We start from the raw sequence: 576,716 nt of genomic DNA, 5'->3' as shown, positions 1-576,716 counted from the left end.
CTTCTGTTCACTTAACGTGCACTCACTAAGCATCTAATGGGTGGTGAGACCTGGTACACACAGTAAACAAGGCATCACTTTTTCCTGGATGTTGCTTACAGTCTTAGTAGGGGATACAGACATGTAAACAATAAAAATGAAATGAGATACTGTAGACACACAAAGGAGGGACAGATAAGCAGACTGGAGAGGTTTGGGGAAGGTTTCTGGGTGGAAGTCACACCTGAGCTGGATAAAGAGGAAGATGTCTGGGAACAGGGCCTTGGTGGAGATGGAGGTGGAGAAGGGGCTGAGCAGGAGTGCTCCAGGGAGGGCCTGGAGGCATGAGGGCCAGCGTTCTTCTGAGAGGCCACAGAGCTCCCTGTGGTTTGAGCGTGGACTGTGACACACAGGTATCCTGCATTCAGTCACTTTCCGTCCGCCACACCGCCATCACCCCAGTGCAGGCCACTGTCATCTCTCACTTGGCCCACCGCAGCAGCCCTCTCCGGGACTCCCTGCCTCTACTCCGTACCTTATCAATACCGAGGAGGCGGAAAGCAGCCTCTGGCAGGCGAGAGCTGGTCTGACGCTCCCAGCCGGGCCGTGGTGCTGTTCTGCCCACCGTGAACACGTCATCGAGCCACAGCGTCAGGCAAGGCCACGCTGGAGCAGGACAGAGGGAAGGCAAAACAAGACCCACTCTGTCATCATGTCTAAGCAGAGACAACGACTCGGATGACATCCAGACCACAAGGATGACCAACGAGCAGTCCGGCCGGCGCTGTGGGTTACTGCTGCCGCTTTGCCAAGTTGTCGTTTAGCTTCGCTCGGTTCCTCCCTCGTTCAGGACCAGCAGTCGCGGTCTCCCCCTGCCTCCTGACAGCACCTAACCTGGAGCAAACCCCCGTTCTTAGAGTCTTTTCCAGACTCACACGACACCAGCCCGAAGGCTGTCGTCTCTAACAGCCTGTAACTGAGACGCTTCCATAGTTCCCTTGATGTGTGTTCACCCTCATGGCAAGGAGTCAGTAACCACAGTTGTTTAACCACTGGGATGTTCCTGGTGGTCTTCTGGAGGACACTGACGATACATAAATACACAGATACAATAATGTTTCCCTATAAAAACTTTGTAATGGCTTCCCATGGCTCTTAAGAGTCAAAATTAAACTTTTCCCCAACACCCCCATCATTTCACTCTGCTTGCCTCTCGAGACCTCGTTCATCTCCACAAGTGCTGTTTGAGGTCCACAGTGAACTGGAAGTATTTCTCGGCACAGGTACATTTCACACAGCTGGGTGAAGAAGGGATCAGAGCAAGGAGGAGAGCGGCTACATGTCTCTTTTAGCCTAGAAACAACTGGGTGGGGACTGGGGAAGGAGAAGGTTAAAACCTAAGGTCCAGCATCATGCTGAGTGAGATAAGCCGGACAAATACTGCATATCACTTACATGTAGAATCTAGAAAAGCTAGCCCTGGCTGGTGTAGCTCAGTGGATTGAGCACGGGCCTGTGAAGCAGGGGGTTGCCGGTTCAATGCCCACTCAGGGCACATGCCTGGGTTGCAGGCCAGGTCCCCAGTGGGGGACACATGAGAGGCCACCACATATTGATGTTTCTCTCCCTCTCTTTGTCCTTCCCTCCCCCCCTCGAAAAATAAATAAAATATTAAAAAAATAAATAAGCTGAAACTCAGAGAAACTGTAGAGGTGGTGGTTGGGGGGCGGGGAAGTGAGGGGATAGTGGTCCAAGGATACCTACTTCCATTTGTAAGAACAAGTTCTGGGAATCTGAGGTATAGCATGGTGGTTATAGCTAATAATACTGTGTTATATACTTGAAAGTTGCTAAAGGAAAGTAGATCTTAAGTGTTCTCAGCATTAAAAAAAAATAGTAATTATGTGGCCCAACGAAGGTGTTGGCTGACGCCCTGGTGGTCATCATTCTGCAATACCCACACGTGTGATGCCAGCACTCGGGGCACCTTAAACTTCTGCAATGTTACATGCCAACCATAGCTCCGTAAAACTGGGAGAAAGACCAAAAATGTTATACCCAGATTCCTGGTTTGGGCAACAGAGGCTGATCCCTGGGGGAGGGATCACAACAGAGGTATCAGCCAGGGTTCTAGAAAAGGCCGTCACTCGGCAGGGCTGGAGGGCGGCTTGTTTGCTAAAGAGGACTGCTTCCAAATTATCCTCGGGAGGGGGCCTCCGCAGTTTCTGGGAAGGGCTGTAGGAATTCTCAGTTGCCTTTGGCCTATGGGCTGGTGCCTGTCGCTGAAGGAAATTGAGTAATGTACCTATTTCATGTTCCAGTTTATTTATATGTTTAGGGAGACATATTTCAGTGGAGTCAGTAATGTGTTTCTTATGGCCTTCTGGGCTTAAATAAAACGATGATTAGAGTGATTCGGGGTTCATCAAGTAGTGCAGAAACAGCTGCCATCTGCCATTGCTCTCGCTGGTAACTCATTTACTTCTTATAATGGGTTTCCACGTCTATGAATCAGGTTAGAGTGTGTGGCTCATGCTCAGAGGAGCCAATAAATGACTGGCTTTTGTGTTAGAACTCTCCCAAGAAAATTATTCAGTATTCATTGCGTGTAGGGTTTAAAGAGAAACTAAATTTATTTTGATTCCCACACCCTTCGCTCTAGGACATGTTATGATGTTCCCATCACAGAGACTTGGTGGCATTGACTAATTGTGTGTTTTGCATATTTATAAACGCTTGGCTATTTGTGAATGGAGCCATCGCAGGGGTGAAATTGGCACTTTATTCACATCATGGCCATTTCTGCGAGGCTCTCTAACTCATGTCAGAGGAGTTGACATTTGAACTCACGTATTGAAAGCACAGGCGATCGATGGTCTTCTCAGCGAGCCCTAAGGAGACACGAGAGAGGCTGGGACACAATTTATCAGACTGGTTCTCTAGAGCCGTGCTGTCCAGCTTTGTGAGACTTAATTTAAGTTTAATAAAATAAAAAAATCCCGGTCCCCGACCACACCGACCGTGCTGCAGAGCGCCCGGCACATCCGTCCTTGCAGGGAGCTCTGCCAGATGGCACTGCTCTGGACTGCCTTTCTGGGTTCCCTAAATTGATAGAACTTGGTGTCATTAACTGACGGGCTGGAGAGGCTGAGGAGGCTAAGTCATGCCTGGTCGTGTTTCAGACCCTGAGTATATCCAGAATTTGATCATTCTTCCTCCCCATGACCTTTGCTGTCAACTCCCCCGGACTTACTGCAGTGCCTTCTGATTCCTCTTCCAGACGGCATCCTGGGTTCCCATCGTTCCTTCTCTGCGGAACAGCCAGAGTGACCCTGCTCAGGGCTTTCCGTGGCTTTGTGCCTCACTCAGGGTCAAAGCCAGCACCCTACCGATGACCTCCAGGGCCGTGTATGTCCGACTCCCCGCCACCCTGCCCACAGCCCCTGGGTCTTCTCTGCTGCAGCCGCACTGGCCTCCAGCTATGCTCCCCACCCCTTCCCTTACTAGCTGTTCTCTGAAAGTCTCTTCTGCCAGATACCTGTACGTCTGGTTTCTTCACCTCCTCCAGGTCTTTGCTCAACAGCCTTCCTTGGCGACCCTATAATCTCAGTCCCCCTAGACAACATTCCATACTTCCTTCCCCGCTTTGCTGCCACTTGACACTGGCCACATACCACCTGTGGTACTTGTTAGTATTGTTATCTCCGCGCCCTCCACTGGAAGGGAAGCTCTGCCGGGCAGGTTTGGTCTGTTTTGTTCACTGTGATGCCCCAGTGCTTACAGTAGTGCCTGGCACATAGTAGGTGTTTAATAAGTATTGAATGAGTGAATGCATTTTGCGATTCAGGTGCCCACTGGATGGATGGAAATGAGTGGGAAGGCACGGGCCTCAGAATGAGTGAGACTCTTTCTCATTCTAGATGAGAAACTTCAGGCAAGGTGCTTAATTTCGTTAACCTTGTTTCCTCACCTGTAAAATGAAAATTATAGTATCTGGGTGGAAGGATTGTCATTAGGGTTAATTAGGGTGTTCCTAGCACACGATCAGGAGTTACGAAATTTGGCCCAGGACCCTTCTTCGTCTACTGGCATCTCTGTTTAAACCATGCTGGCTGCCTTTCCCCGTGCATTTTATTTGTGCTGTGCTTTTATTTGAAAAATAAAAAGAATATATACAATGTTTTGGAAATCTTATAGCTGAGTTTAGCTGTGAGATTTCAGAGCTCATCTTTACAGTGGTTTTTAGATGTGAAAGCCAGCGTTTAGGGTTGATACTCTATACAGGAATGGCTTGCAGAAATTCAAATGGAAACCAGACTCAGTCGGGCCGTGTAGCATGTGGTGTCATAAGCCTGCTGAACTCAGGGGGAGCCTGCCCTGTAGTGGATGGGCTCGTATTCACGTTACAAGAGGGAATTTAGTTCAGCCGAATAGTATGGTCTACACGGCTGTCATGTTGAGTCGATGCTGTTTTGAATTTTATTGTTTTTATAGTTACATAAGAGCCCTGTGCTTATAGAGTGTGTATCTGGCTTTATGTCTGTATGTGTTTCGGAGTGTAGCTGAGTCCCACCAGGAAAATAGAAAGCCCCGTAAACACTGGAAGCAAAGACAACTTAACACAGGGCAGTGGTTACCCAGGGCTGCGATTGCTGAGACCCAGATGGCATGGCAGTGCCCGCTGCAGATTGCCCTCTGCGGGAAGCCCCCCACCCCTGGGCTGCAGGGACAGAGGTGGTGGTTTCAGAGTCAGGACTTGATGCCACCAGGTGGGAGCTCAGATGACAAAGGTCCTGTCTGGGGGCCTGGAGCTTTATAGGAGATGCCACTGTTTCCAGAGAAGCATCCCTGTGCCGACAGGGATGGGAAAAATACTTGGGCTTTTCCCTTCCCTCTGCCCTTCACGTCTTCAGGAATGCGTCCCGTTGGCTGAATCTGGCAGAAGCCAGCTGACCTGGGAGACTGGGAAATGCAGCTGCAGGGATCAGCCCTCCTGCACCGCGTGTGCAGACACAGACACACACACACACAGAGGCCATGTGCACAGAAAATAACTGGGAAGACACACAAAGAGACATTAGCAGGGTTTTTCTTTAGTAGTTTTCTGGGTAATTTTTGTTTTTCTTTTCACTTGCCTGTGTTTTCCAATTTTCTACAATGGACTTGGAATAAAAATAAAGAAGAATGAAAGGAGGAGGGGCAGGTGGGAGGGAGGGGAACCCCTAGTGGACCGGCCAGGGCTGAAGAGTGAGGAACAGAGGTGTCCAGCACAGGTGGGCACCTGACACGTCTTCGCTGCCCTGTCCTCCCTTTCCTGGTCAAGAAGCTGTGGCCACCATCTCCTCGTGAGGCCCTAGCACCTGTGCCCTCAGAGGCACGTCTGGCCCTTTCTCGCAGTGTCCCTCGCAGAGAAAGCTCTGGTCCTGGACACTCCTGAGTCTGCAAGCCTATGGGCCGTCCTTCCAGTCTTCTGGGTCCACAGCCAGGTGGAGAGGAGGCGGCGAGAGCTCAGTTGGTTGGCCTGGCTCAGCGGGTTCCACTTTCATTAGACACAAACTAGGAAAAAACCTCAACCTGCGTAAAGATTTCTATTTAGAGCTGGGAAACTAGGCCATTTCTGAAATCAGTGACCCACATTTATGTTATAGAAATTTAAGATGAAATATTGTTAGGGCTGCATGTGCACATGGAAACTTCATCAAAACGCAGGGTGAAGGAGAAAGGGAGGGAGGGAGGCAACTCGAAAGAGTCCGTGTTTGAAATCTTTTTTAACCTAGCTAACAGTATACAATAGTGGAAGTAAAATGAGTGTCCCAGCTATGTACTTGTTTTCCTGGAAGAGCAGTGTTTGCTAACTGGTGGATTGTTCAGCAGGGGAAACATCCATTTCCACTCTGAGGTCCGTTGGGAAAACGACAGCTTCCCCACCACCCGCAAAGAACAAGTCGGGTGTCTCAGACTGACCAGCAGCCGTGCGCTCTCTGTTATGGACTTCTGAGAAACTGCTTGATCTCATCGATCCAGCACTTCATACTGGACCCTGCGGAACATCTAAGGTCGATGGGCTTTGGGGGCTCGAGTGCCCATGCATCTTGATGGTGGGGGCAAGTGGTTGCTCGGAGGAAGAACAAATGACAGCTATCCACAGTGCTGCTTATTTTCCATAGCTGCATCATTGTGGGGGACTTGGAGGGTCAGGGCCAACATTTGGATGGTGACAACTAGATGGAAAAAACACAGGCCTGTGATCATTTTATCCCAGGCTGTTGGATTGCTATTTCTGTTGTCACTCTCAGTCCTCATCAGTCCTTCCCTGGAACTGTCCTGTTTCACGTGTCCTGGCCAGTGGGAGTAAGTGCCTCCTTTGTTCACCAGGAAACGGAGTCTGGGGTCATCCCCATGGAAACAGCTTCGTGGAAGCTAGTTTGGGGAAGGTCTAAGAGTGTGACCCACTTCAGTGCCCTGGAAGTGTGTTTCTTGATGAGGGTAGGTGGGCTGGGGCCGTTGTCAGCCCCTCAGGGTTTGGTGGTTTTCCCAAGCCTCACAAAATTACGCTGTTAATGAATGGAAGCCATTTCCATTTTGTTCCCGGCAGTTCTGAGTGCTTGTCAACGGAGCACATTGCTCCTCCTCCAGGCATGTCCCTGACTCTACATTTTTATCAAGTTCCATCCTGTCTGTCTGTCTGATTTCTTCTGCAGCTCTCTCCCTGCTCAGAAATGTTGGCAGTGTTTCTGCTGTATCCTGTTGCTCTCCATGCAAACGCTTGTTCGGAAGCCTTGGTGGAGAGTCCCCATCTCTGCGTACCTCCACTGAGTCCAGCCTGCCCGGGTGATTTTTGTTCTGTTAACACTCATTTCACTTCTCTCAGTAAGCCACCCTGCTGCTTTAAAAATGAGAGAAACTGAGGCTCAGGGAGGTCAAACAACCGTGCTTGTTTCCCCCACAATGAGAAGTTGGATTCAGCTTGGGCCTGAAGCCCACGCCTACAGAGTGGACCTCAGGCCTGCCTCCCGCCCTGCTCATTGCCCCTGTTTCCTCCCTGTGCTCCCTACAGCATCTGCTTTCAGTGGGCTGTATTTTCCCAGCCAGTATCTTTTGTCCTTGTTCATTTTCTATTCCGTGATTTTCCTTGATGGCGGAGTACTGCCTCTTCAAAATACAAATCTGATCACATTTCCCCTTAGCATAAAATCATTCGTGCTTCCCTGCTGTTTTCCAGGCAGAATGCAAGCATGGACTCCTAGGCCATATCTGGACTTGACCCTGCATCATTGCGTTCCCTACTCCACACCCTGCCCCCCAGCTCCGGCCAAGGCAGCAATGCCTCTGAGGTTCAGAGGTTTACCTTTTGAAGTTCTAGTTGTCCACGGTCAGCTATGGTTTCAAAATATTCAGTGGGACATTCCAGAAGTAAAAACAATCCCTAAATTTTAAGTAGAGGCTGTTCTGATTAGCGTGATGAAATCTCACGAGGCTCAGGATGCGAATCTTCCCTTTGTCCATGGTCTCCTTGCTGTAGGTGCTGCCCGTTGACAGCCACATTGTAACTGTCTTGGTTACCAGATCCCCTGTCCCGGCATTGCAGTGCCTGTGTTCACGTGATTCTTATTTCACCTAATACTGGCCACGCACGTACACAAGGGCAGCGCGATGCTGGCAACTCAGATATGCCAAAGACAAGCTGTAAAGTGCTCCTTACCTGTCTTCAGAAGGCCAATAATAGCCTAAAGCACGTCCTATGTCATTTCATTCACGTTGTCTCGTCATGTAGGCATTTCGTCATCTCCCATCATCACAAGGAAAAGGGTGAATACAGTCCAGTCAGACAGAAACCATGGTCACGTTACTTTCATCAGTATTACAGTGTATTGTTATACTTGTTTTATTATTGTGGATCTCTTACCGAATTTGTAAGTTAAACTTTATTATAGTTCCATGTGCATGTAGAGGGAAAAACAGTGTATACAGGGTTTAGTACTGTTTGCAGTTTCAGGCATCCACTCTGGGTCTTAGAATTTATCCTCTGAGGATAGAGGGGACCAGTATTTGTGCGTGTGTGCTTTGACAATAAAAGAAAGGAAGGAAAGAAGAGAGAAGAAGTGAGAAAAGGAGGGAGGGAAAAAAGAAAAGAACACAAGCATTGAGATACCTCGACATTTGATCTGAAAACCAGGATGGCTACTTCATGGCTACTGGGCAGGAAGCTTCCACAGTGTGGGGACCCTGGACAAAGGGAGAGTTCACGTTCCAGGCCACGTGAGATTTCATCACACTACTCAGAGTGGCTTCAATTTAAAACTTGTGAATTGGTTATTTCTGGAATTACCCATTTAATATTTGTTGACCACAGTTAACTGAGAGCAAAACCAGGGATAAGTGAGGCGGGGGGCGGGGGTTTACTACTGTAACATAGAATTTACAGCCTTAACCCTCTTCTTTTTACTGAGAAGTAGATGCTAACACTCAAGGGGGAGCTCTTTGCTGCAAACTACACTGGAGGAGTTCTGGAGGTCAGACCAGACCTAAGCAGCTAAGGCAGGGAGTTTGGCTTTGGCCCAGAAAGAGTTCAGTCTTAGCTGGAAAGCCAGTTCTGGGTGGGCGCACGAGCCTTGTGGTCAGCAGGCAGGGTCAAAGACAGTACCTCTGGATTATGAACGACACCTTGAAACAAGACTTTCCAGCCAGGGTTCGGAAAGGGCTGTGTCAGGGGCCCTGTCCCGGCCCCAGCTCTGTGCTCTGCCCTGGAAAACCACCTGCTTACCTGCCCTTGTTCACTTCCCAGGCCTGATGAATACGTTCCTGGGCGATGAACTTGCAGCGGGACGGTGACAAGGCTGAGTTTCCAAGAACAAGCCAAACACGGGTCTGGCTGGACAGGTGCCATCGAAGGAGCTGGAGATGGTCACTCTGAACAGAAGACTCAAGGGCCTGAGGTAACCATCTTCAAATCAAATTATCTCTAATTCACATAGTGAGACACCGTGTAAGTAACTGTGGAAGGAGCCCACGACACACTGTGAGGGAAGCAAGTTCTCAGTATGCTTAGTGAGTTCTCATACTCTGTGCAGAAGTGTTAACAAACCTAGATATAGGAGTATGCCGTGTGTGTGTCCACATATATGTATATATACACATATTAAATACATGCTTTCAGAGGAGGGGTAGTTTTATAAACTCAGTTTTTCAGTTTACAAAAATGTATTTGCTTTCATCTTTACCTCCAAACTCAAAACAGGAGTTCCGTTTCTGTAAGGGTGAAAAACCTGCGAACTCGCCGCCACGGGCACTCAGTCGTTGCTGGCCTGAACTTGGATCTGTTGGGGAAAACGTCAGTTAATGGAAGGTTCTCACCCTGACACTGACACTCTATGAAGTGGCCTGAGGGACCAGAGGGACGGCTGTGTGTCTAGTCAAGGAGTCACTCTGCTGGCTCTGTCCCGGGCCTCCTGGCGCCGTGCTGGGGATGAGAACACCCCAGTCCACGTGGACCTGGGGATGGGGCCTGCCCCTGCTTGGCGGTCTGCCCAGCAAATTATTGAATCTGAGGTCTGGAGCTGTTGAGTACCCTCAAATTCATAGCCAGTCACTCTGAAGTGAGGGTGACATCTGAATTGAAAGCAGTCTTGCAGAAAACTTTGTTCTTAACCTGTGGGGGCCTCACTGACTCTAGCTGGTTAGGGTGAGGGTGGCATTGCGGCACACTCGGGCTTGGGGGCAGGACAGCACAGGGGTCTGCATGCACTTCGGAGTGTAAGTATGGCCAAGCTGTTCACAACCCCGTCGGTACTGTGTGTGTTTGGCTGGTTACTCCTGACCCTCGACAAACGGTGAGCTTTCTAACTTGCACCAGTGTCTGGTGGCATTGCTTTCTTACTGCAGCTTTAGTTTAAATTTCTCCATTTCCCAAAGAGGTTGAACATTTTCTCATGTACTTATTGGTCATTTAGTTCCTTATAAAGTGCCTGTTTATCTGTTTTGCTCAATTTTTTTCTGTTGAAATCAATAGAATCAACTCTGTTGTCTTTTTTCTTACTAATTACGTGCACGTGAGAGCCCTGGCTGGTGTAGCTCAGTGGATTGAGCGCAGGCCTGCAAACCACACTAATTATGTGTGTGTGATACTAGTTTCTGTCTCCACTTTCCACTCTCATTTTGATGTCCTGTGAAGGATTCTCATATACTGGTGTTTACTGATCTTTTTCTTTGTGTCTGGTGTTTTCTAGGTCTTGTATGAGAATTAAATTCTTACCCTAAGAGTCTTGAAAATCTTCTTCTGTATCACATTCTTAATTTACAATTTGGATGTTCAAATATAGGTGTTCAGTCTACCTGGAATTTATTTTTGTGGGTGATGGGAGGGAAGGGCCCCACTTCATTCGTTTCTGCCTAAACAACCAGTCGCCCCAGCACCGGTCGTTGACTGGTTCTCCTCGGCTGCCGAAGGCTGACACTGCTGTCAGTCACTTCTCCGAGCTCGGGAAGCTTGCTTTCTGGCCTCCATTCTGTCTCGTTGGCCCGCTGGTCCAATTCCGTGCGGCAGTGCCCGCCCTGTTCTTTCTGGCACCTGCAAAGACACACCACTCCGCCTCACTCTGATGCGTTGGGTATTCTTGGCCCTTTGCGGTTTCATATATAAACGTATAGCAATCAGCTTAGCAAGTTCTATTAAAATAAAAACTGTTGGTGTTTTGATGATAATTTTATTAAATCTAAAGGTTAATTTGGGGATAGTTGACCATTATATGCCATTAACTCTCTCAATCCATCTATGTGGCATGCCCCTCCATCTATTTAGGTATTCTCAAATAGCCCTCTAAAGGTCTTACACAATTTTAATTAGATTTGTTCTTACATATACTGTCTATATATTGGTATATATTATAAATTGTATACTGTTCTAAATTATACCTTTTAAAAATTTCAATTATAGTTGACCATGTTATATTAGTTTCAGCTGTACAACATAGTCAGTGGATCATGTGGTAAATGTATGTTTAACTTTATAAAATAGTGGCAAAACTTCTTCCAGAGTTTCCATACCATTTTGCATTCCTGCTAGCGATGTACGAGAGCTGCAATAGCTCCACATCCTTGTCAGCACTTGATATTGCCAGTCAGTTTTAGTTTAGCCATTGTAGTGGGTATATAGTGTTTCTGCAGTGTATTTTCAATTTCAGTTATTATATTTTTAATTTCTAGGTATTCTATTTTTTTCTCCAAATCTGATTAGTCATTTTTGTTTTTTTTTAATTTTATTTATTTATCTTTAGAGAGGAAGGGAAGGAGAGAAGGAGAGAAATACCAATGTGTGGTTGCCTATCGTGAGTCCCCTGCTGGGAACTGGCCTGCAACCCAGGCATGTGCCCTGACTGGGAATCGAACCGTGATCATGTGGTTCGCAGGCTCGAGCTCAATCCACTGAGCTACACCAGCCAGGGCTGATTAGTCATTTTTAGACAGGTGTAATAATTTTTAGATATGCTCTCCTTCACTTTTTAGAAATATGTTAAACTTACTTTATATTCCATGTCTGATTATCCTAGCATCTACCATGTGTCAGTCTGCTATTGGCTCTGGGTCCTGATTTTTCATTGTTGATTGCGAGCTCATGTTACTGGAACTTTATCTTTATCTTTTATGCTCTGAGGCCTGAGTTGAGGATGACTTCCCTCAGATATGGAAGACATTGCTTGCTCTCAGGTGGCTGGGGAATTACCAACCCAGAACTGTTTGAAGCAAAATCTCACCTTGAGGCTTTTCAAATTAACCAGGTAGTTTGGATTCAGCCTGCGAACCTCTATGGGTGATTTGTGATTACGAACTCTGCTGTGAGGTCGTTTCCCTTTACTCATCAAACAGGTTTCAGACAAGTCATTTCCTCGTAGTCCTTGGAGGGGTGAGTTTATTCCTGGATCACTCTCACAGTGAGGAATAGCTTTTAGGGTCCCGGCTTTTTGTTGGGGTCTCCAATTACACAATCCACTTTGAGAGGGCCTTGGGCTTTGCTCTGCCAACCGGAAAGACAGAAAGAAAATGAAATTGGGCAGACAGGGAAACCTGTCAGCTATAAACACTATCTTAAATGAAAGTCACATCAAAGTAAGAGGTGTAAAGGCACCCCAAGTGAGGAAAAACAACGGCAGAGGAGTAGGAACAAAACAATCATAGCTTTACCTGAAGACATGTAGTGAGTTGACTCTAAGGCCTTACACATCCCTTCCTGTGTTAAGATTCACACATCATTTTCTCATTCTAGAAATGTCCTCGAGTTTTGCGGCATGCTGGGAGAGGTCACTTAGTAAAGCATTTAATTTCTCTTCTTCTTCTTCTTCAAAAAAAACCCCATCTCATCCAGCCTGTGGTGGAAATATTATGGCAAAAATGAGCACACTCTAATTCTGCTGTGAGGAGACATCTGGGAGTGCCAGCTATTGGCCCGCCCCGCCGGCTGGCCGAGATGAGGGTTCTTTTACGGTAACGGTGTGCCACAAGCACGCTGTGTCTCTTTCTTGCTTGCCGCCCTATGAACTGGTTAGGCTACCTTATTAGAAGCAGAATCGCAGGGTCAAATGTATGCTGCTTTTAATATTGGAGTGGTATTATCTAATTTTTATTCAGTTACTCTCTCAGTAGCAGAGAGCGGAAGTTCTTTTTCATCCATACTGTAGTCAACATTGGATATAATTTTTAAAAAGTTTTAGTCTTTTGTAGTCTTGTAACAGTTCTTATAAGTTAGGTTTAACTCTCATCTATTAAGTATACAATGAAATTCAATGTCCAGACCTCCAGTGGGCCAGTTTTTCTCCTTTCAGATGTTTGGGTAGAGGTCTAGGTGTATTTGATTTCATGACAATGAGGACAGTGGCTGGGTCATGGAGGAGTCCCTTTGCCATCCTCTGGATTCCTGATGACTCTCCTGGAGAGGGTGGTTGTCCTGCCTGCTCTCTGAGTATCTTACTGACATCTGCTGGAGGTGGGGTCTGGTTCTGTCCCTACTCCCATTGGTTCTGTCCCTACTCCCATTGGTTCTGTCCCTACTCCCATTGGCTAGGCCCTGCCTAGGTTCTTATTGGCCCGGGAGATCTTGAGTCACACCACACATTCCAGTTGGCCAATGGCTTGGGCCAGTCCCTCCGAAACCTTTGCCTGCTGAGTCAAGACTCTTTTACTCCCTGCCTCTCACTGCAAAGCCAGGGTGAGCATTCTGGCTGCTCTCTCACTGGAGAAGATCCTCAAAGTGTCCCAACCAAAGGCAGATACATTGCCCAGCCTAGCCCATAGTAGGAGCCCAATGGCTTCACATCCTTGCCGGCCCTTGAGATTGCCAGTCATTTTAGGTTGAGACATCATTTTTCCCCTCTCTTTCTGAGGTAGGCAGCCGCACGTCTGGTCAGATGCTCTCACAAACCCAACATGCTGGAACAGTGGGTTAAAGAGGAAGAGGAGATGGTGCTCAGGGTTAACCACTCCTCCCTTTCTGATAGACATCCACCTCCAGACATTCTTCTGTGAATGTGTATTTATTTTAGTGTTGGGGTAGGGGGAACCTTCCTTCTCCTGTTTTCATGTTTCCAAGTGGTAGGACCTCCATTACAGTAACTCTCTAGCCTTTGTCTAATGTCTCACTCCTTTGAAGACTGAAGAAGAATCTGGGGCCTGGAGAAGAATCCGTCCTAAGCTGGGCCTGGGAAGCTCAGCATCGCGCTTTCCTGAGGTCTGTAGTGGGCTCCCATTCTGCCTTGGGGCTCCCTGCTGTGAGTTTTGTGAGGACAGGATCTGGTTCTGTTGAGGGAGCCTGTGTCTGTCCTATGTCACCTGTGATCCAGTAGGCAGGACAGGGGTTTGGGGTGTTCCACATTGGGAAGCCCTCAGTATTTCTTTCTTCCTCTCTCTTTTGTGTATTGTTGAAACCCAGGTGGATTGATCATTAAGTTGTTTTCCTCTTTCAGAACACAGACTTTATAAACATTCCTTTTAAAAAAGCATTTTATTTATTTATCTTTATAGAGACGGAAAGGGAGGGAGAAAGAGAGGGAGAGAAACATTGATGTGAGAAAGAGAAACCTTGATCAGCTGCCTCTTCTACACCCACCTCGGGGGACCCGGCTGGCAACCCAGGCGTGTGCCCTGACTGGAAATCAACCAGTGAGCTTGCAGTTTTGGGGATGACGCCCAACCCACCCAGCCACACCAGTCAGGGCTGTAAACGTTAAGTGTTTCTATCCTGCTTCTCTGGTGTACTCACTAGAGTAAATTATTAGAATGGAATCACTGGGTCAACTGGATGCTGATTTTACATTTGAAGAGGTACTACCTGGTTTCCTTTGGTTACTCTGTCCCCAGCAGAGTGTGGGTGTTCCTTTTCTTCCAACACTGGCTATAATTAACTTAAAACAATCTTTGCTCATCTGCCAGCTGAAATATTGTTTTAATTTCCATTTATTTTATTACTAGTGGGCTTGAAAATCTTTTCCCATTTGTTTTCCTTCTTTAATTGGCTTGTGCATGTTCTTTGCGAAATTTTCCATGAGGGTGATTTTTTTCCCTCTGCTTGGATTTGTAAGAGTTATTTTTGTGTTAGGGCATCTCGGTCCTTTGTTGATGGCAGATTAGAATAGTGGCTGAGAGCCTGACTTTTCCAGGTGCGACTTTAGCTTAAGTTCCTAAACTCCCTTGTCACTCCTTCTTCTCTAAATTAGTTCATATTTCGCAGGGATGAAATAGCACTCTTTTCCTCTCACGTGCCCCAAGGATGAGTGGATCCTATACCCTTCCTTCCAAGGATGACTGGGAGAGGCGGGATTGGTAGCAGCCAAGAGAATTGGATGTCTTTACATAATAGTGACATACCCAGAGGGGGCAGGGGTCACAAAGAGAAGAACCCAGCAGCATTTGGAGGGGCAGATGTAGAAGATTGGGGGCAGCTGTTGCGCTCTGTGGAGTGTGGGGAAGATGGATGAGCTAAACTTTTTTTTTGAAGGAAGTCTTCCTGGGTGTTGTCATCTTTCCTTTATAGACTCTGATCCCCCAGACTGTTCATTAAATACAGTTCTTTTTTTGCGCTTAGATTCAGGACTGTGTTTCTTTAGTACCTGCCTCTGTGTGACACGGGATTTAAAGAGAGCAAGAAGACTTACTTGGCCAGGGATTAACTGAGAAGGGGTATGTGAGGTGCATTTTTCAAAGAATTGTCCTAATCTGTTACTAGTCTCTGTACTAAATTTATGGCTTTTTTCCATAAAGGAAAACTTGTTTTAACTCTACACAGTTTAAAATAAAGCCTCCTGGGCTGTGTCAGGATGATGTATTTGTTTACAGGTAGCAGAAGACATGGTGCAGACAGGCTTAAGCTGTGTCAACTGTATCGGCTCAGACAGAAGGAAGTCGAGCAGTGGGGTGGGCCTCAGGTCAGGGGCACCGATCTTTCCATCTTTCTGCACCACCTTTCAGAGTATCAGTGACATATTTCTCGTGTCGTTATAGGACACTTGCCAGTAACAGTCAGGGCGTCATTCCCTGCCTCTTGTCTAAATTGAGTGGGGAAAGAGAAAGCAGGGCTTGCTTGGTGGTTCTTCCCAGAGTGAAGGAAGTTTTCCCCAATGACTCCCATCAGACATTTCACCATTATCTCAGAAGGTGTCAGCACGCTATTTCTGAAGCCATCGTTGGCAAAAAGGAGAGGTTTGGGGCACTTGGCTTAGGTCTGGGGTTCTCAAAGTGAGGTAGACCAGTAATATCAGCCCTTCTTTGAAGATTCTCAGGGTTCATTCCAAATGCAGTACATCAGCAACTCTCTGATTTAATAAACCTCCAGCTGGCTCTGATGCCCCCTCAAGCCTGAGACCCACTGGCTCAGGGCACCACAGCAGCTGAGCTGGTTTGTGTCCCCTGAACCACAAGGTCTGGTTAGGGAGGCATGACCTCCTGAACAAAGGTGAGGTGCTGCGAGGGAGGAAGGGAGAGGGACCCGAAACATCCATGACATGAGAAACCCAAAGCCCAGATGACCCTTTAAACCTAACTTTTCAAGTTGAAAAATTAATGCATGTGCGTAGTCCAGTTCTCTAGTGTGGAAAGGTATAGGTGACATATGACGCTCGTGACTTGATGCTTGCTTTTTCATTCACTCTGTCGGGGGCATTGTTTTATATCAGCACCCATAAGTCTCTTTCATGCTTTCCAAAAGCTGTGTATTATTCCATTCCATGAAAGTTCCATAGTTAACTCTTAGTCTCCTACCCGTGGACTTTTAAAGTGTTTCTAACCTTCTGCAAAGGATATCTATGTCTACATAGATACTTGCATGAGAGCAGATATGTGCAAGTGGAGTTTTTTACTTTAAAGGGAAATCCTTTTTAAATTTTGATAGATATTTGCAAATTGCCCAGCACGGGAGGGGTACTGATGTATACTCCTGCCGCAGTGTGGGACCCTATCCTACGAGTGCGACCTGTTACCGCACTTCCAGGTGTTTGCTTATATGATAAGCAAAAATACCGTTATTTGAACCTGCATCTTTTTATTTACATTTAAATTGGCATTTACTTATTTATGAGGAAGGCTAGATTACTTCTTCATGTTTTCTTATGTCTAAAATGCATTTTTAGATCTTTTTTCAAGGTCCTAGCCACATAGACATTCATATTTATGTGCTTTCCTACAAGGTTTCTGGCTTCAATGTCAGGCAAAGAAAGGTCTTCTCAACTTCAAGATTTTAAAGTGGTGTTCTAATAGAAAAGAGATTAAATAAAGCATCTCCGGAATGATAAAAGTCACTGTTATTCCACTTGCAAAAATGTGGCATGCTCAGAACCTTGGAGGAATGCATGCCTTGCACACGCGTGTCTTTTTTCCACCCAGGTGCGCGGTTAAAGCGGTTGTGGACCCTTTCGCTGAACAATGATTCTAATCGTGTCAAGTCTGAGCTTCTGGTGGAGACCCGCGCTCCGTGTCTGTAGCATGATATTTATAGTTCCAGGCCCTGGAGCGCTGATGGAACATCCCCACAGGGCGCCCCCCTCTCTCTGCTGTTGTTTGAGTCCCATTCCTAGGCCTTGTTGATCCTCTGGAGGTGGCTGTGAAATACCAGCCCCTCTGGGTCTTGTTAAAATACTTTATCAACGCCTATCTTTCTCGGCAGGGGTGACCTTTAACTCAGCCCTGCTGTCACTACCTGACTTGGATAACCTCCAAAGGAAGGTTGCCATGGCGATCTGCCTTCAGCTCAACCAAGTCTGGCTTCTGTATCTTATTAAGTGTTCCCTAAAAAGGAAATCACCCAGAGACACAGAAGATGAGGGTCATTCACATGAAGCTATAATGTTCTCTTGCCCCCTCCCTGACTGTCAGTCTTTCCTCCTCCACCGTGAGTACAGTCATTACCCCTCTTCCCCTTTCTCAGTTGCAACTGTCTTGGTAAATGCTTAAATTTTAGGGGGTGTTGGGGTCAGGGATGATTGTGGCAAACGTCAGTTTGCCTTTCAAAAGATATTTTTGCAGCTCAGATCTGGCACCACTGGCAAATGTCAGAAGTAGATGCATAATGAGGTCCTGTTAGAGACACTGATTGGTGTCTTTTTTCTTTTTCTGTTTTTGTGTCTTCCACTGTTTTTTCTTTTTTCTTTTTATTGTGGCATCTCCCCACTTTTCCTGGGGACGGTGTTTTCAAGAGACTCTGTTTTCATTAAATCTGAGGAGGTAATCTCCTGTAAACTACAAGCTCGGTGCTCCCTGTTCAGGAGGGGAGCCGGAACGCACGGTCGCTGTGGGGGACTTTCAGGAGGTTGTTTTGGATCCTCCCCATGGTAGGAAGAAGGGGAGAAGGCAAAAGATACCTGGCACTCAGAGTCTGCAGGAGGGCGGATCAGCCCTCCATCCTTGGCTGACAGTGCGGCGAAACGGATGACTGGGCTCCAGGGGGAATAAGGGTCAGTCACTCTCGGAAAGGGCAGCTGCTGCCGTCAGTCCTGAGTGCCTCTGCTTTTAGGAGCAGGTGCCGGGCAGGAGAGAGCGGGCTCGCGGTGTGGGGTTGAGGGTCCTTGCCTCTTTCCAGAAGGTCTGCCCCACTGTGTTAGTTTGCTAGGGATGCCCCGGCAAAACACTGCCGATCATGTGTCTTAAACAGCGGGCATTTATTCCTCACAGTTCCAGAAGTTAGACATCTGAGGTCCAGGTGTCCACAGGGTTGGTTCTTGTGAGGTCATTCTTCTTGGCTTGTGGACGGCCTTCTCCTCCGTGTCTTCTCATGGTCTCCCTTCCATGTGTCTCTGTGTCCTAATCTGCTCTTCTTATAAGGACACCAGTCATATTGGATTAGGGCCCATGCCAGTGGTCCTATTTTAACTTAATCACATCTTTTAAGACCCTGTCTCCGAATAGTCACATTCAGAGGTCTGTCCTGGGGCTTAGGACTTCGACATAGGAATTTTGGTGGCACACAGCTCAGCCCAGAATAGCTACCTGCTCCTGACCAGCCCAGTTTTCGAGGCCACACTTGCCCCATGCTGCCTTTGGGGGGTACAGCTAAAATATCCTTTTCCAGAAGCACATCTCAGAAGGAGACAAATGAGAACAGTGCCTCAAAACTTATTTTGTACTAGATGTCAGATGTTCTGATGGAATGCCAATGAAATTTGATGTTTAAATAATATAGTAGTCTCCTGGTAAAAAATACTGTTCCAACAAAATAATCAAAGTTGTAGGTTAGATTGCTTATTATATTTTCTTACAGCTCTCTGTTCTCAGCAGGGCTTGAATTAATACAGTGCCCATAGAATTATTAGTTATTGTTCATCTATTCCTGATGGTGGAAACTCTCAAGTGAGAACCACAGCTGGTTTTTTTCACCCTGTATCCTGGCCACCTTGCATAAGGCCTGGTGCATACTTCACACAGTGAATACTTGAATTTTTATGCATGTTTATTCCCCCTCTGTTAGAAAATGCATGACTGCTGTATCAGATGCTTTTCTGGTCAGTGTACAATCCCTGTTCGCATCTAGAAAACCCACTCACAGGTGCTGACGGGGATCCTGTACGAGAGAGAAATGCCCACCTCCTCCAGCAGCCTTTTTGCCAGAGTTCAACACTGGTTCTTCTCCACATCTTCTAAGGGACTAACATAAACATTGATCTGTTAGGAAAACTTCACCAAGGCTTGAGGGAATTACTTTAAAGGAAACAAAGCCTTAAAACTGGCCCTGGAATTTTACTTCCTTCAAATGTATCACCCCTGAGGTCTCATTTGGCTGTAGCCTCTGTCCCGCCCCCCTCCACCATAGCAGTCTTTTGTGGAGCCCCCAGCTTGTCCCTGAGTTATGAGGCCTGTGATTCCACAGCTGAGTGGGTCTGGTGTTCTCATCCCCTCACCCCTGCTCCCACCTCAGGTCTAGAGCCTCCAGCCTCCCCCTGGCCAGGTTGGATCTAGCAGAAATTAGCTAGTGCCCAAATAATCTTTGAAGAGGTATCCCCCCAGCTACTATGAAGACTGCCAATTACATTATCAAACCTGGAGACCCACATCCCTGTGGGAACATTTGCATCTAGGTTGTTTGTCAGGCTCAGCATGTCCCAATTCAGGACACTTGCATGGGGACTTGTGTCTGCACCCTCTAAAAGAGCCACCACCACAGTGGTCTTTCCCAGCACCAGAGAGGGCCTGAGGCAAAGAAAGGCTGCAGCTTCTGGCCCAAAGCCATTAGAAATTCATGCTCCAGGCTTTGGCTTCTAGCCATCTGAGTCTTAGAAACATTGGGGTTCAGAGTCTGAGGTCCTTGTTTTGCACATCTCTTTACCCATAAACTAGGGCCCTGCTGACACTCTAGGACATTAAGGGGCAGTGATTTGGCCCAGAAGACTCAGCTTATAGTAAGGGGCAGTAAGAGTACCACCGAGGATTTGCTGGCACAGCGACAGCGCGATCTTGGGCCGCAGGTGCTTACCTGGGTGACCCAGAGTATGTTCCACTCATAGGCACAGTGGACTGGGGAGGAAGAGAGGGTCCCAGAGTCAGCCCCAGGTGGTCACAACTCTTCCCACACCCTCCTTTCCCTCCACAAGCCCAGGACAGAATCAGGGCCCACCGGATCAGGTCATAAAGACAGGAGCTCCCTGGGGACAGAGACAGGGAGGCCCATGTCCCTCGGAGGAAGAGGCGAGGGAGTCTTGGAGAAGCCTCCCCCAGGCTTACCTGCTCAGGAAGAGTAATGAGGAAATGGGTTGGGTGAGGCTAGTGGTCGTGAAGTTGGAATTAGCTGAATTCTCTGCATCATTTGCGCTCCCCATGTGCCAGACACCATGGTAAGAATTTTTATGAAGGTCTTTGTCCCATTCTTATAGGCCCCTGCAAATCCACAAATAGCTAAGTGGGAGCTTCCAAGAGACCTAGATACACTGCCAGGTTGAGTCATGGCAAGAATTTGAACCCAGATGGCCTGACTCTAAAACTGGCACCCTCCACAACTCTGGCCCACAGAGTCACCCCCTCTCCCACAGTGGGCAGGACAAGAGTGCATGAACTGTGCACCAGGCCACGCGCGAAGTGGTCAGGATACAGGGTGAAGCAAGCGGTTGTGGTTTTGGCCCAGATAGAGAGCATGCATCACCGGATGGAACTCCCTGTCCCGTGTGGGGTTGGAAAGTGCACACCTGGAAGGTGAAGAGAGAGAAGTATAAAAGGCTTTGTTGTAGTAGCAGCTGTGACCTGGGGGACCTCAGGAGTCTCAGGGCACCCAACCTGAGCACGTGGTATATGTTGTGTCGGATGAAGGAAGGTGCCAGCTGCAGGGATTCCAGCTTCCTGAGGACCTCCACAGGCAAATGGCCAGGGACTCTGGGGAAGACTGGCCCTATCTGCATGGGCGACATTCTTTCCAAAAATACCCAGCTGCCTTCCAGCTCACACCCTGTCTTCATGTCATGTCCCCACCATGACCATGGGCAAGCTGCCTTGTCTCCATCCCGTTTAAGCTTGGATCCCCTTCCGAACAAGGTGGGAAACAAAGCACACCCCGGGCTGCTGTGGTGCGGTCCCCTGAAGGGCAGCGTCATGTTTTGAAAACATGTTAACTGTTTCCAATAACTCCAGTCTTTGCCTCCCCTCCTCCATCTTGATGATCACATTATGTCACATAAACAAAATCTGTGGAGTCCAGCAGGCAGCTGCACTCCAGGAAAGGCAAGACCCTATGTAGTGATGGTATTAATGAAGACCTCCAGGGCAGAACCTTGAAGCTGGGTGGCCATCCTCAGCCCCACCTTGAGGCCCAGAAGAGCAGAATCATTCCTGGACCTTCCAGCAGGCCTAGAAGTGGTGGCGAGGTGGCCCGAAGGATATCGAGGAGAGGAGTGAAGGGGGTGTTGGCGGGTGCTTGAGATGACAGTTGATATCAAGGAGCAGATGGTCCCCTTGCGCCCATGCCATGGCAGCACATAAACCCCCCGGATTTAGGCACGGTCTCCGGGAGGTGAGGAAATACTGAGTTGTCTGAGTCAGAGATTCCCCCAGCCCTGCGGAGTAATGGCTCAAAATAGAAATAAACTCAACTAACGAAGGGCAAGGCGAGTTTTAATATTTGCACACCAAATGGGGGACAGTGTTTCATGTCTACAGCACATGTTACAAGATTTAAAGGTCCTTTCTTCATGTGATAGAACTTCAGGCTTGTTTACAGACTGGATGTGGAAGAAAGCAGAAGGGGCCTGTCCTGAATTAGCAAGTAGGAAGGCACAAGCTTCCATGGGTAGGGGCAGAATAGAGGTGGGGAGGGGGCATCTGGCAGGGGGATGCTGCTTGGCCTCTTTGTCCCAGGATGAGGAGGCAGGGATCAGTGTCTCAGCATAAGGTAAATTACCCAGGACACGGGCTCTATGGAGACTTTTTCTGCAGAAGCAAGAGATGGCTTCCAGCCGGGGGAGTTAGTCCGTCTTTCTGGGTCTGAGGTCAAGCTCCGCTCATCACCTGCTTCTCACTGTCTTTTTACCTGAACAGCTAGTGCCCATGAAACTCACTTCCACTGGTGCCTGCGGGGCCCACCACTGGCAAATAACCGCTCGGTGAAGAAGTCTGTGGGGCGTGCTCTGTGATAGCGGGACCCGAAATAAATTGTGCAAGCCTCACAGTGGGTGTCAAAATGAAGACAGTGCAGGGACAAAAAAAGAAAGAAAAAGAATCTTCATGATTTTCCAGCAAAGTCCCTGACCTGCCTTTTCAAAGAATCTACATTTTATTCTTTAGAATGAACACCGAAGAACTAAAACCACCTCCTGTTAATTTCCATATACCTTTGCTCCCATCCTGACATGACAGATGCAACAGCTTCCATGCCCTTCTCTAAATCAGGCCACAGACAAGGCGTGGTCCCCTGCCACACACTGCCTGGCCTGCTCCAAGGAAAAGGCTGCTCCTGGCCAAAGGGCTGCAGTAGTGCTTTCCCTTGGAAACGATTTAGGCCGGGGCTCCCTAGAACTCCACCTTCTGAGGTCATTTGGGCTGGTATAGTACGTATAATGGGTGCAATTATGAAAACAGCTCTTGTTAACAATAAGCCTGGCCGCTTTCTGCCACAGTTCTGCAGGCAGCAGAGGGATGTATCCGAGATGCCAGGTCCGCTGGGACCCTTACAGGTAGAAGGTGAAAAAGGAGTCCAAAACCGCAGCTTTCCAGTGGTAGCACGTGGGTCCTTCCATTCTTTTGAGTCTTCAGAGTTTGTCCTTTAGAAGGGCACAAGCCTCCTGGTCTCCCTTCAGACGGAGGGGTTCTGTTCGCCAGTTTCACCTGGGGGAGAAAAGGTGTACGTTGCTGAGATTGGTTGGAAAACCACGTGACTGAGACAGCTCAGAGTGGATCATAAAGCACAAACCTTCACTCCATAAGGAAGGATGGGCCATGTGGGGTTGTTAGCAAACTTTGGCCTTTGATCAGGAGGCTGGGTGTCTTGGCCTAAGTCTCATAATGTGTTGAGGAACTTAGTGCTATCCAGGTGGAAATGATGTCATGGAGGTATTTGCAGGCTTCTGCCCCGTACTGCTTTGACGAAGTGTCACGATTACAGAGTAATTGCTTTTCTCGTCGGCCCTGGTTTGAGTAACTAGTACTTTACACAGGCTTGGTTGTCCCACTGAGAGATGCAGCAGCTTGGATGGCTGTTCATGGCAGAGTAGCCAAGCTACCATTTCCTGTTTGATCTCAGTGTAGGCTTTGGGGCAGGAGCACCTCTGTTCTTGGTCTGCCATTCACTAGCTCTGTGACCTTGGCAACTTACTTTTTGAACTTTGTCCTCTCCCTCTGGAAAGTGGGGAGGACAGAGCCTACCCCCTGAAGTTCTCGTGACAGCGGAGCCAGAAAACTCACACGTAATGTGGAACATAATGCCCGGCACAGAGCAGGGTCTCACTGCGTCATTCCTGCCGTCATCACCATCATTAGCTCGGAAGCAGATGGACTGATGGGTCAGTGACAGAGCAGTGTTGGAGCCGCATGTGAGCTCGTTGGGACATTCAAGGTTGAGCTCCAAGTTCCTCCCTCTGGGTCTCCTGATGACAAATGGTCCTTGGAGATTTTACCGATGGGGCACAAACAAGATAACTCCATTAGGCAGCTTTTAGGAGAGCATCTTCTTAAACTCTCCCTCACAGCCTGGTCTTGGGGAATTGAAGCAGACGCAGCTCTGCCTAATGCTGTGGACTTTGTGAAATCTGGCCCATTCTAAAAGCCAAATGCTTAGTGGATTTCCTTAGGGGAAATGGCACAAAATAACAGAGCATGGCTTGAAAGAAGGAAAAAAGGCATTTTGTTCTTTCAAGAAGAATGTTGAACAGTCCAAACACCCCCATAACTAATTCATTACTTTATACCAACCAGACATCTTTTAAATTAGGCAGAATACAAATGAATCTTGTTTTGTGCCATTAATTTCAACGGTTTTTCACAATATTCGAATCACTGGCTTTTCTTGTCCTTTGGAGGCTGACCAAATCAGGCTGCATCTACTTGCATTAAAAACCATTCATGGGGCCCAGCCAGCCCCATCTTGCAGATGGAACACCATATGTTTTGGCGCAGTACCCCATATGGAACAGTGATGTGCAGTCCAAGAATAGAATGTACCATTTCTCTACATCTGCATTTCCGGTCACCTCTAACCCACAAGCATTTTCCATTCTGGACAGCGGTAGACAAAATCATCTGGAAGAGATTCAGAAAAGATCCTGAGATTCTGAAGGAATGGTATTTGTTTCCTCTGGCCCCTTCCAGACTCAAGACCTCGAGTGCAATCAGTTCCAGGAGTTCAGTGTATCCATACATGGCACTTGGAGGTATTCCATTTTCACTTTTCCAGGAATGCGTTAGGCCCTTTAACTTGAAAATATAACGTTGGCTTTTTGTTAAGGTCAGCAGGCTTTACAAATAATGAGTTAAGGGGTTCTACTCCATTCAAAACCATTTAAATTGAATTTGATGCTTCTTGGCAGGAACCTCAGCATGGAAAAGCAGAAGTACTGTGGCTCGTGAGAGACTAATAAATATGGTATCTGCAACTAGAATAAACTTTGAGTGTTTGGAGAGACTTGATGGGAGGGATTAATCAAAGATAAGTAAGAGGGAACTGTTCATTTCCCTGTTTACCCAGGTCAGGTAGGGAGTTTGGTCTTTTCCCTGCTGTTGACTGGCTCTCTGACCTTGATCAGATGCTAGGACGATGTTCTTTACCTATAATTAAGGGGCTTAGGTAGAACTGGGATGGCAAATGGATTTCATCTCTCATGCCATCCTGCACTGATGGGTGTTGGTTGGGCTGGGCTTAGCGGGCAGGGTGGTGAGCCCAGGATCTGAGCAAGAGTGTACACACACTTATTTGATTCAGACTTGAACATCTCTTTGAGGTTCCCCCCAGCAGTGGTATTGTGTAACTGTGATTCAGTCTGTTCAACAATTAACCTTAAGAAGCCTGAGCACCGTTTGGAAACCTCTTGGTGCCTGAAGAAGGGCACTTCAGCTTCCAAACCATTCTCTTAACACCAGGAGAGACTCTGTACAGACTCCTGTGTCCATCTGCCCATTGCTGTGAAGTTTTACTTCCTGGCTAGGGAACAGATCTAGCAACAGACCATTTGATGTCATGGAAACACAGATACAGCTCATCTAGAATTCTTATTTTAATGAAATTGCAAACCAGAAGCAAGGGGCAAATAATAGAATTTCATCTTCTTTCACATTGCCCATCTTCTTGCAGTTCTTTAAGTTGCAGTCATAATCATGGCCCTTGAGTTACTGGATGTCTTATTTTCTAGGTCCTTAGAGATTGACCTCTAAGAAATCCAGGGCTCTGGAATTGCAGGACCCTATAGGATGTGCTCTCACGCAAGCCGCCTGGACCATTACCTGTAACAGTGTATTAAAACAGGACTTTCTGCCTCTTATTTAGCTGAGATGTCGAAGGCCACGAACAAAACAAAAGCAGAGAAGCAAGCTCACATTCTAAAGCCAGGAGCTGGACATCCATGCGTGACTTGCCAAGGAGGTGGGCCTAAAAACCTAAGTGTCCAGACTTTATTTATACCCCTTAGCCCATCACCTGGCTCAGGGGTGTAAAATCATTGACGATGGCCAATGGGTAGAGTAGATATTCTGGTGGAGAGTTGTTGATATGCGTGTGACCTGCTCCATACCCAGTCCACACACTGTAGGGGGGAGGAGGCAGAAGAAGTGGAGAAGCCGTCTGGAGGACCACCTGGAAAGCTGTTCTCCTCTGGAACCAGGGCCACAGTGGCCTGTGGCCTGAAATATGTCTGAGTTAGAAATGAAGGCACCAGAGCCGGGGAGACCAGGGCTGCTGGGGACAGTGTTGTGAATTTCCCATGCGTCAAATGGACATGAGGAGGAGACATGACCTGGGGATTGCTTCAACGGGCGATAAGTAGATTTCTTAGCTTCAGAGTATTTTTGTAGTTGGCAGCCGTGGCTATCTGAAGAAGCTCGGTAGAGTAGGACCGTTGAGTATAGAAAGGGGCTTTGCTTTCTCATCATCCAGAACACAGAGTCACCTACCGACAGGGTCCTCAACACCTCAAAGACCTGTACTGCGACTGGTCCCGAGGGCCTTCTGGGTGGACGTGGTAGCACAGTGCGGCTCGGTCGTGGACTTTGTTTCTTTTTAACTTAGAAGAGGAATAATGTCTTCTAATGTTCCGAGAGCTTATTTAAAGGCTTGTTTACAGCTGGAAGAGAGCGCACTTTGTTCTCTTTATAGAGAGTCACAGAAGACTTGATACACAGGAAGACAATGTAATGTAGCTGTTTTTTCCTCAGAGAATGTGGCAGAATAAAGGGAGACTTGGGGTGCGGGGGGCACGAGGATGGTTTTCAAAGTTGCAGCCTGGACTAGGCTTGTACGGGGTTCTTTTGTTTCGTGGAGGAATGAGCTGCTGGTTGTGCTTCCCAGAGGGTTTGTCTTCTGATCCCCACTGTGTTGTATATAAGATTACTGGGGCTCAGTTGATCAACACTGCTTTTAAATGGATTCTGGGTACATCTGGCCCACCATATATAGATGTATATGCGAACATTTGACATTATTCAGTCCCCTGGTGTAGAACTGAGGCCCATCTGAGGTAAGCTCTGGTGGCAGCTGCCTAATGTCGTGTACAGGGGCCACGGGCTAGAGTCACAGAGCCAGGCACCCTCCGCCCTGCCATCCAGGCCGGCGTCCTGCCGCGAGCACATGCAGGAGGAAATGTTTGGTTTGAGTCTCGCCTCTGATTTAGTGTTTCCTTGGAAAACCTCATTGCAATTCTATAATGGAAGTCACATTGTTCTTAAAATTCACTCCCAGGATTGGCAAGGACAATGCCTGAATCAAAAGCAGGCCGGGCTCCTCTTTGTGCTCCAGCCCTTGAGAAACCCTGGACTCCACATTGTGCATGCTGTTTTTAAATAGACTGAGTTCAAAGTCACCATCTGGTATAGGCAGGAGTGTAGCTTGTGTCTCCAGTCGGGAGTGACTCAGGCAGAAACTCCTTTGGCATCTGCATGTCAGGGGTGAGCGTATAAGCACCAGTGAAACACTATCACTTAAACTATGTCTCGATTCTACCTTGCTTCCGCTAACATCTTTTCATCAGTCTTAATGATTGTCGTGTCAACTTATTGTGCTGAGTATTTTTGAAAAGGGACTACTTTGTAGGATGGAATTTTCCTCTGTCTTCAGAGAGGTATGATTCAGGGTAGATCCCGTTATTAGTTTTTCTCCCCCTTTCTTTTTTAAAATTTAACTTAATTTTATTGTTGTGCAAATCCCCCCTTTCTTTTTAGTTGAGGAAGGAGAATGTGAGGCACCCCACAATTTCCTTTGCTGCATTTATTCCTGCCATTCATCCCTTCCTCTGATAAGTGGGGGGAGTGCTCTGATTGAGGCCCTCGTCACATGTCTTTTATACCTGTGGACAGGGTAATGGGGGTATGCCCTCGTTCAGGATATGGGAAACTGAGTCACCTGGAGATCATGGTAACCTCGGTGGGATCCTGACTGATGCACCCATAGGTGCTGAGACCCTGCACCTCATATCCAAGAAAGGTCCTCTTCTCGCCAGGGCAGAAGAGAGAGTACAGGGTCCTGCTGACCCACCTCAGTGGAGCTGCCGCTTGTCCTTCTCAGCTCCTCTTCTCTGTCCAGGTTGACTCCCATTAGAGAGTTCAAGAAAGTTCTGTTGTCCCTAAGAAAGACCAGAAGGAATCTGAGCCACGTCCGAATGGCCTGTGCCATTGACAGCAATCCTGAGTGTTTCCTGAAAGACTGCTTTGCAGAGCAGTAGACCTTCAGAAGCCACCCAGGCCTTCTGAAGAAGAGCCTGGGAAGTCGGGCGGACGCCTGCTGGGACTCCCCCTCCGTGTACCAGCTTGGAAATGAGCAATGCCAAATTGAAAGTGGGCAGTCCCCAGACAAGTGGGTATCTGTTGAGGCTGGCAGAGGACACGTGGACAGTCAGCATCTGGGCCGTCTGGGGTAGAATACCACTGGAGAAGGGGAGACAGCTGCAGGGAAATGTCATAAAATAAGGACACCCAAACTCGCTGTCCCTAGGCGGGGCAAAAATTTGTTCCTGGCAAGTGTCTGGAGATACAGCACCGGAGGGACAATACGGGTTATAAAAGTTACATCCTAAACATTGTCTGAATCAGGAGAGTGTTGTGGAGAGAGCATGGGCTCAGAAATGAGATTAATTATCACTTGTTGGTTTTATGTCCTTGGACAAATTACCTAAGAAGTCTGAATGCCATTTATTTGTGTAGGAAATGTGAATAATGGAGATAAAGCTGCTCGTATAATGCATGGGGAATTGCAGCTCTCGGTGTGTGTGTGACGCTGAATGAGCAACTGGAGGCAGGCACACACGCAGAGGGAGCCCTCTCCTTACCCTGCAGTTGCTGGGTAACTCCTCATGGGGGCTGTGTGCTTTGTGCGTGACCTCCATCCCGTGGCCCAGGACCTGGAGGGTCACCAGACTTTGGGATTGTGGGAGGGTGGGGGCCGGAGTATCCTAGCCCTCGTTCGTTCGCCCTTGTGGTCCACGCGTCCACAGAGGAGGGGAGAGCTGCCTTCACAGCACACGGACTCAGTCCCTCGGGCTTGGTTCACAGCTCCGCTCCCCTCAGTAATAAAGGTTGTCAAAGAATGGACAAGTTGGGGAGGAAGGAGCCAATGTGCGTGAGTTGGAGAACCAGCAGCAAGGAGAGCACTCATTTATGGAAGGAATGCAAATGCCCCTCTTCTCTGCTTGGTTGGTTTCACTTCTCGTTTCCTGGGTGCCCTCTGCCAGAGGACAGTTACACATTTTTCTAGCAGCCTGCAGTTTGGCTGTCCCCATGTCATCCCCAAACACTGGGGCAAGTGGCCCGGCGTGTGCAGAGGGAAATGTTTAGTCCCAGTTTCCCACCAAGTGGAAAAGGTGGCAGCCACATCTACAGGGCCTGAGGCTGCAACGCTGGAGCCTGCCAGTCAGACAGTAATGAGCATTTCTGCTCAATGGACCTGAGGGTGTGGGGAGGGGCTGTCTGCCGAAATGCAGGGGGAAAAGCACCCATGGGACCCAGCTGGATCACTTGCTGGCAAGGTTAATGCAGTCCCCAGGGCCTTGGGGTCTGCTGATCAAGGTGAAGGTTGGACCTTCCTGTGCCACTTTGGGACCTGAGGACCAGGGTTCAAATCTTCCCTTAGTCACTTCCTAGTTCTGAAACATTTGGCAAGTTAATCTCCTTCCTGTGCTTTCCTCATCTGTGAAATGGGAACAATAATAGCATATGCCTCAAAGGGGTGTTTGTAAGGATTAAATAAATTAGCCTGCATAAACCACTTAGTGCTCAATGCACGTTATCTGCTCTTTCCTGGTCCTCTGCTGTGCCCTCCATTCCCGACCTCCCTCACGCTCTTCACCTGCCACACAGGTACTGTTCCAGGTGATCCTCTGCATTGACAGCCCTGGCCGACTGTCCTGAGATGCCTCTCCTTTATCCTGTGCTTCTCGATGCTCCCACAATTGAACTTGCAACCTGCATCACGTGAGCTACACAGAACATCTGCTCTGGGTCCAGGATGCACAGCAAGAGAGAGGAAAGCCAACCCCCTTTCCAGGCTCAGCTACCACAGAAACACCAATAAGATGAGTCTGGTGGCCTGCCCAGTGATCCAGGTGCCCCTAAAGTCTTCCCGCCCCTGGCGTTTTCTTGGTAGTTCTGGGAGCAGTGGTGATATGCTAAATATTTAACAACTCAGATGGGCCTTGAGGAGTTAGGATGGACCCTGGCTACGTACAGCACTGGAGCACAGGGCACTGGAGTGCTCGGGGCAGTGGCTCTTGACCAGTTGGCAAGAAAGTATTTTAACAACTGATGTTGCTGCACAGATGTGTTCTGGGTCTTGCGTGGCAGGCTGTGTATCATCTGGTGCCCATCCCAGAGCTCTTGCCTGGAGATGCTCGTGAGGACAAGAAGCGGCCACAGTTACTGCTACAGCAAGTAACATTCTCGCCAGCCCTGGACTTTGAAATGGGAAAGCATGAGCTTGGCTTTCCTTGAACACAGCAGCTGACCCCAGTGGTCTTTGCAACACCCAGCTTCCATTAGGCTGTGATTATTCTGATGAGCCAGTCATCCCTTCAGACACTGTCCAGCAGCTCCACTGTGACAACCTCATTTTAGAAATGAAGGCTCTGTGAACTACATTGAAGGGACGTTTTGTGGAGCCAGCGCCTCGCCATGGCTCCCCACAGTGTTTGGCACTGGAGTCTGGGCCTGCCCTGCTCGGGTCCATGGGGACCAGAGGGCAGATTCCCCACTGCTTGGCTGTCATCTCCTCATTTTCAATGGCATTGCCAAGGATTGGATGCTCACAGCTGGTGCTGGGTCAGTTCTGGAGGAGCCGCTCCAGTATTTGAACATGTTGTCATGGCTGGAGCATTTGTGTCTTTCTTGACACAGCTCTCAGAACGTTTAGGGAGGCCCATTTCCTACCCCTGTTTCTAGGGGGAGGTGGGATGGCAGAGGAAATGGTGAGGGAGACTGAGAAACACCCCAAGGGACCTCTAGTGTCCTTGTTGGTTGGTTCTGTTGGTTTGGGGCAAAGACACCTGGGGTACTTCTCAACAAACGGGGTGATCTGGGGCTGGATGGCTCTATTCACTGCATGTGGGAACTTGCCCGCTACCTGGACTGCTGGGTAGTCCGTGGTTGTGGATGGCCACCCTCGAGAACAAAGCCCCTAGTTTTTGCTTCCCGGAGGGGTGATGTAGAGGGCTCCCTATCCTCCTCCTCCCACTTATTATCTCCCACATTGCCCAGGTCAGAGCTTGGGTACCCGAGAGGAGCTGCAGTTCTCTGAGATTACCCTGCTCTTGGTGGATGCCCAGGGAAAGAGCCCCGGAGAGGGAAAGCAAAAAGATAGGATGAAGATGGGAAGGGTGATGCCGCCCAGCAGCGCTGGTGGGAGGTGGGTGCGGGCTGTCGGTGTTGATGGGGTGCTGTAAAGGGCATTGGGGAGGCAGCACGCATGTCTGAGTCTCATGTGACCAGCATCACTCATCCCTGTCCCTGGTTTGTCCATCCTGGACGGCGAGCCTTAATTAGGCATGAAGAGATTTATCAAACAGCAACCCTTGGAACTGTTGGTCTCTTTGCCATCTGGGCAGATGGCTCCCTACCCCATGACAGCAGCAGCAGGAATGATTTATGAGGTCCCACAGCTCCACCTCATGGGCCTTGTGAAACCTGGATGGCTTTTGTCCTCCCCCCAAGGGGGTGTGATTTTGCCTGTGTTCTTGGGCACAAGAACTGGGGTTCACAATGAGGTTTGTCTGACTGTGAAGGTGATGCCCAGACCTGCGGCAGCTAGGACTGTGCTTAGTTAGGATCAGTGTTTAGTTTACAATGACAAGCCCACAAGGATTCACAGAAAAAGCCTTGGTGTAGTGGGTAGGAAGACCTGGATGCAACCTCTGCCGATCTCTGTGCCTTCACGTCATTTTTGCCTTGGTTTTATGACCTGTACCATGAGGATAATGATTCCTGCACCTGCCCAACTCATCTGATCTTTGGAGTTTCTTGTGACATTATGGATGCAAGATGGCTTCATTAATTATAAAACCTGAGACAGGCATTAAGGATTTAACCCAACAAACATTTATTGAGCAACTGCTGTGCACTCCGCACCACTCCTGGTGCTGTGTTGGACACAGATGAACAAAACACAGTCCCTTGCCCTTGGCGAGCTTACGATCTAGGAACAGTCATAAGACAAGTGCACAGTAACTATAATACAAGGCAGACTATGATAAGTGCCATGAAAAAGGTACAAATAAAGTGCTATGGTGGTTCAGCCGCGGGGAGATCCCAGTGGTTGGTAGATCAGGGATGGCTGCATGGAAGATGTGGTTTCCGCACGGGCCTTGAAGGAAACAGAAGAGAGCATTCCAGGTGGTAAGAACATTCCAGAAGATGAGAACAGCGAGACCAAAGGCACAGAGACAGGCAAACCAGGCACCTCCTTCAGGCCTGACAACCGGTGCAGGGTGCAAAGGGGGAATGGGGCCTATGTCTGTAATGTCACCATGAAGACGTGTACGTTATTTTGTGGGATGGGAACTTTTAGAAGTGTGGGCACGGCTGGAGAGAAAAACCGCTCTGCATGCTCAGGATGGACTGGAGAAGGTGCAAGCATGCCCAGAGGAAACCTAGGAGATGAGACTGCTGCCGAAATGGCCCACGTGGCAAGGAGGCCAGGCTAGTGCTGGTGGGGAGGAGCAGCAAGGAAACACATGGAGAAGAGTCGAAGATGCCTTGAGGGTCTCAGAACTGGGTGGTGGAGGGGATCACGGGTTTTGTAATAGAAAAAGGGGGGATCGTGGAGGAAGGAGAGGCAGAGATGATCAACCTGGCTTCGGATGTATGAGTTTATGGCACTGCCAGAGTAGGTGGGGCGAATGTCCAACAAGGAATGTGCGACCCAAGCCTGGAACCCGGGAGAGGGGCTGGGCTGCAGGGAAGGGTGGACCCAAAGGAAGGTGCCGGGTTGCTGACGGAGAGTGGAGGGAGGGTGGAAGGGGGATGTCTGTGTTGTGGGTGAGGAGGAGAGGCAGCAGTCATGGTCAGATCTCTGTTGGCTCCTTTTTAGGTTAATTAAGGCGAGGGCATCAATAAATAAATCATAAATACATAAATAAAGAAATACATAAATAAGCGACAAAGCAGCATTGGGAAGGGGAAAGAAAAAACACACCAGAACGTGGCAGCCTGGAAACCAAGGGGACAGGGAGTGTCCAGGTGGGGTCTCTGTAGAGCCGAGTGACGCAGAGAGCTTGCTGGTGAGAAAGGGCCTTTGGACGTGGCCCTGCGGGGGTGCCAGGGGCATGGAGGCCGAGTGGGCTCAGGAGGGAGGACCATGGCAGCCTGGAGATGCCTTCCTAGGGAAGGGGCCGTGGAAGAATGAGTGTGTGTTAGTGGGCAGAGAAGACGGAGGCCAGAGAGGAGTGGCTGAGGGTGTCAGGGAAAGTCACTGGCCTGAGGGTGGAGGTTGCTCCCTCTGAAATGGGAGAAAAGTAGATGAAAGAAGGGCGGGGGAGATCAAGAGATTTTTGAGGAGAGACCTCATTTCAGCGGGCTCCATTTCGTTAGTGAAGGAAGAGGCAGATAGTGGGGGTCATTTGGGGGTTTGAGGAGAAAGTCTGAGCGGCTTTAGAGTGGGTGATATCAGGGCAGCTGGGGATTGAGTGAGGGCCCACAGCGGGTGACTGAAAGGGCCCAGGGCGGCTGTGCCCACTGTCATGACAAGACAGCAGATCAGGGTATGAGGTACAGGGGACAGACAGGCCAGGACTTCTTGCCCCCCACCTCCCTCAGGCTAGCTGGCTAATGCTGGAGCCTGCAGTGGAATCTCCCTCAAACTGAGCGGCAAAGAGGCAGAGAAGGAAGGGTCACCTCCTGTGTGTACCCAGATGCAGAAGGTCAAGGAGAGAGGGGAAACCAAGTCCCCGGGTGCACCCATCATCCCACGGCCAAAGCTTTGTGGCAGCGCAGGACCTGTGAGTTGGGGGATGGTGACGGGTAGGTCATCCGAGGTCCCCAGCCTCTCTTCGGAGGGAACCTGGAGGCAGGATGCAAGGGCTTTTCCACTCAACTGTTCTCAGTGTCAGTTTAAGGAACCAGGTTGGGCCAGAAAGAAAACCATGCTTCTAACGAGTTCTGGCCTTTAAAGTCCCCGGGAGGGGTGCTGGCAGGTAGGTGGAGCTCCGGGCCAACTGCAGGACCTGACATCAGGGCTCACCATTGGGATGTTCTAGAATCCAAGACCTTGGCTCCTCCATGGAGGCCCTGCTGCAGTCCTGCTCACTCCCCTCAGCTCTGCAAGCTTCAGAAGTTAAATGTCTCCCGGGGCCTCTGAGATCCTCGAGATGAAAGGCCCTGAAGAAGTGTAAAATATGGTACTAATTATTTCCACTTCTCATGACGAGCCCAAACCACTCAGTTCCCACAGAGGCTGTTAGGGCTGGTGCTTTCTTCAATATTCATTTTATCCTGCAAATCCCAAATCTTAGGCGTTGAACATCCACAGGAACAACAAGGAAAGGAACACAGAGATGCAGAATCGTAATCACGGTTTGGAGCTGGAGTGTCCTCGCGTGGGGTTCGGGCTTCTTAGTATCCTCCGCTGGCTTCCCGTCAGCCATTACTTAGGGGTGGTTGTCCTGTGCCCAATTGCCACTGATGAATTGCATCCGGTCTCGTATGCTGGGGAGCAGACCTTGATTATTTTTCTTAACTCCCTTCACCTTCAAGACAATGGGTTTTTACTTATCTTTCAAATGTGTTTTAAAACACCATTATTTATCAGACAAGAAAATACATCTAACCAAGCCGGCTAATGCTTGTCTCTACATGACCTGTGATTCCAGCCCCTAAGTTACTGGCATGGAGCCCAGGTTTTCCCTGGGGACATTGTGGCCAGTATTTGGATACCACCTTTGGCTTTGGGTTTAAAGAAAGTCTTAACTATTTATCTCAAAAAAGAGAAAACAGATTTTGCAAAATTCTACAATCATTGCCTCTGGCAGGGAAGGGGGTGGAGGGGACACTGGGACCTCTCCTGCAGAGCCGAAAGCCTCAGTGTTGGAGCTCGGTGCTGGCTAGTGTGACCCTCAGGATCGGAGAGTGACGGGAAGTGACGCTGGCGCGGTAGTCTGGCTGCAGGGCCCCGTGGTGTGCACACTGCGGAAAGCAGACAGTACTTGCCGACAGACGGAGCTAAGCGCTTCACATTCTTTAGGCCTCACACTCTGGGGCTCTGGAGGCACCCGGAAAGGCGATCATATGTATTTTTGAAAGGATGACATTTGTCTTTGCAGTGCCCTTTCAAGATTTTGCTGTGGCTTCCCTGGTGGCGGAAGGGGACAGTACAGCCCCTCATGTCTCATTCTAACAGGGCAGGAAGGAGGCTAACTCTGAGGATGACATCTCAGGGTCCCTTCCTCCTTAGCGGATTCAAGTTGCTTTAGAGAACATCCATTACAACCCTCGTTTGGACCCTTTTCTGTCTTATTCCGGAGGTGGAGTGCTGAATCTTAACAGAAGGTCACAGTTTTTCAAAAACACAATTTGCGGCACCCAACTCTTTAGTGTCATCTGCCTGCTCCGTCCTGGGTTCCTGGTGGTTCTTGCCAAACCAGAATACGACCTTCCATTGTGTCTTCTGCAGCCGTCTGTCTGTAGTGGTGGAGGCCTGTCTGGAACAGGCGGGTCACCCGTGGGTCGTCCCTTGAGCATCTGAACTCTGCGTGCGTGGGAAGGCCTTCAGACTCGGACGTGGCCTCTGCTGCTGTTGTCCTTGTGCTCCTTTGCCAGCGGAATGCTCCAACCTGCCTTTCCTCTGTGAACAGCTCCATTTTAGACGTCAGTCAGATTGTCTCCTCTGGGTCTCGGCTCACCCAGAACCCACATTTCTGAGGCTCGAGGCAGCCGCCAACAGGTGGCTCTCCATTCGTCCACGAGCTCAGAGATCCCTCCAGTCCAGGAGGCAGTTTGTTATCCAAAGTCATGGGACTGGCTTCTTTTCACGTCGAGTCCTTCTGCCCCCAGAGATGGGCCGAGTCTGAATTCTGGTGGGTTCTCCACACCTTCTTCCTGTGGCTTATCTGCCTAATGCTAGATGAACACCACACAGTTATAAATACTCAGGTCAATATATATATGCAGATATAGATATATATATTCTGGTCACTGTTTTACACTTTAACAAAGAAAACCACTAGCCTGCTTGTTCTATAGTTTGTGCCACCCGACTCCCATCTGCCTGTGGTATAGCTGGCAGGAAATGTGAGCCACTGAGTCCCGCAGGGTGCCCACTTACGTGGCCCCGTCACACTGGCCAACAGTCAGTTTCAAAGCCCCCTGCTCATGCAGGCTCTTGAGGGCCTTGAACTCCAAGGGCATGGTGTGGGGGCTGGCCTGGGAGGTGTAACCATACTTGAGGCTGTCGTAGTAGTGGTACTTGACGGGGTTCTGGTTCTGATCCAGCGGAAAGGGCCAGAAGCCGTAGAGGTAGATCTGGTTGCAGAACCGTGTGGCCAGGGTGTACATCAAGAGGCCGGTGGTGGGTCTTTTGATGTGGACTTTGTTGGTCAGCCAGTATCTGAAAAAAGAAGAAAGTGACCAGAGAAACAAAAAGAGGAAACGTGAGTTTGTGAATTGTCCTTTCAAGGAGGGGGAATAGTGCGCCCTGCTGCCCCAGGGGTTGTAGAGACCAGTCACGCGACCGTTTCCTGGTTCCCTGCACAGAGGAACGACACCCACCACTCATTTAGAGACGGAGCCAAGGCCCTTGTGCTTTCACATGTGTGATTTCATGGAAACAAGACGAGCCTCTTCGTAGACACTAGTGCAGAAATGAGTCTCTGAGATGAAAAGTGGCTTGCCCAAGGTCACCTAGGTGACCCCAAGCTGGCAACGTATAGAACCAGGACTCCCCTCCCGGCTTTCTGACTCCAACTCCATGTTCTTTCCCCTTCATAACGAGGCCCAAACAGATATGGGGCAGCTGGGGGAGTGTGGCTGGTCTAATGGACTGTCCAGGACTATCCCATGTCATCACCTGCTGATACATAGGAGGCGCTGGCCAGGGCGTGGGGGCCAGGATGTTTGACGCTGAGGTTGGGGCATCCTTAGAAAAGGAGTCCTTCCTTAGACCACCTCAGTACTCTTTACACTCAGTGACGCTACGTTGAGCTTGGGAGGACCCTGGGATGGGGGTAACGGCAAGGTGAGTGCATGGAGGAGAATGATCCCAGAAGGGCAGTAGCTGCTGTTAGGATTCTTCCACACATCCTGGCCAAGTGCTCATCCCCCCTGGCTCAGCCACCTCTAGTAACAGGACCTCAGCACCCCCTGAGCAGATCCATTGCACTTTCAGCTCCAACTCAGTGGTTATCAACCTAGGCTGCACGCTGGAATCACCTGCAGCTTTAAGAAAACTAGTGACTGGGTCCGACCTCCAGGTGTAGCCTAAACACGAATTTTTACCCCCCCCCTCCCCCGGTGATTCAAATATTCAGCCAAGCCTGTGAACCCTTGCTCTAACTGGAAGGTGGTTGTGCCAAAGGAACTGAAGAATGACACATATTCAGACAAAAGGAGGAAAAATAGTAAGCACATGGAATAGTTGTAGAGTTTTAAGGATGATTGGGCCTGGAGAGTTGTCTAGCCCAGTTGCCTGGCAGGGGATATAACTGAGTGAGCTGGGAGGTGGGACATATGTACGGAAAACTAACACGTGAACTCAGTGTTGCTAAGACAGTAAGGAGTGGTGGGGACTGTGGCCTCTAAAGCGGTAGGCAGTTTTACTGTTGTTGAGTGTGGTGGTGACAGATTTTCTTCTTTTCATCAAGAGTATCAAAAATCTGGATTTTTAAATGTAAATTCTCCAAGTGTTTAAATGTTGGCAACTAATTTACAAAAATTCTAAAAATACCACCTGTGGCCTCATTGGGTGGGTCAAACAGACCATGTCTGTGGGTTATCTGTGGGTCTCCTGGATTGAATTTGTCCTCTTTCAGACAACAGAGGAAACCATGTGAGTCCAGGGTGACTTGCCTGAGAAGACTCAGACTTCTCATGCAGCTGGCTAGATAGAACTCAGCCGACATGCAGCTCCTCCACGCCTGCCTCCTGGATCTTTTCCACCCTGTGTGCTTCTGGGAGAGTTGGGGCTGGGAGAGCCAGCTACAGCTGCTGTTGACACCATCAGGGACATGCAGCCAACTGGCAGTGTCTCTGCATAACTGTATCTCACTGACCACTCCCTGAACCAGGTCAAGCCCTAGCACTGGCCACATGCCCTTTTAGGGATTTGTGGTTTGTTTATTTTCTGATAGTATGGACTTAACAGGGCAAGGCTTTCAGAAATAAATTTCTTTGCAGGCTATTAATGCTATGCCCAGAGGTGGGGAGGGAGGGAAGAATTTAACCTGTGGTGAAACATCTAAGGAGCTCATGGCTGGGTCTGGTTACACAGACCTGTGATGCGCTCTCTCCGTGGACGTGCCTCTCCTTCACGTGTCCCCTCAGTGAACTCTCTTTCTCTCTCTCTTTTATCCCTTCCTGAACTAAGCACGCATGGCACATCACATCTTCTTGGAAATGTTTCCTTTGCTCTATCGTCATGTCTCTAGCTCAAATTGACTTTATCATTTCCACATTACTATCAAGAGCTTTGTTTCTGCTTCTCCCAATGTGCTTACCATCCTGGGCTGACAATCCACTACTGTGTGGGTTGGTCTCCTGTGCAAAACTGTACTCTGATGTCCTCAAGAGCAGGGGCCACACCTTTTGCTCCTGTGTAGGGGGTTCAAAGGCATCGGGCTCAGTGCCTGCTGCAGCCAAGGCCCTCTGGCAGACAGAGTAGTGCTCAGCAAATACTCCACGTGGTCTCCTGTCTCTCTCAGAATTCCTTGTCTTTGGGCTGGGGTCACGTGACCAGTTCTGACCTGTAGGCTTTGACTGCAATTATGTTTCTTCTGGGCTCATGTTGCTCAAGATCAGGTCCTCACTTTCTCTTCTCCTGCCTTGGAGAACTTCAGAGCCTCCTGTAAAGATGCTGTCAGTTTAAGATGGACAAATCCTGGATCCCTGAGTCACTGGTTGGAAGAGAGACCCTTCCAACACACAGTACTTTGCAGAAACAAGAAATGAACTTCTGCCATGATGAACCGTAAGGGTTCCAGAGTTTGGTATTGTAACCCAGCCTCACCTTGAGTATCCTGACTTCTTTTGCACCCAGCAAATGTTCAACTCCAGTAAAATTGAAAAATGGGGAGAAGAAGAAAAGGAGAAAGGAGGATGTGAGCAGTGCACGCAGCTTTGTAACTGTGGCCGGCTGGGACAGGAATAGAAATGCCCAGCCTCTCAGATCTGTGCCAGGCTTTTCACTCCGAATCACTCACTGGGAAAGGTGTTAACATTAAATGAGGCTCTGGGATGAATTGAGAACTCAGCAGGGCTCCACCTATTTCCTGTTCTGCATCCACAGGTAAACAAGAACTCCTGAGAGACATCTGACAGGGACACAGGGTGCTGTTTAATGAGCAGCTTGTAAGAGAGGCTGGCCAAGTTCTGCAGGAACAAAACACTCTTGATTCCCTTTATATCTTCTCAGTTGCTCCGGCCAATTTAGTGACTGCGCACTTGGCTGACTTGTAGACTGTTTCTTTCCTTAGGATAACAGCTGGGTGTTAAAACACTAACTAATTAATGCCCTCCCAAATGCGGTTAGCTGGGTGCATCTGGGACATCATATTGACAGTGCACCTTTAATGGCCCAGGCTTGAGATTTTAATTAGAAGGCGAAGTAATCTCAAAGAAGGCAGTAATTGTTTTTCAAATTGGTTACCCCAGTTGCCAAAACTGTTAAGCACTGTATTTTATGAGCATGGACAGCAATAAATGAGGCTTGACAAAGCATCTCGAAAGCACATTCGTCCTTCTCCCTGGATGCCTGGGCTTGATGTGTGGCGAGAATGGGGGCTACCAGTGTTGGAAAAAGAGACCACAAGGGCTTTCTCCAAGAAGCTAAAAGCACTTCGTGGGATGTAGCTCATTTCATCCTTCAGGAGCAGGAGTGCCTCGTAGGCGGTTGCTGAGGGACACTTGCTGCTATTTTGTGCACAGTCAGCAGTGAGGCCTGGAACGGAACACTTTGGCTCCCGGTCTCCTGTCACTCACGTTGTCATCCTTGGGCCTGTTGCTGTCCTGTCCTCGGAAGCACTGTTTAAGACTCTGCTGTCTTGAGGAACAGGTCCGGACAAGGCTGCCCAGTTTTGCAGTAATGGTAAGAATTTGGGGCTAGAGTGCAGAGCTGCTCGAGCCTGGGGATGCTTGAAGCTGATTCCTTGTGCCCAGGTTTCCATCTTTAACCCAGTAAGTCAGCTAGCCTCCAGTCTGACCGTGCCACCAAAAACCTTCCAGTGACTCCTGGAATCCACGGGATAACAGCCAGTGGCCTCAGCCAGGATTGTGAACCCTGAGACCTCGGCCTGAAATCCCTCCCACCACCTGATAAGCACAGTCGCATTGCCATGAGGGACTCCTTGGCTTCTTCCAGTACCCCATCACCTCCCAGGGCTCCTGACTGGCAGCCCCCTCTTAGGGTCTCAGCTGCAATGTCAATTCCCGCAGGAACTCTTCCCAGACCTACCCAGAGGGTTTCCTGTTCCTGTCATGCTACCCTGTAATTACTTGTGAACTTGTCTTTCTCCCCCTTTATAATTTAGAATTCTGGGAGCAAGTGGATGGGCTTCTGCATGAACCCCAGATCCTAGCATAGCACGTGCACAAAGAACATACATAAAGTGGGTGCAGCTTCACAAGTCTTAATGAAGCAATGAAAGAAAACGAGTGAGCAGAGGCTAGAGGCTCCCTCCGAGGGCACAGGCAGGGCGAGGGAAGGAGACCACGGTAGTTTTGTGTGGGAGGCCGACCCACACAGCCCCGGCCTCACTCTTCTAGGCAGCCGTCGGGTCTGCACGTGTGAAAGGCAGGCTAACGGCATTGTAGACGGCATGTTGCCAGGAGAAAAGGAAAAACACGATGCTGGTTACTTGAGGGGTTCCCCCTGCTACAGAGTGGGACCCCCAGAGAGTCAAGAGACTGTACAGGCCCAGCCAGACCGTTTCTTGGTGGAGGGGGCGTGGGGGAGCTTAAACCTTTTGGCTAGATTATGAGATTTAAACTAATGCCAGTCCCAACTGAAAAATTACATTCACCCTCATCTGTAATGAAAGGAATCTAATTTCAAACAATCAGATGCTGTTTTCTACTGGATTGGCAAAGATAATACACCATGTTGGCGAGGTTACAGAAAAATAAGCATTTTTAATAATCCTAGGTATAACTTGGCAGTGTCTTTAAAATTAATAATGCATGTATCTGCCTCTCTTGTTAGCAGTGACACTTCTAAAAAGCAAGCCTTTTACAAAACTATGTGTGCAGGTGTCAGTGAAAGACGATCACTGTAGTACTGGTTATATTAGCAAAAGATGAAGACACCCACTGTGTCCCCCACCACCCATGGCTGTGCTTACGTTAACTGTGGCGCAGGCTTGGTGGAAGGCTAGGAAGCTGAGAAGTAAAGCAAGGTGGCATCTGTCAATGTGGAATAATTTCCAGAATTTAGCACGATGTGGGTGTTGCTTAAAACATGCTGCCTTATGTGTGAAGGGGGCTTTTTTTCTGGAAGGACACACAGAAAGCAGTTTAATAAGGCTGCCTCTGTGGAGGAGGCCTTTTCACTTTAAGTCCTCTTACACTATTTGGATTTTTACTATGTGCATTGCTGTTACAAAATTAGACGTAATCTGCCCTGGCTGGTGTAGCTCAGTGGATTGAGCTCAGGCCTGCGAACCACACGATCGCGGTTCGATTCCCAGTCAGGGCACATGCCTGGGTTGCAGGCCAGTTCCCCGCAGGGGACTCACGAGAGGCAACCATACATTGATATTTCCCTCCTTCTCTCCTTCCCTTCCCCTCTAAAGATAAATAAATAAAATCTTTAAAAAAATTAGACATAATCTATTAAAAATGACCAAATGCCATGAGCCAGCTGTGCCTGAGTTTCTTCATCACGAATACCCCTATGGAACACATGTCCACAGTCGGTGTCCGCTGGGGAAGACTGGCATCCAGCTCCTGTGACTGGTGCACGGGGCATGCTCTCTGCACTGCAATGGGCACATCTGGTTGGGGACACCCCCAGCCCTCGCTGGTCTCCCCGTAGTCTCTGGGCTGTGCCTGATCTGTCACTGCCCACTGGTCCTCATTCCTGCTCCCCACTGAGAAGTAGCATGGCCTGCTTCCCTGACACGCTGCTCCAGCCCTGGCAGGGATGCCCACTGGATCAGTGCCATCCCAGAGTCTCGGCTCAGCACTCCTGGTCCCTAATTAAGCACCAATTCGCAGGCCAGTTCTGCACCAGGCCTGTGGGCTGGGCAGATGAATGGGTCTGCTTTCCTGCCCTCTTTGTGGGTCACAGCCTTCCCCATCGTTATAATTGAATTAGAGCCATTCACTACCAGCTGCTGCCCAGTTTCCCACTCCCCAGAGCCATACTCATTGCCTGGTGTCCTCCCCCTCAGTCGCTCACCTCCCTCGCCAATAGCCAGCCAGGCGCTGTGCCAGTTCGCAGGCCGGCAGAGCTGGAAGTCCCTGGGAAGAGCTGCTCAGGCCGGGGCAGGGGTGGTAGGAGTTGCAGGGCAAGCCTTCTGCTCAGGGTCTCTGGACCAGGCTGCCCACTCTGCAATGCCCAGGCCCATGAACTATCTCAGGTGGGCAAGAATCTTGAGAATACTTGGTGCTTAGGGACTCTCGTAGCACAGGGGCATTGAATCCAAGACTCTGAGTGGGAAAGCGGCTAGCTAGCTCCAATGCTGTCTTGAATTCAACCTCCAGTACCTCATAGTGTGACCTTATTTGGGGATAAGGGTTCTTTTCAGAAGTCACTGAGTTAAAAGGAGGTCATTAAGATGGCCCCTAATCCAGTGTGCCTCACCCTTAAAGTCAGGGGAAATTTGGAGAATACACGCACATGGAGGGAATGCCATAGGAACATGAAGAGTGGCCACTGTCAGGCCGCAGACAGAGGCCTGAAAGAGTCTTCCCTGAGAGCCCTCAGAAGGAACCAGCCCTGCCGACACCTTGATGTGGGCCTTCGAGCCACCAGAACCGTGAGATAACAGATTTCTGTTGTCTGAGCCATCCAGCCAGTGGTACTTAGTCACAGCTTCCCAATACGTATTCCTGCTTGCATGCTGGCCTCCTTATGGTTTACTCTCAGCACTGCTCTCCAGGTGGGCACTACCAGTTGGTCGAAGTTGCCATGGCAGATGAAACCCACTTGCCACCCATCTCGTTTCTCAGGAGGGGAGGCTCAGAAAGGCCAGCTGGCTTGCAGAGGTCACACAGCTAGCAAGTGGGGCAGCTGAAATGGACATTAACCCGGGAAAGGAGTATTGCCTACCAAGCATGGCACCCGCCCCAATCTTAACAGCCCCCATTCCAAGAGAGGGGCAGCTCACCCGCGGACGGCGTGCAGCAGACGCAGAGAGGGGTATGCAGTGCGCACATTGACGCGGTGCTTCAGGATGAGCTCGTTCACCCACTCAACGCGCTCCTTGCCACCCCTGGCCATGAAGGCGGGGATCCACAGGATGCTTCCATTGAGGCTGTGCAGCCGCTGGAGCAGCTTCTCCCGCCACGTGGCGTTGACCAAGTCCTCAAAGGCACGCTGGATGACAGAAGGGTTCATGGTCACCAGGTCTGTCTTCAGCCCCACATCCCGGGCGTACTCTTGCACCGGGGCCAGGTTGCACCTTCCCGAGAAGAAAGCAACATGGTTCTTTTGGGAAAGCTGAGGCACCTCTGCTTATATTTCACTTTATCCACCCTTTGCCCGCTAAAACAAAGACCCGCGGCAGCCTCCTGCACTCACCGGCTCCCCTGTCATCGCTTTTCCTGCCACATTTACTTACTAGGCTCTTAGCGTGTGCGTAGAACTTGACTGCACCCTGAGGATGTCAAATACCTGTTTCTGGAGTTCAGTATCCAGTAGAGGAGGAAAGAAGCAAGTACGCCATCCCTCAGCCCACAAGATGACTGTGTGATTGGTAGGTGTGACCTAGTCACAGTAGGTGCCTGAGGGAGGGCTCTGAAGGGACACTCCCAGCTTCCGAATTCAGCTCTGATTCTGTCTGTGTGATTCTGGGCAACCTGCTCAACCTCTCTGTGCTTCCTGAGAGCTCTCTCATGGTGAAGGAATACCCACAGCAGTTTCTGTAGCTGTGGTGGAGATCACAGCAGCACGCCTCCCAGGCCCCAGAGGAGTCACTGTGCACCCCGGTCCTTACGACACTGCCGGGCCACAGTAAGGACTCAGTAACTACTGCTAGTTATTGTAACGATCGTCGTCATAATTGTGGGGGGAGGAGGAACATCAGATGGTCTTCCTGGAGGTGGTGACCCTCGAGGGAATCTGGAAGGGTGGATGCACAGCAGTCCACCAGTGGGAAAGGCACACTAAGACAGTGTTTCTCCACCTTGCCAGGCGGAAGAGTCACCTCGGTCACTTGTTAAAGACACAGGTTACCCAGGTTCATCACCTGGAGATCCAGATTCCACAGGTGAGCCTAGGAATTCATATTTATTTCCCCAAGCTCTTTAGGTAAGTCTTACAGCCAGGCAGTTTAGCAAACACTCTAGTATATGGCATTTTCGGTGTAAGATTTGTGTGCAAAGGCACAGAGGTGGGAAATAGTGTGGATATTTAGGGGAAGGTAAGTAATTTCGTGTGACTGGAGCCTATTGCATGGAGAAGATAGGGCAGGAGAGGCAAGAAGGATGAGATACTGCAGGACCTGTGTGTCAGTGACTTGGTTCTGATGGTGACAGGGAGCCACTGAAGTTTCTTGAGCAAGAGTGTGACACGGACCGATTTTCATTTTATGCAACAGTTAAGCAATGATAAGATGAAGTTGTATTTATTGGAGGGGACAGAATTTGGTATCGGAAGGCAAGGCTGCAAGTGAGAGAGGCAGCTCACGCCCAAGGCCCAGCACTGGCCAGATCTAGCCAGGCAACCACTTCTGAATTTCTCTACCTCAGTGTCCTCACTGCAAAAGCCAGGACACAATCAAACATTCCCGACAGGGTTGTTGGGAGAACTAAGCGTGGTAATAAATGCCATGTGGAAGGGCATTTGTTTATGGGATTCTCCCTATGAAAGGGTGTGTGTGTGCATGTGCACAATGGAATTTTCATCCCCAAATATCTGGGAATTGACTGCACACATATACCCTAAGTTAGTCTCCTAAACCTGGCATTACAGCTCATGGGGACCCTGTGGGGACCAGCAGCACCTTCGGCAACCTGTGTGTGGTGCAGCCGTGACCTCCGTGATCCACGAAGCTGCCTTTCCTCAAGCTGGTTTCTCCGCCTCAACCTTTTCTCTCTGTTGCCCGCCGCACCCCACCCTCACCCCTTCTGTGGCTCCCAATCAGACTAACCTGTCACATTTCCTTTCTTTTTTTCTCGTCCTCCTTCAATCTTTATACTGGAGGGCTTTGAGAGGTGGGGGCTGAGCCATTATAAAGGCCTAGAGCAAATGATAAAAGAACCTGGCAAAAGATAAGAAACCGAAGCAGGTTCGGCTGCCAGGCTGCGGTGGCTTTTCCAGCCCAGTGGGTGCAGAAGTGAGCACGCTGTCCTATCCCACATTCTGAGGTTCACGGAGCTTGAGAATGAGCCTGCTTCCCAGAGCCCCAGGACGAGGCTCTCTTTGCCCAGGGACAATCCCAACAGAAATGTGAGATGCGTGTCCAATTCTGCCAGGGCCAGGACAATGTTAGGTGAAACTCGAGGCTCTGTGTGCCCTACTTTTGACCAGGGGACAGGAAGACCTTGTTTCCCAGTCTGTCCGGATTAGGGTCGGGTGTCAGAGCTCTGGGTAACTATCTCCAGGTGAGTCCCAGGTGACTGAAAAGTGAGAGGTGATATTTTAATGAGAATAATGGTCAAGTACAAAACTCAAGTTCCTTTGTTGCTCTCTCACTTCCCAGATTTTGACTTTAGGATATAAAATTACTGGTAGAATATAATCTTCTCCAGTGCTTGAAAGAGTTTTGCAAACTTGTACCAACCAGGAGATTTTCTTACTAATCTTTTGTATCAGGTTCTATCCAGGGGTCAGTAAATTTTCTCTGTAAAGGGTCAGATAATAAATATTTTAGGCTTTGCAGGCTATATGCACTTTCTGTTGCGATAGTTCAACCCTTCCTAACTGTACAATACTACATTATAGTAAGAAAGCAGCCATTGAGGATATGAAAATGAATGGGTGTGGCTGTGTGCCAGTGAAACTTTATCGATAAAAATAGGTTGTGGGCCACGGACCACTTACCGCTGCGCTTTCCAACCTTAACTGCGTAACAGAATTACTGGCTCCCTGGGCCACATGCCCCCCACCCTCTAGATCAATGTAATTGGTCTGGGGTGCAGTCTGGACATTGGGAGTTTTAAAAGTTTCCCGTGTGATTTAACATGTAGTCAAGGTTCAGACCAGAGGCATCGATATCTTTTTCTATTTTACATGCATTTATTCCATTCTACTCACACTGCACACTTGTTACACAACCTACAAGATCGAGGCTAACCCAACTAGTGTGTCTTGTTTCAACCTCTTGGGACACCTGGTGACATTCAGCTTCAGTGTGCCTGCTGCTCTTGGCCCAGAGTCGCTGCTGTGGGTACCTTATGACAAAGCTGTGTGTGTCGATCTCCCGCCCGCAGCCGCTGTTCAGCAAGACCCCCGAGTTGCCCACGATGGCACATGTCCGGAAGTGCTTGTTCTTCAGCGGGGATGTTCTGGGGAGGAGCTCGTAGAGGTTTTGGGACACGTTCATTGTGCTGTCTCGGTCGAAGATGTAGTGAATGATGTCCCCGGGCTTCAGAGTTCCCTTGAGGACAGAAATGTCCTTTTCAGCATCCAAGAACTTTAAGATTTGTTTCCTGTAAGAACCAAACATACACAAGGATAAGTCTCCCTGGTACAAAGCGGCCCTTTGCCAACCCAGCTTTTCCTGTCCCTCGTCACCCTGCAGGGCAGCTGGAGCCCAGCTCACAGACGGAGCTGAGAGGTCAGATGCTCTCAGAGGTTCCAGGCAGGAACTGTCAGAAATCGCCTAGCGGCAGTCATGGTGGCGGCCACTCTGGCTGCCCTGGTTATGCCCACTTCCCGTGAGGAGTGCAAGCTGCCACGGCAGATGACTGCGTTCGGACTCGAGTGAGCTGGCCACAGAGGGCGGCCCGCGTTCTGGCTCTCCCAGGACGGCCTGGTTTCCGCAGTTCCCAGGAAACCCTCCATCTCAGGGAGACCCAGTGGAGGTCACACTGCTCCCCTTCCTTGAGCAGGATGCAGAGCCCTCCTCTGGCCGCGAGTCCTGAACTGGGAGCAGAAAGGAATGACAAATGTCCCTCATTCCTCAGGGGCCTATTTTCTTCCCTGGAAGCCTTCTGTGGCCTAGGGGCCTCCCAGGGGGTGAATGTGAATGTGGGTACCGTGAGGTATGTCAATCACTCTTCCTTTGAGAGACTTAGTCCTCAGCTGGTCTGTTTTGTGGGGTGTGATTTCCCCACCCCCGAACTGCTGTCTAGTTGGAGGTTTGTAAGCAGTGATGCCTCTCCAGTCCTGCAGAGTGTGGTTGCTTTGTGTTGTTTCAAAGCAAAGGTGATCAAAAGTCAGCTTTGTAGGCTCTTGGGTGACTTTGCTTTAGGGGGAAAGTTCTGGAATCATCTACCATAGGATGTAGTTGTAAAAAGGCTGGGTGTCTTAGAAGAAGAACCAGAGAGATTTACTCAAACCATGTAGGCCTGGTCCCCAGGAATCAGAGGTTTTCTTTTCTAAACCACCAAAAATATCATTAGAAATGATTCAAGTCATAGAAAGAAATTCGGTACCCAGGTCAGCTGGAATGAATTTCATTCCCCGCAGTGAGCTCTCATCTAGAACGGATACAACGATGCCTTTTCAGGTACAGAGTCTGCTTTATCCCAGAGCCCCAGAGGAACAGGATCTTCACATGCTTTGCAAATGAGAGAATTTGCAGGATGGGCGCCCCGTTGTACAGATGGTTCCACTGCTGCCCCAGGGCGCCTGTGGGATCTGAGACGTTCGCAGCCTGTGGTGCCTCCCAGTGGGATGCTCAGGTCTCAGCACACTTTCTAGAGCTCCACAGGTGATTTAACGTGTCCAGGTTGGGGCACCCCTGCTGTAGCCAAGCGGCAGCTAGATCGCTCGGCAGGCACCAGTCTCTCCTTCCTTCTGTACGTCTCTCCTTATCAGTGACCTGGATCTCTTGCTATCACGCTGGGGAAGCTCTCTTGCTGAGTGAGTCGTATCTCTTGATAGAAGACAGAGGCACTATTTTAACTTACTGTGCTTTACTAAGTATTATACAACTTGACAAACTAATATAGTTTGGGAAATGCTAAAAATCTTTGATTTATCCCAATGCACTCAAAAGCAAAGGGAGCCTCTAGATAGCCTATAAATAAACACCTGTGTGAGTAGACGGATTTCTAACTAAGTGTAAGGAGTTACTATCAATTATTACACCATTCCAAATATCTCACTGAATCTTCTATTACAAATAATTTCAGTGATTAAATGTAGCTGAAGGGAGTTCTGGTCCCCCGTGGGTGAAGGCACGTTGTTCCTGCTGAGGCAGACCCCCGCGAGGGCCACACTCTGGTCTTCTCCAGAAGGGGCAGGGGTTCCGTCTCTGCCCGGGTGGCAGGAGGAAGAGCCAGTCACTCACAGCTGGTGGAGTGGGCTACACAGTGGGCTCCCCAGATCTTTGTCCACCTCCTCACCCCTGGAACCTGTGATGTGGCTTTAGTTGGGGAAAAACATCTTCGCAGATGTTACTAAAAATTAAGGTTCTTGGGATTACCCGGATGGACCCTAAATCCAGTGGCAAGTGTCCTTATAGGAGAGGGGAGGAGAAAACCACGTGATCACGGAGGCAGAGGTCAGAGTGATGTGGTCACAAGATACAGACAGACTACAGACTGGAGCTAGCAGGGCAGGGGAGACTCTCTTGGAGCCTTCGGAATGCCGGCCCCCCCGAACCGAGAGGGGGTAAAGGTCGTTGTTGTAAGCCACCGGGTTGGTGGGAATTGGTTTGGGCCATCCTGAGAAACTAGGAGGTGTTCTCACTGGTTCCCCGGCGCTGCTGATCCAAGGGTCAGTGTGCAGGCCTGCAGCTGTTAGAGCAGCATGATGAGGGTGCAGAGTCCATCCAGGGGGCTCAGGAGAGGTGCTCAGGGAGGGGTGGCAGATGGTGGTGACAGGAGTCAGCTTCTTCGCACTGTCTCAGCCGCCAGGTCTCAGATCTCCCTCTCTGTCCCTGACACTCCTGCGTCTCCCAAAACTAAGCCTTGAGAATGAGGGTGTGGGAGCATGTCGGTTTTGACAGTGCGTGTACCTGGAGGGGACACTCGCTGCTCTGTGTGGTGATACTTTTGGCAGCTCTGGGCAAGGTTGACCACTGTGCTCCCGCCCCTTGTTCTCTGCTCCCCCTCCCCCCCCGCCGCCCCGATGGTTAGGGCCTGAGCAGGTCACTGCCATAGTCAAGGCTTTCCCTCTCTAGTCCTGGCCACCCCACCAACTCCTCGCCCCGTTCCTTCCCTCCTGCTCTGCCTGCTGGTAGCACGGCACACAGGGATATGCTGCTCGGCATGTCTGGCAAACGCCTAATCATCCTTTAAAACCCACCGCTCCCTTCCTGCCCAGCCCTTTGGGTTCTCTTACAAAATGAGGTACTCTCTCCTCAGGTGAGCTTTGTATCTGCCTGTTTATAAGAGACAATTCTGCCTATCGTGTACACCACATCATACAGTCCTCTCTTTGCTTATACTGTCTCCCCACTAAGTGCCTGATTCATGTCAGCACTCCGGGCCCCCCAGCTGATGCCTGGAAATGAGTGGTTGGATTACACTGGCCGGTCTTTGCTCGGGCGGTGGCAGCTACATCGGAGGCAAGGAGCCACAGTGTGGAAGCTGGAATTCCTACACGGCAGGTTCCCACTCCCACCACCCAGCGACTGCAGAGCTCAGCCTTTGCCATCAGGTGTTGTGCCAGCTCCCAGGCCAGCCAGTCCAGCTATGGCTTCTCATTTCCGTGTTGTTGGGAAGGCAGCCTGCTCCAGCCGCAGGACTGTGTGTGAGTGTGTGTCGGGCGGGGAGCTCTCCAAAGACTCTGCAAGTAGGAGAGGGCTGGCGCCTCAGGAAAGGGTGCTGGTGCCAGGCAGTCCTAAGCAAGAAACGCCTCCTTCCCTGGATCTCCTTCCCTGGATCTCCTTCCCTAGTCCCCTGGGAGAAGCCCCCTGTGGCCTCCACCCCCCAGGCTCTCGCTGCTGCTGACCTGAGAGCCCCACTCCTTCCAGCCCCATGACCTCAGCTCTTGCCACCGCCCCCCTCCCCACACACACACCAGCTGAGCGGCCACACGCACACCCTGGGCGGCAGGGCCTGCCTAGGGTTTTTATTTTCGATTGACCGTTTACAGACAAAACCTGCCTCAGTGGGAGGTAAACATTTTATTTCTATCCTGCCTTCTTTGGATGATAGAGTGGCAGTTTATGGGCTTGTGCTGAAGAAGGGCAAGCCTGTCTCTCATCCTAGAGGTAATTACCACTACCTGATCCTCAGAGACAGCGTCTGGTTGTGCCTCCACTTGGCTGAGGCCGGCTGGATGTTGTGTTTAATGCTCTCATTACTTCTGTCAACAACAGCTGGTGATGAGGAGCCATTTATTACAACTTCAGCTCTGGAAGGGGAAAAAACACAGGAAGAGGGTAAACATGATCGGTTAGCATGCCAATGACAAGCCTAATAGTTTTGTTTTTGCTGGGGCTTGGATGTAAACTTTGGAAGAGCAAGATTGCAGTTATTACCTGAGAAGGGAAGGAGGCCTATTTATCTTCTAGAATGCACAAACTTTCTCCCTAAGGCGTAACCTACGTACATTCTTGGAAGCGGGAAGGGGGTGATAAACTGCCTTTCTCCCACCCCACTCCCAGTGCAGCCCAGCTGCCGTGGTCAGAATAGTAATACTTCTCCAAGTTAATTTCGCAAAACTCCAAATGGCAGTTGCATTAGCAGCCCGGTATCATGATGGTTAGCAGACTTAATGGAGAGGAAACACAGACTTGTATCCCCCCCGATCCTACCACTCCATCCTTCGTAACTAACTGAGAGGCCACTTCAAACATCCACCTGGTTCGAGGTATTGATGCTGCATCTCTCCCACTAGACTGTAAGCAGGGGGGCTCCCTCACATAGCAGGTGCTCAATAAAAGTGTTTGCTGGATTCAAATTTGAACTCTTTCCGGGGGGGGGGGGGTGGATAAGGAGCCGGCTGGCTCTATACACACGGGGCAAATCACAGTTCTGGGTACGTACCACCTTTCCACCCAACTCGGGAACCCCGGGCATTCCAGGCCCTGCCTCAGTTCAGAGGCTCAGAATCTGTGCTAGTAGGTTTCTAAGAAACTAGGTTACAATTACATCTCTAAAGGCAGGAGCCGCCTGCCTCCGCCAGCAGCATGCAGATGCATGTGGGTCATGCCAGACGCTTCTTTGTCTGTGCTGACAGCGGGTTCTCCCAACCCCAGTGAGAACTGGGTTTGCAATGCCCAGTTCTGGAGCTTTAAAGAATCCCAGCCAGGCGTCTCTGACCTTTGCATTTACCTTGGAACAGCCAATTCAAAAAAGATGACAGCTTTTTAATGGGGTCTACAACCAATGCTCTATTTTGCTTGGTGCAGGTAGAGAAGAAATTCACTTGCGGAGGCACATTGTGCACGTCCTCCCCGTTTTTCAGATAGAGTAGCTCTCGCAGAGGATGAAGAGTTTTTGACTCCTTGCTAACATGCAGGCTGAGGGAAGCCTGTGGGAGGCACAGAGGACCTGACCTTTGGAAGTTTTGCTGCTTTCATGACAGGAAGCAGAAGGTGCAGTGGTAAGATTTCACAAGCTGTGTGACTGGGAACATCACTTTACCTCCCTAAGCCTCCGTGGTTCCGTTTCTAGGAAAAACGCATAGAAGCAGAAGATACCCAGTGCTAAGGTTCTAGAGTTGTGCATGGACCGGCAATCACCGGTACCTGTCACCGGCTGCCATCCCATGAGGCTCCAGTGGGCGCTGCTCGTGGCTGCGTTTCTGTGGTAGCGCTGCTTCTGGGAAAGGCCGCAGGTAGGAACGGTGACCCTCGGGGTCACTGGTTTAGCGGCTGCACCCAAGACCCCAAGTTTCAGCCCAGCTGCGTCGGTGGGCACGTGTGATAGAAATGCTGTGATATTTGTAATGAGGGGATGTCCTCCTAAGGGGTGAGTTGATATTCTCATCAGAAACCGGTGACGGGGCCTCTTACGGCTTCATTTGGATTCAGTCTTGGGTGATGCTTGTTAGAAATGAACACATCAGGTGCCCCTGGGCGCGCTCAGCAGGAACGAGGTGCGGAGGTCTTCTAGTACGGGGACAGCACCAAGCTCGCAGGGGAGCCCGACTCAGAAGCCTGCAGAACGGGCTTGCAGGCTTCTCTGGGACACAGGCGATGAGGGGAGGGAAAGAAAGAGAAACCTTGGCACAGACAGCAGTCAAATTCCGTTTCTTTGTCTACTTCCTAGAGAAACGTGGACAGGACCCTGCCTAACCATCCACGGATTTATTGAACTTAAACCCTGGCTCTGACGTTGTCTTGCTAGGGTTCCTGGGAAAGTCTCTTTGGACCCCTGTCATCTTATCTGTAAAGCCAAGGGATGAATTTGGGGTGTCCAACCTTGTGGCATCTCTGTGCCACAGTGGAAGAAGAGTTATTTTGGGCAATACATTAAATACACTGCAACATGTAATCACAAAAAAAAAATCTCATCATGTTTCAAGTAACTACATTTTTGCATTGGGCTGCATTCACAGCCATCCCGGGTCTCAGGCTGGACACCCCTGGGGACCACCTCTATTCATGGGTTGTTTGTGCTCTGTGTTGCACAGACTCGGCTGGATGAGTGAGTTGAGACAGTCCTCCTCAATGAACGCGCCCTCCTGCCCCTAGCAGCCTGTCCACCCCAAGGACACTGGAGTCTCATGCCAGGCTTACGTTTCTCTGCCCCTCTCCTGATGCCGTGAGTACATCCACAGCGACAGGAGCGTGCATCAGCTGCGTGCCTCGAACACATCAGGCTGGGCTAGATCTGTGTAGTCACAAATTCTCATCCTTGAAACACCCCTCAAAAAAGACATATCATCATTCCAACTGAATGAGGAAACTGAGGCTTAGAGGGGTAAAATAACTTGTCCGAGGTCCCTGCTGACACACCCTGGGACTGAATGTGGGTCTGCCCGGCTCCCAAGAAGACTGCAGACTCTGTCCCCAACCCCAAGTGACCACGGAACATGGGAGATCCTGCTCCAGGGGCAGGATCTTCCCTTTCAAACAGAAGGCATCTTTCCCCAGTGGAAGAGGGTCACGTGGTATGTCTGCATTTCACCAGGCACAGCGTAAGCTTCACTGGTAACTTCCAGACAGTTAAGAGGTCCTTCTGGGATCCAGAAGCAATGGTTTCAGGGACAGAGAGGACAGTTTCCTGGGTCAGTCCTCTAGGGTCAGGAATGGCCATTCTGGGCAGGTGTCACAGGGTTTAGAGACCCCAAAACATTGGAAGGGCAAGTAATATACCTTCCTCTGAATAACTGGACCTCTCATTCCCAGACTGACCAAAATAGGATATTGAGAAAGTAAAGCAAGCTCTCCATTTTGAGTAGTGGCCATAGTTTGTGTCAAATAACTTGGCATTCTCTTTTTCCTTCCATTGCTCCTTAAGCTCGGGCTTCTAAGACTCCAGGTCAGAGCTACCGGGCAGTTGTCGCTGGAGAATGGGGACTCAGAGGCATGGTCCATGCACTGGCAGTGGCAAGCCTGCATCTGCTGGCTTACAATGCATCTGCTCGCTCCCCTGCATCAGGCTGTCCCCAGGCCAAGGACTGTCACGGGAGGGAACAGTCTCAGAACTTAGAAGATGCATTCAGGTATCAAGCTGACCTTGCTGAATCAACTCCCTAGTGTTTTTAAGAGTTCTCAGCAAAGTTTCTGAATGTTTTCTTTTCCATCTTAACATCCTGGACAAGTGATCTACAGTGAAACTGGGTGAAAGCCCTGATTCCACTCAGAGTCTCCATTGGCCAGCAAAAATGCAAATTATGAATGTGCTCTTTGGTGGCCCAAGTGCTTCAGAGTGGGGTGGACTCTTTTCCAGAAAGTGACTCTTAGCATCTGAGTTTTCCACTTCTGCAGCCTCCAGACCTTAGGCCATTTCATGGACTCTTTTATGGACAGTTCCCCCAACCCCCCAAAGTGATTAGGGCAATGCAAAGCCAAAGTGAAACAAAACAGATCTCTTTGCTAAGTAAGAAGGGCACTATCCAGCAAAGAGGGGAAGCAGATTAATAGCTGCCTCACAGCAAAAACAAATGAACACAAAATCTAATTTACAAACCTATTAGATTTGCTATGTAAGCTGTTCACAGCCGATCTGATTGTACCTCTGCCTCCAGAATTCCTGCAAGACAAAGGAAATGCATTATTTATAAACCCAGTTCTTCTTTGCAAAGCCCTCTTCCATCATCAGGAGATCCACAGTCAGCCTTGGAGAACTAGAGAGGGTGGATGAGGTCTCACTCCAGCCTCTCCAAGATGGGCAACATCTTGACTCAGCCACGAACACAAGCATCTTACAGGGAAGTAGACCTCCCAGGTCCTCCCCTGCCTCCCACGTGAATTTGTTTTCATTCACACCAAGGTTCCCACTTGTGACTTGCATTTGAGTCTTAGACAAAGTCCTGTGGGATTAATTCCCTCTGGTTAATCCCAGAGGATACTGTTCAGGATACTCAGCATGTTGCGGCATCTGCTCCCTGTGTTCTCTGGCTTCCACTCGTGTGAAGATGTTGTCCATCACATTTCCCCCAAACTTGAGACACGAGAAGTTCAACAAAATGTGATAACAATTTGGTTTTTGGTGGCAAGAGAAGTAATGTTAAGTGGGTTCACTTTGTGAGGAGCAGGAGATGGGTGACTAATGGAGTCCTGTGCTCATTCTTCTGGGGAATACGGTTTTGAGTAAAAGCATTCTCAGGTCCTTTCCAGCTCCACTGTCCCTTCAGTTCTGACAGGTTGCATTTGGACCCAGGCTGCTGGGCCGTGAAGTCCTCCCCTGGGCCAGGGGATGGATGGATCCATCCTACCCTGGTACCTTTGCTCACTTTGTGCCCTGTGTACTGGTTTTTAAAAAGTTGTATGTGAGACTAATTATTTTATGGTAAACTATTTTTCCTACTGATTATAGGATATGTGGTTTGAGAACGTATGGTTGTGGTTCTTCATACTTGTTTTTTTTTTTTAAGTTCTGCCTGGCCTCTCAGTTGAAGTATTGGTGTACTCCAAAGAAACAGTTACAGTCACGGGAAAGCTGTGTATTTTAAGGAGTAATGTGATTTAATGAGAACTCTCTGGGGGAGGTTAATGCCTGTTTCCACAGTGGTTTTGAGTCTGGATTTTTCTATCGGCCTTCTTTAGCCTTAGCATACTTGTAGGTACAATGTGTGTATGCTTGTACACACTTACACGTGTCTTGTCCTGACAGACTTAAATGTCTTCTGAACTATTTGGCAGCAGGCAGTATTCTCCCCTTTCACAGCCAGATGACCAGACAACAGAAAGGATGCTGTGACGTGCCTAGTGCCTCAAATTTCCCCACTCCCGGTCTAGTTCTTAATTATGCAGACTCATTGGTTCTTCCCACTGTAAATCAATATCTAGTATTTCTTTTTGTCCCTCCCATTTCCTCTTGGGACAGTGGAGCTCTTGACTTCTAACTCTGGCTCTGGCTCTGTAACCATAACCCACGCAGGTCAGACCCCAGGGGCTTTCCTGGGCAGGCTGCTGTCCACATATCACTGACCTCTGACGTCCCCTATGCCGACCCCAGCCCTCAAAATCAGCACCCCTTGCAGGGAGGGAAGACCTGCTAGGCCAGACATTAAGTCAAGCACAGTGATTAAGAGTATGCTAATCGCTAAAGACTAATGAAAGGTTAATGGAACAAGAACAGGCTCTCCAGAAATGCTGCACATAAGAATTGATACATGATTTCTATACATCATTATCAGTGAGAAACTCAGTAAGTGGTTTGGAGCCATTGATTTACAATCTGGAGGTGAATTTTAGGGGGTCAGTGGAGTGTTACCCTACTCTAGACAGCAAAGTAAATTTCAGGTGGATCCAACTGATGTTTCCCAAGTTTCAGTCATTTTCATATCCCCGTTACCCGTTTGCTGTATTTGTTAGTCACCCATACTGTTCTCTACATAAAGTTTAAAATGGGTTCATCTTGAAAAACTTAAACTAAGCAAAGCCATCTGTGAAAATAGAGGTTTGGTACCACGATTGTATATACTCATTTGCAAAAACCCACAAAATCATTAAACCACTAACACAAAAATATTTGTGTCAATGGAATACCCCAAATCATCTTACATTATTACCAAGGCTACTTATAGCACCCTCTGGGAAAGACTGAATTAAATAATATTTAAATGATAGAAAACATTTAATTAAAATTAATAATATATAATACATTGTATATTGTATATAATGTTAACTATTAAGCATATAGATTAACAATATAAAATATGTAAATAAAAATTTAAGTCATAGAAATTATAAATTAAAAATTAAAGAAGACAACTTATAAGAAATGGGTAAGAAAATGGAAGAGAAAATTTATCAGATCTTTGGTGAGCTATGAAGAATGTGAAGACTTTTTAACTTCAGAAGTATAAGAAGAAATTGCAATAGAAGACGTAGACAAATTTGACTTGATAAAGATTTAAAGCTCTGCTTATACACAGAAAAGCTCAGCAGACCCTGGTACTGACCAGGGTACTTTTATGAAATCTCAGATTTCTTTCATGAACTCTGAGCAGCCTCCACCGTATGGATGCTTCTGTCTGCAGTAGTGGGGCCAAGGCAGCAGGCCCCCAAAGGCGGCCAGCCACGCTCCTTGGGTGCACCTTTCAAACACAAACCAACCCACCTGGAGCCCATACCCTGCCATCTCTTGGACTGGGGTCTCGCACCCTGCCCTCCTCCCCTCAGAGCCAGGTACTAGGCAACTAGGGACAGCCCCGGTGCCTCAGAGCCCACTGAAATTATTCGGCCTCACCTTCCCTTCCCCTGTAAACCACAGGGAAGGCTCTTGACCACAGTTCCCCTCCCCACCTGCCTCCTGAGCAACCTGGTACAACATTACATGGGACTTTTCCTCCCAAGTCTTCCCTGCAGTTGGCACGCCGTGTTCCTGCGTATCATTTATGCCTGAACAAGACAAAGTTCTACTTCCCAGATATCCAGAGAATGGGGCAGGCTGTCATTCAAAGACTCTCAGACTGCAGATGTTTGGCTTGAAATGAATCACTTGAAATGGCAAGGGATTTTTTCCCTAATTAGCTTTTGCCTCCAGTGTTATTAAAATAAGCACCCAGCCCTTGTGATGGGAGAGTGCTGGTACCTGCTTGGTTGAGTGACAGAAGAGGATGATTAAGTGAGAAAAATTTGCTAAAGATAATTCGTTACATGCTGAAGTCACAGAAACATAGATGCCTAGATCATCCAAAGGAGAAAATACATGGGAAAGCACTTGGGGGAATTATAAAGAACTCTATAAAACAAGGTATAATAGTTGTAATAAGCACTGACCATTTGACCTGTGAAGGACTCCAGCCAGAGTAATGACAGAGACCGGCTACTGTCAAGCCCATGTTTTCGGACGTCAGTCTCCTTTCCACCCCTGACACAGCATTACCTCCAAGTACAGCATACCCAGGAAACGAAGGCAAAAAGTGGTGTGCCGAAACACACCAGCCATGGTCGGGTCTGCCTTGGGTAAAAGTGGTCAGTGAACTTGACAGCTGCATTTCTCTTTGGCCTCTTCATCCAAGCCTGGGGTTGTGCAGCTCTGTTAGAATCTCCTACCTTCTCGATTTCTCACTGGAAATTCGGGCTCTATAAATGAACTCTTGGGCACTGACAGCTTTAATTAAGAGTCTGGACTCAACTGAAACAGTTGATTAGTCTTCAGAGTAGGAGATTACACTAAAGCACAATTCGTGAATTTGTAGATGGTTCTTCCTTCATAGTTTTGGGAGAACATGAATGCTTTTTTTCAAGTTGTGTGTAAACCCCTGGAGTTCTCGCCTCTTGTCCGCAAGGAATATATTGTGGTCATACGGCCCCGTGGACCTGGGATAGGGAGACAAGCAGGGGAAGGGGCGGTGCATTCGGGGTCAGTCACGTGAACAGAACGAAGGTTTCCAGCAGGGGTCGGGTGGGGTTTTTTATTGTGATAAAATGTATAGAACACAGAACTTCCACTTTAGCCCCTGTACGTGTGCAGTTCAGTGGCACGAGCGTATGCACAGTATTGTGGAGCCATCACCACTGTTTATCTCCAGAAGACACCTGTCACCCCAAACGGAAACCCTGTCCTGATTGAACAACAACCTCCAGCCCCTCCCCACCCCAGCTGTCTGTCCTCTCTATCTTCACGAATTTGCCTAGTTTAGATATTTTGTGTACGTGGAGCCATGCCATATTTTTCCTCTGTGACTGGCTCCTTTTGCTCCATATGATGTTTCTGAGGTTCATCTGAGTGGCAGCAGGGGTCAGAGGGCTGGCTTTGGATGTAGCAGTTCTAAGGCAGCAGAACATCAGAGAGACAAGGAGGAGAGGCCGTGCTGGAATGCCGTGTCTGAAGCCTTGAGCACCAATGATTAAATCAGGGTCGCAGGTCCCACCAGCTCACCGGGGCTCGACAGGGGCTCTCCTGCCCAGAGCTTACTGAGTGGGAGCTTCCTGAAGTTGTTGCTGGAAAACTGAGCTTTGCAGTCCATCCGAGGAGTTGGTTGTACTTGGCCGAGAGCTCAGATGGGCAAGGGGTCCAGCCTGGGTTGACCCAGTGCAGGTCCTCACCACGTGGTTGGCAGTGGACGTGTCCCCTGCCGTCCATGCACAGCGGGAAGCATGGAGCCCCATGCTTGGACTGGCCAGTCTGCCATCCCAGTGGGTCTCTCTGATTCACTCTGAGCAGGAGGCAGCGGCATGCATTCTTGTTCATAGGCTTGGCAATTCATTTGTGTTCGGGCACTGTGAGACCACCCTCTACCACCTGGATGCCACCTGCGCTAGTGGAGAACTTCTTCCCAGCTTCCCAGTCATCCTGGTCTGAGGCATCTTTGGTCGACACCACTGGGTCGTCCTTGATGAAAGACACCCATTCGTCGGCTGGTTAGGAGTGATGCAGTAGGCGTCAGGGGACCCAAAGTTCCAGGTCGTTCTTTCCAGGCTGAAAACTAGAGGCTGCAGCGTCGATGCCATTCACCACCTTGTACGTGCAGGCAGCCTTGCCAGTCACGTCCCTCAGCAGCCCCAGGGCTCTGTGTCCTCTGGGATGTGAGTCCGCACACGTTTCCTTCAGGCGGCCAGACAGCAAGTATTTAGGCTTTGTGGACCAAGGGAAAAACAGAAGATCTTACGTAGTGCTGACAGTTAAGTGACAGGAGAGAAAACGAATTGACACAATTTTTTATTGATGAAATTGAAAATACAGTAATTAAATACACTTTTTGTAATAAGTATATCAATAAGAAGACTATAATTTGTCTTTGGGGGAAATGATTCTCCTTAATCGAGGGTCAAAGTTAATGTTCCTGTCACCATGAGAGAAAGGGCGCCTGATTCTTCCATGGGCCTTTCCTGGCTTCTCTGAAACTGTTACCGTCCCGTGTGTGAATTCACTGGCCTGTGCCACCAAGCCCTCTCTCTCTCGGACCCGCACTCAGCCCTGCCCTTACAGTGCTGGAGAGCGCTGTGTCGGGGGAGGCCCATGGAGAGCACACGCTCTGAGACAGAGTCCCTGGGTCCAGATTCTGGCTGCACTCGCCGCTCCCTGTGTGATCGCTGTCTACAACCTTTGGCTCTGGTTCCTCATCTATAATGTGTCACAGTATCTGTGTCAGTGGGCTGTTGTAAAGGTTGCAGGAGCTAATGAATGCAGAGGTTTAGACCCATGCATCCCGTATTGTAAAATACTTGATATCAATGTGATAGTTCTTTTGAGTTTTCTTCAACAGTTTAAAAATGTAAACTTATCTTGGCTTGAGGGCCACAGGGTAACAGGTAGCTGGTCAGAGTTGACCTGTGAGCCATACTTTGCTGCTGACCCCCTGGCCTGAGTGTTAGGAGAAAAACACCCCTCATCCTCCGTATAGGGCCCCTTTGCTATTCTTTTCCTTGAAGACATCCTGGTTGGGGCAGGCTTCTGCTCCCGGGAGCACAGCTCTCCTGAAGTCCCAGCTCCAACAGGGAGGACCATGGATCCCTGCCCTGTCGGCTTGTTACCGGTGTGAGTACCACCATGGCTCACCCTGAAAGCCGGCACTCGGCAGTCACCTCTATATTGCCAGTGGGCACTCAGTGTGACCACCCGAGTCATAGCAGCTTCAGCTTCTGAGGCAGCGAGTGATACTTCTAGTAATGGCGCTTGCACCAAAGTTAGATTCATTCCTAATGCCACCGCTGCCTGTAACCGGTTTATTTTCTCCAGTTCCACCCACTCGCCTAACTTCTTGTTCGTCAGGTCAGGCCTAATAGTGTAATCCTTGTTGCTTCACAGTCTCTGAGACACCTTTTCCTACACAGCAAGTCTTATCATTGTACCAATGCTCTTGAACTGCCTGGTTGCCGAAACAATGCTGGGCACAGAGCTCTGATGAGACCTCGTAGGTTCCAGCCTTGACAGTGGTGTTTCCATGGCAACTGGGCTTCCACGGGTGCTGTGGGTGCCAACAGGGAGGGCTAAGTCTGCAAGCTCCTGGGCGTCTCTTCTGCCCCTGAGCTGCCCTGACTGACTGACTGCTCAGCCCCTTTCTCTGCCATCCTCTCCTCCTTCATTCGATATATTAGCTTGATTTGATTTAGCCATTTGCTTTGATTTCAGCAAACTTGTGCTTATTAATCAGCTTCCATCAGAGTATGAAAAGGTGCCGGTTCACCCATGGTTCTTCCCTCTGCTCAACTTTGGAAGAGAGAGAGTGCAGGCCTTTGATTGGGTTCTGGCCAACTTTGCTGGCCTTTCTGGGAGAGTGCTTACAGGCGTCTGCACATCAAAGTGCAAGTAAACAAGTCCCTTGGATGCCAAGCTTTTCCTGCCACATTTATTCCTGATCCTCTCTCATCACGAAACTGTCACCTGTACCCAGGGGGGACCAAATAATTTATCATCCAAACCAGAGCAATTTCGGAGCAAACGGAGGCACTGGCCTGAGGATACAAAACTGGGATGTCAAAGTCATGGGGGACTTGTAGCCTTCCTGCCCACTGTCTTCTAAAGGAGACATATTTGGTGTACAAAGACTTCTAAGAATGCTGCCTCCCCTGTCTTGACCACTCAAAACCCCAGAAGCAAAGCAGTTAAAACCCAGAGGCGATAGATATTTGTGCTGTTAGAGCTGGAAATAGTGGAAGCTGTTGGTACAGAAGATTTCTGTCAGGTGTTCATGGCCACAGAGCCTTTTCTGAGCCCCCCACGCTGGGGTCTGGTCATTCCTGCAGCAGGGGGCAGCTATACCTCGCACCCGGCCTCACCACCGCCTCCCACCCCATCCCACGACAGGGCCAAGTCTAACCCTGGGTCCTATTCATGTCTATTGCCATGGGTGGGGGCATGTCTCCTGCACACCAAACATGCTTAAAGAGGCTTGTGCGTGAGTAGATGAGTCAGGCAAGCTGGAAGCGCCCACCTCAGAGCAGGGCCCAGTGTGAACAGAGGGCAGCAGCAGCCTCAGCGCCGCCACCACTGCCCACCCTGCCTCACCCGCCAGGCCTGCCCAGGCCCACTGGCTGTTCCCGCCCTAGAATGGTCTTCCTGCAGACATCTCCATGGCTTGCCGCCCCCTCCTTCAAACCTTGCTCAGATGCCACCTTCTCAGAGCGGCCTTCCCTCCCTAATCCCGTCTCCTTGTACCTTCTGGTCACTGTGTTCATGTATTAAGTCCACTGCCTGACTCAGCCACTGGAATTGAGCTCCAGGACGGAAGTGTTAAGTCTGCCTTGTGGATTGCTGCGCCTGGTGTTAAGCACCGGGCCTGGACATCGGGGGGTGTCAGGGAATGTTTGTCCGCAGAAGGGTCCTGCCTCCTCCTTTCCTTGGTGACAACAGAGGAGCCAGCTGTCCTCTGACCAAACTCAGAAGCTCCACCTGAGCTGTGAGTCGCATCCCTTCCTGCGTTTTGAGACTCATGTTCTAGCAGCTGCTGCTTCTCTCTTCCGAATATTCACAGTTTCCTTACAGCTGTGTGGTCATCCTGACTCTTATCCTGGACCTATTATACTTTCTGTGGAGCTCTGTCCTACACATTTTATACTGTTCATTTAAGCCTCACATAGCCCTCACAGGCAGCAATGGCTATCGATTTCTATGTGAGAAGAAACTGAGGCACAGAGAAGGTGAAAGGCTTGCCTAGGGCTTCACAGTGAGTAGGGACACCAGCCGACTGACTGGCTTAGGGGCCCAGCTCCTAATCCATCTGCCCTCTCACCGGCTCACTCCAACTAGCATGTACAACGTTTGCTTTTCTTATCTTAAATAAACTACCCAATCTTCCTTCCATATTTCTTTCCTTCAGCTACTTCTCTCTCTCTTCAAAGACCCATGTGCACTAACTGTCACTCTACGTTCTCCAAGTGCCATTCTAGTCTGGCTTATGTCCCATCGCTCTGTCACGGGAGCTCTCGGGTGAGTGCCTTGCAGTGGACATTTCTGCAGTGGAACACGTGGGGGGTTCCCTTGTATTCAAACCCCACCAGTGTTTGACAGCGGCAGCCACTTCTTCCTTCTTGGCTACGTTAACCCAGGGCTTCCTGGGCCTGACCACAGGGTGGCCCTGGCCAGACCTTCACCCTCTGCAGGAAGTATGCTGCTAGGTAGAGGTGTGACGAATGATTCCAAGAGGTGGGTTAGTCAGAGTCCTCGGGCATCTTTAATATTCCTTCTGGCTTGGAAGTTCTGTTATTTTAAGTCACCGCCTTTCAACACTTCAAATCCCTCTTTGAGTCCTACTGTTCCCCTGGCAGAGGGTGCCCCGAACTAAAGATCTCAGTTTATCTGCATATTCACGTCCAGAGAAGACGCAGATCATAGCCTGCGTGTAGCCAGATCTCCTGTGCCCGCAGGGTGCCTGCGCCCTGCCCTTCACCCGCCGCAAGGAAGAGCGTTCAGTACGCACAAAGGGAGGCACCAGGGAATTAAGAGGAAGCAAAGGTTACTCGACAAGTGGTTGTGACAGAGTTGGCGGGCCCACAGGGAAGATACTCATGTCAGGTTCCCTACTCGCACCACACCAGTAAGGATACAATGTGATCCAGCCGTTAAGAGCTACGCCCAGGAACAGTTTCATGTGATGAAAATCCATTCAATTCTTCTGCTTTAGTCCATTTGGGCTGCTAAAACAAGATATCATAGACTGGGTGGCTCATCGACACCAAAAACTCATTGCTCCCAGTTCTGGAGGCTGGGAGCCTGAACTCGGGGAGCCAGCGTGTGAAGCGGGTGGGACTTCCCCTCGTGCCCCCACTTGGCGGCAGGAAGAGGAGCTCCGTGGGGTCACTTCTGTGAGGGTGTCAACCCATCATAAGGGCTCCACCCTCATGACCCAGTTCCTTCCCCAAGGCCTCCTTCCACCGTCCCAGGGGGAGCCAGGCTCCCAGCGTGTGACTGTAGGGGACACAAACATGCAAACCATAGCACCTCAGTGGCCAGTCGACTTAGTCACTCGGTCTCCTGTGGAAGACACAGAGTTAACCCCGGACATCGTCTTACCTTTTTGATTGTAGTAGAAATATGTCACTGCAAAGCCGTAACCCAGAGCTTGACGGCCCTGAAAACTCCTCATTTCATTCACGTGGCACAATGTGGATAAATCTGTGGACTTTCAGGAAGGGCAGAATGCCCACCCACAACTCCTGTGTGCCGGGATTAGCTTCTGAACCTGCCGCACTGGGACTTGAAAGCCCTCAGCCTTAAGCCAGCCTTTCTAGTCTCTCTCTTGTGCATTTCTCGAGGGACCGAATTCAGACACAGTGCCCCCATTAATGCAGCCCTTCCCTGAGAAAAGCCCTGGAGGGCACCCAGGAAGGGGAAGCCTTTTAAGTTGCTTCTCTCCTGGGTGTTTGATGTATCTCCTCCCCACCCTGCCCAGTTCTGGATAAATGGCCACTCTCCCTGTCCAGAAGTGGGCAGCTGACTGGCCTGCAGGTGGGGGACTGGAGTTCTGGCTCCTGACGGTCTGTAGCTTTGCTGCCCTAGACCTCTCTAGGTCCTGGTGTCCTTCCCTTACAGCAGGGTTAGAGCCAGGAGCCCCGGACAGATGGGGGCGTCCGCTGTGGTGGTAGCTGAAGCAGTGGCTGCTGCCCTCTGAGGGCAGAGCAAACCATTGCTGCCTGTGGGTGCTGCCGGGACTCCTTGACCAGCTGTCCTCGGGGAGGTTGGGTTCATCAGTGCTGCCCATTGGGGAGAAATAGGGAGGGAGGGTGGAGGAAAAGAGAATGTGCTCCCCACGACCGAACCACGATTCCTGCCGCTTCGCTGAGGCGTTTGTTGAGCCGGGCCCTGAGCTGGCTTTGGTGTCACGGCGGGGATGGAGACAGGTCATCTCCACTGCGAAGCTGCTTAAAATCTGAATTTGGAGGTAGGAAGCCCTCACAGGGAAGGCAGACATCCCAGCAAAGGAACAGAATCACGAACGCCAACCCAGGCAACGGCGCTAAGAAGAAAACAGAAGGGGTAACAGCATTACAGACAGAGGGTGTGCTCAGGAGGGAGCGGGGGGCGGGGGCAGCGCTGTGTGGGAACCCTTCGCGAGGGGCCAGCCTCACAAAGGCTGTGGGAAGAGCAGCAGGCAGAGGAGTCCGGAGGAGCCGCAGGAGCAGTCCTGTTCAGCAGTCAGCAGGAGCAGAGGAGTCTGTACAGGCCGCAGTCCCAAAGGCGAGAAGATGGGTTAATGGGTCCCCAATCTTCCCTCATTTAAAATTCATGGCGTTCCTGGGCCCCCATCACCCCAGAAGACGATCTCTGAACCTTCATCCCTCCTCTTCCCTCCCCACCTGCTCAGTGGTCCCACTTTCACCCAAGACGGTGGTTCTGTCCTATAACCAACCTCTCCTCTCTCTTCCAGCTAAGTCTTTGGACCCTTCCTACAGGTCCTCCCCTGATCCCGCTTCTTCCAGAAGATGTCTTTCTGGTCCCCTGTCCTTTGTGAGGACTCCCTCTTTGGAGCTCTTGGGGTGCAAAGTGAAGGGGCTAGTGGTACCATCAGTATCACTAGCGCAACATTGTCATTTTTGTTCTTATTACACGGCAGGGCTCACACTGAGGACGGGGACCGCCACCAGGCTGATGTACCACACACGCCAGATGTATGTTGGAGATAAGGAATCTTTCCGATACCCGAAGGAAGAAGGCTTCTCAAATCCCCCAACTTAGCTGCGTTTGACGATAGACTTTCCATCTATTACTACACATACTAAAACACGGTGTACCGAGCACCACACCAACCCGTTGTAACAGAGCGCTTCTCCTGCTGGTGCCGAGGGGGGAATAACGATGCTGGGGAGTCTATCTTGCAAGTGGATCAAGAGGCTTCGTGAGTTGTGAAAAGGACGTTAGCCGTGCCCGGCCTGGAGCAGGCACTCAGTATGTTAGTTTGCCTTCCTCCTCTTTTAAATGCCCCTTTTTTTCTTTTCAATGTAGAGCAGGTGGTGGATGAAAATAGATCAGCACCTATTTACTGCCCTGCTCTAAAATTTCAGAGCAAGGAGTTTAGAGGCAAAGCAAAAGGATTAGCTATTTCTGGTGAATCTGGGCTCCTTTGAACAGGGAAACTCACGGAGGGTGGTGCCCAGTCGTGATGCTCAGAGGTGAACTAGAGGAGACCTGGCATTCATCTCACCCTCATTTCAAAGGCGGGGCAACTGAGCTTGTCTGTAAGGTCATGGGCCTGCTGGTGGCAGGTTCCCATGACAAGCCCTGATCTCTGAGCTCTGACTCCAGACCTGCTTCTCATCATTGCACAAGAGCTGCCTCCCCCACCAGACCGCAAGTTCCTCGGGCACTCTCTCTCTGCTGCCTTCATCTGTGCATGTCCCCCGCATCTAGGCGCGGGGCTTGTGAGCACCTGTGTCTGGTGAAGCAGATGTATTCGCTCACGTAGCTCTGCAGTGACCCCAGACACTCACGGTAACTGTCGCAGAAGCTGGGTTCCAGGGAGCTGCCCTGAGGCTTTACTGCTCGGGCACTGTGAGTGCCTGCCGAGGCTCCACCTGGTCAGAGGCAGGTGGACTTTTCCAGCAGGCCGGCCCCTGGCGGACAGTGTGTGCTGGTTGCGCTGAGATGCTGCATTCGAAAAAAACGGTTATTAAGCACTTGCCAGGGGCCATGTACTGGGTGTACGGCAATGAACAGGACAGGAATGGGTCCGTCCTTTATGATAAACCACCTTGTGTAAGATGAAAAAAGCTAGACCAAAAGTAAATACAGCAGCACCAAGTCCAGGCTGGCCCATCCTTTCCAGTGGCTACTTTCCCCCTGTTTCCAAGGCAGCAGATAGAAACAACGCTGCACAGTGGGGCTCTGATGAAGACTCCGAATCCGAAAGTCAGTGTATTTTACTTTATTTTATCTCAATTGATCTCAGCTGTCAGACGTTCCAGCTTCAAAAGGTAAGATTAAGTACCACCAAGCCAGCCAGACCAGCACTGATGTACAAGCCTCCTCGATGCCAGAGGACGGAGGCCCTTATTAATCTCCTTGTTATCAGCGTGATCTCAGCCTGCCAGGAGCCGGCCCAGCTGCCTCCCGATTCCAGTCCCCTGGCTTCTGTGTACCAGGCCCCCAAGCAGGTGTGGGACCATGAATCACCCTGCTAATAAACCTCACTTTGTCTGTGGGCTGGTCTTTCTGTGTGGAGGGGGGAGAGGGAGAATGGCTTCGTCTGTGAAAAAGGCGGGGCTCAAACCAGACAAGTATGTGGGAGCTCACATAACCCACCACATTTTCTCTCCTTTGGCCATGGAGAGAAATACAGTTGGCCCTTGAACCACACGGGTTTGAACTGTGTGGGGCCACTTATATGCAGATATTGTTTCAATACCGTAAACGTATTTTCTCTTCCGTATGATTTTCTTAATGACATCCTCTTTTCCCTTGCTTACGTTGCTGTAAGACTATAGTACATAATACACATAACATAGAAAATATATGCTGGCCAACTGCGTATGTCAACTGTAGGCTATCAGCAGTTAGGTTTGGGGGAGTCAGAAGTCATACAGGGACTTTCAGTTGTGCAGGGGCCTGGTGCCCATAACCCCCTAGTAGTCCAGGGGTCTACACTATAGAAATACCTGCAGAATCTAGGTGGCAGGGGCCTTTCTGAGTCCCTGGGAATTAACTCCTTTCTTCCTGCCCTCCCTCCTTCCCTGTCTTTGTTCTCCACGCCAGCACTTACTCTCTGCCAGGCACTGTGCAAGGAGCTGGAGGTGCAGCTCAGCTCAGGTCTGCAACGGTCCTGACCCTTGTCGGGCAGCCGTCTAGCAGGGAGAAGGGCACCAAGCAAGCACTGGGAAGTGAGGGGTGGTGCAGAGGAAGTGGAGAGTGCCGGGGGGCTGCCCAGTGGGTGCTGACCTGGTGTGTTGCTGGGATGGGGGAACCTCGGGGCCTAAATCATCCATCCTGGCCTCTTAGTCATGCACAGGATGGTTCGATTGGAGCGCACTTTGTGTACTGGGCACTTTCCCAGATACAGTGATAAATTAGATCTGGTCCTTTTTTTCTGGAAAAGATTAACTGGCGGCTTCTCTCTAGAAGTTTTGCAAGGAGTCGTCACGGCTTTGCTGCCATGGGGCGGGTAATGGCCGTGGGGCAGACGGCAGGCTGACATGTTGTCACTGCGTAGACCTCAGTCACTGCCCTGGTCTGCCTTCATGCACCTAGTACCTTTATTGCCTCACTATTACGTCTTCTTTAAATTGAGTCAGTTAAAAACGTAAATGAATTTATCGTAAAAGGAATCTCGATATCACTAACATAAATAGAATACCACTGCCCCTTGCCCTAAGTAGAAAGTAAAGGCAAAAATAAATATAATTACATCCTTGGCTTCCGGCCTGCGGAGGCCGCCTTTATCTGGAGGAGCAGATTGGTTCTAAAAGGGCCCCTCCACTTGCCTCCCGTCGCCCCTAGAGGCCTCCCCTCTCAGTTCCTCCATTTCTTCATAACCGAGAGTGGAGTTTGGAATTGGACTGCGGGCTGGGCAGGCCGCTGCAACCACTCAGGAGCCCCAGGAACTCGGGGGAGCTCTTTCTGGATGTGCCAGCTGCAGTGAGTAGTGAGGCCATTGCTTTATAAACGAGCACGAAGGAGTGCTTTGCTGCCCAGCGTCCCTGGAAATGTCTGTCTCGGGTTCCAGTCCTGAGGCCAGGGTGTTTCTTGCACAGACACACGGCAGCCTCCTTGAACTTTGATGCCTCGGTCAGGGTATCGCCTCGCCTCACCTCCTGCCTCGGGCCTCATTTGGGAGAAGAGCAGTTTAGTCCCAGGGCCGAATCCTGGCCCCTGGGAAACGGTGGCTAGACCTTCACAAAACTCAGTTCTTTTCTCTCTGTTTATTAAGAGGTTACTTTACCTGAGTCTCAATGTGCTTGTCCATAAAATGGGTTTTGTAGGGGCTTTATTAAAAAGGTGTGAAATAATATGTGAAAACCTCCTGGTATACACATTGGCATTCAGCAAGTGACTATAATAATAATAACTATGAATTTTTTGACATCCTTCTGAGGGTCACTGTAGGCTGACTCTGTGATGGGCGGCCGGGATCCAGTATCAGGAGGGCACATACAAATTACCTGGGCTCTTATGATGATGCGGATTCAGTTTTTTTAGGTCTGGGTTTGAGATGAGGCCTAAGTATTACATTTCTGCCAAAACTCCAGATGTCTATGCTGCTGGTCCAAGGGCTGCACTATGAGTGACAAGACTCTAGCAAGGACCGGAGGCCTCAGCATCACCTACAAACTGGTGATGCAGAGGCTCAGGCCGCACCCAGACCTGCTTGATCAGAACCTCGGGGTGGGCCCCTCGTGGTCTTAAGAACCTCAGATAATGCTGAGCCCCAGCTCTGGCCCACCCTGCCCCTGGAATCCACGACATATGTTCCCCCTGTTTTCTTATGGGAACCGAGTGGCATAAGCCTCAAAGGAAAGAGACAGGTGTAGCTCAGCATTTTCCAGCTGAGTAGGAGCCAAATCTTGGGATCAGCATTTTGGGACCCTCTTCTCTTTTTAGAGTCACCCTTGAACCCAGCACTAGGGGAGGCAGGTGGTAAGGAAAGGGGCAGTGAGGAACTTGGATCTTGGAGGGAGGGATGCTCTGGGCTGTCTGTGCCCTTGGCCACCAGCCTCCCTCCCCCATGCCTGTGGTCCCTGCCCCTCCATGCCTTCCATGCGTGCAGTTTAAGCTTTCTTTCATGTAACCTATGGGCCCCTCCACCAGATGTGGACAGGCCAGCAGGCCCAAAGCAGTAACAGAGCACCCACAAAAAGTATAGTGTGCATGTTCCACAGTCGTAACTCCCAGGTGTCGGCTCCTTGAGCCAGTTCCAGAAAGTGTGTCTAAATATACTTGTAACAAAAAATGGTTATTATTCGTCTAACTCTAGTTTGTGTCCTTTCCCCCTTTCCTCTCTCCACTCCCTCTCCACCATGCCTTTTTGCACTATTCTCTTTGTCGAATAGATGTTGTTTTGTTGAAACCAAAATTACACTCTTAGAGCAATGTGTCTTGAGCGAGGCACTCTTCATATTGACTAGGGCACAGTTGGGGCATTATCCAGAGTTTAAATAAAGTCAGTTGCCAAGCTTCTGGAAGCTCAGAGGTGCAGTGGGAGGAGCGCTGCGGCTTACAGGAGAAGAGCGCACACAAGTCACCCACCCTGTTGGTCTACCAACTCGCTTTCTCCAGGTACCTTGTGTCTCCCCCTTTCATTATTTAAGCAATGCTGGCGTGTACTGAGAAAGGTGTGAATGAATCCTGGCCATTGTCCCTCCGGGCACAGCCAGTCGTCGTCGTCTTCTTGAAACTGGAGATGGGGAAACCTTACAACAAGCACTCACAGCTCCCTGGGCTGTGTCCAAGTGAGGCTGCCCCCTCCCTTGCATTCACGGAGATGTTGTTCTCGAGGGCGATGGCCACCATGGTGTTTGGGAGGCTCCTCTGACCTGCCATGAGTCTTTCCCGTAGTTGCAGATGTTTCCAGCTTCCCTTTACAAACCCTCTGTGTGGTACAGAACACGAGACTGAGTGTGTGGCGGGCCCAGGGCAGCGGGAGGAACAGGAGCAGGCAGCCCAGTGACTTGAGTGTATAAAAGTAGCTAAGAGCAGTGTGAGCCGTGGCCTCAGGCAAACCAGGTGAAATCCGCACTCCTTGTTTCCTAGCCGTGTGATTTTAGCAAGTCCTGGAACCTCTCTGAGTCTGTGTTTCCTCGTCTGCAAATGGGCAAACAGGGTGGTGATGAGGGCTAAGCAGGTGACCCAGGTGGCCCTCAGCAGAACGGCAGGCACAGCATCAGCCCTGGGAAGTGGGGCTCACGGTGCTGGTTCTGGAGAAGTCTGCCTCCTCCCTGACCGCGTCCTTCCTTCTCTGCCAGGCTCTGCCAGGCCTGGACAGGCTGGTTGCACTAGTCCTTCCCTTCCCCCAGAAGAACATCCCTCCAGGCCTTCATTGTTTGTGTTGTCTCTCTCTCCCTTCAGTGTGTCTTTCTCCCCCTCTCTGCCAACGAGACGGTCACACAAACACTGTGCTCCAGTGCCATTCTGATGAGACTCGGTGGGGGCAGGAAGGGGGTGGAGGAGGAGAGAGAAGACGCAGTGGGGGTGTGGTGGGGACACTGTTCCACGACAAGGTGATCTGGAGCCAACAGCGCTCAGTTGTATCGCTCTTGCAGGGTTGCCATATTCCATCACAGCCCTGGCTGCGGTCCCCACAGCACGCAGTTCCCGTGGGTCTTCTTCAGTGTTGCTGCTTCCTGTCTCCCCCACAGGCCTTTGCGCTTCCTGGCTTCATCCTTTGGAAATCCGAGCATGCATGTTTTCCCCACTGATGTCATTTAGCGCATCATGTTTGAACAGTTCTTCTTGTTCTCTGGGCCCGGGTTCAAACCCTAGCACTGCAACTTCCTAGCTGTGTGACTTTGGCTGAATTACTTACTTGCTCTGGGTTATAACTTCCTCATCGGTAAAATGGAGATACTAACTCAGACCTCATGGGGTTGTAGGTAGAGGGCGGGCTTGGGATATCATCTGGCACACAGATGTGTGGTTTTTTCCTCCCCCCAGGCATGCAAAAAACCCCAACAAACTGTTGTAACACTCTGCTGACATCAGCCTCCACAGGGAAAAGATGTGTGAGGTCCTTTTCCACAGAAACTCAGAGCCAGACAATTCGATTTCAGGGGCTAGTAATATTTCCAGAAAATTGAGGTTGGGGAGTCATAGGTTAACCAACCTCCTCAGCAAAGGAAGATGGTCACAGATATTATCTATCTTCACCCTCTTTCAGGAAAGAAAGAGTATCAATACCCAGAAGAAGAAAAGAACATCATCTCAGAATACAGAATAGTTCTCAGGAGATGACAGTTGGCAGCTTGAAACTGACATAATTGCCACTGCCTGCATTGTGCTTTTTAATTTTCTTTCCTTTTCCTTTGGGATCACCCCCTATTGCAGATCAGCATTTGGGAGCCACTGACCTAAGGGTCATTTCTAAGAGGCTAGAAGAGGATGAGAAATTGTAGCCCTGAGCCTCAAAAAAGGGAGCAGGAAGCAGGGCTGAGCGCGTCTGTATTCTTTCAATAATAACAAAAAAAGTGCTCGGGGAAACTCTCTGACAGCAAGAGCTTCATTTTCACAGAGCAATTCCGGAACTCAAACATACCCACATAGCGAGGCAGGAGCTGAATTTCCGAGAGCAGCGAGGGAATCAAGATTCCCCATGGACGTGTGGGGCGGAGCTGCGCCCGCTGACCTGTAACACAGATGTATGTCTGGTCAGGCCCATGGCGCTCTCCCCAGCTGGAGTGGTCCCCTTCACCACGGTGAAGTCTGTGGCAGCTGACTGAGACAACGCTGGGACAAACAGGTCCCGTCAGGACACTAGGCAGCTTCCTAGCCTAGTGACGAATTGCAGGCGACTGGGGAGAATTTAAAACCATCCCAGCTGCCACCCAGGAGAGTGACTAATCCCAACACTTAAGGACAAGCCCCAGACCGGCCATCATTCAGACACGGGGGATGCTTTCCCTGGGCACAGATGGCATCTAATGTCTCACCCCGGGGCTTCCCCAGGGCTGATGGGCCTGCCTCCAGATGCACCACCACCCCTGCCTTGCTCATGTCCCGCCCCCCACCCCGCCCTGGTATTTTCACTGATCTTTCCATCTGTCTGTCTAACTCACTTCTGCTGAGACAGCTGAGAGAGACGAGGCTCCTCAGCTTCCACAGGGCTACGCAGCTACCACAGGTCTTGACCGATCCATCCTTGTCCCCTGGCTTGACTAGTGTTTGAAAATCAAAACACGGCTTACAGGTGCTTAATAAAGAAAACCTCTGAGCTGACACACACAGATCTGGCCCCGTGTTTCTTACTCCTTCGATGTTTTGAGCATACGACATCCAGCGTCCTTCCTGGGAGCAGCTCTTGCAAGGAGACACTTGGCCCCAAGTTAAGTCTGCTCTTAAGCCTCGTAAGGAAGCCAGTCAGCTGATGAAGATGGACAGAGTGGGCACTTGGTCTCCAGGTAGAAGGAGGGTGTGGCTGGGGACAGTGGCTGGACTAGAAAGGACTCCTGGAGAATGGAGAGCTGGACAGAATTGGGAGGCAGGCTCCACGTCTGCTCATTAACTGGACTGGCGGTGGGAGATACAGCACTGGGTCCTCCTCTTCCACAGACTAGAAAGGGCCTTTCATTTCCATTAGCGGGCTCCCCAGCATTCTGAGACAAGGAGCAATGCCCTTCACTGGGCTGTGCCCACCTTGTTGGAAAAGCAGTGGGCGCTCTGTGCAAGGGCAGGGCGTCTAGTTGTTGTTAGGATAGTCTTGACCTTTGGGGACAGAGGCTGAATGCTTTTTTTTTAAAAAGACTTTATTTTTAGAGGGGAAGAAGGGAAGGAGAAAGAGAGGGAGAGAAACATCAATGTGTGGTTGCCTCTAGCGTGCCCTTTACTGGGGTCCTGGCCTGCAACCCAAGTGTGTGCTCTGACCGGGATTCGAACTGGTGACCCTTTGGTTCGCAGGCCAGGACTCAGTCCGCTGAGCCACACCAGCCAGGGCTGAATGCTTATTTTTGTCATGTCCTAGATTAGAGTTCATTCAAAAAATATTTTATGGGCTTCATTTAATAAAGCATATACTTATCACCAGGGGCTGGGGATGAGGAATAATTAAAATATAACTGTTGAGTCCATTGCAACAGCTAAGGATATGCCCAAGAAGAGTGGCCACCTGAGGCCATCTAAGGAGGGTCTGAGGATGCTTGGCAAAGAGGGTGGTACCAGTCCTTAGCCTGATACGAGGAGTCAGGGGAGGGAAAGATGAGCAGGAGTGGGAGTCAGGAAAGGATGGTATGTGCGAGGAGATTGTTCCAGAAAGGAGGAAGACAACATGCAAAAGCACTGAGGCATGAAGGCACAGTGCATTGTGGGAAATGTGAGCAATGTAGAACCGCCGAAGTGCATTGTGGGAACTGTGAGCAATGTAGAATGGCTGGAGCCGAGGAAGATGAAGAGGGGGGCCGGGGCCAGGGCCAGGTTATGTCTTACCTTGTTCACGATGCTAAAAGCAGTGGGAGCCTTTATAAAATTCCACTCTCTCTGAAAAGTATTTATAATTTGCAGTTTACAATATCCCCAATTTGTAAAACCTAAACAATTTTAAAACCTAGCAACCCTGCTTTGTCACAAGAGAGAGACTCTGAGTGGTGAATTGGTTTCTAAGATGAATGTCTATTTACTATTTAAATTTGATGCTAGGAACCATTGGCAACAGGACTTGGAACAAGTGAGTAGAAAACCAGAGTCTTTTTCTTTCATATTTCATTCTCTAATCATGTTTATACTTGAGTGAAGTATCCACGGTTGAAAAGAAGAATAGACTTTAGAAAATAAAAAGTTGCATCATCTCTTGCAAATGCATACGCTCCTTAGAGAGTGTCTGGCTGCAACTGCTCAAAGAAAAGGTCATTTTCTTTCACATCTATCTGGGACTCATCCACTAAGGGGTGCACCTCACCTCACTCTCGGCTGATGGCAGTGGCTGCTGCTGGCTCGGGGATCTAGTCTCAGCTGGTAATCACAACTAGCCCCTTGTTACTTTCCTAGACAGGGCTCGATGTTTGGCTGGGGGGGGGCACCAGGATTCCTGGCCATGGTATGTATACTGGACGACATTGGTTCTGATAAGTTCGATGTCCCTTCAACAGGTTGGTGTGTAGGAGGGACCAGTGGTCAAGTATCTTTACTCTCACCCTCGGTCCAGACCCCCAGGTGCCTGGTCAGGTGGCATGTTGAAGTGGGGAGGTGCCTCCCGTTGCACCAGGTCTGCAATGGATGGGAGCTTTCCTGCCTGTGCGGCCTGACACACCTGTGAGCCTGCGCTGCTCATACCCACAGCAGGTGGGCGTGTCTGGAAGGGCAGGGGTAGTGCCAGTCTGTCGGCCATCACGCCGAACTTGACTGGGCCAGAGGGACACTTTGGGAAGGTGAGTCTGAGGCCCTCTCCAGTCCTCTTTATTCACCTTCCCTCTTTCTGCAGGGAAACTACTGAGGCACAGTCTGAGCCTCAGAAGCAAACTTCTGAGGCGTGCTCTCAGCTCTCAGAAAACTCTGGGCCTTTGGAGATGAACCCTGGAAAATGAACCCTTTAGGAAGGCTGGTTCTGAGATCTATTTCATAATACTACCACAGGGGGAAAAGGATTCAGAGGACAAGCCAGGCCAGCATGATGATCAACAACACGGCTTTGGCTTCTTCTATGGCTAAGGTTACTTGCTTTATCACTAGCAATTTACATAGCCTCTTTGAGCCTCAGTTTCCTCACTGATAACCCTAACGTAGCTATAGCACTTCACTTAGTGAGGTTGGTGAGGAATGAGTGAACTAGACTTAAGCAGTTAGCACAGTGCCTGGCATTCAGAGCTCAAAAAAGGGTCACTTTTGGTGTCACTGGTAGATGACCATTAAGAGGCCAGGAGGATGACACGTGCTAAATGGCCATAAGGCCTTTGAACTAGCTCTTGGCTCATAGCAAGTGCTCAATAGATCAATAAATGATAACCACCACCATCATCTTTATCTTCACTATTTTCTTGGTTGCTTTGTTATTACTAGTTATCTCCTCCTTAACCAGAGTTCCACAAACTCTTAACACGATTAGAGGGGATTGTCTGTAGACTTGGGTGTTGGGTACAGGCCTGTGCAGGCCTGTCCTGTCCTTAACCAGAGCGTGTTGCTTCTCAGGGTCGAATTTACCCTGATTGTAGAGAGAGAGGAGGTGTCCTCAGGGAGCTGGGAACTCCCTTCCCATCCTAAGGCTCCGGAGTCTCAGCCTCGCCCAAGGACAGTGCGTGCCCATCCCTGGGGAAGACACTCACCCAGCAGGTGTTAACTGAGTGCCTTCTGACAGCCAGGGTCTGGGGACACATGGGCAAGACAGTCACGCCCACACCCCGCTCTTGGAGGTTACTCTCAAAACGAAAGACCAAGGGACAACCAGGAGAAGACTTTAACTTACAACTTCGCCCCACTGACTCTGAAGCTGGGAGTGCCACACGTGTTAGTTAGCCAATCAGGGGCGGGTTTCCCAAAGCCGTGTCCAACCCCTGATGCGTCTGGGCGCTGTGCAGAAAGTTCATCTTTCTAAATTCCCTCTCTCTCGTTTGGCCCCAAGGAAGTATGTCCACAAGCAAGTGAGTTAGAAATGTAACATTTAAAATTCTTTTTTCTTTTGTTTTAATTGAAGTTGTTGGGGGTGACATCGGTTAATGAAATTATATAGACCTCAGGTGTGCGATTCTGCATCACGTCACCTGTACGCTGCACGGTCCCCATCCAAGTCCAGTCTCCTTCCGTCACCATTTACCCCCCCTTTACCCTCTCCCACTCCCCCCACCCCCTTCCCTCTGGTCGTCCCCATGCTGTCGTCTGTGTAGACATGGACATTTGAGAATCATCACTGAGGAAAGGACATGTGTGTCTCAGAAAAACCCCTGGGAAGAAAGCCCTGACCCTCACAGTGCCTGACGTGATTCCTAGGGCAGCGCAGGGCCTCTGAGGCCACCGCAGCAGAAGCCCCATTTTCTAAGAACGGGAACCAAGAGATTAAGGAAAAGTGTATCTCAGTTTTGTCCCTCCAGACAATACAGGTGTAATTCTTCTCTCCTCTTTCATTTCTCATGCCTTCATCCTTGAAAAATTGACTCCAGAAAGAGGTGCCTTCCTTCTTTTCTAGCAGAGCATAGGGTCCCGCTGCTCATTGTCTCCCGGAAACAGCTCTCCTTTTATACACTCGTTGCCGTCTCCCAGGAACCGACAGAGGCAGGTGCTCTGTAATCCTCCACGGCACAGGGTGCGGTCAAGTTGGGGGAGGGTGGGCAGGGCTGGTGCAGTGGCACCGTGGTCTTCAGTACAATGCGAGGTCTCCCGGAAAGGCATATGGTGCGGAAGGCAGAGCTGGCACCCCTCACTGTCACCCCTCACTGTCACTGTGCCAGGGCACTTGCCCCATGGAGCCCCCTCTGGCTGCTCGAAGTTGGGGCGGTTACAAGATTTAAATAAGTGGATAAAAGGGGCTGTTGGGGTTTCCTGTCCTCTGTCCCTCATCCTTCCTCCCCCAAACATGGCAGCTCCCAGGTATGCCTCCACTCCTCTGAGTTCAACTTGTGGGGGGCAGACTTGGGGTGCTGGGGGAGACGAGTGTCTCAGGTTGTGACTGGTCAAACCAGGGGTCAGCCTCAGGTCAGGGGCACCAGAATACAGGCCAAGGCCACAGAAGATAACACACTTGACTGGTTTGACGATTTTCCCCAGGCTCAGCCCAGGCAGGGATCTCCCAGTGAAAAGGGTCCCAGGGGGCACACCCGTGGCATACGAGCCCTGGGTTTGAAATATGTATGTAAGTGCCCTTCTTACCTAAGGTCTTGGGGTTCCTGCCTGGATGCCCTGTTGGAATAGCCTAATGTGGGGAGTGGGGTCTTCACAGTGCACTTGGCAGTAAAGCCCAGCGTTATGTGCAGAGCGATGTCCTGATTGCCTTTTAGAAATGACAAGTCCCTGGCACGTAGAAGGCATTTGGTAAAAGTTCAGTGAATGGATGACCAAGGGATGGCTGTATGAGCACGCAGCCCTTGAGATTTTATGTCAGAACAATGGGCAGCGGCTGGTCCCTCCCTTTCACAGTCAAGGTCAGCAAGTGGTCTGGGCCAGGCAGGGTGGGGGGCACGCCTAGAGGAAGGCCATTTCCAAGGGACCTCCGTCATCCGGAACTGGGCTAGCCCGTTTCCTTTCCTACCCACGTTTTTGAGTTGAACAGCTGCAGAAAGCTGTTCTCTATCTCCGTGTGGGAGCCGGTGGCACACCATGCATAAACAGTATTTGGGAAAGTTGGGGGAGCCCTCGGGGGACGTCGGGGATGACGAGGAGAAAGAAGCGGAGAAAAGGATTCTGGAAGTGTAGTAGAGTTCCCAGAAGGGATTCTGGGGTTGCACAGAGGGAAAGGAGGAAGCAGGATGTGGCACCTGCTCCAGGGGCAAGTCCTTAGGGCCTGGGCGTCTGAGCCCAGTATTGGCCTTTTCCCTTTCGAGGAAACTGTCAACATAGGAGCCTTCCACTCGCGCCGATATGATGAAATAACAAATCGGACAAAGGAGGGGCACACGCGGCGCGGGACTCCATAGGGCGCCTGGCTTGGCACCAGACCCCTGAAGGAAGGGACATTCTCTCTGCTCTGAAACCTCACCGCCTCCATGCCCAGGTTCAGGGAGCTCTCCTCCGGGCCACTCAGAGTCTTCTGTGCCTCCCCAACCAGCGCACTGTGGGTCGGAGGCTTTATGTGGCGAGGAAGCGAATAGGGGCCGGTCCCTGCGTGCGGGAGGCTGCCTGGTGAGGCGCAAGTGGCAGCCTCGGGGACCCATAGCGGGTGCGCCCTGCGCTGCAAGTGTGCGCTCCTGGAAGTCCCGCGCTGGGGCTCACGGCCCCGCCCCACCTCAGGAGAGATCCGGAAAAAAGCTAGGGCAAGACCGTGCGCCAGGGGGCCCCGAAGACCAGCGGGTAGCGGTATAGACTTTCCAGAAAGGTCTCCGTCTCTGTGCTGAGAGCGCACGGGAACTCGGGGGTGCCGGGGGCACCGCGGGGTTAGCTGAGCGTCCAAAGCCAGGTGAGGGCAGGGAGGTCTCAGCCGAGACTCGCGTACTCCACATCTAAGCAATTTCAGCGCTCCCCGGTCGTTGGAGAGGTGCGTGTGCCTGTCCGTATGTACTGGGGACACTCCCCTTCCCGGGAGCCAGTGCAGAGCCCCCGCCCTCCTCTTCGGCGGGGGATCCCCTCCCCCAGCATAGAGATCCCCGCGTCCCCTGCCCACTTTGCCAAGGCGAGAAAGCAGCCGAGCCGGAGACAAAGAAACTCCTGCCTCCTCCACTCTCGGCCCCTCCGCCCGCCCCAGACACTCCCCCGTGCCCTCCCTCGACCCTGGCGACGTCGCGCGCGTGGACTCTCTGGGGAAGGGGCGGACAGTGGCAGGGTGGGCTTGTCTGCTCCCTAATGCGGGCCAGCTGGAGGCTGCCCGTGCTCCCTGCCCGGGAACACCCCATGGCAGCCGCGCCCCCACCCGCAGCTCATCAAACAGTCCCGGGTCCACGGCACAGCCACCACCGACCAAGACGGTACTCCTACCTCTCCAGCAGAGCGATAGGGGGGCGCAGCGAACACAAAGCCAGTGGGGAGGGCGGAGAGTACCGGGGAGGGGGAGATCCCGCCAGGGCTTGGCATGGGCCCGGGCGCAGCTATTTACCCGATTTCTTCTTCGATCTCCGAGATGTCTGCGAAGATGAGGAAGACCACGAGCAGCGTGAGCGCAGCCAGCATCCAGCTCCGGAACTGCAGCTGCATGGTGGCTTCGCGCCCACCGGGACTCGTGCGGGCTGGAGCAGGGAGCGGGCTGGAGGGCGAAGCAGCAAGCTCCGGAGCCGCCGTGCGCTGTGCGCAGCGGGGCAGACACCCTGAGCTCCCCACGACTCCGGGCCAGCGGCAGCTGCGGCGGCGACAGCGGCAGACAGGGGCTGCTCAGGCGCTGTGAGCCCGCGCGCTCTCTCTCGTGGCTCCCGCCCGCCCCTCCTCTGCTCTCCTCTCTCCTCCCCTCCCCTCTCTTTCCCCGCCCTTCGTGGATCTCGGCGCGCAGTTTGACAGCTTTGCTCCTAGCTTCTGCTCGCCTCCTCCCACCCCAGTCAACTCCAATGTCCAGTCGCCCGCCTTGGGCTTCTCCCGCCGGCCGACCGTCTTTCAGATCCCGAGGGCGCTGGGACGTGGTTGGAGCCTGTTACTGCGCGCCTGGGGAGGCTGAGCTTAGGGCACTGCGTGCTGCCGACACCAAAATGAGCCCAGGGGAGAGCGCGCACCGCCTTCGTATCCCACCGGCTGGCAAACACCCTCCCTCCTCCCTCGCCCATCCTTTGTCCAGTGCCTCCGCTTTCTCGAAAAGTTTTCCCGACACAAAGACCAACACCTGGGGACAGCTCCCAGCGAGCAGCAAGGAGGCGGTTTCAGCCAGCCAGATGTTTCAGCAGTTGACGGATTAGGAGGGGAGGTGGGGGGAGGGGAGAGGGAGGAACAAATACCCAAGACAGGCCAACTTTGGTTGGGGTGTTGATTGCAGTTTGTGCGCCAGGCGCAGCGCCCTGAGAACCGACCCTCCCCTCAACTGGTCGGTCATCTTGTTCTCCACTGATAGACCTAGAGTGGGTTCTGAGGGGCTCCCTAAGGTGCCCGAGGCCACACAGGCATGGCCGGAACCCAGGGCATGTGTGCTGGTGGAGTAGCAGCCATGCCCACACAATGGCAGACTCTCCCCCGCCCCTCCTTAGCCCCTGGAGGACTGACTCTGGTCTGGGCTTCCCCTCTTTGTTGCTCTCTCCTCTGGAATCAGCTGTTCTCTCCTCCCATCCCAGTCCTGTCTGGATCTGAAGGGAAAATACGGCTCCCACAAGGAATATCACGCCCAACCTGGTTCCTAATATTTTGTACCACCCTTTAGCCTGGGGTGGGAAGGACCCCATTAGGTTTTACTGGAATTAATAATTACCCCCTTTTTTTCTTTCACTAACTATAACAATCCCGAAGTCAGGAAATGGAACTCTGCAGAAATGATCATCCTCTTTAATTGTGAAAGCGTTTCTGGGGTTTGAGAAGCTGTATGGGACGTCCTAACGGCCTGGAGAGGAGTCCTGAGAGAATGGGAAGGGCAGATTACCTGGGCCCCCAGGGCCACCCACCCATACAGAGCCAGGCCTCAGAGGACCTGGCAGTGGCTAAATCACTTCAGGGGAACCCTGGGAAGGTTAGAGGGGCACGAAAGCCTTTCCTGCCAAAGCCTGTGCCTAGAGTCCTTTTGCCTCTTGGTGTGTAGGAAGGACAGGCTGGAGGGAGGCCTCGCAGCAAGGGGGCTGCGGGACAGCCTGCAGGAGGCGTCCCCACCACCTAGCAGCACAGAGAGACAGGAAGGCTCTGAGCTTGGGGAGCAGATGTCTTTTCCCCAGAGGAGGGGTGTACGAGTTCCCTTGCTACCTTTTCATTTCTTTCCCAGCTCCTTGCAAAACTCAGGCATTATTACAGTGAGCTCCTCTAAATTACCACTTAGTATTCTTGCCAGGAGACTTTCTGATGTTGAGCGCAATGTTGGATATCACTCTTCCTGGCCCTTAGAGGTCGTAACAGACATCAAAACTGAATTTCCCGACAGCACCCAACATGGCCTAACGGTGCTGTCTCTGAGTTTCCTGAGACGGATGGGATATCTGAACAGGGAAAAGTAGGAAGAGGGTGGAGCTGTTAATGCTGCTCAGTGTTCCATTCATTCATTCATTCATTCACTCCATCACTCAATATTAATTGAGCACCTACTCTGAGCTAGGATCTCGGCTGGGGACAAGAGATACTGATAGGGAGAGACACACATTCCTCTGGTGGCTCATGGTTCAGGAGGAAGGTAGATGTGAAACTGTGTAATTATGGGATGGGATGTGAGCTGCGGTCCGGCTATGGTTTCCTGAGTAGCTTATAATTGATTACTAAGATCACCCAAGGGAGCAAGAAAGAGCTGGCTGGCCTCATTCTCTTCTGCTGTCTGCTTCTCTACCATGTACACTCTTCTTACCAGGAGCATCATGGGGAGGTTGTGGGGACCCCAGACTCACCCCAGGTCAGACAAACCTCAGTGCTACCAGCACTGCTGTAACGGAGTCTGTTTCCATTTTGTATTGGGCGACTCGTGTTATCATCCAGGCTCTGAGCCTTCCTCCTTTGGACCCATTTACGGAGAGTCATTGTGAGCAGCCAGGAAAAGTGGAGACTTATTCAGTGTTTCCCTTCTAGAGGAATCCAGACCCACGGAGCAACACCCCTCAATGCATCTGCTGGGAAGTAGAGCTAGCTGGGGAATGTAGAGGCTGTCTTTGCACCAAGTCACTGAGATGGGATTTTACTCAGGGTGTTCGGGAATCCCTGTGATAGCTGACCATGAAAACTCTCTGTAAGCACTGACGGTGTGAGTCACATGGGCCAGCCACTTTTACAGGGAACTCGGGTTCCACCTGGTCTCTGGGAAGAGGAAGCATGGTGGGACCAGCAGTGAGTATCATGTCTGTCGATGCGGGGTAAACGGCCGGTGGGGGGGACCCTACCCCTCCTTCTGACCCCTCTGTCTAAGCCAGTCCCTCTTCCTGCCTTGGTTTTTCTAAGTTCCAGGAAACGGGCACTCCCCGTGGTAGTCACTGCAGGCTAAGTCAGTGAGTGTTCGGGTTGACAAGGAGGAGTTGTGTAGGAGCGGCAGCAAATTAAAAGTCACTACCATCCGTTAGCATTTTAACTCAGTAGAGTGTGTAGGCTATTCAGGCGACTAATAAGGCCATGGGAAGTGCATGTTGATGAGGGATAGAGAAGCAGGAAACTGCAGAGGTCTGAAGGGGTTTCCTGGGGAGACACCCAGCCACCACAGCCCCTCTTAGCTCTGACACTGGCTAAGGCCGTGTTTCCCCTCCCAGCTGCCGGCCTCGTGTAAGGACTGCCGCCTGGAGCTGAGGTTCCTGGAAACTCCAAAGCTGTAACTGCGTGTCTGACTAACCCTCGACCTACCACCTCTGACACCCCAGATATGTGGACTTTTCGCCTGACCTGCTCTTGGGAGTAATGAAGAACCTTCTGCCAGTCCTTCCACAGAGGACTTTACCATTGTCTTCAATCGTAGATTTAGGCAACCGAGGCTCAAAAGAGGCCAAGTTGCCCCAGACGACACAGTTGGCAGAGAGGGAACTTGAGTTCAGGTGCCCTCCCCTGGCCTCAGCGACATCTACAACGCGGGGTGGCCAGTCCCGTCCAGCACACCGGCCAGTTCTGAGAGGGTTTGCAGCCAGGTACTGCCTTTGGTTCTGCCTGTCTCCTCGTAGTCCCAGCACGTCAGGGTTCAGGGAACGAATTTGCCCTTGCTCACTGCACACCCTTCCTCACTGCTGAGACCCTGGTCATCAGCCTCAGCTTCTGTCTTTCCCCAGGGACGAGAGTAGTCTTTGTGGCCAATCCAACCTAAAAACAAAAACAAGGTCAGCACTTCAGTAATAATTTTCTTGTCTAAAATTCTGACCTTGTGGTACCTAACACCCTTGAACTCACTCGGAAAGCAGTTTGGAACATTAACTACAGAGTGGTAATGGCCTTGCTTTTTCTGTGGAGGGGGAGCTGTGCACAGCTATGTGGGGTGTGTGGGTGTCAAGAAACAGAATCTCGTAGTTGGAATAGACTTATGAGCTATTGTGTTTCAGCACCTCCAGTCACTAAGAGGACCTGTGCTCTCTTCTGAAGTTCACCCTAAGTTTGGATGTTCTCACAAATGAAACATTCTTCCCTTCAGAATCAGAATCCTAGCAGTCACAATTCAAAGTAGTAAATGGGTGCATTTGCATTCCGTCCCTAGCTTTTGTAAATAGCAAAACTTTATATTAGCTAAAGAAAGAAAAAAGAAATATCCCCAGATGGATGCTGTAAATGTTCCTGGGATTAGCAGCAAGAGGTCTTGGGAGAGATGTGGGTACGCACTCAGTGGGGGGTTGGAGGTGACAGTGGAGAGGGCAGATGACTCAGTTTTTGTTGCTGGGACTTGTCCAGGAGACAACTTGTCCAAGAGTCACTAATCCTGACTCTTTAGTGAGGATTAAAGGTGGTTTGGAGCCCAAGCACAAAGTCAGGTACCAAATGGGGGAGATGAAGAAAAACACCTGTCCTTTCACGATTCCCATCAGTGGAATTGTCACTGTGACCTCCGGCTCAGATTTCTCTGAGTCAGCCTGCCCAGCTTTGCACAGAGTCCAGCACAACACGCCCTGCCCCTGCCGAGAGACATCTGAGGCCCCGGGCCTGCCAGTTGTTCCTGACTCTCAGTCTGGTTTGGATCGTGGCCCTCCACGTTCTCAGAGTGGGAAGGGAAGGGTGGAGAGAGTGCGTGCGGGTCCGTTCCCTCATTCAACAGTACCGCCTCAGCCGTCACGTGTCTGGAGCTGTGCTGGAGGGCAGGGGTGCCGCGTGGGTCCCAGGCGTGGTTCCTCCCCTGGCGGAGCTCAGATTCCTGTGGGGTTCTGTGGAAGGAAGCCCCTGGGACCGGGAGGCTTGCCGGCAGGAGTTTCAGTGCCGAGGGCGGAGGCCGGCTGGCTTGTCACCTAGTTCGGTTCAGATCTGGTTCTCCTGCACGCACACCTCTTCGCGTCCTGTCAATGGGATTGTGATCTCCCAGGGGTGGGGACCTTTCTTCCCTTCCCGTTTCATGTTACCTAGCAGGGTAGAAACCCAATCAATACTTCCTACCACACAACTGAAGGCAGCCTTTGGAGGAGGTGTGCATGGACACACACCAAGGTAGAGTGTTGTACCGTCTACACACAATGAATGAAATAACCTCAAGAGCATAGATAATAGCAAAAGGCAGAAAATAAAATTACGGATTGGTGAGGTGAGTGTGTACTGCCTTTGCCTTTAGTATAATCTATTTAATTGTAAGTTTATATACTTTAATTTTTAATAAGCGCTCCAAGTTCATGGGCAACACAGCTGTTTCTGGAGTTGAGTTTCAGATTGCTGTGTCTTTGTGTTTCTTAGCATTCTCCTCGGCTGCATTTATTTCACTGTTGTCACCCTAGGCAGGCAGTGTAGTGGTGTGTATTAAGCAGACCTTTTTGTTCTAATGCTTTGACATCTAGGCTTTGTTGGGCTTGGGAAGGACCCTTCTCCGGGCTGGGAAGTTTTTAGAGATAGTATGGGGTTTGCTGGGAATGTGCCTTTTCTGTACAAACCAACCAACGCAGAGCCCGTACCCCCAAATGCTTCCTTTATGAGCTCTCACACCCTGGGCCCTGGCCCCCTGCCCTGAGCACCCTAATGCCAGGTCCCAGACGTCTAGGGACAGCCCCAGTGCCCCGAGCCTGCGGAGCTTAGCCCTCCCAGCCAGTCCTGAGGCTGCTCGGCCTGCCGCACTTGTTCCTTCCCATGGGATCCACAGCAGTTTCTTGCCCATGCTTTCTCTCCACTCCCTCTGCCTCCTCCTGTGCTCCTGCATGGCAGGGGGTGCCCACGGCTCTTGGGGACCGTGAGGAACAAACTGTCTTTTCCATGGCAGCGTCTCCTGAACCGTTAGCCTCACCCCACCTGGATACTAATGATTCCTGCGCTCAAAATCATGGTCTAGAGCAGTGCTTCTCACACCGTTTGTGGTGCAGGGCCGCTGCTGACCAGTGGGCGTGTTGCCGCAGGGCTTACTGTGGTTCGTCCCACAGGCCACTCGCGTGGGAGGCACCCTGAAGCGAGGGGAGGCACTGATCACCCATGCAGATGTTGCAAAGGAGCAGTTTCTCGGTGCGCGTCTCTAGTTTCTGTGCTTATCTCAGCTTGGACCAGGAACACACTGTGCACCCAGCAGCATCGGTCCGTGGACCACACCTGGAGGAGTTCTGGCTTAGAGCTGGTTTTGAGGTCACTGTTCAGAACTTAGCTTTTGGTGTGATCTTCAGCCTAAGGCTTCTCGATATTGCATGGAGAACATAATCACGCTTAACTCACGCGTGTCAGTAAGAACGGATGAATGTGTCTCAAGTCCTTGGTAGAATGTGAGCATGAAGTAAGTGATCATTACATATTGACTGTTTTTTATTATTTAGGGTATGCCAAAGTAGAAAGGGTATAAATGAAATGCAAACAGCGATTATCTCTGGATGGTGGAATTGGGTTGCTCTTTATTTTCCTCCATACTTTTCTTCATTTTATAAATTTTCCTGCAATGATCATAAATTACTCTGTAATCAGAAGAAAACAGTCATTAAAATTTGTTGTGCCTATTTTCTCTGCGCTGAATTTTTTTTCTGCCAGAGTTTAATGTTCTTTCTCAATAACCCAATATAAACATACATATTTAGTAAAGAAAATTGGTTTTGCAAGCAATTTCCTATCTTTCTTTTGATAAGCATCTACCTAATATTCGTATTGCAATTCCTGATGAAGAAAAACAGTCAACGCCACTTTATCCCTCTGGTACTGGAAGCCCTGGAGGTGCTTCCCTCCCCTGGTTGTCTTACCTGATGTCTCCTGGTCATCACCTAACCTGGACTTCTCTGATTGCTCCAGGCCACAGCTGATCCCCAACTTCTGGAGCAAAGGGACAGTTTAGAGATCCAGGGAGAGGACGTGGTCCCCCCCCCCCCCCCCGCTGCCTCATCATCAAACCCCGCAGGACGTGGTTTTGTGCAGGCGGCGCTGCTGAGGAGCCCAGGATGCCGGAGGGTGACAGCAGCGTTAACATGAGGATCGTAACCAAGACATCCTTTCTTTCAGATCTCCGCAGATCGAGTCCTCAGCCAGGCCTTCTGGTCATCCCACTGTTCACAGCTCTCTCAGAGAAGAGTAATCCTCGCCTTGAATGCAGGTATGTGAGCACCACAGATTTTAAACTTCCTTCCTTCTATATTCCTTCCTTCCTTCCTTCTTTTTTTTTGTTTTTGGCAAGAGGAAACTTATTGAGATGGAAAAGTTTCCCCAGTTTTTTTTTAAAACAGAGATGTATAAAATTCACATCGTCTCAGTCTGTCCCAAACTCTACGAGGGCATTATCACTACTTCACATTCATTAGAGTTAGCATTTTTTTGGAATGACTATGTTAGCGACCTAGTAGTATTGCGTGTTTTTGTGTTACAGATATTCCCATGTATAGCTAAAGTTCCAAGTAAGTGTTTACCGACAGGAAGATACTTCTGACAATTCTAGATGACTATAGAGATTGGTAGCTGTGTACCTGACTTTTTGTCAGCATATTACTGGTAATAGCTGTGGTTTGTTAACTTCCAAGTCCTTGGTCAGTAACAGAACCCCCAGCTATTGCCTTGCTCCGATGGAATAAACACAGTCTGTTTTGCGGTTTCTGGAAATTCACTGAGATGACAAATGAGTGCTGGGTCGTTCTTTTGGTCTGAAAGCAGCTCAGTGAATTTTCCTGAGCAGCCCTGGGAGTGGGCTTGGCTTCCAGCCACCTGACATCCCTGGAAGGTGGATTGGGCACAAGATGGCAACACCTGTGAGCACTTAGGTTACTCACAAACTGAGTCAGAGAAGTGCCACATGATTGTCCCGATATAGCAGCACCCGGTCCCAGAGAGGTCAGGAAGGCCAGTTTGATTTTTTAGTTTTCTTTCAGAGGGAAAGAGCCAGGGCCTCAGATCTGGAAAGGCCCCCTAGTGTGGATTATCATAGGCCTTTAAGTGCCCATAAGATTTTCAGCCAGACTCTACACCTGTCCAGAGGGACCCACTGGCTCAAGTCCATAGTCTCAGCTGTGGGGAAAGGTTGTGAAGGAAGGGAGAACTTGGATGACCTTCTTTACCGTGATGTTCCCTTTCCCCTTGTTCTCTGTCAATGATTTGCATTTGGCTCATGGGGGATGAGTTTTGTACCATTTATTTTGCAAGTTTTTAAGGTATAAGAGACTTTGGCCTTTTACAAGGACCTCCCACATTCCCAATATTGCCATTCACCTTTTCCTCCTGGATCCGTAACTTCCTGGCTCTCACATATTCTATGAGCTTTTATTTTTCTGAGTGCAGCTCAGTACGAAAGACCATGTTCTCTTACCGTTCCAGGCTTAGTCAAGGGGACTGCGTCACCACCCCCCCCACTTCCTCACCTTGTGTTTGTTTGCACCTGGGAGGGACAGGTGCCCTTCCCACAGGGTGAGTCTGGGGGCTCGGGCCACAGCTGGTCTCTGGCGGAGATGCACCAACAAAGGGCAGAAACAAAAGCAAAACTGCATTCATTTAAAACTCCATTAGGAGCACCCACTGGGCGATGAAATCAGTGGAAAAGATGAAGTTGGCAGGAAAAGAACTTCTTTTTCTCCATTTCTAGAAAGGAATGGATCACAAATAGCGATGGGGAGGAAATCACTAAACAGCCCCCATTTTTTAAAAATAGAAAAATTTAAAAATCATATCCGACATTTTTGTTACCATTTTCAGCTCAAATGAACGTAACAGCTAAAACAGATAATTACCACCTCATTCTTTTTTCCCATATCTGGCAAAATACCAAGCCAGAAGCCAGGGGCACAGGGTGCAGCTGGGCATCGCGAGAGCCAGGTGCTTTGTGTGCAGTGGCAGTCGCCGTCTCGAGGTCACTCCAGCCATTTGGAAAGATAGGCTCTTAAGGATCACTAACATTGAGGGCTCATTACAATTTTTTAGCTAACAGCAAGCCATTATACAATTTTGCTTTCAGAAGCCAGCAGGGAGTGGTTAACCACTCAAAAGTCATCCACGTTCGCTGACAAAATACAATAAAAGAAGTATTTTCAGAGAATACGTGGATAGAAAGGACGGATTTTACTCTACTTTTATACAGCATGTGAATTTATGGGCCGTTCCACAAAAGGAGAAAAATTTTTTCTGTCGGTCATTTGATTCCTTTCATGTGGTCAATGCTAGATGTTTTCATTTGCAGTCATTCAGTAGGCTCCTCCAAGCCTTGGTTGTCCTGCTGTAATGGCAGAGGGGAGCCACCAGGCGGCACTGTGCCAGAAGGGGACTGAAAATTCAGTGGAATTGCTGGGCTAAGCCAGTGCCAGGTAAACACTGGACCTGGGAGGGTCACAGAGAAATGAGGAGCATGAGAACACCGAGAGGACGCCACTGCCCAGAGGACAGGAGTCCTGTATTTTGCTTATTGGCCTGCGTAGACTCACAGAATCTGGTTTCAAGTACCGCATAACAGGAATTGAGATAAAAAGTAGACATAATCTCTCTGGAAATTAGGATGTAAGGTGGACAAATCGAGGGGAGATGGTCGTGGGTAACCAAAAACTAGTTGGAAAATCTAAGTTACTTCTGAAGAGGGTCCTTTTGTAAATGTCCCTCCTAGTCTCGGTGAAGAAATTAAATTTGAGCCATTCTCCAGATAATTAATAATGGAAATTGGTGACAGATTGACTCCTTGCACTATTCGTGAAAATCAGTAATAGACATCTTGCAGTGTTGCTGATTTAGGCACAACCAAAGTAGATGTGAATTTCCAGCTGTTCAGATGAAAAAGTTAAAACATGGGAGATGTGCAGAGACCGAGAATCAGTCTTTCTCTTGCCAGTCCTCCCCTTCCCTCAAAGGCGGTATATAAAATAGCAAATCCCACGTCTCAGGGGAGAGAAGACGAGGGTCATATTAGTACAGCGTTTGTGTCCTCACAGCTCACATAGGTTAAATACCGTCCCCTGTGTGCCCAGGATGGTGCCCAGCACTCGCACACTTAAGAAACAGAAGGCGAGAGCTTCACAGAAGATCCTGATTCACCTACGGGGTGATGCTTGTAACGTGTCACACACATATAGCTGCAGCCAGCCCCTCATTAACGTAATGGATTCCTGTAGTCAGTCCTCCAGGGATGTGGAGTTGGAGATACTGAGATTCACGGCAAGTGAGAGTGTATTTATAAACGCATCTCTCGTTACTCCCCGGTTCTGAAAGCGAGAGAGCCCTGCTCCTTCAGCAGGTAAGGAGGCGGAGGGCGCTGTACCCAGCCACTGTCAGCATTTGTTCATTCTCTGGTGCTTTTCACACACTAAGGTTTGCTTCCAAGAAGAGAAAGCTTATTAATTTGGGGGCGCTTTTTTCATCGTGGAGTGCCTGCTGGTCTGTTTCATCTGACTTTTTTTCTGTAGTAAAGACTTACTCCTTTCAGGTCACCTGTAGGAGGCAGTTGGCTTTGCTCAGGGGTGCTTTTTCCCGCATTCAGAGGCAAAAACTGTTTTTCCCTCTCTAGGATAGATCACGGCACATAAACTCAGAGCTCAGGTTTGATTTGAGCCCCCTAAATATTTTCTTGGGCCAGCAAAGTGTTTCTGAGTCTGAAGGCCACAGACTGTCGGCTCTGAACCGGGCCCAGCACTCCCTGTCCTTTCACGTCTAGTCTGATTCGCACCCTTGGGACCTCTGCTGGGCGTCAGGGGCATGGGAGCACCGAGGCCACGTCGTTATGAGGAAAGAGAACCCCGATGTGTGTGCTTCCTGGGGAACGGGCGGGCACCTTCAGATTTACGACATCAGTGGTGCTTAGCAATAGCTGTCCTTTGGATAAACGCAGTTGGTTTTTTAAAAGAAAAAAGTAATACATATTTGGAAATTATTTAAAATTTTACTTAAAAACCTGCCACGCAACACAGCCACTATATCATTTTAGTTAAGCTTAATACTTTGTTCCTGGGTAAAAAATTTAAAACATACATACTAAGAAAGTGTACATACATGTTTATATCCTGGTTTTTCACAAAACATGACAACATGGAACTTTCTAAGTTGTTATGGCTGCATAACAGTCTATTTTAAACGTACTGCACAGTTAGCAAGACGTGGAGGCAAGCTGCATGGAGAGAAGGCTACAGGCTTTAGAGCAACAGACTTGTCTTCAAGCATCTGCTGCCACTTACCGCTGATGTGACTTGCGTGTCCCTGCGGTGCCTCAGTGTCTTACTGCTGAAATGAGGTCATATCAGCTGCCCCTTCCAGAGGTTTGAGATTTAAATGTGGAGAAGGACGTGAAGCCTTGGCACCCCACCCTGGTTGCCATTTCTGTTATGAGGAGAGAGTAGGTGCGGGGTCCTGAGCCCTCCTCCAGTTGTCCAGCCAGAACTCTCGTCTTCGCGTCGTGTCTCTCCAGGAGCCCCTGCCGCGGGTTTCAGGAGCTAACAGGATACTGTTTTCTGCCTTGACCTTTGCATTTCTGAGCAGCTCAGGCTCTTGTTAAACAAGTAATGATGTGAGCGAAGCTCCAGCTCTAGGGAATCAAGGGCCGGTTGGCCCCTAAAATGCTCCAGGAGAGGGTGCTGTTGGCACCGGGGCCTCTGGAGTCCAGTCTGTGACTGGAGAACCAGAGACACCAGTTCAGTTCACCTACTGTCAGCCCGACAGAAAACACTTACACAGTGCTTTCTTTTGGCCAGCTTCCTCTAAACGGGAATTGAGACTAGGTTCCCAGTCTTTATACAGAGGGAAGAGACAGACAGTAAAAATTTCAGCCAAGTTCGCCATGCGCTAAGCAATGAAGAGTGATGAGAAGTTGGGGTGAGCCATTTTACAAAGGCGTCTGGGAAGGCCTCTCTCGAAGCAGAGCCTGAAGCACAGGAAAGAGCGGCCCTGTGAAGATTTAGGACCGTAGGGTGGCCACCACCTCCATGGGCCCCAGACTGAGGGGTTTCCTGGGAAGCGGGCTTTTAGTGCTAAAACCGGGACGGTTTTAGGCTAATTGGGAAGGTTGGTCACCCCAGGAAAAGAGTCCCAGACACAGGAAACAGCAGGTACGAGGCTGGTATGAGGGAAAGAGCTTGGTGTGTTTCCGAACGTCCAGGAGGCTGATGCGATGGGCCTGTGGTAAAGCAGGGCAGGGAGGAGGGGCAAGTGCAGAGAGGAGGCGGGGCCAGGTCACACAAGCCTCTGGGGGAGTAGCCTCCAGGTGTTTGGGTGCAGGGAGGTGGGGAAGGGAGGGGGCAGGACCTGCAAAGACAGGGCTTTGCTGCCCAAGGGCGCGAGGCCTGTGAGCTGCCCCTGCTGCAGCAGGTGGGCGCAGAGCCACAGCAGCCACATCCTGGACGGCCCCGAGGGCCTGGCTGTGTTAAAGCTCTTCCTTCCCAGCCTCCGTGGCTGAGCCCCATCAGTGCACACGGGGGAGAATGCGGTTGGTTGTTCCATTAGCAGCAACAAGACAATTAATTTTCCTAGATCTGTGCAAGCCTTTGCCCAAGCTTTTCATAAGTGTGCTGTTGGGAAATAGCCTCAAGCAAGTGCCTGGGCTTCCTGCAGGCCCCTGACTGCACCAGGGCTTCTCTGAGGGCCACTCTCACACCTGCATGACTCGTCCTGGGCAAAGCGTGCAGGCTGCGGCTGTCTCCACACTCCTCTTTCTCCAGGGGAGGAAACTGGACCCAGGGAGGAGGTAGTGACTTGTCCAAAGAAATCCAGGGAGGCAGGGGCAGAGCTGGGAATGGACCCCCAAGGGCAACCCCTGGCTCAGCAGTGGTTCTTGACACTGAGCCAGGGCACTGCAGCACCTAACTGGCGCGGGTGGGCACTGCCCCTGCCAGCAGGTGTCACCTGGGCTGGGTTAATGGGAATGTGGCCTAAGGACAAGGGGAGCGAGGCTGTCTGATTTGTTCCTCTCAGGGCGAGACCACAGCAGGGGCACTGGGGGATATTCTGGGGCACTCCAGATTTATGGGGGGTGGTACATAAATGTATAGACTGTGGTCAGAGAGGAGTGAGAGCAGATGGTGAGGGGAAATGAAAACAAGGCTTTTGGACAGTGACCCACGGAACAGACAGTGTGCAGCTCCGAGGGGCCAGGGTCAGTGGTGCGGAACGTGAGTCCAGATATATGAAGGGCTGATATGAACAGAGAATGTACTTGGCATGATTTTTATTATTTTCTCCAGTCTTAATCATCTTATTGCTATGGTACTACTTTTCATATTTTTCCCCAATCGGTAGCACTGGGGTACCTCCATGCAGGGTGAGCTGCCTAGGCCTGTCTGGACTTGGCCTGTGATGTGAGTCATCCTTTACCAGGGAGAGTCCCAGCCCAAGCTGCACATTGTAAGGGCTCTGTCATTGTCATCCCCCCCTAACCCCCAGCCATCTTCATTCGAGTGGTCTGTGACAGAGCCCTGGGTAGCTGGGGACGCTGAGCAGGGTATTTCTTCCCATCCCGTTGACGTTGGGCTTCAGCGCGGGACTCGCGTTGGCCGGTGTACATGACCTCAGCCGCAGCTCTCAGTGTGCTTACGACGGCTTGTCTTTTGCACTCCAGTGGTCTGTCACAAGAAGAACACACCTTGGGTGGCCAGTGGCCTAAGAAGAAGGAAACGTACATGAGACGGCACCTGAGTGCCACCGGCCGTCTGGAGCGTCTGCGCCGCAGAGGCAGCTCCAGGCCGCCGAGCTCCAGTCGTCCCACTGACCCGTGAGTGAGGGGTAAGTGCTCGTTGTTCGAAGCCACCGAGTTTGGAAGTGTTTGCCACACGGCATTGTCATGGCAGAGTCTAACGAGGCCTCGTCCCTCAGAGATTCCGGTTGTATTGGCTGGAGCGGAGGTGCAGGCATTCGCGTTTGTTACAGTGCTGCCCAGGTGGTCGGAGCGTGCCTCCAGGGGTGGTAACTGCTGGTTTGGAATTGCCGTTCTACCCCGGAGTCAGGCGGTGGTGTCACTGCTTGAACTGGTATTTGTTAAAATTCGGCTCTGGAACTACCACAGCAGCATCCCTGGGGCATCTCGTGCTGAGAATGCAGATTTCTGGGCCCCACCCCAGACCTACTGAGTCAGACTCTAGAGTGGGCCCAGGACTGGGCATTTTTAACACCCCCTTGTCCCCTTGGACACTTTTCAGAGCACTCTGAAGTTTGGGGAAGGCTGATTTAGGAAGTCTCTCTTATTTCTCCACCCCTGCTGATAATGGAAACATTCTTACTAAAATTTTAAGCATTTCCGCTTGCCTCTATGAAGTCAGATGACTTTAGTCTTTTATGTCTCTACAGTGGAGGTCTAGGGGAGGAGAAACAGGCTCTGTTCTGATTTCGATGTGATGGAGGAGGTTGGGCTACATTATTTCTTCCAGCGTGAACACGCTATGATTTTAGACCATTGTGTTTGTCATCGTAATTTGTGCAGCTGTGGCCCGAGACAGCTCAGCCCTTAGCTGCCACGTACAGAAAGCTGCCTTAGCGCCTCAAGCGAGAAGACAAGACCCTTGTGCATCCTGCATCAGACATGAAGACCAGTTGACCAATTGGGGCTCAGACCCCTTGACCTTCAAGGCAGCTGATCCGTGAACCCTTGCAGAGGTCACTCTGGATTCTTGTGGCTCTCCGCTGGTTGGCTTTTCTTCTTCTTTTTTTTTAAACACTGGCCTCCATTTCTGCCCCACTTTGAACTCTTGGCTTTGCGGTCTGGCTCCAATGCTGAGGCTGATCCTTTGGACTTGAGGTCGAGAAGCTCAGCTTTTTCTTGCTGACTCTGACTTGGCTCAAACCTGCATGCCAGCAATGGTCAGTACCACCTGGGGAGCTTGAGACAACCTTGATTGAGGCCCCCTCCTCCCCAGTAATTCAACCAGATTCTCTGGGGTGGGACGGAGGCGGCAGGATCTTCAGATGCTCCCCAAGGTATTCCGAAGAGCATCTGTGCTTCAGAGAACCTTTCTCTGGCAGAAACCACCACTCTCCGGGGCCCCTGCCTCTGCCTCCATCCCCAATGCCATGGTTAAACCTCCGTCACCAGGGGGCTGCTTCTGCATGTGGTCATGCAGCAGAAGAGTCCTTTCAACGTCCGCCCCACCCTGGTAGGCACCTTTGCTACTCTCGGACAGAAGAGTTTGGAATATGCCACCAATCATCAGGTTGCAGGCAGCTGGCCAAGGAAAAACATGCTCAAATGGGCGAGACACAGACAGAGATCTGCAGGGCCATGCAAAATAGGACGCAGAGCCATTCCCTGTAATGAGTAACGAGCGGCAGGCGCTTCGTGGAGCAATACAGATGATAAATACTGTGTACTTAAAGTGAACTTTGAACAAATGCATAAGCAGAGATTGAGTGTTTTCTACGAATGGCAGTCAGCAAGGGCTTCCTACGCAGAAGTCAGCACAGACTGAAGTGGAACAAAAATAGAGGTGCAGACTCCGTGCAAATAAAGTAGCCGAACTAGAGAGTAAAAGCAATTTCACAACACCCGGCCGAATCAGATGGCAGGCAGGCTTCTAGTGATACTAGGGAAGGGGCGCGCTAGTTTCGTAGCAAGAAGAGGTTGGAAGTTCGGATTAGAATCTCATCGTGTGCTCTATGCACCATGGCCTCAACTGACTGTAGAACAAGTGGTGTATGATTTTTCATTCTGCAGGGTGGGCTCGTTGCTTTCAGTGGGTTCTTTCGTTGTCTTCTTGAACACCAGAATCCAGGAATTCCACCAGGTTCTGTTGCAGAAACCTGCCTGGACTGAGGGGTGAGGGTGTCCAGCCTGGGGCAGACTGAGGAGGGCACGCCCCTCAAAGGAGGGGCCCTCAGCATTCTTATTCATCCCTGAGTCTCCAGGCCTCGCTCTTCTAATTTCTCCAAACGCCGCACGTCATGTTAGCACGGCAGCCCCCAGATCCGAGATCCACACTGGCTGTGAGAAAGGGAGAATGAAAAGGCCGCGGGAGTGATGTGATTGGGGTGCTTTTCAGCAAGACAGGGAGCCAGAAGGATCTGGAAAGGGCAGCCGTTGTCCAGCTGCCGAAGTTGAGGGAGTCAGGTGCAGCCTTTCAGAGCAGCCTTGCCTGCTCTTCATTGAGAGGGAAGGCCAGATACGTCCTTCCGTCAGGCAAGGCCAGGCCGTCTCTGTAAGGCCTCCCACGGCCACTGGCCCATCAGTCCTGCCGGAGATGAGCCAGTGAGTACAGGATCCGATGCCCTTGTCTGCCAGGACGGGATATTTATTTGAGTTTTGGACAGCTCCAAACAGAATTTGCTTTTCTCAGTGATTTAAATAGACGTAATTTAGAAAGAAACATCAGGGCTGAAAGTCCAGGGCTGTGAACAGACTTAGTCTTTTAGCTTTCTTTCTTTCCCCACCCTTGGAGGAGGCATCTTTTATCTCCTCTGTTCTCTTCTGGGAAGAGCTTCTGGAAACTGGACAGAGGAGAGGGTTAAAGAAGTTCGCTAAGGAAGAAGTCACTACCGAAGAACAGGTTAAGAGGGAGGATGACTTGGGAGCAGAGCTGAGGCCGTGCCCCAACCCTGGCAAACCTCTCTAATAATAGCAGCAGTTAGGGGCAAGGTCTCTGGACTTTCTCAGAAAAGAGCAGATTAAAAGCAAACAAAGGGATAAAAAGCCCAAACCTTAAATAGCTAGAGAGCAGCCGGGTGGTGGTAGGAACAGCCCTTGCCAGGTCTGGTCTCTTGGGGCCTTTTTGTCCAAATCCCATTTCACACCAGATTTAGTGGGGAATTCTTCGGAAAGTCAAAATCTGCCTGGAACATCTTCCTTTGAAACGGCGTTAATGAGCTTGGCTGCTGCTTCAGGACCAGGCTGTGTCCGTAGGGTTGACGCCTACGCGGGAACCTAGTACCCGAATCTTCCCGTCCAGAGATCCAGTTTTATGATCGACTCCTTTTCTTTTTTATTCTTTTATCTGAGAAGAAAAGAATATTTAGACATTTAATTGGCATGTAACGAGATAACTACAACAAGTTAATTAGTTCTCAATTAAGTTGCATTTGCCACTTCCTGAACGTATCTCAGCAATTAGGGACATGTAATGAACTCGCAGTAGCTGCTTGCTCCCCGCAGCAAGCAGAAGGATGAGAACGTTCCTCCTGGTGTCTGAGGCCGCGTGCGCTGTGCTCTCGAAAGCTAGCCTCGGTGTACACACACAGCCTGTCTCAGGGCCGACGGACGGTATTAGTGGGTCAGTCCGTGGGACAATCAGCTGGACCAGTTCTGTGAAAGTAGACACCACAAGGCATGGAGTCGGTGTCTGGGAAAGAGTGCTAGCTTTTCAACCCAGGGGGCAAGGGTTCAGGTCTTGACTACTGCATTCTAGTCATGCGACCTTGGGCAAGTACCCCTCCCGTCTCTGAGCCCTGGTTCTCCCATTCCCATCCTAGGTATGACAAACAGGAGCTCACCAAGCTTGCTGGGTAGATTAAAAGGAGAGCAAGGCAAAGCCTCATAGGCCCTGTATATAATGTTTTTAGTTTGTAGATGTTTCTCTGCAGGCTCCGTGGTTTTGAAGGATTTCAGAAAAGAGGCTACCTGGCTAAGCGCTTGGGGGGTTAATTGTCATTGGAAGGGCTTACTGGAGTCCTAGTCAAATTTCAGTGTCATGTTAGTGGAGAAAGCTCCCTGAAAGCATTGTCGAAATATGACAGGGTGGCCAGGGAACGCTGGTGAACAAGGGTGCCTCTTCGCTGTGTCCCGGTGTTTGCCCGTGATAACGGGGTCCAGTGGGACTGAGGTCGGAACACTGATGGACTTCATCAGCCACGCGCAGGGGAACCAGGAGAGTGGACCCAGTTCTCTCTGGGGAGGAGACACCGGATGGGGAGATGAAGGGGGTGGGGCTCTGGGGCAGCCATTCACCCTGAAGCCACGAGAGGGCCTCCAGCTTGCTGGCTCTTCCCCTCTGTTGCCTTCAAGCCCCAGGCTCACCTGTCCTTCAGCGCCAGCGTGATTAAAAAGCCATGTTGAGGAATCATCAGAGGAGGGGAAAAATTTACAAACTAATTTGCATTTTAATGAATTTTTAATTGAACCGAAATCTGTTGTTTCTGTTTAAAGATGCAGTGCTGATTTTGTGGTCTGTGCTGCTGAGGGCCAAGTGGGAGCTTAATGTGATAAAAACAATGATAATGCTAAGCTTAATTAGGTTTGAAAACTCTCTTGGAAAGGCTCCGCGGAGTCTGGGAATGGCGAGCATTTGCTAGCAGTAGGCAAAGAAGGCGGATTTGATGGGTGGGTGCCTTCCTCCTAAATCCACCGCGACGTAGTAACCCAAGTCAGCCAGGCACCTATGCGGGGTCAGAACGCACCATCGGCTGTCCTCCTCTGCCGTCATAGTTTTGGATTTCTAGGTCCAGGTGCTAGACAAGCCCAGTCATTGGGAGGTGGACAGTGGCTTACATCAGGGGTCTTTGACTCTTTGATTTTGTGGACATTTCTGAGGGAATCCCATGCTCTGCGCTCAGAAACCGTCTCATTCTTTTTTGGCTCAAAGCAAGGTAGAGACTAGATACATAGATATGTTCTTCAATGTTGATTTGTAAGATACGCTTGTGTTACCAAGACTGCTTCACTGGCCAGTTCAGGATTCCCCGAGCCCCTCACGTGTGCTTCTGGTTCACGCGCATAACTGCATGCTTAGAGGTAGGGTGGGTGCTGACGGGAGGGCGCACGCCAGAGTTAACTCTGGCACTAGGTACTTCACAAGCCGTCTCCCTACGTCCTCATAGCAGTTCCACCAGGATCCTCATTCCAGGGTCATACGAATCTGGGGTCACAGAGTCAGCCTCTCGGGGAGGTGGGCTCAAACCCACCTGGTTGCAAAGTCTGAGCCCCCCTCACCACGTCACCAGGCTTCCTCAAGTCTGTACGGCAGGGGACAAAGGCATGGAACTAAAAAGCCACACTGACAGGGAGAGTTAAATGCTGTCATAGGTACAGAAACTAGGTAGTTTTGATTCGAGGAGGTGAGGGAGAGAGGGCATTCTGCATGGAGCGCGCAGGAGGGCGTGGACACTGCAGGGCGGTATTTGGGGAAAGGCAGTCAGGTTAGTTGGAGTGAGTCACAGTGGGTAGGTTTGCAAAGGGACTTTGAAAGACGACCATATTAATAGAAATCCCACTTACCGAGTCCTTTCCTGAGGGCTAGATATTCTGTGGACTTTATATTCATTATTTTGTGCCACCCTTTACTTACAATCACTTTTCAAAACAGGGGTAGTCCATCCCATTCACATAGAAGGATGGGACGGTTATCGGGGATTAAATGCCAGCATCAGGATTTGGACTGGGATTTGTCTGGCCCTTGAGGATGAACTTTTACCACTATTGGAGAAGAATATTAGGTTAAGATTGTGGAAGGTTTTGAAAGTCAGGTGTCTGGATTTTAACTTCTAGGCAGGTCTTTTCCAAATCTTGTTTTACGAGATACAGTCTTTAGATTTCAGCAGATGTTTCGATGGGTCAGGGAAGTCCATTTCTGAAGCCCAGTGCATTGAGAAGGCCCCCAAGCACTAGCAGAGGGGCTGGTTTGCAGCATTTTCCAAACTGATTTGGCTGTGTTTCCGTGCTCAGAAAATCATCTCTAGACAGACTCTGGCAGGCACTGGGGACCCACAGATGGTTTCCGACCAGTGTGCAGCAAACTCAGTCTGCTCTGTTTATGAAGGCATCTCAGGCAGTAGGTTCAAGGATGGACACAGTGATGTCAAGCCCAGACACAAGGAGACCAGTAAATTCTGCTGGATCCCCTCATTCATCCATATCCTAATGAAAAGCCTGGGCTCCAGTGACCCAGATGATGAGAGTGTCTTCAAAATCCTCATCCAATTAAAAAGCCATCCCGTCCGAGAGGGCAATCTTGAAAACCACGAAGAGCTTATACATACAAAGATTAGCAAAGACTGGACTTTAAAGACACCGAGTGTGTGGACAGACAGACTCCAGGCGGTGTCTGCTGCCCAGCCCGCCCCCTGTGTTGGCACCAGTTGTAAACCAGCAGGGTCCAGGGCGCAGGCTCCCACTGCCCCTGGGAGGTGCAGGCACCAGGCTCACCGAGGACACTCGCAGGCCGCGTCCCTCACAGGTCCCGTCTGCACCAAGGCCAGCCTGCTCCTCTAGAGATCGGAAAAGTGTATCCTGGGCACCACCCATTCCTCACCCACCATGGAATCACTTGCGAGAGCTTTGTCCCTAGTCTTGTCAACAGATACCTCCTTTTCTTGTTTCCTTTGGCAGAGGTGTGTGTGTGTGTGTGCGTGTTCGTGTTCGTTCTTTGTGTCAACCCTGGCAGTTGTTGGGCTCTGGACTCTCCCTCAAGGGACACTTCTAGTGACACAGTGTAGATGGTGGTTCAGCTAATGTTCAGTGAACACCTGCCGTGTGTGAGGCATTACACACCACGCGTTCCCACACTACCCTTTCTTGTCGTCATCACAGACCCTGCTGGCCTCTTTGGCTTGTGGGCAGGTTCTATCACAAACATCACATTTGACACATGTGCATATTTGAACCATTATTTCTGTGGTTCCTTGTAAAAGTCCTGCTGAAACAAACCACAGCAGTGTATAAGGGCACATGGTGGAGGGGACTAACTAACTGCCTTAGGACCAGACAGAATAGGGGAGATGCTCAACTCTGTGTCTTGATGGCTGTGTGACAGACAAGTTCCAGCCCTGTCTGAACTCCAGTTCCAACTATCGACCATGGGAATGTGGTCACTCTTCTGTTGTGGGTTCAAGGGTTGCAAGCGGATAAAGTGCTCAGTGGGGGGGTTAGTGCCGGACGTTTGCCGGGGGGTGGGGGGGGGAGGGGGGAACGACTTGGGGGTGAGTACAGCTGGCTGCTGCTGTTGGCGCAGATCCGTTTCCTGTTTCACTTGGCTTTTGCCCCCCAGCCAGGGCCCATCCGGGCAGGCGGTTGCCTTTGCCGACTTGTCCGGGTGCTCCACCTCCGTCCCTCTCTGATGCGTGTCTCCACTTCAGGGACTTCCATGAAAATTGCTCTGGTGTTGCCTCCTGAGAGAATCGTGTCAGTTCTATCAACTCAGGGAATCGCTGGGCTCCAAACTCCCCCTCGGGGGACACTTTAGTAATGTAAGGTAGATGAAGGTTCCGCTAATGTTTCCTGAACACCTGCCGTGTGTTAGGTATTATGCGCCGTGCGCTCCCACAAGTCATCTCGCTAATGTTACAGAAAATGACTACTACCATTTTGCGGAAGCATCAGTAACTCCAGGTAGCATTTATACATATTGTGCAATCCGAATACTGTGAAACTTCCTTCTTCCTTGTCCAGGGGCAATATTAAATGTATTTATCCATGAGTGTGGCTTGGGTGCAAACCCACCAGAATGAGGCGTTGGAGGATGGCACTTGGGGGCTTGAGGACAGGGGCTGTGTACCATCTAGAATAGAAATATTTTAACAGTTCAGTTTTTAATATTTTAACAGCTAAGGACTGACCTGGGGCAACCTGGGTGAATGCCAACCCAATCCCTTTCCCTAGTGGTTCAGATGCCGGAGAGATGGTGAAATGCGCCTTCATCTCAGAGTTTGGGATTTACCTTCTGCCTCTTCCTACTCTGGATAGCTTATCGAGAACCCAATGGCTGGAACTTCGTCATCAACCAGCCTGTCCTTCCCTAGTCCCACAAAATGGGGATGGCAAAAGTGTGTGTGTGCGTGCATGTGTGTGGGGGAAACAGTTTAATGGTTTTCTCTGTGCTTGTTGGTCTGCAAGGCTTCTCCCTCCTGGGCCCCCACCCAGCCCACCCCCAACAAGACTGTCAGCACACAAGGCCCTTCTCAGTCTCATTACCCACCTTCTCTGGCCTCACTGCCCTGTGTGTTCCTCCACCCACACCGTCTCCTCTGCCTGGCCAGTTGCTGCCCCTCCTTCAGGAACCAGCTCTAGGTCCCCTTTCTTTCTGAAGTGTCCCCACTGCCACGAGCCAGCATTAGACATGCCTGTGTTGTGCACTCGCAACACCTGTGTGATCTTCGTTAGAGTGTGTGCCCTATTGCATGACCTCGGTCTGGCTCCTCGACAACAGTGTGAGGTTGCTTGCTAGTTATTCGTCTCTGCATTGCCTCTGCCCAGCCCTTAATCGGTGCTCAGCATTTGTTGCAAGAATGCCAGGACTGAGCATAGAAAAGCCCATCCAGCAAGCCTTGCTGAGCCTCAGGTGAGGGGGTAAGTGGCCCTTGGAGATTCAGCCACAGCGCTTTCCTTTCTCCCTCCTCACTCATCCTCTGGCTGCTCCCACCTCTTTTGTGATTTAATTGGGATTTGGCGCTTCAGCCTGTAGGCTGGCCCCTTCAGAAACAGAGTCATCAGCACTGAAAGCTCTCCACATTGCCTCACACCCGCAGGGTGCCTGGCCTCTTCAGCCCCTAAGCACGCTGCCCAGGGCCCCTGATGTGGGTTGGATGGGTAGACAGAGCGGTTTAGAGAGGACCCTGCACCTGGCAGGGCATTATCTCGGTGGAGATGGAGCTTAGGAGATTCATGACAAGGGAGGGAAGTCACGGGGATTTCAGATGGCAGTTAGGGGCTCCGTGACCCAGAGGCTGGCAGTATTAAGGGAGCTAATGCTTTGATCGTGGGAGCTCAGCTGGTCTCTGTCAGCTGTGCTCCACATTGCGACGGGAGCTGGGCACCTTTTCCTTGTGCCAGACAATGAGATGCTGGCAGAGAGGCAGCAGGCACGTTGCTGCAGACAGCAAGCAGGGACAGTGGTGCCAAGATGAGGAGCAGCAGATGACTCCCTGGCAGCCCAGGAAGCTTCACCCGTGCGGCTAGCCTCACCGACTCCACAGGAAATCTGGAAGGAGCCGATGCTGGTTGGACACCACCCATGTGCTGGGTGCTTTGTCTCATTTTGATCTGCCCAGCAGCTCCGGCCTCTGCCCGTCAGCCCATCAGGCAGGAAATGCCCAGCGCCCTGGAGGACAAGTGCAGTGCCTCTGACAGAGGGACTGCTCAGTGCCGCGAGCTGTGTCCTGCACAGGGGCCCTTGGCCAAGTGGACAGACAGATGGGGGCTGAGATCCATGCACTCTGGTTGTCCAGCTGTGCCCACAGAGTGCCCTTTCTGATTGACAGAAGCCTCTTGGAGTCTGGCCACCGTCCCACTTCACAGCCAGAGTAAAGCTTAAACTTGGGTGGGTGGCAATTCTCCTTTAGCTGCTCTGCCTCCCCGTGTGATTCAGTCTCATTCTCAAACCCTAAGGAGACCCACTCTCAGGCTGGGGCAAACCAAAGAGAAAGTGGGGGAGAGTCAGTGCTGGCAGGAACGGGGCTCCACTGACCTAGGCCTCCCTACAGTCTTGGTTCTTCTAATCATGACTGTGACCTGACCATTTCTTTGTGGTCCCACTCAGCTGCGTATTTTTCAGTATAAACTTACTTGGGCTGCAGTTGAGTAGGGACACACACACACCCGTCTGTCTGTCTGTCTGTCTGTCTGTCTATAAACAGTCATCAGGGCTAATATACCTTCAATACCAGAGTTTTCCAGGGCATATGGCAGCCATCTTGGTTGGTTTGCTCACAGCTGATAAAGTTGGGGCTCAGAGGTAGCCCCTTCGTGGGACTGACGGACAGACACAGTTAAGTCGCGGTGAATGTGAACCAAATGCGGGTTTCGTTTCTGCCCCCTTACTGCCTTGGCCTGTGCCTCCACCTCCGCGCTCTCTAGCCCGTCCTATAGACCAGAGATTTTCCCCAGTGTGCCACAGGCTTTAAAACGTGTTACCAGGCTATTTACTCAGGGGCACTGGCCTCTTTTCTCTCAGAGTGTCAGATAAAAAAAAAAAAAAAAAAAAACGACAGCAGCCAACACAACGATAGCCATCCAGTGTGAGTGAGTCAGAATTATACATAATATTTGTCAGATCAGCAAAAAATGTATTTTTTGCTGTGTCACAGGATTTCAGTATTTAGTTTATATGTGCCATGAGGTAAAAAAAAAAAAAAAAGGTTGAAAATCCCTGCTCTAGACCCCTGGCAAATAAGCTTTTAGTCATCAGTTAGTTCATCATTTTTCTTTCCAAATTCCAAGCTTTTAGAGACTAAAATCCTAACTCCATTCAAAAGTGGTTCTCCAAATGTGGTCCCCAGACCAGCAGCACCAGTACCATCTGGGGGCGGGTAAAAAATTCGGACTCGTCGGGCTCTACGCCAGACCTGCCGGATCAGAATCCCCGGGGAGGGGCCCAGCAGTCAGTGTTGGAGCAAGCCCCAGGGGCCTCCTGATTCTTGCTGAAGTTTGAGACCCTCTCATCTCTCCTAAATCTCTTCGTTGTCTTCTACCAAATCGCTCCTGGTTCTCGTCAGGGACTGTTTATCCTTTTCCTCTCTAGTCCTGGGATGCCCACTCATGACAGCAGCATCTGGTCCTCTCCTCAACTTCCATCCTCCCATCTTCGTTCATTACCAGTTGGTCTGTGTTGGAGACATTATTGTGCCAAGCTGACCACATTTTCTTTGCAACTGGGTGTGGTCACGGAATTAAATTCTAGCTAATGATTTTAAGTAGAAGTTAAGAGGGAGGGAGCGACCTCTGACAAAGACAGAAAGCTTTGGTGAGCCCCTTTTTATCTTTTCACTTTTTCTTCTTCCCCCTGACTACTGGCTGGATTATGGATACAATGGCTGGAGCTCTAGTGGCCTTCTGGCACCCCTGAGGTAGCCTTGAGAGGGAGGCTATAGATGGCCAATCAGAAAAATAGAAAAGGCAAGGGCCCCGTGGAGCCACCATTGCAGCCCTGAAATCTGATGTCTGAACTGTACAGAAAAAAGAAAATCCCTGTGAGTAGAAGCCATGAAAATTAGGTTTCTGTTATAACAACTGAAAGCAATTTCTAACTTCAAATGCCTTCCAAATTCCTCTTTATTTACACATATCCAACCTGTTCTTTAAAGCCTGGTTTGCTTCACATCTTACTCATTTAACTGTGTGTGTGTAGCACATAGCCTAAATCTTTTTGCTTTTGGCCATTTCAGGTAAACTTTAGTTGCCCAAAATTAAGCCCCTGAGACCCCATCTCAAGGTCAGGGTTACAGATGGGTTTGGCTTGGTTCCCTCCCTCCAGTCAAAGCTGGGCACATAGTTCAGGGTGTGAGCTCAGGGACAGAGACTAAAAAGCACCGTGTCTCCCATGCACCCCAGATCCTCAAATGCTAAGTACGGGGCGTGCATTGCAGCCTCTTTCCTAGACTTTTAGATGCCAAGATTAGAATTTGATCACATATAATTTGGCCAGGCATCACAAGGCATTTCGCCTTTGTCTAATTTACCATTCATTATCAATGGCCATTCATGGAAATAACTACACTTTGCTGCTCAGAATAGCCGGCCCTGTCTTCGCTCCTGTCTCCACAGCCAGCCAGGGTCAGCCCTCTGCTCTCTGCCCACCGGCTCCTGGCACTGTCTCGTCTGAAAGGAAATTTTCCCGTCCCTGTGATGAGAGCAAAATGCGTGTCACCTCCTGCCTCCACATTTTCTGAGACATGAGTGTTGACCTGAAATAATGGTCCTCCTCCGATGATGGCCTGTCTCTGAATGGCTGGGTCCGTGGCTCCGTTGAAGCGATCGTACAAAGCACACCGAATGGAGGCTGTTCTGCAGATGGACTCCATCTGGCTATTTCACTTTCCTCAGTAAGTGATTTGCATCAGCCCATGCCTAACCCAGGAGGGTATGATGCAACCGCGTGTCCCAAAGACCCCACATAGGTTCCAGGGGCTGGTAGAAGCCACAGCTCAGGGACCTACGTTTCACTCCACTTGTTCTGGACTGGAACCCCCTCCCTCCTCATTCTACCCACTAGCTTCTCCTGAATCAGAAGACGGGTATAAGTTTTCTGGAGCGTTGGTTGGGGGACTAGAAGTACAAAAGCTATATTCAGAATAATTCCTCTGTGGGACTGGCACACAGCAGGAAGTCTCACGGCCCCCGCACCCTTGTCTGCACCACCACCTCCTGTCTCTCTAGCACCACACGGTGGTGGGTGCGCTCAGACTTGCAGGTGGTGAGAGATGATGAATTGATTGATGGAGTAAATTCACTCTCTGCATCTAGTCAGTGTAACCTAGCTAACTCCTCCCCTAGGGCTCACTCCTTCCCTGTACTGCGGCCTACCCAGAAGTGCACGAAGGGCTTCCAGTCCCTCCCAGCTTGAGGATGTCTCAGCCTCTGAGAACTGTCAGTTCCGACCTGTTCAATATTGTCTGGTTCGCGGGATTTCGCTGTTGCAGGCCATGGAGCAGAAATAAGTGCTGTAAGCTGAGCTGGCGGCCGCGCGGCTCCCTGCAGGGCCGGTCTTCACTCTGGTTCTCCTTATCGCTACGGCGGCCGGAGCCCGCTGGGAAAGAGGTGGTCAGAGTGAGTGTCCAGAAAGTCAAGGCCTAGTTTAAGCCGTGTGCCTAGAACAAATGTCCTCTAATGTAGTTTGAGGTCCCCTTAACAAAATGGCATTTATGGTTTCCAGGTTCAAAAATAAAGGGGGAAATCAAATCTCGAATGCTGTGTCTTACCAGTGAAGGATTTAACCGCCATGGTACAAACAGCTACCAAATGGACTTCTGATTTACGGCCGAGACGTGGTTTCATGGCGTTTTGAGTGTGACAGGACCTGAAGAAGGAGCCAAGGAAACTATTGGGGAAATAGTATTCTTGAGTTTGGTGTCCTCTGAACCGATGTTGTTGGCGGGTGAAGTAATATGTTTATGTCCTAATTCCTGGAACCTGTGATTGTTACCTTACATGCAAAAGGGACTCTGGCGACAATCGAGTTAAAGGTCCCGTGATGGGGAGATTATCTCGGGCCATCCGCGTGGGCCTGGTCCGATCACGAGTGGTGCACTGCGTCTGACCTCCCAGTGGAGGAGTTGTCAGGGAGGAAGGTTTATTTGGGGTCCGAGTGACTTGGTGTGGAACCCGGCAGCAGTTTATCAGGGAGCGCGAGGGCGTGGGCGAGGGGGCCGTTCCGTGTTACCGGTTGGCAGAGCCATGATGCATTCCAGTCACCTGAGCAAGCGAACCTCAGATTTGTTGGGGTGGTAGCCAAGGGTAGCTTCTTCCAAGGGAAAGGCTAGAGCACGGAAATGTGCTCCATAGAAAATGATCTTCCAGATTGGACCGTTTGGAACGGTTGTCAGTAAGGGTTTTCAGGGTGTCATTCTCAGTCTCCATAACTCGGCTCTCCTAGAGTGGCCCAGAGCACGGACTTCCAGGTGGGGGACAGCAGGTTCAAACCTTGGACGCACAGCTCTCCAGCTGTGCAATCTGAGGCTGGTTAACCCATGTCTCTAGGCAGTATTCTCATTTGTGAAACGGGTAATAAAACTGACGTCATGAGGTTATTTTGCAGATTAAAATACTGTATGTAAGTAGGTTAGTCTGTGGTCTGTCATATACTAATTACTCAATAAATGGTATCATTATTATTATTTATTCACCCATGGAAAGGCGGTGATAATCCTCTGCGTCGGCGGCTGTCAGCGCCGTGCTGTGCCGCACCAATGAGCTGCAGGGATTTTTAAAACATGCAGGATTTGCCTGTTTAGTCAGGGGCACTGCCCTCTTTTCCCTTAGACTGTCAAATAAAACAATGACAACAGCCAACACACCGATAGCCATCCAGTGTGAATGAATCAAAATTGTATCTGTTTCTCGTCAAGTCAGCAAAAAATTTATTTTTTGGTGTGCTGCAGAATCTTAGTAATGAGTTTATACGTGCCATGAGATGAAAAAGGTGAAGAACTGCCAGTCGACATGAATGCCACAGAAGCCAGGAGACATCCAGGAAGTACTTGCCATCCTTGATTAATGTATTAGTTAGGATTCTCCAGAGAGATTGAATCAACAGGAAACACAGATATTCATACCCATATCTACATCTAGGTATATGACTTATTATAAAGAATTGGTTCACGCAGTTACGGCAGCTGAGAAGTTGCAAGATTCGCAGTCAGTGAGCTGGAGACCCAGGAGCACTGACCTGCAGTTCCAGGCTGAGTGTGAAGGCCTCACAGTAATGAGTTGTAAATTCTACCAAGAAAGCCCACAGGCTCAAGAACCACGCAGAGCTAATTTTTCAGTTTGGGCCCAAGGACAGGAGAAGGCTGATGTCCCAGCTCGATCTGAAAAGCAGAGTTCTCTTTTTGCTCTGTTAGCCTTCAACTGATTGCACGAGGCCCACCCACGTCAAGGAGAGCGATCTGCTTTACTTGGTGTACTTATTCTAATGCTAATCTTGTCTAGAAACACCCTCACAGACACACCTAAAATAACGTTTGACCAAGTGTCTGGACGCCCTGTGGTCAGTCCAGGTGACACATAAAATTAACCTTCATAATTGGCTAACAGACAAAAATCAATGGGCGAATTCTTGGTACCATTTTACAGTTTGAACCAGACAGTTGAAGTGTGTGGTGTTTAATGCTCCCTTTTCATTGGTTCCCCCGTAGCGGGGGCACATGTTGGGTGAAGCCTTTGTTGGTCTGGACCCCGGAGTGACTATGATGAGCAGAATCCGCGGCTGACCTGCAGTGGACATGCAGCCACGTAGCAAGCAAGAGAGCCCTCAAGGCTTTCCGATGTACCAGCCTGACATTTAACAGCGTAAATTACTCCTCCAGCTAAGCAACTCCAAAGGGCATCCCAGATTCAACATGTTCACACGTCCAAAACAAAGTGCTCACCCCCTCCCTTCTCAAATGGGCCCTTTTCCAGTTTTGCCCATGTCAGTATGTGGCACCATCATCCTCCTGATTGTTAGAGCCACAGCTATGATCCTTTCTTGATTCTTCCCTATTCTCCCCACGTTCTTTCATCAGTAAGCTAATTCTGTTTCCAACATAGGGCCTGAGGTTTTTCGGTTCTCCCCATGCCAGTCCTATGGCCCGAATCCAGGCTGGGTTCAATGCAGCTGCCTCTTAGCTCACTCTCTGCTTAGACATCAGTTGCTCTACAAACCCATTTCTGCATAGCAGCTGGAGCCAACTTTTACAAACAGAAAGTGTATCTTGTCATTCTCTTGCTCAAAACCAAGTCGTTACTTCACTAACCCATTTTTTAATGAGCATTTATTAAGTGCAAGGCACTGTCCCTGTACACTGGGGATGCAGCGTTAGTTAAAACGAAGGCCCTCTCCTCAAGGGAACAAGTGATGAGCTCGGGAACAAATGTTCTCTGTAACAGAATCGGTGGACACAGATGCAGGTGGGCAGTCGATTCGCCGATGGGAAGAAGAGGGCGGCTCTGGGATAGCTGTCCTTTTCAGAGAAATGAAAAGCAAGGTCACTAGCTGAAAGGGAGGCAGAGGGAGGGGGTGTAGGTGGTTCCAGGTGATAAGAGAGGGTATGGAATGGTTGTCTTGGAAAAAGCAATGACAAACTGACCAAGGGACTAGAGTTGGCGGCGGTGCCGAAGGCCCCCTTGAGTTGTGGGCGTACCTTTTGTGTCCAGCAAGACTGCCTTTGTGTCCTCTCCGGGCACGTCCAGCTCTTCCGAGGCCAACGTGGCACCTTTAAGCAGGGTTGGCATTTTGTTGGGCAGCTGCAAAGGCGGGAGGAGGGGAAAGGCGTGGAGGATGTTTAAAAGAAAACGCCACTAGTGGTGGGCCACGGATTTAAGCTTAGAGCGAACAAGAGTAAGAGCTGAGGCAGTAGTGGGTAGTAAGAGGGCGGTGGGCTCAGGAGGTTGGAGGCCCTCACGGGACTAGGAACGGGCCGAACTGGAGTCCTAGACGGGGTAATGGTGGCAGCGGTGATAGGTAGTGACATTTGAAATACACCCCAGACTGTGATGTGTTTCCCAACTTTTTCTCCAAACGTCATCTCATCCCATCTGGCACTTAAGTCCTTAGTTCAGCCACAGCAGCCTCTTCTCCTCCTCAAACCTGCTCAGACCCACCTTTTGCTCCTCCTGTTTTCTCTGCCCGGAAAGCTCTTCCCCCGTGGTCCTGTGGCTGGCTGCAGCTCTTCCTTCAGGCCTTCCCAGATCTCCCATCTAAAACAGTAACGCATCGTACAGTCTCTGAATCGTATCAACTGCATGGTGCTGACGGAACCCCAAGTTACTCCCTTTGTTGGCTAATTGTTTGTTGTCAGTCGGCACCGCTCACCTAGAAGGTGAACTGCATCCAGGCAGGACCTATGGCTTGCTTGCTGCTGACTCTTCAGCACCTAGAACAGCTCCCACCGTGGGGGCGGGGCCTAAGGATGACTGGATTAAAAGACACGCATAAATGGGTTATTTGTGAACAAAGTTTCCCTTCATCAGTTTAAAAAGTGTTGATCTGCAGCTTTTCTCCCCAAGAAAGTGAAGTATTTTTGGTGAAATCACTTGGAAAACCTTTTCCAGTAGGAGCATAGTTCTCAACTGCAGAGACATTTGGCAGTGTCCAGTGACATATTTGTTGTCCTCTGTACTGTTGGCATCTAGTGGGTGGATGCCATGGATGCTGTTAGACAGCCTATAATGCGTAGGACAGCCCTGACCCCACCAGTGGGGAATTTTCTGGCTCGAATGTCAATAGCGTCAGGACTGAGAACCCTTGCTAGCGGCTGAAATGAATCACCCCGAGAGATTTGCTGACCGGACCAAACCCTGTGTGGAATTTGAATGTGACCCTGGGGTGCCCTGGAAGGCGCTGCTCTCCTGTGAGGTTGGAATTCCTCCCTGGGCCCTGACAGTGCCCTGTATCTCTCTGGCAAGGTCCAGTGAGGGACCACTGGACTGGCACCGTCACCGTCCGAGATAAATGGTGCAGAAAATGTGCCCACTTCTCCCAGGCAAGGGCACAGCCTGGAGGGCAGGCCTGCCTTTGTAACAGGTTGTCTGCCAACCAACCTGGCAGCCTTGAAATGAACAAACGCACAATTACGGGGCAGTGAAAGCCCACAGTGCCGGCCTTGATGGTCCCAGCATCGAGGGTTCCTCAACTCCCCAAACCCTTTCTATTCATCCCCAGAGACCCCATTTGCAAAACATTTATTCAAGGCTTAATTACTAATAAGTCCCCACAGGGAGCCTCTCTATTGAAAGGCTGCACAATAGCTTGGCTTGGTAATCAGTGCCTCATTCATGTGCTAATCACCGGAGACAAATGGGTGTGAGATGGGTGGGGAGCAGGCCCCGGGATCTCGGGGGAGACTCCCTCTCCCTCCCTTTCTGGCTCTTCTCTAATTAGGACCCTGTGCACGTGCCAATCAGCCTGGGATCTTTGGGACTTAGGGAGGGTCCCCTGTGGGATTTGTGCTCTCGTGTGGGCAGATGTACTGGGCTGTGTGGATCTCCTCTGGCCTGAGACTTCAGCCTTGCTTCTGAGCAGTGGGTCCTGACACCTGTTTTTAAACAGACTGGAGGCGAGTCCTGAGCTGACCCGCATCCCATCCTGGGACTGGGACTGGGACTGGGTGCCTCTCCGCGTACATTGTTCTACGTACGTTACCCTATCACACGTGTTGGACTTGGTTTTATAATTACTGTCCTGATGACAGAGAAGAGACAGCTGAGGTCAATTGACTTCTCCCAAGTTATACGAGTGGTAAGCAGAACTGGTCTCCGACTCACCCGTGAATTAAACATTTATCTTGTGCATGTGTGTCAGGTATTGGAAATACGGCCCAATGGGAAGGACAGACGGGGAAGCAGATAACACCGCACCGCACCTGGGGGCTCATAGGAGGCGTCCACTCCATTCCAAGTCCAATGTCCTTCTCCCTTGCATTGAGTGTCCTTCCCAGCTCCCCACTGGGGCGGGTACAAGACTCCTCATTGCCACGCTGGTTGTGCTAGGAAGCTGGGGTGGGTGTCGGTCGTCTGGAGACTGGGTAAGTGAACACAGAGGGCACCCATAGCAGCACAAGGAGCAGCAATTTAGAGACTACAGGTTAGCTGTAGCCATAGCAACATGGATGAACTTTTTAAAAAATTGCAATTAGTGAGAAAGGTGAGAAGCAGAATGAAAGATGGAACTCAGTAACGTGTATGAGCAAGTTCAAATACATGCATATAAAACAACACCATTTTGCAAGAGCACATACAAACAGAAGCATGTGAGCACATGTTCCTTAGGGAAAGGGGACCAGGAGTGGAGGGTTCAGTCAGGGTTCCAGCAGGAAGTAGATGGCACACCCACATTAAGAGAATTCAAGATAAAAAGAGAATTCAAGATAGGTGTGTTTTCAGAGGTGGTTCAGAAACCCGCAGTTAGGGAAGGTCGGCTGTTACTTCAGTCCATCCTGGAGACACTGGAGGAGGGAACTGTTGTGAGGGCCCTACATGGGACGGGTGAGGAAAGGGTTTCCAGAGGAGCCGCAGGGGCCTGCACCTGCCGAGGAACCCAGCGAGGCCTCCGTGACTCACTCTCCTCCCGCCCTCCTTCCCCGGGTGGGGCTTCCCGCTGGCCTACCCCACAGAGAGGGGGGGGGGAGCCGCTGGTGTCCTGCACCCAGGTCTGCCCGTTGGCCAGAAACACGAAGGAAGCAGGGTGGTTGGGGGAGCGAGTCTTCAGGGACAGATGGTAGCTACATGGCTAAGGGGCTCTGAGGAGAAAAGGAGCTAGTCAATGAAGCAAAGAAATATAAACGTGATGGGGGACTTCCAAAAAGAGGAAGCTTCTTATGTAGGAGGAATCCGGGGACCAACTGGATTTTGATAGCCTACATTGTGTGTGTGTGTATGCAGGTGACTGTGTTTCCTTCGTGTGCTCACATTTATGATACTAACAGGTCACGGGTTAGGACACAGTAAACCACCAGTGGTCTCTAACAATAGTGAGATTTTTGAAATGTAACCTTCGAATATGCAAGTTTTATTTTGACCTTTGAGAAGCAGTTAAATAGAGAGAGTTTCTGAATCAAACTTACACAGAATCCGTGCCGACCTGAACATCCCATAGGACCCTCATGTTTAAGGGCCGAGTTTAAAAATTGCTTTCTTTGAACAAATGCATAGCTCTCTGTGATTACCTAACCCAAGTCATCAATCTCCATAACGTGTCCCCTCTTCCGGCTCCTGCCTTTGATGAATCCAAATGCCTTCTAGTTTCTTTCATTACAGAGTATTAATGTTTAAAATACCATAGTCTATAAGAGTACAATTAAGTGGCCTCTGGAAAATTCCATTCCTTCCTCCATTTGAATGATGAATCTTCCAAGAATGACTTGACCATAGCGTGAGCAAAGGGTAGGCCTTTTTTTTCCTGCTTTGCCCCACATTTGCAAATTAAAAATGTCTCTTGTGCGCAACACGGAAGTTTGCTAAGAGAAACCTAGGCTTTGGAGTGAGGAGGGGCTCTGCTAGGGGCCCGCAACAATGGTGAGGAGGGAGAGGCTCAGAAAAATCAATAGATTAAAAAAGTCTAGCTTTGTAAAAGGCTAGAGTTGGCGCCAGATCAGTAAATGCTTCAGACAAACCAAATATACTGACTGAATATTCCATGAGAAGGAAAAGACCGTCCTGAGGCCTGGAGACCATTTCACACAGATCTCAGCAAGAGTGATAGGGGCCTCGTAAAGGGATGCCAGGTAGATTGGATGCCCCGAGCTGGGCTCTTCGGAGGTGAAGATGAGTAGGCTTAAGAGACAGAAATACTGGACGGGCGAGCAGCTCCATGGAAATGCCAGGACTTCTGAGGCCAGAACTGCAAGTCTGGGGCCCCAGCAAGAGTGGAAAAGCAGGTTTGGGAGACACCTGCTTCACTTTGAGTGAGCTGGATTTGGGGCTAGTTGTGAAAGGAAAGATTTTCCTTGCTCCCAGTTCTGTCCAGCTCGTTCATGGTTTCTGTGATTTCTGTTCTCTCTCCCCTCTCTCTCTCTCCCTCCCTCCCTCCCTCCCCCTCCCTTCTCTCTCCCTCCCCCTCTCTTCACCTTACACTTTGTGTCTTTCTATNGGTTTCTGTGATTTCTGTTCTCTCTCCCCTCTCCCTCCCTCCCTCCCTCCCTCCCCCTCCCTTCTCTCTCCCTTCTCTCTCCCTCCCCCTCTCTTCGCCTTACACTTTATGTCTTTCTATAGCAAGTTAGATCACAGGCTGACATTTGTGATTTTACCCAAAGTGGAGAGCCTCTGAAAGTTAGCTGGGGAGGAGGGGCACACCAGGACGAAATCTGAGACTTAGAACTCTGAGGCAACACAGAAGACAGGCTGGCAGGTGCCAGAGCCTGAAACAGGGCTAATGGATAATTTCTAGGCAGTTGACTTTCGTTGTTTCCAGCCCAGTTAATGGGCAGATTATTTTAGTCTGAATGAGTAAGAGACATTTTCTTACCCTTTAAAACTCAAGCTGATTTAAGTGAGGAGTCATTTCAAAGATCAGTTTTGAAATACTTGTTGGGGAAAAGCAGCTTGTGGGTGGAGGTGAGGGCGACGGGGTGGGGGGGGACAGCCTGGGTTTTGGTGGAACGTGCTTCTGCATGAGGAAACGGAGCAGTGAGCAGAGGGTGCGAGGTGCAGCTTCTGGGTTCCCGACGCCCAGGAGGTGGGGGCTCCTGAACCCACCTGTGCTTGTCCCTCTGCCGCCGTCCTGGGCACAGAGGAACACCCCCAAACAGCCACCCGATCCCCACAAATGTCTCCAAGTGGAAAGCAAAAAAACAGACAACTTCTAGCCTCCCCTTTACAGAGTGGAAAACCCTGTGCAGGAGGAGCAAAGGGGAAACCCAACCCCTCGGTCCGTGGGCACTGAGACCCCGGCCCCGCAGGCTTCGTGGCTGTTCTGAGCAGGACACGGGCCTGTCAGCAGTGTTCACTCACAGTGGTGGGGACAGTGTCTGGGTTTTAGCTGGTGAGTGCAGGGGTGACCTTTAACTAGGAGGCCTTGGTGCAGATAAGCTTGTTGTTAAAGTACGGAAATGCTTTTTTGGGAAATGGGAAATTGCTGCTGCTGCCTGAATGCCCTTGTGTTTCCTGGCTGCCCCACCCCTTCCCCCGGGCACCCTAGGCTTCTCCACGGTCCAGCAACTAAAGAGCCAGTGTCCTGGAACAGCAGGGGCCTCTAGGCTCCTCACCTAGAGAGAGTTTCTTGCTCAGTTGGCTCGCTGGACTGGCTGTACAGTGTTCTGAGTATCTTTCCATGTGTGGGAGTGCAGGTGCATCTCTGGGTGGCTTCGCTTTGTCCCGTGGTTCCCAGCCGGAAGGGAGCTCTCTTTGGAGCCCCATGGGGGTTTGACCCATGCTCAGCCCTCCCTTGCCTTTTCTTCCTAGGGCCTGTGCTTAGCCCTCATCTCCCACTGTCTACCCCCCACTGTTGATTAGGATCTTCCTTTGCATTTAATGGACCACCTTCTCCAAATATTGCCATCAGATACAGCTGCTATGTGCACATGCCTGTTGGGTGTTGTCACAACTGTCTAGGTGCCCTGGTTAGTACTGCCCCAGAGCACCTTCCTTTGCCAGTCCCCTAGAACCCTGGGCTTTGCTCTCCTGGTCAACCGCCCATCCAGGTCCTGCCTAAAATCACAGCATGCCCCAGCAGCTGGTGCCTCTGTGTGAGGACAGGTGCAGTGACGTGTAAGACCGTTGCAGGCATCTGCACATTGCCACTCAATGTGGGGGTGTGGCCCATTAAGTTCAAAACAATACTCAAGACTGTTGAAAACCTAAGAGGCAGAAGGTGAAGGCTAGGGCCTTGGTGGGGGCAGGCATAGGCTGCTCTGGGACTGGCGCTACTGCAGTAGGCTAGGTGACCTCAAGCAGTTTACTGAACCACGTAGAACCTCAGTTTCTTTGTCTGTTAAATAGAGAAAGGTATGTTACCTTCTCAGGGTTGAGATGAGCATCAAGTGAAATAACGCGAAGTACTAGGCAGGTAGGGATGGTTAGTGCTCAGAAGCTCTTACTGTGCTATTGGTTGTGTGGTGTTTCTCTTCTCTCCCTGTAGCATCTGGGCCTCTGTTCCGCGGACCCACTCGACTGAGTCTCTGGACTGACTGGGGGGCCCGTCTTTGCTCCCCAGCCCCCCACCTCTAATTCTGACTGGGGACTTGACTCAGACAGCCCTCTGACTCTTTCCTCTCTTGATCACCTCACCTGCCAGTCTCAAATTCCAGACCTCGAGCATCTTGTTGGCTGTGGCAGATACTGTGAGTGCCTACCCAGTACCAGTGGTTGGGAGGTGACAAGCATTAGGAACAGAAGCCACAGGTTAAGGGCAGTGGATTCTGGGGCAGTGATGGCACCTTGGACCTGCCTCCCCAGCCTCGTCGTTAGGGGGGAAATACCCCTTGATTTGGTTGGGTTCTGTAGCTGAATGATGAACTCTACCTGGTACTCGGTGAGAACTGTATATGGGCTCACTCATCGCAGAAACCTTTTTAGGACACAGTCTGCTTCCGGCTCAGGCCCAGCAGCCATGAAGTGGCCCCTGAAGTGACGCAGCTGCAGTGCAGCTCATCCACAGAGAGAGGCTTCGAGCATCATCACAGCCTCTCCTGAGCTCACTCTGCACCAGCTGTCAGTGATCGTGACGGAGGGGCTGGGTTAGACCCCTCTGATGTGGCCGGACAGATTCTGGCTCTGTTCTCCCTGCCCGCCGGGCTCTGGACGCAAGAGGAACAACTGTGTGGTGCCCGGAGGGCCCATCGAAACAGGATAGCGATGACCAGAGGAGCTCGGGGAGACCAGCGGGGAGGATCTTGGCTAGGAACAGAGGATAGCTTCCGTCCTGGCCTCCTGATGGCCTCCTGGTGGCCTTGTGTGATGCCTAGTTAGCACACAGCGTCTGCTCACTGTGTGTTATTCATTGTTTAAACTGGGGTAGAGGAGGAAGAAAGGCATTTGTACATGGGCGTGCTAACCAAAATGAATTGTACAAGAAAGTGAAAGTGTAAAATCCCTCCCAGGGAAGGGATCAGAAGCCTGATCCTTCTTCTCTTTCTGTCATCAATTTTTTGCTTATCTTTTCAGAAATAACCATGGGCATATCAGTTTAATCACATGGACTAGAAGAGGCCCCACAGCCAGCAATGCAAAAAATGGTGGCTCAAAATTAAAAACAAAAAAGGTTTAATTTCCTACTCATGCCACTCACCCATTATGGATTGCTCGGGGGACTCTGGTACCAAAAGTTGCCGATTACTGTGCCAGTGGAAAAGCGAGAACTAGGATGTCCTCTATGGGCCGGGAAATGCTCCAGCCTGCAGTGACATGCATCACTTCTGTCCGAAACTCATTGGCCAGAATGATTCACGTGGTCGCTCCCAGCTACAGCGGGGCCAGGAAGTCCAGCCAACCATGGGCTCAGGTAGGGGAGAGCCAGGATCGTGTGGTGAGTAACAGGACTGCTGTTACCTGGTTCCGCACTTGGTTTTTGGTTCGCACTTTGTGACTACGGCAGGTGTTGAGAACAGCGTCTGTCTCATCGGGAAGTGTTTCCTCATTATCCTTTTTACCCGTGTTATTTTACGTCTAACAATATACATCATAGATTTCACTGAGGGAGGCTTCTCATTTCGTGGCTGTCTCTCAAATGAGAGACCAGCGCTGTGGGGAATGGAGAGAAGGAAACTCAGTGGACGGAATGCAGAGGCCACACTGCAGACAAAGCCCAGGCCGGCCCAGGCCAGAAGGACGTGGGCATGGGGCTTTCTGGCAAAGTGCCCGCACCGTGCTGACAGCCTTCTGGGTCCACATAATGATGTGCGTTACTGGGCTGACTTGTGTTTTCTGCCTGGGAAAGGGCAGAAGTTGGCATGCGACCAAGGCCCTGGCTGCCTCTTGGATCAAGTTCCTCCAACCACAGAGGACGACCACACAGAGCCCTTTAAAAGGCATTTGCGATGATTTAATTAAATCTGACAGATATTTAAAAAACCACTAACTGGAGACCTCAGCCTTATTTCCCATCTATTTTTTTTCATGCCTCTAAAGGTTAACAGCAAGCTTAACTCCTCTCTTTGCCCCAGAACCCTGTCCTTAACAAGCATCCCAAAGGGAGTCCTTCCTCTCCCTTTGAATGAACGTACTTCATCGACTCTGCTGAGAGGGGGCAATATATGCAGGCAGCAAGCCCTCATTATCTGGGGGAGAGCTTGGGAGACCTCCCAGCATGGATGCAAACCTCTGAGGCTGCAGTGCATTCAGGCTGGCATTCAGCGGCCCAGACGCTGCCACTTCAGCCCCGAATGGCCCTTGTCATCAGAATAGGATGGACTCCAAGGGTTACACAAAGGTTCTGGAAACAGACTCCTGGAGCCACCAGCGATGGACGGGGTGGGAATGGCTTTGGGACGGAGCTGCCTCCAGGTTGGTTGGGCCATCTTTACCCCTGGAGGAAGAGGGCAGGGGTCAAATGAGCTAAGAACCAGACTATTTCTGCACTGGATTCAGCCTGCCTTCTACTTCCCACCCGAGTGGAATGTTACAAATAGGCTCATCTAAATAAGGAAAGGGGTGAACAGGGAATCAGCAACTTAATATGGACTTGAGCAGCATCCTATAGGATTATCTCCCCCGGTCCAAGGTTAATTTTGAATGGTCAGCATTTTACTGCACGTGACAGTTTTTCTTAGGGGCTTGGATCGCAGTCACTTGAATTGTAAGCAGCAGACCCAGGACTTGAACCAGGGTCTCTGACTCTTTGTGAGGTGTTTTGTCCCCCCTCCCCTCCGGTCAGTCTGCTCCTACTTCCCCAAGGCCTCCTCCAGACCTGGTGTGTTGTTTCCTGAGTCTGCGCCCCTGCTGTTCTCTCTGCCTGGTCGATTCTCCCCCCACCCACAGAAGCTCTGCCTGCTGCTGTGATGGCGCATCCCATGGCACACTTGAGGATTCGGGGCTTTTTCCTTTACTAGATCACGATATGCACGAAGGCAGGGTCTCTGCCTTCCGTGACCTAGAGCGTCAGCACTAGTCCAGGGCGTGGCCCAGTGTGGGCGATCAGCACACGTTTGTTAAGTGAATACTAAAACTGTAATAATGGAAAGGCAGGAGGGAGGCTCTGTAGAGAATAAGCGCATGACTTAGATGGTGAGAGGGAGAGTAACCTCCTGTGAGGTACGTATAAACTCGCTGTGTTATCGGGCATTTTTGGAGCACGTTCTGTACGTGCCGCTAGAATTCTAAAGGGAGGAGAAAGTGGCAGGCAGCTGCTGGTTCTTTCAGATGCCTTTCCCGTCACCATTGCAGAACAGGACAGCTGATGTCGGCAGGCTCCAGAGAAAAGCCACCACTGGGAGTTAAGCTCTCCCCGCAGCTGACCTTCCACTGTGTGCGTGGCTCGTGCCTTGAGAGATTTAACTTGGTGGGTGACCAAGACAGCCAGAATCTCACAAAATAGCCGTGGACATTTGCCTTAGTTCCTACACACAGACACACACATTCGTCTCCAGAACAGTTCTAGGGGCTGGGAAGGGCATGCTTTGTTATTGTTTTTGTTTCCGTTTTATGCGTGAGAAAACGTGCTTGGTGATGTTAAGCCACTTGCTGAAAGATACACAGCAAGAGGGATGGAGTCAAGGTGTGAACTTGAATCTCTCTGACTCCAGATCCATCTATCTACCAGGGACTGAGAGACAATGAAGAGAAATAGAGTCTTCACCCGAATGACAAGCTTCATATTCATGTGTAATTGCGCTCAGCTCTTTGGCCAGCAGACATCAGTGACCATGCTGGTACCGTATCTTCCTTTTGTACTGGGCGAGGGACTCTCATACAGGCTGTTCGGCTGCAGTGATTCTACTGAGGCACTGCAAGCCATTAACGAGACCAAAGATTATTTTAAGAGGTAGGAAGAAACCTTTTCCTTTTGAATTTTGTATCTTCTGCTATCGGAACAAGAGGTGGTTTCTCTACCCCACCTTCAAGGCCTCTGAAGCCCTTCCAGGCGGAGTCCCTGGGACACAGGCATGGGATTGCCAGGAGGGAGTGAGCACGGGCACTCACCTGTTTGCCCAGGGCCGCCGGGTGCAAATCACGCAGCTTCTCTGAGGCTTCTCTGCCACCTAAAGGATGGGGTGATGCCCTTACTTGGAAAATAAACCAAATAACATGCAACACGTCCAGCAGACAGGAGCGGCGCCTTCAGGTGCTCTATAGAATTAGCTATGAGTATTGGAAAGGTGGCAGAAAGAAGACAAATGCCCCACGTCACACCCTCATTCTGTAACCAGGTTCACACCCAGCATAAGAATTGGCTCTAGCTTTGATGGGGAAGAACTTACTGATGGACGAATAAGTCCTGGCTGACAGATGCAAGGCCTTTGGGGGGTTGAGAGCCCTTTTTCTTCTTTTCCTAAGGCCAAGTGAAAGCCGTGGCAACCCCTAGTTGGGGCTCCCACCGGTAAAGACGCTCCGAGAAGCACCTTGCTGGTAGCATCGGTGAGAGAGAGCTCAGCCACGCTCAGGCTTCCTGAAGGCGCCAGAGGCTCCGCATGGGTAAGGCGGTAGGTGGCTGTGCAAGCCCTTCGAGTGGATTAGCTGTGACACCAGAGCCGTGTGTGTGTCACTTTAATCACTGTTTTTGTTATAACAACTCTAATGGAAAATTGAAAGACTGAAATACATTGCTTCTCCTGCCGCGGCTCTATGAAACTGACCTCGTTTAACAAGCTGTTTTTCTGCCCTTGTCTATTTGCCTAAGTGTAGACAAACACACACATACCTGCGTATCTGCACATGTACGTTTTCACTTTCACTGACCTAGAAAGCATATTTTAAAGATTAGCATTAGCACATAGACCTCCATCTATGCCGCACACTCTTCCTGTCATTTTCATAAGTACAAGCTCTTCTGTTAAGATTGTATATCGTAGTTGGCTTAACTTCTTTTCTCATTTGGGGGACATGAGGTCATTTTCAGTATTTTGAGTCATAAACAAGACTGCCGAATATATACATGCGTGTAACCTTTTTAGAAACTACAGCCTTAGGCAGCTTCTCAGTGGTGAGGCTCCTGGGAAGGAGCCATGTGTAAAACGCTGGCAGTGACTCGGACAGATGAAAATTGAAATCCAGGACTGTCACCTTTGCCGTGTCACCTCACCTCCATGTCTGCATCTGATGGTGCCCCCGAAGCCAGCACACAAAGCAGTGGGACCCAACAATTAGCATTTGTGAGGTTATGAATCTGGGGGTCGGCTGGGGGTCCGCTGGTCTAGACTGGGCTCGGCTCGGCGACCCTGGCCCTCAGTGCAGGTCTGTGGGTTCCCTGCAGTTGCTCTCTTCCACTTAGCTCTCATCCTGTTCGTCTCATGGGGATGGTCCATGCACTAGAAAGTGAACCCCCCCACACAAGCAGTCCAAGTCTCTGGTCACACCATGGCTGCTGACATTTCACAGTTTTTAGCTTGTAAGACAGCTATGCTCCCTCCTGTTCCGGGTCCTGGACATCACCTGTGCTGTTTCTCTCTGACCCTCTAGGCCACGGTTTCTCAACCTGGAATCCTTTGACATTTTGGGCTGGAAAATTCTTTGCTGTGGAGGGTTGTCCTGTACACGGTAGAATATTTATCAGGATTCATAGCCTCTACCCATAAGATGCCCATAGCACACTCCCCACTCCAGACGTGACAATCAAAATGTCTCTAGACACTGCCAGTTGTCCCCTGGGGGCCAGAAGCATCTCCAGGTGGTAAGCACTGGTCTAGGCGATCCGGCTGGTAGCAGACCCCTTCCTCACAGCCTTCCGGGCGTGCAGGGTTTCCTGTTGCCCGGATCAGGTACAGAGATGCACTTTTCCAGCGCAGGGTTTACGTCCCTGCAAAGAGGTTTGGCGGGCCCACCCATCCAGTGATTTTGCTCTGATTGTAAATGCCTTGTGCTGTGACGACTCTGGCAGCGAACGTGGGAGAAGGACTGTGCACCGGAAGGGCGAGATTATTACCTGCACATCCGTGGAAGGTGAAGGGAAGCTGGTTGAACGGGTTCCTTTCCTCAGCGTGTCTTCTGCAGGGAGCTTCATAATAGAAGCCTCATACATGTCATGGAAATGGCATTCTCAGTGGCTTTTGTGTGGTGTAGAACAACAAAAACAGCTATTGAGTGCTGACCTCTGTAATTTGCATCTGGAAACTATACCGTGAATGTTAAGAAAAACATTTTATCTGCATGTTCTGGAGACCAGTGCTTTCTTAGAACGGATCAATAGCAGTAAAACTGTAGTGGCTATAAACATGAGGACAAATGGGAGTATTGCCACCAGTTATAACACTTGGGGAAAGTCAAAAGGCTGTTGACTCTGAAGTAGACACAAAAACCTTTCTTTCAACGAGCTGCTTTGCATGTCTTCTGTCTCTAATATATTGACTTAAGTCTTTCTTCGCACTTGAAAAATTTCACAGTTAATCAATTTTCAGTGAAGGGAAATTAGGAAGTCCAAATGAACAAAAAGGAACATGTCATAAAATAACGACTACAGGTAACTACCCTGTGTATCCTTTTAGACAACCCTTTGGTTTGTCTCCATCTCTAGACCCGTATCTGTATTCGTGTGTCTTTTTAAAAACAAATTGGGATCCTATTAATTATAAGGTCTTATACCTCACCCACTTACACACGACGTGCTGCTATAACCATCTTTCCTCATTAGAAACATAGAGCTTTATAATCTTTAAAATGGGGCATAGTATTCTATTGATTGAATGGAATATACTTGAGTTGATATGTGTATTTTGAATTTTNTTGCATGTCTTCTGTCTCTAATATATTGACTTAAGTCTTTCTTCGCACTTGAAAAATTTCACAGTTAATCAATTTTCAGTGAAGGGAAATTAGGAAGTCCAAATGAACAAAAAGGAACATGTCATAAAATAACGACTACAGGTAACTACCCTGTGTATCCTTTTAGACAACCCTTTGGTTTGTCTCCATCTCTAGACCCGTATCTGTATTCGTGTGTCTTTTTAAAAACAAATTGGGATCCTATTAATTATAAGGTCTTATACCTCGCCCACTTACACACGACATGCTGCTATAACCATCTTTCCTCATTAGAAACATAGAGCTTTATAATCTTTAAAATGGGGCATGTACACATCTGTTTGTACACATCCCTGTGCAGTTTTCTAATTATTTCCTTAGGACGCTGAAGTCGAATCTCTCTGTCTGTTCCCAGAGGGAGGCCTACTCCTTCTAAAGTAGGTTCTGAGTTCATGTCATGATGAAACTCAGTGAGGGTCAAGAAGGAAGGTTGTGAAAGTGGCCCAACACCCAGGAAGTTGGGAAAAACCTCTTTGCTCAGGGTGCCAGCAATAATGTACACTGTCTTTAAAAACCCTGTGCTCCAAATGGAGTCTTCACCCTGTCTTCAATTTGTCACCCATTGCATGAGTCTTCTGTCACTACAAAATGAATCACCACACACTCAGCTTAAAACAACACAACTTTATTATCTCACAGTTCCTGTGGGTCAAGAGTCTGGGCAGAGCTTAGCTGGATCCTCAGCTCAGTGTCTCATGAGGTGACAGTCAGGGTGTCAGGTGCACCCTATATATCGTTGGAGTTTGGGGTCTTCTTCCAAGCTTATGCAGGCCGTTCGCTGAACAGGGGCCATTAGCCCCTGTTACCTTTCAGTGAGCTGCAGGGTCCTCTCAGCTCCCAGTGGCCTCTCACAGCTCCTCGCCACTGGGTTCTGTAGGCGGGTCCTGGCATGGATGTCCACTTTCTCCCAGGCTGCAGCAGGAGGTCTCTGACGTCTTTCATCGCTCACCCCGGCTGCTTTTACGGGCTCTCCTGATTAGGTCAGGCCCACCTTTTAATCACTTCATCTGATTCGGGGTCTTAAACGCGTCTGTAAAAAATCCCTCTTACTGTATAACATAAGCATAGGAGTATGTCCCCTTATATCTACAGGTCCTGCCTGCCCTTAAGAGCAGGGGGTTGATTATACTGGGTGTGCATGCCAGGCGGTGGGGATCTCGAGGGTCATTTTAGAACTCTGTCTACCACATCCATAGTTTCCATAGTTGTCATCTCCTAAAAGACCATTGTTGATGTTTTGATTATGTTTTAAATGTTGTCACCCGTATGTTTAGGTATTTCTGTAAAAAATAGTTGTAATTATAGTACAGTCACCACGGAATCTTTTGTTCCCTTCATAATAATCTGTCAACGCATCACTGCAAATGTTGATGGGCAGCATTTGAAAATTTTGGTCGATAGTTGTTACACTGAGTGCTTGGGTCTCCCTTCGCCTGCAGTTCACACGCTGAGTTCCTAGCCCCCAGTGTGATGGCATTGGAAGACGGGTCAGTGGAAGGTGACTGGGCTTAGACGAGGTCGTGGGGGTGGAGCCCCGTGAAGGGACTGATGCCCTTGGAAGGAGACCAGACACCAGAGCTTCCCATTTCTCTCACAACTGAGGACAGAGGGAGGAAGTGCTTGTGTCCAAGCCAGGAAGAGGGTCCTCACTAGGAACGCAATCTGCCAGCACCTTTGTTTGTGTGTTTGTTTGCTTCCAGACTCTGAAAGAAATGAAAAAGGAATGGCCATTGTTTAAGCCCCCCAGTCTACGGTATTTCGTTAGAGCAGCCCAAGCTGACGAAGACCATGTTATGAATGGGATATTTCCCCGTCGTATTTTCTCACTGACCTATTGGCACAGCCCCGATTTTAAGTGTCCCACTCGTCCTTTGTTATCATCTCCCCATCATGGGTGTCAGGGAACAAATGGATAGTGGATTTCTCTTATTTTTCTATTGTTCTTATAAAAGAGGGCTGAAGTACCAGAACAGACGAAGGAGGACTTCTCCGAGACAGACTTCCCGTCTCTGATGAAATATTTATGACGACACGTTGCCTAGCAATGGTCACCAGCCCGGCCGGCACAGGCACGAGGGGAGCCGGAGGGGGCGTTCCCCCAGAAGACACAGCAGAGAGAGAAGCCGACTGGCCTAAGCAAATCGGCCTCCGCTTCGTGTTGGCTGGAATAGTGTAACAGCCAGGTGAGATGAGAACAGGAGGAAGACTTTAAGGAGATAAAAACAGACAGATTGTCAGGGAGCACTTATCTGTCATGTAGCAAAATGTTTCATTTCCTGTCACTGCCCACTGGCTTGCATCCTGACCACATCATCCTTGTCCCTGTCGGCTTGCTGGGTTCTGGCTGTCAAGCAGCGGGGCTCATTAAGCCAAATCAGGCCTCCTGGTGGAGGTCTTTGCATGAAGGACCCGTTATTTGCAGGTATGTTGGCGACCAGGCATTAGAACCTTCCGCAAAGAAAGAAGCTGGGATGGAAGTTCCATTTTAAAGGCAACGCGCTCGAGTATAATTCTGTTTGGGATTGGCGGCGGGGTTGTTCATAGACTCGACGCTTTCTCAGAAGTCATTTTTCTCTCCCCAGGAGTTCACATCAAATCACAGAATGCCAGGCTGGAAGGAACTGTGGAAGTCACTGTGGCAGAGCCCAGCTCCCGCTCTCTGGCTCGCTCCCTCTCTTTGTCCCTTTCTTCCTCCTCCTCTCTATTTTTAACCACCAATAACAGTGTCCCCTTTTCCCACAAACCCCATATTTTGAAACTAGAATCACCAAACCAAAGGGATGTAATTTCAGGGAAGAGCAAAGAAATGGAACGCCTCCGTAAAGGCAGGCAGCCTTAAGACAGGTCAAATGCACTGTTTCTGCTGGACATTGTGCACCATTGAAAGTAGCTCATTGTGGATGCTCAGGGACAAAGCAACCCAAATTGGAAATTGCTACTCTCATCTAGCCTCATTTTCCAGATGAGGAAACTTTCAGAACATTCAAATTCACATGAATTTCTAAGAGGACTCAGGAGTCCTAAGCAGGAAGCCTGGTCAGTGACGCTGGAGAGTGATCAGAGACCGTGACGGCAGACCGGAATCCTCTGCGGAGCCCCCCCCTCCCCCCCAAAAAAGAGAGAGAGATCGACTTCTGGACCCAGAAGCCCTGGTTTAGTTGGTCCGGCTGGAGCAGGCTGTGCCGTCCTCATGAGGCTGGAGAGAGGTCCCAAGTGCTGCTTCCAAGCGCTGAGAGTGCACGAACAGGGATCTCCTGTGGAAGAGCTCCACCTTCCCGCCTGCATCCTGTTCACTTTGCTCACAGAGGAAGAACCTCGGTTCAGACAAGGAGAGAGCCAGCGAGCAGCTGGGCTTCCAAAGGAAGGGAGAAAAGTCACGTGGCCTACGAAAGCCGCTCTGAAGCCTGGTGGAGAACTTGCGAGTGGTCTGTGGTTGAGCTCAGAAGCTTGCCCATGGCCACAACAGAGAAGCAAGGATTTAAATAAGTCTCCGGGCATTGGACGAGTTGAATGCCCTCCAGAAGTCCAGCTACTGCAAAGGGGGTCTTAGGGAACATGGGTCTTGCTAGATAACAAGCATGTAATGTAGTAGGAAACGGGGAGACTGGGCCAAACTGGAGGCTCGGCCCCCCCCAAAAGAGGGTGCTGTGCAGGAATGGAGGCTGGGGCTGGAAGGCGTCCTGACGTTTCAAGATAAGCCAGAAATACTTGGATGTAAAATGTCCTGACTTTTACATTTTGGCAGCACGTTCAAATGTTTCATCTGCACTTCTGGGGATGGTATCAGTTGGCAGCACTCAGCCCTCGAAGGGCAGCAGTTGGCAGTTTCGGGCCCACGGCATCGCTAAGATCTCCTGTCTAAGGATTCTGAACTGGGCGGGGCCCTGTGAGGGCTGACCATGACAAACCCCGGGGGGCTCAGCGTGGGTCGTGGCTGCCCTTTTCCAACCGAAAAGTTCGTTCTGTCTCTGCCCTCCTCTCTCCCAGCTTGCTCGCCCCTGAGCAGGCGGCTTAAGAGCTCAGCCTGAGCCTCAGGGTCCCCGCACCGTGAGACAGGGACGACAGCTGCACACTGTGAGCAAAGGCTCTGGATAAGCCTGAGTGGCACGCGTGGCCGTGACAGAGCTTCCTGGGGGTGAGGGAGCGCCCAGGGATCGATGCGGGGTCCTCTCCCCAGAGCTGGGGTCAGATGATGGTTTCGGCAGGTTAAACGGCTTGTCGCCGAATCTGAGTATAAAACTCGAATCCCCCATCCCCCCAGCTGGATTAGGCTTCTAAAAATACCTCCAAGGCAGGCACTCTACCTGATAGCTTGACAAGCTAACGGTCATCAATGCCAGGTTCCTTCCTGCTGCTCAGCCGGGAGGGGTTCGTCCCTGGTCAAAGTTTTTCTTTTTTTTTTTTCCTCTTGAAATCTGTCACCTTCCCTAAGTCAGCAGAGAGCTGATGAGCATTTTCTTTAATATGAATAAAAGTTCAGCCAGCCCATCTGCAATGCCAGTGATGTCCACCAGAGAACCTTCCTCTCCTGGTGGTCTGGGCCTTAACGGAGAGACCGCCCATACGTGGCAGCCTGTGATAGGATCTGTGAGAACGTTCTTTTCTAGCTTGTTGGGGTCAGCTGGGAGGTGAGCTCCCCAAAGGCTGAGGGGGTTCGTTTGTAAACCACTTCTGGGAAAAACTTGAGTAGGAGAATAAAGGAGACCCTTCAAGTTGACATTGTATGGTATTTAAGGAAAAGAAGCCTAATGAAATATTAAAATTGACTTTGGGTGAATTTTAGATGCTTTTTGCTTGTTTATGTTTGCCAAACAACCCTGAAACAGCTTGTACTACATTAGCACACACTGACCAACTTTTTAATAGTTGATATTAAACAGCATTCTTAGGTTTGTGTGAGAATTTGAGCTGAAATGCTAAGAGTTCTAAAATTACCTTAAGTGCTATTTTATTACACACTTAGGATAATATAACTGGGAACTTCGGATGGTAATGGATATTATGTACTTTATTTATTTTTATTGTTTTATTGCAACAGAGAACATTTAATAAGGAAAATTGGTTACCAAAACATTGACACAGAGGGAAGTGTAAACTAAGGAAGTTGGCAAGATTAGTGATCACAAGAAGCTGACACAGGTCCTAGGCCTGAAGCAGCCGAAGAGGAAGGTTGATTGCTGTCACGGGGGCTGGAGCGGAAGCAAGCACATCGATGTCCCTCTGTCCCTCTGTCCCTGCGTCCCTCTGTCCCTCCGTGAGCACGCAGAGGTGCTCCTCCCCGGTGCTGTTGCGAGGGCCCTGGAGGTACAGTCACTGTTCCCAGTACTGCACTGTAGCTTCAGGGAACACCCCTCCCGGCCCCCTGCTTGATGAATTCCACCGTTCACCTCTTTACCATTTCTCTTCTCTTCGTCTCGGTAGCACACACTAGTTGTAGGTTACAGAAAATTTCTCCACACCACCAGGAACAGCTCTGCAAATAGCTGAACAAACTCTCTAAAATATTTACCCATTTTGTGGAGTTTCATTTCTGAGAAACTGTCTTGAAGGAGTAATGTTACATATAGAAAATATTTAGGCATCAAGATGTTCATCACAACGTTATTTATAAAATTAGAAACAACATAAATCCTTAAAAACATTTTAAAGAATGTCTAAAGGAAAAATAGGAAATGATTTAAAATTTTTCAGTGAAGTGAAAAATACTTATGTTTTCATGTTAAAAGCTAAAAAACACACAAAAATGAGCCAGCAGACTCGCATATACAGTGTAATCGCACCTGGAGATCATCAGTGCCGTTTGCTACTAGAATTAAATACCGTGAGCGGGCCCTTACGAAAGGGCTGGAGCCATTACAGCATCTGATAAATGTTAGCTCTTAGTTTTTTAAATGCATGCAAAAGGGAATGTGTAAAAAGACAAAAGGGGGGGATTAGGCAGTAATTCTTTTATTTTGGCGGAGTTATGATTGACTTGCGGGAGGATTTTCACCTTGTCTGAATTTTGCAAGTACTTCCCAATGGTATTTCCTTCACTCTGAGGATCTGTATTCAACAAAAATAACACAGAGGTTATTTGTGTTTGGAGTCCCCACTACACCAACGCAGTGATGGAGGAGAGAAAATCTCCGGGCCCTCTTGCATGCCCGGGTGAGCCAGCTAGTGGGTTCAGGTGGTGAGGGGCACGAGGCTTAGACTGAGTACAGGTGAACAGACTGCTCCGAGAAGGTACTCGTGGGAGCATGCCGGCAGAGGGGCTGGAGAAGCAGACCTGCGTGGTCTTGCTGCCCCCGTCAGGAGAGGGGGCCCTGAGCAGGGTGGGACTCTGCTTCCGTAGGTAAGTACAAAGTCCATCAGTTCAGGGGCACCTGGTGCATTTTTATCTCAAGTGAGGCAATCAGCAAAAGGCCCCCGAGTGTGGCTCCCACCCGCTCCAGGCGCCCGATCTCACACCTGGGGAAGCGGCCCCTGCGGAGGCTCGGCCGGGCCTGGTGCACTTACTCAGGAAGGCGGGCTTTTGGGAAGGGACATCAGCTTAGTGTTCTGTGCGGGGCGGGTGGTGGTGCGAGCCTTCCTGCTGGGGCTTTTATCCTCCCAGTCCCTCTCTTTCCTGTCATGTTTCCATCCCTGAGTGCTTGTGTGCATAAACTACTTAACACTCCGGGAGGCTGGTGCGCAGTAAAAAGGATTCTGCTTTTACCATGTTCATGGGCATGTTCCATTAAATGATCTGTTCCCACTGGGTGATGGAAGGCCTCAAGGGTGAGCCTACTTGAAATCAGTTTCTGCCCCCGGCTTTCATGGCGCCAAGCAAAACCTCCGTGCTGGAGTCCAGCTGCTGCCTGATGGCCGAGGACGGAGGTCTCCTGGCTACACTCCCTTTTCTGCATCGGTTGTAAAAATGGGTACTGGGCTGGGCAACTGCCCGTGGCGGGAGGTCTCTGTGTTTGCTCCAGGGCTGCTGGAGGCGAGCTCAGCTGTCCGTCCACACTGCAGAGCTAGGAGCTAGGTCGGGTCGTTTGAACACAGGTAGAGTCTGTTTCTCACTTGCCCATCTTCATTGCCGTTTGGATTCGGGGCTGAGGAACTAATTTCCTGCCTTGTTGCACACAGAACCTGAAGGCAGCGTGACCTTCGATGACTGAGTTGATCTCTAAATAAGCGGAATAATCATTAAGATTTAAATTCAGGATTAAACACTTTCCATGGCTCCCAGTGTGGTGCACGCAGAAGCACAGGCTGCTTCCATTGCTGTCAGCCTTGAGGCAAAAATGGCGATCGGAGTCTCTGGAGGCTGAGCTCAGGCTGGCAAACACAGAACCTGTGCCTGGGCTTATAAAATCCTTGCTCCTCTTCTCATAAAATTCAGCTGCTCCGACAGTGTCCTTGTGCCAGTTAGCTCAGCGCAGGCTTGGCAAGGCCTGGAAAACTCAGGTCTCCACCTGGGGCACGTGCAGGGCTGGCTCCCGCCAGTTACGCCTCCTGCCGTTTGTTGTCCTGGTTTTAGCGCTGCTGCTGTTGTCTCGCTCTGGGCCCCCGGACCACTCACGCAGCCTTTCTGGGCCTTCTAAGGTGAGCAGTTGGATGGAAGGGAGGGTCTAGCTCGGACTTTGAGGACTCTGTTTTAGGCAGAAGCTTTAGAGGTTCCACTTTCTTCCTAATATTTGGGCTCGTACACCCTTCGAAGTCTCTCTCTATTTCCACAATTTCAAGTCTTTTCTTTTCAAGGTCAGTTTTACGATTTTTTTGATAACCCTTTTCCCCAATTTGTGTTTACCATAGAAAGGGAAGTCCCTTTGTCTTCTCAATCTACCGCGTTCCTCGAAGCCTTCCGTGCGCTGCTTTTGTAATTTAAATGAAAGATAAGAAAAGTCTTTCTTCCAATCTGTCCGCATACTTCATATTCCCTGTGATAATTTAAACAGACTTTTCAGTGTGTTGAGACGAAAGGTTTTTATAACCATGTTATTATGTTGTTAAGACAGACCATTGTAGGCGTTCTTCGCGCTGTAGAAGCTCAGAGGAAGCTATATGTGGGGCCTAGAACCAGGCAGGGCGCAGATCTCAGCCAGCCCTTGGCTCTGTGACGTGAGCTTTGCGTGAAAGCTTCTTGAGAGCAGGGATTTGCTGCCCCAATTCCCATGTAACAACCCTGTTCCCAGCACAAAGGAAGCCCACAGTGAGTAGTTGCTGAATGGATGAATAAGCAAATAATTTCATTTTCTGAATGTTTATGTCCCTGAAACTAAGAGTAGCACTGCCGATTGTCAGGTGGCTCTGCAACGTCGAGGTGACGTGCATAAGGCACCAGACGCGTGGTGAGCGCTACAGACACGGGGTGTGGTCCCGGCGCAGGGAGGGCTGCAGGTGGCCAGGAGCCGTCAGAGTGGGGCGTGAGGGCGTCCCCGGCAGGCTTTTCTGTGGCTCCTTGTGTGCTGTGTGCATCCAGTCATCCAGACAGCCCTGTCCACCCTCGCCCGTCTTCTAATTTACCTGCGCCTGTGGGCTCTCTGAGAAGGCCGGCAGGTGCAGCGCTGTTCTCTCGGCCTGTGCACAGCTCTCTCACCTCCCTGTCCTCCAGGCAGCACCTCCTGTCCCACTTCCCTCACCATTAGCGCTTGTGTTTCTGGGCACCGTTCAGTCTGCAAGGCAGCCCGAGGCTTGCCGCCTGCTGCCATCCGCAGCCCCTCCTCAGCATCCTTCGTGTGACGCACAGGGGTCGGCGTGCAGTCAGCTCCTGCCCACCCTCCCTTTTCCCGGTGCCTGTGTCGTCCCCGCAACTGGAGGCCGTGGACGCAATCACTTTTGTCCTAGCTGGTTTCCAACTGGCTCGGTAGCGCTGTTGTTTGCCATAACACACACGCGCACACACAGTTCTGCATCAGTGTGTGATTTGGATGTCTTTGATAAGGAGAGATTACTTGGTTTAACCTTTTTAATCTCTGTGATTTTCAACTTGTCAACACTCCAACTATTCTTTTGTTGATTATTTACCCTGTGTCTACACCTGTGCCAGGTATGGTGGGGACAATGCACACAGTAAAGGTTTTCATCTTTCACATTGAGAAGAGTAGTGTTTTTTCTGTTTGTGGGGTTTTTTTTTTTTTTTGGTTTGTTTGTCCGGGGGCATTTGGCAAATCAGAGATGGAATAATAGGCTGGTGTCAAACGATGTGTATTCACGAGGGACGTGGTGTGACTCAGGCTGTGAGGGCCTCTCGGATGCAGAGATAAGAGCAGGCTCATAGCTGGGGTCAGCTACGGGGCTTCAGAGGGTAGTAGCTTCTTTAACTAGGCCTTGAAGGAGATGGAAGATTTCCATAGTGGGCTGGGCAGGGGCTGGGGGGTGGTTCTAGACGGAGCACAGCTGCCTCAGGCTTCTTCCTCCCAGCACTGGGTGGGCGGGCTTCTCTTGTGTTGGAGTAATCCCCGTGCAAAGTGGGCGCAAAGGCGGGTTAGAGGGTCCCGTGGAGAAGACCCCACACAGGGCAGGTAGCTCAGTGGAAAAAATCCAGCACATGTTCAAGAGCAGAACTCTTAATTCTGAATAAAGGGAAACTTCCGAACTTGAGTCAAGTAAATCTAGCAGAAAACAAAAACAAAAATTACTCCTGTTTGTGAAACATTAAAAGAATTTCTACCTAGAAGAATCCATTTGTATGAACTCTTAAGAACACATATGCCCATTTACGGGTCGAATTGTCTAGTAGTTTATTCTAAAGTAATCACATCCACAGGATGTGTAATACGTTCGTGCTCATTGTACGAGTCTGTATTCATAAAAATCACTGGGAGTGTTCAATAATTAGAGGCTGGTTAAATAAAGTGTGGCGTAATTATGCGGTGGAATGCCGTGCAAAGACAGACATTACTTCTTGTCGTTTTTCAGGTTTAAGTTCTATTAGACTCCTGTGCACCTGACTGTAGCTCGGTCACTTTCTCAGAGTTCCATGTGGTCTCCATTGTTCTCTTTGGTGTAGCATCAGGCATGTGGTTTTTTAATGAAAAGGCTAGTCCCAGAAGACATCACGATGGCCCCTGTAGGGGCTGCGGAAGACCTGAGGCCCACTGCTGCCCACCAGGACCTGCTGGCTGAATAGGGTGATGAGGACACGTGCCTTGCAGCCCCCAGCCTGGTAACTGCTGGAGTGGATGATGAAGAACAGGGGTCCAGGAGCGCAAGGAGAGAGCCTGCTTTTGTCAGAGGTTGTAAGGAAGGCTTCGTGGAGGAAGAGGTACCTGTTCCGTGTCTTGATAATGAGCTAGGGTTTGACAGGGGGGCAGGAAAGGGTATCCAGAGGAGACAGAAGGGGGGCAACCAATGTTTGGGAACAGTGAGCGACACTGTCTGGCAGAATTGCTCTTGTGGGTAAGTATGGATGAATAAGACTTTATTGACCAGCCTGGGACCTTAACCATCACTGTTTTTACTAAAAGGGTTTTTTTTTAATACAATGCATTTCCAAGGGAAAAATCAATTCAGAAATCAGGGCTTTAAAAAAGCCTTTGAGTCTGTGAGCACAGTTTAAATCTGCCTGTATGTGGTAACAAGCTGGCTTTCTGCACCCCACTTGCTGTTAGGTTTCATTGGCTAATTTTTGAAGGTGGTGCGTCCTGATCGCTGATATTGGAGATTTGCTCGCAGAAGGAGCATCTCTCCCTGGATCGTACCTTTGGGGCGAATGGTTCCTTTATCAGCAACATGCCATTTTTATTTAGGGTTGATTGTGTGTTTAACAAGGCACTCAGCTGGAAACACGTCTCATCATTCTCACAGCCGATCACTGCTCCTGACGGGGACCAGTCCCCTCGTTCTGTGGCGTACAGGCCTGAGCAGGATTGACAGAGGGCAGGTGGGGTGGCCGTCAGTCAGGACTGCTGGGCGGGGGGAGCAGGGGGATTCCGAGTGTATCTGCAGGAACAGCTTTGGCCGCAGGCTAGTCGGGGCGTAAGAATGGGAGACATGGAGACATGGAAACACGCTGGACGGAATCCAGGGCCCTTTGGGAAACGCAGTATCTGGAATATGGCTTGTTCGCGGTGGGGACACATGAGGTGCTTTGTGCTCTTCCGGGCAGAAGGGGCCTTAGGAGGCGCGTAGAAGATGCGGAGAAGGAGCAGGCGTTCCTTGTCTCCAGCTGGTACCTGCCTGAAACGACCAGTGGGGGCCACAGGTGCTGCCGCCTTTCATAGCCGGTGGTCGCAGGCCTGCCCTGCGGGTCTCTGCCCTGGAACTTGTGTCTTTGACCACGTTGCCTGGGATGGGCCACCCCAAGGGCTTTTGGGGACCTGGTGAGGGGAGAGGGGCCCTACCATGGCAAGGTTGGTTAAAACAGGGGTGTTCCCTGCTCGCTCCCAGCTCCCTGAGCCCCAAACAGACATTCACTCGTGGCCACATGGAGTTGGATGTTACGGAGCTGTTGGCTGCAGAAAGCCAAGGTCGCCAGTGGCTGTGGGGGTGGGGCTCCTGGGGAGCCCGCCTGGCCTCTGAGCCGGGGGAAGCATCCCAGTTCACAGGCGTTGTGACCGCTCCCAAAGCTCAGAAGCGTGGCCGTCTCTGTGCTGGGCTCAGGCCCAGGTGAGAAAAGCAGGGGCCCCTCTGCCCACGCTGCCCACGCTGCCCACGCATGGGAGCCTGGGTGTACCTTAGAGTTCTTCATGCAGAGAAACCAGCCCAAGAGAAAATGGTTGTTTACATTTTACTTTAAAGGGGGCCAATCCCCCAGGTGTCAGGCGCCTCTTTGAGAAATCCCCCGAACATAGGGCCTGCAGAGCTCTTTCCACAGACATCCACCCCCGCCCATCTCTTCCACTCGTTTTCATCCCACAGCCACTCTGAGTAAGTCTCGCGATGAGAGAGCCCCTGTCCTCACTGCCCGGAGTCCCAGTGACAGCAGTAACTCAATGCCCTGAGCCTCATTTTTTATCATGGAGACATTTTAGCATAACTGTGATTGTAGGGTGATCATTTTTATATTCCTTTTTACTCTTAATGTGATCAGTATTAAAGTGATTTTAGAAGTCATAACTTTCAAAATGGTTCATTTTTCATGATAAATTTAGCATGTACTTATTACACAAAAATTAGGGAAAAGAGCAAAACTTGACAAAGAGCCCTGTGGCAAACACAGCCAACGCCTGCATTTTGCCCTGTTGTCCATTAGGTCCTTCGTGAGCACAGAGTATCAACAGCAGTGATTGAGTTTTGGATGCAACATCATCTCCTTTGCTTTTCAAGTTGACCTCGGAGATATTTGTTGACATCTTGCTCTCGTTACCACGTGGTCTTCACCAATGTGATGTTACGTGGCTCTGCAAGACCCCACAGCCTCCATGCTGGGCATCAGGTTGACCTTCTGTCCCTTCTCTAACCACAGTGAGTCTCTCCCGTACCTCGTTAGCATGGGTTCCAATACACTGTATAGGCGTTTTAATAATGATGGCGATGGGTTTCATTTGTTTGGTCCCCCAATTCTGAGGCGTCGGCTCTTTCTTCAGGAGATGGGGCAGCTGTGCTCTGAAGTACCAGCCTTCATCGGACAGCTGCTGAGTAGCGGTCCGGGTGAGTGCGGTGGGGGGTTTGGGCCTCCTTAAATCTCAGCGGAGGATTGTACTGAAGCGCTCGGGCCCTTGGGGATGGCACCTGCCAGGCCTTGCGCAAGTGCCCGGTGGAGACAGCTGCCTCTCGGCAAAGGACGGCACCTGGCTCACACGGTGCCCGGCACTGCTGACCAAGGACAGCGCTGGGCCTTCTTGGTCCTGAGTATCCTGTGCTGTGGACAGCTGACCTTCCCACACCCCCACCTCGAGGCTCATAAAGCCGGATGCATTTTCAGAATATTTGAAAACCTGTGATGAACACAGGGGTACATAAATAACAGAACAAAAGTCTGAATACTACGGACACATCCACCGTGCTGAATCTGTGTGGGTGCCCTGCCTTTAACATACTCACCCATTCTGCTCCTTTACAACCTGTGCTTTGTGCTTCGTAATCTCCTCGCCCTTTCCATCCAAATCAACCTGTTTGTCTCCGAAAGCCTCTGTGTGTAACTGAGAAAGGTCAGGATCTCGGGAGAGCTACCGCTTCTCGAACTGCAGACTAGGAGGGAAGGAATGATTTGAGAGGAGGCTGCTCTTTACTGTCAGTTACACTTGGCAAACAGAGATTCCCAAATTCTCCCATCATCCCAAATTCCTTAAAATAATGTCTCTTGTATGTTTCCTTCTACACTTCAACAGGTAGGTTACTTATAACTAAAAATCACACTGTGCTCATTTATTATCTTGCTTTTCCCTTATCTTGTCATTGTTAATCTTCCGTCATCTGCCACTTGACTCTGCAGACCACTGCTGCCCAGGATCTGGTCCCTGGACAGCAGCATCGGTGTGGCTCGGGGGGCCTGTCAGGGATGCAGGCCACGGGCCCTGCCCACATCTGGTGAGTCGGAGCCCTGGGGGGCAGTGCCTAGTCATCCGTGGTTCCTGCATCCTCAGGTGGTCCCGGTGAGCCCAGTTCGAGAGCCTCTGCTGTGGACTGTTGTTCTGAGCACCTCCAGTGTGGCAGACACACTCTAAACCCTGCGCCCCTGAGTGTGGCCTGTGGATGGGAGTATCGGTCCTCTCCCCACCCCACCCCCATCTCGGTAGGAACTGAGGCCCTCACCAGGCCGACTGAATCAGAATCTTCATTTTGAAAGTGTTAACCGAAAAACAAAAAGGCCAGAGCGAGAGGCAGAAAGTGTTTCAGACCCAAGGAAACAGATATTTGGGAAAAACTGACTCAGGCAGAAACCCAAATGGTGTTGGGGGCGAAGGCAGGGGCTTTGTGAGAAAGGGAAGGGGATAGTGGCGTACGCAGAAGGAAGAGATGTTTGTAGGTGGGAATAAGCTAAGCCATCCTTTTGCTGTACGTGGTGGCGGTACTTCTACAGAAGGTCGGCTCATCGGAAGACCCACGTTCCTGTTCGTATTTAAAGCCGTTGTTTGCAAAGCTCTTGCACAGGCCGGTCCAGAGGTCGTTTGGCCCCGTTGAAGCATTTCGAAGGTTTTAGGAGTAAGACGTTCAAGGCAGTTCCTCTGGGATGGCAACTCTGACTTCATTTGGAAGTGGCTCCATCAATACGATTTTTCAGGAGCGCAAAGTGAATCACCTCTGCCTGGTTGAAGCGCAGATTCTGATCGGGCAGGTTTGGCCCGAGGCCTGGGAGTGTGCATTGATGAGCGCCGGCTGACGCTCTTGGTCCACGGACCGCGCTTTGGCTAGTCCTAGGCATGTGCCAACATACTTTTAAAGAACATAATGAGCACTAAAAGTAGATACAGTGTTTTACACAAGCACCTTCTGTTAGGTACTAACAACAGCTCCCTTTTCCAGGGGAGAAGACGTGAGGCCGAACAAGCCGAAAGGACTTGCTCGGGGCTGCGCAGCTGGTCCTGCAGAAGCCGCCAGGCGGGGACGTGGCTCCCTCTGCTCTCTGTTCCGTGGCAGTGCGTGGCGCCTGCACCCAGGGCACCCTCAGAGGTGGGAACGAGGAAGCAGCCAGAGCCCGGCCCCCTGGCACCATCGTGTTCTCTGAGCCTGCTTAGCGCTGGTCTCTGTAGCTGTTGATTTTACTGGGCTGATCTTTACATTGGTGACGTGTTTAAACGATAGCAATAGAGGATGTCGCTGTGGGTGTCTACAGATACATCCAGTCCCAGCACGTCCCACGTCCCCTGTCATTCCCGCCAGAAGATGTTCTAGCGCTGTCTTTTGAGATTTGCTAATATTTTATCATGCAATTGCCATTTTAAGAAAAATAGTAATCTAAAACTATTAGCTGCCTTACAGGATTTGATTTCATCTCGAATGTGAAATTTTTCTGGAAGGTTCCATTTCCAGCTTCACACAGTGCTGCTAATTCGTTGTGTTCCATCCCCAAAGGGGTAACAAATATACCTGATACTGTTAATGTATCTAGTATCTTTTGATCAGAATTAACGGTTATATTTCTGTGTCCTAAAAAAGAAAGCATATCATTTTCTAAAGGGAGGGTGTGTGGTTTTAGCTGATGCTTGTTGTCTCATTTCGGAGTTAACTTCCCGTGCACGTGTCTGAAGGCTCGTCTGCGCTGGGACCTGGCTTTGAGTGGGGCCCAGAGCCGTGTACCCCGGACCCGTCGCGGCTGAGCGTGAGGCACAGGCAGTCATCAGAAACTTGTGTCGGTGCCCGTTCTGTGCAGCTGTCTCAGAGGACACTTATTCTCTGAAAGGAATGGGTCTCATTCTGTGCCTGTTACCGACGTGTCAGTCAGCCGCACACAGAGTCTGAAGCCGTTACCGAGGGAGGAGAAAGAGAAAGCCCCATTGCACTTTTAAATTACATTTCATGTTAACTGATCTCATTGCTCCCGAGTAAGATGAAATACAATATAATTTTAGCATATGTCTTGGCAACCTGTTTCTTTTCCATAGGGTGTGTTGGTGTTTGGGGATGATGGAATAGCGGAGAGGAGGAGAGACCCAACTTGCTTCATGCCATCAAAATCTCTGCCGGTATTTAGTGATAAATGTAAATAGATTGCCCCGCCACCCCCGAGGCAGGCTGGTGCATTTATGCAGACTGATGGATGAGGGGTTTCACAACACCGGCAATTCGCGGATCAAGCCGGAGGGAAGCGTTAGAGGATTCTGTCTGGCACGCTCAGCATCAGTAATGCACTGTTGCCGGGGAGAGAGGCAGGTACGTTCCTTCCTTGGAGCTCACTGCTCAGGGGCGGCAAATCCGCCCTCTGACAGCACCACAGGGAGTCACACACCACGGGGCTGCACAGAGTCCCGTGGTCTGTGCTTTACAAATAGGGTCCCTGGGACGCAGGGACGTGTATCCGGTGGTGATTCTATAAATGGGGATGTGCATGTCCCGAGAGCTGGTAATGAGCTCTCCCCTAGCGTTGTTCTGCCTAATTAACCACGCAGCTCAACTTGAGGTGTGCTGAGCAGGTCAGCAGCTTATCTGCCTTTGTACTTGAGTTTGGACACTTCCAGTTGTTCACACTGATTGTCACCAAATAAGCAAACCATACGCTAAAGACCTGGTTAAAGGAGGCTGGAGGACTGTCTCGTTGCTTTAACCTTGCCCCCCACCCCCAACTTCAACTGGATTCTGAGTCACTGGGGTAGGGATCGCATCTTAAGTCTTGTTGGTTTGGTTTGTACACCCCCATCTCAAGTGTACACGTGCGCGCGCACACACACACACACAGTACGTTGCCCATAGGAGGTGCTCAAAAGCAGTTGTTTGAACCTTGTTGGAGAGGTTTGGTTATGTCAGCATTTATTTGGCAACTCTCAATGGCTCCTCACATTCTACTCACTTCAGGCTCTGTTTGTTGTGGCTTCCCTAGTTCCTTCAAGGGTGAATTTGGATTGTCTGAGATTTTTCTTGTTTCTTGAGGTGGGTCTGTAATGCTACGAGTTTCCCTCTGGGACTGCTTTTGCTGTGTCCCATGGGATGTGTGGGTTGTTTTTCCTTTTCATTTGTCTCAGTGTATCTTCCGATTTCTTCTTGAATCTCAGTGTTAACTGGCTTGTTGTTTAGCAACACATCACTTAGCCTTGATGTGGTTGTGTTTTTCAGGGTTTTTCCTGTGATGCAGTTCTAGTTTCCCATATACCGAGCAAGTCGTGAGGACAGATACTCGGCCAAAGTCACAAGAAGTTCTTTATCTGGGCCCTGCCAACTGCCCCTGTGCCCCAGCCCCGGAATGAGTGTAGCTGGGGCACCGTGTTCTGAACATCGTAGATTAGCATTTCTTTATTTAAAATCACATTTCGTTGCGATGGTTAACTTTAAGCACCATTTTCACTGGGCCACAGGGCAGTCAGCTATTTGCTCAAACATCATTCTGGGCGTTTCTGTGAGGGTGTTTCCGGATGAGAGTGACATCTAAATTGGTAGGTGGCGCAAAGGCCCTTGCTCCCTGTTGAGTGTGGCCCCGTTTGGCCCACGGAAGGCCTGAACAGAGAAGGAACAGGCTCATCCCTCCCCCGTCATTGAGAGCGCCTCCTGCTGACCACCTTCAGACTTGACCCTTGTCTTTTTCCAGCCTCAGGACTCAATCGGAAACTGTGTCTCTTGCTGGCTCCTGAGCCTGCCAGCCTTCAGATGGGAACAATGCCCCCGTCTCTCTTTGGCCTGTAGCTTGCCCACTCACCCTGCAGATCGTAGGACTTGTCAGTATCCGAGACTGAGTCCACTCCTTATAATCAATCAACCAACCAATCTCTGTCTCTAGAATGCTAACATGTGCTTGATACTTGTCTAGTGCTCCCTCAAAGTTCCCCCATGTGTTTCCTTTGTTATTTTTCAATGCAGCTCTAGATGTGTTTCTTATTTCCACATCTCCTTGGTCGTTGTAATGGGTTTCTAGGAAGGAGGTGAAATACATACCCGAGCTCAAATCTGTCTCCATTCAGAGACCAGAAGTTCCCCGAGACGCCGCACTGTTGCTCCCTCTGTCTCTGTGCCCTTGCTCTCCCTGAGCCTCCCACCCTGTCCTCCCAAACCTGGGCACGGCGTCTTCTCCGCCTTCCGTCTTCACAGCCTGCACTTTGGGCCTCTGGAAAAACAAACAAGCCCCGTGTTTGTGCTTTTCCGTAGTCAAATGCCAGCTGTGTGTTCCCTCCAAGCCTGTCCCTTCCCTTTTTATCCTGCTCACTGACCCTGTAAATGGTGCTTGGTGCACAAGAGCCAGAACGGTCATTCGCTGAAAATGTGTTTTCTAGGTAAAAGTCTCTCACAGCTCTGAATCATGTCAAATTTATTTATTTATTTTTTAGAAAAGGCCCCCTGCAGCAAACCCTCTCGGCATCCACGCCCGGCCCACTGGGGCCTGATTGCACAGGCGTGCAGGGCTCTGGTGATGTGATTATGTGTGGCTGGAGAGTGGCCGGAACCACTGAGGGGCTCCTGGGAGTGGTTTTTTTTCTTTCTGGTTTCTGTGAAGATAACTTTCCCTCGAAATGACAAAAGTCCAGCTTCTGTATCTCTGTCCTGTTTGTTCAGTCTAAGCCGAATCCTTGCAGGAACCCAACGTAAGGGACGTCTGTTTGAAGCTGTGTTGTCTGCTGACACTCCCTGGGGCGCTTTGGAGTCCCTGCTAACCCAATGCAGCAGGGAGTTTTCCCGCCTGGAACCGGTCACTCCTGAGTAAATGCAGTGGTGCACGGTACACGGGAGTGACAGCCACCTGACCAGTGGCTCCGTGTTCCGTGTGAGGGCCCGACTGAGCTACTTCAGCTTGCACATTCCGTCGGCATAAACAGCACCTGCAAGTTTGAGCTTGCCGAACGGACCTCCACACGGATCCGGGACCTGCAGCCCCTTCCGCCCATGTTCAGACTGTAGTAACAAGCCCCGTTCCATTTCCAGATTAGAGCCCTTGCCTCTGTTTCGTGCCCCTTCAGAGACGCAGAGGGCCTTAGAGATTGCGAGGTCCTGGGGGGTTGGCAGGAGGGGGCTCATAGGCCCAGCGCACTGACGTCGAGTTGTGTGGTGGCCCACCCAGGAGTGACCCCAGGTGCACGGTGATGACAAGCTGCGTTGAGGAGTGAAATGCATGGAAGTCCAGAGCACGTGGTGTCCCCCCATCGCAGGCAGCGGAGCCGATGCACACTGCAGCTCAGACATGCCTCTCAGCCACCACCGTGTCTTGTGACAGGCTCCATGGAGGTGGGGCAGGGAGACCCAGTTTTCTACAGTCCAGGGGCTTCTGGCCTTGTTACCAGAAAGTGACCTTGTTACTCAGGGGCCCACGGAGGGAGTTAGAGTACTGGGGTTGCTGATAGAACTCGCTGTCACTCGTGAACTGAGTTGACCAGCTGAACCAACTCACTCTCCCTGTCCATTGGAAAGGGCCGTCTGGCCCCTGGCAGCAGAGGTCACAGGTTTGGCTCCAGTGAGATGTGTGGCAGTTGTCTGCGGTGGGCGCACATTCCCGCAGTGTCTGTGTCCCGCAGGGGCACTTTCCCAGCCCACGCTTGGTCTTTAGTCCCTGGGTAAAAGTATTCTCTGGGCTCGTACTGGGGTCTGGCGGGGTCTGTGCGGCTTCAGCAGTGAGTCCTTGTGCCCCATCTTCCCTCAAAGGCACCTGTGTTCCTTCAGACGGCACGCGGCGTATGCTCGAGATGCTGATGGACGCATGTGGTCAATACAAACCCGAGATTCCACGGACAGATCTGTGCGTGACCGTCCAGGGAGAGCAGGTCCCGGTGCCCTGTGCTCCGGAGGAAAGTGGCGTCCTTGGTGTTTCCTCTTTAGACATCATCGTGTCACGGGACCCTGTGTCTCCAGCAGAAGCAGACACAAAGACCAGGCTTTGTGACACCTTATAAAGAAAAACACCACAATGCGATTTATTTTTTCTGATTATAAAAGTAGTTTCATTTTTTATTGCTTCCTTGGGATCCATTCGTAGAAGTGAAATTACTGTTTCAAAGGTGACATTTTTTTATAGCTCATGACAAATATGTACAAATCATGTTCTAGAGGACTTTCACAAATTACATTGCCACCAATAGTTTATGAGAATATATGTCTGGCTGAATCCTCACAAATATTAAGTATTCCTCTTTTAAAAATCCTTCAGTGGTGAACCGTGAAGAATAGTATATCCCTGATATTATGCTTTTTAAAAAAAGATTTTATTTATTTATCTTTTGAGGGGAAGGGAAGGAGAGAGGGAGAGAAATATTAATGTATGGTTGTCTCTCATGCGTTCCCTGCTGGGAACTGGCCTGCAACCCAGGCATGTGCCCTGACTGGGCATCGAACTGCGATTGTGTGGTTCTCAGGCCCGTGCTCAATCCACTGAGCTACACCAGCCAGGGCCCTGATACTATACTTTTCATTTCGTAATACTGGCTCTGCTCTCGACCCCACTTGTTTATGTACTATTTACGTTTTTTACGGAGTGTTGGACAGTGTATTTTCCTCTTTCTGCTTCCACAGAGTTTTGGGTTTTCCGAAGTGGCTGTGCAATTCTGCATTCCCAACAGAAAAATGTGAAAGCTTTGATTACTTTACATGCTTGCCGGTGCTTATTTGTTTGTTTGGTTTTGTTTTTTAAATTACGTTGGACATTCTAAGATATGTATAGTGCTATCTCACTGTGGTTCTGATTTGCATTTCCCTAATGACTAGTGATGCTGAGTATGCTTTCGGGTGTTTACACACTGCCTATATTATCTTTGTTGAAGGGTGTTGAAATCGTTTGTTCATTTTATTGGGTTATTTGCTTGTTGTCTTGAGCATTCTGGATACAGATCCTTTTTGATACACACGCATTTCTCCCCATGTGTGCAATTTCATTCTCTCAGGGGCCTGCAGAGCAGACATTTTTAATGTTGCAAAAATATGACTATGTTTTTAATCAGTGGGTCATGCCTTTGGAGTGTGTCTGAGACCTTTGACACACACGACCGTGGTCATCCCATTTGTTTTTGCCTAGAAACTTCACAGTCGTGAGGTGTACATTGAACGCTATAAGTCATTTCTAGTCAAGTTTTAATTTGTGAGTGCAGTTTGAGATTTTTTTTTGCACATGGCTATCCACTTCTTCCAGAAACATTTGAAAACATTATCCTTTCTCTCTTTAGTTGCTTTTGTGTCTTTGTTTAAAAAAATCGTGACCCTATTTGTGTGGGTCTGTTTCTTGTTTCTTTGTTCTGATTCTTTGATTTAGGCATCTAACTTTCACCAATGCTACACCATCTTGATTATAAAGTAGTTTTGAAACCAGGTGGTGAGAGTCCTCTGGCTTTGCTCTTTCCTTTTCAAAATTGTTTTGACTATTCTAGGTGTTTTTTTTTTTGCCTCTCCACATAAAGCTTTATTTTAAAATATCTATAAAAACTCTGCTTGGATTTCAATAGGGATAGTATTGAATCTATGATCAGCTGGGGAGAACTTACATTTTAAACAGTATTGTTTCTTTAATCCATGAACATGGTGTATCTGTACTTACGTAGCTCTTCCCTGGTTTCTTTCATCAGTGCCGTGTGGCTTTCCAAACACAGACCCACAACGCTAGAGTCACTTCATGCATTTTTGTGTGACGCTTGCAACATTTCTTACCCCCAGTTCTTGTTGCTGGTGTGTGCACATGTGATTGGTTTTTGTTGGTCTTGTGCCCTGTGACTTTGCTAAGCTCACATGTTAGTTCCAGAAGCTTATTTGTAGATTCTTTAAAAATTCCTGTAGACAAGTATGTTACCTGTGAATAGAAGCAGTTATATTTCCTCCTCCTTTTTAAAAATAGATTTTATTGATTAGGCTATTACAGTTGTCCCATTTCCCCCCGCTTCACTCCCCTCCACCCCACACACTCCCTCCCATCCACCCACATTTCCCGCCTTTAGTTCATGTCCATGGGCCGTACATATAAGTTCTTTGGCTTCTACATTTTCTATACTGTCCTTACCCTCCCCCTGTCTATTTTCTACCTACCGTCTATGCTACTTATTCTCTGTACCTTTTCCCCCTCTCTCCCCCTCACACTCCCCTGTCGATAACCCTCCATGTGGTCTGTATTTCTGTTTCTGTTCCTGTTCTAGTTGTTTGCTTAGTTTGCTTTTGTTTTTCTTTTAGGTGTGGTTGTTAGTGATTGTGAATTTACTGTCATTTTACTCTTCATATTTTTTATCTTTTTCTTAGATAAGTCCCTTTAATATTTCATATAATAAGGGCTTGGTGATGATGACCTCTTTGAACTTGACCTTATCTGAGAAGCACTTTATTTACCCTTCTATTCTAAATGAAAGTTTTGCTTGTTAGAGCAATCTTGGCTGTAGGTCTTTGGATTTCATGACTTGGAATACTTCTTTCCAGCCCCTTCTTGCCCTGTAAGGTCTCTTTTGAGAAATCTGCTGACAGTCCAATGGGAACTCCTTTGTAAGTGACTGTCCCCTTATCTCTTGCTGCTTCTAGAATTCTCTCCTTCATTTGAATCTTGTCTGATGTAATTATGATGTGCCTTGGTGTGTTCCTTCTTGGGTCCAACTTCTTTGGGACTCTCTGACCTTCCTGGATTTCCTGGAAGTCTATTTCCTTTGCCAGACTGGGGAAGTTCTCCTTTATTATTTGTTCAAATACGTTTTCCACTCGTGGCTGTTTCTTTCCCCCTTCTGGTACCCCTATAATTCGGATGTTGGAACGATTAAATATGTCCTGGAGGTTCCTCGGCCTCTCCTCATTTTTTTGAATTCTTGTTTCTTCATTCTTTTCTGGTTGAATGTATATTTCTTTCTTCTGCTCTAAACTGTTGATTTGAGTCCCAGTTTCCTTCCCATCACTGTTGGTTCCCTATACATTTTCCTTTATTTCACTTAGCATAGCCTTCATTTTTCCATCTAACTTGTGACCAAATTCAACCAATTCTGTGAGCATCCTGATCACCAGTGCTTTGAATTGTGCATATGATAGGTTGGCTATTTTTTCGGCACTTAGTTTTTTCTGGAGCTTTGATCTGTTCTTTCATTCGGGCCATATTTCTGTCTCGGTGCACCTGTTGCATTGCAAGCCGGGGGAGCCCTAGGTGTTCACCAGGGCGGGGCGACCCACTTTGCTGCATTATGCTGCTGTATGTGAGGGAGGGGGCCAAGAGGGAACAGTGGCGCTCACTCTGCTCTCTGCCGCCTTCTAGTCACTTCCCCTGCTTCCCACAAGCAAATTGGCCCCTTCTGGTGCTGATTCCTGGGTGGGTGGGTTTGTGTGTGTTGAGTATGTTCTAGGACCCCATGGGTCTCTCCAACAAACTCGCCTGTGAGGCTGGGACTTGCTTCCGCTGCCTCAAGCCCCGCAGGTGTTTTCAATTGGTGGTTTGAGGCTTTATTTCCGCGGCCCCCCCCCCCCCCAATNCCTTCCATTCTAAATGAAAGCTTAGCTGGATAGAGAAATCTTGGATGTATTTGCATTTCATGACTTGCAATACTTCTTTCCAGCCCCTTCTTGCCTGGAAGGTCTCTTTTGAAACATCAGCTGACAGTCCAATGGGAACTCCTTTGTAAGTGACTGTCCCCTTATCTCTTGCTGCTTCTAGAATTCTCTCCTTCATTTGAATCTTGTCTGATGTAATTATGATGTGCCTTGGTGTGTTCCTTCTTGGGTCCAACTTCTTTGGGACTCTCTGACCTTCCTGGATTTCCTGGAAGTCTATTTCCTTTGCCAGACTGGGGAAGTTCTCCTTTATTATTTGTTCAAATACGTTTTCCACTCGTGGCTGTTTCTTTCCCCCTTCTGGTACCCCTATAATTCGGATGTTGGAACGATTAAATATGTCCTGGAGGTTCCTCGGCCTCTCCTCATTTTTTTGAATTCTTGTTTCTTCATTCTTTTCTGGTTGAATGTATATTTCTTTCTTCTGCTCTAAACTGTTGATTTGAGTCCCAGTTTCCTTCCCGTCACTGTTGGTTACCTATACATTTTCCTTTATTTCACTTAGCATAGCCTTCATTTTTCCATCTAACTTGTGACCAAATTCAACCAGTTCTGTGAGCATCCTGATCACCAGTGCTTTGAACTGTGCATATGATAGGTTGGCTATTTTCTTGGCACTTCATTTTGTTTTTTCTGGACCTTTGATCTGTTCTTTCATTCAGGCCATATTTCTGTCTCAGTGCACCTGTTGCATTGCAAGCCGGGGGAGCCCTAGGTGTTCACCAGGGCGGGGCGACCCACTTTGCTGCATTATGCTGCTGTATGTGAGGGAGGGGGCCAAGAGGGAACAGTGGCGCTCACTCTGCTCTCTGCCGCCTTCTAGTCACTTCCCCTGCTTCCCACAAGCAAATTGGCCCCTTCTGGTGCTGATTCCTGGGTGGGTGGGTTTGTGTGTGTTGAGTATGTTCTAGGACCCCATGGGTCTCTCCAACAAACTCGCCTGTGAGGCTGGGACTTGCTTCCGCTGCCTCAAGCCCCGTAGATGTTTTCAATTGGTGGTTTGAGGCTTTATTTCCGCCGCCGACCCCGCCCCCGCCCCGCACTGGGGCCCTGGGTTATGCAGTCCATCCCGCTCCCCAGGTGTAGCTCCTGGTTTATCTGCACGTGAACGTGGGACCACCCAGTCCGCAGTCCGTCACCTCATCTCCGTGAGTCCTCCCTGCCCGGCTGCCAGTCTCCGCCCCTCCTACAAGTCTGGGTGAGTGTGTCTCTTTAACTCCTTGGTTGTCAGACTTCTGTACAGTTCGATTTTCTGTCAGTTCTGGTGGTTTTTTGTTTTTAAATTATTGTCCTACTTTTGGTTGTGTGAGGAGGCACAGTGTGTCTACCTGTGCCTCCATCTTGGCCGGAAGTCACATTTCCTCCTTTCTGATTTATATTTGTTCCGTTTCTTTTTCTTGCTTTATTGTACTGGTGAGGAATTCCAGTACAGTGTTAGACAGGAGTGCTGAGAGTGGGTGTTATTTTTTATTCCCAGTCTTAGAAGAAAATATTAAAATGTTCTACTATTAAATATATTTGCCACAGGTAATAGAGTTGCAGCTTACTGGTTGTGTTGCATAATTAGGTTGTGTCTGACGGCTTAATTCTTGGTACCAGAAATCCTTATATACAAGTATAGGCATCTAATATTTTTAAAAAGTCACTGGAGCACAAAAAAGTCAGTAATTACTATTATTTTGTAAATCAACCAAAATTATACCTATTTTTTGTCAGACAGGAAAAAATGTATTTTTGGTGTGCCATAGAATTTAATTAGTTTGTGTGTGCCATGAGACAAACAAGGTTGAAAATCACTCTAATAGGATTTTGTGAGGTGTTACCATCAGGAGAAACTGAGTTAAGAATACACGGTGCATCTCTGTATTACTTCTTACAACCGCATGAGAACCTGTGATTATTTCAAAATAAATAGTATAGTTTAAGGGAAGGAAAAGGGCATGGAATTATGTCATACTTTTAGAAAGTTTTCCCTAAATTATTGTCGGCAATGAAAGGAAATTTAATGCTCTTTGGGAAATGGCTGGTTATAATAATTCACTTCTCAAGGTCTCTTGAGAACCTAGGTTTTTGTTTGGCGTTGTTTTAATGATACTCAGAATAAAAGTATTTGCGGCAGGTATGGGTTTGGGTGGTTCAGTAACACTCTTGCTGTTAGAAACGAATTGTCACCAAAGGCGATATAGAGGGTCTGTCTAGTGGAAAGTGTGACATCCTTCTTTAAGTCAGACAGCCCCGAGTGCCGATTCTGGCCTTACAGCGTAACCTAATGGCCCTGCACAAAGAGAAGCCTGCAGGGCATGGCGCCGGGAGTGAGTGCCTCCTTCTGCATGAAGTCTGGCACTGGCCTGCTCCGTCCTGGCCCTGCTCCCTGCTCCCAGCCTGAGAGAGCTGGACAGCCCGAGCAAGCTCATGTCTCAGCTGTGAATTGGATGTGTGACTCAAGATTAGTTTTAGAGTTCTCAGATTCATAATACTGGGCGTGGGTTTCTGTTTTAGCATTAGGTGTCTTATCCACAAGGATTATGTGATCCTCACCACAACCTTTTCAGGAACATCTTGTTTTATTTCCATTTCACAAATGAAAACATGGAGTGTCAAAAAGGCAACTTCCTGAGAACAGACAGGGAGAGGGTGACCTGTTGTCCCTGCTTGCCCAGAGGCAGACTGTCCAGGGCTGAAACTCGGCACAGTCCAGGCCATTTGGGATGAGCCTGTCGCTGCTCGTGGAGGCCCGTCTTCAATTCCGTGACTGCAGAGCCCGCCCTCTCTGCCCTGTGGCATCACGGCTTGGGTTCTGATAAACCCTGCAAGAGTTGTAACTATTAAGCAAGGGAGGCAAATCATATGTTTTCCAGAGGAATAGAGATGCTACCTAACAGAGTAGGAGAAAGTCGTAGGCAGAGAAACTATATTTATATTCTATACTCTTCAGCTTAAAAAATAATTGGTGAATAGGAAGAACGGCAGACAAGCAATTAAAGTTGAAATGTATTAAAATGAGAAACGAAGGGAGATGAGCCTGGCATTGAGGTCTATATGAAGTGTTTATGGGAGTTTTAATGAATAACGCGTGCTCCTTAGAAACAAATGCTAATAAAGTAGGTGTAGGAGGATGGTTTACAGTCGGATTTGAGACCCACAGACACAGAACATTAATGCAAAGATTGGCAGAGTTAATGGCCCCATGCACACGAGAACTGGCTTTCGCAGAACTGCAGTTTGCACAGGTTTAACCTCCCTGTCCCCGTAACCCTGCCTTTTGAATGAGTGTCCTTTGCTGAAAAGGTGTGCGCGTTCCTCAGAGGGCAGAGTAGCACACCAGGCAAACACAAAACCAGCAACAGCCTGGAGGATGCCAAAGCCAGTGACCATTGGAGCAGAGTAGGGTAGCAGATGTAGTGTTACCATGGCAACCAGTGGGCGGCTCCAGATGAAGTAGGGACTCAATTTGCAAGGACTGAGACCTGAGGGAGACTCTGACCCTGCCTTTTTCCAGAGCTCTGTGGCGCTGGAAATGCTGGGGGCAAAGGAGGGGATAAAGCAGGGGCTGTCACAGTTTTCTTTCCTCACTGCTGTCATGTTGTTGGTAAAAACAGTAAAATGATAAAAAAAACAAAACGTTAACCCTGGACAGGAAAGACCCTGGCAGCCATGAATTACTGAATTATCTTGCCTCTGGTGGGGGCGATAACCCTGCTCCCAGCTGAACTGGGGGCTCCTCCCACGACCTCCCTCCCTCTCTTTGCTTCCTGATTACTGTTGTTGGTGAAGGGCTGGCACTCTGGCCAGAAAGAGGTCACTTCCCTCTCCCCTCTCTGGCTTCCCTGTTCTGCCCCGAAACACAGGCACCAGGCCTGGGCCGTGCTTCAGGACCCCAACCCACCCAGTGGGGCTCACACACTCACCGGGGCCTCGGGCACCGCTGCCCCTCCCAGAGGCCGCCTGCAGGGGGTGCAAACGGTGACACGTGGCCTCCCAGTTATTCTCTGATCCCATTCCACTGCCTCCTTGCGCTGGGAGTTAATTTTTTTCCAGAAAAGCTCTAATTATCTTGTGAATAGCACAGTTATATTGCAGTGTGTTTTGTTGTGGTGGTGGTTTTATGTCCAAAGCCTTCACTTTTCAAATGTGAACAATGACAATTGTCCTTGATATTTAACTCTGCTTTGGCATTTCTTTGTTTATCAACGTATGGCAAACCTCCAAAAAATAGCGGCGGTCCCAGCCCCTCACAGCCTCCGAGAGGCCCGGGGTCTGCAGGCCGTGTGGGCAGAGCCCGGACCGGGAGCAGCGTGTTCTGCCTCCCATTTGTGCCTCTCCGCTGCCTCCGGAGCTGGGGTTTCCGACAGCAGCCCCGGAGCACAGGCGGGAGCCGCCAACACCTCTGTTAGCTCAGCCTGTAAAGCTCTAGTGTCTGCATTTGTGTTATAACACAGTGGGGGCCTAACGTGTGTATGTGTGTAACTTTAAATGTAGTAAATGTGTACGGAGGTCGTATCCTGTGATTTTTAAACAGCACGCAATTCCCCCATTTGGAGCGCGCAGTTCGGTGACCCAGTGGTGCACCCGCAACCTAGGTCAGCTTCAGAGCACCCCTGTGGTTGTGCAGCCGCCACCTCGCCGTGGTCTCACCCCCCCCATCCCTCCCCCCGGTCCCCGGGGGGCTCCCCTGTGCTTTTGTCTCTGTTGATCTTCCTCCTGTTGGTTTTACCTAAACGGGATCCTGCTCAAGTAGCCGTTTGTTTCTGGCTTCTTTCACTTGGCGTAAAGTTTTCAAGGCACATCCATGTTGCCATGGGTCCGTGCTTTCTTCCTTTTTGTGGCTGAATAGTATTCCACTGAGGATGGGCCAGATTTCACTACCCAGCCGTCGTTACTCTCGGGGTGAGCGAGCGCACCTTGTCAGAGACCCCCGAGCTGCATAACTCAGGTTCTGTGACAGGGTCCCGCAGAAGTAAGGCCTGCTTGAGTGAGTCTGGTCGGGGGATACCATGGGTGTCATAATTTAGTTTTAATTGGAACGTTTCACCTGAAACATACGTGGTGTGCTGAGTGTGATGGTGCTGTGTTACAGAATTCCATGCTGATGATTTTGTAATAAAAGATTTTGCAATGATAAGAGGCGTGATTTTTGTGGTGGGCCCGGTGTGCATGCACTATGCATCAGAGATGGTGTTCATGATACCACACGCAAGGNGGGTGAGCGAGCGCACCTTGTCAGAGACCCCCGAGCTGCATAACTCAGGTTCTGTGACAGGGTCCCGCAGAAGTAAGGCCTGCTTGAGTGAGTCTGGTCGGGGGATACCATGGGTGTCATAATTTAGTTTTAATTGGAACGTTTCACCTGAAACATATGTGGTGTGCTGAGTGTGATGGTGCTGTGTTACAGAATTCCATGCTGACGATTTTGTAATAAAAGATTTTGCAATGATAAGAGGCGTGATTTTTGTGGTGGGCCCGGTGTGCATGCACTATGCATCAGAGATGGTGTTCACGATAACACACGCAAGGCTCTCACCAACAGCACGTCATCAGTGCTGGCGCCGGGCTCTGGGAGTCATCCTCAGCGCCTGGGGCACCCTTCACCTTCCAGGACCTGGGAAGTGGGAGAGGGGCAGGGAACTGGGGGCAGAGGCTGCTTCGGAGTGTCCCAGAAGCCTTTCGTTGTAACAGCCGTGTGAGCACAGGTGGGCGTGCAGGCTGACATCTTCCTGGCAGATCTGCCGTGAGGGTTAGATGGGGCCAGGCACACGGGGCCTGGGGGTCTTGTTCAGAAACGCGTGACACCTTGCCACACGCAGCAAGCGCAGCGGTCAGCCTGGTCACCACCCAGCTCCCTGCCACCCACTTCAGGGTGGTCCCCTGGTACCTCAGGGGCCTGCCCGGCAGCAGGCAGAGTCGGCATGGTGATACTGACTGTGATCAGTCCCCCGTGCTGTGTCGTACATCATTGACTGCTCTGTGACGACCAGCTTGAAGGCGTTCTAATCTTGGCCACGGGAGGAATTAGATTGGATTCAGCCGATAGTTAATAAGGTAGAAAATAATGCTTCTCAGACCGGACTGAGAGGATTTAGTCTGAAGGAGAGAAAGAGGCGGGGGCAGACTGATGATGTTTGTGGCGTTTGGGATGACATGAAGAGAGGGCACTCGGTCGCCCCACGATGGTGGAGGAAGAGGCCGCAGCAGGTCCAGGCGGAATGTAATGGAAGCCTGACCCTTGCTGACAAAGGTTCATGAAGGCCTGGGGTGGGGGCGTTATTGGTGGATCCGGACCTGTCTTGTCCGGAAGCTCTGGCAGCATCCCTTTCGGTTATTTGAATGCAGCCACCTGCGTTCTGAAAGGAGAAGCAGGGACTGGAGGAGAGGTGGCAGAAGTCCCTGCCCAGTGGTGTGAGGGGGGTCACAGACCGCCAGAGTTGGGGGCACAGTGTCCCCTACTCTGCTCCCCCTGCTTCTGTAACATCCGCCGGCATGGGGCCGGGTACCCGGCTCCTCCGGGACTCCGGAGTGCTCAGAACCAGTAGGGACTTGGAGCCGTGGGTAGCAGAAACCCCGCCTCAGCCGGCTTCATCATGCAGGGCAGTTCTCGTCTCCCACAGTGGCACACGGACAGGCTCGGCCGGACTCTGCTGGGCTAGGATTGGCGTGGCCCAGCTGGGCAAGGCGAGGTGAGGCTCTGCTAGGCTAGTCCTGGCTAAGTGTGCTAGGCTAGGGTAGGAAGAGAAAACACGTGTGCAGTACTTACTGAAAAAGTCTGTGTGCGATGGGCCCGTGCTCTGCAGACCCAGGTGGGTCGGGTCTGCCCGACTGGCGTGCTCGTTCTTCGCTCTGCCATGGGCTCCTCCTCGGGACCACAAGCAGGGACACCTTGACCTTTTGTCTGAATGTCATTTGGCATCTTCCGAGGCTTATCCAGAGAGCTGACGGCAGACACGCTCAGGACCCACACGGATGGCCCTGCAGTCCACTGCCCAGCATGGGGTGCCCTCCCCACTCCCAGGGCCCTGGGTTCGTTCTCGTCTTTTGGTCCTTGACCTCCCTCCTCACACTCCCTCTGTCATCAGTTGAATTAGTAACCTCTTCTCCCCCCTCCATCAAACTCAGCTCCTGAATTATTTAGCAAAGCCCGCTTAGCTCAAAGGAGGCCCTTCATTCCTGTGTTTAATGGTTTTCATTCTACTAGGCAAGGAGTGTGGGAGCTGATTTCTTGATACGGGTTGGGGTTTTGGAAGAGTGTTTACTTCTTTGTGGCTTCTACCGGCTTGAGGCCCTGCTCCCCACATCGGCCCCAGGTGCTTCCCTCACCCCCCCCCCGTTCCACCGTCCACGCCTTTGGTCCCCCCACGTGGTGTTAACAGCACAGGTCGGGGCCCCAGATAGAAGCCGTGAGGCTCTGGGAGAGGCCCCCCCCGCAGCCATCACGCTTCTCATCCCCATCGATCCAGGAGACACAAATTTTAAAAACTCGGGTGTGTGATAATTGTATTTTTTTCTGTAAAAATCTCGTTTGTATTTTGAGTCCTTATTCTGTATGGTGGAAGAAATGCCTGTCACCTGGTGTGGGACTGCACACGGTCCCCAGGTGTGCATTCGCGTTCTGGGGGCTTCTCTGAAAGCATCATTCTTGATGTCACTTGGGCGTCTGCCGCGCTTCCTCCCCCGCATGGGTCTGTTGTCTGCTTGTGCAAGGGCCAGAGACAGCCTCCTGTCCGGAGGGCCCTCCCCCCGGGCCTCTCCCCTCGCCTCCTCAGCGGTGTGTGTGTGGGAGGCTGCCTTCCTGCTCCCACACTGTGAGGCCCTCTTCGCCCCCCGTGGTGCGCTGGGGAAGGACTTCACAGCCAGCTCTGTGGGGGGGGGGGGGTGCGGTGGAAGGGAGAGACGGGGAGGTTCTCATTTGTCGCCTCTGCCAGTCCCTGGGGTGTAAATGCTCCCACCAGGGCTGACTTCAGACGACTAATGAGCTAACAGTTAGCTCACAAAATGCCTCAGACACCTCCAGTCCACCCCAGCTGGCCAGCTCCACTTGCCGCGTCAGTGTGCACGAGGGGCTGCCTCCCAGCCACCGTCCCCAGCAGCTAAGACAGAATTCTTTTTGCCCTCACGTGTTCTAGAAGTGAATCTGGGGTTATTTCGCCTATGCAGGCTCAGTCCGGGGAGAGGGACGCAGGGCCGTTTTCTCAGCCCCCTGTCCCCAACACCTGTGCTCTCTGTGCTTGTCGGCTCCTCCCAATTTAAGGGACGTTTCTTCCAGTTGGCAGGGTGGCTTTGGGTTGGAGGCAGCGACTGGCATTACTCCACGCAGCCCTGGAGCACCAGGGATTTCCATCACCCCACGGCTTTTGAAATGGGCTCTCTGCTCGCTGGCGTTGCGTCGCTCCCCTGAAGAAACGAACCTGCCTGCCTGAGAGGAATGAAGGGCCAAGAGAGAAACGCAGATACAAAAAACAGAAAGAAGAAATCGTCTCTATTGCTAAAGCTTTGCTCTGCTGCATCAGTGTGGTAGCATTTCCCCAGGACTCAGAGGGAACAGGTCCGGGGAGGCCGGGGCAGCGCCTCAGTGCCCAGAGTCAGGCCAGTGTGAGCCCAGAGTCAGGCCAGTGTGGGGCCCCCCTCTGGCGCCTGCCTCCCCCACGCGGAGAGTGCGGCGCCATCCGAGATCAGGATGCACGGCCCTGCACCTTCCTGTTTAGAAGTCAGGAAGCACCGGGCTTTGCAAAGGCGCCAAAGGCCCCGTGTGCAGCACGTTTTAGCCGGCGCTCCTGGAGCCCCCGCAGCACCCTGCGGGGTCTGTGTCCATTCCTGCCTGCTCCTGGGCATGAAAGGCCCATGGACAGCGATGCCGTCCTCCCGCCCTTGTCACAGGGCTTGTGGCCGTGGTACTTTGCATCGTTCTGGCTCACTGTAGCCTTCTTGCCGGGAGTGCGTTTCTGGGGACGAGCCTAGCACTGGGCTTCGCTGGTGGCCAGGGAACGGCCCTGGACTTACTCTCCTGATGTCCTGGTCTTGTTACAGTTTTCCCTCTGTAGGAAACGACATGGAAAGTGGTATTTCCTCAACGCGTTCCCCCTTGACTGGAGGCTCACCCCACCTGGATCGATTATTTCCATTGGCTCCTCCTCTTGGGGGATTGGAACAGGGCGCTCCATGCGGGCTTTCCTTAGTTTTCAACCATAAATGTCCTCCGGTGCTCGCAGGACACGGTCCCCTTTAGAAACCTTGGGAGCCAGAGCAGGCTCGTTGGCTGCGGCGTGGGGACGAGGGGAAGCCACAGTTTGCCTCATCACCGAAGACAGACACTCGGCACACGTGCTTTCAATCCTGCGGAGAAGGAAGCGAGGGCGCTCCCCGGGCACAGGCCATTGGAGAGCGCGGGTTGGCTGTGAGCTCCGTGCCATTGGCGTGCACTCCTGGATGTGTGAGCACCAGCAACCGCAGCCCTGGGCTGGGCTGAGGCAAACCACGTGCTGGGGCTCCTCCAGCCTGCAAGTCAGTTCAAACGCAGGGCCAGACTCTGGGCATGGGACTCCGCACACAGGACCCTAGTACTAATTTTCTACGTCCTCAGCTGTGAGACAGCTGGAGGTCCAAATAGGAGGGTATGGTTCTCTGGATCCTGCCTCTGACCCCTGCCCCCCAGCCGACTCCCAGGCCTCTGAGGGTACGGAGCTATTTGTAGGACCAATGATACAAGTTCTTAGTTGTTCTGTAGCTGCCTTCTTCCCACCTTTACAAATATTTTAGCCCCTTCCTATTGCCTAGCCTGTGAGGCATCTATTCCCTAAACACCGGGAGAGCAGAGGAGCAGAAGGGAGGGTTTAAAAGCTTGGATCTTTTAGTGTCAAAATCCAAAGCCTTGAGGGATGGTGATTGGCCAGAAGCAATTTCTCTCCCCACCTCCCCCACTGAAGAAACATCCTTTGGGGTGGGGGAGGGAGAGGAGGACCAGAGTGGGTGAGGTGGGAGGCAAAGTCTGGTGTGGCTCTGAGAAGGTGGACATCTGTCAGTCATGCCAGGGTGGGGGTGGCTTACCGAGGGAACCCTGGGAGTTCGGAGGGTGATTCCTGAGTCTTCGTGTCCACTGTTCCGGGGGAGCCCAGGGAGTCGGCAGACTTTGTGGAAGCCCCTCAAGGCCAGCATGGTACGGGGATGGGGACGGAGAGATCAGAAATGGCTGCTTGGCACTTCTTGGGGCAGAAACATCCTGAAATAGTTCCATGGTCTGCTGGAGCCTCCACCAGGGTTAGACGGCAGCCTCAGGCTGCGGAAGTGGCCGAGCTGGAGCTCACTCAGGGGGCCCAGCCACAGAGCAGCGGCCTCACCGCCGGGTCCCTAAGTCACAGCAGAGGTTTGTCCGGTGGGAGAGAAGGGGTGGCGGCTGCAGTCTCTGGAGGAAACCAGACGAACACTTGCCCCGGGTGCAGTCTGGCCTTTCCACTGGGAACGTCTGCGGAGGCGAGGTCACACCTCCCAGCCTGCCTGTCTTCTGGAGGACAGGTGGGGTGCAGCCCTGCATTGTCCAGTTCAGCAGCCATTTGGGTTAAAGTTAATTAAAATGGAATTAGAAATTTAATTTCCCTGGTTGCAGTAGGCACGCTTTGAACACTCAAAAGCCACGTGGGGCTGGTGCCCAACCGATTGACCAGAGCGTGGTCCGTCCGCCCTGAGGTCAGCACTGTGGCCTTCGCCACCGTTCCTTCCTAGACAGCAACCGACCGCTGCCCACTTCCTCCCACACTCGTGCGCACACACAGGCCAACCCCGGAGCTCTGTCTCCGGCCCCTGAGCTGGCGCGTCCCTGGACACGGTGAGGCGTTATCAGTGGTGTTTCTTCCTTTCGGCCGACACGCCCCAGTGTCCACACCGCTGTCACCACCGCTGTCTCTGACCTGCTGGTACTGAGTGTGAGCAGGCCAGTGCTTCAGAGCCTCAGGGTGGCCGTCACCGGGGGAGGGGGCGGTGGGGGGTTCTGCTCCCAGGAGCCCTCTCCGAAGTCTGAGCCCCTTCCGGACGAGCACAGTCCAGCAGAGCCCGGAGAGGGTGTGAACGTGATGGCGTCTGTGGACGGTGCCATTGAACCTTCTCCGGAGCCGGCTGGAACAGAAAGTTTTCCGGGAAGGACGTAAGGGTTTTATTGATCCCCAGCATCCACCACTCCCCCTAAAAGCATCAGCAGAGGCATTCTTCCAACCAAGAGCAGAAAAGGGGAGGCCAGTGCCCTCTAGTGGAGACAGAAGTCACAGAAGTGCGGGGTGGGGCTCCAGCTCCCCACTTTCTTAGCAGGGACTTAGCACATCTCTTTCCTTTTCTGAAAAAAAAATGTGCGCCTGCTGTGTTGGCTGTCGGCATAAAGGTGAAACAGCTAGGACAGTGGCTGTCACAAAACTGGGCCTCAGTACCAGCTGCTATTTTTGTGTCCTGCTGCCCTCTGGGAGAATCTGCACTCCTAGGGTCGAGCAGGAGGGTCGGGAAAGGACAGCGGTGGCTCCCTGCCCGGCGGGTCGCAGGCCCCTGCCATCTGGGATACTGAGAAATTGCCCTGCTTAGTCTGGGCGAGCTGCCTCGCACCTCAGGCTGCACCTGGTTTACCCTGGGGGTGCTGGGGCCGTGGTTGCATGTGCTTGGAGGGGGTGCATTGCAGGGTGGTCCTCGGGGTCTGCTTTGAGAGTCTTTTGGAGAGGGAATTTCAGATCTCCTCCCAGAAGAGTTGAGCGTGTGGTAGGCTGAGGCAGTGGCAGCACAGGCCTGCCTAAAGGGAAGGGATGTGACCTCGACCCCCCTGTGCTGGCAGGACCCCTGGGGGCACAGCCCCCCCTGGGCTCTGAGTGCTCACGGCGAGTTCACCTCAACCCCCTGTAAAGGGGCCTCCATGGGCTGTTGACCTCACTCTTCCAGGGGAAGGGTGGCGCATTCTGAAGAACCAGCACTGGACAGATCCGAGGAAATCCACAGATAAGTCAGGCTGTGCTCCAGGTGTCCTGGGAGATGTAGGCTTTGGAAAGGGGTGGGAGGGAGCCGGACCAAGAGGTGGGGGAACCCACTGCAGCCAGAACTGGGCCCCAGTCTTCAGGATGTCCCCGAACCACAGGGAGTTTGGAAGGAGGGCTTTGCATTGTTGCCAGAGGAGGTGACGTTGATCACTCAGCCAGAAGAGGCCTGTGTTGAGGATGCTAGTCTGAGAGCTGGTGTCCCCACTCCAGAGTTCAGAGAAGACTGGTAGCCCCCTCAGGTCCTCCAGGTCCTGCCTGCCACTGTCCCCTCTGTCATAAGGGCTCCACTGTAGCCAGATGCACCAAGTAAGACTTGAGATAATGTCCACCACTTCTCCAGGGGCTCGGAAACCGTACGTGGCCCCCTGGGCCCATGCAGTCCAACCTGCTTGGAAATGAAACCACGGCGCCCCCAAGCAGGGGTTGGGGAGTGGTTCTGTCCCATATCCTTCCCCCTGCACCCAGATCAGGAACTGACTTCTGGAGTCCCCACAGAGACAGAAGGGGTGCGGCGGAAGGAGAAGCACTCAGGTCATTTCTCTGGGCTGTAGAAGACTCAGGAGAGATCACGGTTACCTGTCGAACAGCCTCAGGGACTCTGAAGTCGCACCTCAACGTGAGGAACACTCAGAGAGGCTGATCTGGACTAAGCTAATGGGGATGGAGAATACAAGACACTCTCGTTCTGGTTTTTCTCGTGTGGCCTTAGGGGAGAGATTGGGCCAGTTCTGGAACGTGTGTGTGTGGTGAGGGAGCCTCTGGGCGTCAGACCTTCCCCCCGGCAATGTGATCTACCTTTTTTGGCTTCTGGACAGGAAATCCACTTCATGCATTAAAAATACTGAATGTACTCTTACACATATAAGGTTACATCTTAAGTACTGTCAGGGCTAAAGAATTACGCAAGACATAGATATTGTCTGAAGAATGCGTCTCAGTAGAGGACTGTAACAGCCCTGACCAGTATGACTCAGTTGGTCAGGTGTCCTCCTGCGAAGCTAAAGGTCACCAGTTCCATTCCTGGTGAGGGCACAGGCCTGGGCTGTGGGCTCAGTCTGTAGTCGGGGAATGTACAGGAGGCAAGCGGTTGATGTCTCTTTCTCCCTTTCTTCCCCTTTCTCTAAAAATAAAGAAATAAAATGTTCAAAAAGTAGAGCTCTATAGCATATGGATCTAAATATGAATATGAGTGTACGTACTGGGACAGCAAAGGATGATGGGGTCTAGTGTCGAACGATCACTCCCGGTAAAAGGTGGGGCAGGCGGATCAGCAGCCTCCCCACCGACTCCCCACTGGGTGTTGGGCCTCTGCCCCTGCCTCCGGGGCCCCGGGGAGGGGCCAACCTGGCCTGAGAGATGCCTTCATGAGACCGCCTGGGGAGAACTGGGGTGGGGCAGACAGCCCAGGGAACCTGTATGTGAACCAGCTGTAGAGCCGTCGGCCAAAAGCTAAGCCTAGTGGGCTCCTCTTAGGGAGTGCCACGGTCCTCTGTGATGTTTGTGCTGGGTGTGGAAGGGCGGCGAGATTTCAATGGGGGTCCAGTGGGGTTGTGCCGGGGGTGTCGGTCAGCAGGGGTGGACACGGGAGCCCAGCCGAGGCCTGCATGTTGGTGGCGATGGGACAGGCAGTGACCAGGGATCTGAAGGGCGTCCTGTCACCTCAGGCCCCCCTGCCCCCGTCCCACCGCTGTATTGGGGCAGGTGTGGGGAAATGCCATTTCTGGATCATTCTGTGCGAACACGCAGACTCCAATAGGCATCACCAAATTTTCTTCTGGGGTGGCCGTACCGAGTTCATGTGGATGCCGGTCCTGACAGGAGGTGTTATAAAAAAAATTTCCCCGTCCTAATTGGCTAAAACAATCTGCAATTTTTTTGAAGATTTGTGTTTCCTTGATTGCCAGAAAGTTTATAGGACATTTGTTTTTACACATCTGTGAACTTCCCGTGTTCACTGCGTGTTCTATCAAACTTAGGGGGATGACCATGGGCTCCCAGGGCCGCTCTGGTCCTTCCCCTTTTTCTGGTGGATTTGTAGGGATTCTTGACACATTCTCAGAGTCACTCGTCGTTTGTGGATATTTCAAATAGTCTTCTCCTCTTTCGATTTCGTGCATGCTGTTTAGATTGCACAGACATTTTAATTTTGAAGTAGACTTGTCATTTTATTCATGGATTGTTGTACTTTGGATCTTTATAGAAAATCCTCAAACTGTGAGGTGAATGTGTTCTCCTGTTTTTCTTTTTATTTAGTTATTGATGATGGATTTACCCGAGGGAGAGAAAGAGAGATTTGTCGTCCCACACATCTGTGCGCTCACTGGTTGCTTCCTGTACGCGCCCCGACGGCACCAAACCCGCAACCCTGGTGCGTTGGAGCCACGCTTCAGCTAACTGCGCCGCCCGGCCAGGGCCTGTCTCGTTTTCGCTACATTTTTATAGTTTTTAAACACTTCTGGCTCTGAAACCACATGGGGTTTGAACGTTCATTGCTGAGAGGCAGCGAATCAAAGTCATTCTGAGATTGTCTCTCTAAACGGTTAGTGTAATAGTCCAGTGGTTTCCCAGTCATTTGAAATGCTCTCCTTAATATACTCTCAGTTTTACATCTGTCTGCATCTCTACATCTACATCTAGAGATACACACACCTGTATATACAATTCTACTACGGCTCTATATGTATAGATATAGGTATGTTCATGGATGCTGTTCTGAGCCTTTGATTTATTTATCTGGCCCCGTGCAAATGACTTACTTTTTTTTTTTTTTAAAGATTTTATTTATTTATTTATATTTAGAGGGGAAGGAGAGAGGGAGAGAAACATCAATGTACGGTTGNTGGGCCCATGCAGTCCAACCTGCTTGGAAATGAAACCACGGCGCCCCCAAGCAGGGGTTGGGGAGTGGTTCTGTCCCATGTCCTTCCCCCTGCACCCAGATCAGGAACTGACTTCTGGAGTCCCCACAGAGACAGAAGGGGTGCGGCGGAAGGAGAAGCACTCAGGTCATTTCTCTGGGCTGTAGAAGACTCAGGAGAGATCACGGTTACCTGTCGAACAGCCTCAGGGACTCTGAAGTCGCACCTCAACGTGAGGAACACTCAGAGAGGCTGATCTGGACTAAGCTAATGGGGATGGAGAATACAAGACACTCTCGTTCTGGTTTTTCTCGTGTGGCCTTAGGGGAGAGATTGGGCCAGTTCTGGAGCGTGTGTGTGTGGTGAGGGAGCCTCTGGGCGTCAGACCTTCTTCCCCCTGGCAATGTGATCTACCTTTTTTGGCTTCTGGACAGGAAATCCACTTCATGCATTAAAAATACTGAATGTACTCTTACACGTATAAGGTTATATCTTAAGTACTGTCAGGGCTAAAGAATTACGCAAGACATAGATATTGTCTGAAGAATGCGTCTCAGTAGAGGACTGTAACAGCCCTGACCAGTATGACTCAGTTGGTCGGGTGTCCTCCTGCGAAGCTAAAGGTCACCAGTTCCATTCCTGGTGAGGGCACAGGCCTGGGCTGTGGGCTCAGTCCGTAGTCGGGGAATGTACAGGAGGCAAGCAGTTGATGTCTCTTTCTCCCTTTCTTCCCCTTTCTCTAAAAATAAAGAAATAAAATGTTCAAAAAGTAGAGATCTATAGCATATGGATCTAAATATGAATATGAGTGTACGTGCTGGGACAGCAAAGGATGATGGGGTCTAGTGTTGAACGATCACTCCCGGTAAAAGGTGGGGCAGGCGGATCAGCAGCCTCCCCACCGACTCCCCACTGGGTGTTGGGCCTCTGCCCCTGCCTCCAGGGCCCCGGGGAGGGGCCAACCTGGCCTGAGAGATGCCTTCATGAGACCGCCTGGGGAGAACTGGGGGGGCAGACAGCCCATGGAACCTGTATGTGAACCAGCTGTAGAGCCGTTGGCCAAAAGCTAAGCCTAGTGGGCTCCTCTCAGGGAGTGCCACGGTCCTCTGCGATGTTTGTGCTGGGTGTGGAAGGGCGGTGAGATTTCAACGGGGGTCCAGTGGGGTTGTGCTGGGGGTGTCGGTCAGCAGGGGTGGACGCGGGAGCCCAGCCGAGGCCTGCATGTTGGTGGCGATGGGACAGGCAGTGACCAGGGATCTGAAGGGTGTCCCGTCCTGTCACGTCAGGCCCCCCTGCCCCCGTCCCACCGCTGTATTGGGGCAGGTGTGGGGAAATGCCATTTCTGGATCATTCTGTGCGAACACGCAGACTTCAATAGGCATCGCCAAATTTCCTTCTGGGGCGGCCGTACCGAGTTCATGTGGATGCTGGTGCCTGACAGGAGGTGTTATAAAAAAATTTCCCCCGTCCTAATCGGCTAAAACAATCTGCAGATTGTTTAGTAGAATTGTTTAGTAGAATCTGCAGATTTGTGTTTCCTTGATTGCCGGAAAGTTTATAGGACATTTGTTTTTACACATCTGTGAACTTCCCGTGTTCACTGCGTGTTCTATCAAACTTAGGGGGATGACGATGGTCTCCCAGGGCCGCTCTGGTCCTTCCCCTTTTTCTGGTGGATTTGTAGGGATTCTTGACACATTCTCAGAGTCACTCGTCGTTTGTGGATATTTCAAATAGTCTTCTCCTCTTTCGATTTCGTGCATGCTGTTTAGATTGCACAGACATTTTAATTTTGAAGTAGACTTGTCATTTTATTCATGGATTGTTGTACTTTGGATCTTTATAGAAAATCCTCAAACTGTGAGGTGAATGTGTTCTCCTGTTTTTCTTTTTATTTAGTTATTGATGATGGATTTACCCGAGGGAGAGAAAGAGAGATTTGTCGTCCCACACATCTGTGCGCTCACTGGTTGCTTCCTGTACGCGCCCCGACGGCACCAAACCCGCAACCCTGGTGCGTTGGAGCCACGCTCCAGCTAACTGCGCCGCCCGGCCAGGGCCTGTCTCGTTTTCGCTACATTTTTATAGTTTTTAAACACTTCTGGCTCTGAAACCACATGGGGTTTGAACGTTCATTGCTGAGAGGCAGCGAATCAAAGTCATTCTGAGATTGTCTCTCTAAACGGTTAGTGTAATAGTCCAGTGGTTTCCCAGTCATTTGAAATGCTCTCCTTAATATACTCTGTTTTACATCTGTCTGCATCTCTACATCTACATCTAGAGATACACACACCTGTATATACAATTCTACTACGGCTCTATATGTACAGATATAGGTATGTTCATGGATGCTGTTCTGAGCCTTTGATTTATTTATCTGGCCCCGTGCAAATGACTTACTTTTTTAAGGACAGCTTTATCAATGTGGCAATTTTGAGAACTCCTCACTTACTATTCCCTCTTATTTTTAGTCTCAGAATTACCATGACTTTTCTTGAACACTTGCACTGGAACTTCATAATGTTTGTGAATTTCCATAGAAACCCCTATTGATATTTTCTTGAGTTACTGAAATAATTTGGGAAGAAATCACATTTTTCAAGTATTTAATCATCTAATCTTGGACTACAGTGACACTTTATTTTTCAAGTTATTGCCTTTGTCTTTGACAATGGTTTCACATGTTTTCATTTTAAAAATTTCAATTACAGTTGACGTTTAATATTATATTCGTTTCAGGCGTGCAACGGAGTGCTTGGACATTTGTGTAACTGAGGACGTGGTCCTGCTGATACGCCTGGTCCCCAGCCTGCGCCATCCAGGGTTCCACAGTGTTACCGGCCGCGTCCCCTGTCTCACTGTCCGTCCCTGCGACTGTCCTGTAACCAGCAGCCGCCCTTCCGAACCCCTTCGCTTTCTTCAGAAACCTCCCCAAAGCCCCTTTCGTCTGGCAGTTTGCCTCCTTACCTGTGAGCGTGTTCGTTTTGTTCCTTTATTTCATTTTCTGGTGCCACATGTAAGCAGAATCATGCGGTATTTGCCGTTCTCTGTCTGACTTACCTCACTCAGCATAACGCCTTCCGGGCGCATTCGTGTTGTCGCAGATGGTAACACTCCATCGCGTTATGAAACGACCGTCCATTGTGTGTGCGCCGCATCTTCCTCGTCCGTCTGTCCATCTGTCCGTCGAACTTGGACTGCTGCCCTGTGCCAGCCGCCGTAAATGATGGTACAGTGAACATAGGGAGGGACGCATCTTTGGGAATTATTTTGGATTTCTTCAGGTACATCCCCGGATGTGGGGTCTCTGGTTCCGTCAGTTTTTCCCAGGAACCTGCACCGTTCCCGCCGTGGCTGCACCCACCTGCAACCCACCAGCCGCAGGCGATGGTTCCCCTCTTCCCGTCCTCACCAGCACGCGTCGGGTGTCGATTTACCGATAGTCATTCCGACAGGTGGGAGGTGGCATCTCCTGGTGGTTTGAATTCAGAATTCTCTGACTAGTGCGTGAGAGTCTTTTCGTATGTGTCTGTTGACCAGCTGCAGGTCCTCTTTGGACAAGTGTCTGCTCAGGTGCTCTGCTCACTTTTTTAATCAAATTGTGTGTGTGTGCAAAACTGTATGAGTTCTTCACAAGTTTTGGGTATTAGCCCTATCGGATATATCACTGGGGAATATATTTGCCCAATTCAGTCGGTGGTTCTTTGGTTTTATTGATGGTCTCACTTCACCCTTTATTAGTGTAGCTACACACAACTGCTGACGGCTCGGTTGGCAAGATGAGCCATTTGCAGCCGATGGTAGAATATATATGATTTTGTGTTTTTTGGAAAAAGAAAAAAACAGATGAGAATATTTCAAAAGATCACCGAATAGCCTACTAAGAAGTTGAGCATTAGAGGCATTTGGGTTGTCCTGGAGCTTTGGTCTGAAGAGATTAGGTAATTAAAGAGCTTGTTTTGGTCTAAGGGTACTATCTTTATGTGGCGTGAAATTCCCAAAGGTAACCTCAGGCTAGACACTGAGGCCTTTTTACGTGTGCTGTAGGCATTCACTGTGCCCGATTTGACTTGGGCAATAGCTTTGCGTGAAGATTCCTTTTACGTGCGTGACAATGTGGGGCGGTCCGTCCATTCCTCAGGTCGGTGCACGCTGAGGCCCCCCCTCCCATCCGTCTCAGAGCACAGCAGGTGGACGGGCTTGTTTTCCTTGCCCGCAGGAGTGGAGGGGCAGTGCTGGGAGAGGTGCCTTCTGTTCTTGAGACTTTTCCGCCGGTAGAAACTCTCTGGTCAAGTTCTAGGCCTTGCCTGTCTCCACCTCACAGAAGTATTTCAAGCACCCAGGGTGTACACCGGTGTAGGGTGCCGAGGGAGCCCCGGGTGAAGAGCTGTGCGCGAATGAGTGTGTCCGACAGACAGCCGTTATCCTGGGGCTGTGGGCGTGGGGAGTGCCGGACAGAGATTTGGCCACGGAGCCGTGGACTTGGCCCGTAGTGTAAGAACAACTAGCGTGTTGGGCGTTCCCAGAGAGGAAAAGGAGAACTCCTCTGTCCCTACGGAGCAATGTGTTCGGGCGCCAGTAATCGTTGCTACTTCGTTGAGGAAATCACAGGAATTGGAGTTTGGGAACAAAAAATTATTGAAGTTTGTGAATGGTCACATCGTATCACAATCTTTAATGATTATTTAAAATGAAACTATCAAGCCAAGAAACGTATTACTCAGTTGAAATACTTGCTGAAGTGACTTTCCTGCCAAATACTCGGTTTTGTAGACCTATTCTTACACAAAGATCAAGAGGTCGTGTGTCTGTGCGGTTTTATGAAATAGATTGTCATCGTTCCTTTTCAGAGAGGGTACATGTTGTGTTTGCGAGGGCTGGATGCGGGATGGTTTGGGGAAAGGAATTAGTATATAATTTGAATTCAGAGTACCAGCTTTAACATATCCAGCTTGGAGAAGCATTTCTGAAATAGCTCTGGGAAATAGATTTCTTGTATTAACCCAATCAGCCATTGGATGCCGTTCTTCCAATGTAATTAGATTTATCTGCCAATGGGTGACTCTGCTTCTTAGGCGTGTAATTTCAGTGGGCGCAAACAGTGATGACCAGTAACGTCCTCAGGGAGATAATCGCGGTTATGATTATTTAGCTCCCGGGTCAGCCCTGTTGGCAGCTCAGTCCTCCCTCGGACGACCTGGCAGCAGGAGGGCTGTGCTTCCTGTGTCTTTGCGTGGCGGAAGGGCCCTGGTGCTTCTCGGCCGTGTTCTGGGTGTCATGCGCAGGGCTCGGTGCCTCCCAGACAGGAGCGCGCTGATTCCTCACACTCTTCCCCGGGAAGTGGGCGCGGTTCCCTTCTCCGTACTACGGGAGGGGAGTCCAGACGAAAGCCCCGGCCAGCAGGCTGGTGGGAAATGACTCCCGTTTTGCAGGGTGTTTGCAGGGCTTAAACGCGGAAACAGTTCAGCACAGTGCTGGGTACATTGTTCTCGTTGCTGTCCTGTCCCTTCAGAGAGAGGTGGCTTTGGCAGCCACTGCCTGCGTCCTCCCAGAAACCCACCCCAACGGCCGGGGCAGAGCCTCCTGCCTGGAGCCTGGATGCGAGAGGTTTGCCGGGAGCTCTTTGCAGGCCCCCACCTCTTCGAGAAGCTTCATCTGGGACTGTGCCCTCGGCATCCCCTTGGTGCCCGTCTCTGGTTTTCCTGATGTGCCCCCGAATGGGCAGTGCATCACAGGGGTCTTTTTATTACGTGGAGGCTCCGGGGGCGGCCAACCCGTGGCCTGTGGACCACCTGTGGCCCAGGATGAAGGCTATGAAGGTGGCCCGACACAAAATCATAAATTTACTTCAAAACCTTTTGGTTTGCTGATGAGTTTTCGTTAGTGTTGGTATATTTAATGTGTGGCCCAGAGGCGCCACACGCTTGGGCACCACAGCACCATTGTGGTGCTGGATTGTTTGTGTCCAGGGCTTCCCTGGGCTTCCCACAGGGCCTTGCACCAGCCCCGCTCCGTGGTCTTCACATGCAAAGCCTATGAATACTTACTTACCCGAAGGCTGGGAGGTGCTGGGGGTTCAGGCGCCAGGTCACTGTTGGTTCTGGAAAGTGGGGAGGGTGCTCTGGAGGGAGCACCAGCTGTCATCCTGCCCCATTGTCTGCCCGCGTCCTAGGGTGCCAGCAGTGGGGTCCAGTGATGTTCGTGAACACAGGACACGACTGCTTTTCTGCCCCACAGTTGGGGGAAGGGGGTCCCCAAAGCAGTCGCCTATCAGGCTTTCGCAGAGCGGGTTGACAGCAGAAGCCAGTTTGTGTGTATCTGGCCCAGGATGAGGCCCCTCCATGAATCACAGCCCCAGGGGCTGACACTGGGGCCTTTGCCCACTGAGTTCTCACGACGGCTCTGCCAGGCAGTGCACGGCCTCCTCACGTTAGAGCCGCACAAAGGCAGGGCTCACAGTTGTGACTTGACTTGCTGACTCAGGCTGGTGGCGGCCGAGCTGGGATGTACACCCGTCACCTGCTCTCCAGCTGGGGAGGGCCTCGCTGAGCTGTCTGTGCTAAGATTCAAGGCCTGGCTTTACATGTGGCACCTGATTTGAGGTAGGGAATGAGTGGAGGGAGTACTTCTCGTCCCCCCAGCTCTTGGTCCCCGGGCAGCACAGGGCGCTGGGGACAGAGGTGGACCAGGTCCGAGTGAGGGCCCTGGGTCCCGGTGGAGCCCTGGCCTCACCCGGCACGGGTCTCAGTTCCATATCCTCCCCAGGGGCTGCGCCTCCATGATTTGGGGGGATTGGGCTGCTGATGTGTGAGGAAACGGTCAAGGGCAATATGCTCCTTCAAGGGCCATAGTTTACAACTTTGAATAAAGTTTTGCTGAAAGCCTAGGTTCCTTTTCTAGTGCTGCGTTGCAATGCCTGATTGTTGGCATAAGACCTGGAGATCTAGGCAATGATTATTTCAGAAGCAACTGAAGGAACTGACACTCTCTTTGGGCTCTTTTATTTTTTCCTTCTTAAACCACAATGGGCACTGATTTCACTATGAAAATAGTTGCCTCAATGCAGAACAATTCCCGAAGAAAGCGAAGGGCAGTCTTGGGGGCGAGGGCAGCACACGGGGAAAGGCAGGCACCTGGCGCTGAGCTGGGCCGTGAGCCTGAGGACGAGGCTTCCCTCTTCCTCGTCACCGGAAAGAGGGTTCGCTCGTGCCTGGGGGTGGTGGCCGTGGTCTCGGAAACACGTGACGTGGAGGAGCCTTGTGGGAACACGTTGCTTTCCCAAAGGAGCCCACGGCTTCTGCCACGTTGAGGCCGAGTCCCCGAGGCTGCTTCCTGCATTGCTGACCGAACAAGTTCACGCATCTGTCACCCTGCCTTTGTGTTCCCAGCAAATGGCCTTGCTTGTTTCACCCCTCGATTCAGAGAAGCGGGGAGAGCCCTTTGAAACAATCCTCCTTTGGGGGTTCATGCATCCCATACTGGGCCAACAGGACTCGGGAGGGTTATGAGACTTTCTTAAGTGGTCTCTGGAAAGTAAAAGTCCCTGCCCCGTGACTGACTTATGGATGTCTCTGTGCACAGAAACAGGCCTAGAGGAGGAGTTCTGAGGTAGCGAAGGCGAAAGGGGAAAACGTGGTCTTTGTAAAGCTGGGTGTGCGAGAGATTCTGAATCCATGTTCAAGGCCACAGAAAGTCTGTTTTATTTGGGTAGAGCTAAATGCGTGTGTGTGTGACCAGCCCTTTCAGAAAGACAGAGAAAGGGTCAGGTTGGACTTCAGGTCAGGTTCAAGAAGGGCCCAGGGTGCGCGCAGTTCAGAGCTGCCGGCCCCGGCAGCTGACAGGGTGTTGGGAACAGATGGCACTTGGAGTTCAATCTCAAGAGATTTATTCTGAGTTGGTGGAACAACCTGTATGAACAGCTCTCCTAGACCCGTTTAAATACTGAAGGATGAATCTGTTGACTACAAATAAGAAATCATGTCTTTGTGAAGCTAAGATAACATGGAAAGCGAGTAAGTGTTTGATAAATGTTCCACCTTCACGAGGGAAAAGGTAGCAAGTGAATAGAAATGAGACTGTAGACGACAAGCAAATGGGAAATGCCGGCTGAGCGCGCGGACGCCCTCCGCAGTAGCCCTGCTGCCGGTCCCTGCTGCCTTCATCGCCTCCAGCCGAACGCCTGGTGCATCCAGCTCCCGCGAGGAACCACTAAGTTTTTCAGCTGCTTCAGCATCTTTTCACATTAGGACAGAGAAGGTTGAAACTGCATTTTCTTGGGATTCTTATGCTGGAGAGAATAAATCATGTTGCTTTGCCAAACAAAAACAACAACAAAATCAGCCATCACTTAAAAAGCAGGGCCCGGCTAAAGAAAAAGCCCATCAGGTGCTACCAGGCAGATAGTAGGGCTTTAGAGAAGGAGGCACTCTTTCCTGCCTCTGCCCACCCTGGAGCACAAAGACATGCAGGGCCGGGGCGGGTGCTGTCTTCAACCAAGAGCTGGACCACAAAGGATGTTGGGGCTGCAGGGGCTGTGCAGACAGTGTGCCAGATACCAGGGCTAGCCCCGTAAGAAGAGTGGGCCATCCGAGGTCTCAGGCCTGGACGACAGTACAACCATTAGCTCCTGGAGCTCCGGTCTCCCCAGCCAAGTAAGGAATGTAGTGGGGATTCGAAGATGCATGTCGGTACCAGGCATCCACCTGGCCGACCCGTCGCCATGAGGCAGGAGTCCAGCCAGTGCACGAATGATGGAGAGAAGCTAGGCAATCGGGAAGAGGCCGGCAAGGATTGGGAAGGTGACCTGGACTCCACCCACAGGTAGAGGCTGGAGGGGGTGCTCTGTGGACCTGAGAGGGGGAGGCAAAGACTGCTGTTGCATCTGAGGAGGGACACTGAAGCCAAGCCCCCCAGGCTGACGCGTTAGAGGCTCTTTGTTCACCCATCATTCACTCACTCACTCATTCATTCGGTAGTGTATTGAGCATCCACCAAATGTCGTGCCTTGCACTGCGGGCACACCGGGAGATAAAGCTGTTCCCTGATTCCCCAGGGTTTACATAGACAGTGGGAGAACCAGAAAGGTAAACCAGACGGTAGCTTCACACACTGGCGTGAAGCAGGTGTCAGTCGCCCCACTTTACAGATGATGAAACGGGGGTGCGGAGCAATCGGATCGCTCGCTCAGTGCCTCAGCCCTGCAGTGCCGGGGTGCGGATTTGAGCCCAGGTCTGTTCTGACTGCAGGAACCGTGCTCTTTGGAAGAATTCCAAGGCCATGAACATGGACCACACACAGCCAGAAACACGCTCCTGAAGAATCGTTCTACCCAAAGACACAGAGAGAAGGATGCTAGAGATTACAGCATAAGACAGGAGAAGAATTAAAATAGTGCTTTTAATATAATTTTCAGCAATCATACAGTATGTACTTTACATCACGTATCTCTAAACTGCTCATCTAGAAAATAGAAGCTGCAAAAATACAGAATAACACACTCGAAATCTATTGAGTGTGTGCTCTCCCCCTCCCTTCTGTGAAACAGGGTGACTTTTGTCCCCTCCTGCTGACATCCAGCCTTGGCGCATTTGGGCAGAGATGCGGGAGAGGCCTGGCTCAGAGGAGCCTTCTGGAGAGGGGTTTCTAAAGCGAGTCAACAGGTCGTCTCCCCAGGCGCCCGAGGGCTGGGCACGAGGGGGCTGCACACTGGGTCACTACTCCCCTTCAGTGGCCCAGGAAGGTGCCTACGCCGAGGGGTCGGGGGGCCTCCTGATCATGGCCACCTCAAAGGGCCAGGCTCTGGCTGGGTGATTCCCTGGGGACCCTCGGGTTCTTGGGCAGAGGTCTGCGGGTGCTGATGGGCCGTTGTTGGCAGGAGGATGAGGGCCAGGCCCTCAGCTTCTCACAAAGGAATCTTCTGAAGGTGAATGTGACTCGGGACAGGTTTTCTCAGTCTCAATGTCTTGGTATTCTGTGCCTAAAGGGGAAGGAGGGAAGAAGAGCCAAGAGGAAAAAAGAGAGATCGGTCTTTTCTGGTTTCTGCTTTTTTTTAGGCTGATAAAATAGCCCTATGGCTTTGCAGTGGAATGGACAAGAACAGGAAGTCATGCCAACAGAATGCTGGGTTTTGCTTTGTATAACCCCAAGGACACAGATTTCCAGCCCAGAGACCTTTTTGAAGGCCGTGTCTCCCTGAGAAGCATATTGAGGTATCTGTGCAACACTCACAGGGATAAGATGTGCCCTGGTCACTGGCTTATCCTTATCTTGTAAAAATCACCAGTGATGGGCCTTTTGTTCTGAGAGTCTGTGTGTCACTGCAGTCTCTACTGAGAGGCAGCCGAGTGCCAGAGAAAACCGCTGGTGTCCCAGCATCAGGCGCTCTCCCTCCAGCCCTGCGGGTCTGTGTGGTGGCTATTCCACCACAGGCGCCCACTGTGTGCCGAGGGGAACCACCTCCTCATTGGGGCAAGGCTTTACGCCCATGCCACACTTCCTAGACAGACACTGTGGCTGTTTAAAAGGCAGAAGGAACCCAGCTTGCCCTGGGACGACTGACAGGCCATGTAGGTCTCGGGGGGGTGGCCAGGGAGGCCCTGCTCATTTACGGGTCCTTTAGAATGACCTGGCGGTGCTCAAGACTGTGTGAGTGCCACCACTTTCCTCGCCCTTCCAGAACCTCACAAGCTCAGGTTCTTTTGGTCTCGGGGTCCTGCCCCAAGTCTCAGGGGCAGGCATGGGGGCGGCTGGGGCAGAAGCGAGGGGGCGCGGCTTGGCTCGTGTGCACAGAATGAATGAGGCAGAGGATTCTCTGTTGTTAGGAGGAGGGAGGAGTCATTTTAAATGTCTCTGATGTTGTTTCTAAAGCACAAAAAGGTTTTATTTTAGATTCCTGTGCCTGTAGGCACAATTGGCTGAGGATGTTTACTTGCCTCTGGGTTCATTTCTCTATGAAACTATGGACTTCCCCGCAGCTTTTCTCGATAGTAGGTGCGCTGTTGGCCTCGTCGAAGCTCCTAAGAAGGCAGCTCTGTGTCCCCACTGTGGTGGCCAGTGACAGAGCAGAAAGAGCAAGGGTTCAGGAGTCGAGCAGAACTGGCACTGGCTCTCAGAGACTTTCTAACTAGCTACGTGACCTTCTTGGGAAGCTTGGGTCTCCTGAGCCTTGGTTTTCTGATCTGTCAAGTGGGAAAACAAACATACCTACCTTGCAGGGCCCGTGTGAGGAAGCTGCTTCCCTGTGGCACCTGGCACCTGGGTAGCAGGCTCTGCATGAACTTGAGTTCCCAGCCCCTTCTCTCCAGGCTTAGAGCTCACTTTGTGGGGGGGTTTCTCTTGTAATGGAACTTGCTACACTGCATGCTTGCAATTCCTTTTATGACCTTAGCTTCTGAAATCAAATGGTGTTGACAAATACATCTTCATGAGAGCTATCTTCCATTAAGTTTGCATGAATTTAAGAGAAACATAATTTCAGGGGATTTAATGGGATGGTAAAAATTTCAACCTACGGAGTATTAAACCTCCAGAGAATTTACCGTGTTGTTCCATTTGCTCATAGTAGAACATGATCGCTTTGGCATAAATTCTGAACATTTTCTCCATAAGGTAATCACCAACTACTGATTGCTAGCCCGAACCATTAATGCAAAAATGGAAATGTCTAGAAGCTGTGTATAAAAGCCTAGCAGCTGATAAGAGAGACACTCCACCAGGGCCCAGCGTCAGGGTGTCTGAAGGCCCTGGACCAGGGCTGAGCCCCTGAGGTTCACGCTGTGAACCCGATTCCAGGAAGGAGCAGGTTCGGGGGCCTCCGCACTGGAGCTGAGCAGCGGCACGGAGGGAGTGCCCTGCATCCTGACACTTTGGAGGTGCGTTTCAGAGTGCGTCGGGGCAGAGAGGCCTCCGTCCCCTCCTCTCACCCGTCTGCTTCCAGCAGCACGCCCCGGGCAGGTAAGACGCTGGGCTCTGTGGTCGAGAGCAGGCGCAGCACAGGGAGAAAGGCCATCCCCGAACACAGCTGTTGCGGGCTCCCAGCTGTCACAGTGGGGGCCTGGGAGAGCATGTGGGGAGTGGGTACCCATGGCACCAAGGACGTGGGCTTTGGGCTCATCGAGCTGGTTTGAATCCTCACTCTGCCTTGTGACCTTGAGCCAACTGTGGAAGCTTTCCAAGCCTCCCATTCCTCTCACAGCTGAAGGCTGCAACAGTTCCTGACTCATGGAGCTACTGAGATGAAATGAGTTAATACAGGTAATAAGCTGATTTCTAGTAAGTGCTTGAAAAATGTTAGCTATTATTAGTTTTTATTAGTATTGACCAGTTACTCCGCCTGGCATGTGTTAGTCTTACTGCACCGCATTCCGTGCCGGCGGGAAGAAGGGAGGGGTGTGAAATACTCCTCAGTGTCTGTGTGCACCCCTCTCTGCTTTCCCCATCTTCCCTTCCATGCCTGTTCCCATCACTGCAGGGGCGGTCAGTCGGACAAGAACAGGCCACTTACCTGCTTCTTGGAACATGGGGCATCTCAACTAGACTCCTGGAGCAGTCAGGAATGTCCAGGTCGATGGTCACCTAGCTAAAGGGCACTCCCAGCACATGACCTCGGCCGCCAGAACCCCCAGCCTCAGCCTGTGCTCGGCACAGAGACCAGCCCTCCGAGGTCCGAGGCCCAGGCCGTCCCTCGTTTGCACTGTGCCTAAGGCCACTGTTGTGCCGTTACAACAGCGTGGCTGTCAAAGCCCTTCTCTGTGAACTCGCTCCCGCAGCCCCACAAAGGGGCAGACTCCCAGGGCGCTTTCCTTGTGCTTCCTCGACCACCCCTCTCTCTGGGCCTCCATGAGCCTCCTGGTCTCGAGCCAGCACATACCACTGTCATGAATCAGCCCTTCTTGCACCCAGATGGACACACAGACGGGCCCTGTATGTTGTTATTCTGTTGCTTTTGTGCGCAGGTCTGTTCAGCGCATTGAACTGTGACATCCTAGAGGACAGGACTGTGGTTCTATTTTTCTTTACCTCTGTATCTGGTCCGGGGCCTGGCATGTAGCCAGCCTTTCATACAGGAGGGAGCACGCACATGCAGAGAACACATGACGCCACTCACACAGTGCTCCCCCAGGGACACTATCCCTGCACGGGTGCTCTCTGAGGGGTGCGTTCCGTCTCCACGGGGTCAGATTTCTGAGGGACAGGAGGATCTTGGCTTTCCTGAATTTCTGGATTAGGCGTTTTCACTTGTCTGCTGTGTGGGGAGCTGTGTGCAGGCCATGCTGGGCAGCGGGCACCTGCACGGAAGAATCTCCTATGCCTGTTCCCGCGGACAGGCCGTCTCGCCGGTGGCGGGGGCCCTGGGACCAGAGGCTGCACTCGGATGCGGCTGCGCTAAGAGAGGACCTTGTCCTCTGCTGCTCAGAACTCAGGACTCTACGGAGAAGGGAGGGGTGAGTAGGATGAACAAGGAGGGAAGGACATGGTCAATATTTGTGTCCCTAGGAAAACTAGTTTTCCAGGGAGAATTTAATGTCAGCAGCCCCTCACTCAGGAAACATGGCACCCCTAGGTATTTGGCCTTTGCTCTAACGCAAACCTAACTGAGATCGTGGCTGAGGGTCTGGTGTGCTTTTGGTGCAAGCAGCAGCTGCTCTTGTTGCAGCAAAACTGGGCTTGCTTGGTTTGCATCCTGCATCTAGACCAAACACACGGACGACGGTGGAACACCACCGTTCCACTGCCCTGGAACAGGGGCCGGTCCTGTCCTCTGCCCTCGAGTTCCTCGTCAGCTGCTCTGCCCCTTCCGGTTGGCCTGTGCTGCCGAGCACAGCGGGGAGAGCTCTCGGGACAGAAACCACACTTTCAGAACCTGAGCCCGGAAACCAGCCTTGCGGCCTCACCGAGAGCCAAAGACGGCCCTGCTCTGGGGTGGGGTGGGCGACCCAGTGTGTCTGTGGGAAGTCTGGCTGTGCCCAGGGAAGGGGAAGCTCCAGGGCACTGCTGGAGACATGGAGGTGGAATTGGGGGTTCTCGTGTAGGGAACGCCACCTTAAAAAGCACCTCTGGAGGAAACTGCCACCCTGTGAGGGCTGAGAAAGAAAACACATTCCTTCCTTCCTGCTTGGAAGGCAGCGGGAAGTCTGCTCAAGGATCCCTTAGCAGCTCTTGGTTCTCCCTCACTACTCTGTCTGTTCAGCACCACTACAGTCTCCTTAGGGAGCCGGGAAAGGCCTCTCCTGCACCTTCACTAGCTGCAAGGGGAGCCCGCATGCTGTGGCCTTCTGGTGGGTGGCAGGGTCCCCAGGGTGCCCAGGAGCTTTGCGGCTTTCCTACTAAGGCCAGCAGCAGGGAGCAAGGCTGCCTGTCTTCCCCGACAAGTGTGCGGCCTGGGCTGAAGGAAGACAGCAAACCATGTCCTCCTGAGAGCGAGCTACTCTTACAAAACACACTTCCTTTGTATGCAGGAATCACACTTGTGAGAAAACATCTGGGCCCACAGGCGTTACACAAATCTGTCAAAAGTTGCATCAGAGAGAGACTTTTCCATGCATCCCTGGGCGGGTTCAGCTAAGATGCTGGAGCCCACTCCCCTTCTAGTGGGCTCTGTCCCTCGGGGCTGGTTTTTGGTGAGTGTGACGGACAACATCTCTTACTCAAGGACACCTTCTTACTCAACCCAAGGGGCTGGGTCTGGCATCATGTGTACTGTAGTTCTTTGTAGCACAAAAGAAAATTTGAAACTACACTAAGTTTTCCACTCTGTAGTATATGAGAGAAAGGAACATTTTAAAGGTGACATCACACACTTCAGAGCCTTCTCACCACAGGGGCTTTAAATTTCTGTCCAGGTGTTGGTAATACTGGGCCCAGCGTTGTTCTTTGTCGTCCTAACAGCCATTCAATCCAAACTCTTTGGGGGAAAAGATGCAAGTAGTTTTCAGGACTTTTTTTTTAAATAGTAAGTAGCTCTATGAAACACTAGGTCACAGGGCTTGTGTGTGTGAGTTTGGAGAGCTGTGCAGTGGCAGTTGGTGGTGTGTTGTCCACACAGAACGCACACACAACCTATGCCGACTGACAGCACGTGCAGTTCACGAGTGAGCTGGAGAGCAGTCCAACTCAGTAACGCACAGACCAGCGTGCTGTTCTCCGTGAAAGGCGCAGACGCGAACTGCAGGGGGGGCCACTGGCCTGGGGCCCCACACCGCGGCGCCAGCTTTGTCCTTCCCTGGGGTGCGGTCTGGATTTGGGCGCTGTCGCTTGAAGCACCCCTTTTACAGTGCTTGTTAAACATCTGGCACCCACCTTTCTTGCTTTTGCAGTGACTGCAACTGTGCACCTGAGGCAGAGAAGCAAACCACCTAGGAGGTCCTTCCCAGGGTCATGGGCAGTCTGGCCAAGGTCAATGAGGAAGCGGGTCTGTGTGTGTGAGCATGCTCTTGCATAGGTCCTGCCCCTTCTGGAACAGCCTTGGAAGGCCAAGACTGTTGGCCACCAGCTGTGTGTCCTATCATGCTCACCCCAGACAGTGACAAAGGTTTGCTCTCTGAGGTTCCTTCACTTTCAACACACAGGCAAACGTGTCTCTCAGTTCAAGATTAACCCTGAAGGCCTCATGGACTTTGTCCACATTCCAGGTGCTGTGGCTTCCCAGAGCCCGTGGGCTTGTCTACTCACAACCGCACACGCTACAGGCTGGCACTACGGAGCCTTCGTTTCCCTCCCCGTGCTGCAGAAAAAGCCCACGGAACATGGTGTGTGAGTCCAAAAGGGCCTGCGACCGTGTCCCTGGGTCCTGAGGAGCAGAGCCGGGAGGCAAATGTGTCATTCCTCACGTGCCCTTCCCTTTGTCTCAAATGTCCACTCTTTTTCAAGTATTTTTTCCCTATTTGTAACACATTGTATATATCCTTGTCGCAGAATATCCGAATGAAGATTAAAAAACTACAATAGATTAATTTCATCCCTTGAATCACATTATATTTTGGTGCATTAAAAAAGGAAGAAAGTAAAAGCAACCAGTATAGTAAATTCGGCCTAGAGAACTGTGTTAGTGACTGAAGGGGTAACAGATTTCAGAAGTAGTTAAAAATAGCATGAGAGGGTTATACATGGAACAGTTGGAAATTCATATGCACTGAATTATTTTTTAAAAAATGGCAAAAATGTTTGGCAAATGTAAGCACATGAGTTTTGGGACTGCGCTGGGTGTCACCGGCTCTGAGTGAAGTCTGTCATAGCCAGGTGAGGCCCGCTGCTTCCTGAGGTCACTCTGCGGGGCTGGGGTGCCCACCCTGGGAGGTGCTTCGGGGGAAGGTGAGGTGCTGGCCCCCCGATGCCCGGCTCCCCCTCAGTCTCGAACATGGAAATGGAGCTGGTGAGAGTCGCCTGTTACGGCCTGCAGCGCGGGTCACCGCTGGCGTCGCTGAGAAGTCTGAGCCCTGACCCACGTGCGGCTGGGTGGGCCGCTGGCAGGACGGCCCGTATTGCGGATGTCCCAGAGGAGCGGGCTGCACTCCTGTGACCGGGTGCCGCCCACCCCCACGAGAGGGGCTGTCACAGGGTGTGTCACTAGTGCTCATCCTGGCAATGTTGTCAACGTGTTTTAGTAGACTTTCTTTAAAAATGTTTTGTATGCTGTGTGTATATGCAGGAATGTCTGTCCTCCAAGCTGGCCGCCACTGTGCCCTGAATTTGGCAGTGCCTGTTGCTCACAGCCGTCAGCATCCTGAAACACCATTCGGTGGCGTCAGAGAGCAGGCCACCCGTCAGACACACGGTCCCACGCTCTCAGGTGAGTCCTGTCTGGCTCTGATTTGGAGACAAAGGTGGTGGCAGCGGTGTGCATGTGTGTGTACTGAGTTGTTTTTTGGAAACCTTTTTTCTTTTTGTAGGAAAAATGACCCTTTGATCACTATACAGAATCCAGCCCTCCTCAAGTCACTATAAAACAGACTCCATGTTTTCACACCACTCATGGTCTTCCAGGTTATAGATAAACTTTGTCCTATGTGTCTGGTTTGTGGGCACAGGGTCCCTCCCCGGATTGTCTAAGGTCAGAGTAGAGGCAAAGAACTCACTGGTGTTCAGCCCGCCCTCGTGGGTTTTGATGTATCGTTTATAGTTTTTCCGCAGGCACTGCCACGTGGTGGTGTAGAGGATGAAGGCGAAGGACTTGAGGGCGATGGCGATGCTGACGTACAGGTAGCGGTAGGCCACGTTGTCGTAGAGGGCGCAGGCGCCCCGCTCCCCGCAGAACGTGCTCCAGAACAGGCAGGTGGAGTCGATGCCGGCCCCGAAGATTAGCGGAGGGGGGATGAATCCTGTCGGAAGGAAAGGACCACTTGGTGTCCAGCTCTGGTGGCGGTTTGCCGTCCAGGTGGACAGTGTCACAGGTGGCTGTGCCGTGACATGCTGGTGGTGCAAGGACCCTGTTGGGACACAAACCCCTGAGTCCGAGTCCTGCCCTCTACCACTGCACCAACCTGGGCAGGCCGCTCAAGCCCTCTGCACCTTGGTTTACCTCAGCAGCAGCACCAGGCCTTCGCAGACTGCGGGAGAGGGATGGCACGGATGTGAGAGAAGCACTTGGGACACTGCCTGGAGCACCGTAAGCTGAATGTGAAGCATAGGATAATGCTTACTGTCCATCATCATCGTCATCCACTGACAACAGGGACAAAGAGGCGGGTCTCCCTGCAGGGGGATGGTTTCGAGTGGGGCTGCTAGAGTCACGTGCGTCTTTCAGGGGGAGGGGCTGGAACAGAGACTAGCCCCTGAATGTGAGTACGTGGCGCCTGCGGCTGTGGTCTCTGTGGGCAGAGTTCAGGAGAGAAGCCCAGCACGCACACGTACTGACAACTTCTTGGCCTCAGAATTTTACCACTGCGTGGAAGGGTTCCCTTCTGAGCTAGGGACGTGTGAATTGGTACAGCACTTCTGGCAGCCTGGTCAGACCGTTTCTGTTCTGAGGAGGTTCCGTGGCTGGCTGTGCGGGGAGAGGCCTGCCCACCAGCCTCGCACTGTTCTGTGGACTAGTCTGGGTTCTTTTTCTGTCTGCCTGCAGCTCTTGTTGACCACTGTATCTAAACTCATCTCTTGCTGTGTGTCTTAGGTACAGAAGTTGCAAGATATTACTGCAGAAAACAAACAACTGATTTCTGGGTGCAGACCTAGAAATAAGGAAAAATCTTAAAGCAACATTCAGTGGTCTTAACATTATCAGCATCTTACATACGCTTCATAATTTTCAGGAATGCCTTGCAGTGTTTTTCATTTTGTTGCATGAGAATTATTGTGAATGCTAACTAGTTTTAATTTCCATGCATCTTTTTAGGCGGTGTCAGGATTTCTACAGCAGCTCTGCACTTGCGTCTGACCCAGGCCAGCGTGCAGGAGGGCGCTGGAGAGCGGGGCTGCGCTCACTCACCTGTATGAGGTCTGGGAAACGCTGAACACCTGAAATGCTAAGTAAAGGTGTATTCGTGGAATGACTGTTTCACAGAATGTTTTCATCTTTTTCATATATAAGGGCCTTCTACTTGCTACCAGGTATCACACATTCATCTATGCCCATCAACCTGGAGCAGGTGGAAACCCTGACTGCAGTTTACAGACTGAATCCAGTTTCCCTGCTTCTATGTAGGATTCCTCAGGTCCCTGTACTTCAACATCATAGAACAAAAAGACAAACTCCAAAAGCAGGAGATACCACTGATACCCGCTCCCCTGCTCATTAGCATCCAAAGAATTATTGAGGACAGAGATGCTGCTTACCCAACAGACGGAGGAGGAGAAAGAGGACTCCCAGGGCGTAAGACTTGAGCTCAGGGCTGACTGTCCTGCATGCAAAGAAACAGGAAAAGATTCTTACTGTTGCCCTTCCATTCACACACCCAGGGTCCCTCACTGCTGTAGATCAGGGGTTCTTTCCTCCCGCTCGCCCTGCCTCAAGTCTCAAAAATGTCGATACCTGTCGTGACAAGGTAAGTATTCAATTACTGGGGCTCCTTTTCTCATTCCAAGGACAGAATGTCAATCTCGCCCATACAGTCTTCATTGAAAGAAAGACACCTCGTTTTTGCCAGGACAGGGACACATCCTAGGTGAACAAGTCCCACCCACGTGGGAAACTGTAAGGGAAGGCCATCCCCTTCTGCCGCACAGACAGGCCAGCACTGCCAACACCTCTGCCGACTCACCGGACCAGCACAATGGGACACCCCGGATGGGCCACCAGCAGTAAGACCCACCATATGCAGTCCCAGTTCCTCACGCCAGAGAGGTGCCTTCACAAGGCCCCAGTTCCTTTTTGAATGGACCCTGTCTTTCTGGCTTTAGTTCACCCAGAACAGGCCCTTAAAACGCTCTCCTCACACGTGTTCTCACAAATGATCCTCAGATCAAGCTGTGCAGAAATGGGGGTTCAGGCCTGTTACTCAAAGTTCCAGGTAAGGCCAGAGACCGAGCCTGAGCCCCACAACTCACTGGATGAGGGATCTGGCGAATACTGGGAATCAGCCTCTGGGCCTCCATCACCCCACCTGCCGAAGGGGAACGCTGGCAAAGCTGTAAGCGCAGGACCAGCAGCCTGGCACTGGCACCTGAAAGGCTTGGCAGGGGGCCGGCCTACACCCCTGCCTGAGGACGCTCTGAGCGCTCTGGCTGGCAGGTGCGCTCCCACCTGGGGCAGCAGCGGCCCCCCTGCTTGAGGACGAGGCAAGATGCAGCCACGGCAAACCCGCATCTGAGATCTGACGCATTGTCTCCACATAGACGTGACAGGGAATCACCCACCAGATACAAAAGTTCACTTCAGAAACACTTGGCACATTCTTAGGAATTTTCATTATTGCATTCAATGGTTGCGTGCAATGGTGGTAACTATAATGTGATTCTAGTCCAATTCAGGTGGTTCTGTTTTCATGCTTCACATTGTTATAAAAGTCCATCTGCACTGAGTTTTCCTTATGGAGATGTATTTCTTAATGTAAGAGGCAAAAGGTAGGGTTGCTGCATAAAAAACCTGAACATTTCTATGACTTTCGATTCACAATGCCATGTGGCTTTTTTCAAAGGAACAACAGGCGCTTCGATGCCACCAGCTACGTGTTGTTCTGCCACAGCCAGGCAAACGCTGGGTGTGAATTGTTCAAATATACTTTTCACATTAAGGGTGCAGGGGCAATTTGCTACACACCCTGACCGCTTCTGCACAGTCACAAGGCTTTGCCAATGACCTTCCAGACAACATTCAGTGTTGTTGGAACAACAACACTGAATCCTATCAATGCACTGAATCCTCCTATCAATGCTCCTCCCGGGGAATTCGGACAAGCATCAGGAACTGTGCTACTCAGGGAGCAGAGGAGGCGCCGGCTGCAGCAGCTAGTGACACCCACAGGCTCACAGATCCCCTCTGAGCACTTCGTTCCTACCTCAGTTCCAGCCCTTGGGGTTGAGTCAGTTTGCTCAGGCAACTGCTCCCCAAGGAGGCTCTGTGTCTGGTGAACGTTCAGGTTTAGAGCAACGCTGGGGGCGGGGCATCCTGTTTCCAGGCTCCTCACACCCCTGCAGAGGTGCTAATGGCGCTGCAGTATTCCTCACTAACTCACATTTGGGGTGCCTCACCTGGATCCAGCATAGGTCCTGAGACAGGGAGCTGCAGAGTCACCCACGCTCACCTCCACGAGCCACTCGGCACAGCCTCACACCCTCAAGAACCCCTCCCATCTCTGCAGCGTCTGCACACGCGTGGTCCGGGCAGGGCCCACGCCACAGGCAAAACTAGTGACGTCACCCCCAGGCCCAGACTAAAAAACATGCCTCAGAAACACATGCCCACTCAGTGGCCAGGGCAGGGGCTGGCCATGGGGACTTGGCCAGTCCAGTACCATCTTCATCAACTCCAACCATGCCTCTGCAGAAACCAACACAGGCCCCCATTTCCCCCAAATCACCTGTGGAACCCACTCCTTGGACGACACGAACGTGAACTTTTCTCCCTTGGGCCCTGCTTTCTACTGATGGGGGAAGGCCCCTCTCTAAAGGAACGGTTCCTGTTGGCCCAGGGAAGCTGGTGCCCAAGACTCCAGTGGCACCTGAGGTTCTGACCACCAGGACTCCTGCCAATGCTCGTGGGGGTTTGGGAGGAGGGACCGTGAGGCTGGGGCTCAGGCCCCTGGGGACCTTCTACACTTACCTGATAAGGATGATGACTGAGGGTGTCTGTGCCATCGCCCCGATCATGCTGCAGGCACACATCACGCACAGGAAGGTGAGGAAGGCCTCTTGGCACCCGGGACTGGGGCATTTTCCGGGAACCACGGTCGCATTCTCGGGCGGGCCGGTGGTGAGGCACGCACAGCCGGTGAGATTCTGAAAAGCAGCAGCCAGCCCTTTCACTGGGGGTATCTCCGGCGCCTGAACCCCAAGCCACCTTGCAGCTGGAGCTGTCACAGCCCAATCACCAATTCCGGCGCGTCCCGTTCATTAGGACTTAGTGGACCAGTGAGCCTTTAAGGAGGCTGCAAACCCATGCAAACAAAGGCATATTTCTGGGGAGGAGAGCTGGTCTCCCGCCTCCTGTGTATCCCTTTCCCCACTCAGAAGTCCTCACAGAGCGGCTCTGTAGACAAATCTGCCCCCTGCCCCATACATACAGCTACAGAGGAAACTGCGCGTCCACAATATGATAAAACATTGCCAAATTAACATCGCAATTACTGGCCGATTTGTCCTCTTTCATGCAGTTGTAGTTACACTGAAGTGTGTTAGAAGAAGTAAATCGGGTGACCTGAACGGTGCTGCTGCTCTGTGGCCCAGTGTGGCCCTCAGAGCACAGGCTGTGCTTGGGGAGCGGTGAGGGGGCTGCCAGTCCTGGGGCTGGGAGGAGGAGCTGCTGGGAACCCTTGTGAGTGGCAGAGACGGCAGAGAGGGATAAGAGACGGCAGGGAGCTCAGAGCGGATGCTGCGGAGGAAGCTACGGCCCAAGACACACTGATGAGTAGGCGATCAGAGAGGAGGAAGCAAAGCCACTGCATTCCACTGATCTTTCCCAGATTTTCGCCCAGCCAACCCCGTTCCCAGGCCTGGTCCTCGTTCACCCTCCAGGAATTTCTGATGGCAGGGGCTGAGAAGGGCAGAGCCCGCAAGTGCCAAGCCAATTAAGGTTCCATGATAATAGTGCTGGGGCCTTTAATGAATGCAAAAATGAAAACAATCATAAACGACTCACTGCTTTTCTTTCCAGGGCTGCTGCTTTCAGAGCACACACAGGAGTGAATCCTCCTGAGGGTCACCTGCCCTTGAAAATCCTGCTCCCTTTTTTTCTCTCCCCACAGAACACAGAGATGGGGCTTTTCCTAGCCCACGTGGGACCCTTGCAGGGATGTCCAAAAGCCTATATGCGCCCCTCACCCCAACAGGGCCACCTGTTCTATGACTATGCCCTGCACAGGGCTCCATTCAGGGGCCAGGGTGGGGGGGACGCTGCAAGGGCTGCCCAGCACAGGAGCCCTTCTGCCCCTTCCAGCACCCAGGGGTGGCTACAATTGTCCCATGAAAGGCGTGAGCCCTGCCCCTGTGGCGACTGGCCTGGGACAGAGTGACTCGAGGTCAACGTGAGGCACAACACTGCGAGAGAGAGGCTCTGCGTGCCTCTTCACGTGTCGTCATGGGAGGAACTGCAAGGATGCACGGACCACGCCCTCCACCAACAAGGGGTGCCAGGGGGAGCAGCTGCTTTACAACCCAGTGGGCAGCAACCCACTGCGTGAGTGGCGCATGGAACGTGAATGTAACATTTTACAAAGAATTAAGTCCAGAACTTTAAAAATCAGTGCAAGGAGAGTAACACAGCCGCTGAAAACCACATGCCTGCCCCACGTCTGACCGCTCATCCACACCGAGGAACGCTCCCATCACACGCCACGATGAGGAGGAATCGCGACAATATGGAATCTCGGATCCCTTTCCTGCCACTGGAGAAAAGCATGAGCGTGCGGTTTGGACAGCTCAGATTATAAGCACAAAATACTCATCAGCAGGGTTTCAAAATGCTGGCAAGCAGAGTTGTTTTCGTTTGGGTTTCCCCTCACATTCCACACTGATGCATCGATTTCTGCTCATCGTACAAATAAACCAATGTCTAGGTTGAAAGGCTCCTTTTCTAAGGGAACAGCTATGGTGGCGGCAGGATTCCCTGTTTAGGAGCCTGACGTGACAACTTGGCGAGTGGAGTCGCTCCCAACAGTCTGGAATCCTGTACTTGTTCTTCTTTCTGGAATGCACTGGGTCACCCGGAAGAGATGACAGTTTCTGTGGCACGTCAGGCACCACCTAGTCCTACAGGGGAGAAAGGGCACCTGCCAGAGTGCACTGCTCCGAGCAGGTCCTGTCTGCTTGTGCCCGGGCGTCTTCCACCCATTGTGGTGACGCCCAGCTCCCCGAAATGGCCCAGGACCAAGGACACCGCTGCAGTAGATGGTGACACTGCCCTTTGAGTGACAACACCCCCACCCCCTATATGTTCTAGGCATTTAAACTCTTTCATGACTCAGCCAGGTTCCTCGGTGGTTCCTCTGTCACTTACTACTTTCTGTGGCTTAGAATCTTCCCCTGATGAGCCCAACCCAGGCTGCCGTTTCCGGTGCAGACCTTGGAGCCCCTTGTTCACAAAGAGCCCTGCCAGCAACCCACAGGCTTCAAGGCCGAGGGGCTGTTGAAAAACTGCGAGAAGATGGAGACACTCGTGTTCCCTCACAGGGCTACGGCTGAAGGACAGTGGCCAGGGAGAAAAACTGAGAGACAAAAGCCAGACCCCCGCCCGCCTCTCGCCCTGCCATCTATAACGCAGGGGCCAGGACACACTCTGACAGAGCCTTCGCTCCCTCCGCAGTGGCAAGATGGGGGCTGTCCTTGGGGAGCACGAGGCTCCCTCCTGGCTCAGCCACCCCTGGCAGAAGTGGTGGTCAGGGCAGGGGAGGGGGACGGAGTGACCACAGGCCCCGATGGCTCCCCCTCTAGCTCTCTGCCTCTTGATTCCAGACCAAATCCTTGCCCCTACTACCACGAGGTCCAAGCCTCCCCACCAGGCAAATACCCAGCCGCCCCAGACGAGGTCCTCCTCCAGAAAACAGGTCCACACCCCCGCTTCCGGCCCCAGCCCACCCCACCAGGAACCAATTTCTACCCCAGCAAGCATAAGGCTGCAGGTACACCGACTTCTCCACCTTCCTCCTTCCTTCTCTTAGAAGGCAAGCACCTAAAATTCCTAAATTCCTAAAAATTCCACCTTTAATGTGGAATTTTTAAAAAATAAAAAGCTTTTTCTTCTTGGAAAAAGGATGCATGTTTACTTTAGACAGTTTAGAAACACACAGAAATTTTGAAAGAAATAATAAAAATCACCTTTTCAGTCCCTAGCAAGAGGTAACCTATGAACAGCTGACTATATATCCTTCTGATATTTTTTCATGCAAAGATAGGCATATATTTAGATTTTTCTTTTTCTTGACTGAAAGAGATAACAACCTATATATAACTTTATAATGCATTCTGTTCCATTAACACTATAGTGGGAACACATGAGCCAGGCCAGCTACTGCTCTTGGGTGTCCCCTTGCACATACTCCTACAAGTAGGTTCTCTCTCCTTTGCAGTGAGCACGAGCTCTTTCCTTTGTCATCTCCATTTCCAATCGCTCAGCCGGGCCTGAGATACCTTACGTGTCCCGAGTGGCCACGCTCCCAGGAGGCTTGATTTCAGGACAGTCCTTTCCGAGAAGCCATCACCAGAAAACGTACAAACTTTATAATGTGTTCAGGCAAATGGAGCTGCACTATTTGGGAGGGTTTGCAAACTCTAAGCCATAGGGAGTCACGTAGGAAACAGTTAAGAGAGAGGGTCCAGGTGCACTGGGCAGCCGGTGGTGGGTCGGCCACTGCTCAGCCCCAGCCGACCGTGGCCCCTCAGGGGTGCAGGTGCTGTGTCACTTACGGCTGGACGTCTACAGAGAGACGGCACAAAGCCAGATCTGTGGATGGAGCTCAGGCTCCGTTTAGTCCACAGTCAACACAGTTGCAGGGCGGGTGCAGCGCCCGAGCCGTCAGGAGCTGCTTCTGTTACCCAGGCTGACAGCGCCTCCCATCTCCAGCTCAGCATCCACCGTGGGCAGCACGAGAAGGCGGACAGAGGAAAGGAGACCAAAGGGTGAGTGCTCAGTATCTGCTAGGATGGCGACTTGTGTCTACAGAGATAAAGTATTAAGGCCTCGTCCCCTTCCTTAGAACAGTGGTTTGCATTGAAGGTAACTGTCCCCCCAGACTGCTGAAATATCTGGAGGCACTGGGGCTTTCCTAAACCGGAGGATGAGGGGCTGCTACCGGCCCCCGGGGGGTAGAGCCTGGGGATCCTGCTAAGCACTCTCGGTCCACAGGGCATTTCCCACAACAAAGAACGATGCACCAAGGATGCCAGCAGAACTGAGGGGCAGCCGCTCTGGTAGACGGGTGCTCTCAGCCTTGGCGGAGGCAGGGGGCTTTAAAGATACTGAAACACAGCCAGGACCTCAGAATTTCTGATGATGGGGCTCAGGCCTCATTTTTTAAAAGCTCCCGAGTGATTCTCCCGTGCAGCCAGGACTGAGAGCTGTGCCACCTCTCCCCTGTGGAACCGACTCGGGACTCGGCTCAACAGGCACTTGAGAAACATCTGCTGCCCAGACAGCGGTGCAGATTCACCATCTACAGGTTACTGCCCTGCAAACCGCTGGCCAGGCTCATGCTGACTGCCAGCATTCCATCAGTGGCTACCACGGGCTTTTCCTAAGCCAGTTACTCCGTCGTAGGTCAAGAGCAGACAGCCTCCAGCAGTCCGCCAGCAGCACACCAGCACACCAACACACCATGGGCGGAAACCGTCACTTCTGAGACGAGAGAGAGGGGTACAGAGACAAGCTGGACAAGGCGTTCATGCAAAAGAAGCTTACAAAATTCACCTGTGGTCTGTTCCGTCACCCCTCCCAGGCACACACTACAAGAGTCACAAATTGTATATTAAATGCAATCCTGGACACTTCCATGGCTATTAGTGGAGGAGATATAAAAACATAAAAAACAAAACCTAAACCAGAGCCAGAAGGAAAATCTGATATCCAAAATCCGCTAATGCTAACCAGATTTCCTTATAATTGAGATTATCTGAATGGTGAATTACTCACATCTAATTGAGTTACAGAAATTTTCACAAGTCTTGATAGAAGCTATAAAGTGGTGAGAGATGCAAGGATTGGGTTTTTAGTATTAAAGTCAGCACCAGCCAACCCACCCGCTCCAGTTCCTACTCAACAGGGAGGTGTTCTCACCCCACCGTGCTCCCTGGGCCTCCCGAGGCCGCATAGGGCACCCAGCCTCCAGGAATCCTGGCGCCTTGATTCATAGCCGCGGCTGCCACCGGGAATGGGAGGGTCACCTGAGAGCTCCAGCCCTGGGCACCGGACCCTAGTGAGGGGAAGGCAGGAGGAAGGAGCCATTTAATGGGGGTATGGGGTGTGGGTGGTGGGTCAGATACTTACTAGGGGACGGTAGGTGGTGGGGACTCTGGGGGGGGTGGGAAGAGGCTTCTCAAGCTGAGATAAGCAGGTGGCATGCATGTGAAGGGCCTGGGGGAAGACCATCCCTGATAAAAGGAACACCATGTGCAAAGGCCCGGAGGTGAGGGGGAGCTGGTGTGGTGGGGGAACCCCAAGAAGTTCACCATAGCAAGGGGTTCTCCAAGAGGTGGGAGGAGTGGAGCTTCAGGCTGGAGAGGCAGCAGCAACAAGCGGGGAAACAGATGCATAAAGAGGTCCTCTCAGGCAGAATAAAGGGGATCCTAACGCGGGGAGTCGCAGACATGGGCAGACACTGGGTTTAGAGTTCGATGCACTCGACATTCCACCATCAGCACCACCTGCACATTCAGTGTGGTCTTAGGCAAGTGCCTATTCTGTAACCAGGGACTAAAACGTGACCCCTTCCCCAGTCTCCGAGACGACCGGTGAGGCAGCACTAGGGCTGGGGTGCCGGTGGAAGCTGGCACTGAGAAAGGCAGAGGGTGCCGGAATGCGCATGTGTGCAGGGGGAGTGGGGAGGCCAGAGGGGAAGCCGTGAGCTCATGGGAGATTTTCTCAGAGCTTGGAGACAAAAGGAAAGAGGGAGAGGGAGAGGGGGGAGTGAGCAAAGAACCACGAACTAATGTGCGCCTTTTGACATCTTCGAGCACTGTGGCTGAGAATTAAGAGACAGGCGATTGCTTTCTGCTTGTTTTGGGGTGGAGGCTTGCAAGTCCCTTGACTCCAGGCTGTGAGGGAGGCGCTGATGGCCTGGCTGGTGGTCGGCCGCACAGGCCTCGGAGAAGCTGGCTGCTGTCCCGAGCTGTATGGTGGGGGTGGTTTGTATGGTTAAACTGGCACAGGGCCCTTTCCCAGCATTCCCGGGGCTGTGTCTCCAGATCCCTCATCCACTTTTTGGGAGCCAGGGTGCTACAAGTCCGCGTCTGCGGGAAAGGGCTGTGATTCCCACCCCAGCCCTGGGGGCTTTCTAGTCTCTGCTTCGTAATTGCAAGGGCAGAAGCTCCCCACTTTGCCTGCACCCCACAGGCTCTCTGAGGCCTCCAGCAATGTGAGGAACAGGTGGGTGTCTGGGGAATACACAGTATGGCCAGAGGGCAGCGGAGAAGCTCGCCACCCAACAGTCACATCCCACAGCTAGGTTTCAGCAGCTGGAGGCAACCGTAGGCCTGGCCTTGCTCTTACTCAGTGAGACTCTTGAACTCACATGCAAGGTTGGGAGAGGATTTTTAGGACAATTTTTGGGCCACAGAATGCTGTGGAATAGAGAATCCTTTGGCCTCAGGGCACTAGCCTACACTTAATTTAATTCTTGTAATGGGATGATAACCAACATTGATTTATAAATTTTTGAATATTAATGACATTGTTGTCATGAAAAAAAATAGCTTGTATTTTTATTTTAACCACTCTCCAGATTCCATCCTTTTTTTAAAAATTCATTTCCAGTTACATAAAGAAATTGCTTTATCATCGAATGTAAAATATCCATCCCTCCCTCCACCCCAGGGTGATTTATTTTCTCTCTAGAAAAATGTTAATAACTGGCCAGAAATCTAAATGTTAAAAGCAAGGAAAAAATAAATCTTTGGAAATGAAAATAAATGATGAACGTTTTCTGTCTCAGAAAGTCGTTCCTCCCCAAAGACATGGGATGAGGAGGGGGGAGGGAGCCAGCGGCCCCCACGCCAGCCCCTCGAGAACAGCCGCCCCGCCCTGCTCTCACCCAGCTGCCCGCCTGCACGTTCCTGGATGCTAGGAGCGCGTCTGGTGCCAGGCCTTGCTCAGGGAAGCCACAGGTCAGAGTGTGAGAGAGCTCTCGGCAGACTGCCGCCGTAAAACACCCCAGACAGACGGGTCGGGAGACTGCAGAGGCAGGCCCCTGAGGTACGGACGGGGAGGGCTGGATTCCCGGAGGAGGGGCATTTGGGTAGGGTGTGGGCGGGTTGGCAGGAGTCATCCAGCTGGAAAGAGGAGTATGCAAACATGCGTGTTGTGCAGGGAAAGCTGCACGCCACTCCTGAAAGGAGGCGGAGCTGAAGAGAATACCCCCTGATACATAACCAAACCTGATTCAGTGCCTACATCCACCTTCTAGCTGATGGACTAGCATTAGAAAGTCATCATCCCGGCTGCAGCACAGCAGGCAGACCAGAAAGGGGCCACCCTGAGCTGGCAATACCAGTGAGGCAACTACGACCCTGGCCCAAGAAAGAGATGAGGACGGCCTGGAGCAGGGCAGTGGTGCGGATGCGGGAAGAGGGCAGGCGAGACAGACACCTGGCAGGCGGGGTCAGCAATAGTTGGCCATCAGCCACTTGGCATCCAGCTGTCATTGCAGAGAACATGGAAAGCTATAGGCTGACAGTCAACTGTATATTTCAACCAAAAAGAAAAGAGCCAAAGAGAAAGTATAGTGGGAGTATAAAAAGGTGGGGCACATCTAGGTGAGAGGAAAATGAGGACACTGAGCAGGGAAGAGGCTGAATTAATGTCAGACGGTCCCAGGTTTGGAAGAGGTCTTCCCCAATAAATGGTTCTCTAGCCTTTTTTTTTACATACTTCTGTTGACAGGGAGCTCATTACCTACAGAGTCATCCCATTCCATTGCCACCCACTGTGAGTGCTGTGAATCACAGTCTGTTTCTCTGGTATATATATACAGCTTCCCTTAAATTTCCACTGTCATCTGCTCAATGATGCTGTTTGGAAACTTATCTCATTTAGCAAGGAGGGCCAGGCAGTCGTCCCACATACTGATGGAAAGTCCTTCACTGGAGCCGGGGAGAGGCTGAGAGAAGTCACAGTGCAGGGACACAAACTCGGGAACACGTGTGGTTGCCCACGCCTGCCCTTGCCCTCGGGCATAACCCCTCTGGCTGCCCGAGTTCCCCAGCCCGTCCCCCATGCCAGAAGGAAATCACTATACCGTGCTGTTGCAGCCAGCAAAGCAGGCGGACAGGTAGGTGACGCCATCCGCCCCACACACGGGAGTGAAAGAATCCGTCTGGCATTCGCAGTTTTTATTGCAGGGTGAGTAGGGGTCCAGGGCTGAGCCAGGCGCTGAGCTGGAGAAGAAGAAACATGGAACCTGTTAGAGAAGAGCCCACTTCTGATGGGAAACATCCTCGCCCCCTTGATACCTCTCTGCTCTCTGCTTCAGTGAGTGACCCAGTGCTTAACCCTCTTCGTCCCAGACTCACTCACACCTGGGAGCTCTGCAGGTTGCTCCCAGCACCGGGGACCCTGGCTGGCTGGGAGCTCTGTCTGCAGGAGGAGAGGCAGCCTCTCTTTATCATTTGCACCAATGCGCCCTATGGGCTGGGCACACCCTGGGGCTCTGCTCAGGACCACCTCCTCCATGAAGCCCCTCCTGGTTACTGCAGCCTACACCGGGCCAACAACTCCTCCCTGCAGAGCTGAGCACACACCTCTCCCCTCTTTGAGTCATTCCTTGTCTTTTTTATGCCTCCCCAGCCTGGTGATGCTTAACAAACTACTATGACTGTTTCAATAATTACTGTCTGTTTGATCGATTCCATTTCCTGCAGAAAATAACACTAACGTATTTTAAGTTTTCCTTTATGCCACTAAAGGCACAGTTAGCTAAAGCAGCAAATGGCAAAGAGGACGAGGGAGAAGGGGAGCTTTCAGTGCTGTGAGAGACAGTGTCTCCTCTGCAGCATGCCCCCGCCTCTGGGCTCCGAGCACTTCCTGATAAGGACAGGGACATCTGACAGCGAGTGTGTCAGACACCATCCCAGTGCCCCGTGCGTCATCCCCTCTACTTCCAGTGTAGCCCTGTGGGGTGCACCCAGGACAAGTCACCCGCCCCAATGTCAGCAACTCACAAATGGCAGAGGAGGGACTGGGCTCTATCGATGGTGGCAGCTGGCAGAGTAGCTGCAGCCCCTGAGCTTCCTTTTTTCTTACTGAAGACCAATGTCACTACAGTCGGGCCTGTGCTTGAACCGCTGTGCATTCGCTGCCTGAGCACTGGGAAAGTTAGGGCTCTCACTATTTGTCTCCAAACACCGCCATTAATGCAGGTGCAACCCAGAAGGCACCCTGTTTGAGAGGGAGGGGCTGCATTGGGGTGCTGGCTGAAAGAGGCCATGGTGGCGGTGAAGGGGTCACAGGGGTGGATGGGGCCTCACGCATGTGTGTGCATGAGCCCTGCACGGCTGCCGAGAACTGCCCTGCCTGCATTCTCCCATTTCTCCTGCTTGCCCTTGAGGGGTGGCAGGTAAACCCAACTCTACTGTATCTTCTGGCCTCACTGCAAGAGTAGGCCTGGTGGCCAGCCTGGAGGAGGAGACCAGTGTGGGCAGGAGCTGGTATCCTGCAGGCCAGCCATGCCACAGTCTTGGGGCTCCAGGCTGGATTCTCCATGCAGCCTCAGAGTCCCATGTAGGAAAGGGAACGGCTGTCAACACCGGATACATAAAGATAATTGCTAGGTAAGAAAAACAGTCCCACAAAAACTAAGTTCCTTCCCTCCGTCTCTCCCTTCTCTCCTTTTTATTTTTCCCTCCTACTCACCAATTCCAACCCTGGCTAGGGTTTGTAATTACTATTTGAGTGTGACGATAGCTTCTGATGGTGTAAGGAACTACTGAAATCTTTCACTCAAAGCTAAATTTTACAATGAAATTCATTTCCATTTTCAATCTTCGCATCATTCCTACAGTCAAATCCCAGAAGTAGTACTTTCAGTCCTCTGCGGAGTGATGGTGGCCTGTGTCTCCCAGCATCTCTCTGCCACCCTGTGAGCCAACGCTGAGGGGAGTGGTCACCCTCTCCGCCCAGAACAGTCAAAATGATTCTTTGACTTTGGGAGTAAGATGCAGAGGCATCATCCACTTCTTGGCTCATGGTCATTAGGGACCATGATCACAAGAAGTTCGTGGTCACAGGCACTGCTGCTACTCACGTGTTTCCATAGGGAACAGTAACCCCAGCCACGGGGCCTGTGTCACAGCCCAGGAAGAGAAAGGAGACGTAGCAAGCTGTGGACACCAGGTTGACGAGCATGGCCATCCGGATGGCGCCCAGGGCAGACAGGCTGAGCTTCTTCACCAGGAGGCCGCCCAGGAAGATGCCCAGACAGGCACAGGGAATCGCGGTCATCCCTGCAGAAGAGCAGAGGGTATAGCCATGAGCAGGGGAAGCAGGGCCAGTCAGCGACGGGGTGGGTCTCCTGACACCACAGGATGCGACCTCGCCAGGCCCCAGCGTCCCCATCAGGGGCCTCATTCCTGCCGAAGGAGCTCAAGAGGCTGGGCAGACACACACACACAGGAGTCTAAATGCCTCCACCTACTGTGCAATGTGGGGTCCCCGCACAGAAACACAGCAGGCGCAGGGCCTGCCACAGACAAAGTCACACAGCGGGGCACGCACCCACACTTTGGGGCCATGAGTGCCGAGGAGCAGTGGCGTGCTCCCCGTACACGTCTGAGGTGACGTGGGACTGAAGCTCACCTGGGGGTTTTCGCCTGCTCTCCAACTAGGTGAGGGCGGGCCTGGAGCCTGTTTCTCCAAAGGCCCCAAAATTCGCATATCCATGGAGACGGTGTTTTAAGCAACCCCATGACCTCGCAGGAAGGGACATGAATCAAATCAACACTTTTTTGTGGTGAGTAGTTGCAATAAAAATTTCCCCCTCTCTTATAAACAGAGCTATCTGTAAAACATTGGGATTGTAAACCTATTTCTGATTCTCAGAGACTAATGGGCATTTAGGAGGACCAGAAGATCCTAGGCTTCCAGCCTCCTGTTTGCTTTTGCTGTTTTGACTCACGTCACGTAAAACTCGGCTCTAAACCACTGTGAGCAGCGCTCACCCACGGGCAGGGTGTGCATAGCCAACCTCCCAGTCGAGGCTGCCTCCCCTCGCAATCAACAGACCTTGAGGTCAGGCAGCTACATCAACCAGCTGCCGTGTGCTAAGGGAATACATGTCAATTTTAATACTAGGACACAGAACCGATCAGGTGACCGGGCCCCTCTGAGCCTCTCTGTGCTCTCACCTGTCACAGGCCCCCAACCACGCCTACTGCTCCTCCTTTCTCTCCCTGGCACAGGTACTCAGGCTTTGCATTTCCTGGTCCCTCTCCTAGAACATTCTTGCCCTATGCTTTGACTTGTCTGGCCTCTCTTCTCTTCAGAGAGGCCCTCTCTGACTGACCCCAAGTGGTCCCTGCACCCCACCCTGGGGTTCCCTGATTGAGTATTTCCATGGCTCCTGTACAATCAGAAGCTGCCAGGTTTATTTTTGGCTTTCTCGTTTCTTGTTCCTTCTCTCTCTACTTAGTTGCAGCTTCCCTGAGGACAGGAACCCTTCCCACCTGTGCAGCCCAGCCTGCTTCCCTGTGCCTGGCACAGACTGGACCTCAGAATCGCTATGGGCCTGAAGGAGGTGGGAGCTGACAGAGGCTGTGTGTGTGAACTCGGTGGTGCGCCTGCCCGTGACACGGAGCAGGCCTGTGCTTTATTCCGTCTCCTAACAGAGGCAGTGGAAGTGTCATCTGGCAGTGACAGGAACTATAACAGCAGCAGGCTTTGGGGACATCAGCCTCCCCATGTCTCTCTGATGTGCATAGGCCCTGAACCTTCCGGTGGTCTCCTATTAAGCTAACCTATACAGATTGAGTCCTTTCACCCTAAGGAATGAATCATCATCACCAGCCCCTTTATCGTCTGTGCTGCTTTTCTGAACTTGACCTCATTTGCTGGTGACCTCTGGGTGGCCCAGGGCCCTTTGCTGATGTTGTAATTGATGATGCTTGGGCCTTGGCTTACCCTCCCAACACCTCCCTTTCCCCTAAAGGCCACTGACAGCCCCTCCTGCAGCCAGCCCCCCAGAGCCCATGCTGACTGGAGCGATGCCTGGGACAGCCCCTAAGGGCGGGACAGCCCCTAGGGGCCGGCCAGCACCCAGGCTGCCTCTCCACGCAGGGGCGGGAAGGTCCTCCCAGCCAAGTGCTCTCACAGGCAGAAGTCACAGGGAAAGAAACAGATACAAAAAGTCAAGACTGTTTTTCAGAACTTCTGCCCTGAAAACGATTGATTTGTTTGTTGACAGAAAACTGAGGAATCTAATTTTAAGTTGAAGACAGCCCCAATGTCCACACAACTGTGCACTGCAGTCAACACGTAAGGAACAGCACAGAGCAACCAGGAGACGAGAGAGAAATTCTCCGGGTGGTGGGAGGTAGAGCCCGAGCAAGGCTACTTCTCCCACCCAAGTACTAACCAGGCCTGACCCTGCTTAGCTTCCGAGATCAGACACGTTCAGGGTGGTATGGCCGCAGACAGCAAGGCCAGTTCTAATGAAGAAGGTATAACTCTAATCACAAAGGGGTGCATTTACCCTATCTCTGTCAAGCAGATACTACAGGACTGGCTGCGTGCTGCTAATCGGTCTTCGAAGAAACACTTCTGAAGCAGTGCAAGGTAAAGAGGAATCAGTAAGAAGAAAAAAAAATAAGACCCGTGCTTCCCAAGAGGTTCCCAAGGAGATGTGCTATGAACTGGCCACATCACCATGGGCAGATTTTACTCTTTTATGTTCCATGAAGAGTCAAAGCCTGGGGGGAGAGCCTCAAGTCTCGCATTTCTAAATGCCGGTCTCCAGCTCAGATCAGCTTACAGCGCATCCAGTCACCCCGGAGGCTCCCACAGGTGGTTCCCTACCATTCTGGCCTCTATCCCGCTGAGTAACGCTCCCTGTTTTTAACTGAAGTTTGTACTCTTTTACGTCTGACCTTTCAACTCTGTCAAATTCAATCACGCTGAGGCAATGTATCAAAGTTCTTGGTTTCTCACACCATGTGACAGTCTACTGTATGAACATTTTATAAACTATTTACACAGTCTACTGTTGACAGGCATTTGAGCTGATTCCAGTTCGGGGCTAGTAGGCATGAAGCTGCTCTGGATACTGCTCCATATGCGTCTCTCAGCGCGTGGACTGAGGCACTTGTTTCGGTTGGGCACGTGCCCAGAAGTGGGACGGCTGGATCGGAGCAGAAGCATAGGCTCAGTGTGAATGGGCAGCACCACAGGTTTCTCCAAACTGCTTGTGCCGTTTTGCACGCCCACCGGCTGTGGAGCAGCGTTCCCGCCGCTCCGTGTCCCCACCAACACTCACTCACGTCAGTCTGGTGCATGTGGAACAGCACCTCACTGTGGTGTTCATGTGCATTTTCCCGATGACTCAGGACTGCTCAGCACCTTTGCATCCGTTTGCCGGCTGAGAAGTAGCCGGCAGTGGTAAAGGAGGCGCTCAGACAACATCGCTCGCCCTTCCTTCCTCTCGCTCGGCACCATCCGACTCCCACTCAGCAGAGAAGGGAATTCCGTGGGCTGCACCCAGCAGGTTCCAGTGGTCGCCCTCACAGCTCTACCTCTCTCTGTTTCCAGAACAGAGGAGCTCTCTGGTCAGGGCTGCCCACCACATGATCCTGTTCTGCAGCTCTCCTCCTGCTGGCCCTCTTCCCCTCTGCTCAGAAACCTGCTGGAGCGAGTCCTTCCGTCAGAGCAGCAGCTGTTTCCACCCTCTCGCTCGACTCCCAGCCCTACCCCCACCTCCGTCTCCCTCCCTCCTCCACGGTCTGTTCCCTCTCTTCCCTCTGGTGGGCTGCTCTTCACACCTGGGCTCGGGCCCCTGCTACCACTCCGAGGACGCAGCCCTGGCACAGGCTGAAGACGCCCCGGTTGTGAAAGCTAACAGGACAGGTGAGCCTCACCTTGCTTGAGTGCTCACACTGCTGACGGCTTCCTTCATTGGAAGGCCTCTTCCTTGGCTCGTGCGGCCCAGGGGTTTCTTCAGGAGGCTGCGCAGACCTCTCTGTAGCTTCATGGTGGTGTTTCAACCCTCCTCTTCAAATTCTCACGTTCCCCTAAGTCATTCCACCCCCAATCCTGTGGCCATCCACATGGGATGCCACGGAACCCAGGCTCGCTGCCACATGACTGGCCCCGGGCTCGCTGAGCTCCCGGCTGAGCCCAGGGCTGTCACGCAATGACACAGGCACTTGCACGGGGCACCGCGCGTCAGCGCTCTCCTTTGCCCCCCAGATCGGACTCTCCCCCGTGTCTCCACGTCTGCAGCCAGGGACCCGGGGGTCCTCCTTCACTTCCCTCCCTGTCTGAGCTGAGACCACTTCACACACTCACATAACTACCACTGCGTCTCACGAGGATGCCCATGGTCTGCTGTGGAGAACAGTGCTAAGCCCATGCTTCGGCTTGGGGAAAAGGGCTGTCACGGGCCATTCATCACCCGGCCAGGGGCATGAGGACAGAAAGGGAGTGCATGGCCTCCAAGCTCTGTATTTGCTGACAGAGGGTTTTATGTGGCCAAGAATATGCTTGTGTTTTCATGTGCCTAACTCAAGCCTGCTAACCCTTCAAGATCCATCTGGATTTCCCTTTTCCTTCGCCATTATCACTCCCCAAATGCTGCAGTTCACACCTATCTACCGACTTCCTGTGCACATTTTATATTTTAGTTCCTTATCACCACGCACTTGGAGTAATTGCCTCAGGTGGGCTCACCTTACCTGGAGAATGCACGGGGACCACGTGTACACTGCTGCTGCAGAAGCGGCCTCAGCACCTTCGGACCGGACTTCTCCCAAGCACAGCAGCACCCCCGCACCCGCTCAGGGGCGCTGAGGCGCAGACTCACCGAGCAGCTGGTTGGCAGAAGAGGTGGTGAGGTTAAACTGCTGCTCCAGGTACTTCCCCAAGAAGGCAGCGAAGCCGGCCACCACGGCGATCTCCATGCAGGCAGCCAGGACGATGCAGGTGAACACCGGGTTGGAGAGCAGGTGCTTGGTGACCTGGGGGATCACTGCAGAGAGAGGTGGAGGGCCACGGTCCCACATGCTGCACTCCCAGGCCTCTGTCCCCGGGACCCCTTCTTGCTACAGGTTTGCCTGCCTCAGTCACCCCCGGTGTCCCTCAAACCGAAACCTGTCACCTGTGAGTCACCCATAACTGTGAAAACTCTGGCTTCCCAATAGATGCTGATGTTTTGCCAGAGAAATGGACAACTACTAAAACAGTAAAGGCTGTAACGTGTGTTTGATTATAGTTCACTGGAATTGCTAAAACATTTTATAAGGAATCACAAGTTATTTTCATTTCCATCTCCCACCTCCAAAAGGAGTTTGGGGTTTGTTTCTCAAAAAGGAAAATAATTTGTTATTAATTATGGAAGTATAACTATGTTCTACCAACATATCTAAGTATATATGTGATTAATATTTATAACTGTATGTGTGCATTAAGAGAATGTATGTAATCCTAACAGTTTCAAGAAAGAAATGACATTCCAGCGCTTGCTCCCCTGTGCACGTTAGAGATATGTAAAAATCTACTCCCCCCTCCGCGTTGCTCCCACTGTCACGGGACCTCCCTGCACAAAGCCGCCCCGAGCAGCCCAGCGAGGGTCTGAGTCTCCACTCCTGATCTGGTGCCGTCATTCCCTACTCGGCAGCCGAGGGGATCAGCTCAGATCACATTCCTCCTCCCAGCCCACCCGAGCCGACCCCTAGACCCAGTGCCTGGTCCCTTGGCCACGTGGCCACCCTTCCTGTCATACCCCGTCTCCCTCGGGTGCAACCCCGCTGCCTGGTGCTGCTGCTCCTCTGCACCCAGGTCCTCCCCCTCAGATCTCTGCACCCGGGCTGCTCCCTCTAAGGGAACACTCTGCCCCCAGGTCTGTGGCCCCCTATTTTCCTCGCCCCACAAACCAACTGAGAAAGAGCTAGCCGCTGATGACAGCTGACACAAAAGGGTGTTGCAGCCTGCGTGCCACTAAGTGCCACCAGAGCCAGAAAGCACGGCTTGCTGAGGTCATGGGTTTTAATCTCATTTTATTGTACTCTATTTTTCTTACAATATGTCATTTTCTAAACAGCAAGCACTTCCTTTATATTAGTGCTTTTTAAAATGGGGTATTTGGTTTTTTGTTAATTCTTTAAAAACAATCCAGTGACAAGAATATTTCCAGCGATCAGCATCCTTGGCACGTGGTCTCTGACCAGATCTCCTCCTCTGTGGGCTGACAACGGGTCCCACCAGCATGCAAGGGGGCTCTGCCCACACCAGGCCGACCCGTCATTTCAACGTGTGCTCACGGAGCGTTACCTGAAATGTAACTGACACACCACGTGGCTCGTCACAGACATCACAGCGGAAGACGACGCTAGGTTAGAACCACCAGATTTAAAGTTGTTTACGGAAACATCTTACGTAAATAATGGAACTGGTGGCAAGCAGAGGAGGGAAGTATTTGTGGAAGTGGTAGGGGAGGGATGGGGTCAGGGCACCCTGCATCACAGGGGAAGACAACGCTCCATCCCAGGTGCAGCCTGGACTGCGCAGTCCGGGAAAACCTGGTTGGGGCCAGGCCCAGACAAGCAGAGGTGAGCGGGGAGTCTAACACCATTCCTAGGTGATGAATTTGCCAGCTGTCGTAGAGAAAAGACCTAATTACACAGGTTTAATCTCATCTCCTAGGAGACGAAACCTCTAAATGGCCCAACTAATTGGAATAAAATAAGAATAGAGGACACATAAGTTTTAAGTAATGTTAACTGACAAGCTCAATAAATCAGAAGGACAGAACAATGGGTCAGGAACTGGCACATACACAGAACTGAGAATTTATCGTTCTCGGGAAAGGTGCCAAGTTTCAAAAAGATTGGGATGTCGGGGTCCTTCGACACAATGAAAGACAGTCAGCGATGAGAATGGACCGAGCCGGGTCACTGGAGGCACCAAACTGCTGAAGGCCGAGCGGCCCGACGGGCACTCCAGCTGCAGAAGCACCCGGCCAAGGCAGAACGGTGGCCACAGCGGCCCCTCGTTAAATGACTACATCCTTAGGGAGGCGGCTCTTGGACTACATCCACGTACGCCACACACACAGGAAAAGAACCTTCAAAAAGGCGAGAGTCAGAATACAGATGCTGAGGGAGCAACTTTGAATCCGTGCTTTCCAGCCATGTACAGACGCTGCTTCACTGCGAGCAGCTGGCCCTGGTGTGTGTGTCTGTTTATTGCAGGGCTTCAAACATGCAGGGTAATCTGACTTTTTAAGAAATGTCATTCCAAATGCATGCCTACAAATGGATACACTTCAAATCTATGTTTCAATGTTGGAGATTTTCCTTTGTCAAGTTTACATTCTTTAAGTATTGCACAAACACTTACAGGAATACTGATCCTGTCACTTTTAAAGCTGTGGATTGTTAAAAAACACAGATGAACAAATCAGGCATCAACAGAGGGCAGTGAAGAAAGTATGTGCCTTCTCGTACAAAGCCCCTGGGCTGGGAAGGCTCCCTCGTCATAAATCACTGCTGACTTGCTCAAGTGTGTGGCACACTGTGAGGGTGAAGTGCACCTGTGACGAGGGACTGGCTGGCTGTGTCACAGAACAGCAAGCTTCGCACGGCAGAGAGCGAGGTGTACCGATCGTTACCAGGTGGCAGGAGCACCTCCTTGGCGGGAATGAACTCGGAAGTTGAGGCTGGCTGTGTTTTGACAGATGACAGCGCAGGTGCTCAGCTGTGGGGCTCTTTAGGAACAAAGTGCTCTACACTCTGGAAACACTGGTGACAATCAACAGCAGGCTGGGGACAGCCCAGGAAACAGCCTCCGCCTCCCTGTCAGAATCAGCTCCTCTCCGCCGTCGGAGTGCGGAGCTCAGCGTGGTGCACTTCCCAGGGAGGATGGCCGCAGCCACACCTGCTGAGACGGGAAACTGCTGCTCCCACCAGTGCCGGCCCGGTGCCGGCTCAGCAGCCATGTCCTCGAGGATCTGAGCTTGACCACAGTCTGTCCGGGCCCCGCAGTGGCCTCAGCCCCGACCCAGGCCATCATGACGGTGGGCAGATGGACAGGGCATTTCCAAACAGAGGCAGCTCTAGGCAGGGGGTGCTTTTGTACTCCAGCAAGCATTTTAATTATCCCAGAAGTGATCCCACTTCGGTGCAAAGGAATCCTTGTCCATCCAGGTTGGAGCTGCCTGTTTTTCTCTTAATATCTAATGACTAGTTTTGCCTTGAATCAGATGTGAAAACCATCAAGCGTGAGGAGTACTGGACGGAAGGCCCAGGGAAGCCTCTGTGGGCCTTCTCTGCAGGAAGAGCATTCTTTCTTCCCTTCCCCAAGCTGCCTGGCCTCCAGAAATGCCGCCTTGCCCTCGTACCCAGCCATCTCCCGCCCAGGTCCTCCCCGGGCCCCGAGTTTTTACTGCAGTGAGGAAAAGGACTTGTAACACTCTCACAGGAAGACTCCTTTCAACTGTTCGGCCCTATCCTCCAAAGCTCCAATTTGAAAAGGAGTATTAGCTTGGTCCTAGGGCTCTCCCAGCATTTCACGCTTTTTCATTCAAATGAGGGTAAAGTCCATAAAGTTCTAAATTCCTACGGAGGCAGCAGCCAATGAGGCGGCGCAGGCAGACAGAAACCGGCAAAGGCGGGCTACACCAGGCCACTGCCCACATACAGCCTCCCTTTGCCACGTGCGTCCCGCCTGCTGGTTTCGCCTCAGAAGCTGGGCACTGGGGTGGGAGGCGGGTGGGCTGGCATCATGCAGCTAGGAGCACCTGTCACCTCTCCTTGGGAACACAGTGATGTCACCAGCAGAAGGGGACAAGGCTGGGACCAGTGGCCGAGGAGAGATCTCTGGGAAAACCAGCTTCCCACTGCTGGTCTTGGGGAGACGTTCCCACAGGACTGAGATATGCTGGGATCCATGGGGCCCCTGGAAGGGAGGCGGCGGGTCTGGGAAGGGCCTGGGGACTAACGCTGACAGGGCGCTGCCCAGGGCCACTCTCACCACTCACACAGAAAAGCAACCTCATGAGGGCCCTGTGCTCTCAGCACAATTAAACGCCTCCGCCTCCGTGCACCGACAAGGAAGGAGAGGCAGAGCACCGCCCCCTCATCGGGAAGCACAGTGGAAATCCAGGCCCCGACACCTGCTGCCGCAGCAGGTCTGGGCTCCAAGAGGCGCTGCTCCCAGGTGAAGACTCAGCCACTCACACGAATCAAGGATGCGGGCCTCAGAAATAACCGTAACAACAAACGCCTTCTGTGGCTGGGGAAGATGACCAGATCAGGCACGACTCAGGCTCAGTCCCTGCTTTTTGAAGGAGAAGAGGTAGAAAAGGATGGGAGGGACAGAAAGAAAAGAAAAAAAAATAAAGACTGCAGAGTTGAAAAAGGAGGGGCCGGCACACAAGAGGTTTCCCGGAGCGAGGTCGGCCGAAATAGCGGCTCAGCACCTGGTCTACAGAGCCAGGTCACGGGGACTCGAAATCTGGCTTCCAGACCGAGCAGCCAGAGCACGCCGCCCCACCCTGTGATTGCCTCGGCAAAGAAAGGAGACCCATGTGGCCCTGAGCCCCCGCACGCAGGGGAGAGTAAGAATAGTGACAATGAACATAATGGAAGGGATCCTACTGCCTCCGGGAGCGCCCTGGAGCGGTGTGCACCCAGGCTGCGTGGAGAGCCTGTGTGCAGCAGACGTGGGGCGTGAGCACAGCAGGGAAGGGACGGGGCTCCGGGTGGTGGTGAGCGGGACACCTGGGAGCCATGGCTGGAGCCCAGGGCTTCCCAAGGGGACCCCTCACAGCAGGCCAGGGCCCAGGAGGCACCAGCCCTGGCCCTTCACCTTCTTGGAAACTGAAGGCGCCTTGGGCAGTCCTGGCTGTGGGGCTAGTTAGACTCTGGATACACCTGCCTTTAGGCTCCCTACTGAAACTGGCCTTGACTTCTGATTTTTTAAAAAAAAATATTGTTAACACACCATGGCTAACAGTCCCTGAAAGGGCAGGTGGAGCCAGTATGTGTGACTGATGGGCAACGCCAGCCAGCCAGCGCTGGCTGGGCTGGGTGGCCTGTGGTGGGTGGGCTCCATGAGTAGTGTTTTTGTCCGACTCCCAGTGACTGCACCGCAGACAGGAGGACACCAAGGCTGCCCTGGGAGGCACCACACACTCCTGGCCTCACAGTGCAAAGCGGTGAAGGGGCATGGTCTGCACTCCGGTCTGCCTGTACCCAGAGCCCACCCCTAAAACTTTGGGATTCTGTGTGGGGACTGGAATCAACAAAGAAACGTTTTTCTGAAAGGTGAGTCACTTCTAATGGGGGACCCAGGAGCACCACGGAATGGAGCGGTACGGGGAGCTGGGCTGGGTGAGACAAACCACCACCCTCCTGACCAAATGAAGGAGGGAGGAGGGAGCAAGGAGGATGCAGAAAACTACGTGACAGAGGCAGGGGAGTGAAGCCACGGCAGGGTGCATCGCAGGACAGGCGACGTCGGATGGCCCAGCAGAACGTCCAGCCGCCGCCACGCTGGCTCCCACGTGCCTTTGCAGCCTGTCCCGCCCCCGACCCTGTGCCCTGTCATCTGAGAGCAGGGACAGGGCGGCTCCTCCCCCAGACGTGGGCCTGGAGCCAGGTGAGAGAAGATGCTTAACAAATGCAAAGTGGATTAAAGAACCTGAAACGAATGAATGAACTGCCAAGTCTTCAAAGTAACTATCATACTCTCAAGAAACGTAAACTGTGAAAACAGACCGGTTTGTGGGCACACCACAGCGACAGTCCACAGGTCTGGGGGCCACGACCGAAGTGGGAATAATCAGCTGATGTGCTCGTTTCCACTGCTGATTTCAGGGGTGCCCAGACTGCCCCCTCACGCAGCTGTGGGGAAAGTCCAGGGAGCAGGGAGGCCTGTGGCACCCAGACATTTTCTGGAAGTGCCTGCTGCCACACACTGGGCCCAAACCAGCAGCCTCAGGCCCACTCTGATGTTTTCGCTAGAGATGAGCCTGCCCCTCACCAGCACCCGGCTGCCCAGGGCCCCAGGAGCTCCATGGTACCCGCTCATCGTCACCTGAGGGAAGTAGCTGGCCGCCAGACTTCCGTCTGCCCACCTTTGGTAGGTAACAGGTGGGATGTAGTGCATCCCTTGTACAGTGAGTCCTCACTCAACTAAACCTGCATTAGGTCTTGCAACTGTAAGCAGACAGATTACAACAAATCCAACGTTCGCAGAGGCCAACTGATGTAAAGAAGGGTGGAACTCCCACCGCATCTCGTCAACAGTGCAATACAATGACATTAGGGGACCTGCCACAGAGAGAAGGTCTCGGTCTGAGTGCACAAAGCCCCGCTGCACAAGTTGACGAGACAGGGCACGGCCATGACCAGACGGTCCCCGGGGGTGTGCACACAGGACTCCTGTGACTGGCAGCATACAGGCCATGGCCTGGCCTGGACACCCAGGGCTGAGGCGGCAGACGGTCTCCCTGGCCATGGCATCAAGAAAGACAGCTGTGACGGGCAGTCCACAGGCGGGGAGCATGGCTCCGAGGATGAATCTTGGACAAAACACACCCAGCCACTCAGCCTGCAGAGCGAGGGCTCTGGGACCGCCAGGCTCCTCACAAAACATGAGGCTGGAGGCACAGCCTCGTAGTTCAGAAAACTGTCACAGAAACATACTGAGCCAGCAGAGGAGGGAGGAGGCAGAGACACAGAAGTCAGAGGCGTGAGCTGGGTCCCATGGCCAAGCCAATGCTGGTGGGGCCCCTGCGGGAGGGGTGAGTATACACCCTGGCCAAGGAGCAAAGCACCTGCTAGGAAGACGGGCAGGAAAAGACGTAGAGCCTGAAGTCACCAGCACAGGCTGCCCTGAATTACTGGGCCGGCAGGCCCTCTGTGGCTCAGTGGCTGGGGCGCCGGGAGCAGACCCTCCCCACACAGGTGGGTTGCCACAGGCCAGCTGTGGTACTCAGACCTGAGTACTGAACACAGGCTGGAACTCCGGGAGGGGCTGGGGGTGGGGAGGACAGCTTTAAGGAATGCAGCCGACGGTGCTGGGCTCAGCAGTGCTTGTCCAAGGGAGGGAGTGTGGGCCCCTCCGTTTCCCAAACACGCACTGCGCCCTACGCACAAGGGTATGAACAAACCCAGATGCAGTCCCTCCCCTGGGGAGCTTACAGAGTAAGTGAATAACCGTGACCCTGACACAGACAGCGACATGCCCTGGAGGGGGTGCTGTTAGGAGGGCAGGAAAATGTCCTTGGGAAGAAGATGGGCTTGAGATTCCACTGGAAGGAAGAGCAAGTGCAAAGTCCTGGTGGGCAGAGAGCCTGGGGAATGCGTAGGACTTAAAGGCTGGTGACGGGAGGCTACTGTGGGGGACCAGGGCAGCAGTGGTGTTCACAAGAAGCTGGAGGGACAGAGTATCACCTGGTGGGGTGGCCAGGGGGTGGGCTCTGCCTCTGTCCCTTACGCACAACACAGCGGGATCCGAGGGGCTCTGGAACTGTCGTCGTGTGGACTGAGAGCAGAGGGATCAGGCTGGAGTGCAGGAGATACCAGGAGTGGGTTGGGGGGAGAGATTGAGGTGGTAAAATCAGCAGAACCAGGTAAAGGATGCATTAGAGGGTGGGGACGGTGGAGAAGGCAGGGAGCGGGGCAGACTCCATCTCCCCTACAAGCAAAGGTCCCCTGGAGTTGGGTGCTGCCTGGCAACAGCACGAAAGGGCTGCGGTTCCCTCAACCCCAGGCTGACACCCTTCTTCCTTCTCAGTTGCTTCATGAACAGTGGATTGAATCCTTGTGCAAAACACTGGAAAGAGCTCAGAATTTAGAGTCTGGAGACCTGGGTCTGGTCCCAGCTGTCCTGATGGCTGGCACAGAGATCAATCGCATCTGCCTCATCGACAGAACATGTGGGAGGTCTGCACAAGGGCTTTGGAGTCTAAACCGCCCTCCCTGTGTGGGGGCTGGTTGTTAGGACTCTGAGCCTGAAGCACCGCCCCTCCCTGCCGCTCAGCTGTGCCCAGTGTCAGCCGGTACGGCCATCCTTTCTGGGACGGGAAGAGGCCACTTGGCAGTCAGCGTGAGAAGCAGAGACGAGAGTGCTCAGATTGATTGCTCTGCTCTTTCAATGATCAAAGGCAGGGCTCTGCCTTCAGATTTTAAACTGCTGCTTCAGTTACATGCATCCAGCTAGAAAGCCCATCAGAGGGTCAGGACGTGCCCACGATGCTCGCAGGCAGTCGGCTCTTCCCTACCATTTTCGATGTACCCCGTCTCAAAGGCCCATTGTCTGAGGTGCCTCTGCTGCTGAGCCAGCAGCCAGAGGAGTGTCTGCACACGCTGTTGAAGAGTCAGCTGGAACCCGCTGATGCCACGTCTTCAACAAAGGGTCGGTTTATCACCCCAAGACACAGTGTAACGGTCTAGCTAAGAGGATGGACACTGGGGTCCCAGCCAGGACTCACAGGCTTTCCTACCATCTCTAACTCTCAATTTCCTTATCTATAAAAGAGTTGCTGATGCCTTATAGGGTCAAGGAGAATTAAACAGAAAAGTTCTTGGAAAGCAAATGTTAGCTTGTGTGTGTGTGTGTGTGACTGGGTATGCACAGACACATGCATGCTGGCAAAAAAGTGTTCATTCGTTCGTACAATCCTTCATTCTTCCAATATTGCCTACATGCCAGGCACCGTGCTATGCAGTGGAAACAAAGATGATGGAGAGCTTTGTCCTTGGAGGAGCCACAAGTTTTGGGCAGATGCAGATGAGTGGAGAGGCCACCCCTCGTGGGCTAGCAAGTGCTTTCCAGGGGCCGTGTGGCATACGGGGCACGTGCACAGAGGGGCCATAGGGGTATTCCCAGGAAAGTGGGGACTGAGTCCAGCTCAGAAGGACCGAGGGAGGAGGATGCGCCAGGCAGAAACAGCGGCAAAGAGGACAGCGCCTGATGTGTTCCAGAAACCATCCAGAACAGGACAGCAAAGGTACCCAGAGGTGTGGCTGCAGAAGGGGGTCCAGATCCCTACCATCGAGGCCCCTTCAGTGCAACACAAAACTGGACGTGAGATTTAACATACCAGCTGGCGATAACACTGTGCATTTGCCTATTACGGTCCCCTGAACTCCTTCCTCCCTCTGGGTCTGGCCTTCCGCCAGCCATTCTGCAAACTCTGAGCTTCTGGATACAGGAGGCCTCACCAGGTTCAGTCCCGTCCTCCTGCCCCCAGCTCACCTACACAGCTCCCAGTGTAGACAAGGGGAGGGACAGACACAGTTCTAGACATGAAAGGAGGGATGTAAGGGGGCAAGATGGGTCCTGGAACATGACCAAAAAATGCTCTGGGGCATCTGAACAACAAGACCAAGGAGGAGGGGCTTTGCAGCTGGGTATAAAAGGTTTGTTGGTACAGCCGAGATGCAAGAACGGGTCTTGAATTTGCAGAATTCCACCTGGAGGGGAGACTGGAATTTCACTAATCCAAGCATTTGTTTGCCTACTGCCTGCTCTGCAAAATGGTCCCATGACAGTCACAACAAGATGGGGGACCTCTGGGCTACACAAGAAGTCAGCAGTAACAACCTGCCCACACGTTCTTGAACAAGACTCATCTTTCTTGTAAGAGTTGAAAACCCAACTGATAACCAACTCTGTTGGGAACAGACTCTCAGAGTCTGCTTTTGGGGGAGAGTCTCCTGTAAAGTAAAGCACAGGCCCCAGCTGCTGTTCACCAGAGCTTGGCTCCCTCATGTCCAAACAGGAAAAAGGAGTAATACTGACCTCATACAGCTGCTGTAAAGATGAAACCAGATACCATGTTAAAGCCAAGGAGCGTTAAGCAATGTGGCCAGCATTGCATAATCAGGAAGTGGCTGAGCTGGACTTGAACTCATGGTGACCTTCTTGGTTCCTGCTGGGAAGGGGATGGGGGGCCTGCTCTGGGTGCAATGCCAGTTCTTTCAGGAGCCTTTGCTCTGCAGAGCGTGGAGGGGACACAGATTAATGGCCGAAGAAGAAACCCTTTTGCAAGCTGAAGTGAATCAAATGAGAAATTGCAGCATATAGATTTTTAGAGCACTGTTAATTCCCCTGTCATGAAAGGATCTCCGCTTATCTGTAACCAGAACGTGCACCTCACTGAACGGAAACCACCAGCGTCCAGGGCTGCAAGCAGATGAGGCGTTTGAGAGGCCCAGGGAGCAATGGTCGGTGCTTTTGGTGGAAATGTCCATGTCACAAGAACACTGTCTCCAGTAGAAAAATGAAACCTATAAACCACCATGGACCCTCTGCATGAGCCGGTGGGTGTAAAATGTGTTTATGAGCATAAGAGCCCACGTCACCATATCCTGGCTCCTGGGAAATCTTCCAGAGACACTGCCTTCCTTTCCTGCTGGGACATCCTTTGCATCCATTCAGAGACCCAGCGTCTTGGGAATTTAATTCTAAATTAAAAGTTGCTCATCATCAGAGCTGGAGCCCACGTGTATATAGGTTACAACCTGTTATCACCTATGGTCCAGTGAGTCTCAGACGAACCTACCTAACTGTGTACCTGTCAGCTCAGCCACCATACGTCCAGTGCTCTCCTCATTGTGGCTTGGACTCTTGACTATAGCGCCCCCTCCCCCGCCCCCGCTCCAATACAAGCCACAGAGTATAATATAAGCTGCCCTGGCCAATGCGGCCCTAACAACAAGTAGGGTCTCAGTAACTACTGACTGAACTGAACGAACCCATTAACGAGCAATTGAATCATAATGCAAGAATACCGAAGCCACAACACCCCCCCCACCAAGACTCAGCTGAATTCCGCCTCTGACCCAGAAGGTAGGGTCTTCCCGACCTGTCCCTGCATTTCTGCAGCCTCCAGACCGCCAGGCATGGCAGCACGTGCCACCCTGGGCTGGCTTCACTGTCTGGCGGTCTGTCCCCATGCTGACGGCAAGCTCTTCGATGGCAGAACTGTATCTTTTCCACCTTTGTGAACTCAGAGGNCCTAACAACAAGTAGGGTCTCAGTAACTACTGACTGAACTGAACGAACCCATTAACGAGCAATTGAATCATAATGCAAGAATACCGAAGCCACAACACCCCCCCCACCAAGACTCAGCTGAATTCCGCCTCTGACCCAGAAGGTAGGGTCTTCCCGACCTGTCCCTGCATTTCTACAGCCTCCAGACCGCCAGGCATGGCAGCACGTGCCACCCTGGGCTGGCTTCACTGTCTGGCGGTCTGTCCCCGCGCTGACGGCAAGCTCTTCGATGGCAGAACTGTATCTTTTCCGCCTTTGTGAACTCAGAGGTGAATGAGGAGGGGTGACTTGAACGGCTCTATCAGGCACTGCCAGATGTAAGCAGGACCATGGTCCTGGGATGAGGACCCTCCTATCCCTCCCCAGCAGGGGTGTCCCCACAGGGCCCACTCTCATGCCAGCCCCACTTATTCTGGTGGGCTGCTGTGCTGCGTGGGGACAGCAGAGATCTCCCTCTGGTCACTGGAGGCTACTGAGGTGGCCCTGGTTTTTCTGTGTGGGCTCTCTCATTCAGCACATTCTCCTGGGCATCCAGATCCAGGCAATCTCAGAGACACAAAGCAAGTGGCCTTCTCAACTACCAAAGTCTCCTGGAACTTAGGGAGATGAATTCTAAGATCTTTTATGCATAACTCCAAATGGAAACTTCAGTAGAAACCATCACACAACATGAGGCCAGACATGACATTAGGTTATTAAGTTAGTCTCTTTCAGGAATGAACACAAGTTCTTTCGATTCCTCACAGCCCAACGGGTCCAATTAACAGTCATTTGTGGGCACTGCTTTGATTCTCACGACCACACTGTCAGGGATGTGTTCCACTCTACACTCGTGGAAAAGCAGCAGGGAGAAGTAATGATCGCAGGGCTGGTCAGGAGTGGAACGGGGGTCTGGGCACCGGGCAGTCTACGGTCCTGGCCACGGTGCTCAGGCGTCTGCACAGAGGGTGCACCTCAATATACAGGAGCCCCACGGCAGACTTCCACTGCATTTCTCCACCGAGCACGGCAGGGCTGCACCTGAACCTGCAGGAGGCTGCTCATTTCCAAAACCCAGCAGGTTCTTCAAGGAACCCGAGTTCAGGGGCCCTGTGAATTGAGGAGAACTGCACACACCTCATAGTGGGGGGGCGTGATAGACATGAAGCAGCTTTTGAGGCTACACTGTCCTTTTCCTCGCCTTTAAGAGACCAGACGTACCTAATGTGGAACAAACCGGAGGTAGGAGGAGGATGGGGGGACCTCGCATCCTCATTCTGTGCCCTTGCATCTCCCAGCTCTGTCAGAAGAGATCCATTTTTCCGTTTACAAGTGACTGTGAGCACCAAGCTGCATTCTACAGTGTACCCCGTTATTCAGATGAAGTTAATATTCCTTTCAGAGGGGACGGAAGGACAGAGTGAACCTATAGGAACACACTCTGGCTGCGGCTTGTAAAGAATGCCCGCATCAGGCAAAGGGAGCCGACTTCAAAGTCCTTTAAAGCTTCAATGCACTTCTGAGCAGCGGGAAAGAGTTCAAGAGTGTTCCATGAAATGTCTCGCCTCCTCCTGCCCCCTCACACTTTCTTCCTCTGCAAACATTTATATTTATGATACGTCAGTTGCTATGTTAGCCGTGGACATCAGTCAGCTGCCCTCACTAACTGGTAACTACTTTCCAAGTCAGGTCATTGACTTCTCAGAAATAAGTTATGCACAGGACTGGAGAAGCAAGTCATGCAAAACAAATATGGTTCCGCCACAAGGCCCCAGTGACCAGGCCTGACTGCCACCCTGTCCCCACCGCCCTTGATCCCCAGTCACACTAGCCACCGCCACCAAGGCGCCTCACCTCTCAGCTGCTGGCAGCATGAGGCGCTGCTGTCTGGCTCCAGGGGGTGCCGCAGGACCCCGTTGCTGGGCTTGGGTCTCTCGTACTCCCTCTCGGGGAGCATGGCCTGCTCACTCTCCAGGGCGGGGTCTGAGTGTGGGGGCAGGGACTGTGGAAACCCGAACATCAGGAGGGAAGAGAAGAAGAGTAAGGCACCGCAGAGCAGAAAGCCGCCCCACCAGGCTCCGATCCAGCGGGGGTCGTCCGGAGTGATGTCCAGGTTACCTGTAACCAGAAAGAGCACAGTCAGTAGAGGGGGACGTGGTGGGGTGTAGGTTTGGCTGAGGTTTTGAGTCAGTTGTACGAACAGGCAGAGGGTTCTGGAAAGGGCCTGGGGGTGGGGGGATGGACCTGGACACCGACTGAACAGAAGCCTGTTGCTTCCTGTTGGTGCTTCTGTTCCTCCCAAAGCTGAAGACTGACCACGTTCACTCCTCCATCCCCTGGTCTATCCTGTGCCTGTACCACCTGAGAAGCCAGATCCTGTCTAAATTTAGGCTGGAACTTACTAACTAGAAAGAGCTGCCAAGGTGCACTAACAAAAACATAAGGAAACGAACATTTATTTTTCAAGGATATAATTTTTACTAGGTATATACTCAAATATACAACCCTCCCCACAGCGAAGCAGCTAACCTGAGACACTGTTCAACACCCCACTCCCTGTCTTAAATTGGGGTTACAGGTCCTAAGGCCTGGCACAGAGGTCAAAAGCCAGGATGCTGGAGGCTGAAATCCTACCCCTCCTTGCTATGATTTACTACCCCAGGCCTACCCCAGGCCAGTGATTTACCTAAACTCTGCCTGGGCTGGCCGACTCATCTGCATGGCAGGGTGGTGGAGGTGAAGTCGATGGCATCACGTCCCATATGGAGTTTGGGGGAAGGTCGGAGGCCCAGACCTTAAGTGCTCAGAAGAGTGCCTGGCACGAGCCTGAACACTTGATCGATGAGAACGTAGTGTTTATGGCTGGGGTCCTGTTTCCCATCTGCTAGTGGAGAGGTTAATTCAAACCTCAAGGGCGGCTGTGGTTTGGGGCCAGGCCTCTTTTAGCTTCGCAGCCACCTTGCATGCTGAAAGGCAGCGTGCCTGTGGTCTGGCTGTCTCACGCTGTTATTGCTTTGATTTGCCAGCTGAAGTCATGAAGACACAAACTACAGCTTACTCCTCGTAGAGGCCCCCCCCCCACCCCTCTCTACAATTGCCTTCCATGGCAGCACTCCCAGATGAGCTGCTTAGGAATGCCTCTTTGATGACAATCCCATGTCCCCAGAGCCTGGAAGGAAATTCTTGGAGATCTGGGCCATGGCAGATGAGCTAAGAACTAGCAGGGCTGCAGGTCTGGACCAGATGGATGGACAGACCTGGGAATAAAAATGACCACAGACACCAGATGACCAGCATTTGCAAAAGGCTCTCTCTAAAGACCTTTTAGTGAACACCAATGAAAACATCAGCCACATTTGCCGAGGGCTTCCTGTGCCCCAGGCCCCAGGCCGAGCACAATCATAACTCTGCCTGCCAACCCTTCCCATAACCCTATAATCATCCTGTTATCCATTTTATGTATCTGGAGAACATGGGGCTTAGAAAGGTTGGAGACCTTGCCCAAGTTCACAGAGCTGGAGGTGGAACACAGGCATTCCGATGCCGAGGGCACTGCTGTGCTGCACTGGGGGCCCCTCCCAACAGCTTGGATGTTGTCTGGGGCTCCCTGGAGGGCCCTCGGGGGATGCTTAATTCCTGGGCTTTGTGCAGTGAGCCTAGACCACCTACTCTTTGGCAGATGGCAAGGCGGTCATGGAACATTGGTGGTCCTGGTCCCTGTCCTGGAGACCTTGACATCGACCCAGCAGCAATAACCAGGGGACTCCGCGGGACCAGATGCTTTGGTGCAGCTGCATGCTGGAGAGCAGAGTCTGCAGCTCTGGTGGGCTGGGCGCTGAAACCCAGCTCTGCCACTCACTAGCGTGCAGCACTAGGTAAGCTTAACCCTCCTGAGCCTCAGCCTCATCTGGTCCAAAACAGAATGCTTGCAGGCATGAGAGGTAATGAGCAAGAACCACCTGACACACAGTGGGCTCTTCATGTATGGTAGATCCTATTAAGTTTACTTTGAGGTGCCTATTTATAGGACTGAGAACTTCAAGATACAGATTTTCTGAAAAGAAGGCAGCCCGGGAAAACACAAGGCGAACGTGAAAGCATCTTCACGTGCACAAAAGAGGAGTAAATGAGTGGGGCTGCCCCCAGCAGCTGAGCAGGGAGGTTTCCACCAGCCTCTCGCTGCATCTTCACCTGTGGCTGGCAACAAATGAACACGGAGGGTCATGAAAGGAAGCTACAGCACCCCCTCCAGTATCCTGGGCTCCAGGAAGGGCGAGCTGAAAGCCAGAGCAGATGTGGGCCAGTAGAGAGAGAAATCCCGGCACAGGTCTGAGGGGCAACTTGAGCAGCATGCAGAGAGCCGTGTCTCAGCTGGGAAGGTGGCGAGACTCTGCTGTGTGTGAGGCACACCCGGGCAGAGGGCCTGAGCTGGGGGAGGCCGATGTCTGTGTGAGCGCGTCGACTCGCTCCCGAAGGCCTGTGCAGGTGCGTGGAAAGGCAACACTTGCTCGTGATTTGTAACACGAGAAGAACATGTGATCTGTGTCAGACTAAAGGGTGTGTGCCCACTCGGGCAAGGAGAGAGGGGCCCACAGGAAGGTGTGGAGAGGGCAGGACTCTGCAGGTACAGGAAATCACAGCTGAGTACTTTGGGAGATACTGAATTTCCCCCACTCCAAATGCCCAGAGCACTGTGCCAGGGAGTGGAAACGGATGCAGAGAAGACACTAGGCGGTGTGGGGGCACGCTGCCTGCAGGACAGGGTGAGCTTAGGAGCGGGGCTGCACACTGATCCTGGTGCTTCCCAAGAAGACAACTGGTTCTCGGCCTGGTCTGAGAAATGTCTGTTCTACTACCCCTCCTTTCTCTCCCTGTCTCCGCAACAAATGGTCTTTTTAGGAGGTATTTTGGCTGGTATGGTGAAACTCTCCACCTGCTAAGAAGGTAACTGTTCTGGCATTCTTAATGTTGAGGGAGAGTCGTCCATATCGGCTACCAGACAATGGTGTGGTAAATGTCACCGAGATCTGCATGTGGGGCTTCTCTTCTGAAAACAAGGAGGACTACACCTCCCAGGTGTGGCCATGCACCATAGTTTCTCCCAGTAAAATGTGTCACATACTTCCTGTGAGGCGGCGAGTGCATGTCAGCTGGTGCGTCACTGCCACATTCTGCCCCTCTGACTGCATGCTCCCTTGCGGAATCCTCCTAACTGAGGCAGTGTCCGAAAGGCTGAAGTGAACGAAATGTCCCTGCAGACCTGCGTTGGGTATACTGTGTAGCAAGAAATAAACCTTTCCTATCCTGAGTCACTGGGCTGTTGAGAGTGTTTGTTACCGCAGCAGAACCTAGCCTACCCTGACTAATACAAAAGGCTTAGCCAATGAAAACCATGCTCTTTAAGAAAAGTGGTCTTGGGAAGGCTTGGAAGAGGAAAAGTACTGTTTGAGGTGTAGTCTAAGGTGAGGCAAGAAAACCTCTACTCTTTCAATCTGGTTCTAGTTAGTATCTTGATCTTAAAAAGTTGCTTTCAGTCTCTTGGCAATAGTCAGATGCACAGAACAAAACCGAAAAGCACCAGTCTGTCTCATTTACTTAGATGTATCAAAGTGCCAATGAACCAGAGTCACAGATGGAGAAAGACGTTAGAAAGAATGGGGCAGGGGCAGTACCCAGGGCATGGCACCCTCGGGGCACTGCAGGCAGAAGGAAGTCGCTAGAACAGGCCCCGGAGTCGGGGGTGGGCAGCCCCACACTGCATCACCACGACGGAAACGTCCACTTGTCACAAGGCTGGCGCAGCGTGGGGCTGCCTCTGCGTAGGCATCTGTAGGCTTAGAAGGGGTCCAGGTTCGCGCCATCTGTGGTTCTAACCCTTCCATGGCCGGAACTCTGACATTCAGAGGGCTTTTGTGGTTTTGTTGGGTAAGCTGAGCAAACTTTCAGCTGCTGTGTGTTCCCTTGTTGAAGGTCAGGTAAACCTAGGGGATCGGGATTTCCTCCTGCTTCTGAACACAATTACCCTTGTGTGTCTGGAGGAAAATTTACTGGAAATAGGGTTGAATCAGCTTGAAACCAACCAATCGACCAACCCATGAGGATACTCGAGATTGTGAGAAGGGCAGATCACAGCAAACTGGGGACATTAACTTCTTTTTCCTGGACCATACTGATGAGTAAGCCATACTATGGCTCTCTGGGTACTTTCTAGATTTTTTTTTCAGTCCATTTACCTATTTGTCTAACCTAGTTTGTGAAACTTCTGCTGACCCAAGAATTCCAAGAGTATCATTAAGTTACAGACCTAATTAGGCAGTGGAGACAGGCAGGGGCTGAGGGTGGAGGGCAGTGTGGAACACTCAGATCCCAGCCGTCGGGCTGATTGGTCCAACAGGGAGGGAGCTGGGGACAGCGGCCAGCCCCAGAGTGGCCTCACAGGGGCTCTCTGCTTGTCGGCCTTTTCCGTGAGGCAGACAGACGACTCACACACCCCTGTAGCACATGCCTTAAGCCAAGTCTGCATGGACGGGCTGGTGAGCTCAGGTCACTTCAGCAAGGCCTTTGTCTGAGGCCAGGGCAGTCTCCTGGCTACACTGCTGGAGAGGCTTTGGGGAAGCCAGCTGCTCAGTTTGGGGCCAGACAGGTCTGGGGTCTGAACCCTACTAGCTGCAGAAACGAGTTAACCTCTTCAGCTCTTCATCACACTTAACTTTACCGTGTGCTTACAATACTCCAGCAGGAGCCAAGTGCTTTGCATGATGAACTCACATCATCCATGCGCAGAGCCGTGTCCCTGAGACCACACAGCACGAAAGGGGTGTGGCTGGGGTTCAGATGGAGGTCTGAGCCCACAGCAGCACGGAGGGCTCATTGATGCCGAGGACGCCCGGTCTGGTAAGTGGGATACGAGTTCCTGTGGGAGTTTCTGAGTTCCAACGGTCCAGTTGGAGAGCTTCTGAGTTCCAACGGTCCAGAGCTTCAGTAAGTGGTCCCTTCGGGCTGCTGCCATCCATCTCCTGCTTCTGATATGCCCATTGTTAAGGTAGGTCCGATGGGGCACATTCTGCTACCGAGTCCTTTTTCTCTAGGTTCTGTTCGTGACTGGCCCCCACTTTTACCAAGTTCTTCCACGGGAACTCCTGCAGGACACATTGTTCCCTCCCCACTGTCAGAGGAAGTACCTGTCCTCCTAAAGGAGTGAAAAGGGCGCCATGCCAAGATCCAACACAGGTGAGACGGGCAGCGGCAGAACCCCGCGTCTCGGCCGGCTGTCAGGCCTCACCACCCCACTGCAGGCTGTCCTACAGCCCACCGTCTCCCCTGCATCCCACTCCACCTACTCAAAGGCCTCACACCCAGGCCTCCTCACGGGTCTCTCCCTTTCAACCCAGCGTCCTCAGCCACTGCCAGGCTGCATCAGAATAGGCACATTCTCTCCTTCACCTGTCCTATAACGGGGCCCTCCAGGAACCTGCCGGGCCTGCCCCCCAGCTGCTCTGCCAGGTCCGCCACCTGGCTCCCAGGTGAAATTTCAGAGACAAGGGGCCGTGCACGTGGCCCCTGTGTAGTCATGTTTCAGGACATGCTCCCACAGCCTGGACAGCTCTAATGAGGGGCCCTGTCTCAGAGAGGAAAAGGCAGTCGAGGGTCATCCCTAAAGACCTGAGAACACCCTCCTTAATTCACAGCCCCAATCCATTCACAGAAAGAACCAGTTTCAGTCACAGGATTGGGAAAATAAAAATTGCTGGGGACTCCAGAAGTCTACAGCTGGCTCCCTCATAGAATGAGTTGTGTTCTTCTGCCCTCTGCTGGTGAGAAGCAGCACCAGCATGCTGTGGCCTTCAGAGGGGACACAGACAGACAAGTGAGTGGCTCATAAGGCACTCTCCCTTCCCTGAGACACTCAGGCCGGAGTCCAACTACCAATTTGTTACGGGGAGGCCGCTGCCAGTGAGACTGGACCGAATGTGCCCACCTCCCTTACTCACGGGGGCTTCAAACTGCCGAGGGGCCCAGACCCACAGGAGAGGAGGCTTCACACTGGGTCTTGAAGGATGAAAGGTGTTGGGTGGAATGGAGTGAGGACAGCCTGGGCAGAGGCACGGCATGCTGAGGGGACGGTGAGTGGACAAGCTGAGCCCCCTGCTGCCACCTGTCCACCCCTTGGTCACTCCGGGAGGGAGTTCAGTGAAGGGACTCCTGAAGTGAAAATACCCTCATGCTAACTCAGGACCCACCCTTGGGTTAGGGACATCCCTGTCCCTCTCTTAGCCTCAGTCTCCTCACTTGCATAATGCTGGAAAGGAATGACGCCTGGGATTCTTTTCGGTTCAAGTTGTGTTCACCTACAGGCCTTGATCCCAGAGGGCCAGTGCGCACGTGCCAAGGGCAGGCACACTGCTGGGCCCCATGGCTTCCCGTCCAGGGGGCTTCCCTGTCACACTGGGTGTGCGTGCCTTTCCCGACCCTGTCTACTGTTCCTGTCCTGTGTGGCCTTCAAGGGAGCAGTGGAAGCTGGCTTTTTTGTCCACAGGAGTTCAGACGGCAGCTGACTCGCTCCATGTGCTCTTTCTCTGACCTTTCACCGCCCCAAACAGGCCACAAAGAGCCACCCGACTCCTGCAGAAGAGCAGTGTCTGACACCTCCCCAGCAGGGCAGTGCTTTAAAGAGTAAATAAATGAGCCTGTGTTTGAGCATTCCTTTTCTTCCCCCACTTGGAAATTTGTAACATCATTAACTACAAGTAAATATATCAGTGGGATTAATGGAGTGAATCACAAAGTGACTTGATTGGATTTAAAGCCGCATTATTTCTTTGGGATGAGTTAGTAATTTAGCACTGTCGGGAGATGATGGATGGAGAACGCAGGGACTGGGAGTTCTTATTGATCCCGAAGACAGATCAGCAATGAGGAGAAGCGGGAATTACTTCCCTCCCACCGTTTTCAGGGAGAAAGGGAATGTGGCTTCTGTATTCACTTAACCGCACGGGAATAACATTCGCTTCTGGGCTTGAGGTAGAGGTATGACCACCTGTGGCAAGCAGAGACTAAGATAATCTCCGAGGATGCCCACCCCTTGGCACCCTTGTATGAGAATCCCTAGTCCCGAGGACAGACTGAAACAAATGGCCTGTGTCTCACACACAGGATGCAGCTGAAGCAATGAGATGTCGCTTCTGAGACTGGGTTATAAGAAGGCTGTGACTCATGTCTCAGGGGCTCTCTCTCATCCTCTTGTGGGTTGCTCCCTGCGGGGCAGGTGGCCCTGTGGAGAGATCCACAGGAGTGAGCCTGAAAGCGAACCTTCCTGCAGGTGAGCTCTGAGATAACCGCAGACCAGGTTGGCACCCTGACTGCAGCTTCATGCAGTACCCTGACCCAGAACCAACAGCAACGCTGCTCCCGGGTGGACCCCAGACCCACAGAAACAGACCCTGAGGTAACTGTCTGTTGTTCTAGGTCACTATGTCAGGGCTAATTTGTTACACAGCAATAGACAACTAATGCACAAAGGGACTTGCTTTAGCCACTGAAAAGTGACTAGAAAAAATGCATCATTTCTGAGAAGAAGCTTCAAGAGTGAGTAGGCAACTACCACAGTCTGGTTTCTTGCTCCGGAAAGTGTGAGGGCTGGGGTCAGATGAAACTTCTGTGACCACAATGAGCCAAATGTTACCCTTATCCAGCACCACCAAGCTGAGCTAGACATGCAACGTGACTGAAGGATACACTGGTCGTGCCAAACAACGCAGATTGGGGAACTCTTTGTTAGTGCTGCAAAACCTAGCCCATCCTGGCTGCCATGCTGTTCCAAGTGTGCAAAGGATTTGGGGCGCCTGAAGCAATCTGAGAAATAACAGTGCTCTTCTTGCTAAGAACACAAAAGGCGTTGTTTGAAAGTTCTGAGACGTGGTAATGCTTCCTCCTGAAGGCCACCACAATCATGTCTCACAGGAAAGATGTCCAAACACTCGGTCTTATTGAGCCCATATGCACACTTGCACTTCCAGAACACACGCTTCAACTTTCAGTTTACACAGTAGGGTCCTCAGGTAGGCTAACAGGTCAGCATTCAGTGAGCACGCACACACGCCAGGCCCTCCCACCTCTAGCCTCTCATCCGGTTCTTACAAGAGCCCTGTGAGGAAGACACAATTACCACTTCCCTCATTTACAGGTGAGGGGTAAAATCGACCACAGGGAGTTACTCAGCCTCCAAGTAGACAACAGCAGAACACAGACTTGAATCCAGACCCCCTGGACCCACAACGCCTGCCCCTTCCTTCTCATCTCAGGCAAGCCCCCCACACCACAGGGATGCCTACGTCACGGTTGCCCCTGAGCAGGAAGGCCCCAGGCCCACAGGCAGTCGGTGCCTTTACAAGGCCGGGAGGAAAGGCGTGAGGATGGCGTTTCAGAAACAGAGATATGCCTTACTTGTATCAATGAAGACAGCGTCCACATAGATTTTGGTACAGAAAGAGCCCAGGATAAATCCACAGGCTGGTCCAAACACCAGCATTGTGAACAGGATTCCTGAAAAAGAGATGAAACAAAGATTAAGTTAAAGAAGACAGAGGTCATTCAATGAGCACAAGTCGAAGGTCAAGAAGGTGGTTTTACATCAATCCTATGAGATGTCTGGTTATACACACGATGCTACAGAAACTAGTCTAAAAATCCCAGAAGGGGGAAGCTCATATTTCTAAATCCTGGAAACTCTGTGGAAGCACTCTGTACTATGCAAGAATTCCATAATCTTTTAGCAGGTCACTCTAAAATACTTGTGGGCCCCAAGTACACCTACTTTTAGGGGACTCTGCCCCTGCATCATGCCAAACACTAAAATACAGACACGTCAGACCCTGAACAATTTTTCTGCCGTCAACATTTTTGAGAGTTTTGCTTTTTCATTTATTTGGAGAGTGAGAAAAACTGAAGCCACAAATTACTTTCAAATGTAAAGAAATCTTTATGGGCCTTAAGTTCAGCAAGTAACAGAGCTGACATAACAGCACACTTTGACAATATCTGATCGGGCATTTATTCACTGCAATCTTGCGGGTCCCCCAGATTCTGCAGTTGCAATCTGCTGTTGTTTTAACGGTGGTTCAGGTCCCAGGCTTCCCCACATGACTTACCAAGACGGTACTAGACACACGTAAGTAGCTGATGGATGTACTGCCTAGAGTTTCACACCAATCTTTTTGATCATTTCAGAAAAATAGCTCAAACTGAAACCCACAGTCTTGACCTCTTGGACTAAGTTTCACTTTGGTAGACACTTCCCAAGCACTAACAGTCCTCCAGCTCCTGGAGATAAAGGCAAGAATAAAGGGGCAGCCCTTCCATCAAGCTGGCTCCCTGGAGGCAATCAGTATGTGTGTCGATGCGACCCAAGCAGCCAGCAGGACGTGTGGGTGTTGATGGGTCCACACAGCACACGAAGAACAAAGCAGGAGATGACTGCGACCAGAAGGAACCTGATTTCAGTGGAGGGTAATTCTGGCCTGTTCACAGAGGGGATGCCCTTCAAGTGGGTCGAGTGCAGAGGAGGCTCAGGTTGGTTGTGGCTCTTCCCCACTAGGGGGCAGCATGAGCCTAGAGAATTCAGAGTCCTGGCTTGTGTCCTCCACTTCCTAACTGCCCGTGAAACCTCCAGTCAGCACATTGCTTTTCTCACTCCCATCAGCCTCCATACCCTTAGTTTATACAAATGCATTAATCTGTCTTCAAATATGCAGGCTGAAATCTCTCCCCTAAAGAGTGTTCTGCACCTCAGGTGCATGAATAAAACATGATCTATAAACAGCAGGAAGCCTGCAAGACCTAGGATACATATGTATCTGGTGCCCACAGCCAAGAGCCTGACAGCATTATGTCACTGACCTTGCTTATCTGGGAGGGTGGGGGTGGGTAGGAGGGATGAGAGGATGAAGGGGTAACTATTCACTCGACATATTTATGTATTAGAATTATCCCCACTGCAAAGTTCATAAACAAAACACTAATATTGCTAAAACCCATGGTATGTGCCAGAGTTTATGAACCGCTTTCCACAATATCAGGCCTGCCCACTCTTAAAGCAGCCATATTGCTGGGTCTCAGAGTTGGCTGCACACTGGAATCACCTGGGAAACTTTTAACACTATTATTGATACTTATGTCCCATCCTTATGTCTACATCCTTGATGTAGCTGGTCTGGGGTACAGCCTGGGCACTGGGACTTCACCCGAGCTCCCAGGTGACTGCATGTGCAGCCAGACCGAGAACCACTGGTCTCTGCCTTTGCTGACCTTGACCAAGGAACCAGTTGGTACTCAAATGCATCTGGGCGCATGGGAAAAGGTAAGGACATGAACCCTATCTGACGTCAGTCCTGAAAGGTAGTTGGGCTGCCGGATACTAACCATGGACAAAGTGAAGTCAGTGCACATGGGGGCAGAAGCCTGCTCTCTTGTGAAGCCAGCCAAGGCAGCCCTGCGTGCCCCCACAACTGCGTGCTCAATACGGAACTCTGCCTAGCATACCCGGCGTGGCCTTGGTGCTGTCTAGTTCCTAGGCCTGACTCCTGGGGGTCCTCAACCCGGTTTTTCCCTTTTCTCCAGACTCTGAGCAGTGCCACCAAAGTTCCACCCTCCATTCAGGACTTTCCTGAAATGCTACCTCCTCCATGGAGTCTCCCTAAATTTTCTCTCTTCTTTCCCTTTTCGTCTTCAGCCATAGCACCTAATCTGGGCCTGTTTCTACAGTTTGACAGTCTCCCTGGGGGCAAAAATGAAGTTCCATGCACCTTAGCCTGGGGAGCTCCAGGTGTAAAACGGGGCAGTGACCTGCCCTGCTGACCTCCTGTTACAGGCTGCATCGTATCCCCATCCTACCCCCAGCCCACGTGTTGAAGTCCTAATGCCCCAGGACCTCAGAAGGTGCACTTGGAAACGGGACTGGTAAACATGTGATTAAGTTCAATGAGACCACTGTGGTCTCTATAAGAAGAAAGACTGGTGTCCCTATAAGAAGAAGAGACACCAGGAGGGCACCAAATGTGCTGACAACCCCATCTCAGACTTCTAGCCTCCAGAACATTGAGGAATAAATGTCTGTTGTTTAAGTCACTTTGTTATGAAAACCCTAGCAAACAATACAAGCCTCAAGACCAAGACCCACTAGTGTGGAGATCTCAGGTGACAATGAACTGGATGATACTTAAAAACTGCAGAGTGCCATCCAATGGCAGGAGGCAGGAGAAGAGCCAGATGAGTCAGTGGACATTATCAGCGGGGCCCTCCCAGACTCCCAGGCACCGAGAGGGAGCCCACACTGGGCACCCTGTGCGGGGATGAGGATCGGCAGGACGCAAACCCAGCAGGGAGCATGTTCCGAAACACGTCCGCTGAACACCTATCTGGACGAGTACTTCTCACACAGAGCCTGGGTGTGGCCCCAGAACCACAGAAAATCAGACAAGGGGAGTGTCTTACTCACAGCTGAGGGCTGGGGTTGGATCTCGAGTCAGGACTATCCGTAGAGGTGATGATGGGGCGAAATAGGCACCTCGGAGGGACTCCGGGACCAGAATGAGTCTTCTCGGTGGCCTCAGGGAGACCGCAGGCCCAGCGTCAGGCCCAGGCCCAGCGGGTGGAGCTCCCACAGGTCACTTCCAAGTTCCTGGTATTTCACCACGGTGCTCAGGCAGTCACCTGAAGTGACCCACTTTAGTCTTTGCTGCTCAGGACTGAGAACCCACTGCCACTTCTTTCGGGCCATACAGATGCATCACTAGCTGCAGCAACACACTCACCCCACCAAGTGCCTCTCAGGCACCAGGGACTTCAGACATTGCCTATAATTTAACCCTCACAGCCCCCAGGAAACATGGGTCTTTTCGTCGTTAGTTCACAAATGAAGAAACTGAGGCACAGAGAAGTTAGGTTACCAGCCTGTGGCCACACAGCTGGAGAGGAGCTCAGGTTCTGTGGGCCCCAATCCTGCACTTCCTCCAACCCACCACTTGGCAGGAGGAAACGGCTTCAGAAAAGCTGCAGGCCGTGAAAATCCTAATAAATTCTAAAGCACCCAGTGTCTTCAGGGTCCTGAAGGCCCTGCTCTGAGTCTTAGCCTGCCTGTCATTAGAAGCTGGGTGGCATGAAGGACACAGAGCTGATTCAAGTACATACACATGTGCCCATGGGGGACTCTGTCCCTTGCTCAGTGTTGAGGGATCTCTTGCCCTCAGTTTTATGCATCCTCAACTCAGGGTCTGGTCCACCATCAGTGGAAGGGAAAACACTGAGGCGTTTCCCCATGTCAGCCACCAGAGGGTGCCAGACACCATCTCATGCCAAGTACTACTCTTCCCTGTGTGGCGGGAGGTTTGTAGTTTAAGGTGGGAGAGTCAAGCACCAGCTTCTCTTCAGCGGCATTCTTGCCTATAGCAGGGACCAGCTTATGACAAAGCAGTGACCAGGAACATTGGGAACAGGTGGACTGGCTTTCTTAGTAGGTAATGAGCTCTTCACCACTGGGGCTGTGTAAGAGCAGAGGCTGAGGGACTGGGTATCAGGACTGAAGGAGAGGATTTTCCTGCTGGGTGGTAAAGAAGGCAGATAAGATGGCCCCCAACTGTGAGATTTTAGGGTTTGCAGCTGGGCAATCTTCCGGGAATTTCCCAAGCCTCTCCCCCATTCCAGACACAAGAGGACTGGGGCCCCTTCTCGAGTGCTGCACACACACACACAGGTGTGAAGGCGCTCCCCAAAGTGAGTAAAAGCACAGAAAGCAGGATGAGTGGGGGGGGGGGCACTTGAAAGTCACGTCATCTCTGGCCACCCCAACTGCTCTGCAGTCTGCTCTCAAGACTCTGAGGCTGAATCAATACTGACTGACCTGTATCTCAGTCCTGGAAGACGGCTTTTCTGTAAAATTACATGGGTAGATGCTGAATTTCCCTAAGCACATTTGAAAGACGGGAGTCTATCTCACAGACTGGAGAACAGGGAAGAGAAGCTGCTGAGGAAATGTCCCCTTTTAAGGGCACACAGACAGACAGCAGGACACGGGACAGCACCGTGCCCACCTGGGCGGGTCCCTGGGCCCAGTCCTCATGGCCCGCCTGAGAGCAGACTGGGTAAACTCACAGCAGTGTTAGCTGGACCAGACACTGTGAGCCTCCTTTCCACAGAAAATCACCCCTGGTTCTGCCTGGAGATGAGGGAACAGGAGACAACTAGGTAAAGCCAGAAAACAAAGCCTGTTCTGGCTGGGTGACTGAAGGGACTGGATGGAACTCTTCCCAGCAGAAGCACAGGGCAGGCAGCAACCTGTGTCTCTAATTTAAAAAAATTTTTTTACAAGGGGGATGACTGTCTCAGTTCTGACACCTGACAGACTAGAGCTCAGGAGAGGACAGTGTCTCAGGAGCAGTGGTTTTTAACCAGGACACCTGACCACGTCTGCAGACAAATCTGGTTATCCCGGTGGGGGGGGGGGGGGGTGCTACTGGCACCCAGTGGGCGGAGGCCAGGAATGCTGACAGCACACCATGCACGGGCCAGCCCCGAAGCAAAGAACGACCCAGCCTAAAATACCACCGGTGCCAAGGCTGAGAAACCCTGCTTGAAGGCAGCCGGGCTGCAGCGGGTCTCAGCCTGGCTTGGCCCACACAGAGGCAGGGCGCAGGGCCTGGTGGACACCAGGATCTGTGTAGTGTGGACTGTCGTGTGCCCCTTGAACTGAGAAAGCTTGAGGAGCACCCCTGTTTCTCCCAAGGGGAACCCCCCCTTATCCCTGCAGTTCTACAAACTCTTGATCATTGCTGAAAGCCAGAAGCAGCATTCTTGTCTAGGGACCCTGCCCAGCCTGCCCTGCAGTTAGATGCATGACCATCACACCCATCATCAGTTCCCACGGGGTGGGGTGCCTCAGGGGGAGAGGAGAGGAAAGGAATGACTTGAGGGCGGGCGGGCTCATTCAGACCACACACTGTGGGGTCGACCCAAGTACCCCAGTTTCAGATGATGCAATGGAAACGTCAAGTCGCCTTGGCTATGCCCAGCCCATTTCTGTCCTAGGATTTGGCTCTAAAGTCTCCCAAATCTCCACTAAAGCCCTAGTTTTAACCCGGGCTCCTGAGGCAGCCGGGCAGCGGTGTGGGAGGGGGCTGAATGTGCTGTAACCAGGGACCTTTCCTTCTTATTCTGCCATGTGGCCTCCTGTGTAAGGTGTCTAGCGGCTGCATGATGGTTCTCAAAAGATATGAGCACATCTGGGAACTTGTGACTGTGACCTTATTTGGAAAAATGATCTTGGCAGGTGTCATTAAGGATCTCGACATGTGATCATCCTGGATTATCCCCATGGGCCCACGAGTCCCAGTGTCCTGATAGTGTATACACATGGAGAAGAGCCAGAGGGAGAAGAGGCCATGTGAAGCCAGAGACCCGAGTGACACAGTCACAAACAAGGGACGCCTGCAGCCACCAGAAGCTGGGAGAAAGCAAGGACCCTAGAACCTCCAGAGAGCACATCCCTGCCCATACTGGGATTTCGGACTCCGGTCCTTCTGTTGTTTTAAGCCACCAAGTTTGTGGCAATTATCATGGCAGCCCCAGGAAACTCATACAGTTTTCTCTAAAGAAAGGTCCCACGGCCAGAGGTCTGAAAATCACTACCTCCACTACTGGGCTGCCTTCCCCAGAGACTGCACCAGAGACTCAGGAACAAAGCTGAGTGGCGGGGTCAGTGGGCTGAGCCAGGTCTTCTAAAGGCTCGGTTCTCAGTCTGGGGGTTGAGGGTGAAGGGTGTGCTGCTTATTGGGCTGAGGAGTTCTCAGTTCTTTCGAAATACCCTCCACGTTGCACCATCCAAACTCTTTTGAAACCTATTAACTAAGTGAGACGCTACTGGAATCCCCAAGGAACAAAGACAGACACACCAGCACCATGGTCACTGTGCAGGCATCTCACACAGTGCCCTTCACAGGGAAGAACAGATGAGCCCACTGACGCAGGCTTGGTGACAGCTGAGGAAGGAAGGGCTCCCAGTCACAGACTCACTGGGTTCAGGTTACTCAGAAGGAACAAGGGCTTGTCACATCCAGGTCCCTAAATCATGACAAAGGCAGCTGCCCATGGAGAATGGCCCTACTAATGGCCGGTCACCATGTACTCTTAGTCACGGAGCAATCAGAGACTTCAGAGGTGACCTGGCTCCTCATCTCACAGAGGGGGACACCAAGGGCCTGAGAGATGAAATGACATGTTCCCTCCCTGGGTGTCACACTGAAGAATGAGGACCAGAGGAGAGGCCGCAGCTGCTCAAGGACCTGATGCTCCCTCGCGGCGCCGGTGCCCCCAGCTACCCTGGTGGGTTAGTGTTGCCCACGGGGAAGAGTGCCCTGTGCCACTGATTATTTTGTAAGCCCTAATGCTACAGGAAAATATTTCCAAGGCAGGTGACACTCAGCTTCAACGGACTCTGTCTCTGACATGTATCTGTGAGAGGTCAGAAAGGGACTGATTGTAGCTCATGCTGCATCTGTTCCTGAGTCCAGGTTACTCAGCTGGGCTGGTGGAGGACCCCATACTGTCCCCTGAATACCTTCTGTCTCCATCCACTGCGGCCTAATGGGAGGATTCTGGGTTCTCCCCAAGTGCAAGGCCACGCTGCCTGCGTCCTCACATTCCTGCAGAAGGAGCATCGGACTTGCCTGTTCCTCTCTCTTCCTCCTCCTGTCCCTGGCAGTCCAGCTCAGACCGGCCACCCAGGATGGCACTGCGAACATCCCGGCCAAACGTCACCTTTCGCACCCCCACTGCCCCCCCCCCACACACACACACACACTGCCGAGGACAGAGGCACTCCTGCCACTAGTTGTCCCTAAACTCCCAAGGCCGGGGCCGCACCCTTCTCGTCCTGACTTGTTCTGTCCCTCCACCCCCGCACGCTGCTGCTTTGAAAAACTGCCTTACAAGATACACATATATAAAGTTTAAGTTGTGGTAAAATTCACAAAACACAAAATTTGACCATCTTATCCACTTTAAAGTATACAGTCCACTGGTGTTAAACATATTCATATCGCTGCACAAGCAATCTCCAGGAACTCTTTCCTAAAAGATCAGTATTTTTAAGGGATGGAAAATTTCAAATATACAAGGAAAGAGAACAGAATAAAATAACGAAGGCCTAGAGACCCATCACAGCCAGTTCTCCATGAACACCCCCATCTACTTCTACCTGCGAGTGATGTCACAGCAACGCCCAGACATCACGTTGCCCACTACCACCACAGGACCTCTCTGAAAGAGAGACAAAACCACAAAGCTATCATCGCACCCCCAGCACTTCTCAGTAACTGTAGGAGACTGTTCAACCTTTAAAGCCCCTTTACACGCCGAACCCCCTTCACCCTTTGAGGTACTATTCAACCTGAGTGCAGGCCAAGCAGTCGACACCCCCAGGCTGAGTGGTTTCCTAGCAGCACTGGCGCTGAGAGGGGGACTTTCTGAACCAGAGACCACGTTCTGCACTACCCCTCCCCCCTTGGAGGAGGACTTGCTCGAAGGAGCAGTTTCTGAATGAGCTCGATGCGCACGCAACAGAAGCCAATTTCCATCATGCTCTCTGACCTTCCCGAATTCTAATTTGGGTAGCCGCCCAGTTCACCTCCTATAAAAATCCCCACTTTATTTCCTTATTGCAACAGCACAAAAGTTACTGTCATAAAAGAGTCATGTTAACTACTTTCCATTTTATTTTTAGTCCTTCGAAGAGGGGAAGGCGAGAAAGGAGCCGGGACACGGATTCGAGTCCCCTGGGTGGGCTCCTGGCCACCTTGGGGAAGGCTTTCCCCAGAGAGTCATCAGAATTCTGCAGAGCTTTGTGGAGGGAGGGTGGGGGCCTTTAGATGCAAAAGACAGAAGAATGGAAAGGGACAGCCTGCTGAGGGCCACCTCCTCCACCAGCAGGTCTGGCCCTGTTCTGGGCTCCCTCTGCCCTTCGGGTCCTGGGCCCCGCTGATGGGGGTGAGCTTTGAGAGAGCTGCCAGAGCCCTGGATCACAGGAGAATGACTAAATCTAGGCCCTTGCCCACAGAGTGTTCCGTTTCACTCTCCTAACTCTGGTCACTCTGCACTGAAATTATTTACTTACCCACTTGGGTTGGTTTGCTCAGACCAGAGTTCCTCAGCACCCCCCCCCCCCCCCCCCTGTGACNCCCCCCCCCCCCCCCCCCCCCCGCCCCGCTGCGACCACAGGCACCGAATTCTTGGTTGTGCAGGGCTGTCCTGTGCCTCGGAGGGGCTAACCCTAGTCCTGACAACCCAAAAGCTCTCAGTGAATGCCAAATGCCCCCTGGGGACAAGAGTGCCCCGGACCAAGAACCGTGGATTTAAAGCACACACTCACTAAGGCTGAGAACCTCCGTTCACCCCTTCTTGCTTCTCTGTAGCCCAGCCCGTGCCTGGCACACGTCAGGAATCCCCAGACACTTGTGTGTCCCTAAGGCTCCCCCTGTGAAACACGTGTGTGACCCAGTGTGTCCTAGATGGGGCCAATGCAGCCCAGAGAAGTTCCGATCCCCTGGGTCACACAGCTGGTGAGTGACAGGGCTGGTAACACCGCAGCTGCCGTTTCCAAACCCTGTGTGTGGGGCGAGAGCTGGCCCTCTGCTCAGAGAAGCGTCATTTGGGATTCTTTGGCTTTCTATCTCTGGGCACTAAAGAAGTGAGGTTGTTAACGCCATTTGGCCAGAACATTCCAAATGCCCACAGCTGTTCATTAATGAGGAGTGTGGGGGACCTCCTACTGAAGGCATCAAAGTGGCTGGGGCCACGTGGTCCTACTGAGCAGGAGAAGAGTAGGGTTAATTTTTTAAAATCTCCCTAGTAGCTCAAACCTGAATAAAGGATAGTGATTTGAATTAGCTTTGCAATATAAGGCAGCCAGAGGAAGCTTGGCACCCTAGTGCAGTTAGGCTGTGAATGAATTTAGTTACAGACCTGAAGTGCTATCTTAATTAGGTTTGGAGTCTAGTTTCCTTTTCAAAGAGGAAAGTAGAACGGAGTAAACCTTCTGATTCATGTTTGAAAGTGGGAGCAAGGTGGGGGCGGGGGATGAACTCACGAGGCCTGCGATCTAGAACCCGACGTGCTCAGTGGAAAAGCCCAATTTTTAACGCCATCACTGCAGGCTGCTGCTGAGTTTTCCTTTAATGGCACGACAGGTACAACAATTACAGCTTCCTGTGCCTCTACTCCTGACCGCAAGCCTGCCTGCCCCACCTGATGTCCCAGGGCAGTGTCCTTACGAGGTAGCCTAGGGCACATGTAAGTACTTCCAGGTAGTCAGGTAGGCTGCCGGCTACAAAAGCAGACAGCAGCACACACCAACACTCCCAGTTCTAGAAAGCCAGCCCCCAAAGGTGCATGCCGTCCACTGGCAATGCTTAATGAGTCTCGACCCCAGGTCTAACCCTCAGGCACACCACGCTTTCGGTCCCCCAGGTGTGAGAGGCCGTTGCCCAGCTGGCCCTGAAACGACGTGGGTCTGAACTGCGTGGGCCTGCTGTCCTCGGCCTTGTCTCAGCTGCTGATCTGTCACCTAAAACAAGTGGCGTAAACTTACCTACGGTCCTATAAGGGTATTTTCTCTTCTTTATGATTTTCTTAATAACAGTTTCTCGTCTCCAGCCTACTTTATTGCAAGGATGCATTATGTAGTACATGTAACTTACAGCACATGCATTAATCAACCGTTTATGTTATCAGTAAGGCTTCCCGACAACAGTAGGCCAGTAATTTTTAAACCTTTTAATCCCACAGCGCACATAAACTAATTACTAAAATTCTATGCATGCCAAAGTATATATTTTTGCTGATGTGACAAAAACACAGGTATAATTCTGACTCACTCACACTGGACGATTGTTGTGTTGGCTGCTGTCATTTTTATCTGACTCTGAGGGAAACAAGATCAGTGCCCCTGACCAAACAGTCAGGTGTTGCCTGTTTCCAACACCCCCACGGCACACCGGCACACCGGGTGAACACTGCTGCGGCAGAACATTAGAAGTCACGTCTCTGGGAGACCAGAAGTTACGTGTGGATTTCGTACTACATGGGAGGGATGGCGCCTCTGACCCCTGCATTGTTCTGGGTGTTAGGAGAAGAAAGGGAAGCCAAAGATGCCATAGAACTGCATCTGAATTCCCATCGGGCTCGTGCTTTCGAGGGCGTACATGCTCATGCAGACACCGACTTCGATGGTCCCCGAAGCACAGGGACCTGCCTACCCACTGAGATCAGCTGACACTGACGAGGCCCTGGGCAAGTGGTTCCGCTCCACAAACACTGTCCCCTAGGAGCCCCACCAGCTCTGTAAGGCAGGCACTGTTCTTAGGCCCCCTTTATAGAGAAGGAAACTGAGGCTCGGAGGGGGTCGGCACCCTGTCCAGAGCCCTCGTGAATGCCGTAAGGAGGAGAATGTGCATTTGACCCCATCGGGACAACACATCCCCACGCCCCGAGGAAGCGGGTCAGTCTCCACAGTGTGCTCAAGGGGCTGCGTTTCCTTCAGTAACAATAACTCAATCCCTGCTACGTACTGAGCCCCTGTGACACCGCAGACCCTTCGTTATGCACACTGTGTTTCGTCTCATACAAACACGCAGCTTCCTTGTTTTAAACTTCCCAGTCACGGGCTCGATGGGGCTGGCACACAACTTGGTATCCACTTTTAAATAGAAAGAGCAGGGAGCTGTGAACATTTTAATATTAGATTGTGGTGACAGTTGTACAACTCTGTAAATTGTGCACATAAAATGAGTGAATTTTATGGCATATAAATTATACCTCAATACAACCATTTAAAAAAACGAAAAAGAAGAAGGTTTTTAAAAAGCTGTAAAAGGGCGTGAGCATATGGATCCTCTCTAGTTACTCCAGGAAGCAGGGGCTAACAGGAAAGGCTGGCCCCATAGCTATGGCAACTCAGCTGAAGAGGGAGCCCATTCTCCCTTTCTCCTCAAAGAAACATGGGAATTAGACTCCAATTCATCCAACTGACACCGAAGGTCTTGCAAAAGTCTGGCAGGTGGAGGCGAAGGCCAAGGATCTTAGGGCCCAAAGCGGAGTTGAGTGAAAGGTGCCTTCCTCGCGGGGCTCGCCCACGGTGGGTCATTCAGTGAGGTCCCAGCAGGCCCATCAGGGGCCTGTCTGATGCAGAACTCAAGGTCTGAACAGCTACAAGGGCAGCCGATAGCCAGCAAGCTCCGAGTTAATGCACCCCTAAGTGCCAGTCATCTCACCTATAAAATGACATCACCTCCAGCACCCCCTGCAGAAGGATGGAAAAAACACACGACGACGGCCAGCTCAATGACCTTCCAAGGAATTCTGTGAAGCACAGGCAGAGCTCTCCCCTTGCCCTGGCGGTGAGTCTGTAAGATTCCATTCCATGTTCACGTTGGTCTTGACAACTCTGACTGTTCCCATTTTCTGGACAGGGAATCGGGGGTCCGCAGGGGTGAACACACTGGCCAAGTCCCGAGCTAATAGGTAGCAGGGCTGGGGCTGGAGCCCAGGCCTATGTGACTGTGAGGAACTCCTCACTCTATTACGCCATGATGACAAGGACCCTGTCCTGGTGGCTAAGGTTTGAACCGAAATGGGTCTAACTGCTTGTCTATATACTCAAAGGCCCCAAGCAGCATCTGTCACATTCACAAAATACCCATCTTCGCTGAGGTCCACACTCTCAGTTGTCATGACAACATGCTCAAAACGAGCATTGGTGAGACATCACAGCACATCAGGTTCCTAAAGGGTTAAACTGCCCTCTTGCTTGGGAGCTCAGTACTTATAAGCAGAACTCGAACTAGCCCTAAGGGGCTATTTTTAGCTCCCCATTTTCGTTGTCCTTTCTGGGTGATCTGATAGCACAGGCTGAGCTAATGTTTTCTGTCCTGGTGTTTTCTTCTCACCAACTCCTACCTTGAGAAATGCTGAGACTCCGAAAGGACTGGCCCAGTTACAGAGCTCTAGCTCCTGACATACAGAGAGGAACCTGAGGAAGGCAGGCAGGCTCCCCTGGGGCTGCCCTGGGTGGGAGAGGGGGGTGGTGGGAGCCAATGGCTTCCAGGCACATTGATTTTTCAGAGCAAGTCTTAATGAGGACCATACAGGGTCCTGGCGGAGGGACCATGCCCACTGCAAAGACCTCCCTCATGGGCACGGCCATGAGCAGGGGCCCCAGAGAGGGGCCTGGCTTGCTGGTGACTGCTTCTGGGCCATGTCTCTGGACCTCACCGACCCCAAGTCACTATCCTGACGGCTTGCTGGTGTCCGAGACTCCATTAGAAATTCACTCCTGGGGCTAACTGGTCTCCCCACCACTGCCAAACCCTACCACCCTTGCCAAGTTTTTTACAGCACTGCCAACCGAGTCCAGAGTCGCATTCTCCTGCATACACGCTTGACCACACCAACCCCTTCTCGAATCTCACCAGTGGTTTTTCATTGCCTCCCTGAAGAAATTCATACTTCCCTGCAGGCTTCAAAAGACATTCCAGCCCCTTCCTAGAGCCCTCTTCTTAATAAGCCACACTTCAGGCTGCTGTGTCCCTGGGCTTCTCACAAAGACTGATGTGACCTGGCCAGGGTCTGGCTGCTCCAAGCCATCCTATAAAATTCATGCGGAGCTCAAACTTCACCTCCCCCAGAACGCTGTCCCTAACTGCCCCACTGAACTTGCCGACTGACTCTCCTTTGCACGTAAGAAATGTTCAACCCAAGTCTGCTGTACTGAATTAATGGAAGGAATCCACCTTCAATTCCAGCACGCGAATTCACCTGGGAAAGAAGCGCTCCTCAGTCACTGGTGCTTCTTTGCCAATGTGCTTGCTGGGTGCAGATCTGATGGTGGTGGGAGGGTGGAGGGCCGGCCACAGTGAGGGGGGGAGGGGCAAAGGGCAAACTCAGGCCTCCCTGCCTGAAACCAGTGGATATAGGCCTTGGGCCACCTGGTAGCCTATGGTTCCCTCTTTTCATACCCTCACGCTGAGTGCTTCCAAATTTTGATTTTTGTAATGGTACAGTGGAATGTTATTAACCAAACCACATGAGACTTGATGAGAAAAGGCCTCTGCTAAATGACAGCAGTCTGTCCACTGAAATTTGGTTCTGGCTGCGCTTCTGTTGGAAGTGGAAGAAAGGACCCCTCGGTCTGATACAAGGGACAAGGGTGGGAGCAGACTGCTCTCTGGTGCAGGTGGAGATGACGTTTCCAATTGACTCTGTGTCTGCTGCCACCCAGTCAGTGCCCTTGGGTCTCCTTTGCCAATGGGGAGCCTGAGGCCCTGAAACTACACGATTTGCCCAAGGTCTCTGTCCACTTGCCGTACTGCGAGTCCAACCATGTAGCATAAAGGCCTATGCGGCTAGCAGCTGGGACGTATGACAAGTATCCCTGGGTGAGAACGGGTCGGGCTCCTATCCCCTTCTTGAGAGGACTGGATGGTAGGGAAAGTTAAACTCAGCCCCAGAGCTGACACATTCAGGGCCATTTTCTATCAAAAACTACTTCCATTCAGAGAGGAAGAGGACTGACTCCGGAGTCCCTCTGGTTTCCGTGTCTGGGCTGATAGAAGTGGGTGTCATGTCCTCTTCACTGTGCCCAGGGAGGCCACCACATCCAGGCACACAGAGAGCACACCGGCAGCCCTCTGGCCACACAGAGCCCTCAGAAGCAGCTGAACAGAATAGCTCCTGGGGACACCAGATGGAGTCATACCCGACAGTCCTCTTCAAAGCATCTATTAAGAACTAACCTTTATTAGAGTGCTTACTCAGGACTACGCATTATCTAATTTAGGATAATAAGAAAAAGTTTAACATAAGAGAGCTTAGGTTCATCCACATTTTAGAGAAGAATTGGAACATCGGAGAGGTTAAGCCATTTATCCAGAGTCACACAAGAACTCAGGGTAGAGACCACGGTATCTGAACCCCCAAAAAGGCTGGCTGTACAATCGGCTCACTTAACTGCTATGCCAGACAAAATCAAGACTGGGCTTTACATCTTCGTCACACCCGGCAGAGGGCCTGCACTCCAGCAGGTGCTTGGGGAGTGTGTACACTGATCAGACAGGCACAGGTGCGGGAACTCACAAAAGGCACTACCTCTGAGGAATCTCACATGGCCACACTCACTGCCCCTCCCCTGGCATTCCCAGGGCCCCGCATGTAGCCCGTCCCCCTACCCCTCCCCCCCTCAGTAAATGCTCTCCTAGAGCCAGGCAGAGCTTGGAGGGACCATCAACTCCTTGGGGGCCCAGAGCCACCACTTTCAGCACCCTGGTTTTCTCTGCTTTCCCCTCCTGCTGCTCATCTTAGGAGCTTTACTTGGCCTTGCTCTCTCCTCTGACTGCAGGGAGGAGGTGAGGCCACACCTGCCCCAGCCAGACCGGGATGTTAACCTTTCTTCCCAAGTGGGGCCGGCCACTAGAGAAAGCACGAGCAGCCCACTTCGCCCACGTTCTGGCGGCACAGCTTAGTTTGGGCCGGAGTCGGCGGCAGACAGCCTGGATCCTGGTCCCAATGCTGCCATCTTCTCCTTCCTGGTCCCTCTGCTTCACTCAAAAGCTTTGAAAATGGAAAGGCCCCCCGACCCCAGCGCCATCAGATGGATGCCAAAGGTGAATCACGTCATGAAGAATATGCAAAACCCTGCGAGGCACCAGGATTCTGCAGAGAACTGGCATCAGAGGCTGCTGTGATATTTAGACATGACAAAAGCCTCTTTTTAGTGGTAAAAACCTGCAATTCTGCTATTATTATTTCACACTGACATTTTCACTTGAGAAGCCAACAGGTGTCTCGGAGCCCCCAAGGAAACGCTGCCTTTCGACATCCTCAGATTCTAGTATAAGCAGGATGGCCTCAGACACCATCCCTGACTGATGGGACCCTCACTCACGGCAGTGGGGTCTCATGCCATCACACCTGGTTTATGAGATGAAAGGTTCATTCGTACTCATTCTGCAAGAACTTTCGTCCCCTTAAACACTTTCTGGAACAGAATAAGATGTAAACTCTGAGTGCTGTGTGCATGGATGTGCACATGTGTGTTGTGTTGTGTATTATGCGTTTGCCTTCCTTGCACAGGTATTTGAGAGGTGTGGAGTTGGGTGTACTTCCTTATGTTCAGGGTTTGCTCTCCATCACATTTTGGGGCCTCCAGGAAGGGCTGGGGCACCTCACACAGACAGCAGAGAGTGGGGCCTTGGGGAGGAAGGGGTGTGCATCGGGTCCATGTACCAGCGCCTCTCTGGATAGAACAGGAAGGTAGCTGCTATAGGCTTATCTCTGTGCAGGCCCTGCCCTGCCTCTTCCAGAGCCTCGACACCAGCATGGAGCTGCAACTTGTGCCCCCCCCCCCAAAGAGGAGGCCCTTTGTGTGAGATGGGCAAGCATCTGTAGGGACCAGTCCAAGGGGCATTTGAACGGGCACTGCAGACACCTTGGAGCTCCCGCGGCTAGCTCCTCCTTCTCCTGCCCCTTCTCGTCAGCCCTCTGACCATTTCTCAGCACCCCCATAGCCCCAGAACCTCTCGCAGCATCCCCCAACTCAAGATGGCCAGCAGGGTGTGGACACACACCCCCCTCTTAGCCTTCCCTGGATCCTCCCAGCAGCTCCTGCAGCCCTTGTGGTCTTAGAGACGTCATAGCTCATTACTGAAGGAGAGCCCTTCTAGAGCGATTCAGTGAACAGACCATGCACAAGTCTCAGTCTCTGACTCCTAGAGGGGCAGCTAATGGAGCAGGGGTTTGATTCAAATGTGAGGGGGGTGGCTTCTGCACTGCTTCTCCTCCTCTTCGATTCCTGTACGGAGCTCAGCTGAGTCCTCCCTCTCACCCAGGTCTACATTCGCCTCTGCCGGTTCTCAGGCAGTACCTGTGGGCCTATCATTGGGATATGGCTGAGGAGTCAGCATCAGCCACTGCACCTCTAAACACCTTTGCTTCCCAGACCCAGGCAAGCAAAGGGGACCTCAGAAGAGCAAGGCTTGCTGACTGGGCCTCTACCACATACCAGGCCCAGTGCAAAGAAAAGGGAAAAGTTGATCAATTCACACATATTAGCTGCACATATTAGCTGCAATTCACACATATTAGCTGCAATTAACACATATACGGTGCATCCTTAGGCCCTATGAACCCCAAATGTGGAGACCAGTGCCTGCAGGAGCTCAGGCCCAATGCAGGAGCAAGCGCTGATGAGATGAAGATTTTTCTCTGTAAACTCTGCACTGTCAGAGCTGCGGAGCGGTCGGTTCACACTGGTCTCATGTGATAACAGGGTCTGCCGTGCTAGTAGAGGCCATGGGGCAGAGGCCAGTGTGGTGGTGGTGGTGATAATCTGCCCCCCCACCCCCCATCAAAGCTTTGGTTTCTGGATCCCGGAAAGCCAGCTACTAGGCTTACAGCGCAATGTGTGGCCCTGGGCTCCTCCTGTGCCATCTGGTCAGGGGCAAGGAACCCACGGCAGGCACAACGCCAGCACTGCGCATTGGCTGGATAATGAGTGAAGTGACAAGCTGCCCCACAGGCCAGGCATGTGTCCTGCAAAGCCCCAGAGAGAGGCACCGGACACAGCTGACAGAGGTGGGGCGGGCAGGCGGCATCTCCGAGGAAGTGCGTCCACTGGCAGAGACAGGGAGGGCGCCAAGGCTGGGGCAGGGCTTCGGGAGGTCAGTGAACCCAGTCCCCTGCCCCAGGGCAGAGGGAAGGATAAACCAGCCCAGGAGACTCTACAGGTACAGAAATGAAGCTCAATAAACAACATGCAATTGAACAGGGAAAGGAAGTTCTATATTAGAGGGAAAAAAAGTAACTATAAAACCTTAGAACAGGAAGCTTTGACTCATGAGGACTTATAACGAAGAAAAGACACTGGATCTCGCGTGTGACTACAAGCGCAGTGGAGGTACAGCTACTACAACTGTACTGTTAAGTGCAGAGGACAGGCAAAATGGGTGAAGGGGGTCGAAATGTACTCTAGTTAAAAATAAGTCAGTCCTGGGACGTAACACACCACGTGGTCACTGGAGTTAGTAATCCTGTATGTGGATACGCAAATCGCCACAAGAGTAGATCTTAAAATTTCTCATCATAACACAAAAAAATTGTGACCATGTGTGGTGATGGATATTAACTAGCCCCACTGTGGTGGCCATTCTGTAATATATGCAAATATCTAATCGTTATGTTGTACACCTGAAGCTAATACAATGCTATATGTCAATTGCAAAAGAAATATAGAGAAAAAAAGCATTACTGGCAGTAACTCATTTAATCTTCAGAACAATTCCATAACAGAGATACAAAAGTATCTTTATTTTAACACAAGATGAGTCTGCAATATCTTGTAGTTTCAGTTCTACAAAGTAAAAAATTGCTCAAAAACCCCAAACCCCAAAAAAACAACAACAAAAAAACCAACCCACACCCACACTGATGGGGGTTATGGCTGAAAGACATAGGAACCACTGGAAAACTTCCCAGTGGCCAAAGCTGGAACAGTTTAAGCAACAAAATAAACAATGTAGCCTCAGATGATAATCCAAAGTATAAAATAAATATTCCTGAGTCCATACTGATATAAATTAATAACTGAATAAATACACGGTGAGAATAGATAAACCCCCCACAAGCTGAAGAATTCTACATAAGTGATGTAGATATTCCCTCAAGGATGTGGAATGTAACTTCCCACTTCTTAACTGTGAGCTGTACATAGTGACTTTTTCCCCAATAACATAATATAGAAAAGAGGAAGCCCAGAGTAACTTCCTCAGCCAGGTGACCAAGGTCAACACCAACAGTGCTTAAGTCATGTAGACAGCATGTGCCCTTGACAGGAGTTGATAAGAATGCTGCTTGACCTCTGTGCTCTTCCTTCCCCAAGCCCATAACCACAGTCTAACCATGGGAAGAAAAAACAGCAAATTGCAACTGCGAGACTCGTGCAAATACCCAGCAGTAACCCCCCATAGTCAGGGCCAACAAAACCAAGGCAGGTGTGAGGAAGTGTCAAAGCCGGAAGGAGCCTAAGGACATCCAGTTGTTAGGTGGTGTCCTGGACAGCATCCTCGTGCTGAAAAAGGACATGAAACTAAGGATGTCGGAATACAGTGTGGACGCCAGTTAATGGTAATGTAGCAACAGCGGGTCACTGATCGTGCCAAATGCACTGTTCTATCAAGAGATGTAATGCGGGAAGGAGAGTGGGGCCGCAGGAACTCTGTGCTACTTTCACAACTTTTCTGTAAGTTTGCATCTATTGTAAAATAGCAAGCGCACTAACAAAGAGGGAAATGGGGCTCTGGGAGGCCACATGTGCAACTGCAGTCCTGCTGATGAACCTTTTTCATGGCTGTCTATCTCCCCCATCAAACTGTAATGCCAGGAGTGCAAAAACTGACACAGTTTATCATCACGTCCCACCTTCAGGAACAGGGACCCTGGAAAAGAGCCACCTCCCCGAGGCAGGAAGAATCCAAGCCAAAGCCCTGCTAGGCAGCCCTGAGGAAGAGCTCTTCTGTTGACTTGGGGTGTAGCTGATGAACCCTCCGGTTCCACCCAGTTCTCACCCAGCTTGGAGCCCAGGGCGCATGCTGTGGCCGCCTGCTGCCACGATGCATGACATTTGTATGAAGCCTTGCAGAACACAGAACTCCACAGTGCACATGATGTCACCTGACTCTTTTCCAGCTCCTCTGATTTCTTTCTTTCTCTTTCTCCCTTCTTTCCTCCCTCCCTCCCTTTTGAAATGACAAAACAGACTCAGAGAAGTTAAGAGGCTGCCGCTGTCGCATGGGGGTGACACCCTATCCCAAGGTGGAGGACACCAGCTGGGCCATGAACTCTGTCCAAGGGGAAGTCTCTCCAAGTCCCCAGGCCACTCCCACAAGTTCTGAGCTCACTCAGCACTGGCCCTGCCTTTGCCCTGAATCTGAGGGCCCAGGAACACGCGGACAAGGAGACCGGAGCCTGGCTTCATTCCCTGGCTACGGCTGTGTCATTTGGTCTTTAAAGTCACACCCTTGTAAGATCATCACCAACTGCTCCCCAGAACATCTGCCTAAAATAGCACTGACATCTGGATGTGACAAAAAAGACTCTTGGCTGTGGCACTGCGAAGAGCACCTGACCCTCAGCAGGCAGCCCTCCTGTTTCTGTGTGGGTCAAATCAGCAGGGCAGGGAGGAAACTGGCAAAATGGCAAATGAGTCTGTCTTCCTGGAACGGTCACTCCACTGGTTTAAGGGCTGCTTTCCTGTCACCACTGGTGTCAGAGACAAGCCTGAACCCTGCACACACAGGAACACCTCACGACTGTTCAGTTCGAGATGGTTCAGGAAACAAGACATCAATCTCACTCTAAGGTGAAGCTCCTCATCTTGGCACACTCTACCTCCCTTGGCAGGCTTGGCTCCCAGTGACTTTATCTGCTTTAGAAAAAACTCCACTTAGCTTTTAAACCCCATTTGGTTCCACTGAGCAAATCCAGGAGGTCTAGTGTATTGCTCACTGTGCACAGAAAGGAAGTTTGAACACTCTGGTGGGTGGTTCCAGCCACCACTGACTCCCATTCTGCCTTCCCGTTAGTCTGGTCTATAGACATGCTACCCAAAAGCTGTTTCCTCAAAGTGACACACTCACTGGCCTCTATGCCTTTACTTTCGCTGTTCTCGCTCCTAAAATCCCTTCTATCCACATCTCAACCTGGAAAGTCATTATCTCTGATTCAGTTTCTAGTTCAAGTGTCACTGAGGCCTTTGCCCACTGAGGTGCCTGAACAATGCATTTCTTACCTCGTTCTGATTATCTACACCTCTCTCATAGCAAAACAACTGACAATTCCAGAAACTACGAAGAAAACAAGAGGGAAAACGCGACAGGAGGACATGAGGTGAGAGGCACATTTGGAAGAGTGGTCAGGGAAGAAGGCAGCTTCTGGGGCCAAGAGCGCCATGTGGAGGGGAGAGCCAGTGTAAAAACTGGAGGTGGGTGTGAACTTGAATGATTTCAGGCACAGCCAGAAGAGCTGGGAGGCTGTGTCATGACCAGGAGGGACAGAATGGAAGGACAGAGATCCTGGAGGAAGACAGGCTCTCATGGTTGTTGACCAGCAGTCCAGCTGTGTCCCTGGAGGAAGCCACCGGATGTGAGCAGGGCTAGGAGGTAATTCTGACTGCAGAGGGAGTAACGGGCACAGGAGATGGTGTGGCAATGGTGGGCGAGACTGCCACAGTGGACGGGAGGCAGAGAGCATGATGGGCTGGGATGGAATTTGGAGACAGAGCTGAGAGCATTTATCGATGGATGAGAGGCGGGAGTGGAGGCAAGGGCTTTTGGCCGCTTCTCTGCTGCACCTGGGCGAGCTCCGGGAGAGCAGGAGCCCACTTCTGTCGGTCTCTCTGGATGGTGCACCACGGCAGGTGCTGCCCAGTAGCGTTGAGCCTGCAGCAAGGAGCCCTGGAAAGTGCACACTATTTCTGTCAGAGCTCAGAGTGCACTGCACTGCCACCTTCACTGTGAAACCAGTCCTCCCTCCGAGCCCCACGACTCCCCGAGGGCAGAGTGTGCGGCCCACAGTGGGTGCACGGTCATGCCTGCCCAATGCCCACTGGAGACTTGTCAAGTTAATACTGACGGCGATGGAGCAGCACCACAGGAATGAGAGGCCACACTCATCTGCGTGTGACACTCACATAAGTGTGTTGGTTAGACACACTCACACAGACTTCGTCACCCAGTCACAGGACAAGGAGAAGGCTGGAACCCCTGGAAATACTCTGGATGAGAACAACGGGCTCTGGGACCGTGGGGCCTGCCGGGCTCCCCCTGCGCTCGAGGAAATTCTGCTGGGAGCCACTGCCCCCTGTGCACGACGCTGCTATAATTAAAAGGCTCCATGCGCAACCTGGACTCCTGCTCAGAGATGTCAGTGTCACCAGACATCACCCAGCTGCCATTTGTTCTTCCTACTCCCTCTCTCACTGTGAATCTGAATCTCCTCCCTGGGATGTCTTCCTGAGTGGCCCTGAACGTCAGTAATCTCTTGGAAATCAGCCACTGCAGCTAATAATGTTTGGGCTGTCAGACCCCTCACAGCCTTTGGCTTTGTTACTGGCTATTAACTAGCTAACTCTTCATGACGTGTTGGTAAAGATCAATTTCTGGGGCTGATATGACTCCGAGTGTTTGCTAAGTGGAAGAACCAGATGTGTCTGCTGACATCTCTCATGGTTTTGCTTTGGCCGAGGAGCTGGGGGGTAAATTCCTGGCCTGGGAGGCACTAGGCACATGGACCTCTGTTGTCATGGTGATGGCCTAGCCGGGGCAGTGGCAAAAGCTCTGTCTGGGTAGCCAGGAGGCCAGTCACTTCTCTTATCCACTCTGCTCCGAGCACACACAGCTGACAGACCAGGAACAAACCCCTCACCCTGGCTGAGCCAACTGCACTGTTTCTCCTGGGAACATGGATTGCCAACTGAGGTATTTTAACAAGACTAGGGACGGGGCTGCCACTGAAGCCATGGGGAAACAGAGACCAGGAGTGGAAGGCCCTGCGCAGAACAAGCCCAGCCACACAGCACAGAGATATGAGAGCGTGAACTTGGCTCTCAACCTTCTGACTCTATTTCTGGAAGGCCCAGTCAAACCTCATTTCCTGTCTTGAGCTGCCATGAAACATCCTATTGTATCCTTAAAATAAACTCTGTGAGTAGATTTTCTTTTCCTCGAAACCACACTGCTGTAAGATAATGGGCTCTGACGTCAGATTAACCTGAATTCAAACTGTGGTCCTAGCAGTTACTATGTTATCCACTCACTTGTAGCCTCAGTTTCCTTCTTTGTAAAATGGGCCAGTGCCACTCTCTCCATGGGGTTACTGTGAGATTAAATGAGTGGATGTATGTGAAACCACCTACTTTCCAGTAATAGCTATGGAATGGTTCTCAATTAGGGTGTAAGGAGGGGTTAATCTCCCCTACTCTTCCAGGACACATGACAATGTTTTTGGTTGTCACATCTGCGGGGGGTGAGGGGCTATTGGCATCTAGTGGATAGAGGCCAGGGATGCTTCTCAGCATCCTACAATGCCCCCCCCACCCCCCACAGACAGGATTATCCAGCCCCAAATGTCAACAGTGCTGAGAGGGAGCAGCTCTGCTATGAAGCCTGGATCACCGCCTTCAACTCAGCCAGGACTCCTCCCCACTGACAGCGTGGCCACATGTCGCACCAGCAACTGTGCTTTCAAAGCAACCCCTTCTGGGCCCTACGTCCCCCCCACAACACTGCCTCTATGACCTTGTCCCCATCATGCCTCCTCTCCACCACCCCAACCCCCTGCCTTTTTTTTTTTTAAAGGGAATGAAGTCTCCTGCACCAGGCTTTGGTTAGGGTTCTTCACTCTCTCTGGGAAGAAGCCTACTGGGGACCGCATAACAAAGACTGAGGGGTAAAGGCTCATATCTTGGGCTTGCACAGGAGGGGATGTGAAGGGGAGGGTGGTGACGTGGGAACCTGCCTGGGGTGCTAGCAGCCTACAGGGAAGGCAGGCCGGCCGGGCACTGAAGGTATGTTGTTTGCCCTCCCCCACAGAAGGCCCTCAGACAGTCCAGCTCTCTGTGCGCGGCCTCACGATCAGCTCGCTGGGCAGAGGGAGGGGAAGCAAGCACCTACAGCCACAGAGAAGTCGGCATCACTGGGGAAATGGAGGATGGCTTTAGATCTCAGAGTGAAGGGACTAAGTGTGATGGCATTCGGTGGTTTTGGCCATGAACCCAGGCACTTCACCAGGATGGGCAGAGGCAGGGAAACGACCCACGAGGAGCCGAGACTGGAGAACTTCTGGGATTTCCCCAGGGGAGGGATGTGTATGTGGGGTAGTGGCAGCCCCTTTTCAGAGCTGAATGGGGCAAGGCAAGTGGCTCCATCGGCACCGGCTGCCAGGCCCCCGGGTCTGATGGAAGGGTAGGGAAGACAGCCGAAGCTGCGGGCCACAGTGAAGTGGGGGTATCGGGCATTGGATGTTGGGTCCCCGGGAGGTTTGTGGTGGCTCAGACCTCACATTCCACCCAGTGACAGAGCAGGAGAAGTTCCTGTGGAGAAGGGACTGTCAAAGGCTAACAAGGTGGCAGTCCTGGCCCATTAATGGGCTGATCGCTTAGGAGCACAGCTGGGTGCCGGTGAGTTCAGTGAGCACATCTGTATCTTGTGGACCTGACCCAGCTCTCAAGATCCCAGGCTCTGGGCATCAAGGTGAGTTCAGCCCCTACCCGCTGCTCCCATGGGGCATTCTGGAAGCTGCCAGGCATGGGGTCAGGCTGAAAATGCACCTGGGAGCAGGAGGGCCTGAAACTGGACAGGAAGGCAGGAGGCTAGGCAAATTCCTAGGCTGGCACAGAATGCCGAGAGCACTTAGACTTCAAGTGATGTAAAGGAGTGAATGACTGAATCACCTAAGTTTTGATCTTTTAAATAGAAGGGCTAATGATGCCACAGATATGTCCTCTAGTACATGTTTAATGTTCTAAGATGATGATTTTTCAAGTGTGGTCCCCAGCCACCATTGTCAGCATCACCATGGAGCTTGCTAGAAAAGCAAATGATCAGGCCCCACCTCAGCCGTGTTGTTGGGACAGGGCCTCCAGCTGTTCGCTTACAGAGAGATGACAAAAGCCAGGTTGACAGGGAATGCAGTGTACGTCCTCAACATCATCCTAGGTTCTGTGACTGTAAGTGAAATGACATATCAAGAATCTAATTTTACCATAGGCTACTTGATATACACAGAGTGAAGTTCCTACAGAATCACATTAATGTTGTAGTGAAACAGTGTTGAACAAAACAACATTATTCTAGAACCTGCTGTTTTCCTGAGACCATCTGGCTGAGAGAGAGGGCCAGGCAGGGCTTCGGGAAAAGCCACCTGCGGCTCATTTGAGAGCGTGGATCTCTTCCCTCCTCCCACCTGCTCTCAAGGAGGTGCATGCTGTGCACTGTCAAGTCTGAAGCTGAGTCCCCTGGCTATTAAATTAAATAAACCTCCCTATTCCTTCCTGCCAACGCTCCAATTAAATGATTAGACTGCGTTCAGCATCACTTAGCTAGGAATCTATGGCACATAGATTAAAATGAAGGATTTAAATGTCATTTCACTTACCCTCTGTGTGTATACACTTTGAATCTTGAAGCCCTTTTTGTGGCTGAGACACTTGAGCTCCTTGGGCCTCCGGGGTTCTGATGTCTAACACTGGGCACGTGCGGGAAGGACAGGGGGTGGTCGAGGGGCCTCAAGGTAAGTGTAAGACCCCTTCAGATCCTGTAACTCTAGGATCTCACCACACACATATATTCAGCGGCAGCCAACTGTCTTCATCTGCCTTGGAAACATACATGTCAAAAGACCACGCAGTTCATTCCAGAACCTATGACTGCTTCCCCTTTCCTCTGAATTCTCGGCGTATAAAACACTGTACAATTTAGTCTTCTGCTACATACTGGCTGATTACTTAAGAGCTCTGTTAATTTAGCAAACATTATGTGATTCGTGTGCTGAAGTCTCACTTCCAAAAACAGGGCTTCTAGTCCATGGTGCTGGCAATGATTTTCACACATTCGTGTCTCCCTCTTTGCACCTGCCTGCTTAGCAAGATGACTGTCCTGAATAAACACCTGCTCAGTGATGGGCACACACCTGTACTACACACACACACACAAAGGGTTACAGGGAACCAAGAGCTGTCACAGATCTCAGAAAATCAGAGATGATGCTGGAGCTGCTATAACAAAAGGGGCAGCGATGACATTTACCAAGGCTGGAAGTGCTCTTACAAGGCCTTGCATTCAACTTGATGCTCATGGTGGCCCCACTGAGTGGCCACTGCCAAGGACAAAGCCACGGGTCCAAGGCCCCACAGCACATAGAGACAAGTCAGAACATGCACCCAGAGGTCTAGGATTGCACAAACCATCCACGTTTGAATCAACCCTGCTGCCTGTCTGAAATGTGAGATTCTTGGCCCCTTCCCACAGCAAGTCAATGTGAGTTTCTAGAAGTGGGATCTGGCCCTGGCTGGTGTAGCTCAGTGGATTGAGCGTGGACTGCCAACCAAAGGGTCGCCAGTTCGATTCCCAGTCAGGGCACATGCCTGGGTTGCAGGCCAGGTCCCCAGTGGGGGCCACATAAGAGGCAACCACACATTGACATTTCTCTCCCTCTTTCTCCCTTCCCCACTCTCTAAAAGTAAATAAAATCTAAATAAACAAATAAATAAAAGTGGGACCTGGAAACAGGCATTTGAAACAGCTCCCCGATGCTCCTGATGCTTGAGACCCACAGACAAAGGGCAGCCGTTAAAGAAGGTGTACACTCACTGGGCTCACCTTGAGAGCCACCCAGCTGCCATTATCAGTGGGAATCACCCCTGTTAAGCTGCAGGCAATGACAGAAGTGGGGCCCGCTGTCCAGGCCTGACCACTCCCTCTTTGCACTTCACCACAGAGCACCACCTTCACCAGGCAGAGCACGAAGCGGGTCCCTGGGGCAGGACAGCGCCATTGCGGGACACTGCTTTTGGAGCACAGATGGATTTGCAGTCACCATTCTACCTTGATTAGCTCCTCTATGGCAAGACCTCGGGAAGGACACTTCGGGCAACTCAGGTGGGTGAGCCTTCTCTGTCAGCCACTCCCCGTTTCCTTGCCTGGAAGCTGAGGAAGACGTGATTGCTGTCATCTCAACCTGGGACAGTGCCTGATGCTACAGATTTAAACACCCACTAGATATCGGGACCCCTGCAATCTCCTGGCCTGGCATGGGAACCAGCATCTTCATGGAACCTGAAATATCAGAGGCTGGCCTGCTTGCTTTCATGAGAAAATGTCTTCTTCTGAGGCTGCAGTAATTATTTTTGAAAAGCTGGAAGGCATATGGAGATGCAGTGCTGGTATTAGTGAAGCTGGGCATCCAAATTGCATGTGTTCTTTGAAACACCAGTTGCTCCTGCATCCCCATGAATCTCCCTCTTCCCAGACCGCTTTTTCTGTTTATACAAGATGAGTAATAATCCTTCACATTTGTACAGAACTTCATAACGTGCCAAGTACTTGTACTCACATTGGCTTAGATATTTTTGCCTGCCCAGCCAGGGAGATAGTTCAGACCAGATCATTATCTCCATTTTTGAGGAAACACAGAAGGAGAGAGCTGGTGGCATGACCATGCACCTGGCTCGGCCTGCTCCCAGAGAGAAAGCGGCGCCGGACCAAAGGACTCCCAGCCCCAGAGTGCTTGGCTTTGCTGTGTCTGACTCTTACAAGAGGCTCATGCTCATCTCCAAATAATTTTGGCCGCGAGCAGAGGAGACCTTCAAGGCCATCACTGCACCTGTGAGGCTGATTTCTGCTCATTACATGTGACACTAGTGGTGCTCTAGTGGCCTTGGTTAAGGACAGACCACCCTGTCATCAGAGACCCAGGTGATGGTCTTGAAGGCAACACCCTGCTGAAATGCCCACTGCTAGGCAGCTATGCTGGTAAGTCGGGGGAGGGAAAAATTGAAGACAGAAGCTGAGAAGAAGGAAGTTTCACACATCAGCACATCCAAGACACTTGCTAATGCTCTAGCAACTGAACGAACTGATGGAGCAATGAAGTGTGCGCTGCACAGAACCTCAGGACGTAGGCTGTGTCATGCAGGGGACTCCACAGTCACTTTCACACCAAGAACAAGAACAAAAGGGAATGACATTAACAGCATGCTTTTTGGCAACTAAAAAACTGGTGTTACAGCAATAAAAAGGCAGCTTTAGAAATCTGTTAGGAATTGCCTGATGCTGGGGTGGAGTGTCAAGGTTGACAAACAGGACCCATAAAACGAGTTCTACGTTTAGTTCTCTAGAAGCTCACTCCCTACCTAAGGACACATGGCTTTATTATTGAGGTGTTTGTTGAAGAATCCTGGACTTAGAATTAGAAATCTGGGTTGGACAGCTAGCTTCACTAGTTCTTTAAAATGTCACCATGCACCTGCCTCTGAGCCTCTGGTTCCCATCTACTCACAAATGAGTTGTTCGGAGGATCTAATGAATAATGCACGACTTTCCCAAGTCAGGCCAGGAAGAAAATACAGTCTTGTTTGGCAGTAAAACACAGCATTTGGCATAGGCATTATCACCAAAGCACCACGTGGGTGAAAATGACTGTGGATCTTAAAGACGATGGTTGTGAGCATGGAGGATCAAGGCTCTGAGTCCTGCAGAACACAGTCAAGCATCTCAGGGTATGCTGATGCGGCATAAGCTCAGTGAGCACAGGCTTTTTTGGTTTACTCGCTGAAGTATCCTCAGCACTCACAACAGTACATGGAGCCTAGAATGCATTCAAGTCACTGTTTGTTGGAATAGTGAACCTCTGGAGACCGTCACCAGGACGCACGAGAACGTGGAAGCAGGGCTTAGGAGTCAGCGTTAACCAAAAGTTCAGACCTGCGTGCACTACTGCTTCCATCTTAGAGGACACAACCGAAGGTTCTGGGTGCTTCCCAGCACAGCACAAGGTGGGACGTTATGCACCCACAGAGTCACACGTCTAGGGCTGTGTGAAATATCAAGGCCACCTGACTTTGCCCTTCAGAGACGGGATAAAGTTCAGACCCAGGGCAACCAGTTCCCAGTTATATAACTGGCTAACAGTAGGGCGTTGTGAGTAACACAACGTTTTTGGGGTTTTTTTTTTTTTATTAGAAAAAATAGACTTTAGCTTTGAGGAAGGCATATAGCTCCCTAGCAAGGTGAATGAAACAGCTGGATTCATTGGTGCCTGTGCTCAGGTGGGAAGAGGCAGGGCTGTCCTTCTCCAACCCTATGGGAAGCCCGTAGAAGGTGAGGCCTGTAATTCTTGGTCAAGTGGAATTTTCAGCAAGAGGAGAAGAAAAACTTGAACAGAATCATTTAAAAGCCCCAGAAGGTATCTCAGATACTAAACAGCTCTTCTTCAACAATAGGCTGGCAAAGAAAGCACAGAGATTAGATTTCCCAGAACAAACTCTCAGACTGGCTTTAAAAATTAGAAGAGAATGCACTCCGGGCAAGACCCATTTGGGGTTAGCAGGGCTGTCAGACATGCTGGAGAGGCCCAGAGAACAGATGGGGCATCTTCCTCTAAATGCAACATGGCTGGGGAGCTCCGAAGTTGGACTGGAGCCTGTGGCCCTGGTCCCAGCCCCAGCTGGGGCCCCGCCTGTGTCACAGGGGAGGAGGCCGTCTTTGGGCAGACAGGCCTGGGCCACACCCAGCAAACACCACAGCCTGCACGAAGCACTATGTGAGTGCCCCACCCTGCCAACAAGCTCAGGATGGGGATCAGCCTCCATGGGGCCCAACTGTCATCACTGAAACTCCTGTCCTCTGCCCACATCAGGCCCTGTCCCCCACAGATTCTGCCTACAGCACAGCAAAAAAGCAGAAGGCTGGGGCCTTTTCTGGGTCAGGAAGGGACAATGGATGAGGGCTGCTACTCACACTTGCTGGGACAAGCATGGATGGGACCTCCCATGGATGGGACGTCTTCTGGATGGGCCTTGTGAGTGGGGGTCCCTGGGTTCTGGGACTCGCAGGGGGTTAGAGCTCAATCCTGGCTGTGATTAAGTTAGGTTTTGAACCCCCCACCTGTCCAGGAGGGGGTTCCCTGGGGCTGGCAGAACTGAGCCCCCTGTCCTGGAAACTAAAACCAGGTCACCTGCAGACTGGTTCTTGGTCATCTTAGGTCACTCTGCCTGCCTGAAGGTCTGCTTAGAATTCATAGCTCTTTGTGTGTTGTGTTTACTTGAGTGTGTGCATTTTATGTTTAAACAGATACAGGTTTTTACCTCCCTTGGGGACATACCACAGGTATTTTTACCATAGTTCTGACAAAGGAAAAAGCAAAAGGAAAAGAGTAACATCTCTCTCTGGCAAAGATTACCTTTGCACCCATTACTGACAACATACAAGCACAGAGTGAGTTTTATGGAGGTCATTATTGACATGATCTTATTTCTTTATGTGGACCTTATTTCTTTATGTGAATTTATCTAAGGACCTGTAGGTGACCTGAGGCCACCTGGAGGAAAAGGAAGGGGGACCTCCCCTGTAAGACCACTCAGGAGTTGGAAGTCCAATGCATGACACCCCCAACAAACCTGCTGAATGAACAGCAACCTGCTTGAAAATCCACATCACGCTGGATTCTCCATCCCGCACCCCCCTCCCCTTTAACTCTGACCTTGGATGAGGCACTAAACCTCTCTGAACTTGTTCCCTCAGCTATAAAATATGGTGGCCTTCCAGCGGTGAGGAAGAAATGTAGCTCACCTGATATACATGTAACAGGACACCAGTAAGTGACATTGGGTCTATTCGTATTAAAGCAGGAACATAATTCTTCAATGGAAGAATCATTCTCACTGGCCCTTTATGGGGCAGCTACATGTCACTGCTGGAGGGGACATGAGAATGAGACAACCTCAGGCAAAGAAGTGGGTGAACCCCCTGGCCAATGTCACCCAACTTGATCCACCTGCCACCCTGGACCCAGGTGATCCGACCTCCTCCTGGAAACACTGCCTTCCCTTGGCTGCCAGGACTCTGCATGCTCTGGCCTCCCGGGTGCTCCCTCTGGCCCCTGAACCTGGTCCTTCTTTTCTGCCCACTCAGTGAGGGGGTGCTCCAGGCTCCCCTTTACAATTTTTGTCACTCTATACCCACTTCCTGGGTCATCTCATCCAGGCTCACAGTTTTAAGTACCATTTCTACACTGATGACTCCCAAGCTGACACTCCTCTGACCTCCACACTCATGTGCCCGAGTACCCAATCACTGTCTTCCACTCACCTGAATGTCCTCTGCCATCTCCAATTTACTCCTGACCGCCCCTTGCAACCAGACATACTCTCTGCACCCTCCCCATCCTAGGGGCGGCCCCACTCATCCATCCAGTCACCTGGATTCTTCTTGGCTCCTCAAACTTCCATCAGAACATTCTCAGTGTTCCTTTTACCACATGTGAGTGCTATTCCCTGCTCCCAGCCCCCGAGGAGCCCTCTGGACCACTATGTGGAGCCTGGCCATCCTCCTGCCCCTCCACAGCTCAGTGTCAACACAACCCACAAGGGCTACCACAGGTCCTGTCACTTCTCTGCTCAGCCTCCTGCCATGGCTCCTCATTCTTCTGCATAAAAGCCAAGATCATCCCAACAGTCCGACAAGACTCCACATGATTGGCCTGCTGACTCTGCACCTCTGCCCTCCTGCAAACGGCTGGTCTCCCCGCTCCCCCAGCAAAGCAGGTATTGCCTTGGCCTTGCTGCCCTGTCTGGAATGCTCTTCACCAGACAACCTCATGGCTTGTCCATTACACCCGTGAAGTCTTTACTCACATGTCCTAGTCTCAATGAGACCTGTGCCATCCACAGCAAAGGAATACCCCTCCTACACTGCTGTCGTCTCCCCATTTTCCCCATCACAGCAAAAATCACCTATTCTAACCCCCATCTATTCTGTTTCATTACATTATCTCTCTCCACACTAGGATATGAGATCTGAGAGGGAATGATTTTTCTGTCTTTTTTTGTCACTGCTGTATCCCCATCTCTCAGGGCATGGCAAGGTGTAGAAACTCCAGCTAAATCAGCACACACAAGTCCCAATTTCAAGTCACCTTCTGTTGTCCCCTAGTCTTCTTGTCACCACTGCCTGGGCATTCACCCCCCCCCCTTTAGTTTTTCACTCCACGTGTCCATCTAGCTGTTCAAGCTTGAATACAGACACTTCAGTACTAGGACAGGAGGTGGGGGAGAACAGAGAAGGAGGTATGACCTTGTTGCACTGGGGGTGGCAGGAAGATGACAGTCTTTCCTCAAAGAATGGAAACACTAGGAGGAGAGGACTATAAATCTCAGGGTCCCAGGTGCTTGGACAATGTGCTCAAAGATCTCCTCCAACCTGACCCCTATTGTAATCACCCACCCTATGCCGGCACAGCCTTGGTTTCACAAAACAGAGGTAGTAATAATAAGGCCTCGGGTTTTTTTAGACATAGGAGATTTCTGATTTCTCAACTTGTATACAAACAGAACGTGATGAAACTTGCACATTTCTTCCCCTGATCTGTCTCCTCTGTCCCAAACCCCTGCGACCTGCTGAATGTGCTGACGTGAATCTCCCTCGGTGCCTCAAAATCAAAACACTCAGACAGACATGACTCACTTTCTCTCGTTCTCCCTCCTTCTCCATCCTGACTTCCCATCACAGCTGTAAGGACTTAGAATTGTAGAGTAACTGTCATCTCTTCCTGTTCCTTGCCAGCCCAATCCAATCTTTTTAGTATACTTCTGGGATGTTCCTCAAACCTGGCTTCTCATCCATCCCTGACTTGGTCCACATCCTCCTGACAGCTTGCCAGGAGCATCCCCAAAGCCTTCCCCACCTCCCTGCCACCTGCAGCCACTTCCCACTCCAACCCACCCTTTCTCAACAGCCAGAGATTTCTGCCAAAAATTCAAAGCATCTCTGCTATTCAAAGCTTCTGATGGTCTGCCCACTACAATCTGAATGCTACAGCCTTCTTCAAAATTCCCCCTTCTGCCTTCATCTCTGTTTAAACCCAAACCACCCCTCCGCTCACTCCAGGGTGGGGACCCCTGACCCAGCCAAGAGAGTCTAACTGACACCGAACACCCCCCTCCCCCTTCCTTGCCTGCAGCTGTTCCTTCCACTGAGAACATCCCTGGATGCTCCTGGTGAGATTCAGTCCCTCCCGCCCGCCTGCTCCTGCTCCTGCTCCCCCAACTCCCCTCACCACAGGCCTGCCCCGGCGCAGCCCTCTGCATTTGAGACAATTCTGGATGAAGTTTAACTGCCAGCCTTCTCCTCGGAAACCCTGCGTCCTGGTCCCCATCTTGGCCAAGGAGTGCTACTGTAGAGACCTAACACAAAATGGCAATGGAAAACCATATGGCGATGGCCCACAGGTCAGGGCAGGCTGAAGAACAACCCCCACTACCGTGATTGTCGACTGACTAATGGCATTGAGTCCTACGCCAACCCTTTGAGTGGACACAGCTGACACACCATCCCCAGACCATCTGCTGGGACACAGAAGAGTCTTGCCCTCTTGCCCAGCAGCACACAACTGGTATGCGGCAGGCAGAGCCCAGCATAAGCCACCCCAGTCTTGCTGCAGAGACTGTGCCCTTCTCACACCCTCGGCCCCTCCCAGGACTATGAGTGGCTAAGGCTGACAAAGGTTCTGACCTCATACACTCCACAAGCCTGCCTTTCGTGCAGGAAAATTCCAAAGACAGCGAAAGTCAGGGACCCACAAAAACCTTTTGTGGCCTTAAAGAGCAGGACAACCGAGAAGCAAACACAGACCCTTATTTGAGGTTTGAGGCTGTGGGAAGAGTTTATCAGAAGATGGCTAGTTTCAACCGCACAAATCAGGCTCCCTGTTCCTGCTCTGCACTGTGCAAGTTCTAAAAGGTTAACATAATTAACACTCTATTTCTTCTCAGGCTTTTCAAATTCTTTTTATATTGCTATTATTTCTCCACTGACTCATCTCTTAAAAAAAGTCCTATTGAGCTCCTTTAACTTTTTTCCCATTCAAGCCTGCACCGATTCCCTTTGTCTTTTCCCATCCTTGCCCCTGGGCTTTCGCTTGGGGCCCTGGCAAAACTACATGAAACCCAAGCACCTTCTGGGAATCTGAGTGCAAACATTTCTTTAAAAGGGTAACAGACATTCACAATGTTCATGAAATGCACTCCTCATGTCCCTCCCTTAGAGGGAGTGATTGAGGCTCAGAGGAAATGCCAAATTACAGCTAGTGGTACATTTATGCCAGTTATTAACAAAGCAGAAACTCCACAGGTTGGCATCTGTTTTTCAAGTAATCAGGCCCCTGAGGCAAGGGTGATTCTCATTTCCATAGTACTGTAGGGACACAGGTCTAGTGTCCTTAGAATGGGAGCACTAAGAGTCCCACAGGGCATAGGACGCATGGCCTGGGCTCTACTCCCCTCTTTCACGATGTGTGTGACTTAACGAGCACTGCCCACCCCTGGCAATCTCACTTTCCTCACCTACAAATCCAAGCACCAGGAAAAGGTGGCCTCTCAGACCCCGTGAGGTCTAAAATTTCCTAAACCTTTTATCCCTCAGGTCAGAGTTCTTCCTTGGTTCCATCAGTAGCAACAAAAGAGGATTTTCAAGCTGTGGTAGTGGCTGTGTCTTTTCAAAGCCTGACTGTGGCTCTGGCATAAAAATGCAGACAGTCCCGTGCCAAGTCCGCTGCCATCCCCCTGCCCCACCGCCACCGCTGGGCTTCTGCAGGAGGCAAGATATCGATTCCCAGGATGAAATTTTGTATTTTGCAAAGGTGTTTTCCCCTGGGGTTTGTCTAAGTGTCAATGCATAAATCTCAAGGCTGGAGGAGAAAAAAAAGACCCAACTGTGTCTAACATGCAGCTTTTGAAAAGCAACTAACCCTTTGGGGCATTCTGCAGAATAAGGTACACAGAAAGAACCAACAGGATGTTGGCATTAAATTATTCAAGAGAACATCGTGAAAGCAAACCTTGCCCTGCCGGTGGGGGCCTGGGTAGAGCTGTGTTCAAGATAAATGCCCAGTGCCTTTGGGATTCCTATTTCCAGCTGTTACAAAATTACAGCCCAAACGATTTCATTACAGCAGTAAGGCACCTTACGAAGTGTGACAGGGTAAGTGGACGCAATTCTGAACCACTCCTGAGTAACTGACCTGCAGCCTGATGGCTTGCTCGCAGACTCTTCACCTGAGCCGAGAAGGGGCCCGAAGGAACCACAGATCTCTTCACCTTTCATCATACCATGCAGAAGAGTTCTATTAAAATGAACGAAGGCCAGTGAGCAGGCCTCAGCCGAGATAGGCCAGCTCCTTGGGGCAGAGGCCATTCACCTTTACCTTAAATAAATCCTATAAAATTATTCATTTATATGGTGTCAACTCAACCACATATATGAGCTTAGGGAGAAAGTACCGGGGGAAAAAGACAACTGTATTTGTTCCTCCATTGTGGGAAAATATGATTCTTATTTTCCTTCTAGGCCTTTGTGATGTTTCCAAATTTTGTACATGGAGTATGTATGTGTTCCTTTATGAGAAAACATAAACATTTTTCAAAAGCAAGTGTTCACATGGGTCTCTGCCCAGAAAATGACTACATTTGAAGTGGGTGAAAGATGTACAATGGGTAACGTGTGTGGGAACCTACCAAGCCCTATGATAATCCTGCATTGGTCCAATGAGAATATCTTTACATCCCCAGGGCACAGGGACCTCACAGTCACTTGTGCCCACCGCTGTGCAGGGCCCGGCTAGAAGGCAGGCAGTCCCTGACAGCTGTTCCCATGTCGCCCAGGACAAATCCTAAATTTGGCATCCTCTGGAAGTGAACAAGTTTCTTTTCTTTCCCCGGCCAGACATCTGAGAAGCAAACAATAGGCTGTAGAGAGTTTTCAAATGAACATTTTCCTCTTGAAAAGAGCTCCCAGTGATTCTACCATAACTTTCCCGGAAGAGATTCCATTTACCATCCCTTCTTTAAGAAATTACTTGGCAACAGGATGTAATTTAATTAAAGTATTTACTTAAATACATACTCTCTGGGGCCCCAAGAGATGTGATAAGTCTTCTCAGCAACGGGCAGCTCTGGGGTTGTCTGACTGTGCGCTGGGCTTTTTTCAATGATTAAACACACACACCTGCTTCTGAAGCAAGAAGTCAAGATCTCCTGATCGGCACACCAGCAGAAGCCCAAACACCCTTATTTCCAGATGCTATGAAACTCCCAGGAATGCCAAGCTTCCAGCATTCTGCACTCAGCCTCAGAAGAGATGGAAAAAGCCCCAGACGCATGGTGTTCTGCATGAATATCAGAAGCAGCAATTTTACTGTGGAATAAAATCCACTTTTTTTAAAAAAGAAAGAAAACCCAAGTACTGACCATTCTATAGCCTTAAAACTGTGTATTTCTGCTGTTTGAATACTGCAGTATGTCCGCTATCCCAACAGTCTTCTTTCTAGGTTGGAGCATTTCCAAATTTTGAGGGATGATGTTTGTCTTTTTTTTTCTTTCTTTACTTCTGCTTTATTAAAAATGTAACTCGAGGGCCTAGACCTTTGGTGCTGTAGGCATCAATAAACATCTACTGAATAAATGAATTGGCTGAGTGGAGCGCAGCAGGGGACATCCTGTGAGTGTCCAGGAACAGGTACATGTGTGTTTGCGTGCCTGGACCAGGAGACTGAGGTCAGGTTAGGGGGCGGGTTCAGCACCATGAGTCCTCTGTGGCATAACGGAGTCTGGAGGCCTGGGTGCGATTCCCACTAGACAACACCCATCTGCAGATCTGCAATGAACCCCTGAAGTTCCCAGGAGGCCTGCAGCCCACACTGCTGTTCCACCCACTCTGGCTCCATCATCACCTGACACATAACTGACCAGCTTCCCCTGACCGACCAGTTTCCTATGTCCCATGCTTGCCTCCCTCCCTCCCTCCAGTACTCCGAGTCTCCCCTCTTCCTCCAAGGGGTCAGCAGCACCCAGTGTGAGCAAGTTAGCAGGATGAGTTAGTCTCATGCCAACTGTTAATCCTCAGCAGAAAGTCAAAGGGAGATTCGCTAACAAGTGGTTTGCACAGTCGAGGAGACTGCTGTGACGAAGCGTCATCAATACGGGCCCTTAGGAGTCCATGTCCCTTTTGTGCACATTGCTCTTACATGTCTGTCCTGCACACGTGCAGCTTCCTTGAAAATTAAATTAAAAGCCAAGATGCAGAAATGTCCCCCTTGCAAAGGCCCTCCTGGGTTTCCCACCACTGCTGAGATAGAAGAGATTATTTTATGCTGTGCTGTGTGTGATCTGCTTCTCTACCCTGTGCCAACTGTTTGGCTTCTACAGAAAGTCAGCCTTTGTGCTTTCATTCAGGTTGCAGACGAACATGATGAGTGGTGCCAAGCAGAGGGAACACCCCTGTGGCACCCCAAACCTGAGGCTTTCCATGCTTCGAGGGCAAAGCCTGTGGCTACAGTAGCCCCTGAGAGGCAGCGTGGTATCTCGGCCAAGAGCACGGGTGAGGGAGGCAGAGAAACTGGAGATTCCCACTCTGCTTCCTAGCTGTGTGGCCTTGGGCAAGTCACTTAATCTCTCTGAGCCTCAATTTGTTCATCCACAATACAGGACAAGTCTCACTAGCACCTCCTTCACACGACTGGCCTGAGGCTAATGCGGGGTGACGTGCATAACAGGCTTAGCCCACGTCCAGCACAACTGCTTCCTCGATTGACGGCAGCGTGTTATTTAACAAGTTCACATGGGTATCATGAGAGAATCTGTTTTACACCCCCAGGACATAACTTCAGTCTGACATAACAGCAACCCTATCAAAGATGTAATGCATTATATGGCTTTGCTTGTTTTTTAGAGAGTTCATGACAAGCCCTAGCAATCTTCAAACAATGTTCCTATCTGATTAATAATCCACTGTAGACATTTGGTGGGACTCTCGCATGCACTGTCTGTGTTTTCAGAACCCATCTTTTCCTGCTTAATAAAAACCATGACAACTGCCACTTCCGTCTCCTCATTCTTCCTGACTCTCTGTTCAGAGCCAGATAGTGGTCTATGAGCTCACATCTCTCACTGCACCTGAGAAACAGGAGAGTAGAACTCAGGGAGCCCTTCAGGCCCCCCTGCATTATTACTTCTAAAAGTTACTATGGACTCTAGTTGCTTTGTGATCCTGTTTGTCCCATCCTTCCTGTTTTAAGACATTTAACCAGTGGGAAAAATAAAAATGAAACAGGAGTTGGCTGGTTCTACTTTCTGCCATCTGTTAAAATCTGCACGTACTCTGGTCATTCTGTCCCCTTGGTGAGAAACTCCTTAAAGACTCAAAAGTAGGAGAGCCCATTTAAAAAATTAAAGATAAATAAAAACCTGCCTTCTTCTTTTACCCACTTTGCAGAAAAGAAAACCAAAGCTCTTGTGTGTTGCCAAATCTATTATACCAATCAAAGTATCAGGTTGTAGTTGTCCTGCTTAAATTTCCTGATGACACCACTGGAAGAGTCTCTGGAGGTAGAACCAGCATCCTGTCCCCACATGCGGTAGACACTGACTTAGGCGTGAGTGAGGCAAAGAACTGCAACGGAGCACTGAGCTATGTAAAGTCAGGAGTGCCTGTGACAAATCACCCTAGCCCAATAAAAGGCCTCGATTAGGTAATTAACAGTTCATAAAATCTGTTAAGTAACTTAGAAACCTCTGTACTGCTCTTTTAGTGTTTTCTGCAGCTACCAGGCCCTTGGGAAACATTAGCGCCCGCTCCACGATGAATTGCACGGCATTGGCAAGACAGATAGCAGCTACTCTGGAGAGGGTGACTCCTGTGCTGACTGAGACGACAGTGGAGCACCCGAGTTTAAGAGTAATGCCGGGAGACCACTATGGGGATGGTCAGGGGCACTGACAGCAGCCCTGGCCCGAGCCTAGTTTCCATCCCACATGGAACAGGATAGACCAGCCCTGCACGGTCATGTCCAAAATTAGAAACCGAGGATGGACCACACCTTGCCTAGTGCCCAGCACGGCTCCCAAACCACTGTGGGCCGCCATCAGCATGTGTGCTAGTCGTGACAGTGATGTTGTCTGCAATTTGCCCCAGACTGTTCTTCAGAAGAACCCTATGAAGTACCGTCCACGGCCTTCATATAAGAAACTAAGACTGAAGGAGGGTCTGACTGGCTTAGAATCACATCCTCCTCAAGTGCCTCTTGAATTATAAATCTCTTGGAAGTGAAAAAAAAATCACTCATAACACAAAACAAACATGTTAAAAACGCTCTTAGAGCAAATAGGTTAAATGAAAAATAACTTTTACCCATCTATTTTTAAGAGATGATAATCAGTCTCTCCCAATAGCTGTAGGACATCTAGTACATTCAGGGTGTTAAAGCCACGAGGACGTGCCATTTGGAGGATGGATGGGTGGGTGAACAGATGTGTGAATGGATGAGCGGATGGATGGATGGATGGGTGAATCTGCAGGTTGAGACGGCCATTGTACTTTTGAGTTTCCCAATATTTTCTGGGCTCACTCCCTTCATGTCATTCAGGTCTGTGTTCAAACATCACCTCCCTAGAGAGACCTTTCTGGGCCTACCTACTGTAAAACAGTACACTTCATTCTCTCCTTTTCTCCAGCCTCTAATCCTGCTTTGCTTTCACTAGAGCACTTATTACTATTGCTGTTTTGTTGCTTCTTTAGTTTTTGGCTCCCCCTTACACTAAGGTAACAGGCTTCAGGAGGATCGGGACTTTGTTCTTTCATGGCTGCGCCCCCAGGACTCAGAGCTAAGTGCCAGGCATAGAGGAGGTGCTCAGGAAGTATTTGTTACGCAAACAGGTAAGTAGAGGAATGCATATACCTATACAAAACATATACCAATGTATGGTAGAAGAAATTCCACTTAAATAGAGATTAGCATGGAGCCCCCCCAAAAATCTGAACTCACACTGTAAAAGTAAGTTAGTTGGGCGGTATAATATTTTCATAAACTTCCCAATGCATGTGAGGCCTGATTGGGAGGCTGGGGGGACCTCTATTCCTTTTTAGGTCTCAGCCAGTCACATCTATTGACAAGACTGTGATGTAGACATGAGAGAAAGAGAGATTCTGCTAAAGATATCCTGAGGCTGACCCTGTCCGTAATCCTTGGATTAGTGAGGTCACATCAGTTTCTTTCACTTGTTTTTTCATTATTTTGTCACTCAGCAGGGAACAGACCTATGCTTGTCTGGGGTCCTTCTGGTGGACTCACAGCAGGGAAGAGACGATTGAAACCCTGAGTGCTGAGCCAGGTGTGGCCACACGCTCTAGGAGGCCAAGAGGCAGAGGAGGCAGGGGACAGACTGCCCAACAGATTCACTAGCTGAATCCAGACACGGAGCCTGGCTCTATCAGAAACCCATCCCGCTTGCCACCACTATAAACACAGAGAAGAGTTTTCAGTCCTAGAAGATGGAGCTCCAAAGCTATTCCGGGTAAGGAGCAAAAGGCTAAGGATCCAGCAATCCAAGAAGACTTCCTGAAGGAGAAGGATAAGATCAGTCTCAAGTTTCAAAGTTACTGAACTAAAACTCAGTCTCACTCTTTCACAGCCATAGTTCCTGAAAGCTCCAGTCTTCTCCTGAGGCAGATTACCAAAAGATGAAAAATAATTTTTAAAATGTAGTGAATTTTGATATTTAAAACAACTACAATTCCCTAGCATTGAAAACACGACTAGGCTGAGCCATTTTGCTCAAATGCAGCCACTTGGAATACAAACAGCTACTAGACTTTTCCTTGTAAGTTCTGTAAAGAAAGGCAGATCCCATTTAAGCCAAGTCTTATCCTTGGGATGCTTCAGAGAAGCATCCAGAAGCCCTGGAGGGCCTAGTGCGCACCGACCGCCCACCCTGTCATGTCCCACTTGAAGAAGCCAAGCCCTGAAGAGCACACACATCAGGGTTCTGGCTCAGACTTCTCTGGAGCCGTGTGATGCTGGCTGGGCAAGCAGTCAATTTCAATTTCTCTGTTTCTTCTCCTGTAAAGGGAGTGGGGTGCTGGGATAACCATCCACTCTGGCTGCTTCCAGGAATCACATTCTTTGCACACCCTGCTCCTGGCCCACAAGCCATGCTTTTCTTGAATGCAGAGCAGCCTGCATGTCTCCCGCTGCCCAGTGTCCCTTCTTCCTCAGCAACCTCCTGTCAACTCTTGAGGCCCTGGGTCAGAAGTCACCCGGTCCAGATGTCAGGAAGAAGCTCCCGTGACTGACCGTGCAGAGTTCGCCTCTCCCGTCCTGTCTACCTGCCTCATGTACCTATTGTCAAAGCAGCTTTTAACTGTGCATTTGCAGTCCTGGCTGTGCCCATGACAGAGAGCAAGAGGCGCGGCTCAAAGAGAGATGATGTGAGTAAATATTTGGTGAATTAATTCATAAACCAAAGAAAAACTTCAGTTTTGTCTTCTCTCACAGACACTCCACAATAAGGCAAAAATAATGCATTTTGAAAGAACCAGTCTTGTGAAGCAAGAGCCTTTCTCTCCATCTCAGACCCTCCGATAATTTAGAAGGAGTGGGCTAAGGCCATCGATTTTGTCAATAGTTTTATTGGTGACTATTTACTGATGACTATTACCCTGGACTACTTACTATCTTGGTTCTCCCCACTCTGAGGTGTTGCCCTCCTGAGGCCAACCCGCAGCTCAGATCTTAAAAAAACATCTCCCAACCCCCTGACAGGAGAATGTGGCTTGATTTTGCTCCTGAAGACATTCAGCACAGTCCACATACTGGACCAAATTTTTCAAGAAAAACTCTATAGCTGGAGGCTGAAAATATTTTGGAAAAAAGGTACCTCTCATATACAACTTAAAAATCTCACCCTTTTAAAGTCAGGAATTTTTCATTCTCACTGTTGTATTACTGGCCTTCTCCTCCCAATGCCCAGCCTCCCCCAGGGGCTCATCAGGATTGTACACCAACAGATGGGAACTTTTATTTCAGACAGAATGCCCTGCTTCATCTCTACACCTTCTGGTGGAATCGAGTCCCCAAGCAATAAAATCTATTGACTTTTGCCTTCCTGCCACTTCCAGCAGGTGTGCGACTCTCATCACAAATCAGCTTTGGCCTTTGGTTTCTGAAAACTGGGGTGTCACTGTAATATGGGGTGGCATAGAATGGCAAGAAAGGGGGCTCTCACACACTACCTCCCTCCCACAGGCTCCTCCTGGGGCCCCTGCACTGGGTTCTCAGGACCCCTAGTGCCTGTCATCGTCACAGAGAAAATAATGTGACTGCTTTTGTGAACATCTCTGTGGAGTGAGAGCTGTGTCAGAGAAGGACCGTCTCTCACTCTTGTGGCCGCAAAGCCTGGCAAATAGGAACTGAGTGAATCTCTGATAAATGAATAAATAAGTAAACAAAATGAACGAATGAACGAACGAACGAATACCATGTTTTAAAGTACGCCCCCTGCTGCACCGTCCAAGGCACATCGTGCTTGAACCACTGGAAACGAGGCAGGTATAATAAGGACAACAAGAGGCATCATAATCATGTTGACGATGACACGACTGTGGTCGCCATTCACTGAACGCTTGCTACGTGTCTGCAAAACCCCACGTACCATCTCCTAATCCTGGCTGCAGTTCCCTCAGGAGGCCATTATTATCAGCATCCCCTTTCACAGCCAAGGACTCTGGGTTAGAGAGAACTTGCAATTTATATGAGGTCACCCAACAATGGAGCCAAAATTTTTATACTTTCATTACCATCACTTACTCTCTATCACAGAAATAATGAAACAAATAATTCTAAGGTGGCTTGGGTGTAAACATGTTTTTGAAAAATGCTACCCTGTGCACTATAGTACCTTCTTAACTTTGCTAAATTCTCCACAGTTGTTCAGAGTTATAAGATCTGGAAACAAACCCTTTCTGAGCACTAATGTCAAAGAGAAGACAGCCAGGCTCACCTGGCTATCGAGGACAGCTTTGTCTCTCCCTGCAGGGGAGTGCCGGGTGGTGTATGGGCTGGACCACCCCTCCCTCCCTCCCTCCTGTCCACCTGCTCACTTCCTCAATCAACGCCACCCACACAGAATCTTACGTGACAGTCCATGGTGGCCACTCTAAAAATATACAAAAATGAAAATAAATGTGACTGCTTTTCAATGCTAGACAGCCCCCAAACCTGTGAAGCCTTGTTTCCACCCTGCAGGCCAGGAGTCATGTGGGCCAGCCCACATGGTTTAAGGAATTCCGTATTTCTGGCAAAGAATTCTGCTGAGATAGAGCTGGTAACTCATTGAGCTGACAGATTTCAATGTTGCTTCAAACTAGAAGCTTCCAGACACGACAAAGGTGTGTGCTAGAAGGGAAAAATACTGCCTGCAGCTGTAAGTCTCCCTGGCTGGTGCAAAACTTGACAGAGTTAGAGAGAAGCGTGCATCCTGGACACACGTCACCTGGGAGATGTCCCCTCCTTGTAGTTGGGACACACCCTGGGGAAAATAATGGTGCATGGAGAGCAGCTCTTTGAGAACACACCTTCTCATACGCACTGCACCCACGGTTCTTCCTGCACAGGGTCCCCTGCACACTCTCATCATCCCAGGTTACAGGTGAGCAAACCAAGACTTTGAGAAAGAGGTCAAGTGCAGTTTGCACAGGGTCACAGAGCTGGTAAGTGGCAGAGCAAAGGCACAATTCATAGAGAGGCAGTCTAACTCCAGAGCACCATAAAAGTCCCTTGCTCCACTGTTTCCTCTGTACCGGCAGCCAAATGAGTCCCCAAGACACCCCCTAGTCCAGGATGCTGTCGGGACCACAGCTCTGGGGCCAGCCTACACAGTTCTTCAGGACACAACCTGGGCACCTCCCCGATGGGAGAGGTAAGAAGGACCCCACTCAAAGAATTTGACACACCAGGCTTAACTGCCTGCACCGGAGAGAAACAATGAGAAGCCACCTTGGCAGAGCTGAACCGGCCCCTGCAGCCTAGGAACAGCGTCACCCCTCCCAGGACGCATGCACCTGCCCGCCTCATCAATGACACACACACTAGTTAAGATACATGGTTCACAAAAGCAGTTCAGTTGGAGCACTCTAAAAATAGCCTCCTGGGAAAAAAATGTCCCCACGTGGTATCTCATCCCAGGCTGGGCACAGGGAGTGCCAGCAGTGGCACAGATGCTGCAGTCACACTGCTGTGATGGAGGGACACAGGGTCACACCCCACAGATGCAGTGGCCGGGCACTTTGGTTTGCAGACATTCAGGGTTGTAATAGGAGGCATGGGGGCATTCCTACACTTGGATCCTGTTCCCCAGTCTCCCCTGTGTCCACCTGGTCAGGTACAGCCCATGGGTGAGTCCAGGTGGTCCTCCCCTCCTGCCTCCCCTTTTCCTGACTCACAGTGGCAGCCCTGGCTTATCTGTTAGGGTGAGGTCAGGCTGTCAGAAGGTTGGTGAGGGCACAGATTTAAAACTGGCTATGGAATTTGGAGTTTCCGATTGTCGCAGAAGGGGAGTGGCGGTGTCACAGGGAGATGGCTGCCTGCTGCTGCTCCTGACGTCATGAGCAGAGTGTGGGGGCAGCAGCATAAAATAGGCCAGATGGAGATGCCAGGCCCGGGTGTGCAGCCTTGAGGCTGGAGCACCCAAGGTCACTCCTCAGTTACCACTAGGGCCCCTGCTGTCCCCACGAGACCCTTGCACAGTAATGGAGCAATGGTACTGACAGGAGCCCCCTGTACAGAAACCCCAAGTGACTCGCGCACAGCCACACGGCCACTCTGCAGCAGAGCCTCTAAGTCTACAGCATACACCTGGCCTCCAACCTTCCTACCCAGCTCGACGTTAGCCTCAGTCCAGCCATGACCCATGCCACCACCCTCCCTGCTGTCTCTGTGGCCTCAGTTTGGAGCCCTCTCNCGTCATGAGCAGAGTGTGGGGGCAGCAGCATAAAATAGGCCAGATGGAGATGCCAGGCCCGGGTGTGCAGCCTTGAGGCTGGAGCACCCAAGGTCACTCCTCAGTTACCACTAGGGCCCCTGCTGTTCCCACGAGACCCTTGCACAGTAATGGAGCAATGGTACTGACAGGAGCCCCTTGTACAGAAACCCCAAGTGACTCGCGCACAGCCACACAGCCACTCTGCAGCAGAGCCTCTAAGTCTACAGCATACACCTGGCTCCCATCCAGTGCCCTCCCCCCCCACACCACCCACCCCAGGACCAGCCTGCACCTGTTATCTTCGGCCTGTTCTTCTCAGTCACCCAAAGGCCTCCAACCTTCCCACCCAGCTCGACGTTAGCCTCAGTCCAGCCATGACCCATGCCACCACCCTCCCTGCTGTCTCTGTGGCCTCAGTTTGGAGCCCTCTCCCCCTGCAAGCCTGGCCCAGCCTTCTCCACTTATCATCTCCTTAGACCCCCTCCTTCAGGAAGCTCCTGTCCACTTCTCCAAACCCTGAATTGTTTGGGGTGTCCTCTGCATTGCAGCTGGCTCATACACGTCCCCACACAAACAGCCCTCTGGAAGCCTGTGGCCCTCTGCCTGGTTGGCTGGCCCAAACCCCAAGGCAGTGGACCCTGTGCACACTCCCCAGCCACTGTGTCCCCATCACACTTCACACATCCCCAAAGAGTCTTCTCACTCTCCCTCTGAGTCAGAGTCACCCTCTCTCTGACTCTGGAGCTGATCCTCTACAACAGTCTCCTTGGAATTTCTTGTCCCCAAATGCCTGCTTGTGCCTTCTCTTCCCCTTTCTACCGCCCACAGCCACAGCCCTCCATACATGTTTCTAAAATGACAGTGGCTATTACATGCAAGCAGCCCTTCTCCAGTCCTCGGCACTCCCAAATATTCACCTCTACCCCCATTTTCTCCTGCTGCCCTGAGTTTGAGAGTGGGAATGTCTTTACTCCTCTAAGGAAAAACTCCCTCCTCGTGTGCAGGCCCCTCCCACCTCCTCCAGCATGTGCTTCCTGCAGCACCTCCTCTCTCCGGGACATCCAGCGCTGGCTCCTCCCCCTCAGGGCACATGATCTGAGCTCACTGACAGCTGTGCAAGTTTGTTGACCCCCCCACCCCCGTTTTCTTCTGCTACTTACCGACTTTCTCAATGGCACCCACATCCCCTTCCACCTCAATCCCAGCTCCCCCAGCTCTGTGGAAACTATATTCTTGACAATCCCCAGGACCTTTGAGGAATCAGTTCCAACAAACAGATCTGAACACTCATTGTCCCTAATTTCCCTGCAGCAGCTGAAACTACCCACATTTGATGCTTTTCTCTACAAACTCTTTCTCTCTTTGCAAATGACACCTAGTTGCTATGTGTGGCTTCCTCTGTATTTTGGATTTTTCCTTTATCTGCTTGTTTTCCTTCTTCGGGCCATGACACATAGGTGTGGAGTGGGTGATCTTCTGCCTTCTAGCGCTGCTCTCAGAAGGAAGCGGTCTCCGCTGTGACTATGGGAGAGCCACGCTACAGAGGAGAGTGTCCTATGCAACCCAGCCCTCACCTTTCCTGTGCTAATCGTGCCTGAGGCACTTTGCGACACCATTTAGATGCGCACTGCCACTTCGAATCCACCGGCTCACAGCTCACCCACCATCCTCCCCTGACCTTCCTCTCCTCCTTTTGTGACTATGACCACCTGCCACACATGCAGTCTCTGTAAGCTCTTCCTCTATCACGCCCGCGCTTGCTTTGGTAGGTCGCTGGAACCCGTCCTTTCTCCTCTACTCCCACTGTCATGTCATGTCCTGTCAGGCTCCTGTTCATTCGTTCTCAAAGCCATGCAGTTGTCCTTCACGTTGGTCTCTCTGCTTCCCATCTCCTGGCCCCATGCTGCACACTGCTGCTGTGGCAAATGGCACAGGCCTTGGAGATTGCCACTGCCTCAGTCCTATGGGTCAGGAGCAGATTCCTCCCTTGGGCCTTCAAAGCCTTTGCTAGTCACGCCCAGCAAACCTGCACCATCTGGACCTGGTTTGCTGAAATTCCCTACCTGACGCCCCTGCACCTTCCACACTATATTCCCATCCCGAATGACCACCTCCCTCCTTTGGCCTGACCAAACCCTACAAGGCCTAACAGAAGTGTCGCCTCCTCCTTGGCAGTATCTCATCCCAAAACCCTTTCTGGCCAATCTTCGATCCTCTGATAAGCAGTGTCTTTTCAACTCATTTGGTAATCGCTCAAGTGCCAACTTACAATAGCTCTTCCAGGAGCCATTTATTTTGCCAAGTAAACTACCAGCTCCTGCCTTCACCAGGTTTCTGAAGCCATCCCCCTTCGAGCTTCATGAGCGGAAGTGGTCAACGCCCCAGCCCCACCGGTGGGCAGGGACAAGACTCCATCTAATGGCCGGTACACGGGGCAGTGCCCCCACCAGTTCCCCCCAGCATAGGGCAGCCTGCTCACCCGCGACCTCAGTGCCAAGTGGGAACACGGGCTCCGGCCCCAACTCCCTGCCCACTTAGCGTCCCAGTGCTCTCCGGGGAACGGAAGCTTCTGTGGACCCAAGCCTACAGGCATGATGTATGGAAGACTACTGGCCAGGTATTTCCCAAAATGCTCATCCCCAGGCCTAGTCCTGCCTGCCCCAGCCCCCTTGAGGACAGCTCTCACTTGTCATACGCCTCTCCAATGGCTCTCCCACTTGAAATTAGAAACTGCTTCTCACCTGCCTTGATGTGGAACCAAGTCAGAACACAGCAACTGCTTTGGGGACTGTACACTGGGTGGTGGACCTTTCCCCCTTAGGGACCCCTTCTTCAGGGAGGTTGGTTTCCTCCATATCAGATCCCAGCCTAATCCTCCTCCTGCTCCCCACACCCCTCCTCAGCAGGCCATGTTGCTGAATTCCCAGAATGCTTGGGACTGAATCCGCCCCACTCTCCTCTCTGCAGGGAGAAGGACAATGGCCTCAAAGTTTCCATTTCCGTCACTGCCTCCAGCACAGAGCCTGGAACACTAGGCACTGAGCAGTTTTTGTTAATTTGGTTTTTGAAGGAAGATGTCTCAGTGGGCACAGGGAGACAGAAGTGGGTAAAGCTTTTGGTACCCAGGATGGATGAGGGCAGGTTTGCTTTCTCCTTCTGCTCTTCAACCACCAAGCCTCATTTTCTTGGTGCTGTTTGAACACCACTTCCAACAGGCCTGGCTGGTTTCCTGTGTTTGCAGAGCCCGGGGCAAGTACAGTTCAGTGCCCATAATAGCAACAAATTATGGCTGTAATTTAAACTGCATGTCTGGAAGGAAACCCTAGTCGCCAGGCCTTTTCGCCCACGCGGCCCTCTGGAGAGGCCCGTTTTCTTCCCAGCTCTCTCCCTGCCTCTGCGCACCCCTGTTTCACACCCAGGTGCTTGGCTCAAACCCAATTTGTGTATAAAAGAGAGGGCAGGTGGCCAGTTGCCCTCGCAGCCCAGTAGTCTGTGAGAGATCTAGGTAAACTGCCCCAGGCTCCTTATCCTCCTTTCTTCTTCCTAGGAGGTAGCGAAGGCTAACTTTGCCCCACATATTTCTCTCCTGCCAAGGTCCTGACAAGGGGAAATGAAGTTCAGGCCTGCATTAGGGGAGATGAGGAGGCCTCACACTCACTCCTTGGGGGCAGGCTTGTGTCCTCCTGGAGCAGAAGAGATGGGAGGGGCAACCCAGTGAGGCCTGGTCATCACTGTTGCTATTGTTAGTGGGCACCTACTATACGTTTAACCTTTACCTACGGTACCAGTTAATTCCCGGGGGGCCTCTGTCACCCTTTAGGTAACCACTATTTTTACATTTATAAAATGAAGGCTCAGGGAGGTTCAGTGTCTTTCCCAAGGTTGCAGAGCTGTTATGGCACAAGCCCAGAAATTAAACCCAGTATGTGCGGCAAAGTCCAAGGCCTTCCCTAACATCCTCCTGGAAGCAAGATCTTTAAAGGTCCCTTTGGTCTCCACAATTTTATGATGGGTCTGTGTGCCTGGCGGATTTAAAACCAAGTAATGAACCTTGATTATGAGTGACATTTTCTGTATCACCGAAAAATGACCTCTGGCACATTCTTAATAGTTTACATCCTCGGCTGACACATGGAAGCCAACTCAGGTTGTGGCACGCGTCACCAATTAAGAGCTCCCTGTGCTGCATCTCTAGGGAACATTAGACCACAGGAACTAAGTCCACATTACCCAGCCTTCTGTTCCAACGAGGTCTCTGCCCTAAGCCTGTGGGGTGGAGACCACATCTCACTTCCCTCACTATCACAGCAGCAGCCACGTACCATGGAAACAGCAGATGCACGCTCCTCTGCGGCAGGGGGGGGATGCACAGCAAGCCTCGACTCCTGTGCGCCTCCCTATTCCCGTCTGTGGGTGGGAGTAACGGAAAACTCTGCGCTGCTGTGAGAACTGATGAGATCAGGAACTCACACTTCCCTCGTATCGAGCAGGGCCCCTTCTCGCCCCCTTGGGGAGTCTAGAAAAGTTGCTCTCCCCTTAGCGTCACGGTCAACTGGGCACCAACCCACCCACCCGCAAGGGGGGGGCTTCCCCTCCCCTTCCAAATCAGTGGAGAGTCACCAGTCCCTCTTTCTCAGGAAGCTATGTGGTCAGAATGGTTGGGCCACTGGCCATATTCCTGGCAGATCACATTACACAGAATCTTCCAGCTTACAGGGTGTGACAGCTTTGGTCTGGTAGTTGTACTTTTACATCCAACAAATGGCATTTTCTTTCTCATAGAGTCCTTCTCTGAAGTTATTCAGACTTACTTTCATCTGTGACTCATTTGTACTCTGTCCGGCCCCCAGGGACTCTCTGAAGCTGCCTCTAATTCTGTCCGGTGCAGCAGGGCCTGGGGTGGGGCCCCTCCCAGGAGGAGACCTGCCGAGTTCTTTATTTCAGCCCAGGGAGTCTCTGAGCCTAACCATTTCTAGAGCCAAATGATCAGTGGCAGGAAGGGGACACTCTTTGTGCAAAACCAACACCATCTTCGGGTGCAGCTTTGATTTCTTACGTGTTTTGTTTGCTGTGTTGAGTCATGAAATGAATGACACACGAGCCGTGGCCTCAAGGTGACTTTGTCCTTGGGACACTGGGGGGTTCTGGGACAGGACACCACTTCTTAAACACCACTTCTGATCTGCTCGTTTCACTGCCTGGAACCTGAGCCCCAGGAAGACTGTCCTTTTTGCCTTATCATCCAAACAGACCTCTCACGGTGAGCTCAGTGCAAGCCACTGTGATCTCAAAGGCTTGTATATGCGCAGATTGAAACACAGTGGCATTTGTAAGAGGTGGCAAGGACAGACCCTGGCAGGAAGGCACTTATGCAATAAACGATCATTATGACACACGGAACAACCTGCGGTGAGGGCGAGTTGCGCACAACGATGCCTGCAGTTGTGCGGGCTCTGACTGCAGCCTCTGCTCCAGGGTGTCTTTGCACAACTCCCTCCTCCCCTGAGGCTTCAGTCCCCACTGCATGCTGACAAGTCACTGGCTCTCACCTTCAGCTATGACTTTACTCAGAAGCAGCAGCCTCTGGCCCTGGGAAAAGCTGCCAGGCTGAGCCACTGAAAATACCACAGATCGAGAGGTCTTCTGATGTTCAGCCTCTAGCATATAACTCGTCCTCATCACCTCGCAAACAGAGGATGGTAACTGCAGTTAATTCACTCAACACCTAGACACTGAGCTCTGCCTGTGTGACGAGCCCTGCGCTGGGAGCTGGGGAGACAACTGAGAGCAAAGCCAAACCCCTGTCCAAATCGGCCGACATCCCGTACATGGCTGAGACAGTCAACCAGTAACTGAGCAACTGTATCATAAACTGGGCACTACCGATGAACAGTGCCCAGGAATAGAGCGGGAAGGGGACAGGGCATAACTACTGGGGAAAGGAGCGGCAGAGGTCTGCCATCGGGCATGCAACAGCACAGGCTGTGGTAAGATGGCATTTGGCAGATGCCAATATTAAGTGAGAGAGTGAGACATTCAGCTGTCACAGGGAAGGGAAGGACCCTGCCTGCAGCATTCTAGAAAGAGCAAGGAGTCTGGGGTGGCTGCAGCAGGGTCAGGGCGTAGAAGATAGTAGGGACCTAGTCACAAGGGCTTTGGAAGCCACTGTCAGGACTTGGGCATTTCCCAGGGATGGGAATGACTCCACTGAACCTGTGTTGTAGCAGGTGTTGCCCTCATCGCTGTGCTGGAACAGCTGGTTGTGAGGCAGCTGCTGTGATGGCCCAAGTGAGACACAAGGATGGCTTGGACCAGGTGACCAGTGGTGGGGGTCGTGACGAGCAGAAGGCACCCCGGACATATTTTCACAGGACTGATCTATCAGTGCCTGGTTTATTTGTTATGCAGGCTGCCCAACAAGCAGCAGGTCCTGCTGGAGACCTCAGTGAAGTGGCTAGCACTCACTAGAGACTGAGCATGCTGGAAAAACTCAACCCGGGGCACCGCTCAGAGTCTGAGCCACCTAAGCAGTCCCCTACATGGTAGGAAGATGGAGATGTGGCAGGGCCCAGGGCACTCTGTGCTTATCTGCTCTGCCACGGTTGAGCCGTGTGCTCTGGTCGCCAGCTGCCAGCTGGGCTGGCTGTCGCTTACTCCACCTCCAGAGCTGCTCCTCTTGAAAACATTCTGATGGCAATGCTTCAAGGTTCACTGACTTCCCAATCATAGCTGAGTGAACGGCTCAGGAGAAGGCAACATTGGAGGCAAAGGGCAGCCCTTGACCTAAACTGGGGTGATGGCTGGGGTCACCGAGAAGTAAATCAACTCAGTGATGGGAAATGTCATCGTATACAAGTGACACTTCAATAAAAACAAATGTCAGAAGTAATATAGCTTTCATTCTTCCTAATAATTGACTCTGTCTATGATATAGTACAAACTAATTTTATACACCAGAAATCCATAAAAGCTCTTCAAATAGAGTCCCTATAACTGCAATGCTGCTCTTCTGGATGGATGGGGAGTTTATTTGCCTGTCTCGACACAACTGATCATAGACGAAGCAGATCTGCTTTTGAAAAGATTCACTGTTGGTTTCTGTTGTACTGTCCATTCACACGCATCACATACACGCTCTTAGTTCTAATGATTGTTTTCTATGCCTAGTAATCACATGAGCAAATATCATGGAAAGGCATCATTGAGAAAACAACCTATAGCTAAATATGTATAATCTTTATGTGCCACCGATTTCAACCCAGAATTTCAGACCTAACTGGTTATTCCAGGGTCAGAGCGGACTCTCTAAAATTTGTGAATGCCAAGCTAGATTATTCTAATAATTAGCTCAGAAAGGTGGTGAAAGATTGAAAATGCATATCCTAACTGCAATTTTGTTAGCCTGCTGTACATGCTGATCAGCTAGGTACTTTATAAATATTACTTTATCATCCCCAAACCCATGCAAAACAAGTGTTCACAATCCTGACTTTGGAGACGAGCAACTGGTGCTCAGAAATGAGATGGCCTGGCTCTCTGGGAGCTGCACTCAGGTGGGGAGCTGGGATGTGAGCCCCTGTCTGTGTATATAAAGCCTGAGGTATGGGAGCCCTCAACTGCTGGTCCCAGGGGTTTTGGTTGGGCCCACTTCAGCCCAAGGAGAAGTAATTCCAAGACTCCAAACCAACCCTCTGTCCCTCTCCCTCTCCACCCACACCTCTGTGTGTGTGTGTGTGTGTGTTTGCATATTTACAAAGAGAAAAATAAAAGTCTTCTGATTTGGGGTTGCTGTGTTCACTCAGGAAATAATGCTGGGAAGGGGAGCCTCAGCTCACTGAACTGACTTCTTCATCAAAGCTAACCCTGCTGGCTCCGTCAGAGACCAGGTATGTGTCTCGGCTGACCCAGGAATGACAAGCCCCCCCCCCCCAGGCTGTCGATGTGGCTCTTCATTAAAGAAATTATTTCAAAGATTTAGAAAATAAATAAACCAGTACTCTTTTTAAGCTAGTACCCTGCAAACCAGGAGCGCTTAGATCTCAATTCCTTGGGTAAAATACTCATATCAACTTCAAGCCACCCTTGTTTTATGCTTTGGGAACTCTTTTAACACATTTAACTGGAGAGGCCTCAAAAATTACACAACAGGGAAAATAAATGTAGCACTCACCCTCTTCCAACCACATCTAGCTCTTCTGGTTTTCAGTCAAGACTTCTGATCCTAAAGTCTTTAAAACCAGCAATTAAACAACCCAGCCTCCGTGAGCCTCTCCGATGACCCGAGGCCATTTGTATGCACTTGTCCCCTAGCAGGTCTGTGACTGGTCTTGAAGCAAGACCCTGCCCCCTCCACATGCCATCTATTCAAAAAGAGGCCCCTGGCTCTGTCTGAACCTTATACTACATCTGACAAACCCTCTTCTCTCATGTTTCCTCCTTGGCCTTCATGGATTCAACCTAAGAGAGGCCTCCTGGACTCAACATCTCAGCCATGTACCCAGCACACATGCCAACGCAAGCTCCAAATCCTCAGTGATTGGACGCTGTTGCCTTTTCACTACAGAACAGTAATTGCATACTTTGTGTTTACATATTCCCCAACCAACTTTAACACTAACCAGATGGGGTTTAAGAGAACAAACAGTAACCTCCCCTCTTCTGTGCAGCATTTGGCACGAACCAGGCCCTCAGCACGGATATACGAGGAGTCTGACTGCCTGGGACTGCCTGGAGTGTGTCAACACAGACGTACTCCAAGTCCTCTGTGTGTCGGCTAGAGTGCTCCCTATTGTGTGTGTGAGCTCTTGTACAATGCCCAAGAGTGCTGAATTAGTACAATATGACGTGAACAGTTATACAACTCAATGTAGCACAGTTCCCAAACTATCACTTAATGGGCCTTTCTGCTACTTCCTTTGGAAATGACTTCGTCTAGGTAAAGGACTCCAGTCCTCTACATGAGAGATCAAGTAAAAGGAGATATTGCTCAGAGGACAGATGTGAGGCCTTAAACAGGAATCTTAAGTGGCATTTTCTCTAGAGGGGAAGTTCATTACTAGAAGTGGCAGCACAAGGAAGTAGGCAGTCAGCTACGAGAGGACTGACTCTGTACAGAATACATCCATCCCGTTTATTCATTTGCTGTGCCTTGTCTTTTGGGATACTGGGACTCAAGTTTTAGAAAGAAGAGTCTTTATCAACCACTGCTGTCATTTAAATAAACAGAAGGTTGTTTCTTAGGTTTTTTCCTGCCTTTTTTAAAAAACTCAAAATACCTTAAATATTTAACAAAAAGGAGGGCCAGAAACAGGAAAGGCAGGATCAGGCAGAAATATATCTGATCTAAGCAGAAGACTAGTTACCAACACCAACCTCAGAACCTTTATCCTTTTTCTCAGAACCTTTATCTTTTTTTCTATCAGAAAAGCATCTTTCCTCTTGAACTAACTCATTTACATCTGACAGTGGAATTGTGTTCTCTGGTTCACACAACCCACGTGTTTCAGCTCTCGTCACTGACCTTTAGCTACCTTCACCTCTGTGCTGATCTCAGTAAGGCAGGGCCATCTAGTCTTAGGACTCAAATGAGAGACTAGCCCTACCTTCCCCAAGTGCAGAAGGAAGACAGGATGGCAAAACTCTTAGGCAGCTCCAGCACAAGCAGGAAGATGTGAGACTTAATTAACCTCTGAATCGAATGTTTTCTGACTGTTGCTTTCTAGGCTTTATAAAAAAACAGATTAACAAACTACCTAATTGCATGCTCAAACATGAGGTAACAGAGCAGCTCAGCAGCTGACCAAGAGGGACTGGGAATCTGCATCTGTAACAAGTACCTGAGATGGTCCCCATACCACATACACCACCAGGCACTCGCCCATCTTGCACATTTCAGTAAACCCGGAAGACGTCATGAATCAGAAATAGAGGCTGACAGCTCCAGCTGTGGAGCAGGTGACAGCAGGGCCCTTGTGGAAACCGTGCAGCTGGTCCCCAGCTGCGTAATGCTGATGGCTTAGCACTGCTAGGCAATGCCAACTCCAAGGGCTATGATTTGACGAGGTGTCATCCTCTGGCTACTGAAGGGTGTATCCCGGGTCCTGTATCTGTGAATTCCATGAGGGACTGGCTGCTGTGTGTGCCCGACTTGCTCACTGGTGTTGCTTGGGGCACAAGCTGTAGCAGGTGGAAAAACTCCTCACCCCACACAGAGACCCATGCACGTCACCACTGGATCTGGTCTTCCTCTCCCTCACCAACCCTGCTTTCCCATGAGGTCTGGGATTCCTCACCAACACAGCAGAGAAAATAACAGAGTGTCTGCTGAAGGAGCAATGAGATGTCCACTGAGGAATAGTGATGCTTAAAGCTCAGCTGCCAAGGCCAACACAGGACAGGCCAGCCGCTGAACAATCACAACAAAGTATAGGGGTAAGCAAAAGAAGTGTGCACTCCAAAGTATATGCACTTGGAAGCCAAGGATAATTATTAACACAAACACTGGAGATGATTCAGGCTGTATAAGTTATTTCAGCAAATCAGTGCTTTTCATTCAAGCAGCCAGTAACATTCACGGAACCCCTCTATGTATGCACGTGTTCACTGAACGAACATTCACGTGGTGCCTGCACTTTTCCAGACACCGTGCCAGGCACGGAGAGGTAGCAGTCGACAATGCAATAGAATATCCCTTCTCATCAGGATGTTACAGAACATGGGGCCAGGGCCTGGGGTATGTTAGATGCATTTCCTACTACCTGAGTATACGCAGTTGGGGAGAATTAGACATACAATTTAATGGAGGAGGAGTGATAGATGAACCCACTTCATTCTATGACAACCTGTGAGATAAACAAGTGTCCTCACCCCCACTTTACAGATCTGAGAACCGAGGTGTGGGCCAGTTGACCAGCTGGTTACCTCATATCAACACAAGAACTGGGATGCGGTAATGCCGGTGATTCTGCGCAGAATTAACACCTGGCACCTGCAATATTATATCAGACAGGTACCCCTCATGTACTTTAACAAACGATTTTTTAAAAAAATTAATATACCGAATTGAAAAGGAGATGCATCTGGACTGACTGACTTATCTCATTTAATCAACACATCCCAATATGGAAATTGGTAGTATCCCATTTTACAGACAAGTGGACAGAGGCTCAGAGAAGCAATTTATTCAAGAATCTCCAAAATCCTAAACAGAGACAAAGCTGGATGAAGAACCCAGTTCACTCCCCTCCTGGATCTTCACCCTGCATCTCATCAGTCACCGGAGTTCACAGCTGATGCCCTAACACACACTCCTCTTTAAGGACAACACACCACAATCGCTAGGAATGTGGACTCTGACCAGAATGCCCGATTCAAATCCCAGTTCAGCCTTTTACAAGTCCAGTGACTTTGGGAAAGTCATTGGCATCTCTGGGCCTCAGTTTCCACATGTATCAAACAGTACTTACTTCAAAGCACTTTGTCACAAAGATGAATGGGTTAATACCTACAAAGGTCTTAAAACAATGCCTGGCAACACAGCAAAGAATGTATATTAGTTATCTACTGCTACATAACAAATTACCCCCAAATCTAGAGGCTTAAAACAATAAACAACATTTAACATCTCACAGAAGGGTAGGGAAGGAATTTGAGTTATTCCAGTTTGTGGTCTCTCATAAGACCATAATCAAGACATCAGTCAAGGCTGCAGGCATCTGTATGCTTGACTAAAGCTGTAACATTTTTCAAAATAGCTATTCACATGGCTGGCATGCTGGTGCTAGCTGGTGGCAGGAGGCCTCAGTTGTCCATGTGGGAGTGTGCTCACAACACACAACCAGCTTCCCAATAGAGCAAATGATCCAAGAGAACCCGGTAAAAGCAGCAGCATCGTTCACAATCTGGTCTTGGACGTCCCACACCACTGTGTCTGCATTATCCTGCTGGTTACACTGGTCAGCCCTATTCATTGTGGGAGGGGACTGGATAAGGACATGAATCCTAGGAGGCCAGGATTACTGGGGGCCAACACTGCAGGATGGCTAACACAGGATCAGGTCCAGTAAATCATTTTCTTCACTATTCTTGCATTCTAAATGCCTGGCATGTAGTGAGATAATCAATATGCATTTATCAGAGGAATGGATATTTGGATAAAAGGAGGAAATGCACATGTCATCTAAGTTCCCTTCTAGCTCTCTGTCGTTTTACTACCTGCTTTCTGAGCCACTCCCAAGGAAGGAACTGTGTGCTCTCAATTTTGGCTCTAAATCATTATCTCTATGAGTGAGTTAGGTCTCAAATTTCATCTTCCCATAAAAGTGTTCGGAGTGGGAACCTCAAACCTAAAGTGCTATTTAACTGCCATCTTCTTCCACGTAAATCCAAATGAAATACTTCCTCTGAATTCAGAAGACTAAAAACAAAGCAGACTGAAATTTTATGCCTCGGCTGCACTAATGCCCTGCATTAATCAGATGCCTGCACTAACGCACTGAAGCGGGCACTAGGATGGGTCCCAAGACAACCGTGGGCAAGTTCCTCCTTGAGCAAAGGCAGGCTGTCTGCTTCCTGCTCTCCCCACTGAAGCTGGACTCGGCAGGTAGGCCTGGCTGAAACCAGAGAGGGCTGCCTGCTGAAACCTGTGAGTCCAGGAGCAGGCCAGGGAGGGAGGACCTAGTGACTGGGGAAGCAACCACATCTCTGATGGGCCAAGAGCCTTAGATTCCTACTTCTTGGCAGTTGTCTCACATCAGATCCATGCCAGAGACTTTAGACACAAGGACATGTCATAGCGATGACCCCAGGACAGCCTCTCCAACAGCGCTGACAATTCAACCCAGGACAACGTTCTCAACGGCACCACTGCCTTAGCTCACCAGAGGTGCAAGTGCGCCTCCTGGAAAGCACCACTGGGGAGGCGCTGCCGCCCAGCATGAGCGCATGGTGCAAACTGGTCAGCGCTGCCTGGAAACGGTCATCTTGAGCAGTGAGGACATTTGCTACATCTCGATTGCAAGACAAAGTCTTCACTGAGTGCAGAAATTCTTCCACATTTTAAACTGACTTCTTTGATGTTCGTTTTGTTTTAAATACTTAAGGACAAATGTTCACCTCGACATTTGAGAAGGGCAACAACAGTAAAATCCAAAGTGTAAGCCCACCTCCAACTGTGAACTCCTATGTGATGGGTCGAGCTCTAAACAGAAAAGTCCTTTAAAAAAAAGTCTGGTCAGCCACACACGAGGGGCTAAGAAAGTCTGTAATTTATCGTTCCGGTGCCACCCTGGGGATTTTTTCCACTTGGTTCTTTGCGTTATTTTTGGACTCCTTGTTCTCAGGGTTGCTCTCTTCTACTTTGGCTTATCCTAAATTCAAACTATCTAGCACTACACCTGCACAACAAATAAAATCTCACTTATTTTAATTGATTAATGTAATTAAGAGAATTGATATAATTAATTCTTGTTCTTCACCATCCAGAGCTGTGACGTCAGAGTAGTCACCAGCCACATGGGGTTAGTTCAAATTGAGATGGACACAAGTGTAAAGCACACATCAGATTTCGAAGACTTAGTGTGCAAAACAGAATGTAAAATGTATCGGTATTTTTTCCTACAGATTACATGTTGAAATATTTTGGATAATTGGGTTAAATATATTATTAAAATTAACTTTACCTGTTCCTTTTTACTTTTTTAAAAGATGGCTACTAGGACTTGTTAGACCACACCCCTGTCTGCACACGTCTACCGACATGGCTGGGCCAGGCATCTTAAATCAGACAGTGCCAACTGGCTGCTGAGACCCGCATGGGCCTAACAGACAGTTTGTATGAGCTACACAATTAACACTGTGATTTAGCACAAAGGGCGTTTTATTTCAAACAATAGCTAACACTAACAGAATCAGACATCAGAAATAAACAAACAGATTCCACATTCTCTTTGAAAATAAAGAAATCTGGTAATCCTGAGCTGACATTTCTATATGGCAAGAGTGGCCAGGAGCTGCCCCCTCCAATTTTCCACTGTCCCCACCAGGCCCTATTGCTCCCCAGCACTGGGGAGAAGGTTAGCTGTCATTTCCCCCCCCCCAGCCCCTATAGCTTCACTCATTCAAATCCCATTCCTCCATAGGCATTTGAGTTTGAGAGTCTCATTCCAGAGTTGGGCAGGAGACATTCTAGGCAAGCACAAAGGCAGTGGGAAGGTCTGCTGATGGTACATGCAAATAAGAGAAAGAAAGAGAGGTGGGTTTCAAGTAGATGGGTTCAACTTGGGGACTTTTTTTTTGAGGCTGGACATCTAAAGGGAGATGCCCTGAGGCACTTGGAAATATCTAACTGAATATATATAGGACAGAGCCGGATGCTAAGAACAGTTGCCTTAAAGACACCCAGAAGCAAGAAAAAGAAAGATGAAATGAAAACAGTCCAAGGGTCTGAGAAGGATGTGTAAGAGTCAAAGGGAGGTACCTGGAGAGAGCAGTGTGCAGGAAACTGAGCTTACGGGGGGGGGGGGGGTGCCTGCAGTGGACATTAAACTGCGCTAGTCCTTGAATAGACAGTAGCTACATCTCCACCTCTTTTAATAAAATCTATCGCTTTATCTCAGCAAAACTGGCTTAGGAAAAAAGGCAAAATTTTTCACAGAAATCACATGAAACTCTAGTTCACCACATTTTCTGCAAAGCAAACTGCCTTTCACAGCACCTCATCCAATGTTTGTGTCCAAAGAAACTTCCCATTTCCTCACCGTAACTCACTGTCTCCCCACTTTAAAAATTGATTATATGTGCCGTGAAGAAGCAGCAAGCACTGTGACTGGAAATACAACTAAGAAATGAGATCCACGACCCTCTGATGGGGTGTTACAATATTCTAGATGATTACAACTCTACAGCTACTCTTTTCTAAGTAAATGGAAGGCATTTTCATTCTCAATCTCTTTACCATCTTGGCAAATATTTTCCCAAGTGATTATGTTAGAGCTGAGTATTCAAACACTAGTCTCCTCCCATTCTTCATAACCTATCCATGTGACCAAAATATAAAAGAGATCACAGATGCTTATAGGTAACCATTTTGCACTATTCATTCATTTTCCTTGGTCTGGTATCAGCAAAATACTTTTCATTAGTGGATAAGTAACACTCTGGCTCTGCCATGAAGTGACGAATATAAGCATTTAGATTCAGACTTCAGTGGAATGGGGAGCAACGTAATGGAAATGCCAGGACTTCTCATTATTATTTGCCCCAAGACTCAGCACCTCTTCTCAAAGTATCAGTTACCTAAACTCTCTGCACTGTATTTATCTGCTGCAATTTCATTCTATTCATTTTTATAGACTGAGAAATATGGGATGCTTACACCAAATCATCCAATCACACAGCCCATAGAAATCTGCTGTGTACCTGCCACGTGCAGGCTGGGGATGGGCCCACGGTACCACAGCAGCTAGGTCTGATGCCTGTGTAGAGGTCACATGATGGTAAGGTAACTACACACATTACAGATTATATATAATGTGTTAACTGCTGTAGCAGGAGTCCACTTAAGGCACAGAAAGAGCACAAAGGGAAAAGATAGGCCAGGAATAGCCTCTTCAGGAGGCAGCAACTGCACAGGGTTCCTGAGGAAGAATAAAACCTTGCACTTCATGCAGAAAAAAAAGTGTATGCAAAAGGCAGAGCAGAATGGACAGCATCGTCTGGCTCTAGGAAACTGAGTGCTGGCCATCGAAGCTTCTGCAGAAGGGCAGTGCCAGGATATGAGCCAACGGGAAGGGGCAAAGTTACTGAGAGCCTAATTTTAACACACCGTCCCCACCCCCACCCACAGGGAGACACAAAAAGACTGAGTGACCCTAGGCCAAGACAGCAAGGTGAGCCTAAGGCATCCATAAAAACCATATACTTAGTGGATGTTTTTCCCTAGGTCAGTACCGCGATGAGGGTGAGACTATCCTCTGTCTCTTCCTGCACCTAAATCTGTGGCCCAGGCTTGCATTAATCAAAGGAAACTAACGCATGATGTTGCTGTGACAGTAACAACAGTAATGTAATGAAACAGACCAGTAGTTCTCAAAGCAGGGTCCCTGGACCAGCAGGAGCAGCAGCACCTGGGAACTTGTTAAAAATGCAAATTTCCAGGCTTCACTCCAGACCTACAAAGTTACAAACTCTGGGGGTAGGAACCACCCCATGGAGCAACATTTTCCTGTAGCTCACTTGATTTTTAATTTGACAAATTTTAATTTCATGTTTAAAAAGTTAATTGACTATTTTTCACTTTCTACTTGATTGATGATGCCAGACTTCCAAATCAAGCCACTTTTTAAATTTATACTTCCTTCCCTTCAGCTCCCCCAAACCCTAAATCTGTAAGTAAGAAACAATTATTGGTCAGGTCACAGACAGCATCCCAGAAATGGGCTTGGAGCCACACTCAATCTGCAACAAGTGTTCCTGAATGGATTCCTTCAATCCATTCCCGCCAAATCCCACACCTCCCAAGCATGGCCCAAAGAACGCCTCCAGAGGTGCTTTAAATATCTGTTGTGTCTGTGACTAATTACATCTTCTAAGAGTCGGGACAACTGCAGCAGAGTGAACTAACTAAACCCACACACAACGACATGGGTGAATTCAACAGACAGAATGTACAGCAGAAGAACCCAGAAGCACACACACTTACACTTCACGTACATCAAGTTCAAAGACAGGAAAAAGTCACTGAAGTAACAGGTATCAGGAGGGTACCTTTGCTCTGGGAGAGAACTGGGTGGGAAGTGACTTGGGAGCCATTTCAGGTGCTTCTGGAACATTCCATTTCCCAATCTGGATGCTGGTCATGTAGGTGTGTACATTTTGTGAACATTAATCAAGTTGTATGCTTACAATTTATGTGCTTTTTTCTATGCATGGCACATTTCAATTAAGAAAAAAGTTCCCTTTAAACAAATGATTCCAGCAAAGAGAGCATGGATTGAAAATAGCATTAATAATATAAATACAAGTAAATGTCTATGAGAGAGACAGACAGGGCATCTTGTTCTCTTAGTAAAAGCTTTTTTTTTACAGCCACACTAAAAGGTTAAGAACAGTGACAAAAATTCAGCACACAAAAAAGTGAAATTACATAAAAAATAACTTGGAATATGGATTTATACTCAAATCATTAATAGTAAACATCACTCTAAGTGTGTATTTTTATGGTCTGAGATATCAGCCTATAATATACTGATTATTTCATCTTTATCTCCTTTTATGTATATTTCTTCTTGTTCTATAATTTACATTCTTCATTAATAAATACAGTATGAAATTTATATATAAAGTGTTAGTGGTACTTACAAAAACTTTCACTGACAGTTTAAGCAAAAACATTAGGAAACATTTAACTACATGCATGCACATAACGTACTGACTGTCTCATCTCTCAGGAAAAAGTACAAAGATATCTAGACTGGAAATTCTGGACTTTTCAAATTACTTGTAAATTTCCAATAACAACAATTGAATCATCCAGGAAACTCGCTTCTATAAATTTTCATTTTTTTCCTGTACTTGTGAACACACGGCTGAATAAGGAGGTTATCAAATGTTACATTATCTCCCTTTGAAGCTTCAGAAATAGTCTGGAGGGAGGATTTATTTCTCAGACACAGATTCCCACCGCTGCCCCTTGAGAAAAGTCAACAAACTGGAGGACCACAAGTCTCCATGGTTCAACCAGGCAAGCCAGTGAAAATGAAGGGGCAAACCCCTCTTTTCAGAGGGAATAACTGAGTACAGATCAGACCCTAGAGCCCTGTCTGGATAAACAGAACCCTTGGTTAGGTCAGGAGAGGGTCAGAGGTGCAGCAGCTGGACTGAAAAGCCATGTGACCAGGAACCCATCCGCTCTCAAGCACCTCACCCTTTCATAGCAACCGTCTTCATTTCCTCCCTGTGCTGTTAGCTTAATAGTTACCATAGACAACACACAGCAGCATCGAGGCTCAGACTGGAGCAAGGTGGGATTCAGGAATGTCGCAGTGGATGAGTATCTGCTAACGGGGTAGAAAATCAGGGGGCTGTAACCATGCTCACATATTTCAGCTTCCCTCCACCCTGTTTCAGCTACCATGACACACTTCGCAGCAATCTCACGCTCATGTCCATCAACGCTGTTTTATTGCTTTTTGTCAAATATTAAGCCTTGATTTTCATGAAGTTATAGTCCCCATGGCCTCCCTGTGCCACAACCAAGTATATGTGCTTTTACTGCCTCAAGAAATAAGTCACGTACTTTGAAAACTCTGCTGAGCACTCAGGGGAAATTCGGCCTCATGCTTCTTTCTGACGGGTTTCAGCTCTCAATCCACCCAGGGAAGTCAATTAAACCTTAAGCTGGAGTTGGAGAGAAACCTCTGGGGCTGGCTCAGCCAGGGCAGTTCCCCTATTAGTTCAGACAAAGGATGAGAAGGGAGGGCACAGGGCACACAGGTGGGCTGTCTACACAGAGGCAGCAGAAGAGGATGTCTGTAGAAACAAAGAGCGTTGGCCCCATGACTTCTCCCAGAGTGAGGAGGTCATACTTCCAGAAAAACATGAGAAGAACACACCTGGCCTTGTTATTAAAATTCCTAACCCAGACAACCTTCATAAAATGGGGATGCTGTGCAAACAAAACGTAATGCACAGCACACAGGAGCAAGCCTGGCCCGGGGTGCATGCTCAGTTATTGATCACAGCAGCAAACAGCCAAGCGCATCTTGCAAAATGTAGCGTGTTAAAACATGACTGGCTAGCCCTGTCCCCAGCCTGCAGGAGGGAAGTTGGGGGAGACGAGGAGAGGACACTGTGCTTTGGGTAAAGTCTGCCTCTGACTGCTGCTCTCCCAGAGCCAGGCAGGCAATACCATGCTGTGAAAGGACAGAACCCTCCAGTTCCTGGGAGTCTGGGGTGGGGCTGAGGCAGATAAGCCTCTTCTGTGGTGGGGGGGTGTCCTGCTGAGAGAGTGGACTTAAGACTCAGGGGTCTGCGTTCCCAATCTAGCTGCACAGCTTGCAGCAAACCCAGGCAGCCTCTGCCCACCAGCATTCACTAAACACCCCTGTGGGGTCCACCTACCTCCCTGCTGCTCTCCTCTGGTGCTTCAGGTCAGCAGTCCAACCACTGGTGATTCCAGGACATGCCCTCAATGCTATTTGCTCAGAAGCTCCATCCAGGGAGTCGAACGGCGCGTGCACAGAAGTTCAAGCTCCACCACCCCTTCACCCAGAACAGCTTTAATTTTGTCATTTCCATCCATCTAAGGTTTTGTTTGACCAAAGATTCTCTAACTAAAAGAAAAATTAAAAGTTTGAACATCACTCCTGTAGCGGGGAAATGGGGATTGATTTCACGAACCCTCATATGAAACCTTAACAGGGCTCTTAAAGAAAATGTGGGATTGTCTTTCCTACATTTATTTCTCATAGGGTCGCTCCTCAAAGCCAAGGCCAGACTGTGAAGCTGTCGCTTCAACAGGCACTCCTGCATGGGCTGTCACAGCTGGGCACACTGCTCTGACTGCTAAGGAATCTACTGATGCAGACCAGGAAGCCGCCCTCTAGGCTTCCTGTTTAAAGGAATGTGAGGCTGGCATGCCCAGGCATAGTCCCCCACTCCGGCAACCATCAACTCTTCCCGCCCCGGTTTGGCAGGAACTCCTCCAGCAGCTCCTTGAATTTGGGAGAGACGGGTTTGCCAGCTGAAGCAGGGTCTGTGCCGGCGTGCCAAGTCTGTGGGGCTGTGGGTTCATCCCACCTGTGATGTGATCAGCGCTGGGGGTACAGGAACGCATAGAACACGCAGCTCAGTGCCGGGCACACAACCTACTCACCAACATGCAGGCAGTTGCTTTGAAAGTGTGTGTGTGTACACCGTCTTTTAATATGTACACATACACACACCCCATCTTTAGAGCCAGGGGGCTGAGTCCCCAGGGAGCTGAGAACCTGGGGCAGGATCTAAATGTTCCCATGTATGCTATTCCACAGCGTGGTGAGGTTTAACCAAGGGAGACTCAAGGGAGCTTGAAGAGGAAGGGACTCATTCTTATGATTTCTCTTTGTAAAGGCTTTTTGGATAGGGTGACCTGCTTTGCCCAGGCAGTTCTGGTTTGTGAATTGTGTTACCCGAGAGTCCCAGTTTGAGTGATAAGTCCTATGATGGCCTTACACAGGGATGACGTGGTGTGTGAGCTGGTCCTTGAAGGCTTTGCAGAATGTGCACAGTTGGGAAGCAATACACAGCGGGGAGCAGCTGGAGCAAAGAGCCACCAGGGAGGAAAGCAGGGGAACGTTTGGGAAATGTCAAGGAGTCTGGTCAGACTGGAGCACAGGGGTTTGAGGAGGGTCAAAGGAGAGATGGAAAAAGCCCAGTGGGTGCCTCATGGGCCGAGCTCACGCTTTCCTGGGGCTGGCGATGGTGCACCCAGCCATCTGAGTAGCAGTGTGTTCATGTGTCAGCTTTAGCACAAGGGAGTAAGGAGGGATGGAAAGAGCTAGGAGGGAAGGAGGGCCTGGCTGGTGGGACAGGAACCCTGGCAGCTGAATCACCCCACGCCAGCCCAGCCTCTGACCTGGCTGGTCTCTACCCTCTGGGGCCACCCAAACCTGAAGAGCGCCGGCTCACTCTCCCGCAGGGGGAGGCAGCTGCTCGCACCACTTCCTGGACACACACCGGCCCTAGGACTGTCTATTTTTGGCCCTCTCAGGCCCGTGTTTGACAAGAAAGGCACAGCTGCTGGGCACTCACTCCCACCCCAGTGGGACCCGCTGTCCCATAAACGGTCACTCCACGTTCTGTGCTTTGAGTAGTGTCACCTGGCCCTGAGGACAGGAGGGGGCACCTCCTTCTTTGGAGCTGCTGTGCCAGGTCATCTTTCCCTGGCCTGGGGAAAGTCAGCCACCTGCTTTTGTTGAGCACGTGTTGAAACATCCAAGCAGCTGTTCCTGGCATCATGTTTGTTCAAGGCTGGAGGGTGGCGCCAGGAGAAGTCACTCACGTGGAGGCGGATCCAGCCTGCTCTGTGTTCAACAACAGCTCAGGAGTGAGGGAGAGCACAGAGAAGGGAGGCAGGGTTGGATGGCTCTTGCAGAACAATCCCTGAGCAAAAGGCACTTACAGTCAAGGAATCATGTTGACAAAGGACCAACTCAAAAGAGGAATAAGTCTAGAAATTTCATACAGACTAAAGCTTCATCCCTGCCCAGCCCAGTAACCCCTCCTCCCCTCCATCACCCTGTGAAGCCACTTACCACCTTTGGTTTGGACTACTTTAAAACTTTCGGGGTTCTCAGCACCCAAGTTCTTGCCTCTCCAATATACCCTCAAAATTGGGGCCCAAGAATATGACCCCTTCAGTGGCAGGGCTAATAACTATTAATATTCTCTGATATCTCAGTGGCCAGAATAGTAATATGTATATGTCAAATGAGTGAGTGGATGAATGAAACAAGAAAAGAATGAATGAATGTTACTCCCCCCAACACCAGGCAGCCCTTGCAAACTATAAGGAAACTGGAGCCACAAGTGCACAGCCAAGGCCGAGAGACTGGCTGGAATGCAGTGAGGGGCCTGCAGGAAATCAGTCGTTTACTTTTCCTTCAGTGGTGCTCTCAGGGCACCGCATGTGGAAGGTGAAACTCCAAATTTACTTTCCCCAAGAGGACACAAGTTTTCTTTGCTAACCTGGAGCTCAGTGGCAGAAGTCTGGCTGACAAATGTGGGTAGAGCTGATGGATACCACGATCCTCACCAGTAGTTTGCATTCTCAGTAATAAAATATCACTTCATGGTGAAAATCACAGATGCCACCATTTACTTACAAGGCATTATGCTAAGCATGTGACATGCAGTTAATATTCACAATAATACCAAGAGGCAGATTTTTATCACTATTTTTGGAGAAGGTTCAATAGGATTAAGCATCTTGTTCAATATCACATATAGCTAGCAATCGGCACAGTACTGATTGAAATGTACACTATGGGATCACAAGTTTCCCATTACATTATAGTGCGATTTAGTCTTCTTTTTGCATGGATAAATGGCCATGCTCTTTGAGGAAGAGATAGAAAGAAGGAAGAAAAACAAAATGCTAGGTGCTTTCTATATGTACGCTGTATACTCACTTGGTGCATCACCAAACACCAAAAACTTTATTAATAGGTCCCTTTTTTAATATGAGTCATCTGTATCTTAGTAAGGTTAAATAGCAGATCTGAAATAACATAATTAGTCCAAGAGATCAGAGAATGGCACTGATTCTGGTACTAAAGATGGAGATGGGAAAGAGACGGGGACAGTAGACGGGGGAGCTGGGCTCAGCCTATGCTAACTGTCGACCCAGATCAGAGGTTGGCCAAGTCTCCGTATAAGGAGCCAGAGTCAGTATTTTAGGCTCTACTGACATAAACAGGATGTGGCCGAGGGCCACAGATTGCTGACCCCTGGATCAGATGATGACGATAATACACAGAAAGTTTGACACCTAAGGAGATTCTATTCCTAAGAGCAGCTGTCATATATTCATTCATTCATGACTTGAGAGCTTATTGTGCTCTATGAACCTAGAAGAAGTAGCATATACTGTCAAAAGGCAAAACCCTAGGTAATTATTAAATCGACTCTGTGGGAAAATTCTAAAACAAGTATAACTTTTACAGTGGGAGCAAAAAGAAGAATACTTTCCACTGAAATAAAAAAAGTAAGTGTATGTTCCTGTACTCTGGGCCCTAAATACAAAACAGATGCTAAGACTTCAACTGACATCCAAAGCCTTTGCTCCTCTTTGGAGTATGGCCCAGGGCTTAGACGAGTTGGTGGTCTGGGTGATTAAGACCCCAAAGGCCACTGGCTTTCATTAGGCAGGCCACATGTTCACAGCCAGCCTTTCCTTGTGTGGATGCCAGAAACTTACGTATGGTGTCCATTTCACCACAAAAGGAAAGAATGAAAGGAGTGGAGATGTCAAAGCCAGAAATAATCCATCTTCATGAACAGCAATGGGATGACGGGGGGCTGAGGGACTGAGGGCATCATTTACAGGAGGGAAAATCAGGTAACTGATTTCCGTGTTTGCCTTCAACCAGTGACATCCAGCAGACATGCTTCCTAGTCCCAGAACAGCTCAGAAGTCTGAAAAACGCCCCAGAACTGGACAACAGGAGAAAACCGACAAGAAGCACAAGGTGGCCTTTGTTTGTTTAGGAGATTATCTGTTTCGAGACAGACTCATAGATAGAGAACAGATGACAGGTAGTGGTGGTGGTGGGGGGCGGGTGGAAGAATCGAGCAAAAAGGAAAAAAAGAACTCATAGACATGGACAGCAGTGTGGTGACTGCTGGGGGCATGGAGTATAAGGGGCTACATGGTAATGGAAAAATATAATAAAAGTTAAATTTAAAAAGGAGATTGCCTGTTTAAGTATCTGATTCCACATTCATTGTCTGAGTCAATATTCAATGTTCTCTCAGTGCCTGCACTGTGCCTGGCCCCAGGCAAGGCTGGGAAGACAGCAATGAACAAGACAGCCAAGGTCCCTGTCCTCAGCGAGTTTAGAGTCCACTGGGATATACACTTTTAAGTTCAACCATTAAAAACATTTCTAATAAGGTTTGCTTGCAAAGGAAAGCTTGGCTGCTGGCCCTTCTTTACTGAGGTGTCTTAGGACTCCATCTTCCTATGGTACATTCTCACCAGGTTTTTCTTCCTCCCAAATAAACTGAAACATACTGGGCTAACTAGCTTTCTCTGGGGGCTGCCAGGAGCTGCCTCCTGTGTCTTGTACCATGGAACACATATTCATCCCTCCGCTGTGACGGGTGCATGACGACAGATGCAAACTGAAGAACGATGATGGGGATGCTACATGGACTGAAAGTGAGCCCCTGCGCATGCGCACAGGGTACTGCACAGAGAAGGCTTCATGGGGGAGAGAGAGAGGATTACATGCAGAGGAACCAGCACATACAAAGCACAAAGGCACCAATACACAAGGCCACCCCAATGGTGACTAAAAGCAGTGTAATGTCTGCCACAGGGAGTCTTGTGTATGTGTGTCTGTGTGTGGGGAGCAGGTACAGACTTTGTGTGTCAGTGGGGGTCACTCGTCTCCACCCCAGCTCCTTCTCACTCCCTGTGTACAATTGAACTTACTTCATTAGCACTAACACTTGGTGAAAGTGGTCCCCTGTGGAGCCCTATGTGTCTCACTCAGTGACCGGACATGATAAAGTAAGAGGCACTGTGCTAGTGGTAACGCTCTCCTGCTATACAGTAAACACGGCCCAGAGAACCACAGAGGGCCAGTCTATGACTCCCACTTGTCTCTAACACTCCCAGAAGAACACTGCAGAGTTGACCTGAGAGAATTCATAGGAGGCTAGAGGGCAGCATGTGAATGGGGCCAGGTAAACTCTCCCTGCCCCCTCCTCCATTCCCGAAGGTGGAGAAATGAAAGGGGCCAGGAGAGGGTGAGGAGGGCTGAGCAGACAACTCACCGGGTCTCTTACCCTACACCAGGACTGGGGACACAGGCTCCCCTCTGCAGCCTTTACGATTATGCCCTCTGTCTGAGAAAGCAGACGTGCACGGCACTTGGATGGATGGGTGGTGGACTGCTTGCCTAGATACTTTTTGAGCTGATCGGGCAAGGAAAGGGAGGAAATGCTCAGAATGGAAGCATCTGAACAAATAAGGCAGTCAGAAGCGAAAGAAGATAGGAGCACTTCAAAGCCTCCTCGCATTTCTGCAGGCAGAGGAGCAAGAAGGGGAGGGAACTGGGCCTCTTTCACTTGATTGAACTGCCCAAGGGTCTGCCTGGAGCTGAATCTTACAAAGTAGGCAGGGCAAGAGCTGTATCAGTGGGACTCAGGAGAACGCTGAAGAAGTGACCTGGACCTCTATTCTTGTCACTCTGCCCTAGTGGCCCCCAAATGGTTGCCTGGTCGAAAGAAACACAACCCCATTGGTGCTTTTGATATCAAATAGACGACAGGATCCAGGGAAGTATGAAAGATAACAGGAGCTGGACTGTTAATGGGACCAGAACCAAATGGTTAACCCACCTCTACAACGGGTTTAGTTTATTTTGTCTGGGACTATCTGTATGCTACATAACTCATGCGAGACTGGATTGCTTTTACGGGTCGGGTGCTATGTGTCCTCACCGCATGGAAATGCTTCTGGATCACGCCCTACATTGACTTCTGTGTACTAGGTTGGGAAGAAAGGAGACAAACACTATCCCTATCCAAAATCCTCACATTGAAACCCTTATCCCCAGTGTGATGAGAGGAAGGGGCGGGGCCTCTGGGAGGTGACTAGGTCAGGACAGTGGAGTCCTCACTAATGGGGTTAGTGCCTGTATAGAGGAGTCCCCAGGGAGCTCCCCTGTTCCCTCAGCCATGCAGAAAACAGGAAGCAGGCCCTCCCCGGACACTGAATCTGTGGGGTGTCTTGCTCTTAGAATTCCCAGGCTCCAGAACTGGGAGAAATGAATGTTTGTTGTTTCAACTACCCAGTGGATGGCATCTTTGTTACAGAAGCCTGAACAAACTAGGACGGTCTTAAAGCCATTTATCAAATTATGTGAAAGCAGAATTCAAAAATGCAACTTACATCTGATTTCTCATGCTGCCCCTCCCCCCGAAAACCTACACAAATCTAGTCTCTTCCAGAACTACAACTGTCTTTGGAAGTAAAATGTCATACAACTATGATTTGTGGCGCAGCAGCCAAGTTCTTCCCAGAAGCAAGGGGTTGACTTTTTTTACATTCTGCAATGTGCCACCTTATCATTCAGTCTGAAACCACCTCCTTACATCATGAGATGTGTCAGTTGCTGGCTCCGGGAAGTCACCAAGGCCCAGGCACGGATTCATTCCTCCCACTGCTGAGGCATTTTAATATACTAAGGTTAACTGAGATCTGAAAATGGTTATTATGTCTAAGGGACTCATTCAAATAAATATTCCTAAAATTTGCATTTGAAAAATCACATCTCTGCCTCGTGGGCTGGGTGAACCCCAGCCCACAAAATTCAGGTCCTGAGTTTAATACCTTGGTGGGGTCAAAGGTTCAGCTGCTCAAACTGCAATATTGTGCCCAGATCCCATAGGATTTTTCTGTCCCAAGAACCTGAACCTCAGGGACAGGGTGAGGTTACATTGTGTGCCTGCGGGGGGGTGCGGGGGGGGGGGCGGCGAGAAACAGCTTGATGAAAGACTGGGGGAACCATCAGCAGTGAGGTCATTCTCAGCTTACACTCTGGGCTAACACTCCACTCCCTGACTGTGAACCACCCCGCCCGCACTGGCATCAGCGCTGGCCTCAGTCAGGATCAAGCCTCAACTCCTCCTTTCTCTGCGTCCCAAATCTGTCACAAAGCAGAAAAACCCTGGGCCCATCTCGAGCCACGGATGCAGCTGCCATGTGGCTGGAGCTGCCAGGTTCAGTCTCTGGTTCTGTCTGGGTTGTTTTCTCAACCTACCTCAAGTCAACCTTGTCCCTTCAGATCAGAGCTGCCCATAGTTAGCCAAGGACAAATGCTCCACAGCTGCCAAAATGACAAGGCTCTGATGCCTTGTGGGTGACTCACTGAATAAGCCCGCAAGGATGAACTATGCCGATTCTCATATCTGAGCTTCCCTCCCCACTTCAACACAAGCTAGGAGCTAAATCAATGTCCTCACAGGTGGACGGGCTCCAATGACCACAGCTCACTGCTGCCAGATGCCTCCAGGAGTAGATACGCACTCAGAGCAGATGTGCCCACACTCATGCCTAAGAACAGCCTTGAACATACACACACAGACACACACTCTCACACACACATGTCAACTTCCCAGTGTGCCTTCAAGGCCAAAGGTTCCTTTCCCACTTACTTGCTGCTTCTCAGCAGGGTCTGCCTCCCCAACGAAAGGCCAGACCAGGAGAGGAAGGAGGAGGCTGGTCAGATAGCAAAAGGAAGAGAAGTTGGGAGAAACATCCATCTGGGTTACAAAGTGAACAGTCAATGAAGGTTATTTTTGAAGAGCCCAAATCTGAGAAGGCCTCAGAGGCCCAAATGAGATTGCTCCTCACGATGGAGGATATTCATTTTGATCTGTCAGGTCTAGTTTAAAGGTTCCTCTTCAGTACAGCTTGAAATCCAGGGGTTTGAGCAGTATCTTGGGCTTCTAACTCATTACAGGACACACAGCCAACAAGGGGGTGACCAGTAAATGTCTCCTTCAGGGGTCCACAAGGAGCCAGGGCTTGGCTTTGGGGTCCCCAAACATAGGGCTGGGGCCTCATGTGCCTTTCCCTTTAATCATGTACCTCTAGGATTATCCTGATCTTGGGGACACTGGATTTTAATCACACACACCTGTCTCTTGTCCCCATGTTTCTGAACACTCTCAGCCCTCACTGAGGGTCTCCACTGGCCCTCTCTCATGTGGTCTGTGCACTGCCACTGGGGAGACAGACAGGGGTTATGACGGTGATCCTCCCAAGAGCTAGCACAGCACACACATAAAAGTCTAAAGGTAGGACCACTGGCCACATTCAACAACCCGTGGGAAGAAAGTACAGGATGAGGGACAGGACAAGGACTAAGTGCCTGGACTCTGATCCTGTCACCAGCATCCCATCCTCTCTGTTGCTGAACAAGCTACTTAAGTTTTCTGAACCCCCATTTCCTCACCTGCAAAATGGGGACAATAACAACTTTCCTATGAGGATCGAGGGCAATGATTCTCAAGAACACACTGGAACGTAGATAAAGGGTTATACAATTTGAAGAGATTACTGTACTTACAAACACTGACTTTCTGTGTCTGTTCTTTCTTGGGCACACAGCTGAGCTCCCTTTCCCATCATCCCAGGGACACCTCTGAGCTTTAGACAATGGAATGTGACTGGAAGTGACATCTGCCACGTCCAGCTCAGCCCAAAGAACTACCCCCACCCCTTCCAATATATTCATCCCCCCTTGAGGCAGACAAATGCAGCAACCTTGAAAATGCCATGTTGAAAATGGCAATGCCATGGTGAAAAGAGCCACTGCTGGGCACAGAGCAGCCCGCATGCTAGTAAAACCTGTTTTAGATATCCCACGAGCAAGAAATAAATACCAATCTAAGCAATGATGTGCGTGAAGGTTTGCTTGTTATGGCTCCTGTCAGCACTGCAAAAGATACATTTTCCATGCCCAAAATGGGTATATCGTGTAAGGCACCATTAAATGTTTCACCTAAAAATGACCTAACAAATCACTGCAAGTGACAGGGCAATGTACTTACTTCTGGAGTTCAACTGTAATTATTCACACAGAGGTCATGTGATGTAGGGATCATCCCAGGTAAGCTTATAATCTTGAGTGAGTTTTCCTGCAAACTTGTTTTCACAAATTAGAAACTTGCAGACTCCCCATTCAGACAATTACCAGCTAAGGTGCCTTCCACAAGCAGAGTCAGAGTGTGGGGGGCGGTGCTTGTTCTCATTTTTCACACCTCTTGCTCATCAGCACACACTCTAGAGTTAAGCATCCTAAGCTGCTGTCCTTCCAAATGCCACAGCCTCACTGGAGAAACATCTGGGTATATTGAGGCAGAAAGTACAAGGAACAGCCTGAGATGAACCAGTGGGCCAGTCTGGACCTAAGTTCATCACGAGGCTCCTGAGACACTACAGCTGGGCTTTCCGTTTGGGTTATGACTTCCCATAGCCACTTCCCCTGTGTTAGTCTCCATTTCTCCCCCATTCACCCCTCCCTCAGCACCAAGTCTCTTCCACTGCTGGTTTTCCTGCCCTCAGCTATTTCCTGTTCTCCTTCTCAGGTCACAGGGGATCCTTGCTCCATAAGTTTTAAAATTTCCACTCTAGTCATAACCTCCTGTGCCACCTCCTACTGCAGTCTGTGGCATTTTTTGGGAATTTTCAAGTGACCTACAGAGGACATTCTTAAGCCCTGTAACCCTGGGAGCTGGCTGCACAGGGATCCAGAAAAACTGAGCTCAACTCATATCTCAGCCACATCATACTTCACCCTGAGTGATTCTCTCAAGTCATCTAACTCCGGGATTCTTCCTCACATGATGGCAATAAAGTACCTTAGCTCCAGGGTTTTCATAAACCGAAGGCATTCATTCATCACCTCAACACATTTGCTGAGTCCTTCCACATTCACAGAACCATTTTAAACTTTAAAGATATAATAGTGAATGATGTCCTGTCACGAAGCTTGCCTCCTAGTGAGAAACAACAAATAAACAAATACACACAGGGTCTGGTGGAAGTAAGGCCTGGTTGAGTGTGGTTGGCAGGGTAATAACATGAGTGTAATAATTTATGGTTTTAATTTGAACATTTCACCTAAAATGCTATGTGGTGTGCTTGAGTGTGATAGTGTTATATTACAGAGTTTGTGATTCTGTAATATAAGACTTTGTAATAAAGAAGGGGTGTTATTTGTGCTGGATCCTGCATAATATGCTAAGTGGAGATAAGTGCTATAAAGAAAGCCAAGCAAGGAGACAAAGAAGGTAGAAGGAAGAGGGTATCCAAAAAGGCCCTTATGATGTGGTGACAGATGAACGGAGGCCTGAGTGAAGTAGGAGCAAGTGCAAAGGTCCTGGGGTATGAACCATAATATATGGACAGAAAAATGTACTAAAAAGCACTCTACAAATGTGAGGCATGATCCATCTCTGGAATCCCACACACTTTGGACTGAGGTATTTTCAACAAACCTCCATGCCTGACACCCATATCTTCCTTCATTTCCTCAGAGGAGAAGAACCAGGGAGCTCTCCACAGACCCCTTTTGAGAAGATGTGCCACTAAGACATACGCCCTTCAGAGCACAACTGGGGAAGGCAGGCCTTCCTGTAGGCAAAAGAGAAGAGCTAGCCTGAGAAGTTCAAATGCTGGTGCTTGGCAAAGTGTTCCTGGAAGCTGTCTTTGTTATCACACCCTTGCCAGCAGTCAAGTCTTAATGAGTCTTCTGGAAATGTGTTTTGTAATTCTACTGGGGTCATGGATAATGCAATTAGGAGATAAAGAAATTGAGTGGAATGAGATGAACTCCAAAGTCAAAGATCGCATTTCAGACAAGTCCTCTCAAAGTCGAGGGTTCTCAGAGCAGAATGGTAACTTTCATTCAGAAAAGGGCCACTCAAGGGAGAAAGTAATGTAATCACTTCTGAGAACAGGGAAATAAAGCCACGTGACTGAGCAGAGTGCAGCCAAGGAGAGGAATCAAGAAGATAACTAGTTGGAGCCAAGAAGGGCAACTGAACGGGGCGAAATCAAATGAATAACCAGCCGGTCATAAACATCAGTAAAAAAATAGTAACAAACCAATCCTGTATCTAAAGGATGTTTGCTGGGATGAGGAAAAGAGCTCTATAAAAGTACAACCACGATTTAAAAGGGATGAGTTCAGGAGCTACTGGGGGACTTGGGATGTGGTTCAAGGTGTGACCTCCACTCAAGGAAGTCAACCCAGATTGGCCTGGATCCCTCCAACTGAAGCTGTCCTCGCCCACCCGACACCTGCACACTAATGTTCGGAACAGAGCTATGTGTAATAGTGAAAAAGCAGGAAGCACCCACAGCCCATCACTGGGTGAATGGATAAATAACAGGTGATATGTCCACACAATGGCATAGCATTTGCCATAAAAAATGAAGTACTGATGCATGTTAACATGGATGATCCTTGAAAACAGTATATTAAGTAAAAGAAGCCAATTACAAAGGCCACATACTATATGGTTCCATTTACATGAAATGTCAAGAACAGGCAACTCTCTACGGACAGGAATGCAATTGGTGGTTGCCAGCTCCTGAGTTGGGGGTGGGGGGGCAGTAATGGAGGATGACTGCTAAGGATGCCAGGCTCCTTCTAAAAGATGATAAAACCGTTCTGAAACTGGGTTGTGCTGACAGCCGCACAACTCTGTTAATATAGTAAACCACTGAATTAACTGTGTACTTTGGACAGGTAAACTCTACGGGATGTGAATTATACCATAAGAAAGCTAGGGTTTTTGGAGGGGGAGAAGGTTTTCTCTGTTTGCCTAAGACTGAATTAACACAGCACGCCGGCTAACAGAACACTGCACACCCAAGCTCCCACTCCTCCAACAGCCCACCAGGTGTTGCCACTGCACTAGTGAAGAAGTGAAGGCTGGAGAGGTAACTTGCCCAGCAGACTTAGGAAATAGAAGAGGCAGAATTCAAAAGCAAGGCTGCTTAAATCCAAAGCTCATTTTTCCTCCAGGACAAGGCAGTGGAGGAATCCTGGGTGAGCACATGGAGACTCAGAGAGCACCTGTCATGCGCACTGTGGGCTGGAACACAGCCGTGACTCCCACAAAGCCCTGTCTTATGGCATCTGCATTTTGATGCAGTGGGACAGAAACAAAACGTACAAATAAGCACGTGCTGTGTCCAATACTGCTAAGTTCTATGGAGAAAAATAAAAGTGAGAATGGGGGTCAGGGAGCACAGGGCTGAGAGTCTGGATACAATTTCTACCAGGCCGAGGGGGAGAACCTTTCTGGTAATATCTGAGCAGAGCCTCAACCAACAGAAGGAGAACCAGGAGGACTTAGGGTGTGAGCCAGGTGGAGGGAACAGCACAGGTAAAGGCCCTGGGGGTTGGAATAAGCTTGATGTGTGTAAGGAACACCAAACAGGCCAGTGTGCCTACAGCAGGAAATAAGACCACAAAGAATAAAGGGCCTGATAACATCGGGACCTCATGAGCCATGGTAAAGGGAGCTTCTACTCTGAGTTGGAGGTTTTACACTGGTCTGGAAAGCACCAGGGACTTTGCTCACCAAGGCAATGGACTAGGCTCGCTCTGCTTTGGGGAGATCATACTGATGGCTGGGGTTTGCAGCCATGTCTGATAGGGTGCTGGGGCTGAGTCAGAAAACTGGCAGAAGACAAGAGCAATAGTCTGGGGACAGAAATCACAGGCTCCTCAATTTGTCAGGAAGGACACAGAAGTTGACTGGACAGAGACAACCTGTCAAATTCTCAGACAGTGCTGGGTTGGGTCTTAGGCTCCCTCCCCAGGGTCTAGCCTCAGCAGGGAGACAGGCTCTTTCATGATACAGAAGCCCAGGTCCCCTGTTTGTTCAGACAAGGTTAAAGATCTCTGAGTGCCAGAGGCAATTTCCCACTGCCAGATGAACCATTCATCCCAAGCTGTTTGCTTTTCATCTTTCGCAAACTGCTTCCCTTTGAAAAATTCCGCTTACTCCACTTAGAAATAAATATGCCAGCAGATCTGCAGAGCGGGAGGCAGAAACCGACAGGGTGGGGGCAAGCAGGGCTGCCCAGAGGCAAAGAAAATGGTAACCGCTGACATCGGAGTCTCATCCCGGAGACCAGGGGCCCGTTTTGCATCAGGACCGCCACAATCATTGGCTTGCAGACTCATGCACAGCCTCTGGAGTTCAGGCCTCCTGCTGAGAGACCTCTGGAATTCTGTGGGGCTCAGACACCTAGACACTGAGCAGCCCCAGCAGGAAGGCAGAGATAAGGGAATTACAATAGCCAGACTCTAACTCATTTTCATTCTCCAAAAGCTGTCTCTGACCCCAGGGCACCCACTCACACAGGCCTTCTAACTACTTGCTTGGGGTCCCCCATCTTTCCTCCACTTATCCCTGGGACAAGCGTGTGCTCCCAAAAGGCTTCTGCCTTGCTAAGAGCAACAACACTACCTTCTGTAGGCAAGGGACTTCAAAGCACACAAAGACCTATCTGGAGCACGGTTCACTGGTGACTAGGATGGCTTTAGAACCTGCCCAGTCACTGTGAAGTTGCACCTCTGCTCTGAAAAATGTTGGTAATTACAGCTTCCAAACACACGGACAGGTGGCATCATCTGTTTTGGGTCTGCTCATCAGTCCATTTACTCATTTCTTTATTAAAGCCATATGCACAAGGCATGATGCCCAGGCAAGCGGAATATGAAGATGGAATTCATTGGTCAATGAGCATAGTCTATACCATAGCTCAGAGATGTGAACACGAGGTTCCAGAACTGGAAAGAACATTACACAGGAGGAAAAGCCGCCTAGGGCAGTGATTAAGAGCACAGACAGGAGCCACACTGCCTGGATTCAAACCCCTGCCCCAGCACTTCCTCAGCTGTGTGGTCTTAACCTGTCTGGGCCTTCGTTTCCCCATCTGTGAAATGGGGATAATATCAGATCTATTCCACAGGGTTGTGGTAAAGACTGAACAAGGAAATGTGTGCACAGTCCTTGGAACAGCGGCTCATAGTACAAGAATGAGCTGCTATGATTCTTATGCATGAGCTATGGTAGGAAGCAGAGGTAGACAAGGTGACTGGGGCATGTAGGGGACAGAGAATTGAACTAGGTTATGAGGGACACAGAGGATTGACCAGGGTCCACAGGAAGAGGGGAGAATACAGCTCAAGGCACAGAGGTGGGGAAAGGCCTGGCCAGGAATGGGAGGTGTGACGGTGTGCAGCAGACTCAGGGTGCAGTGTCTAGGCTGGAGATGGTGCCCCCTCAGATCCTAGGGCGGGAGAGAGGGTGAACGGTGCTTTGCAGCCGCCCCACCCACCTTTCACTCACTAGGCTCTAAGAACAAGAGCTTCCATTCTAATTAAATTCATAAAAGAGGGCTGCTTTCTCCGCCATGGTGTTCTTCAACATTCAACTTCCACGTCTTAAGCTTGGAATTTGCAGTCACTTCCTCCAGGAAGCCTGCCCGCCCCTGATCAGGTTCAGCCCCTATTGCCCTCCTTCAGAGCCTGCCCTCAGTTATGATATAGTTATTGACATCTGACAACCCCCCAGGAACTGCGGAGGTTTGGAATTCCTGATTCAGTGTGGCACCCTCACCTCAACACAGTGCCTGGCCCCAACACAGCACTCAAGACCTGCCGCCTCAGAGGTGCACAATGAGAAACTCACCAGGGGCCTAGGGACAGAGTGGAAAGTGGACCTAGCTAGTACAGAATCTCTCATCCAACGGAATCCCCTGGGAGCCACCGACACCCTTGTAGAAGTGTCTATGAGATCAAAACTGTTTTCATCACAACACTAAGACCTTATCTACCTCCTTCTCTCTCACTCTCTCATGAATGGGGGTGACGTGTGAAGACATCATCACTGATGGCTAATGGGACGTGTGCCTGTGGGTGCTCAGTTTTAACTGCTAATACAGTCAGGTCCACAGATACGACCCATGCAAACACAAAATTATCGGAGTCCTCAATAATTTTCCAGAGAGGAAGAGCCCTGAGAACAAAAACTGAGAACTGCTCACTGTTCTAATCGTCCACTGCACGTGGCTTCAAAGACACATCAGCCTCAGGAAACTACTGGATGAGACTTTGGGGACAGGAACAGGCAAGCTTCCCAGAGACTGACCAAGCAGTGCAGGCAGGGCGCTGCCACCCAACCCGGAGACCAGCCCTGCACAGAGCCTCCCTCCTAAACCTCCCGCCACTCCCCCACCCTGCACCTCCTCTGAGGCAGAGCTGAACGCTGGTGGAGGAATTCCAACTGCTAACCTCACTCTCCCTAGTCCCAGAGACAGTGCTCGGCCGCCATCACAGCAGGCCCCCTGCGGTTTCCATCTCCACTCTGTGGCTTGATGGGTACAGGTCCCAACACCAACGCCCCCCACCCCCCACGCTGTGAGGCCCCAGGCTACTCGATCTACACCTCCCTGCAGATCAGCACTCGATCAGCTCCTCCCTGCAGACTCCACCTCCCCCAGGGGTCCTCTCCTAAGCCTCCCCGAGAGGTCTGAGCCCACCGGCTTCACCACCTCAGGTGCTTCTTTGCACTCATCTGCTTCCAGGACCTGCTCCTCGGAGGCGGAGCTTGTACTTCACTCCTCTCAGCAGTGCAGGTGCAACGCCCTTCCTGAACATGCCCTGCGCCCAACAATTGCTCATTCCATCAATGAAAACACACACGAATGAGTGAACGAGTGAATCAGTGACTTACACTATCTAAGATGACAGCTTATGTGACAGTAGCCATGTTATAAATAGAAATCTTCCTCTACAGAGATAACCTGGGACCTGGGATTACAGAAGCCTCCCTCTGGGTCTTGGCTGTGGAATTCTCTTTCTCCTCAGTCCAGATTGTTTCCCAAGGTGACCTCCACTGCGGTCTACACCTCCCCATTTCTTTGGATGCTCGATTTCACTTCTCTGAATGACATTGTCCCACCTTGTCCCTAAATCTGAGACTCTCCCAGCTGCCTCTTCCCTCATCAAGGTCACAACAACTGAGCAGCTAGACCCTCACTCACTGGATTCCAGCTCCTCTTCCCTCCTGGACTCAGCAGTTTGAAGGGGTCTGAAGAGGTTTAGGGTTTGGAGCGGGGTGGGCGGAGGCATGGGGACAGGAGAAAATGTGCAAATACTTGCTGAGAGGATGCAACCAATATGTGACAACTGTAATCCTCAGCACAATAATCACACCATGCTCACAGGGCTCTGCAGAGTCACTCTACTGATTTCTTAAAAGTGTATTTACTGCATCGGAAACACAGGTGCAAGCCCAGCTCTGCGCGCTGGTCTCTCCCTTCATTGATCTTGTAATATCCAGACACAAGATGCTTCAGCATGCAGGCGGCTCCGCTCAGCCATTTATCACCCACTTCCACCCACCTTACTCATACCCATGCTTGCCCTCAGAAAAGGGCAACAGAAACCTTGCATGTATTTACTCATGTCACTGGCACTTACTTTATGCCAGGCAGTGGGTGAGAGGCCGGTGACGCACAAGTGTCAGTTTTCTGGTAGAGCTTCTGGGCACTCACCCTGGTGGCTACCAAGGGCTCAAGTTTCTAGTGAAAGGTACTAATTCATGTTTTTACTTAACAATAGGAGAAAATACTTGTAAATTATATATCTGTAGGTCTGGTATCCCCAAAATATAAGGACTCTTACAACTCAACAATAAAAAGACTAACAATTCAACCGAAAAATAGCCAACAATTTGAATACACATTTTCCAGGGAATATGTAGAAACGGCCAATAAGCACATGAAATGATGCTCAACATCATTGGAGAAATGCTAATTAAAACCACATCACACCCAGAAGCATGACTACAATCAACAAGACAGATAACAACAAGTGTTGACAAGATTGTCAGGGAATTGGCACGCTCACACATTACTGCTGGAAATGTAAAGTGGTGCAGTCGATATGGGAGACAGTTTGGCAGTTTCTCAACATGTTAAACACAGTAATCACATGACCAAGCCGTTCCATTCCTGGGCCTATGCCCAAGGGAACTGAAAGCCTATCTCCACGTAGAAAATTATACAGGAATGTCCACAGCAGCCTTATTCCTAAGAACCAAAAAGCATAAACAACCCCAATGGTCAATGACTGATGAATCAATAGACAGAGTCTGTTTATTCCATACAATGGAATATTCCATATGATGGAGTATTATTCAGCCATAAAAAGGAATGAACTCCTGATACATGTTGCAATGTAGATGAACCCTAAAAAGATAATCTAAGTAAAAGAAGCCAGACAAGGCCACACACTGTATAACTCCATCTACAGGAAGCGTCCAAACTAGAGACAGAGAGCAGGTCAGTGGTTGCAAGGGGCTGGGGGAGGGGGGGTGATTACTAAGGGGCTTCTTTGGGGGCAGGGTAATAGAAATGTCCTGGACTTGGGTGATGGTGATAGATATACTAAAAACCACAGTATTCTACACTGTAAAAGGATGAGTTTTAAGGTATGAGAACTGTATCTCAATAAGTAATGTCATCTAAAGGATGGGAATGAACTAGGTGTGGTTCAGCAAATGCCTCAAAGCCACATGACCCCCAGGACTGTGAGACTGGGCTCCAGCACGAGAATGTGCACGGTAGCATAAGCCCCCCTGTCAAATGAAGCGACAGCCAGAGAAATATTTGTTCTTTTCTTTCTCAGATTGACTATTAGCTACCTGTTGTTAAAGTCAGAGGGTGGTTCCCTGGCTGTACTTCCCAAGAAGTCTTTGTCATCACACCACTGAAGGCAGAATCAGCATTCCACATGCCATGAAGTTCAGCATCATCAAACTTCACAGCATGTTCACAGCCCCGACCCCAAAAGCAGGAGCCCTATTTGTGAAATACATAAAAAAATGAAGTTGGACAAAACCTGAATTTGCTCCAGAGGGAGCAAAGGAAGGAACGTGTCATGCAAGAGGAACTGAAGATACACGAAGCTTCTCTCATATCCACTTAAATACCAGGGACTTGGGTAACTTAAAAAGACTAGTCTGGAGGATGGCGCCCACAGCTAAACACCAGGGAATATGCACCTTATGTGTGTCTAGTCTGCTCTCCTGTCCTTCCTGACACCCTGGACCACCAGTCAGGATCAGAGGCCCCATTGGGCAAGGCCCAGATCAAGGGCTGGGGGCACAGTTTGACTCCCCTTGGCTGCTGGGCCATGTGGAACACCTCTGACTCTCTTTGCCCGGCTGGGCCAGCCCCCCACCAGCTGCCCCACTGTTCCTGGGCTGATTTCTGCTTCCCTAGCCCTCTATCCATCCCTCCACTACATACACATTCTGAACTCTGGCCACAAAGGTGCCTCCACATTACCCAAGCAGGCCCTGTACTTTCAGGCCTCTCTGCCTTTGTCCCAGCTGCTTCCTGTACCTGATACAACTTTCTTCCTTAAGCGCAGCTTCAAGTTCCCCTTCTCCTAAAAGCACTTCTTGTACAAGTTACCCTTTTCATCCTCTGAGGTGGGTAGTACTCACACCCACTTACAGTTGGGGTGCTGAACTAGGTCACACAGCCAGGAAAGGGTGAAGCTGGGATGGAGCGGGGGCACTCTGGGCTTGTGGACGGCATCCTTCCCTGCAGGGCCACCCACCCCCTGAGGTTTTCTTAGTGTGAAGTGGAGCCATCTGTGCACAGAAGCCCCCAGCCCCCAGCCTTTTTGATATTTGTAAAACCCCATCTCCAGCAGCAGCCCCATCCACACCCAGACACAGGTGTGCAGAGAGGAAGCACTCAGTGAGAACCATACAAGGGTATTAAGGACAATGACAGCTCCTGCCAGACGGCAGGGAAGTCTACACCAGGGATAAACACAGAGCAAATCACTCCCACAAAGGAGTGAGCAGGAAGCCAAAGAGCTTTTTTCAAAGTATTGATTTGTTTATGGATCAATTCCTTCAATTATTAACAGAAATGAAGATGGGGTGCTTCACAGTCTGAGATCACTGACACAGAGACTGGGCACATGCTGCCCAGACTATCTGAGAAAATTAGTTGGGATAAGAAACCCTGAGTCTAATTCTGTTGGTCAACCTCATGTGCATCCTGGACTAACTGCATTTCCTTCACTCGGCCTCTCCTACTGATTTCAGGGCAGGGAAACCCAGCCCATGTTTCTGTGAACACTGAGCACCAGTGCAGCCCACCCAACACAGCTCTGCTAGAATTTCACGTACTGTTTTGAAAGCTTTTCAACCTCGGGGACAAGCTTATCTGCAACAACTGAAGGCCCAAGGATGCACGTTTCCTACAAAAACATGTCTACAATCAGCCCTTCCCAGTTAACACTCAGAAGACCATGGGAGGTGGACGGAAAACTCAGGGTCCTAACCAGTGACTTGCACTTTCCGCCCCAGGGGCCACAGGCACGCTAGCACACCTGCAAGGCCCCTGAGTTCACTGTAGGCCTGGGGTAGGAGGGCTGGCATCCCACTATGGGTCTCTCCTCCCACACATGGCTACACTCGTGCCCTAAGAACCCTGCAGGCTGGCAACACCTCTCCTAGGCATGATGCACGCATGGTTACATGGGGCCCTCTGTGGAGGACGGGTTATGACTTTCACACACCAAGCCAGAGCAGAACCAGTTTCCCAGGGGACAGCACTGATTAGCACAGGAACAATGGGCAGGTAATTGTTAGAGGCCAGGGCCTCACACCCGGCTGCTGGCTCAAGCTTGTATTAGGGTGTGGAAAGTTGAGCAAGAAACGCGTAAGTCACTCTACCTTATCTCCACTTGGCAGTGTATCTGCTATCCAAATTCTGCTTCTGCTCCCACGGCCCTGCTGGAACACTTAGCTGGGAGGAGAAACAACACTCACAAGGACCCAAAAGGGCCCCTGCAGAGTGGGCCACAGCCCACTCCTGTCACCTGCATGGGAAGTAAACAAAAGCAGCCTCCAGGATAGCACTCTACCGTGTACATACCAACCACACGTCCCAAACTCACCAACTCACAGGGTTACATGCAAGGAAAGCAGATCAGGCAGGGCGCTGGCAAACAGAGACGGCAAGTCCTGTCTGAAGTGCAGCCACTTGTGGGGTTCAGCCATTATTGCTCCAAGAAACCCAGAAGGCCCAAATCCAGAGTTAGTATGAGAAAATGACACTTTTAATAAAAATTGAAGTGGGTTAAACAAAGAACAGAACTACTTAAGGCTGAAAGTGCTCTGCTGGCGTCCGGTGCAGAGGAGAAGGCACACTGTACAGTGTGCCCAGGACAGCCGAGCCCCTGACGTTGCCCAAGACCCACAAGCGCTGCAGAGATCCACAAAGGGCTGCCACAAAACCCACAGGCAGAGAAGAAAGGGAAGCGGGCACGCCAGGCATCCAGGAACACGACACCCCTGAGCGAGAGGCTGGGAGACTCTAACTCTGCCGAGAGCTCACAGACTGAGGCCCTGCGAACCTGCCCAGGGAAGGCCAGGCCTGGGCACTCTCAAAATTTCACAGAAGGGCCTGAGCACAAATTAAACTCTCATGCAGACAAGCTGCTCCACCCATGTGGGTGAGCACCACTTTCTGCCATACAACATTCCAGAAAATCAAGCTTGGTGGGGGAATCTTATCACTGGAGGTGCACTGGGAGGGAGGTCCAGGAAAGGGTGAGCATGGCTATTTCAAAGGGCCAGCTTCCTGTGCCCTGTGGCTCGGTCTGCCACGACTCCACCCAAGGTCCAAGAAGGAAATGCACAGGGCCAAAGGTCAATGCACACAGCCCCTATCCTGCAGTCACACCCTGTGGTCCCTGCAATCACTTGGGGGCCCAACAATATGCTTCCTTTATGCTGCTTTAAGGGATATAGTGCTGGGGACTGAAGAACACTCCATGAATCCTGCCAGTGGATGCCACCCCAAAGCCACTAGCCATCCCCATCTTTGCAAATGCCCTGTGACAATTTCCTTCCACCGAGTGCTGACAGTTCCTAGGAGGGTGCACACTTGTCCTCCCTCAGGGGGGGAATTTTGGTAACTTGCATCATTTGCACTCTCTCCTTGGGCTTTAACCACTACAACAAAGTTGGAAAAATGGGTTCTGACTGCATTCCTTCTGTCTGATGTGACAAAACCACAGTAGAGACACTCTGGGGGAAAAGTATCGTTCTCCCAAGTCCTTCCCCTCGACTGCACTCTACACCCAACCTGCACTTCAGTTTCAGAATCCAGTTCTTCACTCGGCTCTCCACCATATGCATTCCGAAGCAGCCATCTTCCTCTGGCCATGTTCTTTCACACTTGCAAAACGTGCCATCGTTTTCATATGTCAGGATCCACTGGACCACCGCCCTATGTGAGGGTCTTCTGATTATACCTCAGTTCTTGGTATTACCAGTGAATCAGTGTCTTTGCTTTTTCCTCTCAGGCCCATTTGAAATGCTCTTCTGGGGCAAAGCAGGGACCTGGGTGTTCAACTCTGAAGGCAGACTTCCTCCCAAAAGGGACCTTGTCAGTAAAGGTCAAGGGTGTGGAGGCGACTTTTCCCGAAAAGTCCCCCTGTCCGCCACAGATGAAAGTGACAACTACCCCTGTCCAGGATGTGATCTGCTTCGGGAGGAAAGGTAGCTGATCCCTCATGGGGAGGGGCCAAGAGCCCCCTGCTCAAGGGGCTTTTATTGGGTTCGTTTGCACAAGAATACAGGTAAGTTAGGATCACACAATAGATAGTATTCAAAGAAGTATGAAGGCTTATTCTCAGTCAGGGTCAGATAGCTAATAAGCCATAAAACTCTGAGGAACAAACTTCTTGCTTGGATCTTTATCATTTAAATGAGAGCTTTCTAAACAAAGCAGGTTTCACAGGATTTTTACATATTCTTTCTTATGCTTGATTTGCCCAGGACACCCACCCTTTCCAGCACAGGGCTGCACCGCCTTCCCCATCATAGGTTTTTAGGCTTAAATAGATTAGAGCCAGGCAGCGCTTCTCCCAGATGGAAATGGGGACTCGGGCTATGTCACAATAGCCGGGGGATGAGGGTCCATTGCTCCCTCTTTGTCGCAGCCCCGTTCCATGGAGTCCTTCCATGATGGCCTCCCAAGTGATCATGTCTGGCCTAGGTTGCCCCTCTCTGAGGGGTCGTACCCGCCATGGACATCGACCATGCTTTGGGGGTGGGGAAAGAAGCAGAAGCAGCGCTTGCTGCCAGAGACAAGCTTTGTCTCCCATGGCTCGAGTTCTGGGGGCCGCTCACTTAGCCATGGGAGGCAGTTACAATTCCTGACACCAGGCAGGGCGGTTCCCAACACAAGGGACCACTCAACTCTCTTTATCAGAGTTCCGAGCCCTCTGGAACTCACTGTGTCCTATCCCTGCAGGCTGCTTGCCAAGGGCTGAGCAGCATGACAGGCTCCAGGGGAACTGATAGGACCTGTGACAGATCACCTATCCGGTGCACACAGAGCCAAAGCCACCCTGAGGCCAGCTTCATAGATGTCCAGTACTTTGCTACACAGGAATGGAGAGGAAGGCCTGGCATAAGTCAGGGGCAGAGGGACGGGGGTGGTGAAGGGGTTGTAAGGGAAGGCCCAGAGCATCCTCGATAACACTGTCCCCTCTTATCAGCCTGGTCCTTCTGCCTCTCAGCCCCAAATCAGAAGCTGCTCAATCCCGGAGGGGCTCAAACTCTTAATGAAGAGCCCCAGGAAGCCTAGACCAGCTTTTCGGTCTTCAGAGGGACCTTGCACAGCCATACACCACCATAAAAGTAACAGGAGACAATAATGTGCGGTTCTCCACAGGCCAGTGGTCCTTCTAAGTCCTTTACATGTATCAACATATAGCAAAGGGAAGCTGAGGCACAGTGAGGTTGTGCAATGTGCCCAAGGTCACCCTGCTAGAAGTATTTGCAGTCAGGCTGTGGAGGTAGAAAGAAATACACTCAGAAGTTTCCACATTTTGCTGTCTACAAGCACAACTGTTAAAAGAAAAGCTATGGTGAACCCAAACTAGGTACATTTAAACAGCACAACAGTAGGTGGGGCATTATCTCAGGACAAAGCACAGGTCTCTAACTTGATTGAATCCAGCTTAGGACAAACTCTCCACATCCTGCTGTGTCTCCTGGATGAAAGGCAAGCAGCCCAGGCCAACCACCGGCCTTTCAGTGTCTGGTGCAGCCCCCTGTTCACAGCATGAGCGCCACCCCCTCACCCCAACCCCTCGCCCTCTCTCTCTAAGACCATAGGCTCCCTGGAACCCCTTTGCATTTATGGAGCTCCCACAGCATGCACAGCACAGGGGAGGCTGAGATGTGGTCTCTCTCTCTCTCTCTCTCTCTCTCTCACACACACACACACACACACACACACGCGGGCGCATACACACACAGATGAACTCAACAAAGGGTGATGACTAGAAGAAGGTATTTTAAACTTAAAAATTAAAAGTGAGGAAATTGTGTTGTTTTTTTTTAAGAGAAAGTACAAACCCATCAGAGATTAGAAGCTGCAAACCCCACAGGATGAAGGGAAAGAAAAGATCATCTGCTGAGTTAAATAGTCTCATTTCCATGATCTTTCTTTTACTAAGGAGAAAACAAAGCTCAGCGAAACTAAGTAACTTGGCCAAGGTCACCAGCCTCAAGTCGCAGGGTTAAGATCCAGCCTTCTGGAGAGGGAGGCCCCCCTCCCAGGGGGACCCTGGCACCCCACCCCCTGCAAAACTGCTCGGCAGCCCCCTACCCCACTGCTTCCCAGGGACTCTCAGAGCCTTGAGCTCAGGCCTAACTGGTCACTTACTTATTTAATGCCACACACCCTGAGTTAGTCACTTCCCAGGGAACAGTGCAACCTTGTCACTAGGCCAGGGAACAAGGCCTGCTTTCTCCCTGCCCTGGAGCAGTTTCACCCACGAACACACTCGGGGTTGCTACAGAATAAATTTCGCATTGTAGCTGCCTAACGAGCTCTAATTGCAGGGCTGGAGATTTGCACATTAACGCTGGCAAAACTGCCCATAAATTTAAAAGGGTGATTTCCTTTCCACCATCCACCTCTGCTTCCCTTTCAATAAATCATTCTCCTAAAATGGCAGGCGGCGAAGTCCAAAGCCAGAGGTCAAGGGGGTCCTTACCCTGGCAGGGTCCCTCATTAACATTTAGCAGCCCCCACCTGGAGGTTCTCAGGGGCTTCAGGGGAAAGCCTGTGGCCGAGTCTCCAAGTGACAAAACCACGCAGGGAGGCAGTGGTCAGGACGCAGAGTATGTGCCCAGGCCTCCCCACAGAAAATGAGACTCACTTGGCACCCAGCATGGCTGGCAAGGGACGAGACCTATACTGCAGGAGCTGCAGGTGCAGGAGGGTCTCTAGGGCTGTCCAGGGAGCCCCTGAGCCATGAGTGACACCACAGGGGGATGGGTGTGCTGACAGGCAGCACGCTCCCAGGGCATATGAATGTGTGTCTGGGGAATCTGGAGGGGGAAGGGGGGCAGAGTGACACTCTTGGATCACCTGGTTACAATTCCCTGGACAACATGAAGTGCCTCAGTTCAAATGTTGCTTTGAAATTCACCATGTCAACACACTTATTTCTATACCCTGGGAGAGACTGCCTGGCCCCAAAGCCAGTTAGCCCAGGTTTGAACCTGGCTTCAACCCCACTGGGCCAGGTGCCTGAGCCTCACTCCACTCTTCCGTTTAACCCGGACTTGGGGCTCATCATGGTGCCCATCTGGACGTGTATTTAGAGGGTATTATCTACTGCTATTGTTTTTTGATGTTGTTGTTTGTTTGTTTCCTGAGACAGACAGACGTCAGGCCCCTATGGAAGGTACTGGAAACAGGTGTGGCCCAGAGCAGTGCAGAGACCTAAATCCTCTAATGCCAGGTGGGGACTGCTGTCACCAAGTGTGGCCCCAGGAGGGGACACAAGTTAGAAGGCCTGGGGCAGGGAACAAAGAGAAAAGGGGGAAGAAGGCCACAAGAGAAAGGCCTTCAACAAAATGGATGAGAGGAACGGTGAGAGCATTTGGTAGGAAGGGGAAGGGGGAGGCCCAGACTGCAGAATGCAAAGCCTCTTCTCTATGACCCTGGGCAAGTGGCTTGGCCTCTCTGTGCTAAGTGCTTAGACCAGTGCATGGTCCATGAGGGTGGCTCAGCAATTGCTGGCTGTGACACACCAGCAGCAGGCTGGCACGGCTCTGAGCAGCACTGTGCAGGATGTGGAGTTGCTAATGGTTATACATCAGGGGCAGGCCCTGGGCGGAAATGTGGGGGAGGAATGGGGGGAAGCAGGCCAAGGAGGGAAGGAGTACAGGCTCTGGACCACAGCGCTGGGAGTGGGGAGGGAGCAGCAGCCTGGCATCCCCTCTGGCTCCACCTCCTCCCTGGCACGTAGGCCCCACAAAAGGCTCCACAAAAGGCTCCATCAAGGGGTGCCGGAGCTTCCAACAGGGCAACAGACAGCTGTGGCCAACATTTACCGCCTCCACCAGGCCTGGCCGGAGCCAATGAGCAGTGGGGAACAGGAAGGCTGGCCCTTCTGCAGAGCTGCGGGGAGAACTGCCTGGCCCTGCAAAACTGCTAGATGGATGAGTCCTGCTGTGGAGCCACATTCTCCCTTCACAAAGCCAGGCAGCGCCCAGGACAGGGAGGGCAGGCTTCAGGCACAGGTCAGCCCAGAGAGAAGGGCAGCATGATGGCCTAAGTTTAGAAAACGATGGGCCAGTCCCCCCACCCCCAGCACCAAATTCTGGGGACAAGGCTAAAATCTACTGATGCCCTCACCATGCTTTCTTTCCCCTTCAGCCCGCCAGTCTCCACCTCTGTAGTTCCTGGGTGTGCTGTGTTCCAAGCCATACACATGCTCACGGCAGAGTGTGGTCCCCGAGGAATCTAGAACTGTCAGCCACTGAAGGGACGACACCACCACAACTTGGCCGGGTGATTGTGGACAAGATATTTCATCTCTCTGTGCCTCAGCACTTTTATCCATAAAATAGAAATAAGAGACCTATTTCTTATACTTGTCTTGAGGATTAAATCAGTAAATATATGTAAAACATGCAGAGCAGCTTGGCACATGGAAAGAACTATTGTACTGTGAAAGAAATCATCTTGTAACCATGACACAAATACCTGCATACTAAAAGGACTTTTTAATTTAAATTGCAGTGTTGCACACAAGTGAATCCATCCTGCACACAGCTGCGCTGCTGGATTAGCTTTCCTCAAAGGCCAGTTCACCCCTTTACTTTTTAAATAAAGGGGTTACCAAGTGAGTACCAGGAAAGCTGGCTGGGAGAAGGAGAGGAGGAAACTGACATTACTGAGTACCTTCTAAATTTCTGGCCCTGAGTGAGAATTTTACAGACAACACCTCATTCAACTTCACAGGAGGTTTTATCCCCATGCTGATGACAAGCAAACGAAGGCTCAGAAAGCTTACGTGGCTTGCACAAGGTCAGTGGCAAAGCTGGCATCTGATCTCCATGCCAAAGCCGATTTCTCTTCCAATAACACTAATAAAAGTACCAAGAGGAAGAAAGATAAGAATGATGACAGCTGGTTTTCACCGAGTGCTTACTCGGAGCTGGTGATACTCTGCTTCACATGTATTAATCCATTCATTCTCACAACAGCCCTATGAGGTAGATACAATTACGACCCCATTTTACAGATGTGAAAACCAAGGTTCGGTCTTACCCAAAATCGCATAACTTGGAAGTGGTGGAATTTTCCTAGTAAGTTGTTCATTGTCTTAAATTAAAACTTTGCACAGTCTGTTCTTCCAGGAATGCCCCTTTTCCGCTCCCCTTCCCCGCAATTTAACGGCCTCACTCCACCTCTATAAACTGCACTTTGGAATGCACTTTCCACTCCCCTTCCCACAGACTGCCTCACCAGATGCGCCTGTTGCTCCAAGGCAGGGAGCAGCCGCAGCTTGTACCTCCTGGACCCACTCCCCACAGGGCCTGGCAACCTAGCGAGCACTTTCTCCGCACCGTGTGCTCCAGAGGTAAAGCAGAAAGATGACAGCTGAGCACAGGGGCCCTTATTAACGCCATCTCTAATGAGCTATCACGAGCTATGAGCAGAAACTCATTTTAGTGCAGGTGGTTGGTCTCCTTTTCCATCATCAGCTAGGAAGACAGCTGGTGATTTCACTACAAAATGCAGCTCCCACCATTCTTGTGAGGACACAACCCAAAGGACAGGAGAAACAGGTGTCTGGGCCCCTTTCAGACTGACTTTCCTGCTCTGCCGATGCTGGAAGCAGAGCCTGCCTTTGGTGCCCATAATTACAGTGACCAACAGTTTAGAAACACAAATTGGGACATACACTATCAATGAGGGAAGTAGAAGGAAAATGTTAGAATTCAAGAAGGTCCTGGGGGCTAGAGCAAAGGAGGAACTGTGGCCTCTAGGACTGGAGGGTCTGCAGGGGGCTGTGAGGCTGAAAGCACCGAGTGGCCCTCAGCTGCCTCTCAGGACAGCCTTGGCCTTCACCTTGGAGTAACTCCCTCCTCCCCAACTTCATCTACAAGGGCTTCATTATTCCCGCGGTCACCAAACTAGCCTGGAAAGGCCTGTATCAGCACTACAGACATTCTTCTCTGTCTGTAGAAAAGGACACTGAAAGGGGATGGGTACCAGGGTAAAAGTTCCCAAACTAAGCACTCAGCCACTATGATGTCATCAAGTCCCTCAGGATCCAAATCCTCTAGACCAGAGCTGTTTGAACAAACTTCAAGTGATGACAAAACTGTTCTACCATCTACATTCTACATGATCTGGAATGGTAGCCAAGAACCATGTGAAGCTCTTCAGTCTTGAAATTTAGTTAGTGAGGCTGAGTGATTGTGTTTTTTCATTTTATTTGCCTTTAACTAATTGAAATAGCCACATGTGGCTAGTGGGTGCCGCACTGGCCACCAGCTCCAGGCCACATTTAGAAACTATGTAAATTAGTCAGTTGGGCTTATGTGGGCATTCTGTTGCCTACTTAATAATGCACTGAGCACTTACTAGTTCTAGTCATGGGACATCGCCATATCACTTCCTGGAATCTTCACATCTCTAGTAAGGAAAATGCTATCATCATTCCCACTGTGCCTAGGAGGAAGCTTACTGTTGGAGCTAGTAAGTGATAAGGAGTCAGGACCAAGGGCAGCCAGTGCAATCACTAACCCACCTGCGACTCCTTACTCCACAATGTACACGCACAACAAGGGTTTGTTCTCTATGTTCTTACTCTCCTCATTCAGACCTGTGAAGACTTCGATAATCAGATCCATATTTCCTCTTATGCTCCTGAGGCTGATTGTGGTGGGATGTCCCTGAAACAGCTTTAAGTTCTGGAGAGATTCCATGAGCCTGGTTAAACAAAAACATTTGAAGAGCAGGCCCAACAAGCAGTGAAAAGCTACAAAAGAGGCCGGCTATGCACAGACACTGATACCTGCTCAGCAGCACACTCGAGTGAAGCACTCCCTCGGGACTCACGGGGGAGGAAGAGCTAACCCGCACGTTCTCCTATACGCCAGCAACCCCCTCAAAAACGTCCTGTGTTCAACGCCGGACTCCACCACTTTTCATTAAAATTCATGAAAAGGCTGAGGCTTGCCCCCCCGCCCCCCCCCCCAGTATGTGTGAGACTATTAATAATCAGGCTGGTTGAATTAAGTAACACCTATCCTCCCAGGAATAGGAGCTCCTGCAGGGTAAATTTTAAGGGGAGGGGTACCTTGTGGCAAGAATGACCTTTGCCTTCCTGAACCTGACCTTCCTCCTCTAAGCCAAGACCTGTTTTTTGTGTTCTCTCTTCACGCCTCCGCAACCCTGGCTCCCAGTTTTCCTTAGTGGATCAGAGATGTATAGTGGGTCCTCACCTTCCATCATTAATAGGTCCTGTGACTTTAAGCAAAACATATAACAAAACCAAATTTCCCATCAGTTCATGATATAAGTAAGAGTTCAGTTCCTAAGGCATCTCAACATCATTTTTAACCAGACGATGTTGCACAAAATGATGTTGTTAGAGGACCTGCTGGACCACGTTTACGAAAGCTCGTTATGCAGCTTTCTCCTCTCCTAATTTAAAAGGCCACTTCTTGCCACCAAATATAGGAGGCTCGGGCCCTTAACACTTCTTATTTCAGACAAAGAAACCCATTCAGGAAATTCATCGAGGACGCCAAACTGCAAGAGAAGGCCGCCTCCCACGAGTGTTACCATTCAAAGTCCAATGCGTTACTGTGAAAAGGTGATGTTATAATCGGGGCCTGTGGAAGGGCAGTAATTTAGAAAAGTACAGAAAATCGTTGGCAAGAGAAACTGGACTCCCCATTGAAAAGAAGTTCAGCCAGGGAACAGAAAAGGAAATTAAAAAAGCAACCTCCTATTATGTAGTAATGGAACTGATCAATGCTTGTCAGCCACATCCCTCTGGCTGGCTTTAAAATGTTACCTGTCACGAATAACAAAGAAAAAGCCATAGTGAGGGTTTAAAATGTATTGATAATGGCCTTCAAAAGAGAGCTCAGTGGATTTGTGGGGTTTTTTGTTTGTTTGTTTGTTTTTACTACAGTTAGAACCTGAGAACTACAAAACCTAGGGTAACTATGTCAAAGAATATTGGCAGTCTTTAAAGGCAGTAATTTGTCAAAGAAATGGTATAGGACAACCCCAACTGGACTCTTTACTCTGAAACAATTAAGACGGGTGAAAAAAATTATGAGAGAAGCAATCCTCTGTGGGTCTCCACACTCCTACATACACTGCCAGGAGTGCCAAGCATGCACATGCTGAGTATGTATCTGTCGGTACACTAAGAAATTATTACTAATTCTTAAGGCACAACAATGGTGCACCGTATGCTTATGTTTTTAAAGAGTCCTTATCTCTTAGAAATATTAAATATTTACAGATAAAATGGTACATCTGAACGTTTTAAAATTGTGTGTGTGAAATGATGACAGCGATGAGAGATGGGTTGGGGGGGGGGCAAAGATGAAACAAGAAAGGCCCTATGCTGAAATCACTGGTCGGTGGGCACCCTGAGCTTCATTCAACTCTCCTTTCCACTTTTGGATGGGCTTCAAATTTCCCATAACACAAAATTATTCCAAAATCTCTACTTTTGGTCCAGACACAATAGTAGACATGTTCAACTCTTATCACTAAGAGGACTTTGGACAAGTTCCTTAATTCTGCTGAGTCTCCATTCCCTACTCTGCACAATGGTCATGATGGAGATGAAATGCAAAAATGTTAAGGGAACGCTGAGCTCAGTGCCTGGCACAGGGTGGGCACTTGACCAGGGGAGGCTTCTGCCACCCACAGCTAAGTCATTGCCATTGCAGACGGCAAGCGGGGGGCGGGGGGGAGGACCTAATCTTCCACGGTGACTTTAAATTAAAAACCTGCTTAATACTCATGGGTTATTTGCTTAATAGTCTCCAGCAGGAGCAAAATGCAGTCTTTAAAGAACATGCTGTCTTTGTGTGATAATCTGAGTTTCTGCTCCCCTCTCTCTGATTCTGTCTCTCTGCCCCTCTCTCTCTCTCTCACATATACACACACACACACAGTGCCAGGTGGCCCCTCTCAAGCTGGCTCTCTGTGACCCACAGGAAATCACCACCATCTCCCCAGCTGTGAATGCCCCAATTCTGAAAATGCTTCTCCCAGACACGCCGTGCAGAGGCCTGGCCTTTTCTGAGCCTGGATGAGAGGCTTTGTCACATTATTTCCTTGCCCGAATAATGCATCACATCAGGGAACAGCACGTGACATCTATGAAAAATGGAGTTTACACGAGTCCTTGTTTCAGAACATGCAGAATATTGTTTTCTTCTTCCCTCTAACAGCACTATGGTTTGGAAGACAGCATGTCTCCTTCCAAGGCACTGAGTCATTACTCACACTTGTAAAATATTCCTGAGCACATGGTCAATATTTTCTAGCTCTACAGCTACAAATGCATGTGCAGGTTCCCATTAGCCTGCTGTTGGATTCTGCCCTCGCTGTGTTTCAAGCTCTTGCTTTTTATGACAGTCACTGATAGTTCGCTGGGAAGCAGAGAAACACATCATCACTTAGGAGAAGGAACCCCCTGGGCTCAGGTCCCCCTGCTGTTCCTCACTGGGCAGGTTACTAAATCTGTGTCCCTTTTCTTCCTTAAAAAGGAGACATTAAAACCTCACTCAAAGGACTGTTTTGAGAATCACACCAGATAACATATCTAGAGAACTTTGCCCAGTCTCTGGCCCACACAAGCGCTTCACAAACATATGCTGATATTATTATTACTCTTACAGCACAGTAACAGGTCTGATTCACCTACATACCCTCAATACCTTGCACAGTGATCGACACATGGTAAGTTCTCAATTAATGTTTGTTAAATAAATGAGTGAATGGATGAATGTAGACAGTTAAATCTCTGTTAAAAAGTTATTTTAACTCTCAAAACTATAGTACTATTATCTTAAATGCATGCATTATATCATTTGCACAACCTCATGTTGCTCCTGTTCACTGGGCCTGTAACACATTTCAATTAAATTCCATGAAGATGCCTTTGTACTTTTGTAACAAAGGTTCCAGAACAATATGCATGTCTCCAGGCCCATAAATGTTCAGGGCCTTCTCTGGAGCAGTGGCAATGTAGAAGAAAGCTTAGAGACAGGCACGATCAGGCTCCTCAAAGGTGGGGAAATCGTCCAGGTGACTGGGGCAGAGATGGCCTGGCCTGGGGCAGTGAAGCAAGGGGTAGAGGGCACTAGGGAGCCAGACACAAGGGACTTTCAGAAAGAGCCAGTGATCTCCAAATGCAGGGGCTGTGAGGGAAAGGACAGGCAATGATAAAGCAACACCGGGATGAAATTAAGAAGTTGAATTTTGGACTGACTGAGCTTCACACACTTCAGGACACCCAAGCAGAGAAGTCTTTTAACAAGCCTGAAATACACTGCACACAAATGTTCATAGCAGCACTATTTGCAATAGCCAAAACGTGGAAGTAATCCAAATGTCCATCAAGAAGTGAATCGAGAAATGAAATGAGGAATATACATACAAATGGCTATTATTCAGCCTTTCAAAAAGAAGGTAATTCGGGCACATGCTATAACATGGATGAACCTTGAAAACGTATGCTAAGTGAAATAAGCCAGACACAAAAAGACACAGACTGTATGACTCCACTTTTATGAGATAACTAGGGTAGTCAAATCCAGAAAGAAAGTAGCATGGTGGTTGCCAAGGGCTGGGTATTGTTTTAATAGGTACAAAGTTTCAGTTTTGCAAGATGAAAGAATTCTGGAGATCTATTGCACAACAATGAATATACTTAACACTAATGAACTGTACATTTTTAAATGGTTAAGATAGTCAATCTTGTGTTTATCACAATTAAAATTTTTTTATTATAAAATTAAAAGCTGGGAATATGGATCTGGAGTCATGAGCCAGAGAAGCTCAGTCTTCCCAACTGCCAACTTTGCCTCAGTCTTCCGTGGTCACTCACACCCAGGTTCTGTCCCCTGAATCCTCCTTCCATCCCCCAGAAGATCAGGAGGAGAAGGTCATTTGTTGTTGGCCACCAACAGGGTCTTGGAAAGCGTGGCTGAAACACACGTACAGGTGAGGGTGTTCAGCTACCTGGACATCGCACGTCCAGGAATCCTTAGGGAAATCTTTGCCAACCTCCAATCCCACGTGAGTGTCTTTTCCCGCTAACAAAGTTCATTCTGAAGGTCTTCCCAACACCTCAGGGCGAAACCCGAGGCTGATTGTTTTCCTGTATGGGAGTTATTTTAACTTTTGATGTCTATTTGTTCTTTAAGTGTCTTTGTTGTGTGTCCTTATCCTGCCTTCTTACCGTTTTTTATCCCAGCTGTGGTTTATTAGGTTGTAAAGTCAGCTTCACCGAGCCTGGGAGTGAAAAACAGACTCAAGTCCAAGTTGCCTAACAGCCATGAAGGTACACCATTTAAATGTGACTGGGCCTGAAATGTGAGTGAAGCTGTCCAATGAGTGCACGTCTCTCACTCCACCACAGGGAGATTATGAAAACAATTCACGTGGGTTTTCTGGAAGGGCAACGCTGTATCTGATGAGAATTTTAAAAATTCCCATGGGGAAGCCAGGCCCTAAGGACTTACACCATCAGACCTGGCCTGCCCTAGAAACACATCACCTACAAACACACCCTTTACTGCTAAAATAGCAAACAGCTCTATTAGTATGGGGTGTGGGGGAGACACAGCGAGAGCGAGCAAGCGAGAGAAATAATTAGGTAGTTGGGTTACACTACTTTGAATACTCAACACAGCACACTGGGGTCCTGTGTTATCCTGGTGAGGACATAACCATGTCTATGGATGGGTGGTGGGGAGGAAGCATAAGTGGAAAAGATAGTCTGTGGGATAATGGAGACCAGGACAGTGATCCAGACCTTGCCACGAACTAGCTGTGTGACCTTGGACAACTTGTTTAACCTCCCCCAGCCTTGGTTTTCTCATCTGTGCAGTGGGAACAACAACCCCTATCACCGTGGGCTTTTATGGAGAGAGAGAGAGAGAGACCATATGCAAAGCACCCACTCTTGGACTGTCACACACCAGTGACCCCAGAAACCGAGCTGGTGTGTTCGGTTACTATGGACATTACTCAAAACCACATGTGCGTATTAACCTACCTGTCTAAATAAGCAGATGGTTGTTAAATTTTCCTGTGACAGCAATGAATCCTAAAACTAAACACTCTCTCTCACTTGCTCTCAACCAATAACAAGGCCAACGTTAAAAAATAAAAGACATCACGGTGGGAGGCGTTTGTTCTTTACACAGCCCGATGGCCTTTGAATTTTGTGTTCAGCTCCAGGATCACGGTCATTGTTAATGTGGATCTAAATCAATCCAGTTGATCTGACTGGATCAAGACAAGTTCTTTCCCCCATGACATAAATGTACAGACTGAGGCTGGAGTAGATGAAATGATTTAGATCTAAGAATAGACACCAGTGGGCTTTAAAAGGTTCCAAGTGTCCATACACCATTTTAGAATCTATTAGAACCTTGCTGTGTTAATGAGGCCTCTCGCTGGGAACCCAAATTCCCTTTGTAAAGTCCATTAACAACCCACAAGGCAGGTGGGCAAATGTGACTGTTCTAGGAAGCAGTGGGAAATTGCATTCATTTACACCGCATGCACAGAACATTGGAGAGAAAAGCAGCAAAGCACTTCCCTAGGAGAAAGGTTAGGATGCGCTAACCCCAGTCCCCCTGCACCTCCCACACCTGGAACAGGAGGCAGCAGCAATTGGCAAAGACAAGAAAGAGGTTTCTCCATCCAGTGCAGCAACTACCCCCAAAAGGCTGGGATAAGAAGTTTTGCCCATGAAAGGCTTGCCAAATTTATTCATGTACCCAGATGATTTGGGCCAGGGAGGAGGGGTGTCCTTCACAACTTTCTGCCTATTGGTTTGGTTTTTAATTGCTCTAAGAGCATTTTTCTTAGTAAGAACACATGGAAAATTTTGACTTTGAGAGTTCAGATTCTATTAATGATCCAAGTGCATTTTAAAAATGTTTTTACTTTTGGAGCCAAAAATAAAAGTTTTGATTTTCCTATCTGTGCATCAGTTCAAACCAGCACAGAAAATTTGCTGAATATTATCCAAAACACCCACAGTTAGGCTGAAAGAAGGGATGGAAAATTTCAGCCCCAAAGGAGTTTGGGGGTGGGGGAGGGCTGAGCCGCTGTCTCTCTCCAGCGCACTGAGCACGCATCCTGACTTTTCATCCACAGCGGCCTCAGCGATGCGCAGATGCTTCCTGTTGTAAGTGCAGTGGCTCCCCAGGGAGCACGCCAAGTTGAGGGCTGAGTTGCGCACAGCATTCCTGTCCCCAGATGCCACCTACCACTCCACAGGGCCTGTCACCTCACCTCTCTTGGCATCTCTCTCCCCAGGATGCTGGTCAGCGGGTCTATCTGACACAAGGACTCTGGATGGTTTCGCCTTCTGGTGGTCAGGACCCTCTTTGAGAATCCAGTGAAAGCTTCCCCGCAAGGGGACACAGACGCCTCCATGCGCTGTCAGAAGGTTGTGGGCCTCTTTGAACACACATGCTACCACCTTTAGCTTCAAGGAGCTCAGTTACTTAGTGGCTCGATTTTTCCTAACACTTTTAAGGTACATTCCTGTACCTCAGGCCTAAGGACTACACTTAACTTTTTAGGAGTGACCTCTCTAGATTTTGTCTGCTTGTACACTTGCATACACAGCTCGGCGGAAATGAAATGGCAAGTCAAGCTGGGGCTGGAACACATTCATTTAGCTTATACACTCCTGTCAATGTGAAGTCCTTCGAGGGAGGTCGGGTAGCTTGGCAATTGCTGTCACGCAAAGAGGCCGGACTTGGTGATGTTTTTTCCATTCATCGACGACCAGATTGAATAAACTGAGTGTGCTCGACACTCTCCTGCCCACATAAGCCTTTTGCTATTTAAACACTGTTCCTGCACAAAGCTTGCCAACAGGTTATTTTTAACTACTTTTGTTTGCTTTTGGTGAGTAGGCAGAAAGTGGAGGGGGCATTACTTTTAGCCTCTTAGTCCCTGTCCTGCAACTTAAATATCTATGAAATAATGAAATGAAGAACTAGCCAGAATTCCAACCTAATCATTTTTATTGCAGAGGGTCAGGAGTTCTTCAGTTCTTTAGAGTATCATGAATGGGTATCTTGATAATGTGACAGAGTTAGCACTTTGTTCAGAGGACAGCTGCCTTACCTGCATTTCACTGGACAGAAACACTGTTCCCTATGGGAAGACACTTGGTCAAAGCTTGAGATGAAAGCAACCCAGTCCAAGAGAAATGAGCGTGACAGGGTATTTGAGCCTCATCAGACAGGATCCTGATAGCTGTAAATGTGGGGAAGGATAATTGATGTGTTCAATTCACTGGGATTCTAAGGGCCAGTGCTGGCTGGCCTCAGGCATAGCTGGATCCAGGGGCTCTCTTGCCCTCTCTTTCCCCAGGTATACTTTTCTTTGTGCTATATCTTCATTCCTGAGTCAAGTTCTCAGTGCCTGGCAGCAAAGATGGACACTGGAATCTCTAGTCATTCAGAGTTCTGACAGCTAACAGTCCTAGAAGAGAAAGTGACCTCTTTTTGTCTCTCTCCCTTTGAGCTCATCTTTAAAACCTCAGGGTGGACTCTGTCTGACTCCTTTTGCCAATCGTCACTGACCAGAGAGGCCTTCTGTGTGTCATGGCTGGCCATGCTTAGGCCACAAGATCATTTCTGCAGCCTGCAGGGACCACCTGGGATCAGCAGAGGCAGTCTCCCAGTGAAGAAAACAAGGTGCTGGACAGACAAGAGCAAATGTCCACACAAAGACTCTTACACGAGGCATTCTAACACTAAAGAATTCTCTAGCCATGAAGAACTCACTGCCCACTGAAGAGAAGACCTCTGACCTCCAGGCCCAGGGTTCACAGCAGCAAGTCACAGTCCTCTATAGGCACCAACTCTTCACAGCATTTGCCCTCACAGAATGTGTCTTATAGATGAAAGGGGAAAAAGAAAATCAAGCCAAGATTATTCTCCCTCGGAAAGGAGAAGTAAACAGTCTAGAAATAATGTAAAGGAAAAAAATGTGTATTATTCGGGAAAATGCCTCAATGTTATTTAATACCTGTGTTACAGCTGAAAAGAAAAATAAAACGGGCTTGCTTTCACTATAGGCACACTTAGAGGCTGGTGACAGAGGAATCATCAGCAACTGTCTTGCAGGGTCTCACAGAGGAAACAACGCCCTTGCGTGGGTCTCCGTCTTTCCCGTGAACTTTCTCTAGGTCTGCCTGCACCTCTCCAGTCGTACACACTGTCTACGAAACACTTCAATGTCAGGCTCTAAAATCCCTTAGCAAGGATGTTCTCAACAGGCATTAAAATTTCCGCGGGCCCAACAAACCCCAGATGGTATTGTTTTCTGGATTCCAATCCACCACCCCTGCCCCCCTCCAGGAAGTTGGGAGTGGCATTTTTCTTTATCTGGCCATGTTTAGCTTGGAAAAATGACTTGGTTTCTTCTCCACTCTGAAATTCCCATTCTTATGGGACAGGAAGCGAAGTTTCAGCCGGAGTAGCACCCTGAGAGGCTCCCTCAGCAGGAGGCGTTCACTCGTTTCTGCCACTGCATCCTGTGTTTGCACAAGAGCTCCCCTCCCCTTCCCCAACCCAAGCCCAGGGCACTAGGAAATACTATTTGTTCTGGCTGTGGCACTCAGGACTGCAACTGCTTTCCTTTCCTCCTTCCTTCCTTTATTATTTATTTGCTAGTCAAAAGACAAATGCAATCTGAAATTGATGGTCTAGAGTTCGGAGCCCAAAATGACAAGCCACCGATGTGTTTGAACTGGCTGACATGTCACTGACCCACAGAGGGTTTGAAGAAGATGTCAATGAGTTGGCAATGGAGGCCATTTGAAAAATAGGGATTTCTAGACTCTTAAAAATCAGAGTGTCTGTCAAGACTGACTTTTCATTCCCACCGGGCAATAAATGGCCAAGGACGAGGCAAGGACCCGTGCTTCCAGCCTCATACAAGTCCACCTTTCTCATGGGCAAGCAGGGCCCCTGCAGCACCTAGGCTTGCTGCCCCTGTGCAGCAGATGGGGGCAAGGTCACAACACAAGGGCACTGGCAGTCAGGGCCAGCCCAGTCTCTTTTCCTGACACCCTGGGGCCTCGCTCATTTCTTTTCCAGAAGTCACAGCAAAGCCAAATGGCTGGTTTGCAGCTCCCACTGAATCTATCTGAACTAACCCGAGCTCTTCAAGTTTTTAGCAAATGTGGACAAGGCTAGAGCCACAAACATGTTCATCACCCAAATGTCCAACAAGCAAACACCAGCATTTCTAGATGAACAAAATCATATGCAATTATCTGCAAAAAAAAGTTTACAATATATAAATTAATAAAGAGCACTCAGTAAAAAATACATACAAAGGAAAAAGGGCTGGAATGAAACACACCTTAGTAACAGTATACACTATTAAGGTACCTACATTATAAATTATTTAAATTTTCTTATATTTTTTCACAACTTTACTAAAATATAATACATTCTTTAAAAAAAAACTGCACCAATATTCATGAGCAATGTATTGGGACCCAGAAGGCCAAGCAGTTTATCACACTGGGGCAATGGGCATGTCCTGGGGTGCCTCCAGATATAATGTATAAACCAGGTAGCCTGCTGCCCCGGGATAACACTAGCACTTTCTGTGTTTTGAGCTGAGCTGCAGGAAGTGGTCTGCAGGCAAAGGAGAGCTCTGCTGATTTAATTCAGAACTGAAGAGGTTGCTATTCTCAGGTCTCCTAGATGGATTTTCTCCAGGCTGAAAATCAGGATCTAACTACTCTTGTCAAAGACCTGCCTGCATGTTTAAATAACTTCTTCCTGCCTCATTTTCTACACCTGGCAATGGAGGTGACAGGACCATTAAGATGGACAGGACAGTGTTTAATGATCTCTACAAAAGACATGGTATCTGATGCAAAAGACTCACTCCTAGGCAAAGCTTTGCAAAGTAGATCCCAGCCTTTGTTTTTCTTGAACAGGAAACAGAGTCAGGTCAACTGGAAATGTGTCCAAAACCCCAGTGGCAGGTCTGTAAAGGAGCCAGGATTTGAATCTCAAGGCTGTAAGGACTCCGGAGGCCAAGTCTGGAGTCTTGTCCAAAGTCACCCAGGCAGGGAGCAGAGCAGTGATTCCATGAACCATGGGGCATGAATTATGAGCGACTGAAAATGAATGAGCAGCACCTACCAGCCGGAGAAATCTGGAACCACCAGATAAGAACCACATGTACGTTTCCTAGCATGCTGCTGACAATGGCATGTGACCAGCGAAGATGGAACGCAGCCAGAACAAACTGACCAATTTTACAGTGTTAATAATTTTAGAAAAAAATTAATGAGCAAAACTTCAATATCAATGAAGTTGCAAGAGTATAATAAGCCATGCTTGCTCCCACGAGGGACAGCTTTTTAATTATTTTTTCAGATGAAATGCAGTCACCATGTATTTGATCCTTACCCGACCCACGCTCTTTAGAGAGTTAAAACACATTTTATCCAATGTCAAGTTAAAATAAAAACTCATCAGGAGCAAAATAACTCTGGGCTCCCAGTGCTCTAAAGGGAAAGTTGGTTCTCTCTGGTAACTGGTTGATATTATAGTGACGTTTGTATTAAACACACAATTGGCAGCTGAATTCTGAGAATAATTCTCTTTGCATCTTTAACTGGAACAGAGAGGGTTCCACTAGGTTACAATAGGAGTGACAAAGAAAACATGACCCATCCATATCTAATATATGTGCCTCCTGACTCAGAGCAGCTGCTGTGTACCGGGACCTCTGCAAAGGTCCCCTCCTTCCTGGGGAGGCAGATGGTCCCCACAGAAGACCTCCTCAAAGAGCTGCTTTCCTTTGGCCAGCTCCCATTCCACCTATAGCTCTGTCTCTGTACCTTTGCACACGTGTCAGTGTTGCAGGTGTGTGTGTTGTCCAGGTACACTGGCCTTGCTCAAATCCTATCTGCATTTCCTGTTCTGTTCATCCTGTTCTGCATTTTTTAAACATCATGCAATTGCACAGCACCACACACAGATGTGCTGAGAGATACACAACTGAATGCACACCAAACTGCTGAAACCCGAACGAACTCCAGGATTATGAGGTGCAGTTTCCTAGTTTAGATAGTGCACTGGGGTGATGCAGGATGGTACCATTGAGGGAGAGTGGGTGAAGGACACGGGGACTTGTCTGCATTTTTAAAAAACTTGTGATTCTATGATTATTTCAAAATAGAAAGTTAAAAAACCCTACATCCTCAAATAATTACTTGGATACCTTGAAAAGCCAGCCAACCAACCAACGTGACAATGCAGCTCCTTACAGAAAAGAGAGAACAAAAGAGACAGTTATCTTGGCTTGGTTTGGTCCTGGTCCCCCTCTGTCCCTGTTAAGGGCTGAATCATGTCCCCTCAAATCTAACATGTTAAAGCCCCAACCCTCAGAATGTAACTGCACTGTTTTTGGAAACAGGGACTTAAAGAGGTAATGAAAGTTAAATGAGGTCACATGAGTAGGTCCTACCCAATGTGATCGGTGTCCTTATGAGAAAAGGAACTGTGACACACATGGCAGCGGCAGGGACGTGTGCACACGGAGGAAAAGCCATACCCAGGTACAGGGAGGAGAGGGCCCTACCTGTAAGCCAAGGGGAGAGGCCTCAGAGGAACCCAGCACTACCGATGCCTTGATCTCAGACATCCAGCCTCCAGAACGGTGAGAAATTCAGCGTCCATTGCTGAAGCCACCCAGTGCTGGGGGTCCTGCGATGGCAGCCTTAGCACACCACTACAGTCCCCACACTCACTCCTCTAGCTTTTGTCCCCTGACAACCAGCTCCCCAGGCCTTGGCACCATCTTTAAGAGGGAAATGGTGGATGAAGTAAGGCAGGAAACTGCATCATCAAGGAACATAGGTCCTAGCATAGAGAGGTAAGTTTCAGGTGTTCTTTCCTACACTCATGTGAGGTTGGTGCAGCCATCTGAGGAATTATCAAAATATGGAAGAGGGATCATAATTTTTCAGGGTGGGCCCAGAGGGTAGAACCAGAACCAGCTATGGGAAGTTGTAAGGAGACAGATTTCTAACACAACGTAAACACAATTCCTAATGGCTACTGTGGGGGTCCAATGTCCTCAAGTCTGGAGAGGTGAGCAGAGCATGGAACATACCCATTCTGTGTGCCCACATGCCTCAGCTCCGATCTGTGCCCGCCCCTCCTCAAAGCCCTAGGAGTCAGGGCACAACCTCCTTCTGGAACCCCAACCTGAACTGTGAGCTGCAACCACACTCTCCCTCCCTCCCACTCCCCTCTTTCTGTCTGGCTGTGGCATCTACTCTCCATTCCAACACCACCTGTCCCCTCAGATTTCAGACACACTGCTATCTTCCCAGCCTCTGGTTCCTATAATTTTTATGGCCTGAAGTGCTCAGGTTGTCTCAGGGAATGCCCTGACTTGCACCTAACCCTCCAGACCATCCACTGGTCATCCATGCCCCGCCCCAGCCTTGTGCCAGAATTCAGATGCACCTAGAAAGAAAACCACTCCCACACCTGGAGCCCAACCCCATCCAGCTAAGGTATCTCAGGCAAGATACCTAACCTCCCAGAAGCATACTTTACCTGTCTGCTTCATTTATAACAGCGAAAATTTAAAAAAACCATGTTTAATAGTTCAGGCCATTAAATATTAAGGTATATGTTCACAAGGGAATAGTAAGTATGCAGAAGTAACATCAAAGAGGAATATTTACTGACATAGTGAAACACTCATGAAATATTAAGAGAAAAATAAAATTGCAAAGCACTGTTCCTTATAAACAATTTTTTGTAGAAAAGAACACCAGTGCACAAAAAAGAGTTTATACAATCATAAAGCTAAGAGTAATTATTTTCTAATTAATCTTTCTCTATACTTCCCAAGATGTCAACAGTGTTAATGCTTTTTAACTAGAAATAGTTATTTTCAAAATCTTTAACACTCCCATGTTGGCTTGTTCCTCCTCAAAGAAAAAAACCAGAAACAACCCACTGACATTAGCTACTTATTCTTGTACAATGCGATATGCCGTGTTTTGAACTTGGAGAAACAGAGCAGCCAAGAAACTGGGCTAAGGGAAGGTCACCAAATGGATGGGTGGCAGGAGGAGCCTCCCGAAGGGGCAGTTCTCGGACCCACTCATCAAACAGCTTCTACTGCCACTCTGCCCAATGGTCCCTCTAGGAAGAATGTCTGTCACGTGTCACCCACGGGCTACTGTCTAGCCGTGAGGCTTGGCTCCACACTGTGCTGTAGTAGAAAGCGTGCCAGCAGAGCCATGTCCCCATTCACTGGGTTTTGTCCCCTGGTAATGAGCTCCCTTGGCTCCCTCTGCACGCTGGAAAGAAAAAGCCGCCTAACGGTGCCAGCCAGAGAAGCCCCTTGTGAATGGCCCACCAAGGAATCTAGGAGTTGGCAGTGGCTTGGCCACAGAAGCCAAAGCAAATAGTCACTTCAGTGGGAAACATCAGCTTGACTCAAGATGGAATGTGTCACTTCCCCCTAGTTGTAGTGGGGTCGATGACATGGCCACAGATGTGCAGAGGGCACCCATCTAGCGATCCCCCACGCAGGCAGCTCAGGGGCCGGTCTCGTCACCAGTGACCAGCAGCCTAAGGTCTGTGAGGTTTTCATCCCCTTCCCTTCTGTCTTCCCCAGTAAAGGATCTGCTAGGAACGAGCTGTGTTTGATGCACGCCACATTTCTAATCCTCTCAGCCTCCAATCCACACTCAAATTTTCGGCGTGTGACCAATTGGCTGGTCACAGGCCCCTCTATCTTAACCAGCTTTTCAGGAGCTGGAACCCGGAGGCACACTGCTATTCCACCCCAATGGGTACACATTTACACCTACACTCCCAGCACCAGTCCTTTCAGACTTTCTTCCTCTCTGCAGGGAGTTAAGAGGCCATAATTCACATCGATTCTATTCACTGGGCTCTCCCGAATACTTCCCAAAGCAAATTTAGTGGCTTCAGAACTAGCTCCCTTTTACAGCAGATGAATGCTAAAATAGTCTCAAGATCACTAACACTTTTTTAACGACCTGTACAAAGAATGAATGAACCACTTATGTTCTGCACACACTATGGCCTTCTTAAATTCCTCCTGGAGAATCCAAACCACGCATGGAATAAGAGGCCACTAGTGAGGCCAGGCTGTGCAGTATGCTTGCTCTCTGCTCGTGCCTGAAAACACAGATCCATGAAACCACCTAGGACACACTCGGAGGGCCCATCTTCCTGGCTCTGTGCTGTCATGACTTGGAATTTGGCCAGATGGACCAGAGCCACCAAGATGTCCATGCACCATGCAAATAGCAGCTGCTCTCTGACTGCTTAACTACCACAGAGGAAAAGGGTGTCCAAGTAGAAATTTGGCTGAAACATCCCTCATAACAAAGACTCACTGCAAATCCCATCGATAAGAGTTCAGAACTGGAGCAGGCCCCTCTGCCCATGCCTGAACCCAAAACATCTCTTCATCCTAAAGCTTTGCACACACAAGCCAGGCCTCATCCAGTGCAGGGAAATACCGTACCCTATTCCGTCAGGAACACTTCCAGAAGCGGGTTCTGAGTCCGCCTCCCTGGACAGGAAGCCCTGAGCAGAGGTGATTTAGCATTGCTATTACTTGAGGAGAGATTCTGGGGACACATTTTTCCATTTAATTCTATCATCAGAGACAAGAACTCGGCTTTCACTCTCCAGTTCCTCCTCTGTGCTCTGATTTATCCACCTACTGGTATCACTGCCAGAAAACACCTCTCCTAGATCCTAGGGTGACATCCATCAAGTCAGAGGCCAACTGTCTGGCTGGACTTCAGGGAACTATTGTGGATCCATGCTGTGGCCCACGTCCTACTCTGCAACAGAGTCACATGGATGGCTTTCACTCAAGCTTCAAAAGTAACAAAATATAAATGATTTCCTTAGCCCCCCCATCCCCGCTGTGCCCAGCTTCAGGTACAGTGTGGAAGCCCCTAACCACATGAGAGCAGGTCTCGCCGTCCCCGGCCTGAGCAGTCTTCTCTTTTACTTCGGGTTCCATGGTCGGGTCACGACCAGGCTCACAGGTACCACCTTTCTCACCTGGAGCCTGTCCCCAGAGGGCAGAAACATACATCTGCAATGTATTTGTTCAGCAGAAGCATCTATTCCATCGCTGAGACAGAAGGGCACACAGGAAAACCAGCATTCAGGTGTGTGATACCCCCAGGCCCTCCCAGCTCAGAAAGCTCGGCCAAGCAGTGTACGCTGACAGCTTGGCAGATGGGAAACTTTGCGTCAAATCCTGCTCAAATTCCACAGTAATCCAAAGCTCCATGTTATAATGAACTTCATATCTCAAAGCACCCAGCTTCCACTGGGAAGGGGAATATTTTCAAAGCTGAGCACTCGGTGACTGGGGATGTGTCATATAATCCAACAGTTTGTGGGAGGAAAAATTATACTTGGTAAACAAAGGGTGGAGATACTGGCACGCCAGTCCTCACCATACAAATGCCCATGAAGCAGGGCCCAGAAGCAGGGACTGACAACCAAGGAGTCCGTGCCACCTTGCAAACATCAGACACTCCCATTCACTGTGAGAGCAATTGGCCACTTATACATTTCTTAACCCCCTATCTGCAAATGGCTTCAGTCCTTCCAACGCAAAGTATCAGAAACTCGTACTATATAAAATAATTTTAAAAACTCAAGACGTACCTTATTTCTTCTAAAATATCCAGTTCCAACACATACCTCCATTACGGAAAAAAAGTTACTCAGTCAAGTCATCAAGTTTGAATGACAGCAATGCCAATGTGTAGACCCCCAATATACCCTGGTCCAAACAGCCTGAAGTCCAGACACACAGAGAAGGGCAGATAAATGGGCATAAAACCCCTCCTGACCATGTCCTTCCCTCTTGTGGTCTGCTGATGCTCTAGCACAACAGAGCTCAAATTCTGCACAGGGGAATCACCTGGGGAGCTTGGTAAACATGCTTTATGCCCAGACTGCACTCCGGACCAACTACACCAGATTTTCTACGGGTGCAACTCAGACATCAGCTTTCAAAATCCCTCAGTTTTGAAGCGAAGTTTGAGAACCAGTGCTCTGGCAGAACACAAAGTTCATGGGCTCACCTTTCCTTCCTTCGTCAACACACCCAGATTACTAACACAGTGCAGACCCAAAGCGAACCATCCCCCCAGCTCTGGGGCCACTCCTACCTATGTAGAGTGAGGAGTCCTTCCTCCGTACATGGTCATCGATATAGGAGACGCCCAGGGGCTGCACAGGGGTAGCACCGATGCCCAGGAGCACCTGGGCCCCAATCAGCAACAGGTACATCATGTTGGTGGCAGTCCGGCTGCGGCAGATGAGGTCAGGGTCAGGACCCTGGTCACTACCTGAGCCATTGGCGGCACAGACATCACGGCCCTCAGCGCCCCAGCGGATCTCACCAGCTTCGTACTTGTACTGGTGGGTCAGGAACTCAGGCAAAGCGGACAGCAGCGCTCCCAGGGCCATGACGATGCCCCCGCAGCCAATGAGGCGCGGCCGGTGCCCACGAGCCCCGAAGTAGCTCACGAAGAGGATGAGCGCCAGGTTCCCAATCTCAAAGCTGCTGGCAATCACACCCACGTCAGCGCTCTGCAGGTTGAACCTCCGCTCCAGGGTGGTCAGCACGCTCACCTGCAGGTACAAAACAGTATCTGATGTCAATCCCAGTGGACACCACGGAGGAAATCACCTTCCGGCCTCCTGGCCCACCTAGCCCCCTCACACCTCCTACCTGGAGGTTTGTACCACGTGGGCAGGGGATTCAAATCTGAAAAGTCAAAAAAATGTTTACTTAGTATGGTAGGCCTAGTTACACGGTTAAAGAATTAACTTTCTCACTGGCAAAGAAGTTTTTCTTGGCCCCTTGCCATCTTGAAAGGTGGCAAGCACTCAGGAAGCACCATTTCCCCTACTCCAAAGCAACGTGGAGCCTGAGCATCCTGTAGAAGCAGAGAAGCCCAGAAGTCCGCAGTTTGTACATGCTCTCAACTACAGCCTTTGTATTTGTGAAGCCTGCTCTGGGAGCCAAAGGCCTCTCACCAGGAGGTCAGCACAACTGAAGAAAATAAATACAATAAAATAGAATAAAAACCTAGAATAAAAACCTAGATGGCAAAATGGACAAGCTAGATGTGAGCTCATTAATCATTAGCTCTTCACTCTTTTAGAAACTTCCAAACAATGTAGACATGCTCCCTAAGGGCTGCCAGGTAAATACACTCCTTACTGGTCTATGCCCCACTTAGCCCCCCCCGCCATGGAATATTTTTATGATTTCCCCCACCTTTGTATTTTTGCCTGCCTTACATTTGCTCACTTAACAAATATTTACTGAATATCTGTTATTGGTTGGAAAACGCCCTAGACACAAAAGACAAAAAATAAGGAAGAGATGACACCCAGACTCAAGATGCCACCAAGCAGAAAGGTACACATGAACCCAACTGGAAACCAAGCAACTGGATGTTACAGTAATGATGCAAACATCGCGCTGGGGGTGGGGCCAAGAGGAGATCTTCACTTTCAGGTTTCTTGAGGTGAAGAGAAAACATAAATGGCCTTTCTCTCTTGCTGTTTGCAGGTTCCTCACAGGTTTATGAGCAAGACACAGCTCCTGTCACGGGAGACCTCACAGCCCCAGCTGGGTGGTGAAGAACTCTCCCGCAAAGGGAACGGCGTGAGCAAAATCAGGTGGCATGACCTAATACTGGAAGGGAAAGTACTAGGAAAGGTGCACTGGGGACAAATTGTACGGTGCCACAAGAGCCGCCCTGATGAGGCCATCCCATGCAGATCACGGCAGGAGGAACACCTGGTCTGAATCCCACCTCGTAGTTCCTTTATTAGCTCTGGGACTTTGGCCAAATTACTTAACCTGTTCAGGCCATGATTTCCATGAGGTAAGAGTAGTATCTACCTACCAGGATGGATGTGAAGGTTAGAACTAATGTACGCACAGTCCCTTTACAGAGCAGCTCTCTCCCTGGCAGGAGAGTCTATGGACAAGCAGCCAAGCAGAGGGGTGCAGAGCCAGGGCTCTGGGACCAGAAAGCCTAGGTCCACCCTGACTCTGCGACCTCAGACAAGACACTATGCTTTCACCTTCCCATCTGTAGAATGGGAATAAGAACGCTACCTCTTAGGGCTGGTGTCAGGAGTCAAGAACATGTATGTGTAAGTGCCAGGTGAGGGCTAGCTGTAACCCTTATTTATCTGAGGTCATCAGGGAACTTCAAAGGTTTTCCAAGCATAGGAGTGATACCAGGTACGACTCCTGTGGATAATGGGTAGTGGAAGAGTGAAGGAATGCCAGCAGAGAAAAAAGCTGGGCTGTAATTAAGAGAGAAGAAAAGACCTGAGTCAATACGGTGCAATGGAAATGAACAAAACAGTTTGAGCACGGCAGAGGCAGAATTCTATCTTTGGGGAGACTGGCTCTGTCAGCTCATCATGGTGGGGCGGTGCTAAGGCAGGGGAGGTGCGGGAGTCCCATGGATCTAGCCTTCCTCCAGGTGTATAAACACGCACACTGTAGTCAACGCCCACGCACCCACAACCTCCCCACAGTGCTCAGGCACACGTGCCTGCATGCATCCACAATGTACACGTGTGATGTTCTATGTGCCTTTATTACAGAAACTAACTATAGCCCAAATGATTCTTCTTAGCCTTACTCCCAATTCCACACATTTAAATAGACTCCTTTAGCCCTGAGGCTCCCATTGCACTTGGAAAGCACTAAAAATTTCAGATGCCTGGGCCCTCCCAGTTTCTGACCAATTAGTCAGGAGAAGCCTAGGCCCTGCGATTTTGGTTGAAGATCTCCCAGCGGTTCTGCACACTGCATAGCGCTAACATAAGAACACACTGTGGTGAGTCCTTCAGCACTGGTGCTGGGGGAGCTCAGGAGAGCGCTCTCCCAACACTGGCACAGGCCCCAGCCCCCCATCTGTGACCTACGAGAGGACATCTGTACACCCCTCGAGCACGGGCACTCCAATGCGGATTCCCGTTTCCAGTCTAACCCAGTCAAGGCCAGCTCACAACGCAGCCGGCCCTACTTACGTGTCCAGGTCACTGTTTTCAAACACCAAGTATTTGCAATTGTCGAGAAAAGAAACTCACTAAAATGGCTTTCAAATACTCCCCCAAATGTTCTGAAAGGTCTGGGCGAGTGAAAACACAGGCTTTATTTATGCACCCCTTTCCTTCGTAACACAAACAAGCATGATGGAACGTGTGTTCCACCAGAGGCTGTTAGGCAATGCAGTGCTGGAGGGAACCCCAAGGCAGGCAGCCTGACTGCCTGGGAGATGGGGGCCTTGGGGTTTCCCCCAGGCCTTTGTGGCGAGTATTAAGAGATGCCCAGAAAAGGCCGGATACAAAAACGGGCACATTGCGGCAGGGTTCCCTTGATGCACTCGAGTCGCTTCGAGCAGTCTGGTGGGTCTGCAGCCTGGTGACCACCGCCATGAGAGAAGGGCAGTGAGAGTGGCAGGAAGAGTGGGCAGGCGGGCGAGGTCAGAGCGGCAGCCCCACTTCACTCCTGCCACGAGGCTTAATGACATCCACACTTGGCAGCATATCTAAAACATGACAACTGCTCCATTTGAACAGGTGTGCCCTGTCATAAACTATCACACAGGTATAGATATTTATGATGACAGATAGGGTGGATGGGATAGAGACAGTTGCTGGCAAAAGAAAAATAACCATCTCTGTCAGAGAGCGCTGATGCCTGCGCCTGCAGCTCTTGTCCTGCCTCAAACCTGCTCTTGGCAGGGTAACCCGCAGGGGTGACAGGAAGAAGCAGGGTCTTTACCTCCTTGACTCAGCCTCAGGGACGCCCATCTGCACTGTGCTTGGTGGATCAATGAGATCACAGCCTAATGTCTTCAGTCACTTAAAACCCGACTTTGAAAAGACGAACTAATTAAGCACGCACGAGGCCACGAGGCCCAGGTGTGGCTTTTATTGGCAGCGAACAATCCAGGGATGAGGAACATGTGCGCTCAAGGGAATGACTATCTCCACATAGTGCAAAGCAGAACTGATGGAAACCATCCCGATGAGAGACGGAGGAGACAGAACTCCAGGAGGAAAACAGAAAAGGAAGCGCCCTCGCCTTGTGCCAAATGAGTATGAAGTTATCACCAGAAGAATGCAGTATTTCTCAGGTCCCTACTACCAGAACTCAAGAAAACACAAGCTTGCATTCTGAAATCTCCTGGAGCACCTGGAAGAAAAACACCTACAGATTCCCAAACCCTGAGATGAGGTCCAGGAGCCTGAGGGTTCAGAAAGCTCCTGGGTCTCTGATGTCCGCCCAGGGCTGAGTACCACACCACTGGCATTGCAGGGGCCCAACATGCACTCACCGTCCACCTAGAGCTGTGGTTCCCAGCCACTGTTGGCAGCAAAGTCACCCGGAGGCCATCAGCCTGCCGGGCTCCAAGCGCAGAGTGTGTGACTCCCCGGGGCTGCAAGGGGACTGAGAACTCACAGTTTTCACAAGCTCCCGGGTAGGGCTGATCAGGAGGCCAGCGCTTTGAGAACTGCTCCTCCCCCGGAATCCCTCTCTACAGCAAACCCACCCTGCTCAGGATGAAAGAGCTTGTTTTTTTCAAACTAGGTGCAAGTCGAAAGTGCCCCCTCATTTCCAGGCCACAGAGAAATGCTCCCCTGTCTGGGAAAGGAGGGCTGCACTCTGGAAAGACTCACCTCCTATGGGCCGAAGTACAGCCAGGGCAGCTGCAGAGGCCATCAGCTCATGCTGCCACCAATGGCACATGACAGGAGGCATCAGAGACCTCGGCCAGGTACAAATGAGCTCTGTTCACCTTCCTAAGGGTCCGGTTATCAGGAATGCAGTAAGAAGCCAGGTTCTTCAGAGCAGCATCTAAAGCTCGACTGGTCTCATGAGCCCTCCCACTTTCTTATTTTGCCTGGAGCAGTGGGGCCTGCACCTGAACCGAATCACATGCACTCGTCCACGCGTCCCACCGTACCAGGACGCTGATGTAATTAACCTGTGGGAGCTGGGTCCAAGCACGAGAAGTTTCAAAGCTCCCCAGCTGACTCCAATATGCAGTCAAGTCCAGGTGTGTGTGTGCACAGACATCTGTATGGACAGCACAGAGGGGATATATGTGCCCGGACATCTGCAGCGGTGCAACCTGGCCACCCTGGTGTGGCACTGGAGCGCAGGAGCCTCCTGGTCAAACCTGCCTTTGACAGATGGGAGGTACACACATATATCCATATGTTACAGTGCAGTGACCTAAACACTTATGACATATCCACTTTGCACAATTTTAAACCTTAATTTTAAAATATTTTTAGTGGAAAAAAATCTAGTTTTGATAGCACTTGGCCAAGTCAGTTGTTCTGAGCCTATTTCCAAATCTGTGCAGCAGACAACAATGCTTTGAGTGTTATGTGATCACAGCTGGCACAGAGGAGGTGCACACAAAACAGGTGCCTTCATCACCGGTGTGCACGCTCCAGTTCAATTCCATGTGCATTGCCTGCTCCGTGGGACATGCTAGAAACCTAACAATGACAAAGACCAGGCCTGGCCTGTGGGAGTTCACAGTCTGAAGAGAGCAGAAAGACACAATCAAATCATAACACAGCCTCTACCAGTGCCTATGACAGAGTGGGAAAGGGCTGGAGGGAATAGAACAGACTGCATGTAGAATATGTCTGGATACAACAGAAATCACCTGAACTGTAACAGATGTGGAGGGAGCAAAGGGGGTACCACAACATTCCCAGAGAAAATATCAGTGGCCTGAGGAGTGAACTTTGCCTGGTGGAAGGCAAGTTCAGACACCCCCTGGGGAAAGAAAAGGCCTCTTTTGACTACACAGCACTGTGAGAAGTCATCTCAGATAAAATGGCCTTAAAGACATACTAGGGGTCTATCCTTGGTTTGGAAGTCACTGGGGAGCCAAGGGAGGTTCTTGAGCAGGAGCCATCCCTCAGCAACGCTATACTGGCATTGCTGCAAAGTTCAGAGTGAGAAGAAACTGCCCAGTTTCAACAGTACCAGTGAGAAATGAGGCTTCAGCAGGGTAATGCTGGTGGAACGTCCAAGAAGGGCGTCTATGTGTGATGCCTCCAAATAAAGACAATTCTGCTCTGTGGGGCATGATGACAGGCCCCAGCAGGCTTCCCCCAGGGACCTGGAAGAAGCTGCAGCCTCAAACTACATGCCCAGGAGGATTTCCGGCCAAGATGGAGGACTAAGTAGACACGCTGTGCCTCCTTGCACAACCAAAATTAAGGACAACAAAATTTAGAAACAAAAAAAACCCAAAACTGACAGAAAATTGAACTGTATGGAAGTCCGACAACCATTCACCCAGACAGGTAAGAGGGACTGAGTCAGTGGTGGGCGGAAAGGGGTTGTGGCAGGAAAAAGTGGTGGCTGATGGATCTGGGTGCGCAGGTAGCTGCTGGCAGATCCGGGCACAGGGTGGCAATGAGCACACCCAGTGAGGCACACAAGGCAGTTGGCTAACCGGGGACACACATTCGTGTGCAGATAAACCAGGCGAAAATGGGCAGCAAGACAGACCAAGCAACCTAGGGCCCCAGAACCAGAAAATGAAGCCTAAAAGCACTGATTGAAAACACTTATGGGGGTTGAGGTCCTGGGAGAGACTCCCAGCCTCACAGGAGAGTTCGTTGGAGAGACCCACAGGGTCCTAGAACACACACAAGCCCACCCACCCGGGAACCAGCACTAGAAGGGGCCAATTTGCCTGTGGGAAGCTGCAGAAGGGACTGAAAGCCAAGAGAGTGGAGCAAGCACCATTGTTCCCTCTTGGACCCCGCCCCCACATACAGTGTCACAACACAGCGACTGGGTTGACCAGCTTTGGTGAACACCTAAGGCTCCAACCCTCACTTCGTGAGCAGACCAAAAAAAAAGGAGGGGTGCTCAAACAGAAGAACAGATCAAAGCTCCAGAGCCAATACTTTTAATTAAGCAACCAAGAGATAGCCAACCTATCAGATGCACAGTTCAAAGCACTCGTGATCAGGATGCTCACAGAACTGGTTGATTCTGGCCCCAAATTAGATGAAAAAATGAAGGCTACACTAAGTTAAATGAAGGAAAATGCACAGGGAAGAAATGCAATAGTGACGGGAAGAAAACTGGGACACAAATCAATGGAGTGGACCAGAAAGAAGGAAGAAAGAAACAATCAAATAGAAAAGAATGAAGAAACAAGAATTCAAAAAACGAGGACAGGCTTAAGAACCCCCAGGACATTTTTAAATATTCCAACACCCAAATTATAGAGGTGCCAGAAGAAAAGGAAGAACAACAAGTGGAAAAGTTATTTGAACAAATAATAAAGGAGAACTTCCCCAATCTGGAAAAGGAAATAGACTTTCAGGAAGTCCAGGAAGCTCAGAGAGTCCCAAAGAAGGTGGACCCAAGGACGAACACACCAAAGCACATCATAATTACGTTAGCCAAGATTAAAATGAATGAGAGAATTCTAGAAGCAGCAAGACATAAGAGGAAAGTCACCTACAAAGGAGTTCCCATCAGACTGTCAGCTGATTTCTCAAAAGAGACCTTACAGGCAAGAAGGGGCTGGAAAGAAGGATTCCAAGTCATGAAAGGCAAGGACCTACATCCAAGATTGCTCTATCCAGCAAAGCTTTCATTTAGAATGGAAGGGCAGATAAAACACTTTTCAGATAAGGTCAAGTTCAAGGAGGTCATCATCACCAAACCCTTATTATATGAAATGTTAAAGGGACATATCTAAGAAAAAGAAGACAAGAAATATGAACAGTAAAAAGACAGCAAATTCACAGTTATTAACAACCACACCTAAAATTAAAGCAAACTAAGCAAACAACTAGAACAGGAACAGAACCACAGAAATGGAGATCACATGGAGGGTTAGCAACAGGGAAGTAGGAGGAGAAGAAGGGGGGAAAGGTACAGAGAATAAGTAGCATAGATGGTAGGTAGAAAATAGACGGGGAGGGCAAGCATAGTATGGGAAATGCAGAAGCTAAAGAACTTATGACACATGGACATGAACTTAAGGCAGGGGGAATGTGGGTGAGAGGGGGTGTGCAGGGTGGAAGGGAATAAAGGGGGGGAAATGGGACAGCTGTAATAGCGTAATCAATAAAATATATTTTAAAAAAGCCACATGCCCAGCAACAGGGCCCCTGTTGGGCAGCCGGTGAGGAGCAGTCCAGGAGACGTAAACCCCACATAAGACTGAAGTCACACAAAGGACCCTGGAATGGGAGGGTGCTCTTTTTTTTCTGTAAAGGGCTAGAAAGTTAACATTTTAGGCTTCTAAGCAACATGGTCCCAGTAGCAGCTACTTGACACCTCCTAGCACAAAAGCAGCACCCACAGGCAACACATAAACGATGAGCATAGCTGTGTTCCGATCGAATTTTATCAAGAAGGAGCAGTAAGTTTGCGTTAGCCCCAAGCTCTGTCAGTACAGTGTGGGAAATCATGTTATTCCTATGTCTATAATAAAAACGCTGGCCATTTATAACAAGTCTGTGAAACACTCCTCTTGCTGACAGAAAAAATGTTACAACTTAAATGCAAGTTTGTTTGTTTTTTAATCCATAAAAGTCATTTGAAAGCTAACTTCAGTTTCCTCTCTCACGGGCCAAGGACCTGTCTTCTTGCAGTAAAGCAGGAAAGGGATTTGGCCATCGAAGCCAGGGGAGCACTTCCCCCTGATGAAGCCACAGCGGCAGTTTCACTGTGTGAGGCAAACTGTGCGGTTGTGCTTTTCATCTGAACAGCAGCTCCTTGGAGCAAGTGATTCAAGGCACAGGTGATTCAAGGTACAAGGCATCCACTTGTGAATCCAGAACCCAAGTCCCCACACAAGGCAGGAAGAGGGGCAGACAGAAACCATGGGAGATTCTGAGAGCCACATAGTAACTGTGAGGCTCAGGTACCTATAACTCCTTTTTCCTGTGCATGGCATGGAGATGACAGTTCTGACCTCACAGTGTGCCACGAGGTTGCAATGGGGGGACAGCACCCCGTGCAACAGTCGTCACTGTGACTGTGGTGATGCCGGCCGGGGTTGCGAATGCGCAATGCGGCTTTGCCCTCCCTTACGGCGATATCCTGAGAACCCATCAGGTTCCCCCCACCTGGGTTTAAAGAAGCACCGTCACTTTCTCCGATCATCCTGAGAGTGAGCATCTTAGCTGGCTTTCTTTAGGGAGGCCTCATTGTTCTCTATTGACTCGGTTTCTGCCAAGCCCTGCATTCCTCAGACTATCTTTCCCTCTACACCCCGTGTCTTAGTTTCTCTCATCAATTTATTCTCACAATAACTCTGTTTCCTGAATGGCCCTAAAGTACATCAGATGCATATTTTTATTATTCTTTATATTTAGTGAAATCTTATGTTCAATTAATTCTATGATAATGTGTAACATTTTATGATTCTCTTCTTTTAAAAAAATCTCTAAATTTGATTGCTTCCTACTTATAAATCTCATGATTGATTTTTGTATCTCAGTGATTCCTCACAGAAATGCAAAAATTCCCCATCTCTGTTGGGGCAAAGTAGTAAAATTTTCTTCTACTCGGTAATCAAGCTGTACATTTTTATATCAGAAGGTTTTACACCAGGCTGGCTATTATTAATAGTTTGTGTTTAGCATCTTTCACACAACTTCAGGTAATTTTTCAACTCACAATTCATGTGCTGCCAGGTCTGTTTTTATTACAGAAACTTCAAGAACAAGAGGACTTACATGATTTCCTCACCTTTCAACAAAACTGCATGGGGGGGCAGACACAGTTGTAAGAAAGAGATTCCTGTCCCACATGCTAATGACTCATGTACACAAACACCCCCTCCCCAGGCGGAACTGTTCTCACTGAATCAAGCTTCTCTGCATGTCCTAGGGTCTGGGCTGTCAGAAAAATTGTAAAACCTCACACTGAGCACCCGTGCCATGCCCGGAACTAATCCCAGGGGATAGGGTTACACCAACTCACAGTGAAACCGAGAAGATAACGGAAACAGGCAACATTCACCAAGGGCGAGCAAAGCTTCTCCACCAGAACACAGAGACGCACAAGTCACTCTGTCTCTGTGAGATGCCCTGACCTGGATGGGAAAGCTAATGGACTCTCTCAGGTAGGCCAACGGAGCAAGCCCTAAGCGTAACCAAACTTGCTGTTAAGAAAAAAATCTTGATACTGTTAAAAGTTATGCACAGAAGAAAAGAGTTATGACGTCATATACAATTTTGAAAACTTTGGGATGAAAACAGGTAAGCAGGTTTCTTTACTATAAGCCTTAGGAGAGACTTCCAAATGGTAAAACTGACTTTTGGTCTTCCATTGAAATATATATTATGTAGTAATTCTTGACACTCCTCTGACTATGGAAACTATGGAATCTTTGTTATAAATAATGGACATCCCTTGGGAAAAACTATATATATATATATATATACAATATATATGTATGCATTTATACTTTCAGAAATACCAATATGCTTTCAATTAAGTACAGAGAAAGCTCTGCTTCTCCTAGCAACTATTTTTATTGCTTTCCTCAACCTTGCTACCTACAACCAAAGGTTATTAAACAGTGTGATTATAGCTGTATTTCCCTTTTTGCTTTGCTTACCAGGAGTCTCAGGCTCAAGCCTATAGCCACACTGGAGCGAAGATGTGGGATGCCAGTGCTGCACGTGAGTATTTAATTTCTTTCTCTTCGTGGACTTGAAATTTACCTGTTATTCCACAGGAGTACAATACTCTACCAGGGCAAGGTACAAAATCCACATACACAAATTCCTCAAGAGCACACCACCAGACAGGTAGGGTTAAGCCCTAAACACCAAGACAAACTACATCCACCTAATTATATATCCTCTCTCAGAATGCACCCCACAAATAAGCTGATGAGAAAATAATATGGTTACCAAGCTTGTACACCCGATGGTCTGTCTGTACAAGATAAACAGAGATGAGAAGAAAATGGGTCCCAAGCCCCACTAACCTGACAGCCACTCCTGGCTTCACACCCCATGGACCCCCGCTCCCCCTCCTCTCACACTCTCTCCCACGGCTTCCCCTGCAGGCCCCACTGTCCTCAGCTCTGTTGCTCACCCCTGAAGTCTCCCAAGTACACCTGTACTGGTCACTGTCCTCTTTCCTGTCCTACCTCATTTGATCCACCCCCACTTTATTCTCTGCTCCAAACTCTCCAGTGATGGCCCCTGCCACCTGGAAAAGCCCACCCTCCTTGTCTTGTGGTGACAGACCCTTGGAGATCTCACTGCCTTCTGCCTCGCACAGGCCTCCTGCAGCAATCCATCCCTATGCGCATATTGCTACAATGGCCTGGATCTTTCCCATTCCCTGGCCTGCAAATGGGCCAAAATACCACCAGCCCCACTTCACTCACCCCTGAAATCCCAACTTACCCAGCAGCAGCAGGCAGTTCAAATGCCACCTCCTCTGTGAACACCCCCCCACCCCCCGCCTTCTCCTGGGCAACCACTTGCTGCAGACTCCCACACAGCCAGCGCTACTTTGGCATGTCTGACACCCCTCATGAAGGCTGAAAGCTCCTTGAAGGCAAAGGCTATCTGATCTCGCCTGCAAATCCTCCTTGCAAAAACACTAAAGGAATTCCTTTAGGTGGAAAAGAAATGACACCACACAGAAACTCAAATATATACACAAATATACACTAAAAAGCAAAGAGTGCCAGAAAATTTGAATATGTGGATAAATACAAAAAGCCACACAAATATATGTATTTCCTCTTAACTTCTTTAAAAGGAATAGGATTGCGTAAGAAAAACTAACTATGCATTGTTCAATTCAGAACACAGACAGATGTAAAAGGATGGCGGCAGCACAAAGGGCGGGAAATGGAGCTACACAGGGGCAAAGTTTCCATTTCTACAGGAATGAAGATCCTACCGATCCAGAGCAGACTGTGACAACTTCAGATGTACATTGTGGAGGCACTCATTAAGAAAAAGACTGAAAACACATTGTGAAAAGGAATTAAAATGAAATATGAGAAAATATCTATTTAACACAGAAAGACAGTAAAGACAGAAGAACAAAGACATAAAAAAAGACATGAGGCATGAAACAAATATGACAGATATAAACCCAACCACACTAACCTCTCAACAGGGCCCCCAAAATAATACAAAGGCAAAAATTGACAAAATCAGAGGAGAAATAAACAATTCAATGATAACAGTTGAGGCTGTTAATATTCCATTCAATAACTGATAAAACAACTAGACAAAATCAGTGAAGATAAAGATGATTTGAACAATACTTCTTCCAATGTTAAAACTCAGAAATAAAATGATAGACAACCCATTTTTCCTCCAAAGGCAAGTAATTTGAATAGACATTTTACTAAAGACAACATACAAATGTCTCATATGAATTTGAAAAGATGCTTAGCATCATTAGTCTTTAGGAGAATCCAAATAAAAATCACAAGGTTCCACTACCTGCCTGTGAAAAGGGACATAACAAAGAACACAGACAACAGCAAGCACGCACATGGATGTGTGGAAACACGCACACACGACTGGTGGGATGTCAAAGATGAAATGGTTCTAGTCACTTTGGAAAACAAATGGGCAGTTAAAAAAGTATGTAAGTGAAAGTATATCTATTTACCACACAACCCAGCAATTCTACCCTCAATCTGCCCCAGAGAATTGAAAACACATGTATAAGTGGATAAACAAAATGTGGTGTATACACAAATCTAATACTAATCCAATCCAGTGAATCCAATACCTACTAAATTCCAATACCAAGAAATAGTATTCAGCAACAAAATGAAACAAACTGCCAATACATACATACAAGGCAGATTAATCTTAAAAAGATTATGCTAATTGAAGAAGCAAGATGTAAAAGACTATATACTCTATTATTCCATTTATATACAATGTCCAGAATAGGCAAATCTACGGAGAAAGGAAGCAGGCTGCCTGGGGCTGGCAGTGGGGCGGACCTGTCTTGAGGAAAATGCAGACGTGAGAAAACTGCTTAGAGATGGAAAGGTTATAAAACGACTGTGGTGATGGCTGTACAACTGAATAAATTCACTAATGCTCACTTAATTTGTAGTTAGAACACATGAACCTCCTGGTATATAAATTATACCTGGATAAAACACAACAAAGACAATGTGTATATATAAATAGCCCAAATGTGAGGCAGAATTGCTAAGTACAATAAGAAAAGCGGGGAGGGGTTGGGGATATTGGAGACAGGTTTCCTGCAAGGGCAACCACTGAAGCCAGGTCTCGCAGAACAAGTCAAATGTGGGTAGGTTAAACTGAAGCAAGGCGAATACAAGTGCAGGGAATCTAAGAAGCAAATGCATCAAGGCGGGAAAGGCTGGGGAATGTTTGGTGAACCACACACACACCATCCAGTTTGCCAAAGCACAAAAGTGAGGAGAGGTGAGGAGAGGTGAGGAGAGGTGAGGAGAGGTGAGGTGAGGTGAGGTGAGGTGAGGTGAGGTGAGGTGAGGTGAGGTGAGGAGAGGTGAGGAGAGGTGAGGAGAGGTGAGGGGAGGGGAGGGGAGGGGAGGAGAGGTGAGGAGAGGTGAGGAGAGGTGAGGTGAGGTGAGGAGAGGTGAGGAGAGGTGAGGAGAGGTGAGGAGAGGTGAGGAGAGGGGAGGGGAGGGGAGGAGAGGTGAGGCGAGGCGAGGCGAGGCGAGGTGAGGCGAGAAAGGCATACAGACAGGTCTCACTTTCTGGCCCTAGGTCAGTTCCTAATCTAAGCCACTTTCTCTTCTTGCTCTGGATCAGTGGCTGCAGACTTAGTGTTGGTCTGGCTATTGAGGAACTGCCCAAGTGATGTCCATNAGGTGAGGAGAGGTGAGGAGAGGTGAGGTGAGGTGAGGTGAGGTGAGGGGAGGGGAGGGGAGGTGAGGGGAGGGGAGGGGAGGGGAGGAGAGGTGAGGCGAGGCGAGGCGAGGTGAGGTGAGGCGAGGTGAGGCAAGGTGAGGCGAGGTGAGGCGGGAAAGGCATACAGACAGGTCTCACTTTCTGGCCCTAAGTCAGTTCCTAATCTAAGCCACTTTCTCTTCTTGCTCTGGATCAGTGGCTGCAGACTTAGTGTTGGTCTGGCTATTGAGGAACTGCCCAAGTGATGTCCATGACTCCCCAAGATTCTGGGATACACTTAGGGTGGGACTCAGGAGTTGTTATTTTGAAATCTCTCCAAGAGATTCAGATGTTAAAACTCGTGGATGACTTTCCCCACCGCGTTCTGATCAGCAAGTCGGCTGGAAACACACCAGCCTCTCCCTCCTTCCAGAACTGCTCCTGCCTACTCCTTCCCCCTCAGTAGACAGCACAGTATTTCCCTTTAGGCACTATTTTTTGTGAATGGAAACTATGAGGCAGAAAGAGTAGACATGTGGAGTGGTGTTTTCAACCCTTTTTCATTATCACCCCTCCAAGAGCCTTTTTGGACCTTTCTTCCAAATGCCCATCCCCCCATAAAATTGTAATATCACAGACATACTGAATATCTGTTTAAATACTGTATGTATATTGATGCTTTACACAGAGTAAGTTTTTGTGCGCCTCCCCCACCCAGGAGAAGCAACTCTCCCTCCACCGAGAAGGCAAGCTCGGGGGTCTCACAGTAAAGACAAGATGGTGACACCGACCTGCTGAATGTTACACCAGCACCTCGTGGATCTAAATGTGAGACGCCTCCGTGACTTTCTGCAGACCAACTGGAAATGAAGAGGTGAGTGCAGCCTTCCTGGCCCTGTCAGAGGAGACCAAACTGGCTCTGGAGGTCAGAGAGTAACAGAGCTGGGTGGCACAAGGAGAAAAATTCTGGAAATCAGATGTTTCGTGTCCATTAAAAGCCTGAAGCTGGGAGGCACACATGATTTGGGGAAACTGCACTGAAAAGCAGGTCTAACATGGTGTCAGAAATATTATCAAAGGCAAAAGAAAATGCATTCTTGGGAAAGTCTGTAATCTCCAGTGTCTAGAACAGACGCTTGGCTCCCCAGTTGAACGTACAGAGTGGTACGTTCTTCACCTCAGTAAGAAAGTGGCTACTGCCTAACTGGGGACCTGAGAGCTGACATTTTGCTCCAGGTACCGGTGACCTCAAGTCATGGCTCTGTCCTTGAGAAGGGAGCTGGCTGAGTGATGAACGGTCGGCGGATGCACCCGCAGGGAATGCTGGACTCCTACCATGTTAACTGGGTCACGTTATCTCCCTTCCACTTCATGCTGGGAAAATAAGATGTGCTTCACACAAGCCGAGAACACCGGAAACGAACCACGAGCGCTTGCTGTCTGCACCCCACTCAACGTTTCCTTAGTGAACTCTGTCGAGCAGAGACTCCCTCTCCTGCTCAGCTTCCCCTGGCTCTGCTCATCACAGCTCCCACAGACCTCCTCATGCTCACATGTCACCCTGTGCAGGACATCTGGACAGGTCAGAAAACAGAGGAGTCGCTCTTGCAATCGCAGGCCCTGGCACACTGCTGCTGGAGCCTGGGCCCGGCACCTGGGAGCAAACCAATCCACCGACTGCCAGTGTCCAGGGAGACTGGTTTTATGGCGATGACAGCCCTGGCATTTGCATCGGCAGAAAATTCACCTGAAGCAGAGTGAGCTGGGGCAGGTGAAAGAGGCAAGATGAAGGAAATGGTGAGCAATCAGGACAAGGCTCTTCATTTTTTTGTTTTGCTCCAAAGAATACACAAACCAGGGCAACAGATTAGTTGTCAGATCCAATTTCTTCATATTTTTGTTTTCTTGTAAAAGGAACGATCTGTACAGACTATGTCAAACACTGTGGTAAGAACCTAACCTACTTTATGTCAACTTCACAACTTTCCAGCTGCTTAAAAGGCATTATGCTATTTTCTGGAGGAGGTTCAAGATCACAATAGTTACCTATCTTTCCTAAGATCACACAGCTAAAAAGTGGTACAGACAGGATTTCAACCCAAGCCTGTGACACAACTTGGCAGAATCACATCTTAGAGACATGTTCTAAGGACAGTTCTGACCACTCTCTTACAAGATACGGCACACCTCATGTAAGGCTTCCCTTTTCTCACACTGGGAAGCCCCTCCCCAAATTTGGATATGACTTTTATTTTGTTGGCAAACCACCACCACTGTCAATCTTCGAGAAAGTAATGTGCTGGTTTACAGAGTACAAGGTACAGAGATGCATATGCTTATGTTGGAAGTATGTCTATAAAAACAAGCACTGGCTGGTGTGGCTCCGTGGACTAAGTGTGGGCCTGTGAACCAACGGGCTGCCAGTCCGATTCTCAGTCAGGGCACATGCCTGGGTTGTGGGTCAGGTTCCCAGTTGAGGGTGCGTGAGAGGTAACCGCACACTGATGCTTCTCTCCCTCTCTTTCTCCTTCCCTTTCCCTCGCTCTAAAAAATAAATAAATAAAATCTAAAAAAAAAAAAAAAAAAAGCCCCACCAAGAAAAGCCCCTGCCTTAATTCTGGGACTGTATCATAAACTGAAGATGTTTCATTATGGGATCACTCAGGCCATACTTGTTTCTTCCTTTTAAGCAGCTATATCTGGAGCTGGCTGTAATTCCATAAAGAGAAGAAAAATAAAAAGAGGGAAAAACAAACCTTAGGAATTGGAGAAATCAGGCTTCTTTGGGGAGTAAAACCACAAACAGAATGAGTGGCTTTACTGAGTAGCTGCCCAATCAGCAAAAAGAGTTTATCAGTCATTTTCACTGAGGGGGGTTGAGACAGTTCAATGTCCCCTGCTCTGAGAGTTTTAAAAAGAAAAGTCCATGGGGGCTCTAAAGGGAGTATCTGCACTAATCAGAGGTAGCAAACATAATAAAAATGCAAACTGCCACCTGATGATTTAATAACCTTAATAACCTTATCATTTAATGATAAATGCCGTAGCATGTAGGAAACCAACAGACTAGACAGAAGAAAGCTGGAGCGCAAGCTTGGTACAATAACCCTAAATGTTTAGACTGGAGGAGTCCAGAAAATAGCTTCAATATCTCATATCAAATGAAATGGGACAGATTATTAAGAACTCCCGGAAGCACCATGAATCAATGGTATTGACGGGGAAACCAGATGAAAAGTCACTGTAATTTTCTCCCAGTAATCAAATGTTAGTTTCATTTACAAAAAGCTTCCATATAGAATCCTGCCCCAATAAAACATTCTGTGCTAGTCCTGGACGATCAATATGGTTGAACTAGGCCCTTCTACAAGGGAGTACATGTGTTTCAAAACAGCCCTAAATCCTACAGTCTGGTAATAGGTTTTACTTACACTAATGCTCTGCAGTGAAATGCATCATATTAAACTTCTTGTCACTTCCTTTCCCTTCTCATTAAGGAACGGACCCATAGCTTGAGGCCCTGCTTTGGAATCTCACTTCCTCTCTGCTGAAACTAATCGTTGCTATTGCTAATATCTCAGGTAATCAAGTCTCATTTCTCACCCCCACCCCACACACCAAGTAAATGTATTGTGCTAATAATATAAAACACTGCATATACATAGGAAGGCACATGCTTCCTTGCCCACGGGTCATTCTGCTTTACAGCCTTCTTGTTCATGTAAAATACGTCCCTTTAAATGTACCTCTGGAGATTGGACTTGAAGAAACCTGCCTACACTGCTACAGGCTGTGAAATAATTGCCAAGGAACTCTGTTCCTGAAGAACAGACAAAGGAGCAGGGAGCAAATTCCGCAAGTCTCTGGAGAGGACTCACAGCCACCAGCCCAAGGTTCCTGTGTGGGTCCAGTAAAAGAGCCTCATCCTTGAGCCTCCGACTCCCAAGTTGTGCCTTCTAGCTACCGCCTGCTCCTAAAACACACAAGCTCTGTCTGGGGGGTCGGTGCTTTGTGCCTCTGCGCATCAGGGGCATGTTATATAGGGGTTAGTCCTTGCTGGGCAAAGTGGGCTCAAGCACAGGTTATCACTGAAATCCCTGAGAGCATTTTAGAAATGCAAAATCTCAGTCCAGGCCCAGCCCTCCTGTGTCAGATTCTGTGATGTGCACATTCAAGTCAGAGAAACGCTGCCTCAGGCTATGTGCTTTATAACCCAGAACCTCCTTTCCTTGGCATCACAAGGCTTCTTAGCAGCCTTCTGCACAGAGATGGAAGGAAGGTTAGCTTCTTCAGTCAGTGGGACTCCAAATATCCAGTCTCACTGTGTCTGTGTTTGAGGAGGGGCAGACAAAACCTGTGACCTTCAACATGTATCCCATTCCATCAGTAAGTTCTGTGGGCTCTACGTTGGTGGACCCCATCTGTCTGGTCTTCTCTGTCTGTCCCCTTCCCTGAGCTCCCACCACCCTGCCCTGCCCCTCCCCATCACCCACATACACTGTGTGGCAATGAAGGAGGTACTTCAAGGGCAGGAGGCATTGCTTATTATCTTCCTACGGTTCCCCATAGCACATAGAAAGAAGCCCTAACCCTGCAGCCCAGTCTGCAAGGTCGCAAAACATCCTACCCTGCCTCCTCTCCAAGGTCATGTCCTACCACAGTCCCCATGCTCACCCTTCCAACAATACTGGCCTCCTTGCTGTTTCACAAACAGGCCAGGCATCCAGACAAGTGGCTGCTCCCTCTGCCTGGAACCATCTCATCCCAGATGATGGCACGGCTGTCTCCTTCTCACCAAGCAGGTCTGAGCTCAGGTGTCCCCTCCTGAGGGGGCTTTCCTTAAACAAGCCCCTCTGTTCTTCTCTCCGCACTCAGGTACCCAATCTGGAAAGGGTGTGTCGTGTGTTTTTATATTATCTATTCCCCCACTAGCATGCAAGCTGACACTCCAGACCTCTGTCTTCTTGTTGACTGCTAGTGCCTAGAAGAGTAGGTAGCATGTAACTGGAATTTATTACTGCTTCCCCCCAATCCCAGAGCACAGCCTTCCTATGAAACCTTTTATAAGTCAAAATGGCATTAAGCAAAGAGTCAATTAGCATTAATTTACATAAAAAAGATTGTTTAGTGTTCCTACACCAAAAAAAACAACAAAATCAAACTACGTGCACTTCATTACACTCAGTTTTACACCAAGAGTAACCCCCTTACAAGTCTTCTTAAGTTTTTCTGATACGGTAGGACACATCTGCTATGGGATGCACAAAGTAAATGGAGATGAAGCCCAGATGCCCAGAGACGCATCTCAGAGCGCTGGGGCGGGACGCCAACTGTGGTCCAGGGGAAGGAGCTCAGTGGCAGCACCCTCGCGCCTCCACAACGGCTCATGCAGAACCAATCAATGCCACAGGCTACCTTCACTTTCTGCCCTTCTCCCGTAGGCGAAAATGCTCTTCAGGTTTAAGTTTGTGAAAATATGTATAGGTTCTCCCTGACTTACAATGGGGTTATGACCTGATGAATCCACTGTAAACCGAAAATATCCTAGGTGAAAAATGCTTTTGATAACCCTCACAAACATCATATCTTGGCCGAGCTGGTTTCTACTAAATGTGTACTGTTTTTATACCAATATAAAACAGGAAAATAATAAGTCAACAATCATAAACTGAGAACCCTCTGTACTAATGTAGAGCTTCCACAAAAGTGAAAGTTGCCTAACGCAAACTTTCAAAAAGCCGGGGATACCTTTATTTACTTGCTGGATGGAAGGGAGAGAGGGAGGAAAGGTAGACAATGGGTGGACTGGGTAGGTGAGGGGTTTGGGGAAGCATGCAGATGGATAGGTGGGTGGGGTGGGTGGGGTGGGTGGGGTGGGTGGATGGATGAGTGAGTGAGTGAATGAGAAACTACAGCCCTGAAAGTTCTAGTCCTATGATTCTCAATTCTGACTGCATGTTAATCACCTGCAGATGTTTGAAAAATAATGCCTACACTAGACCAACTGAATCACAACTGCTGAACACTAGATTATTCAGAGAATGTGCTGTTCAATATGGTAGCCACTAACCACACATGACTATATATACTGTAAGTTTACCCTGAGATTGAATAAAAGTTTAAATGCATTTCTGCAGGGGCACTACCCACAGGCCAAGTGCTCATTAGGCACACGTGGCTAGTGGCTACCCCACAGGACAGCAGCAGTGCGGCACAGTTCCACCATCACGGACAGCTCTGTCGGAGAGCACTGTTCTGGAACTTAATCTGAATCTAATTTATCTTGTCTCTCTCTTTAGTATTAATTGAGCACCTATTACTAGCCAGACACTATACTAAATGCCAAAAATCATGGTGACAATAAAAATAAAGAAGGGCCCTGGCCAGGTAGCTCAGCTGGGTAGAATGTCATCCCGATACACCAAGGCTGCAGGTCCAATCCCCAGTCAAGCTCATACAAGAGCCAACCAATGGGTGCATAAGTAAGTGGAGCAACAGATCAGCATCAGGATCTACCTGTCTCTCTCTGTCTCTCAGGCTAAACCAGTCTGCTTCTGCAGCTGGTGTCTGCCAGAGCCTTTATCCGGCATGTGCAAAAGGGTGGGGAGCAGACAGTCTTTCCTGGGGGATCTAGTTAAGTCTCATTGATCGAGGCAGTAAGAATGCTGATACAGCCCTTTGAATGCCCTTCCTGCAAAAGGCAATGTGAGAATCAGGATCGACAAGGCCAGACACAGAGGGAGAAAGCCTGGGGAAGACAACTGGCAGGGTTCTGTGCCTGCTCGTTAGCCTTCAGATGGCCATGAGGAGGTGTCAAGGTCTCTACAAGAGGGAGGGTCAGGGGAGGCTCGAGAAGACCCAACATGCTTCCTGAAAACTGAGCACAAGGCCACAGTTAGGGGCAGCATGGACTCTACTTCGAAATATAACAAAAGAATGGAAATGGATGGATACCGTGATGGAGAGATGGATAATTTTACGATAAAGCAAATATAGCAAGATGTTCACTGTAGAGTAATTATAATGGTACATGGCTATTAACTAGATAATTCGACTTCTTTACATGTTGAAAGTTTTACATGATAAAATACTGGGGGACAATGATTAGTGATAGTACAGAGGGAGCAAAACATCATCTCAACCTTTCTATATTCCACATGTTAAATATGTACATACTTATAAACTACACATATTTACACATATAGTCATGTTGGTAAAAATATATGCAGAGTACTGGGCATGTAAACAAAGGGTGAGCTACTCAATTTCAGTTATTTTGTTTTAGCAAGAAATTAATGCTACAATGTTTCCTAGACTCCAAAATTCAGAAAACTGTAGATCATCTTTCCTGGAAGTTATTCTTAAATGTAACAGGAAGTTGTTGAGGACATTTGTCCTCAAACTAGATGTCATAAAATAACAATTTTAAATGATGCCAAATGAAATCTCTTAAACAACCTACAAAGGAAAAGGAACAAAATTCAAGTATCACACGTCACTCTGACTGACATGGTGATCTGCCCGGGCTAACGGCCTGAGTGAATACACAGGATGCCAGGCTCACCGTGCTGTTATACAGCTGAGTAAGAGCAGAGCCTAGGGGTAAATAACGATGCTCACACTTGACACTAAGTGCCTAGCAATCTCATTTGAAATGAGCCTTCGTTATATGGACTTTCTAGGCCAGTAAACTCATAGAAGAAACCAGCGCTGCACTTGACAAGCATAACCTGCCACCCAGTGCCTATGGCCACAATGACCCGTGAGTGGACGGAAGGCTGGTGTGAGCACAGGTCCAGAGACCCAGGGAAACTTAGGGGCTGAGAGAAGAGATGGGCGGTAAGTTACAACCTGAGGGGAGGCAAATGGTGCTGTGAACCCCACGAAATGCTACAGACACACTTCCACACTCAGAGGGATCACTCACCGTCCTTCCCTGGTGACAGTACAGAACTTACTTTTATCTGCATCTCGAATGTCCTAACCTCAGTCAAGGAATGATGGTTCACTGTACAGGGAACCAACAATATCCACTTAGCAGGAATACACTTGTTCTGTGACAATAAATGCTCAAATTTTATTGATATTAATGTGAGCAATTTTTTACTGAGCACTTATTCTGAAGCAGGTTCTGTGCTAAGTAGGCACTTTTATAGATTGATCCTCATACAATTCAATGTCACTACTCGGTTTTGCAGATAAAGAAACTGAGGTTTTTTATGTTCAAGGCCATAAACATGAGGGAGAGCAGAGACTGGGATCCAGGCAGTGTGACTACAGAGTCACACTAAACACTCTAACAATCCCAATGTCACAAATCACAGTTAGGCATTTCTCATTTGTGTAACAGGAAGTGCACAGTGAAATTAAGTGAACAAAAGCAGAGAGCAGCAGTAAGTATGGCTACAGAGGCCGAAGACACTGAAGATATAATGAGAATGCAAGCAGCCTGCACTGACTCAATAGCCCAGTCCCTGAGCCACATCCTGTTCAGATGACACTGCCCACCCCATCCCTGTGAGTCCAAGGCAGGGGACTTGAAAGTTCCAGGAAAAAGTACTGACTTTGTTTTTGACTCCTGGCCAGCCCTTCACTTTGCAGCAGCAAGAGGGCGGGTGGCATTCTCAAATCAGTTACTGATGTGACCAAACCAAACCACAAACAAGGGCATTAATTAAAGTTCTTTTACTTGTGTTTTAAAGTATCTGAAATCTGCCAAGCGCAGTCACTGCACAGAGCAGAGCAGCATGCCTTGAAGTTTATTTGGCCTTTTCTTCTCCTGCCTGGGATCCTAGATCCGAGAAAGGAAAAGAAGTTAATTATCTACTGAGCACGTTTGGTGTGCCAAGGCCTGGAAGCGGTGCTTTCCACAAACATTACCTCACTGAATCCTGGCATGACTGCCAGGCGTAGGAATTATGGACTTCAGTTCAGAGCCATGGAAGGAGCGGCTCAGACAGGTTAAGTAACTTGTCCAGGGCACAAAGCTAGCGTGGCAGAATGCTATTTAAAACATCAGCAGTGGCATCCTGCCTGCTTTCATTAAACTGTGTGGCTATCTCTAGTGTCTCTCATCACAAGACTGTCAGAAGACAAGGTGAGAGCAGCAGGCCCTCAGAAGGTCCAAGGATTGAAATCTGTTCATTAGTACAAAGTGGCAAAATCACCTCTGCGGGTGACCCAGCAACCCCGGCACCAGCTGGGTTCTAAATGGCCGAAGCTGCCAGGCCACTCCGAGATGCCAAGATGAAAATGTGCATTGTGTGGGCCCAGCTGCTTCCGAGCTCCACGTGCACAGGCAGTACCATGTCACTGAGGCGGGGGCAGTGTGGGAGAGGGGTGCAACATCTGTGGCTGTGGTGTCTCAGCAGGGCAGGCCAAGAGGATCTTAAAAAGCCTTAGGGTCGTTGCAGGAGGAGTTGGGTGGGCAGAGGTGCCTGGAAAGCCAAACCAATTTAACACAGGACTTCAGCCGTCCTGCACTCAGAGGGAAAGAGTGATGGGAGGGGGAAGGGAGGGAAAGGATGACAATATTCTAAACAAGAAAAGGAAATATTGAAGAATAAAACAAAATAACATGAGCCTGTGTGCCTGCTCTGCATTAACTCTGAATTCAAAGGCATTTCTGAGCCTGTCTGTGACCTAGTGCCGAGTAAGTGGGCGCTTAAGAGCAATAATGACCCCTGGCTCCTTGGGCCTTGTCGCGAAGGGCCATAAAAGCCAGCAAAGATCCCACTGGGAAAGTGAGTCTTGGCCATCACACGGTCACAGTCACATGCAGGAGGGAGGACATAAAGCCCTGCTCCCTCTCCCAGTCAACTTCAATGTCAGCTGGAAGCAGATGCTTTGACCTCCAAGCTTCAGGCTATGAATGATAATAAATAAATTTCTGGACCAGAAATGAGGCACTGTCAGCACCTGCCATCTTGCAGGGGCTCATTAAATATCCACTATCCCGTACCTTCACAACTTTTAAAGAGAATCAACAACGCGCCATCATGTCTCACTCTAATTCTTGTTTGGAGCTAAGCTGGACGACTCAGATGGATGTGGCTGGGTCCTGAGAACACAGCCACAGAGATGAGGATGCTGAATGTATCCTTGCAGGAGGGTTACTCAGCAGTCAGTAAGCACATGAACATGGTCACCTTGCTGCCATAGGCTGGGGACTTGGCTATGACATCTCTCTTTGGAAGGGCAAAGCGTAAGGGGGGCAAAGTGTAAGGAGGCAAATCACCGCATCCAAGTTCACAGTTACCCAGGGCTCCCAGGCAGGAGGCACCACAGAGGACTCACACACTTGCCCCAGAGGGAGGAGAGAGCAGGAGGCCGCCCCGACCCGATGCAGGTATGGTACGCCAGGGGCTCATGGGAGGCAGATCTCACCTGATGGGAGTCGTGAGGCGGGGAGAGTGGAGAGTAAATGAGCTCTGATGTCATTTTCCAGCTTATAAGAAGAGCTAGCTTGTAAAGAAAGATACAGTCCTTGAAGCTTCCAGTGAGGACTGTTGTGCTGTTAGTGCTGTAGGGGAAAAGTTTTCCATCGCACAATCAACAGAGGCCAAGGGCAAGTGCAAGATACACTGAAAGAAAGGCATAATTAAAGGCAAAGACACAGAAGCCAGTAGGGATCCTGGGGAAATTGACTGATCATTCTTGCCAGCCCAAAATAATACTTTAGAGGAATCAATTCTGCCTTCCAGGTACTGACAGGACCCTGCAGCATCCGCTCTCCAGGTGCCTCTCTGAACTCACCTCCCACCACTGTCCCCCTCCTCACTAGAGACTCACGAGCCTTTCCCTAATCACAGTAAACGCTCCAACCCCAGGGCCTTTGTGCCTCCTCCTCCCTCTTCCTAAAAACACTCTTGCTGTAGAGTTCGATCCTAAACTTCCTTTAAATCTACTCAAATGTCAATTGCCCAGAGAGGCATTTCTGTACCATCCCATACATTAGCAGCAAAACACGCAGAAAGCTTATGGCTGCCCCCTGCAGAGACCTACCCAAACTGCCTCCTGTAAATGGAATCAAGGACAGAGAAGGGTGCACATGTTCAAGAGCCATCACAGCCAGTTAAGGGTTGAAATCTTATAAAAGTTAGAAACCAACCAAGGGCCCATTCTAAGCATCACTAGAAGACCATGGGGGTTCTGAACCCAGCTGCCCAGTAGAGAACGGTTCCCTTTTCCTGTAACATGATCTCAGACACTGGTGTTCGGTTGCTGAAAGAAAGCAGTGTCTGCCCAGCTTCTGCCAGCGACACAGGAGCCATGGCAGGCAGGTTAGAGAAAGGCACTCCAGCCTCAGCTGTCCTGTGTCTCCTGACACAGGAACTTGGGGAGCTCCTGACTTCTGAGCTCGCTCAAGGAGAAGCCAGCACAGCCTCCTGCCTTTTAGAGTGAGCTCAGGAAACCAGACCCGAGAAAGGGGCAATGGCAGAAAAAGCATAGCCAGGTGTGGGGGTGGCCAGGGATGTGGGAAGAGGCAAAGATGAAGATAACCTCTGCTCTGTGTGGCCCTTCCTGCCAGGTGACCCAAAGCAGAAGGACTGGCTCAGCACCCTGCCGTCCCCACCCCTCATCAGCCACTTCCTTCCTGGCCCCCTACGTGGGATGGGAAGGCTTTTCCCTACCAAACAAGCAACAGCTGGATACCCTGCACCACTTCAGCTGGAAAGCTTTGCTGACATGTGGGAGGGCGCTGGCCTCTGCGCTCCAGGAATACAGGGGCCTTGCTGGGACTCCAGCTGCTGAACCCAAGCAACTGGAATCTGTCCTTATGAGTTAGTTCTGTGGGGCTCACTTTCTTCAGCTCTCAAAGAATAAAATTATTCTGAGCATTAAGTGAAGTAATATATTTTAAAAATACCAGCACAGGGTCCTGGCAAAGAGAAAAGTATTCCAATTACTTGATTCAAATAAATGATTCTGATGGTGTGAAAAAGGAAATGTCAAAATTAGAACTAAAATCTAATTATCAAAGCTTTCTAGAAAGATTCAAATTGTGGAAATCACCTAAGCCACGGTGTCAAACTCATTTTCACCGAGGGCCAAATCAGCTTCAAGGTCCCCTTCAAAGGGCCAAATGTAATGTTAGGACTTTGTAAATGTAACTATTCCTTAACTAGGGGCAAAGAGCTCGGCACTGCCACCGGGTAGAAACAAGGTGCTGGGCCAAATAAAACAAGGTGGAGGCCAGATTCGGCCCAAGGGCCTAGTGTTTGCCACCTGTGACCTAAGCCCTATTTAATAACAGAGGCTATGCATTTCATAATAATTTCTGATTTTAGTAATTCATTGACTATCGAGGGAAGAAATCAATAGTGGTTTCTTTATCTTAAAACAAATTCTACTATTTTTTAAAAGGCTCCAGAGTCAGAATGCCTGCCTTCGGTGCCCAGCACTGCCACTGCCAAGCTTTGTGACACCGAGAAGGGCCTCGGGACCCCAGACTCTTCGTCTATAAAACGAAGGTAACAATCGTACTTATTACACAGGGTTTAAGATGATTAAACAGGTTAATACATATAAAACCCTTAGATCACTGTCAGATATTACCACTATTCTGATCCTTTTGAGCATCACTACTTTGGTCATCAATGCGACTTTATGTGATGCGCTAGTGGAAAAGCATTCTGCTCTGTGTGATGTTCCATACATGTCTTAGTGTTTTAGCGAAAATTAAGTGGACAACAGATGAAGAGCACCTGGCACCGCTCCTGGCACAGGGTGCAATACTGCATAATTAGAGGTGATGGAAGCAACCATATTCTAGGATGCTGCACTCGGGATAGTACCAATATGATTCTGCTTTAAAAAAATAGTTGGAACCAAAGTTTCTACACACAAACCAGTAAAACAAATGAAATAATTAGGAGAATATGAATAATGTGTGAAAGAATCATCTTAGTTTTCATCAAGAGATGTAAGACACAACTTGGAATTTATAATCAACAGCAACTTCAAGGGTATGTATTGGCATAAAAAAGATAATTGCCAATAACTCAGATGGGGAATCCCTACAGAAATGACTGCTCCACATGAGGAAATGCAAAGGGACAGAAAACTGAAGACATGACAGTTTCTAAATGCCCCAATGAGCCAAAGGGATGCGGCGCCTTCACCAACAAGCTCCAGCATCAAAGCAGGAGAGCCAGGCAGAGGCTGGACATTCTGATACCAAACAGGCACTTCTTTCACTGAAAAGCCTAGGGCTTCAACCATTCCCTACAGAGCCTCAGCTGATAGGGTAAAAAGCAAGCCAGACAGAGGAGATGCTACGGTCTCGGTCCCAAGTTCCTCTTTTCACTGGCAGGATAAGCCGATTTACAAAGCATGCATCCAGGCACCCAGTAAAAGTGAAACCAAGACCAAGTCCTGCCAAATGGAAAAAGGGGGGAGGGTTATATTATTATCAATCAGTCCCCAAGCATTTTGGCAACCTGCAGATTAAGATGAGCTGATAGAGAAGCCTGGAATCTGAATGGCTGGAGCACATGGCTCCTTCCCAAGACCTTGCTGCTAGTCTCTCCGTTTACAGGGGATGGCGCCAGCCGGGACTGCACCATGGCTGGTGGCCCAGCTGCTATTCCCTCACTCACCAGGCACTCAGAGTGCAGCCCAACCAGCTTCTTAAAGAACAAGGTGATATTACAGCCATTTGGGATGCCAGGTGACCCTAACTGCAAAAAAAAAAACCCAAACAGTTTTTCTCTAGTCCAGCACTGACTAACTCTCACGGAGTTACACTTTTTGCACATACTCAATGAAATCAGAGTGGGGCTGAGAAGTCATGCGGGGTGGCAGTAGGAGTGGAGGGTGGGAACGCCCCCATTCTTTCCTTATTACTAAACTTCACACTCTCTGCTTGAGCAATTATTCTTTCATTGAGCAAACATTTACCAAACACCACCATCCACATGTTCAGCCCTGAACTGGGAGCTGTGAACACAAAGATAAGCGAATGCACAGCTCCAACAATACACTATTTACAGAACGTGAATGGTTTATCCCCAGTTCCACTCAGTAAAGCAGGTCCTCGATGTGTGAAAAAGGCAGCCGTGAACGTCCCGTCCTCATAGACCCTCACGTGCCCTCCCAGCCTGAGCACTTCTCATGCAGCAGACCCCTCCATGCACTGCTCACCTTCTAGGCAACCGAGGCGGGCCCTCGGGTAACGGCCTGCCCACACACAGCGTTAGTGTCTCGGGCTGCTTTAGAACCAAACTCCCAGGAAAAGGCAACCACACTTCAAGGCAGTGATCTTAAGGGTCCTGTGTTATAATCGGGGCAATGACAGAGGAGGCTCCAAAAGAGGGGCACCTGACTTTGGCCAGGGAAAGGGGGAGGAGGTGACTGCCGGAGGGGACAGGGTTACCCCACTTAAGCATGACCCCAGGTTGGTGTTAAAGGGGACGAGGAGACTGCCAGGCAAAAATCACATGGCTTCAGCTAAAAAAGTATCCCCTAGAGTCTGGGCCAGAGGCACAGGTTTTGGTTTCCCTTGTGGGCCATCTGCACAGGCTGCGCATTTCTCACTGGAACTCGTGGCCGCTGCTCAGCTCTGACAGAAAGTCCGAGTGTGGACTCTGACCAACAGCTAGCTGTTGGTATTCAAAGCTTCCTAACCAACACACCAAGCCTTTCTGCAGCTCCAATCTCAAAAACCCTTCCTGTCTTTAGGCCGATAGTCCGAACGGCAGAGGATAAGGAGAGTCTGCTGACTGTATCAAACGCAGGGTAAAGAAAACCCTTCCTGGTGAAGGGAAGTATCAGGTCACTGGCTCCATGAGCTCGGGCCACTTCCAATGAACCTGAAAGCAGAAACACAGCCCTGTGGCTGGTGCTCCGGCAAGGATTTCGGTGTTTAAGTTCTGTCATGTGACCAGCTAAACAGTCCCAGGGCAAAGTAGAACAGTTTTCAAAATGAAACTCAACCAGTGAGACCAAGGAAACGATTCCCCCTGCAACTGGCCCCAGAACAGAAGTTTAGGTTTTGATTTTCCCAAAAGGGTCTGGGGGACAAGGCAGGCTGAACAGCAGGTGTTGCGGCTCCTTTTGTCACCAGCAGTTTAGGAAGGTTTGTTCTTCTACGAGCTCTTCGGAAGGACATGCAGGTGCTTTGAAGCAGGTCTCAGAGCCCAGGGCATTACCCTCCCCTGTGCAAGGACACTAAATACACCAGACGCCAAGGCCCACGCTGAAGAGAGACGTGTCACCTGGCTTGTAAGCTCTCCTGAACTCCCGTTGGCTCTCTCCACCTCATTCCTTCCTTTGGGTCTTAAAACTTCTGGAGGGAGCCCTGCTGAAAACTCTGAGAGAGAACCGAGACTGGGTGCGTTTGCAGTGCTCCCTGACTCTGTGCAGCCCCATCAGTCCTCTCCGAGAATTTCTGGTTAAAGAGATGAACAGTGCCCTTGAGGGTGTGCATGCTAAACTAGTGATGGCACATCCATGCCACGGAATACTACTGGGCAGTAAAAAGAAATGAATTACTGATACATGCAACCACTTCGATGGACCCCCTGGGATTTGTGCTCAGTGGGGGATAAGGGCCAATCTCCAAAGGGTGAAGACTGTGTGATTCCAGCTATGTAACATTCTGAAAACGGCAACACCACGGAGACAGAGAACAGAAAGGGAGGTGAGGCTATGCAAGGGTGGCGGGAGGGATCTGGGTGCTACAGTGGTTCTGTGCCTGGACTGTGACAGTGGGCCCTCAAATATGCACATGCGACTGAACCACCAAGATTTAATGCACACAACACACACATAAGTGCACTTAAAACTGGGGAACTCTGCCAGTGAGTTGCATCCATGTCAATTTCCTGACCCTGGTAGTACACTGTAGTTGTGTAAGATGTTACCTGGGGGGAAGACTGGGCACCTTTCTATATTATTTCTAACATTTGCATGTAAATCTACAGATATTTCAAATTTAAAAGTTAAAAAAAAAAAGAGGTGAGAAAGTTGAAGGAGAAAACAGGCCAGTTTCACTCAGACACTGTGCAGCGCCCTGCGGACTCACCACAGGCACCCAGGTGCCAGCCTACAGGACTCGAGGGCCAACTCTGCAGCCCCACACAAAACCACAGTCACAGCAAATCTCCTTCTGAAGCCTCTGAGACCGCTGCCACTTCTTTAGGGATCTTGTTCAGAGTTTCACTGCACACCAGAATTAACTAACTACTGCTTGGAACACCGATGTTACTCAGAAAGCCAAGGACTCATAATATAACTGTTTTTATAGGAGAAAAAGGGGCCACTGCTTATATAAACCATACTTACAGAGAGAACTCTACGCATCCGTGGTACCTAAGAGCCCTGGACAGTTGGAACAATTACATAAATCCCCTGACCTTCCTTTTCCTTTCCTTTGTATTTTTTCCCTAATGTTCAGGCATATCTTTGCTCGTAGCCAAAAACCACACAAATGCTGACTTTTGTTACATGCACAGGCATCAAGCTAGCTGCCGCTGCACAGTACAAACACACCAGTCAGTCTCTCACGCAGACTTGTCATCTTCCCCGTTATATACATTTCAAACCATTAAATAAAATAATTTTAAACTGCCCTTTTAGATATTACTACCCTTCACCCCCCTGATGACATCACTGTTTCCATAGTAACTAATGTACTTCAAAGTGGAAAATGCAGGCAGCAGCTTAAAGAAAAAAGGCAACAAAAGTGATGGAAACCAAGCATATCACTGTGTCAGTGGTGATGCAGAATGTACCTGCCTGATGGTGCGCCAGCTCAGGGACAAGTAATAAATATTTCAGGAGAACCCTTATCCTAACAGATACTCCATGTAACACTGGCCTATCACGTTACTCGACTGCCTTTGGACACACGGCTGCCTAACTCAGTGCAGGTAAAATCAGACCTCAGGCTGATGTTCAAGAGAGTCACGTACCTTATTTTCCAGTGACGTTATAATTACGCCTAACTGAGAATAGCCTTTTCAGAAATATTTTATAGGAAGAATATTCACAAGAGACAAATGGAAGAAACTGGAAGAGAGGAAACAAGCCTGAATTCTTAAATATACGAAAAAAAAACCCATGAAGAGCAACATTCCTCTCTTTAAGCACAGGGTCTTTCTGATGAAGTGTGGGTACTTTTTCAGTTACTGTAGGTATTTCAATGTTTGCATGCTGGTGAATAAAAATTTCTTTCTGAACATGCAAATCTTCTCTGAGTTGTAAGGAAGGCAAACAATTCTGGATGATAACAATTCTAGAAGCAAACAATTCTAGAAGCAAACAATTCTAGAAGGTAACAATTCTGGATGATCTGNGCCTGAATTCTTAAATATACGAAAAAAAAACCCATGAAGAGCAACATTCCTCTCTTTAAGCACAGGGTCTTTCTGATGAAGTGTGGGTACTTTTTCAGTTACTGTAGGTATTTCAATGTTTGCATGCTGGTGAATAAAAATTTCTTTCTGAACATGCAAATCTTCTCTGAGTTGTAAGGAAGGCAGCTAGAAGGTAACAATTCTGGATGATCTGACACAAAACTAGGGTCTGGTTTTAAAACATCACAGTGTTGGGTCTGTCCCTGTCAAAATGTCATTCTTAACATTTAACATACTTACGCGAAGCTTTAGGAAGTTCCACCATTTAGTCTGTGTTCTGTGAAAGCCGGTATTTGGAGACCCTGAGATGACACCCTGTCCTGTAAACACACGGTGAGCCACTTTCTTCTGATGCCCTGTGGCGGTCACCTGGGATGGTGGAGCCCCCTGGGAATGCCCCAAACGGCCCTGGCTGAGATCTCAGCTGATGATGACTTCATTTCACCTCTGGGATGCTGGATTTTTGCCCCATTCGATCAGCACGGACTTCCGAGCTTCAGTAGAGCTCCGGGACAGCAGTCTTCCCACAGATGGACTCTGCGTGGCCCTGCCTGACTGCTGGCAGTGGCCTCAGACCAGACTACAGGTCTCCAGCTGCCTCCAGGCTCCTGGAGCTACTTCCTTCCTAAAATACCTCTTTCTACAAGTCACTCCACTTTACTGTGTTTTGTATACTAGCCTGAGTCTTGAAGTCAAGGCCTTCCCTTACCAAACTACAACCCCCACCCAAGGCCGTCTTCCTTCTCCCTCTCAAGGGAGAGCCACCTGCACAGCCCGAGGCCTCTCCCTCCTGTCTGACAGCACACCTCCCCCTCTGCTGTTTGTTCACCTGGCTTTGTCTGTGGGATCCACTCCCGCGTTCCCCTCTTTCCCATCACCACGAAGGGACTTTTTATGTTCAGCCACCCACACGCACTTTCAAGAATCGCAGCCATTGCTCTGATGTCACTTGCAAAAGGTTTTGAGAAAAGCACTACGACGTAAGCTCCTCCAGAGCAGAGATTTCTGTGCATTTCATAGTACTGTGTCCCCAACACCTAGAAAAGTGCCTGGTAAATCACTGAAGCTCAGTAAGTCAGTCCTGAATTAATATGGCAACATCACAGAATACAAACTTTTTTAATTTTTTAAGGGAAGACAGAGAAAAAACAAGCCTTGGTATCCAAATTATTACATATATACAAGAACTGCCATCATCATTTCCAGAGGTTTCACGCCAAATTAATTGAAACATTAAAGAGTTATTGAAGTAGTTAGGAGACAACATAAAAATAAAAGGGAAAAGATTCTTCCATAGCAGGATTAAATTCAGTGCCTCAGATCAATAAACACTATCTTAAAGACCAGGAAATAGATCAAGGACTGTCAGCACAAAATAGAAATAGAAAAACACAAAATAGAAAAGGACTTTACGAAAGTGGTCTGTTTCTGTCCAAATGCAGAGGTAACATATGGAAATAAGGTGGCTCATTCAATGGAATTGAATCAGTTCCATTTGGGTCAAGCAGCAGGACCCCAAACATACTGGCAAAAGTCAAATATCTATAATTAGCTGATACAGTGTTTGAAGGCCAGGAATATGAATAGAGGGAAGGCCTATGATGCTGCTGCACACCCGCTCCACCAGGGACCAGACCCACGCGGGGCAGCTCAAAGGAGCTCCCTGCAGGGCCATCTGGAAGGTGCTGTGCAAAACACAAGCAAGCCTGCTGTCTGGGAGGAGAGACCCACGAGTACAGAAGCGTCTCCAATTTGGGGGCCTTCAGAACCACCAGTTACCCAGCTGAGAGAGCATCTGTGGGCACACATGCCTTTCGTTTCCACACCCCAGGCAAGACCATCAGAAGGAACACCCTGAAGGAAAGAGTCAAGTTGGCCTTGGGCTCTGAGGAGGTAAGGCTTGAAAGACTGGGAACCACCTCTCCTGGAAGTGACAGCTAGAGGCAGGAATTCACTAGGAGGCAGCAATATCTTATCCGGAGCCAGGACCCCAGGTCTGAGACCACAACTTTCAGAACACTTAAATATTCTAGAAAAGGGGTCTGCATTTTTTTTTCCCGTAAGGTACCAAACACTAAAGATTACAGGCTCTGCAGGCCATCTGGGCTCTGTCACAACATCTCAACTATGCCGTGGTCTGCAAAAGTGGCCATAGGCCGCGGTACGTGAATGAACCAGCATGTCTGTCCCCATAACACTGGACTCATGAGATCAGCCTGCAAGCCGGATGTGGTCCATAGGCTGTTTGCTGGCCTGTCTCTGGGACCATCGTCACTGCTCCTCGTCTGCTCCTAATTTTTAGCCATCCCCAGTGTTTCTCCATAGACAAAACCCTCAAAGCAAAAAGGGCTCTGAGAAACTGTCTTCCGGAACCCAAGGGAGGACTGACAGCCAGAATGAGGGTAAGTGTACTGAGCACACATGCCAGGTGCTGCACTAAACCCTTCCTGTGTGCCAACTCATTTGCACACTTATGAGAACCCTCTGACTGCTGGGGTGATGCTAGGGTGTAGTTTTATAAGGAGATGATCACATTTTATGGGATCACTTTATGGAGAAGCATAATGAAATATTTAGGTGTGAAATGTCATGTCTACACTTTACTTTCAAGTGATTTAAAAAAGGCTGCATATACATACTTGGATGTGTACGCATGTTGTATGTGTATGTATGAAGCAAATGCGCCAAATCTTAGTAATTGTTCAGTCCTAGCTGGTGAGCACACGGGTGCTCACTGCATTATGACTTCCCTTTGCTGCTTCTGTGCGAGAATTTATACTTGGAATTAAGTACAAAGGTGGGGAAAAGTAAAGGTGGGGTAGGAATGCCCTACCTGCCTCTCAGGACGGCCGTCGGGCAACAATGACACGATTCGTAACTGCACCGGAAGCCATTAAATGTTCCAACACGTAAGACAGCAAAGGGCCCATTTTTGTTTTTGAGATAAAAATGAGACTCAAATAGGAGTCTTTTGATAAATATCAAAATGTTATCCTTGGTAAGTCCTGTGGAATACTTTTCGGATAAGGTGCATGTAATTTTGTACCAAGGGTTTGAAACAGGACCGTTTGCAGAGGGAGCAAACATTAATTAGGGTGTTTGTTCACACTGGCACAGAGCAGTCTGTAATTTGGTGAGGGTTGTTATGGACGAATTATTACATAATGGCCCTTGTTTTTGAGTGGCTGGATGTTCTGAGCGAGAATGCAGCTGAGGGCTGAACACACAGGTAACAACATGCCCGGAGCAGGGGCCCTGTGAATGCACAAAGATTCATTTTCAGAGAACATGAAATCACAAAACCCGCAAATGCCATTCTGCTTTCACGGGGAGGGAAGGACAGATAACATGGTTCTCTGGCCCCGGTGAAGTCATGCTCAGTGTTCACTGCCTTCCTCCTCAATTAAAAAAAGAAGAAAAGAATTGTTCTCTCACAAGTAGTAGCATGTCAAAATGATACCAAAACACCAAACATGTATAAGCATTCAATTCAGCTGTGACTTCTGGAGGAGGTATGGTCTGAGGAAGGAGAGGTGATTTTAGGGCAAGATAAAACCGAGACACTCCGGATCAAAAGCTAATTGTGGGCAAGTTAACTTCTCTGGGCCCTAGTTTCCTTACCTGTAAAATTGAAATAATGGCATTTACTTCACAGAGTTGTCATGAGGATCTAATCAGGCCACTGATGTGCTTCCTGGCACACAAAAGACCCTCAAAGAAATGCCAGTTCCCCTCCCCTCTCTACAGCTGTGACCAGCACTTTTAATCTCACCATCCTATTTTAGTGTACAAATCTAAAAGGCAAAAAGGATTTATATTAGCAGAGCACTGTCGACAGCCTACCATACAGAAAGGGGGTGGAGAAACAGAATGAAACACAGCAGAACATCATGCAATCCTTTTAAATGATGCTGGGCACATCTCAGTCAGAATGGTACAAACCTCCATACAGAGTCTCACTCTTCCAAAACTTAACTAAAACAATTTTAAAGCAGAAATAAAATAAACACCAGTCCATAAACAAGCAAGAAAATGAGTACACCCCAGTGTCATAAAATTCAAATGCTGCCTGCTAAGGAAAATAAAGGAAGATTCAAAAGCAAAGCAGAATAGTACAGTGTAATAGCAAGGCTCCACCACCCTAGGGAAGATGCACCAGTGAATAAGTAAAAAGACTGAGCATTTTCACTAATATCACTAACTCTGGAGAAAAGCAACCTTGAGTAGCTATCCGTATACTCCACTTTTCTGATGGAAATAACAAAAACATCCGCGGCGGAGAAAACGATGACACAAGGCCATGCACCGCAGTGCTGATCATCTCCGCTGGAAGCAAGACAAGGTTCCAGAAGAACACTGTGAAATCCGGGGCTGATCTGGGGCCACAGCATGCTGCTCAAGGATCTCTATGTATGCTCCCGCCCAGGATGGCCAAAGCCACCTGCAAGGACCTTTAGAAGATCAAGAAGCAAAAGCCACCAAGCCCGCATCTTCTGCCCAGGCCCGCTCAGCACCCTGCACACCACCTGCTACAGGTCTGTCAGCCCCACTGCTCTGGGTCTCCAGGCTACGGGGAGCATGGGTGGCCGCCAGACACAAGCCTTCAAACTTGAGCACGGTGGTAAGGGGGAGAAGAAAGACGCCTCAAATCAAGAAACCACCAACATCCAGAACAACAATGACCTGGGCAGACTCTGCAGGCAAAAACAAGTGATGAAGCAAACAGATAGGCATGGCATCTCTAAGTCCAGACTCCTGGAGGAAAGGAAAAAACAAAGCATTGTATCAAAGACAAAAAAAGTCAGCCTAAAAGAAATCTCACCCAAAAAGAGCAATTCCCCCCCCCCCAAAAGATATTTGAGCCACAGAACTTAACATGAATTATAAGTTCAGGAAATCGAGAATTCAAAAAGTAACATTCACAAAAAGAAGGAAGGAAGGAAGGAAGGGAAGGAGTAAGTAAGTAAATAAATAAATAAATAAATAGCCAACCTAAAGACCTAAACTCGGGACTAAAGTAACTGCTACAACAGTGATATATAAAATGAAACATATAAAGACCCAAAGAAAGATAGTTCCGAATCAACTGACTAGAGGAAAGCTAAACATGAAACAGTGACAACTGAGGAAAACAAGGGGTGAAAGCAATGAAAGCAAAGCAAATGGCCAGGGCGTTCAGAGACAATGCAACACACGGACGGCAGCTCTTTGTGCAAGCAAACTCCTGTACAGAACCGAGAAAATGTTCGAACAGAAAATATGTAAAAATTCTCCTGAGAACGATAAAAGGACTGAATCTGCTCACTCCAAGTTCCACAAACACAGGACACACACCATGCAGCAGTGACACACACTGTGACTGTTACACATCAAACAATAACAAGGAATTCTGTAGACATCTTACCTATACACAAACAATGGACAGAGAGGGAAAAATCAGGCGGACAACACTTAAGGGCAGAAGACAGTAACTTCAAGTTTTAATTAGGTCTTTGGTTCAATTTGAGTGAAAGTTACTACTTCATATTTTAAAAATATACATTTTAAAAAGTACGGCTAGCCAGACACCCATTTTTCCATGGAAGAACAGAGAGAATTTGGAAATGATATCCCACTAATGATAATTATAAGGGGGAATTTCTCTCTCTTCTTCCCTCAAATTTGTACTTGATCTATTCTAGAGGAACTTCTGCCTCTAGGAGTAACAGAAAAACCATCTGCTCTTCTGATTTCCTTCCTTACTCAGTCCTCCCCAGCAGGGGCCAGAGTGACTTATCCAACACATAAAATTGTGAAAGGAACCTAGAAGACCTACCTTGACCTCTTCCTTCTTCTCTCCTTTTATGACAGCCTTCAAGATGCACATTCTTTGCTTCTCCAGGGGGAAGCTTAGCAGACGCCATGTCCCTCAAGGACACGAAGCTTGTCTGACTAGGAGCAAAGGAGTTAGAAGCCTGAATCTGGCCACAAACTGAGTTTTCTAGCCCAGAGTCCAAATACCTCCATACAAACTCCAAGATGATAGTTTTACACTCCATGGCTGGCTGGTATGTCTACTTCCCAAACTGATTCTTAATTGTGGGGAGGGAGGAAGCAGAGAAAAGTGTGATTAATTATCACAGCTCAAACCCGAGTATCAATCATGATATTTTGTGATGGCAGGATTTGGAATTTCTTAAAATATTTTATCTGAACTTCCCTTTAACTGAAAAGTCTTCACAATGAATATGTATTATTTTTTACATTTGATGTTACAGAAAAGTGGTCAGTCACAATTGTTTAGGGAAGAAAGCACAAGTTCCTAAATAGAATGTGTCATGTGAACTGATTTTATTATAAAAAAGCAACAACAGCAGACATACTGAAGAGAGGCACATGCTAAGCAACTGAATGATCTCATTCAGTATCCACAAGATCATCTGAAGTTGGTGTAAATACCATCTCAATTTTAGATATGAAATGGAGAGTCCAAGAGGTCAAATCAATTGCCCAAAGCCACATAAGATTAGCAAGCAGCAGCCCTGAACTTGCCAAAGCCAACACTCTCTACTCCTCTGAACTTGAAATCATGAGGGAACGCAGGCAGGCCCACAGAGATCAAGAGGACACACACCAAAACACTGAAAGTGGGTCTTCAGGTCCCAACATCATGGGTGATGTTTCTTCTTTTTTTGCTTTTTTAAGGGTATCTATGTTTATCTGTATTTTCCAAATTTTCAATACATGCATTCCTTGTGTAAAAAGTAAAATAATGTATTTATATTTAGAAAAAGAAAAAGGCCACAAGCATAAACTTGAAGTTCAAGTTAATGGTACACTCAAGTGATGTGACCACCCAGGGCTCTGAAGTCTCAGCCAGTGCCTGGACCAGCAGTCCATGGGCAGCAGGGGTGGGCCAACGGGCCAGCAGCATCCTGGCCAGAGCCCGCACAGGCTTTGAAGCTGAAGGGCAACCAGCTCAGTAACTCCCCACCCCACCCTCCCAGGTACATCACTGAGGCCTCACTCCGGGAGCCAGTTAGCTGTGCTCATAGGACAGCCTCTCTCTGGACCCTTCATGATTATTCCCAGGAGGAGTGCCCCCTCTCAGCAGCCTACCAAGTTTTTCTCAAGGAGAACAGGAAGGGAATTTTGAATGGCCTCCATCCAATTTTTGAACTGTAAACCGCACACCCACTTTTTGTTTGGAGACATTTACTGTGTGTGAACACAGCTTGTTCTGTTACCAGCTTTAAAGTTATCCAGAACTGACATATCCAAGGCCAGGCTAAAGTGTTTTTTAAAAAAAGTCAAATATGGTAGGATCTTTCCTAATTTTAGCTCATCTTGTAGAAATCTCGTTTGTAGGTAACTCAAAAGAAAGGCTGAATACAGAGGTGCTGTTGTGTGTGGATGCTAGAGCTCACGCCCCAGCCTCCCGCACGGCCCGCATTCCTGGTGAGCACGATGTTCCAGGACAACCAGCAGTTTCCTGCAGCCCTAGGGCTACATCACGCAAGGCAGCCATGCTTGTTTCTGGCAGAGTCTGGGGATGCCCTGATGTGGCCTCTCTCCATATGCTGGCAGAAGGGCTTCAAGCAGCATTTTAGGGCACCACTTCAAAGCTGGGGGGCAGTGCAGACAGAAGGTTTGCCAAGAGAAGTGCCTACGGCCGCCACACACAGCCCCCGCACTGCGAGCTGGAGCACAGGCTGCCCAGCGCCAGCCTTGACAGGCCCCTGCACATTGCTGGGGCCTGTGCTCCCAGCCTGCCCCTTTCCCATCTTCTTCCATGGCAGGCGTCCAAAACCTGTCCCACCTCTGAAGGCTCTCTCCAGCCAACCTTCTTCAACAGCAGCCCTGACCTCTTGTCCTCCTTGGAGCTATGCTGACCAGAAAATCATTTTACATCTGTAACCATAACCATTCTCCCCATCCACCAGGCCCACCTCCCACCTTGATATAACGACACTGATTTTTATGGTCAAAGACCACACTGTCTGTGTGATTATGCTGGACTAGTTGCCTGGCCCAGGAGCTGGAAGAGTCTAATGAAGGAGTAATTAATAAAAGTATAAACACACCATCTCCTCCATTAGGACTTATAAACTCCAGGAGGCCCAAAACAAACCTTATTCAATTTTGCTCAGGGCACTTAAGAAAGTTTTTGAAGTTAATTACTTTGGCAGAGACCAAGGTGAAGTCTTTAAAAAGGAGCCTGTGCTGAAAAATTCCAGGAATCCTACTGCTCTCACCTCCACCCGAAAACACACGACGATGAAAGAGATTAGAATGCAGATGTCTGGTCCTCACGTGACACACGCCTGGACCCAATCTGAGACTCGCAGGCCCAGCGTTAGTCTCTTTCCATCTCACCAAGTGGGACAGGGCTTCAGGGAGGAGGCAGGGCCAGCAGAAACGCTCACCAGGCGTCCGAGGTGAAAGGAGCAGGGCTGCGTACTGCACACACACATGCCACATACGTACGCACAACCGGGCTCGCCCATATGTATTTCTAGGCTTATTTTTTTACGTGCACTTTCCTTAATCAGATGATGTGATCTTCCAGTCCAATCTCCTCCTTCAGCTATGCCCACAATGGAGAGAGCACTCGCTCCGGGCTCCGCATCAACGCCATCAGGCTCATTCCCACAGCGTAACCACCATCCTCCCCTACCCCGAGAGAAACACAGTTATCTTCCTACAGGGAGGAAACAGGGACCGTCACAGGGCAGCGTTTCTGCAAACACACAGCGCTTCCTGCTAACAATGACTCTCCAACCAATATCCATAATCTTCCTGCCCAACCCAAAACCCTAAAGAGGACAAAGCATTTCTCTTTTTCTTTATTTCATTTTTTTCTTTGTACCCCAAAACCATTTTAGGGTCCTTTACTCTTCTTATTCTCTGGCACTATGGGTTAAATTCTGTCTGCAAAAAAGACATAAGTCCTAACTCCAGGTATCTGTGAATGTGACCTAACTTGAATACGGGGTCTTAGCAGATGTAATTAGGTAAGATGAGGTCATTAGGGTAGGCCCTGATCCAGTGTGACCGTTGGGTGTCCTTACGAGAGGAGAGGCCCACAGAGAAAATGCCGTGTGACCTCAGTCACATACTACAAGAATGCAGCTACAAGCTAAGGCAGGCCAGCGATCAAGGGCCCCCACCAGAAGCTAGGACGAAGCAAGAAATGATTCCACCCAGAGTCTCAGAAGATGCATGGCCCTGACAACACCTTGATTTCAGATTTCTGGCCTCCAGGCACAACAAAATAAATCCATTTTTCTAAGCCACCCAGTTTGGGATAATTTGTTATGGCAGGCCCAAAAAACTAATACACCCAGTTTCTTCCTCCAGAAAAGCCAAGAGAAACATATTCACCTACCTTCTTACCTCCGGGTCCAAGTCTACCTCACGATAAGCCGTCAAAGTCGCCTTCTCTTTACTACACATCCCGTGTGTTTTTTTTATCTAAGGGAAAAAACTATGACCCAATTTTGGTCCAACATATGAAATACTGAAAATGTTCAAGAATGGTCCTATTGCCCTACGAGCTCCTCCACAGAAGGAAAAGATTCAAATAAAATATGAAGACTCCCCTCCCCTAACTGTCACCCCTAAATAAAATGCAAAGGCAGAGCTGGGAGAAATGCATTAACGTGTGCCTGGCACAAAGCTGGCACGAGAGTCTCCCTCAGGAACGACATGGAACTCGGCTCCAGGAGCAGGCCCTCACAGAGGCCTCACGGATCTAACTGCGACATCCTGCCGGCGCGGCTGAAGCCTGGCAGTGTTGGGGGCCGGGGCCGGCGGGGGGAGGCGAGAACAGAGTTAATCAACAACCAGGAGGTGACAGGGCTGAGCTGACCACCTGTGACCACCATGGCTCAGGTCCCTCAAGATAAACAGAAAAACAGCCACAAAAGCGACAGACCTGAACAAGAGAACACTCAGCTTCCTTTCCTGGAATCTAAAATGTTCTACCTGTCACGCTGAAAAGTCTCCCTGATGGCCTGGGTGCCAGAAGCCTCTGAGTCATTTTTAATTGCTGCCTCGGTGCTATTATATTTAAGTGAAAAAATATTCCCCAATGAAATCCAAAGTATCAGAAGACAGACAAATGTATATATTTTAATCTCTTCACTAGATTAAAGATATGCATTGTGACCACTAGGAAACATTAAATCTATTTAAAAGAAAATGGAAGAATGTTTTAAAAGAATAAGAAAATAGTCATTTTTTTCTAGCACTTACCAAAGCATGTATGTATTATATGTATATAATCATTTCCAAAAATAAAATTCTTCCTGACTACTTACCTGCTCATGCCTGCTGGCTAATGTTTGCTGGCTGTGGGGGGTGGATGCCCATTTGGGTAAGTTACTTAATTCTATGCCCCAGTTTTGCCTACGATGAAAAACCTTCTTCAATGTTGGAAAAGACCTAAGAATGAGACACAGAGACTAGATGCCTATTGGACAATCGTTTGTATCCACGTGTCTTAGAAGTTTCCTGGGGCTGTATCTGGATTCAGCCCAAGCACCTCTGGCTCCACATGCACTGGGAGCCAGTGCAGCAAGGAAGGCCTCCCCATCTGCTCGCATTAGTTACAAGCTGCAAAGTGGCAGAACTGCTTGCTGACTTTCTGATCTATTTATATGCACCTCCATGGACAGGCAAAGGTAAAGGAAAGGTGCTAATTTACAGGTTGTTTTTTTTTTTTAAGGTTTTCCAAATACATCCTTCCTTTGGTGGCATGTAAGCCTTGCAACCCAGGGAGTATTTATCAGCACCGGGAGGCAATACGACACATCATTTATTAAATGCAGAGGCTTGCCCTAAACTTTTTGCACAAGAGCAAGGAAGGCCTGTCTGAAGCTCTTCTAATCCATCTCAACTGTCCAGTTTCCATTCAGTCTTTTGTGCCCTGTGCTCACCCTGGCCACTTGTCTACAGTTCAGGAGGTCAGAAACCTGAAATGGACTGGGCAGTGTGCTGTGTGGTACACCCCACGCACATATGGCTTTGAGAAGAGGACAGTGGGATGCACCACACGGAAACACACGGAAGCTACGGGAACAAGACAAAGTGCATTCCAAGTGCCATCAGGTAGTGCTCCAGAAAATGAAATGGCCAAAGGATGGCGCCCATGATGACGGACAGCATTTGTATTCCTGGGTGTCCACTGAACCTCATGAGCAATCTCTCCAGCTGACCTCAGCGGAGGCCTGCCCCTGAGAGATGCGGTGACCCTGAGAGACCCGGGACAGCCTCTGCATGCCTGCAGAGAAGAGGCGCTGGTGCTGCATCCCAGGGTGCAGCTCTAGGTGGCTCTGAGGGTCTACTTCAAAAAGCACTCTGACCCAAAAAGGCAACGGAGAGATTAACTAATCAACATCATCCTTCATTTTACAGGTTGCATCACAATAATTAAATCTTACATAATAAAAACATATGGGTCCGTGCTGCTTAGAAATTTTTACCTTCATTAAAGGAATTCTTAGCAGGGTAAACAAGATTTCAGGTACAGTATTTTAGAGATTATGTAATCAGTCAGAGGGCAGCTTTCCAATTTCAACTTTGCTTGTGTTCAAGGTGGTAATTTCTCATCCTAATCAGCCTGAGATCGGAGAGCAGCAGCATCAGAATGGGGAACAGACCTAGCAATTAGAGACCAGCACACCCGTTTCACAAAAGCCTTTCCCAAAGAGGGAGGAGGGAAAGACAGCAGCCATTCCCAAGAACATGTTACAATAGACTTTAATTGAACAACACCTTTGGGGCGCTGTTCTCTCCACACCAATGCTGCAAGTACAGAAATGAAAGTAAAAGTAATCATTTCTTCCTTCCTCAAGTTCCTGTAGTTGCAGCCAGTGATTTAGGGAGTACACAGCTCATCAACTATTCTATTATAGTCCCCAGGAATGTTTGTTGAAAACATGCTCAACTCATCATTTCTGCTCACTCTGCCTAACCAGGAACTCAGGTAGCTATGAAGTGAGGGCCACGGCAGGCTTTGGATCTACCAAGGAAAGGTTTCGATGGTAACCTGAGCAGCCAAGTTCATTACTATAGACCCACCCCAAAGGGCAACTTGCCAGAAAAATCAGAATCTTCCACCATGTTATATAGAATCCCACAAGTGGACGGGCAGACAGACAGATGCACAGACAGAAGACCAAAGGGCATACTCCAGGCTTCTAGGCAGACTCATGCCGTAGCACAGTAGCCCAGACCTCCCGCCACACCCAAACGATGCATCTGCATCCAAGGTACCACTGCCCACCTTGAGGCATTTTTGGGCATAGCCTGCTTCCGGAGCCTTAGAGCGCTCATGGCAAAGATTTCAGCAAAAGCCAACACTAAGGAAATATGCCATCTTTGTTACCGCCAGTACTCTCTCTGATTCTGTTACCAGGTAATTTAAAGTGCCACTTAAGGTATGACATCCCGGAAGAAAAAGATATTGCCAGGGGAATTTACGAAGGAAATCATTAAAGCAAAAGGGAAGAAAGAGGAAAAGTGGGTTCCCTACCTCTTCCCCACCCACCCCCAATCCCTGTCAAAAAGAAGGGCTTGTAGCAACCTATGTTGCCTTTGCTTTTAAATATTTACAGTGAGTGTGAAGTCATAAATGAGACTTTTGTTTCAAGTCCAGGAACACTGTAATGACCAACTATTGTCTCTAAGTGAAATGTCCAGTCAGTTAAGCAGCAGTGGGCTGGGCACCATCATTCCTATTAAAGACTCAAAGCCCTGGCTGGTGTAGCTCAGTGGATTGAGCATGGGCCTGCGAACCACACAATCGCAGCTCGATTCCCAGTCAGGGCACATGCCTGGGTTGCAGGCCAGTTCCCAGCAGGAGACTCACAAGGGGCAACCATACATTGATATTTCTCTCCTTCTCTCCTTCTCTCCTTCCCCTCTAAAGATTAAAAAAGAAAAAAAAAGAACCGAGCTATTCAATCCTCCACCTGAAATGGGCTCAACTCAAAAGCCACAAAGAAGAACTGAAATGAAGAAGTGAGGAACAGTCAACTGTGGGGAGTGGGCCTGCATCCAGTGGAACGTTTCCTTTCTCTGTGCTGTCACCAGATTGCCCAGAGGCAGGTCCCCAGGCCACTCACTGCACAGCTGTGACTGCTGAAGGTCCAGCGCTGTAGAAAGCCGGGAGGCTCCCCTCCTCAGTGAAGCACTGAAGAAGAGCCTGGTTCACTCCCTGTCCTTCCCAAGGGCAGGTGTGACCAGACCGGGGGAGGACAGCAGCCTCAAAAACTAGAGATGAAAGGGAGGGGTGCTGAAGAAGGTACTTCCTAAACCATCACTTCGGAACCCATCACTTCAGATGGGTGAATCCACAGGAAGGGAAATCAGCCTGTCTCTACAACTCATTTGCTCTGCCTTTGGGGAACCAAAAAGGGTCAGATCAGGAAAATGCCCATATTTGTGCCTGTTGAGTCCTGCTTAATACTGTAAGAGGACTCAGGTGGCAGCAGAGGGTGCAGCGAAGACCTGAGCCCTTCATGGCAACCGGGGCTGAGCTCCGAGGTCACATATCTTAAATAAGGCTGCCTGGGGGCAGCATATGTCCATGACATATGTTCCTCGGTCCCCTCCTCCTGACACCCCAGGCTGCCTTGAAGTGGCCACTTTTCATCCAGAGAAACAGAGCAAGCTACAAGGGTGCAGATCATTAATTTAGGAAACACTGTCCAGGCCTCACACAACACCCAAATCCTTGAGCCCCAGAAAGGGACTTCTGCTGCGCCAAGGTCAATGAGGAGGGTTGTGCTGTTACTGGTAAAACAATCGTTGAATACTGCACCCTAGGAGAAGTACCCTATCACGTGTCTGTTTATTTAAATCTCTCAACTATCCGTAAGATCTCATTATATCCAATTTTCAGATGAGGATACTGAGGCACAAGTAAGCCAAGTCACCAGGAGCTGGTAAGGAGCAGGACCGCATTCAAACCCAGGTGGTTCTGACCCCAGGTCCAGCACTTTCTCACTGCTCCTCGGCTGCCCACCCCTGAGACCACTGTCCCGGTTTTCTCCACCCTGTGGCCAAAGGCCAGAGCAACAGGTACCCAGGGCTTCCCAGAAAGGTATCAGGGCCCCTGTCCCTCCCAGCTGCCCCTGTACCGTCTCTGTCCACTCGCTTCCAATGCCTACTGACTCTAAATGGTCAAGACCACCATGACTACGGTGAGTTCCTCTCTCCCATGATTAGTAATTTTTATAGCATCTCTAAGATAAAATGGATTTGCTGTATTTATAAGGAAATAAACAGAATAAGCAACTGGTAATTATTTTATTTCTTGCTTTTAAAAAAGTTTTAGCTCCCAGACGAAATGTTCATGTAGATTAAGAGACAACTTAAATGTACAGTTCAATACACCAGAATCAAAGCCTGACTGAAGTAATTTTATTTCTCACTTGTTGGGACTACAAACTTAATATGTTTGTAGTAAGTGTGCATAATCATATCACTAATAATAGCTGCCAGTATTTATCAAGTACTATGTGCCAGCTAGTGTTCAAAATGCTTTACATGTACTGACTCAACTCATATAGCCATGTAAGCACTATTATGATCTAAAATGAAAACCTAAGGCACAGAGAGGTTAAGCCATCAGCCCAAGATCCCAGAGCTGGAAAGGAGAGAACACAACACTGAATGCTGGGTCTTGGTGTTCTCCTCCTGAGAATTTTAACCATATTACTTGCAGCTTTCATCATTCAGCAATACTTCCTCTCACATTAACCCATGAGCACTTGGTTATATAAAATACACGTGTCTCAAATCACATCAACTCACTTATCCTATGAACCCAGGTCAGTGATTCCACTCTTTTCCTATTTATTATCTATTTTGTACCCACAGATACAGAAACAGAAAGCAAAAAAAAAAAAAAAAAGTGAAAGAGCAAGGATGCTTTCTTTCTGGCCTACAGATTACCAAAGACACTTCTGAGAGGGAATCACATACAGGAGACTCGTCCTCAGGGGAGTTCTAAATCCGCACATAAGCCATGCAATCAAAATCACCACTGAAACATCCCCTGACATCTTCCCAGAAGTGCAAGATACAATATTTGGTATATGTAACCCTATACATGGGCATGTATGCAAACACAAAATGCACACAGCAGTGTACAGAATATAATGGACCACACGTACAAATTATAAGTTAGTAGAAGTGATGCTAAGTCCTTTTCTCTACATTGGAGGAGGAATGTGGTTAGTATATGCAGTTAAACCTATGCAAGTTAACTGTGCTAGTGAAGTTGGAAGTAAGGTACTAAAGAAATGTAGACAGTTGTAAGCAGCTTCTGCATACCTGCCTGCCTCTGGTGACCTGGCAGGACCCACCTTCCTTGCCTGACACCTCAGGGAGCCCTCTGGAAGGCAACAACCAAGGTCAGCTCAGCATGAGCCTTGCCCCTCCCAGCACCTCTGAAGAAGGCCTGGCACAGACCCTGACACCAAAGCCAACCTCTGCTCGATCCCTGCAACCAGCCAATAACATCCTAGATCGTGTCTTTATTCAAGGCCTATGTCTACGTGAAATGCAGCCGTACCCTCATCACTGTCCCCGTACCCTCATCACTGTCCTTTACATTACACTTACCCCAGGGCCAGTCTGCTAAGTGAACAAAGCAGCCCCTCAAAACTTTTTAAAGATGAGCAAGAGAAATTCACAGAGACCCTTTTGCTCAAGCTGCCTTTGCACAGGAGAAAACTTACCCAGCCTACTATAAAACAAGGCTCTCCCAGGCGCAGGCAAAAAGATGAGCTTTAACACTGAGCTACGGATTAGGCAAGGCACTGCCTCAGCGGAGACGCCTGCGGGTCCCTCATCTGCATAGGGTATCCAAAACTGAGAAGCGAGTTACAAAATTAGGGAAGAGATCGTGCTCGCTTCACAACTAATTCGATTTGTTCAGCTGTTAAACACACAAACAAAAACCCCTCCACAGAAACTAAGATGTGTACACAAAGCTGGCTGAAAGGAATTTTCAGAAATACTATTTTCCCCTAAATAATTACTAGTTAAACATTTTCAACCAAGCTGTAGGAAAAAAAAAAACTAGGGTAATTTTATTTACTACCTGGGGCTACATAGTAATTATGCAAATGGCAGGGAATTTGTCACTTTGAGTAAACCATAAGTATATAAAATAATTTGATTGAGTAAAATACAGTTGCCTTAGTCATCATCATACTAATTTGACACGGACTTCAAAAATGTCTCTCAGCTGTCTGCTTCTGGGTTAGATATGCAAAAACCCATTTTCAAAATGATGCTTCTTTAGGAAAAAAATAATAAATCCAGCAGTTTCTACTCATCCATTAATTGCCAGCCCACTGGATGCTCACAGGCCTGACAAAAAATAAGGTAAGTGACTATAAAGCCGTGAGCTGGCACCTTGTTAAACATACTCAGTTATTCATCTCTCTACTCATCAACATAACCTCAGATGTAGGTTTTAAATAACCCTACATAGGGAAATGCCCACCACCAGTGCAGAGAGACCACCTGTGTGTCCCAAGCAGAGACAAAACTAGTCTTTTTAAGTTTTTATCCTGAGGCAATTCAAATGCACTTGCATGTGAGCATCAACCACAACTGTCCGGAGGTGGCAGAAGTGTTCATTTCCTGTACAACACACCTTCCCCTGCCCCAGGCCTCAGTAAGTTGACAGCACACACGAACCTCTGTATGCAGCCCTACCCTCAGTGAAGGGCCTGAGGGGGTCTCCACAGAACACCATAAACTGCACGCAAAATGACACACTCTCCGAAGGGCCCCAACTTAGGCAGGTGTTACAACTTTGCTGGTAGGCCAGTTCAGACTGGAGCCACTCGAAGCAAAGACCCAAGCAGAGGAAAATTCAACTGTATTCTGTATTCCACATACAGTGACAATCAAACTGAATGGGTCTCTCTTCTCACGCTGAGAAAGTATTTTGTAGACCATCCAGCAGTTTAAGTGACTAGGAGAGAACATCCCTAGGACTGCTGACATGATTCCAATGAAAATATCTGAAACATAATCTGAAACATGATTCCAATTAAAATATCTGGAACAGTAACAGATCTCAGAATCCTCAGCTGGCCCCAGCTGCTTTCACCTGGGACACCTTATCGGTATTATCACTAAGTCTGGGCTTCAGGGTCAATGTCAGTGTTCTGCTGCACTCCTCTGGGAGACCACTGACACCCAGGCAGGGAGTCACTGGTCCCCTGGCTAGCTTAACAACTGGTGGCTTTCTCATATACATACAGGAGTTCCCACCCTGGGCAGGTTTTTTAAAGGAACTCACATACACACACCAAGTCCTGCTTTTCAAAGTTGCTTCTCAAGTCACAGGCAGCTTCCTGGTTCTGTTCTGCAGCTGGGAAGACTATACCTGTGTCACACAGTCACTGGGCAATCTGTCCATTCAGAGGGAAAAAAAGGGAAAAATGAAATGAAGCCTCCATACACAAAACAAATGGCACCTGGGAAGACAAAATAAAAGGTCGCTGCATGGACTTTTGAAACCAAGTAAGAAGTACTGTCACTGGCATAGAATCTGCAATCCTAGAGAACACACACCTTGCACATGGGCCCTGCGTGTGTGATCACCTACAGTCGTGGGTTTTCAGGTTTCCTGAGCAAGCCTGAGACAAACTAAAAGGAAGAAATCTGCCTTCTTGCAAACACCCTAAAATCTTTCATTCTCAAATTATCCTTAACAAAATCTCACAGAGCTGAAGGAATAACAAACTTTTTATTCCACCCGCCAAATAACAGACGAAAACTCCCAAGTGAGCCAGAAGAGCAAAACACATAGCAAGCTGATTCGGTCAACCCTGGCGAACAAACTATTTATTTTCATGAGGTTCAGATGGCAGTGGAGAGCCAGGGGTAGCCAGGCAAGGCAATGCCCTGAGCACCTTATGTCTCTACTCCTAGTAATCAAAATGAATTCAATTTCCTAGGCCTGTCCTTTCCTAGGCCTTATCTGCTTTCTGCCAGTCACCTGTTGATTCCTGTCACCCTACCCCTTGAACCAGGCTTTTCACCAGCCCAGGCTGGAAGTACCAGGAGGCCCCTACCAGGTGGACTGAATTCCTCTGGCTGCCACTTGCCTATTGCAGGATTCCAGCCAACTTCCTACCTCCTGGCGCCAACCCCTGCCTCTATACATCCACCACTCTACCAGCCCTCTGCTTCTTAACTTTCTAAAGGACTTTAGGCCACTCATCTGATTGAAGTCCAGCTTCAGTTCTTTCTAAAACCCTTAAATCACTGTGAGCCAAACCTAAGCCCATGCCTTTATCATTCAGGGGGTGAAAAGTTATGTTGGTGTTTGCAGCACATGACGAATGCTGCTCTCTACTGAACAAAACTGGTTTGAAACAAACTGTTAGACTGGGGGCAGCCGCTGATACACTGATGACCCTCTTTTAAACACAGGTTAGAAATTATATACTCTGTCTGTGTTCCTGCAAAGACCAACATATGTTTATTAATGTGCATTTGTATCGTAGTAGCACATGTATCTATTTTAATATTTTAACAAATTCCCTCCAAGGAAGGTCTAATAAACTGATGCACACGACATGGCTTTCTCTTAACCCCCAATTCCAAAGGCCACACACAGGTACTGTCTGCAAGTGTGCACAGTAACTGTTAAAAATGTACATCTTATAAAACAAAAATATATATCAGGAAACAGAAAGTGCTTTTGGCTACAAGGCTCCTCTGCAGCACACAAGTCACAGGAGCACAGAGATAGGTATTTCAGTGCCTGTCGTCTCACAAGGGGCAAAGGAAATGTAACTCGATTTTCAGAAGCCCTGCAGTTCTGTCATCCCAGGAAGAGAGCTGAGTTTGAACAATCTTCTATCGGAAACATATAACTGGCTTTACCCCGTTATATGTTTATATATAAACATATACAAACAGATTTACCCCGCAGACCAAGCCTGTTTGTACCTCCTTCTGACAGCAAGCCCTGCATCCCAGGAGATGCATTATGAATGGTACAAGGCACTCAGCATCTGGCCCTCATTAACTGTAACCCAATGGCCAGCAAGAAGGGATAAGGGGTACCACCAGGAAGAGCACAGTTCCATCTCTGAACATGGTTATCCAACAGTCAAAATCTTGTCCAATTCTATCTCCATCAAACTTGCTCACTAACACTCAAAGTCTGTGGCATCTGATTCCGGTTTCAGGTCAATAGTCAAGTAGTGATTTAACACTATACACTCTGAAAAACCTTCTCATGTTTAGGCAAGACTATACTTAGGTCTGGACCTGCACTCTCCAGAACTCAAGTTGGGACCACCTGCAAAAGGCATGAGAAAGCGGCAAAGTGAGTATTTGACAGTGCTGAGTCATTACAAGCTCTTTCCTCTGCTCCGTTATGTACCCCTGGGCCGTTGGAGCATTAATACCCCCTTTCAGCAGGCAAACAAAATAGACATATATTGTGAAAAATGATCCAATCCCCTTGTGGGTGAGAGACGATGATGGGGAATTCAGGTCTAAGAGTGGATAGTGGGAACTACTACACAAACTCTCAGTTGCTCTCCAGGTATGGTAACTTTATTCCAAGCACTGAGAGGTGGCTATGGGGATACGGAGAGGGACAGTCCCCAAGTAGCCCTGGTTTGGATTAGGCTACACTTGGGAGCATCTTACTCCAAGCTGTTAACGCCCCCTCCCAAAAATAACTGACGGATGGAGAAAACGCCCGGAGAAAATGATGCATAATGGATTTGTTCTCCAGGCAGATGGAATGGGGAGTAGAGAATGCAGGATGCTAACTGGCTTTTCTCCCCATGTGTAGGTCACCTGAAATCTGCGATGCCTTCCCTCTCTAAGGGGGCTCCTGAACTCTACCTCTGGCTACACTTTCCAGGGGAAGAGAAAAGGTTTCACATCCACCTGCCCGCAGCCTCTCGAATTCCCCCAGCCCCCGCCGGCCACACCAGCAGCTGCCGGCATCCGCGGTCCCGCCCGCTCCTGGCTCGCTCAGCAGCCCCGGCCAGCAGCTCCCCCGGCAGCCGCCTCTGCACCACTCGCCAACCTCCACGCCGGGCGGAGGTCACGCCCGCTCGTCCCCTCTTCTTGCCAGCCCGCTGCCCCGGCACGAAGCTGGGGAAGAAGCGCCGCAGCAGAGTTGGCACGGAGACTCACCAGGTAGGCGCCCACCGTGCCCTGCGCCAGCATCAGAGCGCACTCGGACACCAAGAATATTTTGATGTTGGAGAAGCAGGACACCTTCTTTTTCTTCTTCTTGTTCCTCTCAGCCTCGTCCCCCTGCAGCTCGCCGCTCCGGCCGCCGCCCGATGAGCCGCCCGGCTTCTTCCCCTGCATCCTTCTCCCACCGCTGCCGCCGCCTCCGCTGCCGCTTTCCCGCTCCCCTCGGGTTGTCTGAACGGCTGCTGGGCGGGGGTGCGCGCACCGAAGCTGTGTGCCCTCCCCACCTCAGGCCCGAGGCGGCTGCCCCCGTCCTGCCGGGACTAGAGAGGTGGAAGCTCAGCTCCTCGCCGCCGCCTCCGCCGCGCTCGCCCCTTCCTCCTCCTCCTCCTCCTCCGCCCTCCCCTCGCCTCCTCCTCCGGTTCGGGCTGTGCCAATCACTGGGGCTCCTCGCGCCGCCCGCCGCCTCCGCTGCCGCCTCGCCTCCCGCGGACACTGGCCGCTGCCATCGCCGGCTTCCCGTGACCCGCTGGCCTCCCTGCCCTCGCCTCTTCTGTCTTTACCTGGGGGGCCGGAGCCTAATGGCCAGTGCCCGCCCCCGCGCGCCTCTTCCTGCCCACGCGCCCTGGGGAAGCTCGAGAAAAACTGGCTTGCGGTGCCGAGGCCCCGCGACTGAGGCTAGGAGGGTCCCGATGCCCGAAGGACCGTAGAGAGGGTGTCCTTGCGTAGTAAGAGGGGTGCTGGGTGGGGGGGACAGGGAGGCCCCCGGTGGGAGGGAGGCGGTGCCTGGCCCCTAGATGGCGCTGCGGGGAACGGGGCGCCCCCGCGGACACTGGGTGGTACTGCACTGGCAGCGCAGAGATGGGGTGTGGAGGCGCCCTCGCGGGGTGGGGACCTAGAGTTCCGGTATCTGGGCGATAGACGGCAGCGGGGAGGGGGTGGCGGCGGGGAAGAGGGAGGCTAGGGCTGTTTCTAGGAAAAGAAAATAGGCCGAGTACTCAGAAAGGGGTTGCAGTCTCTCTTCACCTCATTTCTGGGGACAGTTGTTGGTGCTGTGGGGCTTGGGGAAGTGCCAGAGATCAGAGCTGCTCGAGGTTTCTGCAGCCCTTTGCTCTCCCCGACCACTGGGTGTGCCTAAACCACCCCAGACCGAAAGGAGAGAAAGGAACGGAAGCACAGCAAGAAGAAAGTTCCTTTAATCCTTCGAAGCCTCACCAACAGTCAGTCGCCCCCCAGCCACAGTGTCTAGGCTGCTGCAAAGTCGCACTGACCCCTGCTTGAGAGGGCTTGAGTCAAGCCCTCCATCTGCCTGGAACCCTTCCTCAGGATGATGCTGCTGGGCTGCAACTAATGGGAAGCAATTGGCCACAGACCTGCGCTGGTCTCCACCCCTCCCCTAGTTTTGTGGCTGGGGCCACTTTCCTTGGCCTTGGCCTGAATGTCCGGGCTCATGGCAGCTGCTCTTTATAAACTATTACCTGGAGTTTGGACCACATGGCACTACCATTAGAATCTGCTAGTACTCAGACGGCTTTTGGAAGCTCAGAGGAAACTGAAAAAAACTGGACAAGTACCAGGAAGCACTCAGCATCTTCCACCTGGGCCTTTGGAGGGCATGGAGGGTGGGGGTACAACTGATCATTTGAAAAGCTTTTCCTTAATAATTGTGTCAAAGAAAATGGCCCACTCTCTTAGGCTCCCGTGTACCGATGCAGGCTTAAATTTGAAATTGAATAGTAACTGACGCTCCCATAATTTTCACTTACCCTCAAAGCACTTGAAGGAGAATGGGTGGAGTATGATGGGGGCATTGTCTTGCTGGACCAGTTAAATATAAACTGCTTCATCCTTCTGTGGTTCTTAGACATGATCTCACCTAGGCCTGGTATCCATTTCAGATGCTCCCCTCCCCTTGTCTGGGCTCCCACCTACCTGAACAGGCTCCCAGCACAGAGGTCTCTTTCCATTCCCCCCCACCAATTCCTGTCACCATGGTTACACTAGGCCCCAGCAGTCTGTCACCTCCCTGCTGCCCCTCCCTTGCTCCCCCTACCATTCCCTTATCCACAGCCAACTTTTCTACAGAATCCTCCTCTCCTTCACCCTGGCCCCCTCCATCACTCTGGCATCTGGGAGTGCTTCCTGACTGCATGGGGAGAAGACCCTTGATGAGCTCACCCCTTTCCCTGTCCCACACTGAGCTGTAAACAGTGGAGACTGTTTACTTGTCTCTGAACAGCGACCCTGCTGCTGCTGAAATGGCACTCAGGCCACATTATAGCCTTCAAGTCTTATTCACATTCTTACCTTGCAATAACAACAACTAATGCTTATTGTCTGCTTACTCTAGCTACGCACCACTTGTTCCAAGTACTTCACCTGCACTTACAATTTAATCTTCACAGCCGTCCTCTCATCTAGTTACTGTCATTAGCCCTGTTTTACAGATAAGAAAACAGGTCCAGAAAGGTTAACTAACCTTACCAATGCCATACACTCAGGACACGGCAGAGCTGGCCTTTGAAAGCAGGTGTTTGATACCCCGGCCACCGTGCCAATGCCTCCCGCCGACTCTGGAGCTTCTTTATCACCCAGCAGTCAGTCTCAGGGGGAGGGCAGGACTCATGTTCCTGTGCTACAAAGGGGGACTCAGAGACATGTGACTAGCCCGGTATCCCACAGCTCAGAAGGGTCAGGACTTGACTCTCCAGCTGTCTGGTCTACAGCTCATTGCCTCACACACAGTCCAAAAAGAGGCACCGCCAGTTTTGACCATTTGTTTTAGATAAAAACTTAATTTTCTTTAGAGAAATCAAACACTGCTGCCAGGGAGGAGATTCCATATTAAGGCTGTAGATTCCTCCTATAATTAACAGTAAGCAGCTATGAAAATAATCCTGTGCCTGAAGCCTGAAGAATAATCCAAGTTGGCCTGAGGAAATTAGCTGTCAGCCTCATGACAGTCAGAAAGAAAGAACTGAACATGTACCATTCCCTTCCCTCTTGCTCATCCTTTATTTGCCTCTGGGCCAGGGGTCCAGGGTGCTTCTGCTGGCTTCTCTCGTGTGCAGCAGAAGGAGCAGCAGCAGAACAGGACCCAGCACCATACCTTGCAGCACGATTGCTGGCAGAGTGTTCTCGGTCCTCGACCTCATTCAAACCTGCCGTCAGGGGGAGCTGGTTCTGTCAGCCCCGTTTTACGCACAAGAAAGAGCACCGGGGGCTTTCTGGAACACACAGCTAGCAAGTGTTAGGAATCAAAACCTGCCTTTTCTACCCCAAATTGGTGGGACCACTGAGGAGCAGGAGGGGGAACTACAAAAGACTCCCAGAACCTGTGGTGCCCTCTCTGAAATGGACAATTGACTGCCCTGTCAAGCAGAGCTTAGACCCCAGCCAGCAACTCCCCGGACAACCTGAAATGCTGCCTCGGAGAAACTGCAGCCACCCCTCCCAGGCTTGAGGCTTTTCCATCCCTCTGTCCCCCTAGTGGTAGATGGTGAGTTTAGGAATGGTTGGTATTATGAATGGCTGTAGGGCCCTCCTGATTAGTTTGACCTCTGGACTACTTCTCTGGGCCAGGTGACTTTTCTAGGTTAGCTGTTCATATTGCTAGCTAAGGCTGTGGTTCCAGGATTCCTTACTTTGTTGTCTACTAGAGGTATTCCAAACACCGAGAAGCCATGTAACCTGGAAATCTGATCTAGGGAAGCATAAAGAAGACTGGGAGGCATGGGAAGATAAACTGTCTTTTGATTCCTAAAACATCAATAAGCTGTCATTAGGATTTGGAGAGCTTTTCTCACCCACTTTGGAAAGGGCCATCAATTCATTTACGGGGGAAAGAGGTGGGTTAACTTCATGGGCATGGAGAAAAATGACAACGTCATCCACTGTTCCTGGGCTGAAGCAAGATTTCACAGCAAGCAGCCTCAATGTCATTCGACACAATGAGAAACTGTTGTCCAAGTAATTCACATGAACCATCTTTTGCCAGCTTCAATTTTTGTTCACAGGCAAATACAAAGTTGAATAAATGTGAAGAATGACTTCTGATTGTCACTGGGATGGAAAATAGATGCTTAGATTCTACCCGATGGGTGGATTTTTTCTTTTTCTGAAAATACATCAATCATATATTGTGTCCAACCAAAACAGAATTGGGGCTAAGCCAACTTCTTTGGCTTGAAACGAATATTTGGGCAAAGTTGAAGCTTATTTCCTCTTCTTCAAAAAGAGTTTTTTTCACCAACCTCACCCACCACCCCACAACCACCTCCACTGTCCAATTAACCTGGTCCATATGCTTTTCTACCGTATAGCTTGTGTTTGCTACTTACAATATTCACAGTCCTATATTTCAAATTATCTCAATCTGAATATATCCTAAAGCTCAGCAAAGAAGTGAAAATGATAAACATCCATGTAAATGCAGTTTTTTAAATGTTGAATTCAAATCCCACGTGGAGAAACAGAAGAAAAAAGAAAGAACAGTAATGGAAGTTACAAGTAGAAAATATATGAAATAAAAACAAGTGTAACAATAAAATATTTTAAAAACAATGTTAATAAATTTTCAAAAACTGAATTAAATGGATATTTTCATGACAATTTTACCTGACCCTAAGATAATTACCTCTAAAAATTTTCCATTGCCTGAAAACTTCACCAGTGACAACTTTCAGACTTTACAGAGCAGATAATTCCACATATTTTTCCAGATATAAAAACAAAAGCTTAAATACTGATTCACTTTATGAAGTCAGCATAGCACTGACATAAAACCTGACAAAGACACACGGCAAAAGAACAACAAATAGGACTGTGATTTTTCAGTGCCACGTTAAACATTTCAATGGCACGATGAAAACCAAAAGATAAGCCATACTATCATTCTTGTATTACTTAGTGATTCTGAAGTTCAAAGAGTTGAATTACAAGAAAAAACAAAACAAAACTAAGAGCATATTGGAGTAGGTAAAGCGGGGCAATTAAAGAGGCACGTCCTATTAGGTATTAAAATATAGCGCAAGCAATACTGAACCAGCCCAAGAAATGGTAGACGGATTGACAGAATAGAACAATCAGCCCTCAAATAGACCTCAGTACATATCCCAGCTTAATAAAGTCAGCACACACAAAAAAAATGAGAGAGAGAGGAGTTTTTCATCAGATGGTTGAGAAAATTGATTAACTCAAATCATATCCTCAATGTGCAGCAGCTAAAAACTAAACAATTTTTTAAAAGATGGATTATAAAATCATACACAGGCAAAAATATGAGTGAATACTTATCAGCTCTCTGGAGAGGGAAAGACATTCTAAACGGAAAAGCAATGAAAGTAATTACAAAGGAAAAGCTAGATAGATTTTAGTATTCCACAATCAGAACTCCTCTAATCAAAACATAGTTCACAATAAAAATCACGAATGGGAAAAAGTAGTTTAGCAATAGGCCAGAAGGGTAATATCCAAACACAAACACGGTTACAAACCCATAAGTAAGATTCCAATACTCCAAAAGAAATGTGGGCAGAGGATCTACACAAGAATATTTTAAAGGCAAAATACAACAAACATGCAAAAACATTCACACTCATAACTGATGAAATACTAAATAAAGCTACAAGATATATTTTATTCACCCCACTACAATGGCAAAACACATTTTAAATCAAGAGGGTAAAGGGGAGGTAAGTGGTGATGGAGGGAGACTTGGGGCAGTGAACACAGTACAACATACAGATGATGTTTTATAGAGGTGTACACCTGGAACCTGTAAAATTTTATTAACCAATGTCACCCCAATAAATTCAATAAAATTGATAGATAGATAGGACGTTTTCTGTGCTGGTAACAGTTTGATGGAAAGGCCCCCTACTAAATTGCTGGCAGAGGCATGAATTTTTACAAACTCTGGAAAGTGATTTGGTAATATCTATTTCAGTACTCAAATTGTTCACTTTCTTTGGCTCAGAAATTCCCTTCCAATGACTCATTCCTGAGAAAATAATCACAGACATGGACAAAATAATAAGCACAACGTCACACACACACGCTGTACTTAGCACAAGGGTTCCGTAGCTGGAGTCAGACTACCTGAGTTTGAGTCACACAACTGACCACATTCTAAGTTATGACTGTGGATAATTTACCTCACATTTCTAATCTGTGATAACAATAGTACCTGTCCTAGCATACTGGGAATATTGGAAGAATACCAAAATCCTACCAAATGGCAGATTTTATATTCATATACATTTCTGAGTTACCATTCAAAAAATAAACATGCATTGTAACTACAATTTATATTTTTTTCATTAATACTAAAAATGCATACACACTGCATTACGTCAGGACCCAGACTGCCTCATTTAGTGGGACATTTCTCATGCACTCTGCCCCAGTTCAGAGGCATAAAATGACAACTCTGCCTGCAGTCAATACCAAATTCCATGCTTATTCTGAGTTCCTCTGTATTCTCTTCTTCCTAGCTCTTATCACATGAAGCAAGTGCTCTCCCACTTCCTTGTCCAGGGCCCTCTTCTTAGGTGTAGGAGGAGGGCTTCTCTGGCACCACCCAAAATGTGGGGGGAAGCTGAAGTAGTTGCAGCCAGAGCAAACTCTTGCAGAGTTCCAGATCCCTTAAACAAAGGAATTGGTAAGTCTGGAGTAACCAGTCAAGGATGCTCCTTATTTAAAAAAACCAGGACTTGGAAGAGGAACTGCAATAACCAGGCTGAGTGGGGAACTGTGCTCGTGTCCTCTGCATGGCCTCACTGAAGAGAGTACCCAGAGACTGCATCTCATATTCAAGAAGTCAGAGGCTACAAGCTACAGAGCTGGTGGTGTAGGAAACAGGGACAAAATACAGGGAAGTATCTGTCCTCTGAGACTGACTCCAAAACAGAGAAAGGACACCTTGAGCTGGGTGAAGCCCACCCCTTCCTGAAATAGCGAAAATTCAATATGCCACCACTCTGGGCAAGTACTCCTCAGGAGCCAGAACCACTTACGTGCATTTCCCAAAGGCCAGGGATTCATTTGGGGGGAGACTGGTTATCAGTATGATAAGGGCCACAATGAGGTGGAGGAACAAAGCCCAAATGTTCAAAGTCCTGAATGTCAGTGTGACCTGAAGACAAACACAAAGTCAGTATCATGGCTAGAACGATAAGAAAAGCAAGGTTCAAGCTGAGGCCATTTGTTGTAGCAATATACGAGAAAGTCCTAGAGGTCAATAAAACCTCATGCTTATAAGAAGCATCACATACAGCAATTTAATTATGTTAATACTATTAGGAAAAATCAATGTGAACTCATGATGTTAAAAAGCAGCATTTTTCCAGCTAGAAGTGTCTCAACAGCAGTAGCATTACATTCACTGCCTGTTCTCACATGAAATCCTAAATGGCCAGATTTGGACGTCTAATACTTCACCAGGAGGAAGTTAGCACTCCTGGGGTGTGCATGATCAGGCTTGCGCGTGCATGGGTGCGTGCACACACACACACAGCAGAATGAGCCTGGAATACCCATTGTGGCCAGAAACAGAGATACTTCCAAAGATGCCAGGAACAGGGTGAAAGGACAGAAGAGCTAGCTCAGAGGCCTCCCGCAGGCCAAATTACAATTTGAGGATCCAAAAGGGCATAGTAATTGTGGTTAATTGAAATATGATGAGTTTGTGAAAGGCCATAATGTCCTAATTATACTAAGAAAAAAGTTAATATGAAGTATACTAAAGGTAATGAAAATGAACATAGAAGTTTGGCTATTAAGGGACCTGTTTAATTATTTATTAATTTTAATGAGTGGACATTAACATAAATTGACATTTTATCTCTTCTATTAATTCTGTTTGATTCTAAAGTGGGGACATAAAACTAATGTCTGTCTGCATAAATAGAGAAGTCAAACTACAGGGAACTGTTTGAGTTAGCTCAACTGATCGGGGAAAATAGAGAGAAGTGAGAGCAGGAGGGCCTCGGAGAACCCCGTGCTCACACACAGTAGTAACTCAGCAGAGCTGGTTCAAAACTGTGTTCCAGTCTCGGGAACTGGCCAAATGTCTTACACAGCAGCCCTCATCACACCACCCTGGTTCCACCTCTCCAGGGAGGTGCTACCTCTGGAAGTTTCCCTGAATTATAATGAGTCACTACTATGGCATCCACACACTTTAAATAATGCCAGTATACAAGGTTACTCCTATGTGTGGGTGATCCCAGCAACAGGACGAAGGGTTGGGTCATGCTGGCCAAGAAAGACTTCAACACATGACGCAGAAATTCCAGGCTACTAATACTAAAATTTGCAGAGAAAGCATGGACCTACTTTTTAAAAAAATCTATGTAAAAAGAGAAGATAATCTTAAAATGAAAGCTTTGGTCCCAATGTCTATAGCTTGGGAGAAATGACCTGGGTTTTTATGGCACATCGAAGAAGTAAATAGTCAACCAGATCTTGCAGTCTTGGCTCTCTGAATTGATACCTATTTTCTTCTTGGTCTGGGCAAGAATACTATAAGCCTGGAAAGGTTTATAATTGAGTGTTACTGTAATGTTAGCAAGTATAAAAGTGGTATTGAAATAATACAGAAATAGGGAAGAAAATGAGATATTGACACTTCCGGAACAGGTTTAGGTAGAAGCATAGTAGCATTTTTGCTAATCATTATCTCTGTGTATGAATTGTTTGATTGTTTGAAATGCTCAAAAGAATGTCCACTAAGAGTGAAAAAGAGTCCTTTAAAAATATAACACACCAAGGATTTTTATAAACCTTTTAAGTTGGTTTCCATTGCAGTGTTGGGATCAGAAGCCAGATGAGACGGGAACAGGGCCAGGGTTCGGGGAAGGCAAGTGAGGCACTTGCTTTGGGAGCAAACTGGAGGGAATACCAAAAACTATGGATTTTGCTGTGTCATGTACACTTCTTTGCCTAAATTTTTGAGGGAGAAATAAGGGTGTGCATTATACATAGGTAGTACTAATTCTGTATCTATATAAATGTTTTTAATTCTTTTGTTTATGCTTACGTGTTAAAAGTGTAACTCTACAAAGCACTAGCTATATCTGTATGCAAAATACCCTTTATAATACAAAAACAAGTATCTAAATATAAATAAATAAGTACTTGAAATAAAAATTGAAACAAAAGATTTTTTCCCTGAAAGTTCATGCCAAAAACATGGGTGTACATAATACATGGCAAAATATGGTAAGTCATCAACATTAGTAATATTTTAAGGCAGTGTTTTCTAAAAATCAAAATTAACACACACAAAAAATCTCTGGTGAACCAAAGATGGACATTTTAAATACTGACAGGGTGGAAATTAAGACAGTGTGGACAGTAAGTGTGCAAATGGCTCCTTTTCCCAAAGCCGTCTGTGTTCAGGGAATTGACAGGTTGTGCTTTGTGGGGATCCCAAGTCCGTGGAGATAAGCTGGCTTGCTCGTTGGTTTAAAGATGGGAGAAGCCTCAGTGTATTTACACGCCGAGGAGGAGGCCTACGCCCTTTCCTTCCTCATCCAGCAGTGAAATTGCCAGGAGACAGGGATTTGGCCTTCCAGACAGAGATGTACTTAGATGCACTTAGCAAACTAAGTCTTCCGTGTGCATGGTATTGGGGTAGGGGGAGAAAAGAGCAGCTAAAAGTAACTGTGCTGGGCTACCATGAGAGCTCCCAGGAAACCAGAGTGGAGCATTGCTCAGCCAGCACCTGTAAAGAAACAGGTGCTCGAGCCAGACTTTGGAGACAAGAGAGAGCATTGAGGCAGTGCTGTAGGTTGGAGAGGTGTCCACACACAGGAAAGCTTTGCCTCACTATGTCGCTGGATTCCATTCAAGGGAGAGCCAGTGTTGGGAAAGTTAAGCTTCTTTAGAGAATGAGAAAGGATCCCCATTGATAGGAAACTTTAAGCCAATAATGGGGTTCATCTAGCCAAACTCTGGGGGCTTGGAGGGTAGACAAAGACACAAGTGCAGGACAAGACCTAGCTCATACTTTCTTGCAAGGTGTTAGATTCCTGGACAAAAGGCAAATATCTTAGAGTAAGGGTGGTTACATAAGTTTATTAGGGGGAGAATTTATTGAATATAGTTTAAAAAAGAAAAGAAACAATGTAGCATCTTTGCTGATCAACCCTAAGATTTTCGGTAAAGCGTGATTTATTCTTCCTAGTAAATTAAGCAACAGATTAAAAATAATCCCAGGAAAGACAGGGAGGGATATGCAATCTCTGGACAAGGGAGTACCTGTGTACAAGCAAGCCCCACAGAGGAGGAGGAAGGGAAACACCTGCCCATCTGCCCCGGCCTGTGTGGGAAGGAAGAAAGGAAGCAGGAGAAAGAAGGGAGGAGTCAGACCTACATGCACTGACTCCCTTGCTCCAGGACGAGCAGTACGCAGTACCTTATGAAACACACGTCTTGGCGGCTGCCGCTCCTGGCTTCATTCACATTTGACCCTTGTTTTTTTTTTTTCTCTCTTTTTCTGCATATTTACTTTAATTCATCTTTGAAATGTTACTATGTACTCTTGTAATCCTTCGCAAATTTCCATGGAATGAAGAGCAATGTGCACTCATCATGGAAATACATATAAATGAATACATATAAACTAGTATCTAAACTCAATCCAGATCACTGTAGAGCTTTGAGGAGTTTATTTAGGGAATTTAGAAAGTACCATAGAATCCCAGCTTTTTTTATTTTTTTTCCCTGAGCAGTCATGTACATTGGTTAGGGGAATGGCAGGCATACAGTTGGTGCTAAGAATGCTGAATATTGCATGTAACTAAAAAAGACAATTATATATTCCTTATATGTTTGGGAAAAAATGGAATCATATCACACACACACATATACATAACACACACACACACCCCATATGTCAGCTTTCAGAAAATCAGACCAGGATTGAAATCACAGCTAAAAAATGCTGAATATAATTTTAATCTTTCTTTGAAAATTCAGAAGCTATTTTAGGCTCCTTATGCCGCTGGGTTATTACTATGAATGTAAAATATTATCATGCAATTCTTCCACATCTAGGTTGTTCACATTTTCCTGATTATTTTTTCGTGAATGAAAGGGAGCCTTCTATAGTAGTATTCTAATTACTATGCAGACCTAGTCATGAATGGGCAGACCATCTTAGGGTATGACTAAGAATGAATAGGTAAACTTATAGGAAAATAATAATATTTCTCCTAACATGGATATATGTGGAACTTTGCTAGTTCCAAATAAATTACCTTTTGGGTAATTTATTTGTGCACACAATACTTCAGGAACGTTACCCTGATTTCTGTGTTTCTGATGGATATTAGTGAGGTGACACAAAACACACGACAGAATAATTAAAAGGCTTTGAGACATTCTAATCGAAGACTTAACCCTCTAGTTTGGGAGACAATAGAGAGAGTGGAAATGAGGACGAAGATAGCTGGGAAACTGAAGAGGTGAACCAACACAGCTTCATCTATCTAACATAAAGTTTTGGGTTTTTCCTATGATTTGCCAGGCATTGTGCTAGGCCTTCGGTCATCAGGAGAAAATATGTTCTTTTTATAAAGTAATTCAAAACTAGAGATGGAGGAAGGCATACAGCAAATAGGTTCTAGAGCAAATTAATGTTGAGCCCAGGGATTTTCTGGAAGTAAAAGATCCACATCCACCTGAGGAACCTGTAATAAGCAGAGGAATGAAGGGTTGGAAGAGCATTAACGAACCTGAAAGAAGTCTATTCATGTCACTGGAACATAGGGTTCCTAAGGGGCCTAATAGGAGACAAAGTTGCAAGGAAAAGCAAGAGCAAGATTCAAAGGGCCTTTCTATGCAATGTAAGAGCAATTGTCCTTTATCCCACAGGCCACTGGAAAATACTGAAGGATTCTACAAAGGAAAATAGTACGAATTTTAGGTAAGTAAATCTACAAAAAATGAAGATGATGAGTTTTTAAAAGGAAGAGACAAGTGAACCTGGAGAGAAAGCAAAGGATGAGAGAAAATCGAGAGCAGAGCAGTCAACTGTACTGGAAATCATGAAGAAATCAAGTCTGCTAAGCTGGAGGGGAAAAGCCCATTGTCTGGGCAATGAAGAGGTACTGGGACCCTTTGAGAAAACGGATTCTGTGGAAAGCAGGTATATAACAGAGATGTGAGGTGTGTATGAGGAGGTGAGGAGATACAGACCCCTGAGAGGAGTATTTGCAGCTCTCAAAATATGCAGCCCCATTCAAAGAGAAGAGACCAAAGACACAAGTTCTACTGTATCTTTCAAATTCTCTCTTGTGGAAATGCAAGTTTAAATATCACATCCCACAGACATGGCATTTCATGAAATCAGCAGAAAAGTCCCAAAACAGTGCAAAGGAAACTCTCGAGTCTTAATAAATTACATTAGCACTCCAGATTTTTATGTTTTAAAAGAAGAATGTAAGTTACCATAAAGACAGGAACATGTCTGGTTAAGTGTTCACTGCATGTTGACTGGTGATGGGATTTGTAGGTTAATCTCTTTTAACCTTATTTTCAACAGCCCCTTTTCCCATCTAGGCACAGCGAGGGGCCAGGAATGCAATTCAGGGACTTGAAGCATTAGAATTTAATCCCCAAAGACTGCTGTGTTGGAGAATACAGGTAGAGTCTGGTGGATCTTACCTACACTTGGGCACCCTGCTTCCATGATTCTGAATGCTGGGGATGTGATGTGTGTAAAACTATCTGGAGAGAAAACCCTAGGCATCACTTCGCTCACGTTCAGACTCTTGTTTTGTCTATTATTTTTTAACCTGTTCCTACCCTTCGGGCTTGCCAACTGAATGTGTATCTTTGGCCTGATCCTCAGCTCTGATGATGATGGTGATCATAGAACAGTAAACTCATATTTGTCACGCACCTATTGTATGTCAGACACAATATAAATTATTTGCAATCATTATAAAAACCCTTTATTATGCCCAGTTTACAGCCAATGAGGTTGAAGGTCATAGATATGAAATGACTTTCTCAAGGGCACACAATTTATAAGGGCTGAGTTTAAATGTGCCCTTTGTACCGCATCACGTTGTTTCTCCAGGGCCTCCACCTGAGGTGCCTCCTCTGTCTTTTCCACTCTTGGTTTCCTTGACAGAATGTTTCCCTTTAACTCCTGCTCTCCGAAGCCAAACCCTGGGTGTCGCCCTTTTTTCAAGCATCCTACGCCCTAGTAAAACAAGATTATAGTTTCTTCACTACTGCCAGGCATAAATAATATCATCTCACTGTTGAGTTTAAGTTCTTCCATCCCTACTGTTATGGACAAATCGGAGAAGGAAGTGGGATAGAGGAAGGAGCAGCAGTCAGGAAAGGTAGTTAGCAGGGCCGTGGGCATGGGGCGGGCAGAGAGGCGGGGAGCAGGGGAACAGAAGAAACCTGTGTAGGGACAAATGGTTTTAATAACTAAGCAAAGATCCTTTTGTGTCACAATAACCCCTTAAACTGTGAGACCCATTTACAGTGGGACCTCATTCAAGGTGCGTTTAGTTCATCATCACCCTTCCTCTTCTCCACCCTCACGAAGCCCTTGGGTATACTGAGCACTGGGAATTTACAGTCTTATTTCATGATTGACTTGTCCCAGAGGGCCTGAAGGCTAGCAAAAAAGGCCAGCTCACTTGAAGAGGAACAAAGACTAAAAAGTTTGTGGTTCTTTTAATGCCTCTCTTGAATGAACTGACCAAAGCACTGGGGACCTTCCATGATGGCACTTAAAGCAATAAACCAGTTGTAAATTTCAAAGATAATGTTAGATTTCAGATTCATTATAGCATGGGGCCATTTCCACCAAGCACGAGTCCAACCATGGTCTCAAAATAGCTGTTATCTTTTAATGCCTCCATGTGGACAAGGGATACATTTTCCAATCCAGGAATTACTCCAAACCTCACACGAGAAAATATTAGCTACTTCCTTCGACAACATCTCCTTTGGACACAGGGATGAGGCCAAGATGATCTCTTGGACTTAGCCTGGTTACTTCAATAGACCATGCAGCAAGGACCCGTGGATGTGGCTCACTGCTACCTAGGAGCGCCCTGGCAAGGCAGCCTGCAGTAACTGAGCCTTTCAATCCAGCCAGCATCGGCCCTACTCTGATTATCTCATATCCTGAACGAGATATCTCATATCCTTGACTTGACCACTTTGAAGCCACAGCACTCAAGTTAGACCTTTGCAGTAAATTTATGGGAAACGTGCAAGAAAATGGAAATCTCTCTTGACCTGGACAAGGCCTGAGATTATGTAAATTCCCCCCTGGACATGAAGAAGCCCATGTTGTGTCTGTTCTGAACGAGTATCATGTGGAAGAAGTGATTATGATGACGATGACTGAATGCTAGATTTCCAGTATAATTGCTGCTTTCCAATAGGCTTTTAGTGACGTGAGGCTCATACCAATAGCAAAGCCAGAGAAATTGCTCAAATATGGTCTTTCCACTGCTTGCTAACTTCCTTTCTATAATAAGAACAAAACAGTGCAAGAAATACAAGTTTTGGTGGGTCTCATCATGTAGCCCTTGACTGTCATTAAATAATGACCAAAATATTCTCTAGACCTGCTACCTCTAAAAATACTCTCTTCTTTTTTAGTATTTATAAACTATATTTATTTTTATTAAATTTGTTTGGGTAACATTGGTTAATAACACTATACAAATTTTAGCTGTACAACTTTTTAATACCACATCTGTATATCCTATTGTGTGCTCACCTCTTAAAGTCTAGTCCCAGCCTCATGTCTCACCAACCCTCCACTTTCATTCACTGCTGACTCTGGATTGCTTTTTATAATATATTATGTTACACCCCTTTCCAATTCTATAAATCTGGACACATTTTCTCAATTCTCTTCCAGCTTCCACATGAGCTATAGCATGAGGTAGACTCTTAATGATTCCTCAAAGGCCACCTAAAATCCAAGAAGACAGTGGTGGTAATGAAGGTTAAGTCTCAGTTTACACTGTGGGGTAAAATCCATAGAGGGAAAAATCCCCAACTAACTTTTCACCTGTCTCTTCATGTATACAGGTAGGTAAGTGAGAGTTCAATAAGTACTTGACTTTAAAAAAAATTCAGGCATCATATTCTTTGAGAAACTTTTGGTCTCTTTAAAATACCTAGTATTCGCAAATGTGGACTGATGGTGCTTTCATGGAAAGAGTGCATGGCTACTGTAAACAGAGATCTATGCCTACCTTAGCATGGAAGGGTTTTGTGACAAAGAAAAGGGCATTTAGTTCCTAGTCTAGAGAATTTGAAAAAAGATAATGAAGTTGAAGGTCATTTGTTTAAAAACCCTTATACTCTAACCTCCCTAGTTCTGTGCCCACTTGATTTCCAACATGTTACAGTTTATTTATATACATACAATTTTCCATATGAACAACTGTAAACCTACTTTTGCCCCAAACATGCCTGTATTTCCAACATATAACCCATCACTGCTTCCATAGCCCTGACCTCGCCTCCCAGCAGCTGGAGGAACAACTGTGTTTCATACTAAAGCTGAGTGATAACCACATTTCCAGAGGCCATTCTGTGGCTGTTCTTCCCTATCTGCAGAAAGTATAAAACTAAATCAAATAAATATAAACAGAATCATTCTGGGTGGCCTTGAGGCTGATTTCTGCATGGTACAACATCTTAAAGATATAAATTGGACTCCAAAGAGCCTTGGAAAGTAATGTAAGGTATTTGGAGAAATTCTTCTGAGGAAGCAGAGGAACATAATTTTAAAGATACACCATATTATCACATTCATAAAAGCCAAAAAGATGATCCATTAAACTCAACCTACTGGTCAAATGAATTCTTCTAAATGTATGCATTTGTGAAATCTATAGATAGATAGTGGATTATTCCTCTCCATAAGAGTAGGGAAAAATGTTAGAGATAGTAGGCTTAGTAAAGTATAAAGGCTAAAATTCACTGAGTTGTAATTTGAGCTATTTTCTTTACCTTTTTGCACAAGTCAGTTTAAAAAAGATTTCTTTGGTTAGCTTGTTTTTAAGGCAGCAAACAGAGTTACAAACAGGACTGAGCTTTACCAGAAAAGGCAGGAACTATTTCAGAAACACAGAAGTAAAGGAAGGAATTTAGTTCCTCTCTATATACATGCTAAAGATTACTTTATTAAGATGTACAAGAGAGGAATTTTTCTTCATTACTAACTCGACTTAAATAAAATGGTAAAGGTGGGGTCCTGACAATCTTCACAGAAACAAGCAGGGCTGGTGCCTTGGCTGGAGACATAGTCGGTCCTCAGGCATGGATTTTCTCAGCTGGCCCCTGGGACTAGGTGCTATGCCATATGCTTGATGTATGACGTCACATACAATCTCCACAACCCTCCTCTGAAGCAGGGGTTACACTTCTCCAAACAAAGGAGGAAACTGAGGCAAAGAGAGGACAAAGTAGCCCTGACTAGCATGGCTCAGTTGGTTGGGCATCAACATTACGCACCAAAAGGTCTCCAGTTCCATTCCCAGCCATAGCACATGCCTGGTTTGTAGATTTGGTCCCTGGTTAGGACACATGAGAAACAACTGGTTGATGTTTCTGTTGCACACTGATGTTTCTCTCCCTGTCTTTCTCCTCCCTTCCCCTCTCTCTAAAAATAAATAAATAAAATATTAAAAAGAGAAGAGGGAGAAGGACAAGTAAGTCACAAGGTCAAAAGGCTTGCACTGGGGCTGTATTTGAGTGAAGTCTGCCATCTCTGAGGCTGGAAGCTTCGCACCATACCCTTAACTGGATTCCAGCCACTTCCTATGGTTCCTTCATTCATCTTGTTTCTTTTACACTGAAATATATTTGGCACATGCCATTGTATAAATTTAAGTTGTACAACATGTTGATTTGATACACTGATATGTTGTAATATAACTGCCATTTCATCATTAGTTAGCACTCTTATCACATCACATAATTATTTCTTTTTTGTGGTGAACAATGAAGATCTAGCCCCTCAGCAAGTCTGATGTTATTTATAACACAATACTGTTGTATTTACTATACTGTGTATTAGATCTCCAGGGCTTATTTATCTACTAGTTGCCAGTTTGTACCTTTAAACAACAACTTTGATCTGTTCAATCATTCATTGCTGATTCCTTGCCCTCTAGAAGGTCGCAGTCTGCTGTGGGCAGAGCGCAAGGGTCACGAAGCGGGGACGGCAGACTGCTCCGGGAGTGCTGTCTGCCAGCCCTACTCACAGCACGTTCCCGTTCCCACGAAGGTGTTACACTTCCCAGCAGGAAGGGAGAGGACTGGGGAGGGCCAAGGATGCTTCCATCCAAAGACCCCTGGAGAAATCCCTTCTCTTGCAAGAAAGGAATCTGAACTCCTAGAATGAAGGTGATAAAGAGGCTCTGATAACGAGTCCACACCGGGCCCACAGCATGCAGCCAGACACAGAAACCAGCACACTCTTCTCCCGCCTTCCTAAGACTCAGCTGAGGCTTTTCATGAGCCACTCCCTCCGTGGGTGTCCATGCTTGTCAGCAAAGAAACAAGGAGGTAAGGCTTCATTATGGTTATATTTTGCTTAACAAAACCTCAACTTTTAAAGCTCAGAACACTGGGGACTTATGTGCACTGTGAAACAGTCCCACTTAGTCTATTAAAATCACATAGGATAGGATTTGGGCTATGGAAATTCAGTCAGAATCTAACTTTACACCAAAACATGAAATAGAAAATAAAAGATAGGCCCAGTTTTCTCCACTGAGGTGGAAGTTCATGGTGAGAGAGTACAACATGAACACAAAAATATGGGAATATTGCAACCAAGGTGCAAAGACTAAAATACACGTCTAATTGCTCTACAGCACATGGAGCTGACAAAATTTCTAAATCTGTCTCAGCTTCCTTTCCTGGCCAAGAACAGTGACATTTTCACCTCTTGCCATCTAACACTCCAAAATCTGGGGCAGCCAGCAACCCTATCCACGTTTGGGGCAGTGGAGAAGCAAGCCCCAGCCAAGGGCACATTTGGGTGATCATCTCCAAACTGTCTCAGATAGCTGTTTAAAATTTAAATCCACACTTAACCCTCGGTCCAAAGCAAGGGCACAGAGGAAGAAGCTGAGCAGTTTATGTTGCTGCTACCTCAGGAGAATCAGATGAACAAGTCACCCTGAGCACCACCCTGGTCATCCAATCTCAGCAGGAATTGACTCTGGGCTCTGTTACGCAGATACTAACACCCACCACTTTAGTTTGGGGACTGGAAGCAGCGTACCCTTATTAGAAACTACAAATGCCTCCCAGAAAGCTCCCCTCCAATAAAAACCCTGCACCCCAATTTGAAGATCTGCCAGTGTCTGACCTGCAAACCTGCTTACCCACATTGATAAAGTATTCTACCCACTTCCCGCTTTTATGCATTCACTCCTCAGACATTGAAAACACTGCCTGTTTCTCCTTTGAAATTGAGCTTTTCTTCCTCCCTGATCCTACTAGGACTTGATCCTGATGAGGACAACGACACCATCTCTCTATGCTTATACCTGTATCTCTAGCATATAGCCCACTGCTTGAATCGTGCCTCCTGTGACCATATGACCAAATGTTAAACCTCTAAAGCCACAGTAATTAAACCATTATGGGACAGATGCACCAAAAATAAAAAATAAAAAAGATTCTTGGGATGTAAGAGATAGCCCAGGAACAAATGGATTGTAAAAATGTAGCTCTGTAATTTATTTATTCTACAGATATTTATTGGGCAAGTATATGCACCAGGCATAACAGTGGGGAAAGCTGATGAGTAAGTCAGATGTGGTTCCTGCTGTAAGGGAGCTACCAGTGGCTGGTGAAAACACACTTGAAACAAGCAGTTTCATTTGTAATGAGTGTGCGCAGTGGATGGATTTGGGGCTCCCACATGGAAATGCAGGGAAAACACGCACCGGAAAAGCCAAATCTGTCATGCATTTTCCCAGCAGGAAATCACTGCTGTGTAGCTGCCCTGCCCTCGCCCCTCTCAGCCAGGAGCTGATGGCTAGTGGGCCCAGTGTAGCTCATCTCTTGTTTTTGTAGCACCTCTGAGTTAGGAGTGGTCTTTAGATTGTTAAAGGATTACATTTTAGATGGTTCTCTAAATATCTACAACATGTCCTTGACTTTGCTTTTAGGCCTGCAAAACCTAAACTATTCGCTGGTCCCTTATGAAAGAGTTCGCCAACCCCTGTCCGAGCAAGGTCTTCCATGCCTGTAAAGCACAAAGTAAGGTATGAAAGTGGGGAGAATTTAACATCACTGGTTTTCCATGCACAGTCGCTTGACTGCGTCAGGGACCAGGCTGGGGTCTGCTCATTTTGAAACACAGACAAGATGATGTCCTGTAATATTCAAACTAAAAACCAAACAAGCAAAAACACACAAGCAAAAACATCCTTTACCAGAGTGATCATCACAGTTTGCTCTCTCATAGTCTTTCAAAGTCAAAGACCCTATTGAAAATGGGGCTGCACATTCCAGTGTACTATTGTTTTTCATCACCCACTCACCCATCTGCCAACCCCCCACCCATCATCCATCCATCCACCCATCCATCCAACTAATCAAATATGTGCCAGGAGCTATACAAGGCAGGCTAGACACTGCAGACACAGAAATGAACACTACACCCTCCACACACACACACACAGAACCTGCTGGCCCTGCACGGAAGAAGGGCAGGTGCAAGGAGGATTACACTGAAATGCAGTTAGTGATATGGTCTGGTTAACGACATAACATGTCAGCAGAGCTGGGTGTAGGTGTTCTCCCTGAGTGCGGCAGATGTTTCTTACTCCCGCTGGAGGCACAGAGGTGTGTGCCATTCCTTCTCCTTTTTGAAGGCTGGGGGAAACCCTAAAGGGGCTTGTTAGTCCTGTCAAATAATTATACTCTGTTTCTCTCTCATGGCAACCAGGTGAACTGGGGCTGGTCCAGCCCAGCCAGCACCGGGGCTAGCGGGGTTAGGGAATGGTAACGAAAGACCCTGGGGAAACTCTTATCAGCAGGTGTATTTGTAATAACAAGACACACTGATGTTAATTCTGCATAGCAGTGATAACTCTGTAGTGAGGAGGAGCTATAAATTAATGCTGGAACCAAATATCATAACATCTGCAACTGACTTGAGGTGTGGGGCACCTGTGTATACACATCAGTAACCTCAGGCACACAGTATCTAGATCTGTATGTGCATAAACACACTTTATAAAGAAGTGTCTAAGCTCAAGTCGGCCCTTCAGCAAACCAACTATAATCCTGTACACTTGAAATCACTTTTTTAAAAGCATGGGTTCAGTTTTTCTTAAAAATCACTTTCACTAGAACTTTGAAATTCAAAGAAGGGATATTATATACAGCTATCATTCACTAAGGGCTTTCTATAATCCAGACTCATTTCATATTCACCACTTTCTGAAATAGGTACTGTTGATTTCATTATGAAGATAAGCAAAGACTTAAGAGAGATTACATTTAATACTCTGCACATGCAATTAGTAATTACTAAAGGTGCTGTTTGAGCTCAGCTGCCTGATTTGGGGGTCCCTTCTCTTTCTATCATACTGTGCTGTTGAGGAGAAATGACTTCAGCCAAAGGATGCGACTCCCTAGGCCTTCAGGGACCTGGAACCTGGAATGGGTTGGCCTCGAAAGCCTTGTAGAACAGACCTGAACAAAGTTGCCCTATAGAAATGCTGACTTCCACGAAGCACCCTTATGTATATCCACAGAACACTGTCTACAAAGAGGCAGCCCCTCGTCCACCCCCCAGATTGTCACTGAGTCAGACGAGACCATCACAGAGCCAGCCAGGCCAGCAGTCCAACTTCAGAGTGTCACTGTCCACAGCATTTTGGGAAAACAACTTCTCTGCTCTCAAGGTCCTCAAACAATTTGAAGAGAGGGATGATTTTAAGTCAAGTCAAGCTCTGATGAAAATACCTACCCAAGAATACACAGATACTAAGGAAGAAGAAAACACATCCCCTGCAAAACTGACACTTGGAAAACAGACACATAGGGTAGAATTACCTGTGTTCTAAATGAGTATTCTATTTACTAAAGATTTTCTAGGGTAATTGCCAATATGATTGGACTGACGGATTGGCTTTCCACCCCCTTTTTCAGGGGTACTGCTATTTGGTGATGTAAGGTGCCCTTTGGGAAAGAGAGGCCTGCTAACTCTACCCACGTAACCCTACATGCTCCAGGGAAGGGCCATTCAATCCTTGAGTCCAGCCAGAGGGCTCTGGTCTCAGAACACTTCATGGCAGATAGGTCATTTGTCAGTGATCATAAGGAGAGCATGTTTCATTGGAAAAACATGTAGAGTGAAGTATTGGCATTTTGAGGTTGGATGTTGATGTGAAGGATAATGAGGAACTTTGTCTTCCTGGCCGCAATGGACCAACCAGAGAGGGACAGAAGGGACACATGTCACGTCAAGGAGGGTCACCCTGACCTGAAGCTCAGTCCTGCAGCCTATACTTCTTGACTCTACGCCTCACCTTGTGGTCCTGAAAGCTAAGTTCACACAGTCCTGGAAACGTCAGCCATCATTTCAGTTCCCCTGTTCTTTCCTCCTTCCACCGAAGTTCCTTCCATCTCTCATTATCCACTGGGGTCCTTATCACACCGGACCTGGTACTATGACTTTCCAATTTGTGTCCTGTCTACTCTACTAGCTCATCAACTCCATGAAGGAGAGAGTCTGGACCTGTCTTTCCAGCTCATCTCCTGTGATGCCTAGCACAGAACACAACCTTTGTCTTTATTCCTAGAGCAGAACACAATCCACTGCACGGGAAGGTGGCACCAACTCTTAGAGGAATAACAGAACGGCAGGGCCCCCCCAAAATCTGGTGACTGAGCAACATGTTTACTCACTGAATGTGTAATCCTGTTCAGTTCTCTAAAATGTGATAATAATTAGGCTTTGCCTAAGGCCTTCACAGGGTCAACGACCTTTGCATCTCCAGTTTTGCAGGCCTCCCAGCCAAGCAAGCTAAGATACCAGAGATCCTCCTGAGGGGTCAGCTTTATCCCAAATCTGGCCACAGAGTCCTGGATACCTGCTCAGCACCTCAGCATCAGGCCAGGTTTGTGGGAGGTCCCTCCCCAATCCTGAGGGTCTGGACCAGTGACTGAGTATTCCCTATGTGCCCAGTTGTCTGTCCTGCCCTCCCATTTTCAAACAGATGAGTCCCTGACTCTGCGCACCAGGCTCTGGGAGCCTGCTCTGTGCCTCTCTGGAACCTGTCTCCTGCTACCTGTGCCTCTGTTAAGTGCATCTGGTGTATCTACTGGCCACTGGGCCCTGCCCTGCTACTCACCTTCCCTTGTTTGGGCACAGCCCATAACCTAAGCATTGGACTGGGACCAGAGGACCATGCACCCTTCTGTACAAGAGTGACCAGAGACCGGACTTCATAAGCAGATTATGCATCTTCATCTGACCTGGGCCAACACTTGCCCCTAGTCTCCCCAGGATGGGGTCAAGTGAAAGTCAGCACTTTGGAGATCACAGGGTTCAGCTTTCCATTGGGGTATGTGAGCTCAGAAGAGATATCTGACCTCCTGGAACCTCAGAATTCTCAAGTACAAGAATATGGATATTTATATGGTAACAATTAAGCCATTTTGAGTTCAGAACTAGCACAGTGTTGACATGGAGAGTACTCAACCAATGCTCTCTCCCCTTTTGCTTGTTCATCTAATTATTCTTCCCAGGACCAGTTATGATGAAGTGAAACCCAAGATTTTCTAAAAAGCTTTCACCTGCCTAAAAATATATTCTTCACTACCTAATGCTAGCACTAGAGTGAGTTTTAGGTTAGAATCAATAAAAGTTGACTGTTCTGGCTAGAAGAACTTCTTGTCGGTAGCATATTTTCTATTTAACTTAGAGAGTGAGCAGGTCAGTAACCTCCATTCCTAACCTGTGAGCTCTGGGGCAGCTTGTGTTCAAGGCTGAGGCAGCCTGAGGCCTAGGGATGAGGCCGACAGCAGCAGCAGGTACTCAGGGTTTTGGAGTGGGAGGCAGGCCCAGGGAGTGGACAGACGCTTCATTTACCTTGACCCACCCTACCTCCATGTGATGGGTAGAAGGGGGAAAAAACCCTTCCCACAGATGCCAACCCTGGCAGCTGGCAAGATGGAGCCAGGGCACAGTGAGATCCTTGGCTTGCTCCCAAGGCAGAGGGCATGGTGTCCGCGTTAAACATGAATAATAAAAGGCTCGAATCTTCCATGAGCTCTAGAGAGGGAGACTCTGGAACTTAGCTCTATTTTTAATACCAATCTTCCTACAGCCTTGCTCCCCTCTCATATTTAAGGATGACCTCCAGTGCAAAAATATGATCCCACTGAAGTGGGAGAGCGCCAGGGAATTTCTAGCTGATTAGACTGGGGAGTTTTTCCTGTTACCGCTACAGTTAAATAGATATTGGCAAATAGTGTAACCTGCAGGGAACCAAGCAGAGTGGGTAAGAGCCTGGTCAGTTATAATTAGAAGTATACATCATTCCCCTTTCCCCAAAGAGCAAGAGAGTGGAAGTTAAAGGGACAGTGAGACACAGTACACGAGTAGCCTTGACGCAGGAACAGCTGAGAGCCACCTTGCAAATGACAGTACATTTGCAAATGTAGTTAAAGTCTTTCTCCCTAATTTTTACTAATGTACCTTAGCTTCGCTGGTGTGAGTCTCGGGGCATGAGACAGTTGCATGTCAGCAACAAATTACATTCGTAAATATGCAGCCCTTTTATCTGAAGTTTGCATTGTGCTTGAATGTCTTGAGGAGAAAGACGATAATCCTATCACTTAGGAGAAAAGTGAGATTAGTATTTTTAAAACCTACACATATAAAAAGACCTGTTCATTTCCCCTGGCTCTGATAAAAGCAGTAGAAATGTAATTTCTTTGTCTATAAACAACTCAACCTTTCCAAACCTTGCTCTCTTTATTTGCTAAATGAACATAAAAATAAAGCCTGGATTATTATTAGGGTGGTTAATAATGCTCAATAACTTTTAGCCCACAACACTGGCTCCGGGTCCATGTTGGAGGAAGCCCCCCATGGTGGAGGCACACAGGCAAGCAGGACTCTCAATATCACGCCGTAAGTCCTCTAGCAGAGCTACACTCTGCCACACAAGGACCACTCTGGGGCTTAGGGATTCATTCCCAGTTGCCTGGAGCCAGCACCAGAGCTGTGTCCTGGAGGAGGAGGAAGAGATAGTCAAATAGAATAAGCATCATGCATACAGGAGGTACCTCGAATAGAAGCAGGTGGCACAAAGCACCATGGAGGATGTGAGGACCTGGAAGACTTGTGAGGCTGGCCCACAGGGTGCTGGGAAGCTGGCAGTGGAGAAGAGCAGTGGTAGGCAGAGAGCAGAGAGCAAAGAGCAGAGAGGGAGGGCCGAGCAGGGCCAGATAAGTATGAAGTAACAAAGCAGGAAGATTATTGTCACAATCTAAGTCACTTGAAAATGCTCAACAGCCCTGGCTGGTGTAGCTCAGTGGATTGAGCGTGGGCCTGTGAACCATACAATTGCGGTTCAATTCCCAGTCAGGGCACATGCCTGGGTTGCAGGCCAGTTCCCACCAGGGGACTCACAAGAGGCAACCATACATTGATATTTCTCCCTTCTCTTCCCCTCTAAAGATAAATAAATAAAAAATCTTTAAAAAAAAAAAAGAAAATGCTCAACAAACACTTTCTATGCCCAGAGGTTTTGAGACAGAGCAAGACTATGTGATTAGGATGAGAAAGAGGAGGGTTGGGTTTTCTCGAATTTCTTACATGGAGCTATGCTTATGATGGTCAATCTGATCATGAATTTATTGTCTTTATTAGAAGTCAACAAAAGTGGGGCCGCCATTGATGGCTCTGCTAAGCCACAGGGACCAGGCTGATGGCTTCACATCAGAACACAAGAGGGAAGTTCAGACTGCACCAACCAGTCTGGAGAGCGATGCAGGCAAAGTGACGAAGCTGGAAGCCTATCTCGGGTGGCTTTGCCTGCATCTGTGGACAGATGAAACCTTCTTTGAGACTAAAGACATGCTCTGTGAGGGGACACTGGGCCAGAGAGGAGTCCTGAGCCTAACCCTCCACCCCCTCCCCTCTATGGCTGGACCTCCGCTGAGAAGAAGGGAGTCCAGCAGAATTATTATACTGATGTGGGGGCGACTTTTCCCACAGGTCCCCCGACCACCACGGATGAAAGTAAACAAGACAAGATGTGATCTGCTTGAGGAGAGGTGGCCAGTTTCTCAGGGGAAACAAAGGCCAGAAGCGGCCAGTTTCTCTGAGGAGAAAAAGGCCTCAAGCCCCTTCCTCCAAGGGCTTTTATTGGGTTGTAATACACAGGAATACAGGACAACAAGGATCAAACGGTAGATAACATTTCAAAGAAATCTGAGGGCTTAGTGTGAGTCAGTGTCTGTTAGGAAAGGGGGTTGCAGAACTTTGGGGAGACATACTCATTTCCTCTGGACCCTTATCATATGAATGAAAGCACTCCTAGCAAAGCAGATTTCACAGGTTTATCAGGAAGTCTTTGTGGTGCCAGATTTCTCCCCTGGACACACTCTAGCAAGGCAAGGAACTGCACCTCTCCCCATCAGGTATTCAGGCTTAAGGGGATTAGAGCCAGGAAGCACTTCTCCCAGAGAACATGAGGACTCAGGCTATGTCAAAGCCAGAGGGGTGAGAGTCCATTGCTCTTTGTTGCAGCCCACCCCCCACCCACAATCCTTCCATGATGGCCTCCCAAGTGATCGTGTCTGGCTTAGGTTGCCCCCTGCTGTGAGGGGTCTTACCCATCATTGACTTCCAACTAAGCTTTGGGGGTAGGGAGAGGAAACTGAGGCAACAGTTGCTACTAGAGACAAGCTTTGTCTCCTGTGGCTTGCATTCCAAAGGTCATAGCTTGCCCTTAGCCACAGGGGGTCCACAACATTAATGATATTAAACGTATCAGAAATTCTCAAAGGAAAGAAGCTGTAGACATGTGCATATTGGAGACTACTACAAATTTTCTCTGTAAATGTTATCTGGATGGAAAGTCTTGGAAATATTCAGAGGTTATATGCACACTCTCCTTAGATAAGGATGCAAAGTAGGATTGGCTGACATCTCCAAAGATGCCTCCTTTTGGAGTGGATATGAAGTTGTTCCCAGCCTTGAGAAAACAAGCAATGACTACCTCTTTTGAAGAAGCTTTGTGCCAAATGTCCGTATTGTTTTATGGTCCTTCCCATGACGGCGTAAATAGGCAAGAGGCCAGTGAGTTGTTGGATTAACAGTTAAGCAGTAAACTGTTAAAGAGATTTCTTTCTCCATAGCAATCTGGGTCCATTGTAGGCAATACCACTTGCATAATAACTGAATCATCACTCAGTGACGTCAATAGTTACACATTTTATTTAAACTCAAATGAAATGAAATGAAATGAAATGAAAATTTGGATCCATTCAGAGTTTTATTGTTCTGTGCCCACCTGCAGGCACGCTCACCTAACACACGTGAACATCTCTTTTCTAAGATGTAAAAAGACGCCAGGTGTCTCCGCCTCCTCGGTCAGGATGCCTGCATTTCCTTGTCAAATACTTTGCTGGTCCTTCTAGGTCTGGAAGACCCTTGTGGAAACTTTATGCACATATATTTTTCTATGAGATAAAGAAAGTTGGTAGGAGACTAATTGTATTAAGTGCTTTCTGGATGAAGGAGCTCACATTCCCAGGAGAATGCCCAGGACTCTGCAGTGTTCAAGTGCTCCTAAACAGCCTACCACAGACGTCAGGGCCAGGACACCAGGCACTGCATTTACTGTCCCCTCCAGGTGAGAGGGCTTCCTGCAAAGAACATGATGCCACCACCGATGTAAGACAGAGCATGTTATAATCTGAACTTTTGTTCTGAGAGTCGATCCAGGCCACTGTGTTCCCAAGCTAAGGATTCAGGGGTATCAGTAACTCTCTTACCTAATTAGAAGGGTCATAGACTCAGCAAATGACCTCATCGCACTTAAACCTGATATTCAGCTCAGACTTAGGAGTTTCTCCCTATTATAATTTCACACACAGCTATCACTGTGACCAGTATAAAATGAGACTTTGTGACAGGGGCTTATTTTAAATGCCCTTGCCAGTCAGCGGAGATTCAGGACCATGGGAGGTACAGGGCTGCTGTTTTCTTATAAAATGTAGCTAATAAATATGTAAATCAGACTATCTTTATAAACTGGCAGGGATCAGACATGAGATAACAGCCGAAAAACATTATGTTATCTACAATATTAAGTGATTTCATACCTCTAAACTTCAGATGCTGGGAAAATAGCACAAACAAAACATTTTTTTCCTAGTTAACTTCTTAGAAAGCAGTATTTAACACACCTGTCAATTCTTTCTGTGCACAAGCTTGGAACTTGAAATGATATACACATCTTTCTTTGCCTTTTCTAAGCCACCTTGTTCTTTCAAATGTGTCGTGCTCAGTTCTGTAAAGGAAAAAGCCAAGGTTGCTCTCTTCTGATAATTACCTTGCTGTCAGAAGCTGACTCTTCAACTGTGGCCCATCCTTCTTACTTTGTTATCATAATGCCTGGAAATATCAGCAAAATCCCTCATACTCTTATTTTCTTCTGGGGTTCTAGGACCCTCCAAGATGGAGGAAGCCCCTAGAGTCAAAGTTCCTGCTGCCGATGCCCGTGTCCCCAAGATCTATATTGCCAGGAGAATCGAGAAACGACCTTCCTGTTAGAAATGAAGGAACTCATTCCCTTCGGAGACATGTTTGTCTCTGGGTCATCCAATTATCCTCACCCAGGAGAGTAATCACGAAAACATCATACACTCTCAGAATTGGAGGGGCTTCAGAGGTCACCCAGTCAGGCTAACACATAAGATCTCCTGAGAAAAGAGCCTTGGAAACACAGACATGGATCCTCCTCTTGGACCCCCCCAGCTCTGTGACTGGACCCTGGGCAGGTTTCTTCACTCTGAGCCTTGCTTTGTCAGCCACAAAGCTGGAATAACAATGCCCACCTTGGAGACGAGAGGAGATCCCTGAGCTGAGGCTCTCAGAGTTAAATGGCACAAGATAGGCAGGCACTCACAAATGTGAACTTCTGTTCCTTACCATTTTCTTATCCAAATAAGTTTATTTTAAACTTTGGGTCATAAAGATGAGAGGATTCTTTCTAAAGCAGTAAATGTGCATCTAATGGTTTATGATTTACACCTATTGTGATTTATACCTTTTACCTGTGTTTTCTCATTCTTCCCGGGAAGGAGAGCCAGTGGGCATCACCCACATTTTACACATGAGCACGTGAAGTCTCAGAAATGGTACCCGGTGGCCTTCTTTCATGCCCTGTGTTCATCCTCTAAGTCCGGCCTCATGTTTTCTGTCTCCCACAGTACTTTTCAACTTACATAATTACTACAGCTACTCTTTATGGTCTGTCTATGCTCACTAGAACCTGAGCTTCACCGGGATAGCCATCCAGTCTGCTTCTTTCCTATACTAGCCCAGAGGCCCAGAACAGTGTCCAGCACTGAGGAGGCGATCAATATTTGAAGAGTGAGATGACCAAGCTGACACCATTAGTGAGTGACAAAGAAGAGCTTCCAACCAAGACTTCCAAGTTCCAGTCACCAACTAGCAAGGGTGTGATACTGATGAGTATTAAAGACTGTTTGAGCTGATCAGAATGGAGAGGAGGGAGGGAGGGAGGAAACAAAAAGAAAGGAGGAGGAAGAGAGAGGTGTGGGAAGGGAACAGGAAGAGACGGTGAGTATTTAGGGAGGTGCTGCACAGACAACGTAATGCTCTGTCCTCTGGTGCACAAGGCAGGTATCACCCAAGTCGTGTAAGCACAGCTACGTGGTTGAAAAGGTCCTAAAACAGGTGATGAGAACAAAGGGTCTGCCCTCAGCTCCCTCACAGATTGGGCTGCACCCCGCCAGCTATTTCCACTCGCAGGATCCTTGTCAAAATGGCACCGTGATACTAGAGGCCTAGCCAGCTCCAGACATGACCCACAAGGGCAAGAGGAATAACACAGATTTTATTCCTCGCAAACCCAGGATCTTGACACTCTAGGTGTGCGCAGTGCTTACGTAGGCTGGCCCCAGAGACAGTGTCATTGTCTGCCAAGACAGACACTCTTAGGGGACTTTTTAGTATTTCTCTGTGAAGGAAAGAGACTACCAGAAGGAAAGAGACTGTGGGAGGCCTGGCCAGGAAAGGGTGAAACTGTTTCTCAGAAGCTGTATCGAAGTTCCAGGGAAAAGAGAAATAGGAATTGAAGCCATTTTGAGTCTACCTAGGCAGCTTTCCAGATACCTCACGTACCATAACCCCAAACCCAAAGTCTGTCTCCAGAAGCCTTTATTGCTACTACTTATGGACTCTTGTGCCCAAACCACTGTGGGAAAATTTTCTTTCTTCCTTGAGTCAGCAAGAGTGAGAGCAGAATTTATCTTATCTACTTATCTACTTTGTTAATTGTCTGGTACCCAATGAATAGGAGCTGAATCCATGATTCTTCTAGCTCTACTATTCCGTCACTCATTTGTGTCAATAGGCATTCACTGATTATTAGGAATCATTATGAGGGTACATTTCAACTCATCACATAGTCTGCACAGCTCAGTGGTTCCAGAAAGCCATTCTTTTCTGTCAATCTAGGAAATCTCTTTTAATGAGACAGCCAGCTGTGGACTAGAATAGTCATGAACTTTGGAATCAGGCAGAACATCTAAGTAACTAGGACCCAGTATGGGGCCATAAAACATTTTCAAATGTTTGCCATATATGGGCAAACACACACACACATGCATCAGCGTGGCATCTGTTTTCACAGAATTCCAGGAGGGCACATGCTGGAATTTCACCTTGTGAGAATGGGCCTTTGTAACCAGGGAAAGGGCCTGGTCTCAGTCCAGTGCAGCATTAGTAAATTCCTCGACCAAAGATCAAGAACAGAGACAGACTGTTCTGTAAGACCCTTGTGTCTGGGTTATCAAACTCCTCCGTTCCCATGTCCACTTGACCCCAGTCGGTGTCACAGGGACTGCAGCCAGTCTCCATCTGCTGGCAGTCTGAGGTCCAGTCAACAGTGGATACTCTCAGGCCTCCATGCTGGCTACCAGCAGGAGCAACTGCAGTCAGGGCTGAGCTGGTCAAAGGGTCACTGGCTGGGGCCATTTTCAGGGGACAGCCCTCAATTTATGTTTTAACTGTAAAATAACCAAATGTAGTATGTAAATTTTTACTGTGTCTGATTTTTTAAAAAGCTTTATGATTTTTAAAAATAATTGATGACATCTTAATATAGATTGGGCACTGGGCGATGGACGATACTAGAGATCCTTTAATACTTTAGCTGTGATAAATCATCTTGTCCCATAAAGGAATGCTTTTAGTGTAAAGAAACATGTGCTGTAGTGTTTAGGGGGAAAATATCAAAAATTACTCTCAAGTGTCTCAAGAAAAATAATACACTAGTATGCATATATGGATAAAGCAAATTCAACAAAATTATTAAAGCTAGGTACTGGGTATGTAGGCTGTCACTGACCTATTCTTTCAAATAGTTTGAACGTTTCCACATGAAGTTGAAAAAATAAAAGGCAGACTCAGACACCAGGATGCCAGGCTGAAATTCAAGTTCTGTCATGCAGTGACTGTGTGAAACTGGGCAAATTACATTCTCTGGATGTCAGTTATTCCAGTGAATAATACTAATGGTACCACCCTTGCTGTTTCAGTGTGAGTGTGTGTGCACACATATGTGTGTAAAAGAAATAAGCTTCAGTGTCTAATTCAGCAGTCTTCAGAGACCCTATTTTTCACCAATAGCTCTAGCTCTTAATTCATATTTCTAACTTGAATTTATTCTTGTCCTGAACCATTTTCTTCACACTTAACCTTGTTAAAATTCACCCCAAACTTCTCTGTTCTAGTATACAGGTTTATAAGCCCCTTCTTGATCCATCCCTTTCCAGCTGGTTCCTTAGAGCCCTGAAGAATGTCCAGCCATTGGAAGCCGTGGGCCTTTCTCTCTCAGCTGGTTCCTAGTCATTTGAGGAGATGCTAGAGTGGACAGGCACTAATACTCACTGAGGGACCCCGCACTTTTCACTATCTCAGTTCACAAAAGGATGCTAGGAGTCACAGCAAAGTCATAAAGCTGGGTTCAGTGCAAAGTCCAACATGGGGTCCCCAACCTTGGCTGCCTACTTTTGTTATAACCCCAAGAGTTCCCCTCTTCAAATGGAGAAGCAAGGGAAAGGTTCTTGAATGGAGGTATAAAGGGACAGACCATGGGAGCTGAGAATGCTGGGGGGCCTTGGGGGCTGAGTGGACCCACATAGCAGACCTCTCCTAGCACCTAAAGGCTGGGAAACAGGTTTAATAAATAATGAACGAAAATGCAAGTCCCCATCTGCTCACTCTGTCCACGTCCAGAGAGAGGAAGGTGGCTACATTCAATAGTGTGGTGGCATGGACACCAGCCCCCTAGTCGCCTCCCACAGACTCCACAGTTAAACTAAGACATTTTATCTCAGACACAGTTGTGCTCAGGCCTCCAGAGTCCCTTGGCTGCTCTGGCTCACTTTTTCCATGGCTGATGACAAGATGTCCACTGGAGCGGGTGAAGGGAAACCATCTGGGGGGGGGGGATGTGAGGGAAATTTGGGGAGTGGAGGAGATTCACAAACTGAAGAGGCAGAAAAAGAAAGAGAGGAAAAAGGTGGTGGGGGCATAAGAGGAGAAAAAGAGGCTGTGACAGAGATACTGTGAAGGAATGAAGCAGTTCTTCCCCTGGTGACGGGCCCTAGGAAGACACGCCAGTGGTAATGAGGGATGGATGACAGGAAGGCTGCCTGCTGGCAGCAGACGGCAGCCCAGCTAAGGACTCCCGCCTGCCAGCTCCAGGCCTCGCCCTCTATTCCCTGTCTCCTCTGCTGCGTGTGAAATGGAGACATGTGCATGAAAGTCGCCCAGTGAATATTAGAAAATGTTGAGATTCTGGGCAAATGATGTGTAATACATTAATTTAGTATTTTTACTCTATTGTTTGCTACATCTCTTCCCATCATCTCATTTTGGGAGTGCATACATTTAGGGAATGTGGTCCAAATATAATGGACATCCTCAGACACGCTCACCAGGACAACCATAACAATGAGATATTGCAAAAATGGTGCACGGCACTCTTAGGATTGCCTTGAAAACCAAGGCAATGAGGCAGAATTCATTCTGACACAGAACTGACAAAATAAATTGTTCCAGGCCCACGGCAATTTATATCTTTATTGTATTTCCATTCTTTAGAAAAATTAGAGAAATTCATCTCTTCTTCCCAAATTCTCAATTAGGCTCAGGAGACTCAAGATAACAGAGAAAGAAATGAACTATTTCATAGAGACAAACAGTATTTTCTCAGTTTTCAGTGTATTCTTATGATCTGAAGGAGCAATGAAGCTCATCAAGGTGCATCCACGCCTGCAAACAGTCTACGCCCAGAGAACACATTTCACTTGATTTTTAAGAACTGCCCCAGAGGAGAATGGAGATCTACTTTCTTTACTTTTTGTGAACTGGTTTATTTTATGTGCATATTGACAGGGTCAATATCCAATCAAGTTCGTGTAAAATTGATTAGATATGTCACCCTGACAGTATCAGATTTAAGCAAAAATGCTGAATAGGACAGAAAAGACTGGTATTTAGAGTGGGCACTGGACCCAAGAGCTTCAGGCTCTGTACCCACAGTGTGTTTTTCTCTGTCATCATGCACATAATCACTTCCTGTCTTGGTCTCTGTCCCTGCAACAGTGGCCTCAATGCACCCTTCACACACTTCCATGAATGCTTTGTGAACAAAGAATGTGTCAAACGTTGGACACTTCCTGGAAGAAAACACTGCATGGCCTACCTGTAATTCACGATTATATGCTGAGTTCTCCATATGAACTCCGGGGCATACCATGGCCAGGCTACCACAGAGCAGTTTATGGTCTCTTGCTCTGAAACCACATCATCTTTTCCTGTTTTGAAAACTCATTTACCTTCAAAATATCCTTTCTTATTTAAAAAGAAAAAACGATCATTTGCAAAAGTGGCAGAGACTAGCAACTGCACATCAGTTAAAGAGGGTCAAGATTGGGTCTTTGAACAGGCTTATGTTGCTCCCTTTCAATAATCAATTACAGTTCTTTTTTCTCATTCCCTCTTAAAATGTCAAGGAGATGCATAGACAAAAATCCCTCTTAATATCAGTCAATCTCATGCTAGTTTTTAGAATGAAAGCTGTATGGGGTACTGCAAGCTTACTCAATTGCTAACCTAGTATTTGGAGGTATTAGTGTTGGCTTTGTCACTGATCTTCTTGGCCATCAGAAGATGTTTTCTAGCGTTAATAGAAGTAAAAATGTCTCCTTTTCAGGAAGATTAAAATGGAGTCTTCAGAGAGAAAGACAAATACCACATGATTTCACTTAAATGTAAAATCTAAAAATACAAAATAAACAAACAAAGTAGAAACAAACCCACAGACAGAGAACATTTTGATGGTTGCCAGATGGGAGGGGGATTGGGGAGCTGGATGAAAAAGGGAAAGAGATTAAGATGTGCAAACTGCCAGTTATAAAAATAGTCATGGAGATGTAAAGTACAGCACAGGGAATACAGTCAATAATATTGCAATGACTACGTGTGGCACCAGGTGGGTACTAGATTTACTGGGTGATCACTTCGTAAGTTATGTGAATGCATGTTGTACACCTGAAACTAATATAATATTGCATGTAAACTGTAGTCAAAAATAAGAAATATATTAAATAAATTAAAATGGGGTTCAGACCCATTGGGAAGCGGTTCTCTTGGCCTCTCAGCTTCCCAGGAAACTTCAGACACAGAGATGTTAAATGTGAACAGAGCCTTAAAGTGTTTCTTTTCAGCATCCTTCATGGTGGTTAATCTCTGTTCTTAAGTCTGACTTTTTTGAGAAACAGCCTAAAGTCATTTAGAACAAGTCTGGTATGAAATAAGAAAGGCAGTCATGCTGGTGGTGAGTGTCTTATCCTGGTCAGCAATAAAGCAAATAAATCAAGTAATGAGAGTGAATTCTCATTACCACGCTTTCTGCCATCTTCCCCTCATGAACCTGAGTGATGAGTTCAACAAATGCTTAGGGCAGGTTGGACAAGCAGACATCTATCCAGTGGGCACATTATTAACTGTATCACAAAACAAGCTCACTGGATAGAGAGCTGGCTTACCACGGCAGAAAGGATGTCAGTTTTAGAGGCAGGCCAACCTGGTTTAAATCTCAATCATCAGTTGTGTGGTCCTAGAAAAAGTATTTAAACTCTCTGAATTTCCATCTGTCCATCTTTATAATGTAGAGCTTTCACTCCCGTTTCAGAAGGTATTGTGAGCATTAAGTCAGACTACTATGTGTTTAAGGGACCTAATATAGGGTCTGCCACAAAGCAGGTTTCCATCCACTGGTTATTACTCAGCTTCCAAGTCCCAGTCTGTCATTTCTGTCCTTCAAGAACAATTCCTAAGCTATGTCACCTCTTCGTCCTCAGTAACTTGCTTACATTGCTCTTATGGAGCACTTATTACAATTTGCTGTATTTTTCTATATACGTCTTTACTCTCCCATAGTAGGGAGTGACCTCCCTGAGAGTAGGAACTTGTTTTGTCCATATTTTTATCTCCTGTATCAGATGACTGATGCTTGAATGAACTGAATGAACGAACAGGTATATGAAAAGCTGCAAACATTTCTATCAGTTAGTATACAGACCTAAGCTGTAACGGGCAAAAGACCTAACCATACAGTGGCTTAAAGAACATGGTTTATTTCTCTCTTTCATACCTGTTTCCAGGTGAACTGCCCACGTCAGTGGGGCAGTTCTGGTCCACACTGTCACTCGGGGAATAGCTTTTCCACGCATTGCTCCCCCTCCCTGAGAGCACTGCATCACAACCATTCCTGGGGCACAACTTCTACAGCCCACTGTGGGTATGAGGATCCCGGGGTGTGGGCTTTGCTAACAGACCAGGAAGTTATAGACTTTTGCAGAGCAATGTTATCATTCCTTTGGCAATATAACTGAATTTGCTTCTAGTGAGTTTCCCATGCTAGAAACTACACACAAGTTCTTTCCTAGATAATATATCAAGCCTGCATTTTCTGTTGTATTCACCCCTCTTCCTCATTTTCACCACTACACACAGTGAAGCCTTTTGAAATAATATAAGTTGGGTTAAAAGGCACCAGTTTCAATTGGACCCTTAGGCAGTGATACATAGATACCTTTGTTTGACTGAATATTTGACTAGGAGATCTTAACAGGTCTTTGAAGAAGGTTTCAAACCCCGGTCCTCTCTCCAGCTATTTGGGGCATAAATAGAATGACCATACAATTTATCTTTCAGGTAGAGACACCTTTGAACATGTGAATAAGGACTACGTCGAGGACTGGCTCAAGGAAGCCAAGTACAGAAACAGCTGCCTCTTCTAGCACAGCGAAGGCCTTAATCCCCAGATTCTCTCTCTCTCTTCTCTTGTCTTTGCTTGCACACTGGGTAAACCTCACTGGAGCTCCATTTTTCTTGAAAAACCTTGTAAGGAGCCACCAACACAAACTAATCCTCTAATTCTTTATAACCCTCTCTTCTTGAGTTACTGGCCTGGTAAGTGTGTTGTCTCACTTGGCCAGGACAATGGGAACCCTCAGCAATAGTTGCCCATTAAAGGAATCCACATTGGTGGCCAGAATGGCCAGGCACTAGGACCCCTGCTGTGCCTGGTCATCGGCCGTCAGCCACGTGGGGGAAATGTGCTCCTGGCACACAAGTGAAGGACACAAAGGGTGGGGAGGGGGATGAGGAGCTGCCCACCAGGTTCCCTTGGAGATCTGAGAGGCACGCCTCCATGGCCCCCCATATGGGGCAGAAGGAAGCATAAACAAGTCTGAGTCCAACAATACCTAGCTCAACACCCTTATTGGGCTTCCCCCCAGTTGTCCCTCTGAAGTAAAGTGTTGCAAAAACAAGAAATAACCATTTTGCCTTGTGTTTGTCTTTTCAAAACTAACTGGGGGAAAATATTCATCAAAAACATTATGCAAAAAATAAAAAGTACTTTAATCAAAAGTACTTTAAGCTGATTAAAGAAGGCACAAAAGGTCAACTGAGATTAACACACTGGGTAACCTCTCTATTCCCTAAAAAATTCTTGGAATGCCAACACAAATTAAGCTGCCTTGTTTTCTGAGTTTTGCTGTACTTTCTTGCCCTTTATAAAACAGGACTTTTCATATACATACAAAAGTGTAATAACCATGATAATAGCTAACACATTAGTACTTATCAGGTAGCAGGCAATTTGCCAGGTCCTTTATGTACAATGGCAGATTTAGTTAGCACCACGCGCATCATCTTCATCTCACAGCAGGGAAACTGAGGAAGGTTGGGTGGCTCACCCAATAGAGGAGGCTACTAAGACCCAGACTAAACCCTACAGTTAGAGTGAGCCACAGACCCAGGGCCCAAACTCAGGTCTGCCTCACCCAAAAGCCCCTTCTGTTACCCCCTGCACCTCTGAGGGTCACTGCCGTCCCCCCAGCAGTGCACCACAAGGGAGGATTCTCTCCTGGAGCCGTCAGAGGGAATGTACCCTGCTCGATCTCAGACTTCTAGCCCCCAGCACGGTGAGATGACAAACTTCTTGTTTTAAGCCATCCAGTTCCTGGTACATTGTTAAGAAAGTCACAGACAACTAATACAGCCACTATTTATACATGGTCATTATATGTCAGGCATTGTACTAAGCTACAGACAGAACAAAGAATAAGATGTAGAACTTGCAATCAGGCAGTGACAATAGATATTGAATCCACAATTATACAAATAAATATTCAAGGCTATGAGACACAAAGAGGGTTCCCTGGCATAAGGGAAGCTGAGGTGTGACCTCTTCTGGGAGTCAGCAGAAGTTTCCATGAAAAAGGAGCTTTAAAGCTAATACTGAAGGGTCTCAGAAGCTGCAGAAGAGGATTTGATGAACATGAATATGAACAAATATGCTAGGTAGAAGAAACAGCTTGTGAAGTCGCAAGCATAACAACAGAAAGAAGGGGGGCCAAGGGAAGGCTGCAGAGAGAGACAGAGGCCTGATTACGCTAACAAATGTCAGTCTTCTAATTCCAAGTTCCTTGTCTGATTCCCGCCTCCCACCCCACCTGAGCACTGGTTCTGAAGGGTCTGCGCAGGGACGAAGCAGTCTCAGCTAGAAGAGATGGTAAGTCGTATTACTCAGCTGGGTTTGAACTTGGACATCAGAGACCATCAGAAGGCTGCCTTGTTCAGGTCTCAGTCATAGGGGCACCCGGTGAGAAGAATGCTATTTGCTTTGGGCTGAACTGCTACTTATCCAAACTCAAGGGTCTTGAGAAGGTTTCCTTAGCTACAGTCAAATGGTCTGTAACTTCAGCTAATGGTCTTTTTTCAGTTTCTTAGATTTCATGACTATGAGCTCTACTATTGAGTAAAGAACTGTCCTGGTACAATCTAAAAGGAAATGGTTTATTATTCCCATCAGCTAAGACATGGACACCATCAGGATCCAGTATTCAGGCCTTGGGGTTACATACACTTGTGTTCAAATGTCAGCTCTTTCACTTTCACCCTAACCTTCACCTTGGGCTACCCATGGGCAAGGTGGAGAGAAAGAGAACCACCCCTGCTTCAAATTAAAGTCCTTGTGAGGATTAAATAAAAATCACTTAGCAGAGTACCTGGTACTTAGTAAATACCCAACTGATATCAAATAGTAGTATTATTACTGTTATCATTAGCATGGTGATTGCTAGAGGGAAAGTGGGGTGGGGGAGGTAGAAGAGGGTAAAGGGGGATAAATAGTCATAAAAGGAGACTGGACTTGTGGTGGTGAACACACAGTGCAGTATACAGATGATGTGTTATAGGACTGTACACCTGAAACCTATAATTTTATTAACCAATGTCACCCCAATAAGTTCAATTAAAATATTGTTATTGATGCATTAAACCCTGCTACAGTAGGAGTGAGCACTTTTAGATTTTTAGGTGACTAAGTGTGTTCACATATTCTCAGTAATCAAGACCAAGTATGGGTAAGTGATTAGTGGCTGTGTGTTAATTAAATCTCTCTAGAAAAGAGGGACCTTGGAGAACTCTGTACTTAAACAGCTGATTGCAACACAATGAGCTCTATTATGTAAAGGTTCTCATTGGGGGTCCTATGCTTTCCACTCAGAGAAAACAGAAGTTAGAGAGCAAAAAGATCATGACTCCCTCCTTTTTAATTAAAAAGCACAAAGAAGATGAACATGCATAATAAGGCCCCACCGTAGTTAAGTGTGATTCCCATAATGTGTGCCTGGGGACTCTGTCCATCATCACTCCTCCACACAGGGTAGTGCCATTATGAAGTAGCATGTCAGCGATGGGCAATGCTGGAGTCTGAACCCAGCTCAGCCGCGTCCTAGCTGTGGGGCATTTTGGGGGCACTTAACCTTCAATGAAAGTTAGTTTCCTGTCTGGTAAAAAGTATGAAAATGAAACCTGCATCTCAGTGTAGCTGTGAGAGTAAAAGGGGAGGGCACGTGATAAACGATGGGTAGTACTGACCACTATACACTGAGAACTTAACACATCCTTGCACATGGAAGCATCCCACGAACATTTACCTTTGGTATTAGCTGGGGGGAATCAAGCACTTGGTATAGATTCTTTCATTTGCAAGGGCTTGGGTCAGAAAAGTTGGGGAGAGGTGACACCTTCCTTGTTTTCTGAATTGAAGATTAAATTTTCAGTCAAATAGGCTGTGTGAAATCAGGAATAAAACATGCAGAGAGGGGGTGATGCATTTGCTCTGAATACCAGGGGTCCGTATTACCGATTCTGTACAATAGGGTTGGTGTCCTGGGAATAGTGACAGCCACGCAACAGACTGAGGATAATCATGCAACTGGGCAACTGCTGCGATGAGGAAGCACAAGTGCCCCGGGATATAGAGGAAGGGGCATTTCAGACTACGCAGGGGAGTAAAGGGCGACTTTCCTAAGAGGTGACGGATGAATAGAGGTTCACCAGTTAGACCAGAATGGGAAAGGCTCCCAGAAGGGTGTCAGCATGTGCATGGATAGGAAACCACTCCTGAGAAGTGTGGAAAGGTTTGAGGGATGGCAGTGAGTTTCCTACAGAAAGCCTTCTTCAGTTCATGACTTGCAGTGTTTTTGAACACTGTTGAGGGTGGTTTAGCCCCAAGGTGTGTATTTATACATTCCATTGTGAAAATCGGCTCCTTTTCTGCCTTCCATTCCCTACTTACCAATCTGAAGTGGCCCATGGAGACAGAAAGGAATTTCAGGTAGAAAAATCACAAGAGTCAGTACCCCAGATCCAGGGACTGTGGACTGTGGACTGTGGAACCACGACAAGAAATCCCAACCTGGTGGCCCTCTGGCCCGCAGCTCGAGATGGGCGGTATCAGTGCTGCCCACATGGTTAGGACAGCTGTACTTCCACGGGAAAGCATGGCTGTCCCACTATGAGGGCGCATACTTTCTGGCAGGAAACTCCGAACTTCGATTGCCACGCAATGGGCCACAAACCAAGCTTCATCCCTCTCCATTAGCAGTTCTTGTCCACCAACGTGTTTGCCTCTGTCCTCGCAGCTGCTCCTGTATTGGCCCCAATCGCCATCGCCACACCCTGGTGAGCAACACCCTCACCATGGTGTGCCATAGGGGGCACAAGCCCACTCACACGGGCAGCCCAATTTCTTGCCAACACAGCTATGAATTTAATATGCCTTTTATGTCCTTCTTTATATCGGGATATTAGTTATGCCCACAACAGTATTCTTGGGAGCATAAAATGAGTTAATACATATAAAGTGTTTAGAAGAGTGCCTGGACCTGCCTTTTGACCCAGCAATTCCACTGTTGGGATTATATCCTAAGAACCCTAAAACACCAATCCCAAAGAACCTATGCACCCCAATGTTCATAGCAGCACAATTTACAATAGCCAAGAGTTGGAAGCAACCTAGGTGCCCGTCAGTAAATGACTGGATCAAAAAACTATGGTACATATACACATTAGAATTCTATGCAGCAGAAAGAAAGAAGGAGCTCCTACCTTTTGCAACAACATGGATGGAACTAGAAAGCATTATGCTGAGTGAAATAAGCCAGGTGTTGAAGGACAAATACCATATGATCTCACCTTTAACAGGAAGCTAAACAACAAAACAAACAAGCAAGCAAAATATAACCAAAGACACTGAAATAGAGAATAGGGGGACAGTGACCAGAGGGGAGAGGGGAGGGAATTTCAGGGGAAATAGGGGAGAGATTTAGAGGAACAAATATAAAGGATACATGGACAACAACTGAGAAGGGTGGAAATGGGGAGGGGGGAGCACAGGGGGTGGGTTGGGATGGGAGTAATAGACAGAAAACTGTACTTGAAAAATAGTTAAATAAAATTTTTAAAAAGGCCAAAAAAAAAAAAAGAAGAAGAAGAAGAGTACCTGGTTTATCCAGTGAAGCCTCTAGAAAAGCGGTTGTTGCTGTTACAACTATCCTCCTCATCACCTCCTTTTCTCCTCTGGCTGGTTGAGTAACTATCACACTGAACACAGCAGTGAGTAACTAGAAAAAAAAGATATGAAAGAACATAAATTCCTGAAATACAGTCTGTCTAGTGAGAGAGAGAGAGCTAATTAGTGCTTCAGAGAATAGACAGTGACGCCATTTGAGTTTCCTATGGAAACGCCAATTGTGCTTTAAAATGGTGGCCTGTTGTTCCTCACTTGCCCTTTCCAAAATGCACTGTACTGTACAACTTCTTAGAGACCAAACACTCTGTGATCATCAAACATTATAGCATCAACAATGGCTGTGACCCAGAGGGAAACAATCAATGTGAAACCTAGTATTAAATAAGAGCTGAGTTTTTGAAGAAAAGGAAGGAAGGAGGCAGCAAACTGTGCCAAAATAATGGGTTTAACCAAAACGGAAACCACATGATGAGAAAGATTACAGGGATGCCAAAGTTGGATTATCTAGAAGAGAAAAAAGAGAGGATGAGAGAAAGAGGATTTGCTGATAGGAGGAGGGAAAGTGGGAGAAAGCAGCAGATGTGTTTAAGTGAGAACTGAAATGTTCAGTTATTTGCAGGTATGTTAAAGAGGGGCACCAGTTTCGTAGACCTCTAACTGGGAGGAATGCGAAACCAAGTTCAGGCAAAGAGAAAAGCACAGATGAGACCAAACCGGACTCATAAGTGAGGTTCTAGAGTCAGGTGCTGGGAGATACATTAACATAGAAAGCCAGTCCTGAAAAGTCAGAGGGTAAACTGGAAATAAAGGAAGGTGGCTTTACAAATAATGAAAGGAACAAGTGTGTGGTGGTGGAAGGGAAGAGCCCCCAGAACAAAGGGATGAAAAGACCTCCCTGAGGAACACTGGCTCCACCCAGACATGTTTACTGAGCTCCTGCAATAGGCCATGTGCTGACGTATTGCTGCACTTGGCGAGATTAAACAGTGACAACCACCATAATCATAACTGCTATCCTCCAATATCTGCCACTTGTAGTGACACCCAGAGGAAAGTGTCTACCTTTCAATTGGTTTTATAGAAGAGAGTCTATTTCATTTTCCCAACAGCACCCCTGGGGTGTGGAAGGAGGATATTATTATTTTAATTTCACACACCAGGAGGCGCAAGCCGGGGGCAATGAAGTGAATGGCCCACTTGGCACCGAGGCCAGACGCACTGGACTAGAAACCCAGCCTCTCCACTTCTCCCAAACCTGTGCAAGAAGCTGCCCTATAACTAGTTACCATTTTGTTGATTAAACCCAGGGCATTCCCTGTGATACTTATAAATCCATATTTCTATTCTTTGCTTCCAGAACATTATTCCTCTACAAAGCCTGAGGCGATTGCACATTTTAAATTCTGATTTATTCAGTCCTTCTTGGGAGATAGAGAATGACACCTAATTCCCAAGTGGTAGGAGCTTAATGGAAAAACAGAAATATAGCAACTCACATTTCCTTATTAAAAAAAAAAAACCCTCTGACCTCCCAGTACAAAAGTAAATGTAAATTAGTAATGAAATGAGGTTAGAACTAATAATGAAGTCCAAATATAATGAGAGAGTCCCAAGGAAAAACTAAAATATTTCTATTCAAAGCCATTTGTCTGAAGGGTCCCAAGGCCAAAGACATGAAAGTGAGGCCTGCCCACACTCAGCAGTTGAATAAACAAGATCCGAATAATGTCAAGATTGGAAGTAATCATGGAAAATCTGTCTTCACAACATGGCCAGTTTTTCCCCTTCTTTTTGTAATTGCATTTTTCATGCCACAGGGTATAAATTAATTGATTTGGTTTGTCAGAAACTCTTATTTTCAGGGTTTTCTGGCTGTTACTTGTCTTCCTGAATAGATGTGTTTGTTTTCACAGGTTTGGTCTGTACTTTCTAAGAAGAACTAGGAATCTTTTCTGAAAAGGAAGCAACATGAACATAAATATAAAATTCTTTCTTTTTCTAGAAATCCCTATTTATGACCCACTTCATTATTTCTACAGTAGAGGAAACTCCCATTCTCTCCTTCACTCAAAACCTCTCCTTTTCTGTCTTGCTCCCCCGCATGCGCAGGAGCATCTCCTGGGTTACCTGCTTCCATCCATGCGCCACACAGCCACGGAGGAGATGGTTCTAAATGCAGCTCTGATCATGACATTTCTTTCATTAAAAGATCTCAGTGGTTCCTCATAGTCTTTAGGATAAATCTCAGGTCTCTTAGTGTGGTACACAGGGTCCTTCAGTTTCTCACGCTGTATTCATCACTGGTCCCATGTGCTTCCATGTCATTGTACATGTCAAACTGTCTGAGGGGAATACCCTTTACCTTCTAGTTTTCTTAGGCCTATGAACTCCTATACACCCGTGTATGAGATACCCTACCTACTTGTCCCTTACTTCTCTATCTCACCCTTACCACACAAAATGTTCATTTTCTATTTCCTTATCTATTTCTTCTGCTAGAAGACTATAGTAACAATATAGCATGTGCCACAGATATAATTTAAAATTATCTAATAGCTACATTTAAAAGAGTAAAAATAAAACTCCAGGTAATTGAAGAACATATTTTTGCAATATTTGAATATATTTAACAATATATCCAAAGTATTATCATTTCAACATATATACATCACTAATGGGACATCATTCATTCTTTTTTCATGTGAAGTCTTAGAAATCCAATGTATACTTTACACCACTAGCACATCTCAATTTGGGTGCTAAATTTTAACCAGAAATACTCGATCTCTACTTACATTTCATAACAGTTCAAAAAGTTGACTCACTTTCTCAAGCTGTTCCAGCCATACTTAAAAGTATTCCAGTATTAGTTTTCTATGAAATTTCATCAAAATTTCAAGACAACTGCAAATTCAGCCTCTTGGTTGCATTTTAAGTGCTCAGTATCCACAGGTGGGCAGTGCCTGAGTATTGGGCAGCACCAGCCTCGGTACTAAGGTCCTGGAGGGCAGGTGGTCCTTGCATTTGCACAACTCCAGGGGGCACACTCTCACTGTATTTTGTGTAATGGGACAGCCTCGGGGTATAAACAGCCTCCCCTACCCCCCACCCTTCTCTCTATGCCTCCAGAATACAGGATAGAGCCTAGCATTCAGGAGGTGTTCCATACATGTTTGAATAAAGGGACAGCTGGGAATGTGGGTTAGTAGAGAGGGCAAAAGAAATAAATCCAAGCTAAATTTTCTTCAATTTTTAATGAACATGTGTGAGTATAGAGAAGCCTCCAGATTCTCCTAAGTGACACAAGGTTTCAAAGAGTGAAATTAAAAAGAACAAAAATTTTTAGCTGACTTTTTAAAGACCCCTGTGATTCTGAGTCCCATCTAGACTGCAATCACACTGTAAAAAAAAAAAAAAAAAAGAAGAAGGGGAGATCTCAGTGGCAGGCTGGTCCCAACGGTTCAAAAGGAGTTCCAGAAATATGACAAGGGTTTTATAGTGTCTCTGGGACAATGACAGCACTTTGAGAAATTCCATAATAAGGTTAAAAAGGATGGATTTGAACATCTAATTGTGGTTGGCCTAGATAGGGCTATGTTAAAATGACACAGACACAGGTGGCAAAGCCACACCTACTTGGTACTGGGAAGAGGTTCCACCACAGCGATAACTGAGAGGCACTGCAACCAGGGGGCAAAGGGCAGAGGGAAGGGGCCTTGGATGTAGTAGGGGCCGAAGCTCTGGAAAAACAGTACGTGAGCAGCTACAGAGGCTTTGGCCACACTGGCAATTTATTTGGAACAAAGTGGTTATAAATAACTACCCTTTGCCTGGAAGGTATAATTGGTAGACAAGATGGAGAGCCTGTCACTGCTACAGCTCAGCCACTTAAATGACTAGTTAGAACCCGACTCAGAGCACCTGGACTCTGAAACACACATGGTAGCAGCCTTGGCCCTAGATCTGTCCCTCCTGAAGCCAGTCTCACGTACAACTCTGTGGGGCTCAAGGCAAAAATCTCCACGACTGCTTGAAGCTCTGGGTGCTTTCCAGACAGTCATTTCTGCACTTCAGAGGACAAATAAAATGAAAACTAGAAAGGTACAAAGGAAACAAAGAGCTCTGGCCCACGGCACTGTCCAGGGCCACAAAAGTCCCCACAACTAATCTGTATGTACCGCTGGTGTGTATTGAACAAATTATATGTAAGTGAAAATTTATGAAACAATGCAAATTTATGAAAGAATGTAAAGCTTCTAAAGGAGGATAATCAATGAGAACGAAATAACAGGAATTCAGCTAGAGCTGCCCAGGAAAAGAAAAAAGAAAATAGCCCAAATGGTATGGCTCAGTGGGTGGGCTTTGTACTGCAAAGCAAAAGGTTGCTGGTTCGATTCCTGGTCACGGCACATGCCTGGGTTACAGGCTGGTCCAGTAGGGGTGTGTGTGAGAGGCAACTGATCAATGCTTCTCTCTCACATATTGAGGTTTCTCTCCCATTTCCCTCTCTAAAATAAATACAATCTTTTTTTTAAAAAAAAAAAGGAAAATAAATAGCAGTGACTTGAATCCTCTGTTAAACTGGTGGGGGCAGCGTGGGAAAGGCTCCAAAGGAAAATGTGTGAGTCCTACACTATAATGCATTGGCAGCCTCAATCTTAGGTCCTTCCTCTGCAAACTGCTCACAGTAATGGAACTGCCTGAGATCCTGTAGGTTCCCTTCCATTCCTGAGGTTCAGTAAATGTTCCTCTGAGGTTTCTTTTATGTGCATGTGACATACTGAGGCTCAGAGTCCAGCAGATTAGACTCACTGAAAGGCACAACTGCTTTGGGACTGGCTTTACCACCCACAAGTGAAGTATCTGGTAAAGACATCACAACAAATATAATCATACTGTTCAAGGTAAAGAGACATGGTATGACTTGTTTTAAATAAAGCACAACTTCACCGGGGTGTTGCTTAGGAAAAAAATGATTTAAATATGTCTTCCCAAACAATCTGTTTTCAAGAATGTGCATGATAAAAGGATGTAGACAAAGGCATTGAAAAATTCTGTCACTCCTTTTTTTAAAAGACATTGCTGACACAATCAGAACCCTGGAGGCATGCTATGAACTCCCATCACCATGAAAAAGGACAATGAAGGGACCTGCCTGGTGGGACCCTCCTCGTATGGGATGTGGACACTCCTAAGAACCCCAACATGACTGCCTTTTAGAGCAACTCTCCCACATGAGTTGGAGGAAAGCATTCCTAATTTCTCCATTCTGCAGCAGGATTTTGGAATCAACTTTGCCTCATTTTTCCAGATGCCGAAACAGCAGGACTGATTTTTCACAACAACATGCTATATTAACCTCCCATGAGAGGCAGTTGCTTTCTGTGATTCAAAGATTGAGGGGGAAAAATCAAAACAAAACCTCGTATTTCAGATGCTATATGTAGGCCAGGTCTTAGCTTTCATAGGCCCATCTGCCTCTAGGACTGAATCTTATCTGATCATTTCCATGGCAACAGCTGTGGGATTAGAATAGGATGAAGGTTTAGGAAGAGTTGCTGGAATTGAGTCCTCTACAAGTGAGGATTATTTAACTACACACTCATGTTACCATGGAAACACAAATTTACAAATCAGGCAGGATTTTTGTAGTTCAGTGGCACAGTATTATATTCTTAGGGCTGCTTCAAATCCCCCAATTCTGTCTCCTCTCATCATGGGGGAGATACCCTACCAGATACAATTTAATTTTTCCTCAGATACTTTCTTTTGTAATTTTTAAAGCAGAAATATGAATACACTAAGACCATGACCCAAACAGTGGTCCTTAAAACGCTTTTCTATTTTATCTTTCTGCTCTGAAAAATGGGGTAGTTTCAGTCTCTGCTTTATTGGGTTGTTCTGAGAAGTAAAAAAGCTAATTCTTATTAAGTGCTCGGCAGTGTGCAAGTCTGGTGAATACTTAGCCCCGGGGTAGCCACGGTGACTCTCAGTGCATACCTTTCAGAACAGCACAGTGTCAGAGCCGCTGCCAGCAGACAGGGAAGCCTCCCCAACAGGCCTGCAGACCTGTTCTCGTGTGTGACCTGCAGGAGTTTCACCCTCCCCCTGCATGGTGGCAATCAGCTGCGACTGAGAAGCAGCCAGCCCTGCCCTGGGTGAGGTGAGGCCTCCTGCAAGCTCAGTTTCTCTGCCCTGCTGCACAAATGCAAATAGTGATAAACCAACACCTTCATTTTATAGCTGAGGAAGTACACGTCCAGAAAAATTCAGTGCTCCTTCTACCTGCTACTCACAAACTGCCCCATTCCAGACTCAGTTCACAGCTGAGCCACAAACCTGCATTTTCTAGAATGCAGGCCAGACCTCAATCTGATCAAAAGCTTGAAAACAGGGAGTATTTTCTCTTCATCTGTTGTCACTTCTGGCCCACTTACATTAACAAAGTATCACAACTCTATTCCAGCACAGGCTGGGGACCTGACCCTGAAAGAAGCAACATAATGAAAGGAGCTGCCGTCTGGGCCAGCAGCACAGTATCGTAGGACCGGGTGTGGCCTGGCAGTGTGAGTGAGGTTGGCCTCAGGTAGATGTCAATTTTCCATTTCTATTCGGTCCCTTCTTAAGAGTGGCTGCCCTACATCACAGCTGAGACCACACCTTTTTCTGTTGTAGTAAGCTTCTTCAAGAAAATTAAGAACGTTCACAACATTATTCTAGTCATATTTTTACTGGCTCCCTGCAAACTGAAAAATCGCTATTCAGCATCTGCCCACCTCCATGGCCTTCCCCCACCCCTCCACACACTCACATACTCAAACCCTCACTCAGGGCTAACACCACCTTCTGCCGCCACCATCCCCGCCAGCCAGTTAAGTCCATGCAGGCACAGGAGAAGGCCAAAGCTGTGACTTTTCTCAAGGTTAAGCAGGAATATAAAGAGAGAATTAGGATTATCTGTCAGAGAATCATAAGGTCAGAACGTGAGCTGACATGGCTCTTTCTTGGGCAAGATAATAATAGGTCATTTGTGTACTGACTGAATCTCTAGTATAGGTCTTGGAGGCCTGCCTGTCAAAGAGAACTTCAGAGACCAGAGAGCAAGCATATTCCTATGAAGAGGGTAGAGCGCTCAGAAGAAAATAGGTCATTACAGTGTTAGTACAGGCCTTCAGCCTGAGCAGTACTTCAGTGTGGTCAGAGCTATGGGCTGAGAGAGGATGAAACATGACAGCTGTAAAAATACATACTGATGCTTACATTCCCAGAGGACTGGATTGTATATGGAGTACTATTTTGTAGGGCAACTTGGTCACATTTGTCAATATCCAAAGCCATACGAATGAATACTTCCTAGTAATTATCCTGCATCAACACACAAAAATGTTTATTGTCGTATAGTTTCTAATAGCAAAACGTAAATAAAAGTCACCCATATCTGGAGACAACTTAAATATCCCTTAATAGGGAACTGATTATATAAATATGGTATAAATATTCAATGAATACTATGCTGCTGTTTAATAGATGTAATTGGCCTATATGTGCAAACATAAAAAGATCTCCAAAATGCACCACTAAATGAGACAAACAAAATGCAGAATAGAGTGTGATCCAATTTGTGTAAAAATATAGGCACCATATGGACACAGGCTATGAATGTGTAAACAATTTCTAAGGAGACCCATAAGAAACTGTTGACAGCAGGTATGTTTCAGAACTCACTGTAATTCTTAAACTGTGCACATATATTCCCTCTTAATAAAAATTAGTCTATTAGAAAATAACGGGAGGGTCTGAGCTGGTGCAGCAGACCAACAAAAGTTTGGAGAGGGGAAAAGGAGGAAAGAAGAGAAACAAAGAACTACTTTAATTGGCAAGAGTGAAATGATCTCTATAGTATCTTTGTAAAAAAAATTTAACAGCTTGGTTGACATCTAATTTACATACCATAAAGTTCCATGCCATTTTAAAGTGTAGAACTCCATGGTTTTTAAGTCTTATTTATGGGATTATGGAATCATCACCATAGTCTAACTTTAGAACATTCACCTTAAGAGAAACCTCCCATTAGCAGTCACACCTCACTCCCCACCACCCGCACCCCTGTCCCCTGAGAAATGCACATTTGCTGTCTATCTCTACAGATTTGCCAGTTCTGGACATTTCACATCAATGGAATCATATAGCATGTGGTCTTTTGTGACTGGCTTCTGGGCACCTAGCATAAAGTTTTCAAACACGAGATCTAATTTCTGATTATCCCAGAGTGTGCACTTGTGGCCTGCTAGCTCTATGAAACACTCCACCGAAAAGCAAGACAATGATCCCATCCATGGTCGCATAACCTTGGGAAATGCTGCACACTCCGTACACGTCATGGAGACTAAAGACTCTGAGAAGTCCCACTGTGAAGGAATGTGTGTGGCTTTGCCAAAGTCAGCAATCCCAACCGTATTCAGGTCCGAGTCCCGGGTGGAGAGTCCCTTCTGCGTGTGCAGGGCAGAGAGGCAACCGAGACGGGAGAGTCACAGCAGACTACAGAGACGGAGATTTGGAAAGGGGAGGTAAATCCATTCATTACGCAAAGGTTCACGGCATTGCAGTAATTTCCCCAGAGGAGTCAGGTTTTAAGGACCCTGTGGGTAGTTGGCTGCTTCCCAATAACCCTAAACGAAACACTCCTCTGCTTACCGAACACACTGTCTCCACCCTGCATGGAGCCCATGGCACTTCAGACTTCTAAACAGTATTCTATCGTCATCTTCACAGACAGTTCCTAGACACATGCTGGAGTGTTTTGGGAACCCAAGCCAAGCCTTCTGCACCCTTGGTTGAACAAAGTGAGGGTAAAAGGTCTTTGTCAATGCTGTGGCAGAGAAATCCATTAAAATGCCAGTTGTCTTGTCTCTTGGCTGAGGTGTTCCAAAGTGGTCTGCATAAAATCCAGGGGAGGAATCCTTTAATCAAGATCTAAAATAATGAAAGCATCAGATTTGAATTATTTCCTGCACTTGGGTCAATAGAATGTCTTTCTTAGATGCCAAATGCAGTCACTACCTGCTAGAGATGCGGGCCAGGGAACAGAGTGCAGCCCACCGCACTCTTCTTCTCGGTCAGTTTTCCTTGGACGCAGAGCACTTCAAGGGCCATGTTTTTATACCTCCCTTTTTCTCTGATTATGCTTAACACTCTGTTACGGCCATGGTGCGGGCTCAAAAACTGTAGCATGGAAGGCTCCAGGGATGATGTTTGAGAGCACCCAGCGGGGGACTTCTCGCTTTGGGTGTGTTATTCATTGGTAGGCTTCCTTGACTCCATGAACAGTCAAGCTAGGCTGTACTTCATCTTAGCCTCTTTGCTTTCAGCTCAGTTCTTTAAAATTCTTGTTCTAGGCATCACACTAGGTGTTGCTCCTTGCAAAGACGAGCATGGCACAGTCCCAGCCCTTGAGGTTTATACCTCAATAAAGGAAAGAAATGAATGTTCCACAGAAAAGTGCAGGGCACCTGGCTGCACAGTGGAGAAACAGGTAACTAAGACTTAGAGGGTCTAGGACGGTTTGTTGGGGGAAGTGAGTCCGAGGGAGGATAGGAGCTCCTAGTGCCAACAAGAAGGGAAAGGCCTTTCAGGAAGAAGAAGTGCGTGAATGAAGGCACAAAACAACGTGGGCAGTTAAGGACAGCCTGCAGGTCACTGGGGCGCAGTGGTGCGGGGTAGACAGTGTGAGTTACTGCACAGAGGCCACTGTTTAAACAAGTTTACCTCTCTGTCTGTAGTATATTCAGCTGTAGTATATTTTAAGCCCAACACATCATAAGCACTTTTAAGGCATTTGTCACTATCATTATTCCTAATTTTAAGGCTTGTGTTAGTGTCTGATTATACCACACATTTCCTTAGGAAACAGGACTTTTGAAACTGTTTTCCTCAATACTGTGGCAGGTCCTCCAGCTGTTTGACTCAACTTTGTTTCCTTATAATGTTGATGAGGTGCCACAGGAACTTATGGGCTAAATGGGTTTCATCACACATCAATGTACTTAAAGTTGCAGAATCTATCCATAACATTGAGGACTTACTGTATTTTAAAAATAGCTCATTTTACACAAAATACTTTCATTTTCTTCTTTCAGATAGTATACAAACACCTGAAGAGTCAACATTTAATCAGAACTTCACTTCTGCCAAATACTTTATCTATCTACCTACCTACCTACCTATCTGGGCAGGGGAGGGGGGTCTAGATAAAGCATCTCTCATCAGTCACTTGAGTCCTGGGTTTACACAAAAATATCTTCTAGAAGAGTAGAGGAGAAATCAGGGTAATGTAAGTATGTCAAGTAATGCTGTACTTGTTCTCCAATGAAGTGATGGGTGAAAGCCCGGGCTTTGCAGTCAGACAGCCCCAAGTTCAAGTCTCAGTTCTCCCACTGATGAGCTATGAGAGCTTGAATCTGGAATCTCTGGGCCTTCTTGTCCTCACTGATAAAATAGGACTAAAGCTATTCTGAGAATTAAATAAGAAAATACTTCTAAAGAACCTAGCACTAGTCTGTTACACAGTAAGCCTTAAATAGATACTAGCTATTATTAAGCATCATTATTATTATTCAACCACTGTCTGCTGACATGGAGAAAATCACAGCAGAATTTAGAGCCTAATATCTTCTAAAGCTTACTCTTTAGAAAAATAATAACAAAGGGGAGGATGAGGGTGTGCCATTTGTCAGGACCTGGAAGCCAATCAGGGTAGAGGCATCCATATGTGAATATTTATTGAGCACCTGCTACATGCCAGGTACTTTCCTAAATACTGTGGATACAGCAATGAACAAAACAGGCAAAAATTCTGCTCTCCTAAACCTTATAATCGAGTGGAGAAGGAAAGAAAACTAAACTTGAATAAGCAAGGCATATAGTATGCCAGATGGTGATAAGTACTGTGAAAAATAAAGCAAAGATGAAGGAATATGCATGCTAGAATGTGGAGCGGGGGTTGTAATTTTAAACAGGGTGGTCAGTGCCAAAAGCTCTCTGTGGAGGTGATTCAGGATGTGTACACATTCACAGAATACCCTACAACTCAAAGCAGAAATTGGGAGCCAGAAGGTGGGCATGTGGATAACACTCCCAGGCAGTCTCCTTGGAAGCCGCTCAACTGATGTTTCCCACTTGAGGTTTTTGTTGTTGTGCACTGTGGGCCAGTCCCTTTAGAACAGGACTGCCGCACATAAGCCCTAAATGGCACCTGAGCATGTCTGCGACCTGCTGCCATCCGGAGCACACTTGGAGAGTAGCTCCAGGTCAGTCAGTCAGAGACAGGAAGGAAGCTGCCAGGCACAGCCCACATTGCAACGGAGTTTACTCCTTTGCCAGAAGTCACTCTTCTCTTCTTCACTGAGGCCTGGGAAAGCAGGAAATCATATTCAGTGACATATCCTAAGAGTGGTAATTACAGAGGAACACAGTTGTCTCTGGTGTGACTTCCTTGGTAGGACTTTCATTTCCCGTGGATTTCCCTTCTGGGGGGGAGAAGAGGCAAGTGGGAATGCCAAGGAGGTAGCCCTGTGATTCCTTGCTTTCTGGGCTCACGTACAGAAGTGGCTTCATTCAGGGGAGAAATATCTTTACAGCATCCCAAACTGCCTTTTCTGCCCAAGGTATGAAGAAACAAAATGTTACTCAAAGCTGTGATCTCCACAGGGAGATAAACGCTTAGCTGGTATCTCTTCCTCAGAAGTAGGTTACATTTTTTTCTGACTTATCAAGGGAAACCATCTCTTAAGTTCTTTTACTAGGTGCCAGATTGAAACTTGACACAGATATCAGTTAGGAATTCATTTAGCTATGAGCAGCACAACACCCAGTTACCAGTGAATTGAATGAAAAATGCATCTAATTCCATGAAGGTAGACAATGAGGGGTGGGTGTGAGGCACATTACTGTCACCAAGACCCCTGACTCGTGTGTGTTTCTGCCCCGCCGTCCTCAACCTGTTGAAATGGTCAATCCTCAGACCTTCGGCCTCTTGGTCCCAAGGCCAGTCGGTATCCATGGCAGGAAGAAGGAAGAGGGGCAGCCCAGCTTCATCTGTTCTTTTCATCAAGAATGCAAAAGCTCTCCTATCAGTACCCCAAGTGGACTTCCTCTCACGTTTCACTGCCCAAAACCAGCACCACACTGTCCTGTCTCCCTGTGAGGGAGGTGAAGCTGGGGTCTGAAGCAACATTCCTAACCTGAATGAGCACCAGAATGTCTGGAGGGGGTTGTTAGCACGCAGAATGGTGGGCATCTCCCCTAGAAGTGTGATTCCGGGAGTGGGGCAGGCTGAGAGCTGCTTTGCTAACAAGGTCCGAGGGGAGCCTCTGCTGCTGCTCCAGGGGCCCCATCTGAGAACCAGCGGTTGAAAGGAAATCTTTTGTGTTTTTACTGCCTCCTCCTACGCAGACCCTTATTTGCCTTTACTGAACTTTTGTAATAAGCTCTCACCTGCCTTTCCTGTCAGACATCGTTGCTATATTTACAGTCCTAAGTCCAACCATTCATTGTTCACAATTTATGCTCCATTTATACAGGGCCCATAAAAAGGGAGCTTATAATTATTCAATCGTTATTAGACCAACATCTTGCTGAGAATACTTATAAAACCTGGTTAAATTTTAAAAATAGCTATGTAAAAGTATCACAAATTAGTCAAAACAGCCAGGACTTCAGAGGTCAAAGTTCAAGAAAAAATGAGAAATGCATGGATAAATTCTTTCAAATATTTAAGGAATAGAGAACCCCAATGTTACACAAAATCTTCCAGACAACAGAAAAGAGGCAGGGCTTCTCAACACATCTTATGAACCAGCATAACTTTGATACCAACCTGATGAGTACGTTCGAAAAGAAAAAAACTATTTGCTAAGATCTCTCAAGAACATAAAAGCAAAGGTCCTAAGGAAAAATAAGAACAAATAGAATCCAGCAATATATAAAAAGAATAATACACCACAACAAAGTTGGAATCTAGGAATGCAAGGTTAGTTTTAACACTAACAGGAGACTTCCGCCAAGATGGAGGCATAGGTGGAAACACTGTGCCTTCTCCCACAACCAAGTTTGAATACAACAAAGGTTTGGAGAAACAAAGACAGAACCAAAGGACAGAAAATTGAATTATACGGAAGTCCGACTACATCTAACCCTTCAACAGGGACGGTAAGAGGGGCGGAGCCAGCAGCGAGCAGGGTCGGGCAGGACAGGGCCCCCGACCCAGGCACGCAGGCAGAGGGGAACCAGTTGGGGTGCGGGGCAGACTGCGGGCGCATATTCGTGCACAGTGAGACAGACCATGCAGGCCCCAGGGGGCGAGGGCTGACGGCGGTGGCACACTCGCGTACAGTGGGACGAAATGCGTGGGCCCGGTGATGGCAGCAACTGCGGCACCAGTAAGGGCCGTGGCGGCAGGCGGCAGACAGGATGCCATAGTCCCTCTTTGACCCCGCCTCCACATACAGCGTCACAACCCAGCGACTGAGTTGCCCTGTTCTAGTGAACACTTTAGGGCTCTGATCCTGCTATGGAACAGGCACGAACAACCCAAAAGATGGCACAAGAAGAACTCAAAGTCCCAGAGCCGATAACTCTCAGCAACCAAGAAATTGCCAGCCTCTCAGAAGCACAATTCAAGACACTATTTATCAGGATGCTCACAGAACTGGTTGATTATAGTCACAAATTAGAGGAACATATGAAGGCTAAACTAATTGAAATGAAGGGAGATGCACAGGAAACCAATAGTGATGGAAAGGAAACTGGGACTCAAATCAATGGAATGGACCAGAAGGAAGAACAAAACATCCCACCAGAAAGGAATGAAGAAATGAGAATTCAAAAAAATGAGGAGAGGCTTAGGAACCTCCAGGACATCTTTAAACGTTCCAACATCCGGATTATAGGGGTACCAGAAGGGGGAAAGAAACAGCCACGAGTGGAAAACTTATTTGAACAAATAATAAAGGAGAACTTCCCCAGTCTGGCAAAGGAAATAGACTTCCAGGAAATCCAGGAAGCTCAGAGAGTGCCAAAGAAGTTGGACCCAAGAAGGAACACACCAAGGCACATCATAATTACATTAGCCAAGACCAAAATGAAGGAGAGAATCCTAGAAGCAGCAAGGGATAAGGGGACAGTCACCTACAAAGGAGTACCCATCAGACTGTCAGCGGATTTCTCAAAAGAGACCTTACAGGCAAGAAGGGGCTGGAAAGAAGTATTCCAAGTCATGAAATCCAAAGACCTACAGCCAAGATTGCTTTATCCAGCAAAACTTTCATTTAGAATGGAAGGACAGATAAAGTGCTTCTCAGATAAGGTCAAGTTCAAGGAGTTCATCCTCACCAAGCCCTTATTATATGAAATGCTAAAGGGACTTATATAAGAAAAAGATGAAAAATATTAACAGTGAAAGGACAGCAAACACACAGTTATTAACAACCACACCTAAAACAAAAGCAAACTAAGAGGACAGCTAGATCAGGAGTGGAACCATAGAAATGAAGAACACATGGAGGGTTAGAAACAGGGGGGTGGGAGGGGGAGAAGGGGGGAGAAGGCACAGAAAATAGCATAGATGGTAGGTAGAAAATAGATAGGGGGGAGGGCGAGAATAGTGGGGGAAATATAGAATCCAAAGAACTTGAGACACGTGGTTATAAACTAAGGGGGAGAGAATGGTGGGGGAGGGAGGGTGCGGGTGGAGGTGATTGAAGGGGGGGAATAGAACAACTGTAATGGTATAATCAATAAAATATATTTAAAAAAAAACACTAACAGGAAAAAGATGAAAAGTCATAGGATCCCTTTAATACATGCATAAAGATCACTGGATTAAACCCAGTCACTGACCATAAAAACAATGACCCAAAAAAACTTTTAACAAATAGGAGTAAAGGAAACTTCCTTAATTTGATAAACTCTATCCACAGATACTCTTCCCCAAATACCCCATGCAAATCTGAAAGCCAACCTGGGGCCTCAGGCAAGGGTGCTCTCTGTGACCATTCCCATCTACCATCATACTGGAGGGCCCACACAGCACAAGAAGGCAAAAGGCAATAAAAGCTATAAGGATTAAAAAAGTAGAATTAAAATGATAGTTGTTCACAGATGACCTGATAGTGTACAAGTATATAAAATTAAGAGTGGGACTACATATTTAGCAAAGGACTCATATTAAGAATATATGTAAAAGAGAACATCTAAAAATGTTCTCAGTAAGAAAAGATACCCCACTGAAAAATGAAGAAGCGGACAAGACTTGCTGGCCAGCATTGACAGGGATTTGGCATCACCGGGACTCTCATAAACAGCTGCGGGGAGCATTAGCTGGTGCAACTGCACTGGAGAGCTGAACACAGGCACACTCTCTGACACAGCAGCCCTACACCTAGATATGCCCAAGAGAAATGTGTTCCTGTGTGAGTGACGCAGCACTCCCGGAGGCAGACCCAGAGGTGAGGATCGGAGTCCAAGCAATGTATTAAGGACACACTTTCAAGGGTGAGTTCGGCAGCTGGACAGAGGTAAACAAAGCAAAAAAGGCCACGAGCTCAGGCAAAGTCCTACGAGAGCAGCCTCAGCCGCGCCTCGCAGGAGAGCTATGCTCTGTGCCTCAGAGTCTACCCTCACCTAAGGCGAGGGAGCTAGGCTTTCACACACCCGCCAAGGTCAGGCTTTGGCTATGGGGGTGCAGGTGGGACAGGGAGGCAATGATTTAAACTTCCAGGTACTTCTGTCTCTCTTTCTCCATGGCCTCAAAAGCAAAGGCATGCACAAGCTGGAAGAGGGTCACACAGGGGTCTGGGCACTGAGCTCCAGACATGTCAACTATAGGATGGTTTTCTTTTGTTGTTGTTGGTTTTTTTTTTTATTTAATTCTTGTTCAAGTACAGTTTTCTGTCTTATACTCCCAGCCCTGCCCCCCCCAGTGCTCCCCACCTCCCTCCCACCTCCGCCCCCCACCTTAGTTATTGTCCATGTGTCCTTTATACTTGTTCATGTGAGTCCTTCCCCTTTTCCCCTGTGATTCTCTCCCCTCTCCCCTCTGGTCCCTGTCAGCCTGTTCCGTATTTGAGCGTCTTTGGTCATATTTTGCTTGCTTGTTTTGTTGTTTAGACTCCTGTTAATGGTGATATCATATGGTATTTGTCTTTCACCGCCTGGCTTATTTCGCTCAGCATAATGCTTTCCAGTTCCATCCGATGTCGCAAAGGGTAGGAGCTCCTTCTTCCTTTCTGCAGCATAGAATTCCATTGTGTAAATGTACCATAGCTTTTTGATTCAGTCATTTACCGATGGGCATCTAGGTTGCTTCCAACTCTTGGCTATCGTAAATTGTGCTGCTATGAACATTGGGGTACATAGGTTCTTTTGGATTGGTGCTTCAGGGTTCTTAGGATATACTCCTAACAGTGGAATTGCTGGGTCAAAAGGCACGTTCGTTTTTAGTTTTCTTAGAAAATTCCACACTGTTTTCCATTAGTGGTTGTACTAGTCTGCAATCCCACCAACAGTGAACTAGGGTCCCCTGTTCCCCACAACCTCTCCAGCACTTGTTGTTTATTTCTTTGTTTATGATAGCCATTCTGACTGGTGTAAAGTGGTATCCTCATTGTGGTTTTAATTTGCATCTCTCTGATAGCTAATGATATCACGCATCTTTTCATGTGTCTCTGGATCCTCTGTATGTCCTCCTTGGAGAAGTATCTGTTCAAGTCCTCTGCCCATTTTTTAATTGGGTTACTCGTCTTCTTTGAGTGGAGTTGTGTGAGTTATTTGTATATTTTGGAGACCAAACCCTTGTCTGAGGTATCACTGGCAAATATGTTTTCCCAAACAGTTGCTTCTCTTTTTATCTTGATACTGTTTTCCTTAGCCATGCAGAAGATTTTAATTTTGATGAGATCCCATTTGTTTATTCTTTCACTTATGTCCCTTGCTCTAGGGGACGTATCAGTAAAAATATTGCTGCGTGGAATATCTGAGATTTTCCTGCCAATGCTCTCCTCTAGGGCTTTACTATAGGATGTTTACCAAAAATTATATATAACAATTTCTTGACAATACTATTGTAATAGGCAGAACCTGTAAACAACGTAAAAGTCCACTGGTGGTGAAATGGATAAATAAATGTGAAATAATCATATGACAAAATCACAGCAATGAAAATCAGCGACCATCCGATACATGCTGAGCAAAAGAAGGCACACCCAGGATCACACAGGGCATGCCTTCATCTATGAGAAGTATAAAAACAAGCAAGACTGACTTTCGGTGACAGAAGTCTGGACAGAGGTTACTTTCGGGGATGATGGCTGACAGAAGGCAGGAGGGGACTGTGGGGACTTGGCTCATGCTCTTTCTTGGCCTGGATTTTGGTGAAAAGGATATGCTCACTTCTAAGACATTCTTTAGCAGGGCAGCTGAGATTTGGTCACTGTTCTGTTTGTATCTTACATTTCAATAAAACATTTACTTTAAACAAAACTAAAAATAACACAAAAAAGAGAAACAAAACTCTGACTGATGTTTATAACATTCTCTTTTGCCAAGTACGTGTCAAGTACTATTGCCCGTGGACTCTGAGGGGACCACCAGCCCTCATCCGAGGCAGAAGTGGGGATCTATGGCCAGTGTATTATTGATCAAAAAGGAAAACAGTCGAAGCAATTCTGAACTGGTGCGAGAACAAATGGGTCCATGTAGGTGTATTTAGGAGAGATAGAGATGTACTTTGGAATTACAGAACCAAGCTTTCCTCCAATTGCCAAAACACTGCCAAGCACAAACTGAACCTGGCAGAGGCTTGCATCTTACACTTGGCTATGAAGTGTTAATTTTGCCACAGCCTCTAGCTGGACTCCTGTCTCGTCTACATGAGCCAAGTGCTGGGCACCACAAGACACACACCTATGCCTGCAGCTGACTCAGACATCTAGTGAAGCCGCTGTGCAGCACCCAGGACCCCAGAAACCGTCTTGTCTACCTCACTGACGTATTCAGCCTTTCTTTGTTGAACTCACTCCTTACCACCAAGGTTGGGGGAAAAGCTTGTCCTTGATTTGCCATTTTTATTTTCCCTGCTCACAAGAAGAGCTCTTTTTTTGTGCAATGCAGAGAAGTCCATGTTAGACCTTGCATTGGGGAACATTTTTCTTATTTTTTCTACTACTTCACTCTTTAACAAAAGGTCAGACTTAAGAATATCAAGGTATCAGGAACCAGAAAGGCAGCACAGAGAAATGTGGTTCGAGGAAGAAAAGAGAGAGACCTGGGTTCCTGCTTTCCAAATGGCAGGCCAGTTGTTTTAACAGCAAATAACTGTGCTATCTAACTGGAGGAAGACTCAAAGGGACTAAGAATCAATGAAGTGTTTTATCATTTTTATAAGTGTGTTAAAATACATTTTATGCTAAATACCTGACCCTGGGAATCCTGAATAAAATTATATTTGACAACCCTTAGTAAGTATTGTATTGTTAGTGGGACTTTAAAAGCCAGTCATTTCAGAATAATTATGGTTTCACGTGGGTGAAATTTCAGTGCAACCCTTCCTACAATCTTCTAACATCTCTATCCTGCTTGTCTGCACAAGGCAGGTATATCTTTACATCCTGAAAGCTCTGGTTTGTTATTCTGTGAGCTGCTACACAGAACTTCATGTTTGCAAACGCCTTTGTAATCAATTATTAATCTCTTCCAGGATCACTCTTTGGTTACAGAAATTCTTGATCTCCTTTCTGTTTTTCGTTGAAAAAGCTGAATAGCAGTAACATTAAGTTTGTAAAATAAAAATAATCTACAGTCCCCAGGCCCTAATACAGCTTTTCATATTAGCTATACTTTTCTAGCCTTTGGCTTTATAAATAAATATTTATTACAGCAACAAAACTATGTACAAAATTTAATATTTATTAAGTCAGCAATATACCATGAAAACTACCTTCTTCCTATGTAATTTTGAAATATAATTTTAATATTTTCCTATGTTTATGCAAATCAGTGTACTGTGCCATAATATATAAAATAACTCTCCACTATTTAGTATCAGGGTTGTTGGCAGTTCTCATTAATACATTGAGCACTGAGACGAAGACTCGCAGAATGAAATTTCTTGTTCACTTTCACCTCCCCAGATCCTTGCACAAATTGGTAGGCAACTGGCTCAAATAAATATTTAACAACTTAATTAACAAATGATACTTTTGTTTCCTTCTGATGAATTATTTCTTCAGGATGAACTTTCAAGAATAAGAGAGACCACTGGGCCAAAGGGAGTAAACATTCTGAAGTCCTACACATACACTAGTACACTGCTTTTTAAAGGATTTACATCAATTCTTTAAAGCTTTCACTATCATTATGATTTCAAATGTTGGCTTGGCCATCAAAACAGTTCCCCAACATTGTGTTAATTTTTACGTAGACTGTGCACAGCATCATACTGTTAGTGGTTATTTTACTCGCCTGTTTCTCCCACTGAATGTCTGAAGAGTATATTGATCCATCTCGATTCCAGGTGCCCAGCCCAGGCCTTGGTAGCAGATGCTCAATGAATATTAAGTCGATGAATTGTACAACATTTTTGACCATTATGCTGCTGGAATATCTAAATAAAAAAGAAAGAGCTGCGGTTAGAGCAAAAGTTCCAACTCTGTTTTCTATGCCTATGGGACCAAGCAGGATGAGGTCTGTAAAACAAAGATATTAATACCTTGTCTCACAGAGTTGTAATGAGCTAATATAAATATGCATGAGCTAACAGAAATAACTGCTTGACTCAATGAAAACACTCAACAAAACACCCACTTCATCTGGACCCATTTAGCTAAGGAATCTCCATGTTTCCTCTATAAAATTGAATGAGGTCATAATGCGTTGCAAATATTAATCTGTTGTTTGTCTTTTCAAATTTCATGCAAATTTTTCACATTGTGTACTTCTAAATTTTATTTTTTTATCAGATTAGTGTATTTTTAAACATCTGATGTATCTGAATGGTCCTTCTTTTGGTGATTTTCCCCCAGATTCATGTTGGAAACATCTTGACCAAATTTCCCTAGTTACTATGCTTTGAGTATGTTTTTAAAACTAAAATTTTAAATCTGTTTAACTATATAACATAGCCAGAGTTTACTTGATGTATAGCATAATGTACGAACATAAATTTACTCCTCCCTCTTCAACTTGCTATCTCATCATTATTAATTAACATGCAATGTGTCTTATATTGATCTATTTCTGAGGACTTAAAAGTTTAATTGTGGTGCCAGTGCCATACTGCCTAATTGGTTTTGGTTGTGTAATGCATTCTAATATTTAGTTACTAAGGCCTTCTCCATGCCCTCTTTCCAGCTTCTCAATACCACAATGATCTTACTTTGAACTAACCGTTTAAAAACTTTTCCTATTACAGTTGCCATACAATACTGTATTAGTTTCAGGTGTATGGCCCAGTTTTGTATAACTCACAAGTTACACCGCAGTAGTGGTGGTGGAGCAGGGAGGTTCCCCTCTGCTGACTTCCAGAGCACAACTCTTTTTATCTCATTACTGGCTGCATCCTACTCATAAAAGTGATCAACTTGGTGAACAGAGTGCTGTAGAAATTTTTTTGAGCCAACATCTAAAAACTTGGAGAATGTGCTCAGCCATCCAAAATGTGTCCTCCTCTTTTGCAGTTGACAGATTGTTTGCAAAATCTATGCTTACAGGCAGCCACCGCCTTTGACAGAGAGCCTGCCCCAGCCTCTGCAGCCCTGGCCACCCTCCCCTCAACAAGGATTGGGGTCAGCAAGCAACCATCCACCTGCTTACAGTGCTTTCTCTTTACAGTAGAGAAGCAGTCTTCTGCAAATGTGCCCTTATGAAAATTAAAAGGTAGACTTAGAGGGATGATGGAAGAGAGCCTATTTCTTTGTGGAGTTGAAAGTTTACACCAATGCATCTAGTACCAGAGCCACCTGCCTGGTCCTCTGATTCAGAAATCTGCAGGATATGAACAGTCTACTGGAACCTTGTAGAATTCTCTTTCTATGTATAACCAAATTTTATTTCCACTATCATAGTTTATGAAATGTTTGTGTTGCCAAGACTTGAATCATAAAGGCAATGGATGCTTTGTGCTTTAGAGTTTCAGCTTGGCAACAACAACATTATTTTTCCTTCAGGAGTATCAAGAGTAAACGTATTTTTATTGCTGTAACAGAACAGCTATAAAAATTTGACGTCATTGAGTGATCCAGTTTTGGTCAAATGGAGCTGATATGTGAAGTAACAACATTTTTCCCTGTTGTCACTGACGCTATTATCGGCACAAAAATACTTTCACCCATTCTCCTCACATCTGTTGCCTGATAAACAAAACTCAAAGCCACTAAGAGAATGGCCTATGACTAAGCCAGGGCCTCACCCCTACCCTGAGTTGCTGCTCACAAATGCTGATTACACTATTGCCAATACAACTCCCACTAATTCAAATCACTCTCCTCAACCAATCTAGTTCTTAACAAGTAGTGTTACAAAAATCCCTATGTAAAAGTAGTACATGCTTTTAATTTTTTTATAATGTTTTCCAATGAGATGATTTTGATTGATCAAGGAAGAATTTTGAAGACAGACAGACAGACAGACACGTGCCCATACTCATAGTTCTGGGGGCTACAAGCTCAAGACCTAGGCGCCAGCAGGGCTGGTTCTTTTTAAGGGCCGTGAGGAAAGGTCTATTACAGACCTCCTTCTGTTTGGCTTGCATGTGGCTGTCACCTCCCTGTTCCTTCACAGGGTCCTTCCTCTGCGTGTCTGTGTCCTAACCTCCTTGGATAAGGACACCAATTTGATTAGGGCCCAACCTAAAGACCTCCTTTCAATTTAATTACCTCTTTAAATACCCCATCTCCAAATGCGGTACCTTCTGAGGAAGATAGGGAGAGTTAGTGAACTCTGGGGGTGGGGTGTAAATTTACTACAGCAGTCCTCACTACCCTTCAACTTATAGTGGGAATTACGAAATCTTTGAAAAGGAAAAGAAATCACTCAAATCAGAGTGAAGCATTCCTAATATTTTTGTCATTTTTCCTTCCAGGTTTCCTTTTTTGCAACACGTAGTTTTGTTACATGATTGAAATCATACTATATACACAATTTTGATTCCAGCTTTCTCCAATTAATGTTATAAAATGAGTAGTATAAATTTATATAGGTTATTTTCTCTAAGTTTGGGGATCACAGTGAAATTTGCCTTATAAAACTTTTAGCATCTGGTTCTATTTATATCATTAATTTATTTATGTAACAAGAGATTATTTATTTATTGAATGTCTGAAACAATAATGAAATTCTGATATTTTTCTTAACTGTTTTTTTTGTAAACTGTAGTCTTTGTCAATTTTTTTGGTCCTATATCTCCTTAGGCTTTTTATTTTATTCATGCATATTGGTGTTTATGGTTTTTTAAATAAAACATAATTCATTGACTTGTTCAAATTTAATATATTAATGTAATATTAAATGAAGTTAATCTCTTTTACATTGGCTGTTTATACTTCTCATTTTTAAACGGCTCACTTATTATTCTTCTCTAATTTCCTTTGGTAGATTTACCAACAATTTATTTGTTACATTATGGTTTTCCTAGATGCAGTCATTAGATTTATTTATTATTTCCAATGTTTTTATATACTTTTCCAAATTTGTTTCTTCTTTTAAGACCTTTAATTTCTCTTGAAATGTACATTCTTTGAAAATTCTAACTAAATGCACAGATTAATTTTCTCTAAAAATTCTCTTAAGTACTATACTATTAACTACTCATGAATTATATGAGGGAATAAAGCAATTTTACTTTTATTGCTTTTAAATATTCTAGTCTTATATCCTAATTAATTCCTAAAATAAGAGGTTATGTAGGAGAGTGGGATTGTCTGTGTGTTTAAGATTTTGGGGAGCTAAACCTTAAGAAAGTGACCTAGCTACAGGCTGGTATTTCAAGCTTCATTACAGGGCTGCCACCCAAGGTTGCACAGGCGAAGCACCAAACACCTGCAGGGAGCGCCATTCACAATGTAAAACTATGATTAGCACCCCTTGGACTTACACCATGCACAATCTGCAAGTGGTATTTAGGGGCTCATGCTTTTTGCCTCCATAATCCTAGCCTCAGAATTTTGTCTCAAGAAATAATTCTACAAAAGAAAAATGTGTTAACGCTTATCCACCAATGTCAGTGAAAAATTAGGAAGATTTCAGTTTTTAGTGTCCACAACTAGAAATGATCATACATTTTATAAATTTAGATATCATATACCTCAAATACATGAGGTATTACATACACATTTATTAATTATAACTCTGAAAAGATGCCAAGCAATTATCAGGACTACATTATTAAATCAAGAGTTATAAATTATTATATCCACTCTGATTATAACTTTCATATTACTATTTATTCACATGGTCTAAAATTAGGTCATATTAAAAAATAAAAATAATGGATTTTTTGTTAAAAATTTCTCAAATATTATAGCCACATACAATTTTTTTCTAGTGCAAATAAAAGAGCCATGGTTCCTAGAAAATTAACATTTGGTGCTTTCAAATGTCAGATCATTACTGTTTTAACTTTAAAATGTATTTTTTAAAACGCATTTAAAGCATAATGAGTGCTCCAGCCTGTGTCCCTTCCTGACTGTGAATAAATGGCTGTGTTCTCTGTCCTAGGTTTCCCTGTCTTCTTCATGTCACTTGGCATCTTCATGCCCCTATGAATCTGCTAAGACCCAGGATGCGGAGACTCGCCCACCAGTTAGCCATAATTAGCACGTCAGGCAGAGGCGATTTTCCCCTCTGACCAGCAGTGATAATCCACAAGGAGGCTGGTGTTCATGCTGCGGAGTAGGGATGGGCAGCAGGTGGCCTTCAGTCACTCCAACAGCACCTCCTCGAGCTGGCTCCTCTTTCTACAGCACAGCAGGAGAACTGCTTGGTTGGCAATGCACACATGCCATTTTGAAGACTTTCCCTCAAAGCCTGCCTAATGTATGACAAAGCCAATGGCTGCCTTTGACCACAGTTAGAGCATTAGAACAATATACCCAGGTTATTCAGTTTCCTGTGACTGTTTCCAATTCAGTTGTGTTTTATTTCAAGAATCCAGGTTTCATGTACTTTAACATACGATGTGTATATGGCTTTAGGAAATTATAAAGCAGACCTTTCAGACACGATCTAGCTTGATTCACATACTGATCCCAAGACCAGTACCCTTGTTAACATTACTCCCTGAAAATAAAGAAAAATTCCATGTATAAAGAGGCGAGACTTCTAAAAAATGTTTAATTCCATGCTACAGTGCAGACATCGGGAATCATTAAGCCAGGACACAGCTGAAGAACAAACGTAAACATTTGATTCTAGGCCGATTTATTCCTCTAAAAACGAACGCTCCATAAATGATAAACGCCATGTCTTGGCTCCAGTAAAATTGCAAACCCTGTTATTTAGAACTGATTGGGTGCTCTGTAGATGTTGATTTTAGGTGAACTCAGAAAGTAATCATTTGAAGAAATAATCACTTTTTATTTACAGATTCGATGCAGTTGGTTGCTTCATATAACCCCTAAATTCTCTCTCTTCTGTGGTTTTCATCAATTTTATACTTAATATCTATGACTAAATGAAAAATTTTGCCCAATATGATCTAAAGATATGACATTACTTTTAATGGTAAGAAGCGTAACTTAAATTTATGTGAATAATGCTTTCAAAAGTTTCTTGAAGGTTTGAACCTTTTTCTTCTTTCATTTCCACTGCTGTACCTATGTCCAGTCCTCATGCCTTGACCCATGGGGGCTAGCAACATCCTCAAAGTGGGAGAAACTAGTGAAGGCAGACCTCTTACCTGAGGCTGTAACATCTGAGCCAGAAAGTTTCTAGAAGCAGAACCCCATGGGCGTATCAGGTCAGAGCCAGAAAACTGAGTCAATCATCCGAATGGACCAACCAATTTGAGCGGACAAAAAAAGATGCAAGTTAGTGATAAGGAAATTTTAGAGGCCAATGTTTGGAAATACTAAGACGTGTAACTGCTAGTCATATACTAATAGCACGTTCAGTTTTGTAAAAAGGGCCAAACTATCTTCCAAAGAGGCTGCACCATGTGGCACTCCCACCAGCAGTGAACGAGAGTTCCTGTTGCTCCACATCCTTGCCAGCGTTCGGTGCCGTAAGCATTCTGGACCCCTGGCCATCGGCCACTCTAATAGGGACTTGTGGTGATCTCACTATTGCTTTACTTTGCACTTTTAATGACTTAGGATGGGAACGTCTTTTCACATGTTTATTGGCCATCTGTGTATTTTCTTTAGTGAAGGGTTGACATTTTTAAAGAGTACACGCTCAGCACGCAAACCTTCTGTAGAATGTCCCTCAATTTAGCTTTGAGGCCTCCTTCTGCCTAGATTCACGCCATGCATTTTTGTCAGGAATACACAGGAGCTGTGTTGTACTCTTCTCAGTGGGTCATATCAGAAGGCGCACAATGACATTTTCTCTATTGATGATATTAACTTAAGGTGACACCTGCCAGATTTATTCCCTGAAAAGTTACTTTTTTTCATTGCATTTAACAGGTATCTTGTGAGGACATGCACTGAGAGTGTACATGTACCACCTCTCATCACACTTTTGCCCGTGAGTTTTGGCAACCTTGATAATTGTTATCAAAAACAACTATGACTGTAGTACTTGCCAAATGGCACTATTCTAATAGTGTAATTTCTTCTACATTTCATTGGAATTTTTCTTTAAGGGAAAACTTTTTATCAGCAACACTGATTTAGGTATTCATTTACATGTTTATCTTAATAAGGACTCATGGGTTCTCATTTTATCCTATGGGTTACTATACTAATTTTATTGTTCAAATTATTTTGCACTTGATTAGTGGAAGTACCTTCAAGCTAGCTCCCCAGTCCTTTCAAACAGAGCCTTGTTGTGTTACAGTATTTGCCCCAGCCCTGAAATAAGCCATTTCTCCAAGGAGCCCTGGTTTCTTTTATTGGAAAAATGGGTCACATTTAATTTTAAAGTGCAGTTTATTCTTTTTCTTTTTTTTTTGGCAATAATTGATCATCTATTATATTTAAGGCACTGATGTGGCACTCTGAAACTAAAAATGTGTTTCTTTACCCCAAGGAGTTTCTATACTAAATGAGAGATAAAGCAATGCAAAAATCCCCCAACATGATAAAGCGATGTGTTACAGGGTGGTTAACCACGAGATGCAATGAGATGCCAGAAAGGGGGAAAGCCCTTCAGGCTGAGAGAGAGTTCAGAAGGCATCTAAAAGGGAAGCAGCATTTCAGCTCTTTGGGGGACTTAAATAAGGACTAAATGGGGAGAGATGGAAAAGATCAGGTGGAGAAAAACGTTTTGCTCACTATTGAGACGACAAATGTAAATTTACTAACTAAAGTGAATTACAATTATTTTTAACCTATACATCTTTTAAGATTTTGAAAGGGAGGCCCTGGCTATAGCTGCCGAACCCAGACCAGTCCTCAGACACGGTGGGAAACGGTGGAGCTTTCCCAGGACACTTCTACCTCTTAGAACCTCCATTTCTTCCCCCCGAGTCTGAGTTTCTGGTTCATGAATCCATTGCAAAAAGTAAAGGAATACGTGGGTAAACTGTGTAAATTTCATTCTAGTAATACGTCTCATGCAATATTTGGAACACATTTATCCTAAAAATTGTCCTTTGTTTACCTGAAGTTCAAATGTAACTGGGCTTCCTGAATTTTATTTCACACCCTCACAATTGACAGAAGTCAGTGCTGACACCTTACCCTCTGATGCCCCACACCCAGTGTCCAGAGGAGCCAGCACCCTGTGGACATGCCCTGTTTGCTCAATAATTGTGCAGCATGAGCTCAGTGGGTAAATTGGACATTGAGGGAATTTATAATCAGATGGTGCATTCAAACACCATGAGATAAATTACCCATATTAGTTTTTATTTAAACTATAATTGAATACATAAATAGAAAATTAGTGTAATGTATTGATACCATCTGGTGCTCCAATTTTATACCAGTTTTTTTTTCAACTGTGTTAATTTAAACAAGATTGAATTTCCCCCTACATGTGGTTTTGTTTCATTAATTACTGTTTGCTCTTAGATACCATTGTGTTGATCATGAACTTAGGTAGAGTTAATAATCTGTAGATAATAGAACAGGTGTACAATAAGCCAATGTTCTTATTAACTACATACATGCTAAGACTCAATAGTTTACCTGAATACCAAGACTGAGAAATTTCCAATACAACATGACAGTCTCTGGAAATGTATTTCATTAGATTTGGATTCATTCATTCATACGTTCCTTCTCTTCTCTGTCTCTTTGTTTAGCGCCTACCGTGTCCTGAGGACTTACTGAGTGCATACTAAGGACAGAATGAGATACAAGAGAGAATCCCCCGTAGCTATAGCTTCTCAGTTTGGTGAGAAATCCAGACCTATAAACTGGTAATGGCAGTGTGATTCAATGAGACTTAATCACAGTGCTCTGGTGACACAGAGAAGAGTCCCTGATATGACAGAAAAGTGAGTGCAGACAGAAATGAGCAAAAGAGAGGCAATCAGAGAAAATGAGCAGAGGTGGCAGATAAAGCTATTTAACACAATTCCTGGTTCTATTGTCTAGCTGAGTACTTTAGACTTGTACAGGACTTTGCAGTTTAAGAAGCATATTCAGAGATTTCATACACACACTAATTAATTTTTAGGCCTTAAACTTGTGTTGCTATGGTGTTATTTTTGTAAGACAAAGAAAAGCTGTAAAACGCTCCAGGTTCAAGGAGGCTACAGCCATGTAACTGAGTACAAAGCCTGACTCTGGACCAGATCCCCCAGAAGAAGAAGAGATGCTGTGAAGACCAGAATTGGGTCAACTGACAAAATGGGAGAAGGAACAGCACGTTAAACTACTGTACCCTGTTAAATTGATGAAGCTGATAACTGTAGCATAGTTATATAGGAGAACATCCCTATTCTTAGGAAACAGAAAAGACTGAGGTGTTCAGGTGCTAAAGACCATGATGTATGGGACTTATCTTCAAGCAGTTAAAAGTATTTTATGCATACATATGTATACATGAAATACATACATATTAACATACATGCATGCATCTATATGGAGGGAGAGTACACATGACAAATGGTGAGGGAAGTACAGGGTCAAATGTTAACAACAGGTAAAACAGGGCCCAGGATATATGTATGTTCTCGGTTACTATTTTTATTCTTGCAACTTTTCTATAAGCTTGAGATTCTGAAAAGCACTTTTACACATCAGCTCTGTGACTGTCACGACAACTAAGTAATACACTCTTATTACTCCCATTACACAGATGAAGACACGAAAACAAACTGTTTAGAATCACATCGCTAGTCTGTGACAGACTTGGGAATAGAACCCAGGGTTTCACAGCACAAAGCTCATCAGTCTACTCAGGCAGCCACAGAACTGACCTTATTTAGGTGCATAGGAAGGGGGATGCGTTTTTTTGGACAACTTGGTGCCAACTAAACACACTGTGCCCTACCGCAGCCCTGCCTGTGTGTCATGGCAGAGCCAGATAAGCTTTGGCAAAAAGAAATCCATGCCGCTAAGTACATATACAGTCTATATTCCTGCCATGATTCACCTGCCCCACAGCAAGCAGAGGGAGGCTAGGGAAGGAGGCTGACTGGTATTCCCAGACTGGGCGGGCTTGCCCTCCTGATTATTAAGAAGTCTCTGTATGAGGGAAGTACTTAGCGAGGTCCTCATGTAACATACAGGTATTTTTGCATTGCAAGGCCACTCCGAAAGTCCCACATATCTCTTCTCCAAAAGCCTCTGTCACCAGTGATTTAGTAGCGCTTCTTCCAAGTCCCTGACTAACAGGCCAAGCCATTAGCCACTGGCTGTGGGTAAGAAGAAATCCTCAAGTAAGGCTGTCTCTCCTTCCAAATAAAACGGCCAAGGAAGTGGGACTGCTACATCTTGTTCACTGAGCCAGTTTCCCTCTGTTCTCTTTTATGGCCATTCCTGAGTAAGCTACAACAGTGCATTATTAAATGTTGTCAGTTCCCAGAATGTCATGCAGAGCCATCCAAAACACAGGCCTACTTTTTCCTCCTTAGTCAGGTGGCATAGCGAATGGTCTGCTAGGAAAGAGGTGTGCGTTTAGGGAGGGATGGCCCATGTGCTCCTACATCATTCCTCCTATGCAGCCCTTAGCTCCTGGGCTCCCATGCTACAGGGCCAGTGTGACACCTAATTGGTACACACGTCCACATTCCTGTTCTGTATCCATGTCTGCGTACACCCCTGTTCTCGTCCAAAATCTTAAAAGCCTCTGAGGGGGCAAGACCTTTTCTATCATTCCTAACCACTCTGTCCTCAACATCTAACCCAGTGCCTGGATTCTAGTGGTAGGGTCACTACATTGGACAAATACAAATTCAGGACACAACAGTTAAATCTGAATTTCAAGCAAACAATAATTTTTAGTATAAATATATCCCATGCAATATTTGGGACATCTTTATATAAAAAGAGGTGTTCTTTTGAAATTCAAATTTATCTGGGTATCCTGTATTATACCTGGCAAACATCAGAGTAGGTTCTCAGTATTTTTTGCATTTTTAATAAAATTAAAAAGTAATGAAGTGTGCCTAGTGCTTACTATTCCTTTTCATCTCACTGAACTTTTCCATAGATGTATACTAGTTTGAAGTATAACCCTTCTTCTTTGTGTTTCCAGAGATGGCACCCTTGCCCCAGTGGGAAGTTACCCTAATGGAGTCAGAGAATATAAAATGTAAAGGCTCAAGCACAAGACGGGAAAATTGAGGATGAATCACTGCTCCAGCAATGTTTTCTCTTTTGTCTAGTCGAGACGTGGGCAAAGGGGAGAGGAGGAAGTGTGAGTTGTTCCTGAAAAGATGGGGCTTATTTTCCTACGAGGTAGAATACTGAGTGTAAGGAACAGGAGGCTTCCCAGTAGATTAGGAAATCCAAAAATAGAGGATATTTCTGTTCTATTCTATTCTGTTCCCTGCGAGACTGGATTAATCAGCCACAGCTATATAACACATAGCACTAGGCATTTATTTTTACTCATAGGTTTGCAGGTTGCTCAGGGTGGTTCTGACTCAGGCTATGGGTCTCCTCTATGTGACCCTCTTGGGGGCCCAGGCTGGAGGGACAGTGATGCATGGTGGAGGTAGGACGTTTCCAGAATGATGAGCAGAAACACACAATGCCCCTTCAGGCTGAAACTCAGAACTCAAGACATTTCCTGCTTTTGCCAGCATGCCACTTGGCCAAAACAATACAGGACCAAGCTCAATATCAATGGGCTCAAAAAGTAACCTCCTGTATGGGGTGGTAATCTACCAAATGATTAAACCTCCTACCAGCTATGCTAAACACCTTGAGATAGCTGCATAGGCTGTCGAAACAGAAGGGGCTGAGACAACCTCCCTGAGATTGTGAATCCTCTCCCTGAACAGAGGGAGCAGAAAAATGATTTTCCTCTGTGGCCTAGATGATGTGAAAACTATGTGGCAGAATGCCTGAAACATTGTAAGTGCTCACATATATTTGCACTGTCTTGGCAGCTTTGCCATAGGCTGTGGTTTATCCAGCATCCTCTTGGAAAATACATGTTACACATAATAGTCACCAGTTACTGAAGGCTTGGTTGTAGCATTTGGGTCTCAATTAATTCTTGTAATCAGTCTATCCAACAAATACTATTCTTCCTGGTTTATACGTAAGAAGGTTAAGGCTAAGAAAGTCAAGTAATTAGCCCAGAAACACTGGTAAGAGCCAGAAAAGCTGGGATCAGAACCCATGTGGGTCTGGGTACAAGGTCCGTGGCTCTCAATTGCTCTGTACTGTGGTCTATGAACCCAGGTCTTCTCTTTGAGAATTATTCTTTTTCCAGGTGTTAACAGAGCCCTCAGAGGTCAGCTTCCAACCACAGCTATGCAAAAACCAGGAAGAAAGCTTTATGGGGTGAATTAAGCAGCTTTTCCTACTAGGAATTTGGTAAAAGACAACCAACAACAGTGGAGTCCAGAAAAGTGTCTCTTCCTATAGGCTTTGAGAACACACAACGTGCCACCCCCAGGCAGCCCCCCGGGAAGACCTGCCAAGAAGAAGGCAGACTGGGGCTGGCGCTGGAGCTGGCCGGTGAGATGCCACTGGTAGGCTCCAGCGGCAGCCTCCAAGTGTGACTGCCTCCAGTAACATTCTATTTATCATGGCTCTGCACTTGGTTTTGTCAGCTACTGAGTCAGTAGGGGGAGCATTTAATTAAAGTCACTGTGGTGCTATGGAAATGAGAGATTGGGAAGAAAGCCAAGCTCCCCGGGCCTTCTCCTGACCTGGTCCTTCTGTGCAGAGCCGCCCTGCCAAGGCTGGAGCCTGTGACCCTCCCTCTGTCCTCTCTCACCAGGCATATGGCACAATTGAGCTTTTCACATCAAGAGGGTGGCTATGGAGCTTTTGGCAGCTGTGCACACAAATGGAGGGGATGCAACTTCTGTTTTACTTAACCAATCATTGTAGGGAGGTTGGGCAGCAGTTGTGGTGATGTTACTAGACTGCACCCCCAACCGAACCCTGCTTCCAAGAGTGACATGTACCACGAAGTGTGGGAAATGGAGAACCAAAACATCCTTTTTCTGAGGATTCTGAGCTGGGATGTGGCCCAAACACCACTGATGAGATCTCTGGGAATCTGAGCCAGGCCAACATCAAAGGGCCCTTTCTCACTTCCTACGCCCAAATCAAGAATTTGGGGTTCATTGACCCTCCTGCAGATGTAGTGCAAACAGGATGAACTTGAGAGGAACTCAACCAGGTAAGTGTAACAAATGGCAAAGAAGAAATCAATGTGTAATGGACCAAACAGTATACATAAATAGTACATAAGTCTCCCTTTAGGGAGACAAGAGCTTTAATTGCTGAAACCAAATAAAACTACCTTGTGATGACAACCACGGTCTCATTCCTGAATAGAGCACCCGAAAGGCGGACCCCTTGAATTCAGTAACACACCGCTCCCTAAGCCAGATCTATTCCTAACACTCATTCCAATGCAGCCAGCTCTCTGTATCTGAAGGTTCTATGTCTGAAAATTCAACCGACCATGAATCGAAAATATCTGAAAAAGACAAAATATCTCAGAAAGTTCAAAAATGCAAAACTTGTGTTTGCCACATGCCAAGCACTATGCTAAATCCAAGTGAATGACGTGATGTGCAGGCACGCCCTGCCACAGCCTACATGCAAATACAGGGTCTGTGCTAGTCCTATGCCACTTTATATGAGGGACTTGAGTATTGTGGATTTGGGTATGCATGAGGGGCCTGAAACCAATTTCCCATGGAGATCCAGGGACACCTGTATATCATGACATTGTTCTCTTTGTTTTTCACACCTGGCTATAAGCTTCTTGAATTGGGACTTGTGTTTTTCCCTCTCTATGCAATCATTTCCAAATCCAGTGCCTGGTGAAAAGTACTTGCTCAACAGCTAACTGCTGAAGGAATGAAAGATCAACAGAAGTGGGACCCAAGTGACATGGAGCATAGAGGCATCAGGACCTTTCCATCATGGTGAGAAAAATCCAGAGAGCACCAGAGAAGAAGTGGCTTTTGAGCTGGGCCCAATGCCTCCAATATTTACTCACTAATCTTATAAGCCTTAGTCCTCTCATTTGTAAAACATGAATCATAAGTGCAGGGGAGTTAATACAACATGAATATAAAGAACATACTCATATAAGCACTCATCTCATGGCCACTGTTTTTATCACAAATGCATACACTGCAAGGTTTGCAGGGTGTGCTGAGGAGCAGGGTAGAAGATGGTGAGAGCAGGGTGTAGGAAGGTGGATTGAGTCTCACTGAGAGGGGCTACACTTTGCCCTTGTCCCTGGAGTCAGGGAGTTGGTGTCGGTGTCACATTATGAGCAGAGTCTCTGTGGTCAGGTTCTAGCCTTGGTTTGACTTCTTGATAGCTGTGTGAACTGAAATAGAAAACAGAAAAATAGAAAACGGAATATACTAGTTCCTCAGGGCTGTCATAATATATTAGCACAAACTCAGTGACTTAAAACAAATGCATCCTCTCACATTCAGGGGAGGCCAAAGAACGAAATCTGGGTTTCAGCAGAGTCAGTTTCCTCTGGGACGCTCTTGTGGAGAGTCTTTCCCTGTGTCTTCCAGGTGGCTCAATGCACCCCTCGGTTGGAGGCTGCGCAGCCCAACCTCTGCCTCTGTCTTCATGTGGCCTTTTCTTCCTCTATGTTTGTCTTCCCTTCTCACCTAAGGGCACTTGTCATTAGGATTCAAGGTCCACAAGGATAATCCAGGATATCTCATCTCAAGATCCTTAATTTGGTTATATCTTTGAAGACCTTTTTCTCCAAATAAGGTCACCCTCAGATTCTGGGATGTGGATGTATCTTCTTGGGAGCCACCATTTACCCCACTACAAGGCATATATAAAAATAAGGCTTGTGACATTTTAATGATGTCCATGTAAAATGTGCTCAGCAGAGTATCAGCTGTTTTGCAGATTGAGGTGAATACAGGTCAAGGTGTATACTTCCCCAGGAATTCTGCTCTATATGCCAGAGGTGCTGTGCTTTTCTGTGAGTCTCTGTTCCGAGCTCACATTAGTTCATTGTTCCCATTGCCACTTGGCCCCCCTTCCCCTGACAATGTCCAACTCACTTTCTGGCTGTTCCTCATAGCGCCTGACTTCCTTGCCTGGTTGTGTTTTCATTTGGTCATTACTGCATCTTCAAGTCCTCTACTGAGATTTCTGAATGTTGTTCAGTAACGTTACCAGGGAGGCGTGTAGGAGAGGGTATGGCTTTTTAAACAGAACTGCATGATTCCCAGCTCTACTGTGCCTTAGTTTCCTCATCTGAAAAATGGGTACAGTACTCTAACTTTGAAGGATAATCATGAGGATCAGACTGACATTTATTATGTCACTTCAGACTCGTCTTATCACTCTCACTGCGCCTACTTACAGTATGCACATTTTTCTTACTATGTCCTTCCAGAGTGATATAATAAATAAAATGGTTTTCCCAGCATTTTAACTGATTGAAAAAATCCCAGTGTTTCATCTGGTTAAGATCAGTATATCATGCATTTAGCATCTACTTAAGACACTGACAGTGTTTCTCTATGTGCTTTTTTATTCATCATCATAGGGGAAAAATTATCATAGTGTTGTGAACTTAGTTTACTTTATTTACCTAGAACTGAAATAAGTAAATAAAGTAGCAAAGTGGAAACTAAATCACTAGTCACAATTACAGTGATTGCTCCTGCATGGCCGGTATATAGACATACTGACATTTTGTATGTCTCACTGGTTCATCTTTTAAGTGAAATTACAAATAAATACCATACTTTGTAAACTTAAACTATGCAATTTCTTCCCATTATTCAATGCTGGATTAAAGCAGTGCACAGTTAGAGCTCCTCAGGAGAAAATTAACTGTTCTTGACAAGAAGAAAAACAGAAGTATGTCACTTTGTACACAATCTGCAATCTTTGGCTCAACAGTATTAATGTTTTTAATTCCTATCTGAGCAGCAGTGGGAACAAGAACAATTAGCAATCCATTTTCCCATTCTCAGTGTTTGAGCAAGGGCTGGGCAAGTGAGAGGTGTTGTTCTGACTTCAGAAACAGTTTCCATAAAGGAAAGAGCTTGGGCAGATGGTTGGAAGCACTTTATTCCTGTGGCTTTTTATTCCTTGAAGTAAAAGGTTGGAGCATAAGATGCTGAAAGGAAGACAGGGTCCCTCACTTCCCCTCCAGGCACTTAGCCTCCGTTGAAGTTGTGTGGCAGTGGCGAGAAGACAGGGAACGAAAAGCAGCATTTTTGTACATCTGACACCATGGAGGCACATTTCTATAGCAGACGTACGTTTCATAGAGGCAGGACAGGAATGGTCGCTAGACTCATGTCTACTTGGCCGATTCCTCTCGGGGTCACCCACAGGAGTTACCTCCCTTTTCTGGCTCCCAGTGTCCTCGACTGCAAAATGAAAGGCTGGGGTGAGATGCTCTGTATGTGTTGTCAAGGTTTACACTTCTGCAGCTCCAGGAAGTGACTATTCCACCGGGCCAAGCAAATTTGCCCAATAATTCTTTCAGGTGATGGAAAAAAATCACATTTATCATTTTTTACTTTTAAATGTGACTTGGATAAGGTGAAAGCCAGTGACTTTTCAAACCTGACTGTGCATGAGGATCACCTGGGGAGATAATTCTATTTTACATTAAATTTTTACTAAAGTATGAATTATATTCATGCAGTAAAGTATACCAATTGCTGTGTTTTCACAAAGTGAACACATTCATGAAACTAGCTGAACTGAGAAAAAGCACATGGCTGAGTCCCAGGGAGCTTTCAAAATCCCACACCCCCAAGTCCTAGTGGATCACAGAACCAGAATCAATAGGGCATGAACCAAGGATCATTATCTTTAACAGGCTCCAGAGTGTATCTGATCCAACCAGACTGGTATCATTTGCAAATCTCTGAGGCAGACATTAATTTGTTACTGTTGTTAAAATAAACCTGGGGGCTCTGATCATCTACATGAGCAGGACTTGGGCACTGCATTAGATGCGTTAGCCCGAGGCTGCGTGTGTCAGAAATCGTATCAACTTGGATTAACTATCCTGGGGAGAGTGGCTCTGCCCCAGGCCAGACATCCTGCTCTGGGCCCTACGCATATTCTTTCTAATCCCCAGAATGACCTTGCAGTGGTTGCATTATACTGTTACTTTCCAGACGAGGAAACCAAAGCTCAGAATGGCTCGACAAGGTGCCTAAAATCATACAGCCAGTGTTGGATTTAAAAGTCAACCAGATACAAAAATCCACTTTTTCCATCTCCCTCCTTCCATAGCTTCATCCTAAAATTAATACCTGTTCCAACACAAGCAACAAACTGCTGAATATACACTAGGGTGCATTCTGGCCGACGTGGGCAGTGGTACACGTCACATTTTTCAAGTGTTGCCTCAGTTCCAGCCTCGGTCAATTCTCACTGCATCAGGGAGGTTTGAGATAAAATTTCCATAACACTACATTTTCTTAAAGATCAGATAAAGGTGTTTCTCCACACATAGGATTAGAGGAACACTTTCTTTCTAGAAATGTAGTTTCTTTCAGTCATAAGGAAGTATGAGGAGCTACATGTATTTTTTTTAATTGATTTAGAATTTTTGTTATAGATCCTGTTGGGGGAAAATGCTAGTTACCTTTTAGAGCTTAAAAGTGTTACATAAATCCGCCCCCCCCCCCCCCCCCCGCGCCGGGAGTGTCTAATTTGGCGGTCAACAGTAGGGCCAAGTAGAATCAATATTCTAGAAAACATATCCTGTCAAATCCACAGAAGACTCTCCCATGGCTCCCCTTCACTTTATCACTTGTTTATTTTTCTACTTTGGAGCTGGAAGTAGTAGTCCCTTCCATCTACCTGCATACTCTTAAAAGAAATATGAGGTTTGCTAGTGAGTAGAAATGATGAAGATGGGAAGTGACTGCAGTCTGAAGATGGAGCCAATCACCTCTTCTCACAGCTAACCAAGATGCTGTTATAATAATAAATAGTTACAAAATTTTATCTAGCTAAAAAACTGAAAGTGAGGACTGATGAGAAAAGAACAATACTGGCTTACTCACAGGGTTCCAAAACACCTACTTTTGGACACCAGATCTCAACTGGGGCCATCTTGTTCCCCAGAGAAGATCCAGCAATGTCTGGAGACTTTTGGTTGTTGAAATGGGGAGGCGGGGGCGGGGGGGCGGAGAATCTGGCGGGTAGAGGCCAGGGATACTGCTACACCTCCCAGAATGCACAAGGCGGCCTCCACAACAAAGAATTACCCCGTCTCAAATACCAATGGTGCCAAGTTTGAAAAACCCTACTTTAGGAAACAGTAATAAATTTCTTGCAGAGACCAGCTTTTCTGTAAAAACAATGGAAAAGTCTAAGTTATTTCTCCTTGGGTTGAATAACATGGTACTAGGAGACCATATATTTGACAGGGCTTGCTTAGATTCTAAATTAGTGCCCCTCAGGGCTATACTGGAAAATGGAGCTAAGCGGAAACCACTTCCTCTTTCAGACTCAGGTTATTAAACCTTTCTAATCTCCTCTACCCCCAGCACTCTACCCTCCCAACTGACTCTCCTCCGAGGGCAGAATTCGCTATTCTAATGAGAAATAACACAAACTAAAAAATGATAGCAATGCAACAATCATCTCGAGCAGTTAATTTAAGTGTATAAAATCTCAATTGAAATAGTTTTTTTTTTTAGAACTCTAACTTTGAATAAATGTGGCTGCCATGGTGTCCCTAGGAGAGGGTTGCTAAGGAAACCAAAAGCCAACCCCCAGCTGATGCACTACATCCCCATTATGGCCCATCAGTCATTTTGAAAGTCAGAGACACCACAGTGAACAAAATGATGACTTTTATCTGTTTTTCCCAGGAGAACAGTTTCAAGAAATAGATTTACCCAATGCCATCAGATTACCTAATGACCCTCCTGGTAATGAAACAGAAAATGATGTCACTCACAGAAATGCTATATTGGAATATATTTCTAAGTCCTTAATATTGTGATTATAAAAATGCAAAGTATGATATCTGATAGGTTTAAAGACTATACCCACAGTAATAGTAGGTAAAGTCAATTATATACTACATATAAGTTGTTATTGTTTGGGGCAAAATGCTCTAACTTAAATGTAACCCTTGTACAGTTGCTTAAAAACTGATAAAAATCCCATGTAATTCTTCCATAGTGTGTTACGCACAGGAAGTGGGTTTTCTGGTGGGGTTTTTTTTATGTATTCATTAGGAGTATGATTACATTTCTAATATTTACTGCAACAGACAGTGGCCAAGGAGAGTTCAGTCACTGTGACCAAGATGACAATGTGTAGAAGGAGCAGTTGTCAGAAATTGGGATTGTTCATTTAGTAAAGAAAAACCTAGCCCTTCCATGGGACTGCTTGACTTCCTCACACCATGGCAGCTGGATTTCCAAGAGAGAGGAAAAGACAGAGAGAGTGGGCATGAGAGAGAGAGAGAGAAAGAGAGAATGGGGGGGGGGGCGCAGTATGATGGTAAATCATACTGGATTCCCTTTTCTAAAAGTCTTGGAAGTCGGCTGTGTTCTACTCACAGAGGCCATCCCAAATGCCTGCCTGATGTCAAGGGGAGGAAACACAGAACCTAAACGTTATGCAGGAGTCTCAATATCACCTTGTAAGAACATGTAGAATGAGATCTACTGGTGCTGCTGCATTTGGAAATTAAATTCTGCCCCACACAAGATTCGATCTCTGTGTTTGAAAAGTCACTCTGGCCGCTTTGAGGAAAATTAATTACAGGGAGGTGAGGGTGGAAATGGAGCCTGGTCTGGTGGCCCAAGAAGTCCTGGGGAGATGATGGTGGCTTAGACTATGGTGGGGAGAATGGAAATAAAAGGCAAAAAATGAACTCAGATTGGACATGTTATTTTAAAGACATAATTGGCACCAAAGAGGAATGAGCAAGACAGATTGTGCAGAGAGATGCTTTTCTCATCTTCAAAGGTGCAGCAGGGCCTGACCCTCAGGGGGAACAATGTGTTTATATTTCCCCCTACTCTCTTCCAAATATCTGGGACTCACTACAGAAGGTTACCTAAGCGCAGGCTTTTGGTTTGTTTATATTATTTTAAGTACTCATATTTAGAATGAGTGTTTTGGATAAAAAGAACCACTTTGCTAAATGAAGAACCATCACAGATCAGCAGAGAGCACCTCGCATTCATGGTGAAAGAAAAATCTGGAAAGCTGTCTCTCTCCTCCAGAGTGCCTGCAGGAAGCTTGTCTTGGACAGTCATAGGCTGGAGTCCAGAGAAGTGCACCTGACTTCGTCGTTCTTGGCAGGTGTGCCAACACCTGCTCCTCTCCATCCACAGCAGCTGCATTCTTTAATGAGGCAGGGCTTTGGGGAAACTGGTGCCTGCTCCCACAGACCCATGCATATCAATAAGGTCAGATCCCATTCTCTCCTCTGGGCCCCACATTCCAGACCCCACATTAGTCTCCTCATTCCTGCTATGCATCAGAGAACAGAGAAAGCAGAACTAGCATGAAAATCCAAAAGCACTAGGCTCTAATCCCAGCTCTGCCACTTATGAGTTGTTTGACCTTAAAACAGTTGTTCAGCCTTTCCGGGTCTGTTTCCTTCTCCATAAAATGATGTTGATAATCCTATCTCTTGGGGTTTATTGTAAAACTTAAATGAAACACCAAAAGAGCAGCTAACGGAGTCTGACATACACTAAGTGCTCAATAAATTGTAGTGATAACTATAATATATTAATGAATAAGGATGTCACAACATTTAGAAATTCACTCCAAAACTCCCCACAGCTAGCACCAGACATACAGACCATTACAGAACAACTGGCATTGCCTGCTGGCTGTGGCCATGTCACTTCTGTTTATGACTCAGTGACCTAACATGTGGAAGACAAAACTTTCATAGCAAGAGCAAGTTGAAAAGTAAGTAAAACCTCAGGGAGCATTTAGGGACAAACCAACTTAGATGTCAGTGGATTTCTCAGCTTGGCCTGCCAGCTGGACGGCTCCTACATTCTGCTTGAGCAAAGCTATGTTATCTGTCCCAGAGCTGCTACAATTCACCACTGTGATATGCATGTCAAAAACGTGGAAAGAGATTAGCTTGGAAAAGCTGACATTTTTGTACCTATCACCAAAGCCTGGAGCAAAAGGAGATGTGAGGAACACTTTGAGAGCCTTAAGAGAGCTAATGAGCAACCCTGATGGAGTCACCCAGTCTTAATTGAAATGACTCCAGTGATGGGGAGCTCAGTACTTTGCAAAACTACTTCTGGCCTAGCCTATGTTTCTCTTACATTAGATCTTTTCCACTTCCTTCATCTATTTCTCATAACAAATGGTTTCCCACTCACACTTCCCACTAACCTCCTTTATTTACCTACCATGTATCAGTATAATTTCTCAAAATTTCATATTTTTCTGTTACCTAAATTTTATGCACTGAACATGTACTTCTTTGATAATTAAAAAGAATCCTATTGTAAAAAGAAGAAAAGTAGTACTTGCATAAAACATATTTATGAATTCGAATGAAAAGTAACATTTTCCTTAGGTTTTACTGTCAGAAGAATGTTTCCTGATATGTTATTCCTCATAGACATTCAGGTTGTGTGCTCAATACACTATAATCAGAAAGATTCTCATTGACAATCTCGAGAAAAATAATTTTTGAGAAACTGTAATGGAAAAACAAAAATTTATCTGCAGAAGTGTGACCATGTAATGGGAACAATTCAGTTTGCAATCACTGATCCAGCCCCTTTTAATCTCCTAAGTGTTCCAACTTGGAAAATAAATTATAGTCACTCTGCCCATACTCTTTCTAATCAGATAAAACCATTATTAATATCAATACTTCACTATAATCCACTCCAGTAATTTTATGCACGTTTCACACCTTTTTTCTCATCCTATATTTTATATTCTAATGTTATATTTTACACTAAAATTTTATACTCTAATTTTATATTTTACTAAATACAGTACATTTTACTAAAATCAGGGCATTCTATGATATTATTCAAAATATTTTACAGATATTTGCATGGCTACATTTTTAAAACTCTAATTTGTTTAATGTCATCCTTATTTTTAGAAACAGTTTTATTTCCAAATTTGAGTATTACAGACAGCAGAGCAATGAACATCTTCAGCAGAAAACTCTTCATTTTGGACCATTTCCATCAGCAGAATTTCAGAAACAGAATTCTGGAGATAAAATTCCAAATATTTCAAGGCTCTTGCACTGTATTCCATGTTCTTTTCCCAAAGGCTAGAATCACTTTGTATTCCTTCCAGCTCTGCTGAGTGTGAGTCACTCCATCAGTCTCCAGGATCCAATATTCTCATATCTTACAGTTCTATTACTCTGGTAGGTTAAAAATAGCATCTCATTGTTATTCTCATTTCCATTTTGTTGATAATGAGTGAGGATGAAAAAATGCTCTAATGTTTATTAGCCATTGATATGCCTCCATTTTAAACTGTCTTCGCTCCTTTTCCCTTTATTTATGGGGAAATTAATGCTTTCATTATTATATTTTGGCATGAGCTCTTTTCTTATTAAGAATATTGCCCTTTGTCCTGTCTGAAGCAAGTAGTTCCCCTGGCTTATTTGCCTGTTAAGCAATTTTGAGAGGAATTGTAATTTGTATATAAAATACCTACTGATATTTTTCCTTTATTTCTTCCACTCCTTTCAAGATCAGAAAACTCTCGCCCCAGCCCTATGTCTAGATTTGATCACTCTTTACTTCTGTTTAGGCTTATAGTTTTTATGATTACATGTGTTTAGACAAGCTCAGTTCTTCTAGGTTAGGCCACACTACATACGGCTAGAATTTAATAAGAAGTTTTAATTCTTATTTTCTTTTGCTCTTCTGCTAAGAAATTCTATTACAGCTACAGACTGTCCATTTTAAGAAGGGGCTTCTGTTCCCAAGCAATTATGTAAAGGACACAACTAGAAACATAAATAATGAAGAATAAATGTTTTTCCTCTCACTTCATTATTCAGATAGGAAAATTTTCCCCAAGCATGAAACCCACCCCATTTTTAACCAAATAAATTTGCTTAAAAATATATGTACATTTTGCCCTGGCCAGTGTGGCTCAAGCCATTGAAGTGTTGTCCCGTGACAGAAAGGTTGTGGGTCTGAATCCTGGTTAGGGCACATACCCAGGTTGCAGGCTGATCCCTGGTCCACATATGATCCCCAGTCTAAGTAAACAGGAAGGTGACCAACCACAATGCTTCTCTCTTGCATTGATGTTTGCCTCTCTCCTTTTCCCTCTCCCTAAAAGCAGAGAAAGAATGTCCTTGGGTAAGGATAAAAACTTTTTTAAATATACATTTCTTTTGCCTGGGTTCATGGTAGAAATAAACTGAAGTTTTGAATAATTAAACCCATTGTTTTCCAGGTAACTAGGCACAGTTTTGGGCATCTACAAAATGAATTCTAGTCTAAAAGGTTTGAGTTGCTAACCAAAAATTCTATGACAAGGGCTAGAATAATTTCCCAATGCAAAAAAAAAAAAAAATCCCAGGCAAACTCTCCAAACAACAGACTATTTATCAGTTTGCAGAAGTGAAGCAAGTACACAATTTTTTGATCCAGTGGACATATTCAATAATCTCCCANTAATTAAACCCATTGTTTTCCAGGTAACTAGGCACAGTTTTGGGCATCTACAAAATGAATTCTAGTCTAAAAGGTTTGAGTTGCTAACCAAAAATTCTATGACAAGGGCTAGAATAATTTCCCAATGCAAAAAAAAAAAAAAAAATCCCAGGCAAACTCTCCAAACAACAGACTATTTATCAGTTTGCAGAAGTGAAGCAAGTACACAATTTTTTGATCCAGTTGACACATTCAATAATCTCCCAAAAATTTCTACCACAGAACCTTTCAGCCATTTATTGAGTACAAAAATGCAATCCATAATTACAGATACTTCATGTGTCTTCTATCCAAAGCCCAACAATCCATTCCTGAGGCTTTCCATCTTCTAAACAAACTGGGAAAGGAAGTGAATGCTTGGCAAAGAAGACCTGCAAAGTGGCCATGAGGAGCAGTCAAGGAACTGACAGCTGAAAACAGAAAAAATATGTTCCATGTAGTCTAGGGCCTGGGCTGCCAAGGAAATAATGTGTTGTATATAATAAACTCACAGATGTCTGGGACTGAAAGGACCTTTGTGACCATTAATTTAGTCTACCTCTGTGTTTTTAGCCATAGCCAATAAAACTTTCTAAATTTGTACACATATTTTAGAGATCAAAATGCAATATGTTGGAGAAAAGAAACAGAGGCTAAGTGAGGTCAATGCCATCATTTCCTTGGGTAATAATGTATTTAATCCCAATCCTGGATGCTTTTCTGAATATAAAGTTATTCTTCTTAGCTGGCTGGATTCTTGTGATGTTTGATGGGATACTGTACATGAGACTGCCGGATTCTTGCTCACCACAGATGTCAGTCATGTCTCTCCCTCCTTCACCTCTTCACACCAAGAGACCGGGAAAGGCGAGCGAGCTGCCAACTTGTCTTGATCGTGTCAACCTGATAATGAGATTATCAAGACATTTCAATATTTATCAGCCTTCTAGATGGGGAACCTTCCTCCATGCACAAATTACGGTACATTCTTTGCATTGTAGCTTGAGCTCTTTCTCTCTGGGTTTATTAGCCAATGGAGTTGTAGACGAGAAATAAATTCGGCAAGATAACCTCTAACCTGATGTTTCTGTAGACTCGACAGCTCCCACACATGGATGGTCGACAGGCCAAAAGAAAGGCTGTACTGCCAACTAATATCTGACAAATACCTTCCTTTTTCCTTCCCATATCATGTCCAGCTCCCCTTCCTGTGCCAACATGCTACACTTCTCCAGTTCTAGGAAAGAACTCCTAAGACATGACGCCTGTTTTTACGTTGGACCAGCACAGCAAAGGCCAACGAATGCACTTTGTGAGTCACTTCCACAGTCCACAAGTTATGTTATGACTGAACTAAATCTGGCACTTGATCCCAGCCTTCCTTCTAATGAGCATCAATGGACTGTGTTTAAATGCTTTCCTTTCTTGCTTTACATGCATGAAACTAACAGGTGTATAGCAAAAGTCCTTTGTGTATGGAAAACACTCATTAAGTAGGAGGAACTGAAGAGAACACCTTTCATTCTTCATATTAGGAAAGCCAAGGCTCGGAGGGTGCAAGGAGGCACCAAACCCATAAATGAGTTAGTCAATGTGCAACAAGAAATGAGCTGCATTTGGCCACTCACTTAGTCTGTTAGTCACTCCCCAAACTGATGAAAATAATTTATACAACTCAGGTCACTGTGTCTGAAGTCATTCTTTAAAACCACATATCGAAGTCACTATTAGGCTTGGAAAACCTTAACATTACTTGAGGGAGTGGCTAAGGCCAATTCATGGCACAAAACTGGCAGCCAAGCAAAATCAGTGCAAAGAATCAATAATTATTTTTTTCTACCTATCAATAATAAAAAAATAAATAATATAACAGTATTATAGTGTGATCATTGAAATTATTGTTCATTAAATATTTACTTCCTTCCCTATCCAAATGTGGTAAAATCTAACCTTCCCTACTGATGTTGAGGTCACCATGCAACTTGCTTTGACCAACAGAATGGTAGCAGATGTGATGTAAGCAGAGGACTTAAATGCGCTTCTATCTTCTGACTTAGATTCAGGCCCCAGTGACCTGAGAAGGCCAGAGCCCACCTACTGACTCTTAGCCTTGCCCTGTAATATACACACCTGGAACAGAACGAACCCAACCAGTATCCTGGAGCCAAGCCCAGCTGAACCCCAGCTGAACCCCAGCCGAACCCCAGCCGAACCCCAGCCTGAGCAGAGCTGCCCAGTCAGGCCCCTAGTAATGCAATAAACCTACAGACTAGGGCAAAAGAATAAATGTGGGTCATTGTAATCCCCTGAGTTTTGGGGGTGGTTTGTTATACAGCATTAGTGTGGCAATAGTTGCTAATAGATACAATTAGCCTTTGATATGAACTAATTGACAGACTGTGCTCAGCACATTAATGATTTCACTTCAATCTGATACTAATGACGATGACAATAACAGGTGACACTATTTAACCCCATATTAGAGATGAGGATCTGGAGCTTCAGAAGGATTAGAAGAATTACCCAAGCAGACATGATAACAAGTGCCTAAAATATGATTTGAATCAACGTTTTTCTGATTCCAACATTTTTGTTAAGTCTTAACTCTGTATTCTTTTAATTTTTCCCTTGAAAAGGGGAAATGAAAGCTATAGTTGGGTACTTATTGGGGCGATTACATTGTGGGCATGCAATCAACCTGCTGCTCAGCTCCCCTCCATCCCATCCCCACTGTTACCCCACATGATTTGTTTCAGCTTTTGCCAAGAACTAGGCTGATTCAGCTCTTAGGAGTTCACTCCAAGCAGCAATGATAAAGAGTTCTCCTAGGGAGACAGACTGGTCATTTCTCAGAGAACTCCCACAGCAAAATGCCACTGAGCCTAGGAGATGCCCATCCTGGCCTTGACAAAAATGAGTGATAACACTGTTTAGATCCTCAGTGTCATCTCCCAAACTCTCCGAGCCACGGAAATCATTACATATGAAGTATTCTCAGCTTTGAGGGTGGGGAGAGCAATGCAAAAAATATTTTTTATTTCCTATAAAGAACAATTTTTTTGTAATTAACTTCTTCAGGGGTTTTTTTGTAATCTTTATAAGTATTTGCTAAGGGCTTTGTAATCACCTCATGTACCCCCATTATTGATTTCTTAACATATTAATTGCTTATAAAAATGAGGGAAACCTTTTGCTCAAGCACTGGCTATATTCCTCTATTTCTTTGAGTCCCTTTATTAGCCTCCTTTTCTCCAAATTCTGACATCATTGATACTTGGCCAAAGTTATGGGGGAAGGTCTACCTCCCCTCACCAGCCCCAGGGGGGGAATGTCAATAGCCTCAAAAAGGCAGAGATGAAAGTTCTATGAATGGCCTGGATAGTATCTCTTCTAGGGGTTTTGATCTTCCCATGACACAGGAAGGAGATGGGCAATGGATGGTAGAGATTGGTGCTCAGCTAGGATGCAACATCCAAAGGGGGTGGGACCTGCCAAGTCAAGCATTTTGCAAACTATTCTTCCAAAAATACTTTCTTTTTACTACAATATTCAAAAAAGATCAAGTTGCACTGTCTTATTAAGTAGAACTAGCCTATGAACCTATGGTTAGTTTCATTATTGATATTAAGCACATGTATAATCATTCTATTTCACAACACCAATAGCAGCATGCCACTGCAGACTAAATGGCGTAAATCTTATGTTAAACTGATGGTAATCCAATTATATCAAGGTATGTCTTAAAACAATAAACATCACAGATGTGCTAATAAATAGTAGAAAATCACAATAATTGACTGAACTCTTCTATCAATCTTCATAAAGCACAAAGGTAAAAATCAAACAATCAAAACTCACTCTCTCTCTTAGCCTCAACTCCACAAGCAGCTCTTTTTTGCCACCAAGGATATTTCTTCAGAATAAATTGTGTTTGGGTCTTCCTCCTGCTTTCCTCCCTACCTCCCTTCCTCCCTCCCTTTCCTTCCTTTTAAATTTAATTTTCAGTTTCTGTATCTCTCCTTCCTTCCTCCTTTCCTTCCCGCCTTTATATTTGGACTTAAAGGAGAGAAAGACAAACTTGTAGACTTCAGCTGTTCATGTGTGCTCAGTCCACCACCTTCCCTCCACTCTCCAGAGCATTATCCGATTACTTCACTTCAGAACTTGGAGTTACCATGGTAACAGTTTCCAACCTTTTCCTTTGAAGAGAATCCCTCCTACCCTAAGGGAAATCACCTATAAAGTACCCATCCAACTATTTGTTCTGCTCTTCTCAGTCTTCATCTTTCATCTGCAGTCAGATTAGGTCAAGAGCCTTGCCAATGGCCTATGTCATGAAACAGCATCCAACTGATTCTCCCCCTTCCCTCTTCTACCCCTTCCCCATCTGTCCTTAAAATGCGCAGATTCAGTGCAGGAGGAGAGGACACAGCAAAGCCTCTTTACAAAAACACCTGCATTTTTTGAAACTGCTGCCCAGGTGCTAAGGAATGAAGTCCCTGCCCTAGAATTTGACATATTTTCTCCACCATAAGAGGGAATTTCCCTCTTTACTGGTTTGCCAGTAACCGGTAACGCAGAAACCCCGACCAGCTGCCACTAACGAGGGCAAATTTATTACATTTGGCCCAAAGGACACCTGTTACAACTGGAATACTGTATATGTCAGCCAAGAGGAAAGCTGGCCAGAGTGCTTTCCTAGGTTAACGGATGGATGGCACCTCACTTACCCCTCTTCTGCCTTCTTGCTGTCAACATTCCTCCTGCCTTCTCCCCACCACTAAGGCACAGTCTCCCCTTCCGCTCCAGCATTAGCCCTCTGCCTGTAATCAGGGAAAGAGATTAAAAATTAGTCACTTAATGGTGAGGCCATATATGAACTCAGTCCATGACAAGGTAACAATTTCTTTGTATGGCTCACTTTTTGAAAAATTGAGGAGCCAACATTTATTACATGTTCGATCTACTTCTCTCTCACTAGAAGTCAAGGACAGAATATTAGATTGAGCTATGGGTGCTACTTATATATTGAATGACTTACTTAGGTTTCACTTGGGAACCAAGTGAGCCCCACCCAGTTAAATATTGAAAGATACAATAAAGTCCACAATACACGTGACCATGGCTGTAGGTCTATTAACACAAGCTTGGGCTAACTTGGTGGGTCATTAGAAAGTAAAAATATAAGGAAAGGAAATGGACTAAAATTTTAAATTAAAAGTCTTCAAGGAATCAGAGCCCAGGATACTATTGATAATGACTGATAATCATTCATGTTGATATTGATAAACCTGAATAGTGAAAGAGAGAATTAATCACCAGCTTAGAGTTACAGGACATTACATTAGGAAAATTTTTCAGTCTCTGTCTCATTTGGACAATGAGATTTGGAATTAGGGCAGCCTTCATTCACAGAATAAGAAAAATAAAGAGCGGTAATCATTATTACTCACATTATCTGCTTCTCTTCCTTCAAAAAAGCTTACATAAGATACCAAAAGTAATACAAAATACTGGGTTGCCAGATTCAAGTGCTTCCCATGAAGATGATGAAAACTTGGGACACTCTAGGAGGGTCTGGGGACAGGGCTTTTTGAGAGTACCTCTGTGACTAACAGGAAGTGGTTACAGCACTTGCCCTGACATCTGCATTGTATTTAGCCTCGTTGTATCGAGTTTTATAAGGAAGGATAAAAGGCTGGCGAGACACTTCAGAAAATTGGGTAGCACTTCTAAAATTTAAAAAAAAAACCTTTTAAAGGGCACAGGTGGAGATACTCCCTTGCCTATTCATTCTGTTAACAGTGGAAAAATGTATTTGCTTAAATATTATAAAGCCATGAAGTGGGAAAATGGAACCACTGTATAAGTTGGAGAAGAGACATTTAAAAATCAGCATTGTTTCTTTGTGCCCAAGAAGGGATCTGATTACCACACTCCTTGGAATTGATCTAAACTCAGGTTGCTCACTCCTTCATGAAAAACTGGTACTTTCTAGAAATGGGGAGAGAGGTTTAGGGCTAAGCTTTTTATCTCTCAGGCCTGGTAAAGTGATAAGAGTCAATTTAAAAGCTTCAGACCAGATTCACAAATATAATGAAGCTGAACCTACGCAGCAAAAACTAGAACTGTGAGGTTCATTCTTTCATAATTTCTTCCTTGACAAAAGAAAAATACAGTTAACAGGTGAAACACAAGTATTCATTTTAGGGATCTTTGTGCTTTTAGTGTGAAAGAAACCTTGAAATTCAAAACTCTTGGTATACAGGGTCCTGCACAAATAACGCCTCCTTTTAACTACAAAATCTTTTATTACAAAATCATAAGCAGGTAATTCTGTAACATAACAATATCACATTCAAACACACCACATGATATTTTAGGTAAAATGTTCAAATTAAAACTATAAATTGTTACACCCATATGATTACCCTACCAACCACACTCAAGCAGGTGTTACTTCTGCCAGACCGTGTATATTACGATGTCACTCAACTGCAGACACCAAAAGCAGGCCAGTCTCAGACTGCTTCCTGGCGAAAGTTTTCGCTTGCAAAAACCAAGTTAAAAAAAGTGTGGATTATTCACCAACAGTTAGCTAGATAGCCCTCCAAACGAAAAGGGCTTATTTGGGGAAAAACAGACAATTGCAATCTGGAACACGCAGCCATGGCAAGCCTTGTGCAAATCTGACAACACAAAGAAGAGGAAGTCATTCTAGAGAAAGGAAGAGGAAGTTAAGAGGGCTGTTAAACTCAGAGTTCTTTCTGTAGGCCTTGTAACACATGGGTGTGGGAGCTCCCTCCACAGGCTCTCTGCCTTCCAGTCTTGGATGAGGTCTACTATTCTTTTACAAGGGGAATTCACTAGTATCTTGCAGCCTCCCTTTCCTTCTCTACAAAAAGTGGCAATTATCTGAACAGCCATTTAAGAATTTTATTATATTTTATTGATTTAAACTTCTTTATATTCAATTGTAATGTAAGCTCAACAAAACAACTGTGGAAAGTCCATTGCTTTCCATAAAACAGAAAGTATAATATAAAAAGAACATGTGGCAATAGCATACTATAAATACTTATGAAAAGTTTGAGAAAAATAACCCAGACCTATATGAAGAAAATTACAAGGCCCTACTGTAGTCATGAAAGAATACCTAACAAAAAAAGGAGATGCAAATTATATTTCTGGGTGGGAATATTTCAATATTCAAAGGTATACAGTTATGCCAAATTGATCTGTAAATTCAGTTTAATTCTAATAATTCCAATGGGATGTTTTATAAAACTTAATTATGTATTTTATCTAGAGGAGTCAATGCATAGAACTAGCCAAGATATTCTTAAAAGTAAATAAGCTTCTATAATTAATAAAACTACTATAATTATTAGCAAAAAATATACAGACAAGCAAGTTGATAGACCAAGCTACAAACTGCAGAAACAGACCCATGTCTACTCTGAAACTTACTGTAAGATGAAAAACAGCAATTCAATTTCAACTCAGAAAACTTACTGAATAAATTATGTTGACAATTTACTATTCTAATTTTAGACTGACATAAGACTACATTCTTACTTTATCATACACTTAACTAAATACTAAATATAATGAAAATCTAAATATGAAATTTATAAACATATTTTTAAACAGAAATTTATGTTCCTAATGTTGGAAAAATAAAGATCTTTATAAACAATATCTAAATCTAAAAAACAACTAAGAAAAAGATTAGCATATTTAATCACATGAATAAAAGACTTCAGAATTAAGAAACTAATTTACCAAGGTTTCAGGGTATAAGGCCAAATCCAAATCACATCTATATGCTAGTAGCAAACAATTGGAAAATAAAAGTTAAAAAATTAATGTACAGTACTGTCAAAAAAACAATACGAACTTCTAGCCAAGATGGAGGTGTAGCTAGACACACTGTGCCTCCTCCCACAACCAAAAGAAGGACAACAACAATTTAAAAACAAAAACAACCAGAACTCACAGAAAATCAAATTGTATGGAAGTCCGACAACCAAGGAGTTCAAGACACATTCATCCAGACTGGTAGGAGGGGCTGAGATGAGCAGCAGGGCAGAGAGGACACTCAGCAAGGTGGTGGCTGGAAGACCCAGCGAGATGGCACTTAATACTTTCAAGTGACAAAGAGATCTCCAGCCTATCAGATGCACAGTTCAAAATACTGGTGATCAGGATGCTCACAGAATTGGTTGAATTTGGTCACAAATTAGATGAACAAATGAAGACTACATTAAGTGAAATAGAGGAAAATACACAGGAAACCAATAGTGATGGAAAGGAAATTGGGACTCAGATCAATGGAGTGGACTAGAAGAAAGAAAGGAACAAACAGAAAAGAATGAAGAAACAAAAATTCAAAAAAATGAGGACAGGCTTAGGAACCTCCAGGACACCTTTAAACGTTCCAACATCTGAATTATAGGGGTACCAGAAGGGGAAGAGGAAGAGCAACAAGTGGAAAAGTTATTTGAACAAGTAATAAAGGAGAACTTCTCCAATCTGGCAAAGGAAATAGACTTCCAGGAAGTCCAAGAAGCTCAGAGAGTGCCAAAGAAGTTGGACCCAAGGAAGCACACACCAAGGCACATCGTAATTACATTAGCCAAGATGAAAGATAAGGAGAGAATCTTAAAAGCAGCAAGACAAAATGAGAGAGTTACCTACAAAGGAGTGCCCATCAGACTGTCACCTGATTTCTCAAGAGAGACCTTACAGGCAAGAAGGGACCAGAAAGAAGTATTCCAAGTCATGAAATCCAAAGACCTACATCCAAGATTGTTCTATCTAGCAAAGCTCTCACTTAAAATGGAAGGACAGATAAAATGCTTCTCAGATAAGGTCAAGTTAAAGGGGTTTATCATCACCAAGCCCTCATTATATGAAATGTTAAATGGATTTATCTAAGAAGAAGATAAAAATATGATCAGTGAAATGACAGCAAACTCATGATCATTAACAACTACACCTAAAACAAAAACAAAAGCAAACGACTAGAACAGGAACAGATTCACAGAAATGGAGATCACATGGAGGGTTATCGACAAGGGAGTGTGAGGGGGAGAGAGGGAGAAAAGGTTCAGAGAATAAGTAGCATAGATGGTAGGTACAAAATAGACAGGGGGAGGGTAAGAATAATATAGGAAATGTAGAAGCCAAAGAACTTATATGTACGGCCCAAGGACATGAACTAAAGGTGGCGAATGTGGGTGGATGGGAGGGAGTGTGTGGGGTGGAGGGGAGTGAAGCGGGGGGAAATGGGACAACTGTAATAGCCTAATCAATAAAATATATATATTTTCAAAAAATAAAATACTTAGGAAACACTAACAAAAGATTAGCAAGATCTCTACACTATAAGCCAGAAAACATTCCTAAAAGAAGTAAAGTGTATAATAAGATCGTGGATTGGAAGACTGAATATGGTTACACCATCTCTTCAAAGAACAAATTGGAAAGGCTTAAACTACCCAACTTTACACTAATCCAGAAAGATATATGCATACCTATGTTCACTGAAGCATTATCTGCATGATATGGAAACCACCCATGTGTTCATGGGTGGAAGAATGGTTACAGAAAATATGGCATGTACATACAATAGGATACTACTCAGCCACACAGAGGTGAAATCTTGCCATTATTACAACATGAATGGACTTTGAGGGGATTGTGCTAAATGAACAGAGTCAGATGGAAACAAACACACACCATATAATTTTAGTCATATATGGAATATAACAAAACCAAAACCACAAAACCTAATCAAATGAAAAACAAAAACAACAAAAAACCACTCATACAGGCAGGCAACAGACTGGCGGTTACTAGAGGAAGGTGAAGGGAGGGTAACACAGGCAAACTGGTGACAGGTAGAAATAAGACTCTTGATGGTGAGCACGGCATTAAATTATAATGCTGCACAACTGAAACTTTTATAATATTATAATCAATACTACCTCAATTAAAAATAAAAAAGAAAGAAAAAAATTAAGAAGGAAGGCTGGCCTTGTTGCACTAAAATAATGATTTTGTGAAAACAACCTATTAAAATAATTTGTTAGCATAAAAAAGACTAACTTTATTGCTTTACTTCTTGTAAGTTTTTAATTTATTTCTGTTATGTTTTATTATTTATACTATTACAGTTGTCCCTAATTTTGCCCCCTTTGCCCACCTCCACCCAGCCCCGCCCTCTGGCAATTCCCACACCACTGTCCATGTCCATGGGTTATGCATACATGACCTTTAGCTAAAGCCTTCACCTTTCATCCAGCACCCCCTCCCCTCTGAGAGCTCTCAGTTTGTTCTATGTATCCATGGTTCTGTTTTTATTTTGTTCGTCAGTTTATTTTGTTCATTAAGATTCCACATATATGTGAGACCATATGGTATTTGTCTTTCACTTGACCAACTTATTTCATTTAGCATAATAATCTCCAGATCCATCCATGATGTCCCAAAAGATAAGAGTTGCTTCTTTTTTTAATGCTGTGCAGTATTCCACTGCATAAATGTACCACAACTTTTTTGCCCATTCATCTACTGATGGGCACTTGGACTGTTTCCGGATCTTGGCTACTGTAGATAATGCTCATATAAACACAGGGATGCATATATTCTTTTTAAGCTGGTGTTTCAGGATTCCTATGATATAATCCCAAGAGTGGAATCACTGGGTCAAAAGGGAGTTTCATTTTTAATTTTTTGAGGAAACTTCTTACTATTTTCCATAATGGTTGTACCAGTCTGCCTTCCCACCAGAAGTACACAATGGTTCCCTTTTCTTCACACCCTCACTAGCACTTACTTGTTTTGTTGATGTACTGATGGTAGCCATTCTGGGAGGTATGAGGCAATATTTCATTGTGGTTTTAATTTGCATCTCTCTGATGATTAGTAATGTTGAGCATCTTTTCATATGTCTATTGGCTGTCTGTATGTCCTCTTTGGATAAGGGTCTATTCAAGTCTTTGCCCATTTTTAAATTGGGTTTTTTGTATTCTTGGTGTTAAGTTGTATAAGTTCTTTATATATTCTGGAAACTAAACGTTTATCAGATGTATCACTGGCAAATATGTTCTCCCATACAATGGGTTCCCTTTTAATTTGATGATGGTTTCTTTAGCTGTGCAGAAACTTCCTAATTTGATGTAGTTGGATTTATTTTTTCCCTTTGTTTCCCTTGCCTTGGGAGATATATTAGCAAAAATATCGCTACATGAGGTGTCTTAAATTTTACTATGTTTTCTTCTAGGATTTTTATGGTTTTGCAACTTTTTTTAAGTCCTTTGTTCATTCTGACTTTCTTATGAAAAAGACTAACTTTAAAGCTACAGTAATTAAGACAGTAACACCAGGTTTGACAAATAAATCAATTAAATAGGATAAGCAGGATATATACATGCATGTATGTATATGTGTGTATATACATGTACAATATCCATCCTATATACATGTGTGTACATGCATGAACACATACATATGTGTGTGTCATATATATGGTGTATATCTATCTCCCAGAAATATACAAGTATTCATATGGTCATTTGATTTTTGACAAACACACTAAAGCAATCCAATATGGAAAAGAAATTCTTTTCAGTAAATGGTGGGAGAGTAACTGATATCCACAAATAGGTGGGCAAAATATACCAAACAAATATAAACACATGTAAAAGGGAGGCAACATTAGGCAAGGTAAAATTCAAGAAAATCAGATGTAAAAGGAAAAGAACATTTTGAATGGATAAAATTTCTTATGACACTAAGAAATCAAAACTACAATGAACTACTGATGAAGCACTGAACCACCTTGTACCAAAACATGTCAAACAAAACAATGACAAATCTAAGAATTCAACAAAACTGTAAGGTGAAAAATTTTTAAGCCTTTTCTCTCTAAATTTGACAGATCAAGTAAACCAAATTAAGTAAGTTAGCAGATACACTTAAATTACACAAATTACTATGCTTTAAAAGTTTATTTAAAAATTAATTGGTCCTCCACAACAAAAAGACAACCCAATTCAAAAATGAACAAAGGACTTGAACAGGCATTCCTCCAAAGAAGATACACATATAGTCAATAGGCACATTAAAAAATGTTCAACATCATTAGTCATTAGAAAAATGCAAATCAAAATCATGAGATACCATTTCATAGCTACTAGGATAGCTAAATTTTTTTTAAAAAATCAATAAAACTAATGTGGACACAGTTCTCACAGAATGCATGCCTAGAGTTGCCTCTTCCTTTGGCCAAAATCGTGGGAATTAAGACTTCGAGCTAGTTCAGTGATTATAGAGTCCTTCTACTGAAAGCATAACATTTATGTCATATTTTCCCTCAAAAGTCATGTAACAATTTGTCAGGAGACCAGAAAGGAACAACACAGGTAAAAGTTTGGGGGCTACCTGTGGGAGATTTTCCAGCTGAGACCTTGACTTCAATCACACAGCTTTTCTTTGCAGGTTCGATATTCTGTGCTATGATGTGTGCCTCTGAGATCTACAGATGTATCTTTCTCCAAGCCCTTCCTGGCTTCCTTTGATAATATATGTAATTATCTATTTCCCTTCTCTATTACATTCTGCATATTATCACTACCATCTGGGTAAATGAGACTAGAGAGGCCAGCATTAACAAAACAAGGACTGGGAAATCTGTCTTTATTAAAGAGGAAACTGAATAGCCTACAGGGTCAAGATAGAAAAATAAACTACAGTGTGGAGGAGGCTGATAAGAATCAATTGCCTAGATTTATAAACTTTAGAATTATATAAAGACATGTCTTATTGTGCTATTTTGAATTCTTTTGGAAAATGTTTCCACTTCCTTACACATTACATCTAACACTCTGAATATCATCCATCAGTTCATTATTTTGGAATTGGGTGTTTGAATTTCTAAAATTGTATGAGAAGGACTCACACTTTATATTGTAGACACAGACCTATGTTCTAGTTAATTTGGTTTCTTCTAATTCCACATCAGGGTAACACACAGTAATGGTCCAAGGATTATTCACCTGCTCAGTTGCTATAGAAAGTAGGTTTTATCTGAGACAAACAGCTCTCTTCTACAAACTTATGAGAAAAATGGACTGTTCATGCTTCTTTTTCCGTTTTAAAAATGTATCCAAGACTCATCAGTAACATGTGTGAATATAAAACATGTTACCTACCAACTATGTTCCTGTACTACAGCTGTTAGTGCCACAAAAGTGATTACTTGCCAAGATATAAAGGAAGAGAAATACCTTAACCCAAGGGAAATGTCCAATTGATTTCTGTCCCTTTTTACTTCTCTATCTTGGCTTCAAATTTCAAGCATGGTCAGTGAGTAATGTTTTTAATTGTAAGGAAGAGATAATATATGAATGTGCACAAATTAGCAGGAGAGGCAACTTAATTACAAATGAGCCAGGACTCTTACTGAGAAATATTGATGGAGGGGTTTTCACCTCCTGCAAAATGTATTAAAACTGAAAACTGAACAGGAACTACAATGGATATTATAAGGTAGGCTTAATTTGGAAAATAGATAGTTTAAATATATGATGTAACCTCCACTTAAGTCCTATTTTTGCTCATACACTAGAAACATTCTATAGTCATTTTCTCAATAATCTTCCTTCTAAGGCAGCTGTACTAATCGGCTTAAGAAACAAAATGTCAAGACCAGCCCCCTATGCTACTAACTGGTTCTGTAATCCTAGCAAGAAAACCCTTATTGACCACCGAAGCCAAGCCAGGTATTCTGTTAGATGCCATCACTTCAGCAGACTTGCAATGATTCTCCTTTTAGCCAGACATTGAGTTAAGCCCTGGAAATGAGATGATGAAAAAAAAACACAACCCTTTCTTTCATGACACTCACAGTCCAGCGGCAAACATGACACCAGTCAGAGGGATGAATGCTATACTGTAGAGAGTAAGTTAAGTGGGTGCCAAGGAGGGAGTGGTCATGTGTTACCTTTTTTACTGCTATTAAGATGACCAATCATTTCCACCTTAACTCAGGCAACCCACTGGTCTTGGCATGTTCAATTTTAGCATAGAAAGCCCCAAGTCCTAGGAAACCCCCTCGGTCATGGGCAAAGCAGAACAGCCAGTCACCCTATCTTACACAGACCTGCCTGGCCTCTTGCCAGCCCACAGCTGGAGCTTCAGTATATTTGTTTCATCACTTCATGCTCCTGTACCCAGTTTGCAACCATCTAAAGTTCCCAGAACCTAGACTTTACAACAGATGTGTCTCCACCCACCTAGACAGTCTTCTAGAGACTCAATCCATGAAAAAGACATTACATGTGCACACACTGGCTTATATGCACTGTTTCTTTCTGTGTATCATTTCACAGAACTTCCCAAGAGCCTGTGAAACAGGCTGGGCAAGACAATGTATATTCTGACCTCACAGAAAATCATATTATGGCTGAATTAAAGATGACTTACTGAACATAACACAGTGAGGGTGAGGCAGCAACAGGACTTCCCTTTTCAAAACCATGGGCTCAGAATCTGTCTCAAATTGAAAGCAATTTATAAGCTATGTAATTTCGTACAAGTTGCATAACCTTTGCTCATCTGAAATTAGGAAAAGCAAGCCAGAACTTACTGAACTAAGGGAAATCATGTAGGCACCTGATAAACACTTAGAAAATAGTAGCTTTTAGAATAGTTTATACTCTAATAATGTTTTGTTTCCCATGGGTAGGGGTGTTTGAATAATAGCAGGGTTCCTTGTCAGGAGGAGAGGGTTAAAACCTTCCCAAGTGAGTCTGAATGGGAGAATCAGTCAGAACAGATATGTAATTCAGGATTGAGCATGACAAAACAACAGGGAAAAGAGATGTGTGCATGTTTGGGATAAACCAGAAGATGGGGTAAGAAGGGAGAGGGCAAATCTGCAGCTCCACAAGGAAAGCCATAGCCAGGAGCACTTCCCTTGGCGCTGACCTAAGTATGAGAGGGTGGCCAGTGAGGCTGTTATTCCCCATCACTGGCCAGCCATGTACATACCATTCACAGGGATCCACATCAGGCCTACAGACGGACATGCAGGGTCACAGAGCAGCTGGAACTGACTGCCTGGAACTCTTCTTACCTCCACTGGCTCAACCAAAGCTTTACATCACCATAACTTCCATGTACTGCAACAGACCAGTGTCACCAAAGACTTGTTTATAAGAATAGAAAGATTAAAGACTGGGCAAATATACAAGCAATGTGTGTTTAAATCTCTCCATGATCCCATCATCAGAACTGTGGCTAACACATGCATCACTATACTTTCTTCTAGTATTTTTTCAATCTGCCTAAGCACATCTGTGGATATGTCTGAGTGTGTATAATATGCCCACCTGAGTGTTTACTGAATAGTCCCTTCCCTCGCTCCTTCTGCATAGTCACCTTTCCTGAGAACAGGTCCTTCCCCATATCACTCACAGGGACCTGGGAAGGCTGCCAGTCAGAGGACCCAACAGCCACTGCAAATAAATCCAGAGATCATCACGTGTCCTTCCCTGGGGATTATATGAATGCCTACAATGGGGAACATTTATTTTTCTACATGGAATATGTTAAACTCTAAATAAATAATAAATATTATGATTATATTTACAAATAACATTATCATGTATAATATTTATTTACATTATGCCACACAAAGATGAAATTATGTTAGCTCATATTCATTTTAAACCCTAATAATAAATTGTTTTAAAAGGTTTAAAAAATCTGAAAGAACTGGGAATGTTAAATGAAACAGAACTGTCTAATGATTTGAATCCTCAAAAAAGTGTTCAGAGCATTTAACAATAAGGTCATCGTAATACGATTATATTGCAATAACTTTTATGAGGTGTAAGTTCTTCCTAAACATCATTTTTACGCTGCATGTTGGCCCTGATACAGAGATGCTGCCAGGAAGACCAACAACATTGGCTTTATCAGATTACACATGCAATTCATGCTGGTGTTGTCAAAGACAATTTATATATACAATTTATGGTTTATTTTGCAACCTTTCTGATTTAATGATTCAGTAGAAATGATCAAATTATATTCCCATGGTAACCATCAAAACTAAACAAATGATCTATTTTTTTGTCATCATTTGGCCTTACCACATACACCTCTGTTACATATACTAGACTGGAAGTTAAAACAAAGCTGCTTATTCTGTTAGCAGCTTTTGTGGGAGTGAAACAATCACCTCTGATTTTTAAAACTTTACAAGATCTGTATAAAGGTCTCTGATTTTCTGATTTGCTCTGATGTTCTCTAAATATGAGGTCCCCTATGTTTTTATTTTTCTCTTTTGTTCTTTTTAATCAGATGTTACCTGTCTTAGCAAGGGACCATATTTGAAATTCTGCACTCTGAGGTACAGGCTGCCTCTCTGTCCTTTATAACACAGGAGTAGTGTTGCCATCCTCCAGGAATGCCCATCCAGGGTCACCTCTCTTTAAGGAAATGATACCTCTTAGAAGCGATCCCCTGATGAAATGCATATGCTTGTTCCTTGATGAAAAACTCTGTTCACCCTCTTTGTGCCTAATAAGCATGTCCATCACAATTTTTTTTTAGATTTTATTTATTTATCTTTAGAGTGGAAGGGAAGGGGGGGGAGAGAGAGAGAGAGAGAGAGAAACATCAATGTACAGTTTCCTCTCATATGTTCCCCACTGGGAACTGGCCTACAACCCAGGCATGTGTCCTGACTGGGAATCGAACTGCGATCCTTTGGTTTGCAAGCCCGTGCTCAATTCTAGGTGCAGAATTCTGGATGGTAGGAATTATAACATGTAAAGTCTTATCATCCTGTCAACTAGTGAATGTTGAAGTTTGAGCTATTTGTAAAAGTATTATTATGGTAGACTTGCTTTTCTTGCTGACTCTGGTGAAGGTATAAGAAATAATCATGGATTTGCATGTCCATGGGGTCTCAGAGGTGTCTTTGTTGGAAAGAGACCCTGGAAAATGGCAGATACTCACCAGAGCAGGCTTCATGAGTGTGTGGCCAGTACTTGGGCTATACTCCAGAAGGACCCACACTTGGGGAGTAGTGGACTGTGGGTGCTACCTTGACATTCTTGATGATTTTATCACTTAATTTTTGCTTTGTAAGTGCAGTCCAGTGGGTTAATGGAATGTGCTCCAGGGACTTGGAGCCCCAGTTCAGGAGCAATCCTGCCCTTACCCCCAGGTAAGGTCCTGGCTGCCTGGTGCCCAGCCCCCACCTAGGAGCAGCTGGCACCCTGGGGACAGGCTCAGGGAGGAATGAGCTCCGGCAAGTGCGCTCTGAAACACAGAGACACAGAGTGGGCCCCGGCCACATGCGAAACGTCAGTCCCCACTCCGCAATAACCCTGTGTCCAAGGGGGCTCAGAATTATACAGCAAATGAAAACACTATGCATGAGAAGTTGAGCAAAAGATTACAGAAGGTGGAGAAAAAGCTTTTTTTCCTGCTTTTTGAAAAAGAGCTGAACATTTTCATTTGACAATGGGCCCTGCAAATTATATTAGCTAGTTCAGATGCTCAGCCTTTGGGTGCCATGTGTAAAGGCTCAGAGCAGTTCTTCTCTGTGTACTTAGAGATGCTCCTAAGGGTGGGGTCCCGACTGGAAGAACAGAATGTGAAGTCACAGTCTGCATTCTGTGTTTGCCTTTGACATATTTATTATATGATATATTCATTGTGTCTCAGATAATGGAGACCTACTCACCGTTTTTAGGGGACAAATATGAAACCTGCTGCTTGAGATAGAACTGGACATTTAGACCTGAGATTATATCCTTGTTACCCTCAGGTTTTCCCTTGCTTCATAACCCCCCATTAATTCAGGTGTCAGGTGAGATTTCCAGGGGTAGGTTTGTTTCCTTGTGTCTTTTTTCCCATTGAATGTCAACCATTATAACATAATATTGCATGTGTGTTAGATCACAGTCTTCCTTTGACATGCGTGTGTGGCAGGGAAGAGTGACTTTGATACCATCTGTTTCACGTGTGTACACACACACTACAGCACACAGAGTATACTATTGTTTTATTTCTACTTGAGCAATGGGTAGGTAACAGCCGAAGTACTCTAATCAGGAACAACACTTCAGGGGCAGCTGGCATTTTAATGAACTTAATCAGAAGCCTGCATCCTAAGGGGAAGCTATTACAAGCTTTTGGCTGTCTTTAGAATATTTGCTGATTAGCATGAATGATGTTTAGAATGATTTTGTGTTGGTGAGATGAGCGGTAGGTATTCAGTTATGTAGACTGACTAGAAATAACGGTATAGAACAACTGTTTGTGTGTAGGTTTTGAGAGTCTAGAGTTCTAGGCAGCCTCTACCTATGAAGTAGATGCCTTAGGTCAAAGGACTCTATCAAATACTGTGTTCAGGTTCCCTTAGGACGTATTTTCTTGCTCTTTTTAGGTCACATAAATTATTTCATAATATATATATATTTTTTTTACATCATTGAAATATACATACATACATTGAAAGGAAAAGTTTCCAGAGAAAGCACGTCTTGCCCTCACTTCATGAAATGCAGTCTGTTATTTTCTATTCAATTCAATTCTACTATATTTCACTTTATAAATGGCTGGTTGCAAGCTACTCAGTTGCAGAGCTCCTTAGTGGAATGAAAACAACAGTTTCAGAAACTCTAGCCTAGAGACCTAGCAGAATCTCACCACTAGAATATTGCTGCTAATGCCATGAGTGAGCCTTTCCTGCAAGGTGCTTGTTACAGGGCCTGGCCTGGTGAGCAGCGGGGAATTCATTGAGTCACAGAACAAATGGGACATGTGTTTTGTGCCAGGGTGTGTGCGTGCGTGTGTGTGTGCGCGCACGCCAGAATTTGGTTTGGGACTTGCTTTCATTGTAACATGGAACCAGGTAGTGAAGAGGTAGGAGAGGAGACCCACAGCCCTCACCTGTGCCCAACCCTGGACGTTACCAGTAACCGCCAAGAAGAACCTAATAATGGTAATAACCGCATTGGTAGGTTAAGTTGCAAAGAAAATTATGAAATAAATGAAGCATCGCCAGGCACTGGTAGTGGCTCCCCAAAAGAGAGGTCTATCTAGAACCTGTGATTGAAAACTTATTTGAAAAAAGGGTCTTTACACATACAATTAAGTTAAAGATCTAGAGATGAAATCACCCCAAATTATCTAGGTGAGCCCTAAGTCCAGTGATAGGTGTCCTTACAAGAAAGACAGAGGGGCTCTGAGACACAAGAGGAGAGAGGGTGGCCACATAAAGATGGAGGCAGGCCTTGCAGTGATGTAACTACAAGCCAGGCAACACCTGGAGCTGCCAGGTGCTTGAAGAGGCAAAGAACAGATTCTCCCTAGAACTTTCTGGGGGGATGTCGCCCTAAAGACACTTCTATGGGGACTTCGGCCTTCAGAATCATGAGAGAATAAGTTCCTGTTGCATTAAGCCACCTGTGTGTGGTAGGTTGTCAGGGCAGCCCTAGGAAACTGATACAGACATCAAATAGACAGATGGATAACCTAGCCAGTCACTCAGTCCCAACCAGAATGACCTTACCCTGAACAAAGGACCAAAGGTATGCATTCTTTGTCAGCTTTTTAGAGTTGGCTTTAAGGAAAATACTCCATGTTATTTGATTCAAAATGTTTTGAAATATCATTCACTATTTCTGAAGATATTTATTATTCAACATTCTTTATAACAACAGTATTTCTGCTAAATTAGAAACTTGTTTTATAAATTATGCCCTGGCTGGTGTAGCTCGGGCTACACCAGAGCGCACTTGCCGGAGCTCATTCCTCCCTGAGCCTGTCCCCAGGGTGCCAGCTGCTCCTAGGTGGGGGCTGGGCACCAGGCAGCCAGGACCTTACCTGGGGGTAAGGGCAGGATTGCTCCTGAACTGGGGCTCCAAGTCCCTGGAGCACATTCCATTAACCCACTGGACTGCACTTACAAAGCAAAAATTCAGTGATAAAATCATCAAGAATGTCAAGGTAGCACCCACAGTCCACTACTCCCCAAGTGTGGGTCCTTCTGGAGTATAGCCCAAGTACTGGCCACACACTCATGAAGCCTGCTCTGGTGAGTATCTGCCATTTTCCAGGGTCTCTTTCCAACAAAGACACCTCTGAGACCCCATGGACATGCAAATCCATGATTATTTCTTATACCTTCACCAGAGTCAGCAAGAAAAGCAAGTCTACCATAATAACACTTTTACAAATAGCTCAAACTTCAACATTCACTAGTTGACAGGATGATAAGACTTTACATGTTATAATTCCTACCATCCAGAATTCTGCACCTAGAACTCTAGAGTTGAAGTTCAAGTTTATCCTTAGACCTGTTAGGTCAAACCCTGTGAAATTCTCCATGTTTAATTGTTTTGGTTTTTACAAGCTCAAACAGCAAATTTATGGTGAAAATTAAGATTCAACTTAATGCACCATTACCATCCCCTTCTGAACATTATCCTTGTCCTGTTGTATACACTTCTCTCAAACCTCTCTGCAGACCTTCACACAAGATGTCATGAATCAGACCACACAGGGTGCCACCCGTTAGCTGCTTGGATTCTCTGCATGGGATCTTTCCTCAGTACAATGGGAAGATCCACTGCCACTGCAGGACAATGAGGATTTGGGGTTTGTTCCACCCTTATTCCTTCTGGGAGACCTTCTGTTTCACTGAGCACCTAAAAAAGCATCAGGCACTTCAGTCATTGAGCTATGTGGCTTATTATCTCATCTCTTTTCATTTCATAGCACTATTACCCCTTTGTAGTTGAGAACGTTGAGATTCAAGCCTTAAGTGACTTACTCAAAGTCAGACAGCAGATAAAGTCAAACCCTTAATGCAGATAAGGAGCTGAGCCAGGGTGTAAACAAGATTATCTTGAATGAAGATTTATCATTATGGACAGAACTTAGTCTCACAGATTGAACAACCTGCACCCCAATTTACCCTTTAAAATTTAAAACCAGCCACATGGCAGCTCCTGAGTTCTCAAGAGCACAGCAGCCAGGTGTACAGCTGGAAGTCAGTAGTCCCATCCTCCCTGAGTCCAAAAGAATGAAGCACTTTTTTTGTCTACACTGGAGGGAAACTGAGAGCCAGTAAATTTTTATCAGTGCCTGAAGTTACTTTGGTTCAAATTCTAGCCTTCTGCACCCCCAATGATCACATCTGTCAGATCCAACAAGACATCAAGCAGGTAAACCCTCTTTAGCCATGAGTAACTTACGACTAAGGAGGATTTACCTCCTGGAAGAGCAAAGATCCTTAAACTGTCTCCAACCGCCATCCTCTCTCCTCTCTGAGGTTATATGAACCTTGGTCCTCAGAGGTAGAAAACAGACACTTTGGGCACAGAAGTCTGCCCTCCCCTCTGTCCCTTTAGGGCGCCTGCTGCTGAAAACAATACACAGACTGGGACTGTCTGTCTGTGGCCAGCAGGCAAACTAAATAAACATACAAAATGCTTAATTCCAAGGAGAGAGCAGAAGACCTCCCTACCTCTCCATGATCACTCTGGTTTTTCCTCCTACACACCCTCCCCTGGGCCAGCCACCACTCTCAGAAAGCCTGACAGCTCTTTGCTACTGCTTCTGTTTCCTGAGCTTGCTCTGCTCCCCCTCCCACTCCTCGATAATTGAGATTCACCAGCTCTGCCTCCCCACCCACACAAAAGCACAGTTTGAAAGATCCATTTGGATTAAATGGCTTGATTACAACAGGGAGACAATTGGTTGAATAAAGTCAATTATCTTTCCTGTGACAGGTGCCCACTTTGAAGTCCTAGGCACCTGCTGGCATAATCACTGAGGCTGACATTCCCAGGTCCTTATTAAAAAGGGAATAATAGAATGCCAGGCCTGAATTTATCTGGTTGGTTGTTTGTATTTTTTTTAAAGCAGGGCAGAAGGGTGAGAGCAATCTGCAGCTGCTGGGTCATTACCTTCCCATTAGCTGACGGAGTGGTGAGCTGGGCCCTCCGCGGCTGCCAGGCTGTCGGGGGCTCTCACCGAGCCTGAGCTGTATGACTGGGGATGTGGGAAGGGTAATGAGCTCTGGGTCGCCAAGCAGAAGGGCTGTGCTTCCAGGACAGCATTCAAATTAGAATATTCAGCACCACAAATGACAGGGATTGGGACTATCTTATTAAGCCAATTAGGGAAAAATCATGTACAAATAAAAAATAATGTCCTCAGTGCCAGGACGGTATTCCCATATCTCCTCAGGTTCACCTATATTCTCAGTCTTATCTTACTCCTGACCCAGTCAGTCTCTTTCCCTCCACCACATCCCTCTCTTTTCTTTCTCCACAGTTACCCAGACTGAAAGGACACTGTGGTCGTCAGCATTAGCAGATGGCTAGAGTATGAGCTGGTGGTGGTGGCATCAGTGGGAATGTCTGGGGACCAAGGGGGGAAAGCACAGTTGTTTATTCAGTTAAAATACATTACTGAGTTGGTTATGCACGGAGAAGAAGAAATTAAGGTATTTGGCCTCTAGGAGATGATAATTTAGATCAGAAGTAAAAAACTTATATTACCTTCAGGACCAGGCAGGCAATAAAAAGGTGAATAGCCACCTGATATATAATAGGGACTAGTGGTATCTGTGGCAAACTAGAGAGGAGGCCCCCTTTAGTCAGCTCTAGCCAAGAGAGGTCATGTAGCTGTGTGTGAGCCCAATGTAAGCAAAGTTTCTAGTTATGAAGGAGAAGGTAAGCTCTGGATTTTATATGACATGTTCTTACATTTTTTAAATGTATTTATTCACCTACAAAACACTTCCACAATCTGGCTCCAGTCTGTGGGCCATCAATTTATGATCCATATTCTAGAATAAGATGACTTCCCATCTTCGAGAAGTTTTTTAAAAAAAGGAGGTCATCACAATCATCATTCTTACTACTGTTTATTGAGCCTTGCTACATGCAAGGCTCATTCATTATCTCACTCAAACTGGTGCCACATTCAATGAAGGAACTACTGTGTCAATTTTACCAATGAGAAAACTGAGCCTTAGGTGATTTCTATCAATCAGATTACAGGCAAGAAACATGACAGACACTCAAACTAGAAAATTGAGGAAAGTTGCATAAAGAGGTTAACTACAAAGAAATGGGCCAGATTTGGAGAACCCAACAAAGTGTGGCATAACACCCACAGGCAAGCAACAGTGGGAGCTCTGTCCACCCTCACACCCGTAGGTGCAAGAAGAGAGTGGCCACATAACCCACGGGAAGTCGCTGCACTGAGAGGGCTGTTGGCCAACAGTGACAGCCTTTAGTGGCACCCATGATGACCACACTGGGGAAGACCTGGGGAGGAAATACAGTGACCTCACTCTCCTTTCCAGCTCTAGGGTACTGCCCACCTACCCACTGGCCCAACCAACAGGAAGCTTAAGGGGTTGGGAACTTATGCTATGGTTTGACTGTCTGTGACCCCTAAAATGTGATGGTATTAGAGGGTGGGGCCACTGGGAGGTAATTAAGTCATAAGGATGGAGTCATAAAAAAGATCCCCAGACAGTGCCTCCTCCACCATACCATGTGAGAACACAAAAAGAAATTGGCCACCTGTAATCCTGAAGAGAGTTCTCACCAGAAACTGATCATGCTGGCACACCTTGATCTTAGACTTTTAACTCCCATAATTGAAAGAAAAACACACTGTTTAAACCAACCAGTCTATGGTAATTTGTTACAGCAGCCAGAACTAGAACAGAACTTATTACAGCTTAGCATCCTGGGGCATGGAGCAGGGTAGAGAAGGCCAGAGAGTGAATCTAAAGGGGAAAAGGCAAATGTTCTAGCCCGTCACTTGGCAAAGACTCCAAAGCTGGTATGTGTGAGAGCAGTGTTTACCTGACACTGCTGTGTCTGCTCTTTCTACTAGACCAAACTGTCCCCTTAGTCTGACAGGCAAGGACTATGTCAGGTCCTATCCTTAAATCACACTAGTAACCTAATTTGAACTATTTCATTACACCTCATATCTAGGTTGTACAGTGTAATACGTAAGATCCTAAAGGTTCTGCAATTACAATACGGGGTTTAAATTTTAAATTTACTTTTTACTGGTAGTCTGACTTTGCAGAAATCACTTTTCTTAGCATGAATGTCTTAACATTTATAATGGGAATAACTGTACCAAACACAGAGAATTTAATATATAATGAGATTATATATGTAAATCCCTTAGTACAATGCCTAACTCGTAAGGAGAATTCTACAAGTGGTCATCACACTTATTACATAGAAAATATTAATGGAAAGAGAATAGATTTTTTCATAAAGATTTTTAGCTCACATTCTCATCAAAGAGTCACAAAGCATGCTCCTCTACCCTTCTTTTCACCTGAAAGTTCTTTTTTTTTTTCTTTTGCAAACTACTTAGTCTCAAAAAAGAGAAGGCAATCCTGGAACATGTGACAACACAGATGAACCTCGAGGACATTATGCTAAGTGAAATAAGCCAGTCAACAAAGCCAATCAAATACTGCATCATTCCACTTACATAAGGTATCTAAAGTAGTCAAAGTCTAGGCCAGAACTCAGTGGGACAATGTTTTCAGTGGGCTGAGAAAAACAACCAATCTAAACCAATCATGTAAGAATGAGGACGGAACAAAGACATTTTCAAAAAAAGAAAAGCCATGAGAATTTACCAACAACAAATCTTATACTAAAAGAACTTCTAAAGCCTGTTTTCAGAATCTGATAATGTAATCTCAGTAGAGGCTAGATTGGGAGGCAAAACTCAATTTCTATTACCACCTCTTCAATGATTCTCAGTTTGCAGATTGCTTCCTCTACTCACATACTAGATTTTCTTCTTCTCTTAGTACATTTAAAGGAGAATCACATTAAGAAAAACAAATTAGCCCTGGCTGGCGTAGCTCAGTGGATTGAGCGCGGGCCTGCGAACCAGACGATCGCAGTTCGATTCCCAGTCAGGGCACATGCCTGGGTTGCAGGCCGGTTCCTTGCAGGCTAACTACCAGCAGGGGACGCACAAAAGGCAACCATACATTGATGTTTCTCTCCCTCTCTCCTTCCCCTCTAAAGATAAATAAATAAATAAAATATTTAAAAAAAAAAAGAAAGAAAAACAAATTATTTTCTAAGACATCATAATACTGTTTGAACACCCCATCAACTGACATCTGCAAAATCTTTAGATGTCACGTATCATCTGACAGTAACTCACATTGTTTTCTATGTGTGGAGTGCTGGGCCAGAATGTTGGCAACTCGCTCAAACACAACTTATATGTGATTCTGAAGTCATATTCTCCACCACAGGGTCCCAAAAGACACCATGAATCTTGTCTGCTGCCCTAAGGGCCTAGTAAAATAGAACCTTCTCTAGAAATCAGAGCCCCTAAATATGGAAGCATGCATGCACATGCATATTCACACATGACATTAGAGCCTAAATCTTAGCATTAGTATATTAACTTTGTAATTTTGTTATGGTTATCAATGTTGATACCACCACTGCCATCATTGCTGCAATTGTTTTATTTTTGGTTGGGTGGCTCTTGTGGCACTATTGGCTCCTGGCAAACACTGATGTCAGCAACATACATTTGACACCCGGAAGTGGTGTCTTTGTGACTATTCTTGGCAGTGAATGAACTCGGAGGCCATTATTTATGGTGATTGAAAGCTGAGTGTACTGGTGTGATGGGCCAGGGCTGAAGTGATAGGACAAAGAAACGCACGCCTGGAAATTAGCATATTTAATCTTCTAAAGCCAGAGGCCAGGAGCTAAAAACTGCACTTCAGTGTGAGGCAAGCCCAGTTCTTTCTCATCTGACACTCCACAGCCCAGGATGGCTGGAGGGGAAACATTCACTGATGGGAGGAAGTTAGAAATATCGGGGAGATGGATAGTTTAGGAAGCAGAAGAGCAAAACTGGAACACAGACAATAATAATTTATGTAAGGAAATATTTTTTAATACTTTTCTGAAATTACAGAAATTATGTCACACAGACAACTAAATAGCACAGCACACACAAGCAATCCTTCAGGACTCTGTCACATGTGGCCTTGGAGTGTGGCTGTTGTATGGTGGAGATTACATCAGGTACAGGGGGATGTAGAGAAAGAAAACATAACTCCTCTCTTAGGGAGAACACAGCAGTGGGGAAAAAATTACTAATAACATGCCACAAAATAAGCATGAGGAACAAACCACCAGTGCCTTATCCTTCTAGAGTGTCTACTTCATCCTTGGACGTTCCAAACAGGCCATCTAGGAAACTTCTGTCTAATGTCTTCTCTGCTCCATCACTGTGGATCAGGCTTGCACTGAGGTCTGATGACCTTCCAGTCCCCTAGAAGCTCCCCACATTCTTTCATGAAGGCATTTCCCCTTTTTAACAAACGTATTTTATGCCATCTTGACATCTGATTCTCAAAAGACTCAGACTAACACTGTCCTTTCATTTGTGTGCCCAGTTTTACCTTCTCACCTCCAGCTCCCATGTGACATTAGCCCCTTTTCCCTAACCAGCATATTTGGTATCCAGAGACCCTGAACTCTACACATAGTGTCCATCCCAGCCAAGCTCTGCCCTGGCCCTCATAGGGGATTTCACATTAACCCTTTAATTTCCAATAAAAGGACCTATTTAACTTTTGCCTACTTGCTGTATGGCTCTGTCACAGCACCCAAGTGGCCAATCCTGAGACTATCCCAAGATGACACATAAACTTGAGACTATCCCAAGACGGCAGCCATTCCCAAGAGGATGTCCATGGCTCCAGTACTATTCTCAGCCCAAGAAGCAGCACTGGATCAAAACCTAGTATCTGAGAAGAACTATTTCAAAGGCAACACTACTCATTTATAAGTATATGTTCTGATTTGCTTACTAACAAAATGATAGATTTTTTCATAAAGATTTTTAGCTCACATTCTCATCAAAGAGTCACAAAGCATGCTCTTCTACCCTTCTTTTCACCTGAAAGTTCTTTTTTTTTCTTTTGCAAACTATTTAGTCTCAAAAAAGAGAAGGCAAATCCTGAGATACAAATGCATAAACAACAGCTGTCCTGGGCAAGATATTCCCCAAGTACTCGGGTTGGGAGAGGAAGTATTACTGCTGATATAAACTGACTGATCTGAGGAAGAATCACCCCAAGTTTCCAGGCTAGGAATATAAAGGAACTACTGCTCCAGTTGTCAAAGTCCAGCTCCCACACTTTTTCAGGACTTCAGAGTCTATGGTCCTACCACAGACACTAACTTAGGAGCAGGGTAGTTACTGATGACCCCATAAGGAGTATATAAAACAGCTAGCTCCACTTCCAACAAAGAAAAGGTGCTCAACTAACAAGATTGGGCCTTTCTACTCTTTCCAGAACTCAACCCTTTCTTTGAGGTCCATTTTAAAAGAATTACGTAAACTCATTCCCAGTACAAACGTTTAATGAATTGGGAGGTGTTGGTCTCTCTTTATTATCTGACTGTCAAGATGGAGAACCTTACTGGAAATGAGGTGAGCAGTTAGATGTCCTCCAGTGAATGGATAAATATAGTTCATCCAGTCAATGGATTACTATTTAGAGCTAAAAAGAAATGAACTATTTAAGTTATGAAAAAAAAGAAGAAAACAAGTACACATTCTGAAGTAAAAGAAACCCATTTGAAAAGGCTGCATACTATATGATTCCAACTATATGACATGCTGGAAACAACAAAACTACAGAAAAGATAAAAGGGTCAGTAGTTGCCAGGTGTTAAGAAAGAGGAAGGTATGAATGGGTGGTGCACAGAAAATTTTTAGGAAAGTAAAAATACTCTGTATAATACTATAATAATGAACATGTTAGTATACATTTGTCCAAATCCATAAAATGTACAACATAAAGAATGAACCCTAATGTAAACTATAGTCTTTGGGTGATAATGACGTTTGAATGTGGGTTCATCAATTGTAATACCTGTATCATGCTGGTGGTGATGTTGACAATGGATGAAACCGTGCATGTGGAAATCTTTGCACCTTTGGCTCAATTTTGCCACAAAGCTAAACTTGCTCTAAAAAATAAAGTCTACCTTTAAAAAAACGCATCAAGCCACAGGTTTAATTTGGACATCCCTGGTAAACATAAAGTCTCTGACCATTTGAAAAGTGCCCCCACCTAACAATGTAACAACAGGGAATGCCATAACAGACTGGCTGAGAATCCCTGGAGTTTGGCTAAATCAAAAAATTCAAAGAAATGATTTATTGCTGTTAGGAGACTGGAGGAAAATGGTAGCTTTCTGCCACTAAGCCCAGAAAACCAGGGCATTTAAAACTCTTCAGGAGGAATCTGGAAAATGTGATGTCAAGCCTCACTGCAAGTAGGGTAAAGTAGAGTGGTCCCTCCAGGTTAAAAGCCTGATGTTAAGATACCCAGACCAAAAGTCAAGTAACCCATGACATGGGATGTAAAATGTGACAGGTGGCCTTGGAGCCAGCTGATCCAGTACTGGATGTCCCTGAGACATGTCAAGAATCGAAGAAACAAGATGCCTCATTATTCTAAGGCTGTGATTTTCAACCTTTTTCCATATCATGGCACACAATCTAATTACTAAAATTCTGTAACACACCCAAAAATTTTTTTTGCTGATGGGACAAAAGAAGACATAATTTTGATTCATGCGTACCAGATGGCTATTGTCATTTTTTTATTTGACAATCTAAGGGGAAAGAGGTCAGTGCCCCTGACTAAATAGTCAGGTATTGCATGTTTTAAAAATTCTGCAGCAGATCAGTTGGAAATCACCGTTCTAGGGGAATTACAGACAATACAAAGGAAAACCCTTACTGCAGAATAATTTCTAGGTCAATGAATAACAATTCTTATGTAATAAGGTAACAGGTTCCATGGAGGAACATACTCTTTTCATACTGGTCACTGGACCAGACAAGTGCATTCATCGGTTGAATGACATCATAAGATTGCAACTGTCACAATGGCAATGAAGAGTGAACCTTCAAGGTATTGATCAGCTCCTCCATTTTCCTTTCTACACAGTAATCGTGTCTAGGATTGGTGCACTGGACTATGGAGGCTCTGGGAGGCTTGGGATTTTCACAGAAGGAGAAGGGATTGTAGAGCGTGGAAACGTGATATTCTTGCCAAAGTGATATGGGGCTTGAGCGATTACATTAGAAGAATAAAAAGATGTTCCCTTGTTTTGAAGCCCAAACTGTTGAGTTATATGTCAGTCACAGAATTACGTAGGTGTCTGTTGGTCTATTCAACTACAATTTGAGTTAGGAAGTAGGAACATGTTTATTCAACACTGTATACTGCAATATACAGGATGGGGCAAAAAGAAGTCTACAGTTCTGAGACGCAAAATACAGTGTTTATTCTGGTATTACTTATTAACTGTTGTGTTATCTTCCATATAAACAACTGCAAACCTACCATTGCCCCAGCCTGTATTTTAACTCTTTACGGCAGTTGTCAACAAACTTTTTCTGTAAAGGGCCAGATTGCAATTATTTTAGTCTTTGTGGGTTACAAAGTAATCCCTGCCACAACTACTCAGCTTCCACCGTGATGTACAATCAGCCACAGACAATACCTGAAACAAATGAGTGTGGCTGTATTCCAACAAAACTTCATTTATAAAAACAAGTGGTGGGCCATAGGACCATAGTTAGCTGACCCTGCTTTACAGCACAGCATGGTGGAAAGACCACCCATTTTAAAGCAAGACAATCCTTATCCTGGATTCTCACTCTCTTTCACACACATAACCTTTCAATCACAGTTCTCCTTCCTGAAAAATGAGGCACAATAATATACCACACGCACAAACAAGAATGATATGTGTGAGACCCTCAGAATATTTGGAATGTTAGAAAATACTCAGTAGCTATGTTTCCCTGGAATGTGTAACTATAAATTTTATAGCTGCAGAATTTAAATTTGAAGATGTTTTACTTTTAGGAGTCTCCTAGAGAGCTCTTTACATCTGTTCTGGAGGTTGTATTTGTCATTGATCTCAGCAGAAAGCCCATGCAATCAGAAAGCTCAACTAGAATTTGGGTTGTAATTCCAATTGATATATGTTGATTTAAACCTTGGAAGCCAATTCAATAACTCATAAAGTTAAAAGGAGTAGAGGAAATAGAGCCTTCAGAATTATTATGTGATTAACCTTCAACAGAGAAAGAGCATAATAAATGAGCAGCTTTCGCTACACTCTTTTGTTTTAAGAGTGAAAAAGAGTGTAAATTGTTTTTAATGGTGAAACTGTTTTAAAAAAATAAGGAGAGTCTATCAATGTCAGAAGATTGTTTGGGAGACTCTGCTGAATTGGATTAGCCTGTCAACAAATCATCCTCTGATGAATTCCTTAACAACAGCATTTATCGCCCTGCGTGTTGGGGAAACACGTGTACGTGTTGAGTTTGCTATAACATACATATGTAATAGGAAGGACAAAGCTAATGCTCGGAATGCGCTTTGTCTGCGGGGATGTAAGCGAAGTACTTGATTTCTCTATTCCCTCGGTAGAACTCTGCTTTAAGCGTAATGCTATAACAGAAGTACCTGGGCAGGGAAGAGTATTATGTCTGTTTCCAGTGAAAATGGACAGAATTGTGAGCTCTGTCATTCCATTATTCAGTTAACCTGGAATATGGCTGGAGGGAAGATCTGGAGATGCAGCATCGAATTCCCGCAGGCCTTTTCGGCATGCACGGGTGATTGCAATAGCTCCACGGGGTGTTCGCTGATGCTCAGCGCGAGCTGGACTGAGTATTTCACAAACTGTTGCTTCCTCCACAGAGTTCTATATTTTCACATCTCCCTCTAACTAAGAATGGTTAGAATATTTGTAAATTCATTTTTGAAAGTAATATTGAGGGAGGTATGTCAAAAAATCTTAATAAAGATGTTCCTGAGGAGAGGAGGTGTCATGGAAGGACATTAACAATGTGTCTTTAGTAAATTCCGATGAGTTACCGTGAAGGGGTCTGGTTAACTTCCCAGTTGCTTAACTTCTCAGTCTCTCTTTCCTCCTTTAGGAAACAGGAGAATCATCAATCACTACTCTTCAGATAGTGGGAATTCAATGACAGGGAATACAAATCACAGAGCCTGACATCAATGTATATGATCAGTAAACAATATCTATTATTACTTACATTATTTACTCAAGCCAATGAGTTACACTTTTGTAGATAAAGTGAGTTAGATGAGAATGTGGAATTGTCGAGAAAGGTACTGCTAAGAAGAATTTTTATGAAACAGAGGCTTGTATCAATGTGCCTAACAAAGTGTAGTTATACAATAAATATTGGCTAATTTGATTTCACACAACCTTCATTGCTATGTTTGCAGATTCCAAATTAAGCCACGAATAGTTCCTGAACAGTTTAATCAGAACCAGATGAAAGAAGAATGAGAGACAACATGTAGAAGAATCTACTTTACATCAATCCCCAGAGGATGGACAGAGGAAATAATAGGTCTTTTCAATCTTCAGTTTCAATAACTCCACAGGAGCCAGACTGCTGGAACAAATGAGGCTGCTCTGCCTCCCTGGGCACAGGATAATTCGATACAAACAACCTTTTCCAACAACAGAAGTTAGGGCCATGAGTCAGCACATGAGGCAGGCAACAGACTAAAAAAAGTCTCCGTGTGCCCTTCTGGACTTTGGATTGAAAGCTGTCTGCTCTATCCAGGCTCCTCCTTATCATGTTACTCCACAATCGCAATAGGTGTCCCGTTACAGCCTTGGCTCACCCCCACCGAAGCTACAACCACATCTGCCATGTGCATATAAGAATATCAATGTCGAGACTGTGATGAGTGAGGCTCTTTTCATGAGCCTAATAGCTCGTGCAGTGTGCAACTGCAAAGCATGACCACAAATGTTGGCGATGGGATGGGGTGGCCTTTGTGCATGTCGTCAGCACTCAAGCAGAGGGATTCCACTTCTTCACTAAGCACTGTCCGCACGCAGGCTGAGGAGGTCAGTAGCTCTTACAGATCCTCTTAAATGAAGCACTGTTTTTCTTCTTTAGGGTTAGGTTTACAAAATGAAGCAAAGCAAAAAAAGAAACAAAAGAGAAATTCAAAGCCACACAAGGTACTGGAAAACTACCTGTGGCCAAAGGAAGCATCACTTCCCAAGAGGAACTACTTGGGAAAGCGTGCTGTGTGACCCACAGCCCTGTACACACAGCTGTTCCCCTTCATCTGTGCAGCTCACATGCCCTCTCCAGTGTGCAAAGCAGAGTTGAGAAGGGCACTGCACCCAGAAAACACATGTGGGACTTGACCTCTCCTTCAAAGCCAACTGTGAGTTCAAAGACATCAGCAAGGATGAGGGGAAGCCAGGTCCAGATCATCCACAGGTTTTCTGGAAGCTACTGGTTTGGGTTTAGTTTCATGTTATTCTTTATTAAACTCTACCATATGCATTTTTCTTGGTTCTAAGCTAATTTATGCAATTGTAGAAATGTTTTAACACAAAACACAATCCACAAAAGTAGGGAACACATGAACAATAAACACTGTGTTAGTAAAGTGAACTTCTGGGAGAAAAATGAAGTCATGATTTATACTCCTTGGCAATTTTCATGGTGTAAATACACCAATCATGGCCAATTTTAAGCTACCAACAGTTAACAACTAGCTCTCAAAATCCCTAAATGCCGAATAGACTCTTACTAGGCAGCTCCTGCAAACTACCACAGAAGTCCTTACTGAAAGGCAACCCTGTGAAGAAAATGGTTTACTTATTTCCAGTCCTTTTGCTGCATTCTCACATTCTGTCTATATTATAAATAGAGTATTACATTCTGGTTTTTGCTGGTGCTTGATTTTTTAATTTATTCCATGATCATATATTATTTATTTTCCACAGAATGCTTAACTAGCCAGTTTTTTTACATATATAGAAGAAATTGCACAGGTCTTGGAGGCAAACACAGCCAGGCTCCAACAGTGGTATGAGTAGCCCGCAGTGTGACTATGGGAAAATTACCCCCTCTGCTGAACCTCATTTTCTTACCTTCAAGGTAGAGATAACAAATAATATCCAATCTGCAGGGTAAAAGACAGTTGACATTTCTAAAGTGATCATAAAATCCTAGTTCCTTTCTTCTCACTTCCTACTATACTTTAGTAGTTGGTTTATTCTTACCACATACACTGGTGTTAACAATTTAAAAAATTCTCCTGGACCCTGCCTCAGGAGAAAGAATGAGAAGAGAATTACTGTATAAAGTGACCCATAACCTCAGATGACTATAGACTTAGACCCCATGACCTGAAGTTCCTCGACTTTTAAGTGACTCGCTAAGCAGAGTTACAGTCAGGAGGGCCAACGACTGTCAAGAGTTGTAGAACTTATTCAGGTACCTGGAATCAGAGAACGTCCTTTTAGAACAATTAGTCCCAATCTTTCTTTGTTCTTATGTAGAACCAAAACTTCAAATAGGAATGGAAAATCTTAATTTTGTGATTTTATAAATACATGCACTGTCAATGTTGGCAACAGTTAACGTATGTATTGCAATGCTGATAAATTCTGTCTTGTTGGACGCATGCTTTTGTAGAATTCTGGTCGAATTAAAATACATACACAGCCCTGGCTGGTGTAGCTCAGTGGATTGAGCGCAAGCCTGTGAACCAGAGTATCACGGTTCGATTCCCAGTCAGGGCACATGCCTGGGTTGCAGGCCAGTTCCCAGCAGGGGATGCATGAAAGGCAACCGTACATTGATGTTTCTCTCCCTCTCCCCTTCCCTTCCCCTCTAAAAATAAATAAATAAATAAAATCTTTAAAAAAAAATACATACACAAAGGTGTTTCATTTACTGTGGCCAATCTGGGTGCTTGTCCCATTCCTTCTATTGGGACTGACAACATAGGAAGCAATTCCACAATCTGGCTGAGGAGGAAGATGGAACAAAGAAGCCACATGCAGCACCGACTGCTAGCTGTCTGCCACCCGCATGCTCCCATTCTTCCTTAGGAACTGAACCTCCAGCTGCAGAACGCCTGGGCCCAGCATGCCAATGCCAGCCCCAGGATTTACTTTGCATGAGAAAAAGGATAAACTGTATCTTGTCTAAAACTACTATTCTTTGGGGTAGCTCTCACCTGACATCAAACCTACTCCTATCTGATATCCCACATGACCCAAATCCAGGAGACCTGTCCCCTGAATATGTGATTTGAATCAAATTGGAAAAAAGTAAGAAACCCAGTCAACTGGAACAAATGGTATGTGATTGTAACAGCCATAAACATTACAAGTGAGATTCTCTTATGTGCCTGGCATTGTTTTGACTTTTTCTTTCTTTTTTTAATTTACTGATATGACATTGGTTTAAAAGAGTACATAGGTTTCTAGTATAAATTTCTACGCTACATGATCTGATGCTGTATTGTGTGTCCAACACCCACAGTCAAATCATCTTTTGTCGCCATATCTCTGGCCCTCTTAACCCTCTGTTACCCTCCCTTCCTTCTGGTAGCCATACTGTTGTCTGTATCTATGAGTTTTTGTTATTTTTCTTGTCTGTTCACGTGTTGCTTCCAGTTTTATATACCACATATGAGTGAAATCATGTAGTTCTTAACTTTTCCTGTCTGAGTGACCTCATTTAGCATGATGATTTTTTCAGTATGTTGTGTTATTCAACCCCGTGACGCTGACACCGCCATCCTCGTTCTGTCAGAGAATGAAGGAACGGTCACTTTAGACAATTGGTGGGGGAGCCAGGATTCAGCAGTAAGCTTGTCTTCCTCCATATCTTGAAATTGAACACCTCATTATCAGCCACTTCAAAGAAATAAAGAATCCAAAGGCACTCTCTCATGGTCTCTCAATAACCAGCCCTCCTATGAAGCTTTGATGTATCTGCCAGGTCCCCTATCATTTATGCAACATGAGTGCAATGAATAAAAAATTTTTAATTAATTTTAAGTTAATATTCAAGTTAATCTTTAAACCTTTAAGTTAATATTCAAGTTACTCTTTAAACCATATCAGCCAAAGATTGTCACTTGTTACCTAAAAACCAAGTGAAATGTATGAATGAATTCACAATTCCACATTCTACATTTCCTTTAGCTTTTCTTTTTCCTGTCTGGCTATAAACTTTGCAGGAAAATAGATGATTGTTCTTCCAAAGTAGTTTACCTTCTCCTGATTCCAATTTTTCACTTGAATTCATAGTCCTCTGACCTGAAGAGAAATCTTATTCCTATGGCAACATGGGTTTTGCTCTCTGCTTCTCCCTTTTAAAAACCCAAGCAAATACACTTTACTTCAGAATTGAAATAAACAGTGGAACCAGGTGACTCAATTTTTGAAACATGTTTTTCTCCAGAAATGGTCTCTGACCACTTCCCCTCCCCTTGCTTTCAATTTTCTTCTAAAGTATTTGTCATTGGGGAAATTACAAGTTGGGGTGATGCTTCGTCAGACGGCCTGACTTAAGGCTCTCTAGACGCTCCCTCTCTCACAACCTATCGGCTGTGCTGAGACAAAGAAATATGGCCCAAATGAAAGAACAGAGTAAAGCCTCAGAAAGAGAGCTACGTGAGGAGGAGATCACCAACCATCGGAGGGAGGATTTAAAGCTCTGGTTGTCAAAATGCTCACAGATCTGATCGAGCTTGGTTGAAAAATGAAAAAACAAATGAAGGATAACCAAAGTGAAATAAAGCAGAATGTTCAGGGAACCAGAAGTGACAGGAAGGAAACCAGGATTCAAAGCAATCATTTGGAACAAAAGGAAAAAATAAACATCCATCAAAATGAAAAAACAAGAACTCAAAAAAGTGAAGAGACTCTTATAAACTTCAGGGACTACCTGAAACATTCCAATATCCTAATTATAGGGGTGCCAGAAGGAGAAGAGGAAGGCCAAGAAATTGAACATTTATTTGAACAAATAATGAAGGAAAACTTCTCCAAGTTAGTGAAGGAAATAGACTTCCAAGAAGTCCAGAGAGTCCCAAAGAAGTTGGACCCAAAGAGAAACACACCAAGACACATCATCCTTAAGCTACCCAAGATGAAATATAAAGAGAGACCCTTTAAAAAGCAAGAGAAAAGCAGAGAATTACCTACAAAGGAGTTCCCATTAGACTATCCGCTGATTTCTCAAAAGAAACCCTGCAGGCAAGAAAGGGCTGGAAAGAAGTATCCGAAGTCATGAAGGGCAAGGACCTCCATCCAAGACTGCTCTATCCAGCAAAGCTTTCATTTAGAATGGAAGGGCAGATGAAGTGCTTCCCAGATAAGGTGAAGTTAAAGGAGTTCATCATCACCAAGCCATTATTATATGAAATGTTAAAGGGACTTATCTAAGAAAAAGAAGATAAAAAATATGAACAGTAAAATGACAACAAACTCACAGCTATCAACGAATGAACCTAAAAGAAAAAAACTAAGCTAACAATCAGAACAGGAACAAAATCAGAGAAATGGACATCACACAGAGGGTTTCAGTGGGGAGTAGGAAGGGAGGAGTAGGTGGAGAAAGGTACAGGGAAGAAGAAACACAGTTAGTAGGCATAAGCTAGATGGGGAGAGCTAAAAAATGGTATGGGGAACAGAAGACTCAAAGAACTTGTACAATCCATGGACATGAATTAAGGAGGTGAATGCTGGAAGGTTGGAGAGGCAAGGTGGAGCTGGGATAGAGGAGGGAAAGTTAGGAAAACTGTAATAGCATAATCAATAAAAAATCTTTTTTTTTAATAAAAAGGGTTCTCTAGTGACTGTTCCATGCTTTTTTGGTGGGTGGGGTGGAGTAGTCCTTCGAGGTTGGCTGACCCCATTTTACACAGTCTCTGGAACAAATCAGAGCACCCACGGTTGACAGACAGATGTCTCGTAAGTTTTAGTAAAAGCCAGCAGAAGCAAGGTATACTTGTATACGTAGAATAAAACATAGCCCAATATCTTCCACCTTTTCCAGCAGCATGAAGGCCTTGAGCACTGGCATTTCCAAGCATCAGAGGACTAAGAAGTACTCTCTGGGGCAGCACTAGCCACCAAATATCAAACCGAATGGGGCTCAGCTGGAGGAAACTTCAAGTCACAGCTTTGTGCATAAGCTCACTGTAGCATCCCATGAGATACCCTGATGATAATGGCATAATGAGAAAAGCTACATGAAAAGGAGAAGTAAACAGAACTAGAGGCAATTGGACAGGGGTCTGGGAAGGAGTTTGCATGGCAAGCCAAAAGATAGATTTATAAGACTGATTGTGGAAAAAATAATTTTACTAAACCATTATGCTGGGATACTACAGTGTGTTGAAAGAGACAGGTTCAAGTTGTGGGGGTACTCCCTTTTACTCTACCTTCTAACTGAAATTCTTGCCTAGATTGAAGTAGGAAAAAAGAACTGTCAAGAAACCTATGTTTTGAGTATTGAATATGACACCAGTTGAGACAGGAGCAGCAAGAGCAAGATCATTAAAAAGCCAACAGCCTTCCTGAATGTATACCTCCTACAATCTCTTACCCAATGGTTAAGTTGCAAAGTGGCCCTTTGGCAGAGAGAAACTGAAACCAAAGCTCTAACAACAGCTGCTTTCCCTAAAGCATCAAAGACAAAGCAAAAGTATGTCATTTCTTTCTCAGAAGTATGGTGTGATTTAATTACTTGTGTTGCCTCTGTGGCGTTGTTCTACTGTATTTCATTGCGAGCATACGGTATTCCTCCTTATTATGGCCAGGAGTGTCTTTTGTGGATTATTTTAAGAACCTAACCACCATATGACATTGTTTCTCCATAAGTAAACTGTTTCCAAGTTCTCAACAACCAAATTAGAGGCAAACTTTCAGATCTAATGACTGTCTGATAGTCACTAATACAGGGTGAATTATTGTTGGTGGACAAAAAGAATCTCATCTTTTTGCTACTAACATGTTCACAAACACTTCCACTTTGAGTCTTTTTAAAAATTACATAGTTCCAAATGCTATGCTAATTAAACAAGAGTTACAATAGCAAGGACGAATTTGGGTGAATTACTTTGATCTAACTGAAACCTGAGATCAAGACATCTTGGCCTTCCTGTCAGGCACATGAGTCCTATGCCTGCTGTAACTGCGTAGCTCCTCAAAGTCAGATTCAAGGGCAACTTCTACCCTTTGTGTTCAGCTCTGATTCTGGCCATACTCTCGGTTTAGAAAAGGAACCAACAGCGTCAGCACGCTAAGCACTGAAACTCTACACTGGGAAACTGGCCTACCTGGTTGTCCCAGCATTTACTATGGAACTGCCACGTTGCTTCCCCAACACTCCAGGGCCTAATGTTTTAGTTCCTGAGCCTCAGTTCTAGGAGGAAGGTTCCTTGCTACCTCTTGAAAACCTCCTCAAATGATGACTCGCAGCACAGTTCTTCTCCTTCACATCCTTCTTACCTGTGGAGAGTCTGCCACAACATTTTTGCTGTCCTACCTTCTGATGGATGACTATTGGATGTGCCTTATACCTCAGTCTTACCTATATTGATGCCTCCTCTTAAAAGAAGGTCCACTGGCCTCTGTCTAAATCTGGGTAAGTCCCACAGTCAGGGCACTCTCTATCTACCCCTCACTCTGTTGCTGGGTAGAAAGAGTCATGAAGATTTACTCAACCTCAAACTTCAGAGCAGAAGATGCCCCTAGGTGCCAGGTAGGCCACATAAATGAGTGACACTGATCTGACGGGAACTTTGTTCCCTGCCTCTACTTTGTTTGCACATGCTCAGGGGAAAGGCGGGAGATACGACTCAACCTTTCCAACTTGAAGCCTGAAGTTCAGATTATGTGATGTCTCTGAATCCATTAATGTCAACCAGCTCCAAAGGTTTCTCAATACTGACCCAATCCACACATCACTGATTTGTGATTTCTGCTTTAAAGTGAAAAAGTGAAAGGTAATCTTCTACTAATACAACTGATTCATTTCCATATCCCAGCTTAACAATTCTTTTGAGTGACATAAGCTCTTTACATGTAGTGGAAAACTGATCATGAATTTCTCTGTATACAAAAGGGAACACATTTGAGGGGGAAAAGTCTTTCTTGATGGGTAGTATTGAACACTAATTTAAAATATAACTTTATCCCAAGCTACATTAATCCCTAAGAAATGAGATGAAAGGAGACCAAATGAATCAGTCACATGAGCCTAGCTCTTTAATCACCATCCTCACTATTGCTAATTGGACCATCAATGCACATTGGCTTTGTTCCCTGAGGTATGCTAAAACAAATACATAACATATGTCTCCTTTTTTTTCATATGTCTCCTTAAGATGAAAGATTTCACATGTTTGAAATTAAAGTACTCATAAATTACCAAAAAAAGCAGAGTAAGATATCTAAATAGCAAATGGAAACCTTGTAGGGGAGATATAACATTATTTGTTGAATCATAGAGGTTTAGAGACAGAATCATTACTACAGGTTTTCCAATAAAACTTGTTCATGTTCATAAGCAAAATAAGGAAGTAAACACAAGACTATTGGATGATGTCTACGAGTTACGTTGAATCAATTTTTCATTGCTGTTGTTACTGAGTCAGGTTTATGATCGTACTTGGGTTGTATCAGAATTAACTGATTTGGCCATTATGACCATCAAAATAACCAGATGTTCCCATTATTTGTTTGGCAGTTGGTCTGAATATTTTTTATGATGTAGGTGATTCATCTGTGTGTTTTGATTTGGTTTCTAAGGTAGAGATATTAACAGCGAATAAATTTTCAGGATCTGTAGAAAATGTTCATGGACACTTTCCAGTTACGGAATAATGAATTTCATCTGTTCTTAACAATTAAGGAAATGAATGTGAAAAAGCTAAGTTTGGGCACAAATAAGCCCAGCTACAGGGAGTGCCAATTGCTTTGTGTGGCACACCTGTCAAAAAATATTAATCAGAATAGGAAGTGATTATCAAAAAGCAAGCACCTGTCTTTAAAGTTAGTGTACTCTTTTTAAAAAAACATTTGTTCAAAAACATGATGAAGAACATTCTGAATGGATCACTTACATACATTGATTAATTTCTAAAGACACATTTTGCCCCATTATACTGCAATTCTATGTAGAATTGACTATGATTAAAATATGGCCTCCAGTATATGCAAAAATATATTTTTTAAAAAATTATATAAAGTACAGCACGGGGAAAACGGTCAATAATATTGTAATAACTATGTATGATGCCTGGTGAGTAATGGGAATATTGGGGGGTCACTTTGTAAAGTATATGCTAACCACTATGCTGTACACCTGAAACTAATACAAAATGATACTGGAGGTTAACTGTGTATGTAGTTCAGTTGGTCAGAACCTCTTCCCAATACACCAAGGTTGCAGGTTCAATCCCTAGTCAGTACACACACATACAAGAGGCAACCAATGAATGCATAAATATTTGGAACAACAAATTGCACTCTCTCTCTCTCAACTGCCTCTCTCAAATCAATAAATAAAATTTGAAAAAGAAAAATAATATTTAAACAATAATTATATATCTAGATATAAACTTTGCCCCACTACAGTAAGAGATTTGCCACTTTTAGTCCTGGTTGAAACAAATCCTAAATTAATTTTTTAAAGGGAAAAATTTAAAGAAAACAAATTTTGACAATATTAAAATGTGGGGAAATATTAAAGCTATAAAACTATAGTGACCTCTAGGATAACACACAGATTGAATGGAGATGTTAATCACTTATTTAAAAGAGTGGGGTGTAAAAAGAAACACAATTTGACAATATGTTTTTTTTGTTTGTTTTTTACTTTGGTTCATTAATTCAAAAATTATTAATTCCCCAAAATATACCCTCATGAAATTCTAAGGGTGAACTGCAGGTCAGAAGCACTGTCTTTCCTCACGGAGCATGTCAGAAATGCTGACTAAGCCCTGCTCCACACTTGCAGATTCATAATCTGCATTTTACAGGATCTCCAGGTAATTCATAGGCATATTATAGTTTGAGAAGCACGACTCTACCAGATTCTAAGACAAAAGTAAAAAATAAGATTGGTCCCTGACCTCAAGGAAGTCATACTCTAAGAAGGTAAATGGATCTGGTAAACAGGTAATTATGGTACAAGTAATAAAGTGTATTCAAGTATTATGGGAACATGGAGGAGCAATTACAACCCTTAACAAAGGCAATTCCTTAAAGATACAGAGCAATTAGAGTTGGATCTTAAAAACTAAGAAGAGTAAAAGACATTCCAGGCAGAGAAAGCAAGATGTTTAGGGAATGGAAGCCCTTTCCACATGGTGGACTAGAAGCTCTTTTAACCAATAAGTAGAGGCAGAGGCTATTAAGGCAGGGTGACATCCATTGCAGAGACCTGGCCACAGAGTGTGAACTTGATTTTAGGGACAATGACTAGACATTGGAGCTTTGAAGAAGATGTGAGACTTGGTCACAGTTGTGTTTCAAAAGACTGTATGCAGTGTACAGGCCACAAGAGATGAGGGAAAGACCAATGAGCACAAGCTACGTAGCCCAAAGCAATCTGTGCTTTGTAACATTCCTATTAAGGGTTCTATAAGAGAGAACAAGAGATTCAAAAGCCCAGAGTTAAAAAGCCTGACCTCACATATTGTAAAATTAAAAAGTCTATTAAAGTTTGACTAGTGATGGAGATTTGTGGACATTACAGAGATAACAGATAAAAATATGATTAAGAAATACAACTAAAAAGTAACTTCAAAATAAATTTACAAATTACTTCTTACCTACATACTTTTCAATTTCTGGCATGAGTGAGACATCGCTTAGGTGAAAAAGAAAAAAAATGAACCGGCTGAGCCTACCTACTTCACTCTGTTTCATAACATTTAAGCTGGAAAAGCTACTATTAGTTAACCTACCCAGCCCCCCCCAAAATAAAGCTTGTTTTGAAAAAAAGAAAAGATGCATAATGTAACATAACAGGAGTAATAAAAATATAGCATGAAGAAATTTAAACATCTTAAAAGAATTTTTGTTTTCTTTCAAGTGGGAGCAAAGTTCTTCAGCTGAATATTTTTAGCAACTAATGTCTTTTGATCAGAATTTCCCACGTGATATATTGGCAACTGATAGACTCTTAGAATAGAGAATAACAATTTATTAATACATAGTGTCATGCTTCTAACATTACTATAAGATGCAAGATTTTCCAGAATTTTCAGTGTAAGATCAGGCTTGCCTTCTGTAAATATTCCTTCCTTGGCATTTTTATTTCTTTCTCAGTTTTCTTTTGAAAGGAGAAACTATGCTAATGGACACTCAGGGGAAAATATGGAAATTTCTTTATTCTTGTCAGTTCAAGAAAAATGAATTTAATGTATGCTTCAGATTGCCCATACATAAGAATCAGCTGTCACCCCTATTTTATGACTTGACACACAATCAACTTGTCAAGACAACAGAAAAAATATCTCAGGCATGTAAGGCTTAGAAAACACACTCATATACTTGGCCTGGAAAAAAATTACTTCAGGGCAAAATCCATCTGATTGGAAGATTAATCTAAATTATGAGCACAAAAATGGGAGTCTAGTAGTGGAAAAGGACTGGTGGATAAATGACAAGGTAAAATACCTTCAAATCATATGATTAAAAATATGACTATGAGATGAAGCCAACAAAACTATTCATGAAATGTAAAACATATAATATGAACCTTATAAATTAACAATAATTATCTGGGTCCCAAATTCCAAAATGGCCTCAGATGAAAACTACGATCCTTCCAAAGAATCTGGAAGCTAGCTGGCCCCTTCCTCCTGGTTCCACAGCTACAAGATATCTACATATCAGCTTTCCAAGCTACGCAACAGTGTTTGATCATTGACGTGGGTACAGAAATATGCACCCCACTTCCAGGTCTGGTGCACACAGCCTGCTCTGAAATTCTCCTCCTTCTCCCTTCCTTCCTCCTTCCACCCTCTTCCTTCTATCCCCATGCTAAAAGTGAACAGCGAAAGCAGCTCTGAAAGTCACAGTTTGAAAATGGCAGGGCCCTCATCACCCTGGATTCCAAAGTGGACTTCATGAAGCAGGATCCACCCCTTGACTCCATGCATTACCTCCAATCTCACTACTAGATGAATTTTCTATGAGCAAAACAAGCTTCTAATTGTTTTAAGCCACTGACACAGTCACTCATCTGCTCCAACAGCTAACTTTACCTTAACCAATATAGTAGCCTACTCACAATTTGGAAGCCAGCCTGTCCAGAACATCACTACACTTTGGGAATCTCTGGGAAAAGTTCTGACCCATGGGCTTCCAGGATTTACGATCAGCTCTTCTAGGACCTCCCAAAAGTCAAAGCAATATCACGAACCATACCTGTCATCTCATTGTTTTTATTTTTATTTTTGTGCTTTTTATTATTTCGTTGGCAATGGGGGGGAAGAAAGGAAAGGCAAGAATCATATCAGTATGGTAAAAGGAAAAAAGCAATTTATTAACTCCTCCCTAAAAAAAAATATTGGACATGTCTACATGGAAATTGAATCCACAGAAGAGTGGTAAGGAGAAGAAAAGAACATAATTTAATTTATTCTTGGCTAACAGGAAACTGAAATCCATATGGCTTCCATCTCTCCTGCACACAAGATGGGTTGGAGAGTCACATTTGTGAGAAATATGCTTTATCTCAAACTGATTAGAAGAGTCAATATTAGACATAACCTCTTTTCCTTCAAGGGCAGGCAAAGTCCATCATCCATTTATGTCTCTGGTGGGGATTAAGGGAAGACCTTAATCAACTTGCCTTATAACCTGAAGGCATTTAAAAGAAAAATCTGTATTTGTTTCCTTAGTCAGATCACTGAAGCATGAAATGGGATGTCTTGTCCTGCTGCCTTTGGTGGAAATGCCATATATTCTATTTATTTATTTGGATGGGGAAGCAGGAGAACTGTCGAAGTTTTATATATTGCCCACTGACTTTGAGTGATATGGTTCAAATTTCTAGTGAAAGACAGGAAAATGCTTTCAACCAGAGAAGACTCACAGAACAACTTGTGCTTTAAAACACTGGGAAACATAGTCATTTCATTGGCATCTATCCAAGAATACCAAGAAAAAATTCTTAAATTACTTCCTTTCCACCCAACTTCTTTGTGTTCCTTAATTGGCAATATCACAAACATAAGTTTCAGACATCATCTGAAAAGATCTTCTCTCTGAATTGACAAAGAGGAATGTAGGCTGATGGAGGGGCTGCACAAGGACCCTGGTGTCCAGGCTGGAAGTCTGAAGGGAAATGAGATGGAGATAAATAGCAAGAGGAAAGAGGAGGTCTTTCCCCTGGGCTTGGATCCTAGGCTTAGCCTGGAGATGTGCACAGATTGCTCATCACAGGGGGAATGGGGTCCCAACTGAGCTGCTTATCTAGGGAGGTGCCTTTTTCTGTGCCTCTGTGTATAGTTCACAAACAGTCAGGAAGGCAAGAGAACCAGATCACATTAAGGGATGCTCAAACCCCAGGCAGGCAGGACCATCTATGAGCTTTCCACCACTGTCACTGAACTCTGGATGCCAGGGCTCGCCTTGCTGCCTGGACTGATCCTGCAAGCCAGACACAGGCCCCAGTCTCAAGGACATGTAAATGTCTCAAGGACATTTACAGTGGAGGGAAACTGTCCCCCAACAAGATTTCAACTGGGGGATTCCCAAAACATCTGAAGAAGGTCCCTAGCAAGAACCAAAAGAATGACAAAAGCTCCCACAAGGGCACATTCACTTTGCTCAACTGAACTGAGAAAAAGGAGGGAGAGAACAGAGGTCAAGTGGAGGTGGGAGTAGAAGCCTGCAGACTAGCGTGACTCAGAAACAACTTTTTGAAGAGATCTGGAGAAAAGATGAGCTTCCACGTCATTTAATATAAATGTTTAGCTGCAGGAATAAGTCATATCTGACTGTAAAATAAATTTTGACAATGGAGGATATTATGGGACTATGCTGTTTTTATTTTTAAAGGCATTTAGCTAACAAAATACAAATTTCAGAATCCATATTATAGAGTATATACTTAGAGATCTAGTTTGGATATCTGTTGTAAGACATACACTTGAGAATCTGAACTGGTTACACGATTCTCCAGAGCTTTACCTTTATATGTTTACATACAAAAATAGCAGATGATCTATTTCAACACACACACAAAAAAATCTAGATCCTCTTTCAGGATCAGCAATCACTGAAAGATAGCTAATATCTGCCCATCATTTGGTTCCACATGAATCTGAGTCAAGCCAAGGATCTCCCTCAATTCTTCCCAAGCAGAGCTGGAATTTCCAATTAAAGATTAGCAAATTGGGGGAGAAACACAAAAGTCAAATGAGATTTCTAAATCCACATGGGTAGTGTGGTGAGCTACACTGTTTGTATATGGGATTCAGTAAGAAGGAAAAATAAAAACTTGGTAGGCGTAAGTTTTTCAGAATGAAACTGCTTTCTTGTTTTGTTTTAGTCTTCAATTACAAAAATGAAACAGATGGGTTATAACAACTCAAAACATACCATAAAGAATAAGGAAGAAAGCAAAGTGACCTGAAATCTTCTCCCCCAAAGGACAAAATGCAAATACAGCTGTTTCTTTCTTTACTCTTCCATTTTTTTACACAGAAAGCCAACTACCCTCAATTTGATTCTTGAATACCAATTTGTTTTACCAACAGAAGGCTAGTGCAAGTTGCCAACACACTTCGATCATGTTTGTCAATGGCAGCCCATGCCTTCTTATGAATACCAGATTCAACTGCAGTGCTACCTTGTTAGTTTGTTCCAGAATTCGTGATGAGTGTCAAAACCAATGAGTGGCAAGCAAGTGACACATGATGAAGCACTTTCTCTTACAGGGCAGTGGTGTGACTCATACAAGTTCTACCAAGTGGGATGAGTCCCAGATTTCTGAGCAAGCATCAAGTGCTAAAACATCTTTTTCCTCATCAAAATGCAATGCATATCAGATCTGACGAGGTCTGAAGCTGATGAGTACCAAGGTATGAGTATACTTCTAAAGGACTCCGAGCAGGAAAGTCTTAACTGTGTAACTGACAAATGAAGTTGGAGAAATTTTTTCCATGACCGACTGAGTTGTTCAACGGGAAATCTAGAGGATGAGTAGCTTAGCTAACTTTAAATAATTACAAGATACATAGAATATTAACTGCCAGTTTTTAAGAACTGACAATGACAACCTACCTAAATAAGAGAAAATAAAAATAAAGTATCCATCTTTTGAAAAATAGAATGAGTGAACATGGAAATGTGGATATCTATTCTATAACCAGAAGCTATTCCTCTGCATTGAAAGAGTGGAGCCCAGCAATCTGTATTTCATCCAGCCTTCCAGGAGATGCTGACACACTGTGTGCTTAACTCTTAGAACCTCATCACTGGTGACCCAGCCACAGACACACACAGAATGCTTAGGACTCAGAAGCCAGGTGTGGTGTGACCCCTGCCCACTGAAGGAAAGGTCTTCAGTGACCAGGCCTCGCCTACACTGCTGATCTGCCACTGCCTTCTCTGGCTATAGGGGTAAAAGAGGTAATCACTTTCTCTTTCAAAGTCAAGTACAACGATCGTAGCTCCATGTCATGGTAGACTTAATATTTACTGTTGAATGGTTCTTTTTGTTACACACACACACACACACACACACACATTTTCCCCAAAGGATGCCCATGCAGCCAGGGTCAAGTGATCCAGAGGGAATTCTATTTTAAAACACAGTCTGCACCTAGATATCCCCCTCTGAACCTCATCGGCCAGGTCTCCAAGAACAGACACCTTAACCCAATCGAAGTCCAAGGTCCACTCTGATTTTCACTTCCAGACAAGGAAGTGACTGACAATTTTCATTGGCATATACTTTTTTAATATGTTTTGTCTTACAACTTAGAAAAACACCAGTAGGAACACTAGCACTGCTCGTCAGTCACTAAAATATCACTATCTGGTGCTGTCTGAGAGGGTGCAGCACGGACACGACTTCTTGCTTTCCTCCTGAAATGAGAGTGCACCTCATGAAGCCAGATGGGCCACCTGTGAACTGTGGAATCATGGCTCATCACTTGTCATCGTTCACAGCAAAGGCAAAGCTATTAGACACAGCAGGTGTCCTCAGCTTTCTGTGGCTGAAAGCTATGGGGAGTCTCCCCTACACCTCCTGTTCTGAGTAGATGGAGGACATTGAAGCGGGTGGTGAGCAATGAATGGGACCTGGAAGGGACTGTACATACATTCAAGAGGCTTTCTTGGCCAGCTCCTGAGATCCAGCCTTCTTCACTAGCTTAGAAATGAAGCCGCTTAAGACAAAATTCCTCCACTCTTCTGGAATTTTAAAGAGGAGAGCAGTCCTGTGCCAGCAGCCTTGCAGCTCAGTGTATTCTTTTACCTTGTGAATTTCACATTGGTCTACCAGGGTCGGGATGAAATCTGTCTGGTTCATTGTTGCATCCCTAACATCTAGCACATGGTAACCAGTGCATATCAGATTATAATTAGAATGGGTGATTTACTGAGCCTCAAGCCCTAGCCCTCTCCTACTTCAAGTGAATAAAATGGAGAACAGCTTGCAGAGCCCGTACATTAATGCTTAGTAGCACATCCCCATGACACGTCCTGTCCATGGGACAGTGAGCCAGAAAATCTCAGTGCAATGCCAAACTCTCCCACTTGGATTTCCTTACTCAAATCACTCGACCTCTCTCACTCTGATCCCTCATTAAATGGGAGTAGTGATACCTGCATGGCCAGGCCATGGCAAAGATAAATAATGTATAAGAATGCCTTTTGGGAGCAATGAGGCTTCATAGGTATAAAAATTGATCATAACTCCTCAGAGAGCTAGGAGCATGCTGGTTAAGTCCCATCTTGCCCAGATTCCCACTGACTGGGGTGTTCAGAGTCCCAAAGTCACAATGTTCACATCCGTTGGGGACCCTCTTATAGTGCAGCCTCTTGGGAGACTGATGCTCCTGTTTGGAAGATCTGAGCTCAAACTGATTCACTAATAATGCTTCTTCCAGAATTGGTATAGTCAGTCCCCTCATTCATTTCCTTCCCTAAGCTAAAAGCATGTTTATTTTCTTTACCTCACAGCCTAGGACTCCAAAGCAATAATTTCCTTCCCCATGTTAGATGGTTACATCCTCCACTTACTAGGGTTCCAGCCCCCATCCCTGGACCTTCTTAACCAGAAGCTGGGAAAGAACTGCTGGTCTCTTACTTGTCAGCCAGGCCTCCCTGCTGACCATTTTGGCTAGAGGACTGTCACCTAGAAGATGACAGGATAGAGCAGTTTAAAACTGCCTCTCCCTGCTTTTAACCCTGTCACCTTCTCTGAACTATCTCAGTCAACTGGAGGTTGTGGAAAGCCAAGGAACAAAAGAGAGGTTTAAACTCTTAGAACTTTATCCTCTAATCTCCACTGGTCCATTAAATCCCCCTGTACCTCTTGGGCCACTGATTCAGCTTCTTTGTGCTTCAGTCCCCAAAGCTGTGATTAAAGATAATGTCACCAACAGATGTTCTGGGGACTTTGTAAGACTGAACTCATAAAATATAAAGTATTTTTCAGCTGTCAAGGGACTTAGGAGGGTTGCAGAAGTTAGGCCCAGGGAAATCTGCGTTTTGAACATTTTACTTATAAAATAACAAAATTAAATATTTTTCTTAAATCAAACTCTTTAATATTTCCTACTTTAAATTTTTTCTCATATTTGATCTGGATGCTAGAAAACAGAATATTTTCTTAAATACTTATTAATGGGAGATTAAGTTACTTTGAAATTTTGTAAGCAGCAATGAGGTCGTATTTATGTAAACATCCAATATGATTCAGGCAATATCCCAGTGAGCTACTTGGAGTTCACTAGACAAATGGAAAATATCCATGGCATATAAGCAATTGACAGATGGCAGTGGAAATAGTTACTTGCTTGTGCTCCCAAAATTCATAGGTTGCAGTCCTAACCACCAATGTGATGAGGTCAGGAAGGCAGGCCCTCGTGAAGAAATCAGTGTGTGTATAAGAAAAGGAAGAGAGACCAGAGCTTTCTCTCTGCCATGTTAGGACACAGCAAGAAGATGGCCCATCTGCAAGCCAAGAAGAAAGTCCTCACCAGAATTCAACCATGCCTGCATCTTAATCTTGGACTTCGGCCTCCAGAACCATGAGAAATAAATGTCTGATGATTAAGCCACCTAGTGCGTGACATTTTGTTCTAGCAACTCAAGTAGACTAGTACTCAGTTATATCAAGTTAGGTGTGTTTTAGCATTGGTGCTATACCACTGACATATCCAGGTGCAGTGGGGATACAGGGGAAACAAAAACTTGCCTGCCTTGGGGGGCGGGGGGTCATAGGTAGTTTTACCAAGGAGGAAATATATAAACTGAGACTTGAATTAATTCATGTACTGAATATCTATTATTCCCATATATATGGAATATCTACCATGTGTTTGGCATTGCTGTAGGTGGTAAGATTACAGGAGTGAGCACACAGATAAATACCACTGTCCTTGTACAGTTCCCCCTGAGACATAATGCATGAAACTTTGGGAGGCCTCTGGCCACCTGGAGTATGACATCTGAGGGAGATGCTGAGTGGCAAAGCATTAGGGCAAGGAAGGGCCAGAATGGGTAAGGCCTTATATCAAGCCCATATGCTTTATTTTCTTGACTATAAATATGCAAAGGTTGGCTTGCTGGCTGGTGTTTAGGTTTAAAACTCCTTAGTTACGGCCATAAGAACTCTTTTCATGCTGAAAGTCCTTGGGGATAAATCACTTGTATTTGCAAGTCTGAAACTCTCTGGCAACTCCCTTTTTATTCACCAAAACCCATGCTAGAAATGTTACAGCTGTGGAGTTTATTAGCAGTGGAACCATCACCCTAGGATAAACAGGATAAACTGCGCCTGTACACCGTACTCTATTTTAGAAGTGAATGAAGCTGTTTACATGTCATTACATGCTCACTTCCATGCCAGATTGTGAGCCTGAGAGCATAGATTGTTTCATAACTTTATTATTGTATTCCAGACAGGAAGCTTGATGCCTGGCACACAGTAGCTGCTCAACAATTAGCATGTCACACTAGGAAGCCTGACATTTCTCTTGCAAGGGATAACTATTCATTTCAATGGAGCGTTTAATTTTATAAATTTTAAATATACTGTATATGAAAGGAGTTCTACAAATCATTGAAGACAACCATCCTTTTGTAAGAGAATGACATAAAAACAAAAACTTCTGTTCCTTCTAGACTTGTTCATTTCACACATGCCTTCTCTCCTCGGCTCATATGAAAATCTGTCCATTAAAACAACCGAGCTCCCAGTGGGAGATTTTGAGCTGACAACCAAGACTTTAGAATCTAATAAAAAATAGATAAAACTGAATCTCAAAGAATACAACCTAAAAACTGCTATGCCTAAAGCCCCACATTTAAAAAGCAGTGTGCACTGCACATCGGCAATGGGCCTGCGAGTGGGGTCATAGCTCAGCCCTGCCTGGTATGGGGTCATTTTTACAGGAACAGAGACCAGCCATGAAAAATAATGAAAATGCTGCCAGACGCCCTTTCATCTTCAGATGAATCTGAAAGGAAACTCAGTTAATAAGCACAGCAATGCCATCCACTCTTCTGCTGCCCCTCGCATCTTACTCCTCATCTCTGTCTCTTCCATCAGCCACCGCAAAGTTTCTCTACCTCTTTCCCAAGCTTCCCCAAATCCCCTCTCTCAGCCCACATGGACCCTTGGTTGTCTCCTCTTGAAGCTTTCCTCCCACCTTTACCCTGTTTTGTTTTCCCAAAAATCATTTCCTATGATTTCCAAAACAACTCCCACTTTCACATTCCCAGTTTTGTGTTTACTTCTCCACTGATGTAATCAGGCCCAACCAAAACACAGGGAGCAGGCTGCAAGGCTCATTATTCACCAGGGCAGATGCCAATACAAGGAATAGGAGCTGTGAGACCAAAGCAGTAGTCTCTCCTTTGTGAAGAGAAGAGGTAAAGAGGTAAACAGTTGTCATGTGAAATGTTTTCATTTTCCCTATGACACATGCAGAGTCGCATTACTTATTTAAACTGTTCTAATAGCAAAAGGAAGAAAAAATTCAGAAGTACTTTTTAAAAAAATACACACTGTCACTCCTTAAAAGATACCCAGGTAAAGGCATAACTGTAATGGAATCCAGATGCCAAAATTGAGATGAGATGAAATGAAGTTGGAGACCAAGGGAATTGTGGGTCTAGAACACAAAAGACAAAGGAAAGAAAACTGGTGGTTAAAAATAAGGCCCGGGGGTCAAGGAGACCCAGGTTCAAATCCTACACTCAGAACTTAAAACACTGTAAGACTTTGGGCAGTTATTTAATTCTCCTAAAGTTCTATTTTCTTGCTGGAAAAAAAATAAGACTGATGTTAAACTGTTAAAGGCATAAAAAAGAAATCAGCTCAGTGTTCAGGAGAAAATAAGTGCATGATCATCTTATTACTATTAGACCTCAACTCTAGCCCTCTTTATTTCCAAGACCAGATTTTATATGGATTAAACTCATAGAGCATTTCCTATCTTTTGTGAAATCTGCAGTTTTTATTATAAAATTCTTCTGTTTCACTGTATTTTTCATGTAGATATCATATCATAGATTTTCTACAATGTGTCCATGGTGTTTTCAATAAGCCTTAAAACATATTAGAGGATTTCGAGTTGCAGGTATGACAGAACATCACAGATGAAGTTACTGTTATATAAACACACACACAGATACACATATAGTGCATGAACATGTGTGGGTGCGTATTTGTAGCTTTACCTTCATTATTATTATAAGTGCCCAACCTACCTGCCACTTCTCTGATAGTGTCTGCAAAACAGGCAGGCTCAGCTGAGGGCTAAGAGGGTGCGGGAGGTTTCCAGATGCAGTTTCCCATTTATAAAGCCACAGTGCAATAAAAAGCTATACTCCAGGCAGCCTTATGAAATTGTTATGATTGTTTCTGCGATAAAGCACACATTCTATGGTAATCTTTCCCAAATTTTAATAAGGGTGAAAGGAAGACTTAATTAAAGAGTTCTTTGTGGCTCCTCTGCAGACCATGCCCAACTGCTAGTACTTCTTCACGGCATCTTATCACCATCATGCAGGCTCAGTCAGGCCTTTACAGTATGTGGCAGGGGCTGAGTTGCAGAGATGCACAGAAATAGTGGCAATGCACTTATTTTAAGGACACTACACTGTTGGCTCCTCTTTTAGGCATGTAACCCCAGATGGAGTTCCCTCTGTGCTTAGATGGGAGGTATTATTTTTACAATCTCTTCTGAGCCTGTTTTCTAAGAAGCCTGGTCACTGCATTCAAAGTGTGGTCCTCTTTCTAGAGCGCGAGTGTTGCTAACTGGGTATGGGGGTAGGGATTGGGTGGAGGTGGAGACATGAAGTAGCACATTTTTGTTTCAAAAATTCAAGTGGGGAATAAAGAGAACTAAGAGCCTTTAGCCTCTGTTGTGATTTCTCTAGCTACTTACCCATTAGCTGTAACCAATAAAGAAGCCGTAGAACTTTAATGTTTAACATAAGAAACTCATTTTTAAAAATTAGGGTACCCCCAAAGGAAGGAATGCTTGCCATGCAATTTTGAAAAAGGATTTTGTAGAAGAATGTAAATTACCATGAAAATGAGAGGTGAAAAAAAAGCCACAGTAAGATCTAATGGACCCTTGCTTAAAATATACATAAACAGAAGTTATTCCAGAGTGTTATCATAGGCCATTTTTACTTTCTTTTTTCCCTACACTGCATACTCATATTACCTACAATAACCACGATCAACTTTATACATGATTATAAAAAAATCTTCAAAAGTCAGGTTGTAGAAAAGATGGAGTAAAACACTCCACCCTGTCTCCCGCACTGAATGCAGCTGTAAAGCTTGGAGAGAATGCAAGGAGAAAGTCTCTGAGGACACTACCCATGGATGGCAGCAGATGGACTGGGGAAAGAGACCAGACTTTGAAGTTTCACAAAACCAGTGAAACTACACTACATCCACACTACATCCATGGGTAGTGTGTTCAGTGGTAAGTTTACCATATTTTTCCTCCAATAACATCCAGCCTGGAATCAAAGGGGGCCTGAAACTCGGAAATACACTCTGGGTGGTGGGAGGAAGAGCATCAAGGGAAGGCCTCCCTTTCCTGTCTGGGGAGTGGGAAAGGGCCGACTAACTGAGGAAAATCCCTGGGACAGATGTTCTGTTTTTTTCTCTTCTCCCCCATGGCAACCCCCAAACAACCCTTCGGTTGACAGCAACAGCATTGGGCAGATACCTAAACCCCGAGGAAGGGAACCCTGCTCTCTGATGACAGAAACTGTGGTCTCTCAAGAGTAGACAGTGAACACACATAGCTGTATATTTTTGGCTTTCTCTCCTTCTACCACTTGGCCTTGGACACAGGCAGTTGCAGGAATCCACGGCACTAACAGAAGGGGGATCCTAGAGAACAAGAAGTGTTGGTGGAAATACAGAGAGGAAGGAGATCCAGAGGGTGATGTCATGAAGTTGGGTAACTCCTGGGTACACCCCCTACCTGGGCATGACCCTAATCAGCATACTACAGGCTCTGGGAACTGAGTGCAGGGTCATAAAGTAGCCATTGGGACTGATCTGGGTACTACTGAAAACACTTTGAAAACAGAATTATGTTGAAATCAGAACCCAGAGAAGGCAGGTCAGAATTTGTGGCCCAAAGTGAATTCTGGTGATTGTCTACCAAAAAGATGGCAACACTGCCAAGAACTACAAAATCAGCATTCTCATTACAATTTAAACAAGAGCCCAGGGTCTCATAGCATAATATTTGAAATGTCTAGGATATAATTCAAAACTAACCAGCATACAAAGAACCAGGAAAGTCTCAATGCACATGGAAACAACAACAAAAATTAACAATATAATAGTATGCATTATATTTTAAGAACATTCCTGGTAGGCAAGAATACTATTTGACAAGTGAAATTATAGATACCTGATGATTAGAAGGATTTTTTTACAGATGAGCTTTCAGTTTTATTGAGAACAAACCATGCTCCTTTTTCTAATACTCATGTAATCATAGTTCCAGGTGCTTTGGGACACATCCCCATTATGGGACATCTGGCCCTGTAACTTTGTGTCATGAAATCAGATGAGTCAAATGGGTAAAAGAAGTCACCTTCCCTCACCAGGGTGGCTAAGCATAACAATTATAAGCAGAAATGACTACAAACCATATAAACAGACCTGATTACATTTAAATTACTATAGTCCTAACTCAACTGTCCCTTAGCTGAATCCCACAAGCATCCATGCTTGCCCAACTACCATCCAGTAAGAGATGTCACAGAAGGGAAGACACAAGTATTCTGCACATCTCAGAATACCCCTTGACCATGTGAACACCTTGCCAGGGCTCCTCCCCCTAGGACCTTTCCACCTCCCTGCATTGTGTGCAATGAGAGACCCTGAAGCTCAAGTTCCATTAGTTTCATGGTAAATCTGGAGCTCATTAGGACAAAACCTGGAGGGGCAACCATACTCAGGAAATAAGAGGCAGAAAAACTGCCACAGTTAAATTCCAATTTAAGACAATTAGTTCTTTCATGTGGGTTCAGAAGACAGATCTCCTTTTTACTTACACATCAGCCCTTCACTGACCCTTTGCCAGGCACTGAGGTTATGCAAATACACAGGACCCTGAGATCCCTTTAAGACTGGATTCATAAACAAATACAGTACAGTGTGTTCAGTGGTGGGAGCCCCAAAGAGAGGGCAGCTGGCTGTGCTCAGGGCTAGGGGTACCCTGGAGGCCCAAGGAAGGCTTCCTAAGGATCGCGTCCCCTTTGAGTATTGAAGGGGTCACAGAAGTCAGCCAGGTGCACAAGGAAGGTGGGTGCTTTTCAGAGAAAACCAGGTGCAAATGAACCAAGGTGAAACACAGCAGAGTGAGATCAGGGGAGAAGGATCAGTGTATAAGGCCAGGTGAACAGTGGAGCTTGGCTGGAAAGGAGCTCGGTGCAAAAGGAGGGTGTGACAAGATGGTGAGAATGGGCACGCAGTGAGTCCACCCGCAGGAGGTCCAAGGAAGAGGAGACAGCTGCCTGAGCTGAAGTGGCAGCAATGATTTAAAAGCCATGTTAGGATTTGTTGATAACTGATGTGATAGTGAATTTGAGAAACAGAGAAGAGTTTAAATATGAAGGCTAGACTTCCTGTACCTACAACTGTAAACAAAACAAAACAAAACCTTAATTAGAAAAAAATTTAAGTACAAAGAAAAAGGAAGCGAACCCTCATGATAAACCCCCATGCACTCATTATCTAGCTTAAACAATAATCAGCATTTCCAGAACCTTATATAAATACCACTAAAAAGATTGATAAAACTTACTGCAAAATTTCAATAATTATTAAGGGATAGTAATAATGTAAGAATTGACATACTTTTTGCTGGTAACTAAGGAAAACAGGGTAATTGGTAAATAGTGTGGGACAACTAGTTAACAATTTGGGAAACTAAGTTAGATTCACACCTCACAGTATATTTAGAAGACACATAGGCAAAACTACAGAATATAGAATATAGTTGAATATCTAATTTAAAGATTGGAAAAAACTTTCTAAGTATAAATTTAATAGAAAAACAATTATTTTAAAAAGATGCATAGTTTTAACCAAATAATCTCCAGAAAGCCTTCTGGAAGTCAATGATGGCATCAAATAAATTCAGAAAAATTGTCAAACTAAAAAAAATATATTGTCAGTTTATTTTACATTATGAAATGCCCCTATAAATTAGCGAGAAAAACTCAAATACCAATAGAAAAATTGCCAAAGAATATGAACAGATAATTCTCAACAGTAAATATTAAGTCATATAACCATATAGAAGAAAAAAACAAATCTTGCTAATAAAATAAATAGTAATGAAACTAGAAGTCCACTTTGGCTTATCAAAATGGCAAAATTCATTTTTAAAGAGCATGTTTAGAGTTGATGAAGTACTGGAAATTGGTAGCTTCACACAACAATAATGGGAATGTAAGCTGCTGCAATCTTTCTACAGGGGAATTTAACAATTTCTGTCAAGTGGTTTACATACGAGATGCACTGACCCATCAATTCCATGCTTAGTAATTCTCTTAAGAAAATGAGCAAAGATGCATACAAAGATATCTGTACAAGGGTGTTGATCACAGCATCAATTATGACATTGAAATATGTAAATATCCATTGGCAAATGCTGAAATTTATTTTGAGTGTGGTAAATTTATGGATGGAATATGGTGCAGCTATTTTGTAAATTACATTTTCAAATTATTGAATGATATAATGCATTTCTCATAATGTATTACATATTGAAAAGTATATGACCCAATTTCAATTTAAATAGGGACACACAATACATACACATACACACATATACATATATACATATACATATCTGTTACAAATATAGACAGACAGACACATGCATATGGTTATACATGGTAAAAAAGAATATCATTAAATACACTAAAATGGTACCCATGATTACTATTTCTTTGAGATAGAAGTCTGGGTAGCTATTTTTATTCCATATACTTTTTGTGTTTTCTTGCATGAACATGCATTACTTTTAAAATCATAAAAAGAATGTTACTTTGTTTATGGAAATTCATCTGTTTGTACTCCATCCCTACAATGACTTCAATATTGAAAAAGGAATAGACTCATTACTTCACAAATAGGAACATCAAAATTCATAATGTGAATATTTGTTTGCCTGGGGGCAAACTTTCCAAACCAGGAACACAAATGAACAAAGAATGCAACGTATTCAGAGCCTGGCCATACCTCCATTTCATGCATAATGTGGAGACATGTATAATTATCTGTGATTTAACCTTAGTGTCCAGTCTCATGAAACAGTCTGTTTTTCTGGTTTATGTCTTGCATGTATCAAAGGATGGCTGTCTCCTCAAGAAAGAGGGAATCCACTGTGTCAGACACCTTACAAATATGGTTTTTTTTAGCCTGAGATGGTCACTTCCAGAGAGATTATTTTTCTGGGGTAATGTTTTCCAGCTTTAAATAATTCTGCAAGAGCAAGATCTTTCACATTCAGGTGAAATCTGATTGGCTAAAAATTCCTTTCCTTGGTGCTAGTCCTACCCTTTCCATTCTAGAACTGAGCATTTCTATCTAACTCCAGCTTTCTTTTTTCCATTTGGGATATCATTAGCTCCTTGAACTTTTCCACACGCAATGCAATTTCTAGAACTCTCTCCCCACTGGCATGGTTATCTGGCCCTGTATTCCACTGTCTTGAAATGTGACACCAGATGTATACATGGTCTTCAGGTATAGTTTCACCTGTGCAGAGTGTAGCGGTTATACCCTCTCCCAAAACGGGAACAGACACCAGCCCTGCAGGCCAAAGTGCCTTTAGCTATTCTAGCAGCTGCATCAGACACTCTCTCATTCCCTGAACAGGGGCCTACCACACTAAACTAAACTAATAAAAAGTCTTCCCAAATGCTTTTCATATAGAGTTTTTGTCTTAGTCTGCTCAGGTTGCCATAACAAAATACCACACGATAGGGTGGCTTAACCAACAGAAATTTATATTCTCACAGCTCTGGAGGTTAGAAATCTAAGATCAAGGTGTCAGCCAATTCAGTTCCTGGTGAGAGCTTGCTTCCTGGCTTGCATTCCCACCATGTCTTCACAGGGTCTTCTCTGTGTGAGGACAGAGTGCTTTAGCTTCTCTTCTTCTTACAGGAACACTTATTCTATCAGACTAGGGCCCCACTCTTAGGACCTAATTTAACCATAGTCTCCTCCTTAAGAGCCCTATCTTCATACACAGTCAAATTTCGGCTTAGGGCTTCAACATAAATTTGAGGGAGTGGACTGGAAATTAGGCCCGTAACAGTTTTGTAAAGTCAAGAGAAATTGGTCTAAATGCTTCTGCTCTTGCCCACTCATAATTAAACACCAACACAGCAGCCAGATATTTTTAAAGCATAAGTCAGACCAAGTCACTGCTTTGCCTACAACTCCACAAGAGAATTATCTTTCCCTTTACACTCAAAATAAAATACCATCTCCTACTAGACCCTGTGTAATTTGGCCTTGCTCATCACCTTCCCAAGTGCTCCTCCTCCCTCCAACCTTCTCCCACTGCACCACCCATACTGGTCTACCAGCCTCCTGGCCACCCACAAGTGACAAGCATGTGCCCACCCAGGACCCTGGGCACTGCCCATCTGTATTCCTGGAAGGCTCTTGTCTGCTCTGCTCCCTGTACCGATTCAACTGCCCCCTTTCTGGCCTTCCCCCCATCTGAACCAGCCCCACTTATCTTCTTGCTCATTTGCCATATAATCTAGTCCATGTATCTGGGGCTTCAGTAGATGATGTCAAAAGTATAGGTTCGAGGGGGGAGGATGGGGGGTGGGATGGGATGGGAGTAATAGACAGAAAACTGTACTTGAAAAATAATTAAATAAAAAATTGGGGGGAAAAAAAGTATAGGTTCGAGCCCTGGCTGGTGTAGCTCAGTGGATTGAGCACAGGCCTGCGAACCACACGATCGCGGTTTGATTCCCAGTCAGGGCACATGCCTGGGTTGCAGGCTGGTTCCCTGCAGGCCAATTCCCAGCAGGGGATGCAGGAAAGGCAACCAGACATTGATGTTTCTCTCCCTCTCTCCTTCCCCTCTAAAGATAAATAAATAAAATTTTAAAAAAAAGTATAGGTTCGACATTATCAATTGTCTTACCTGGAAAAATCAGAGTGGAGTTTTCTTCCTCTTCTACATTTTCCAAATTTTTTTTTGAATAACCATGTACTTTTACAATAAAAAAGGCATTTTTAAAATTTTTAATTGTTTATAATTTATTTATTTTAATTGTTGTTCAAGTAGTTTTCTGTCTTTTACTCCCATCCCAGCTAACCCCCGCAGTGCTCCCCACCTCCCCACCCCTTCAACCCCCCACAGTTTTTTGTCCATGTGTCCTTTATACTACTTGTTCCTGTAAACCCTTCTTCCCCTTTTCCCCTGAAATTCCCTCCCCTCTCCCCTCTGGTATTTTAAAGAGATAGAATTTACTTTGTTTTCTTTCCGTTTCTCTAGAAACTACCATATTTTCTTTTATGAGCTGTCTCAGCTGCAGTTTCTGGCATACCATTTTCATCACCCAAGCATGCACACGAGGTTAGGCAGAGGAAGGAAACGAGAAAACTGGGGAGGTAACCCTCGGATCTGGGAGAGGCTAAACAACTAAAACAGCAGTTAATTCTTTATCGAGCTTAGTTACTGCCTGTACAAACACTAGGAAAGCTAAGAAACCACTAATGTGGTGCCTATCTCTTTAAGTGTTATTTAAAATTTTTATAACTGAGAAGCATTACAAAAATCATTCTTTTCAAAGTGAAACTCAGGACACAACAACCAACAAAGCATTTCTGAGCTATCTCTGGGAGCAAAGTTCTATCTGGAAAACATATATACTGAATCAGTCACATTGGGGAACATTTTGATTGTTCCTGGGGAAATGTTATTGTTGAAATGGTTGTAATGCATTTGATCATTGTACTTAAAATGCAGATATTACTCTGAAGGTAGCTGGTTATGAATTTTTAAAATTTTTCATCTGTTACTTGCTAGAATAAGGTATCAATAGCAGTAGAAATAATATGTATTGAGCTTAAAAGTGTGATGTAGGAATCGGATTGTTTAAACTCAAATCAAAATTCCGTAAGTCCAGCCCTGGCTGGTGTGGCTCAGTGGTTTAGTGGCAGCCTGTGAATCTGAGGGTCACTGATTCAAATTCAATTCCCAGTCAGGGCACATGCCTGGGTTGTGGGCCAGGTCCCTAGAAGGGAGCATGTGAGAGGCAACCACATATTGATATTTCTCTCCTTCTCTTTCTCTCTCCCTTCCCCTCTCTAAAAAATAAATAAAATCTTTTTTAAAAAATTCCCTTACTCCATGACCATGTGCAAGTTATTAACTCTTCAAGTCACATTTTTCTTATGTGTAGAGTAACTAGAAGTTTGGAATGATTAAATGACATAATCAATACAAAATGTTTACATAGTGTCCAACCCATATGGAGTATTAATAAATGGAGTATTAGTTATTACTGTTATTATTCTTAATATCAAATAAGTACCAATGGAACCTAGTCCTAAACTTTTAAATTGGTCCCTTGCTACAGGAGCCACAAGATATGTGCATCTAATCCCTCCTGGTACTGCCAGGAAGCCACATGCATCTGCAGAAAGCCAACGTGTGCTGTAGCATGAAGTTAGAACTTAGAAGTATGATGCTAACCATATTTAAGAGTACCTCATGGCAGTTTTCAATGAAGGGAAGAGCAGCTTGAACATTTGGGGGATGTTAAGTACAGAACATGAATTTTCCAACCCTGTGTCCTTTGAAATACACGCTGCTTGTCAGTATTGGAATGAAGACTGGTTTTGGCAAGGATGAGACCATCTTCCTTCCAGATTCTTCAAAATCTAACATACTGAATATTAATGAGCTCAGTTCCTGATGCAAAAGTACCAGAAATGACATTTGGTGGATCTCCATATCCTTTCCAAGTGACCTATCTACCCTCCCTCCTTTGCTCTAATCCTTTTTTAGACGAGAATCTAAATTGAATTTTTCTGCATTTCCAGAGACTTTTATTGTCTACGGTGTAGAAACATCAATGCTGAGAGCTTAGATAAAATCCCATCATGTGATGGGAAAACTCCCAAGGTATCCAACACAAGCAAATATAGAACCACATTTAGCAACACTTCCTCAAATAAGATTGCATTAAATTCTCACAGAATTAATAACCCTCAGTGAAAGTAAGCTCCAGTAAAAAAATTATAGAACACACAACGAGCCCTGGCTGGTGTAGCTCAGTGCACTGAGAGCAGGCTGCAGACTGAAGGGTCACCGCTTCAATTCCCAGTCAGGGCACATGTCTGGGTTGCAGGCTGGGTCCCGGGACGTGAGAGGCAACCACACATTGATGTTTCTCTCCCTTCCCCTTTCTCTAAAAATAAATAAACAAAGTATTTTTAAAAGCTTTTAAAAAATACATGAAGAAAACCACCAAGAAGAATGTAGATACAATATCAAAAAAATTGGCACCCCCAGAATTCAATACAGCAATAATAGATATGTATTTAAAAATTATTAAAGAGATGAAAGAAGGAACAATCACAATAAAAGAATAAGAAAGAATAAAACAATCAGACAAACTGGAAAATGAACCAAATGGAATATTTAGAAATGAAAACATAGTTACTGAGATTATGCTCAACAGAGAAATGGAATAGCATATGAGACATAGCTAAAGGGAGTACTATGGAACTGGAAACTAGAGCTGGGAAGTAAATAAACAGTATATGTGAAAGTTTTAGAGACATGAAAGAGAATGGAAAATTTCAACATATGTCTAAAAAGAGTCACAGGAAGCAAGAGTTGATAGAAAGGAGAAAAGTAACACTGAAAGATAATCTTCCATAATTGATAAAAGGCACGAAAACTCAGTTTGATAAAGTACATCAACTCCCAAGTAGAATGAAGAAAAATAAAAATCCTTTTCTAGACACATAACAGTGAAACTATGGAGCCCACATGAAGATGTAAGTCTTAAAATTAACCAAAATTTTAAAAAACACAGTTCCATACAAAAGACCTACAGTTAGAATAATAGTAGACATTTCATCCATGATAATAAAGACCAGAAGACAATGAAATGTTTTTAAAACACTAAAATTAAGAGATTTATCTTTTATACTCATCTAAAAAGTCTCTACTCAAAATTCCACACTCAACTAAACAATCTTTAATACCGTATTTTGCCATGTCTAACATGCACCCATGTTTTTGTACACATTATACATGGGATTACTGTACCATTGTCATGCTCGTGGTATGTAATCATTATACCCACATCCTTATAATGTGTGTAATCATTATACCCACATCCGTATAATGTGCATCCTTAGTTTTCCCTCAAAAACAGGCAAAAAGTGTACATTATACGCAGCAAAACACAGTAATTAAAATGAAATAAAGATATTATCAGGCACTGACAGGGCTCTAACTTAAAGATATACTTGAGTCAGAAGGAATGAAAATGAGAAGTTAGGAATGGTATGCAAGAAACAGTAATAACAAATTTTATAAAGTAAATATGTGAGTAACCTAAGTAAGTATGAGCAGTTAATAATATTGTGACTAATCTGAGTGAGGTATTAATAAAATAACATTTCACCAAAATAGAATAAAAATTGTAAGGAAGAGTCAACAGACCTTGATTCCAGTGCCCATTTATATGAGCTTGAACAAATCATTACTCCCATTTGTCAAATGATATTCAGATAAGATGAACATTAAGGTTTTATTTGAAAATATAATATTCTATTATGCTACTGTTTTGCTTGCTGATCGCCTTTCTCCTCGAGAAAAGAATACAAGAATCTAGATAACATGTCAATGGAACCAAAGAAATACGCGGTTCAAATGCCTGGCTACTGAGCTACATGCATATTTGCTGCTTTCCACAGAGCACAGCAGCTTAGGTAAGTGCTCTCTGAAATCCCCAAAGCAATCCACAAGATTTATACCAACAGCATGACAAGGAATCCTCCCTTTTGAAGTTGTTTGTGTTGAACATTTAATGAGCGCTTGCAGTATTCTGATGTCACACAAAGTATGATCTGCCCTCCGGTCATTTTACATGGTGCACCAATGAGTCCTGGAGTGAAACCCTCCTGGGGCCTGGCAGGAGCCAGAGATGCTTCCTACCATCCCCAGAAAGTCTTCAAAAGGGAAAAAAAGTTGGAGACAAAGTCTAATAGTCCTACTTATTCCGTATTAGTGATGAATAAAGAATACGAAATGTATTTCTCCCTAGGAGACAATGAGGAAGATTTCTTCCTGAGTGGAGTGTGCAATATGAGGTCTGAGAATTACATTGTATTGATAGATGAGCCCCCTTTTCCCCCAAATGCCCTTTTAACATCTTTTACATTTCTACAAGTTGGAAAACTATATATTCCTACTTTGCTTCAAGAACTTTTGAATTATTGCTTGTATATTGATTAAGAATAGTGTTAAAAACCCTGTGTATTTTTGTATCACCATTACTATAAACCCAGCATCTACTGCATGTTTTTTCTCTCAATTCTTTTGAGTTTTTAAATTAAATGCATTGGGGTGACATTGGTTGATAAAATTATATACATTTCAGGTATACAATGCTAAGTTACATCATCTGTATATTGCACTGTGTGTTCACCACCCCAAGTCAAGCGGCACTTCGTAGCCTAAGTCTCGACTTCATCAGTAGACCTTCCAGTACCTACCACTCTTTCCACAGATGCCTCAAAAAATGACAATTATCCCAACATCTACATACCCTGGCTTATGTGGTTCCTGCTGCCTAGAATTTACTTTCCCATTTCTTTAGAAAACAGTTTCTTCCTCTTCATTCTTAAGTACACTCCTTTCTTCCAGAAACTGCATCTAACTTCCCTCAGTAACACACTGTTAGGTCCCTCTTTCTATGTGCTTCCCAAGCAGAACACTGTGCATATATGGTAGACATTGTTAATATTCACTACTGTATCCAAATCCCTTCCCTTTCAGACACATAAGACTATATTCTTCCAGTCTTTTGAAGTTAGGCATGGCTGCATGACTTGCTGTAGCCAGTCGCAAGTGAGTGAAAATAATTTCACTTCCAGGCATAAACTTTTAAAAGGAGGGTGATCGCCCACCTTTTTCCCCCCAGATCAACTGGGGTCACATTTTTAGGTGGTAGAAAAGTTCTAGAAGCTTCTAGAAGCATACTTAGAAACTCTAGGATAGTGGAATTTCCAACATCATGGCTCGCCACAGTGCCACATGAGGAATAGTTACGGAAAAACAGCAGGATCCACAAAGGAATGTGTGTGAGCAGGAAACAATTCTTTTATTATCCACTGAAACCCTCACGCTGCTTATTACTGCAGTGCATCCTAACCTTCCTGACTAGTTTAATATCTCTATAGTAGTACTTACAACACTTCACCACATTTGTCTGTTTTCTCGCCTATCTTCTTGAAGTTGTGGCTGGGACATTTATTTCTGTGCGCCCTGCCCCCAAGACAGTGACTGACATGTACAACACTCTAACCAACTGAACCACCTGGCCAGGACTGCGCCCTGGTTCTTACCTTAGGAGTTGTGATCGCCTTGTTCTGTTGATTTTAGCAATTGCCCAAGCCAAGCAAATGCAGATCCTGTTCATAAACATGATTATGCCAGATGGGAAAATGACTAAACAGGCCAGCTGACAATATCTGTTCATCTTAATTAGGGCATAGCTTGAAGATGACTGCCTGAAATTAAATATGATCACTACCAGAAGCAATGGAAATTGCCAAATGTACTGTTTCCTTCCTAAGAACATGAGTCTGGGATGACTATAATTTATTTAAAAAAATAAATTTCAGAGCAAAATTGATCTCCTTTTAGGGCACCATTTGATAAATTACAGAAGATAAATATGGAAAATGACAAAATCAATCAAATGTTGATGATGAACCAAGTAACTAGAGTTTACCCTTTATTTCTAAAGGGTTGCAATTTTCTAAAAGGAAAATGAGAGTCCACACAACTATTATGTTTTACTTCTTTGCCCAGGGTGTCAAAATCCATGATTTTCTAAAATCAACAGATTTTATAGCTTAGTTCTGAACAAACTCTGCTACTTATTGACTGGGTATGACCTAAGGGAGAGCAATTAATCATTTTGAAACTTAGTTTCCCAATGTGGAAAAAAAAGCATAACCTATCTATCCTAAGTGCATGTTAAAGAAGTATGCAACCCACTGGTGTCAGGTGCTTTTCGAAGTCACTGCATACAGTAACTTCTTTAACCTGGCTGGAGTGGGTGCTATTTTATAGGAGAACACTGTAGCACTAAGAAGTTAAATAACTGCCCCAAGGTCACACGGCTAGCAAGCAGAGGATCTGTAATTGAAAAATAGGAAGTCTCACCCCAGAGCTCTCTGCTATACTGCCTCCTATGGCTGGTTTTCAAAAAGAATTTGTTGAATGGCTAGATGATAAGGAGAAAGGGAGAAGGACAAGGTGAAAGGCTTAGCTTAGGGACACGTCTTAAAATCAGTCCAGTAATTCCCTACTTCTTCTAAGTCAGGCTTGCCTGACTTTCCCTGTAGATCAGCCAATAAGGGAAAAATTTATGTAACTGGGCCAGTTCATATGGCATGTTGCACCTGAAATAGGAATGCTAATAACAAACCAACAAATTCAGATTAATGTTTATTCATCAGTCTCTAAACTTGGTTAATGTGAGTTGGTCCATGAGAGATAGCTCACGCTTTTTGACAGACAGGCCACCCTTAAGAGCCTACAAGATCAGACTGTGGGCTATCAGGAATCTACCTGGATATGCCAACCTTCGAGGTCTCTGCAGAGCCTTAAAGCCAGCCTTAGCAAGAAAGATACCTAAAAGCAGACAGTCTTTCCTTCCACTCTCTAGAACCAGTAGGCTATTTTTTGTTATTAATTTTTTAATTTTATTTTTCAAAAACAGTTCATATTCAATATTACTTTGTATGTTTCAGGTGTACAGCATGGTGGTTAGACAATCATATACTTTAGAAAGTGTTCTGCTTCATATTTCCAGTACTTACCTGGCATCATACATAGTTATTCCAATATTACTGACTATATTACTCTTTTTCACATCTTATTTAAAAAACAACAACAACAATAACCCATTACCTACTAAATCAACCTAGAACCCATGGCAGAGAATTAATCCATTGAATAACTGGCCCATACTCATTCAGAGTTGTCTATAATTATCCCAGCTCCTACATGCTCCAGCCTCAAGTTGTTTATTAAGCAAAGCAATCCTTTTTTTAAAGAGTTTATTTATTTATCTTTAGAGGGGAAGGGAAGGAGAGAGGGAGAGAAATATCAATGTATGGTTGCCTCTCATGTATCCCTTGATGGGAACTGGCCTGCAACCCAGGCATGTGCCCTGACTGGGAACTGAACCATGATCCTTTGATTCGCAGGCCAGTGCTCAATCCACTGAGCTATACCAGCCAGGGTAGCAATTCTTTTTTAATAAAACAAAAGATTATATAGAAGTATAACATATAGCACAGATAAAGGCAGAATTGTCTCATTAGAAATGGTGGAGGATCCAGGGTCCAAATGCCTTGGGCCTTGAACATGGAACCCCAGACCCCTCTGTCCATTCTACACATTTCCTCTTTCTTTAAGTCTTTTACTCTGTCCTATCATTCAATGGGTGGGTTTTCTTGGCATTGCCTTTCTTCTCCAGCACTTCTTGTTCAAATAAATCTCCAGCTCCAATTCTACTTTGTCCAGGAAGTTCATGGTTTTTTCCACTTGAAACCAATCTAAACCACCTCCCCTTCCCCATAGTATGTGTGTTTCTAATGGTCATATTCAGGAATGGTTGTGCTATTATGTTGCAAATGCCCTTGAAGTTAAGGACATTTGTCCATATTAGTATATTCACCCTACGAAGTACTACACATGTACTTAGTGGTTTAATTATTTTATGAAAAGGAGAACATTTACCCTTCTATAGGAGATTGATGATTCTGTGTGTGTCAAGATTTTCCAAATTTGTTCTCCTATTTCTACTATATGGAATGATTTGTTTTCCATTTGGCTCTGCTCAAATGTCTCCTCATAAATAAATTCTTTCTTGGTTCTTCAGTGATGAAAGTGATGTCCAGTTCCTCTGAATGCCCACTAGCACATTCTCTGCCCCTCTTGGAGGACACTGGGCTCTCAGGCCATGTATTATGCACCATATTTGTGTGTATTACACACAACTGTAAGTTACTTAAGAGAAGATCCAGGTTATAGAACTGTAACAGTGTCAAAGCTGCAGTGAGACAAACACGGCTTCAAACCCAGGCCACAACAGTTAAAATCTGGGTGACATTGAACAAAGGACTCGACTTACTTGAATCTCATTTTCCACATTGTAAAATGAGGCTAATAATGTCTTCTTTAGAGACTTCTTGCTGAGAATTGCATTTAATAAGATCAAAGTAGCTTACAGACATGGGGCATTCAAAATTATAAGGCTCTTCCCCCAGATTTACCTTTGAGACTTCCACAGAACCTAGCACAGGCCCTTGTATGAAGTATATACTCACTTAATTTTTGTTTGCTTGCTGAATTGAATTAGGGTGGTGGAATTACTGGACCAGAAAATGCTAATGAGAATTATATGGGAAAATATGGTTCTGTTGCCAAGAAGATTGGGAAATATCAAGCTGTATCTGAATAGAATATTTGAAATGGGATTTTAAAAACTTCTTGATTTTATAACATGCATAATTTGGCTATATATATCTTCATATAAAATCTCACAGGGCTAGTGTTCATTGCAGCTGAGGTTGGGAAATAAAAAAATAGGCTACTGATAAGATTTCCATGGATGGACTTAGAAGCTATTATGCTAAGTGAAATAAGTCAGTCAGAGAAAGACAGATGTCACATGATTTCACTTATATGTGGAATCTAAAGAACAAAATAACTGAAACAGACAGAGGGGAGAGGGTTGGGAGACTGGGCGAAAAGGGTGAAGGGATTCCGAAGTACAAATTGGTCATTACAAAATAGTCATAGAGATATAGAGTGCAACTATATTTGACAGCTGGCATGTCCCATAATCTGTTGCTGGAGAGTACTTTGATGGTCTTGAGATATATAATCGCTCTTCCTCAATGTCTCCTGCTTGGCACATCCATGATCCTTATGTGGCAGCTACAGCAGAATGAAGCCAAGACACAGGACTCTTGCTTGTCCCTCCATTACCAGGCAACAGGTATTCTCAAGACAGAGTCACTCCTCAGTCATTACTGCTCCAGCCAATGTTACAATACCTGAATAACCTGCAGGCCACCCCAGGGATATATTGTAACAGAAAATTTATCTTCCTTAATGTCCCTCTTTGTCTTTGTTTCCTTGGTTGAAATGGTATCTTTAAAAAGAAAAAAATATATAGTACCAAAGATGATATTTTTTTAGAGGAAAAAAAAATGTTTGCTGGGGACAGTAGAAACTATCTAATTTCGGTCAACTACTAGGGTATGAGTGCCCCATTAACAGGAATTTCATCTTACCTATTCTGGTATCCCCAGTATCTAATTTAGGGGTAGAAGATAAATGATTGTTATCAGAAGGGGACCACTAATGGAAAAATGCAATGCCATTTGGCTCTAGATACATTTTAAGAATTGCCACCAAATAACTGAGATATTGCAAACAGCTTTCAAATGCTTTCAGTTTCAAACGCTTTCTCTGGGGCATGAGAAAAATGCCATAATGAGTACAATGAGTATGACAGAAGACCCCAGCAGGACTCCAGAATGCTCATTTCAATCCACAGGCTCCAATACTAATATTCACGAACTCACCAATATGGAAAATCTCTTCTCTCTTTTAAAAGATCATATTCAAAGTTTAATAAAGAATTTGAATCAGAGAACAAATGACCCAGTTTTCAGGCCCAAGAAATAAGAATGTTCAAGTCAAATAAGTTTAATTAACTCAAACATGACTTTTCAAGTGAAGTAAACAAGGTTAACTCAACAGTAGAGATTTGCCATCAAATATTTGCATTTCAGGGAGGCAGCATAGGGTAGCCTGTCCTGAAACTTTGCCTGTCATCTCTCCTGCCCACGCCCACCCTTCTCTATACTGCTCTGCAGGACTGGGAGCCTGCAGGCTCCATTTCTCAGACTCCATAGCCTTCTGACTTCCTGGTCAATTCTACCAATAGGAGGCACTGGACAGAAATCAGAAGGCAGGAAGCCAAGAGGTTTTCTGCTTCTGACTCGAACACAGTGCCAGTTGCCAGAGATTGTTAGGTGTTTTCATCTACATTATTCCAGAATTTGGCAGTCCAAGCCAATTCCAGATCAAGTTACAGTGGCACCTCTCCTGTGGACTCACCACTGACCTCTATACTGTCACCAGCAGCTTGGCAGCTAGGATAGGCTTGTGGGCTCCAGTTAAGTGGCTGATATAACTTCTCATCTGAGTACTACCTCCTCTTACTTGTTGTTCCTCTGGTGACTTCTAACTGATCCAGTATCTGTCTAACCTCTTTCAATTTTAGTTTCCCCATTTCTAAAATTGGGCTAATAAAATCTTGGAAGCAGGTAGTGTGAAATTAACACTTTTAGAAATCCTATGCACTAACAAGTTAGTACATAGGACTAACTTATGTGTAGGTTGACCTCAGTGTAGTTCAAATTTAAAAAAAAAACAGTAAAAAACAAATCAGCATAAAGAAACTCACAAAATCTGATTCCTAGCATAAAGACTTTAAAGATATTTTTAATAGAAAAAATATCAATATCTTGCATTTCAGGCATCCTTACTACAGACCTTGTCCGTCTACTATATACCTAGCATTATAATACCCACCTTACAGGCTCATTGTGTAGGTCAGTAATAAGACATATACAGCTCCTAGCACAGTGTCTGGTCTGTAGTAGGCACCAAATACATGGCAGCTATAATTACTAGCATTATAGACCATTTTAAACAGCAATTGTATATTCTTAATTCTTCCCACTTTCTAATGTCATTGTCATTATGTCTCAGCCTCATTATGCCTCCTCACTGCCAAGAGCGATGATCTTAGCAAACCCCAAGTAGAGACTGCACAGAAAAATAAAAACTGAAATCTTTCCTGATCCATCTGAATTTGTTACAAGCAATAAACAGGAAAGTTGATATTCTTCCTAATAAAATATATAATATAACCTACTAATCCTAAGGGGAAATAAACTCAAATTTATAGGTGCTTATTATATATCAGGTGGTCTGCTAGGTACCTTCACGTGGATTATCTCATTTGGTCTTGTTAATAAACTAACTAGTTAGAAGATTATTTACTTCATTAATTGGATGGACATAAATGAAGACAATAGTACTGTCTAATTAACAAGTGAGCATGTATTACATTAGGAAGAGACTCATTCATGTAAGGAAGATTTACTGCACACTTTTCTGAATGCCAGGATATAAGAAACCAAGAAAACAGAGACACACCTGAAGTGCCCCCCCCACCCCCAGATGCTTCTGCAGTGGCTGCCAAGGGCTCATGGTGGCTTCAGTTTAGAGGTGTGGCCTCACCCAGAAAAGCCCAAGAGGTTATTCACCCCCACCAAGGGCAGTCCAGACCAATGGCTGACATGGGGGTACAAAAAGCCCAGCGCCTTGCCTTAAGGTGGGAAAAAAAGCTCACACTCCAGAGCTCCCCATGGGATGAGGCTGAGGTTAGACTCCAGGGCAGCCACATCATCTTTGCTTAGCTTCTTCTTCTACCCTGTCCTGTTCCCTCCCCTTTTTGCAAGTTCTGCTGACAGCACTCTTTCAATACCTTCTTGAACAGAATCCCCATCCCAGGTTCTGCTTCTAGTGAGCCTGGCCTCATCCTGTCCTCAGGAAGCTTTTTGTCTCTCAGAGAAACATACTTGTAAACACACCAACAAAACATAAATGATAATGTAAAGTCAGGAATGCAAATGGACCAGACACTACAGGTGCACAGACATAAGGATGCATGCAGAATCAGTGCTCATCTTCACTTACACAGTGCTTGGCTGAAAGCAAGATAAAAGTCTACCCAGAATCCAAGTACAGTAAGGCATATGCTCTAGAGTATAATCAGCAAACTTTTCTTAAAGCACCAAATTGTAAATATTGTAGGGTTTTGGGACCTGGAGGAGAAACTGAGTATACTATACAGGTATTTATATAATCACTACTGTACTCAAGAAAATTCATTAAGATTGCTCTGGAAGGCTAAGGAATACACAGTAAGTTGGTTCACTTAGCACCCATTCCAACCCTATTCTTGCTTGGTCTTTCTTGACTATTTTTCCTGCTTGTAAATTAATTTTCCAGCATTTCTTATATCTAAAGGTGGCCATACAACAAGAGTTCTAGCCATTGAGACATTAGCAGAGAGCAGCTGCCTCTTCCCTTTTATCCTTCTTTCTCACATGCTGCTTGATGCCTAGAGATCCAGCAGCTATTCTGTAACCATGGGGATGAAAGCCATATGCTTGGAGCAGTGGAGCAGAGAGACAGAAAGTGCCTGGGCTTCAAGAGTATCAGTGAGCTGCCACCTGAGCCCAACTCTGACACTTCTTGTTTCTTAAGAAAAACAGATTCCTGACTTGCCTATGCCTTTATTGTATTGTATTTTAGTTACAGCCAAAATCAATCCTTAATGATACAGGGAAGAGCCAAGTTTAAAGAACTGGTGTTTCAGAGAAGACAGGGGTCCACGAGCAATATGGAAGACAATAATCCATTTCAGAAGGATAGTACCAAACTAGCTACATCTGAAATATACCCACGGTATATTTGCCTCTCATTTCTGTTATATATGAACACAGCCCTCAAACCAAGTGTATGCATTTTCATCAGCCCTCTCAAATACTTTTAAAATTAAATTTCCTGCCTTATTTTTCCCTTTTTTAAAAAATATTTCAAGCACAGGATGTAAAACACAGATTTGGCAGATGGTCATAAAATAAAGGAAGAACAACTGGGAAAACTGAAAGAGAAGCTCCAAGACTTCTGGCAGCTAGGCGTTGGACACGTGCTTCCTACAGCACTGCCTAAGGTTATCCTTCTATTTCCGTGGGTCTCAATTCAGTTTTCAAATGGTTAGGAGAGTGAATTTAACTGACCCAACTTGGGTCAGGTATCTCTATTCTTGGAACAAATAGCCATGCCCAGGGGACAGAGTATGTCATGTGTGCATGACATTGGGGAAGACATTAGGAGTGGGCAACTATCCCAGTTTGTCTCTCCTACATTCTGTTCCTTGGCTGCCAGGGGCATGTGTGTCATATGCACACCTATACCCCATACACATGTCCTCCACATACACCCAAAGATGCCTCCATTCAACAAGTTATTATTCCACATATAATAATTAACATTCTCCCCTTCTTCTCCAGTGGGAAACAATCCAAATTTATATGCAACTATTCAGCAAGGGATAATGTCCTAAGACCAGTTTTCTAACTCCAGGTTCTTTAAGTGGTACCAGTTTATGTTATAGATTCACAGTAATGCTAACTTGGTGTTCTACAGCCAGCAAAAGAAAGTTCAAGAAAACTAACTAAAGGTTAAAATAAAATACATATATAGGTTAAAAATAATAGATAAAAGAGGGAAAATGAAATAGATAACACAGATATAGTAAGCAAAGTAATGTAAGCAGAGATTTTTGCCTTGGCTGCCGAAATGGTCATACAATTCTAGCTGGCATTTTGACTTTTTTATGGACTCTTGCCTCCTGAATTTTTTTCCTTTGGCCAGTAACTCAGATGGTCAGGATTCTTTGCCCATGGAAGTCTAGGCCCCTAGCATTTTCAGTTTGTATGGCAGGTGGTAGTTTCTATTAACCTTTGCTACTGAGCATGGATGGCAAATTAAAGTGGTTCTTTTCTCTCCAGACTCTGGAGTCTAAAGGGTTCTCATCTATATAACTCAACTCTGCCAACCTTATCTCTCCCTCTTCCCTTGAATGGTCTGAATTTCTGTAAGAAAGAATGTTTTGAGGTCAGATATCTCTACCCCTTGGAGCAGTGGGCCATGGCCAGAGGCCTAGGATAAAACAGTCTCCTCCGCACAAATGATTGTAAACTAGGTCACCACCCCAGATTTTTCTAGGCAAATAGATCCTTTTGTATAAGTTGCTATTTCCAAAATTATACATGAATACAAGAATACATGAAGAATAAATTGAAAACTTTTGTACATGATAAAATGTTTATATGAGCATGAACTTTATTCTCCCACATACATTTTTAAAAAACAATGACACAATATTCTGATCACAATATTGGACCTGTGTCAACTACTTTCATCTTTTTTCCTTGGTGTTTCAAAAATACATATTCCTGTTCATTTCACTACTGCCTAAGTCCAATAGGTAGTGAAATAGCCTAAACCAGAGATTTTCAACCTTTTTCATCTCCTGTTACACATAAATTTATTACTAAAATTCTACAGCACACCAAAAAAATCTATTACATTTTTTGCCGATCTGACATAAAATAGATATAATTTTGATTCATTCACTCCGGACAGCTGTTGTTTTGTTGACTGTTTTTTTTTTATTTGACAATCTAAGAGAAAAGAGGTCAATACCCCTGACTAAATAGTCAGGTATTGCATGTTTTAAAAATTCTTACCACACAACAGTTGAAAAATCACTGGCCTAAATAAATACATATCCATACCCCAGGGATGTTGGCTTGGTTCCAGACCACTGCAATCAAGAGAGTGCCACAATCAAGAAAATGTCGCAAAAAAATCAAATTATAATCATTTTGCTGGTAAAGGGTCTTGCCTTCAATTTGTAAAAAAATTTTAACATCTGTGAAAATTATGCCTATAGAGTAATTCTTTTTGTGATCAACTTTGTAACATAATTGAAAAAAACGAGGGCTTAGGAATTGGGTTGATCTGGGCTTTATTTCTGGTACTTATTTGCTATCTGACCTTGGGCAATTTATTAATTGCTCTCAGTCTCATTTCCTTCATCTATAAAATAATCACCATGTCTAATTCATATGCAAATTGCAAAATGTAATTAAATGACTTTTCTAAAGTCTCTGGTACAGTTCCTGGAAAATATAATAGATATCCAGCAAGTGATGACCATAATAAGAAGTTTATTCTTCACAGTGACTGGAATAAAATTTAACAGAAAGCATTCACTACGTGACAAAAGACCCAGATAGTCACAAGTAGGCACTCCATACTTGACATGGAGCAGAAAACTTTCCCACCATTATATCCTCCATTGCTTGCAGCACAGTTCTTCCCGAGTTCATCCTCAGACTTGGATCATACATGACTCTGCCTCTTCTGGCTACTTTTGCAAGCTTTTTCTCATCCAAGTATCATTAGAAGAAGGTGGGTTATCAAGGTAACCAAGAATGGATCATTCACCACTCATTCTCAGCCGGAACTTCAGCTTCATCTGGTCCAACTCTAACTGTGCCCTTGGCTTCCCTCACTCCTGTCTTTCCAAGAATGTAAACATTCTGCCATTTTACCCTCCTTATTTTGTCTTTCTCCATGAGATCTCACTGAAATACATATTCTCCCTTAAATTTTCTCAATTCATTCTCTTTTTTCTAAAAGACCTTGACACCTTTCCCATCTCTAACATGATAAATCTTCTCATCAATATTGTCCAATAAACAGTTTTGTGTGTATATATATATATGTGTTGTGGAACTAGAGAGTGTTAATCATAAAATATATCCTTTAATTTTGCATGCAAAATATTGTTCCTATGGATTGACCAGTCAACTGTGAACTGAAGGCTATCTGAACTACCAAGCTTGCCTATGTACAACAAAAGGACATCATCAAGAAGAAATGATAAACGTGAGGTCAGGCTGAAGAAGTTTAAGAAGATACAAGTTAAGTGCATGAGCAAGTGACTTAGGGCATCTACTTCTGTTGCCACCCTTTCCTTCAAGCTACTCTATGCCTAATAAAGAGTTTTCCGTGACTAGTTGATAGAGGAACACCTTGGACCTAGTGAATCACTGGGTCTTCATGATAGGCTGACAGAAGTTGGAAGTGAACCATGTCTGCTTTCAGCTGCATTTAGGAGTGAGGAAGGGAACCCTCCAAGTGGGTAGAACTTCTGACATTCTAGAGACAGTTAAAAGATCACGGCTGCCAAGGGTTGGGGTGGGAGGCAAGGATAAACGGACAGAGCATAGAGGATATTTAGGACAATGAGACTGCTTTATATGATGCTATAATGGTGGGAGCACATCTTACACTTTTGTCCAAGCCCCTAGAATGCATAGCACCAAGAGTGGACCCTAGGTAAACTATGGACTTTGTGTGACTACAGTGTGTCAACATAGATTCACCCATGGTAACCCATGTGCCACTCTAGTAAGGGATGTTGGTAATGTAGAGGCTTTGCAGGTGCGGGTTCCTCTGTACCTTCCTCTCCATTCTGCTATAAGCCTAAAACTGCACTAAAAAACAGAGTCTACTTTTCAATTGAACCATTTGAAACACAATGTATATTTTCATGCCCAAGAATATATCTTTAAAACCCATATTAAATAACCTGCATTTTCGACAGTGATCTCTTTTTAATTGGAAAAGAGTAATTACTCCCTGGCTGAAAATACCTGTCTTCAAATTCTCTTCTAAATCACTTATCCTGGTAGTTTTTTCTGTGTTAACTATGGTATACTTTAAAACCAGAAAATGTAGTAATATCTATATACGTTAAAAATACAGTTGAAAAAATGTTAAGAAAATCACTTCCGTATGATGGAGTTACCATAACTCCTTTACAATTTTCAGTATTTCAACTTCCCTACAGCAAATACATATATTATTATGACATATAATAAACAGATACTTTTTCAAAAAGATGTGTTTATGGATTGCATGTACACATATATACACATTCATATATACATCGTGTTATCACCATTATGGGTGGGGGAAGGGGTGGTAAAAATAGTAAAGAGATTATAACAGAATATATCAAAATGATAGCAGTGATTTAACTGTGGCTAGCTTTGTGTGACAAGACTAAGAGAATATTTTCAAATTTACTTTTCTGTGTTTTCTGTATGTTTTATAATGAATCTATACTTTTAAGCAGAAAAATAAACCTGGACATATTAAATGAAAGTTCAATAACACTATATACAGAAAAACACCTCTTAAACTTCAGCATGAAGAAACTGTTATGGCTGTTGCAGTGAGCATTTTGGAAGATTAACAGAAGCAGAGATAATGTGACATTTAGCTGATCTTTCAAGGGAAGCTGGACACATAACACTTTTTTAAAAGAAAACAGTAACTAGTGATTGAAACATGGTGTTTCTAGTGTGACTCAGAAGGAAGGTGTCAAATTTTTCTGCAGAAAATTTCAACGTTACTAAAACTCAAGAAGGCACAAACTTCAAATACAAAAGTGAAACATATCTTGGGTCATTTATTTAACACTGCTCCAGTTTACCCTAAAATGTCCATTTCAGAAAAAAACTCTGAGTTATATAAATTGGCCTTGCATTGAGCTGGACAAACAAGAGACTGTAATGTGTGCTGAATACCTAGCATGCTTGGAACACTTCACATACCTCATCTTTATTCCTTACAGCAACAGTGCAAGGAAAGTATTCTTAACCCCACATTACAGTTAAAAACATTGAGTCTACAAAGAGTTAAAGTACCTTCTCTGACATCACACAGCTAATATGAGGTGGAGGTGGGGTCTCAACTCCCTCTCTACCTCTAGATTCTGTGTTCCTTCTACCCTTTTGCCTCAACCCAACACTTGTGGTTTCTCACCTGTAGCAAATTCACAAAGTTTTCGAATCAAACATCACAACCCAGCAAGATACTTCAGCTACTTTGCAAAATGTGACTTAAAAAAAATGGAGTCATTTCCAAAAGCCACAGCCCAACCACAGAGGACAAGGACTAAACCAATAGTGCTTTACAGAAGGAAGTAATCTCAATAAGGATGCTTCAAATAAAATGTTTGGAACCAGAGGAATCCATGCATCACTTGTGAAGAACTGTACTCGTTTGGAAGCAAAATTTTTTGTGTGACATCTAAAATAATTCGATGTCACACAATTGTTCGAATTATTCGAAATTATACCCTGAAGATGTGCGCTGCTAGACGGCAGCACTGCTTACCACTGCAGCCCACACGTATGAAGCATAGGACAAATGAACTCATAATGTGTTCCAGAATCATAGGACAGGAAGTTAAAAAGAAGCAAGTTTCAGACCCAATGCAACCATGAGGAACTTGGGTGCCAATGAGAACTCGCTCTCTGGAATCACATGGAGCATCCCACATTTTTTGTTCTGGGCTATAAGACTAGTCCTTGAGTCCTGGGTTTGTAGCCTGATACACCACTAATGTGTTAAATAAACCCTTCACCCCATGGGCTCTGATTTCCAAATCAGCACACTGGGAAGCTGAGGAAAAGGGAAGAGGAGGAGAGGGGAGGGCAAAGGTGAAAAGAAGGAAGGTTGGCGAGCCCTTCTGTCTGCCTCTACAATATCATGATTCAGACATATAGCAGGTTCTGGCCAATTATAGCCCATGGGCCAAATTCAGTCAATGGCTTTCTTTTATAAACTCCATGACCTAAGTCAGCTTTCTACATTTTTAAATCATTGGGAACATTCAGAAGAATAACAGTATTTTATGACATGTAAAAATTAAATAAAATTCAATTCTCCATGTTCATAAATAAAATTATATTGGAACTCAGCTACACACACTGGTGTTCATATGTCTATGGCTGCTTCCACACTACAACAGCAGAGTTGAAGGGCTGTGACAGAAACCATATGGGCCGCCGAGCCTACAATCTCAACTCTCTGGCTTTTGCAGAAAACTGTTGCTGACCTCTGACATAGACAATCAACATATCATCACTTGGGAAAAGGGATATATGAGTCTAGTTAAGTGGGGGCTGTATTATGCTAGGAGAATTCACTATTAGAGGAGCAGGTGGTGTGGCTTGGCAGCACCATTATTACCACCTGTCCAAATCTCCTCTCACCTGTGCCCCTTATGTGGCCAACATTTCAAAAGCATCCATGGAGAAGGCAGAAGCATTTTGAGAGCAGCCCAACACATCATCCCTTCCTCCCACTTCTTCACATTCTATTTTCCAAGTGGTTGTCAGAGGAACACTGAATCCTGCTGTTGTTTTTCAGACCCCAGGAGCAGTTTCTGACAGGGTTGGCACCAGGAAGCAGTCTGCACTCCTATCTTGGCTCCACAGCTGCCTGAGCCCTGTTCTGTCAAGATGCACTCCCCACAGTGCACTGTTCTTCAATCTCTCCCTGTCTCCTTCTCTCACTCCTCTGTCTCTCTCTCTCTCACACACACACATGCACTGCAATTTCATAAAGGGAGAAAACACTTTCAGCTTCTTGCTAAGTCTAATATAAAATCTCTTTCACAAACAGAGCTGCCTTTGTCATCTGTAAATATGTAGCTGCCCCTCTTGAGCAGCAATAGCATTATTTTTCTGCATGGCCTTCTTTGGCCCATTGTGTGTGTGTGTGTGCGTGTGTGTGCACGCACATGCATAGGTGTGTATGAAGCAGGTACAGTGGGAATGAAGGAGAGAATGTTAGGAAGAGAGCACCACAGGGTAACTAGACAGAAGACATAATGTCAACACCATGAAGTTCAGATACGGGGTTCCCAAGTCAATCACCTTGAAACTGGGGAAGATGGAGTGTGAGAAGAGAGGTGAGTTGGTACTCCTCTGTGTCAACTCACTCATTGTCTAAGATAATTCATGACCAAAAATATCTTTTTAAGAAGATGCCTAGAAAAACGCTACAGGAAAAGAATATAGGGTGAGCTAACATGGTTGTCCTTGGGTGGGAGGGAGAGGAGGCAGGTTATGAATGATCTGTTTGTTCTATTTCAACTACTCTGCATCTCCACATTACCTTTTTAAAAGGCGAAAGATTTATACGATTTGAAGAGAAACTAGAGTATCCACATTACCTTTTTAATGTTAAGCTACAGACAAAAAACATCACTGTAGAAGAAAACTGACAAGAGAAAAAACAATGAACCCTGACTTAGCCAAAGATGCATGGGCTACCTTCCATGCCTAACTATTTTAGGGTTAGTCAAAACATACCACTTTGTAGAAACTCTTCATAAAATGTGTTTTATAGTATTTCTTCCTTTGGCTTCAAGACTACAAACTGAACACAAGTGAATCTTCCCTATTGCCTCAAGAATGATTTATCCTATACCCAGCAAAGGACAATGCATATATACAATTCTAACTAACTGAAACATTGAATGATTAAGACTTTACTCTAAGGGAAATATACAGACTTCAACTAAGAGGGGCAAATGAATAAATGCACATGCCTCCACTTTTTCATTACATCATATTAAAGTACCAATGATGTATTTTATTTTTTTAAGACATGAGGCTAAGAAAGAGAGAAAAGATAATACCTAAGCATCTACCAACCTGGAAAGCAGAAGGTATAAGTGATATTCGACACGGCAGCCTCAGGAATGCTGAACCCTAAGCCAGAAATGGGAAAGCAGCTGGCCAGGACCTCCAAAGAGCTCAAGAGTGGGCACCACAATTTATTTCTGGAGGCAGAGGTAAACGTAAGGATGAAAACGGGATGAAATTCTACTTAAGTAGCAAGCAGAGCCCTGGTTTCTACCTGCACTGGATGACTGTGCCTGCCTCAAGGTGGCAGCATCCTAGAGGTTTCTTCTCTACAGGGTATAGAGCAGGCTCTCTGGGCAGGAGCTGTCCATATGCAGAGTGCTGAAAAGTCTAGCAATAAGGGATCATTTACGTAGTAAATAAATACTGAGACCCTCTGGCCTTTCCTCCCACGTGGTTGTGAAGAGGAAAACAGACACTCAGGCAGGAGATAAAAAAGATTCTTCTCTGGGGAGAACTTGCCTGCCTAAGCGAAATGACTAAAGATACTGGTATTGAGCTGGGGAGGTAGGTGGTTCCAAGAAAACTGACCCAGCCAGATTACCCACAAGCACAGAGCTTCCAACAGCACTTAGGTGATCCCTTGTTAGCACAAACAGATAGCTAAGGGTCACGAGACAGCTCAGGAAGGCTTCCAGAGCTAAGAGACAGAGACCAGAGCAAAAAAAAACCTGGATGGCAAAGAACTGTATGAGGACATAAGACCTTTGAAAAATCCATTACGAGTATCCTCAGAAGTAAAAGCAGATATTATTTTCATGAAATAAGAACTTAATTGATAAAATAATAATGTTCTTTAAAATTAAAAACATGAGAGAATTTTTTTAAATTCTCCTTAGAAGGGTAGCAATACAAGGTTGAGTAGCCTTTTGTTTCCCCCAGAATTAAAGCTAAAAGAAACAGTCGTAAAATAGAAAAAAGCAAGAAAATTATAAAACATTCAACACCATCAAATGATCAATTTTCAGAGAGAAAGAAACTGAGAAAGAACAGAATCACACACCTAAAAAATGAAAATTTCTCTAAGTTGAAAGCATAATTCTTCAGATAAAACAGATGAAAATAAACCTACATCAAGGTACAGTCTTAAAATGTGAAAGACAGAGCAAAGACCAGACCCCAACAGTTTCTAAAAGCCAAAACCATTATTTACAAAGAATCAGAACTTGTCTTCTCCAATAATCCCCGGAGCTGACTTCTCTTTGTCCCACATTCCTGTGTCTCCCTGCTACCTGGGAATTCTGACCACACACCCTTTGTAGAGAGGCATCTATACCCCTGTGTAGCTACAGTCAAGTGGCTCCTGCTGGGGCTACAGCAGGTAATTAATCTACTGCTTTTTGTTAAATGTCAGCTCGATTAGATTATCTGAGGTCAAGGCTGTTGCCTTTATCTCCAGGTTCTCAGGGGAGGGTCTCCTCATGGATTGAAGAACTTGGACCCTTAACTATAATTTGTGTGATTCTGGGCAAGTTACTTAACCTCTCAACTGTAAAAGGAAATACAGTATCAAGGCTGTCTTGAGTCTGAAATAAAAAAATAAACACAAAGTTATGAAGTTCCTAGCACACAGGAAGTGCTGAATAAAATAATCTAGTTACTGCCTCTTTGAGGCCACACCATATGGAGAACCCTAAGACAACCCCAGCCCTGGTCAGCAGATAAACGCAAGGCTCAGGTCACACTGTTAAGACCTTTGCCAAGTGGCTGCTTGCCTTCAGGTCACACAGTGTCACCTGACTCTACCAACTACCACCCCTGAATAGCAAGTGTTTCAAATGCTATTTCTGTCTTGCCCTTCAGAAGAAGGTCAAGGAGCAGAGATTTTCCCTGAAATACAGACAATAAAAACATTCCAGTATTTAGTGGAGGCAGAGTTCATGATAAGCCAGAAGAATAATTATTCAACTGGAAATTGAGCAGCCCCTTGCTCTTCGACTCCAGTCTATCAAACACACAGCTCCTATTCTCTGCAATCTTAGTTCTGAGTTGTCCGGGTCTCCTTCCAGACTCCCAAAGCCATATGAAGCCCTTAGGCCAATATCTCTTTTGAAGGGGCAACTGCTCAAGCTAAAGGTGGTACAACCAGCTTCAAGTGGCAGGGGGGTCCCTCCCTCGGTATGGGGGAGGTGCTCTGCTCTCAGCTACTCACAGTTCAGAAGCTCAACTTGTGGGGGCAGGGGAGCAGGGGCTCAGAAATGGGAGGAAAACTGTTGCCTTGATTCTTATCTCCCTAGCAGAGGGGAGGTTATAAAAAGCTGATTTTTGAGCAGTGAACCAGAAATTGGCTAATAGCTCCTATTATTTAGTTGTGTTTCCCCAGGCAAACATACATCTCTGACTCTCCTCTGCAGAGAGGGTTGGGATTTAGAGGGTCTTCGAGACCACTCTGCACATCAGGGTTCTGACCTGACTCCCAAAGCACCTTTCTGTAAACATATGGACCTCGTAAATATTCATGAACAAAGAAGGGAAACAGATTAGCTGCTGTTACAGGATAATGGAAACTTGCTATCTTCTTCAACTTTTTGCATTAGTGCCAAAGATTAAGTAGCAAACGACAACTATCAAGAACCTTCTCATTTCATTTAAAGTCTGATTCTAGAAGGTCCATGCAATATTTGCAAAGGACAGAGTCAATATCCAGTTTTGCCAATGTAGACTATTATTTATCTCCAACCTTTATAAGAAAAGACTAAAATTTCATTGGGAACTTACAGGAAGGACTTCTTTAAAAGGACTGTGTGCTGGCTCTCGCTGGGTAGCTAAGTGGCTTGGAGCATCATCCCATACACCAAAAAGGCTGTGGGTTCAATTCCCAGTTGGGGCACGTACCTAGGTTGTGAGTTCGATCTCCAGTTGGGCTGCACAGAGGAGGCAACCTATCCATGCTTCTTTCTCACATCAATGTTTCTCTCTCTCCTTCTCTCTATATTCCTGTACATGTTCTATTTGTATATATTAAATATGTATTTTATTTATAACAATAAATGAGTTAAAGTTAATATGTATAATTTTTCACCACATATAATAAAACTATAAGAAAAACAGCAAAAAATAACTAAACAAAAATATTAACAGTTATTAACTTGTAGTTATGAGTTACTTTTTTCTTCATAGTTTTCTCTAAATGCCAATTTTTCTATAGTGGAACAATAAAAACATTGTAAAAGTTGAGTTAAATAACAGTCCAGAGGTTTTAAATAAAAATAATTTTCTATCATATTAAAATGTTCATATTCCATTTTAAGTTTCAAAAAATTCTGTGTTTTTAAATTAGAGTCATATTTTAAATGCAGGCTGCTATGATATTGCAATTTATATTGATATTCCATGAATGCTAGCTTCACTGCTAATCAGAATATTAAGTTAAATAGCTTGAGCCACTCCCTAAGTAAATGTTATGAGCAACGGTTACTGGGAGGAGGGGGGACATGAAGTCAGTCCTATGTGACCTGGTGACCTGAGTTATTGCAACTGAGAAGGAAGCATCAGCATCATTTAACCAATGCAGTGTTTTTCCCTAAATCTTTAGGAAATCTCCTAGGAAGCCTTTAAGAGATGGATTCCTTATTACTGCTGATCTGTGTTCCATTACATGTTTAGCATTGCCCCCCACAGGACTGCCCAGTCTTCTGACTGCCCACATTGGACAAGGCGCTTGCACAGGAAGGCAGCCACACCCAGACGGCTGACTGAACTCTGCAATGCGAAATGACGGCCCTGCTCTGCAATCCTGAAACTCTGCTCTGACATCAGTGCAAAGCTCTGACCCCCACACAATCTCCCTGTGCCTATGCATGCTATTTTCTGGAGCAAAAAATAGCCCAGGAAAATTCTGCAAATCGGCTCTTCTGCCACACTCTCCACTCTGTCCCATTAATGACAGCCAAATTCCTCAGACACCTGAGATTGCCCACACAGTGTGCTAGGGGGTACATTTTACAAAGCACGTACCAATTATCTCAAGGGATGTGACCAGCAATAACTCCAGAAGAAAAATCAAGTATTACTGCCCCAAAGTAGACAAACTGAAAAGGTGAGGCTTAAAGAACTTAAGCAACTTGCCAAGGTGGCCTCTGGGGCTAATAAGCTGGGGTGGCCAACAATGAAGCAAAACAATGGGAAAGCGCTTTAAGAAGGCATCAAAAGCAGATAAGTAAATAAAATAATGAACTTTAAAATTTATGTCTTTTTTAGCCCTTTCTCTTTTGCAATTTTCTTGAGTTGAGGCCCTACAAACACATTTGTACTCACAATTTCACCTTCATTGCTTTAGGGACTGTGTCTGGATAACCAAAAACACTGCAGCTGACCCTTCCCTCTCCCCTCTTCCCTCTTCCCTTTGTTTCTCAACGCCCATATAAGACATACAAGGATATTTTGCTGCCCCCAAGATTTTACAGCTTTCTACTCAGCAATTACTCCCAACTGAAAAATGACAGCTCCTCATACTTGGAGATATATGGTAATCAAGCAACTAAATGCTCCTTTTGCTAATGACATGTTTTTTCAATATGTCCAAATGAGAGGCTCATTGGAAATTATTCATTTTTTTCTAAGTTGCAAAGGAAAATGAAAGACAAATTATGACTGTATAAGCACGTGTTTGCACAGATCCTATTCTGTTGAATTAATTTGTCATCCACAGAGCTATTGACAGCAAGCTCTTTCCTCCAGCCTTTTCGCTTACCAGGTGGAAATGATTAAAGATTTCATTTCTTTGAGGAGCTATTTACAATAGGTTGGAGATGACACTTCAAATGCAGAAGTCATAATGTCCACCAGAAAGAATAAGAGAGCAATGGCTCCCACAGGCGTTCCACAAAGGGAAGAGATAATGGAGGTCAGATATGAAAGGAATTCAGGCTATCAGTCCCATTCTTCAGGGGAGAAAACTGAGGCCCTGAGAGGTGAAGGGGGTTGATCAAAATCAGTTAGTTTGTAGCAGAAATGAAATTAAGAGCTTAATGCTACAATATCTTCATCCTCTGCCAACTGTTATCAGTGGTCACCAAAGGCAATGTTAAGAAATGCAGCCTCAGAGAAGAGCACTTAGGACAAAGCACCAATGCCCCACTCACACACAGCCAGCCTTGCAGCCTAACGGGGACAGTTCATCACCCTCAGGGTAATAAGTCCCAGCCAGAAAGGAGGAGATGCAAGAGTCAAGGACTGCAGAGGGGAGTCACTCTCCCTCACTCCCTACCCCCTGCCATCCACCACTTCCATTTACATTTCTCTTTGTTTTACATTGTGATGATCCTCTGGTCAGCAGAACAAATGTGAGTTTCATACTATAGAAAGGAAACTGATTCCAGAACAAAGTATTTTGTGCAATGTCTCACAGTTTATAAATGATAAAGATAAGAAACCAAGTCTTCTACATACGATAGAACAAACTTTTGTTATTAAAATCCTCCACAGCTCTCTAAGGTTCGTGGGGACCTAGAGGATTCTGAAAGTAGAAGCAGGGTGCAGCCAAGCTGCTCATCAGAAAGGGCTGAAAGATTAAGAGGTCTGAAGGACAGTTCAGAAGTGGGAAGAAAGGAATACAGGTGTAGTGAGTCAGAGAGCGAGGGAGGGGTGACAAAAGGACTAGGAATAAAGAAAACATCCAAAGGGATCTGAGACAGTTGCTCTGGGGTGTGCAATGTACTCTCTCTCTTCCTTCTTGTCTTTAGAATCGTCATGAAAATCTAGAATACCCACCACAGATGCTTTGGTATGAGTCCAGGCATGTACAGAGGAGCTGAGCCCATCTAAGTCCAATGAGGAGTAACAGCAGACTGCACACAAGCACAGCCTCCATCTGGGCATCTTCATGGGAAAGCAATGACCTCGTGCTATGCATTGCATAAGATGAAAGTGTGGAATTAAATTATATTTATTAGGTGCGGCTGAGGCAAAAAGAGGGAGATGAGGGAAGGAATCACCCAATTCTGCACAATCTCAGAACATATGGTGAACAATTTTTGCTTCTAGCACACTCTTCTTAGTCTAGCCAGTCCAGACCAGTCATTCAGAAAGCCATCCCTTTTGTCACAATGCTCAGAAGACAATCACACATGTGAATGTTCTCTGATAGTCCTTTCAAGGGAGATGTTTGATTCAGAAAGAAGAATGCAAAGAGTAAAACTGGAGAGTTTTTGTTTTTGCTGAGTTTTTTTTCACCATGCAAATATAGGCAAATCAGAGGTTTCACCATGCAAATATTGGCAAATCAGAGGTTTCACCATGCAAATATAGGCAAATCAGAGATTTCCTTATAACACAATGAAAAATCATGATGTCACCTTACTCCTGTACTTCCTTCTTTGCCAAAAGTACAATTTATGAAAAACAGAATTCTGTTTATGAAAAATAGAATTCATATTGGCCACATGTTCACTAGAGTTCAAATACTTGGAATGTTGTGTTTTAAAATCATACGTGCTAAAATAGCATTTTCTTAGTAGAGATATTACTACTCTTGGTCTGGGCAGAGTAGTAGTAGGCAAAGACAGAAGGGAAAGAGAGAGACAAGGGCAAGGAGGAATGTGAAGGCAGTCAGGGAATAAAAATAGATTCAGAAAACTGATCTCTCCCCTTAGGAGCATGACCAAGTGCATCCTTGCTGTATTTGGAAGAAGACATCTCCTGAGGTGCTCTATTCACCCTCCCTGTTCTCCTCAGGCCCTCCCCACTGCCATTCAGAATGCATCAAATAAAAGGCGAGGGTGGGGTGGAAGGAAGATAATAGATAATGGCATTTGCAGTCAAATGATCTGACTATGAGTCCCAAACTCCTCCTGTGATTAGTTCTGTGATTATAAAGAGAAGACTATATCTATCTCTTTTGGCTTCTCTTCCTCCCATGTATGAAACAAGGTTTTGACTATTGTCAGTGAAATAATGCAACTTCTCTGTGCATTTCTATAAATACTCATTAACATTAATGGACAAAAAAAATGGAATGAAGTCTGAAACGTGAGACCTGAAACTGTACAACTCCTAAAAGAAAACACAAAGGAAAAGTTTCATGACATTGGGCTTGACAATGATTTCTCGGATAGGACACCAAAAGCACAAGAAACAAAAGCAAAACTAAAGAAGTGGGACTTTATCAAACTAAAAACTTCCACACAGCAAACTAAATAATCAAGAGAAAGAAAAGGCAACCTTCAGATGACAGCAAATATCTGCAAACCATACACCTGATTAGGGATGAATATCCTAAATATACAGGGTCCGGCAGAAGAAATGCCTGCTTGAGTGTGGTTGGTCAGATAATAATATGGGTGTCATAATCTATAGTTTTCATTTAAACATTTCACCTAAAATGTCATATGGTGTGCTTGACTGTGATATTGTTATGTTACAGAATTACATGCTTATGATTTTGTAATAAAAGTTTGTAATTAAAAAGGGGGCATTATTTGTGCTGGACCCTGTATAAGGAATTTCTATAACTCAATAGCAAAACAACAAAACAACAACAAAAAAAACAAATAACCCAATTTAAAAGTGGGCAAAGGATTTGAAGAAACTTCTCAATACAAAATTTTGACTTCAAACTGCTCAACTAAATGTGTCAGATTCACATGACTTCCCTTTGGCCCATCTCTTCCACCATCAGCTCTAAAAGCACACATTTGTCTTTCTTCTGAGCCAGGCTATTCTGCCCATTGGCCTGACTGCGGTGCAGCCAGTTTGGGGTGGCCAGAGCACTGGCGCATGACAAAATGAGTCAGGAATCCAGGGAGATGCCCACTGAATTATCCCCACAGAATCTCAGCAGACTGTCAGAAAGACAGTATGAGAAGACACACATGCCTCCCTCAACATAAGTTTTACTACTTATCAGAGGGTTCCACTCCAAATGTTACCTAGAGAAGACTGCTATGAAACAGAAGGCAAGCTATGGGAAGTATGCATTTACTGTGGCTGGTATGCACAAATGTGCCAAAACCGTGCAGGTAGATGTGACGATAGACCATCAATAAGCTATCACAGGGGTGGGCAAACCATGGCCCATGGCTGAAAACTGATCCACTGCCTGTTTTTAAAGGCCCATGATTTTTACATTTTTAAATAACTAAAAATATTCAAAGAATTATATTTCATGAAATTTTAAATTTTTTATGAAATTATGTGAAAATTATATAAAATTCAAATGTAGCACCCATAAATAAAGTTTTATTGGAACACAGCCATTTGCAATCACTTACATAGTATCTGTGGCTGCTTTCCCAGTACAACAGCAGAGATGAGTATTTGCAACAGAGGCCACATGGCCAGCAAAACCTAAAATATTTATGATCTGGCCTATCACAGAAAATGTTTGTTGACCCCTGATTACTGCTCAAAGGCTACAAATTCATCTATCCGCCAAGGCGTGAGTCGACACTAAACTCCCTTTCATTCCAGGGTGACTCGCTTCTTAAGCTATGAACTTGCTGCCTTCATTCTTGCCCCTTTTTAGAAAACATTTTTATGACCCTCTTCTTGTCATCTCCCTGTTAAAAAGCCCTCCCTGTACTTTTATAATCAGAAGGAAAATATTTTAATACACCAAAGGTTTTCCATCATTTACAGAACAATACCCAAAATAGTTGTAACATGTATAGAAGGCCTGTCAAATCAAGCCCCAGCCTCCTGAAACAAGGCCCCTGCTGCCAAGCTCCCCGCCCCGCCTCAATGTCCTACAACATCATCCACCTAACAGCTCTCTCACTGTCCTCGAAGTTCAGCCCGAAGCACCACTCCCCTTTTCCACAAATCCTCAATTAGAAGACTGTGTGCTGTTCATCCATTGTTCCCCCAAAGCATGTGCCTTCCATAAACTTCTGCAGCAAGCTATATCATACTACCCTCAAATGATTTACCTGTATGTTTAGCCTGCCCCGCCATATCCATCAGCAGGTGAGCCATACAAACCACATCTTCATCATCTTTGTGTCTCCAGCACTACGCATGCAGAAAGAATATAATGTGTTCGTGTAATTTAATAGTCATAATACCTTTGATTCATTTTATTGTCTTTTTGTCTCAGTAGTTTAGAGCATAATTCTTAAGAATAATAAATCACTAGTTGCCCTGACTCACGTGACTCTCTGGGTTGGGCATCGTTTAGCAAACCGAAAGGTTGTTGGTTCAAATCCTAGTTGAGGCACATGCCTGGGTTACAGGCTGTGAATCCCTGACTGGGGGCGTGTGAGGGGCAGCTCATCAATGTATCTCTGGCACATAGAGGGTTCTCTCCCTTTTCTCTCTCTCCCTGCCCCCCTCTCTAAAAAATAAGTAAATAAATAAAATCTTTAAAAATAAATAAAAATATATTTTGCTCATCCATTTGTTCTGCCGATTAGGTTCCTGTTAAAGGTGAGATCATATGGTATTTGTCTTTCACCACCTAGCTTATTTTGCTTAGCATAATGCTTTCCAGTGACCAGAGGGGAGAGGGGAGGGAATTTCAGGGAGAAAAGGGAAGGGTTTGCAGGAACAAGTATGGGGGACACATGGATGGAAACAAGGGGGGATGGAAATAGGAGGGAGGTGGGGAGGGCTGGGGGGTGGGCTTAGATGGGAGTAAAAGGCAGAAACTGCACTTGAACAACAATAACAATAAAAATAAATTAAAATGAAATAAATAAATTTAAAAGAATAAAAAAATCACTAGACATAAAATATGTCTACAGATTCATCCTAACTAACTCTGTGACCTTAGATATGCCACTTAACTTTTCTCAGGTACAGATGCAAATTCCTCGTGTACAGAAGATAAGCATGTGACCTAACTAGTGACTTTACCTGCTTCACAGAGAGAGGAAAAATCAATCATAAAAAGAGGAACCAGCATGAACAGCATACATTCACATTTCTAAAAGGTAGTTGTCTAAAAAGTACTTTCAGAATCAAGTGCTTTACAGTGGCAAAAGAAAAAATGAGGCCCAAATACATAATGTCACAGCAAATGACAAGGTATGACTTCCGAGGCTAAGTCATAAAAGACACCGTGGTTTGTGTCTTGCTCTCATAAATCATTCACTACAAAGGAAGTCAGCCACCATGTTGTGAGGGCACTCACAGCCCTCGGGAAAGGTCCACACAGCAAGAAACAGAACCACTCCGCCAAGGGGCAGCACCAACCTCCCAGCTATGGGTCATCCAGCCCCATGCAGCCTTACGTGACTGAAGCCCTGACAGTATCTTGACTACAACCTCAGGAGAGTCCCTGAGGTAGAACAACCCAGTCAAATTGCTCCTGAATTCCTGACATACAGAACCCGTATGAATAATAAATGTTTATTGCTATTTAAATCAATTAGTTTTGAGGAAATTTATTATACAGCAGTAAATAACTAATACAGTTTCCATTATGGGCAGTAGTTTCTCCAAGGTAGGTGCACCTTCTCCTTTCTCCTCCTGAATTCCAGGCTCCGCTCCCTAAAATGTGGTCATAAATCCACTTCCCAGTAGTTCCCTAAACTCACTCTCAGAGACATTAATCAAATCAGAGAAGTCACTGCAATAACCTGACTACTCCATTGCCTTCACCGAGCTGCCCCTAAAGTTTTTCATCTTGTCCCAAGCAATTTCCTTACAGCACACCCATGTCTACAGCCTGAGATAAGGCTGATGAGGCAGTGTGAGTGTCACAGTCTGATCTGCCCTCTGAGGAACACATAATAAGGTCTGAGATGCATCTCGCTGAAATATTGGATCCTGAAATGATAGGATCGTGCCACTTAAATATATTCTTGTTTATTCAGTCCAGATCTCGTGTTCCTCTCGTTTAAATGCTGCTGTGCTTTATCATGTATCAGCCTTATTAATGACAAACCAAAACCCCAGAAAGTGGTTGTTAACAATAAACATACTGTACCTAGTGTTCTTTAAAAAATGTACGTATGAATCATGGCCCTTCCTTTTTCCAAAGGAAATAAATTTTGAAACCTCCAGTTTTCCAAAAACTGGACCATATGTGCAACTCCTCCGTGGAACCAGAGTAATTTTGGCAATTCCCCATGAGTGAAATTATATGTAAAATGATCTGTTTATTATACCAGTCATTTTATAAGTGAGAGGAAGGCAGGCAGGCAGGCAGGCAGGAAGGAAAAGAGACGTAGGGAAGGGAGAGGAGGAGGAACAAGGAGGCCACTTCTCTAATAGGAATAGTGTAGCTGCTGAATTTAAAAAAACTGGTGGGAAAATAAAATCCATTTTCCCGGTTTCTTTTCCATTTAAAAAAAAGTGAGGAGAGCTCCTTGCGTAGCTTCTGTTCTGCGGGACAACAGGCAGGAGGGAAATTCTCAGAGAAGAAAAATAACTTTGCCCTTATTTGAAATGCAGTGTGTGTAGATGAAGAAATTTTTTTAAAAAAATTTTTAAAGGAAGCAATTGAGATCTTCTAATGGCCAGATACAGCATAATTGATCAAGCAAGGAGAGGGTGGTGAAATGAGTAACCTGATTCATTAAAGGAACTGGCCCAGGCTCAGAAAAAGGCAGAAAGATTAATTGCAGAGTGACCGGCAGGTATCAGTACTATATCTAAGGTCTGCTAATGGGATCATGGAATGAGAATTGGGCTTCGGGTTGGTTTAGCTGAAGACTGTAAGATCCTGTTCAAGAAAGACTCTAATCCCCACAGGATGGAAACAAGTGACTGCACTGCATAAAACATGACCACAATTTATGGCACACTTTCTGGCAAAGATCTCAGGCAGCCCCTGAGGGAATGACAAAACTGTGATTCCACATTAATTGATATAAAGGGTGTTGTTTTCCAGATGACCTCACACGTAATTGAATGAGGCAGACACAGTCATCACACTTGATCACATTTACTGTGTGCATTATTGTCATTTAGCATTTATCACCCTTAACCAATAGTGTATAATGGGGAAGGGGCTGGCTCTGAATTTTGATAGACCCAAACTCTATGAAAAATAGCTCTATGAGTTTATCCACTTTTAAATCGTGACGAAGAACAGGACCTATCTCAAAAGACTGTTATGATGCATGAGAAATATAATATCTGGCATACAGTAAACATCTATAAGTATCATTATTACCTGCATTTTCAGAGAGCACTATGGATTGGCCTATCAGGTAGACTTTGCCCCTTAAGCAAATTCAGCTAATATTTGTCATGCTCTTTTGTGCACGATGCCTCCACATGTGCCTTCCACTCCTGACAGCACTACCGTGAAGCAAGCATTATTATTCCCCCTTAAGAGCTGAAAAAATCAAGGCAAGGTAGAACAGAATAATCTGCCTTTCCTCACTTGACTATGAAGTTGTCAAGTGTTTGATTTACAGTCTTCTGACTCTACAACATGGACAACTGTACCACCTCACACCGTGTTATGACCTTACACAAATGTGAATTTTATAGCCCTTGGAAGGTCTATCCATTGGTGTCCTGATAAACCAGCTCTCCACAAAACAAGTCCCAATTTGTCACATTTGCCAATTTCTTTGGTGAAAATACTCCCACCATTAGCAATTTCAAGCTACCAACACCCAGCTTGGAAAATTCTTCTAACCATTTGCTCTTACTAGCCATTATAAGCCTGCTCTAGCCCACACTGACCCTATAAAACTCATAGAACCAGAGTAGAAAAATGGTGTCCAGAGCAGGAGGGGAGATAGGGAGAGGTTGGTAAGAGGGGACAAACTTTCAGTTCTAAGATGCATAATGCCTAATGTACAACATGGTGACTATAGTTGATAACACTGTATTGTGTAACTGGAAAACTTGCTGAGAGAACTTAAAAGTTCTCATCAAAAAAGGGGGAAAGCATAGACACACGCATGAAGTGATGAATGTGTTAGCTGACTTGATAGGGGAAATCCTTTCACAAAGTACATGGGTACCAAATCATCACATGTGCACTTCAAATATCTTATAATTGTATTTGTCAATTACACCTCAATAAATCTGAAAAATAAGGTGAAATAACCTAAAAGGAGCTACATATCTCCTTTTATATATGTTATATATCTCATTTTCTGTATTATATGTATCTCCCTTTACATATATTAGTATATATACATGAGTTATATATATCTACATAAAGATATAGCTACAGATTTAGATGTAGATATAGATATAGATATACACACAATTCACACACACGATACATTTCCTATCTAGTTAGCACTAAAATTCAAACTTCAGGCCAGTGATTCCCAACTTGACTGCACCTTATAATCACTTGGTGAGCTTCTGAAAAAACCTTTGTGGCCTAGGCTGCGCCTTGGACTAGTTGCATCAGAATCTCTGGAGAGGGGACCCTGTTATCCATATTTCAAGTGACCACAACTGATGGAGTTAAGGCTTCATCTTATGCCTCTTTCTGCCTATTGTTGGCTATGTTATTTCACTCTCAGCCCTCCTGACTTTTTCAAGACTTGTGCAGGCAACCTTGGAGCCACCCTGGAAAGGCAGAAGCCCGTTGGAGGGCCCAGACCCTCACTAGAGACAAGCCAGACTGTTAAGTTAGAGCCAGAAAACAGTGGGAGCAAGGTAGGGTACCAAGAGCAGTGACTCGGAAACAAGCTGGACAGCTGAGAACAAGAGAAAAATGTAATTCCATACACAAGGAGAGGGACTAAGGAGCTGCAGAGACACAGACGCTGAGTAATAGATGATCAAACAGAAGCTGTCAAGGCTCAGGATAAGAGCCACATGCATTGAAGAGCAGCCCTCTATCCAGCCACTTACAGTACACTTGTGGACAGATTACTGAAGTTCTCTCTGCTTCAGTTTCCTCTCCTATAAATGGAAGGAATGGTATCTTCATGCAAAGGATTATAATGATATAAGAGGAACTATCATATAGTTGCATTCGATAATATTAGGTTTTAAAAATCGGTCATTTTACTGCTAAGAAAGCCAACTCTGCCTCAACTGAAAAGACTATTCATATTTTACTCCATACTTTTTTTTGAGCTCCAGCACACAGGTCTGAATTGATCACCTTCCTCAGTAGATGGCATAGTATTATCAATTATTCAGCCATGGCTCTCTGAGCTGTTTTCCACTTTATTTCCTGCTGTAATCCCATTCTCTTCCCCTTGTAAGTTCCTTCAGTCCAGTGTTGGGTATACATACATGCAATCTACACACATGTTTATTCAATTCCCTTTACACCTATGGAAAATGTGAAGCATGGCTTGTAGATAAATTTGTTAACTTTGCACAAATAGTATCATATTAGCTTTCTAGGGCTGCCATAACAAAATAGCACAGATGGGATGCCTTGAACAACAGACACTGCTCACAGTTCTAGAAGCTAGAGGTCTAAAATCATGGTCTTGGAAGGTCTGGTTTCTTCTAAGGCCTCTCTCTTTGGCTTACACATGGCTGCCTTTCGCTATGTCCCCACATGGTCTTTCCAGTGTATGAACATATAGATAGTATCTAAAGTTTCTCTTATTATAAGGATACCAGTCAGACTGTATCGGGGCCCAACCTAAATAAATAAATAAATAAATAAACCACCTCATTTTAACTTAATTACCTCTTTTAAGACCTTGTCTCCAAATACAGTTATTCCGAGGTACTGGGGGTTAGAGCTTCACCACATGAATTTTAGGGGAACACAACCCAGCCCACAAGTGCTGTGGTAGACCACTGCAGCTCTGGAGCCCCATGGACCACACACCTCCTTGGGTCCACACTCTCAGGAACTGTCTGCCACTGACTCTGGGCTTGGCACATAACTTGCTCCAGTTATTGGAACATTAGCAAACGTAACCCAGCTAACACTTATAACTGTGTGTACACAAGGCTTGCCCTTTCTTGCCGCTGGCAACTCTTCTGCTACTACGTGAGAAAGCCCAAGGTAGGCTACTGGTTGTTACAGACACAAGACCCTCCCAGACCGAAGGTGCCAACATCAAAGGCTAGATGGGCAGGTGAAGGCATCTTACACAACACAAGGGCAACTGTTCCAATGGACACCCAACTGCAGGGGAATGAGTGTGCCCAAGTGAGACCAGCAGAACAGCCTCATAAGCTACTAAACAGTTGTTACAAAGCCAGTAAGTTTGGGATGGTTTGTTAGCAGCAAAAGATAATGACAAAGTTGTGGATCTCATTCTGTTTCTTACTCTTTCTCATTGGATGTTATGTATCTGAGATGTTGCTATTTGCAGATCTGCTTCACTCCTTCTGGCTGCCACACAGCATTCTGTCACATGCACATGTCCCGTTTGACACAGCCATTCTTCCAGGGCCAAACAGTTGCACTGCCACCAGGTTTGTTTTGTTTGGGGTTTTTTTTCTCCACACACATTCTCACAGACATCTCATTATCTGAGAGTGTCTTGGATACAATGCCGAAAAATGAAAGTGCTGGGGTGCAGGGCATCTGAATACCTAAGTGCACTAACTATTGTTATTTGGTCTTCAGAAGAGCTGCAGCAATTTACACTCCTTCCAGAACAGAAGGGGTGTTGGCCCTTTTATGTTTCTTACTGGAGCAGGAATTGTTCCCTGATGGTGGCTAGTTTTCGGCCTGCAAGAAAAAGCAGGTAAAAGTCCCTTGCAGGAACAGAAAGGAGTGGTCCAGAAATCAAAGCCCAGCTCCTGAGGAAGCAGATCTAATGCTCCTTCCCTCTGTCGTTCTTCTTCACTAGCCTTACCTGGAATTGACAGACTGTTGTTTTGTTATTCACCTGAGATATTATCAAATTCAGTTTTCTCTACTCTAGTCCTAAATTGAAATTTTATTGTTTTTAGTATTTTCATTTCTCCATCATAAAAAATATAAAACGGTCATCAGAATTTATTGGTAGCAGATAATTCTGTTGAAAACAATTTGTAATTGAAATCATGTGAAGATGTAAAAAAACACTTTCGCAGCCCTGGCTGGCGTAGCTCAGTGGATTGAGCGCGGGCCTGCGAACCAGACGATCGCGGTTCGATTCCCAGTCAGGGCACATGCCTGGGTTGCAGGCCGGTTCCTTGCAGGCTAACTACCAGCAGGGGACGCACAAAAGGCAACCATACATTGCATTGATGTTTCTCTCCCTCTCTCCTTCCCCTCTAATAAATAAATAAATAAAATCTTAAAAAAAATAAAAAATAAAAAAACACTTTCGCTAATATTAGAAAACAATTGTTATATTGTTAAGAGGTAAATATCAGGATACAAAATGTATAAAAAAACAAGTATAATGTTAAGAGAAAAATATCAGAATGCACAATATTATGCAATGCCTGACCACAACCATAATGACTGGAGCATTTGCTCTGAGGCCATCTGCCAACACCAACTTCTTAGACCCTGGTCCTAAAGCTTTGCAGAGCAAGAGGGCAGAAGCTTAGGCCCAAAGCCTGCCCACAGTTGGGATTATTCCAGGATTGTTTTCACTCAATAAGCATGACCATTAAGGAGAGGGACAAACCAGAACAAAGCCCACCTGCTATCCTACTATACCACAGCCATGTACAGCCAGGAATAATAAATAAAATAATAAAATAAAGCTTGAGGTTTCCTTGAGGCCAGGAAACCTCAAGCTTCTAAAGCACTCTGGAGGAAGGCAGGAAGGCACATTTACCCTTGACCTTGGAGAATCTAAACAAATAATTTCCAGGCACAATGCCCACCAAGTTGTCAAAGATAACCAGGCACACAGAGAAGCAGGCAACATGAAAGAAAACTAACAGAAGGAACAGGCAGCGGCATCGCACACTGATTATACAATAACCGCGACTGTTATCTCTACACAGAATAAAGAAGCTTGAGAACAGTCAATGATAACAAGAAACTCTAAGACGTGATATAGCAGAAATTAAAAAAATAAAAAGGACTTTATATATGAAATATATTATAAAAGGAATTAAGAGATCAGCGGTTATGTGGGACAGCGGACTAGATGTAACTGAGGAAAGATCACACAAAAAAACCCCACAGTATTTTCCAGTGCCTTAGTCCATTGGGCACTATAACTGAATACCAGAGACTGAGTGGCTTATACACAACAGAAATTTCTCACAGTTCTGGAGGCTGGGAAGTCTAAGATTCAGATACCGGCAGATCTGGTGCCTGGTGAATGCCCACTTTCTGGTTCATAGCTGGAACACAGGTGCCAAGTGAAAGATCTCCCAATGGCAAAAGATACCACAATTTGAGCAACAACATCAACTAGGGTTGGCTTATAACCCAAAATATACAATAAATATTTATAAGCTAACACCGAAATAAATACATAATAAATACAGAAGCAGAGACAAATCTGTGTGGAAGAATTGCAAATAATGTATATGGATATACATTCCTTTCTTCCATCCTGAAAGAAAGGAAGCATAACTCCCTGACCTCTAAGAGTGAGCTCATACAGTGCCTTCCACCCAAAGAGTACAGTCTGAGAAGAAGGGAAAAGAGTAACTTTACAGTGGACAAATTTGACAAACCCTACTTCAGCCCTCCAGGTCAACAGTCACAAATGATGCAAGTGTTATGTATCTTTTATATGATAAGAGGGTCACTTTGCCTTTCTGATCTTCTTTCCAAAAACCATAACCCAAGTCTAATCATAAGAAAAAAAATTTTTTAAACAACTTCAATAGAAAGACATCCTACAAAACACCTCACCAGCACTCCTCAAAACTATCAAGGTCATCAAAAACAAGGAAAAGTTTTAAAAACTGTCACAGCCAAGAGCAGCCTAGGGAGACACACAACTAAATGTAGTATGACATCATGAATGAGACCCTAGAGCAGAAAAAGGACAGTAGATTAAAAACAAAAAGTAAGAAAATCTAAATAGACGATGGAGTTTATTTAATAATAAAGTATCAATATTAGTATCAATATTCACTCATTCATTGTAACAATTATCACAGTTAATGTGTAGCTTAGGGATTCATGTAAGGGTAGTAAAATTATACAGAGAACCTAAAAAATATATAGTGATTATCCAAAGGGAAGGGAGGAGGCTGTGGTCCTGTGAGCCACACAGTATTCTCTGGGGTGCATACAATGTTGTATTTCCCACCCTGAATGAGAGATTATTAGTTATTACAACAGATGTTAGTTTAGTAATATTCATTAAGCTTTTTTTATGTTTAAAAGATTTTCTGTATACATTTTCAGAGAGAGAGAAGGGAGGGAGAAAGAGAGGGAGAAAAACATCCATGTGTGAGAGAAACATCAGTCTGTTGCCTCTAGCACACCCCCACCCAGGCACCTGACCCCAACCCAGCCATGTGCCCTGACAAGGAACCAAACCAGCGACCTTTCAGTTCACAGGCTGGCACTCAATTCACTGAACCACACCAGCTGGAGCTCATTAAGCTTTACTACTATGTGTTAAACGACACATATCTGTTTGTTTACTTTAATACCATAAAATTTTTCATTGGAATGAAAATACACTGAAATATCAAAGGAGATTTTTTCTGAGTCACGAGATTATGGATATTTTTGCTTTTTCCTACATTAAAAACATTTTCTAGTTTTCTGCAATGCACAGAAATGCTATTTCTTATCTGAGAAAAATAAACTCTACTTATCAAAGGAGAGAAAAGCAAACTGCCAAAGAATATCTGGCCAGAAATTGTCTTTTTTCCCCCATTTAGACCTTTATGTTGTGATAAAAGTTGACTAGAAATATACCAATTATGGTCATCTAACTGCATATCAAATGGAAATTTAAGGTAGCATATAATGCCTGAAAAATCTACAAATGCTGTATTATTGTTTGCCATAAGTCCTTCTAAAGCTTTAAAAGTTCCCTTTTATGATCCCCAGTTTGGAAATAAGCTAACAAACAACAAAAATGCAATGACTTTGGAGAAGACACAATGACCCATGGAAAAGATGGCAAAAAGTTGCTTATCATTTCACAGCCTCCATTTAGAAGCAATTAAGCATCTGGTCTTGTGCTTTTGTTTGTGCTGTCAAACACCAGAGGGGAAATTATGTGAAAATAAGACAACAGTCTCAGCTTCATTTTGTGCAGGTATTCAAGGGAACCACTCCACAAGATGTGTACTCTTAGAGAAGCCCGATATAGGATAACCTTTCTGATTATATCTGACATCTGCAAGTTACATCAGCCTCCCTGGGTCTCAGTCCCTCAACCGTAAAATAAGGGCTTAAAAGATATAACCTCTGAGGAGCCTCCTAAGTACTAAAATCTTATGACTAAAGCCTATCCAGCATATAGGAGGATAGATCTTACAATTAAATCAATAATGAAAAGTAGAGACAACTGTACTTGAACAACAATAAAAAAATTCTATGTATTATTCTCCATTTATCTTGAGAAGCAAGAACTCATGAAATAAAATGTATTTTACTAACAGGAAAAAAATCAATGGTGACAATAATAGCACTGAATATTCCACAACATTTTAATCTATCACAAGCTTTTTAATTTATCTTCATTTTATCCTCAACAGCTTCTATTTAAAGTAGGAATAAAAATAACATTACACCGCCCTGGCTGGTGTAGCTCAGGGGATTGAGCACGGGCCTGTGAACCAGAGGATCGCGGTTCGATTCCCAGTCAGGGCACATGCCTAGGTTGCAGGCCAGTTCCCGGCAGGGGACACACGATACATTGTGTGTCCGGGTGTGTCCTCGGCAGAGGCAACCATACATTGATATTTCTCTCCCTCTTTCCTTCCCTTCCCCTCTAAAGATAAATAAATAAAATATTTAAAAAAATAACATTACACCTATCTTGGAAATGAGAAAACTGAATCAAAGTGGATACTGACACAATGCAAAAGAAAGTGTAAAACTATAGTGTGTTCAGAAAATGGAGGACCTGGCATTGTACGGATGTGAGTTTTTGAGCACTCCGGTTTTCAAAGTTTCGGTTTCTTGTTTCTCTGCTTTCCCATCTATAAAATGAACAGGTTGAACTAAGCCAGAAGATCAATATGATTCTCTTGTTTAGCGACTACGGCAAATTCACATACTAGTAAGTAAAGGTGCTTGGGCCAGAAGCAAGGTCTCCCCTGGAAGACAGGCCCCTAAAAGATATACTCACTTCTCACAATGATTTAGGGGGGAGATTTCTCATTACCACGTGAACCTCTTAATGTAAGTGCTGAAGTGGCTAGAATGGGGAGTAATTTGTAAACTACAACATGCAAGTATGTAAGAGGTTAGTTTCTTTTTCATTCACTCATCCTGTAAGAGTTCTCCTGCTTAGCTCATCGATCCAGCCTTAAAAGCTATACTATATTCCTGCAGGGAAGAAACTGGGTAAGAAGTCTATGACACCTTAACTCTCATCACTGTAATTCTTCTGGGTTGGCTTCCCTGGCTCCTAACATCAAAGTTGAACCCCCAGCTCCACCACTGATCACTCACATGACCTTGGACAAGAGACAGAATCTCTCTAAGCTTTACCATCCTCATTCAAAAACACAAAAAACAAACAAGCAAAAAAAAAACAACCCCAACTCCTGCCTGAAATATGGAACTGCAACATGCTCATGAGCAATTATGCTCATCCATAATTGCTGGTGCTTTCAACAAACAATTAAAATGCAATGCAATAACTATAATGGATGGTTTTGAATAAAATCCAGGGGCACAAAGAGGAAAGAGCAATCAATTCTGCCTGGAGGAGTGGAGACAGGGTGGTCAAGAAAGGCAAATTGGCATTTGGAAGGGTTCATCAAGTCAACGCGACCGGGAATCAGTGTGAGAAGAGACAGGAAGCCCCAAGGGCTGAGTTGAGAGAATGAGACCTCGGCTCCTGGGACAGAGTCCCCCATGAGGGGAACAGCAGGAGCAGAGCTGGACAGGGAGGACAGGCCTGGATTACACACACTGCACTCAAATGAGAAACGGCACTGGGAAACACTTCGCAAACTGCAAAATGAACATTAACACCTGCTATTACAATGACTTCTTTTACTGTTTTCTTCCCTAATCGCCCTGTGTTGCCGAAAGTGACAAACTGTCCCACCAGTGCTTTGAAACCTTCAAACCTGAGCTTGAACCTGAGCTCCACATACTTGCCATGTGAACCACAGTTGTCCCATCTTTAAGCTGGGGATGATAATGCCTACTCTACAAAAATGTTATGGACTGTAGAAATCATTTATAGAAAATGCCTGGCACATTTTAGGTGGTCAATAAATGGTAACTACAAACATATTTTTACTAGCAATAACGTATCTTAAGTGCCAAGATCAATTTCTGGCACAGAACAGAGGCTAATAAGTTCTTCTCATTATTCATGGTAATGAGAATAGTTTCTTGATTATTATTATTTGAGAAAAAATCACAACTCAACTCTCACCACAATTCTCACCTGAAATTTCCACTCTCAGTGGGCTACGGAAAAACTTTTCAAGGGTGTGTTTTTCAGGCAAACTGGTTCTATGGTCTGAATATGTATTAGAAAAACACAGAGAGCGCCATGAAGCATTTCCTAAACTTGTGTGACCAATAGACACTTTGCTCTGTAGAACCAAACTCAGGTGTGGAAAAAGCAGGTTAGGGCTTTATCTGCAAGAGCTCCCTGTTAGCATCCAGGCATCTTATCCAAGAGGAAACAACGCAAACACCATATAGTAACAATGATAATATCTACAACTCAGTGTCCTCTATGCTTAGAATAGTACATGAATTATCTCATTTAATTAGGGTTCATTAAGGTCTTAAGAAAGTAATAGCCACATTCAAATAACCCTAGGTGCCAGGAACTCCTCCAAAGCATTGTAAAAATTACTCAATTCTTCAAACAAGCCTATTAGTACTCTGATTTTAAAGGTGAGGAAACTCATACATGGAGAGGTTAAGTGACGTGTCCGAGGAGACAACATCAAAGGCCTGAACCAGGTGTTGGACCCAGGCAGTCTGGCTCCAGAGCCCGCGCTCTTAACCACGGCCTCATCCATCAAATCGGGGCCCGCTGCTAGACATGTAAACTGAGGCAGAGAAACAGAAAAGATGTTTCACAGGGAAACGGAAAGACGTATTCTCAGATCACCCTCTGAGGTTCCTGGGCAATCCCAGGACAAGATGCAATTATTTCTGGAGAGCTGGTTACGGTGGCGTCAATTTCAGGATGCACAGAGACCTCGTCTCACCTCCAGGGAGCCAGTCTCACCTCCAAGGGGCCCCAGGCAACTCGCAAGAAAGTACTTCTCAGACAACCCCAACAGAAGTCCCCTTTGCTGCCTGAACCAAGCCCCCTGGTTTGACACGGATCCTCTGGAGTCTAATCATGGAATTAGACTCAGCGTCAGTGGCCTGCTGCCCAAACTGTCCTCCATTGGACTAAACCTGTCCTTCCAGTAGGCGCCACCCGCCGCTCTCCATCCACGTTTAGACACTCCCTTACTAGGCCAATTCCAGGTCCATTTCGCTGACCGCTTTCAAACTCAGCACCGGAAAGGGTCCAAGATGGCGGCGGCAGCGCCGGAGGACGCTGCGCACCCCCGCCCCGCACGGGTAAACAAACATAGGCAGCCATTATTCCCATGAGACAACGGAGCCCGGAATAACCAGCTTGTGACAACGAATGAGAGAAAGAGTCCACACAGAGAAGCCTGGGAAGCCGAAGAAGCAGCGAGAACTCTCTGCGCTTCAGGAGGCGTCACGACCCCGGAACTAAGGCGGGGCAGCCAGACCTCTAACCCGGGGCCAGGCCGGGGCCTACCTGCTAGATGGCCTCAGCTCGGTCCCAGCTACACGATCTGCAGGCTTCAGCCTCGGACAGAAGGCGCAAGCAGAAGCGACAGGGCGTCACCACAACCACGGGCTTATCACACAGAAGAGGAGAGTGGCGCCTCCACTCTGGTTCGTGCCCCAGGCACGCAGGGCGCATGCTCAGCTCCAAGCGGCTTCCCACAACCCCCTCACGGAACACGGAGCCACACAGAGGCCGCTCCTACGCAGGTCACTTTCAGTGCAACAAACCGGAGAGAGAAATAGCACGGAGAACTCGGGAGACCTCTGGGATTAGAGGGGCTGGTAATCCCCCTGGTTTACAACCCCTCCACCTCCACAGGGTGAGCAAGGCCTCAGGTGCTCTGGCCTGCATGCAAGGTCGCTGGGGTATGTTTCTGGACACCTGGCCAGAGCAGAGCCCATTTCAGCCTGATAAAGGGAGCAAGCAGAGCAACAGGGTATTATTACACACACCTGGTCTTCCCACCTGAGGCCGCTCCTGTTTGGTGGACCAGTGCCCTCAATGACTTCGGCACCTGCTCAGCTCCTACTGGCCTGCAAAACCTCCTGGCACACAGTCTACACAGACTTGGCTCCTATATAAGGCCACTTTTCCAAGACTGGAAGAGACAGCTATGTTGCCTAATTCATATAAACAAACATAGAAAAATGAATAAAATTAAAGGGCAGAAAAATATCTTTCCAACGGAGGAAAAGAAAAATCCCCAGGGGAAAAAAATCCCAAGGAAATGGAAAGAAGTAATTGCCTAATAAAGAATTAAAAGAAACGGTCATAAGGATTCTCACCAAACTTGACAGTGGAATAGAGGAATTTAAGGAGAACTTCAACAAAAAGGAAGTATAAGAAAGAACCAAGTCGACCTGAAGAATACGATAACTGAAATGTAAATGAAAAAACTAAATTAAAGGAATCAATACTAGATTAGCTAATACAGAAAAAAGTGGGCAGCAACCTAGAGATAAACTAGTAGAAATCAACCAATCAGCACAAACAAGAAGAATTTTTTTAAATGAGGATAGGTTAAGGAATCTCTGGGTTAACATTGATCACTCAAATATTTACATTATAGGGATCCCAAAAGGAGAAGAAAGGGAAGAAAAGAAACTTTATTTAAAGAAATAATGGCTGAAAACAGTCATAACCTAGGAAAGGAAACAAATCCAGGTCCAGGAAGCATTGAGTTCCAAACAGGATGAACCCAAAGAGACCTACACCCTATTATTGTTAAAATGGCCAGAGTTAAAGATAAAGAGATCATCTTGAAGGAAGCAAGAGAAAAAATGAGTACATACAAAGGAAACCCTATAAGGCCGGCAGCTGATTTTTTCATCAGCAACTTTACAGGTCGGAAGGGAGTGGCAGGACCTCTTTAAAGAGATGAAAGAGGACTCTCCAACCAGAATTAATTTACTCAGCAAGAAATTCAAAGAAAGATAGTTTCCTAGACAAGCGAAAACTAAAAAATTTCATCATCACCGTTAAATCAGTTTTACAAGAAATGTTAAAGGGTCTCCTTTAACATTTGGAAGCACCAAAACCAGAAATAAGAATATATGAAAAAAGGAAACGTTTCACAGTTAAACCCCAATATTCTATACAAAAAGGAAATCAGACATTTAAAAAGCTATGAAGGATGAAAGAAAATAGCATCACTCTCAAACTATGATAAGTACAATAAGGTGCACAACACAAAAAGATCTAAAATAAGGCACCAATAACAAAACATGTATGTATGAGGGAGCAAAAAATGTAGTGCTTATAGAATATATTTGAACTTAAATGCCAATCAGCTTAAAATAAACTGCTATAGATAAGAATAATATACATAAACTTCATGATAACCACAAACCTAAAACCTACAGAGATACACAAAGAACACAGAGAAAGGAACCAAGATAAAATACTGAAGAAAAATGGCAAACTACAAGGGAAGATTAATCAATAGAAGAAGAAAGACACAGAGGACAACTTAAAAACAATGAACAAAATATCAATAAGTACATACTCATCAATAATCATTTTCAGTGCAAATGGATTAAATGTTCCAATAAAAATACATAGGGTGGCTGAATGGATTTTTAAAACGTGACCCATCTATATGCTGTTTACAAGAGGCTCATTTCAAATCAAAAGACACAGACTGAAAGTGAAGAGATTGGAAAAGTTACCACTTGCAAATAGAAATGGAAAGAAGTCAGGAGTAGCAATACTTAATGTCAGACAAAAGAAACTTTAAAACAAAAAAAAGTTACAAAAAGACAAAGGACATCACAATTATAAAGGAGTCAATCCAAGAAGGGAACCTGCCAATAGACATATGAAAAGAAGCTCAATCTCACTAAGCAGGGAAATGCAAATCAAAACCTCAGTGAGACATTATCACCTGGAACATCTGTAGTTGATGGCTATCATCATCAAGTCAACAGCTCACAAGTGCTGGCAGAGGATGTGGAGAACCCCACAAAGGAACCCTTGTGCACTGTTGGTGGGATTGTAAAGTAGTGCAGAAAAACAGTACGGAGATTCTTCAAAAAAACTAAAAATAGAGCTGCCATACTATTCCACTGATCCCATTTCTGGGTATTTATTAGAAGAGGAAAAAAGATCACTAGTTGAAAAAGATATATGCATCCCTTTGTTCATTGCATCATTCCTAATAGCCAAGACAGAGAAGCAATCTAGATGCTCATCAATAGATGAATGGATAAAGAAAACATGTGTATACATGCAATGAAATATTATTCAGCAAATAAAAAATAATGAAATTTTGCCATTTGTGACAACATGGATAGACTTAGAAGGCACTATACTAAGTGAAATAAGTCAGAGAATGACAAACACCATACAATCTCACTTATATGTAGAATAAAAAAATGAATAAACGAAGCATAACAGAAGCAGACATACAGATATTGCCAAAGGGGAGGGGCTGGGAGGATAGAAGTAAAAAAAAAAAAAGGTACACATTTGATTTAAAAAATAACTAGTACTATGTGCTGCCCGTTCATTCCATAAATACTTGTTTTAAAAAAAACACAAATGAATTTTTTAAATAAATGAGCCAATATGGCTCCCTCATTACATTTACGAAACCATACACTCAGTGCTACCTTGGGCTGAAGTATTTTAGACCACAGAATAAACTGAGCAGGGGTAGCCTCATGTTCTGTGTGTCATGGTCACTGACAGAACCTGCAGATGGCTTTCCTTTTCCTGCCACAGGCACAGTCACACTAATATAACACGGAGGACTTGATTACCTTTCCAACACACTTGCTGGTCTTCTCGGGGAAGAGAGGATCTACGTGCGAGAGCAGTACACCCCGAGAGAATCGAGGCTCCCTGGCCATCACTCAGCAGATTTGGATGCCCTGAAACAAACAGGACACCAGTCCAGGTAACTGATGCTGAGGCTGAAGGCCTTAAACCTCTCCGTGAAATAGTTTACCGCCTATGGTGCAGCCAAATGACTATCCCGCAGCCACAAAAAAAGGTACTACTAGAAAACACTGCTAGAAGTGTAAGATAATGTTTTGATATAAGAACACTTAAAACAGCGACATTCAGAATGGCCTAAACACTCTAGAGGCAACTGTGAAAAGGTATTTACGCAGATAGGATATAATGAGCAACGTGAAAGCCATTATTGTACTAGTGGGTAGGGAAAATAACTTTTTTAATCACTGCATACACTTTTTATTTTCTCATTTTGACCAACACTAAACAAGATTTTGAACAAAAAAGAATCATGTATTTCCTAATAGCATTTGTAAAACAAGGAAGATAACAGCCCCTGAATATGTACTGAGTGCTGAAGGATGTACTTACCTACAATATGGCAATTTACCCTCACAGCAAAATTACAAAGGTGGGTGGTATTAGCTCCTTCTTTGAGACAACACAATGTGACTCGCTACAAATGACTGTAATAGACCAAGCTGTGGTTCCAAATCCTCACTCCGTCCCCAGTAGTAGGATCATTCATATACCATACTCTGCCCTGTAAGCCCTTTGACTCTGGGTTCAGCTACGTAACTTGTTTTGGCTGAAAGGATGTTAGCAGGTGGGATGCAAGCAGAGGCTCTGGAGATGGTCTTGTTCGTCCCCTTTTGCCATCCCCAGCCTAGTCTTCTGGTTCCAAGAAGGCACAGGAAGCAGAGCAACCTCAGCAGAGCTAAGCCAAGATCAGCCTACCCCTTACACACCCAGCCCCGCACTGCCCGACAGACACATGAGCTACATTAACCCTTAGTGTCATATGCTAGTGAGAGTTGGGGATTGTTTTTCGCTTAGGTTTACCCGAAACAGTGACTAAGTCAGCATTCAAACCCAGACTTCACACTCCAAATTCATACTCTTTTTTCTACGCCATACTAACTGACACACAGTCTAAGACTTTTACTGAAAATCACATGTGATAGGTGGGAAATTAGGTTCAACCAAATGAGATATTAAAGAAGGCTATCTTGGGCACCTTTTCCCTTTTCCCATTACGAATTTCCACACTCAAAATGTCCAAATTGGGATGGCACACTCCCTCCAAATGACAATGAAGCTTATTAAAACGATTTCAATATGAGAATTGCCTGAACTTCTGACATTGGCCCGGACGTGCTTGGAAATAAATTTTACATCTGAATATCTTCTATTAAAGAAACAAAGTCATACTTGTGAAAGATCTAGCAGAGAAATGATTGGAAAGGGAAATAGCTCAATAAATTGTGGTACACTCAAACAGTGGAATATTATCCCTCTATTTTATATAGAAAAAGCTAAATACATACACGCATATTTTACTATATTTTCATGACAACAGAGGAAAGTGCGGAAGGATACACACCCAACTGTTGCATAGGTTACCACGGTGTGCGGGCGCACAGGTGTGGGAGAAAGATCACCAGCATGTCATTTACACATGTTTATATCGCTCTGATTGTTACAGCTGTCATATAGCTGGGAAGCCATCTGAATATTTTTTCTGAATATTTTTCCTCCTCTCTCCTGGTTCTCCCATTATACATATACAGTTTCTCTGAGACTCTTCATTTTTATTCACTCTTTTTTCTATTCTCATCTTGCATTGTTTCATCATTCTTTTTTTCTGCCTCTTCAACTCTTGAGTCCTTCTAGTGACGTGTTTATTTCGTGTTTATTTACTTTGCAATCCCAAAATTTCCACTTGATGCTGTGCTATACTTTTGATTTCTGGAGTATTCCCTCTTTTATGTGACGCTGTAGCCACGCCATCCTTTACTTCTTCAATCCAGGTGTCCTTCAGTTCTGTGAATGCGCTTGTAATGGCTCTTTTGAAGTTGTTTGCTATTAAAACTAACAACTGGTCACTCTCACAAGCCATCTCTGTTGACATCTGTGCAGGAGAAGGGAGCCCCCTCCTCCCAAGCACACTCGTCTGGGACTTACCCTTCATAGCAGATGCTTGGTTGCAAGATGCAGCAAACTGCTGGAGTCCTGCTCTTCGTGGGAAAAGCCCCCCGACTGGCAGCAGTGAGGGAGCCCTGTGTGCCTGGCCACAGTCATCTGGAATGGAGTCTGCATTTGGGTCTTGGTTCCAATGCTACAAACTCTCCCCTTTCTTACCAAATTTTCATAGATTTTCTTGAATGGGTTACACACACACACACACACATTGTTTGCCCTGAGGGCTATTTCCAAAGGCTTTAAATGGTTGGGCTTTTTTTTTAAAGAATAATATTCACCAGTTTCACTGGTGAGTGGATCAGCGAAGTACCTCTTGCTGTCATGCTGAAAGTGTCCCATCAACTGACCTTAACATTGGTAATGAATGAAAATGCCAATGAACAAGCAAAAGATCTGGAGGACATGGTACTCCAAACCTGATTATTTATAAATGTGGAAACTGAGGCCCAAAGTCAAGTGGCCCATCTCCGTCATCCTTTCTTGTATTATCTCTCCCCGAAGCTGTGGCGTCCTGGGGAGCCCAGGCAGACCCAGAAAGGATGTGGCAGGTGCAGAGAAGGGGAGACATTGAGAATCCTCGCGCTGTCCCGCTCGCCCTCCCCAGTTCAGCTCCCACAGTGGGGGGACACTGTATTTATGTGGTCCAGAGACCCTAACAGTACCAGCTAAATCAAACATCCCTGTGTAGCCAATTCCCAGGTTTCCTTAGGATTGCTGCTTTCAGTCATTGCTTCTTAAATCTTGGGTTACTAAAGATAACTCTGCTTTGTTTGACAAAAATGCATCTGGAGTACAGGATCTTATAAAGAGAATGTGCCCAGATGGTAGCGGTATTTAAGGAAATACCATTTTCCAGTTTGGGGATTTGTAACCCCCTCTGATTTCATTGCTATGATTTTTCATACTCCCTTTTTGCCCATACAGTTCAAGTTGTCGGGGGAAGTTTCATGGTGTAGCCATGGTAACCATGAAGCCTCACTACGCTACTTACTGCCACCCTACCGCTCACGCACACACACGCTTCACACGCTTTACCCACAATCCATAACCCACTCAAACTCCGAAAATCATTTATATCCTGAGCAGGAGCTTAAAATAACAAATACCAAAGTTGTATGAACCTCCACATGCAGTGTTTTTGTCACTATGTCTAATTACTATTCACATTGAAGGTAAAAAAAATCTAAATGGGATCCAGGAGCAGATTGCCTGGGGCGGGGCACTTTCATTTCAATAGACCGGGAGCAGAGCATCCGTACCTTCCCCTCTTTGCTAGGAGAAAGGCTGACTTTGACGGGGGCTTAAAAAAATCTGCTCATTCACACTTGTTTTCCCTTCCCTCGCAGTAATAATTATTCTTGGCTAATAATGTTGGTTTTAAAAGCACATAATTAGTACTTCCAACACTATAATTGAATTTCCTGAAATTGAAGACCTGTGTTCCACAACCCGGATCCCAATTATCTGACCAAGAAGAATCCCCCCTACGTTTGCTTTAGTTGGGCTGCACCTGGTGGGGTGTCCAGTGCTGAGGTCGATGAGCAGATCCACCTGCAGGGGCAGGAGGCCACATCCACCAGCAGGTCTATAAATCATATCTGAAAACCAAGCCCTGGAGAAACTCAGAGTCTTGGATCTGCAGGAGTGTGTAGAATTTTAAATCTTCAAGTGTGTATTTTATGTAAAACCACCTGTGAAGAGCAGAGGTATCCTTAACCAGGGACATACCTGACTCAAGCATCGGCCACTCCTCCAAAGGATGGAGGAAGCATCCTCACTATTTGCGCTGAGGTCCGCCCCCTGCACTCTGCTCCCTACGGCAAAATGTCTTGTACAAGAAGCCCTCCCAGCGAGCAAGTCCTATATGCCTCTCACTCTCAGTGGATTCTTTTCCTAGGGGTAGCCCACAGATAAAGGCTTATGTGAAAGCAGTTGTTTGTTTGTTTTTTTGTTTGTTTGTTTGTGGGGAGGGGTGGTAATTCTAGACACCAAGAAACAAGGAGAGGCAAAAAGAAGAAGAAAAGCCCATGCAAAGACGCATCTGCATTGTCTAACTGGCCCTCACTCTTGGGCCCCTTAATCACATATGAAATGCATCTCTGAGCCTCCTGCCTGGAGTCAGCGAGGGAAAAGCATTGGTCCCTGGGCTCCTGTCCTATATGGGCCCAGGGCCTCTCCCACAGGATGTGAGCTTCCCGCCTTCCATTTCTGAGTTGAGCAACTGTGAGCTGTTCTTTGGGTATGGTATGCGGGGTATCAAAAATGCTCAAGGCAAGTGAAAGGTCCCCAACATGGGTCTGAGGGAAGGAAGGTGCCATCAGGCCCCACCTACAGGAAGCTTGTCAAAGCCTGTGTGGAGTGACCGCTGCAGCAGCAGTGACTGAAATGAGAGGCGAGGCCAAGAGGGTCTGACGTGGAGCCTCAGGGGTATGCAGTTCACCCATCACAAAGCGACAGTCCAGGCAGAGGGTAGGCGGACGCTGTTCTGAAATCCCCCATCATCCCTTAGGTAAAGATCTGACCCTCCATTTCTGGCTCAGCAATACAGTGTCCTATTTCCCTCTCTAGAATCTTCTCCAACTACTGCATTGTGCTTGATTCCCATCTATCAGAAACTGCCCGCACCCTCAGACACAAGTTCTGTCTCCCTTCCATCCAAGATTCTGCACCTGTTCTGGCGCCCCCTGTTGGAGGAACCAGGATCCCAAACACACTCTCCTTGGTTCTCAGAACTTCTCCTGAGGACCTCTTTCTTGCTCTTTGGGCACCACCTGCTGTCCCCTTCTGACCTGGCCTTGTTCCATGTCCTGCCTCCTCCTCTCCTTCTGTGTTCTGCCATCTCCATCATCTAATTCATTCTCCCGCTCCTCTCGTCGTTCCTTTAGGCCAGCTTCCCCGGGGAAAATCCTATATGCAGTGTAAACTATATCTGAGAGCTTGACACAGATACAACATTGATTTTTAAGCAAGATTATACAAATTGTGGATAGTCTATAATTTTGCTTGCCAAATAATAATAGACTGTGAAGTTGAAACTCTTGAATTTGAGGCAGGCCAGAAAAAAGTAAGTACATAATGAACAAATCATGAAAATGTGATTCTAAAGAATTCTATTGGCATCACAAACATTGCCTTCAGACTCAATAAAACCTTAATACCAGCGTTTGGAAAGAGACGTGATTTCTGTGAAACCTCACCCAGTTGCCCTATGTATCTTTTGCATGTAAGAAGCCAAAATTTCCCTGAGTCGGTCTTTCTACGGTGCATGGGCTACATTTGTAAGTTTTCTATATATTCCTAAGGTTCCTATAAACTAGATCACATGTAATCTTCCACGTTTCTTAAGGTTTTCTCCAGGCTGTTGGCATGGGGTTTCCGACCCTATTAAGAGTTTCACCTGGTTATTTCTGAAAGTTCACAAGGAATGCCACATGCTTGCAAATGTGTTTTCCTCATGTTCTTCCGCCTGCTACAGCGCCCCCCCTTGGATGTTCAGTCCCCCCATAAAGCCTTCCCTCACTATTGCCACTGTGAGGGCTGCTGCTCCACTCACAGTCCCACAGCCTCCGCTCCTGCAGGGATTCCTTACCAGTGCAGGGAGGTGGCCCGTGACCCATCTCTGAGCAACATCGTCTTCCCTCCCCTTCCTTCCCCCAGGCGTGGGGCACACATCTATCTGGTCTCCATGCTTCTCCAGAATTCTGCCGTGCAAACTAATGCCGGGAAGGTCCAATCCGTGAAACACACAGGACTGACACAGATACATTTCCAGACCCTTCTCCCAACTGTCTTTTCTGGTCTCCTTTCTCAGTGTGTTCATCCGTAGCTGCGGGACATTCTGGAACGGCACGGCTCCTTCTGGCCAGACTTAGTGTATGTGATTTCTCTACCTACACCTCCTGGTCCCTTTTACCCATTTGGCTTCAAGCAGAATTATCTGTAGTGAATAGATGAAACATGAAACACCTTTTCCCCCTTAGAACAACAGTTTCAGGGAAGGGCAAGGGGCTGGAGAAGCAACAAACATTTACAGACATCAGATGGCAAAAGAAGGCATAGAGAGGCCCCTCACTTGCCTTGGCTTACCCGTCTCATAAATGATTGAACGTTGGGAGCATGTGGCTCCAAAACAACCCTCTCTCCTCTCCTTCTCCTTCTTGTCCTCTCCTCTTCCCCCTTCTCCTCCTCTCCCTTTTCCCTTCTACTCTCCTTCCTTTCTCCTCTTTCTTCTTCTCTCTCTCTCTTCCCCACCCGCCACTCCCCACCCCCCACCCCCCAAACAGGCCCTGGTCTCTCTGATTATCTTTCTTCATAGTCTCCACTGGTGTGGCTAAATGAAGTTTCTTGTCACTACTTTGTGGGTATCTCAGTTCAGACCCAAACATAAAACTAAAATTCACCTTCACTATGAGCACTTCCTTTTTTCCTCTAACTTAGCCCTGAACCCAGATTGCTCTCGTTGTTACAGATCGCCCGCCACTTATTTTCTCTCAGCAGAAGCCACTGGTCAAGAACAAGCAAAGTATACCCTCTCAAGCATCTCGGAAGGAAACATTCGTAACATCGCATGCATTTTCTTTCTTTCATTTTACCAAGACTCACACATAGAAAGTCCTATTTCTGTGTTTTGCTTTGCGTGCCTCACTCCCTCCTGGACATTGTTCTCACTGTGGAAAGTCAAAACTTGGAGGGAACTTACACCATGCGCCCGCCTCTTCCATGTTACAGATGAGGAAAACGGGGGTTAAGCAAGCAGCCCAAGACCTCACAGCCTTTTCCTAGATCACACAAGTTAGGCGTGGAGCCTGGAACCTCTGGGTTCCCAAATGAAGCTTCTCCCAGGATATCTGACCACCATTCCATGGGTCAGTTTGCTGGAGAGACTTGCTCCCATGAGCTCGGCCAGAACAGTGTATTTAAATATGGTTAGAGTCACGAACCATCTTCCATATGAGGAAGAGTTTGGTTTTTGCATAGACACATCGTGAATATGCAAAGCGCCACTCCCTTTGGTTATAACACTTAATGTTCACAAATTCCCAGGCACACCCAGAGGTTTTTACCTGCATGCCGATACCCAGCAACGGTAAGTGGCGAGGGACTGGTTAAATAAACAGGGATTAAATGCCAGCTGTCTGCCAAGATGGTGCCAGGTGTGTCCACCTGGGCATTTAATAAATGTATGCTGGAATGGGATCTAGACAGTTGTTGCTGAAGATTAAGAAAGTGCATTTCAGGCCCAAGGATATAATGATGGTTGAAGGACATCTCGGGTCCTCCAGCAAATGTCTACCGGAATCTTCTCCACATTCAGATGCCTCCTAAAGAATAAAGGGAAGATATGCGGTATTTGGCAAAAGCTGTCTCACGTCACTTGGCGGAAACTGGGGCAGAGGCTAACCCCCCTGGAGTGCAGACCTGTTTTTCTAAGGTAGCTGCTGCCCTCTAGTGTTATAAATGTAAAGCAAACCCTATACCTGGTAGATTCTAAATCCAACCTCACCAAGGTTTTCAATTAACGATGCCTCAGTGGCCTTGGTAGGTCCTTGGGAACCACGACCAGCTGAGGACGCTGCATTGGGGTTGAGAACTTGTTCTCCCGAGGTTTCCATTCAGCGAATTCACACTGGCACGCCCGTCCCTGTTTAAACCCTGAAACACTTCCATACCAACTGGCCAAAGAACACTGCTGGAAGTCCCCCGAGTACCTCCACCACCAGTTAAGAACCAAGACCCTCCCCTGAGCCCCGCCCCCGGGCCCTCCACTATCCAATAACCAGAGCCTTAATGCTCAACAAAGCGCAGGCCACCGAAACCCTGACCCAGGGCCGTGGCTGCAGCGTGAGGTCAGCGTTTGGATCAACCCCAGTGATGAACCCTTAGGATGTGGCATTTTAACTCATCCTCGCCCCAGATGCTGGGTGAGTCACGAGGCACAGGAAAAAAGAAAGGTTTGTAAGCTCACAGTCCTGCGGAACCATCCGCACTTAAGATGGCATTTAATTTAGCTAGTATTGTCCCCGTGGCCTGGAAACATTAGCAGCCAATGACTAGTCTACACCCAGCCTTCTCTGGGGGGAAGGTTGGTGGGGTGAGCGCAGGGCACTGTACGTCTGGTGATGAAAGCCCAGCTCCACCTCTTAACAGCTTTCATGGTCTCTGGCAAGTTACTTTACCTTTCTACATTTTAGGTTCCCCATCGCTAGAGGGAAGAAAGTAACATATCATGAAGCTATTCTAAGAATTAAAGAAGACAGTCTTTAAAAGTCTTTATCGCGGCCCTTGTCATACAGCGAAAGTTCCCAACAAGTGTTTGCTAGTGTTTGGGTTACAAAGTATTCAAGGTTAAAATTTTTCTTTACAAATCACCAAACCAAATGTTTCTGCTACTTTCATACACTAAAGTACAGAGACGCGTAGCCATCCTACTCTCCAGGGACAGTCAGATGGAAAAACACTTAAAGGGACAGGGAAACTAGAGCATGAAAAATATGACAAGAAAACAAACATTACTTTGGTCCCTTCACACTCACAGCATCAGCTTAATCATGCAGTAGCTATATTCACTGGGCACGGTATTATTTACAGACTCATGCGGACAGCTCCAGATGGGCACATGGTCAAGATGAATCCAGCCAGTGGTCAAGGCACTGCAAACCGAGGAATGGGTCCCTTGGCGAATCACCTACACACTCCCTTCTCAGCCTCTCTTTCCTCCCCTGGCTGTGTGTCGGCCCACTTCAGCGACAGCCATAGCATTACAAATGCCTGCCGTCCCTACAAAGTATTCCTTATAAATCATAGAGCACTTCCCAGGACCACCATGGGAAGCTGGTGACATGGTCTTCATTGCCTTTGCTTTGGGATCATGCTACATCATCACTGCTACTCAGTCTGGCACATCGGAAAAGCTGCCAGTGTCCCCTGTAGTCAAAGGACTGAGATAGCCATTTTTGTAGCAGTGATGCTAAGAAAAAATTCAACCACTAGTTAAACATCCAGGGAAGACTATGAGTAGTCACCCACATCTGGATTCTTTCCACCCCCCCCCCAAAATAGGCACATCTCTAGGCTCCCTGCCCACCAGAAGGAATAAAACCTCTAACCCCACGTGACTGCTCATTGGGACCCAAAAGCTTAGTCTGCTCTTTCCAAGTTTAGCCTCCGGCTTTGGAATAGAAAAAAATTCTAAATATTTGTAAGTATAAATCAGTTTGGAAAAAATGGACCAGCAGACTTTAAGAAGAGCTCTCCCTAATGCCTCAACCTGCTTTATCTGCTTCACCCATCACATCCAGAACAGAAGTCTAGTCACAAATGATACAGACACTCTCTTAGTCTGTTCGGTTTGGGAACCTCCAGGATTCAGATGGACCAAAAATGTGGGACCTAAGCTCAAGCAGAAAAATGACCTTGAATCCTCCTCTATTCCTGAAACCTGAAATGCACAGGTCAGTTCTTTTAATATTCAACCCATTGGAAATGCAGCAGAATCGACAAATCTGTGTTTAAATACTTCCAAATACTTTACACTTTCAAATTTTTAAATGCTTTTTAGACTTTTATGCCCTAGGTGAAAAAGAGCTCAGGTTAGAACTGACTAATCCACGACATGCACTTTAAACAATAAAGTAGTTTTCATATCAATCTATATGCTGGGGGGTCTATATTTGTATTATGATATGTCACAGATATTATTATATATTATTATTATTATATGTGTGACATATCATAATAAAATAGGATAGATAAAATATCGTTATGATTGTGACATACCTCCCCCATCTTCCTTCCCCAAACTGAGATTTTCAGCAGCCGAGCTACCTTTCAAAACCATCTGTTAAACTTACTGGATGCCCATGTCGGCGCAGGACGACCCACAAACACCCTCTTCCTGCCTCCGCGTCACAACCTCAGTCCTGCCGCACGTCTCAGCCATGTGCTCCCTGTGTTCTGACTGCAGATCTGCAGCTTACAGTTCGCCCGTGCCCCTGTGAACTACACAGAGCGCAGGTTGCTGAAGATGACCCTTATGGAAAATCATTCGGATAAATACCTCTAAATGAGCTGTTAGCAATCTACTCCAAACATTCATTAAAGTGGGCATTTCTTGACTCACCCAGACTGAACTCCAAACTGGAAAAAAAAAAAGGCTAAATCATAACACACATGTCGAAGAGGTAGAGTTTCATCACCTTTGAATATATTTGACATGGAAAGGATTTGTTTTGTAATTATTTGTGAGAAGCACTTTCATGAGTAAGAGTTATTCATAAGTGTCCATCGACTGCTTACTTCTTGTTTTTCTGAGCATTTTTAAGCAATCCTTTGTGATACAGTCCAAAGTCTAATTTTCCCATAATGCCATTTTCACTCGCCTTTGTTCCTACCCAACTGAAATCATACATGCTGACTTAGAGAAATCTGAATTCCCAGGATTATCTATGTATGTGAGAATTAGAGGGGGCATGACAGTTGGTTTTGAGTGGTATGCTCTTCTGAGCCATGGTCATTGTGAATAAGGCCACCACATGAACTTTGGCAGAAGATACCTCCTAAAGACCTTTGCTTTCCAAAGGAATAGACATTTCTGGTATCTAAAATATGATATTTTAAGCCACCAGGACCAGAGGTAAATGAAAAGCTAGGCTTGCATTTTCAGGTGAGATGCTCATTCCTGGGTTCACACCTTGAACGTTCTGAGGGTAGGGAATGTGTTATGGGCCTGCCAAGTAGGTGCCTTGTCCACTTTATAATTAGCACTGTCTATAATGACTCGTATTTCTCCATTTAACCTCTGTGAATAGCTCTGGCCTTGGTTTCAGTTCATCTTTCACCTTTCTGGAAACCTCACTGCTGGTGCAAAGGTCATGCATCTAAATTTCCCCACCATGCCTCCGCAAATAAAACACAGTGGCCGTTCAGCGTGTCTTGGAGGCAAAGGCTCTGTGTGATTTATCCTCAAATTGTTCTTAGGGCTGTGAGTAAACACACCACTACCCACAGAAGCACGAAGCTTCAGTCCACTTGGAAAGAAAACCACTTAGAAGCAGGGACCTAATCCAGCACAAGACGTGTGGTAGCCATTCTGAAAACACGTGTTGAATGAGGTCTAAGTGGGCCCGTCGAATGAAT

At 46.9% G+C, this 576,716-nt stretch overlaps 2 protein-coding genes and 1 long non-coding RNA gene across 5 annotated transcripts; 1 reads left to right on the top strand and 2 right to left on the bottom strand.

Moving 5' to 3' along the window:
* Positions 1-31,633: 31,633 nt before the first annotated feature.
* On the bottom strand, positions 31,634-79,126 carry ST8SIA2 (ST8 alpha-N-acetyl-neuraminide alpha-2,8-sialyltransferase 2). 2 transcript variants are annotated; one of them, XM_037053686.1, is made up of 8 exons: positions 78,842-79,126; positions 54,115-54,177; positions 50,258-50,386; positions 46,309-46,566; positions 43,083-43,376; positions 35,987-36,151; positions 33,791-33,927; positions 31,634-31,915 (listed from the first exon to the last, which is right to left on the bottom strand). In XM_037053686.1, the coding sequence occupies exons 1-8, from the start codon at positions 78,937-78,939 to the stop codon at positions 31,797-31,799; spliced, it is 1,263 nt and encodes a 420-aa protein (XP_036909581.1). In that variant the 5' UTR covers positions 78,940-79,126; the 3' UTR covers positions 31,634-31,796. The 2 variants fall into 2 exon arrangements, with proteins under 2 accessions (XP_036909581.1, XP_036909583.1); XM_037053688.1 differs by lacking the exons at positions 31,634-31,915; positions 33,791-33,927 and having other exon boundaries at positions 34,897-36,151.
* Positions 79,127-168,768: 89,642 nt separating this feature from the next.
* Positions 168,769-377,431, bottom strand: SLCO3A1 (solute carrier organic anion transporter family member 3A1). 2 transcript variants are annotated; one of them, XM_037053685.1, is made up of 11 exons: positions 377,044-377,431; positions 325,741-326,206; positions 217,318-217,416; positions 208,729-208,992; positions 195,692-195,856; positions 190,928-191,126; positions 188,924-189,062; positions 180,586-180,761; positions 178,161-178,225; positions 176,465-176,707; positions 168,769-169,368 (listed from the first exon to the last, which is right to left on the bottom strand). In XM_037053685.1, exons 1-11 carry the CDS (start codon positions 377,221-377,223, stop codon positions 169,286-169,288), a joined length of 2,079 nt encoding a protein of 692 aa, XP_036909580.1. In that variant the 5' UTR covers positions 377,224-377,431; the 3' UTR covers positions 168,769-169,285. The 2 variants fall into 2 exon arrangements, with proteins under 2 accessions (XP_036909580.1, XP_036909579.1); XM_037053684.1 differs by lacking the exon at positions 168,769-169,368 and having other exon boundaries at positions 175,339-176,707.
* LOC118992000 (uncharacterized) lies at positions 376,357-413,210 on the top strand. Its single transcript, XR_005067519.1, has 3 exons — positions 376,357-376,438; positions 376,694-377,046; positions 412,580-413,210. It is a non-coding gene; the product is annotated as an uncharacterized LOC118992000 (long non-coding RNA).
* Positions 413,211-576,716: the final 163,506 nt, after the last annotated feature.

The sequence above is a fragment of the Sturnira hondurensis genome, unplaced genomic scaffold (assembly GCF_014824575.4).
Source record: "Sturnira hondurensis isolate 20B ecotype Veracruz unplaced genomic scaffold, ASM1482457v3 Scaffold0007865, whole genome shotgun sequence".
NCBI classification, from domain to species: domain Eukaryota; kingdom Metazoa; phylum Chordata; class Mammalia; order Chiroptera; family Phyllostomidae; genus Sturnira; species Sturnira hondurensis.
This window is presented reverse-complemented; position numbering and strand designations above follow the sequence as displayed.

Excerpts from the sequence above, each read along its gene's own strand:
- SLCO3A1 (XM_037053684.1), bottom strand. The coding sequence starts at position 377,223 with ATGCAGGGGAAGAAGCCGGGCGGCTCATCGGGCGGCGGCCGGAGCGGC. Across the intron at positions 180,762-188,923 it reads TTGCTGGCTGCAACAGCACG|AATCTCACCGGCTGTGCGTG; the intron begins GTATAGTGATTT and ends GCTGCTTTTCAG. Across the intron at positions 178,226-180,585 it reads TCAGTCATCATCCTTATCAG|GACAGTCAGCCCTGAGCTCA; the intron begins GTAAGTGTAGAA and ends CTTTGCATGCAG.
- ST8SIA2 (XM_037053686.1), bottom strand. The coding sequence starts at position 78,939 with ATGCAGCTGCAGTTCCGGAGCTGGATGCTGGCTGCGCTCACGCTGCTC. Across the intron at positions 54,178-78,841 it reads GAGATCGAAGAAGAAATCGG|GAATTCTGGAGGCAGAGGTA; the intron begins GTAAATAGCTGC and ends TTTGTCTTGCAG. Across the intron at positions 43,377-46,308 it reads ACACACAGCTTTGTCATAAG|GTGCAACCTGGCCCCGGTGC; the intron begins GTACCCACAGCA and ends CTTCTCGGGAAG.